We start from the raw sequence: 555,844 nt of genomic DNA, 5'->3' as shown, positions 1-555,844 counted from the left end.
TAGTAGTATTCAGAATAGCTTTTACTCTGTATATTTGCTTTTTTTTTCCCAGAAACTTAAATGCATTATAAAAGTCTGGAAATACTTGAAACCCTGAGGAGGAGCAAGCCCAGCTTACTTTCCTTTTAACCATCAGTGAAATGGAGTCTCCACAATATGCAGATACTCCCATGTTGTTTTCAGTCTCTGTTCAGTTTCCTATTTGGTAGCTGTATGCTTGTTGCATTTTTTAATGTTTTTTTTTGTTTTTTAGATTGATTGCAGCATGCATTCAGAAAAATTGCAGTTGAGGGGTAAAAAATCTGAAGAAAATAATTCCAGCTTTTGAGATGGCTATATACGTCCAGAATTAATTTTGTTGATACTTTGTTAATTGAGATTCTTACCTTTGTATATTAAAGATTCCTTTGTTTATCAGAGTACAGAGGTCCTAAGAATAGGAGACAAGTTTCTTTGGGGCAGTAAGCTGCTTCTGGTGCCCTTAGTAGGAAATACAGCTCTGCTAGGGTAGAGAGGCTCTGCAGAGGGACCTCGACAGGCTGGACAGATGGGCAGAGTCCAACGGCATGAGATTGAACACATCCAAGTGCCGGGTTCTGCACATTGGCCACAGCAACCCCATGCAGAGCTACAGGCTGGGGTCAGAGTGGCTGGAGAGCAGTCAGGCTGAGAGGGACCTGGGGGTGCTGGTCGACGGTAGACTGAACATGAGCCTGCAGTGTGCCCAGGCAGCTAAGAGGGCCAATGGCATCCTGGCCTGCATCAGGAACAGTGTGGCCAGCAGGAGCAGGGAGGTCATTCTGCCCCTGTACACTGCACTGGTTAGGCCGCACCTTGAGTACTGTGTCCAGTTCTGGGCCCCTCAGTTTAGGAAGGAGGTTGACTTGCTGGAACGAGTCCAGAGAAGGGCAACAAAGTTGGTGAGGGGTTTGGAACATAAGCCCTACGAGGAGAGGCTGAGGGAGCTGGGGTTGCTTAGCCTGGAGAAGAGGAGACTCAGGGGTGACCTTATTACTCTCTACAACTACCTGAAGGGAGGTTGTAGACAGACGGATGTTGGTCTCTTCTCCCAGGCAAGCAGTACCAGAACAAGAGGACACAGTCTCAGGCTGCGCCAGGGGAGGTTCAGGCTGGATGTTAGAAAAAAGTTCTATACAGAAAGAGTGATTGCACATTGGAATGGGCTGCCTGGGGAGGTGGTGGAGTCGCCATCACTGGAGGTTTTTAGGAGAAGACTTGATGGGGTGCTTGGTGCCGTGGGTTAGTTGCTTGGGCGGTGTTGGATTGGTTGATGGGTTGGACGCGATGATCTTGAAGGTCTCTTCCAACCTGGTTTATTCTATATATGTATTCTATTCTATTCATCTTGGAGCTAGTGCCAGCACTTGACAGGAAGTACACAGAGTCTTCATTCTTTCCTTAGTTTCTACTCCTCCTTAGTCTGAGTACAGTGTAGCTCCTAAATTTGTTAAAATAGCATTGTATAATTTGGAATGATTCAAAGTGCTTTTAATTATTGTAACACACATTTTGACACAGTATAAAGGACAGGGGGATCAGTCCATTTAGTCACCACACTAATGGTTATGGTTCTTTTTCTGTTGGTATCACTTCCTTTTCAGATTGATAGAATTCCTTTCTGATTAGTATACTTCTGGTGAGATACCAAATCAAGACTAATCTTCTACAAACTAGATTATGAATTCAACTCCTTTCTTGTTTGCTTTCTGAGTTTTGTGGGGGTTTTTGTGGGTTTTGGTGTTTTGTTTTGGTTGGTTGGGTTTTGGGGATGTTTTGCTTTATTTTCTCCTGGCTGGCCTTACGTGAAATGATCTGCTTTTGTGCATTCCTACGGAAAACAAGTTTAAGTAAGGACTAAAAATGAAATATGTGAGCTAGTGATACGTTCTTTGTTTGCTTAAAATCTTCAAGTGGCTAAAGATAAATCTTTTTCAATTAAATCAGTGTCACTTCTGAGTGCAAATGAACTATTAAAAAAAAAATTATTTTCCATTTTTGAGTGCTCAAAATATTAATAATTTTTCTTTCCTCATTCAGCTCTTTGGGGGCTTGGGGGTTTTGTTTGATTTTTGGCTAACTGGGGAGAATTAAGAGTTGCTCCAGACTTATTTTTTATTCTACATGGTGTGGGATTGTTTTCATTAAAACCTGTGCAATAAACCATGAAACGCTGGCAGTCTGCGCTATGTTTTAAAAGCTTAACTGGAAAGAATTGCTAAGGCTTGCGTATTGTAGTGGTACAGCGATAAATAAAATAGCCTGTTTGATAAGGCTCTCCTGAGTCAGAGCAGAAATCAGAGTCTGGATCTGTGTTAACACAGGGGAGGTTTAGACTTGAGGTGAGGAAAAAGTTCTTCACTGAGCGAGTCATTCATCACTGGAATGGGCTGCCCAGGGAGGTGGTGGAGTTGCCGTCCCTGGAGGTGTTCAAGGGGAGATTGGACGTGGCACTTGGTGCCATGGTCTAGTTGTGAGGTCTGTTGGAACAGGTTGGACTTGATGATCCTTGGGGTCTCTTCCAACCTTAGTTACTGTGATACTGTGATACCCATTCTGAAAACAAAGGGAGGGAGGGCTTGCAAGTGCTTTGCCCTCCCTGCAGGGCGTTTTCCCCCCTGGGAAACTGAGTCTGTTCCACTCCCCCCTCCCTGCCCTGCTAGGGTATAAAAAGCAGGACATTGCAGTCATTAGTTCTCCTTTTGGCTCCTGCCTCTCCTGGATGAGAGCTACTGCGGCTGCCTTCCTGCTCCTCTGCCACGTGGTCGGGCCTGATCCTTCTCCCTGCTGCCTCTGCGCCTCTGCAGAGAGAGACTGGTTTTGTATTCTCCCTCTTTGTCCCCCTCCCATCCATCCTTGTTCCTTGCCCTTGTGACCCTTACCTGTTATTGTTATATATATATTGTTTAAAGAAAACTCTTTACCTCTCTACTTCCAAGCCAACTCCAAATTACTGCTTGGTGGATTTGCTCCTTCCTTTTTTTTCCCCTCTCTGTTGGGAGGAAGGAGGGGGGAGCAGGGGAGAGATTCTCAGCCTTGCCCCCATCTGAGCTCTTAACTCCCAGTTAAGGCTTAAACCACCACAGTGTGCTTTCTCTAGGTGATATACACTGGATTTACCTGTGTCTGGATTTACCTGTGTCTGGGTGAGTGCTCTAATGGCCAAAATCTGAAGTTCTTGATGAATTTAGAGTCTGTCTCTAGGCAAAAAAAGAGGGAAAAAATGTAGAAATGTCTGAAATACTGATGAAAAAATAATTTTCCTCCTAGATAAACCTAGAAATATTTTTAAAAGTTATTCAGACTAAAATGAAAAAAAACCACAATATGTCTGAGACTAAAAGCAAGAATATGAATGTAAATATTTGAGTGTAATCATCATCAGAATCACAGAATGACTTTAAAAATAAATGTGATCTAGGCATAAGTTCCTGTTGGATTTAAAACAGAATTACTAGAAATAATTTTCCAGGAGGTAAAATTTCATTTTTCAGTTGCCTGAGAACAAGTTACCAGTAATTGAAAAAAGATATTGTAGAATAGAAGCAGCTGCTCATTGATGGAGTGGCTTCTTCTACAGTTAATGTCTGACTCAGCAGTACATGAAGTATAATGAGATAGCAGTGCTGGAATCACCATTAAAACCCTTCCTCCTCTCCAGTGTTTTGGTGTTATTTTAGTAGACAGACTGTGATGGGAGATGAGTCAATTAGTCACCATTTTATTTTATTGAGAATGTGATACCAGAAGTTGAATGGATAGTAATTTAATCTTCCTTCTTTCTGCCTGTCCTTATTGCACAAGACTTTGTTTCAGTAAAGTGAAAAGGATGTGCCTTATAGTTTATCTTGCAGACCTAGTGGGGAAGACCTTGTTATCATGCTTTCTTAAGAAACAGGAGTCTAAGGTGTGCCTTTCACTTCAAAGAGTATTATAGTAGTTTTGTAGAGTAAAAATCTAGCAATTTTTGTGCCCATCCACAAGAAGGGTCAGATGGAGGACCCTGGAAACTCCAGGCCTGTCAGCCTGACCTCAGTGCCAGGGAAAGTGATGGAGCAGATTATCCTGGCGGCAATAACTGCGCACCTGAAGGATGGCCAAGGGCTCAGGTCCAGCCAGTATGGATTTAGGAAGGGCAGGTCCTGCCTCTCCAACCTGATCTCCTTCTATGAAACCTGTCCCCCCAGACAGGAGTCTGGGGGTGGTAAGCTGGAGCCAGGCATGAAACCAGCAGGCCAGCTAAAGTGCATGTACACTAATGCACAAAGTATGGGCAACAAACAAGAGGAGCTGGAAGCCCTGTTGCAGCAGGAAAGTTATGATGTAGTTGCCATCACAGAGACATAGTGGGAAGACTCACACGACTGGAGCACTGCAATTGATGGCTACAGGCTCTTCAGGAGAGGCAGGCAAGGGAGAAGGGGTGGAGAGGTGGCCCTGTACTTCAGGGAGGCACTAGATGCCATTGAGCTGGAGATCAGGGATGAGTGGGTTGAGTGCTTGTGGGTGAAAATTAGAGGGAAGACCAGCAGGGCAGACGTCCTGGTTGGGGTCTGTTATAGACCACCCAACCAGGAGGAAGATGTTGATGAAGCATTCTATAGGCAGCTTCAGGCTGTCTCAAGATTGCCTGATAATGTTCTCATGAGCGACTTCAACCTGCCTGACATCTGCTGGGATCTCAGCACAGCAGAGAGGAGGCAGTCTGGGAGGTTCTTAGAGTGCTTGGAGGAAAGCTTCTTATCCCAGGTGCTGCGTGAGCCTACCAGGGGCAAGGCTATGCTTGACCTCCTCTTCACCAACAGGGAAGGGCTGGTGGGGATGTGGTGGTCGGAGGCTGTTTAGGGGCCAGCGACCACGAGATGATTGAATTTTCAGTATTCAGTCAATCTAAGAGAGAGAGCAAGAAGACCTCCACACTGGACTTCGGGAGGGCAGACTTCAGGTTACTCAAGGAACTAACTCAGAGGGTTCCTTGGGAAACAGCCCTTGAAAATAAAGGGGTCCAGGAGAGCTGGACCTGCTTGAAGGAAGAACTCTTGAAGGTGCAGGATCAGGCTGTGCCAATGTGCTGGAAGATGAGGCTGGTGTAGTCAAAAGAATTTTGGGTTTTTCGATATTGAAAAACTGTCTAATGCGCCAGGTCAGCTGGCAACAGATGAAGCACATCTGTCCCAGAGGAGGGGAAAGATCAGAGTGTATGAAAATGGCCTATCCCTCAAAGGGAAAAAGATTCTAGGAAGGCAATTGGCAGGTCTCATAGATAGGGCTTTAAACTAGATTCGAAGGGGGAAGGGGCTGAAACCAGTCCCCCCAGGCAGGAGTCTGGGGGTGATAAGCTTGAGCCAGAGGTGAAGTGCATGTACACTAATGCACGAAGCTTGGGTAACAAACAAGAGGAGCTGGAAGCCTTGCTGCAGCAGGAAAGTTATGACGTAGTTGCCATCACAGAGACGTGGTGGGACGACTCACATGACTGGAGCGCTGCAATTGATGGCTACAGGCTTTTCAGAAAAGACAGGCAGGGAAGAAGGGGTGGAGGGGTGGCCCTGTACATCAGGGAGGCACTAGATGCCATTGAGATGGAGATTAGGGATCATCAGGTTGAGTGCCTATGGGTGAGAATTAGAGGGAAGGCTAATAGGGCTGACATCCTGGCTGGAGTCTGTTATAGACCACCCAACCAGGAAGAAAAAGTTGATGAAGCATTTTTTAGGCAACTTAAGGCTGTCTCAAGATCTCCTGACCTTGTTCTCATGGGCGACTTCAACCTGCCTGACATCTGCTGGGAACTCAACACAGCAGAGAGGAGACAGTCCAGGAGGTTCTTGGAATGCATGGAGGACAGCTTCTTATCCCAGGTGCTGAGTGAGCCTACCAGGGGTAAGGCTATGCTAGACCTCCTCTTCACCAGCAGGGAAGGGCTGGTGGGGATGTGGTGGTCGGAGGCTGTTTAGGGGCCAGCGACCACGAGAGAATTGAATTTTCAGTATTTGGTCAAGTTAAGAGGGGCAGCAAGAAGACCTCCACTCTGGACTGCCGGAGGGCGGACTTCAGGTTGCTCAAGGAACTAACTCAGAAGGTTCCTTGGGAGACAGCCCTTAGAAACAAAGGGGTCCAGGAGAGTTGGGACTACTTCAAGGAGGAACTCTTGAAGGCACAGGATCAGGCTGTGCCAATGCGCCGGAAGAGGAGCCGCCGGGGCAGACGGCCAGCCTGGATGGGTGATGAGCTTCTAAAAGAACTAAGGGGGAAAAAAGAGGGTGTATCATCTTTGGAAGAAAGGTGAGGCAACCCATGAAAAGTTTAAGGATGTTGCTAGGTCTTGTAGGAAGAAAATTAGGGAGGCAAAAGCACATTTAGAGCTTAGACTGGCCTCTGCTGTGAAGGACAACAAAAAGTCCTTCTATAAATACATTAATAGCAAGAGGAAGGGCAGGGACAACCTCCACTCCTTGGTGGACACGGAGGGGAATGTTGTAACAAAGGATGAGGAGAAGGCAGAGTTACTTAATAACTTCTTTGCCTCAATTTTTTTCTAGCAGGACAGAATGTCTTCCAGACAGCTGGCCTGCAGAGCTGGCAGAAGGAGTTAGGGAGCAGCATAGTCTTCCTCTGTTCCAGAATGGGGTAGTTGGTGATCTGCTTAGCCATTTGGATCCCCACAAGTCCATGGGACCAGATGGGATCCATCCCAGGGTGCTGAGAGAGCTGGCAGATGTGCTGGCCAAGCCGCTCTCCATGATTTTTCAGCAGTCCTGGCTCACTGGAGACATCCCAGAGGACTGGAAGCTGGCCAGCGTGGTGCCCATCCACAAGCAGGGCCGGTTGGATGAGCCAGGGAATTATAGACCTGTCAGCCTGACCTCAGTGCCAGGCAAGATCATGGAACAGGTCATCTTGAGTGCAATCACACAGAACTTGGAGGATGGCCAAGGGATCAGGCCCAGCCAGCATGGATTCAGGAAGGGCAGGTCCTGCCTGACCAACCTGATCTCCTTCTATGATCAGGTGACCCGCCTGGTGGATGTGGGGCAGGCTGTGGATGTAGTCTACCTGGACCTCAGCAAAGCCTTTGACACCGTTCCCCATAGCAAACTCCTGGCCAAGCTGTCAGCCCATGGCTTGGATGGGAGCACACTGCGATGGGTTAGGAACTGGCTGGAGGGCCGAGCCCAGAGAGTGGTGGTGAATGGTGCCACAGCCAGCTGGCAGCCAGGCACCAGTGGTGTGCCCCAGGGATCAGTGCTGGGCCCCATGCTCTTTAACATCTTTATTGATGATCTGGATGAGGGCATTGAGTCCATCATCAGTAAGTTTGCTGATGACACCAAGCTGGGGGCAGGAGTTGATCTGCTGGAGGGTAGAGAGGCTCTGCAGAGGGACCTCGACAGGCTGGACAGATGGGCAGAGTCCAATGGCATGAGATTGAACACATCCAAGTGCCGGGTTCTGCACATTGGCCACAGCAACCCCATGCAGAGCTACAGGCTGGGGTCAGAGTGGCTGGAGAGCAGTCAGGCTGAGAGAGACCTGGGGGTGCTGGTTGATGGTAGACTGAACATGAGCCTGCAGTGCGCCCAGGCAGCCAGGAGGGCCAGTGGCATCCTGGCCTGCATCAGGAACAGTGTGGCCAGCAGGAGCAGGGAGGTCATTCTGCCCCTGTACACTGCACTGGTTAGGCCGCACCTTGAGTACTGTGTCCAGTTCTGGGCCCCTCAGTTTAGGAAGGAGGTTGACTTGCTGGAACGAGTCCAGAGAAGGGCAACAAGGTTGGTGAGGGGTTTGGAGCACAAGCCCTATGAGGAGAGATTGAGGGAGCTGGGGTTGCTTAGCCTGGAGAAGAGGAGACTCAGGGGTGACCTCATTGCTCTCTACAACTACCTGAGGGGGGGTTGTAGACAGGCAGAGGTTGGTCTCTTCTCCCAGGCAACCAGTACCAGAACAAGAGGACACAGTCTCAGGCTGCATCAGGGGAGGTTTAGGCTGGAGGTTAGGAGGAAGTTTTACACAGAGAGAGTGATTGCCCATTGGAATGGGCTGCCTGAGGAGGTGGTGGGGTCGCCGACGCTGGGGGTGTTCAGGGCGAGGCTTGACAGGATGCTTGGTTCCATGGTTTAGTTGATTGGGTGGTGTTGGATGATAGGTTGGACATGATGATCTCGAAGGTCTCTTCCAACCTGGTTAATTCTATTCTATTCTATTCTATTCTATTCTATTCTATTCTATTCTATTCTATTCTATTCTATTCTATTCTATTCTATTCTATTCTATTCTATGAGCCCCAGGGCAGATGGCCAGCTGGGATGGGTATTGAACTTCTAAAAGAACTAAGGGAAAAAAGAGGGTGTATCATCCTTGGAAGAAAGGTGAGGCAACCCATGGAATGTTTAAGGATGTTGCTAGGTCTTGTAGGAAAAAAATTAGGGAGGCAAAAGCCCATTTAGAGCTTAGGCTGGCCTCTGCTGTGAAGGACAACAAAAAGTCCTTCCAGACAGCTGGCCTTCAGAGTTGGCAGAAGGAGCCAGGGAGCAGCATAGTTTGCCTCTCTTCCAGGAGGAGGTAGTCAAGAGATCTCCTCAGCCGTTTGGATCCCCACAAGTCCATGGGACCAAATGGGATCCATCTTAGGCTGCTGAGAGAGGTGGCAGATGAGCTGCCCAGGCTGCTCTCCATCATATTTCATCAGTCCTGGTTCACTGGAGAGATCCCAGAAGACTGGAAGCTGGCCAACGTGGTGCCAATCCACAAGAAGGGCCGGCTGGATGAGCCAGGAAATTATAGGCCTGTGAGCCTGACCTCAGTGCCAGGCAAGATTATGGAACAGATCATCCTGAGTGCAATCACACAGCACTTACAGGATGGCCAAGGGATCAGGCCCAGCCAGCCTGGATTCAGGAAGGGCAGGTCCTGCCTGACCAACCTGATCTCCTTCTATGATCAGGTGACCCACCTGGTGGATGTGGGGCAGGCTGTGGATGTAGTCTACCTGGACCTCAGCAAGGCCTTTGACACTGTTCCCCATAGCAAACTCCTGGCCAAGCTGTCAGCCCATGGCTTGGATGGCAGCACACTGAGATGGGTTAGGAACTGGTTGGAGGGCAGAGCCCAGAGAGTGGTGGTGAATGGTGCCACATCCAGCTGGCAGCCAGGCACCAGTGGTGTGCCCCAGGGATCAGTGCTGGGCCCCATGCTCTTTAACATCTTTATTGATGATCTGGATGAGGGCATTGAGTCCATCATCAGTAAATTTGCTGACGACACCAAGCTGGGGGCAGGAGTTGATCTGCTGGAGGGTAGAGAGGCTCTGCAGAGGGACCTCGACAGGCTGGGCAGATGGGCAGAGTCCAACGGCATGAGATTGAACACATCCAAGTGCCGGGTTCTGCACATTGGCCACAGCAACCCCATGCAGAGCTACAGGCTGGGGTCAGAGTGGATGGAGAACAGCCAGGCTGAGAGGGACCTGGGGGTGCTGATTAACAACCGCCTAATCATGAGCCAGCAGTGTGCCCAGAGGGCCAATGGCCTCCTGGCCTGTATTAGGAATAGTGTTGCCAGCAGGAGCAGGGAGGTCATTGTGCCCCTGTACTCTGCATTGGTTAGGCCGCACCTTGTGTCCAGTTCTGGGCCCCTCAGTTTAAGAAGGACATTGAGACACTTGAACGTGTCCAGAGAAGGGCAACAAGGCTGGGGAGAGGCCTTGAGCACAGCCCTGTGAGGAGAGGCTGAGGGAGCTGGGATTGTTTAGCCTGGAGAGGAGAAGGATCAGGGGTGACCTCATTGCCCTCTACAACTACCTGAAGCGTGGTTGTAGCCAGGAAGGGGTTGGTCTCTTCTCCCAGGCCACCAGCACCAGAACAAGGGGACACAGTCTCAAGCTGCGCCAGGGGAGGTTTAGACTCGAGGTGAGGAGAAAGTTCTTCACTGAGCGAGTTGTTTGCCATTGGAATGTGCTGCCCAGGGTGGTGGTGGAGTCAGTGTCCCTGGAGGTGTTCAAGAGGGGATTGGATGTGGCACTTGGTGCCATGGTCTGTGGTGACAGGTTGGACTTGATGATCCTTGGGGTCTCTTCCAACCTTAGTTATACTGTGATACCTCAAAGATCACCAAGTCCAACCCATCGCCACAGACCTCATGACTAAACCATGGCACCAAGTGCCTTGTCCAATCCCCTCTTGAACTCCTCCACCACCTCCCTGGGCAGCCCATTCCAATGGCGAACGACTCAGTGAAAAACTTTCTCCTCACCTCAAGCCTCAACTTCCCCTGCTGCAGCTTGAGACTGTTTCCTCCTGTTCTGGTGCTGCTTGCCTGGGAGAAGAGACCAACTCCCCCCCAGCTTCAACCACCTTTCAGGTAGTTGTAGAGAGCAGTAAGGTCTCCCCCGAGCCTTCTCTTCTCCAGGCTAAACAATCCCAGCTCCCTCAGCCTCTCCTTGCAGGGCTTGTCATAACATTTGTCTGTGTTCTATATTCTTGCACTTTAAATGTGAGAGTAAATGTTAACATTCTCTGCTTTAAATCACCTGGGAAATCTTTACTTCTGTATTTGGAAACAGAGAAGTAATTCTTGTTTCATTCTCTTGAACGATGCAATTTTAAATCCTTCTTATTATCATCATAAGGAATTTTTTAAAAGGTCTCCAGTTTATTTTTTAAATAAAAGGTTGATATGAAATGTGGATATAATTCTGCATGGCTTTTAAGGAACAGGTAGCTTCTAAAAGCCTGTAACAGTATTTTGATGGGTAATGTAAAAAATAATGTAAAAATGCAGATAATAAATTCTAAGGTTATCTTCCATACAAGTAACAATATTTTTCAATACATGTGACATGATTTCAATTTGTTATGTCCTGTTTCTTCCTTCTTTTTTTTGGCAGACAGCCACAGAAGTCATTTCAGCAATCATCAGTGTTAATGGGATGTCCTGCAAGTAATAAAGACTGGAGGTTGAAACGTCACGATGTTAACCATTACCACGATGCAGTTCTTAAAAGGCATAGTGCACACTTTTCCCCTATGAGAGATGATCATATCATCCCAGAAGAGAAAGTTGTTTGTTGTTTTGCAATCATATTGCCATACTGATTTGTAGATGATCACAAACAAGTTTGAGAAATTTTATCTTAGTCTACAAAACTATCACTTAGAAGGTGAGGAGAGATGAAATAAATATAACACAGGTAAAACTGAGTCCTTTTGGAGAGCTGGTATGCTGTGCAAAGGCCCATGTTCCAAAATGCAATTCTTCAGCTGCAATAATAGGCCATAAAAGCGGTTACAAAGATGATCAGGCAGCTGAAGCACCTCTCCTATGAGGACAGGCTGAGAAAGCTGAGGTTATTTAGCCTGTAGGAGACTCCAGGGAAACCTTATAGTGACTTTCCAGTACTTAAAGAGAACCTATAGGAGAGGTGGGGAGGGATTCTATCAGGGAGTGTAGCAATGAGAGGAGGGATCAAAGTTTCTAGGTGATAGAGAGTAGATTTAGATAAGAGGAGGAAATTCTTTACTGGGAAGATAGTGAGGCACTGGAGGTGGTAGAAGCCCCATCCCTGAAAACATGCCTTTTACTACTATTTTTTTTTTTCATAGATAAACCTGAAAATAAAATTTGTGGGTTTAAGTGAAATAAGAGCATGTTAAACTTGTTCTCAGCTACTCTTAAATTCTCTTTTGCATAACAAAGAATATTTTAAATAGTGTTCATGCTCTTCTGCAGTACTATCGTTCTGATTTTTAACTACTGGTTATGGAGTAGTTTCCAACTGAGTTTGCTTACCCATGGTAAAGGAAACTGTCATCAATCATCAGTAGAAGTTATTTTACTTGAACATAACTGGTTTACTGAGTTTGTATAAGAAATAATTCAGTATCTCTAGTATCTTCCCTTAAGTCTCTTTTTCTTCATACTAGACAAAACAGGAGTTCCTATGCATACAGAAGAGTGTCTCCATTACCAGTATAGTCCCACCAAGGAGGACCATTGTGTGTTGCTGAGTGTGTTTCACTGCTTTTTGTGAAATCTATGCAAGCAACCCTTCAGCAGCATTTCGAACCACGTATCTATGTGATTCATCCTGCTGTTTTCACTCAAAACCAGATGTGGTTTTTTTTCCTTTCAGACACTAAAACCGCTTGAACTGTAGTAGCACATAATTAGAATTAAGAGTCTGCTGTCAAGCGTTAAAGCAGGTGGTTTTAATCTTTGACCAGAAGAAACCCTCATGGTATGGTGTACTCTATGGGAGTACTAGAGCAGAGTTGTTGTTTTGTGTCCTCCTTTTTTCTGAGAGCAACCAATCCTGTCAATATGAGTGCAGGATGTGGAGTATTGGAAAGCCACATGACTATAAGCATCAGCTGCACTTCAGCAGCTCTGTTACTTGCTTGGTTTTGCATATTTACTTAATATTCACATATTATACAATGGAATGTGTACCCATTCAGAAGATATTGAATATTTAACTTGTGAATTTGCATTAACAACTCCTTCCACATCTTAGTGATTTCAGTATGAATAGCCCTGCAACAAGGAATACAGGTTGTTTTGCCGATACAGGCTGGAGTGTCTCTAAATAAGTGTGATCTTTCAATAGGAAGCAGGAGATTTTTTTTTATGCACTCATAATGATCTTTTGCCTGATCCACTGAACCTTCGTATTAACTTCCAGCAGAGGGAGTATGTGAAACGAAGATGAATTAATCATACACAGCTTTGTGGCATTAGCATTCATGGTTATCTGAACATGTGGAAAGATATTTCAGTTACGTTTATAGCTTGGCCACTTTCCACACTGAAAAAAATAGCTTGCTAAGATAGACACAATTTTCATGGGACTTGTCTTCTACTGACTATTTCAAAACATCCTTATTTCATGATGAGCCTCAGATTTTTTTTAATAAACTTTGAAAAAATCCAGAAGTTTATTTATAATGAAAACATTATGTGTAAGACATGGCCTGAAATAATGTTTCCATCCAGTGGAATGGATTTTTTTTTGACCTGACTCCCCTATTATATTGCAATTCGATTTTTTTCTAGGCTGTCCCACATTTCACCTTCATTAAAATCCATGAAGCAATTTCACACAGTATCACAGTATCACAGTAACTAAGGTTGGAAGAGACCCCAAGGATCATCAAGTCCAACCTGTTCCAACAGACCTCACAACTAGATCATAGCACCAAGTGCCACGTCCAATCTCCCCTTGAACACCTCCAGGGACGGCAACTCCACCACCTCCCTGGGCAGCACATTCCAATGACGAATGACTCGCTCAGTGAAGAACTTTTTCCTCACCTCGAGTCTAAACCTCCCCTGACACAACTTGAGACTGTGTCCCCTTGTTCTGGTGCTGGTTGCCTGGGAGAAGAGACCAACCCCCACCTGGCTACAACCACCCTTCAGGTAGTTGTAGAGGACAATGAGGTCGCCTCTGATCCTTCTCTTCTCCAGGCTAAACAATCCCAGCTCCCTCAGCAGAAGCAAAAGTCCAACCTTAAAGTTTCCTAGCTTGCGTTTCTTGTCTATATTGTGCTTTCAGTGTTTTTCTTTCTTGAAGTGGGAGAAGAACAAACATACCTCTTTTTTAAAATCATTAATGCAGCCTACACCCAAGCCAGTTCTATAGAACAGACAAAGCAGAAAACATCTTTGTTGTCAGAGCTGCAGCGCAACCTAGCAGGTGAACAATGTACTTCTCTGTTTTGCTTTACACGAGGGTATGTCTTTCCTGCAGTCATACTTCATAGGTGTTGTCAGAATAGCAGACACATTTTTAAAACAATGCTACCTAACAGAAACAAAACTGGTAACTGCATAACTTTTTTCACCCACAGCAACTGCTTTAGAAGCAATGTTGAAACTATTTCCAAAAATGACTGTGCACCAGTTTCTCCATTATCATTTCTGCTCTCCACCAGCAAGCTCCAGAGCATTGTTCATTCTGATACTTTAAGTAGAAAACAAAATAGGAAAATGAAAAAAAGAGTCTTTAAATATGAAATAGGTCAATAAAAACAACTAGAGAACAGTAGAGAAACCATATTTACTAGTTTGTTAGCCTTTGTTTCTTTAAGATAACACAGAACACATCTGGAAAGAGAGACCATCTCTGTAGAGACCTCAGGTAAGAAGATGATGAATCCTGAAAGGAAAGGTAAGAAATTGTGAAGTCAGCAATTTTCTTGAAGATAAGAAAGGATGGAGACTCTTCTAAACAATCAAGACTTTCACTAATAAATCCACACCTCTCTGAACATGCATGAACCTCTGGGTCAACTAGCACACAGACTGATGAAGACCATTGGAGCATCAGAGGTGGAGGAAGTCAGGGGAATTCTTCTTGAAGACGCTCCCCCAAGTTTTGTCAGAGGCTGGGAGTGTGCATGTGAGAGAGACATTTGCATACATCAGCTGGAGCTGTGAAAAGTTGATGAATAAGTTTTCTCAAAAAAGTGATGAATGTGTATCGATGTGTTCTTTAAATACTGTAACTAGACCCTCCTTGACACATGCAGACTTTGCAGGGAGACCCACCTGCTTGCCCAAGTCTGAAATAAGTGCCTTTTTTACTCCCTATACCTTCAAACTGGTCTCGGCGAGTTTGAATCCCTTTTTTTGGGTAACACTACCTTACACAGTGAGGCAATGTAGTGTGGTGTTTCTTCTTTTGGTTTTGGGCAACACCTGTATTTTCTATGCAAAACTGCTGCCCTTGGATTCACTGATTTTGCACCACAGAAACTCCTCAGAGACAAAAACATGCTCATGCCAAAACCAGAACTCCAAAGTTTGAAAGTTATTGAAATAGATACGTGCCTTTGTGGGAAACTACTCTGTTGATGCTACTTTTGTTAAGTCTTCCAGCCAGCTCCTCCAGCCTTCCTTTCGCACCTCTTGACTGGAAACTAAGCTTCAAATACTCTATGTGAATATTCAAATGTACTGTCTTCACAGCTGCAAGCAGCTTCAGCTGAAGCCTTCCACTCAAGGTACCACTGGAAGGATTTTGACTGATTTTTAAATCGGGTCTGATCTGCTTTTAGCAGATGTACTCACATACCGTAATTACTCTGCCAACTCCAACAGTCTTTAACTCCCTTGAGAAAAAGGCCGAGAGATGACCCACTGCTTACCTTAAAATACTTAGGCTAGGCAAGGGGAAAGGAAAAACTAAGACAAACAGCTCCAGTGCTGCACATAACTCTTCCATAATTGCTGGTCCGCTCACTTCTCATCACCTCCCCTAACCTCGGGGACCGGTCCCGCGGCGGAGGCCGGGCCGGCCCTGTCCTTTACCCCAGGGCCGCACCCCGCCCGCCAGCTCCCGGGGCAGTCCTAGCGACGTGCCTCGCCTTTGGCCCCGCGGCTGCAGGCGGATCCTCCGGCACAGGTGGCTGCCGGGCGGGGAGGAGTAAGGTAGGTCTGCGCGCAGGTGGCTGTAGGTTAGCACTCAGATGGGCCGGTGCCGCCTGATTCACTCCTCGTCGCCTCCCGGGCGCTGCCAGCCGCAGGCACCGTTCCCTTCCCGCCTGCGGCCTGCCAGCGTCCCTGTCTGCGCCGCGGTGAGCGGCGGAGGGCTGCCCCTTCGCGCCTCGTGCGGGTCCAAGGTGAGTGGAGGCTGTGCGAAACCCCTTACAGCGCTGCACCGCTAGTCCCCGAGGGGCGGCGGGAGGCCTCGGTGGCTGCGCCACTCCCCTTGTTCCCGGCTGTCTAGCGCGGCGGCAGGTGAGGAAACTTGTCAGAAATCGGCAGCAGGTGTCCAAAGATGGACGCTGCCTCCGCAGCGGCCCTGGGCGCCTGCGGGGTCTGTCTGCAGCCCGCCCACCTACGGGGCACCTCGCTATCCCCTCGCCTTAGACCGACCGCCGAGATCCCCTCCCACCGCACGACGGCTCCCTCTTGACAGGCCGCGGGCGTCGGGGCCGGGGCGGACCCGCTGTCGCCGCTGCAGGCGGGGGAGGGGAGCGTGGCCGCTACCACGGTGCTCGCCTGCGGCACCGGGCTTTGTTTTCCTTTGTGTTCCCTGAAGCCAGCTTTTTTCAGAGTAGAGTGAAGGGAGACGCTTAATGTGAATCAAAACAGGCCGAACGCACTTAACGGGAAGACGAAGCCACCAGTTTCTATGCACACAGGAGGCTCCTTCACGATCACCATGTTGAGGTTTATCAAAGGTGTGAAGAATCAGAGAATCACAGAATTGTCAGGGCTGGAAGGGACCTCAAGGATCATCTTGTTCTAACCCCCCTGCCATGGGCAAGGAAGCCTTCACACTAGATCAGGTTGCCCAGAGCCACATCCAGCCTGGCCTTAAAAATCTCCAAGGATGAGGCTTCTACCACTTCCCAGGGCAACCTGTTCCAGTGTCTCACCTCTCTCATGGCTGAAGAACTTCTTCCTAACATCCAATCTGAATCTACCCATTTCTAGGATTTTTCCCATTCCCCCTAGTCCTATCACTACCTGACACCCTAAAAAGTCCCTCACCAGCTTTCTTGTAGACCCCTTAAGATACTGGGAGGCCACAATAAGGTCTCCTCAGAGCCTTCTCTTCTCCAGACTGAATAGTCACAACTCTTTCAGTCTATCCTTATAGGAGAGGTGCTCCAGCCCTCTAATCATCCTCGTGGCTCTTCTCTGGACATGCTCCAGCACATCCAGATCCTTCCTGTAATAGGGGCTCCAGAAATGGATGCAGTACTCCAGGAGTAGAGTACTCCAGAGCAGAGTAGAGAGGGAGAATCACTTCCTTCGACCTGCTGGCTGTGCTTCTCTTGATGCAGTTCAAGATGTGATTGGCTTTCTGGGCTGCAAGTGGCTGGTGGCTCATGTTGAGCTTCTCATCCACCCCCAGGTCCCCCAAGTCTTCAGGGCTGCTCTCAAGCTGGTTACTGCCCAGCCTATATTGGTGTCTGTGATTTCCCTGACCCAGATGCAGGACCTTGCATTTGGTCATGTTGAACCTCATGAGGTTGTCATGTGCCCACCTCTCCAGCCTGTCAAGGTCCCTCTGGATGGTATCCCTTCCCTCCAGTGTGTCTGCTGCACCACACAGCTTGGTGTCATCATGGAACTTGCTGAAGGTGCACTCAATGCCACTGCCCATGTTGCCAACAAAGATATTAAACAAGACTGGTCCCAGGACTGATCCCTGAGGGACTCCACTTGTCACTGGCTTCCACTGGGACATGGACCCAGTGACAGCCACTCTTTGGGCGTGGCTGTCAAGCCAGTTCTTTATCCACTGAATGCTCCACCCATCAAACCCATACTGCACCACCTTGGAGACCAGGATGTCATATGGGACAGTGCCAAAGACTTTGCTCAAGTCCATGTAAATGATGTTGGCTGCTCTCCCCTTGTCTGTTGATGTATGACCTTGTTATAGAAGGCCACCAGGTTTGTCAAGCAGGATTTGCCCTTGGTGAAGCCATGCTGATTGTACCAAATCACCTCTTTATTGTTATTCTGCCTGAGCAGTGCTTCCATGAGGATCTGGTCCATGATCTTACCAGGCACAGGGGTAAAACTGACTGGTGTATAGTTCCCTGGATCATCCTTTTTTCCCTTGTTGAAAATGGGGTTATGTTTCCCCTTTTCCAGTCAGTGGGGACTTCTCCAGACTGCTATGACTTTTAGAATATAATAGAGAGAGGTTTAGCAACCTCCTCTGTCAGTTCCCTCAGCACCTGTGGGTGTATTCCATCGGGTCCCATGGACTTGAACACTTTCAGGTTCTTCAGATGGCCACAAACCTGATCTTCACTCACAATGGGCAGTTCCTTCTTCCAGTCCCTGCCATTGTCTTCTGTGATCTCAGGAGTGTGGCTGGAGTTCTTGTCAGTGAAGACAGAGGTAAAGAAGTCATTGACAGCCTCAGCCTCCTCCAAGTCACTTGTCACTAGTTCACGTGATTCCTTTCTGAGGGGGTCCACACCTTCCCTAAGAAGGCTGAGGTGAACAGGAAGTCATGCTCCCATCAGCTCAACACCCCTCAGGAAGGCCAAGCTCAGCTTGCAGGCATGTTTTCTTGGTCCGAAAGGCTTTCTCATTCCTGAAATGTCTCACTGACTGGTCCAATGGCCTGAAATTGCCCTTAAAGGTTGTGACTTCTTCCCCTCATTAATATATTTTTGAATGTGAGACCTGAAGTGTGCAGTGGACTATACATTACATCCTTTGTCTGAAAGTAAATTGTTATTGCAGGTTGACATGCACAAGATCTGTGAGAAGTTTTGCTTGTTCTATTTTTCCACTATAAATCTAATGTACTGCCATTAGCTCCCATAAATTTTTCTTCAGTTAAACATTGTGTTCTCTGCTCAGTGCTGTGTATTCTCCTGCATTTGGTTACTAAAATAGTAACCATGCATCAAAACCTGTTTGATACTGATAGAGGGGTGTATATAATTTTTAAATCTGAGTAATTTCTCATTCTTCATATCACCATGCCAATAAACAGTGTGGCACCAATTATTTTCCATGCAACACGATATGGATTGTTTTTATGTAAATTTTAAGTGGAAGTGAACTCTCATCAGCATTTTCTACAGGGCAAAGATTAGATTACAGAAGGAAAAAAATGTAACATTATTACTGGCACTTGCTTTGTTGCTCTTTAATAATTGAAAGAAGGCAGTTTTATTGTGGGAGCTGGCTTATCATTAAAGGAAAGGGAGCAGGTGTGTTTAGCTTTATCCAGTGATGAAGCAGAACCTTTCTGTGGTTGCAGTGATGGATAATTAGTCTATGTACAGACGTCAGAGTTTATAGACAGTAGAAAATCTTGTTACTTTGCTTTCACAATCTTCTGAACTTCTGCTGTGTTTTTTAATTAAAAACACTTTCTTTAGCATAAAGTGTGTTTGTGGGTATGTACAGCCTAGTTATTCAGGGGGAAAAAAAAGCAGTCTGCATAGTAGTGGCTGCAGCAGTGTTGCTTCTAAGGTAGTGCATAGGAATATGAGTTCCTTCTGCCTGCCACAAAGCTCTTTTTAGAGAAAGAGGCTCTGCTCACATGTATCAGTACTGGCATCCTCTGCTCTCCCTTTGTGCAAGACATTAACAGCTCTAAGTTACTTGGCTGGCAGATTCAGTGTTTATAGTCATGATGGAAGAGTAACAAAGAGAAGGAGCTCTGTAAGAGCAGGAGCTGGCAATGAACTTTTACTGAGGAACCGAAAAGATAAATAAATTATGGAACTCTCTCAGGCAAAAATTTATTGTGATATCAAAGCTACATTTCAGATTCAGCATGACTGAAATGAAGTCATCAATATCTAATGACAGAGAGACAAGTTCTCCAAGTGTTTGTGTGAAGATTTAATAAATGGCCATTGCCTTACAGAGTATCTGCCTGTTCCATTCTTGGTTACAGATGCATGTTGCTGGCACAAGTCTCTTAAGTGGGGCACTATAACCAAATCATGTTTTGGACAGGGACCCTGCAGAGCACACATTGTGCAGAAAGTGAAGATGGTTCCTAAGTCTGTTTTCACCAGTGTCACAAATCTCTTGTTCAGTGTCCTGCACAGCTATAGTTCATTGATTCTTTTACCCTCTTAGGTCTTTCTTCTTAACAGCGAGAATAGAATAGAATAGAATAGAATAGAATAGAATAGAATAGAATAGAATAGAATAGAATAGAATAGAATAGAATAGACCAGGTTGGAAGAGACCTTCAAGATCATCGTGTCCAACCCATCAACCAATCCAACACCACCTAAACAACTAAACCAAGCACCCCATCAAGTCTCCTCCTGAACACCTCCAATGATGGTGACTCCACCACCTCCACGAGCAGCCCATTCCAATGGGCAATCACTCTCTCTGTATAGAACTTCTTCTTAATATCCAGCCTAAACCTCCCCGGGCACAGCCTGAGACTGTGTCCTCTTGTTCTGGTGCTGGCTGCCTGGGAGAAGAGACTAGCCCCTGCCTGTCTACAACCTCCCTTCAGGTAGTTGTAGAGAGCAATAAGGTCACCCCTGAAGTCTCCTCTTCTCCAGGCTAAGCAACCCCAGCTCCCTCAGCCTCTCCTCATAGGGCTGTGTTCCAAACCCCTCACCAACTTTGTTGCCCTTCTCTGGACTCGTTCCAGCAAGTCAACCTCCTTCCTAAACTGAGGGGCCCAGAACTGGACACAGTACTCAAGGTGTGGCCTAACCAGTGCAGTGTACAGGGGCAGAATGACCTCCCTGCTCCTGCTGGCCACACTGTTCCTGATGCAGGCCAGGATGCCATTGGCCCTCTAGGCTGCCTGGGCACACTGCAGGCTCATGTTCAGCCTACCATCGACCAGTACCCCCTGGTCCCTCTCTGCCTGGCTGCTCTCCAGCCACTCTGACCCCAGCCTGTATCACTGCATGGGGTTGTTGTGGCCAATGTGCAGAACCCGGCACTTGGATGTGTTCAATCTCATGCCGTTGGACTCTGCCCATCTGCCCAGCCTGTCGAGGTCTCTCTGCAGAGCCTCTCTACCCTCCAGCAGATCAACTCCTGCCCCCAGCTTGGTGTCATCTGCAAATCTACTGATGATGGACTCAATGCCCTCATCCAGATCATCAATAAGGATGTTAAAGAGCATGGGGCCCAGCACTGGTCCTTGGGGCACACCACTGGTGACTGGGCACCAGTTGGATGTGGCACCATTCACCATCACTCTCTGGGCTCTGCCCTCCAACCAGTTCCTAACCCATCGCAGTGTGCTCCTGTTCATGCCATGGGCTGACAGCTTAGCAAGCATTGGCTTTGGCTCATTAAATGTGGTATCTATCCATCACTGCACAACGCATTTATCTCAATGTTTTCAGATGCCTAGAAGTGCCTTTCTGAGACTGTAGGTGCTGATAAACTCAATGTGTCTGGTTCTATCAGTTCAAAGTACTTAAGGACATCCATTTGAACAAAGAAATCTTTGTAGGAAGGCAATAGAATGATGGATTGTAACACACTCAGTGGAAAAATGTGCTTCATTTCCCAGCTTTGCAAACTCAGAGTTAAAAATCACATGAAAGACAGGTATTCAATCATAAACCACTAAAATGTCATGTGTCTAAGGTATTAAATATACAGTCTTCTCTTACTGATTTATGTTTCTGTATTACTAAAAAGAAGTCACGAAAGGAGACTGTATCATTACTCGTCTTGTTACTGTAACACATCCATTCACAGACAAAATTGTTCCTTAAGGAAGATGACTTTATCTGTACCGAAGCATTTATGTGAAGTGTTACTCACCTTAAAGTTAGCAGAACATCCTGCAAATTATGTTTCTTCAGCTTTGGGCTACAGCTTTTGGTTTGGTAAGATTGATTCTTCTCAGTTTATATTTTTGAATCGGGCAATACTGGCACAAGTCATACCCCTGTACCTTCTCGTGGTGGTACTGCAGCCTCTTTCATGCCATCACCCCATGTGAAGTAGGGTAAGCTATTATCATTAAATGTGTGTCATCACACATAGTCATTAATAGAAAGATCTTTCTAATTCAAGCAGATTAACCTTTTGCAGGTAGATGTGGATAAAACAAAGTGCAATTTAAGAGACAAGGTTTTGGCTGCTCCAAAATACATTTAAGCTGGAAGGTTGTAAAATTTTAAATGTAACAGTGAACAGTGTAATCAATATACTGATTCTGGAGTACTTCAATTCTGGGTGTCTCTAAAGTGTGAACATTGTGTGTTGTAGAATTCTGAGTGTCAAATGCCTAGATCTGTTTGATGAGTTGTAACAGGGTGAAACTAAAAATCTTGGCAGCTCAAAATGAAGCAATTGAGCCTGTCCATACCTGGGAAAAATACAGACGGCAGTCTGAGAGTATATCATGAATATATTTGTAGATCTTTCTGCAAAAACAATCAGCAGTGATGGTTCTAATGAAGCTGAGACTTAAATAACCATTATCTTGATTTCAAGGGTAACATTTTATTGTGTTCATACCTCTTGCAAATCCCATTACTCCTTGTTACCGTACTCCATATAGCTGGAGCCAACAAAATCCCTCTTGGCACTAGTATCTTATAGTTGTAGGAATTAAACTAACATAAAACTGTCTTAGAGCCCTTCAAACAGCAGATGGAGTATCTTCTTTTGTAGAGCACGTTTGAAATGTATCTAGGGAGCAAATTTCATGGTGTGCTTTGGTGGTGGGTTAAGTTCTGGCAAATTTTGAAGTAATTCAAGAGGAAAATTAAATCAATGACACAGAGAAGTATCTGTCAAAACAGGTATAAGGGAGACAGTGGGATTTTTTAGCAGTTTGTCACCATTAACTCTTTGTGGCCTTGAAACAGTCTAAGTGAAGTGTAATCACAAGAGTATTTACTTAGGGGAAACAGTTTTTTAGCCTGTTTGTGGATGTCCAGAAAGGATGAGATGAAACAGGACACTGATTTTTTGGGTATTTGTTTCAGTACATTTTGTTCCTCAGCATTCTCAGGCCCAATGTTCTCCCTGCTCCCAGCTGCTTCAGAACAGACTTCATCAGTGATCCCCAGGAGTACAGAAAACCTCTGTGTGTATAAGCTGGTCGGTGCATTCAATGGTATCCTCTGCCAGATGGTTTTCTGATGAGGTCTGTTGCTTTAAAAAAGAATCCTTCAAGGAAAATATCATGACTGTAGTGAAGTATAACTTTTTCTTTTATGGATTCACTTATGGTTTTAGATACCATGTGCAAGTCTGAGTTGGCAAGCAAGCCAGTTGAGAGTACAGAATTATAAAAAGTGCTTCTGCTTACACTGCTGAGCTACAGTCTCCATAACCAGTTTATTTATTCTTTGGATAAAAACACCACAGTAGCTCGGCTTTAGTTAAACAGCAAAGGAGTTTGCTGTTATTTTTTTGAAGTCAGTTTATTTCAGATGGTGTTTATTGCCTCCTTGAAAAGTGGAAAACTCAGTATGATTTAAAAAAAAAATAATAAAAAAATCTGTAGCTCATGAAAGTAGCTGGGCAGGAAAGGCAGGTTGCTGTTTTATCCCTTTGTATCCAAGAGATGGGAAGATTATCCAGTTTCTCTTTCTCCGTGTCATTCTTCTTTTATCACATCAGCTTTGGCAACTCTGCTATTTAAAGAAGAAATAGAATAACAAAGGAACAGCTTCATCTTCTAACCCATTGTCTAATACAATGTTATCAGCTGTCTGTGTTTCACAATTGCAGGGCTTACTTGATTCTACACTTGATTAGATGCCTTTCCTTCCTAAAATGGAAAATATTCTAGAACTGAAGAAAGAAGCTGTAAATGCAGTATAGCACAGAACTTAAAGGACTCACATGTAGACAAAAGAGCACTATATGCTATCAAAATTTGTAACTCCTGAAATCTTACAGTTGTGACTTTCTTTCCTTAGTACTGGAATCAGTATTGCTAAGCTTTTTGCAAGGTATTAGGGGTTTGGGCAAAAGCATGGGCTGCTCTGCATCTGCTGAACATGGAAACATGCAAGAGTTTCCATATGTACTTGGAAAAGTTGGAGGTTAAGGAGGAATAGACTTATTGTCTATCCTTCTAATTACTTCCATTCTTAGAAGGATGGACTGCTAATTTCTGTAGTTACAGGCTTTCTGTGTTAGTAGTGCTTCATGCATCTCCACTGAGTTGACAGTTTCATAGCTAGGAATGCTTTGCACAACATCCATACATAACAGCTTAGGTCTCTGCTTGTAAGATTGCAAAGCAGAGATTTTGAATTTACACCACTTTGTGTGCTGCTCTGCAGCAAATAGACATATAAGTCTGGTCTCATTGGGATCATTTTTTTACTTAAGGATATGCTAACTTAAAAAATGTGGTTGTATAGGAAAACACTGGGAGAAGAAGTAATGTCTCTGCTTACTGGTATTAATCAGTGTACAGCAGTAGAGCATGAATGAAGTATACATAGGAGTAGCTGGTCAGAGTTCTCCATCTGGCATCACAGAAACTTTAGATTTGGTTTCCATCCCTGCCTTCTGCACTGTAGGCTGATCATGCTCAGGCATGCTCTCTGTTGTTTGGAAGTAGCCACTCATGATAGTTTTGTAAGCATTTACTTCAGTCTTCTGTTCTTTTCAGGCCTGCTGACAATAGTGTCTTCAGAGAATATCAGAGCAGGCAAAACTGGGAAGATCTTTGGGGCTGGGAAACACAGAGGAAAGATGACAAAAGATTGTCCCTCCAAACATTTTATTTCATGTTCCTCTTTTTGGAGGAGGAGATAGTGAAGGTTTTATCAAAGGATAAACAATGTAATTTACAGAATCACAGAATGCTAGAGACTGGAAGAGACCTCTAGAGATCATTGAGTCTAACCCCTCTATGAAGCAGGACCACTTAGGGCAGGTCACACAGGAATGTGTTGGTTTTGAAGATCTCTAGAGAAGGAGGCTCCACAACCTCTCTGGGCTGCCTCTTCCAGTGCTCCATCACCCTCACAGTAAAAAGTTCTTTCTCATGTTGAGATGGAATTTCCTGTGATTGAGTTTACCTCCATTGCTTCTTATTCTATCACTGGGTATCACTGAAAAGAGACTGGCTTCATCCTCCTGACAGCCACTGTTCAGGTATTTGTAGACAGTGATAAGGCCCCCTCTCAGTGTTCTTGTCTTCAGACTAAACAGCCTTGTAAGGCTTGTAAGCCTTGTAGGAAAGATGCTTCAGTCCCCTAATCATCCTCATAGCCCAACATTGAACTCCCTTCAGTAGTTCTGTGTCCTGCTTGAACTGGAGAGCCCAGAACTGTGCACAGTATTGCAGATGTGGTCTAACTAGGGTTGAGTAGAGGGAGAAGAGAACCTCCCTTGACCTGCTGGACGCACTCCTGGTAATGGACCCACATGTACTATTGTCCTTGGCCATCAGGGCACATTGCTGTCCCATGGATAACTTACTATCAACCAGGACTCCAAGGTCCTTCTCTGCAGAGCTACTCTTCAGCAGTTCAACCCCAAGCCTGTACTGGTGCACAGTGATATTCCTCCCCAGGTTCAGGACTCTACACTTATCCTCGTTGAACTTCATCAGGTTCATATTTGCGCAGCTGTCCAGTCTGTCCTGGTTTCAGTGGATGGCAGTACAGCCTTCCAGTGTGTCAGCCCACTCGTCCCAGTTTTGTATAATTTAATTTAATTTAAATGAAAGTAAAAATTGTGCAGGGGTAGTGTGGTGTTCAGAAAGACTATAGGTGGCAGGATCATAATAAAATAGTTTACTTGATGTCTCTTTAGCCAGAGATCAGTCCTTGGTTCCTTCAGTAGTGTATTGCGAACGAACATACAAAGGAGTGTGAATCAAAAAGAGTAGATGAGAAACTTGTCATAGTTGACCACTGTTTAAGCAAACAGTTAAAATAAAACAATCAGTCTCTTAAATATTGTGTGTTCTCAATTTTATAAGCATGGATGAACATGCAGGGTTGCCGAGATCCTCTTTCTTGGTATCTTGCTTGGTTTATTCAGGCCAGTGGTGATAGCTGAATTTTGCTACACTGGCACATAATCCAAGCATGACAAATAAAAAGCTATTCTCATCAGCACTATTCTCCTAGGATTTTGAAAAGGATCTTTTTATGAAAGACAAGGTAGTGTATTTCACTGAATTGTTATGAATTTTCCTAGGTGGCTAGTGTCTTTGGCACAGTGAAGATAGATGGACTCTAAAGACTGATTGTTTTGTTGTTGTTGTTGTGGGGGTGTTAGGGGTTTTTTGAGAGGTGTGATCAACAGTTTCTGAATATGGAACTGCCAAACATGAATACATCCATGTTAATTTTGGAAGTAGATGGTCCTTTTTACAATAAAGAGGATAACATTTTTTACTTCTGTCCCTCCTACTTACCATTAAAGTTTGTGAGAACAGTTAATGTGATGTATTACCTTGTTTTAGTGTGTACTGTCATTTTCTCCTAGTGTGCCAATTGATTTATAGCAAAAACAAGAGGTTTTGGTTTTCATTCTCCACAGCTCAGGAAAAGATCTCAGGCCCTTTTGGGAGGGCACAGGTGCCCTTCCTTTCGTGTCCCCAGTATCACTCAGCCAGCCCCACACTATCGAAGTGAGGTCATAGACTTGTTCATGGGTTTCTTGTTCCTAAACAACCTGCTTTATAGGAAAATATTTTAATCTATTGTCTCGTTTTCTACTCTGAAATATTTGCTTCAAATATGTACTTCCTCAAAAATGATCTGTTTCTAAATAATGGGAGCCATGGCAAACAATGTATGTGATTTTTTCTTTTTTATGTTATAGCCTATTTTTTTCCACAACTTTCTGTGAGGTAAAGGTTGGAAGAAAGTATGCTGCAGACTGTAAAGCCATCTTACCTAATTGCTGCTGAACCAAGCGACAAACACTGTTGTGATTCTTTACTAGTTTAAGTGAGGCGATAGCTGTATACTGGTGTTTCAAATTAATGTGCAAATTGCGGAGTTCTGGATAACATGCTGGGGGAAAAAAAAACAGAAAGTAGTTTCACTGTGAAAATTATTTGTTCTTTCTAATGAGCTCAGGTTCCCTTTTTTAATTACTTCCACAAGAAGCCTTTGACAGAATCCCTAACTAGTGTGAATTAAACTTAACTACTTCTGCCTGTCTTGTGTCTCATGCTACTGGATGATGTTGAAATTTACCTTGCTAGCTTCCACAAGGCTTCCATTTCCTTGCTCAGAGACAGACTTGAAGCAACATCTCAAGCTGAAATATGCAGGTGATATTTTTTATTTACACAGAAGGAGGAAAGAGGTTGTAGTATTACTTCAGTATTTTTTTCTTTCATAAAACAGCAAAATAGATTTGAGACATTGTACTTGGGTCCTGAAGGATAACAGAGGCATCTCTCTTAACAAAGAAACTTATACCATCTTTAGGGATGTAATTCCAGTCAACTGCAATAGCATTGAGACACCTAACCTGAAAATCCCACTGTACATCTTACCAGCTAATGATTCCTATTCTTTACAAGAAGTGATGGCTCCTGAAAACTTGACTCTGGAACTATATATCTAAACAGTGGATGCTTGGAGTGAGTAATTCTGAGAACTGGGTGTGCCATGTGTCTCAGAGCTCTGTCTGCATGGTTTTGTTTGTTATTTCCACCCTCTTTCTTTGTTAACATTCCTTTTTTCCAAGGAAGGGAATTCTGGTTCTGTAAGCCAATAGGCAACTCTCATGCCCCATGGGCATGCCCCAGACCTGAACAGTTTGGGTAGGTCTGGGATAGGGGAGATGCATCTATACTACTGAATATTCCCGACTCATATCGTCACTGATCCTCTTGGGTTGTTAGAACAGCTCTTGTTACAGTCCTTGTCATTGGCTCCAAGGCCACAGAAGAGTCATCAGAGCATTTAATTTACAACAGATGCAGCCCCGAGGCGCCTAGATAAAGGCTATGCTGTATCAACTATATCGAGCAAAGTGATTTTTTTCCTTACCCTGAGAGATGTCAGTAGGTGAGCATTTAGTTATGTTGAGGGGGAGGGTTGAAATTGCCTCTTCTATTTTGATGATCTCCTTTTAAAGGACAGTTCAATCTTCTGCACCAGTCTGTGGTGTATTTCTCTAGCACGGTATGAATGAATTGTGTTTGATCCCGCAGTTAGAGCATTTCCAGTCCGTAGGGCAGGAGAGGTCATTTATATGTTGCCATGAAAAGCTGTGAGAGCAAATGCTGAGCTTCTTACTGCCACAGCTGACACTTCTGTTAACACTTCAGAGCTAGAGATAAGGTCAGTGGGCAACAGGGTGCTGATAAGGGTAAGACTTCACAGAAACAAACAAGTATTCACACAGTTAATGCTTATTACTGTCCTGTGTTCCCCCATAAGACTATATCCCCTAACCCAAAGACGGTTGAGCATGGTGCTCTTTCAACAGCTGCTGTGAGCAGGAGACATTCTAGGTATAATCAGGCTCTGAACACTGATGACTGATCGCACAAATAAATTCTTATGACAGGATTTGTGGCTTTGAGGTTCATTGTAGAAGCCAGATTGTGCCTAATTTGCTATTAAGGCTTAATAGAATTGTCCATTGATTTCTCTGAAGCCAGGTCCCCCAAGGGATTTATTCATTCAGGGATTAAAATTGTTCCACGGTTGTCTGATTTGTTTAAAGCTCATGTGTTACTCTTCATTGGAGATAGTGACCTCAAAAATAGCTGAAACCTTCCATCATCCTTATGTGGAAGGAAAAGGTGCACAGAAAAATTATGTTCTATCTAGTGATGGCTTCTATACCTCTATTTTTCTACCTCTCTACTTCTGTTTGCTTCAGTCAAAAATGAGTTGAACTATCCACCCGATGAAATTGTTTGAAATGGAAGGAAGCCAAGAATTATTTTAACAAATGTTTTAGCTTGACGCTGAGTATGGAGGCTTAGTTTGCCAAGCTGGAAAACTAGGCAGTTTTTGTGAGGCTTATATAGGGTGTGGGTCATCTTAAATGTCAGTTCCAATCTGTGTTACATGCTTGTAGACAAGCATATATTATGAATGAATTCACATGTTCTCCTCATGAGTTTCATGCTTCTCTGAAACAACTGTGGCACATACTATAATCACCTGAATACTAAGAGACTTCAGGAAATCTGCTCTTCTCTCTGCTGGACAGAATTTCACGGGTACCTGTTTCCCCTAAAGGAGCACCATGTTGAATGATGTGGTGGTGTGAAGGTAAGCTGGTGGTGGTCTGGTAAGCTGGGCTGCAAAATACAGTGAGGAGCATTACTAGCTCCTATGAAAGACTGATGGAGGTCAGCACAGGAGAAGGGGGCCTTCTAGCGCAGTTTCTGCAAGTGTTGAGTCCTGCTGGTCAGTGAAGTGTGTAGCTGTCCTGTCTGTGACCTTGTGTCTGTGGAACAATCTCACTAGCTGCTTTTGACAGGTTTGCCGTTACTAATTTTTGACACAGCTCTGAAAGACATCAACAAAACCCACCTGGAAGTGGATCCGCTGCTGCTTCTTCCGCTTTTGCACAGGCAAAACACAGAGAGTACACAGAGAACACAGAGTAATGTGTATGAATAAAACCATGCTCAGGCAAGACAGAATGAGGAACTGCTTCAAGGTCAGAACTGGGGTTGTGACGCTGGAGCCACTTGAATTCAGGCTGTCAAACTTAGGTCGAAGCCAGACAATTTAGAAATATTTCTGACTTTCTAAAATAACAAATTTAGTTTCAACTAATGTTAATTTGATGGTAAAACCAGATCCAGTCATGTTAGTTAGAAAACCCAACCCAAACCTCAATTACATAGATGAAGTAGGATTCAGCTAAGAGGAGAGAGGCTTCTCTGAGCATCACCCATACTTAGTTGTACCACCAGTACAGTGGTGCTCTATCGTTAGGTATTTTCAGGGAAGCTTTTTCAACAGCTATTCCCACTTTTTCTCAGAGTTCCCTACCCTCCTTTCCAATCTCTCCCTCTGTTCTTCCTTCTCTCTACCCCCACAGAAACCTGTCTGCCCTACAAATACATGCATTTGTGAAAGCAGTCTCAAGGCCCATCTCCTTTGGGCCACAGCATTGTTGCTTCTTTGGATTTGCCATGCCTCTATTGATGGTGGTTCTGTTGTTTCAATATCTTCCTGGACAAAGAAGCTCTGTCACATTGTACGCTCGCTCAGAATTGTAGCCATTGCTTCAGTAATGTTTAACTCAGTCACAACAATAGGTTGGGTTATTAATTTTCCTGTTGACTTTTAGCTTGAAATTCAACAGTGGAAGATGACTCTGACATTTGCAGTGAGTCTGCAGTATATGGAAGGATAATGCTAACCGACCTGCTGTTTTGACAAAGTTATGCTCTTTCAGCTGCTTGCCGTCTCTTGTGTAACACAACACTGGTAGCACAAGCATGTGAGGGTTTGTATTTGGACTCTGGTGGAGTACTTTAAGGAAGTGCTATCTGCTCTAGAGTAAAGATGTTGTTTCTGAAACCTTTCCCATGGTGAGAGGATTGTTTTAATAAAAGCTGGTCCTGTGAACCTGATGCTAAATGACTCTGAGCAGAGAGCACTGTAAATTGTTTGTCCTTTACACAAAAGATTTTTAGTCAGTTTTGTTGAAATGTTGCAGAAATTTTCTCTTCAGCTCTTTCAGTGAGCCTGATGCAGCAAATTTCTCAGTGAAAATGAAAAAATGGGAGTTACTGACAGTTAGACTGTAACCTTTAAAGCTTATTCTACAATTTTTATTCATGTTGCTTCAACTACCTGGTTGAATAACTATCTCAGTTGCTTTGCAATCTTATTCTGAAAGACAGCCACAAGCTATAGCTCAGTCACAATAACCTGGGTTATAAAAGAGGACCATGCATGCAAATAGGTACATCAGAGCATGAACCTGCCTGTTGGACTCATGGGGAGTTTGGATAGGTGGGTGGTGGTGGTAGGAACTTGCAGCAGGGACTTCCTGGGTTTGTCTCCACAAAACAACCTTGCAGACTCTGCTGAAAAGTGTATCATTGTTTCTGCAGCCACATCTGCTCCTACAGCACTAAATTTTTCTAGCTGTATCTTCACAATATAAAGCCTCATCTCCTGTTAGCGTTTCTTATCTGACCCAGTTGTTATTTTAATAGCCTCTATTTCTGAAGCATAACACAAAATAAAATTGACCAGCATACAGTTTTCATCATAGTATTTATAAGTGATTCCACCATTTTATTTTCTCCATCCACTCTTCAAGACAGGGGTAGGCTGGAATTTGTGTTAGCACTCAGTACCATCCTAACTCTGTTTACTTTGCTACCAGGTTTAGACTAAAGCTGAGAGCTTGTGTTAGCTGAGCCCAAGATTCTGCTGGTGTGCCATTAAAATGTAATATTCCACAACAGGTCTGTACAGCATGTAGTGATCTGGAGACAAGATCTCCTTCAGTAGATTAGGGTAAAGAAGCAAAAGCAAGTGTGGGTGAGAGCTACTGCAATAGGAGCATACAAGTGGTCTACTTACATGAGAAGATTCTTAATCAAAATGAACTTCAGATTTTAGGTAGCCTTCCTGATGTTTATTAAACTCTTAGCCACTTTGCTTAGGAACAGCATATTGTCAAATACCAGGGGAAAACATTTCATTTTTAAAATGTTTTAATTAATTATGTTGGAATTCTAATGTCTGATAATGTGCTGTGTGTTAAACCAGAACACCCTGAGAGCTTTGTGCGAACTGCTTGAAGGGAGTGTTATTTACTTTGCTGAGTCAAAGCACAAGCTTGTGTGTCAGAACCAAGGTCCATTGTGCAGCCATAACCTGACTTGTGCATATGTGGTGGATTTCAGTTACACCATCATGACCTATTTACTCTTTTGCCCTTACACTTAAAGGACCTAAAAGATACACCTACCTGCCAAAGTTACAAGCAGCTGAATATGGTGAAGGAAATTAATACAAGTTTCGCTGTTGCCTCATCTCTAGAAAAATATCAGTAGCTTATAGTGAAAGCCCAAGGAGAAGTTAATCAAGAAATAAAGACATTGGGAGCTGCATAAATCAGTACTGATTTGATGTAGCTGTAAAAGTGAAAGCATAAGCTGTTTACATACAATTGTCAGTTCCAAGATCGAAAATGACTGTTTTCTCTGAGCTTATATGTCACTGATGAAATAGAGGTACATAAAGCCCATTTTCTGAAAGGCACTGTAGAATTTAGAAATGTATTCCAGATTAGGAAAATAGTATGCTCTTCTGTATGGTTATGAAATCATACAATGTTTCATAACAAGACCATACCCAATGTATTTTAGGAGAGACTATCAAAAAAAATTTCCTGTAGGTAGTATTATCATGGAAACAAAAGATGTATTTAAAAGGAGCTGTTGTGCACCTGTTTGAATGTTCAGATGGCTATTTGAATGTATTACGGCTTTATTCCTTCAGGGAGACCCTGCACCAGAAATGAGCCATAGAAATGAGCCATGTGCAGAGAGACATCAGACTTGCAAATGGAATAAACTGAAATTTGTGGCAGGGGCAGGAGACTAAGAAAAGATTATTACAGTTACTTGTGATTATTTTTCATCCTGCTACTTCAGAGGTTACCTACAGCAAGAGCACAGATGGTATCTATTCCTTTTGTTCTCCTTGACTTTCTGCCCAGCAGCTTAGCATGCAGGTACCCAGCAGCCAGTCTCCTGGACTCAGCTCAGTGTTGGCCTCAATGCTGCTTCACGCCCCAGTGATAAGTGGAAAGAAATGGAGAAAGGTGGAGGCTCTGCGAGAGTCATTTGGGGTACACAGAGGAGCAGGATCCCAAGGAGTTGCCCTTTGGATCATTAGAGTAATTCAGTAGGCACATACAGGAGGAGACTGGTACCCCTGTGCATTGTATGGAGATCCTGGTCATTTAATTCCTTAGGCAATAGGTCGTTCTTTCACTGGACATTGTCCTTGAACAGTAATAGAATTTTTGTGAGTAGTTCTAAGTTCACAGAATCAACCAGGTTGCAAAAGACCTCAGAGATCATCAAGTCCAGTGCATTACCTAATACCCAACACCTCATGACAGCTAAATAATGGCTCCAAGTGCCACATTCAGTCTTTCTTTGAACACCTCCAGGGACGGTGACTATACCACCTCCCTGGGCAGTCCATTCCACTGGCCGATTACTCTTTATGTGAAGAACTTTCTCCTCACCTCAAGCCTAAACCTCCCCTGGTGTAGCTTGAGACTGTGTCTTGTTCTGTCACTGGTTGCCTGGAAGAAGAAACTAACCCCCACCTGTCCACAGCCTCCTTTCAGGTAGTTGTAGAGAGCAATAAGGTCTCCCCTGAGCCTCCTCCTCTCCAGGCCCCAGGTCCCTCAACCTCTCCTCACAGGGCTTGTGCTTGAGACCTCTCCCTAGCCTCGTTGCCCTTCTCTGGACACATTCAAGTATCTCAATGTCATTCTTAAATTGAGGAGCCCAGAACTGGACATAGTTCTCAAGGTGTGGTCTAACCAGTGATGAGTATAGGGAAAGACTGACTTCCCTGCTCCTGCTGGCCATACCATTTCTGATACAGGCCAGACTGGCCACCTGGACACACTGCTGGCTCATATTTAGCCAGCTGTCAACCAGTACCCCCAGGTCCCTTTCTGCCTGGCTCTCTGGCAGGCCCTTTTACTGTGCTTCTCTTTATGGCAAAGCCAGCCTCCAGCAGGATATCAGTTGTCTTCTTACCCTTCTGGTAAACCTCTTCTGCTGTCTCACCCCATACAGTGATGTCATTGATGAACTGCAGGTGCTCAGGAGCTTCACCCTTCTCCAGTGCAGTCTGGATCACCTCATGGCAGATAGTACTGCTGTGCTTCCAGCCCTGGGGCAATCCATTCCAATGGTATTGAACTCCTCTCCAGGTGAAAGCAAACTGTGGCCTGCACTTTTCTGCAATGGGAATGGAGAAAAAGGCATTAGCAATGTCAATTGTGGCATACCACTTGGCTGCCTTTGATTCCAGCTCGTACTGCAGCTCCAGCATGTCCGGCACGGCAGCGCTGATCAGAGGAGTCACTTCATTCAGGCCACAGTAGTCCATGGTCAGTCTCCATCCCCCATTTGCCTTCTGCACTGGCCATATCGGGCTGTTGAAGGGGGAGTGAGCCTTGCTGATTACCTTCTGGCTCTCCAGTCATCGAATCAATTGGTGTATGGGATGCAGAGAGCCTCTGTTGGTCCTGTATTGCCTACAATATACTATGTGAGAGGTAATAAGTAACTTCAAATCCTGCACCTTACGGCTGCCCACTACGGAGGGGTCATCCAACAGCTCGGGCATGGCGGACAGCTGTTCTTTGCCTGCAGTCTCTATAGCTGATACCCCAAACACCCACTTGTGCCCCTAGGGTCCTTGAAGCATCCCTCCTGCAGAAAGTCAATGCCAAGAAGCTTCCACAGAAAGCCAATGCCAAGAATGCAAGGTGCATCTGGACCAGTCACTATGTCATGCTTTCCCCGCTCATTCCTGGTCAGGCTTATCTTAGCCTGCAGTGCAGTCAAATCTTATGAGTCCCATGTGACTCCCTGAATGCTTATGGGCTCAGCCCCTTTGTACCTCGATGGTATCAAGGTGCATTGGGCCCCTGTGTCCACCAGAGCTCATTACTTCAGGGCTTCTGAAATACCAGGCCATTTCACATAAACATTCCAGTGCACTGTGTTGTACCTGGCCCCCACCTAGCTGGAGGTAGGGCACTTCTAATGCTAGTGGTGATGCTCACACTTGTTACAGGGTCCTGTGTTACTAGGAGAAGGGTCTCTTAAGCAAGGGGGAGCCCTCTGGGGAACTGGGGCAGCCCTTCTCCTGGGCAAGTTATCCCCATTGTGGCCACCTTGCAGTTCCTACACTCTGTTCCAGAGGGCAGAGGTGGGTTGGCCATGCCAGCTGTCCATGTTCTCTCCGTGGTCACAGAGAATCCTCCATAGAGACCCCCTTGACATCCCCCAATTGGCTTGGGGTGATCTCCTAGGGGAAGGTCGCCTGTTCCTGATTGCTGAAACATGGACCCATTCTGAAGGAGAAGGGGAAGGGGAAAAAGAGGTATCGTTCCCCTTTTTCAGTTCAGACAGGGAGGCCTTAATCTCTTTAGTCATAGTTTCTATGGCTGAGATTATGGGTCTCTGATTTACACTGTCTTCATATTCCCTCAAGTCACTAGCAAACTCACAGAAAGTTTTAGGACCTCCATCCTGTCAGGAGCATCCCTCCCAGTGTGTGAGCATGTTTTTGAGAGACACCCTGCCTGAGTTTCTTTACGAAGGACTGTTTTGGGGGCACCTCATCTGGGTCAAAGGGGAGCTGGCTGTCTCCATAAATTATTTCCAGCACAGCCATCTGTCTCAAATACCGTATGCTGTCTTCCATAGCTGTCCATCTAATTGGGGCCCAGAGCAAGTTGTCTTTTGAGCAGTACTGGCTCTTTATGGCATTGAGGGTCTGGGCCCAAAGAATTTTGCTAATCTTTGTCCAGACCAGCATCACAAGTCAGGGAGCCTAAAAGCTTCACCTCCCTCTTATCTAGGTCTGCCATTTCCACACCTTCATCCCAACATCTCAGGGCCCATCTTAGTATTGTCTCACCCTCTTTCCATGCATAATCTCGATGAGTTTGCCTTAATTCCTTCCTGGGCAGAGATGTAATAGTTATTATCTCCTGATCTGAGTTATCCTCATCCACCAGTGGGCCCTTTTCACTGGGCAGCGCTCACTACAACACAACCCCTCCCTCTTTGTGTCCCTGTTTACACAGTGCTTACAGTGTTCACAGCACCCCACCCCTCAGGTATCAGAGCTTACAAAAGATTGCACCCATTGTTCCTCTGCAGAGAGTTCTTAATGAGTTAGCACCTTCCCTTCCCCACATGGCCAGGGTGAATGCTGCTATGAGGATTACTTCTAAAAACATAGAACATATCATTATATAAGGCAATTTTCCCTCAAAGACATTTTTATCTACATGGTTAGTTTCCTAGCCTGCTTCTGAAAAATTATCTATGTCAGAGAAGTTATCACTGCCAATGAAATTCATAGAATTTAAAGAGGTACGTGCCCAAGTGCATTGGTAAAGTTTTTATCCAGTTGAGCAGCATCTCTATCATTAACCAAACCACATGGTGACTTATTAATTTGTAGATATGGGTCCAAAAGATCCAGCCAAAAACCCATGCAAAAGCTTGGAACATTAGAGTCTTCAGAATTAACATCTCTACTTCCAATCCTTTCTTTCCAAACAAAGCATTACTTCTCAAATGAAATATTATTTTTCAAACCCCACGTTGGAGTGCCAAAATATTGTAGTGGTTTGAGCCTGAACTGGAGTTTAAGAGCTCAGACGGTAGCAAAAACCCCCTGAGAATTCCTCCCCCCGCCCCTGAAGAGACTGGAGGTAAATCTACCAAAAAATAATCTGGAGTTGTTTGGAAGTAGGAGAAGTAAATTTGTTAACTATATATATATAGAGAGAGAGCAGTAACAGGGAGGATTTACAAGGGTAAGGAATAAGGGTGAATAGGAGAATATAAAAAGCTAAATTTGGATGGCCTTGTATCTCCCTTGAATTTCAGCCCTTTAGAGAAGCATGGACGCGGCAAGGAGAAGATCAGGCCCAACCACGTGGCAGAACCAGGAGGGCAGCAGCAGCTATTGTCCTCTTGAATAGGTGAGGCAGGAGCAAATAGGGAAAATGGCCACACTGTCTTCGTTTTTTATAGGCTTGCTGTACAGGAAGGGGAAGTGGAATTGACCACCTTTAACCCAGGGGCCCCCCCTCCTCCTGGGAGGGGGAAATCACATCCCTCTTTGTTCATCTTGATCAGGTTTCTTTTGTCCCCTGGGGAAGCAGGGCTCTTGCAGTCTGCCCCCAGGATGGGTGTACCCCAACACACTGCTCTCCAGCCACTCCAACCCCAGCCTGTAGCGCTGCATGGGGTGGTTGTGCCCAAAGTGCAGAACCCAGCACTTGGACTTGTTAAATGCCATCCTTTTGGACCCTGCCCACGTATCCAGCCTGTCAAGGTCCCTCTGCAGAGCCCTTCTACTGCCTAACAGATTGACACCTATCCCGAACTTCGTGTCATCTGCAAACTTACTAAGGGTGGACTCTATCTCCTCATCCAGATTATCAATAAAGATATCAAACTGGATTGGACCCAACACTGATCCCTGGGGTACACCTCTAGTGACTAGCTGACAGTAGTACCATTCACCATCACTCTCCGGGCTTGGCCTTCCAGCCAGTTCTTAACCCAGTGCAGAGTGCACCTGTCCAAGCCACAGGCTGACAGCTTGGCCAGGAGTTTGCTGTGGGGGATGGTGTCAAAGGCCTTGCTGAAGTCCAGGTAGACTACATCCACAGCCCTTCCCACATCCACCAGGCAGTCACCTGATCATAGAAGGAGATCAGATTGGTCAGGCAGGACCTGCCCCTCCTAAATCCGTGTTGGCAAGGTCTGATCCCTTGGCCATCCTGCAGGTGCACTGTGATTGCTCCCAAGATGATCTGCTCCATAATCTTGCCTGGCACTGAGGTCAGGCTGACAGGCCTGTAGTTTCCAGGTTCCTCCATCCTGCCCTTCTTGTGGATGAGCATCACATTGATACTACAGATTGCCAAACCTTGCCTAGAGTGCACAATCGTAAATGTATTCAGCACATACTCATATACACAAAGAGAAATGAACTGTACTGCTGCATAACAAGTGATTGTTCCTTTTTTAGCTTGCGTGCCCCAACCAACCAGTGTGTATCTTGGGAGCTTTACTGTGTTATGTACAGTATAATGGTTTGTCTGTAATATGGCTGGGGTGTGTTTGTATCAGCTTCATGTCAGGTGGAACAATAGCTGTGGACATGCAGAGACATGGACCATGGTGCAAGCTAGACTGGCCCTCTGAGAACTGAAGATGCTGATGAACCCTGTTGTTCTTTTTCCTTGTCACTGTTATCTGCGGGTGAACATGGCTCCAACCTAAATAATCTCTCTATACTGAATGCTGTTCAGCACTAATGCAAAGGGGAAAAGACTAAAGCTCTTTTGTTCCCCAGCTCAGCACTCCTTTCCCGGGGAGATCCTCTGTTGGTTACCATGGATATGCAGACTGGTGGTACAGTCTTCCTGTCAATTATTTAGTACACCTACTAACATCTGTACCAGTGCAGCTTTCAAATATAGCCCGTGCACGGTGCTGGATCTGGTGCTGTTTTACACATTGGTTTTGGCTGGTTGTTCTGCCTTCTTGAGCAGATGTAACATTGTGGTGGGTTGAAGTTTCCCCCAGCATTAACTTTTAGCCCGACCAACTCAGTTAGAAGCAGATGAAGCTGTATTCACAAGCAAAAACTACGCTCTACAATGGAATGCAATGAATATGTACAAAATGTACTGTATTGACAATATTGTACTGATATTTACTGTTTGCTACAGTTAGCAAACAACACAAAACCCCCTCCCCAGTCAAAAGACCCAGGAAGCCGTTCCATTGCCTCCCCAAACCCCCCTGTCCTGAGAGAGAGAGAGGAGTTGAGAGAGAAAAAGCAGTGGGCTAGACTTATCCCAAGGCCAGCCGAAAGCATGTTATCTTCCCCTGAGTGAAGCAAAACAGCCAAGATCAGAAGAGAAAAGGAAATGGGAATGTGAAGAACTGTTGTGATACAGCTCCTCTTATCCTAGACATTTATCCAATGAATTTGTTTATAATAATCTTTTGGATTTCCTTTTTACACCCAGTAGTGATTTATTTACATTTTTCTACTTTCCTGCTCAAAATCTGCAGCTAAATTTTAAAGGCATAGCCTAAAACTACCACAAACATTTCATAACTTGTCATTGAATGTTTATCCTTCCATTCATGGTGACAACCAGGTATCCAATTGTCATTTCTTTGTGAACCACTAACGTGAAATACATTAAGCAGCTTGGGAATTTCAGGCTGTCTGTTTCTCAGCACCACTCCCTCCAGCTCTGGGTGGTGTATGAAGTATCAGGTTAAGTGAAGACCTGGAGCAGGTGAATCAGTGCAATACAATTCAGTAATGAAGGAATTTGCACAGCAGAAGAATTTATATCTTCAGTTGCACTTGACTCACATTGTGCTTGATTTGGCACTTACTGGGTAATTAGGGAATCTTTTGACCTCAGTGGGTATTGTATCAGAGCTGCTGAAATCAAGGACACTGGACAGCTGGGACAGGTTTATCGGTTTCATACTCTATAAGTAGGACCAGATCTGTAGTATCAGTATTATCTAAACCTTAAGAGATCTATATGCTGCAGACCTCACACTTTGCATTTACTTCACCATACGATGTAAACCTGAGAGATGGCAGACTATTTGTATGTCAGCTGAGCCACCAAATCCACCAGAGAATGAGGAAAGGACAAGTATGTGCAAATTTAAGTATTGAACTAGGAGTTTTCAAGCTTTTGTTCACTTAGACAGTTTGGATGAATAGTTGGTCCTTTGTGGCTTTCAGATATGAAACCAAGTTGTTTGTTTTTTCATGAAATGAATGGCTTTTTCTGTCTTTAAAATACCTTTAAGAGGGAGCACCAATAATGAGAGATTTAGGAGATGTGTTTGTTGAAAATGTTGCTGTGGCTGTGATTTGTCCAGAGCCATGCAAGATCTTCTCAAGTACAAATAGCACAAAGATTTTTATTGCTCTTACTCATTAATTGTATTCTCATAGTATTCAAAGGACTTAGCACAGGGAGCTACTGTGTTTAGAACTGTGCAAACACTCAAGAGACAAAATCATCTCTAAAAAGGTCTCAGTTTAAGGTAACAGAATGGGTGGGCAGCTCAATAATTCCTTGCCGTTAGGCATTCAAATGGAGTCATGGCAAGAGCTTTTGGCACTCTTTCCCTTCCTCCTCCTTCTGTGGCCATTTGTCCTCTTCCTCAGCCCCTTCCCAGGCAGCTGCTGCTTCAGTTTCACAGGCTGCTAGAGCTCTGGGCTGACCAGTGGTCACTTGCCTTCCCCTCTCCTATTGAGTGCTGTCTAGGCAGGGTACCCTGCAGGCATGGGTATAGTTATGCCCATGTTCACATTAGTTATTCCATCAGAGATCACATACATTGTCACTGAAAAGCACAAGATGGTACCCAATGCCCCTGGAAAGCAATTTGGAGAATGTAAGTCCAAGGGTTTTTTTCCACACAGCATTTTTTTCTTTTGGAAGTGCACTTGTAATTTTCTTCTATTGGCTGCTGCACAACATGATGTCTTCTCTTTGTACAAGGCCACACAACACCAATTCCTGGGGCAGCAAATCCTGCTTCCAGGCAATATCCACAACATAGACCATTCATTCCTCTCAGTACTTCTCTTTCACTCTGGCCTTGTGCGTTATTCTCTTTTCCAAATTTGCTCCTGAGGTAATGACTCTCAGAGGTACAAGAACAAAATTCCTGTTGGTGGAGCAAGGCCTTGCCCAGACCTGCCTGTCTGCCTGCATACTATTTTGGATGCCAAGTAGACAGCAAGAATGAATCAATGCTGTGAGATTGCAAAGCAAGTGTATCATTTAGCTGTTTGGACCAGCAGATGGCAAGTGGGGAGGGAAAAAATAAATCTAAGAGTCAATCCAGGGAATAGACATTAAATAAAGCCATCTGGCAAACTGTGTGAGGGGAAAAGAAAAAGATGAGAGCAAGTTCTGCTTTGAGTATCTGCTCACAACTGAGAGGAAGTTTCTGGGAACTCATGCCATGAAAGAGCAGACTTTGACCCTGTAATGTGTTCTGTGGAGCATCAAAACCTTTAGCAGTGACAAGGACTTAGGAGGGAGGCTCTAGACTGCGAAGTCAAGAGAACGTAAGAAGCAGCAGTGTTTCTGCCTATATGAGATCATGATGATACCTCATGTAGAATAGTGAATACAGGAGTGCTTGATCCCCCCCTGAGACTGAGAAGACCATATATAGGAATCTAGATTGTAGTAAAGGACTAAAAGGAAAAGTGGAGAGTAAGCAAAGAGGGTGATCTAATACATCCCAAATTCTGAAAGGCATCCCTAAATCTGTTTTTAAGCCAGTGCCATGGGGGTTTGTTACTTTGCCCTGCTATTTTTACTCCCAGAGAGGAGAGATGTATGTGGTTTTGCACTCAGCCTTTTAAGCAAAGTTTCAAAAGAGAAGCATAGATCATTGAAAAGGGAAATGGTGTCTTATGTAAGTGCTCAGCTTTTCTTTTGGCAACTTGCTCTCAGGGAATGTGATTTCAGAGCTCAGAAGTCTAGCAGATGTTATTACTATTTATGTTTTACAGGTCAGTGCTTAGGGTTTTATTCTCTGAGAAATGCACACAGCTGCTAGCCTGTCCATTGCATTGTAAGCACAAGTTGATTCTCTGTCTTATTCTTAACTTACACATGAAATCTATTTTTCTGGTAAAAGGGGGAGTACTGTGTCACTTTCTGAAAATTCGACAGTTTTGTTGGCAGACTGTGTTATCCTCCTATTCCCATAAAGAGAATGGTGGTTCATTATACACTGAATTTGGTTCCTGGTGTCCAGGCCTGTGGCATTAACATGAAAAATCCCAGTGTTGTATCATCATTTTTTAGTACATCTGTTCATAATAAGGTTTATGTCAATGACAGTGTAGTAGCTATATTTTGTGTTTGAACTGTCAGTTTCAGACACTTACGTGGAAAATAGTTGCCAGCTCTCACTGAACCTAATTTTCAAGTATCTATTTCTTTTTCATCTCAGCTGTATTGTTACTGATTAGTTATTGTATCTGAGAAAGTTGTCTTTAGTTTCCCTCATCATCTAATAGCCAGGCTAACAAAAAGGCAGTATTTCTGTCCCTCTGCTCAGATGAATAATTCATTGTCCTGCACTTTGTGTAAAGTAAATTTGAAATGTTTCTTTTGTAAAGCTTATTTACAAAAGAGTGGTGGACAGATAACTTAGTTTGCTGCCTTCAGGCATGTAATTTGCTTTTTACCGAGAGACAAAGAACATTCTGTTTCTGTTAAATTTTGGTTAAGGAAATAGTATTAGAGATAGTATCCTTTAATTGGGGAAGTTGGAGTTTGGCAGGTTTTCAGTGCTGTTCTACTGCTGTTCTCCTCAGCTCAGATGAACAATGGGCTGGAGGGATGCTGGCAGTGTTGCTTGGTTACAATTCATCAGCATGAATCAATGCCTCACACAGCTCCTTCTGCATCTGAACAACTGGGACACTTCTCGGTACTGTATTACTGATGTATGTGGAGATGTGACCAGATTACATACTATCTCAATTACTGTAAAACTATACCCTTGCAGAGAGATTTGGACAGCAGCGTTTCACTTGTAGTGTTTCAAGTCAGGCAATTTTGAACTGTTTTACATGGCCATAGAAGTACATAGCTGAGTAAAGCAAATTTTGAACGATGAATTTTGTTGCAAGGTGTGTTTGGGGAGTTAGGTACTTTAGCATCCTCTGCAGTCATCAGGAAGATTAAATCCTTCATCAGGTATCTTCCCCTGGAACAGACATGTGACTTGCTGAAAGCTGTCCGCAGGCAAAGTGAAGCATGTAAGAGGAACTGCTGCCTACCTCATACTCAGTGCATTTGCCCAGATTTTAAGCTGGCATAAAATGAAGCTAGTGGAGTTCTGCCAGTTTAGACAATAGGAAAAAGGTGCAGGTTATTTTTAATACTATGGAATGGCTTTTTTGTACCCCACCCAGATTTGTTTTACTGCTCACCTGTTCTTGCTCTTCAAAACATCATCAGAGGAAATGCTAAGAGGGAGGAAAGGTGCCCAGTTTGAGCTCTCCCTTGAATCAGCATTTCCAGCAACATTGTTCCCATCTGTGTCTTTTTGCTCATTCTTATATACAACTGATTTATTGTTTTGCCGTTCTTACTGTTTTATTGCCTGTTAGCACTCTGTTCCATGTACCACTCACACTCCCTCTTCTGCAGGGTAGAAGTTTAAAACTTTTCTTGAGTCCCAAAACTTCCCATTCTGGTTGTGCTTGAAAACAACCAAAAAAATCAGTGGCTGTATGACAATTGGCAACTTTGCCATGAGTGTCAATGACAAATCACTGACTGAGCTATTTGCTCATCTGTGGCCAGGAGATTCTGGCACCCAGCTGAAACACTGTCTTCATCATCAAGTATCTCCCATGGCTCTCTACTTACATGGCAGTCCTGGTAAATGGCCTTCAGTCTGTTTAGAGAAAAATCCAGAAGTATTTTTTTCATCTTCCTCCTCTCCTTTCACACGTGAAATTTTTGTCCCTGAAAGGCTTTCCCTTTCCTTCTTTCAGGTTCAGCAATTCTCAGTTTCTTCTCAACTCTTCCATACTTGTGTCTTTAAATTTCTATTTGCCTCTATTAAAGGCTTCATTATTAAAAGCTTGTATTTGCTACACCTCTCATTTTGTCAAGCTTCCTTAATTTTCTCTAATTTCTGTTACTTAGTGTCAGCTTGTTGCATTGCTGAACATAAAGGCCATTTAGAAAAATACATAAGAAGCACTGAAGTGACATCCTCTCCACTCTAATTTGCAGAAGAAGAATCTATAGTAAAAAAAGGGATCTAGCACTATCTGAAATACAGATGTTTCTATAAGTGTGTTTTCTGTATAATTTTCCCTTCTGGTGATGACATCTTTAAGATGGCCTTTCATAAAGAAAATAGTTTCAGAATACCTGTGCTACTTACTCTACAGTGATCCTGCACAGAGCTATGATTTCTGACTTGCACTCAGTGCTCTCTCATGTGATCAGCTTTTCTTTAGCAGCAGATGAGTATATATTTAACATCTCAAATTTGCAGTTTGTTTCCTCCAAATGTCACTTGATTACCTAAAAAGACTTTTTGTGAGTCTCTTTAATACCTGGATTTATTCAGCTTTGCTGTCCCTCAGATCATGGCTTGCGTATACTATTTAGTCTGGAAACTGAAGTGCTATTAGGATAGACCCTAACGCTGAACTCTTCATATTTCTGCAGACAGGTGAGAGGATGCAAATGAACAAAAGTACTGTAATTTTCCTATCAACATGATAGGCTGTGGTTCTTGTTCAAAAAGGTGCTTGAAGCACCATAATCTGCCTTTGGGCAGTTGTAATTGTTGCAAGGAGAGGCTGATGCCCTGGGTAAATACAGACATTTAAGGAGTAGGCAGGGATTTCAAGCATAGCTAAGAGACTGTTTCTGGATGCCAGTCCTGCACTGAACGTGGCTGTATTGGACCACTGGACCTGCATTATAACAAAAGGAGAGGTTTTTCAGGAGTACACTACACGCCCCAGGAGTAAGCATTAGTTGTACCATTGCACAACTGGGATGGTCTGGCATTTCTGCTGAGACACTTGTGTATGTTGCCCTTACCCTCATCCCTCTCGACTTCACTGGCTCCTCCAACCCATGAGAACCATGATGTGTGCAGCATCATGTTCTTGCCAAGTTTGCCAAGGGGATGGATATTCCTTGGAGTCAGTAGAAAGCAAACAGGCATTTTTTTCAGATAATCAGGTCTGTGAGAGACTTTTACATTGTGCTGCATTTGAGGAGTTATTATTTCCTTCCACTATACAGGCTAGCTAGGGTCAGGCATACCACATCCAAGGGACTCAGAAGCACCTCAGTTGTTCAGGTGTAGTGCAGCCCCTGTTCATCTTTTAGAAAATGCATGCTGGAGAGGTTGAAAGCTAAACAGAGTCATTAATCCAATGGCATGGCAGTGACCTGAAATATTTAAAAGGTTGGAAAACGTAGAGTTCTTTAGTCATCCTTAACTTTCCTGATTTGCTTCTCTGGTTTTGTATTACAAGTTTGGTTTTAGATTATGCATCTGGGGTAACTTTAATTTTCTTGATTTTGATGTGTTTAATTCTGTTATTGTATTTGTTAATGCTGAAACTGTACATGTGATAGGTGGTTTCTTCTGCTTTATTTAATGACCAAATTTAAAACACAAAGATCTTGTTTTGAGGTTAAAAACTTCCAAGTTTCATTGACGTGAAGAACAGAAAATTCTCCCTCCATTTTCACCTGTGCACGTTCTGTTTTCACAAGAGGTGCTTTGTTGTTGTGTAAGCAGCTCAGCTACTGTTGCTCTGTCTTGGGTGGTGCTATGCAGTGGCCTTTGCAAAGCCAGGAGTAACTTTTCAGTATGTCCCTGCCTTCCCAGGAAGGACCCAGCTAAGCTTCCTGAGCATCATCAGCCTCTGCTAAGAATTCAGGTCAGGATCTCCCTGCTTGTTTCCTAGCAACTGGGGGATACTGGTGCATTCTCCTCTGACCAACTCTTTTGACTGTGTTAGATACAGGGATCACTTGGTGAAGGGATCGAGGCAGTGCTAATAACTCAGGAAGGCACAATGTACTGGGTAACTGATGAGATGTAGGGTGCACTATCCAAGTCAAACTGAATTGAGGCTTTCAGAATCCTCTGTGCGAACTTGGAAGTGCCTCTGCTCTTTTTGCAACTGCTTACATGTCTGGCGAGGTGACAGATCCCTTTTGAAACACCAGTAGCGTTTTGTGTTACATTGAATTTGGCCAACAGGAGCATACTCAGGTAAGCAGCTGAAGAAAGTTTATGTCTGAGGCACTTTAAAGGTTGTTTTCCTAGGGGTGTGATGCGTTTCTTGGTTACACAGATGCACAACATTCAGTTGTGGGAGTATTGACCTACCTTTGTACTTTAGTAAAGTTTCATCGGCTGGTAAGTAAAAAAGTTAAGTGGAAAGATGAACTGTCTTCCCTAGTTCCTTGTGGTGTCTGTTTATAGAGTGTTGAAAACAACCTTTAAACCTCTCTAGTTAATTTATTGTAGAATTGGCTAATGAAAAATCCTTAAGTGATCCAGAGTTACTGGTTACCATGCTCTTGCTGCAACTGGCTCCTTGTAGCACATTTACAAAACGGAAACCAGGAAGTCCCTTTAACTGTGTGTTTTTTGCAGAGGTCAGCAGTCATTGCCTCTGGTTGGTAACACAATGGAATTTGTTCCTGCTTTTTCTTTTCCTTTGATAGATTGTGAGTAGAAACCCTTTGACAAATGTAAAAATTAAAGCAATGTGCCATTCTAAAAAAAGTAGAGGAAAAAAAGGTAGAGAAAAAAACCAAACTGTCTTCCTTGTGCTCTAACCTCTTCTCTCTACTCACAGATGGCAGAGAGGGTGGGAATTAAACCTGAGTATGCTTGTATTTAGTGCTGGTACTGGGCTGGCATGAATTTTCTGAGGGACCACTTTCACAGCAAATACAGTTTTCATATTTTGAAAAAATTGAGAATGAATGTCTCCAGATGCATACAAGCTGTTTAACCTGCCTTTTTTTCAGAAGTCCATAAACAGTACATTCCAGCTCTTCAGCAGTATGACTTGGTACGGCTCCAGTTAACTTAAAGTGGAGGCCTGCCAAGTGACATCTCTAGGACAGGTACACTACAAGCATGTTTGTAGGGTTTTTTGCACAGTAGGCTGTAGTGGCAGATTCTGAATAGGACATAAAACACTAGGTTCCTTTTAGGCTGTATATTTTAATTATCTCTGATATGAAGCTGCTTGAGTGCTGATTCTGAGGCATTCAAGACCTGATTTCTTCAGAGAGACTGAGTAAGTGCAGTTTCAATTGATATTTTCCACGCTTAGTATTCAGAAAGACAATTCCCAGAGTCTCATGTTGCATACCTGATACAGTGTCTGCTTTTCAAACTCTGCATGTCCAATTTGCTATGCCAAGCTTTTTGTCTCTATCATACATTAGGGAGAGTTCATGCCTCCATTCCTGGGGCCACAGTGTATGTGTCCACTTAAGAGAGAAAAAAAAATCTGTACCAGAGCAGGATCTTTGTGCAATTCAGGATGTTCTTTATTACCACAGGCTCTCCCAAGTATGTAACTTCACACTACAGTGTATTTAGGTGTTGTAGGACAGAGAAGAAATACCTCTCTGAGAAGGTGCTTCATGTTTCATTTAATTGTTCCAGTCTCAAGGTCAACAACTTTCAGGAGGCAATTAACAGCAGAAACTTTTGGATCTAGCTGTTTTAGTTAAGCAGCACTCTCAGAGGATGCCATGGGATCCAAGAGATTAAATTGTCCAGCACTCCCTGATATTTCCCCTGTTCACAAAGCCTTACAGTGTGCTCTTAGTAACACTCTTCTACCAGAGCTGGAGTCTCTGCTAGACACCTCATTCCCTGCCCTTTGCTCTGACAAATATTTTTTAAATGTCTGAAAAAATGTTAAAATGAAGGAGGTCCCTAAGCAAAGAAGGTGAGATTTTCCCCAGACTTGAGCTAGTACATTTGCCAACTGCATGCAGAAGACTAAATATTTTCCTGTTACATCTACAGCAGGGGCACTCTGCAGATACACAGATGGCTGGGCTCTTGCAGTCCAGCCAAGTCCAGCCAAGGGAGTGTACACGAGTGCTTCAGCGTTTGAAAAGAAACTGGAATGGGTCCTGTAATCTGGTATTAGCAGCCAGCATCAGCTATCTGGGTAGCTAGATGTAGAAAAGAGCTAAGTCTGGGGAGATTATTGGAACATAGGCTTTACACAGAATGGAGTTTCTTAATAGTAATGTGCTCAAACACATCCTTGGACTCCGCAATAGAGAGTAGGCTGGAGGTGAAAGATGAATGCTTTCCTGTCTGCCAATCTGTGCAAGTATAACTTGCTGAGGAGCTTAATCCAAGAGTCACTTTTATGTCATCTAGCTATAAAAGCCACTTGAGATTCAGTGTCCAGCTCTGGGCAGCTGGTTGCTAGAATAGGTGAGCTTGGAGTGGGATGCATGGAGAAAAGGGTTAATAAGATCGCGAGGTGAATGAAGAGCTTATGTCTGAGAAGAGATGAAGGTAATGTGGGTTGTTGGACTTTGCAGATAAAGATGGAAAGGGGAGACAGATGTCTTCTCTAAATACCTATGGCAGGAGAGAGAAACTGTCTCAATGAAAGTATTGCACTGACACAAAAAAAAACCCAACAACAACAAAAAGCAGCCCCAGATGTAGAATGACCATTTAGTCTGGGAATGTCTAACCATCAGAGTTAAAGTTCCAGAGTAGCATTTCAGTCAGAGGCGTGGGAGAAATGGAACAGTTTTCAAAACAGCACTTTTCAAAATCAGCCTGCGAAAGCATTATATGGAGTGTGTGCCAGCAGCAACAGGGGACTGAATCTTCAGGAAGTCCCCTCTGGTAGTATGTGCCTAAGTTCTATCCCACTACACCTATGTGAAGCTCAGAGATTTTTAAATGTACCAAAACATGCCATTTCTCCAGAGATTTTACCATATGAGAGAACTGAAAATGTCCAGGCAGTGTATGGTGCCCCTGCACTGGAAAGGGAATGATTTGTGGGATGCATTTGATAGTGAGAGGTCTTGAGAAAACACAGAGCTGAAGAGCTGTTTGTGGGCAAAATGATTCACTACTGACTTTGGGCCTGAAACCAAAAAGTACTGGGGACCCTTCCAAGGTGCCACAAGACTGGTCATTTTGGACATGAGTTTTGATTTGTTTCTGTAACTAGCTCTGTACACACAGATATTTTGCCTGCCTCCCTGGCAAAGCAAGCAAAGCAAAGCAGTTTGAGGTGGGGAGTTTCTCCCCAGGAATGGTAAGATGGCTCTGAAGGTCTGTGCCATGGCTGGGAGACAGGTTGCTCCTGAATTATACCACTTCAGTGGTTTTACTCTGCACCACTTGACTTGATTGGGGTCATGGCAGACTCACAGGAGGTGGGAGGAAAGCCCTCACAAGCAGCTTTTGCTTGCACAGCTTTGCTTCTTGAGCTTTGATTTGGGAGGCTGCTCTGCCACCCTCTCTGCCGATAGTGCCCCTTTTGCTCTCATATATGTGTTGCCTGCCTCTCTGCTCTCCTGACACGTGTGGAGGAGCACACGCTTAGGTTGGATTTTTTCTGCATCTGAATGTCAATGCCATTTCATTTGTGAATGCTGCAGTACATTTTGTTGCGCCTATTTAATTCAGGCAGAGCTCAAGTGTGGTACAGTCACGTGTAAAGGCGATGGCAGATGAGAGCTGTTTATGTCATGCTGGATTTCTGCAGCTCACTTGCACTATATCTGACAAATTGCAGGCAGGAAATTTTTGAATCAATGACAAATATTTCCCAACAGTAGCTAGTTAAGTGCCTGCACATGTTAAATTAACCATAATAATCTCATCATAAATTAATAACCTGCATGTCATCAGGATTTTGAGTATTGAAGTAAAACATTCCTGGTGTATTTAAAGAACAGAGCCTAAGGATAAATGGGATAAGTCTCCAAATAGTCTTTTCCATTCTGTCCCTTTCAAACATCATCGTCAGGTTCCTGTGTAGTCTTTGAGCCTTAACTTGGCACAAGGCAGAGTGGAGAAGTTATTTTCACTGAGGGTATTGCTGCAGGGAAGGAGTAAATGGGAAAAGGAAAATCTGAGTAAGTGGCAGTTATTTCCATTTGCTCATATCCTAGTTTTGGAGCACAGTGTGGTTTGGAGCAAAGATCTGCAAGTGTAGGAGGAGGGAAGAGGTACAGGAAAACATTGCCTCTCTTTCAAACAGAAAATAACAAATTTGTCCCAAATGGATAGTAGGAATGTAAAGTCTGGAAGTACACGTCATGAGGGAGTAAATGACAAAAAATGAGGCCTCTTGCAGTTGTGAAATCCTAATTGTGTTTTTCTTATAGATTGTGGAAAAGGTTTGGAGCAAAGATGGAAGGACTCAGCAATGTTGTGTGTGATGGGTTATGCCCATCCTGAAAGCTGGGGCAGGGGGAGGGCTTGTGAAGGCATTGCCCTCCCTGGAGGGGATTTTCCCCCTGGGAAACTGAGTTAGTCTGTTCCACTCACCCTCCCTGTCCAGCAAGCCTATAAAAAGGAGGTCACTGCAGCCATTAGCTCTCTTTCACTTCTGCCTCGTGGGGACAAGAGAGAGTTGCTGCTGGCTTCTTGCTTCTCTACCACATGGTCAGGCCTGGTCCTTCTCCCTGCTACATTCACGCCTCTGCAAAGGACTGGTTTTGTATTAATATTTTTTCCCCATCCATGCTTGTTCCTTACCCTTGTGAACCCTTCCAGTTACTGTTTTTTATATATATATAATATATATATTTTTATATATATATATATATAAAAGAAAATTCTTTACCTCTCTAATTCCACGCCAACTGCAAATTATTTCCTGGTGGATTTGCTCCTTCCCTTTCTTTTCCTCTTTATTGGGAAAGAGGAGGGGGGAGCAGGGGAGGGATTCTCAGCCTTGCCCCCATCTGAACTCTTAAATCCCAGTTAAGGCTCAAACCACCACAATATTTTGGTGCTCCACATGTACTACTTCAGAGTGAGCCTCATACAACAGTTAGACAAGAGGTCTTTCAGCTTTGCGTTTGACCTGTGGGGTTTAATGCACCAGGAATGTGGAATGTGTTTACAAGGTAGCAGTTATTGTTGAAGTATGTGAGCACTGTTCCCTGGGGAAATTTCAGAGGATTGAGACTGCGCTGACAGTAGCTGTACACCTTGGATGATCTGTGTGGATGTTGGGGGAGAAACTGACCTCTGAGTCTGCAGTCAGAACCCTGCAAGGGGAATGCAGAGGAATATGCTCCCCTTCCCCACTGCCTCCTGCTACCCTCCCATGGCTCCAGTTGGATCTCACTCGATCCTCACTGCTCCTTCGTGCTAGGATGACCCAGGAGGGTGAACCGGTCCTTGGGCTGGAGACATGGCTTCTTGTTATCCCTGCATCCAAGGTGACTCCAGGTTAGCACATGACTGCAGCCAGTTCAGCACAGCTGTGTGGGCAGAAACAAGGTGAAGTTGAGGGAATGGTGAGGGCTGAGGGCCCCTGACGGCACATCGTATGAGCTGCTTATGTTCTGGCAAGTCTCAGCTGGTAGGCTGGTATATCTCTGTCTGGAAGGGCTCGGCCTTCACTTAAGAATATTTAATTCACTCTCTTTGCATTCCCTAATTTCTTTCTTTCTTTTTCCCCTCATCTATGTTAAATATCCAGTATTAAAACTATTTTGTGTAGTTATCACAATGATAGTTTCGTCCTTCCAGTATAGGAATGACCAAGGAACCCAGTAAAGCCCAGCCTAGTCTCTTTATTTCATGCACTTTCCTCATTACTTGTGTTTGGTGAGACTGGACTGTATTTTTCATCACACTAATGACAAAATATTTGGAAGCCTGGGACATAGCTATATTATGTGTTCAGATGGACCTGACATTTGAAAAGATTTATCATTAACTTTTAAAGAAACTTAATAAAAGTGTTGAAATGAGAGTGTTGTGTACAGCACACATTATAGAGCTGAGAGTAAATATTCTGTGCAGTATAGATGGATTCAGAAAGTATGAAACTTGGGCCACATTTAGCTCTGATGTTAGCATTTGCCTTCATTGTCAGATTAACTCATCTCACTGAGTTTTCCTCAAGTGGCAAAGAAAGCTGAATAAGGATATCATTCTGGGTAGTGCTAAACACTTCTTAAACTGCTGTTAACCTCTGCACTGTACAAGAACATGCTTACATAAGCCAAATTGATGGGGTGGCAGGTGTAAGTGCACTGTTCCTCAGAGCTTGCTGTGGTTCCAAGTGTGGCTTATTCTCTGTTTGCCACAAAGTAAGTGCATGTGTGCACATAGGCATATGGAAAATTTATTGTATTCATGATTCCAAAAGGCAAGGAAGGATCAATGAAAGCCCCGTTGTGTTTCCTTGAATTTAAAGGCAGAGAGACCTTCCAGCAATGTGGATAACGCTACTTGTTCTGAATACCAAAAGGCCTTGTGTAATTATTTTTGTGAAATAGCTTCAGGAATGTTCCCAGTGCTGAATTCAAGAATAATTGCAGTTGCAACATGTAGAATCAAATGTAATTTTCTTCTAACTAAAGCAAGACATTTTCTTTTCTTTTCTATTGCTTTTCAAGGAGAGGCACAGTGAATTTAGTGAATTTTTAATACCTTCCTGACCCTTGACTCTGAGTGATGTTAACCCCCTGTTGTACAAGAAAGGATTAAGTTCCTGAGAACATTATTAGCCAAAGTATTCTATGTGAACACTTGATGTTATTTAAGCTCAAAATACAGACTGTGCTTCTATAAGTAAAAGTGGCTGATACAAGCTTGAAACTCTGGTAGTATGTTGAACAATTTGTGCTCCTTAGTATACAGAGTATCTCCGGTAGGGAGCCGACCAGGGGGAGGTCTTGTGTCTTTGTGTTAAACTGCTATGCTTTTATTACCCCTGTGTGCTGAGAAAGGAGAGCCAGTATGATGTTACTACTCTAGCAGGTCTTTTAATAATAATGCTTTTCATGTTGGCAGAATAGCTCTCCTGGCCCCTCTATTAAATCACACATAAAAAAATAAAGAGAGAGTACTGCAAATAAGAAAGGGTTACTGCGTAGGAGTAAGGCATTTCACATGAGTTTGCTTTATTCTTTTGCTATTGAAAACTCTTGTTGTCCCATGTGTGTCCCCCCCCAGCTTTTAATTATTTTCTATGATTATTTGGTTTTATTTGTTGTTGGGTGTTTTTGTTTAAAGAAAGCATGTGAGTGTTACTGAGCTCGATCAAGAGAGCCGAGTTTCCCTGATGCTTCTGGGGAACAGCCTATTCCTTGAGTTATCCAGGACATCAGACTGGGAAATCCCAGTGCCGCCTCCTGACCTTTTAACATTTGTATTCTGCTGAAATGCACTTTTTTAAAAGCAAAAACCTCACTCTTTCAAAAACTGCTTTGGAGAAAAGTTTGTTTTCTTTTATGGAGTGTTTCTCAGTTCTGTCAGAAGCAAAAGGGAAAGGAAGTTCTATCATTTTTTGGGGAAAAAAAACAGGTAGAGAAGCATTTCCTTCCTCCCCATCCCATGGAAATGTCTTGTGTTTGTAATAGAGAAAGGAATGTGCTGTTGGCAAGGCTGCTGTAGAAGGGCTGGTGAGGATCTGGCACAAGAACCTGCACAGTCTTTGGAGTAATGGGAACAGGGGCACTAGAGCAGAGTTTGGGCTGGTTAGGAAAGCACACACTGCCCCACAGCAGAGAAAGAAGCAGGTGAAAACAACTGAACAGCCAAAAAACCTATTGAAAAGCTTGGGAAGATGCATCTGCTGCCTGTTCTGTTTTTGTTATGGCAGCCCTTGAAGTCTGGCAGGCTGATCGTGGCAGGTCACGTGCAGTTTGCGCAGTGGCTCGGAAGGGGAGCCCATGCAGTGAGCTGTATCCTATCTCCTCTCTCCCATCTTCCTTCTAGCGTTTATTTTGTTACCTGACATCCCTTGATTCTATCAGCAATCACAGGGATGTTGGGCACCACCTTATATTTACACAACATGCAACAGGGAATTTGAGTGATAGATGCAAGTACTGCAAAGGAAAGGGCTGGTGCCGAGAGATAGCAGCCCGTCAGTAGTTATACATAGCTTGTCCCTGTGCCACAACTTGCTATTTCTCCACCTCCTCTGATGCTGGAGGTGGAAGAATAGCAAACACTGGCACATGAAACATCACTGGAAGAGAGTATGTGTTTGTGCAACTACATTATGTTAGTCATTTCAGAGAGAAAGAGCTAGCTCTGTTCATTTTGACAGTGACTGGGAAGTGGATGAAAGGATCCCTCAAAGACAGAGTTTTAAAGAGTGGGGCATTTCCTTTCTGTTCTGTCTGGGTGCTCTCACGTGGTTGCTGGCCTAGGATCCATGTAGCCAGGGAGTGGATGCTGGTAGAAAAGCTGCTCATGGGCAGTCTTGCTGTGAGGGTTAAAAAGAAAAGGGTAGCAGTAGCTGGAGAAAATGTCAGCCACAAGAAAAGAAACAAAATCTATTGTTAACTAATGAAAGAGGCTGGTGCTACCAAAAGATTTTTGGGTTTTTTGATCTTGGGGAACTTTCTATGGCACCAGGTCAGCTAGCAACAGATGGGGTACATCTGTCCCAGAGGGGGAGAAAGATCTTAGTGCATAAGAGTGTCCTATCCCCCAAAGGGAAAAGGGTTCTAGGAAGGCAGTTAGCTGGTCTCATTGACAGGGCTTTAAACTAGATTCAAAGGGGGATGGGGCTGAAACCTGTCCCCCCAGACAGGAGTCTGGGGGTGGTAAGCTGGAGCCAGGGGTGAAACCAGCAGCCCAGCTGAAGTGCATGTACACTAATGCACAAAGCGTGGCTAACAAACAAGAGGAGCTGGAAGCCTTGTTGCAGCAGGAAAGTTATGATGTAGTTGCCATCACAGAGACATAGTGGGAAGACTCACACGACTGGAGCGCTGCAATTGATGGCTACAGGCTCTTCAGGAGAGGCAGGCAAGGGAGAAGGGGTGGAGAGGTGGCCCTGTACATCAGGGAGGCACTAGATGCCATTGAGCTGGAGATCAGGGATGAGTGGGTTGAGTGCTTGTGGGTGAAAATTAGAGGGAAGACCAGCAGGGCAGACGTCCTGGTTGGAGTCTGTTATAGACCACCCAACCAGGAGGAAGATGTTGATGAAGCATTCTATAGGCAGCTTCAGGCTGTCTCAAGATCGCCTGCCCTTGTTCTCATGGGCTAAGAGGGGCAGCAAGAAAACCTCCACTCTGGACTTCTAGAGGGTGGACTTCAGGTTACTCAAGGAATTAACTCAGAAGGTTCCTTGGGAAGCAGCCCTTAAAAACAAAGGGGTCCAGGAGGGCTGGACCTACTTTAAGAAACAAAACCTGAAGGCACAGGAACAGGCTGTGCCAATGTGCCGGAAGATGAGCTGCAGGGGCAGATGACCAGCCTGGATGGGCGTTAATTAAGGGAAAAAAGGGGGTGTATCATCTTTGGAAGGAAGGAGAGGTTACCCATGAAATGTTTAAGGACGTTGCTAGGTCATGTAGGAAAAAAATTGGAGAGGTAGAAGCTCATTTAGAGCTTAGACTGGCCTCTGCTGTGAAGAACAACAAAAAATCCTTCTACAAATATATTAACAGCAAGAGGAGAAGCAAGGACAACCTCCACTCCTTGGTGGACACGGAGGGGAACATAGTAACAAAAGATGAGGAAAAAGCAGAGGTAGTTAAGACCCTCTTTGCCTCAATTTTTAATAGCAGGATAGGTTGTCTTCCAGACAGCTGGCCTCCTGAGCTGGCAGATGGAGGTAGCGAGCAGTATAGTTCCCCTGTGATCCAGGAGGAAGTAGTTAGAGACCTCCTTAGCTGCTTGGATCCCCACAAGTCCAAGGGACTGGATGGGATCCATCCCTAGGGTGCTGAGAGAGCTGGCAGATGAGCTGGCCAAGCCGCTCTCCATCAACAGTCCTGGCTCACTGGAGAGATCCCAGATGACTGGAAGCTGGCCAACATGGTGCCCATCCACAAGAAGGGCCGGTTGGATGAGCCAGGGAATTACAGAGCTGTCAGCCTGACCTCAGTGCCAGGCAAGATTATGGAACAGGTCATCCTGAGTGCAATCACACAGCACTTACAGGATGGCCAAGGGATCAGGCCCAGCCAGCCTGGATTCAGGAAGGGCAGGTCCTGCCTGACCAACCTGATCTCCTTCTATGATCAGGTGACCCGCCTGGTGGATGTGGGGCAGGCTGTGGATGTAGTCTGCCTGGACCTCAGCAAGGCCTTTGACACTGTTCCCCACAGCAAACTCCTGGCCAAGCTGTCAGCCCCTGGCTTGGATGGGAGCACACTGCAATGGGTTAGGAACTGGCTGGAGGGCAGAGCCCAGAGAGTGGTGGTGAATGGTGCCACATCCAGCTGGCAGCCAGGCACTAGTGATGTTCCCCAAGCATCAATGCTGGGCTCCATGCTCTTTAATATCTATATCGATGATCTGGATGAGGGCATTGAGTCCATCATCAGTAAGTTTGCAAATGACACCAAGCTGGGCGCAGGAGTTGGTCTGTAAGAGGGTATGAGAGCTCTGCAGAGGGACCTCGACAGGCTGGGCAGATGGGCAGAGTCCAACGGCAGGAGATTGAACACATCCAAGTGCCGGGTTCTGCACATTGGCCACAGCAACCCCATGCAGAGCTACAGGCTGGGGTCAGAGTGGCTGGAGAACAGCCAGGCAGAGAGGGACCCGGGGGTACTGGTCAATAATAGGCTGAACATGAGCCTGCATTATGCCCAGGTGGCCAAGAAGGCCAAAGGCATCCTGGCCTGCATCAGGAACAGTGTGGCCAGCAGGAGCAGGGAGGTCATTCTGCCCCTGTACTCAGCACTGCTTAGGCCACACCTCGAGTCCTGTGTCCAGTTCTGGGTCCCTCAGTTTAGGAAGGTTGAGTTTAGGAGGTTGAGTTGCCGGAATGTGTCCAGAGAGGGGCAACAAAGCTGGTGAGGGGTTTGCAGCACAAGCCCTATGAGGAGAGGCTGAGGGAGCTGGGGTTGCTTAGCTTGGAGAAGAGGAGGCTCAGGGGAGACCTTATTGCTCTCTACAACTACCTGAAGGGAGGTTGTAGACAGGCAGGGGCTGGTCTCTTCTCCCAGGCAACCAGCACCAGAACAAGAGGACACAGTCTCAAGCAGCACCAGGGGAGGTTTAGACTGGATGTTAGGAAGAAATTCTTCATAGAAAGAGTGATTTGCCATTGGAATGGGCTGCCCAGGGAGGTGGTGGTCACCATCATTGGAAGTGTTCAGGAGACTTGATGGGGTGCTTGATTGCATGGTTTAGTTGATTAGGTGGTGTTGGATGATAGGTTGGACTCAATGATCTTGAAGGTCTCTTGCAACCTGGTCTATTCTGTTCTGTTCTATTCCATTCTATTCTAACCTGAGGACAGCAGAGGCAGGTGGCAGCAACAGAGAGGACTGGAAGAAGTTGTGAAATGCTTTGTGGGCATATAGGTGATCAAATCTCTGCTTCTGTGCACTGTGCACTCTGTGTGGTAAGGGTCAAAGCATCCCCTTGCACGCATGCTCAGACCTCCAGGCTTCTTATCTAAAGAAAACAGATTCTCAGTTCTTCTCCTCAGCCTTGGTGTCTCCAATTAGCCAAACACACTGTCTCTGGTTAAGTCTGTAAAATATGCAGCTCCCCCTTTGTCCTCAAAACAGGCTCTTGCAAGCTCCTGACCCCCAATCCCAGTGCACTCTGAATTCCATACCTCTAACACAAATCACAGAATCACCAGGATATTCATAACAAAAACTGTGATGGTCTACAAGTTTAATGGCTGTGCAACAAAATGCTGACAAAATCCAGCAGCTTTGAATCAGAACCCACTGTCACAGGTGGTATTCAGTGTGCACTTATGCTTGGATCTGGAAAGCTCAGCTGCAGAGCAGGGCTGCCAAACTTTCTCCTTTCCAGTTTCCTTAATGATTTACTGAAGTCCACCACTAAATTAAATCATCCTGAAGACTCAGCAGGATCTGTATCCTAGAGGAGCAGCTTGCATCACTTCCTCTCCCTTATTAGCAAGGGCATGGTATATCAGTTCTGGCAGTCATACTCTTTTCTTCTTTTTTTTTTTTTTCCCATTGCATTTCATGTGTGGTTCTTCTCACAGTGGAATACTAGAGAAATCCAGTTTATCAGTTTATTTTGAGATTTTATAAGCCAAAAAAGTCTGACAATAAATTGCTAAATATTACCCAAGCTTGTAACAGTATTTTTTCTATATTACATTTTTCCCAGAAGAAACTTCTTCCACTTTCCTTCTTCCTTCCCATGCCCTTTCTAGATGATCTAAGATAGAAGAAATACAGTTGAGACTATATGAGTGCACAGAGTAGAGAGGGAATATGGCAACCCAACGGGTGTTTATTTCCCTTCCTATCCCTCCCAAATGCCAGTTCATTCAAAAGTATGTGTCCAAAAAGCTACAGCTGAATTGAACAACAGCTATCTGTATCTTTTATACCTGTACTGTAAGAATATTTTATTTCTAGAAGGCAAAAAATCGTAAAGAATTAAAGTAATTTAAAGCTAAAATTCTGACTGGTATTACATAGCTTTGTGAATTTGAGAAAGAAAATGCAGGGATTACCGAGATAGAAAGAAAACCCAAATATTCAGAAAGATTCCTCTAGCTAAGGTCTGAACTGAAAGCATCCTAAACACCAGGGATGAAGACTGAAGCAGCTTTTCCTTATCTACCCCCTCTCTGAGGGCTCAGATCTGAAATGAAGGCAACATCCATGAGCTCTGCATCCCCTTCTCCTGTCACGTGGACCACAGAAAATGGCCAGCTCGAAGTTTCTAGAGGCAGCATGCCCAGGGTGTCTGCCATCATACTCTGACAGGAGCAGACACCTCAGCAGAGCTTTCACACCTCTGGGGATGCTCCAGTTCTCCAGCAAGTGCATTACCAAGAGCACCATTTGGGCACAGGTCCAAGATGCCATGCCTTGGCATAGCACACCTCCAAAAGCATGTAGTGTCACCTGCCTCCCAAGCAAAGGTTTATCCCTGTAGCTACGGGAGACTGTGTGCTAAAGATATTGCACAACGGGGTGCGGTAGGAGGAAGTGTAGGACAATGGAGTAATGAGCATGTGATGAGGAGGTATTCATAAAGCAAAAGAAACACTGCTGTTTAGCACACCTCTCTGCTCAGACCTTCAGCTATTAACATCATCCCCCTTTCAAATGCTTTCAGTGCTCCCAAGCGATAACACTTGAGACTAGCCATGACTAAATCTCACACAACATGCCCAGTTATAAAATCCTTTGCAGAAGGCATCCATCGTCTTTGAGCTTACATTACTAAACAAACTTCTTCTCTTTATCCCCCTGTGGTACCATGGACAGCCCCTTCCACAACAGGAGATCTAGGAAACACAGTTAAGTGCTCCCCCTGAGCACAGCACATATGAGCCCAGCTATCAGGAGTGTCCACAAGGGCTATACAGGCCTCCGGGAATCCAGTTAGTCTGTATAAACACATCCCACAAGTTCACATAACGGGATAGGAGAATTTGGTAACAACTGCAACGCCATGTCCAAGGACATGCACCAGACCATTCTTTATGTCAAAGGTGTACAGAGTTCACTTTTTATACAGCCTTCAATTTTTAAATTGAATGAGAAAATGTGTCTGAGAGCATGCTCACATACACACAGCTGGCCTGTCAACCTTATCCAGAGTCCCAGCACTGACTGAAGGGGCACCCTGCCTTTCTATCATGTCAGCACCTATGCAGGTTCTGTATGTATTCTAGCTGCTTCCCCATCCTTTTGGAATTATTAAAATAATGCACCCAGGGAAGACATCTTTTCTGAGAGAACTGCACTGCTCACTGATACCAGATCTATATAAAACAGCACAGATAAAATTTATGCCAAACCAGGAAAAAAAACACCCTGACACTTTTTACATATAATTTTGCCTTCTGTTTTCCAAGTTGTGCATATTACCATTTCCTCACAATTTGCTCAATTGGCTTGACTTAGTAAATGAAAAGTATTACTTTGCAAAGTCTCTGACTTTGTATGTTCTCTACTTGTTTTACTAGTGCAGTGCAGTGCAGTGCAGTGCAGTGCAGATGCTGTTAGCATCTCCTTGTTTGCACCAACTGCTGTCCATCATCTTCAAAAGGTGTGGCATTTTCAAACATGGTTTGCTGTCTAAGACATGGCAGTTATCCATCTTCATCAGCCTCACACTGAACCTCATACACCTTCCCCACCTATTCTTATCTGCATTATTAGAATAGAATAGAATTAACCAGGTTGGAAAAGACCTTTGAGATCATTGAGTCCAACCTATCATCCAACACTATCTAATCAACTAAACCATGCAACCAAGCACCTCATCCAGTCTCTTCCTAAACACTTCCAGTGATGGTGACTCCACCACCTCCCTGGGCAGCCCATTCCAATGGCAAATCACTCTTTCTATGAAGAATTTCTTCCTAACATCCAGTCTAAACCTCCACCGGTGCAGGCTGAGACTGTGTCCTCTTGTTCTGGTGCTGGTTGCCTGGGAGAAGAGACCAGCCCCTGCCTGTCTACAACCTCCCTTCAGGTAGTTGTAGAGAGCAATGAGGTCACCCCTGAGCCTCCTCTTCTCCAAGCTAAGCAACCCCAGCTCCCTCAGCCTCTCCTCATAGGGCTTGTGCTGCAAACCCCTCACCAGCTTTGTTGCCCTTCTCTGGACACATTCCGGCAACTCAACATCTTTCCTAAACTGAGGGGCCCAGAACTGGACACAGGACCCAAGGTGTGGCCTAACCAGTGCTGAGTACAGGGGCAGAATGACCTCCCTGCTCCTGCTGGCCACACTCTTCCTGATGCAGGCTAGGATGCCTTTGGCCTTCTTGGCCACCTGGGCATACTGCAGGCTCATGTTCAGCCTATTATTGACCAGTACCCCCAGGTCCCTCTCTGCTTGGCTGCTCTCCAGCCACTCTGACCCCAGCCTGTAGCTCTGCATGGGGTTGCTGTGGCCAATGTGCAGAACCCGGCACTTGGATGTGTTCAGTCTCATGCCGTTGGACTCTGCCCATCTGTCCAGCCTGTCGAGGTCCCTCTGCAGAGCCTCTCTACCCTCTTACAGACCAACTCCTGAGCCCAGCTTGGTGTCATTTGCAAACTTACTGATGATGGACTCAATGCCCTCATCCAGATCATCAATATAGATATTAAAGATCATGGAGCCCAGCATTGATCCCTGGGGCACACCACTGGTGACTGGCTGCCAGCTGGCTGTGGCACCATTCACCATCACTCTCTGGGCTTGGCCCTCCAGCCAGTTCCTAACCCATTGCAGTGTGCTCCCATCCAAGCCATGGGCTGACAGCTTGGCCAGGAGTTTGCTGTGGGGGACAGTGTCAAAGGCCTTGCTGAGGTCCAGGTAGACTACATCCACAGCCTGCCCCACATCCACCAGGCAGTCACCTGATCATAGAAGGAGATCAGGTTGGTCAGGCAGGACCTGCCCTTCCTAAACCCATGCTGGCTGGGCCTGATCCCTTGGCCATCCTGTAAGTGCTGTGTGATTGCACTCAGGATGACCTGCTCCATAATCTTGCCTGGCACTGAGGTCAGGCTGACAGCTCTGTAATTCCCTAATTCCTCCTTCCGGCCCTTCTTGTGGATGGGCACCATGTTGGCCAGCTTCCAGTCATCTGGGACCTCTCCAGTGACTGTTGCAAAATGCCTGCCACCCAGGTGTATATCCCTGAAAACATATTCAGATGTCAGAGGCAGTTTGGTCCACAAACACACTTGCTGGCAATTAGTTATTAAAATTCTGGAGTCATTCCTCTTTACACCCACAAAGACTGTTGCAGTTTTCCCCAGTAGTAGCTGGGGTGTTCCTCTGTCTACATTCCTCTACTTCAATTTATTTTTATCTCCTCACAAGTACCAATTGCATTTATCAGATCTTCAACCACTGTTCAGCATTTATTCTATCTGTTCTGTTATTACAATCCTAACCAGGATCAGCTTGAGGCCAGGCAGTCCAGCTTCCCCTTTCCTCTATGGTCAGCTCCACATTCTCTTCAGCTCCCTTATTCTGCTTGTCTGGATGGAACAACTCCCTCACCAAGAGGTCAGCATTGACCCAGGATGGATGGATCATATCCCTAACAAATGATAGAAACTATAGATGCACGTCAACCTTCATCATCTCTTAACCTGATCCCCAGAGTTGCAGGGGTGTTGGGTAAATACACCTAACACTGGAGGTAGAGGAGGAACATTTCACACACACATACATGCACACCCTAACCACTGGCTGCACTGTAAGATAATTAAGTATAACTTTAGAAACTACAGGGTGAAGCTCAGCAGAGGCAACTGGAGGGGAATTAACAAGCACTATGCAGGGGCCTCAGTTGAAGGACTTACAATTGTTGCTTCTAAAGTTTGTCTTCAAAGATTTTGTACTCATTTTTTAACACCCTCTTTATGGTGGTGTTGGGTGAAGTGAGTAGTAAATTTAGTAAGAGACGATCCCCTGGCATTCTAGCCAAGTCCTCAGAGATTAGATGTGCTGAGGGTGGCTGGACTTATTTCTTACTAGGGATGCCAGTTAAGATGGGTTGTTGTAGGTCCAACACCAGATGCATGAACAGCCCAGTTTTGCTGTAGTCTGGTTACATTTAAATGGTCAGATGCACAAATAATATGGTTTATTTACACTTGCAGCATGTATACAGATTCTTTATAATTGCTGATGATAAGCATTTGGCTGCAGAAATCACTGCGTAGCTCTAAGGCAATACAATTGCAATTACCCAGCACAAAATACATGCTCAGTCATAGCTGAGGCCACAAGTCTTACCAAAAAGTATCCTCTCTGGGATGTCTGAGGAGGACAGTGCCCACTGATGTGTTCCTAGTGCTATGGTGTTGAATTCTTGTCCACATGTTGGGTTCCAAAAACGGCTGATATTTATGCTTAAGTTGTGTTGTCTTGGTTTGAGTGGACAGAAAGCTATTTTAGACACACACACAGACACAGGAGTAAAATAAAAGTGCTCCACACAATTGGAAAGCTGAAATGGAAACACTATTCACAAATATATACAACAATACAAAATACACAAGTTCATATTCAGCCTCGTTCCAGTTATCCAACCTGGGCTTTTTTCCCCAAAACCTTCCCCCCAGCCAGGCCAAAAACCAGGCCTCAATGTGCCCCCCCACCTCCCTGCTTCTCCCCACCAACCTAGGCCAGAATTGCACAGCAAAAACTAGCCAGGCTGCTCTGGGCCAAAAACATCCCCCAAAATATCAAACGAGATAACGGCCCACTGCAGGAGCAGGAGAGAGGGAGAAAGGGGGAAAAACAGACGGTGATGTCTGTTTATGTAGGGGAGATGCAGGAATAATAGGATGAAATAACAAAGATTATGCTTTTGGGTGTCCACCTCCTTGTACTTCTCTGGTACTTCTGGAGGGCTTTCCTCTGTGGTTAAGACATCCAGTCTCACCTGCTGCGATAACCAGGAGAACGGGAAGGCCAGGACTGTACCTGGCTCAAAACATTCTTTCTTGATGTCATCACAACACAGATGGCTAGGTCTTCACCCAGCCTCAGTGTTTTAGACCTGGATGCTTATCAGCAGTTATGAGCTTTCCTATTTTCAATATTTATGTTTCCAACAGGTGGTCATATGCCACATTATCCCATATATACCAATAATCTAATTAACAAGCCTTTTAATTTCCAAACATTTTCTGGAGTGTAGTCACTTCTTTAAATTCAAAGGATCCTTTGTAGGGCCATGCCTTCACTCCTCTTAAGTGCTGTCTAGTCTTCCTTACACAATGCTATTGCTCATTTTTTATGATAGACCTGCCATGCCATCTATTTTCCTGCAGGTTTCTAGAACCTCAGCCAAAGCCATCCCCTTCTCTATGCTGGATATATTCCCCATATCTGTATGCTAGATTCATGCACCTTAGTGTTGATGAGGCTGCACACACTTCTAGCATGCTCCCAAAATGGAACTTGAACAGAGTACTTAGAGTGTCATTCCAAGGTGGGACTCAAATTCACTCAGACCCAGAACACCCAGAACCAAGTAGTGGAATTTTTACACTCACCAGTTGGTGTGTCCTGTCCCCAGAGTTCCCAGGTAAACTCAGCTGATGCTGACAGTGGGACATTTGGAGACAAGGGGGTCCAACAGCAGTTGCTTAGGCTCCAGCTTGGCTCCTGCTTGAGTGGCCAAAGTGTTACGGAAATTACGCATTCCAGCTGCTGTAACAGGGTTTCACTCTAGGCTGAGCTGGTAAGCTGAAGGATAGATTCCTCTATAATAAAGTACTTTTTATTAGTAGTACTACAGATTGAGCTAAGTGCCTCTGAGGAGAGACTTTGAACAAAGCAATCCCTGGGCAATGATGCCTTTGCATTCTAAATTCCCCACCTGTCATGCAGAAGTTCAGACCAGTAATAATGGCAGTTTCCTCAAGCTTCCTTGGCAGCGCTGAGCTGCCTTCCCCAGGCCTGAGGGCACTTTTTGGAAAGATGCACTAATACTTCAAATAACCTTAGAAAACCAGCAAAAAATGGCAGACCTGAAGAATAGCTGCATGAGGTCAGATGGGGAAGACCTTGCTTCAAGAAAAATGGCTGTCAAGGAAAGATATCACTTGGGTTCAGTGTCCTGTTTTTCTTATGTGAGGAGGTGTATTATACACCCCTGCTACAGTCCCAAAATATTTGGCATCACCAGCAGAAACACTCTTTGTGACCTCAGATGTCACAAACCTGTCACACAAATCTTCTCTGACATTATTTTGGAGCTAACTTCTTTTAAAATCATTTTTATTTACTAGAAAATTAACTACTAAGGTTGAGGATGAGACAACATTTCCAGTTGGCCAGAAATATAACTGCTTGAATCTTGCCAGAGGGAATGTGTTTATATTTGCTCATGTTTCAGACTAACATTTTCATTATCACAGTATCACCAAGGTTGGAAGAGACCTCAAAGATCATAAGAGTCCAACCTGTCACCACAGACCTCACGACTAGACCATGGCACCAAGTGCCACATCCAATCCCCTCTTGAACACCTCCAGGGACGGTGACTCCACCACCTCCCTGGGCAGCACATTCCAATGACGAACGACTCTCTCTGTGAAGAACTTTCTCCTCACCTCAAGCCTAAACTTCCCCTGGTGCAGCTGGAGACTGTGTCCTCTTGTTCTGGTGCTGGTTGCTGAAGAGAAGAGACCAACCCCTTCCTGGCTACAACCACCTTTCAGGTAGTTGTAGAGATCAATGAGGTCTCCCCTGAGCCTCCTCTTCTCCAGGCTAAACAATCCCAGCTCCCTCAGCCTCTCCTCATAGGGCTGTGCTCAAGGCCTCTCCCCAGCCTTGTTGCCCTTCTCTGGACACGTTCAAGTGTCTCGATGTCCTTCTTAAACTGAGGGGCCCAGAACTGGAATTTATCCCCCAGTGGCTTTGCTATTCAGAACTAGTGAAGTATGGCATATAAAACACTTGGATAAAAACATACACACTCACCCAAGTTCAGCTGGATGCAGCACAGCTATGCTAGTGGGCCACAGCTAGAGATCTGAGTTATGACATACATAATTTATATAGAGACTATAGGATCCCACCTCTGGATATGTGTAGCTTATAGATGCTACAGGGCATGCATGTAACAGCTGAAGCTTTAAAGGTATTGATTTGCACAACTGTCATTGCTATTGCAACATGACAGCATGAATCTGAGACACCTCAAGCCTGTTTAATAATTGATAATGCCACAACCAACAAAGCATATTTATCTGTCACCTCACAGCAGCCACTTACTTTAAAAATACATCATCAGTATCTGTTCTTTTCTAGGACCAGTCTTTACTAATTCTCCCTACATAAGGCAGACACCCTTGACTAAAAGTTACTCACCCTCATGTTTGTGTTTAACTGAGATATGGTGTCTTGATGGGTAGTGGCAGGGGATGTTTTACAGCCAGCGTGCAAGTCTGGGTAGTGGGAGAGCCCTAGAGCTTCTGGGCAGCAGAGGTGCCTTGTCTGTGATTCTCATGCAGTTGTGGCCTGGCTCAAGTCCTTGCTGATGGTTCTGGTGATCTGTTGTGCTTTAGGCTGGAGTAATAAACGTCCTAGTTCCACGTTGCTAACTCTTCGAATTTACAAGCCTTATTACTTAAGTTTGCTGGTACTTCAGGGGAGCAAAATAGCCACAGTATATTTGCCCCTCATCCAGGTTGTGGCTGGGGTCAGAGTGGTTGGAGAGCGGCCAGGCAGAGAGGGACCAGGGGGTACTGGTCGATGGTAGGCTGAACACGAGCCTGCAGTGTGCTCGGGCAGCCAAGAGGGCCAAAGGCATCCTGGCCTGCATCAGGACCAGTGTGGCCAGCAGGAGCAGGGAGGTCATTCTGCCCCTGTACACTGCACTGGTTAGGCCACACCTCGAGTACTGTGTCCAGTTCTGGGCCCCTCAGTTTAGGAAGGAGGTTGAGTTGCTGGAGCGTGTGCAGAGGAGGGCAATGATGTTGGTGAGGGGTTTGGAACACAAGCCCTACGAGGAGAGACTGAGGGAGCTGGGGTTGCTTAGCCTGGAGAAGAGGAGACTTCAGGGGTGACCTTATTGCTCTCTACAACTACCTGAAGGGAGGTTGTAGACAGGCAGAGGTTGGTCTCTTCTCCCAGGCAGCCAGCACCAGAACAAGAGGACACAGTCTCAAGCAGCACCAGGGGAGGTTTAGACTGGATGTTAGGAAGAAGTTCTATACAGAGAGAGTGATTGCCCATTGGAATGGGCTGCCTGGGGAGGTGGTGGAGTCACCATCATTGGAGGTGTTCAGGAGGAGACTTGATGGGGTGCCTTGAAGGTTTCTTCCTACCTGGTCTATTCTGTTCTGTTCTGTTCTGTTCTGTTCTGTTCTGTTCTATTCTATTCTATTCTATTCTATTCTATTCTATTCTATTCTATTCTATTCACATCTGTCCCCATTAACAGCCTAAAGAATTACTCTGCAGCATTTAACTCACCATCCAGTCAATGACAGCCATGGCTTTTTTCTACCTTGACAATGAAATTATATCTCTCCAGATGAAATAAAAATAGCACAAACAAACTACTGCTCTGAAAATGTATTTTAAGTTACAAATAGTCTGTCCTCAGGCTTGGGACATATACAATTTTGGAAATATTTTTTTTAATTTAGGAACCTTCATAAGCAAAGTGCTATTTTTCTTCCAAAAAGCAAAGAGAGAAGAAAAGAAGAAAATAAATTGTTTTGGTTTTACTTGTATTTTTCTATTGTCTGTACAAACAAAGGAATAAAAAAGAAGAAAAATTAGAATTGGTAGAATACTTTAAATTGTTTATAAAGGAAAAATACATGCTATTCTTTACTAATATTATTTGTATGTATTACCCAAATAGTGTAATTATCACAAAGATATTTTGGCTGTGGTCCTGAATAAATGCAGAGAGGGAGAGTCAAAGGCCACCTCCTCTGATGCATTCTTTTAGAAGCATTTGAAATCTCATCAGACTCTTATTTGCAGTCAGCAGAGACTAGTTGGTGAACTAAACCATAATGTACTGGTTTCTTATGAAAGTAGAAACATTCTGTGGCATTTATTAGACTTTAGCCTAATAAGCTTCATTCCATGGGATATTTTCTGTATATTTATGTATAGATGTAGCACATATATTCAGACATTTGTAAATTATGTATTTATATACATAATATGTTGTATACTTTTAGTAACTTTCCTGTATATATGTATACACATATATAGTGAAGTGTTTTTATTTTGTTGATATGATTAATGCTTTTTTCTACCTCCTTTAGTGACTGTCACATGAGTTCTTCAAGGATAATGGATCCGAAGGTGGGAGAGACTGAAGGAGACGGAGAGGACAATTCAGGTAGAATTGCTCCCTTCCCCAGTGAATGAAGAGTGCTGTGACTTCTTGAGGTTGAATGCTTTAGCTCTATCACCAAAGTGAATCTGTTTAGAGAATGTATTCTTCCTGTCTGCCTCCTGTCTCCAAGAGCTGCTATATTTTTGACATTTTCAGAGCCTTGAAATAAGATTTGTGCAGCATCGTTTGACCACATTAACTTTCTTACCCAAAAAGATCCAACAGTAAGTGAAATGCTGACAAGGATGCCTCGCAGCACTGTCACGCCAGCTTGTATGGGACAGGCACCAGTTGTTGGGATGTCTTGTGAAAAATGCTGATTCCATTTGAAGTAGTTTCCTTCACAGACCCGGCAACCTATGCTAATTCAGATCTTTCCTCACTGGGCAGACTAGGATTGCTTTTCAAGATTATTGCTTGATCTCTAGTTAAAAACTTTGCGATCTCACAATTAGCCTCCACAATATTCTGAGATGTATTATAAAACTTACGTTTTAAAAGCATTAGCCTCCCAACACTGCACATTCCACCCGTGTAAGTCTTGTCTACATTTAAATAGGTTTTGGTAACATTTGTCTTTATCATTGGTGTTTATCCTGCTGAAAAAAGGCATTGCATTTCTAAGATGTAATTTATTCTCTGTATCCCAGACTATTAACACAAAAGTTTTACTTCATAGTCTGATTATCTCAAGAGGCAAGTAGAAACTCACCAGGGACGATTCTACACCATAGGTTGTTTCTTGTGTATCATAAACATTGCAATCCGCTCTCCAAGATGGTAGACATTTCATGCTATCCGTGCCATCTTAAAAGACCTTAATGCCAGAACAGACTTTTTTCCAAAGAAAAAAAATCCACTTACGCAGAAATATTAAAGGAGCAATTATTGCTCAGAAAACTTGTGCATGCTGTTGGCTGCATATTCTTTATGGTTCTTCTCTTAGGAAAGAAAAAATCAAAGTTCAAATCTTTCAAAAAGTTTTTTGGCAAAAAGAAAAGGAAAGAGACATCGTCGTCTGGGAGCAGCAGTCTGAAGCTATGCCAGTCAACAAGTGATGTCGCAGCCTCTCACAACATGCATATTAATTACGACTCTGAAGATGAGCTTGAGTAAGTCTTTGTACACTGGCTGGTAAATACATAACTCTCACAACAATTCTAGATAAAAGACATCCCCAAATTGCTGCCTGATCTTGTTCAGAATGCTGCATTCTCAAACAGCTGCCCTTTTCAGGAAAGTACAAACTAAAATGGCTGATACAAAACAAATAGCAATGGAATTAGATGGGGTACAGCAAGAAATAATAACTAAACCAGCCTTCATTTAATCATAAAAAAAGCCCTTGGTTATCATTTCAAAAGAATGTAATGCCCATATTAAAAAATGAATTAGGTACTCAGCTTATGTCTTACCAGCATTGTCTTATGCCCTTAAGATGTGACTGCTAGGGATTGTTAAGGAAATTTAGATGTCCATCTATTTACACCAGGTTTTGAAAGCAAGGAAAGGATAAGGAGATGACAGCAATGGAAATCAGCAGGAACCAGAATCTGTGAAGCCTGTATTTCCTCTGTATACATGGGACTCATCTGACCAACAGACAAATATCTGCATCTGACTGAGTCACCAGCTGCCTTTTATAATCAGCAAAGAACTCAGCATTACCAAGAGAGAGTGTATCATTCTTGTGTAGATGTCTGAAGTTCAGAGAAACTAGGCTCTAGAAGTGTCTGTTTCTCTCCACTGAATTTAAATGGGAGCCAGGGGTGACCAGCTCATACCTGTGGTTTAACTTTTGAAGTTAGACCGGATGGATCCCACGCAGTGTATCCCTCTGCTTCTGAAAATCCTATTTTTGTTCAGGCATTGCCACAAATGCTAACCACTACTGAAAGTTAATCCAGAGAAACCAAATGTAAAGTTCATATGTGTTCCTGGATCAAGAAAGGAACTGAAAAACTCCTTAGCTGCCTAAAAAGCAAGCCCTGGCATTAGTAGATATTGTGCCTCCAGGAGCTGTTGCTGTGGCCAGGAGATGCAGCACCCCCTCCAGCCATGTAACACGACATTTTAGATCATGGCCACCAGGCAGCGCCAAACAACCAAAATAATTTTTTGTTGTAGTTCTTTTGTGGCATTGGCAATGGTAATATTAGTCCAGCTTGGAGCCACAGGAGTTCTGGGCTGGCAGCATCAGATCTAACATTGGGCTGTATAGTGCTGTTATTTGCCAACACTTTTTCCCTGCACAATGGTCAGTTTTTCTTGCCCTCATGCTCGACTCAACAAGGTCATGTCTGAGTGGGTATGATCTTTGGCCATGTTCCTGTGCTGTTAGCAGTAGGGTTGTTATGTCACTGTATCTTAATATTTGTTTAGACAGACAAGGACCAGGAAATTCCTTGAAAGGAGACAAAAATTAATTTGAGCACTCATAATCTAAGGAGACATCTCGGGTATCTTCACTTTGCAACTGGGAGGTATGCATCTACTAGAAAGAGCAAGCAAAGGTAGCATGCTGTGCTGGATGTGCTCATGCAGCAGCACTGCTGCCGCTGCAATCTGTCCAATGTCGGTGTGCGGAGCCATCGCAGCCCTGACTGGCATGCACTTTGCAAATTGCTATAGATCTGTCTGACCTTGGATGCCTTGCAGAGATCACATTATCACTTAGATAAATTGTTCTTCTAATGTCTTTAATGCATTAAGCAGAAGCAGTGGCCTTTCCTTCCTTCTGTAGCAGGAATACAGATCAACTTCTTCCTGCTATTGTTTTAAATATATTTATAGCTGCCATTGCATGGAAAATGTTCTGCCATATTTGTTTATGTTCCTGACTGTCCCTATGACAGTATCTAAGATCCAAAAATACACAGTTCTCCTTTTCTTTTCTTTCTTTTTTTTTTCCTTCTAGAATACTTGCTCAATTAACTTGATAGTTACATAAACCCAGCCATGTCTGTGTTCTGTACTCTGGTTTGCCATTTCATAGTTGGCTTATTTTAAAAATGTAGAAGAAATGAGTCCTAGAAGAAATGCTGTCTGCATGCATTTCTGATTCATGCTCCATTAAGCTGTGAGCTTAGCTGAGGAAAATGAGCACAAGAGATTTCCTAGCAGGCAATTGTCTGTCTGTAGGTTGCCCGTACAATTCAAGGAGGAAACAAGGTGCTCATGTGCCACACGTGACTTTTTCAAAAGAAGTTACATACCACATGCATCAAAAGGAGGAAACATAATATGGAAGAAACTATCCACAAAGAATCTTCTGCTTCCTCTCACTAGCCCATGAAAAATGCTCATGAGTGCTCACCCAGGCTCATAAGAGAAAATCCCAAGGATCTTCCAATCTAAGCCATTCCATGATCTTGGTACAGACCGCAGGATCTTGTAAGCATTTTATGAGGATTTATGCAAATGATTCTGAGAACTATGTTGCCCAAATATTTTTGCTAGACTCGTATGTCAGAGAAACATTTAATGTACCATGCTTAAACTGTAAAAACTACTTATTCTTCCCATGGTAATAGTTAGTCATTTGCAGGACACATTCTTACATTCCAAGAAGTTAGGCCGCCTCGGGTACAGCCTCGTTTAGATGAACTCCCTTTATTTTGCACCTGGGCTTGCCTGCAGCACTGTTAGGCCACCCAGCTGCCTACTGCCAGCCAAGGGGCAGTCACTTTTCCATAATGTATAACTCAGTTGTTGGAGTTAATCTGCCTTTAACTTTGATTCAGTCTTTTAATATGACAGATAACAGGATCTGCAAATTGTTGTTTTGTTTTCTTAAAGGTGTTACCTGGATTAGCCTGAATTACTGTGTTGTATTTATGGAGAAGTCTGGAACTTGTGTGTGATGTATGCTGCACACACCTATCTCTCACTCCATGGTCAAAAGACCATTTGAGTTAAGACTGGTGAAAGAGTCTATATGTTTTCACTAATTTGATATATTATTCTAGGATGCATAAAGGCATTATGGGAAGCAGAGCTTTGTCACATGACAGCATTTTCATCCCTGAGACTGGGCAAGAGCCTGCAAGGCCAGTAAGAGTGTTTTCTCAAGAAAACATTTCCGATGGGATTAGAGCTTTACAGGTAATATACATGACATAGGTTTTTTCCAAATGCAAACACTGAAGGATCTTTCCAATCTTGATTTTTCTTGTAGTTGAACATTCAAGTAGTAAATAGGATCTGTCTGCAGCTCACATTGAGTATAGCATTTGTTAGCAGTATTATATCTTGGTTCTCCTTAAATAAGAGTTGCAAAATGTAGAGTTGTTTGGCTGCCTATGAAAATGTCTAATGTGAGATGTCCTGAGCTCTGTATCACTCAGTTGTGAAGGTAGCTCATTGGCCTGAGCTAATAAATGTACTGGGGAAACCTCCATCACTATCACATGCTAATGTATTTTATGCCATGCTGAAGCGGAAACTCCAGCCTACCATGAAACTGGGACCTCCACCTCCGTTTGGATTTCATGCAAAGCGAACAGAGGATGCTGGTACCAGTTCTGAAGATGATGGATTACCCAGGAGCCCTCCAGAAACATCTTTACTCCATGGAAACTTTAATTCAGGCACAGCAGCAAAAGTGAGTAGTCCTACTGTTGACAAAAATGAGCATTTAATGACTTATGTATATGTGGAAGGCAGAATAAATGATTTAGTTTGCTGTATGTATCACTACTTTATCTCTGAACAATTCGGAAACACCTTACTCAAAATGGGAAAGTGCTATCTCTCTGTGTAAACAGCTGCTTAGAATCTCTGTTCCTGTTAAAATTGCACTAGAAAATACATGGATAGAAAATGGGATGGAGAGGATGTGTTTGTCTGTGTGCATGGGGATACTGGTGGGGTTTTTAGGGAGTACAGAGAGCCGCCAGGCATAAAACAAGCAGAAAAATCTGTATTCCCTCTGGAATGCACTGATAAGAGAGCTCTCTTCTTTAATGTTTCTCTAGGCTGCCATTGAAAAAAAAAGTAATGCAAAATAGTTTTGTTTTTTTCTTTTTAAATGATAGTTTTGTTATATTTCATTCTTTATCTGCATGTCTTACACTTTATGTTTACAGTGTCCTTGCTAATCCTTAGGACTATAGAGAAATACATCTCATATTGTCAGTTTCTATGTGCACTTTGTGTAGATGGTTTCTGCAAGTATATCCACCTCGCTTGTCATCTTTTACTGAACCTCTTCCTCATTCCATCCCACAGTTCTCTGATTCTCACAAGCACCTTAGCTCTTTGAGTTTAGCTGGAACAGGCAGTGAAGAAGAAGAACAGGTAACTTCTGCCATATGTATTAAGGGCCAAGCAATTATGTATAATAGTATTTTATATAAAGATATAAATATTACCTTGTTGCCATCTGCTGCAAAAACAACCTTGTATGTAGGTAATTGCATGCCTGTCTGCTTGCCATGCTTTTTTGATGACTATCCTTCTAACATAAAAGTTATGATTATTTATCAATGTAATTGTGACAGTTAAGTAATCTCCCATTTATAACAACCGAGCCTTCTAGAATAACTCCTATACTTCAGCAGAATTTACAGACATGTTTTAATCTCCAAGCAAGACCAGTAAAGGCCGCTTGGGTTACATGCATAGGATAAAGGAGGAAGCTCTTTGAGGAGCTTCAAGTACAAGGTTACCTCACACTGACACAGAAGGTGTCTGCCTGATGATGGCAGCTGTGAATTTTGCTGAAGTGATGTTTCAGGACTTGAAGTACAGGCAATTAGATGGCTTTCTTCAATCAGCCGCCAGCCATTCTGGCTGATTAAAGGGTACTTTGGAAAGCCTCTGAGGAGTTCCTTTTAGTTGTCCATCACTGGAGTCATGGTGGAAACAAGACAGAGGTAAAGAGTAAAGCTTTTTCTGGAAATAGGAAGAGAGGTGGAAGGGAATCATAGAAAGGAAACAAAAGAAATTGGTCCTGAGCTAAGTGTTTGACTGAATTTCACAACTGGCTTCAGCAGTGCTCAGCAAAGCTTTCTGATCACGTCTGTTAGATTCCACATAAAGCTGTGTGAAAAATTGCTTATATGCTGTGAAGCTTTCATATTTTTAAATCAAAAACAACAGAAAACATGAAGAATATATTTCTTGAAAAAGTGGTGTAGGTTCACTGTAAATTGGTCTAGTCCAGATGCATGTTTGCTAAAGGAGGATTTGTTTCTCTGTTGTTCCATTAACATCACTCTCTGACTCACCTGCTTGACTCCTAAGGTTGGTGGTGACCAGGCGATTGCTCAGCTTTTCCCACAGGCCCCATCATTTAGCTCAGAGCTCTCTTAATCCCAGTCCCATTTCAAGAGTGCAGCCAGAAAGTACCCCCATCTGAAGGCTTTCCTCCCAAATCGTGGTCTACTACATGGCATTTCAGAGAGATTAGCCCTGCTTCTGGAAGTCAGAGGAAAGCAGCTCATGGGGCTGAGAAGTTTTGCAAAATGCAGCTCTGAGATTTTGGGCACCAGTATCACCTGGCTGTGTCTCAGAAGCTTTCTTGGATTGAAGAAGGGAGAAGTGGATCATGGCTGCCTGCTCTGGGCTTTGGGAATGGGGTTCCCTCGTGGCCCCTCACCTTCTGCCACCTGGTGCGACCAGCTGAAGGACAACTGTGGCGTGTTCATGTGAGAGTTGGAGAGCTGGCCATCCTCTCCTCCAGCAGGCTTCTCCAGAGCCACGCTTTCTGGGACAGAAAGGCAGTTTGTGCAGCCGACTCAGAACTGGCATTCACTCAGGCTGATGAAATTTAAGTAACAAACCAGATTCTGGATTTTCCAGCATAATGGCCAACATTGAGCACTGCCAACAAGAAGACATGCAAAGTTCTCAAGGAAAAGCTGAAGCCAAAAGAAAGGCAGGCAAATAATGACTTGCCTTGATCAGGAACATGTGCTGTGCCTTTATCACAGCGCTAAGATGTCAATGTATTCACTGTTAGGTACTAATGTATAATGCAGCCACGTATTGTTTGTTGTACATTAATCTTGTTTGACTACTAGGCTCCAGATATTGTAGAATGAAAATTAATGACAGCATCCATTATTCAGCATGGCCGAGCTGCCTTTTTTTCTCAAGTAGAAAGCAAGATTGGAAGCTGCGGGTCCAGCCTCCACTAAAATCAATGGGAGTTTTCCCCTGGCCATTGAGGAAGATGTAATGGGCACTCACTACACTCTAGAGCATCTTCTGGCTGCACTGCACAATGCAGAGTTCTACTAGCAGATGCTTTTTCTCTCCCTAAATAAAACAATATACTATCCTGCTCCCCCCTTCTCCTATTGAGCACTCACATCTCTGGAAGATACCACTTCCAGAGAAAGATGGGAGAAGGAGAAAAGAAGAACAAGAAAACCTGCAGAAGAAAGTGAAATAAACTGGAATTTCAAGCCTACAAAGGGACTGCTCTCACAAGTTGTCAGAGGTCATGTTAATGCCTTGACAATTGGTTTGGCAATAATGTCTTACCTGTTTGTAAAAGCTGAATCCAAGAGAAAGGAAGAACAGTTTTCAGAGTCAATTTTCCTAAATATTTCAGTCTCCTTTATTCCTCAGCCCTGGGCATAGGGTAGTTTGTGGTAAAGGACACAGGCAAGCTGTATTCCAGAAAGTACTGCACCCTTTGGAGCATTCAGAAGTTGTTTCTGGATGGGTTATTGGCCTCTAGTAGGAATTGTCCTGTTGGTTACTTCCCTAGAGCAGTCTACAAGTGAAGTTTTACATTTCAGGTAAACTCTCTAGGTGTTTTGCAGATATAAATACTTAAGGAGGAAACACAAGCCGATTCAAGTGTTGCTGGCACTGATGTTTCATTCTATTGTGTTTAGGAGATTCTTTTGTCTTTAGTAGACTTGGAAGAGACCTTATGATGCATGGAAATCTAGAGATTCTCCAGCCCAGCTTATCTGTGGGTAGGAAGCTAGACACAGATGTTGGAGGACAAACCTCCTACAGGTTCCGTAACCAAGTACTCTTCAGAGATCTGTCTTCTAAAACATGCTGGCCATATATTTGTGTGCTTTAGATCTAGTTAAATGTGACTTGTTCCTTCCTTCTGTACAGTATGGCATAATGGAGCCGTTGAAAACGGAAAATTGCTTAACACCAGTACTCCACATGCAGCATTTAAAGAGATGTCAAAAAGAGGTGACCTTAAAATGCCAATAAAGATGGTCCCATATTGGTGCAATTATTTTCATATCTTTGTTTCTTTGTTCAATTCTCTATTTGGATTTTTTTTTTCAGGTTACATCGAGTCCTTCTTCTAGATCTCGCTCTACAGACAGTCAGCTGTTCCCTAAGCATGGAAATACTAAAACTGAAGCTCCCCAGATATCTGACAGTACCATCTCACCCACAGCCGATTTTGACACTCCACCTGAGTTTTCCTCTTGCTTGGATAATTCTGCTGCTAAACACAGGCTTTTAATAAAACCCCGGAACCAGAGGTCCAGTAAAATGAGAAGATTTTCTCAGGTACTTGTGAAACTGAAGTGTCACCTTTGACGTAAACCCAGGGAGTTTTCACTGGACTGTGTATTTCAAACTCAGCTATCTAAGCTGTGTATGGGCATGCATACTTCACTGGGGTTTAGTATCCATTATTTTATGGGACTGTATATCTGGAGTAGACACAAGGAACAGATTAAATATTATGAGATTACTTGTTAACTCTTGAGACAAGCAATTTCTTCTTATATTTATCTGCAGTACGGTTTATTATCTTATTTGTGACACGTAAGTTGGGGCTGACTGTTTCATTACTTACTTTAACAATAAAACATGTTTGAAAGTATTGTGATCAGCTTTTACAGCTTTCCATCTCTGAAAGTTCCTATAATATCCTGAGTCTTTGAGAGACTATTGATAGAGGAGCTTGATGATAGAATAGAATAGAATAGAATAGAATAGACCAGGTTGGAAGAGACCTTCAAGATCATCGTGTCCAACCTATCATCCAACACTACCCAATCCAACCTGGTTTATTCTATGTATGTATTCTATGTATGTATTCTATGTATACAATGACAGATATGCATGACCACTAAAGAATCAGGTCATGGGATACAAACAAGACCAGAACAAACCACTATGTTAAAACTACAATCAAAAAAGCAAAACTACTATATCGAACTATTATCAAAACTACTATTATCATTACTGCACCAGATAGGATACAACTCCTTCAGTTATGTATGTCCAGACCCTTCCTGCACTAATTCCACAGATGGAGCAAAACTGGAAAATGTGTATAAAGAAGGCCAGCAAGTGTGATAAACTGCAATAGTTTTGACTAATCTGACCAGGGAATAGTCAGGGAAAAGATTATTAAGAGAGAATGTACAAAAGAAGTAAATAAAACTGTCAAAAGAAAAAGATAAGCAAAGGATATCCTCTATCGCTTCCCATATGAATGCAAGATGGTATCAAGCACTTGGTGCCATGGTTTAGTAGTCATGAGGTCTTGGGTGACAGGTTGGACTTGATGATCTTTGAGGTCTTTTCCAACCTTATTGATTTTATGATTCTATGATTCTAAACCATGGAACCAAGCATCCTGTCAAGCCTCGCCCTGAACACCCCCAGTGACGGCGACCCCACCACCTCCTCAGGCAGCCCATTCCAGTGGGCAATCACTCTCTCTGTGTAAAACTTCCTCCTAACCTCCAGCCTAAACCTCCCCTGACGCAGCCTGAGACTGTGCCCTCTGTTCTAACTTTCCACATACAGTCAGATTTATGTTTTCAACCAGTACGGAAAGAATAAGTTGTGACTAGTTGGACAAATTGCGTACATTAAGACTGTTCTGCCCCAAAACTTGTAAACCCTTTATGTGCACTACAGAAACTTAAAAAAAAAAAAAAAAAGTTGCATAGTATTAAAAAGTTATTTAAAAAGATGAAAGAGTGTTTTTTAAAAACACCACTGATCTTACTGTGTCATATCTGTGTCATATCTTATGAAAGGCATAGCTTTATTCTTCTTCCTTTTTCTAGACCTGAAGTTTGCAGCTCTTACTACAGTATTTGCACTTTATTCCTTCTTGTTTCTTTCAATGTTTTAAATAAATTAAAGCAAATAAATCAGCTTGCTTAACGCCAGGAATGTTATTCCCCCTGTCTTTAAATATTACTTAGCTCTTACTCTGTTTTTCCCAAAATCTGTGAGTGGTTTTTAAGCTCAATAAGCACCGCTTTGAGCACACAATGGTGAGGCCGTTCATTTAGAAAAGCACGTAAAACAACAACTCGCTGATCAAACCTTGCCTGCCATTGTAACATTGTTACTGAGAAAAAATTGCCTTGTCCAATCTGCCTATAAACTGCCAGATGACCCAGATCTCCTGGTTTTCCATGGAGAGTGCTCACAGCTTCTGATAATATAAATCTAATCTTTTGGTGCCTGACCTAACTGATGTCTTCTGCTTTTATGTTTCGGTGCACATGGACTGTGAATGCAGGTGGCATTGCAGCTCTGTCTTTGCAATTGCATTTGCAAAACAAGAATTTGGAAGAACCCTCAAAGTATCTTCAGAATGCAAGTTTTGTGTTCTTAGAATTAGGGCCCACATCCAAAATACATATTTACCCAACAAGCTGCAGTAAATCACCACATGAAAAGGCATATTCAGCAGCTTAGTAATGTTCTTTCAAATAATCCTCTGTATTTAGCCAGTCCTTACCTGAAGCTTAACCACAAGATCTCACAGATAACTAACATGCCTTTATAAACTTTTATCAAATAGTCTAACTTTTGAAAGAAAAAGACCTTTACAGAAAGGAGGCAAGGCTGTAAAGCTGTATGGCAGTAAGATTAGACAGAAGACTGCCATATGGGGGTAGATACTCAGCTGGCAGAGAATGCACTAACAGGGTGGACTTGTGAGATTTTTCCTCCTCTTTCCATGTATCCTTCCTTCTTGCAAGAATGAGTGGTTTTATTTTTAATGCTAGTATGCAGTAGCAAAATACAAAGGGACAGATTTTTCTCCTTCAAGTACTGCTTTTTGCCCAGCACAACATATCCAGTATGCTCTGGGGAATCAAGTGCCAAGGACACTCCAATGACCGTTGTTTTGAAGAACTTCTCATCAACAAAGGCATGAAAGCACTAGCTGTGCAGAAGGAAGCATCACTGATTACTTTTATATTGGTTGTCAAATATATTATTCCAGGATCTGCTTGGATAAAAAAACCATCCAGTATGTAGATTAAGAAAATAGTTCAGAGTTGGAGGCAAGTATTGCCTTGCTTTCTAAGATCTTATTTTAAATGCAGTGATGAATAAGAAAAAAAGTGAATCTGTGCATGGTGATGGAGCTTCTGAATTTCTTTCTTGCAGAGGACCCCATCAGAATCTCTGACTGATTTGAGCTGTACCCCAGAAGAAGAAGAGGATGTTGAAAAAGAGATGCACACAGACTTGCCAGATGCTGTATTCAAACCCAGCAGACAAGAACTGCCATGCAACACAGCTGCAGCACAGGATGTGGCTTCCTGCTCAAAGCTCAGAATGCCTGAGGACCTTCCCCCTGCTTTGAGATCAGCAATGACTCAGCCTGCTTCTGAGTCTGCTGTTGTACAGGAAGCCCTGCTACGAGAGAATAAACGAGAGGGCTCCCAACCAACACTGGAAACAGTGTGTGTGAAGTCTGAGTGCCCAGTGCTGTTAGAAGGCAAAGACTCTGCAACTTCTTCCTACTCCAGTCCAGAGAGTGAAGTACAAAAGCAAGAACACTCCTCAGAAACACCAATTCTGTTGTCTGGGCATGTGAGAAATGTGTCAATCAATATTTTAAATCAAGAAACCAAGGAGCTTCCTTCTGTGTGTTCAGTAAATAAAATACCACCTGAAGAAGATATTTCTGTAAGTAAGAATAGCATTTGCTTGGAAGGGTCAGAAGAAAATATACAGCAGGTTGATCACATACCTGTGGAAATGCCCTGTAATAAAGAGGCAATGAAAGAGGTTGCTCTACTCTCAGAGTCTAGCAAGCACATAGGTTCTTTACAGCCCACAGATTCATTCCATGTTTCACATCCTGCTTCCTCAACGTGGATGGAATCATCTGCTTCCTGCTCTCTAGAGAAAACAAAGACTGCACAAGAGACAGCTGCTTCTGGTAAGGAGAACAGTCAGTCAGTGGGACACAAGGAGGAACTTTTGGAGGAGAAAGCTGAAAAAGCAGCCAATGAACTCAGTGCCTCGAGAAAGTTTTCTGTCTCCTCTGCAAGGGAGAGACCAAGGACCAGAAGTGTACACTTCCCAGAAAGATCAGAGTTGGAAAGCACTTTAAATACTGGATTCTTCCTGTCCAAAGTACAGGTCTCCTTGAGAAATGAGAAGTGGAAAGAAGACTTGCAGAAGGGACCAGATCTGGAGGAGGAAAAAAGTAGCAACAAAACCCAGGCATTGCCGCCAGAGTCCAGCTCTGAGAGCACAGGCCAGCCTAGAGACATTTCAGTTGGCTGCGTTTTGCCATCTATTGATGTGGGGCTGGCACCAAGCAACTCTTCAGAGGTATCTCAGAATCAGCCAAGCTGTGAATATAGAAGTCCTTTTCAAGTGAAACTTAGATCCACCTCACTGTCCTTGAAATTTAGAGAGAACTCATCACCAGAATCAAAAGGAGTTAAAAGATACAGTGCAGAGTTTAATTTAGAAAATGAGGGGTTGAATTCCATTCTAAAAGGAGATAAGGCACAGACCAAAAAACCAGCTGATACAAATGTTGGTGATTCTTTAAATGAAAAGATCAAACCCAAAGCAAAGTCCTCTGAACAGCTCAGTAGCAAACCTCCATTGCCTAAAAAGCCAGCCCTGCAAAACACAACACTTTCAAATACTACTGCAAACAAGGAGAAGCAGGACACAGCTATTTGCTCTCCCAGAAACAAAGATAAAGACTTGGAGAAAAAGACAAATCCTTCTCAAGTGTCTGGTAAGACTGCCAAAACTTCATAAAGTTACATTAGCTTGTGATGAATGACCTTACCTGTGAGAGAGCACAAGGCAGCCCTGTTGCATTACTCAGCACTGGTGAGCACAAGGTGATAGCTCTGCCTTTAGTGGTGTTGCTCCCTGATTCTCTCTTGCTGAAAACATTACCAGAAGAACAGGAGGGGAAAAGCATAGACAGAATAAGGTACTTTTGCCTGTGAATCTTGCAGTATTGTGCAACACAAATATCAAATCACTAAGTGTTCCCAGTTAAAGCTGCTGTATGGCAATTCAAAAGCCAAGCACACATATTGCACACAGTGCCCTGCATTGGATGAGTGGCTCAGACCTCTGGACCTCCTTTTTCACTATAGCACTGAGGCAGAAATACTAGTAACTGCCTGGCATCTCAACACGCCATTTATTTGTTGTCTCCCATGAGCTTGGCTGATTAATTTATCTATCTTTAACATTACTCATTCCTTGTTTAAAAAACAAAAATTAACTACCCTGATCTTATAGGCAAGACTGTAATATCAGCCTGCTGCAGATGGTTAAATTTCACCCTCTTGTCTGTATTATATAATTAGGTTAGAGTTAAAAAAAAAAAAGGAAAAGCAATCCTCTGAAGACTGATATACTGTGTGCTACCTGCAGAGAAAGGAAAAGACTGGAAGTGGCACCACTGTCTGAGGTCTTTGCAACAACAGTAAACAAGTTAAGTGAAGTACACTTAAGCAATTCTAGGAGGAGACCTCTGCTCCTTGCTTAAGAGAACAGCTGAAAGGGGAAAAAAATCTTTAGGTCTTCTGATATGTGACAAAAACTTCTTCCCTACCCCAAATGTGTCTGGTCACAAGCTTGATGTTAAGAATAGAAGGAGGAGATGCTGACCAAGCAAATGAAAAGGTTTCTTTATGCCATTACAGAGCTCCTCTCCATGGTTCTTCTCTAGTTGATTTCAGTTTCTGAGCTTTGGAGTGGGTGAACACCAAGCCAAATGAACACTTCAGGACACAGCAGGCCACAGCAGTAGGGTGACAAAAGTCTCCTCTTGGGCCCAGAGGCAGCCTGCTGACACCCCAAAGGACAGTTGCCATCTGCTGCAGCATCACAAGTACTTTCACAGGGCTCTGGCCTGTTTTCTGCTCTCCCAGTGGCCATAAAGGAGGAGATTCACTGCCTGCATATCTGGACAAGGCTCCCACAGCCATCCACACAGAGCTTCCCTGCACATGTAGGCAAGGCAGTCTCCCTTTCTATAATCACAACACTCCCTTTAGAGGAGTTTTCTCCCCTGCCCTGCCCTTCCCTGAGGAGTAGTTGATTATTTGTAGTGACACCCAGATCTCTGACTGATTTTTTGGGGAGGGTCATACAACAAGTGAGGAGACGTATCACAGGAGGGTTGGTCTGGCAGAGGACAGAGGAAAGCAGTGGGAGTACTAGTGCTCCTGAACATGGTATTTTTTCACATCCCTCTTGCTGAGTCCCAGGATGCCTGCAGTGGAAGCAAAGCAGAAGACAGTGAGGGCTGCAGGGGGGAGAAGAAGAAGAAATGGTTTTGAGGAGCATGTTTCTCCTTGAGGTTACTCCTCTGTCTCCTTGGCTTTGGGATAAAGGAGACTTCTTCCCCCAGGCTCAGGACTGTCCTCTGCAAAATAGGGTCTGTGGGCAAAAGCTGTGTCCTGGTCACCCTGGCAGCAATGCACACAAATGAAATTTGAACCTGCATCTGCAAGTCAGGGAGCCCTGTTTTGAACACATTCCTCTCCACCTGACAGTATTACACCAAATGTGTATGTTCTGGGGTTGTTTAACATGGTGGCTCAGACTGATCTGCGATGGTAATTAGTGTTCTTCTGCCCCACTGATCTTACTGTATCACAAACAAAGCTGCTAAGGTTTTATATATATCTTTAAGTCACTTTAAGTTCTTCTATGTGGGCATGCCAGGACTCAGAGAATTTCATTCTAAATGCAAACCAGTCTGGTCCAAATTGTCATTAGGTCATAACTATGCTGCTGCAGACCTTTCTCCCTTAGATATATGTTCAAGCATCTCCTTGCACTCAGTTGCCATATCAGCCTGAGCTGGCTGCCTGAAGTCATGGGTGAACAAAGTATGCCCACCTCCTCTGCCTGCCCTCTCACCACACCAGCCTTGGTGGAAGGATTTGCACAGTGATCCCAGAAACTACGCCCCTCTGTTTGGCATAGGAGAGCCACAGAAGGCAATGAGGGCCCAAATATGATTTCAGAGCATTTTCCTCAGCCCAGTGAGTTGTCTTTGCAACTGGAAGCTGGAGAAATCTGACAAGCATGATCAGTGCAACTCTTTGTGGATCACATGGCTTGCTAGCTGTCTCTGGCCTCCTGATCTGGTGGGACACCTACTTCTTTTTTTCCTGTTGTCCAACTACCCTTAATGCTGCCACCCTGCCCTCTCCTAGTCCTCGAGTTCATCAGCCCTTTAAAGAGCTGTGCTCACTGTTAGGAGACGCTTTATGCTGTTGGGGAGTTTCTTGCTGTGTGTTAGGAAATGCCTGTGCTGAACAAGAAAGCATGGTATAAAATGATGATGTATGGGGGTGCAGTTCCCTTCTGACATACACTCATCTCAAAAAAGTCTGTTTGCTGTGTCATGGGGTGAGCAGGAGCAATTTGGTTCAGCACGCTTGCTGGAGCGTGTCCAGAGAAGGGCAACAAAGTTGGTGAGGGGTTTGGAACACAAGCCCCATGAGGAGAGGCTGAGGGAGCTGGGGTTGCTTAGCCTGGAGAAGAGGAGACTCAGGGGTGACCTTATTGCTCTCTACAACTACCTGAAGGGAGGTTGTAGACAGGCAGAGGTTGGTCTCTTCTCCCAGGCAGCCAGCACCAGAACAAGAGGACACAGTCTCAGGCTGCACCAGGGGAGGTTTAGGCTGGATGTTAGGAAGAAGTTCTATACAGAGAGAGTGATTGCCCATTGGAATGGGCTGCCTGGGGAGGTGGTGGAACCACCATCATTGGAGGTTTTCAGGAGGAGACTTGATGGGGTGCTTGGTGCCATGGGTTAGTTGATTAGGTGGTGTTGGATGATAGGTTGGACGCAATGATCTTGAAGGTCTCTTCCAACCTGGTCTATTCTATTCTATTCTATTCTATTCTATTCTATTCTATTCTATTCTATTCTATTCTATTCTATTCTATTCTATTCTATTCTATACCAAAGGCCACAGGAGGGCTGGTGGGATGCTGGCTTTACCAACCCAGGCAAAAGCAGCAAATCTGCTCTCCAGAGCTTTCTGGGGAACTAGCAGCTTCTGTCAGACTGCAGGGTGCCCTTTAATGACTGCATGGAATTATTCACCCTTAGGAGGAGTAATATTTAACTTTCTGGAGCTAAAGGCACAAGTCTTTGCAAGAATTAAAGAGTTGAGCTGCATTGTTTGGGGCCAATACTCTTTGCTATAAATACTGTAAAGGACAGAAACAATTAACATTTGCTAACAGGTTATTACAGGAGCAAAACCATAAGAAATATTTGTGTGAATTTCCCTGTGCAAAAATCAGTGACTGAGGAGGAGCTGCAGTGGGGAGACATGCTCTAACAGAGAACAGGAGCTCAAGCAGGGCTGGTGAGCCTAACAGTGAATGAAGTTGGTGTGCATCATCTGGCTCTGAAATGACAAGAAGAGTATTTCTCTCTACATGAAACAAGACATTGCTTTAATGCCTTCCTGCCTACAGCTGAAAAGAAAGAGAAAGCTGTCTTTCATTTTCTTTTTCTTTTTTTTTTTCCTCAGAAGAAGTTGCTTTTTTGGTTGTGCTTGGCTATTTTGCCATATGGCTGTTTTCCAGCAACAGACTAGACTTTGATGCAAACATAGCAGTTTCTTGTGTGAAAAAAGACTCTCCTGGCATCAGTGGTGTAGATCCAAACAGAAGTCAAATACCTTGCAGAGCAGCTTAGAGAAGAAAGAAATGTCAAAAATACTTAGGCAGAATTCTTAGAATAGCTTTGTCTGAAATTAAGGAAAGGGTGTGTACAGTGACAGAAATGCATGCACTGCTTTAACAAACAAAGGGAAGTATGTAGGCCAGGATACATTAAATGCCATAGGCATTTGTAAAGCCCGTCTTAAAATAACTGGTGATTTATTAACCAACAAACACACAACAGTGAGGAATTAAATATACATGCATATAAACAGTGTTATGAAACAATGACACTGTCGTGTACAGGACGTGTTACCTCCCTGTGTAAAGTTGTTTGGATTAGTTTTGAGTATGTTTGCTTTAAAAATATGCAGGGAACCCACAAGTTAGCTTTGCTTGCTGTTAGAGGTATGACTTTCAAAAGGCTCTAATATTCTTCTTCTGACCTTTTGCCTGCACAGCTGTGTATGAAGAGCAACCACTCTTTGCAGTCCTTGCAGGCATAAGGTGTTCATTTTCAGGCATGAGGTTTACATGTTATAAAGAGCCTCTGTAATATTTTGTGCATGCAAAGGCTTTTAGATTTAAAGGAAATGAGTACAATATCTGAGGCTATCTCTAAAAAAAAATAAATACAATAACCATTCCCTGTATCTCAGGGTAATGTTTAAATATGTCTTTGTTGTGGTTATGCACAGTCTAGTTGGAGGCCTGTATCTAGTGGAGTCCCTCAGGGGTCAGTACTGGGACCAGTACAATTCAGTATATATCTGCAACCTGGATGAGGGCACAGAGTGCATTGTCAACAAGGTTGCTGATGGTGCAAAACTGGGTGGAGCAGCTGACACAGTGGAGGGTTGTGCTGCCATTCAGTGACAGTTCTTCACTGAGCGAGTCATTCGTCACTGGAATGGGCTGCCCAGGGAGTGGGCAGGTGGTGGAGTCACCGTCCCTGGAGGTGTTCATGGGGAGATTGGACGTGGCACTTGGTGCCATGGTCTAGTCGTGAGGTCTGTGGTGCCAGGTTGGACTCGGTGATCTTTGAGGTCTCTTCCAACCTTGGTGATACTGTGAGACTGTGATACTTGGACAGGCTGGAGAGTTGGGCAGGAAGAAATTTAATGAAGTTCAATAAGGGTAAGTGTAGAGTCTTGCACCTGGGAAAGAACAACCCCAGGTATCAGTATAGGTTGGGGACTGACCTGATGGAGAGTAGTGAGGGGAAAAAGGACCTGGGGTCCTAGTGGATGGTAGGATGACAATGAGCCAGTAATGTGCCCTTGTGGCCATTCTGGGTTATATTAGTAGGGGTGTGACTAGTAGGTCAGAGAGGTTCTCCTCCCCCTCTACTCTGCCCTGGTGAGGCAGCTTTTGGAATATTGTGTCCAGTTCTGGGCTACTCAGTTCAGGAAGGACAGGGAAGTGCTTGAAAGAGTCCAGCACAGAGCCACAAAAATGTTTAAAGGAGTGGAACATCTTCCTTATGAGGAGAGGTTGAGGGAGCTGGGGCTCTTTAGCTTGGAGAAGACTAAGGGGTGACCTCATTAATGTTTAGAAATATGTGAAGGGTGAGTGCCAAGAGGATGGAGCCAGGCTCTTCTCAGTGATGCCCAATGACATGACAAGGGGCAGTGGGTGGAAGCTGAGGCATAGCAAGTTCCATGCAAACATGAGGAAATTTTTTTTCACTGTGAGGGTGTCAGAACATTGGAACAGGCTGCCCAGGGGTGTTATGGAGTCTCCCTCTTTGGTGATATTCAAAACTTGCCTGGATGTGTTCCTGTGTGATCTGGTATAGGTGATCCTGCTCTGGCGGGGGGGTTGGACTAGAGGATCTTTTGAGGTTCCCTCCAACCCCTAACATTCTGTGATTCTGTGATCCACATAAGCAGCTCATACACCCCCAGAAATAGTTCAATACATTGAGTATATGTGTCTGTCAACAGATAAAAATACATGTATGTTTCTCTTTCACTTCCTGTGGTTTTATAAACCAATGCACAAACCCAAGCCAGTCACATATCACTTTTGTACATGAAGGTTAATGTTTTATCTTATTGTTCACACAACCAGTCTGATAAACATTGAAGGATAATATCCAACTATCAATGGGAAATTCTCACATTAATTTCCACAATATGTAGGCAGAAGAAATTTTATCTGTAAGAGCAGAGCTTGAGCCTGAAGGAAAGTGTTTTAGTAAGGTACTGAAGGAAACAGATACATGCATTTAACAGGGCTGGAGCAGGGGGATTTCCCTTTATGGGGACGACTGAGGCAGCCACCCCGGTCACTGTCAGACCCAGCAGAGGAAAGCTTGGGTGATTCTGATCTGCAGGAGAGAGTTGAGAGGGTGTCTATGGATCATTTGGCTTCAGGGCTTATCCTGGGGGGTCATTTTGGAAGCTGCAGAAGTGACAATACAGAGTGGCTAGCCTTGCAACTGTATGTGTGTCTGACATAAAGAGAGGGCATCAGCAGCCTCTGAGTGTGGTTTCTGCCACAGCAGAACAGCTTGACAGCCTACGTTACATGCTAGGTTTAATACATGGTGACATTAGGCACAGAGCAGCTTGACAGCTTTACAAGTTCTGACTTGGTATCTTCCCATTGTTGGTGAGTTATACTGATGGGAAGAAGGGGTTCTGGCTTGTCTTTCAAAAGGCCTGAGGACGAGCCAGCTCCAAGGAAACCAGGGAAAGATGCAATCATGAGGTGAAAACTGTGAATGAATGAGAAACAAATCGCTGCCAGCAATACCCTGTATCAGCTTATGAAGTTATTAAGTTACAAGTTGAATAGCTTATTGTTTCAAATAACATGTTTGTTATTTGTAATAAGGACTGAAGAATATGATTCAGATTTTAGTTTTACTCAGGAACTCTCACAAGTGTATTGTGGAAGCAATCTGTTCAGCCCTGCTTTGCCAGAGAAGTAAAACATGGGATGCTTGCGGCGGCTGTGGCCTGTCAAACTCACACAGCTTCCTGCAGAGGATGCCACCGCTGACATTTGTGTACTGCATTTCTCCCTGAAAGTGGCACTTATCAGCTGGGAGCTGTTGTGCTAGCTGCTGTGCATGTGATGAGCAGCAAAAGCAGGAATTAGATTGTGCTTTTGAGTACTTTTGGTTCCACTCTGGCTATCCGGTTCCTTAAATGCCTTTGCCATATTTTGAACCGTAAAAGACTACCTCATGACCAGATGCAGTAAGACAGGGAGGACTTGTTCAGGGTGGTCAGACAGCCTCTGAACGAAGGATGATGTGAAAACAGCACTTCTCTTGTGAAGTAACTTTTGGCCTCAGGGTGCCCCTTGGGGTACCAAGAGCTTTGTAGGAGAGGTTCAGATCACCTTAAACTGCCAACTCACTTGCCTGTACTGCCTCCTGAATTACCTCATCACCTTTCATCCTTCTAATGGGAACAACAGGGCATGTGTACCTCTGGGCAAAGATAATATATAAGTATTCTACCCCTTACAGTTATTCTGGCTGACTACTACTACCACTACTACTACTAATAAAAACAGCCAGGTTGGATGAGGCAGCAAACCCTGCAGATGTTGCCTCTGATACTTTTTTGCTGCAAAGGAGGTATTTTCCCTACCTTGCCTACCTTACCTTTCTGCGACAAAGACTCTCATAAGAATGAGGGTGGAATGTAACTGCTTAAAGAAACAAGAATGCCCTTCCCAGAAGCAGATCAGCTTTTGATCCTCTCTAGGTGATAGTACTTGGCTGTCCTAAGTCAGGCTCATACAGATACATATAAAATCTTTTAAGATGATGATAAAGAGCTTTTGATTCCTACTGTCACAGTGGCATTCTGATATCTCTTATGCAATGATACTTGGCTCTAATTAGGCTGCTTCCTAATTGTCATGACTAGGAAGTCTGGTGTCTCATCAGGGAGAATTGTCTGTAGAGCAGAAGTGCTTGGTGCCTTCAGCAGAGTATCTGCTTTACAAAAAGCACTGTTACAATAGCAGCCTCCAGACATGCTACTGCAGGACGGGGAACCCTGTTGTGCTGGGCAATGCATGTCAAAATAACAGAAAGATGAAATCTAAATCCATGAGGAAGACAGAGAAGCAAGGGCACAGGAAGCGATAAGACCACTGCATGTAGTGCAGTAAATAGAGCTTGGGCATAGCAGCAATTCTCTCCGTATTGATTGTGAGCAGAGGAGGAACAACGTGCACTTCAGCTGGTGTTTACAGAAAGTTCTTGTGGTATGACAGGGAAAATGGGACAATGCACAAAGGGTGATTTTGAGTCACAGAAACTAAGAGGTACATTACTTGCAGTGTTAAGACAGAAGCCAGGTTCCTAGTAGCATGGGGAAGCTGGTGAGTGGATTGAAAAGGGCCTTCAGGGTAATGTTGGTGTTTCTAAGCACTGAGACATTAGTGAAGGAAGGTAAAATGTGGTGGGAAAGGATGCATGTCTGTAGCTACACAGTCAGAGAAAAAGACCAGTCTTCTCTGGGCTGAGAAGAGGCTTGTACACAGAGCAAAAGGGTATTTTTGGTAGGATGGATTTACAGGATGAGCCCAGCAGGGCACAGGGAGTCTTCAGTGGGGAAACACCTTTGTAATATTGAGTGTAACTGTTGGATGCGTATTCATTACAGAACACTAGGAAAACAAATTGACTCATTTGGACAGAAGGCAACTGAAGTGAAAAGCTACTTTACGTACTGGGTCATGGATCTTCACCTGTGAGGAACACTAGACACCACCATCACCTTCAGTATTGGTAGTCAATCTGTATATCAGTAGTGCTTTGGGAACTGATGAGGTGTGGCACCTGGTTTTGCTGTACGGTGTATTGGTGGTTAGACTCCAGAGGCTCTCCAGAGGTCCCTTCCAACCCCTAAAATCCTGTGATCCTGTCATTAAGAGGTCCTGCCTAAATTGCTCACAACCTAAAAAGGTGCAGATGGAGTGCCAGGGGGGTTCAAGGCCATCAATTTAACTGTGTGGGTTTACTTAGGAAGCTCCTAATGAAGTTTGCCCGAGATACTTAAAGATTAGCAGTCCTTGAGCTGCTAGTGGTTATCTTTGCAAACTGTGGGAGATATGGGAAGGCTTGAGAAAGTGGCACATCTTGAAAAAGGAGTTTAGCTGTAGAAGAGAGAGAGGAAGAAAGTATGTTGTATACCACTTAATATGAAATACTGAAAGGAATGTTTCATGTGTTTCTAAATGTCTACAAGATACCATGTGTAAGTTACAACCAACATGTCTTGTTCAAGAGCAAATAACAACTGGTGTCATAGTGCATTCTTACACATATCATGACACTCCTATAAATAGTCTTGGTGAAGCCGTTGATTGGGTTGATGTAAAGCTACTGAGTGTGCCAACTAATGAGTCACTGTCATGTTAGATGGTGGCCATATTGGGTCTAACACTATTCAGTATATTTAAGAACATGGGTGACAGAATTAAGTGTGTATTTATTACTTTTGCAAGTATTACCAAGCTGGGAAGTCTGTGCGCACACTGGAGAACAAGAACAGAAACCAGAGTCATCTTGAGAAAGTAGAAACATAGTACAAAAAGATTTTCATTACAGGGAAGTAGAAAGTTCTGTATATGTGAAAAAAATATTCCAATGCACAGATACAAATGTGGAATGGAAGAGAGGAAGTAACATGATCTGGAGCTCACAAACTAAATACAAAATAGGAATAATAAGATTGTGTAAGAAACCGATGATGCTGACTGATTTGTACAGGAGGCCATCCCAGCTGAAGGTGGGTAGTCCTTCTGCTTTACCTGATGCTGGCACCATTTCATCTCAAGTGCAGTGTGACAGTTTGGAGCACTGAGTTTTGAAGCAGATTTGGATCAATTTAGGGCAACACCTACAAAAGCAAGAGTGATCAGAGAATGTGACTGATCAGAAAAGTTAAAAGTTAGGCAAAACGTGGTCCAAGACTTCAGCTGCATAAAAGACTGCCACAAGGACACTGTAAGTGATCTGCTCATGCACATTGTATATAGAAGAAGAAGTTAAAGATCCAAATTAGAGCAAGAAAGGTTTAACTTGCCTAACAGGGGAAAAAAATAGTGGAAGAACAGCCAAGCCATAGGATAGGTTGTCTAGGGAGACAGAGAGACCTGTCCTGTCTTTGGAGGGTTGCAAGAATAGGTTAGATACATACGTTTATGTGAAACTGATCTTGACTGAAGGATAGACTAGGTGACATCTTGAGATCTCTCCCAGCCTTATTCCCTATCAGCCTGTAAAATCAGACAAAATTAAGAAAGGGCAGCCAGTGAAGGGGGAAAGATTACAGGATCAATAGCTGTTGGCATGGAAAGACCCAGTGTAGAATAGACTAGAATAGAATAGACCAGGTTGGAAGAGACCTTCAAGATCATCGCGTCCAGCCCATCAAGTAATCCAACCCACCTAATCAACTAAACCATGGCACCAAGCACCCCATCAAGTCTCCTCCTGAGCACCTCCAATGATGGTGGCTCCACCACCTCCCCAGGCAGCCCATTCCAATGGGCAAACACTCTCTCTTCTTCCTAACCTCCAGCCTAAACCTCCCCTGGTGCAGCCTGAGACTGTGTCCTCTTGTTCTGGTGCTGGCTGCCTGGGAGAAGAGACCAACATCCACCTGTTTGTCTACAATCTCCCTTCAGGTAGTTGTAGAGAGCAATAAGGTCACCCCTGAAGTCTCCTCTTCTCCAGGCTAAGCAACCCCAGCTCCCTCAGCCTCTCCTCATAGGGCTTGTGTTCCAAACCCCTCACCAACTTCGTTGCCCTTCTCTGGACTCGCTCCAGCAAGTCAACCTCCTTCCTAAACTGAGGGGCCCAGAACTGGACACAGTACTCGAGGTGCGGCCTAACCAGTGCAGTGTACAGGGGCAGAATGACCTCCCTGCTCCTGCTGGCCACACTGTTCCTGATGCAGGCCAGGATGCCATTGGCCCTCTAGGCTGCCTGGGCACACTGCAGGCTCACATTCAGCCTACCATCGACCAGCACCCCCAGGTCCCTCTCCACCTGGCTGCTCTCCAGCCACTCTGACCCCAGCCTGTAGCACTGCATGGGGTTGTTGTGGCCAATGTGCAGAACCCGGCACTTGGATGTGTAGGTAGGATGCAGAGAATTTAAGTAGCTTCCCATGCAAGAGGGAGGGAAGCGTGTTCAGAATCTGGGGGCTGTGCTTTGACTGTGCTGCATTTGTGCAGCTGGACTTAGTGCCTTGTTTCTTTCAGAGGTTTTCCAAGATCATGAGGTGAATGTGAAGGGGAATGCAAACATCAATTGGCAAAAGGTCTTGCTTTGATCTTAAAGCAAAACTTGTGCTTTCTCTTTTTGTGGTTTTTAGCTGACATAGGCTTTACAGTATTTTCTTGCTCAAATAACTTTTCTGGCTCTAGTGATGAACAACAGTGACTTGAGAAAATGCTTGACCAAAGAAGTTTGTGGGCTTTTAGAATGTATCTGAGTTTGTAGACTACATCTCCGTGTAAGAGCATTATCCCTTTCATCTCCTATGCCTTTATGAGGCACCTCAAATATCCCTTCAGAGATATTTGTCTGCTTTTCTGATGGGGCCACATTACTCTAAATTAGACCATAGCCCTCCAGAAACATGTCTGACAGCTCCATGAGGTCCTATGCTGTACACCAGCAGCTGAGCCTCAAGGGACTTGAGGGCAGTAGTCCTTCCTGATTGTGTCTGCCTCCTCCCAGATCCCTGACCAGAATGCTGACTGGGTAGCTTTTCCTAGGGGCAGGACCATGCGTGATTTGAGGGTGAGAAGCTTAAATCAGGCTTTTAGCACTGTTCTTGTTCCTCTTTTAAAACATGCAGAGGCTCCGCATTACTTAGAAAACTGAATTTTGAGTGCAGCATGTACCAATGAAGAAGTGGAGAACCTGTGAGCTGGAGCTAACAGAGGGGCTGAGGCTTTTCTCTTCACCCAGTTCAGCTCACCATATAGAGAGGAATTCCCATCACATAGTATTTGAATGCAGAGGGTCTCACTTCCTCATACCTTGGGATACTGCTCATTCCTGGTGTGGTGGTGAGAGAAAGTTCAGTTCTCCCACACACAAAGAAACCACAGCTAACTCAGTCGGAGAAGAAAAGATATGAATAAGCTATATTTACAAGCAAAGATATGAATAAGCTATATTTACAAGGGTTAGAGAGAGAGAAAAGGTAATTATTAAGGAGGAAATTCTGTTAGCTCAAAGCGTATGCAAGAATTAGTTTCTTATCTGTTAGTTCAAGGTCAACTCCGTCCAGCAGCTGTTGCTCAGAGAGAGACTGAAAACAGGCTGAAAAAGACAGACAGACTGAGACTGAGGCTCAAACTGAACTAAAACTTAAAGTTGCATTCTACCAATCTACCAATTAAATTAGTTCAGAATATCTTGTTTTCATTATTTCACCAAAAACATTCAGCCTGAGTGTTCCAGCAAGTGTCCCTTTTCTTAAAGGCACAGCCTAAAATGGTCACACCTGGCTAGCAGTTGTGAGGACAGCAGGATAGTACTTATGACACTTTACAGAATCACAGAATAATAGAGATTAGAAGGGACTCCTGAAGATCAAGTCCACCCCCCCCACCCCCAAAAAAACCCCAACAAAACACCCAAAACCAAAACAAAAAACAAACAAACAAAAAAACCAAACCAAAACAAAGGCAGATTCACCTAGAGCAGGTTAACAGGACAGCATCCAGGTGGGTTTTGAATGACTCCAGAGATGGAGACTCCACCACCTCTCTGGGCAGCCTTTTCCAGTGCTCTACCATCCTCAGATTGAAGGGCTTCCTCCTTATGTTTAGATGGAATTTCCTATGTTCAAGTTTGTGCCCATTATCTTTTGGCTTGTCACTGGGCATCACTGAAAAAAGACTGGATCCATCCTCCTGACAACCACCCTTTAAGTATTGCTCTCAAAAGTGCTTTTTTCCCCCTCATGTCTCACTGAGATCTCAGTTCTGATAGAGCATGGTGAAAGTGACTGGCCCCAGTGGAAAGCATGGTCAGAATCAGCAGAAATAAGTCAAAGTAAAACTTATGTCAAAAGACCATAAATTGACTCTGGGGGATTTTTAACCCTATTTCTGTGTGCTCAGATGCCACAGAACATTGTGTTCAGTCACCTACAGCACTGCAGGCACCAAGGTGCTCCATGAGGGAGGCTGCTCCTAAAGGGGTGAAAGGAAGGCAAGAACCAGACCAAGGTATTGGCTGCTGCTGCCTGAGCATGAGAAGAATGGGAGCCAAAAGCAGCCACAGCAGGGAGAGCCTTTGCCATGTCACGCTCTGGCTGTGTTCAGTTTTAAATCAACTGCTGCTTGTCTCTAAGAGGCCACAAAGCAGATGGGAGGAGGGAGCAGAAGAGGAGACCTTGGAAAAAAAGGTAGATTATTGAAGGTTGATTCATGTTTCTGCATTTTCCTTATGTGAGGGCAGTGACACTGTGACTCTAGCCAAACTAAAACACAGTGAGCACATGAAGATTGCTCTCTGAAGTCCAAATGAAACAGAATTCCTATTTACCCAGGCTGGTCACATGTCCTGGGAACAATTGGCATATGGAGCAAGTGTGAACTGAAGCTAATTACAACTCTTTCATATAACCATGTACATAAATTATCTGTCAACAGAGAGAAGTGTGCCTTCCGCCGTGGCTGCTGGAGACTCTGGAAAAGATCCCAATACTCCTGTGGAGCCAGCCTGGATTTCCATAGCGAGGCAAAAGCAGAGGGGCATGCAGCAGGAGCAGGAATTCAACAGAGAGAAACTTGTGGCTCTGGATGTTAAGTCAGATACAGAGAAACAGAACAAAGGGAAGGAAGAAACAGAGGTACTTAGAGTACAAATTTGTGACACTTTCCTATCACCTTCCTATAGTATTCTTTGGATCTGCCTCTGTATTACCAGTCATGCTGTATGATTACAGATACTTAATGAATCTAATCCTAAGTGACAAAGACACTGCTCTTGGAAATGTCGTACTGATGCAGAGCTCTGTGAATGTTCAGATATGGAATTTTCTGTCTCCAAGAAATCCTGGAACTATGCAAGCTGTATAAAATGTCTTGGTTGCCCAGTGCTTACTTCTCAGATCTAATGTGTGTATTTCATGCTAAAATAGCCAACATGAGGTGCTAAACTGTGCAGTCTCGGATCTCTCTCAATACAGAAGGACTCTAACTATCCTTCTAACACAGCATTTCATTGAACATCCTATACCTCCTGATTGATTTAAGACTGAATGAACAGCTTGGTCCCAGAAGCTCCTAGGTAACAATTTTTAGAGCCCTGAGAAGTGAGATAGAATAAAAATAGCTTTTGCAGTCACAGACAGTGCCAAGATATAAATTGTGGTTGTCTGGATATGGATAACTCAGACACCAATGTGGTGCCATGGAATGTGGGTTGATGTTGCCTCTTCAAAGATGCCATAAGAAAGAGGGTAATACCTGTAAGCAAGTGAGCCTCCCAGATGACAAAGATGTGCCAGCAGAAGTGCTTGGCATTAATCTAGAATATTAATGAGGCTTCCCAGGTACCAGAGCTAGCTCATGGAGGTAGCGGCATGCACGTACTGCTTGTATCACCTCCTGCACAGTAAGAACCCTGTACTGATGCAGGAGCTGTGTGTCCTGCACCAGTATAGCATTCCCAGTGCAAAGGGCCTACTTTCTTGCTTCAAACGGTACTGTTAGAAACTCAGGTAGCTACGTTATATCCCTGAGTAAGGAAAGATCTCTAGATGCTGAAAAATGGATGTGGTTAGATTAACAAGAGATAATGCCTAATAAAATGTTTAGGCAGTATGAACTGCAGTAATGCTCATCATTCTCATAGCATATGAAACACCACGAGTTTAAATGATCCCAAGTAACACTTTCTGTGTCAGAATAGGAAACTCCAGATTTTAGTTGGCAACATCCCCTAAAATTCATGCCATGCATTTTATTTCCCTATATCAGCTAACAGAGAAGAAATATGCCAAGATGATCTTTACCGCAGCGCATGAGGCTCAATGCCACTGTACTATTCCCATTTTCTCCTTCTCCCACATAGCACCAGGCACTGTCACTTCAGGGTAGTTCTTGATACTGGCAAGAAAATCCATAGGAGGAGGTGTTTGATTTCTTTTTTATGGAAAATCCATTTATTGTCAACCATCCAAAAATACAATGCTCTAACCCACAAAATTTGGGAGGTGGAAGGAAAACATAAGAGAACGAGGCTGTTTCCAAATCCTGTGCTAGTAGAAGCGTGCAAAGGACTTGGAATACATTGAAGACTGTAACAACCTACTCATAGATACCATTATGAACAAAAGGCACAGAGGGATCGCTTTCATTTGTGAAGTTGAGTATCCCAGATGCTAACATGAAAGAACCAGAGCTTTCAGAACGGGTATCAGCTTAAGTGAGAGCACAGGACCGATATGTGGTGAGCATGTGTGGCCATGACACACACCATGTCTACTCCCTTTGCTCATGTTCTTACAAACTTGTCTCATTCACTGAATGTTACTTGGATTTTATCCCTCTCCATGCCTAGGGGCCAGTGAAGCATCAGTGGAGCAAACCTTCACACTTGGCACCTAAAACCACTTCTGAAGAACAAAAGAAAGAGACGAAACCTGAAGGGAAAGAGTCGCTGCTGAGAACCAATACACTGTTGCATTATGTCCCGGGTAGGAAACAAAATGCTTAAAATGTAGGCTGTTCTCTCACAGCCTTGTCAGAAGAAATCCTGCCTGCGTGTGCTGGAAATAGAGTAGGGGTTAGATCCTAATCTTTTCAGTAGCCCCACATCAACAAGGGCAGACTGTTTTCTCAGCACCCACATCTGGGATTTTACTTGGTAGCATATTCTTTTGACCTTTTCGATTTTAGAGTTTCAACTCATGTTGAAAGAAATGTGAATTGAGAGCACTAGGCTGTTTCATGAGACAGAGTCCCAAATGCACTATCCTAGTGCAAAATGTAAAATGCATGCAAAAATATTTTCAGTAGCATTCAATTTTAATGTGGTTTCTTTAGTAAGCTGGAATGATGTGATCATAAACAGTCCATCAGTCCTCCCACAATAACTTCAAATCTCTTTGGTAATTCAAATTTGAAAGAGGGGCAGAAGTTTTGAAGGTATTCGAATTCCTGTGAGTTGAGGGTTGGGTAAAGAAAGAATTTGCAAATGAATGTTCTTGCTAATGAAAAGACTTTCTGTTCTTTGGCCTGGGTCTTAACAGGGCATTGCAAAGAACCCAGGTCATCATGTTGGTTTTGGTAAATTTAGGGCCCAAAAGATGTCAGTGATGAGGAAAACATTACATTCTTTTGAGCAGAGAATGTTTCTCTCTTCAGTAACATATTGCAAAAGAAGCTTTCATGGGCATTCAACAAGTCCAAGCGCCAGGTGCTGCACTTTGGCCACGGCAACCCCATGCAGAGCTACAGGCTGGGGTCAGAGTGGCTGAGAGCTGCCAAACAGAGAGGGACCTGGGGGTGCTGATTGACACCTGCCGAAACATGAGCCAGCAGTGTGCCCAGGTGGCCAAGAAGGCCAATGGCATCCTGGCCTGCATTAGGAATAGTGTGGCCAGCAGGAGCAGGGAGGTCATTGTGCCCCTGTACTCTGCACTGGTTAGGCCACACCTTGAGTCCTGTGTCCAGTTCTGGGCCCCTCAGTTTAAGAAGGACATCGAGACACTTGAATGTGTCCAGAGAAGGGCAACAAGGCTGGTGAGAGGCCTTGAGCACAGCCCTGTGAGGAGAGGCTGAGGGAGCTGGGGTTGTTTAGCCTGGAGAAGAGAAGGATCAGGAGTGACCTCATTGCCCTCTACAACTACCTGAAAGGTGGTTGTAGACAGGAAGGGGTTGGTCTCTTCTCCCAGACAACCAGCACCAGAACAAGGGGACACAGTCTCAAGCTGCGCCAGGGGACATTTAGGCTCGAGGTGAGGAGAAAGTTCCTCATTAGCCATTGGAATGTGCTGCCTGGGGAGGTGGTGGAGTCACCATCCCTGGAGGTGTTCAAGAGGAGATTGGATGTGGCACTTGGTGCCATGGTCTAGTCATGAGGTCTGTAGTGACAGGTTGGACTCGATGATCCTCGAGGTCTCTTCCAACCTTGGCGATACTGTGATGCTGTGATCTCTGAGGTCACTTCCAACCTTGGTGATACTGTGAGACTGTGAAATGTAAAGATTTTCTACTGTAGGTCACGGCATGGGAAGTTTTTAATGGAAGCAAGCAAAGGTAAAATGTCCATATGTTTTATTCACAGTAGCTCCATCACCAGCAGTGGTGGATAAAGAGGAAATAAGCCACCTGAAGAAAGCTAATAATGCTGCTCCAGATCAACCGTTGTGGATGGAACTGGCCAAAAAGAAATCGCAAGCTTGGAGTGATATGCCACGGATTGTAAAATAGAATGATGAAGACAGATAGCATCTTTCATAATTAAGTCAGCTACATAACAGAATTTCTACAGACCAGCTAATCACCATGGAGAATCTCTTGATACAGGAGAAGGAGTTTATTACACAGCTGTGGAGAAAGTGTGCAATAGGTGCAGTCAAAAAGTTTACCTTCAACTTTGTAGCAATCAGGATTTCAATAGTTAGCAATAGATTGCTTAAATTATGCTAAGGACATGCTGATACTTTGGAAAAGAAAACTTTTGCTTTACTTATTTCCTGTGTTTTCTGCATTAAATTGACATTTGCATCAAAACAGGATCTTTGCTAAACTTTGCTGAGCTTCTTTGTTGCAGGATATTTTTATTTGTTCTCTCTGTTTACATTTATAGACTATGCACCAACATCTTGATTCTGTTGAATCACCTGGCACTCTTTCTATCAAAGCTGTTTGGCCCATGGAGGTATTAATTAATAGCTGCTAGTGAGTAGTCCCTGGAGACATTCAAGGTCAGACTTGATGTGGCCCTGGGCAGCCTGATGGAGTTGGGAGTTGTCTCTGCTCACTGCAAGGGGGTTAGAAGATGACCTTTCCAACCCAGTGCAATCTGTGAATCTGTAAATCTATAAAATGTGTTGCTTGAGCTGCCTGTTTGTGAAGCTGTGGTCCAGTTTCTGGGCTTGGGTTACATTTCTTGAGGCACAAACACACACATCTATGCGTGACCATGAATAAAAATTTCTCAGCTCCTTCTGTGTGCAACTGCCTTTCCTTTATGTGAAATCATCATTCTCTATTAGGAGGATAGTAGAAGCAGCAATGATAATACGAATTTAGTCAAAAAATAAGGACTGAACAGCCCTGAGCTAATGTCCAAACTGAAATTCTGGGAAAACTGTGAACCTCATTGCTTCATCAGCTTCATGGATCACCTTAATTATGACCCTAATTATTCTCATTTAAAAACCAGTAGCATATAGCATCTCTGTTACTTTTCCTACCTTTATGCATGCTCACAGGCATCTGCATGAGCCTCTCTCACCAGACTGGGACTCCTGCTCATGAATTCTCCTAAGCTCTTCAACTGTTTAACAAGATTGACAAGATAAATCATTGCTGCTGATTGATCAAAATCACTCTGAATATATTTTAGGACCTCCCTGAGAGTTAAAGAAGCAAATGACAAATCCTGTTACAGAATTTCTTTGAAATTAAATGCCTCGCTGCTAAGGCAGGCATTTAAATTTGTGCATTCATACGTGAAGTGCTGCCTTGGTGCTGCACTCCCTAGGTTGATGTTTGGATTTTTGATTTTGTTGTTCTTATCACTCTAACATTGATTTTGGAAAAAATAGAGACTCTAGGAAACTTCCAGTTTCCTAACACCTGCATTTGCAGGTTTGAAATCTTGCCTTCTCTAAGAAGTGGGGAGGAAAAGCTGAGCTTCCTCTGTAATGACAACTGTTTTGTAATGAATAAAGAAACCAAGAGCATTGGAACATGTGAATATCTAAGACACTGGTAACAGTTTTCAGACAGGTTGTCTATCAAAAACAGAAGGAGGAAAACCAAGTTTTGTATTCATCAAAGCCTTTGGATAAGACTAATCAGCTTGCATGGCTGCTGAAATCAGTCTGCATGGCTGCTGCATGCATGCACAGACCTACAGCCCATCACAGTATCTGTCAGTGGTCCCAATGCAAATGGGTTTCTGCCAGCTCTCTTAAGGTCTTCTCCTTTATGCAGAAGGAGGCAGTGTGGGCATACCCATTGAATTTGGAAGTGGCAAGACAGCTCACTGTTAAAACAGATCCCCAGCAGAAATGGTAACTTCATTACAGGATATGCAACCTTGGGCTCAATAACCCAAAGGGCTCAATAACCCAAATAGGCTGCTCTCCCATGAGCAATAACCTCAAGTGATTTTTTTTTCCTTTTTGGCATTCAAATCATACTCTAGGACCTACAATAGACATAGGTAATTTTTTCATATACAGTTAAAAAAACTTGACTCCCTGTCTCCAGAACATGCTTTCTGTGATAAATAATGAATTAGCATAAAGTGTCATTTTAAGACATGCTATTACCTTTTGCAGCAATCTTGAAAGAAGCAAGTTCCTATATTAAAGGAATATATATTAAAAAAGAACAACTTTGTATTCTCTAATTACTGCCACCCCACCCAAAAAGCACAGTGTTTTCAAGAAATGTCCTTAAAGGTACAATTTGTCTCCTTATAATTATCTCCTGGTTTAAAACTGTGTTGAAACATGACTGAATACCTGGACCATGACCTGTACAGCTGTATGGGGAAGAATACAAATTTCTTGGACTATCTCCTATTTTCATAGACAGATGCTCAGGAGTAATGGAGAAAAGAGGTGGAGGTATCGTCACAAGATCTGCACATTCTCATGGATGACAAGCCCTGTCCCCTTTCCCTTGCAGATATGTTAGGGAGGTGAGGGGGTAACCAGACCTTCACAGAGTACGGCCCTACACCTCAGGCAGCATTTGGGATCTGAATTTGGGAGCATGCTGAAGCAGCAAGTGTGGGCTGGACATCAGCCTGCATTTTGTCATCGATCGCAATGTGGTCCAGGTACTGCTGTCTCTTGGTTTCTGCTGTCTTTTGGTTTCTGCTGGCTTGACTCACTTTCGAATTTCAGCATTGACTGGGTGAGCAGTGACGGTCAGCTTTGTGGATCCCTACAAGGCCATAAGCAACCTTCACCTGACCTACATGAGAATAGGGCTGCAGTCCCATAGGCTTGTCAGGTTTATATGAAATACACTCACAATTCTGCCATAATCACGCAGGAATTTAAATATATCAAAATATGCTTCAGAGACGCTGTAAAGGTTTCTTCCAACTGAAACAGTACTATGAATCTATTACATGCTTCTTTTCGTGCAATGCATAATTACATTGGAACTGATTGTCATAGGAGGTTGTAGACACCCAGGGTCTAAATGATTTCAACACGCAGTTAGAAAAATGAGTGGAAGACAAAATCCATCAAGTGCTGCTCAACACGCAAGCCAGGGCCTTGGCTTAGGAGATTGTGAAAGGCTTAGTTCGGGAGGTGGTGTGCCTGTCTTCTTCATATTCTTCTGTCAGTGCCAGTGGCCCTGGGCTTTGTGCAGGAGAAGACACTTGGTTACCTGAACCTCTGATACGATGGTTAAGGGCATTTTTATTTTCTTGCGGCTTTGGTCTGTACCCAGATTTCTTCATTCTAACTTGATGGGTCATTCATGTAGGTCTTGCTATAGCTGTCCTGTCAACAGATAGGCAGAAAATAGTTTTAGGGCCTGTGTATTCTTCTTTGGTCAAATGGCTTGTTTGTAGCAATGGAAAGATGCAAATATTTTTCTTCTCTATATGAACAGTGAGTTGTGCTTCACACTTGATACCACAAGAAGAGCCTTTCAGATCTGATCAGCTTTCCTAAGGACATCATAGTATTTTTCCAGCTGAGATGCAGTATGACTGACTCAGGCTCATGCATTTTGCTGAGGCAGCTGCAATATATATTATTGGTGTATAACATCTAGCAGGGAAATAAAATGTAAAAATTCACCCTTTGTTTGTGACTCATGCACATAAACTAACGTAAAGAACAAAACCAAAATGGATTTGAAAAACAAGTTCCATCTGCTGGAAGTGCAACACGAGACATCCTTGGCTTGCTGTTTAACAAGCAGGGTGACAATCTGCGAGCAGTTGCTTTTCCCAGTGGAGAAGGACTGCATACAATACAGATGAAATCACATACCAGGCATCTTTCAGTGCGAAACCTTAGATTTTTGTGATTTATGTGGTTTATTAGTTGGATTATTCTAATTAGCTGCCTCTTAATGTTTAGTAATTTTAAGTAAAAAAAATTTAAAACTAAATTATCTTTTATGTTCAGCAAAGCATAATAAAATCTTAAGGCCAAAATATCCCTCTGCTCTTTACTTTGATATGGTGTCTTGCACTGGGTTGCCTTTGACAATAAACAAGTTCAAGATGAAAAAGAACATAAAATCCTGTTGCCAGTGAAAATATCCAGCAGCACCTTAGCAAGCAGCTTGTGTAATTTTGCAATACCATTAATTCCTTCCTAGTCTCAGGGAGCATAATAAACTTGCCAAAACATTTGTTTTGTATACATGATCAGCACTGCTGTGGGTAACAAAAGTTTAATTACAGGGTTTTGTGTTTGCGGTTAGAAGATAACTTTTATACTGTTAAAGAGTAAAAATAGATACATAAAATAAGCCATTTGTGAACACTGGGTAGTAGTGCATGGCTCATAAAACCCCAGGGTGCAATGTAACCTTGTATGATGCAGAATAGAGTGGGTGCATGGGAGTAACTCTTACAGGAGAAGGGATTTGCGTTCCAAGGGGGTGCAGGTCTCAAGCTCACTCATGTTTCTCAAGATGCTCAAGAAGCCTCAGGAACAGATGAGTTTTTATAGTGTGGGCTCTTTTATTGTCTTGACTTCACAAAATAAATACCATGTGAAGATTTTTATGGATTAGTCCCAAATAATTCTCTGCATCATGCTACACTTTGAAGTCCATTCAGAACTCCTTCCTTTTCAGAAGCAAACGTCTCCAGTTCACCTAAAGCAGCTTAAATGGAGGTAATTCAGGAAAATATTGAACTATCTCTCTTTCTGGGATCCCAAATCACTCTCTTCACAGCAGTCAAAAATGTGGCTGTGTGCAATATATTACTGAAGCAAAATAATTGAGGACAATTTTATTTTCTTCAGCTTCACACACCTTCATGTTGAGTGTCTTCATTGTTCATTTTTCATACTTGCATATGAAATAGTGTGTATTGCAGATTCATAATTCCACTGAAGCCTATGCAAGGATGCTGAGCCAGGAACTGTGGTATCTTAATGCACTGTAGCAAGAAGATCCTGGGGTTTTTCCCAAATATGGTTTGATTTCTGAAGTTTATTACCATTATGCAGTTTATTACGATGCCTTTGAAAGTCCACTATGCCTGAGAAACACTGCAATGAAAAAGGGAAAAAGAAAGAAATCTCTGTTCAGTGTCTGCTGGAGAAGGGCACTTTGCACCATTGGGTCCTGCGATGATTAGCAGCACATGGCTTCCACACTGCCAGTTGTCTCCCATGCCAGCAGCTCCAGCTTGACAAGGCAACTGGGCCACCTCTGCTGATTTTGAGTCAGACCATGGAAAATCATGGCCCCATCAGAGATGGAGAGGAGGGAGAGCGATCTGGCAATCTGTTGCCACCACCAGCTGTGCTGCTTTCTCCAACTAGCAGTTGGTATCAGACCAGAAGGAAGAGTACTTGCCTCTGGGCTCTAACTCCAGTCATTGGACTACTTGTGCAAGTGACAGCCCAAGGTGCTGTAAAGATTTCAATATTGTATCAGAAGCTGCAAGTCTCTGAACTGGAGACTCAGGTTTGCCCCACATCATGCTCTGGTGATCATGTCTCCCAAAGAAATCCTATTCCCAGGCCATTTTTGTTCCTTCCCTGTCCCCAAATTTAATGAGACTATCAGGAAAGCCCACCAAACTATTGCCTTCATCAAAGAACCAGAGAGCTGTCTGGAAAGAGCAAGGGAAACACCCTTGAGAATTCAGTAAATAACCCCCCAGGGAAAAAAAAAAGAAGCCATCTTTCTCAGCAGAAATAACAGAGGCTCCTTAATAAGCTGTTGGCTCATCCTCTCTGCACTCAGTACAGGGGTTAATTTTGATGGGCAGGCTGCCTGCAGACAGGCAGAAGAATACGGCCTTGAGCTTGTCCAGGCAAAACAGACATCATCTTCTACATCTGGCCACTCCTTTAAACAAGAGTTAACTTCTTTTAACTACTTTGCCTCTTCCTGCAGCACTTGCCTCAAGTATTCAAAAGGGATTGCCTTTTGCTTAATGAAGTCTTTTGTTTGGTTCCTGGTCTTATTTTGAACCACAAAAAAAGAGACTCCCAAGTAAGAGAAGGCATGGTGCTAGCCATTTCCCTCACCCCAGCCCCATGGCACTGCAAAGCTTACCTGTACATTCTTTCAAACCCCTGGCTACATGGTGGTGCAATAGTGCAGTAAATCCAGCTCCATTCACAGGACCTGCTGCGAAACACAAGGGCCAACCAAGAGAAGGCCCTGATGGCATGCTACAAACCACACATGGTGTGATGCCACATAAAACCTTTCTGGAAGGCATCACACTAGACCTTGTGTGATCAGGCTTCAGCTGGCACAGAAGTACAAGGTGAGCATAAATTCACCTGTACTGACAGGCATGCTCCAGGAGCATGAATGCTTGTTCACCAGGGACAAGATGTGTGGCAGGTGCTTTTGTGCAGCACGGCCATGCAGTGGGCACACTCTGTGTACCATGGTGGTACAATCTTGGAAGGAAGAAAAGCAATGCAAAACCCCAGAAGTCAAAGCAGAGGCAACCTTTCCTGCTTAACAGGCAATTCCCACTTCCTGGTTGCCTCTTCCCCCTCCTCCTCTGTGATTGTGTTTGTTTCCCTTGTGCTCTGAAGCAGCCCACAGTTGGCTGCCTGCTGCCTAAGGCTGGCTGCATTTCTTCAGTATCAGATCCAGCTACTGAGCTCAGCCCATCATCAGAGAGAAGGGCACAAGCAGCCTGGGGCAGCAGGTTGCAAGGCACTTTTTTATGGTGGATCATGCTGTCAGCTGCTCTCCAGAGACACTGAGCTGTTGAATTGCCTTTTCACACTCCAATATCCTGAATTAATGTGAGGATATAATCTTACCTTGTGATCATGGACAAGAGCTTGAGGGAGGCAGATTTTACTGTGACCTACTTCCCTAAAGCAAGATGGGAAGAATTTTGCTTTGGCTTAGGAAAAAGGCAGCATTTGCTGTCAGTATCTGTTTATGTGGGCTCACATTTTCATGTGGGGAAAGCAGAGGGTAGTTATTTGCAGAGGTAGACTACTGCTGGTTTCCCCATTTGCTTTACCCTGTTGCACAAGCAGCCACTACCTACCAAAGTAAGCCTTACCCTCATCAGCTACTGCATGACACAACTGCCAGCGCAGTGCTGCAAAATGGTGACACTCAGTCTGAGTCTTAGAAGTTACACCAGGGATATAGGAGAAGAGCTGGTTTCCTTGGCTTCCTTTATGTAACTGATGGACAAAAAGGGAGCCTCTTGACATGCATGTCTCAGAAATAGGCTCAAGAAATTTGGAATCCTAGCAAGTAACAGATGAGTTTCAGAGAGGGTATAAACTTAAAGTTTTGCTTACTGAAATATAACTGAAGTATAAACTTGAATTTAAAAGGAAGAATAAAAATCTCCATCTTGCCTTAATAGAATGACCTTTGAAATTTATTCTTTTCTTATATGTAAACTAATAAATTCAAATAATTAAAATACTTATTTTAGAGGCAAATGCCTGTTCACAGGATACAAGGCATTCTTCCTCCTAACTTAGTGGGTCATTGCTCCAATTTCTGGTCCTGAAATCTGCCTTCCTTTCAAGCAACTTAGTATGATTTGGAGCTTTTACACTTGGACACAGAAACTGTTTTGATCAAACTGGAGTCAGGTACGTGACAGCTAGTGTCTGTCTCTTCCTCTACAGGCCTGTCAGTTTTCCTTGCTCAAACCTCTGGTTCTTTCCTGGTGCGGGGGAGATCCCCAACACACTCAGCAACTTAGCCCAGACTCTAACCATTAATTTTAGGGGATTTTTCTGTTTATATAACAGAACAACTGAGGTCAGAGCTGGTCCCTCGTCTGTATCAGCAAGAGATGGTGCAGAAACACTGCAGGAGGAATCGCTTTCTTGTGTTGTCAGGGCACATGTTTTCATTGTGTGCCTCTGGTTACTTTTCTAAAACCTATCCTGTTTTCTCTTTTTACAGCCTTCTTAGGAATTGCATAGAGAAACCCCATGAAGAACTAACCCCTGCTTCCAGGTCCCATATAAGGGGTGTAGACATGGGCCAGTCCCCCATGGAAGGCAGTCCTGCTGCCTTCCAGTGGGCTGAATGCTGGAGCAGGATCCTTGCTCAGGCTGCAGCACCACGTGCAGACCTACAGTTGACCCCAGATTTTACTGTTCACAGACAGAGACTCACTTCAGCTGACTCAATACAACTGAGCTGGTCTTTTCAAAATAATATATATTGATTAGTGAGTGAATTAAGATATTGAATTTTGGCTCCCTGATCCCTCCGAGGTACAGCCTCTGAACTGTTACACTTTTAATCATATTCTGCTCAGCTGCATGTAGGAGTTCGTGCTGGTGTTTGCCATGCTTAGGAACCTATTTGGAGTGAGGTATATTTTGATTACTGTAGCAAGATGTAGCTACTCCCTTGTCTCTGACTAATACATTTTATGAATCTTTCCTGCTGTTAATAAACATAGTGCTGTTTAATTATTGAGACATTTCATAAAAACATTTTTTGAGAGGAAGACAAATTTTATGTTCTGACTAAATAATTAAACATTATGCAAATGTTCACAACTCCCAGCATTCTGGTTATGCAAAACAATGCTTAGATGATGGCCTTGTTAGCATTGCTGGGTTGTTATTAGCAGCAGATATGGCATTACTGTGATTTGAAAATATATACAGGTTCTGATGAAACAGGACAAGAATGAAGGTAAGGCTGAGGGTCATAATATGTGAAAAAGAATGTGGAATGTTTTTCCCCAAAGAACAGCCTACCATCCCAGCTGTGCTCCCTGGAGAGCAAGGCCAGCCCTGGGCTCACTCTCCCACAGTAGCTTCACCTAAATGCAGAGAGAAAACCTGGGGCTGTGACACAGCCTGCAGCATGGGAGAGATGGGAAGGAAAGCCACTGGTTTCCACACAGGTCCACTTCACTTGTGCCCAGTGTGATACTCTCTGCTTTGTCCTTGTGTTTCCCCCCTTCAGTTCCCGCAGTCAGGGACAAACCCCAGCCCTTGATGGTTTTATAATTTAATTATCCATAAACAGGAGTTGAACACATGGGTACATGTGCCATAAGTCTATAACCTAGTTTTAATCACCTTAAAAACCGAAAGACTCTGCATGTGTCAGCCTTGTAATTTGTTACAGCTCTATTTCTCTGAGGACAGGAATAATAGTAATAGCATGCATGATGTGCAATAGTAATACAGCTATTGCAGTTATCAAACTCATCATCACTGACATGGTACAAACTGCAGAAAGAGTTTATTAATTGCTCAGTGTGCTATGGCTGACAGTGGTATTTAACTTTGATTGGTAGCTGCTTCTGGCCCCCATCCCATTCACTCTCATTACCTGTGCATTTGGTAGGTGGAATTAGCATTTGCCCACGCTGTTGCACAGCATATAGGCTCACTCTAGGACCTATCATTCTGAAGTGCACTTTTTGAGAATAAAAAATAATATCAACATATTGCTCTTAAACTACTGGTTTCCCTTTGTGCACCAGGAGAGTAATCTGCATGCAATGGAGATGAGACTGAATACCTAGTCTGCATGTGGAGATGGGAAACTAAAGCTTTTTGTGAATCTGTGAAGAAAGAAATATACCACTTCCATTAAAAATGTATGTCCTTGGTGTCCCTCCTAGGGGATGGAGCTGCCTGATAGTCCCAAAGCTCTTCTGTTATTACTGTCATTTTTGTTGCCTGTTGGAGCTGTAGCAGTGCCTATGGTTTTTGGTTTTTTGGGGGGAGGGGTTGTTGGGTTGTTGGGGTTTTTTTTGCTACTTACATGTTATTCCAGATGTATGGGTAGGGCTCCTGCCTGACTGAGGTTCATTTTTCTTTTTCCCAAACCCTTCATCTAAAAAGTCCTAAGATGCAGAAAATTGCACTCATTATTTCTAAATGCCATGAAGAATGCTTCTGTCCTATCTATATTTTCCTTACCATCTACTATCCTCCCACTGCTGCTTGGATAGCTATAGGATTGCTTTGTGGGGAGGAGATGGGATTCTAAATTGGCAGAAAGATAACGCTCAAATGAAAGAAACATCAGTAAAGCCTTTAAGGCTGGTCAGAATGACTTAATACAGCCTGGATCCCTGCTGCAATAGGGCAAAGCATGAGATCTTTTCATTACAGCAGAGCAATAGCTCTGCTGGCTTAAATGGAGGGTGGCCTTGATGATTATTTTCAGTGCTGCAGAGTTCACACACTCACAGGGATTGTCTTAACACTTGCTGTGTCTTGGAGGGATACAAGTTAAGGTTGATGATATACACTATGAGAAACCTGAGCAAGGGGGTCTAAAGGTATAATTCCCTTATTTAATAATTCTCTTGTCTTTCCTGCCCCAATATCAGCTGCTGACAGCTGATTTTGGCACATACCTTGGGTTCAAATGACAGCTTTTATCCTCCCTGGGCTGGATTTGAGGCTGCTCGTCCATGACCCTGCTGTTGACTTGCACAGTGAACATACTTCCCAGGGTAAAGTTTTGACTAGGAAGGTTGAAGGGGAGACTTTTCGGTCCCAATGATTAAGGGTGAGCCTAGGATTTGAACTTTTTACCTATATCAGATATAGGTAGACCCATCTCCATAGCACAACTCTTTGAAGGCTGTTGAGTCCCATCAGAGACAGTGCATAAAGTGAAGGAATGTGGCAGCAATTCTTTATTCCAGTTTGGTCTGCAAAGGATGTCCAGATCTTCAGTAAGCTGAGGTAGAAAAAAGAAGAGGAGAGGACACCCATTGACCAGACATCTCCTAGGTAATAAGGTAAGAGTAGGAGGGAGCTACTTGCCTCAAGAATTGAGTTTTAGCCCGTAGCATGGTGCCTGGTTTTGATTCTTTACCATTTGGTCCTAACAAAGTGGATTCAACCATGACCTGTGAAACCCTGCCTTTCAGTGGGAAGGAGGACTGATGACAAAGAGCCCAGCTGGGCTATACAAGAAGAGCAGTGAGACAAAGAAAATGAAGCAAACACTAATATGCAGCCAGCCCATTCTTTGGCAGAGGACCCCGTGCCAGAAGTCTGGGCAGCCTGTTCCAGTGCTTTGTCACCCTCACTATAAAGAAGTGTCTGTTTGTGTTGAGGTGGAACGTTCTGTGTTCTAGCTTGTACCTCTTGTTCCTTGTCACAGAATCACATAATACATCTAGTTGGATGAGACTTTGAAGATCATCCAGTCCAACCTTCAACCCAGCACTGAAGGGTCAAGACTAAACCATGTTTAGGTCCACACACCACTTGAACACCCACAGGGATGGCAACTCCACCACTGCCCTGGGCAGACCATTCCAATGCTTGATAACCCTTTCAGCAAACAAATATTTCTTAATGTCCAGCCTAAACCTTGCCTGGTGCAGCTTGTAACCATTTCCTTCAGTCCTGTCACTTGTCATAAAGGAGAAGAGGCTGCCTCCTCCTTGCTCCCCTTCACTTCCTCTTAACAACCCCCGCTCCCTCAGATACTTCTTGTAGTTCATGTGCTCCAGGCCCTTCAGGAGCATCATTTCCCTATCACTGGGCATCACTGAAGAGAGACTATCACCTTCATCTTGACAATCACCCCTCAGATACTTATAGATTTTGATAAGATCCCCTCTCAGCCTTCTCTTCTCAAGACTAAACAGCCCCAGTTCTCTGTCTTTCTTCATAGGAGAGATGCTCAAGTCCCACAGTCATCTATTTCATAACATAGTCACAGTAAATGCAGATGAGAGCTTACCTAAATGTGACAATTTTTGGCTAGTAACACAGAATCACAGAACTGTCAGGGTTGGAAGCGATCTCTGGTTCCAACCCCCCTGCCATGGGCAGGGACACTTTCCACTAGATCAGGTTGCCCAGAGCCACATCCAGCCTTAAAAAATTCCAGGGATAGGGCTTCTACCACCTCTTTGGGCTACCTGTTCCAGTGTCTCACCACCCTCATGGTGAAGAATTTTATTCTAACATGTAATCTAAATCTCCCCTCCTCTAGCTTGGATCTGTTTTCCCTAGCCCTATCACTACCCAACATCCTAAAAAGTCCCTCACCAGCTTTCTTGTAGGCTCCCTTCAGATACTGGAAGGCCACAACAAGGTCTCCTCAGAGCCTTCTCTTCTCAAAACTGAACCACCCCAACTCTCTCAACCTGTTCTCACATCCTTGTGGCCCTTCTCTAGACATATTCCAGCACATCCATATCCTTCTTGTAATAGTGGCTCCAGAACTGGACACAGTACTCCAGGTGGGGGTGTCACCAGAGCGGTGTAGACCCCACTCTTGACCTGCTGGCCACGCTTCTCTTGACACAGCCCAGGATACGATACCTGGGCTGCAGGTGCACACTGGTGGCTCATATTGAGCTTCTCATGCACTAGCACCCCCAAGTCCTTTTCTTCAGTATTCTGTATTCAGTCACTGCCCAGCCTATATAGGTGCCTGGGATTGCCCTGACCCAGATGCAGGACCCTGCATTTGGTCTTGTTGAACCACATGAGGTTGGCATGGGGCCACGTCTCCAGTCTGTCAAGGTCTCTCTGGATGGCATCCTTTCCCTCCAGCGTGTCTGCTGCACCACACAGCTTGGTGTTGTCAGGAAACCTCCTGAGAATAGAATAGAATAGAAAGAATAGAAGTGCTGAGTACAGGGGCAGAATGACCTGAGGCTGCACGCAGTGCCAATGTCCATGTCTCCAACAAAGATGTTAAACAAACCTGGTCCCAGGACTGATCTCTGAGGGACTCCACTTGTCACTGTTCTCCACTTGGATGTGGACCCACTGACAGCCACTCTTTGGGTGTGGCTGTCAAGCCAGTTCTTTATCCACTGAGTGGTCCATCCATCAAACCCATATTTTTAGTGATGGTGAATGGTGCCACATCCAGCTGGCAGCCAGTCACTAGTGATGTGCCCCAAGGATCAGTGCTGGGCCCCGTGCTCTTTAACATCTTTATTGATGATCTGGATGAGGGCATTGAGTCCATCATCAGTAGATTTGCAGATCTGCTGGAGGATAGAGAGGCTCTGCAGAGGGACCTCGACAGGCTGGACAGATGGGCAGAGTCCAACGGCATGAGATTGAACACATCCAAGTGCCAGGTTCTGCACATTGGCCACAGCAACCCCATGCAGAGCTACAGGCTGGGGGCAGGGTGGCTGAGAGCAGCCAGGCAGAGAGGGACCTGGGGGTACTGGTCGACGGTACACTGAACATGAGCCTGCAGTGTGCCCAGGCAGCCTAGAGGGCCAATGGCATCCTGGCCTGCATCAGGAACAGTGTGGCCAGCAGGAGCAGGGAGGTCATTCTGCTACTGTACACTGCACTGATTAGGCCGCACCTTGAGTACTGTGTCCAGTTCTGGGCCCCTCAGTTTAGGAAGGAGGTTGACTTGCTGGAATGAGTCTCAGAGAAGGGCAACAAAGTTGGTGAGGGGTTTGGAACACAAGCCCTACGAGGAGAGGCTGAGGGAGCTGGGGTTGCTTAGCCTGGAGAAGAGGAGACTCAGGGCTGACCTTATCACTCTCTACAACTACCTGAAGGGAGGTTGTAGACAGACGGATGTTGGTCTCTTCTCCCAGGCAGCCAGCACCAGAACAAGAGGACACAGTCTCAGGCTGCACCAGGGGAGGTTCAGGCTGGATGTTAGGAAAAAGTTCTATACAGAGAGAGTGATTGCCCATTGGAATGGGCTGCCTGGGGAGGTGGTGGAGTCGCCATCATTGGTGGTTTTCAGGAGAAGACTTGATGGGGTGCTTGGTGCCGTGGGTTAGTTGTTTAGGTGGTGTTGGATTGGTTGATGGGTTGGACACAATGATCTTGAAGGTCTCTTCCAACCTGGTTTATTCTGTCTATTCTATGTATTCTGTTATCTTCTGTGATCTCAGGAGTGTGACTGGAGCCCTTGTCAGTGAAGACTGAAGTAAAGAAATAGTTGAGAACCTCAGCCTTCTCCACATCACCAGTTCACCAGTTCACCAGTTCACCAGTTTCCCTTCTGAGGGGGCCCACACTTTCCTTAGTCTTCCTTTTGCTTTTGCTATTCCACTTGGTCTCCCTGGCTAGATTTAATTCTACTAAGTATTTGTATCTACAATAATGTTTTAATGTCATCTTACACATCCATTTAATAGGTGCTATACAAACCACACATAAATACATGAACATCTACCAGCTTTGTGTATGAAATAAATTTGCAACACGACAAAACAAAAATAAGACCTGAATTTCTATGAGCATCAAACCTGTCTGTGAAATGGGAAAAGCTTCTCTATTATTATGTAGATAGTATTTTTCCTTCCCTTCCTTTCCATTCCTACCTTGTCTCCTTCTGCCCTACCATGTTGCCAGGTGAGGGCCTTAAATCTTTCCAGTACTGCACCGTGATGTGAAGCTCAGCTCCTCAAGACACCAGGTACAAGAAGGCAGTTGAAGAGGAGTTTGCTTTTCCTTTGACCAGCCCTGTGTGGCAAGGAAGGCTTGTGACCTTAAGCAGGAGGCAGCTTGGGGCACAGACTGGTCTCAGGGGCAGTGGACAATTCTTGGCAATCTTTCCCTGATACACACTGGATGTATTTGTGCACCCTATCTATTTTTAACTGCATAAAACTGCAGCAAAGGCCCAGCAGAAATACAGCTTCACTGAGTGGGGTGCTTGGCTAGCATACAGAAAAAAGGATTCAGTCATGAAAGGCTTACAGTTGAAATAAAGCAAAACTGACATGAAATGGAGGTGGAAGCATTGACAGTCCCAAATTGTTTGCTCTGTTAAAAAATAAGGTTAGTGGCAGGCTGGGAATAAATCCTTTCTCTGAGAGAGGACTCAATTTTCAGTTAGGAGACATAGGCAATTTTCAGATGGCCATTTTTCAGATGAGCAACTCACTCTTTTGCTGCCACTGCCAAGTATCTCTGCCTTTTTCACATCTTTACAGTTGCTGGGGAAAGCTGGAACATGAATAAAGTGAAATGCAAGGACAATGCTACTGTGCTTCTGGACGAGTCGGGAAAAGTGCCTGGGTAAGACCAGTTTCAAATCTGCTGCCCAGGTGTGCCAGAACAGTCACTGCAGCATATGTGAAACTGCATCAGGCCTGATGTGTCTTTTGCCACTTTGTGGCAAGCTAATACCTCAGGAAAAATTTCCCATCATGAAATCTTCCCTCTGTAAAAATATTATTATGTATTTCTCTCTTTCATTTTTCCCCCTTTCTTTCTTTATTCTTGATTTTCTTTTCTTTTCAGTAAACAAAGTTGAAACAGTAAGGATTTAAACTTCCCATATTTTAAAAACAATTTATTTCCTCAAGTCTCTCCCATTATGGTTGTTATAACATTTGTATGTTCACATTTGCATTTAAATTTAAGCAAAGTGTTTTGAAGTGCTTGATTCTCTCCAATTTCAAACTGACACCCCTGTTGAACAGCAGTGGCTGCAGAATATAAGAAAAACTTGCCAGGAAGAAAAATTTGGAATTAAATACTGTTCAGGCCTAAAAAGGAGCTGCCACACTCTCCAGAAGTAAGCAACATTTTAGTATGTTAGCTCAGCACCCTCAACTCCTTTCCTCTGGCAGCTTCAGCATTTTTCTTCACCACGTGCTTTTTCCATGCACCAAGAAGCATTTGATTATTGGTGTGGTAGGTCAGATGAGGGTAACACTGAACATTTTTTTTCTGTCTTGAACTTTGCCTTCATTCTCAGGAAGGCAACTTCAGGGCAAGATGTCAGAGGAATTAAGAAACAATCACATTACACTCATTCTATTGTTTGTGGAAGTAAATAGTTAATTAGATACTGTCAATATCCAGTCAGTAAACCTTCCTAAAGCAAACATTCAATCAGTGAAAGAAAAAAAAACCAGGAATGATCAGGCAGTCCTCATGCAATAACTGTTATTAAACTCATCTTGTAACTGTCTCTTTTTTCCAACAGATTACCTTCCTGACAGAATTACTTTTATGTGGAAATGTCTCCACCAGTTGTTGGTTTGTTTTTGTTTTTTTCTGGCACAGAAATGCAAAACTTTGTATCCCTAAGCAACACTAATCTGTTAGAGGCAAACAATAGCAGCGCTAATGTTTTTAGTGTATTGGTATTGCTACATAAAATTCTGACATATATGCATGTATGTGCGTGAAGACGTACACGAATTGTTGCTTGAATGTTATTGTTCTGTATTTGGTAACAAAACCCAGTTTGTGTTTCATTGCACTTCATTTAACTTATTTGTAAAAAGGAAGATTGAAACACACATTCACGTAATAAATTCTCATCACTCAAGGAATAAAACCACAGAACAGCCTAGATGTCAAGACCTTACAAACACCTCCTGAGCTTTTTCTTTGTTTTTGCACTCTGCCTGAATTGCCACTGGTTCATCTTTGCAAGCTTCGAGAAAGTCAACAAAATCACTAACAGCTACTGAGCAGGTACCCAAATATATAAAACACTGAAATATGTTTCATGGTTGGGTAAAATCAATATACCCTATGTGGGGACTTGTTAGATCTAATTCTTCAGATGGAGTAACTAGTTAGACTTTTCCACAATATCTAAAGTTCTAGTAGGGAACTATTTCACTATATCTAGCATAAGAGCCTTAACTGAGAGTAAAAATGCATACTATAAACTTTATCTAAATTAGGCATAAGACAAGAAAAAAGGAGAAATGACTAAGTCAATGAAAAGGATTGAACATGGCTGACCAGTTATCACAGCTGTTAAGAGTGTGGAAAGAACATGTCTCTTGTGAGATAGGATCAGATCCAAAGCTGAGGGTGCTATTTGATTTTGATAGTTTTCAGGCCCCAAAATATGCATGAAATTCTTGGAACACATGAAACAAACCACTGAAGACAGGGAATTACTTACAGAACAGAAACATTACAACCCTAAATAATGAACCCATAGAGTAAAGCTGCTACTGACTTTCACTGGTTGCACAACTCAAGTAACAACCCTCTGGAGGAAAGCGAGTTCATTTTCACACCTCCAAAGCTGTACCTGCTTAACAGCCTCTTGGGCAGCTGACATGCCTTTGCAACTTGAACACCCTCCCCAGAGTCACATTTGTGAACAGTACAATGGACAGAGAGTTCATTTAACTAGTGTGAAGTAACAAGTTGCTCTTTAATTCTGACAGTTCTTGCTACAACTCCACGATTAGCACAGTATGGTAAAATGACTGCTTATCACTGATGAACAAGCCCTCCACACAAGGCACCGATATATGTAATTTCCTTGGCAATGACGGGCAGCTCGAGAAAACTTAACTTCCTCTCAAGAGTATAGATGCCCCATCACCCAACAAGGCCAGGGGCTTGACTCTAAAGTGGCCCCAGCCAGACAAGTTCAGGACGGACCTCCTGCAGCCGACTATGGGGCAATAACTAACCCAAGTGCCGGGGGAGCTAAGCCTTTCTTAGGACTCTTCCAGAACAATAACCCCTCGAAAACAAGCTAAAAAGATAACACAACAGATTGAAGAGCAGCGAAAACAGGGAAATACCCCAACTCGCACCGCAGCGCCGGAAAGAGATCTCGCGAGACTGAATTATTTATAGAGCGGCGGAAAAAAGCTACCGGCAGCTCAGCCAATGAAAGGCGCTCTCTGACATGACACCCATTAGCAGGGACGGTCACAGGCCCGTGGGTGGGGTTTCCGCGTCGTGGGCGGGGCGAGGCTCGGTGCGGCTCCATGGCGCTTGGGGAGGGGGGTGGGTGCCTGAACCTGGTGCGTTGCTGACGAGGGAAGGGCGGGGGGAGCGAGGGCGGGCGAGGGGAGCGAGAGCCCAGAAACGAGGCGACACAGTCGCTCGCCGTCGGTCCCGGCGCACGCGTACCGCGGCTCCCCCTGCCGGAGCGCAGCGCACAGGTGAGGACAGCAGCAGCGGCCAGCGGGTCCCACGCGCGCTACTGAGCCTTGGGCCCCTGCTGCCGCCTTCCAGCCCGACTTGGAGCCGGCAGCTCGGTTGGGGGCAGCTGTAGCCGAATCTGATTTTTAGGGGGCTAGGGTCGGACGTCTCTTCGCACCCTGTGGAGGGGGTGTGCAGCGAAGGCACTTCCTCTACTAGCGTTACGGAGTCCCTGCGGTGTTGCCGGACAGAGGGAAGGTGGGAGGCTGGGGACCGTCCCCCATCTACAAGAATGTACCCTTGTGCGCTCGCATGCACCTGCATGGTAGCGGCGTAGGGAGCGCTTACAGCTCTTTGGCAGGACTTGGTGCTACCCTCTTCCTTCGCCCTGTGCTGGGGGTGCCCGCGGCGCGTGTGGAGGGCGGCGCTGTTCCCCCTCCTCTGGCTGGGGCGCCTGACAAAGACCCTTCCTTCTTATCCTGCCTAGGTACCGGGAGCCCGAAGGGAGTTTGCAGAATTTGCTGTTTTCTGTCCCTTTTCTTCACCCCAAAACCTCGCTTCGATGCACCAGGCGCCGCGCAGCTCTCTGGACCGGCGCTCTCCCTCCTTTCCTATCTCCGTCAGCTCTCGCCCTCTGCCGCTCGGCACAACTGGCAGCGGCCGGTGCGTATCTCCACGTCTGATTTTTCCCTTTCCCGACTGAACAGCTACGGCCGGGGCTGAGAGACAGCGGAGAAGGTCCCAACTAACTCGGGAGACGTTTTCGGCGGAGACAGCGGATTCCCCTTTCCCCGGGCTTGGGGGACTCGGCTGAGAAATGGCAGGGCGCCGGCGACGCTGAGGTAACTGCCGTTAACAGTGGCGGGTGACGGCTTGCGGCGCGTGGTTGGGAGCGAGGGCGCCCGCGTCACCCCCGCGGCCGGCCGCGCGCCGCCGGGCTGGTTGAAGCGTTTACGTGCCAATAACATGGAAAAGCCGCGGTTTAGCGAATCTCCGCCTTTTCCTTCTTTTTGTCTTTTAATCGTGGACCGTTCTCCCACATCTTGAAGAACAACCTTTTAAATGCAGCATTGCTGCTGGGATAAGTGGTTTTGCACCTCCCGACAGGATGGGGTCTGGGCTCATTATCTCAGAAGTCCGGCACTCTTCAGGCTCCATCCTGCACCATGTAACCCTTCAGCAACCTGGTAAAGAGCCTCTGCAGGGGCATTAAAGTGTATCACTTTGCAGTTGGAAATGTGCTTTGCATATATTTTGGGAGTGTCTAGATGAATACGGAAACTTCTTCATTTATTTAACCAATGATTCACTGCTGCTCAGCACCAGAGAGGAGTCAGGTACCTTCAGTACCCGGGGCCTTCAGCAGGGTCATTCCTGTCAGTCTACAGTGGGAAAGGTTCGGGTCATAATGGTGTTGGAAAATTTTATACGTTTCATCTGTCTAGCTATACACTGCCTTGACGTTGGTGCAGACTGGATTGCACCTCAGTGAAATTAGTTTCATTTGTGTTGTGAATTATTGAAAAAACCTAAACTGGCCACCTGGAGGTTAAATAATTTATGTACCATCTTACACATGAGTTTCTGCTGGTTTAACTACATGCATTTTTAAAAGATTGAATCCTTCTGGTTCATGTATGGCCTCGATGTATGCAGCTTAATGTAGTGAAATACTTGAAGTACTGCTGAGCTGCCAGTGCCTGTGCTAAGAGGAGTGATTACAAACACCAGAAGAGAAGGGTAAAAGCAGAACCAGCCAACACAAAACCATGATAATTATTAATTTGACATAGTGGTGTGTATACACACTGCTAATGGAATCATGTTGCTACTAGTTTCAAAATTTATTTATTAAAAAAAAAATCAGGCTGTATTTTTTGTGGATTCAAATAACCAGTGAGAAGCTGTTATTACATCATCTTGATTTTTTTTGCAGCACATGTAAAAATGGTGCCCACATTTTCTAGCAAGGCAGGTGATTCTCTTTTCTTGCATTATCAGATATTTTTATTCTGGTTGCCCTCTCTTATTTGCATGTCGGACCAGCTGTCTGTTACCCCCACTGGGATAAGCTGTCTAGTTTAGAGCCTGGTCTCCTAAATGCACACTTGAGGTGCTCCAAAGAGATATGACTGCTGCTGAAATAACTGGAGTTAGATTATGATTTAGACATCCTTGCTTCAGAGCCACTTTAGCCATGTTGGGCTGTTGGTGTCATTGAGTTTATTGGCATCTTAGTCACTTATTCTGATAGTGTGGCAATCAGATGAACTTCCAAATTCTTGTAGACAGGCTTAAAAAAACCTGGTATTTTGAGATCTTTATCTTGCTTCACAATTAAATTTCACCCAGACTTTTATTATCTCACCTAATTGCTATTGTAAACTCTTCTGCCTTTTATTTTGTCCATCTCCAATTCAAAGTGCTGGTGCTGATGGTATTTCCTGGCATGCTGTTCCGTGTTAGCTTTCTACAGGTCTTTCAGTTGCCTTTATCTTTCATTGTGTTGCATTTGGGTTTCTCATATCATAAGGCCTTTTGCAGTTCTTTTTAGTCCTAAAATCATTTTGTTTCTTACTGAGTTTTATCATCCATTTTGCTTCCCATGTACTTGCCTTTGTTTCCTTCCTCATAGGTACTATGTAATTTTTGAGTTAACGTTTAAAGGCACAAACCTATCTGTGCATAAAGTTCTGCAAAACAAAGCGCATCATTAGCATTATATGTGAGGTAATGGTAGTCTGAAGGTGGATGTTGTGACAAAAATTTGGATACCAGAGTGTGTAGTTCTGCAACTCTGTTGTTCACTTCCATTCATTTGTTAACTCTGCCTGTTGGTTATGTCTTGTTTTGCAAGTTCTTTGGTAAAGGTAATGTCTATGTGATACAAGCTTAGGAAGAGTAGTTCAGATTTGACTGAAATCTCTTGGTACCGTAATAATTTTAGTTCTTTCCCCCCCTGTTGTTCTAAATGCACTCAGGGCAAAGAGTGATAGATTTCTTCCAAGAAAAAAATCAGAGCAAGTTATTTATTGCTGGGTAGCATATTTGTATCAGATGCAGTTTATAGTGGAGAAAAATGACAGTGCCTTAAAAGAGAGTTAATGTTTGAGCTACTGTAAAGGATCCTTTAGCACTTCAACAACAAACCTACCTCCCCTCTCATCTTTTAAAGTTGGTTAATATATTTCCCCATGTTCTTTGTCTTGTTCAGTTAGGACAGTGTCATCAGATGCTGGCTGCATTTGGTGAGGTGAATATTTCCTAATCCCAGGATATAGAACTTTTTTCAGGGATAAAAGTGAATTGTAGGTAATTCCTGTGCTTTGCCCTTGTGCCTGTGTGGCAGAGATAGAGGAGTGAAGTGGTCATATCACAGTATTTTTGGGGCTTTTGGGTTGTTGCCAGTTGGTATAGATTGAACAGTCTCTGCATGTGTGACTGTACCCCGTGCTTGAGCTACCTATAAGCTGGTAGGAAACAAAGGTTGTGAATGGATCAAACAGTCTTGCACTGAGAAGAGAAGGATGAGTGATAAAGGTTTGTAAAAAGCATTTAAAGCTTGGATCTCTTTGCTGGGACACTTCTGCTGTTGTGGTTATGTTAGGCCTCACTGATTTCAGAGGGGTTCTGTCAAAGTGAGTACTCTGGAATGGGGCCTTGGCCATCTGGCTGCCTGAAAACAGCTCTTGTGTCACTTCATCAACTTCCATAGTGACATGTGATCTTGCCTTGAGTTTATGATAAAATCATAGTGTTGTTGATGTGTGTGTTTGTCCTTTAACAACCAAGTTCATATGAAATATAGTTCCTCCAGATAAAAGCAGCCTTAACAGAAAAAGGACAGATTAATCTAACAAGTTTTATTCTCTGAGCTGAGACAGAGGCAGGGTGAGGGAGGTACCTGTGAGCCACAGTAATGAGTGTATCATAGTATTTCTTTACTGTATTTTGGTACATGGGGGACTCTTGTAAATATTTTTTGGCATAATCTGCTAAAATTCTGTTTTCTTCAAACAGGATTAGAAGAATAAAGAGAAGTTTAATTTACGAGAGCTGTAAGGAAGCTTTTACAACACTTTGAAATTAAATGGATTGATTTATTTTGCCTCTGATATGTGAGGTCTATATTTTGTGTCGCTATTTGCCATCTGCTGCTGATGGACTTCATCTGACTTCATCACAGCAAGCACAACAGATAGGTCGTCATCGCTAATAAAACATAAACAAGTGTGATGCTGAAATGAGATGAGGCTCCGAAATGGAACTGTGGCCACCGTGTTAGTTTTCATCACTACATTCCTCAGTTTGTCCTGGTATACTGCATGGCAAAATGGGAAAGGTAAGTTGAAGGCTTCAAGGCCAAATTAACCTTCAAGTGTTTGTATAGCAGAGGAAGAAATTGTACAGGCAATGTGCACTGCTGCTGTATGTTAGGAATCTGTAAATTGCTTGTGAACTAGATCAGCTAGATATTACCTTAATGAGGGATAAATACCTGATAGTAGATTCAGGAAAAATAGCTTGGAGTGATCCTGACTTTAAAAAGAAAAAATTGTAGCTAGGGTAAAACAAATGCTGCTGTTGGGAGGAAGGGGTCGGGTCAGGCTGAGTACTTGTGTTTTGTTTTCTTTTTTTACTTCCTTCATAGTTGTTGGAAAAAATTATGGTCTCTCACCATTGTGGTGGGGGTTTTTGTGTATTTTTTTTTCCCCTTGTTGTGGTTTGCGGATTTTTTTTTAATGTTTTTTTTCCTTTGTGCAACATATGGCCAATGGACCCAGCTGGAGAATGTTATTTTTGGTGTTGCTTTCTGTCTTGCCTGATGATTCAGTGATGGCAGTGGCAAACTGCCAATCAATGTTGTTGAAAGACTTTTCCTGCTGTCTTTGAATGAAATGTAAAATATTTCTTGTCAGAGTATGATATAAGTAATGTGAACAAATTGACAAGGTAATGGGAACTGCATCTATTATAATAACAAGCAATCTCATGAAATAATCAAATGACAATTGTATATAGTAGACTTTTACCTTCTTATTTGTCTTCGTGGATCTTGTTGCACTCTATGTGAACCTTGGAAAACTCAGTTTTTCTGAGGGCCAGGACTGCTTACTGAAAGTAAGATGTTTTGATTTTGTCCTTCGGTAAAGCAAATAAACTTGTTCAGCAGTGGGTTCTAGAAAAAAGGTTGGGGGCCTTGCTATGGGTTTGGGGTTTTTGTTCGTTTTTTTCATTGTAAGTGTCTGATCTCTTGAGAATTAGTAGACTATATCCTTCAAAGATCAAGTAATTTAAGCATGTACATTTTGTCCTAAGTGAGATTGATACATGGTTTGTTCTGAATGTTCTGTTGATGATACTGTCTTTAGTTGTGCCTCAAGTGCAGTAAGAGGAAGCTGAGATTTTCCAGCAGTACTGTGTTGTAGTGCAGCCAATTTGTGACCCTTATTTCAATATAAAAGGAGCAGATGAGTTCTGTGACATACTGAATTTATGGTGATTTTTTTTCCCCCATTGGTCACTTGTTGGAGAAGCAGATGCTTTGTGGAGTATTCTCTGCTGTAGCATTTGGGTGGTAGGCTAGCCTTCTGAACATAAGCAGCAGGAAAAAAGTCAGGTCCTCGAAATTGTGGTAAGAAATTTTAATTGGACAACAAAAGCGTAGATGTGCCAAAGACTGACAAGAAAAGGATATTTGAATAGCACTGTAAATAATATTTTCTTCATTTTTGGCTAATACTGTATTCTCTATTTAGATTTTACGTCATTGATTCATTACTTACTAAAGAACCTCACAAAAATTTTGCTTTCTCATGCACGTTATTTTTCGTTATTTGTTCTATGATTTACAAACTTTGGTTTTGTTTTTTTTTTTTGTCAAAGTGTAACACAGAGAAAAATCTCCATTAAAAGAAGCTAACAAAAATCTGCTTTTTGGAGAGAGCTGGTATAAATAACACTTAGTGATAATTTAAGCTTTTGTTTGTCAGACTGCTCTATTTTTTCATTTTTTTTTTTCCATCTGAATGCTTAGCATCAGTACTTTCTTAATGTTGGTGTAAAGGTTCTGCATGTATCTTATTCCAGATCTTACTGTTGAGCATTAAGGTGGCAATTTAAATAAAAATCAGTGTAACAACATTAGTAATATGTTAATCACAAATCACAGTTACAAAACAATAGTTTAGATAATTTAATCTTAAGGCATTGCTTCAGGAGAAATTTATATATAGAATGTTGCTTTTTTAATGTTGGGGGTTTTTTTAAACTTATGTTTTGCATTTTATTAATTTACACAGGTTAGACTTCAGTTCATCTATTACCATATTTTCAATCAGAGGCATTTCTTCATCAGTTGAAAAGGCTGAGAAACTGATTATATGTATTAAGAAACATATTTTCAAGATTGATATGACTTTATTTAGTAAGCCTTGTGGAATGGTATCCTAATTTGTTATTAACATTTTCATTACTAAGTCCTCTAGAAGTGAATATAGTGCTTGTTCTGATTCACTGAAATGCTATGGGATGTCATGGTCTCTGGTTGTCATATTTCATAATTCCATTTACATGACATGCTCTAGATTGCTGTAGGTATTTGTCAGACTTTGGACAGCAAAGTACATCTAGTTTGGGAAATACTGTTGCATTGTTTGAAAGAAAAAGCAAACTCTGAGGTTGCTGGCTTCTCAGTGATAACTAAAGCATTTTTTTTCTTAAATATAGCAACACAGTGCCTTGTTCCTAACAACCCTAATCCAGTCTTCAAGTGATTAATTTTAAGTGAGCAACTAAGATCTTTGTTGTTACTTAAAATGCAAAATCATTTGTAGAATTGCAATAGGACTGTGATGATGTGATGCTTTTGTAGAGCTGTCTTCCTTTAGTAAATATACCTAGTCGCAGCCTGTGCAGAGACTTCAAGGCGATACAGACTTTGGTACTAGTTTGAAGGGCAAAACTTCTTATCTGCATAGTAGTGCTTTACAGACTTTAACAACGGGCTGAAAAGTTGTCAGTAGTTGAAGAAAATACTGTCTGAAGTGCCATTGCTGAAAACAGCCTGGTTTTAGCTTAACCACTTGTCTGATAATGTAAATAGCCTTTCTTTCACGGGGCTATTTGTAACAAATGGCTAATTATGTGGCTTTGCTTTTGAAGTTAACTGTACTTGAAGGTTGACTGAAAGACCTCTGGTCATTGAAGAGAGTCTTCAAAATTAAGGCAAAATCTTTAGCGTTTTCTGGACCCTGTACATTGTCTATAAGCACTAGAGTTGTAAGGAAGCAGTACAGGCCCTGAATACAGTATCACACCTGGGAAAGACCTCTTTGGTGGGATTCATGAACAAGAGTTGCAAGACTGCTTTGTAGGAGCTAAAAATGTGCTTTGGTTAGCACAAATGAAGTATATGTTAGGAACCAAATATTAGCAAAACTTAGATGACATTGGTGCAGAGAAGGAGCACTTATAAAGGGTCTGCAGTCACTGCATTCACAGTTGGTCAGTTCAGTGCAAGATGTCCTTGAGTTCTTCCTAAGACTGACCTTTTACATAAGTGCTAACTTTGTTTAACGTGATCTATTTTGCTTGAATCTTGCTTTCTGGCACTACTGACCTACTCAGGGTCAAAGATCTCATTTGTGAGCTACAGAAATGCAGTGGGTTTTTTATTCCAAAGGCAGGTCTCTGATGAAGATCCAACCAGTATAAAACAGTATTATGGCCCTACTACACTAGTCACAAAAATTACACCAAAGGTGTTGAAGCACTATTTAAAGAGTGTAGTCTTGGTGCTTTGATCTTTAATGTGACTAGTGGTCTGAGTACATAATGTTCCAGGAAGCTCTTTGTGTGCCATCCAAAATGGATAGAGAACAGTCCTGAGGAGAATGACTTGGGAGTGCTAGTTGATGAGAACCTCAACATGAGCTGGCAGAGTATGTTTGCTGCCCAGTAAGCCAACCGTATCCTGGGCTGTATCAAATGAAGCATGACCAGCAGGCTGAGAGGGGTGATTCTGTCCCTGTAGTCTGCCGTTGTGAGACCCCACCTTGAGTACTTCATCCAGCTCTGGAGTCCCCAGCACAAGAAGGACATGCAACTGTTAGTGGAGGGCATGGGGGTGATCAAAGGGCAGGAACACCTCTCCTGTGAAGACAGACTGAGAGAGTTGGGGTTCCTTGGCCTGAAAAATAGACCTTATAGCAGCCTTCCAGTACTTGGAGGGGGCTTCTAAGATAGCTGGAGAGGGACATTTTGCAAAGGCATGTAGTGACAGAACAAAGGGTAATGACTTCAAACTGAAAGAAGTTAGATTTAGATTAGACATTAGGAAGAAATTCTTTGCCATGAAGGTGGTGAGGCACTGGAACAGGATGCCCAGAGAAGTTGTGGATGCTCTGATCTTGGAAGTGTTCAAAGCCAAGTTGGGCAGGGCCTTGTGGAACCTGCCCATGGCAAGGGGTTGGAACTAGGTGATCTGTAAGGTCTTTTGCAACCTAAACCATTCTAAAATTCTCTGATAATGCTTAAAATCCTCCTCTTCTGGGTGAACAAACTTTCTGATGCCTGTCATCAGCATAGAAATTGGGAAGGAAGGTAAATTACTGAATTAGGGTAGGTGTGGTAGGATGAAATTCCTCAGCAAATCATTCATTAACCTCATCACTTGGTTCTCATGTTCATACTCTGATCCTGCTGCATTCAGTTAAACAACAACAACAACAAAGGCAGCTTTTTGTGTAAAGTATGTGTGATTTTTTTTCCCTTGGTGAAACACAGTAATTGGCAGTGTCTTTTGTCACTTCTTTAAGGCATTTGGTTACTTGAAGTGGTGAGGATCTGTATTGTGAAAATCTGATGCAACTTCCCTTTAGGACTGTCTAAACTATGTGGTTTTCAGAGCAGTCTGCAACTAGTAGTTTATGTCATCCTATGTAAAAATAGAAAACATTTTTCTTTAACAAGAATTAGCTGAAAAGTTTTCTGTTTGTCAGTTCATCTAAGGGTGGTCTTGTAACTGTGGAATCTCTTCACTGCACAAAGATGGCTTATTTTTGGTCCATTGATTTAAATTCATGTGGGAACATCTCCAAGAGGACTTCTGAGATAGTTAACTATCTTCCTAGTTTGTTGAATATTCACTCATACCTAAGTAATGATGGTTGGAGCTGCTTGGGTTTTTTTAAATGCAGGATGCTTTCTCTCATTTGGAGAGAAAATGGCCTGGGCAGTATAATAGAACAGTTGTATTCTTTCTCCTCTGGCTGTTTCAATAAAATTAGAATTACCACACTTTCTCAGCTGCAATAATTGTAAGTGCTGAAAAAATACCTAAACTTGAGAGCAAGCATAAGAAAACCTAATTGAGACTAAACCAAAAAGCCTCAGCTAAAGGTCAGAATTTTTGGAGTAAGAACCTGGAATACTAATTCCTAGAGGGAGAATAGCCCTGCAGAGCCATGGAGGAAGCAGTTCAAGGCAGTGGTTATGCAAATATTCTCTTAAAAATAGATCAGAAATCTGAGAGACACATGTTAGTACTTGGCAAACATAACCCACCTTAGTTTATGCTTTGCTCCTAAGATAAGCTGCTATTTGAATAAAGGCTGCTTACATTCTTCTGGCTCCATGTTATGAATTTCAGAGTTATGTGCTGATTTCCCACTGATGCAAATCAAGACCAACCAACAAAATTAAATGGATTACAGACCGGTTTGAGTAAAGGCAGGGGAAAGGAAGGAACAGGATGGGATGCTGAAACAAAGTGCCTATAACATATCATGCCAGTTTGCTCAGAGAAGAGAGGCCTTTTAAATAGAAGGGAAGTGTTGATTTCCTTTGGAAATTCTGTAACAGAACTTCTAGGAGCTTCAATTGAAGGAAATAAGAGTTTCCCTTTTCTTTTTAACACCAGTGCATGAAAATTACTTTGGTCTTTATCTTCAAGCTTGGCTTCCCAAAATGAAAAATTGACGTAAAGTTTGTTGGCATATATCTTACTAATGTTAAAAATTAGTTGAATTCCATTAAAGGCCAAATGCAGGTTTAAAATATTTACTGAGAATCCTGTGCATGTAGTGAACATTCTGTCCTAGGTGAGTCAAGCAGGAAAGGTCTATATCCCAGCTGTTCAGGCAAGTAGCATTTAGGTCTGCATTTTCTTTGTACATCTTGTTAGGTGGGCAATATCTTGTGCCTGTTGCAGCAGAACTTAGAATCATAGAGTCTCTGACACCAATGATTTTGATGAGCTGCAGTGTAAAGGATTGCAACCAAAGGACCTTTTTCAACACTGCCTTGTCATCTTGCTTTTTTTTGTAACCTAGGTTAGCTTGACCATTTATAGGATTCTAAAACTTAGTTGCTACCAGAGTGTTTAATGACCCAACATCTTGAGGCACTGCTCTTAACTGTGTCCCAGTCATCAGAGTTGAGGAAGGGCAATACTTTTACTTGAGTTCTCTTAATGCTTCTATAGCCTGAGTCTGCTATGCTTGAATGACTCTTCCAAAATGCTGCTTGCTGCTCCCATGCAGAGGCCATCCTGTGAATGATACAGCCAACCCAGGAAAGAAAGCTGCAGCTGACATAGCTGCTCATACCCTAATGTAAGAGGTGTTTCTACTAACAAACCTTTGCAATAGACTGCAAGTCAATGTATATTTATCTTCTAGCTAGTAACTGTCTTCATAGGGTAGTTATAATAGATACAGGGTTGAATTTAACAGTGAAAATCAGAAGTTTTGCAGTGATCTGTCCTGGGTTTTATGGTGGTTGATATTATACTTAGTGAACCTGGGTGATGAGAGGGAGAGATTTCTTACACAATTTCAAGCATCACCATGTTGGGAGGAGCAGCAAAGGTAGGCAGCGAGATAGAAGTTTAAAGTAACTCATGCAGATTGGCAACCTAGTCAGGAAGTGGGTGAATGGAGAGTTGAAAGTAGGTGAAAGGGCCCCAGACAAAGGAAAACCAAAGAAGTTTGGCTTTAGTTAATCAAGAATGAAGGTTTACTGCAAATGGTATCATCAAGTTGTTGAAGAAGAAAATAGAAAGTGACAGAAAAGGGTGTTAAGTAAAGAAGCATTAAGTTACTACTTCAGTAACACACAGAAAGTCTCTCTGCTCTGTTTGGCACTGTGTCCACTTCTGCATGGTGCACTGAAAAGAAAATAGATTCATTAGATGGAATTCAAAGGAGCAACAGGTGATCAAAGATATAGAAAATACACACTGTAAGGGAAGGTCAGTGTCCTGGCATTTCTTAAATTAAAGGAAAGGTGTGAGAAGAGACGGTGACTTTCCAGTATTTTGAAAGTTCTTAAATAAAGAGAGACATATTCACTGTGGCCACAGACAGACTATAAGGGACTGAAATAGTAAGGGAGAGCAAGGTTAGGTACTGGAAAATGTTTTTGTAATGGCAAATATAGTAACATGCTGGAATAGACTATTTGGACTGAAGAATTTCCATGTAGGTGTGTTCAAGAACAAGTTAAACCAGTGAGGACAAAATACCAGTACAATGTTTGTATCAATAGAGATTTGGGCTAGCACAAATAGATTGAGTTACGCTGTTTTTTCAAGTCAATGTGACACTCCCAAAATAAGTCCTCAGGAACAGGGAAGACCTACAGCTGGCAGGAATGATCTGACTTTGCTGAAATTAGTTTTGAATGGAGGGTTTGGACTAGATGACTCCTAGAAATCCCTTCTAAGTTGTAGGTATTCTTGATCTTTGCCAAATTTAACTCCTCTTCTGCCAAAAGCAACATGCCAGTGCATTTCCTTTTTAAATAATGTTGATGTTTGAATGAGTTATGTGCATTGTGCTTTATTAGCATAATCTTAGACCCCTTAAAATAGTATTTGCTTGTATTATTGCAGATCCACTTAACAGTTCGTTGTTAATGTCCATAGTCATTTCTATAGCTTAGGAACCACAGAATCATGGAATGCATTTCGTTTGAAGGGACTTTTAAAGGTCATCTAGTCCAACTGCTCTGCAGCAAGCATGATGAAAGTATTGTGTTAGAAAAAAAAATCTCAAGTTGACTGATTCTTATTTTCAAGTGTGTTTTTATTTATTTATTTTCTCCTCATTGCCACAGTTTAGAGGAATATCTTACTCAGTAACTTTATTCCTGCTGTGTAATCATGACTTTATTTGCTGCTTGCATAACAAAAAATCTTTTTCCATTATTGATAAATTCTTTAGAATTAGAATTCTGTAAGTTGTTTCTTCTAAGGATGAGACACAGACAAGTCTATAATTTAGTCTTGTTTATAATGCAGTGTGTTTTGTTTTCCTGAACATGGCAGAAAGTAAATAGAATGTGGTTTCCTTGCTAACAGTGCAAGGTTTTATTCCATTTAGGCAGTCTGGCCTAAGAAGCAATTACTGTACAGTATTATAGAGCTGCGCTTCCAGCTACTTTTCTGGTTGTCTCCTTGGATTTCACACAGCTTGCTATCCCAGTGGATGCTTCCCACAGACATGCCACCCATCTATCTAAGAGTAAACAACAGAAACCCTGTTTTTGCTCATGGCAGCATATAGTTTTACTATCTTAAGCTCAAAAAGAATTTAAAAGTTTCTTTGTGCTATCAAGTATGGCTGTGGTTATTGTAGCCTGCAGATACATCGTAGTGTTATGTATCAATGCCATGAACATGTAAGTTTCCTCAGACAGTTCAGAAATGGGCTGAACTAAATCTTTTCTCCATTACAAATTACTAATGAAGTAGTTGTGCAGATGAACAGCCCCGAGACGTAGTTGTGCAGTCCCTAGAGATAAATTGTAGAGTTGGTGTTGGAGAGAGATTTTTGAATTAAACAAATGTGATGGGATTACATTTAACTTAAGAAGGTTGTTAAGTTGTAGCAATGTGGGAACATGGTGGAACTTTGATCTTGTTTGCAAGGAGGACAAGTTATAAAGAACATATTCTCAGAAACAGCTTGTTCAACACAGTTGTCAAGGCACAAAGAAACAAGGAGTATCAGCAAGCTCAGCCCACTCGCACATGCGGAAACAATAATCAGACTTCTGCAGTGGCTTGAATTTTGTGTCCAAGCTAATAAGAATTTGTAAAAGCTTCAGCACTTAGAATAGCATTGTTAGTTGTGAGGTGTTAGCATTCTTGAGACCAGTTATGTTCTGATAAATTTTCTAATGTCTATCTACTATTACAAATCTCATTTTAATATAGGAAGATAGCTTTTTGTGCTACAGTTCCTGACTTGTGTGTAGGCTTTGTTGGTTTCTGAGAGGAGGGAAAGGAATGATTTGAAGTAACAGTGTCTTGATTTACCCGTACAGCAACTTTCAGAGTTATTGACAATTCTGTAGTAGAAAAAAATAATTTCAAATTATTCAAAAGCTTTCATGTTGTCAGCTGAATGGTTGCTTTTCCTTCTGTGCCATGGTTCTACTTTCCTGTGTGCTTCGTTTCCTTGCCACATGTAGCTGAATGAATCCATCCAAGAATATACAGCATCTTAGTTCAAAATCTACACCCTGAACATTCAAAAATATGTGAGTGTATAGTGTGATGATTCTTGAAGAAGGTTTGCAATACATGCACCTGCATTTTCCTGGACAAAATTTCTTCATGGGAATCTTGCCTAGGCAGATATCCTTCTGAAGCAGCGTCTTTTAGCCTCAGATGGGTAGATGCTGCTGCACAGGCATCCTGTTACTGACCAGGTTACTGTATGGCCAGAAATCCCAATTGCGTACACAGACATTGCTTTAGTGTGCACAGCAAGTGACACCTTTGGGAAGAGTTATGTAAGTGCATGTTTGTGATAAGTAGTTGCTGAACAATTGCACTGTAGTCCCAAGTGCTTTTGGGATGTCTGAGAGGGATAAAGTTACTGCCCAGCCAGTTGGCATGTGCTGTGAGTCACATTTTAAGGGCGGTGTAGAGGTGCAAATGTAGTTTATGAGGAAATGTCAGGAAATATCACCTTGAGTACTGTGTCCAGTTCTGGGCCCCTCAGTTTAAGAAGGACATTGAGACTCTGGAACGTGTCCAGAGAAGGGCAACAAGACTGGGGAGAGGCCTTGAGCATAAGCCCTATGAGGAGAGGCTGAGGGAGCTGGGATTGTTTAGCCTGGAGAAGAGGAGGCTCAGGGGTGACCGCATTGCATCTACAACTACCTGAAAGGTGGTTGTAGCCAGGAAGGGGTTGGTCTCTTCTCCCAGGCAACCAGCACCAGAACAAAGGGACACAGTCTCAAGCTGTGCCAGGGGAAGTTTAGGCTTGAGGTGAGGAGAAAGTTCTTGATTGAGAGAGTCATTGGTCATTGGAATGGGCTGCCCAGGGAGGTGGTGGAGTCACCATCCCTCGAGGTCTTCAAGAGGAGATTGGACGTGGCACTTGGTGCCATGGTTTAGTCATGGGGGTTTGTGGTATCAAGTTGGACTTGATGATCCTCGAGGTCTCTTCCAACCTTGGCGATACTGTGATTGCACATTTTTGCTTTCCATAAACACATCTGTTGATCGGAAAGGTTCTAGACAGAAATAGGGAACAGCTTTATGAACTCCCATCTGTAGACATGACAGTAGTAACTTTTCCGTTGTAAACAGGGGACATACATTCATAGGTAGAAATGACCTTCTTAGGTAAGGGCTTATTTTCCCTTCTCCTCCTCCACACTGCTTTATTGAGAAAGCAGTTGTATACAATTAATGTTCAAATTCATGTTAAACAGGGATGCTGGAAAAGAGTCTAATGCTTTGCCCTGTATTTGTAATATGTTGCTTTAAAATTAACTGTATTTAACTTGGTTTATAAGTGGAATAAACTGTAAATACCTAAAGGGTGGGTGTTAGGAGGATGGGGAGAGACTTTTTTCAGTGATGCTCAGTAACAGGCCAAGAGGTTATAAGCACAAACTTGAACATAGGAAGTTCCATCTAAATATGAGGAGGAACTTCTTTACTTTACAAAAAGTCCTTCTATAAATATATTAATAGCAAGAGAACGGGCAAGGACAACCTCCACTCCTTGGTTGACATGGAGGGAAATGTTGTATCACAGGATGAGGAAAAGGCAGAGGTACTTAACACCTTCTTTGCCTCAATTTTTACTAGCAGGACAGAACGTCTTCCAGACAGCTGGCCTGCAGAGCTGGCAGAAGGAGCCAGGGAGCTGCATAGTTTCCCTGTATTCCATGAGGAGGTGATTTGAACTCTCCTCAGCAGCTTGGACCCCCACAAGTCCATGGGACCAGATGGGATCCATCCTAGGGTGCTCAGGGAGCTGGCAGATGAGCTGGCCAAGCCACTACCCATCATTTTCCAGCAGTCCTGGCTCACTGGAGAGGTCCCAGATGACTGGAAACTGGCCAGCATTGTGCCCATCCACAAGAAGTGTCAGAAGGATGAGCCAGGGAATTACAGGCCTGTCAGCCTGACCTCAGTGCCAGGCAAGATTATGGAACAGGTCATCCTGAGTGCAATCACACAGCACTTACAGGATGGCCAAGGGATCAGGCCTAGCCAGCATGGACTTAGGAAGAGCAGGTCCTGCCTGACCAACCTGATCTCCTTCTATGATCAGGTGAGCCACCTGGTGGATGTGGGGAGGCCTGTGGATGTAGTCTACCTGGACCTCAGCAAGGCCTTTGACACTGTCCCCCATAGCAAACTCCTGGCCAAGCTGTCAGCCCATGGCTTGGATGGGAGCACACTGTGATGGGTTAGGAACTGGCTGGAGGGCCGAGCCCAGAGAGTGGTGGTGAATGGTGCCACATCCAGCTGGCAGCCAGGCACTAGTGGTGTGCCCCAGGGATCAGTACTGGGCCCCATGCTCTTTAACATCTTTATTGATGATCTGGACGAGGGCATTGAGTCCATCATCAGTAAATTTGCTGATGACACCAAGCTGGGGCAGGAGTTGATCTGCTGGAGGGTAGAGAGGCTCTGCAGAGGGACCTCGACAGGCTGGGCAGATGGGCAGAGTCCAACGGCATGAGATTGAACACATCCAAGTGCCAGGTTCTGCACATTGGCCACAGCAACCCCATGCAGAGATACAGGCTGGGGTCAGAGTGGCTGGAGAGCAGCCAGGCTGAGAGGGACCTGGGGGTGCTGGTCGATGGTACACTGAACATGAGCCTGCAGTGTGCCCAGGCAGCCAAGAGGGCCAATGGCATCCTGGCCTGCATCAGGAACAGTGTGGCCAGCAGGAGCAGGGAGGTCATTCTGCCCCTGTACACTTCACTGGTTAGGCCACACCTCGAGTCCTGTGTCCAGTTCTGGGCCCCTCAGTTTAGGAAGGAGGTTGACTTGCTGGAACGAGTCCAGAGAAGAGCAACAAAGTTGGTGAGGGGTTGGAACACAGCCCTGTGAGGAGAGGCTGAGGGAGCTGGGGTTGCTTAGCCTGGAGAAGAGGAGACTCAGGGGTGACCTTATCACTCTCTACAACTACCTGAAGGGAGGTTGTATATAGACGGATGTTGGTCTCTTCTCCCAGGCAGCCAGCACCAGAACAAGAGGACACAGTCTCAGGCTGCACCAGGGGAGGTTTAGGTTGGATGTGAGGAAGTTCTATACAGAGAGAGTGACTGCCCATTGGAATGGGCTGCCTGGGGAGGTGGTGGAGTCGCCATCATTGGAGGTTTTCAGGAGGAGACTTGATGGGGTGCTTGGTGCCGTGGGTTAGTTGTTTAGGTGGTGTTGGATTGGTTGATGGATTGGACGCGATGATCTTGAAGGTCTCTTCCAATCTGGCGTGTTCTGTTCTGTTCTGCTCTACTTTGATGGTGGTAGAGCACTGGAACAGGCTGCCCAGAGAGGTGGTGGAGTAGCTCTCTCTGGACTCATTCAAAACCTACCTGGATACCTTCCTGTGCAACCTGCTCTAGGTGAACCCGCTGTAGCAGTGTAGGGTTGGCCTTGATCTTGAGGGGTCCATTCCAAGGCCTATCATTCTGTGATTCTGTGTAAGTGAATGGAAGTGTTCTGGGGTCCAGAGAGTAGTTGCATTAGGTTTTGTGGTATTTTAGCTGTGTGTTGATTGCAGTGATCAAGGATTTAAATTGAGTGAAGTTGAGAATTTCTCCTCGTTCAGAAAAAAAAGGGATGCTAGGACATTAACTATATGTTGCATATTCAGTACCAATGGCTTTAAGCTGTTCTCTGGTGCTGTCATAATACAAACTAATGACTCAGGTGGTGAACATAGGATGGCTGTGGTTAACTGTTTTCAAAAGAAATACCACTGCAGCTACTTTCAGCTTAAGATATGCCACAGTATCCTCTTCTTCCCTTCAGTCACTCCTTCATAACACATTTTACTCTGTTTTCTGTGTTTAGTTCAAATTTGGTGTTGTTAGTAGCACTGCATTCCTGTAAGTTTGGAGAAAACTGGCTGTGAGGACCAGGACAGAGCCTCTGCTTGGCCCCATGGAGAGAAGGGCTGGAGCTCAGCTGCAGTGTTGGCTTTTCGAGCTGTGCAGCCGCTGCTCACGTTCTTGTGGATCATCCAATGGGTGCAGAGTTTTGTCTGCTGAAGCACTGCTGTATTTTGCTAGTGGTTAGAGGCAGATGCTGTTAACATGAGAAAGGTGTATGTGTATTAGAAAGACACATACAAGGGGGACAGCATGAGGGGTTGTCTGCCAAGGCCCAAATGCTGGTTCTGCTGACTGGGGTTATAGTGACAGAGGAACAGAAGGATGTCGACAGGAATCTTGAGGAGGAGCTGGGGTCAGCGGGACAAAAGGCTCTGTAAATGAGAAGGGGTAGAAACAGCTGTAGGAAAGGAGATCTCCGAAACTTGTGTGTATGCAAATCAGGTTTGGGTGTTCTCTTCCCACCCTGCAATCCTGGCTCTCACTAGGCACACAAAATTACCAGAGTGCCAGGTGATAGAGTTGTTTTATTTAAAATTTAAGCAGACACTTCCACATAAAATTGATTTTGATTACGTTTTGATAGTTCATGGAAACGCTGGCTTAATCCCACTTCAAGGTGTCGACAAACTGCTTGTGATTGTATTTGCATGTGTATTTTTGTCATCTTTTGAATTACTGATGAATGGTCTTCTGGGTCTGGCAAGAATCTGTGCTTAAGCCACTTGCTTTTATCTGTATCTAGTTGTACTGTTTGTACATGTTTTCTGTCATCTTAAATGTGCCCTAGAAGAAAAGGGCATTCATGGCTGCTTTGCTGTGGTGTTTATTGAGACTACAGATGAAGTTTTCAAATGGAAATTGAAAGTAGGAGGCTGACTGTTAGCTAAAAGGAGTGTTGCTGTTTGTGGTATTTAAGTGAAACTGTTGGTGGCTGATGCAGTTGACTACCCTTCATTCTCCAAAACAAAACCTTTATAGCAGATTAATTTGTATGCTGCAATAATGTCATAAAAGTGTTGGGACACTAAACAGAAACTTCTTTGCCATGGATGTATTGATTTGAATCTTTCAAAAGTAGAAATGGAATCTTAGATACAAATTCTGTAATGCAGAATCACAGAATGGTTTGGGTTGGAAGGGAGCTTAAAGATCAACTAGTTCCAGCCCCATTGCAATGGTGGGGCTCATGGGACCAGGCAACTATGGTTGCCTTATGCAAGGCCTCGTCCAGTCTGGTCTTGAACCCCTCCAGAGAGGGGGCATCAATGACCTCCCTGGGTAACCTGTTCCATCCTCTCTCTACCTTCACCATAAAGAACCTCTTTCTAATAGCTAGTCTAAATCTCTTTAACCCTGAATATGTGGGTTTTATAAATGCAGTCCTGTCTGAGTATTATATAATGCTCCTCCTTACTAGAACTCAAGTTTGTCATCAGTATTTTCTAAATTACAGTTATTTAAGACTTTTGGGTGCTTCCAAAATGAAAAGGACCATTCTCAGTTTTTAACAAATAGTTGGGTTTGGTTTTGTTTTTTTCTGTCCTTTGAATTGGGAGGTCTTTCATCACTATGATGGTATGGGAAGCATTTACTGGCTTCAGTTATGGCTGTAAATTAACATTGTGTTATGTTAGTGACACAGTTTACAGGTGTAAAGAGCTGGGAAAGGGGGAAAAAAAGTTGATTCCAGATCAGTGAGCTTTTTGAATTTTCTTAAATGTATTACATCATGAATGGAAGGAGTGGGATGTGTAACCTTTGACAGAAACATTCTCTTTAGTTTTAAAATATAGCTGTAACTGTTAAAGCAGGATGTTGATGTGGAGGGATCAGATAGGTAAAATATTTTAAAGTATGGAAAGTGGGTTTAGTTGATAACTGGCTATTTGCAAGATACAAGTGACAGGATTAGAGGAAGATGTAATGATTACCGAATCGATTACAAAACTTGGCTTACTGGTTTTGCACTCTGGTTTGGATAATAAACATTTTCAACAAAAGAGGGCTTTTATGGAAACTTGTTTTCTCTCAAATCCTTGTTCCAGTTTTAAATTACCACATGAGTAATAAGCAGATTCAAAGATTCTACTTTTGTGGTTTCTGTTATGACAGAGAACACTGTTTTAGTAATTTGAATTACAAGTTTAGTAGCTTATGAAAAAGTGATATTCAGGTAATTACTTTTCATTAAAAAACACACAAACCCACCCAACCAAAACCTAAACAAAAAAAAGGTCCCCCCCTAAAAAAAAAAAAAAGGAAAACAAACTGTCCTGAGGGTCAAACCCCAAAACCCTCACCCAGACAGTGGGTTAAGCACCTGTGATTGTGCAAACAACTTCCTGAGGTATAGATAAACATGTAGCACGTGTAATTAACTTTGTGACTCAGCTGCAAACTGTATACGCCCCTGGCCATGTGCAGATATGCCACATCCTATAGGTTCAGTTATCAGGTTTCTCTGTTACCAAAGGGTGTTAATTGTTTTGGGACAGTATTTAAACCTGATGAGGAGGTAGGCAACTTGCCTTGTTCTTGCCCAGATAGCAATAAGAGCCAAATGCTGCCAGAGTAGCAACTGAAGAATTTGTCCTAACAGGCAACAACTACACCCAGGCCTTGCACCTGAACCAAGGCAGAAGGGGGAAAGATCCAAGAAAACTGAATCCCAGAAGAGCTATGGAAAGGCTACAGACAGGTGATGGAGCACACGAGAGAGAGGCTCCCTTGCCCTCTCTGAGCCAAGGGACGCTCGAATTATAGCCACAGCATCTGGGAAGATACTGGGCAGAGGAGCAAGCTGGTTAATCTGCCACAGAATACCATTTGTGGGAAGCCGCAGATCACAGAACCTGTAGTTCCAATTTGAATCACTGTATTGGAAATTCTTAGATCTGTACTTAAATCATTTAACTGTCTTTATATTTGGAATGTAATACCCACAACCAAATAATAGAACCTGTAAATATACTTAGTAAATAAGTTACGGCAGTGTTTGAAGATACTGCTGCCAGGAAATAGTAAATATAAAATATATTAAAATAAACATTTTATTACACAAACAAACAAAACCCACATCAACAAACCCCAACCAACAACAAATAATCAAAAAACCCTATAGCAAAAAAAATGCAATGGCAATACTTTTGTTCAGCAAATGCTGTAGTCCTTGAGTGTTGCTAAGAATGCAGGCTGACTATTGACCTATTCTGTATCTTTTAAAGTGTGTTCAGTGCTGTGGTTTAATGCTTGCCTGAACTGGAGCTTGAGCAGTAGATCTTCTGCATAAAAGTTTTAGTCAGAGTTGTAGCATGGCAGTTAGTTTGAAGAATTGCTCATCACATAAATATCATTGTAAAAGCTGTCACTGAAGATTGTGTTCCTGTTTTTGAGGTAATGCTGCAATTTTTGACCATTTCCATATTTATTTTGCACTGTTGTACACTTTGAGTCTTCTACAAGACAAGTAAGAAATACTGAAGTGGAGGGTTTTAGTGAAGGTTATTTGAAGGTAATTTTTTCTGACACTGTGAAGAGTTCAAATTGCATGAATTCAATGGGTTTTGTACTCAGCTGAGCTGCTCCTTTATTAATTTCTTAAACTGAACTCTTTCTGCTATATATGTCTATTGTATTAATTTTCCTTGTACAGCTTTGCTTTTTGGGAATAGAATCTATGAAGCTTTTATTTATTCCTTACTGTTTCTATTCAGGGCTAGAGATGTGTTAAATGCTGATTACTTATTGTGGAACTGATTTAACAAATGGTTTCAGTGACTTTTTTTTATCACTTTCCATTTAAAGAAGTAATGGCAGCAGAGTTGACAGTGCTTCTTAGCACTGGGAATAAAATAAAACCCAAATAGCTGGAACCTAAAAAGCCCTGAGGATTCTATTCATCCTGGGCAGTCTTGTTTACTGGATAAAGAAGTATGAGTGCTAGTTAACAGTCAGATCAGGACAAACCAATTGCAAATATGAGATTTCTTTATTTTCATCACTCTACCCTTCTGTTCTTTGTTTTAAAAGAAGACCTTCATCTTAAGTGCTGCCAGTAACTTTCTCATACACATCATGTGTTTCATTGTCCTTATTGTCTGAAGCTAATGCTTCTGTTAACTTGACCTCCTTAGTTGTGGGTGTCTAGATTTTCTGATACATTATTTTTATTTCTTGTGTCCAAAGAACATTCAGACCCTCTGTCAGTCCTCATCAGTGGAGATTTGAGAGTGGTGTCATAGTGGGTTTTATAACTGTACAGCAAACTTTCTAGATTACCTTTCTGTAAGGAACAATGTGTATATGGAAGCAAAAGTGAGCAATTGCATCTGGAGACACTGAAAACTTTTCCTGCCTGCTTTGTCCAGCTATTAAAAGACCCCTTAAGTAAATCCTTTATCAGTTGTCATTATTTGGCTGCTTTGGCTTTCTGATTCCTTGGGATTGGTTTTCCTTTAGGGAAATGTTCTATAGCTTTTTATAAAAAAACCCCACAACCTGAACCTACCTGATGTACTACTTCATACTTCCATTTTGATTGGTAGATTGTATAGAAAGGACATAAAAAAAGGCAGGGGGGAGGAGGGAAGGAAGTGGGTTCTTGTAATCCAATCTGCTTAGTACTCACACTTTTATGCTTTGAGAAAGCAGAGAGGTATTTAACCTATGAAAAGGTTTTTCACTTTTGAAAAATGTTTACAAGTGAATTGATTCCGAAGTTTATATTTCATAATAAGCTTTTACCAGTTGATACTGCAAAAGTTACTATTTAGGTTGTTGTAAAAATTGTAGTGAAAACATCAGCTTCTGCTGCAAAGGAATGTTTAAACCAAAGTATCTGAGCTGAGATTGGATCAGGCCCCTCCAAACTTCTGCTAGTGCATTAGAATGGGAGAGAACAAAGCCTACAATATTTGTAATACAGATCCTTAAATTGCAAAATGTGAACAAGTTGCAATGAAACATTATTAGAATTGCTATTATTTAAATTTTAAAATAACTTAAAAAGTTAGCAAAAACCCCACGAGAACCTTTACTGTAAAATAAGCTGTTCTTCCCAGTGAAAGCTGCTTGAATAAACACTTACAAAAACCTTCCACAAACTTTCAGTCCTAATAAATACATTTCTATGTGGCAAACCAGGGCAGTAAATGGTAGTTCTACTGGATTGTTTTAGCAGATTGAAATACTCTATTGCTGAAATGAGCTGTCATCTTGAGTAATGAGATTAAGGATTGAAAAAAAGACTTGCCTACTTGCTTTTCTAAACCTTCATACAGGACCTTTTTAAAAAATTTGTTTCATGAAGCAGAAAATGTTTTATCATGATTAGTTGGATGTATTTTTCTTGCCTAAATCATCTGTCTTACTTTACCGTCTTTAATACTACAGAATACTATAAAACAGTCTCATATTCTTTAATCCCTCCAAAATGATAAAAGAGCTTTATGAATAGATGTAGCTACAAATTCAGTAGCTATAAAGGCTCATAGGATCAAGTGTTGAAAAAGGACTGATAAATTTGACCTTGAGCAGTTTTCTTAAGAGCTTTTATTTATAGCATGTCTCTTGTTAGCATTTAGAGTATATTGTTTTATTCTGTTTTGGGATGGTTGATTACTTTTCAGCTTCAGATTTTTTATTTCAATGTAACTTGCTTACAAAATGTTTTAATTTCAGTTAAGAGCAAGGAAACTAATTAGCTCATGGGGAGTAGTCATCCATGGTAATATATTGCAACATTTTAAGAACACTATATAGGAGATTTGGGGCATTTTCAAGACAGAATCAGCATTTGATTTGTAAGTGTACTTGGGATTTAAATAAATTGATCAGCATCCTTGATGCAATTGTAACAAATTGGTACATCAAACTTGTTACTGTCTCTGATGGGTGGAGTGATGTTAACTATTGTGGGGGTTTAAAAAACGGGATTAAATGAGTTGTGGAGTAAATTATCACAAAAGTACCGGGTTTAGCACTTAATATAGTAAAAATATGTAAATAAGTGGAAGAATCAGATGTTTGCTGTGAAGCCTGAAGTTGCAGGTTCTGTTGGTTTGGGGTGAGAGTCTAGTGAGAAGGAGCCCTGGAGCAGAAAGAAGAAAATGGTTGTCACAAGGGTGGACCATAAACTTAACTGTTAGATTAGTACATTTAATATTGCTGCCAGTGAGACACTGTTCATTTGAATAACCCTGGGACAGAGGAATGATCCTGCCACATGAGGCTTTCTGTTCTCCCTTACTTGTGTTATTAATGGAATATTTGTGTGCAATGCTTTATTGCCAGTCAAAGCCTTTTGTCTGTATGTCAGACAGCAGTCAGTTCTTCCTGTTCGTATTTAATGCACAAAGAGTGAGAGGTGTCAACAATTGAGTTAGAGCTGCAAATCTAAATCAGGCCTATAGTGTGGTAAAGCTAAGCCCTCTGTACTTGATGCCTTTTAATGAGCGCCAAATCTGTGACTGGTTACCTTTTTCTGTGTGTCAGATTCATCAATATGGATATTTAGCTGATTGGTGATTTGAAGGAAGGCTCAACTGCCTGCTGTTGATATGGGAAGGTCGTAAAGCTTTTTCTGATCTTGTCTGATGCATCTACCTTTGGAGACAAGGTAGATACTGTCATAGAATCTTGAGTGAGTCATAGCTTGCCTTTTTATTTTTTAATACAGTTACTTTGGTTCAGTATGTTGCATTTCCAGTTGGCCTGTGATTTAAAGTATTTGTGAACCTGCTTGTATGAGAACAGCTTGAAAAGCTTTCATGCTGCTTTTTTTTTTGTGTTGTTAATGGTGCTTCTTTTAGCATACAGTAAAAGGCTTTCCTTGAGGGAGAACAGCAATACTGAGAGTCTCTGAAATGTTCTTGGGGTTTGTAAAGGTCTTCATGCAACTGTTTTCTTCTACTTCCACACAACACTCACCCTCCACCCCACCAAGTAAAAAGTGTAGTGAGAGGGAGCATGTTACACAGCAGCCACAGATCACCTCCCCCTACCCCCCACCCCTTTAGAGAGTGGCAGGTTTTTTACTGAAGTCACAGGCTATCACAGTATGGCTGTTGCAGCCTGCATGGAATCAGAAATTTTGCAAAAGTTGCCAAAAAGACAAATTTCCCCCTTTTTTTAAGATGTTTTGTGGCATCTCTAGAGGGTCAGAAAACTTTTTTGATTCTGCGGTGTCTGTACCTCCTTTCCCAGGTGCAACATTAACAAAGGTGGGTGTGTATGCAGAGCATCTAAATATGTGCTCCTCTGTTTTTTTGCTACTGACTAAGATATGTAAATAAACTCTCATATCAATATTTGTACAGTTTTGGTCAAGACTCTGGTGTACTTACATGCTCTAAACAACCTCAAATTGCACCTGGACTTCATTGGTGCATCTAAGTAGTTCTTCACACTTCTAAATAGTGGATTTAGCAGCATCTTAACTAGGAGTCCTGTTCAACTGTACTTTCTGTGTTTTAAGGTTAATAGAAACACGCAGGAGTTTCAAAAGTGCATTTTGGTGGAGGGTTAGGTGATCACGTTCTTTCTTTGAACCTGATCCATTGCATTTTACTTTGTGGGTGGTTTATGGTGAAACTTGAAGTAGTTAGAGCTAGCAGAATTTTGTTGGTTATGTAGATGTCTGTACTCCATCCAATTTAAAAGTACACCCAAAGCAGTCTCCTCACATAGTTTTCATAATAGAATTGACAATTTCAGTTGGATGGGACCTACATCTGTCATCTAGTCCAACTGCTGGACCAATTCAAGGCTGACCAAAAGCTAAGCATGTTGTTAAGATATTTGTATGAAGTCCTTTTGAACACTGACAGACTTGGCTCATTAAAAGAATTTCTTTTTGCTGAAGAAAAAAAAAAAAAAGAGCTGTTGATGATTTTTAATGGCACTGAAGCTGAATAGTCATGGATTTGCCTTGGTTGTGTTTCCAGGTTGCTTTTGCCATTTAGTTGTTCAGTATGTGTTTAATTTGGAATTGTGATACAGTGAGTGTTCTGCCAGTGCAGGTAATTTACCTAAAACTGAGACTGTTTGCTATTCAGCTGAGTTGAGATAATCTGCAAAATGCTTTTCTAAATTCAAGCTATAGAATATTTTCTTGTTTACTTTGTCGCCCTTTTTTATCCTGAGGAAAAGTTCTTTGCTCTTAAAAATGACGGGTTAAGTACATTAAAACATTAGACTGAGCAGTACCATACCCAAAACAAACTAGTTGTATGCTAAGATGTTCAGAAGCTCCATGTGGAGCTTGAGAAATTGGCATGTGGCTTAACACTTTGCTTATGAGCTGTCTAAAGTTGGATCAAAAGTCAAATGATGTAATTAAGACTGTCTGTGGCTAAGAGGAGAATGGATTGAGTTTCTAACTTAGGCTAATGGTGTCTTTCTGAAATGATTTTTTTTTTTTTTTAGCAGTTGTTTAGTAGGAAACCCAGAAATAATCAGGAGAATACATAGAATACATAGAACAAACCAGGTTGGAAGAAGGAAGAGCAGGCTGAGCTAAGATTCCATCTCATCAGAATCTTGCAAACCTTCACAGTCTGATTTTAATTTTTAAAATTTCCAAATGAGCTTATCTAAATTTTAGGCTCTACATGTATGAGAACATCTTACAGTGAAGGAAAAGAAAAGTTGATAAAACAAACTGTTGAGTTAATACAGTATTAAGTCTCCAAGAAGTGTGGAGCATCAAGCCAGCTAAAATATTTAGGTTTTGGCTTCTGGAGATTTCCTGAAACTACTAGAGCTTAAGAGAAAGTAATGAAGAATAAATACTTTCATTTCTCAATGATATTTTCATTCAAATTATGACATCCAGATATTTTTAATTGATCTTTTTGGATTCCTGAGCAGACTACGCAATATCACGATCTTCTTATTTCAATGGGAACTAGTATATTATTCTCAAATGAAAGTGCCACTCTTTGCTGAAACTGTTGGGGCCTAAATGTGTTTGACACTGGCTACAGCTGCTGTTAGAGATGTTTTTTTTTGCCAGAGAACAGATATGTTTGGGATTCTTCCATGAGCTGTGTAAGGCAAATAGCTTACTTTCTAAATTCCTTCCTCTGTTTTCTTAAATTATTGTCAGTTTCAGCATAAGAAGAAAAGAAATTTATAATATTGTAGAAACAGAAACGTTTTTTCGTTATGCTGACCACTGATCTGTGACCATTTCCTTTACGATTTTAAGCTCAGTATTTTTCTTTTTTACTGTAACAGCAATGAAAAAATGTGGTTTGATACCTTTTGACAAGCAATCAATTCAGTTTCTTTAGGCTTTAGAGAAAACTTTGAATAATAGAACACTAAAAGGTCAAATGCGTTTTGAAAATACTGTCTAGCTAATTAGTTTTGCATATAAAATGCTTACAAATCAGTTTGTCACAGAATACATCAGTTGGAAGGGACATAGTCCAACTGTCTGACTAATTCAGGGCTGACCCACATTTCAAGCTTGTTATGAAGGGCATTGCTCAAATGCCTCAACACTGGCAGCCTTTGGGCATCAACCATCTCTCTAGGAATCCTGTTCCAGGGTTTGACCACCCTATGTTAAAGAAATGCTTTGTAATGTCCAGTCTAAACCTCCCCTGCTGCAGCTTTGATCATTTATATGGATCTTATCACCTAATCCCAGGAGGAAGGGTTCAGCATCTCTCTCTGCTTCCTCTTCTAAGGAAGCTGCAGAGGGCAGTGAGCTTGCACTGCTGCCTCTTTTTCTCCAAACTAAACAAGCCCAAAGTCCTTAGCTGCTCCTCCTGGACATTTCCTTCCAGCCCTTCACCAGCTTTTTTGCCCTCCTCTGGATGCATTCAGTGATCTCCACATCCTTAAATTTTGGGGTCCAGAACTGCATGCAGTTTATAATTGTGCTCAGTGTTACTGTTGGAGGTACAGAACCTGTTGTTTGTTCTTGTTAAATTTCATCCTGTTGATGATTGCCCAGTGCTCCAACCTATCTAGATCCCTTTGCAAGGCCTCTTGTCCATTGAGAAAGTTGACAGCACCTCCCAGTTTGGTATCATCAGTAAATTTGCTAATGGTACATTCAACTCTGGATCATTAATAAAAATACTGAACAAACATGGCTCTGAGGCTGAGCCTTGAGGAACACTGCTGGTGACTCATTGCCATCTAAATGTAGCCCCATTCATTACAAACCTTTGGGCTCTGCCATTCAGCCAGTTATTCAGCTAGGTTTTCACCCAGCACACCCTGGACCCACTTACCTCACAGTTTGGCAACTTGTCCAGAAGGGTGGTATAAGGGCAAGTATCAAAAGCTTTAAAACAAAACAAAAACCCCAGCCCCCACAAAAACCCCAACAATGCATCCACCACCTTCCTTTCATCTTCTGTGATAAGGCCACCCACTGATAAGCTCATTCACTTTGTAGGGTATCAAACTAGTTAAAAGGACTTTCCCTTTGTGAACCAACCCTGGCTGTGCCTGATGATCAAGATGAGTCTTGTTTATATTTGCTAGCTCCTTCAGTACTCTGGGATGAATCCCATCAGGTCCCATGGGCTTTTGAACATGCAATTGATACAGCTGGTCCCTTACAATTTCAGTGTCCACAAATGGACATTGCCCCTACACTTGTGGTCCTTTGACTTAGGGGACTGGGCAGCCCAAGGTCTGTCTTCACACCTATTAGTCAGGTGACCATAGTTAACAAGTATTGGACAAATGATTTCTTCAGACCTTCTTTTGCTATTAACATACTTAAAGCCCTTCTTGTTGTCAGATCATAGTATCAGTCAGTGTTGGAAGGGACCACAAGGATCATCTAGTTCCAACCCCCCTGCCATGGGCAGGAACACCTCACACTAGAGCAAGCTGGCCAGAGCCTCATCCAGCCTGGTCTTGAACACCTCTAGGGATGGCGCCCCAACCACCTCCCTGGACAACCCATTCCAGGGCTTCACCACTCTCATGGTGAAGAGCTTCCTCCTCACATCCAGCCTGAATCTCCCCACCTCCAGCTTCATTCCACTCCCCCTAGTCCTATCATTACCTGAGATCCTGAGAAGTCCCTCCCCAGCCTTTTTGTAGGCCCCCTTCAGATACTGGAAGGCCACAATTAGGTCACCTCGGAGCCTTCTCTTCTCCAGACTGAACAGCCCCAACTCTTTCAGTCTGTCCTCATAGGAGACAGGGCACTGGCCAGTGTCACCTCTAATTGAGTTAGCCTACACATTTCAGAAAGACTGCTATGAATTTCTGGAGAGGTTTCTGCAGTCACTTGCAAATTTTTATTTTTCCTCTTGTGACAAAAGTGAAATTTAAAAATATAAATGGGATGCCTATTTATTATAGTAACATGTTCTCCTCAAAATGTCCTGCTTTTTTTATGAAAAGATTTGGCTTTCAAATGAGTTCATATTTTGGGGAGGGGTAACAAATACCAAACCTGAGTTAAGTTAGAGTTTAAATAAAAATAGGCTCTTCAATTTAATCTTGTAGGATTATTCCCATGTACTTAGGAATCAAGAACTTTGAAAAATCCAATTAGAGTATTTATAAACCAATGCCTTAAGGGACTGTCCTGAAGGGACAAGCCCCCAAAGATGCCCTAACCCAGATAATGGGTTAAGCACCTGTGAATGTGCAAACCTGGACACTTCCTGGGCTCCAGATGGTCCAGGTAAGTAAAGATGTAGCACATGTAATTAACCTTGTAACACAACCTGTGAACTGTGTGCGCCCCCGGCTGTGTTTGTGTATGCCCCATTCTATAGGTTCAGCTATCAGGTTTCTCTGTTACCAAAGGGCATTAAATAGACAGTATTTAAACCAGCCAAGAATTAGGCAGTTTGCCTTGTTCTCACTCAGACAGCAACAAGAGCCAAGTGCTGGTGGAGTTGCAGTTGAAGAGCTTATCGTAATGGACAAATCGCATCTGGGCCTTGTACTTGGGCCACGGCAACCAACACTCCGAGAGCCCTGTGCCAGAGGCAGGAAGGGGAAAAGTCCAAAGAGAACTGAATCCCGGAAGAGCTGTGGAAAAGCTGCAGCCTGGAGACAGAGCACAGTAGGACACACACAGTAGGAGAGAGGCCCCTTAGTCCTCTCCTAGGGAAAGCTCCAGACTGTGAAGTGGGCATAAGAGGAGAGAGGCCACCTAGCCCTCTCTGAGCCAAGAGTCACTTGAATTATAGTTACAGCATCTGGGAAGATACCGGGCCAATGAGCAAGTCGTGAGTCCACGGCTGATCTTCTGCAGAATCGCACTGGTGGGAAACCACAGATTGTGGCACCCTTAGTTCCGAGTTAAATCACTGTATTGGGAATTCTCAGCTTTGTGCTTGACTAGTTTAACTGTCTTCATATGTGGAATGTAATATCAGATAACAGAACCTGTAAATATACTTTGTAAATAAGTTATGGAGGTGCCTGAGGATAACCCCGCCCAAAATAGAAAATAGAAATATATATTTGTTTGGGTTTTTTTTACAGGGCCACTTTTTGAAAGCCTACGACAAGTGGTAACCACTATTGGTAGTACTGTAAGAGCCTAAGAAATATTTTCTCCTTTGCCAAGTGTCTTTCAGTATAAGATGAAACTTAAATACATGAAAATTGCTAGGTAGAGATAGAAATGTTTTAATGACTTCAAGCTTTTGCAGAGAATGATTTTTACTTTGTTTTGTATAAGGAAATAGTAAAGTATTTGTAGAGTAGTGGAGTTAATATATGATTACATTTGTAATGTTAGTATTTTCTAGTTTTACATGACTGAATAATATCGTGACCTCATTAAAAAAAAATCAGATATTTTGGATGGACTTTTCAGGTGTTGATGTATCTTTTGAGCAGCTTCCTTAACCTGGATACCTCTGGTTGAAGCAACTGTGAGCAGCTGACTACATTGAACCAATCAACTAGTATTTCTTAAATTCATGCTTTTGAGGTCTCGAGTATGAATAGAATAGAATACATAGAATAAACCAGGTTGGAAGAGACCTTCAAGATCATAGTGTCCAACCCATCAACCAATCCAACACCACCCAAACAACTAACCCATGGCACCAAGCACCCCATCAAGTCTCCTCCTGAAAACCACCAATGACGGCGACTCCACCACCTCCCCAGGCAGCCCATTCCAATGGGCAATCACTCTCTCTGTATAGAACTTCTTCCTAACATCCAACCTAAATACTGGCACTGTTCAGTGGGAGCCTCAGGACTGAATTACTTTGTAATACAACTAGAAAACATATTGCAGTCCCACAGCTGGGAGTCTATCCATGTTCTTGGCTCAGAAACTTGACAATAAATTATGAAAATAAAAAATTACTTTGCTATATGTAATTTTAATTTTCTTTTAAAGAATAAATTAACTAATTACCTTTTTTTGTAATATATTATAAATTAAAGGTACCATAACAGGCTTCCCCTCTGAAAGTATAATCTTCTCAGTAAGGAATTTGTATTGATAGTTCTCCATTTGAAACTACAGTCTTTATTTCTTCATAAGATAAAACCACCTTTTTCACTTCAGCTCTAATTATGTGTTGGTTTTTAGACAGAGATTTAATTCACTGTGAAATTACAAAGGTTCTGTAATCCCAGTTTTCATATTACCTACCTGAATTAATGAGGCAGCAAAGTCTTAATTTCTGTTTACCAGATGAGTTCAACAGTAAGATAGTTCTGATTTTGCATTGTGGAGTTTGCTAGATGGAAGTGGTAGGGAACTACTGCAACTCTCCGTTCTTTGATGTATTCTAAACTGATCTTTTCCTTCTAGGCATCTGCTGCCCCTTAGAGCACCAGAGTCAGTAGAGTACTGTGCATGATGTGTTGCTATCTTGTAAGTGTAGGGAGAAAAATGGTCTCTGCCAAGAGTAAGTTGAGAGAGGAAGACTTGAATTTTTTATCCTAGTTTAGGTGCTGTAGTCTGGATCACAGTTTTCATAGGGTTGTCACGATTTTCCCAGGAGAAATACAGAGCCACAGACAGATTTAATCTTTTTGAGGTAAGAAGAATGGAATTTCTAAAGTTTGTCTGCTGTCTTGTACCACTGTGGTACCCATTCTGAAAACAAACGAAACAGGGTGGAGGGCTTGCGAGTGCTTTTCCTTCCCTGCAGGGCATTTCCCCCCTGAGTCTGTTCCTCTCCCCTCTCCCTGCCCTGCTAGGGTATAAAAAGCAGGACATTGCAGTCATTAGTTCTCCTTTTGGCTCCTGCCTCTCCTGGATGAGAGTTACTGTGGCTGCCTTCCTGCTCCTCTGCCACGTGGTCGGGCCTGATCCTTCTCCCTGCTGCCTCTGCGCCTCTGCAGAGAGAGACTGGTTTTGTATTCTTCCTTTTTGTCCCCCTCCCATCCATCCTTGTTCCTTGCCCTTGTGAACCTTACCTGTTATTGTTTTATATATATATATATATATGCATGTATATTTTGTTTAAAGAAAACTCTTTTACCTCTCTACTTCCAAGCTGACTCCAAATTATTGTTTAGTGGATTTGCTCCTTTCCTTTTTTTTTTTTCCCCCCTCTCTGTTGGGAAGGAGGAGGGGGGAGTGGGAGAGAGATTCTCAGCCTTGTCTCCATCTGAGCTCTTAACTCCCAGTTAAAGCTTAGACCACCACAACCACAAAGAAAGACAGGAAGGGAGTCCTGGTTGCTAGAGATGCTTCTTAGGCTATCCACTGCTGTAGAAGCCCTTAAAAAACCCTTGCCTGCCCTTTGGTAGCTCACCTGTTCTTTCCTGTTTAGCCAGAAATAACAGATCTATATTAACCTGTCATCACCCATTCATTCTGGGGGGGTGATATAATTTGCATACTTGAGTCTACACCAATACAGTTCTGTATCTGTTTAGCTATTAAAATTTGTTGTAACCTTACTATAACTAGTAGACATGGCTCCAAGCAATCTTTGATTCCTCTGAGTTATCATTGGCAAGTTAGAATACCTTTCATGCCAGAAACTCCAGAAGGTTTTCCTGGACTTCTCCATACTGCTGTTTAAAGCACAAAGTCCAGTTTCAAACAGTAGTCTGGATTCAGTTGTCAGTGTGTAGTGTGCCCAGCACTGTGTTGTGGAGCAGCATCTGTGTTCTGGCTGTGTTGGCAGAAAAGCAATAACCATTTTCTTTAACAAAAAAAACCCAACACCAAAACCAAAATAAGGCTGTCAGGGGAAATGTTTTTAAGAACTATTGAACTATGTTTTTATTTTTATGTCTTCAAAATGGAGGCCATTTTAGCTGATTATGTTGTTTAAACATAATCAGAACAGTACCTCCTACCTACAAAAAAAGAAAATAAATGTAAATCGAAGGAAGTTGGAGGAAATGCAGCATTATTACTGAGGGAAAATTCCTTTTTTTACACTATGTATCACTGTAATGTAGCAAAAATTCTGCTTCCCCACAGTTTCAGTACTAAAAGGGTAAGAATGGATAACAAAGATGCCTATGGATTACAGCTATGGTTGGAATATTGATTACAAGGTATAAAATCACTTAAACATTCAGGTCCATGTCTGTAGATTAGCTGAAGGAATGATGATGAGCTGTAAATTTGAGGAAATGGCCAAGAGGAAGGAGATATGCAGAAACCAGAAATACTTCCTTTGCTGCGTGGCAAGGGCGTGGGCAGCCATTGAATTTTGATGTTTCCCTCTCCCTTTTGGTCATGTTTCAAATAATATGTATAGGCATCTACATCGGCAGGATTTTGATTGCAGGTACTGGCAATATCATTAAATTAAAACTTTGGTTTAAAATTGGTATGTCTGAAATATTGTCAAATTTCCCTCATTTATACAAAGTATTGAGTGAGAGGTTTCAGAAAGCATAACCTGTGCTTTTATATGGCATCACACCTATTCTGCTTCTTAAAAGAAAGGCTTTTTTTGACATCTCTTTTGAGAAAGCATTTAGAATTGCCTTGTGGTGCTGAGTAATGGGTCCTCAAAGATTGCCCATGTGTGCCTGTGGAGAGGCACATACTCCCCTCAGTGCCTGATTTGCATCCCTCTCTGGTGCACCTTACTCTTCCCTCTGTAAATGCTAAGGTGCCTACCTCAGGTGTTCCTCAGCAGTTCTTGACCCTTGTTGGATCTGTTTGTAGGTCTTAGTTTCCAAAAAATAATCAGGACCTTTTTTTTGTCTCTAGAAAAGCTGATTGCATATCAACGGGAATTTCATGCTTTGAAGGAACGTCTTCGTATAGCTGAGCATCGCACTCTGCAGCGCTCTTCTGAGCTGAATGCTATCTTGGAGCAGTTCAGGCGTGCAGTAGCAGAAACAAATGGGAGTAAGAATGCAGTGAATAATTTTTCAGGTACATACATGTTTTTATAACTGTGCAATACCAGTATCTCTTGCTACTAATAGAATAAAACATTAAAACCAAGAAAGCCAAATGAAACTGTTCAGCATTGGGAATAAAGAATGTGTAATACAGCTTGTGGAGGGGTTTGTGTTAGGGGTTTGTGTGGTGGGTTGTTTTTTCTGGTGGTGGTTTGTTTTTGTTGTTTGTTTGTTTTTTCCCTGATAGGTATTCTTAATGATCCATCTACTCTTAATTCATAGGACTTTAGGGACTGAACCATTATTTCACACCTCACTCCCAAAGTTTGGAACTTCTGTTTGCTTACTTTATATTGAATATATTTTGACAATAATTTAAATCACTTTTTAAGTAGAGCTTGAGGGGAAAGGTGAGCAAACAGAAGAAATGGGTGAACTTGAAACAATTAATTTATGTTTAAAAGTCAGATGGAAGATGTAAAACATGCAGGCTAAAGTACTGATTATAATTTGTATAATGTACAGGTAATGTCCTTCTAAATAACTAATGATTAAATAGTAAACTGGGAACGTCTTCTGTAAGTTTTTGACCATTTCAAAAACTACTTCTCAAGTTTACCAAAAACTATGTTTGGCAATCTAAGAGTATTCCTTTTCCCTACTCACCAGATTATGAAAGCTCAACTTAAAATCACACTGCTTCAAATCAATGTGAACTTACTGGTGAGAGGTCCGATTCATTAGGTTGCAGTCATTTCACTGTTTTAACCTAATGAGGAGTATAAACACACAGAATTTTACAAATCAAAAAACTGGTGAAGCTTTTTGAATCTGCTGTCTGCTCACATTTATGCTATGGGGTACTACTTCCTGTAGAAAATTTTGATGGGGAGAATGGTGGTGGTTGTTAATTACAGACTATCAGTGCTGATGGAAATGATGAATTGTTTTATCTGACCTGGTCCTTGTAGTTCCCTGGATCTCCAGGAATGGTACAGATAAAAGATACATTTAACATACTCTGTGAATTCTTATCCAATTCTGTGTGCATGTTTTTGCTGTTCAAGTGAACAACCATACAGGAAGTCAAGTAATTTTGATAGTGGATATATGATTAAGTTATTACCATGTTTCTAAAAATGAGTTTCTATGCTTATAGACAATATAGTTAAAGGGAGTTACCCTCTTCTGATGCAGATGAATTTACTGATTCACATTTTTGACATTCTACCATATCTGGATCCTAGTTGAGGCATCCTCTTTTTATCATGTGAAGCCATGATGAGAAGTTAGCTGAATTCTGAATTCCTGAGGTTTTGTGCTCATAACTTAATATTAGATTGACTTTTTTATTATGTTTTGTGTACTTTGTATCTTTGAAGCTGAAAGAATTCCAAATTGTTTCATGTAGATCATCATTCATTCAAAGAGCTGTCATGCTTGGGACAGAATTTTTAAGTTAGGCTTTAGCAGTTGAAATTAAAGGTAATGTTAGTGGGAAAAGTAAAATGTACTTGTCTTGGAATGTACCAAAACAAGCATCTCTTCTTACAGCATCTATTTAAAAAGCTTTTTTTCAAGATTTAAAAATTGTTAGGAATTTAGTCTCACACCAACATAATTATTTTAAAAGAACCAAACCCCACAACAAAACCCATCTATCTTTGTAGAAGCTGCACTTGGAATCTGAAAGGGATGACATTTCTGGCATTACTTTCCTCATTTCTTCACAACGCAGTTTTATCTCTGAAACCTTGGATACAGTTTTTTACTTAACTTGATATTATAAAGCCCATAAGCTTTCAAAGGTCCATATGCTGTCATATTTGTAGTTTTAAATAAGAGTTGTTTTCACACTTTCAATATAAGAAAATCAACATGCACAGCAGGGGAATTTAAAAACTGTTATTTGCAACTTTGAGAGCCACCTGGACATCCTGAGAGACAGTTACTTTAGAAAGAACAAGAATTATTTTAAGTACTTTGATGGATTCAATTAAATTCATGTTAGCAGAAATATTCAAAATCTCAGTTGTATATTTAGTTTTGTTTTTCATTTCTATCTCTCTGTACAGTGTCTTTCAATATGTGTTTGTAGTTTTGAGACGTTATTTGCAGAATCATCACTACATGGTGATGAACTCTGTAAAGTGCAGATAAAAAACAACCTAGGTAAATATGCCTCCTAATTTAATTCGTTAGAGGAAAAAACCCAAGCCCCACCAAACTTCTAAATAAATGGAACATTCTTTACTTTTGTGATTGCATGCTAAGTCTTAGAGGATCAGGTAAGTATCAACTATATCTGTAGCAAGGTTACTTGGTGGAAAATAATCTCGGCCATCATTTATTAAAAAAAAAAAAATTAACAAAGACTTCCTTTGTACACAAGATACAATGCCTCTATAACATGCATAATTGTTCTGGTTTTCAGTTACAGTCAAGCTTGGAGTTTTGTACTATTTACCACTGCATAAACCATCATATTATTTGTTTTCTTTATTACGGATTTCATATATGTTTGCAGATGAGACACTGAAATTGTTAAAAGAGCTAACAAGTAGAAAATCTCTTCAAGTGCCAAATATCTATTACCATTTGCCTCATTTGTTGAAAAATGAAGGAAGCCTTCAGCCTTCTGTGCAGATTGGCCTTGGAAGGACAGGAGGTATGCCAATATATTTATTCTATGTTTTGTATCTAGAGAAATGTCTGGTTTTAGCAATTTACTGCATTGCTTGGTAGATCAAGGATGTCTCATATAATTCGTGTGATATTGATATCTTTTAGAATTCGTACTGAACCCAAGATGAAAGGAGTTTTGTTTCAGATTTGCTCTTTTCTGCATAATCCCTGTCACATCCTATGCCATGTTATGGTACACATTAAGAAGCATTTAGTTTGGATGAATTTTTTTATAAGTAAACGGGAATGAAGCTCAAGTGTTAAAAGATACTGATGGATGTATCCCATTGGCTTTTCACATCTGTAGGGCAACTGTACATGGGTGTAATTTTGTTTTGGAGTTCATGTTTTTTGGTCTTTGGAATAATACATTTCAATGTATAACTTAGTGCTGGGAGAACCGGGATAGTTGGTGTAGTGGTTTGAGCCTTAACTGGAGTTTAAGAGCTCAGATGGTAGCAAATGCAGAATTCTTCCCTGACCATCCCTTCTCCCTCATAAGGAAAAAGGAGAGAAAGAAGTGGGGGGGAGGGGGAGGGGGTGGAAAAAGGGGGTAGGGGAAAAGAGAAGGAGGTAAATCTACCAAAAAATAATCTGGAGCTGGTTTGGAAGTAGAAGTAATTTTTTAACAAAATATGTATGTAACAGTAACAGGGAGGGTTTACAAGGGTGAGGAATAAGGATTAATAGGGGAATATATAAACCCAGGCCTGAATGGCCCTATATTTCCCTGGATGTGTGTGGATTTCGGTCCTTTAGAGAAGCATGGATGCAGTAGGGAGAGGTCAGGTCTGACCACACGGAAGAAACAGGAGACTGGCTGCAGCTTGTTGGTCCTCTTGAGCAGGCAAGGCAGAGGAAAGAGGGAAAATGGCAGCACTGTCCTCTTTTTATATAGGCTTGCTGGTCAGGAAGAGGGAATGGAATAGACCACCTTTGACCCGGAGGACCCCTCCTCCTGGGAGGGGGAAACCAAGTCCCTGTCTGTTCACCTGGATCAGGTTTCTTTTGTCTCTCAGGGGAAGCAGGGCTCTTGCAGTCCTCCACCCAGGATGGGTGTAACCTAGCACAGTTGGATATAGTTGCATCAATAAAATGTGGACAGTCATTGGCAGAGAAGAGTAATCGGTGTTGTGCTGCAGGTCTGTTGATCCTCCTTTTGGTGTGGTTGGTAGTGTTTTGGTTTTTGTTGTGTTGGTTTTTTTCCCCCCCACCCCCTTAATCCACACAAATTTTGAATGTCTTGGTAACTCTAACTCCATGGAATCCCACTTCTTGGAGCTCTGGAAAATAAATAGTACAAAACCCAACCAATCTGATCTATCTCAGAGCATGCGTGTCTGTGTCTCTGTAACCCTGAAGGCCCCACCAGTGAAACCTTGTTTCTATGTGCCATCTGATTTGAATGGTTTGTGTTATTGTCCACTAGAACTTTATTTTTCTCTTTTTCCTCCTTCCTTGCTTTTGTGGAGGGGAAAAAACCCCAAAAACAACCTGAAAACAACAACAAAAAGCCTCAAACAAAACAACACATCAGTTATTCTTCACCTGTATGTTTTTTTGCATTACTTCAATAAGTTTGCTGCTGCTTTTAACAAAAACCATGCCTATGTGACAAATGTGTGCAATCACAGGCTGATTTTTCTGACTACAAACACCATTTATTTCAATGTCCTTACTTAGGAGGGCAAAAGCTCATATTCCTTTATTGTTTTAAGTGAAGCCTGTATTATATCCCGCTGGGAATATATTGTAGAGGTTTGAAATTGCAAAATAGAAATTGGAATTATGTTTTTTAATTAAAAAGGGAGAAAATTCTGAGTTAAAATTATTTTCCTGACTTACCTTTTCCTGGTTGCTGTGCTTTTTGAGCTTTTATTTTAAAAACTCAGAACTTGTTAATGTATAATTGAGAGGTGAAGCAGGCTCTATAAGGAAGGATAAGCAACATTTTTAATTGTGTTTATTTTTATATGTGTGTGAGATGTGGTAAATCATTTCACATAGATGACTCACAATGCTGGTGCTGACTTCACGAAGTCTTCTTCATCGTTTTATTGTGTTCCTGCTACTTCTACTGCTTTCCTAGTAGGTAGTCAACTGTGTACGCAGGGATGGATACACAGAAAGACGTACGAAAGTTAAAGAACACAGGAGTCAAATAGCCAACTGAATGATGGGGTTAATAGTATTGTAGCTGGGGCTTCATGGAAGCACTGCCTCTGTTGCTGGTTTACATTATGACTGCAACTGCAGCCATAGTGAGGAGTGAAAATATGAGAGAGGAACAATTCTGCAGACTCCCAAGATCAGTGAAGAGAAAGTAGGGGGAAGTGCTTCCGTGTGTTGAAGCAGAGATTCCTTTGCAGCTGGTGGTGAAGACCATGATAGAATAGAATAGAATTAACCAGGTTGGAAAAGACCTTTGGGATCATAAAGTCCAACCTATCATCCAACACTATCTAATCAACTAAACCATGGCACCAAGCACCCCATCCAGTCTCATCTTAAACACTTCCAGTGATGGTGACTCCACCACCTCCCTGGGCAGCCCACTCCAATGGGCAATCACTCTTTCCATGAAGAACTTCTTCCTGACATCCAGCCTAAACCTCCCCTGGCACAGCTTGAGACTGTGTCCTCTTGTTCTGGTGCTGGTTGCCCTTCAGGTAGTTGTAGACAGCAATAAGGTCTCCTCTGAGCCTTCTCTTCTCCAGGCTAAGCAACCCCAGCTCCCTTAGCCTCTCCTCACAGGACTTGTGCTCCAAACCCCTCCCCTGCTTTGTTGCCCTTCTCTGGACACGTTCCAGCAAGTCAACATCTTTCCTAAAATGAGGTAGGCTGTCCTCCTGTAGCTAATGGTATCCGTGATAGAGTAAATATCCACCTACAGCCTGTGAAGGACTCCGTGCTGCAGCAGGGGACTGCATCTGAAGAAGGCTGTGACTTCTGAGAGAGCAGACTGCACTGAAGCAGTCTTTCTGAGAGTGCTCAACCTGGGAAAGTGACCCATGCTGGAGCTGTTAGTGCTGAGCTATAGTCAATGGGAAGGATTCATGTTAGAGAATTTTGTGGAGGACTGTCTCTTGTAGGAAGGACCTCATGCTGTGCAGCAGGGGAAGAGTGTGAGGAGTCCTCCCTCTGAGGAGGAAGTGACAGAGTGATGAACTGACTGCAACCCTTAAATTCCTCATCTCCCTGAGCCATTCGGGGGAGGTGGTAGAGAATTTAGGAGTGAAGCTGAACCTGGGAAGAAGGGAGAAGTGAAGGCATTTTAAGATTTTTTTTTTTTTCTTCTTCTTATGATCTTGCTCCAATTTGGTAATAAAATTATTTTCCTGAGGTTGAGTTTCTTTTGCCCATGATAGTAATTGCTGAGTGATCTCTCTGTCCTTATAGAATAGAATAGAATAAACCAGGTTGGAAGAGGTCTTCAAGATCATCATGTCCAACCTATCATCCAACACCACCTAAGCAACTAAACCATGCAACCAAGCATCCTATCAAGTCTCCTCCTAAACACCTCCAGTGATGGTGACTCCACCATCTTGACTTATATTCAGTGTATTTCTTGTCCCCTGTCCAGCTTGTGACCATTTGAGGCTGTGCCTTTAAGAGAGAGTGAGTGTTGGGAACACTCTGGCTGAATGTTTTTGTATCAAAATGAAAACACTCTGATATTCTAAATGAATTTCATTGGTAGATGGGCAGAATGCAACTTTAAGTTTTAGGGCAGTTGGAATTTTGTCTCGGTTTGGGTTTCAGCCTGTTCTGCCGTGCCAGCCTGGTCTGCTTCTCTGCCTGCCTGCTTCTCAGCAAACTAAGCGGAGCTGACCTTGAGATAAGCAAAACTAATTCTGCATGTGCTTTTGAAGCCTAATAATATCTCTTTCCCTTAATATCTCCCTTTCTTTCTCTCTCTAACCCCTTTTTGGGGAAAAAAGGGAGGTGGGGGGGGGAGAGGGGGGGTACAGGGAGGGAAACCCTCCTCTGGAGGAGGGAATTTTGTTGTGTTATTTTTCTTTGCTGTATATTTCTGTATATATTTTGTAAATACTGTATTAATTGTGTTATATATAACCTGCATTCCATGTATATGCTTGTAAATATAGCTTTGCTTCTCCGACTGAGTTCAGCTGTGGTTTCTTACTCTGTGGGGGAGGGAGAGCTAGGCCCTCTCTCAACCTACCACACAGCTGAAAAGTGGGGATGATAGAGCAGCTTTGATGGGCACCTGGAATCCATCTGCGATCAACCCACCACACCTGTGCAAGAGTCTGGCGTGTCTGGGATTACACTTTTTTCATTTGCTGTGTTTCCTCTGAGCATTGGTGGTGGTTATGATAATCATGCTCCAGATGATGGGGTGTTATATTTATGAACTGGTTTTAATTAGTTTTCTCTATTTTTATACTCTTTGCCTTTTTTAAGCAATGCTTTATTGTGAGATAAAATTTTTGTTTTCTATATTTCTGTATAAATTGTTGAAAGAACATTTCTGGTTTTGTTTGATTTCAGTTTCCATTGTAATGGGAATACCTACAGTGAAACGAAAAGTCAAGTCTTACCTTACAGAAACTCTTCACTCCCTTATTGATAAACTGTCCCCTGAAGAAAAACTGGACTGTGTTATGGTTGTCTTTATAGGAGAGGTAACCATTTAAATATATTTATACAATTTTTAACTAAACTTTAATTATAAGTACCACTCATTTCAGGAATTGGTGAGGATCTGTTTTTCCTTCAAGATGTAGATAGATGTCTGTCTTTTTGTTTTGTGAAAAGGAGATAATGTCAGTCTTGGGCTTTTAAGAGAAACAATATTGAAAAGCCCAGCTTTTTCTGTTTATCAATAGAATAGTGGACATGAATAGAGTGATGCTTATACATAGTGATGGAGATAGGCTAATTGCCTTCAATATCAAAATAATGGCTAGGAGTCTTCACATTCTCTTCATGCTATTATTTAGTCCATCATCAAGTGAGTGATGCAGTTTGAGGTGTTAGGTACACAGTTATCAGATTTATTTTCTGGGCAGTGTAGATACTGTAAGTCCAAACAGTTTGACTGTGATTTAGTGGAAATCAAATTTAGGAAAATGATAGAGTGCTTTCAGAAGTAATTCTGTTGGCCTGCTGAGAATTACATATACTTAATATGACCTCTGTATTTTCCTTTTTTTTTTTTTTTTTTGCTTTTAATATGTCTCCAAGTTCTAAAACTGAAGTTTCATTTAAGTTTGCTTAAGGAGGTCTCAGCTGTGAAGACTGTTATCAGATTCTCTGTCTTCTACAAAGCTGAGAACAGGAGTGAAATATCCCCAACTGCACAAGTTTCTTGTGACATCCTAGACAAGCCATATTCCTATAAATCAAGTTTTCCATAGCTAAAGAACTTTATTCCTTTGCAGTGGTGTGAAATTCTCTATTGTTTTGGGATTGATTTAATCTTTAAAGTGAACATGAAGGAACTGAACGTTTTAACATGGGAGCTATTGCATCTATGCCCAAGGAGAACTGTGGTGTTTGCTCCAGATTGAGATACTGGTACCCTCTATATCTTACCTCTCTATCCATCTCTTGGAGAGCAGCAGCTCTAGGTACTTATTTGTGTACCTGCCATGGGCACTGTGAGCTGTGTGTGTTTGGGAAAATTTGAAGATGCTAAGTTTAAATTATTGTCTTTTTATAACTAATCCTTAGATTTGCATTTGTATTTCTTCACTCCATCCAATTTTATCTCTTGCTTGCATTACTATTTATTTGACTCCCTTACGTTTGTTTTGTAATTGCTACACAGAATTCCTTCAGTGATTAATATGATACAGTAAAGACTTCATCCTGAAATGTTCTGTGCTTTTTCTGAGTTATGCTGTGTAGTTCAGCTTTTTTTTCTGCAAGATGAAAAGTGTAGGTTTGTTAAGCATTTTTTTTTCTGGCTATTTGAAAGAAGGCCTACTGCCCTGTTGGAGCTCTGTTTCTCCTTAAACAAAAGTAGACGATTTTCTTCTAAGAATAGCTTTGTCTGTGGTGTTTCCTAGCCTAAAATGCGTTAGATTGTTGCAGACATTATTGCATGCATTAATGAAGGCTTCTTAAAAATAAATAATTAGAACTTTGACCAACTATACTTTTATTAAAAATTACAGCAAAAGTTTCTGAGAAGTGGTATAATCTCTGCTCAGCATATGTGCAGCTTCAGTACAGCAAGAAATGGTCATAATGTGAGGCTAGGTAGTTTTGCTGATAAGCGTAACATTGCTATCTCTGCTTTGTCTAACAGAAAAAGCACAGGTTTTTTGTACCAACAACAAAAAGACACTTTACAAAGATGTTTTTACAGGAGAATGATATGAAATGAAAAAAATACCCTGTATTTTAAAAAGATTTTAGGATTTTCTTTCTGACTTTGAGAAACCAGATTGACAGTGTTTAAAAAATATTACTGGGAGCCATAGTCATGGACTGTAATCTCTTTGTAGTAGGCACCCTAAAAAAAGGGGGGGGGGGGAAATCTATTAATACTGCTAATTTTTTTTTTAGCAGTTCATTCTCAGTTCTTTTTTCTATGTTTGACATTTTTATGGGAAAATAACTTGAAAATTAAGGCTAATAGCCTTCTACAAACAGCATGAACACTGTAAACAGATGAGCTAGTAAATACGGATGCCTTATAGTTGCTAAATAAAGAAATCTGCATATTCATTTACTGTACAGATATTTCTCAGTAATGTACACAGTAAATCTCCATACTGGAAGGTCAAGGAATTCTAAACTACCTCAGCTGATGTGATATGTAATCACCGATTTATAAAATTACTAGAATTACTTGACAGTAAACTGTGTAATTGTCCCAATAACTGACACATGTCTGTGTTCTCCAATTTGTTAAAATAACTTTATTCCAGAATAATTTTCAGGTATTCACTGGGATGACTAAAAGATAGGCATGATTCATTATACCTCTAAACTTAAAAATCTTTTCATTCCCCTTCACTGTGTAGACAGTTCATGGACTCATCAGATGACTTGAAACAAGAAATTCCAATCTCATAAACCTGCTGTGTATGAGAGCTTGCTTTCAGAATAAAATATAGCCTCTAGGTTTAAGAAGCTATGAATTCCAGATTAAAATTGTTGTCTAGAATTTTTATTTAATAGGGTTTATATTTAATATGGGAAGCATGGTTTTGAAGTTACAATAGGACATGGAGCAGTGGTTTTAAACTAGAGAAGGGTAGATTTTTAGATTGGACATTAGGAAGAAGCTCTTTACTGCGAGGGTGGTGGAACCCTGGGATAAGTTGTTCAGGAACGTGATGGAGGCCCCATCCCTGGAGACATTCAAAGTCGGGCTTCATGGGGCTCTGAGCAATCTGATTTAGTTAAAGATGTCAGTTCTTACTGCAGGGAGGTTGGTCTAGATGACCTTTAAAGGTCCCTTCCAACCCAGTGAATTCTATGATGCTGTGATTCACTTCATTACTCAGTGACTTCAATTAGCACAGTCTTTCGTACAAACAGTAATCAGTCTATGTTGGAAAGACTGTAAGCCCTTGATTTGGCCAAAAATATCATAAAGACTTCAGGAACAATCAGAAGAAGACACTACAGGTAGGTAAAAGCCTTTTGTGGATTTGGTACAATACTGATCATGTCTGACTAGGCAATAATTGACCAGCCATTTGTTCTTGGAGCACTAGGCCATGTGTTACACTGCCTTTTGTATATTGCTTATTCAAATCTTATTCTGTTGTTTTTTCTCGATGATCTTTGGAGGTCTCTTCCAACCCCTAACATCCTGTGATGCTGTGATGTTTATACAATTCAGTTAGGCTAGAAAAGTTTACGCATCTGGATTATCTTTTAGTGCCACTGTCTCATTTCTGTGTAGAGAATGGCTGCTAGTTCTAAGTGCTCCTTTTGTGGAGGATCTTTTTTTCTTTGTTTATTTCTTTGGAAAAGGTTTTGTATTGGTTGGGTCAGTGTGACACAAGCACACAGCAAGTTACCATCCTATGCACTGGTATGAATAAAGCCTCAGCAAATTAAGCACTAAGTACACATGCTGGGTCGAAACTTGCTGAACCTGATTTGGATGTAGTAACATTGGAGCACAATATGGAAAACTTCTAGCAAAATAAACAAGCCTATGTTTTCATTTCTTCATCTGTTCTGGAATTATAAGTCTGTTTGATCAGCAGATCTCTAGACACCAAAGGAGTATTTCATCTGTCTTGCTCTCAACCTGTAGATATTAGTATCATCCCAGCTACAGAGGTGTTCTGTCTTTCTGCAAACTGTTGAAGGCTTGAGAGCCACCTCTTTGGGAGCTGCCCTGCAAAGTGTATTTATGGTCCTCAGAATATATGACTGCACATCTTGAGTTGGAGAAAGAACAGCAGATCTTACCGTATACATAAATGTGAATACACCGTTTATGTGGTTTTTAAAACTCAAAGCTAGAAAAGGCTGTTTTGCCAAATGGTACACTATCTTCACCCGGCAATTTTCAAGGCCTACACAGGTAGTAGTCTTTGTTAGGGACATCTCACTCAAAATTGCTCAGGGTAAGCACAGCTTTTGGATATGCTGACAGCTTTTCTATCTGGAAGAGCCTGTCATTGAGAATTTGCTGCTGTTGCAGACCTTGTTTCTTTGGCATTTAAACTTTGGTACCCAGAGAGTATGGGATGCTGATACTGGGCACCACCGTGGGATTTTACACAACTCTTTTCATGGCAGTGACTAGCAAAGCTTTTATAGGGAATTAAACCAGTGATAAAAATATTTTAGCTCTAAGAAATGATCCTTGATGTGATTTGAAAACTTCTGTGTACCTGAAACATTTACTAGCTCACCACAAAGAAAAAAATCACAATTGTGCTCTTTTCTGAAGTTCTTGAATGACTGAAATGCTTTTCTGTCTAGAAGGTAACATCTGAGATGTACCTGTACCATGGTAACTATATGGTGCTTCTGGTAAGGGAGCATCACAGGCAGAGTTGTCTGATCCCTTCAGTAACATCTAGTGTATCTGTGTGATGGAAAGTAACAATAATAATAATCTTACTTTAGAAGCATTGTAGCAGATTACTTCATACCTGTATGATGAAATTGACAGTTTGAATTTTGGACAACACTAACAAATTTTGCCACTGTGGTTTGTCTTGGCCTAAATATAATGAAGACAAATTCCTCCTGTCCTCCAGGTGAACACACTTCATAGGAGGGTGCTTTTGACTGTACATGGCAACTAAGTCTTTTCTGGAAAACAGACCATCTAGACCTTTTCAGAGATTTACAGGCTTACCCAAGGGCAAGAAGTAGTTTCCCCAGGCTGCCAAGCCATGTATGCTGCTTTCTTTCAGACTTCACAAACCAGGCTTCCCCTGTAATATGCACGAAACTATAGAAGGCTGTACGATACTTACGTCACTTGCATCTGAATGTCTTGTTTTGAATTGGCCCTTGATTTAATTTTTTTTTCTTTCTTTTAATGTAGCTGGCCTTAAAAGCTGAGCTTGTTCTGTGATCTGATATTGTGGTTCATGGCACAATCCTTATAGATGTATGCCCTCATGATCAACAATATGCAGACTGCAAGGGTTAGGGAAAAACATGAGTGGAGAGACACAAGAATAGCTTGTATTCCTGCTATTTTTGTCAAAGGCTTTGCACTGTGAAGCCCTGTCCTGAACTGAATTAGGTTTATCAGAGAAACTACTAGAGTGAGGTTATTTCTTGCTTGTGTGGTAGAGTGAGGACTTTAAGGGAGAGATGAAGTCATTAGCTCATGTAGGACACAGATGCTAGTTTTTGCTTATGTAACATTAGACTGCTATGTTATAATGGTATTCTGCATTCTTGTTTTTCACTTTGCATCTTATTTTCCTGTTCCCTGGATTTTACTTGAACCAGCTACTTCATATCTGAAAGGGGACACAGTATTCCTGACTTTTTTGTTTTCCTTTCAGATGCATTTGTTGAACTCAAACAGATATTATTGCCTTTTTTCCACAGGCTTTATTTATATCTGTACACTGTTGCAACCACTGGAAACCACTGCTGCACTTTTATTCCTTAGGGCTTTTTCTTCCCTGCATCAATATCCAAAAATAGGCCTAAATGCCACTTCAGTGGCTGCTTTGTTGTATGTGAACTTTAATGCCTTGTATATGGATAATTATTTTCATATGTGCTTTCACCATTTCAAGACACCTCCTTTTTTTCTGGAGGCTGTTCAGTTTTGCATTGTTTGTTGTTACTTTAATAACATTGTGACATTATCCCCCACCCCCACCCCAAGTCTACAGGGATGATGAAAGATAAAATCAAATGACCATGCTTTGCAGATTAGCATGGGTTTGGGTGTGTGTGGTTTTTTTTCCCACAGGGTTGTGGTTGGTTGGTTGTGTGTTTTTTAAATGTTCTTGAATAAGTTATGGTGTGCCACTAGTTAATATATTTCATTTAAGAATTAAGATCTGGACAATATGTCAGCCTAAATAAACCACTTGATTTAGAATGTACTGTACAGCTAATGTCTGAGTTTGCCCCCACTTCCTTTACAGCTTCTCTTCTTGAATTTGTGGTGTTTTGATATTCTGCATTTTAATTTCCTTTCTTAGTGCCTTTCTTAGTGAAAGAAATAGAATAAATATTTGGAATTGTAGTGCAATCTTTCCTTCAATTTGCATTTCTCACCTTAAACAAACTTTCTCTGACAAATGAAACAGAAATTTAACCCGAACAGAGGTTTGGTCTGTTAAGGCAAGATCTGAGATTCAGAGAATTACTGAGAGTGGAAGGGTCCTCTAGAAGTACATTTAGTCTTACCTGCCTGCTCAAAGGAGAGTTTCCTGCTGAAAACTTGTACATATCAGTGTGATCTTGAAAATTCTGGCTTTAAAAAAACCCTCTTAAGATTGCAAATTTAACCTCCAGAGATAGAAGCACTGTATCATGGCATTCCATCATGTTTTACGTGATTTTGGCTTTTTTGTTTGTTTTGTGGTGGTGTAGGTTTGGTTTTGTTTTCACCTTATGTGAAAATGAAGTTTTATGCTAGTCAGGTGTCAGTGTTGATGCATACAGTTTAGTTTTTCATGGTGGCCATTCTGTCTCACTTTATATTGCTAAAGTCCAGCATTTAGCACTTCTGATCATGTCTAGTGAACAAGTCATAGGATTTGGAGTAGGAGCAGTGCTTAGTGGCAAACTCGGGAAAACGCAATTTGCACCGTATCTAGTAGCACTGGGTAAGTGCTTGAAGGAGTGAGACATGAATAGAAGTAGGGACGGGACTCCCATGCTTTACGGTGAAATGTCGATGTCTGAACGTCAGGGCTATTTTGTTTCTTCTAGCAGAACAGCTAAAGTACTCATGCTGAGTGTTTGTATGTGTGCTCTGCCTCTGTTTTGCTAAATGGTACATTATCTTCACCAGACTGCCTGGCATCAGCTCTGTTTGGACTTGGGTTTTTTTGGTTTAGATTACGTGGTAGGACCAATTTGCAGTTTGAGATAGTGGTACAAATGCAGTCTAGCTGCTGCTAAATGAAATTAAGAAGCAAAGACAGTATTTGTCACTTGGTTCGTAGTGCAATTGTGGACCTTGTTGCTACTGGATAGTGTGAAATATGAGTAAATAGGTGCTGAAACAAATGAGGCAAATTCACAAAGACTGGATTCAGGAGGAGCTGTTGAGTCTAATGAGATGGATACCAATCAGGCCTCGGAATTGTATGCTGTTGATTATCATGAACTGTGAGGAATGTGAAGGGAAGGAAGCTTTATTTTGTGCATAACCTGTTTATTGCACACTGCCCTGGTTTGGCCACCTCAATGTAAGAAAGACATCTGTTAGAGTGTGTCCATAGGAGGGCAGTCAAGATGGTGAAGATACTGAGGGCAAGACTTACAAGGAGTGGATGAGGTCACTTGGTTCATTCAGCTTGGAGAAGGGAAGGCAGAGTGGTGACCTCATTGTAGTCTACAATTTCCTCAACAGGGGCAGTGGAGTAGGAAGTGCTCTCTGGTGACAGGACACAAGGAAATTGAATGAAGCTGTGTCAGGGGAAGCTCAGATTGGACATTAGGAAAAGGTTCTTAAGAAAGAGGATAATTGGCACTGGAAACAGGCTTCCTAGAGAAACGATCACAGCACCAAGCCTGTTAGAGTTCGAGGAAAATCTGGACGACAGTCTTGGTCACATGGGTTAGGTTGTCCTGCAAGGAGCAAAGACTTGGAATTGATGATCCTTGTGGATCTCTTCCAATTTGAGATTCATGGCTGCATGTTTGGTGGGTTGTTTATTTGTTTGTTTGTTTGTTTTTGTCCCAGTTGCCGCCCCCCCCCCCCCCCCCCCCCCCATTTTCTACTGGCTAAGACAGTAAATAGCCTTTTGTTCTAAATACTGTGGTTTTCCTTACATTTTGAGAAACTACATCTTACATCATTCTGGAAGGTAAGAACTTGAAGTAGGTAGGGTTTCACAGTACAAAAAGGTTGATTCTTAAAACTAGAAATCTTGGATTTGTCTGATGGTTGGTTAGCTGTTAATAAGACTTTCTAACCTCTTGCTTTGTCTGCTAGCTAATGTGTGCTGCATGTTTGCTATGCACACACTCGCTCATAAAAATTGATAAAAAAGATTGGAAAGTTCATTGCTGCTCTGGTTCTTTGTGCCCTGAATAACAATGTTTCTTTAGAAAAACCTAAACTAGAGAAGGTACTTCATAGAGAATTGAAGGGACTGTCTTCCAAGAACTGAGGAAATGAAAAAACTTACAACACTGACACTCAGAAAATTTAGCTAGTTCTACAATGAAATCTTGAATTTTCTTTCAGAGAGAATCATCAAAGCATTCTGTCTCTCCCATCAAAACTGCTGATACAAGAGCTGTTGCTGTGTTTGCAGGCTTTAGGAAGCTCCAAAGATCTTATAAGCCAAAATCTTTTTTCACGACTTAAGTTTTGATGGTCTCAAGGGGATATTGACAAGGTACCTTGAAGACAAATCTACTGAGGGTTATTAAATACACAGGATCACATCTGTCTCAGGAAGCAATTTGAATTTAAGGTAGTTGGAGTACAGGTTGTAGCAGAAGGGAGTATTGTGTATACTAGTCTTGTTCTTATTTTTTTGCTATGTATCTGTTCATTGCTGCCACTGCTGGAAGGAAGGTGTTGACCTGGATCAATATTTGCTCAGATCTGGTATGAATGAAAAAAGAAGGATGTCTTCCTCCAAATGTTCTTACTTTCTCTTGGAGATTACTAATTTCATGTGACCAGGAAGAAAAAAAGACAAAGATTTGAACTGCTGATATTGAAATAACATCCCTACTTATGCCCTTCATTAGTTCCCAGTCATTGGGTTGCTTAGCCTGGAGAAGAGGAGACTCAGGGGTGACCTTATTGCTCTCTACAACTACCTTAAGGGAGGTTGTAGACAGGCAGAGGTTGGTCTCTTCTCCCAGGCAACCTGGTCCAGAACAAGAGGACATAGTCTCAGGCTGCGCCAGGGGAGGTTTAGGCTGGAGGTTAGGAGGAAGTTCTACACAGAGGGAGTGATTGCCTATTGGAATGTGCTGCCCGTGGAGGTGGTGGAGTCACTATCACTGGAGGTGTTCAGGAGGAGACTTAATGGGGTGCTTGGTTGCATGGTTTAGTTGATTAGGTGGTGTTGGATGACAGGTTGGACTCGATGATCTTGAAGGTCTCTTCCAACCTGGTTTATTCTATTCCATTCCCTTCCATTCCCAACAGGACAAACTTGTTTACAAGGCTTCATGTCATTTGTTGATAAGATGCATCTTTGTGGCTGGCACTGTTAACTCATTGTTAACTCTATCATGTCCTTCTCTGGAGGTATTCAAAAGCCATCTGCATGTGTTCCTGTGTGATCTGATATAGGTGGTCCTGCTCTGGCAGTGGGGCTGGACTAGATTATCTTTTGAGGTCCCTTCCAGTCCCTAACGTTCTGTGATACCTGTGCTCTTCTTGCTACTCTCTCTAGAGTGCAGAGACACCAGGCTGGAGGGCTGTGGCAGTGCCTATTGAGCAACTGACCAGGGGGCTGCAGATAACACCTTCCACTTGCAGCAGAATGTGGCCCTAAGCATCCCATCTAGATCGAAGTGGGAAGTGCTGCTCCACAAGCCCTATGAGGAACGGATGAGGGAGCTGGGGTTGTTTAGCCTGGAGAAGAGGAGGCTCAGGGGTGACCTTATCTTGATGTCTACAACTACCTGCAAGGAGGTTGTAGCCAGGTGGGGATTGGTCTCTTCTCCCAGGCAACCAGCACCAGAACAAGAGGACACAGTCTCAAGCTATGCCTGGGAGGTTTAGGCTGGACGTTAGAAGAAATTCTTCACAGAAAGAGAGATTTGCCATTGGAATGTGCTGCCCAGGGAGGTGGTGGAGTCACCATCACTGGAGGTGTTTAAAAAGAGACTTGATGAGGCACTTAGTGCCATGGTTTAGTTGATTAGCTGGTGTTGGGTGATAGGTCAGACTCGATGATCCCAAAGGTCTTTTCCAACCTGGTTAATTCTGTATTCTGTATATTTTTGCATTGAATTGCTTTAAAGGGATTAGTTCTGAAGATGTTAATTTTTGCTTCTTTCCCTGCTAGGGATCATTTAATCTTCAATTTTAAGATTTTTCCTAAGGAAAAATTCTGTTACTGCCTTTTGATTTGGTAGACAAAACCATTTATAGCTATAGTCTTTACAGGCTGCTTTGCTTTGGATCACCAGTGACATTTACTTTCAATAGGTGCAGGCAGCACTGATACTATGAAACAATTTAAGTTCATCATAGCTGCTCCAAATTCAACCTAATATCTACCAGATGGTCTTCCTGGGAAACCTGAAGACCAGTCACACTTATTTTGTGAGGTTGACTGAAATAGCTTTCAAGGACTACCTTGCTGGCACATGTCCATGGTTCAAGGGTAATGTCAAAGATCCTGCTTAGTGTAGACCAGGCAGCAAGAGGAGTTGGTTGCCTCCAGAAGTTCCAATATAGAAAGATGACAGTCAGGTTGCTATCCTGGTATGAAGAATTCCATGTTGAAATCCTGACTGTAAATCTCAGATGCTGCTTCTAGATGTAAATACAACTGCTTATCTAGAAGTAATGGCAGGATATCAAGTTTTCAGTGCATTTGATCATGTAAAAAATTGCATCAGCTCTTTTTAATTCAATGTTCTTCTGCATTCTTGTGGCCGTTTGACGCTGTGCCTTTAAGGAAGGGGCACACTGGCTAAATGTTTGTAAAATATTTTGGTATTCTAAACGAATTTCATTGGTAGGATTGTGGGAGGAGAGATTGGACCCAGGGGAGTTGGGAACTTTCTCTCAGTCTTCCTTCCTTCGCTGTCCCTTTCGGCTGGATCTGCTTCTGGGCTTCTTGCCAAGAGATAAGAACTAACTCCCTCCCTGTAACAGGCCTGTCTGCTTCTTCCCTTGTCCTGCTAACCATCCTCGTCTCTTCTTCTACCTCTTTGGGGGAGAAGGGAGGTAGGGGGTGAAGAGGGCACAGGGGGAAGCCCCCTCTGTGGGGGGTCTGGTTTCTGGTTGAGTTTATTTGCTGTATATTCCTGTATATATTGTAAAATACCTGTACTTGGACCATCTGTCGCCATACCACAAGGGCTTAATTCGCTTTGCCTGCATAATAGCAGCACAAATGTCACAGTCATGGATGACTTGTGTGATAGCATCCATGGAAATGTCTATGGATCTGTCACGAGCCCACTGGTATGTTGCATCTCTGCCTTGATGTCCTGATGAATCGTGAGCCCACCGAGCTAAGAATATCTCACCTCGGTGTTTCCAGTCGAGATCAAGTTCAGAGTCCTTGTCTACTTGAGAAACTCTTGCAGCTAGATCTGCCTGATGGTTGTGCTGCTGTTCCTCAGTAGCTTTGCTCTTAGGAATGTGAGCATCAATGTGTCTCACTTTCACTGGAATTCTCTCGATTCGATCAGCAATGTCTTGCCACAGGTCGGCTGCCCAGATGGGCTTTCCTTTCCTCTGCCAGCCATTCTTCTTCCAGTTCTTTAGCCAACCCCATAGAGCATTGGCTACCAACCATGAGTCGGTGTAGAGATAAAGCTTTGGCCATCTCTCACGTTCAGCTACGTCGAGAGCTAGCTGGACAGCTTTTACCTCTGCAAACTGACTGGATTCTCCTTCTCCATCCTTTGCCTCTGCAACTCGGCATGTTGGACTCCACACAGCAGACTTCCACCTTCGCTTGTTCCCGACGAGACGACAGGAACCGTCTGTGAACAAAGCATATTTCTTCTCATCATCTGAAAGGTCATTGTAAGGAGGAGCTTCCTCAGCACGAGTTACTCTCTCCTCTGGAGGTTTAGTACAGTTGGTACCTTCAGGCCAACTTGAGATCACCTCCACCAGACCAGTCAGGCATCTCCTTCTGCACTATTCTGATGCAGTGGCTATTGATTCAGAGGGAGGGTTACCTACTAGAACAGCAGCAGTATTTCCCATATCTTGTGTTTAGTGCATCTGGACCAGCGATCCGATCGTGACTTCGTGTGACAGCAGCACAGGTTACAACATGAGTTTGAAAGACTACAGGCTGCATCTTGTTAATGTGAATCTATTGTGATTGCAGCTCTGCCTGGGAAACTGCCAACCTTTTGTGCAAAAGACAAAAACAAATAAGAGAAAGTAGGGAAAAACCTCTCTGATTTCAGATTTTTAATATTAAATTTTTTGGTTGTTTTCTGATGGTATGTACCCTGTAAGTAATTTTTAAAAGCAGTAGCAAGGCTTTATGGTGTATCTGCAAAACAGGACGAAATTGCATTCACTCTAAGGAGACCTGGACTAAGGCAGAGGCTTATAAGTAAATACATGCTTTGAGTTGGGATGAAATTTGGCATTTGTTTTAATTTCCAGAATATTAGACAGAAGCCAGCTGTGTTTCTTATGAACAGCAGATAAAACTATACCTTAAACTCCATTCCAGTAATAAACTGTGCATGAACAATCCATATGTATATTTACAGATTTAGTGATCTATTGAGGTCTATATGGACTTTTGAGTCTCATAGTATGGAACTTAGAGCAGTTTTAAATTGTGAACACTTATGTGCTTGTTAAAATTTTGGTCCAAAATTAGGCATAGCACTTATGAAGAAATTACAAACAAAATATTTGACAAATGCTTCTACTCGTATGTTCTTGTAGTATTTCGAACCTGCTTCTGGAGGAAACCCACTGTTGTCCACTATGTTGGCATTATGATGAGTTTTATAAAAATAAACCTTTAAAAATAGGAATGTCAAATTTTAATATCAAAGGGTAAGCACCTTTATTAAACAAGATTAGTTTTTCTATATGAATGTTTGGGAGGGATTTATTCTGTGTGTATAATCCTTTAATGATAAATTCCGTTGCAAATTCATCAGAGAAAGTATGAACTGTTTCTTTGTCTCCAGCATTTCAAAGGCACCAAAATCTGGGTTGATTTATAGACTGTGGATTTTGTTCTGCAATGTGATCAATAGTATGTCATATTATCAGATTAATAAGTATAACAAAGATGATAGTTTTCAGTTACATTGTGTTCATGAACTCTGTTTTTCTCAAAATACATGTGTACAACCAAATGAACAGGTTGAATAATCAGCCAGTTCTGGCAAATGAGATGTTTTAGACTTTTCCAGAATGTTGTGATTGTGTTTTAACCACCAAATAATTCTTAGAATCTGTGCATCTTTAAGAACTGGGTGTTTGATAGGATTGATGGCCCCTCAAATTTAGTCTCTAATGCAAAGAAGCACCCCTATTCAGGAAAATGTTGTGCTCACTACTGTCTGTGGTTGGAGCACCGTCACTTTTAATGCAGAGTTTAGAAGATGTGTTTTTGAAATAAGAGTGTGTGTTCAATGTCCTGTTTTCCAGACTTTCCTTGGTAGTATTTAGTATATATAATAATTATTGTGTAACAATAATATGAAATTCTTCCTACAAAAACATTCTGTGATCTTCTTGTTATTAAGAGCATGAAAGGTTGCAAGAAAACACCAATGGTTGGGTTAGAATTGTCTGTTAAGTTTAGATATGAGACAGATATTATTCTCTGTTTACAAAAAAAAGTTTGTTTTGTCTCCCATTAGACATAAGAGAGTTACATATGTTGTGTTTTCCTTTATTACTCAAATATCTTACATGTGGAAATTGATTTTCAAGTGCAGCTAGCTCAAATGTTTATTATTCTGGCTTCTTTTAAAATGTGACTCTAAAACTGTTAAGTATTCTACTTGGTTTTTGTGTGTTTGTTTTCTTTTTTTTTTCCAGACTGATCTTGATTATGTTAACAGTGTTGTTGCAAGCCTGGAAAAAGAGTAAGTTGTAGTTTTAATGGGGGATCAGATTGTGATAAATAACAAAAACTGTTCTGGAAATACAAGATCATGCATTTTTGTCTGTGGGGATTTAGGCTTTTAAACAAATCAGTATTAGATGACAAATTAAGGGGCAACGATTTGATCAGTTCAACTGTAAAACAATAAATGGGATTAAATTAATTTGGTGCAACATAAACAGATGGGCTTGTTTTAACATGAATGCTAATTTGTGGTATCTGTGTTAGGGCCTTGTATTCCATATGTTCAAAGAAGTAAAAAAAAAAAAATTAAAAATCACTAGGTTCTGGAAAAAAAGGCAAAAGAGGCATTTAGAATCTAGTTAGAATTCTGCTCATTGGGTGAGAAACTATTGCTCTGAAGAAGATGCTAAGGAAAACAATACTTTTTATATACTACTTTTGCATACCTTGTTTGAATAAGCCATTGTAATGACTACTAATAGTGAATAATAACTGCTGACAGAAAACAAGCAGAATCTTTCCTGTGACTTTAGGATGTTTCTATTAACAGGTTTTCTACAGAGATCAGTTCTGGCTTGGTGGAAGTAATAGCCCCTCCTGCAACTTACTATCCTGATTTGACAAACTTGAAAGAGACATTTGGAGACTCAAAGGAGAGAGTGAGGTTAGTTTATCCCCACGGATCTTTTCCCTTCTCTTCCCACACCCACACTTTCGTTGTTTATGAAACAGCAAGTGGGATGTGAATTCTTGAAATGCTTTCTTACTGTAATTCTTGAAAGTGTGGGGATGCTAAAAGTGTTTCTTGAATCCATCTCATTCCTCTTTCGCACTGTTCTGTGCATGATCAGAGCCTAACGCTATGCTCGGTTGAATTAATTTAGTGTTAAATTTGGGGCTGAGACTTGATACACCTTTTTTCATGTATGTAGACTTTCTAGTGTACTGTTTTTCTTCCTGAAATAGAGTATAGACCCCAGTAATTCCTACAGAATTGCTTTTTAAAATACACATGTGTTTAGTGAAATAACAGGTAGTATTTAAAAATCAGATTCAAGTGTGACACATTTTATGTCCCTATTAAAGCACAAGGCGAATGCTTTGTTCCTTTCGTCAGACAGAGGATTTCCTGAGGGAACAATGCCAAAAGCAGCTGTCCTAACATTTCACTAAGATGCGTCATCATTTGTAGTGAGATTTACTTTGCGTTACCAAAATGTATTGAAAGAAGTTGTTGGTGGGTTTTTTTGTAATCCTTAAAATCTTAATTTAATTTCAGATGGAGAACAAAACAAAACTTGGATTATTGTTTTCTTATGATGTATGCTCAGAAAAAGGGGGTTTATTACATTCAGGTAAATTTATCTTCTTTGTTTTGAGACAAAATTTCAAATTAGTATCAAGAATTATGCTTTTGAACACATCAAAAGAACAAAACAAATTCTTTTCATAGTTGAAAGAGCATTAAGTATGTAGGTTGTTATATATGATGGAGTAATTTGTGGAAGGCACCGTCTCTGAAGTAGAAAGTAATTTGTCCTATGCAACTGACTTTTATCTTAAGATACTTAAAAAAAAAAGTGAAGGAATGCAAATGCATAATTACTGGTTTTTAAACTTGTTGCTCAAATGGGTTACTGTTGAGTTGCCTAGGCAGGAACTGACAGCATGGTTTTGAGTGAAAATCAAGCTAAAATCCATTTTTCTTTTCTTTTGAAGGCAAGTGAAGCATCACTTTAATGTGACTGTGGAGTACAAACACATTTTCAATGTATTGCTAGACATGCTTGCTTTTTTAAAATAAATTTTCAAGAACAGAGTTAAGCAGTTCTTTAATTTAGCTCAGAATTGTTCCTGTTGTTCCTTGCTGCTTTGATGCCTTGCAGGTATTGCAGATTTAGTGTGTAATGGTGCTTATGATCTTTATTTAAATGTTGGGATTGATTCCTTTGGATATAAAGCCCTTCTTGTCTTACCTAGTTTTTATGAAGCTGTGCTGACTGCTTTCCAAGAACTGTTTGGAGACAGCTCTCCTGAAAGCTGCACAGTCAGTGACATGAGGCATTCTTTTTGAAACTAGGCAGTTGTACAAATAGTGTCAGCACAAGGTGGGGAGTGTGAATGCACTGGGAGAAAGGATAGAAGAAGCAGGATCGTTAAAGCAATGGACTGCGCGCAGTAGGAATGAAAGGAACTGTAGCACCCTGTCTCGGCTGTTCTGCTGTCTGGTATAGAGGACTGTGCACCTGTTCTGCTGGAGAGCTAAAGCTAAATGAAATAAACTCCACCTCGGTAGAGAATGTTTTTCTTAGCTTCTTTCTTCAAGAATAAATTCTTTTAGTACTGTTAGATGTGTGAATAAATAGTCATGTTTGTGTAGAAATAATGCAGATAAATAGTACAGGCATTCTACTTGTTATAATGTCACTTAGTCCAACAGTTTAATGAATGATTTTTCTCTGAAGAGAGGGGCTAGAAAAGCAATACTCTGAAGTAATAAATTAAGATACATTTGTGGATTCTTACTATAGAAAGATTATGGTTTAGTTCTCCACAAGCAGACAGACTGATGCCTACAGCAGTTATTCCGGGGTGTAGCATCTGGGTTTTATAGCAGCACTTGCATTAGAAATATGTGGCTATATGTTAGAAATATAAATCACTATTTCCTAGCTGTCCTTTATTGCTTTGCTGGTGCTTTTTTTTATTTGTGTTATCACTGCTACCTTTCTCTAGCTTGAAGATGACATTGTTGTCAAGCAGAATTATTTCAGCACAATAAAGAATTTTGCACTTCAGCTCGCTTCAGAAGATTGGATGATTCTAGAATTTTCTCAGCTGGGTTTCATTGGTAAGAAAATGTTCACTTTACTAGTTTAAAACATACTCATCCTCAGACTATCTGAATTAATAGTGATCTGACTTCAAAGCTACCTCCTTTGTACTGAAAATAGACCAAGAAATTCAAATAATTGGCTTTTTTAGAAACTCTGATTTAATTGTAGATTTTGGTTATTTTTCAATTGTTTCATTTACTTCTGTATGGCTGAAGCAAACTCAGACTGTTGGAAAAGAGGGCATTTTTATAACAAAAAGTTAATGAATTTATAAAAATACTGTATGACTGAACTGCAAGGAATAACTTATTTTTTAATTTAGCTGCCATTAAAACATGACTGAAGTAAAAGAAAAAAGCATGAAAACTAAGTTTACCTAAACCAACTTCATTGGTGTCTGTGCCGGAATTTCCAAGAATCAGCAGACATCAGTTTTTCTTGGTTGCAGAGCCTGTCCTATATACACCTTTCTACTCCCATCAAGCAAAAGTTGCAGCAGTCTTCACCTTCTTAAGTGTAGGTGGAGTTTATCTGTCACTTGCATTTAACAATGAGAGAAAACTAATGCAGCATCTTGGGCTGTTGTGGATTGACTCTCAGGGTGTTGTCGAAACTGCTTTATGATTCTTTGTTCTTCCTCTAATGTGTTGTTTTGAAAGGTACTGACTTAACAGCAATGAAAGAGAAGTATTGAAGAGGTTTTAGTAACCAAAAGGTTATTTCAGTACTGCAGTGATGTGTTATGATCTGTTTGAAAGCACTACACTGAAGATATGTGAGGAAAAATCAAAAGCTAAGTCTAGCTGTGGAGGTTTTCATTGCAAAGGCTGTAAGTTGAGCTCAGAGTACAGGAAGAAGTTCCTACATAATAACACAAAGTGCAGTCCTAAATTCTGTCATTCTATTGGAAATTCTTGTTCTCTCATTTCTATGTTGGATCTACTTTTCAGAGAATGTTTTCATTTTTAACTCAGTGACCCATAATGTTAGCACTTGAAAATGTTGGCACTGGGAGTGGCAAGTACTATCCTGTTTCCAGGTTAGCATCAGGTGTGCTACAGAGAAAATAGTTCCCTGATTTTCAGGATCTAGGAGATTCACAGAGTAGAAAAGAAAACAGCAGTTATCTCCTAAATCATGCTATGTTAGGTTACAATATACTACTTTATACATTTGACTGTCAGTCTAACTTACAGAAATAATGGAGAGGAGGAAAGGAAATGGGCAGAAGAAAGTCTCCTTGTCTGTGACCATGTTATGGATCTGTTTGGTTGCTACCCACAGAGATGTACTGTTGCTGAAATAGTTACAGGACTTCCAGAGGTGGAAGGGAGAAATAGACTTTCCTCTTCTTTTGAGGAGCCTGTTGCAACTCTGATTTGTGGCTGCAATGACTGGTTTAATACCAGCATCTGATTAGGTTTTGTTTCTGCTTTTGAACAGTTAAATCATTGGTTTATTTGGGGTTAGTGTAAATTCTGTGTGAAATTCCTGGGCAATAGAAGTAATTTACATTCATTCTACATTTGCTTAGTTTAATAGTGGAGCGTAATCACAAACTGTAGAGTTTATAACAGGCACTGTCTATCCCATTTAGATGTATTTCAGATCACTTACTATTTGTGTATTTCACACCTCTTTTTGTTATCATTGCTACTATAGAGGGCATAGTGTCTTAAGTTGGATAGATAGTTCTTAATACTGGTATTTGGGTTAATCAACTGCACAACTGTTAAAAGAAATATAGACAGCACAGGAAAATAACTTTATACTTTTTTTCAGTATAGGCTCTGAAAAAGGTTGTCATTACATTTACTTGTTAGCTCCTGCATGCATCCCTGTTCTTTGTTCCACGTATCATACATGCTTGCCTTCTTTTAATTAGATTATATCAGCAGACTTTCAGATGCATTTAGCTATGGCTACACATTCTAATGTTGCTTTTCTAACTAGGAAGTGAAATTAGATTTTTTTTTTCCCCTTCTCAATTTAGCTACTTACTCTGCTTTTAAGTTTTGTGAGAAAAATTAGTATTCATGAAACTGACTAAAACTGGCTTTGAGACATTGGTGCTCTATAACCATGTAGTACATAGACATTTTATGCAAGTAATTCATATATGTCTTATCTCTGCTATCCCTTTATGGATCTTGATGCAAACTGATACTGTGGTAATTTGGTAATACAAATAGCTACAGAGAAGAGCAAAAGTAGTGCTTTTTAATTGGGAATGAGTTTTGTCCAATGGAGAAGTAGAGGACTGAATTGCCTATATGCTACAGATTTGGAAATGCAGTATGAGAGAGAGGTGATTGATTTGCTGTAAGGTGTTGGAAACCTTGATCAACTTGCAAGTTGGCTAGGTGAAAATATTTTTGTAACAGTGTATCTCTGAACTCAAAATGTAATTTATGCAAGTACTATGTGAGGAAGTGACAAGTGCACTTATTTAGACTGACAGCGGGATTATAGAATTCTGTCACCTCTACCACAGAGCAGACGTTGCTTCCTTTGTTGTTTGTTTTTTGTTATGGGGCTTTTTAATACCAAAAGCACAGACATAAGCACTGTCGAGTGTCTAATTAATAATGTGTGAGACACATGCTGTTTCCATAAAGCTCTGTGGAAGGAGGTGCATTTTGCTCTTCTAATTCTAGTTTAGCACTGTGGTCCTGGCAAAACACAGGAAAGTCCTGGTGGATTTTTAGGAGACATATTGATTTGTCTTCCAACTGCCTGCGAGCTGAAGTGTTTTCCAGAGGATCTGCAGTAGTCTGCATTGTGCCTGTAATACCAGCTGTCACAAACTGTTAAAGAGCGGTCTGAAATCAGACTTCTGGTCGTCTTATACAGTTGCGCTGAATCTTCCTCTACCCTACTTTTTAAGGCTTGTTGTTCTGATTATACTAAGTTGTTCTGATTAGAGTTTTGCTCAAGCTGTCCACAGAGTGGAAATCTGTGAAAGAGTAGATTAAGTCAAATATTTAGATAACTTTAAAGGTGTTCTGGGTTTAGTACCAGTAATTTGCATATCATTAACAGGGAAAGTGTTGAAAAACTTCATCTGTGGTTAGAATATATGCTTGCAGGTACAAAATTAGTGTTGGTGTAGGCTGAATGCATTTAATGATGCTCTTGTGGAAGAATGAAAATGATTTAGGTATTTGCAGCTCAAAGAACTGTAGCAAAACAATTTTTTTTCATTTTGTGTGTGTCTTGTACTTGCCAACAAAATACTGAGAGGGACGGAATAGTTTGCTAAGGATAGCATTTAAACAGACTGAAAATAAGATGGAAATCTTGGCTGAGAACAATAAATAGCCGGAAGCGTTCATCAAGGATTTTTTTTTTGTCTCGTCCCATCTTTTCACTTTTATTAACGTAGATAATATGGGGAAAGTCTTCCACATTTGGGAAATCTCTAGGCATTTATGGAGTAAGATTTTACTTTTGAGTCTTAATTATTTTGAATTTTGAAGTTTCCTTCCAAGGGCAGGTTGTAGGCATCCAGAATCTGAAACCTCTGAAATTTTGTCAGGGATGTCTTTGACCTATGTCTGTTCTCATGCACTGTACCAAGTGCATGAACATGGTGCAAGATGAGCCATTGGTTCAATTCTTTCCCATTGTCTTTGGTGTGAGGTGTTGCATCCTGACTACAGATTTTGCATAGGTCTTGTATAGTTTTGACTGTGTATTGGAGACAGCCAGTAGGCAGTCTGGTAATGTTGGACGGGATGGCATCTCACCAGCTTTGTGGCTCACAGCACTTTCTTCACCTGCAGGTGAATGGGAGGCTGCAGGATTGCAGGACTTTGGTGTAATGGGTTGGGGCAGGTCCCCTCCCCACCACAGGCAGAAATAACGACTCAGGCAAACGGATTGCAAAAGTGATGAAAGTTTAAATAGAAAGCAGTGAATGTTACAGAAAACCCAAAGCGCAGTGACAAAGAAAGATCCCATCCCCACCTGAGGGTGCATGCAAAACCCCCAGGGCTCCTTCTTCCCCCTCCCTCTGCTGGGCTAGTCTCAGCTGGCCAGGCCTGAGACTGCCCATCCCCCTGTGGCCTTGGGCCCAATCAGGCCCATGGCCGGGAGATCTCTCCCCCAGTTACCAAGTCTCGGAGAGGGAAGGAAAGAGGAAGTGCCAGACTCCGCACTGGATCTTATAGTGGTGCAAAGAATTATGGTAGGAAATACACAATTTCCTGTGTCCATCCCTCTGGGCTGGACTTCTGGACACAGGAAGTGAATGCACCAGGGGGGCACCCAGCTCAAACTACAACATTTGGCAAATGCTGCTTCTTGTTCTTGAGCTGTGGCTATGCTCTAGGGAAGCCAGGCTGCTGCTGTTAACCTTGCTCAGGAAAAGTTAGGCAAGTGCTTCCCATCACAAGGACTAGCTGTGGGCCGTCAGGAGTCCAGAACTTTGGAGACCTGTTTTACCAGAGGCAGAGGCCTGGTTTTGAACTAATGTAGAATGTGTGTTCTGTGTAGAAAAAGGCAACATTGATCCATGGCAGTACTGTTGTGCTGTGCTGTTAGAGCCCTGAAACAGAATGGCAGATGAGGGATACTGTGCAAGACTGAAGGGTAAGGAGCTGGGGCAAAGCTGTGCCAGACTGGGTGTGGAAAGTGGTGACAGTGTTTCAGCAAGTAGTGTCTGGATATGTGTCCTTGGCTACTGAAGGGAGTAGAGACCTTAGCTCAGGAGCAGGGTGTTGCCTATTCATCTTTGCTCCAAGGATCATTACAAATTAAAGTGAGAAGGCTTTGTCTGCATTTTTCAGCCTGCCCTTGGTGCTAGGCAGTGTAATGTAGAGCTGGATCTGAATATGCTACTGCATGTACAGCCATATTAACATATCCTGACTAGCAGCAGTTGAGTGTATCAGAGGTTTTGTTTGATTGGGTAGTTGGCTGGGTTTCTTTCTTTGTTTTTGTTGTTTTGTTTGTGCTTCTTGTGACATCACTATGGTAAATAGATTATCCCAAGTCAGGGGTGGTTGACTGCATGTTTTACAGTAGTATGTCAGTCTAGGCTCAGAGGAAAGTGCCTCTGGGCTTGGATGTGTTTCCCATATGGTAGTGAATAATTTGCTGATTCCTATTTTAGGTAAAATTAAGATAAATTAGGGAGAAGAGCACTCTTCAGTCTTGACCTCTGCTTATTTTATTGTAGGTAAGATTCCTGTAACGTTCAGACTTTAGGTGACATGGTCTGTAACTGTGTCTTTTCACCATAAATGAGAACTGAAGACTATAAACCTTGTGCTCATCAGATTAGATAGTCAAAGGAAAAAAAAGTGCACAGTGCGATTCTATTTCTCTGTCCTTGGGTAGAAGAAAAGGATTCCAGATAATATGACAATGATGTAGTATGTAAATAGTAAGAATATACTAATAAAAAACTCATAACACCTTTTTTATGTCTTTAAAGAAGAAAGGTTCACAATTGGCCCTAGTTTAGTAGTTGTCCCTTGTTTAGTGAGAGCTTCAGATGTCAGTTACAGAATATTTTCAAGCTGAGATGCTTCTTTGAGGACCTCACTGCAATGAACACCAGTGATGTCAATGTTCTTGCTATATAAACAGTCAAATTTAAGGTTGTAGGGTTTTTTTTTGTAAGGGACCACTCTGATTTAGTAACATCAGGTCAAATAATGTCACCTTTACATCTCCACCTCATTGTATGAGCAGTCTGCTTATGTATATAGTATCATTCCAACAGGTGAAATAACAGAGACTTTTGCCAGGTGTTTTGTACATATTTATTGCACTGCATCACAATGTTGCCTTGCTCAGACCCTTCCCAGATCAGAATTCCAAGTAAATACAATTTCATTGGCTGTGTTCTTATGCAATTTCATAAAAGTCAGAAGAGAGTGAGGTATCATCAGACCTGTTTCTGGATAAGACAATGCCCGTTAGGTGATCTTGTATGTATGTATCCCCTTTATTTTCTTAAAAAGAGTCTTGCAATTTGAGATCCTGGCATTCTCAAAACAGATCTCCATACACAAGAGTCTGAGCACACATAGAACAGGGCCTCTGCTTTCCCTTAAAAATGTTGTTGTTGCTTATACATGTCAGCTAACAACCTGTCATTCTGCATCTACTCTGAGCTATCGTATAATATGCCAGGCTCGGCCACCTGTTGTAGAGAAGTTTCCCATCCCTCTTACAATAGGGATTTGAACTCCCAGTTCCGTGTTTGTTTATTCTGCCATGTCATAATCTGCTATGGATTGCAGCCTTCAGTGAGCCTCAAAAGAAGTAACTGAATGTCTGTCTCTGACTCCTAATCAGTGAAGACTAGGTAGCTTTTTACTTTTTGTGTAGTACTAGTTCAGGGTGGTGCTTCAGATATGTCCTGTCTTCTGTTTATAGAAATGTGGACACCCTCCTTAATGGCTAAATAAGGCAGACTGCTTGTACCATTTCTTCATTTCTGCTCAGCCACCTGCTCAGATGGAATACTAGACTCCTGATGGTTTTTTAGGCTTCATACAAAACATTATTTCCTTTTTATTTGTCATCTAGACTAGTCTATACAGGTCCTTAGTAGCCTTTCCAAAGAATTTTGTTCTCTTGTAGAAGAGAACCAAATTCCATTTTCCAATGAGTGTGGGAAGTGTTTTTGCCACTGCAGGGAGGAACCAGTTCTTAATGTCTGTTCCAGCTGTTCTTCCAAAACGTAGGAGAATGTATTAGGACCTCTACCACTTGTGGAACTTCTTGTTTAAAAAGACTATTAAGTTCTCATAGATTACTACTGAGAAAAAAACCCCTAACATTTCAGATGCTTAATGCTGTGTGTTAGTGTGTTGTACAACATTCCAAAGTTTGGACAAAGAGGACACCTGCCCTGGAGAAGAATCACAGAATCACCAAGGTTTGAAGAGACCTCAAAGATCATCGAGCCCAACCTCTCACCACAGACCCCATGACTAAACCATGGCACCAAGTGCCACATCCAATCCCCTCTTGAACACCTCCAGGGATGGGGACTCCACCACCTCCTTGGGCAGCACATTCCAAGGGCTAACAACTCTCTCTGGGAAGAACTTTCTCCTCACCTTGTGCATAAACTTCCCCTGGTGCAGCTTGAGGCTGTGTCCTCTTGTTCTGGTACTGCTTGCCTGGGAGAAGAGACCAACCCCCTCCTGGTTACAACCACCCTTCAGGTAGTTGCAGAGAGCAATGAGGTCTCCCCTGAGCCTTCTCTTCTCCAGGCTAATCAACCCCAGCTCCCTGAGCCTCTCCTCACAGGGCTGTGCTCAACACTCCAATTCTTTTGGCTAGTAAAACAACCTACACCTTACTTCTTTCCTTTCTGTCATTAGGAAATCAATGTCTGGACTTAGTGCAGTAGGTGAATTAACATATTTAGCTCATTTTTTAAAGCAGCCTCAGAAATGCTGTCTTGTTCAAGCAAGAGGAAAACTGCTAAAACACAGCCTCGGCAGAGAGCACAGCAAAACTAGAATCATAGAACGGTCTGGGTTGGAAGGGACCTCCAAAGGTCACTGAGTCCAGACCCCTCTGCAGTCAGCAGGGACATCCCCAACTAGATCAGGTTGCCCAGAGCCCTGTCAAGCCTCGCCATGAATATCTCCAGGGAAGGGGACCAAACCACTGCCCTGGGCAACCTGTTCCAGTGTTCCTCCACTCTCATGGTACAGCATCCGTTCCTAACATCTATTGGACTCTGATCCATTAATGCATCTGTGTTCCAAGAGCCTATGCCTAAGTCAGTACTGCTCGCATCTCAGCACCATCTGCAGAAATGAATCGCTTCAGCCAGTGTCCTCCTAAGAGACTCACTGTCATGCAATGTCTTTGCATGTCTCCTTGTCTCCTCTATTGTGGTCTAGCAAAGTAGAAGACAACTTCACCAGCAAACCTAATCGTGTTTTCTGAATCTGCCCTCAAATCTGGAACTGCCTTTGGGAGTTTTATCTGGCACTCACTCCCTGGTATAAGCACTTGTTAGTCTGTCTTCAGCCTTGGACTGCCATACTCTCATTTGTGTTGCTCCTGGTCTCAGTGTCTCCATATAAAGCTCCTTACTTAAGTGCTGCATCCAGTTTAACAAAATAGCCCAGTGTATTGGGCACCTTTCTCTTCAGACATCTCTACTGTACTGTGAACTGTATTCCACAACCACATAAAAGGTTGCTATTGTTGATAATAAATAGACATTATTCATCAACAGCTGGTTTCCTTTTTTTACCAGGCCTTCTTTAAGCCTCACAGTTTGCAGGGTTCCCAAGATTAGCACAGGGCCACCCAGAAGTTCCTCTGTACTTGACCAAGCAGTATGTGGCCTTGAAAGCCTCAAAGTCGTGGCGGTACTTGGCGAAGAAGTTGTGCGTTTTTGTTCGTGGAAGGGACTTAGGCTTTCTGCTGAGCAGCTGACTGCTCTGAGTGTGGCTAGTTGGAAATGCCCTCAGTCTGAGTTTGCTGATGGTCTGTATATGCATTTCAAATAAAAATCAGATGGCTGCTATGCAGTCTCTCCCTCCTTAAGATACGTTGTCTCTGGTTACGTTCTTGCAACTTCCTTCTTTCCCTTTGATTTTCTACACAGGAGGTTCTGGAGTTCGTGGTAGATGTTTCATCTCTGCTTTTTGTACCTGCATAGATGAAATTGCCTGACTGGTCAGATAGCACTTGGAATAGTCTCTGATGTCTCAGATGGTTGAAGCTTACAGGGAGAATAACAGACATGAAACCAAGACTGCTGTCTGTTTTTGCAGACTGATAATTTCTGTTCCTAGGAGATTGCATTGTAGCATCTATTGAATGTTTTGGCAGCACCAAAAGAATGTTTACAACAAACTCTGTTTTGAATGGCGGTTTTGCATAGATGTTTAATAACGTGGAGATTTTGTGGTGTTCATTGCTAACATTTTTTGGTTTTGGCACAAATGAATAATCTGTGTCTCATTGGGTTTAAAGGACAATGTTATTTTTAATATAAAATAATTCCAGTTATTCTTAACATCATCACAGGTAAAATGTTCCAGTCTCCAGATATCACTCTTATTGTAGAGTTCATATTTATGTTCTATAAGGAGAAACCTATTGACTGGCTTCTGGACCACATCCTCTGGGTGAAAGTGTGTAACCCTGAGAAAGATGCCGTGAGTCCGTTTTATTATAAAATTTCTACAATGTTTTTATAATGTGAAGCAGTTGGTTCTGGTGAGCTGGAGGCTAGCATACTGTGCATTATGGTTACTGTATATCTTGAAAGAGTCTTCCTACTAAGATTTTAATCTCAAAAGGAACTGCTGAAGGACAGCTCTCAGAGGCATCATAATTTTTATTGTTTCAGATGCTGAATGTGGTAGGATGAAAAGCAAATGTCTAGTTAGCTTCTGCATGTAACAGTCCTAAAATACACTCAGTCATGTGATCCCCAGTGAGGCTCAGCAGAAACCAGTGCTTGGATAGCAGTTGTAGAGAAGGTTCTGAATGGGGAATAAACTTTGGATTTAGTTCTTCGTTTCTCAAGTTACATCCTCACAGAAAGATTGGATAAATGGGTTCTGTGAAAAAAGCTAGAAGGGTATATTACATTTGCACAACAGTCTTGGTAGATTTCTGGAATAACAACAGGAACAACTGGATAAACAACTGTTCTGGGTTGTTCCTGAGTCTTTTTGGTTCATGTAACATCACAGACTTGCAGTAAAAACTCAGCAGCTTTGTGTTGGTTTTACTAATGTGATTGTTATGTTTTAATTCCCCTTCCCAACCCCTCCCTCATTTCAGAAACATTGCGATCGACAGAAATCTAACCTACGGATACGCTTCAGGCCTTCTCTTTTCCAGCATGTTGGCCTCCACTCCTCTCTAGCAGGGAAGATCCAGAAACTCACAGTTAGTAGCTAAAATTTTCCTTCCATTCCAGAGCAGGCTGATTAAATGAAAAACTTTGTAGCCTTTGAGAAGATACCCATTTTCCTCTTGCCTGGTGTTTTCAAGCATGTTTTATATTACTCCAATTGGAATTAAATCTGATTTAAACTGGTTACTCTCAAGTATAAGAAGCACTAATTTCATCTTATTTTTGTGGAGTTTTACTAGGGGACGTTTTTTCTAATTTTTGTACTTTAATAGCATGTTCATCTTATTAATACAAGATCTGATACAATTAAAAATGAGTAATGCGTTAATTTTCCATTTTATGTAGATGTTTAAGTGTAACCACTTGGGAAAAGAACATAATAAACCAGTTTAACTGACCAGCATGATGTTTGTCTTTCTTTCAATTAGGATAAAGACTTCCTGAAACCACTGCTACATAAAATCCACGTGAATCCACCTGCAGAGGTTTCAACATCTTTAAAAGTCTACCAGGGGCATACACTAGAAAAGACCTACGTAGGGGAAGATTTTTTCTGGGCTGTCACACCAGTTGCTGGGGATTATATTCTGTTTAAGTTTGACAAGCCAGTCAATGTAGAAAGGTTAGTAATTATTTATCCTTGTCTTATATCTATAACTGCCTGTTCACCAAGAATGCTGTAAATTTTTTCTTGCTCTTTTAAATTTTTTTTTTTTTTAATTCAATCTAGAACCTTTTTGATAACTGCAATTCAAAACCAGTACTTCTCTGGCAGTTCATAACAGAATTTAAAAGAAGCCAATTTGATTGCATTTGGTTGGTCTGCTTCTAATTACAGAGCAATTATACAGCATGGTGTGTGGTACAGTATGTTGTGCCCTGCAGCCTTGGTCCCTAGATTATCCAGATAAGAAATCTTGCTGGAGTATATCACAATGTCCCCAAACCTGAAAGCTGGGAACTCTGTAGGGTAATGTTTGAAAAAGTCACTCTACTAAAATTAAAACTATTTAAAAAACCTTAAATTGTAACAAGAAGATGGGGGACAACAAATATCCATGATTTGTTAGAGGACTGAAAGTGACTTCTTTTTAGCTAGTAGTCAAATTTAATAAGGAAAATGGAGTTTGTACTTCAGAGTATAGTCATCCTTTAGTTTCATTGAGACTCATTTGCTGCTTTTTACTCTTGCCAACAGAGAGGTTGTGGATTCTCCTTCTATGGACACATTCAAAACCTGTCTGGATGTGTTCCTATGAGACCTACTCTAAGTGACTCTGTTCTGGTAGGAGGTTGGACTGGAAGATCTTCTGAGGTCCCTTCCAACCGCTAACATGTGATTCACACACACAATCACACAGATGGCATAGCGTAACATTGAGGATCAGTAGTTTCCTTGCTACCTTCTTGTTCCAAACTAGTCTGACCTATAAAACTCAAGTTTGTCATTTGAGATGTTAGATTACTCTTACAGTTTATTGCTGCTTGTTTAAAGACTTTCCTCTTTAGCTTTCCAAGATGCATGTGTTGAGGAATATGACTGCTATACCTCCTTGGATTAAAGGCCGATTTAGTTTTTTAACCCTGTGCCAATAGTTTAAAAATGGGTGTATGAATCTATTGATTTATATTTGACCAAATGTTCCTTTGCAAAATTATGAAGCAGATGTTGTCCAATTCGTGTGGTTTTAATAAATAATTATATGCATCTACATTATGAATGGGGTAATTGTAAGGAGCAAATGTTGATCTTGGGTGGATTAGGATGAGTCCAATGCAGAGTTTTAATTTTGGAGGTTGTTGCTAGCAAGTTCAGCACTGTTATTTTAAAAATGACATGCACATGTCTGAAGAAAATATTACTTTTTTAAAAGTTTTTGAGTGTAACTTTGCACAGTTGAGGAGGGAATTGGTGGGATGAGTAAGTACTAATTAGCTGTGCAAAAGGTGGGAAGATAGTGTTTGTTACTGTGCCCTGGAAAATTGTAGCTAGACCTAAAGTAGTTAAGTTTACTTGCTGTGTTGAGAAGAGTCCCAGCAGTAGAGTATGATAGGGGTTTTTTACCTTTTTTTTGGTTTTTTTTTAATTTCTATTTATTGAAGAAATGCTTTTCAGTCTTAGAAGAAAGGGAATGCCTTGTTTCTTGCTTCCTCAAAGGAAGTCCACAGTTAGAATGATGTTGTCTTTTCAAACTTAAGTTTTAACATTGTTAGAGCTATCATTGTAAGCCATTTCAAAGTTTATTATGATTTTAGCTTCTGTTGCAGATAGAGGCATATTTTATCCTCTACTGCATACTCTAAATGCAGTATTTCTTCTTTCTGAAGTTAGTAGCTAATTGGGGCTACAAATGTTGTAATTACAAATTGTTGGGGACTTGTTTTTGACTGCTTCAGCAACAGCAGATTTTGGTAGGTGAAGGTTAAGTGGAGTAATGAAGTTTTCTGATGTTTTAAGAATGTATGCTGAGGCAGTGAAAAGTAAAACTGACTTGTAGGTTGTAACTGAAAAGGGAAAATGGTCTGATTATGAGGATGACTGACTTGGTGGAGAGAGAGATCTGATTGTGGGAATTAAGAGTAGAAAATGTGCTTTTGAAAGCCATCTTGTGTTTGTAAAGGGTTGGTACAGATTTAAGTGATAGAAAAGCTCTTCAAATTTACAGAAATCTTTGTCTGCCAAATCAGTTTGAGGTGTAGCTGCTTAATAAACAATTTTTTAAATGGAAATGCCAACCACAGCTCTAACGGAATGAATGGCAGATTAGTTTAGGAAGGAGGCTGACTTGCTGGAGCGTGTCCAGAGAAGGGCAACAAGGTTGGTGAGGGGCTTGGAGCACAAGCCCTATGAGGAGAGACTGAGGGAGCTGGGGTTGCTTAGCCTGGAGAAGAAGAGACTCAGGGGTGACCTTATTGCTCTCTACAACTACCTGAAGCGGGGTTGTAGTGAGGCGGAGGTTGGTCTCTTCTCCCAGGCAACCAGTACCAGAACAAGAGGACACAGTCTCAGGCTGCGTCAGGGGAGGTTTAGGCTGGAGGTTAGGAGGAAGTTTTACACAGAGAGAGTGATTGCCCACTGGAATGGGCTGCCTGAGGAGGTGGTGGGGTCGCTGTCGCTGGGGGTGTTCAGGGTGAGGCTTGACAGGATGCTTGGTTGCATGGTTTAGTTGGTTGGGTGGTGTTGGCTGATAGGTTGGACATGATGATCTTGAAGGTCTCTTCCAACCTGGTTTATTCTATTCTATTTGTTACACTGTGACAGAGCATAAACTTGTTCCTATAGCTTATTTTTCCATGCCAGACTTTTTGCTGAAATGAGTTTAGATGTTCTGCTGAGTAGAGCACTTCAGTAAGTAACTTTCAGTAAGTCTTTATATATTACGTTTTTGAGACCTAAGAATATTGTCAGGAATAACACTGGCTAGGATGTCTTAAAATGAGCACTGAACTTGCTTCACTGAGCAGAAGATAACAGTTGTGGCTGTTTTGTGTAAGGCCTGGTCGTCAGATCCCTGCTGAATAGTGAACTGTGCTTGCTGTAGATGGTGCAGGGATGTATAACTTGAAATGGTATAATCCTCATTTTAGTAACAGCTTTTATATTGAACCTTTTTAGTGTTTTCCCCCCCCCCCCCCTTTTTTTTTCCCAAGAGAAGCTCTACAGCCACAAAACTTACAGTCCCTTATTAGTAAGATAGGACCTCATTATTTTTGCAAAAAGATACGTACCTCTGTTTTTTCAGATGTTCCCTAAGTGCTCAAAATAGGTGACATTGGAAAGATAAAAAAATACTGATTTTTTTTTTAGGTTGTTTTATAATGATTGAAACCCACTTTCCTATTTTGGTATGTACCGTGTTGATCCAAGCACACAACAATTAAAACTGCCAGTTACATTTAAGGGTTACTTTATGAAGCAAGCCTTATTACTGCTTAATGCTAATAGTGAATGTAAGTTAGTTTTCCTCACTGTAAGTCACCTGTTGAGGATAACTTACTTTCTTTACTAGTTACTGTTTTTCTTCAGAGATGTTAGTAAGGAATATTGTATCTGACCAACTCTTTGAGAGGAGTTTTTGACTTTAGACTTTGCTTTGTTTGAGGGCTTTTTAAATGTAGGAAGCTCAGAAATGTAGATGGATGAATAGTAGGTCTTGAACAGAGGTAATAAATTTTGAATGTGACCATGGTTTTAAAAACAAAACCAAAATGCATCCCAGAAAGACATTCCATTGCAGCACTTAAGTGATGTTGATGTCCATCATAATCACAACCATCTCTTTCTTGACTGCCTTGTCAGAGTTCTCCCTATAGATGTGACTGACACAAGTCAGAGTCTGTTTTCAAAGAACACGTGCACTCATTAAATTGAGGAAGCCCTTGGAAGTGCATAACCAATGATTGTATTAATTAGACTGGTTACACTTGTCAGCTTTTCTGCAGTTGGAGTTAGAATGGATGTTTATGAAAAGGGCTTCAGACTTGTTTTGGTATAAGTTGCTTTAAAATGCTGATTGTTACTAAAACAAAACAAAAAACTAACCAAACAAATAGAAAAAACCAAAACAGCAGCAACAAAACCCACCAAAACCAATCAACCACCACCCCCAAAAAAACCACCCAAACCAAAAAACCACACCAAAATCCAAACTCCAATCTAAATCTGCTTTATATTTTTTAAATATGAAGCTCATCCTTTCATGTGTGCAACTATTGTGGTAGTGTTACTTGAAGGATTTTCAAAAGGATTAGCAGAGTTTATTTGGGTATTTTGGTTTAGTTTCCCCCCCCTTTTTCGGGAGGAGGTGGGGGATGCAACTGTCTTTAACCCTAGCACTGTTTCTAACTCTCTAGTTGTCCTGTAGTTGTGTTCTTCTTTTAGCAAGTTATTGGTAGTCATCCTAATGTGACATTGATTATTAATAAATATCTTTTATAAGATAAAACTTGCTGGCTGGACTTTCAGCTTTAAACTGAAATCTTAATTGTTTGACAAACCAGCTTGTAATGAAAATTAATTTAGTGCCAGACCCTTTTCTTGTACATTTGATGTGTTTATACTCCTGAGAGCACTGTGCAAATTCATAAAGCTGCTCTCATAGTCCTAGTTAGGAAACATTAAGCAAGAGTTGACCTGGGACTGAGATTTTTCTTACCCAGCTAAATGCCTTCCACACATACTGCCCAGTTGAAGAAAGTTAAGAAATGGTATGGGTAACCTTGTAAAAAGATTTAGATTGACTTTTATTTAAAGTCATGTGAGAAAAATAATTTTAGTTCTGTGTTGGATTGAAAAAAAAGTCTTGGACCGCTCCCTTGAATACCCCCACCATTTTTTTAGTCAGGCTACTACTTTGTGCTCCTTTGACAGATGTGAGAAACTTCTTTAAGTGTGCCAGTTTGGCACTTCTGTAAACATGGAGAATTTATCCCTTGCAGCTCTCAAACATGCAGCCCAGGTTATGTATGGGCAGTTCAACTGGCTGGTTTAGACAGAGGAAATGAAATCTTACCAGGCATGAAAAAATTCCATGAGATTGTGTGGTGGTTTGAGCCTTAACTGGGATTTAAGAGCTCAGATGTGGGGGTAAGACTGAGAATCCCACCCCTGCTTCTCCCCCTCCTCCTCTAAGGAAAAAAAAAACCAAGGAAAGAAAGGGGGATAAGGAAAAAGAAAAGGAGGAAGTAAATCTACTGAGAAATAATAACAGGAAGAGTTCACAAGAGTAAGGAACAAGGATGGATAGGGAGAATATATATATACAAAACCATCAGTCCTCTGCCACATGGTCGGGCCTGGCCTTTCTCCCTGCTGCATCTGCAAAGAACTAGGAAGCCAGCAGCTTTCATCCCAGTGAGGCAGAAGTAAAAGAGAGCAAATGGCTGCAGTGTCTTCCTTTTTATATGCTTGCTGGACAGGGAGGGGGAATGGAGCAGACTGTTTTGCAGGGGGAAGCTCCCTCCAAGAAGTGCAGGGCTCTCACAACCCCTACCTCCCTGTTTCAGGATGGGTGTAACCCATCACATACTGCTTGCTTCTTGTGGGTACTTGATGATATATATACATAAACTTGAGGAATTAAGCTTGATTTTGCCTTTTTTTTAAGTATATGGACTTTATGCAAAAGAATGGGTAGGAAGCATGAAGGATAGGAGATGGGAGAAGAATCTGAGCTTGAGAGAGGCAGAAGAAATTTTTCATTTTCTGTTTGTATTTTGTGTGAGGAAGTAATGCATGGCTCATACTGATTTCCAGTAACAGTAAAATAACATTTTCTAGTGAGGATTCTGGGAAAATGAGAGAGAGGAGGTAGCTTGTTTTTCTTTTACTGTATTTGCATCCAGTGATCAAAAATACTGGGTAGAATCAGTGAATAATGACTCTTGCAGTGGATGATGGCATCTGTAGGGAGGCAAAAAATTTGCTGACTGAATGTTGCTTTTATAGAAATTCACGTTGTGCAGACTGGAAAACTGTTATGCTACATGTTGCTATGGATAATTTGCTCAAATGTGGAAGGAAACGCTTCCTCTCTGCCTTCCTACCTCCTTTCCTTTTCTGAAAATGGGATATACTAAAATATATCAGATTACTAGAAAAGACACAAAAGGAGGATATATAGTGAAAATTATTTGATTCCTGATGTTTATAGAGCACAAAGGCCAGCATTCATAAGTAGAAGCTTAGAATACTTCTGTTTAGCATCAGATGAGATAAGTCTTTTGTTTCCTTCAAAACAAGCCCCGAATATATTGACAGTGGAAGTGACTTGTGCTTTTAAAAGAATCTTTGTGTATTTACTTTTATAAAGGTGTCAGAATTTCTTGGCCACATTACGTATTCTGTTCCAATTTTTGGATACTTATCAAAAAATAGAAAAAGCATAGAAACATATTGTTGATAAATAACAAAGTCATTGGCACTTAAAATATAAAAGACAGTAAACCAGATTTTTAAATGCCTAAAAGAAAATAGAATAGGTAATAGAGAAACAGTTTTCTGGGCCTAAATATGCTTTGGTATTAGGGAAAGAAACGAAGTGTACCCTTCATAAGCAAGACAGGACATGGATAAAAAGGTGTGTGTAGTTGGGATTTAAAAATAAATAAATAAATAAGTGTGGTGGGTGAGACCTAGCTCCATAGGAAGATATCACACCCTCACCTCAAACTGACTGAATATTCAGGTTCATTGAAGGTGTCAGCTGAAGTTTTCTTTGCAATTTTGACTTTGCTCCATTTTATTGTTTTTTAAACCTTCATTGCTCTTTACATTTTATTATGTTTGGTTTTTTTTGGTCACATGAGATGTTAATGACTACCACCCTTCATTCCTCTAATACTACACTACATTGAGGTGATGACCAGAATGTACACAAATTGGTTCATACATGTAATAACTACTGGCATGGAGGAGGTTATCTCATAGTTTTGAATATCTGCAGTAGCTAGTTATTATCTTTGACCTGTGCATCATCAAAAAGATACTGCCAGAGGGAAAAAGGTCCTCTCAGGTTCATTTACATTAGGTTACATCAGGTTAATTTACTGGTTGTAAGTCAGAGCTACTCTGATGACTTCCATTAAGAAAGTCCAAATGCGTCCATGTCTGTATTTGGTTATAAACCTGTCAAGTAGTATTTCATAAGGTGTGTGGTGGTGGGTTTTTGGGTTGCTTTGGTTGGTTGGTTTGCTTGGTTTGGTTGTTTTGGGTTTTGGTTTGGTTTTTTTTACTATAAGATGAATTTGTGTTTGTTCGATGTTACTGTACTTAGGAACTGGCTTTCAGAATTTCAGTTTGAAATGCGTTACGCTGAAGCAGCAGGTAGTCAAGAATATAGTTGTAATTTCTTCTGAAGAATAATGTCAGTTAACTAAAGGGGCTGGGGGGTAGGGAAAGGAATATTGTCAGAGTTTACATGGACTCAGGGCAGATGTCAGAATAACTTAGCCAAAAGCACAACTGCTTTCATGTGTATTCAGGAAAAACCTTTCATAGTCTGAAAACTGACTTATCAGTATTTCAGAGGAGGCAAGTTTTATACATTAACTGCACTTCTTTAGGACCTGTAGAGTATCTGTTCATTTGTAAATGAAACTTTGCTTTAAAATAGTTTTTTAAATTTGCCAATTTCTAAGCAAGAGATTGATAGTTAGATGTTTATGCATATTCATACTTCTATTTTTAATCTGTGTAACTTATGTCTAAGTTGGTGCTAGCTGTCAAGTGTTCAAGGCTGGAATATAAGATGCGACATGGGTATGTTATTATGTGTGTATGCATATGAGTAGGCATATAGTTGTAGAAAACATTAAAGAAAAAAGGTGGGTTTGATTACATGGAATTCTGGAAATCAAGTTTTATTAATCAGTTCTGTAAATTGTTTTGGCATTGTGCCAGCTTTTGAGAGCAATGCAGCAGTGGTGTGATTACTATTGGGAGGAGGTAACTGCACGTCAGTTTCCAAAGTTGATAGCACAGTAAGGGAAATGGCAAATAAACACACCCCCCAAAAAACCCCCAAACAATACCCAAAAAACTTCAACCAACCAAACCCAAAATATCCCAAAGAAACCCCACCAAAATGCAACCCCCCAAATCCCCAAACTCAGCAAAACAACAAAAACCCACAAAAATGGCCCAAAAAACCCAAACCAAAATACCCAAACCAAACAAACCAACCCCAAAACACAAAACCCCCACAGGCCCCAAACACAAGAAGACCCCCCAAAGACTAAAACCAGAAATAATTTTTTAAAAAAAAAAAAGCCTTCCAGGATCACTTCAGTGCACATCCCCAGACCGCTGTTACTCATTGAGAGCTCAGCATCACAGATCAGGAGGCAGTTCCTTGTGCCTTTTAGGTGTGTCTTCTCAGAAAAAAGCTTTATGAACTAAGAAAAACAGACATCTGTCGTTTGGTTGAAGCCTTTGCAGGCAGCACCATCTTAGATGCAAGTGCTTCATCACTTGCATTTTAAAATATGCCCTTAGAATTTTCAGTGTATTCAAGAAAAAAATTACCAGTAATGATTAGGTGATTTGACAGGATAGCAAGTTAGGTCTGGTGGGTCAGAAGACGGCAGAATGTACTTCAGTCTTCTGGTCAACTTTGCCAAGAGTTTGTTTTGTCTATTAAAACACACGATAAAGGCGTCTTCCTAGAAAGGACAGTTAAGTCTTTTGGGGGTTTTGAATGCTGCTAACATTTAGAAAAAGTCAGAAGATTTTTCTTGGAGAAACTGCAGATGTTTTAGGTAGCCTTCTGTACTTCAGAACTGATTAACCTTTAAGCAACAGCGGGGAAATTGTTTTTCTTGAGTCATACACTGTGCTGAAGCTTACTGATTCCAGGTTTGTTTTGCAGTTCAGTCTGTGCAGTTCCACTGAAACTGCTGCAATAGAAATCAATGTAGTCTGTGTATTTGAAAATGGACTTGAACAATTTTGGCATCACAGACATTGCTAAGTCAGGGTCAGAGAGTCCCGTTTTCTTGTACTTGCTTCAAAGCTATGAAGTATGGATTAATAGCATGGACTTACCTGGCTTCAGACACACTAGATAAAGACAAACTTTAGTTTGCATCTCCATTTGTGTCTTAATAAATTGCTAATCAAGCTAATGTAATTTTAATCGTGATAATTTCTGAATTAATTTTGTCCCTGGTTAGTGATGTATTTAATGTTGAAGATGGTGCTTGCTGTTAATTTCTCTAAGTTCCAATTGAAGAAAGGTTTGAAATGTGTGGGTAGACTTTTACGTATTCATTTAAATATATTAAAAATCAAACTGGCTTGTTAAAAGTGGCATCTGAGTAGGTGTAATATCCAGGTAGTTTTTGACAGTAATCTGAATAAACTCGGTGGTCCACTAGAAAAAATGGTGTAAGTAATGAACTATTTATCAAGCATTGATACCACCTAGTGGTAAAAACTATTGCTGCTTTTTTATGTAATATGTATTCAAAAGACTATGAAGCTTGTGTTATAAAGGAAAAAACATTGTCTTTTGTAATGTTATCAACAAATGTGTAGTACTGCAAAAGCTGTTTGAGGAGTGGGAAGCTAGAGTTTGAAACCTGGCACTTCACTGATTGATATGTATAGGGATGGCATTGATGCTGTTTTAAACAGCATTACTTTTTTGCATAAAAAAGAGAAATCTCATTAGATGCACAACTGAATAATGGTAATGGGGACTTACATAGGTATAAAAGAAAAGAAGGTCCTTTTCTGTTTCTGTATACACAGAAGAAACATGCATATGCTTAAAAAAAACCACAAGTTTCTGGAATAGTGCTTTGAATTCAGGGTGTGGATATGGTATGGGAATTCCAAGCACAGTCATTAATTAGACTTGGCAGTGAACTGCAGCGGCAAGCTGGTCTTGGGGAAACCTGGCCTGGTAAAATGTTGACTTCAATAGTTTCCCAGAACTTGCTCAGAAAGGATTTTTTGCAGAGTTCATTGTTTGGGTGGGCAAAAGGAAGGGAGTGACAGGGAGAGGCTGAGGGAAGGCAGGGCTCCTGCTTTTGGTGGTGATAACAGTGCAGTAGTGACTACAGTCTTGGTCATTTGGTATAATGTGTCTGAAAATGGCCTTTTGAAGAAAAACGTTGCCCAACTACGTTTTAAAGAATGACAACCTTTAACCCTGTCAGTTATGGTACTGTGTGAAACCCTCCTTCATTCCTTGTCGCCTGGGTCCACTATGAAAGTTATCATTGTTTATTATTGTGACATCTGTCACTATTAACATGCAAGACAGTAACTGAGCTAATTCTGACTTATTTTTCCCTTTTTATTTATAGGTACTTGTTTCACAGTGGCAATCCAGAGCATCCAGGAGACATACTCCTAAACACAACCGTGGAAGTTTTGCCTTTTCAGGTACAAATTTATTCATTTGTGTCTTCTCCATTATAGGATAAAAGCAAAACTTCCTCCTTTTATGGAGTTTTGGGGTTTTTTTTTAACAGTGAGGGAGACATGAATACTTCTTTTCCTAACTGCAAAATCTGCATTCCCTCTTTCTTTTTTTTTTTTTTCAATTGGATCTAGTCACAGAAAACTGTTGTAACTATTCAGCTGTTCATTCAGAGTGCAGTCTGCTATGAATGCTGTTGGTAATTTAGAGGTGAAACGCTCATTTTTCTTCCAATTTACAACTGCTATTTAAACAAAACAAGCAAACAAAAACACAACAAAAAATATCCAAACAAACCAACCAACAAAAAAACCCCAACCAACCCCAACCAACCCCAACCAACCCCAACCAACCCCAACCAACCCCAACCAACCCCAACCAACCCCAACCAACCCCAACCAACCCCAACCAACCCCAACCAACCCCAACCAACCCCAACCAACCCCAACCAACCCCAACCAACCCCAACCAACCCCAACCAACCCCAACCAACCCCAACCAACCCCAACCAACCCCAACCAACCCCAACCAACCCCAACCAACCCCAACCAACCCCAACCAACCCCAACCAACCCCAACCAACCCCAACCAACCCCAACCAACCCCAACCAACCCCAACCAACCCCAACCAACCCCAACCAACCCCAACCAACCCCAACCAACCCCAACCAACCCATCTTTCCTGTGCATTTTTGGAAAATGGGAGAGTCGAGTCTGTCTACTTTCTTGACTTAGCGAAGAAGTCTTGGTTTGGGAATTGACACACACTCACACTACTCGATGCAGAAAATGTGTTTTCCATAAATCAGTCTGATTCCTGTCTCAAAAAGGCACTGCACTATCTAAAGTACATTTTTGCTTGACGCCCGATAGTATGGGTTCTTTCTTCAACATTTATATCAACAAACACATCCAAGTGCCGGGTTCTGCACATTGGCCACAGCAACCCCATGCAGAGCTACAGGCTGGGGTCAGAGTGGCTGGAGAGCAGTCAGGCTGAGAGGGACCTGGGGGTGCTGGTCGACGGTAGACTGAACATGAGCCTGCAGTGTGCCCAGGCAGCTAAGAGGGCCAATGGCATCCTGGCCTGCATCAGGAACAGTGTGGCCAGCAGGAGCAGGGAGGTCATTCTGCCCCTGTACACTGCACTGGTTAGGCCGCACCTCGAGTACTGTGTCCAGTTCTGGGCCCCTCAGTTTAGGAAGGAGGTTGACTTGCTGGAGCGTGTCCAGAGAAGAGCAACAAAGTTGGTGAGGGGTTTGGAACATAAGCCCTACGAGGAGAGGCTGAGGGAGCTGGGGTTGCTTAGCCTGGAGAAGAGGAGACTGAGGGGTGACCTTATTACTCTCTACAACTACCTGAAGGGAGGTTGTAGACAGACGGATGTTGGTCTCTTCTCCCAGGCAAGCAGTACCAGAACAAGAGGACACAGTCTCAGGCTGCGCCAGGGGAGATACAGGCTGGATGTTAGAAAAAAGTTCTATACAGAAAGAGTGATTGCCCATTGGAATGGGCTGCCTGGGGAGGTGGTGGAGTCACCATCACTGGAGGTTTTTAGGAGAAGACTTGATGGGGTGCTTGGTGCCGTGGGTTAGTTGTTTGGGCGGAGTTGGATTGGTTGATGGGTTGGACGTGATGATCTTGAAGGTCTCTTCCAACCTGGTTTATTCTATGTATTCTATGTATTCTAAAGTCTGAGAGTATTAAGGTGTTACTTCAGACAAGTTTGTTTAGTACTGAAATTGCCAAGTGTTTCTGTCTTCTCCCATACACCTGGTGCAGGTATCTTGTAATCTGTGCTGAAATTGCTATATGCTGGATTTCTTTTTATTATTAAAAAAAACCCAAACTAACTACTATGGAAGCATTCAGTCCTCCATTCTTGCAGTCTGCCTTCCTGGGAGTGAGGAAAAATAGGAAATTCTGACCACTCCCATCTCTACAAAGAATTTTGTCAGTTTGTTTCTAATTACACAACATGATGTGTTTGATACTGTAAGATTTATGGGTTTTGCTTCTCAAGATCTTTCAAAATACCAGCAGCCCTCACTCCCTCTAGGGCCCAAGATACCACAAGAACACAGAAGATAATCATAGAATCATAGGGTTGTTAGGGTTGGAAGGGACCTCAAGGATCATCAAGTTCCAACCCCCCCTGCCATGGGCAGGACTCCTCACGCTAGATTAGGTTGCCCAGAGCCACATCCAGCCTGGCCTAAAAAACCTCCGGGGATGAAGCTTCTACCGCCTCCCTGGGCAGCCTGTTCCAGTGTCTCACCACCCTCATGATGAAAGAAATAATGAAAGAAATGAAAATGAAAGGAAATTAAAAGAAAGAAAATGTGCACCAAGTATCTCTCTTTTTGGTTACACTTGGCTGTGAAATGTCCCTCACAATGGATCATCCCTTAAGGAAATAATGCTACTGAGCTGCTGTTGCTGTTGACACAATTTGTAGAACAAGGGAGACAGGAAATTCTACATCTAGGACATTCCTAAGCCATTGGTGTCAGCAGGATGTGTTACCAATATGAAGACAGTGGCTGCAGAATCATAGGTGCTATCCTGAGGGAAAGGTATCTCCAAGGTGAACTTGAGTAGAGTTGGAAGCCCATTCAGGTACTTTGATCCTTCCCAAGCAGAATTCAAAAAAGCTGGAAAACCCCCTTAGAAACCTCAGTGTCTCTTGGCCCTTTTTCAGCAGCCTCCCTACCTTTAAAGGTAAAAAATTAAAAAGCTGATGGATTTAATCTCTTTCTGTCAAGCATTTTCAGTCGATTCTTATTTCTTTTAGTATTGGATCATGTGAATCTCATTGTAATTTTCCATCTGCTTTTGAAGCTCTCATCTGCAATCTCATTTTTCTGTACTTATTAAAGAAATGTATTGCTATCCATCCCTTTTTAGTGAGGCAGTGATAATTGTAATGCTTCCCTTGCTGGTCTGATGGCTTTTCATCTCACCCAAGTTCTTACATCAAAAAGTAAGCTATAAGTTTCACTTGTTTTGAGAGCAATTTCTGGCTCAATCACAGGAAAAGAAGGCAAGACCCTGCCTTTGCTTTTCTTCTACTGCGTATGCCGGTACCTCCTCTGCCTGTTGTTCAAGTGTCAGTTAACATGCAGGTTACAGGGAGCCCTTAGAGTACTTTTTTTGTTTTTCTACTCTGATGCCAGATATTATTCAGAACACAAACACTGCTGCTGCCTTTTCTTGCCTTTTTTTTTGGTGTGTGTTGGCTTGTGTATGGCTGTAAATAACTATTCTAGGCTGGGTCATAATTACTTAGAAAAGATGGATGCTGAATGTAAAACAAGAGTGCACACAAATTTGTCTTTCCCTGGCAGAGTAATTTGTCAAAATAAATGATCTCACTTATGCTCTGTTCTAGAATGAAGAACTGGTATTAAGCAAAGAAACCAAAGACAAACGCTTAGAGGATGGTTACTTCAGGATAGGTATGTCACAGTGGAAAGAAATGTGTATTGTTCCTATGGAAACAGTTAAGACAATTTCATTAGAAGGAAAACAAACATAAAACTGTTTGGATCATTCATTTTGGGTTATGTGACCTTGTAGGCATTACTAAATACTGTTTCCAGTATTTCTTTTCCAAGACTGATGTACTGAACAGAGGTCCTGTACGAGTCTTAGTTGTTGTGCAGCTAATCCAACTTCTCTCAGTGCTGATCACAGACTATTGTGGAAGCATTTCCAGGTTGCACAAGAGATGTTCTTCTGGTACTGCCTATGTGCCTCTGTGTGAGCTCTGTGCTTAGCCTGATTTGAACCCACCCTACAGACAACTGGCTGTCAAGACCTGGAATGAGACAGGCATGTCCATAGCCAAATGGCTGTTGAGAAAGGTGTTAAGATACCTGTTGTCAAGGAAGAGAAACTGTACTCATAGATTGTATTTAGTTGCTGAACATAGGCTGAGCTTCTCTGTTACAATGAAAGTAATTTTTTTGTCCTAAGAATTGCAGTTGCTGTGTGTGTTTTAAGTCTAAAGTCTTAGTTTCTAAATTGTACTCTTATTTATCCTAATATAATTGAAGATCCTTTAAACAGGAGTACATTAAGCATGAAGGATATCACTTGCCCTTAGTCCTTCTTCAAAACACCTAAGACAGGGGCTTCATGACTTCTGTTACAGTAACGAAAATCTGTGCCAAAATCTTCCTAGAGCTCGAGGTGTTCTTGTTCGTTACCTCATCTTTTTTGTTGCTGCAAAGCTGAAACTGATACAAAACTTGATGGCTGTCTTTTGTTTCAGGAATACCCACCAACCTTACAGCCAGCAGCAACAGCTTTCACCTGTGAATTGTGATGCTCCAGATAGAATTTTTGGACACAGATTTTGTACTTTAGTTTGTTGAATGAGAGTTAATTGAGGATATACTTCTGCTTCTGTCGCAGGAAAATTTGAAAATGGAGTAGCTGAAGGAACAGTCGACCCCAACCTAAACCCTATCTCATCATTCCGGCTTTCAGTGATACAAAACTCAGCAGTTTGGGCAATTCTGAATGAGGTGAGAGGTGATAAAACCTTTTCAAAATAAAGTTGGGAAATGTGAGATTCCTTCATTTTGTCAGCATGCTGAAGCTCAACATTTTGGCTAAAACAGTTACGTCTTATTACTACGAAATGCAATACCCTAAAATATGACTTTTCTTTTTTTCTTCCCGATTCTCTATTTCAGATTCATATTAAAAAGATTACAAACTGATCGTGGGAATGTGCTTTATAGGAAAAGTTTTCAAGGATTCTTTTTCCTATGAAACCTAACATTATCAAGTCGCAGATTCAGAGTACTGAGCATGCACCTTACTCCAAATTTCTTTCATTTTCACTTGAACTCTACCTCTTGTGAAATCTACTGTAGATGAGAAGATTGTATTTACCCCTTCTTGCCTGATCCATCCATCAACAGATGCTCCACACTGATAACATTCTTCTGAGGCCCACGTTGTCCTCCACTTCAATGTGACTTTACTGTCTTACGGTTACAGAACTTTGCTACGCTGAACCTGTACTATTTTGATAGCATAGTAATAGAGAAGTTGTACATATTGTTACATTCCTTGAAGAAGAAGAAAAATATAATTATTGTTAAATATGTTTTATGAAGGGGGTACTTTCAGAGTTCCATTTATTTTCTATAATAGGAACCCTCTTTTATAGACTGTCAGGGATATATATTAAAAATGTTAGGGATATTTAATTTATTAAAATAATTAGAAAAGTACATATTTTTATGCAGCAAAATTTTAAATTGATATAGTTTTTTTTATGAATCCTCTAGTTTAAGTTATCTTTCTACCTTTTTCTTTGGAGATGCAAACATAAGTCCATATTCCAGTGTACTGCCACGTTTAAAAAACAAAAAGAAAATTAGATTGTTTCTAAATTACTTAGTTTTGTACACAGAATCTGAATGATGTTCAGAGGCATTAAGAGTTCTGAAAAGCATTATTCTTTGGGGCTATTATGTACAGTTTCTAGCCACATAAAAAGCATGCTGAAATGTCTTGTTTCATATTACATACTAAATCTGCAGTGATTTTAGATTGAATCCATTGCATTTTAGAAGAGGTTTTTCAATTCCAAGCAGTTCTTTCTAAAAAAATCTTTGTAGGCATTTCCTAGCCTTGACAAATTCATTTTCTGTACTGGAAAAAATTCATTCTCCAGTTTTGCTTTGGAGTGACAGAGGCTACCTTTTATCAAAACAAGAGTAATTAGATAGATTCGATCTACTTTGTTTAAAAGGTCTGTTACCACAGTGGTTATTTTATATACATTACAGGGAATGATTATGGCTTATTTTCCTTTTGTTCTATTGTTCAACAAAAACGTTTGACTCCTTTATTGATCAGTGTAATAACTTGCACTAACTTTTAAGACCTAAATTTGGTCTCCCATTAGTACCCTGCATTTTAGTTTCAAGGGAAACAACAGTAATCACAAATGAGTCTGAAACGTGGTCTAGAACAGTAACAGAAAGTCGTTTGGATTCAATCTAGAGTGGCATTGTTGCAGTACTAATGCTACTGCCGATCTAAAGAGTTCTGCTTAAGTGCTTTTGTGTAAGGACACAGGGATGGGCATATTTTACCCAGTCAGAAATGGTCAGGACAGAGAGGCAGAAATCCATGTCTTTAATAGGAATGAAGTGCCTGATGGACACTGGAGGGAGGCATCTACCCTAGCAGGGGATTCTCAGTTGTGCAGTAAACCAACTGCCTAGAACTAGTATCTCAGTAACTGGGTCAGTTTTCCCTGCAGGAAAAAAAACAACCTTCTGTTGTCCCCAGCACCTGTGTGGTCAGGGTGCAGGGATCTTTGATTTGTATCTCTAGCATTAAAGTTTGACTAATAGATTTGGCCTATTTTTCATTACATATAAGGAGCAGAAGCATAAACCTGACAGGAAGGCATCACCATTGGAATATAAAGTCAACCCATCTTTCCATCTGCTTTGTTGAAAAATTGTGTCAGAGCTTTGACAGTACAGCAATATTCAGGTTTAAGAGCTCAACTACTACAGACCATAGTCTTTTTGTTTTAGCTATGATGTCTGGGGACACAGGGAAAACAAGATCTGTTTACTTTTTTCCCGATCACATCAGATGGGGTAAATGAAGTTACTTGGAAGGCTCATCTTGCCATTAGAGAGTGTGGGCATAAGCTAGGCACTGGTCTCATAAATGGATTTTATTTTTGGATTAGGAACATGGATGAATAGGTTCAGACTCCTGCATGAATCTAGCCTATTGTGGTGTCACATCTCAGTTCATTATAATGCCACAGCACCAAATTATTGCCATGCAACGGCTTTTTATCATGTTAGCCAACAAAGGTCTAAGAAAGTATTTAGGTTTTCTTCTCAGCTGTGCCTGTGAACAAATGATGCAAGTAATTTAAACTGCAGCTATTTATTACAATTTATATGGCAGAAGTATGTTAGATACTGAAGTTTCTTAATACAAGGTAGTTTTGCTGACAGTGACTTTCATCTTTTTTCCATGAGTTCAAAATTTTACTGCTACCACTTAAAGCTATGTGCTTGTTCTCAAAGCATCACCATTTCTGATGTTTCATGGTCATTAAATTGAATCATTGCCAATAGAGTAAAATGCATAGAACCTTTATCACATTGACTGCAGGACTCTGGTTAACAGTATACTCAGTTTTCAGAAATGCCAAAATTAAATCTGTCAAAGACACCAAATTAACTAGTGCTTGGTAAAATGTGTGGGTTGGGTGTTGTTTGTTTGTTTTTCCTAGTATTGCTGCGTTTTTATTACATTCTGCTAGCAGGAGTTGGAAATACTCTGGGCTACTTTAGCATTTCAAATGCTCCTGAGCTTATACGCTCTGCAAATAAATGTGCCACGTTAATACAAATTACGTTTTGTAGATTGGGGTAAATGCAGGTCTGGTGCAATCAGATAGGTCTGCAAATCGGCTTGGAAATTTTGCTGAGAAACAGAAGCAGCAGATAAAATACTTCCTCATTACTTCTGCAGACAGCTCTCTTGGGCTATCTTTTGAATTCCAGTCCCCAAGTCAGGCTAAAGTGGTGCAAGACTCCTTCCTGGACTCAGAGTGAAATAAGAATGCTTCAGCAGTTTGGGCATTATTTATGAGTGGTTATACTCCAGAGGGGCTGGTGTCTCTTAGGTCTCATTCATTGATTACAGTATTACCAGAAGAATTCCTCAGCATCTTCAACCTGCTACATGATTTTGGGGAGGTTTTTCCTACATTTAACTTCAAGTGGGTTTTGTTGTGGCCTTAAACGTCTCCTCTAGGCCTCTGAATCTTAGGATAATCAAATAAAGGAAAGTGTTTCAAAATAAACTGCATTATCCTGTGATCCCATTAGCTGCTTCTGATTTTGTTAATGTTTCAGAAAGCGAACTCTTGTGACACCAAAAGCATTACCAGAAACCTTCATTTTCTGGAAAAATTATTCTTTACTTATAATGGATGCCAAACAGACTGGCTGATACGAGCGCTAGCTTTTCTGAGCTGATCAGGATTGCTCTGGACCAAGGAAATACAAGACTGTCAGTATAACCTTGCTGTGCTCACTCGGTGGACAGTCCTGAAAACATTGTAAATAATGTGAACAGAATGTGATCCCAAACTAGCACTTTAATTTAATTATAGAGTGTTTCTAAAGCACTGTATAAGGTTTTGTGCTTTTGCAGGCATCCCAAGCCATCCCATGTATTTGCATTGATACATTCCTACAGATACATTTGTTTTTTCTGAAGTAAATGATGGCTTAGAAGAATTCAAACATGATTCATGGACCAATAAGGGACCGGACTCTGTTGTATCACTGCTTGTCTGTATGTTTCAAAAGCAGTTTTTAAATACCTGGAGTCAGTTTAGAGTAAAGCCCTTTATACTTTGCCCAGTGATACATGATTCCTTGAATAGGCAGGAGTGTGTGCAACACTGAACACCTTTTTCTTAATCCTTCTCCAGCTATATAATTTCAGTAATCTCAGTTCTTTGTTGGAAATATTTGAAGTATTGGAGTAATTTGTAGTGTTCTTCCACCTTGAAAAGTATTACTTTAGTCTTGGCTGAGGGGAAGAATTAGATCTCTTTACGTGTTGCCCTCCTGAATTAAATTAACCCTAGGTTCTGTATTAATTTCTACTAGGAAGGATGTATTCTGGAAAAGCTTGAGCAAGGAACTGGAGAGGGGAAAAATACCCTTACATTTGTGAAAATGATTTAAAGTTGCCAGCGTAATGCTGAAAGGCTATTAAAAATGCTGGTGTTTTTCAGGCTCCATTGATTGCCAACGCAAAAAGCAAAACCACACCCCACACAGACCTGATGAAGTAGCATCAGCTTTCTGACCTTAGTGGTCTCTGAAGGGTTTTGCCAATTTCTGCTATAAAGACTTAGCTGCTAGAACTTGAAGTAGCTTAATTTTGAGAATGAAGCCTTCTTTCAAGGGGACAAACTTTGATATCTCTAAAGGGAAGGTACACAAGCCCCGAGTCCTTCATTGAGTTCAATGGTATCCTACCACAGGGCACTAAATGAAGCATTTTCGTTATTGAACTGAAGTGTGTGACCACTGGTGCTAGGCTTCATTTCAGGGCAAAGGTAAGGTATACAGTTAGGCTGCAGCTGCCTGCAGGACAGGAGCTCATACTGTTAGCTGGAACAGGAGTGGGTCTTGACTTGACTTGAATCAATCCCTTGCCTTCTGTGGATCCAGTGGTTTTGTGCGTTCCTTATTAAAAGGGGAAGGTTGCTCAGTATCTACTGAGAGGGGAAGAGGATTCTCTTCAAGCCTTAACAGTGGCTGAAATACACAGTACTGTAAGATGCACTGCCAGCATATTTGGTATTTTAAGATAAATGTAGTTTTTCCTTAGAGATCAAATTCTAGTATTGATATATTAAGTCTTACTCTAACCAGTTTGCTCTTGCATTGTTTTGACAACTGAATTTAGGCCTCATTTTTCATACTGAACACTGCTTTGGAAAGCTGTCATTTTCATTTTCCAGAAGGTATTGTTTGTAACAGTCAATTTATATTCCTGTCTTGTGGACTTTACAGCTGCAGGTATTGTCACAAACCCACCCTTGTAGCCACACTAAACTTGTACTTTCCTTCCATGTTCACACACCTGCCACTCAAAATGGTAGAGGTGATAATACCCTCTGGACTTCTAAAGAATGGGCTTTAAAATTTGCTGCTGTATTTGGAAACCTGATATGGGTCATGTTAATTGTGCCTTTCATCACTGTTACTTCTGTGTGCCAGAGTCAGCCATGTGTATTTGAAGTAGTCATTAAAATAAATCTGTTCCCCAGTTGGTTCATAAAAGGAAGGGACAGTTCTCTTATCTAGAGAGTTGTTGCTTGACCATCGCAACACTATTAAGGATCTGTACTTTCACACAGTCCCAAGGCAAGCTGTTCCAATATTACCCTTCAGTAAAACTGCTTTTTGGTGTCACTGAAACCCTCATAATGTAGAGCTTATGCCAGTATGTGCAAAATACCTGCAGAAAGAGTTACGCTAAATAGACTTGTTGCAGTTAAATTTAAGCTACACAGATGTACAAGTAACTTGTTTTTAGGAATGTACTGCAAAAGTATTTGAACAAAACTGCTAACATGTTTACTGTTGTAAATATTTTAATAAAAAAGAAGACTTCAAACTTTTTTTACAGTTATCTACAATAAAGAGAAATTTACAACCATTTACAAAATGTTCTTAACTTTTTCTTTACTGTTACGACAGCTAAGATAAAATCAAAATAAATCATTAGATACATGCAGTCCTGTGTTTATCTCACTCTGTATTTATAAAAGGAGCAAAGCATCTTGGTGAAGTTCCATCCACATGCTAATGAGATCAAATAGAGCATGATGAGAAGTGCAAACGGATACAAAAGAATAGCAGTGTTCTTCAGAAAGGGCAATGCTGAAACAGAAATGACAAGGAAGCAATTATAAGGCCCTACTTTTTCACTGAAAGGTAAAATGGCCTTGGGAGGAAGACAGCAAGAAAAAGCACTACTGCTCTTGCTTGCTGCCTTAGTAGGGCAGGTTTGTTGTCTCTACCCTACTCGTCCTACTGTCTTCACAGCTCAGATACTTGAGTTAACTGGTATTAGGTAATGCCCTGGGAAACAATTTTACCTAAAAACACAGCCCTAAGCTCTTCCTGTAATTTGTGTCTAATGCAAACATTTTGAAGTGGATTTAGAGGAACAAGAAAAACAAAGAAGGGAAGCTGGTACAGTGCAGAACGTGAATTCTTGGGCTTACAATGTTCACCCAGCTGGGAACCAGGATGGGTGAATTTCTAACAAGTATTTTACCATGAAGAATGAATTACTTCAACACCCAGCTCAACCTCTGCTTTACAAAGATTTTAAAGCAAAATTTGCTTTACAAATTAGACTACAATATTGCTTTTGCTTTTAGTCAAATACAAGTGTTACTGTTACTCACCACTGTATCCTAGGAATGTCACATAGATGTAATAGCCAATTGCAATTAGCCATAATGTGTTCCCAACAAAATACCCGATGACAGAATCGGATATGATGACATCTGAAAGAGACAATGCTCTCAGCTGATTTGGTAGAGCATAATTTTGAAGTGGAGAACACAAAATATTCTACTTACAGTTGATGAAAAACAGCTGGATAAAGTGCAGAATGACCAGAAGTGGATAGAAAGCATTCAGATGAACATCAAAGGTGTATCCCCACTCCACATCATAGTCCCTGTTCTGCTGCTTCACCAAGTACTTATTAGAAATGAACCTACAGGAAAAGACAGAGAATGTTGTTAATGTGAATCTACGAAGCTGACTGACAAAACGTTGGTTTGAGAGAGTAAGCCACATGCAATCCTGACTGTACCCTGACAAGTTTCTGCTACTTCAGAGAAAATATTCCAAGAATGATGCAGACCAGACTATGGGTAAAGTTTTTTTCCCTTGCACACAACAGCTAAAATACACTGCTGGCAGTACAGAAACAATTTTAAAACACATCAGTGCTATGATTTAACAATGCAGTTAAAGGTCTCAGCAAGTATGCCGCTTTTGTTTGTACCAGCACTCTTCTGAAGTCATCTCCCAATATGTATATGATCAGAGTATCTTGCACAGAGGTGGTTTATTTCATCTCTGCAGAAATGGTGCACTGTGAGGACAGGAAGAGGGCAGGTTAGCACTCTTAAAATGAGCCTGCGCTTCTTGAATTCAAGTGCCAACAGAACACGCACTGCCTGGTGTTACAGATTACGGAATAAACCTCAAGACTGTTTTCTACAGATGAAGTTCTGCTGACACCAGGAAATTTATCCCCTTTAGAAGAGGAATAAGAAGTCAATATATGCCCAGAAAGAATTAGGATGCCAAAGTCTTTATGGTAACTTCCTCTGACATACTCTTTGTGCCAAGCGCAGGGTCAGAAAGAGGCAGAGCCTGTCTTCAAGGTGAGGCGAGGCAAAAAGGGGTTTAGACGTGTTTGGAATGGGGCAAGTTTTTGATACAAAGAGGTGAGCCTGTGCTGGTCACTAGGTATTAAGGCCTGCAGGAAGCTGACTAAAAGACAGAGAAAAACCAGCAGGTACTGAAGTCTTCCAAGTTTAGGAGACTGCGTCCCAAGTTGCAAAATGCTGGAGGATGGGGTGGGAAGCATTACTATACGCTCATCCTCAAGCAATTTACAGTTTGCTGTCTTGAACAGGAGAATAGATCAGACAGAACTTTATCAGCTATAGTACCTCTATGTGCCTCACCTGAGCTTTACAATTATGAGGAGTTCCCAAGGTCACTATTTGAAAGGAATCTATCCCTTTTCTGATCAGCATGAGTTTAAACTCTTGGCTCCATTAGTAAGAAATTTGAAGTGTTCTTGCTGCCTTAGTTTTTTGGTAGAGCAAAAATTCCTTCTTTGATGCCCTCCACTTGCCACACCATAGAAACCAGTGGCTTCCCATTGGTTCACAGCTCCCTTGCTGGTGCAGGACACATTGGCTTATAAACTGACTTGCTACTACCCCTCTCCTACTCGTAAGTCTCTGGACATTACAGGGTTAAGACTAGCAGCATCTATTACGAAAGCATAAAGTCAATATGCAAGAAATAGAACAAATGCTTATAGTGGAAATGGCTAAAACCTCCAGCAAGAAGCATAGTCCAATTATATATTGCTCTGTGTACACAAAATCATCCATAAGCTTATGTTACTTAAGCTGCTGAACCAAAATAAGGAACAATAAATTTTTTTTATATAACCAAATTTTCTGTTTGGCTACTATGATTTCTATTTTTGCTGAAGACACACCAGATGAAGACAGAAAACAAGATAAAATGTTCATTTTAATACAAACTTCCTGGATATTCCTCTTCTGCAGGAAATCATTTTAAAAAGTGTTATTTCCCAAAGCAGTATTTTGCATTACCTTAACAGCACAAAACCTCCAGTCAATTTCACTGTAACTTTGCCCCAAACAGAGAATCAAGTGTCCTGCCAACACCAGAAGACAGCCCATATTCCAACAGGAAAACCGCGCTCAGTTTCAGACATCACTACTTACCACATCAGAGTTGCAATCAGGAGGCCAACACCTACACAGTCTATGAACACAACCCAAAGCAGCAGCTTTATTGTTTCAAAGAACCCCATGTCCAGCACAAATCCAAATCCCACAGTAGACACTGAAATGAGATTACTCAAGTTAGCTAGGGAAAAGACATCATGAGGTCTTAAATTGAGTATATTGTTATGAAATCTCCAGTTTCCTTATTATTTTTCTCCCTGACATTTTCAAACAGCTCATTTTTTCCACCAAATACTAGGCATAATGCAATTTACTCACAGCATAAACCCTTTCACAGACTAGAGAACATTTATCTGTACTTAGGCTTAAGCCTAGGTTAACTAAGCCTAACTCCTTAAGTTAGGAGGGAGTGACAGAATTGGTTGTTGATTGAACTGGAAATTGTATCACTCCCAACTATCTTTTAAAAATTCACACAAAGCTACAATAGAATATTCTTTGGTTTATAACAGCTTCTTGTGAACTCAAACCATGCATGTGGTAACTCTGAAGTAAAAGCATGTAACAGCTTTCATATTATTAATAGTGATGTGCTATATAACAGAAGATGACTAGGATTTTACTTATTGCTTTTGCAATTCAGTCTAAAAATGAAGATGTTTACAGCTTAATTCTGCAAGATACAACATGTCACTAGGGCTTTTACTGTAAAAGCAGTATTTTATGTGCAATGTTCAGATAAACCAAATGTTCAGTATTTTTTAACTAAAGCATGCCTGTGTGGCATGGGGTTTTATTACTGTCTGTAAGGTTACAGGGAACTAGAGAGTTCAAAATGCAACAGAAAACAAGTTGAAATAGAGATTAATTCAGGATAACACAGTAACAGTTATGTGCTCTCTGTTTCAAATTCCTACCTTTAGTTCCAAAAGGTTAGGCCATTTTCTTGCATTCTAATGAAAAAATAATCTATATTAATTGACCTTTCTCTGTGTGTGCACATACACAATTAGAAGGGCCAGAAATGTTCATCCTTAACTTTCCCTTCCTCTCTTTCTTGCTATCTATTCCATTACACTCACCACAGAGCCAGATACTGAGAAGCACTAAGAAAGCAGGATCATCTCTTGCCCATTGGTCTTTTGTCTGTTTTCTGTAGTGAAAATTCCTATAAACCCTCTGTGGTGAAGTAAACAGGTAAAGCATCTGCCAAAGAGCAAACTCAAAGTCCATCTGTCGGAAGTGGAAGAGCCTCCGCAGGTACTTGTAGCGTTTTGCACCAGCTGTATGCCTTGCAGCATCTCTGGGGCTCAGCACACCATTGCCCTGGCTCCGAGAATTAACTGAAGTGGTTGGCAGCATTTTGCTAAAGGAAGAATTTGAAAGGTTATTTGCTTTTGTATATAATGAAGACTGAAAATAAATGCATGCAATGCAGGCCACAACTTCACTACTGAAGCTACAAAAAACTATCAACAGAATCACAGAATGCTTTGGATTGGAATGAACCTTTGATGGCCATCTAGTGCCACTCCCTCTGCAGTGACCAGGGACATCTTTGATTAGATCAGGTCACCCAGAGCCCCATCCAAGCTGACCTTGAATGCTTCCAGAGATGGGGTATCCACCACCCTCTACTCAACCTTTAAAAGCATTTCACCACCTTCATTAAAAAAAAAAAGAGTATAAAAATTATTCCTTTATCTAGTCTAATTCTATCCTTTTGCAGTTTAAGTCCATTACCCGTTGTTCTGCCACAATGGTCCCTGCTAAAAAGACTGTCCTCAACTTTCTTATAGGCCTCCCTTTAAGTACTGGAAGGCCACAGTCAGGTCTCCCCAGAGATTTCTTCAGGCTGAACAACCCCAACTCTGGCAACGTTTCCTCATGCATCCTTCTAATCATCTTCAAGGCCCTCCTCTGGACACACTTGAGCAGGACCATGGCCCCAAAGCTTGACACTACTCCAGGTATGGTCTCATCAGAGTGGATTAGCAGGGCAGAATATCACACCCCTCGACCTGCTAGCCACACGTCAAATACAAACCATGGCATTCACAGGCAAGTACGTCACCTTGTTGAACGCCGGGAAGACAGCAAGTGGGAAACTAGGCGCACTGGGAAACTACTGCTTCCAGCATTGTCAGGAAGCCCAACTTCCGCGCCTCCTCAGCCCGTGGGGCTGCTTTGCGGGGCCGGGGACGCCAGCTCTCTCCCAGCACCACACCTTAAACCGATTCGAGGCGTTCAGCGCTGACGGCCTTCGCAGGAGGCGAAAAGTCGGAATCCGAAGCCAGGGCCAAGGCACCGGCCTCTCTGCTGGCTGTTCAGCCCACACCAAAACAGTGCTGCCCGAAGCGACCCCGCGACCGCCCCCACCCCGCAGGCAGGAGCCACCCTCTCCGCGGGACCCGCACCTCAGCGCTGAGCTCCCTGCCCCGCCTTGTCAGCAGCTAGGCTGGAGCCAGCGCGCTGCGCTCCGCACCGCTCGGGGAGGGGGAGGGGGAGGGGCCTCACCTGCTGCCCCGGCCGCAGCACGACCCCCGCCTCACGCGCCTCCGCTCCCGCACAGCCTTCCGGCAACGTCCGCAGCGCAGGCGCGCGAGTTTCCTTCCCCCCGTCGCCCCGCCCCTTCCGTCGCCCCGCCCCTTCCGTCGCCCCGCCCCTTCCGTCGCCCCGCCGGCAGGGCAGTCAGGGCTCGGGGTGTCAAGATGGCGGCGGCTGTCGTTAGTGGTGTTTGAGTAGCCCGTACGAGGCGGGGACCTGGCCTTGCCGCAATGCCCAAGTACTACGAGGATAAGGAGGAGGACGGGCGGGCCTGTGGGGGAGTCAGGGAGGACCTGCGGCAGTGCCTGCTGGAGAGTCCCTGCGTCCTGCAGGTGAGCAGTGCTGCCTCTGCAGAAAGCCTCGTAGGCCCTACCCCTCCCCCATCCCCGCTTTCCCATGTTAGACTCTGTGGGAAGAGTACCACCCCGAGGCCCGCTCTCGGGGCCCGGCGCACGGGAAGCCGCTGTCTGAGGTGGCCCCACCGCACCCGCGGCCCTTGGCGGCTTAGGGACGTCTTCTGGCTGGGCAAGCCTGCTGCTGTTAGGACTGGGGGGTGCAGTGCACCTCTGGTTGTGGAGCGGCGTGACCGAGCCCCACGAAGGAGGAGATGTTATTTCATCCCGTTCAAGCCTGTTAATTCGTGTCGTACGCACGTTATGAAATTACAGCATAAGAAGAAAGATGAAGTCACTTAGCAAGATACCGAGTAAACATCCGAGATATTTTCTCTTTGATAAGGTGCAGGAATTCATCAAGTCTTTAATCTTTGATTTTTAATCTAACAGGAAAACAAAAGTCCTAAACAATGTTTGATGGAAGGACACTGTAGGAGTTTGCAAATGACATTTTTTGCATGCAAAAGATCAATGGTAAGTCTTTGTGGTGCTTTTTCTGCTTGTGGCCTGGCTGTTTCATGTACTTTTCCCGTGTTTTCTGAAGAAAATCAGTTGAAGTCAGTAAAATTGGTGCCACTGAGCAGAACAGGCCTTTGAATTCTATTTAAAATATGAATGTCATACACTGTTCTCATGAAGAAAAAAGCTGCAGAGTACAAAAGATGGAAAAGTGTGTAATTAAATTGAATTAGATTCTAAATGTGACAGATAAATGAGGTACTAAAAAAGGAGTTTTTAACCTGTCAGGGCATTGGAAGAGATGTATTCAGAGAACATTTAAATTAAAAGGTTGTCTCCTTGAAAGAGACTTTCACTGTTTAAGCAGGCTTTTGCATTTAAGTTGTGCTGCTGGTTTTGCTTGGGTTTTTTTGAGGATTCGAGTGGATGTTAAGTAACAGGTTGTTGGGTTATTTAACATATAGTGAGCCATCAAGTGTGATTGTGAGAAGACTGTTTTAAAAATGTGATTGAAATTTCCTCTCATTTTGGTGGGAGTTCTGTGTCCAGAAATGCCCTGCATGTGTTTCAATGACACATTAAAAAAGAGTGAAGAAGTGGTAATGGTGGTATCAAAAATTTGTAAGCATGAGCACTCAGAGGCTTATTTTTATTTTTAGCCATTGTAATATGTAATGAAGAATATACAGCTGAAACTGTACCTAAAATTTTTCTTCCATTCTGTGTTTTTACTTACAATAGAATCACAGAATGATTTGGAGTGGAAGAGACCTTAAAGGTCATCAAGTTCCAATCTGCCTGGGTATCACTGAAAAGAAATTGGTTCCATCCTCCTGACAGCTACCCTTCAGATGCTTGTAGACATTCATAAGGTCCCCTCTCAGCCTTCTTTTCTCCACACTAACGGGCCCCAGGTCTCAGTCTTTCCTTGTAAGAGTGATGCTCCAGTCCCCTAATCATCCTTGCAGTCCTATGTTGAACTCTCTTCCGTAGTTCCCTGTCCCTCTTGAACTGGGGGGCCTGCAACTGTATGCAGTATTCCAAATGTGGTCTGACTAGGGCTGAGTAGAGAAGGAGGACAACTTTCCTTGACCTGCTGGACACAGTCTCATTAATGCACCCAAGTATACTATTGTCCTTGGCCACCAGGGCACATTGCTGTCCCATGAATAACTTACCAGGACTCCAGCCCTGTCAAAGTCTCTCTGGAGTAGTAGCAATTTTTGTACCTCTGCTATATGAGTTGTATTAATCCATTGAACAACAAAGGGTTATTTCTGTGGATAGGAAAAAAAGCTGCATATTTAATGCTTGAAATGCCTATTTGATGCTGGATATTTGTATGTCCAGATGATGTGCTTGTATATCTGTGTCTGGAATGTTAAAGGGGCTTGATGAAACTTAAGTTTCTGGTGAAGTTTCTTCATTCATGCAGGAAGAGACCTGGCTCTTATATTATTCTATTTAACCATTCCAAATTCTTAGGCTCATGAGTGACATTTTTCTTGTCTTGTTAACTGTACAGTTCAATAATTTGCTACTTGGTGTAATAGTGAGGCTTAAAGAGTACCTAAAAAGCAAGTTGAACAATAAATGCAGATATAACTTACAGTATGTTGAAATCATTAGGAGTTCTGCCTAGGTGCTCCTCACTTTTTAAGAAAACACAGTATTTATCAGAGGAGTAAACTTTAGAACACTTAAAGTAGGAGCAGGGTTTAAAGTTGAAGCTGCTTGGTTAATTGGGCAAGCTGTGTCACTCTGTAGTTCACATCTTTACAAATTTTTGTGCAGTTCTGAATTCTGAAAGAGGGTTAGTTAAAAGAGATAAAAAGATACCACCTCAATCTAATGGCTGAATATGATGAATTGCAGTTTGTAACAGCCATCTAAATTCAGAAGAATTCTGAATTTTCACAGGATCAAAGTACATTTTTCATCTGTACTGGAAAAGAACTTGCAATGTAGCTTCTCTAAGCGCTGCTTTTATTTTATCTTCATAGTATTTTTTTGCCTTCCATTCAGTGCTTTTTTGTAACTTCCAAGAATAAACCAGCAGATTTTAAAAGCTGAATATTATTTCAGGTTTTACTGTTTTTTGTTTACCAAAACTTACTGGATTTAAACTACCTGCATCCTCACAGACATTTGCAGTGACTCCCACATCAACCCAATCTGAATTTTCCTCCTTCACCTTATTAGTTAACTGTGGAAAAATAGATCTAAGCAGATTTACACTACCTTGTTTTCATGTGTTTTTTTGCCATCCCACTATTGCTGTTCTGTCATTTTTGTTGCTGTTTATTTCAGAATGCAGAAAATTCTTATCACATAATTTAACTTTTGTGTGAAATGTAAGATAATGCAGTGTTTTGTTTGAAGAATTCTATAGCTTGTTTGCTACATTGATAATTTTCTTGTCAGTGTCTTCTGCTTTATTCTGTGCTTTCTTCTAAAGTTATGAAGTGCTGAGATAGCACAAACACTATAAAGTATTTATTTTGCAAAATGTATGATTTTAATATATTTACTTTAATTTTCAGTTGGATGCCAGGGCAAGATTCAGAGGAAGGAAGGGATACTGAAATCCTTGTGAAGAGACCCAGACATGGGAAATTGGGGTCCATCGTTTCGTTTTAAGGAAAGCAGGGAAGATTGTATCTGCTGCATCCCGCCATGCAGTATTTTTGTGGAAATTACCTGCTCCTGACTATTCCAATAGATTGATCTGGACCCATATTTAGATGTTAAAAAGAAAGCAAGCTTAAACCTGCAAGGTCTGGTCAAAATGGGTACTTGTCATGCATTGGTAATAAAATTGTAGACTCCAGAAGAAGATGCAGAAGTGATTATTCTGTTTCAAAGTGAAGTTGTCTTTTGTGATTTTACTAATTCTGATGATATTTTACCACTATAAGTTGTAGGAGATCTGGAGCTGGGAGTTCCCTTGACTGGTATCCAAGAGGATACCTCAGGATAGAGCTGTCTGTGGAAATGACAAGTTCACCGAGGTTGTGAAATGTATGTACAAGCTGCTTCCTCCCCAGAAGGTTTGTTCCCCAATAAACCTGCACCAGTAAGATGGAGTGGTGATGTTTTCATGGTCCCACATCTACAAGGATGGTATTGCTTTCCTCTTATAACAGATTCTTTTTAATGTGATGATGGCTGTACATATTCATTCTTGCTGGACAACTAGATTAAATTCTATGTCTCATCTTTCTGTAATTGGTGTAAGTCCAACAGAACTGCAACATTATTCTAGTCAATGACTTCAAAGTTATTATGCCAGGATATAGTTAACTGCATTTCTTTGGATGAGTGAGGAAGGCGTTCCTCAAGCCTGTGGCTGCTGTTACTGTGTTCTAGAAGTATTTGCAACAGTCTTTAAGCTTCCCTTGAGGTAACCTGAATGATCTTCTCCTTTATTGTCCAAGCAAATATGAATCCAAACATACATACAAACAAGAGATGAAGCTCTGGACTTTACTGTATTTATAGGAAGTCACATTCCACAAACTTACTTTGAGAGCAGTTTTCTTGTTTTCACTTTGTCACTTTCTGAATTCTTCAGTTCACTTTTATGGGTGTAAAATGTTCAAATTGCCATTCACATTAATTTAAAGTCTAACTAGTTTCTGCTACACACTTCTTAAAACTTGCTCTTAACATTATTTTGCTTTCCTTTGATCAAGGATGACTGTAGATCTGTCTGTGGCTTGACAGTGTACTTGGAGACAATTAGTCTCTCTTCCCCCACACTGATAAAGAAGTGGGGTTTGTAGGGTTAAAAAGCATTAAATAGTGCTTAAACTGTGAATGCAGTGAGTATTTTGTGGTTCTGTTTAAGAACTTGTGTCTGGTGTCCCCAAGGGATCAGTTCTGGGCCCCATCCTCTTTAATATCTTCATTGATGATCTGGGTGAGGGGATTGAGTCAGTCAGTAGCAAATTTGCAGATGGCACCAAGTTGGGAGCAGATGTTGATCTGTTGGAGGGAAGAAGGGCTCTGCAAAGAGACCTCGACTGACTGGACAGATGGGCAGAGTCCAACATGATGACATTCAACAATCCAAGTACCAGGTGCTGCACCTTGGCCACAACAACCCCAGGCAGAGCTACAGGCTGGGGTCGGAGTGGCTGGAGAGCTGTCAAATGAAAGGGACCTGGGGGTGCTGGTTGAGAGCTGCCTAAACATGAGCCAGCAGTGTGCCCAGGTGGCCAAGAAGGCCAGTGGCACCCTGGCCTGCATCAAGAATAGTGTGGCCAGCAGGAGCAGGGAAGTCATTCTGCCCCTGTACTCTGCACTGGTTAGGCCACACCTTGAGTCCTGTGTCCAGTTCTGGGCCCCTCAGTTTAAGAAGGACATCGAGACACTTGAACATGTCCAGAGAAAGGCAGTGAGGCTGGGGAGAGGCCTTGAGCACAAGCTCTATGAGGAGAGGCTGAGGGAGCTGGGATTGTTTAGCCTGGACAAGAGAAGGCTCAGGGGAGACCTTACTACTGTCTACAACTACCTGAAGGGTGGTCGTAGCCAGGAAGGGGTTGGTCTCTTCTCTCAAGCAACCAGCACCAGAATGAGAGGATGCAGTCTCAAGCTGCGCCAGGGGAAGTTTAGGCTCGAGGTGAGGAGAAAGTTCTTCACTGAGAGAGTCATTTGCCATTGGAATGGGCTGCCCAGGGAGGTGGTGGAGTCACCATCCCTGGAGGTGTTCAAGAGGGGATTGGCCATGGCACTTGGTGCCATGGTTTAGTCATGGGGTCTGTGGTGACAGGTTGGACTTGATGATCTTTGAGGTCTCTTCCAACCTTGGTGATTCTGTGATTTCCTTCCTTCAGTGTCTACCTCCTTCCTTGCCTCCTTCCTTACACTACATGGTAGTGTAACTCTTATATGTGTAAAGTCAGCTTCAGACAAGCTGTTTAGAAATAAGATTAGGAAATAACGAGAGAGGAGAGTCATAGTAACTTATTTTCTTGGCTAAAGCTTACAGCTATGTGACTGATGTACATTTAGTCTGGACAGATGCATGTGACACTTTGTAAAACTGATAATTTCACTGTATGGGTGCATGTTGATGATTTGATTCTGTCTTAAGCAACTGCTCTGTGATCAGCCAAAGTATGTTTGTTTTCCTTGTATGTAGGATTTTATTTTTGCAATCAGCACTGATTGCAAGTTTTCTTGTTTTCATGTTCTGTTGACCATGTGAAAGCTAGTTCATTTGCTGAAGTGCTCTAAACATTAACAAAAAGGACTAAAAATAAAGCCGCTTGGCAGGTAGTTGTTGAAGAGTGAGAATGGTACATGGTTTTGGTAGTCAGGGACTCTTACGAGGTGTCAGGCTTGATTGTTCAGATGATGTTCCCTTTCTCATCCATTATCACTGAGCCTCTCCTAATGGTGCTGCAGCAACTCCTTTTGGAAAGGAGCAGACAGATAACCAGTTAAAGTTATTTTTAGTAGTTGCCTTGATACGGCAGAGATCAAGGGTTAGAATTCAATGTAGTGTTTGCGATTAGACCTTTGAGGATTTAGTAATTCTAATTTAACAGAATGCTTGTGTTACCTGAGCTAATAGAATCTTGGTGTCAAAACTTCCAAATTATTTTAGTGAACCATTGTAGGACAGTATAAAGATACATAAAATACATATTGAAATACTGAGTTGCCTGAGAGGTTATCATTGTTCAATTCCAATACTATCTGACATAATAATGCTGTCTAAAAATGACACATTACATAATTGCCTTGGGACTTTGAGCACTGTCCTACTTGAGAGCTATTCATGTGTCTTGTGTGAAAAATAATCTCTTTTGTTAATGGAAAGCCCTGCAAATGTGCATATGTGATTCCAGCTTTTTTCCTGATATATAAAATGTTTTTATTTGGATATATTTTTAAGCTCATGTCTTGTGCTACACCACTGGCTTTTATTAAAAAGTACTTACTTCTAGTCTGTGGTAGATTTTGTGAGATTGAAGTGCTGGAGTGGGTCCAGAGGAGGGTCACAAAGATGATCACAGGGCTGGAGGACATTTCCTGTGGGGACAGGCTGTGAGAGTTGGGGCAGTTGAGCCTGGAGAAAAGAAGACCTTATAGCTGCATTCCAGTACCTGAAGGGGGCCTGAGGAAAGGTGGGAGGGGACTTTTTAATTGCAGTGATAGGATGAGAGGGAATGGATTGAAGCTTAAGGAGGGCAGATTTAGACTGGATGTTAGGAAGAATTAATTTACAGTAAGGGTGGTGAGACTTGTAAGAGGTTGCCCAGGGAGGTTGTGGATGCCCCCTCCCTGGAGATGTTCAAGACCAGGTTGGATGAGGCCATGAGCAGTCTGGTCTAGTGAAAGGTGTTCCTGCCCATGGCAGGGCGATTGGACCCAGATGATCTTCAAGGTCCCTTCCAACCTAAACCATTCTATGAATCTATGAACATGTAATCTATTTGAATCTGTGAAATTGAACTGCTGAGGACAAAAGTGTGAAATGGCAATAAAAAGCATATGGTGGTTTTAGAATCACAAGTATATGTAATGCCAATAATTTATGTTGAATAAGTACAGGGTACAGTGTGCAAAACCCTTTAACTTCACAAATTTCTCCCATTTGTCTTAAATGGTGGCAGAGTCAAAGGGTGCTGAATGCTGAGATTCTCATTAATCTGTGGCTCTGTCAATGTTGGGACCTGTCTGTTACCACATCTATTATCACTTACTAACGTGTTCTCACCCTGTGGCCTAATTCTGCAAACATGTTTGTGTTTAATAGCTGTAAACACTTATTCCAGAACTATTCACATGGTGGTTATGAAAAAATATGCCACAGCCATTTACTGTGGTTTGACAATTCTTTAGCTCATTAACTGTGTTTTTTGAAGTTTGTATGAAGTGATAAGCATATTCCTTAAGTAGAATCTGTTTAATGAAGGCCTCTGTGTACCTAAATTGAAAAGTAAAAAAAGGGTTTGGCATTTAAGTGGTATGCATCTTTGAAAAAAAACAAACAGCATTTTGGAAGCTTTTCTGCTTCCAGAATGTGTGCATTTGTATTACAGAGAGCTTCAGTACTCACTGGTTGGCATAAGAGATTGGTTGTATATTCTCTCATCACTTTTAAGTTCTCAGGAAATAGCAGGTTGGATGGTAGTTGTTTTTTGTGTTTTTTTCCCCAAGTAAACTTCTAAAATATCTAGACTGACACTTTCTGCTCACAGGAGGAGCACTAAGTGAAATAATACAAAAATGCAGCTGTAGGTGGTAAGCAGTATCTGTTGTTTTAAGCCTTTGGTTGGAAAACAGAACTGCAGCAGCTTTGTTGACATGATGAATTTCACAGGTACCCATGCTACCTTAGCACTTGATCTGAGGTAATTTAGAACATTTGTATTTATTCTAAATATGTATTTCACAGTCTAAAGCTGAAGAGCACGGCAGAGTTTAATTTCCATTATAAACTGTAGTTAACAGAAGAGTAACCAGAAACCTTAAGGTCTTTTCTCCTTTTGCTTTTTTTCAAATGTGCATGCTGAATTATTTGTCTCTGGCTTGGTTTTGCTGCAGGTATCTTCAGAAAATTATGAACCACTTGTTTCTCTAACAACTCTCTGAAGGAAGAAAATTCTATAAACAGAGCAGCTTCTGGAAGTGGACTCTGCTTTCTTGTCAGGATTTACATTAGGCTGATTAATCATACCCTTAAACATTAAAAGGAGAAGAAGCAACAAACTTAAGTATTTTAGTATCTGCTTCATGATGTCAACAGCAGGTGATACATTTCAAGTAATAATGTATTTTTGTAGATAAACATTGAAATTATTTTTCCCCTCAAGCTGGTATTTTTCTGTCTTGGTGAACGCTCTTATGTACCATATTCTTCCTTTCTGTATAGGTACTAATGGACTGAAGGGTAATGGAAGGGACTGATTGTTTAAGATTTTTACCAACAGAGGGAATTATACAAGTGAATCTCTGTGACTTGACACAAAGTATCCAAACCTGGTTTGTAGTATTGCTACAATTACTGTAAAAGAAGCTAGAGAAAAAATAGCAACTACAGAAATTGGCTTGCAATTCATAAATTCAAATTATAAACTGTGCTAGTATAGGATTGTATTTTGTTTTCTCATTATCGTGAAGGATAAAGAATACAGAATTTTTCTGTCAAATTTTAAGGCTTTTTTTGTTGGGGGAAGTTTTGAAGTCTTTCTGGTGCACAGGTGACAGGTCTAATATTTGTTAGTGCTCATCTCAGGCTTTTGATTCTGTGTCAGCCATCTCTCTCTAATGTCTGTAGCAGGATGGGTTTCTGGAAATCTGAGTGGGAAGAAGTGTTGGTGGTCATTGAATCACTGGCATGCTGAGGAAGATGAGGATAAATGGTGTGCTGACGGGATTGATTATCAGATGTGTAAAAGTTTTCATTGCTCAGTGTAAAGGCAGAAAGTATATTAAGTGCTTTGTCAGGTGAGTCTGGACATGCAGTAAAATGTCCCTTCCTGCTTTATATTAGCAGGTAAGAGAGTTTAACACCCTTCATCTAGTCTGACCTCCTGTGAAGGTTCTGGTTTTACACCAGAGAAATGCATTGGCTCTCAAAAAGGGCATAAACTGTAACCTACGTCTTCTTTCAATTGTATATTTCAGTACCTAGTAATCCCTCTTTTAAAAGTGCATGTCTGACTTGTGGTTAGAATGTGACTTCAGCTTCTGCTTACAGGAGAAGGAGGGGATAGCTCCACAAAAGGGGTCAGTAGTGTCTTATTTTTCCCTGATGGGAATGTATTTACAACTGGGGGTGGGGGTGGGGGTGTGGAGGGTGAGGGAAGTGTACTCAATATTTTTTGATTAAATGCCTGGATTCACTTCCTAAAGTCGTGTTGTGCCTGTCTTCCTATAGTCCCTTCACAAATTTATAATCATCTTTTAAGAAAGAGAGTGGGAGTGATGAGATCGGCAGGAAGGGCACCAGGGCAATTAAGGAGTTCAGGGCCCTTGGACACTTGATCGATGGGGCAGGAGCTCAAGTGGTGTTCTGCTCAGTTCCCTCAGTGGCAGGGGAGTACACTGAGAGGAACAGAACCCACACCATCAACAGTTGGCTCAGGGGATGCTGCCAGCGGAGGAACTTTGGTTTCTTCGATCATGGGACAACTTTTACTGCACCCGACCTGCTGGGTCCTGATGGGGTGCAGTTATCTAGGAGGGGTAAGAGAGTCCTAGCACTGGAGTTGGCAGGGCTCATTAGGAGGGCTTTAAACTAGGTCTGAAGGGGGTGGGTGAAGACATCGGTCCCTCTGCAGAGGTAAGAGTAGGGCACAAGGTAGGGTCAGTTGAGAGGTCGGGAGCCCAGCTGCAGTGCAGGTACACCAATGCACGCAGCCTGGGCAATAAGCAAGAGGAGCTGGTCCACCACCCCCGGTCCACCAGGGTGACTATGATGTAGTCACCATCTCAGAAACATGGTGGGACAACAGGCACGATTGGAGTGCTACACTGGGGGGCTACAGGCTCTTTAGGGAGGGATAGGTGAAGGAAAAGAGGAGGAGGGGTGGCTTTGTATATCAGGGAGTCACTTTCTGCCACAGAACTTGAGGTGGAAGATGAGGGAATTGAGAGCCTGTGGGTTAAAATCAGAGGGCAGCCCAACAAATCTGACATCCTGGTTGGAGTCTGTTACAGACCACCCAACCAGGATGAGGAGGCTGATAAATTGTTCTACAAACAACTGGAGGCTGTCTCAAGATCATCAGATCTTGTCCTCGTGGGGGACTTCAACCTGCCAGATATCTGCTGGGAACTTAATTCAGCAGAGAGGAGGCAGTCCAGAAGATTCCTGACGCAGCTGTTAAGTGAGCCTACCAGGGGACAGGCTCTGCTTGACTTGCTGCTCTCCAATAGGGAAGGGCTAGTGGGAGATGTGACCGTGGGAGGCTGCCTAGGGTGCAGTGACCACGAGATAGTGAAGTTTTCAATCTGCAGGGAGATAAGGAGGAGCACCAACAGAACCTTCACCTTGGACTGCGGGAGGGCAAACTTCAGCCTCTTTAAGAAACTTATTTGTAAAGTTCCCTGGGTACCAACCCTCATGAACCGAGGGGTCCAGGAGAGTTGGAGCTGCTTCAAAGAGGAGCTCTTGAAGGCACAGGAACTGGCGGTCCCCATGTGCCGAAAGATGAGCCCAGGGGAAGGCTCTGGGCCTGGATGGACAAGCAGCTCCTGGAGGATCTAAGGGAAAAAAAGAGGCTGTGTCACCTTTGGAAGGAGGGGAAGGCTTCTCAAGGTATGTTTAAGGAAGTGGTTAGACTATGTAGGAATAAAATTAGAGAAGCAAAGGCCCAGTTGGAACTGAAACTGGCCACCTCTGTGAAAGATAATAAAAAGCATCTTTACAAATATATCAACGCTAAAAAGAAGGGCAAGAAGAACCTCCACTCCTTACTGGACCTGGAGGGGAACATGGTGACCGAAGATGAGGAAAAGGCTGAGGTCCTGAACGCCTTCTTTGCCTCGATGTTTAACAGCAAGGTAGGAGTCCAGGATGAGTGGCCTCCTGAGCTGGGTAATAGGGTCGGGGAGCAGTGTAATGCCCCAGAAATCCATGAGGAATTAGTTCGGGACCTGCTGAGCCACTTGGATACTCAGAAGTCCATGGGACCGGATGGGATCCATCCTAGGGTGCTGAGAGAGCTGGCAGATGAGCTGGCCAAGCCGCTCTCCATCATTTTCCTCCAGTCCTGGCTCACTGGAGAGGTCCCAGATGACTGGAAACTGGCCAAGGTGGTCCCCATCCATAAGAAGGGATGGATGGAGGAACCTGGAAACTCCAGGCCAGTCAGCCTGACCTCAGTGCCAGGGAAAGTGATGGAACAGATTATCCTGGAGGCAATAACTGCGCACCTGAAGGATGGCCAAGGGCTCAGGTCCAGCCAACATGGATTTAGGAAGGGCAGGTCCTGCCTCTCCAACCTGATCTCCTTCTATGATCAGGTGACCCACCTGGTGGATGAGGGGAGGCCTGTGGATGTGGTCTACCTGGACTTCAGCAAGGCCTTTGACACTGTCCCCCACAGTAAACTGCTGGCCAAACTGTCAGCTCGTGGCTTGGACCGCAACACTCTGTGCTGGGTTAGGAACTGGCTGGAGGCTGAGCCCAAAGAGTGGTGGTGAATGGTGCCACATCCAGCTGGGGCCAGTCACCAGTGGTGTGCCCCAGGGATCAGTGCTGGGCCCCATCCTCTTTAACATCTTCACTGATGATCTGGATGAGGGGGTTGAGTCAGTCATCAGCAAGTTTGCAGATGACACCAAGTTGGGAACAGCTGTTGGTCAGTTAGAGGGTAGAAAGGCTCTGCAGAGGGACCTTGACCGACTGGACAGATGGGCAGAGTCCAACAGGATGGCATTTAACAAGTCCAAGTGCCGGGTGCTGCACTTTGGCCACGGCAACCCCATGCAGAGCTACAGGCTGGGGTCAGAGTGGCTGGAGAGCTGCCAAACAGAGAGGCACCTGGGGGTGCTGATTGACACCTGCCTAAACATGAGCCAGCAGTGTGCCCAGGTGGCCAAGAGGGCCAATGGCATCCTGGCCTGCATTAGGAATAGTGTGGCCAGCAGGAGCAGGGAGGTCATTGTGCCCCTGGACTCTGCATTGGTTAGGCCACACCTTGAGTCCTGTGTCCAGTTCTGGGCCCCTCAGTTTAAGAAGGACATTGAGAGACTTGAACGTGTCCAGAGAAGGGCAACAAGGCTGGGGAGAGGCCTTGAGCACAGCCCTGTGAGGAGAGGCTGAGGGAGCTGGGATTGTTTAGCCTGGAGAAGAATCAAGGGTGACCTCATTGCCCTCTACAACTATCTGAAAGGTGGTTGTAGACAGGAGGGGGTTGGTCTCTTCTCCCAGGCAACCAGCACCAGAACAAGAGGACACAGTCTCAAGCTGCGCCAGGGGAGGTTTAGACTCAAGGTGAGGAGAAAGTTCTTCACCGAGCGAGTCATTCGTCATTGGAATGTGCTGCCCAGGGAGGTGGTGGAGTCACCGTCCCTGGAGGTGTTCAAGGGGAGATTGGATGTGGCACTTGGTGCCATGGTCTAGTTGTGAGGTCTGTTGGGACAGGTTGGACTTGATGATCCTTGGGGTCTCTTCCAACCTTAGCGATACTGTGATAAACTCTTGTTTAGTGATCTACACATGGGTTAAATCCCCTCTTTCTCTGTATGTTGTTGATTGTGCTTCCAAAATTCATGTCTCATTTTGTCACAGTGTTAAGTTGGGATCTCATTTTCAATTCCTTATCTGTTATGACCCTGATGGCCATTCCAGTGTTAGTAAGGTTTTCAGTCTGCTGTTTTCCCAGTGTTCAAGGTACGGCTTTTCCTTGATGTATAAGCCAAGATGTGGCTATTAAAAAATTGTTGAACAATATGGTTTGTCAGCTATTCCAGAACTATTATGTGATGGCCCAGTTCTGTTCTTCACCATAGTGCCAGCTTTTGTGTTGTCCACAAATACATGCTTCCCCATCTTTGAGGAAAATGTTGAATAGTCTTAAACCTGGTAATGATCCCACAGCAGCTCTCCAAGTACTTCAACTCAAACACAAGTCCCCTCTGAAAATTAGGTTTTGAAAGTTTTTACTTATATTTATGAGATGAAGAAAACATAGAATACAAAAATTATTATGTAAATTAAAAACCTGCCTACCCTATCCACTCCTACCCTGCTGGCTTTTTTTTCTCTCTCTCTCTCTCTCTTTTTTTTTGGTTTGTTTGTTTTGTTTTCTTTATTCCCCAGGGTAACTGCTCTGTATGAACATAGTGGTTCTGCACATCCTCCTTCAACACTGGTGCAACATAAGTGCCCTTCTGGTCCAGTCAGTTTGAGTGCTGTTTTGATTAACTAACTGAACGTCAGTAGTAAACACCCTTCTTTCAGGATCCTTGGTGGGGAGTTGTCCAAGCCCACTGTTTTTCAAAGTTTGTATTGTGATTGATGATGAAAATTGTTATCAGCTACAAATACACTGCAATGTTTTGTGCTTTTTCATGCTGTCAGGCTCTGTATTAAAATTGAAAGGTGATGGTGACAGAGCCTGCTTGCCTTCTAGCCTGTTCTGGCCAAGTATATTTAATATGTTTGGGAGAGCATATCTTTAAGCTTGCAGAATAGAATAGAATAAACCAGGTTGGAAGAGACCTTCAAGATCATCGCGTCCAACCTATTATCCAACCCACCTAATCAACTATACCATGCAACCAAGCACCCCATCAAGTCTCCTGAACACCTCCAAAGATGGTGACTCCACCACCTCCCCGGGCAGCCCATTCCAATGGGCAATCACTCTCTCTATGTAGAATTTCTTCCTAACCTCCAGCCTAAACCTCCCCTGGTGCAGCTTGAGACTGTGTCCTCTTGTTCTGGTGCTGGTTGCCTGGGAGAAGAGACCAACATCCACCTGTCCACAACCTTCTTTCAGGTAGTTGTAGAGAGCAATAAGGTCTCCCCTGAGCCTTCACCTCTCCAGGCTAAGCATCCCCAGCTCCCTCAGCCTCTCCCCATAGGGCTGTGTTCCAAACCCCTCACCAACTTTGTTGCCCTTCTCTGGACTCATTCCAGCAACTCAACCTCCTTCCTAAACCGAGGGGCCCAGAACTGGACACAGTACTCAAGGTGCAGCCTAACCAGTGCAGTGTACAGGGGCACAATGACCTCCCTGCTCCTGCTGGCCACACTGTTCCTGATGAAGGCCAGGATGCCATTGGCCCTCTTGGCTGCCTGGGCACACTGCAGGCTCATGTTCAGCCTACCATTGACCAGTATCCCCAGGTCCCTCTCTACCTGGCTGCTCTCCAGCCACTCTGACCCCAGCCTGTAGCACTGCATGGGGTTGCTGTGGCCAATGTGCAGAACCCAGCACTTGGATGTGTTCAATCTCCTGCCATTGGACTCTGCCCATCTGCCCAGCCTGTCGAGGTCCCTCTGCAGAGCCTTTCTACCCTCCAGCAGATCAACTCCTGCCCCCAGCTTGGTGTCGTCTTCAGATTTACTGATGATGGACTCAATGCCCTCATCCAGAGTATGTAGAGGAACTCCTATTTTCTGGTTTCTTTTTGTTTAAAATCATAGCATGGTTCATTAGTTTTCTGCTAAACTATGACCAAAGATAAATGGTAAAAATCACATTTGACTAAGCATTGAAAATCAGCTCGCCTCTTATTTTTGCAAAATGTTTCGATCAGCCCTGTCACAGCTAAAACAGAATTTCACTGCTGACAGGTAGAGGGAAAAATTCAAGCTCTATCTCCTGGCTTCTCCATCCAAATTAAGATCGTATCAAGGACTGGAGCTGGCAGCTTCCAGCACTGGGGAACTGCAACATACAAATTTAAAATTCTTACAGTAGAGTGCTGTTGGGACTGACTCAGCAGGTACTTGGCAGTAGTCCTCTCCAGGTCATGCACAGTTGGTTAGAGCCTTCCAGACATCGGTGTGATTCTCACTAATTCCTCCTGGGAGTTCCCACAGGGCAGTGTGTGAGTAACTGGTCTTTTCAAACTGGCAAACAAACTGGCATTTGTGAACCATGTAAAATAACAGAGCCGGAGCTGGACTGTGGCCTCTTCTTACATTTTTTTTCAAATCAAGGCTAATGCTATCCCTCATTGACAGCCGTGTGGTATATAAACTGATTAAGAAATGGAGCCCAAACTCCAGGTATATGTGGCAGTTTCAGCAAGTGTAGCTGGCTGAGCCAGCTATCACCAGCTTCAGATGTGGACAGTGAACGAGGATGCTAGTCCTGCCGTGGCCGCGCCTCCGGTCCCCGTTGGTAACCGCACTCGCCTTCTCCGCCTGCCAGCCTCGCGGCGCACCGAAGGGAGGCTCGGTGGCTGGCGCCCGCAGGGGGCTGAGCCCAGCTGCGGGGCGGGGCAGCCAGTGCCGTCACAAGCGAGCGGGCGGACGTCGCCGGAGTCGCTAGGGCTGCGGGACCGGCGGCTGCTGCGGAGGGGTGTCTGGCGAGCTGGGGCTGCGAAGGTAAGCGAGGAGCGCCTGCCGAGGAGCCGCTTCGCCGTGTTCAGAGGAGGAGGTCAGAAGGAGAAGGTGCGCCTTCGAGGTGGGGCCGGGCCCGGCGGGTCTCGTACAGCTGAGGCGGGACTCGCTGCGACGGCTGCGAGGGTGGGGGCGCTCCGCCGCAGGAGCGGCGGCGGCGCGTGCGGGGGCGGGCGTTGGAGCGGGCGTGGGGCGGGGGCTGCGCCGCCGCGTTTCGCCGCCGCCGCGCTTCGCCGCCTGCTGCCGCTGGGAGCGGCCCGCCCTGCGGCCCGGGGGCGCACCGCCGAGCCCCATCCCGGGGAGGCCCTGGCACCCGGAGCGTGCTCCCTGCAGCGTAGAGCTTTCGGCCGTCGTTGTTGTCATCTGCGGCGCGCTGCTGTGCGTGCGGCGTTCCTGGGTAGGTGGCTACGCGTTCAGCTTTTATTAAGGTTCGCCCTGAGCGTCCGGGAGCCGTGCGGGGCTGCCCCGTGTAAACGAGGGTGTGCAAACAGCTGTCTGTGGAAGAGATGCAAGAGTGAGGCATCAGGAAAACAAAAAAAACCCCAGCAAACAACAACAACAACAAAAACCCAAACCACCAAGGATGATGTTGCTTTTGATTTCTTACTTAAGGAGGTGCTTGACAGCTCTTGCATATTCCTGTTTCCAGATGTTTTTTATGAGATCTGTGGCTTTTGGTATTAATCCACATGCCTGTTTTCTCGCTTTGTGACACGGCATGGATTTGTAGCACAGCCAGCTGGCAGGCCTCTTGTCCCTGAGAAATTTGTGATGTGCCTCATGTGGTGATGTTGATCGGATGACCCCAAGGCAAGGTGGTGTGGTTGGGACCCAAAGTAGCCCTACACTCTCCACAGCTGGTCACTTTGACACTCAGAGACTCATGGAAACACCAGTGCATGCAGGAGGCCAGGTCTTGAGGTGGGATTGTCGCTTCAGTGTTGCTAGCAAGAGTTTGAAAAAGTATCAGAGGGTCCATTTATGATTGCTGTCTGATGACATGCGGTGCACCCATGCTCTTTGGTCATCACCTCTTTCTCAGTGGCCATGCCATCATTTGGGAAATAGGAACTGCAGAGCTTAGAGAGGAGAGTGCCCTGTGCAGCATGATACAGGAAATTTAAGAACATTTTACTTCCCTTAACTTATTCTAGAACAGCTTGTACAATTCCTTTCCCATGTAGGGAACCCTTAAAAGGAAATAGATTGCATATTTAGTTTGGTGCATATTTCAGATTTTTGTCCATTTGTTAAGCTAGAATACAGTTGTGCAATATATTAGAAATGCCTTTCCACTAGCGATGCACCATCCTAAGTTTCACATAGGTTTGATGGAGAGTATAAGAGTGAAGTTGTAGCTTTGTCCCAGTGGCATGTATTTCACCCTGTACATTGAGCAAAGTCAGAGATCAGCATGGACTCTGTGTGCTGCACAGATGACATAGAGGGGCTTTTCCATGGACAGTCAAGCACTCTGTGTCGACAGTAGCTGTCCACCTGGCCACTGTCCTTCTTTCTGCAGAAGTCTGTATTCTTGAGCTTGTCTACCCTGGCAGTAGAGAGCTAGCTGTGAAGGTCTTGTTGACTTTGTAAGCAATGGAAACAAAGACTTCTGGTTTTTTTATGCCCTCAAACTCCAAAGCAGGGGAGATGGGGTAGCAGAACCCTGTGATCCTTGAAACAAGATTTGTTTCCCCTTGGGAAATCACTGTTTGCTAATGCTTGTTTCAAAAGCTCTTGATTTAAAGACTTCCTAAGGTTTTTCCCACTTCTGAAGATTTTAATTCAATGGACTACCTTGTTTCTAGAAACTCAGGGAATCCAATATTTTGACTTTTTTTTTCACAAGTCTCTTTCAGACTCAATGCCAATATTGGGTAGGAGTAAATGGGAAGGAACAAAGGGTAAAAAAGAGGGCCCTGGAAATTGCTGACCTGTCAGCCTCACCTCTGTGCCTGGAAAGATCATGGAACAGATACTCCTGGAAGGTATGCTGAAGTACATGGAGGAGAGGGAGGTGATTTGAGGCAGCCAGCATGGCTTCACCAGGGCAAGTTCTGCATAACCAACCTGGTGTCTTGCTCCAATGGTGTAATTACATCAGTGGACAAGGAAAGACCAACAGGTGTCATCTATGTGGACTTCTGTAAAGCCTTTGACACAGTCCTCCACAACATCCTTCTCTCTAAACTGGAAAGATACGGATTTGGTGTGTGGACTGTCCAGTGCATGAGGAATCGGTTGGATGATCCAAAGGACTCAGCGTCCAGATGGAGATAGATGACAAGTAGTACCCCTCAGGGGTTGGTATTGGGACCAGTGCTGTTCAATATCTTCATGAATGATATAGACAGCAAGATTGAGTCCAGCCTCAGCAAGTTTGCAGTTGATACCAAACTGACTGTAAGTCAAAAGTGCAAGGTCCTGTGCTTAGGTTAGGGCAACTGTTGATATCAATTCAGTCTGGGAGCTGATGAAATTGAGGGCGTCCCTGCAGACTTGGGGCTAATGGTGAATGAGAAGCTGGACATGAGCCAGCAATGCACCCAGAAGGCACATTGCATCCTGGGCTGCATCAAAAGAAACGTGGTCAGCAGATCGAGGGGGGTGATTCTGCCACTGTGCTCTGCTCTGGTGAGACCTCACCTGGAGTACTGTGTCCAGCTATGGGACCCCCAACACAGGAAGGTTGTGGACCTGCTGGAGTGGGTCCAGAGGAGGGCCGCAGGTATGATCAAGGGGCTGGACCACCTCTCCTACAGGCTGAAAGGTTTGGGGCTGTTTAGCCTGGAGAAGAGAAGTCTCTGGGCAGACCGCATAACTGCATTTCAGTATCTGAAGGGGACCTGCAGGAATGGCTGTTTAGAAGGGCTTGTAGCAACAGAATGAGGGACAATGGTTTTAAACCAGCATAGATTTAGGTTGGACATAAGGAAGAAGCTCTGCACAATAAGAGTGGTAAAATACTAGAACAGGTTGCCCAGGGATGTGATTGAGGTCCCATTCAAGATCAATCAGACTTGATGTGGCCCTGGGCAGCCTGATCTAGCTGGAGGTGTCCCTGCTCGCTGCAGGTGGTTTGGGTAAGATAATCTTTGAGGGTCCCTTCCAACCTGATGCAATCTGTGAATGTGTATTTTTGGCAGGAACTTGGAATTTTGAATTCTTAAATTTAGAAGTTCTGGCAGTTCCCAAACTTTGAGGTAGATGTGACCTCTTTTATTCGCTGCTCTCTGCTGGCAGTACCAAGTTGTTAGCAAATCATGACTTCAGTGCACTTTTCAATTATCTGTATCTAGGCTGACTGTGTTTTTCTTGATACATGACAACTTTGCCTGTGACTTAATTTATTTTTAATGAGCTAATTTTAACTTAATCTGTAGTAGGTGGTAGCTTGTAGGGACCTATGGAGAAACGAAGAACTGCACAAATATGGCAAAGGAGCCACGTGATCTTCAGAAGGTGTTTTGCTCCTTTACTGAAGGCAGCGATCACACCTCTGTAAAACTTTCTTACTTCTGTCTTGCTTGCTGTCAGCTGAGACAGAATCATAGAATCATAGAATGGCTTCAGTTGGAAGGGACCTCAGAGATCATCTGCTCCAACCTCCCAGCCATGGGCAGGGACACCTCTCAATTAGACTTGGCTGCTCAAGGTCTTATCCAGCCTGGCCTTGAGCACCCCTAGCGGGGGAGCATCCACAGTCTCCTTGGGCAGCTTGTGCCTATGTTAGGGTAGCTGAATGCTTGGTCTTAGGATCTCAGATATATTGAAGGTTGGATGTCCTCAGCTATCTCTTAGGCTTGTTGAAGTCTAAGAAGCAGTTCTCCTTATGGGGAGTGAAATGGCTGCTCTGTTTCTTGTATGTTCTGAGCTCCTTAATCTTGATATTACTGTGCTGAAATCAGGAAAAGAAGGCAGCCAAGGATCCCCTTCTGATTCTTGTTTCCTTGTAAAGATTCAATTCAGGTTTCTGGCATGTGCTTTATTACAGCAAATTTTAATTACTACTACTACTACTAATTAAAACCAGTTTGGAAGAGACCTTCAAGATCCTCGCGTCCAATCCATCAACCAATCCAACACCACCCAAACAACTAAGCCATGGCACCAAGCACCCCATCAAGTCTCCTCCTGAACACCTCCAATGACGGCGACTCCACCACCTCCCCAGGCAGCCCATTCCAATGGGCAATCACTCTTTCTGTATAGAACTTCTTCCTAATCGCCAGCCTAAACCTCCCCTGGCGCAGCCTGAGACTGTGTCCTCTTGTTCTGGTACTGGCTGCCTGGGAGAAGAGACCAACATCCGTCTGTCTACCTGTCTTCAGGTAGTTGTAGACAGAAATGAGGTCACCCCTGAGTCTCCTCTTCTCCAGGCTAAGCAACCCCAGCTCCCTCAGCCTCTCCTCATAGGCCTTGTGTTCCAAACCCCTCACCAACTTTGTTGCCCTTCTCTGGACTTGTTCCAGCAAGTCAACCTCCTTCCTAAACTGAGGGGCCCAGAACTGGACACAGGACTCGAGGTGTGGCCCAATCACTGCAGTGTTTCTGGCGTGTGCTTTATTACAGCAAATTTTAATTACTTAATTACTAGTATATAACATGTAGCTTTAGAATATTAGAATAGCTCCTGGACCCTCTTTGTAGATAACTTTTTTGGAAAAACTTCTTCATTTCTTGCCTGGGTGTGGAGAACAATTGCCTCCCTTGGAGATGAAGTTTGAAACCTCTACCTTTTTGTCCTTGAAGAGAGAAGGGAGATGAAATAATGCAGACAGCTGTATCTTGTATGCTTTTTGCTTCAGTTTGTCACTTCCCTTTCTGTTTCTTTTCTGACAAACTGAATTTCCTCTCTATTGTTGCATTATCTACCTAAATCTCAAACAGACATCCTTTGCAGAAATGTTGGAAAATGTTGTTGACCTTGGAAGAAGAAAGCTTTGGGATGTATCTACCTCGTCCACATTTGTCAACAGATAGGCATAGCCTCAAATGTGTTTAAATCACAGCTATTGCTGCTTGAGCTAGTATTATAAGTTCTTTACTACTGTTGAAGTTGATTCTTCTGGCTTTCAGGTAGGAGGATTTTCCCTTTCCTGCTTCACAGCCACTCTGCATTGTCACTGCTCTCCTCCCTTGCTTCCCATGTCTGTTCTCTTTAGTCGTATGCTTACTGTAAGGTAGGTTTTGCCACGGATTGGCAGAGTGTGAGGCAAAACCAAAGAGCAGCCAAGGCAGAGGTGGTTGAGAATATAGTGTAGACCAAGAGAAGTAAGGAACATGAGCCAGCAGTGTGCCCAGGTGGCCGAGAAGGTCAGTGGCATCCTGGCCTGTATCAGAAATAGTGTGGCCAGCAGGACTAGGGAAGCCATTCTGCCCCTGTATTCAGCACTGGTTAGGCCACACCTTGAGTACTGTGCCCAGTTCTGGGCCCTGCAATTCATGAAAGATGTTGAGTTGCTCATATGTGTCCAGAGAAGAGCAAAAAAGCTGGTTAGGGGTCTGGAACACAAGCTCTATGAGGAGAAGCTGAGGGAGCTGGGGTTGTTTAGCCTGGAGAAGAGGAGGCTCAGGGGAGACCTTATTGCTCTCTACAACTACTTGAAAGGAGGTTGAAGCCAAGTGGGAGTTGGTCTCTTCCCCCAGGCTGAACAAGAGGACAGTCTCAAGCTGTGCAGGGGGAAGTTTAGGCTTGATCTTAGAAAGAAGTTTCTCACAGGAAGAGTGATTACCCATTGGAAAGGGCTGCCCAGGGAGGTGGTGGGGTTGACATCCCTGGAGGTGTTTAAGAAAAGACTAGATGAGGCACTTAGTGCCATGGTCTAGTTGATTAGTTAGGGTTGGGTGATCGGTTGGATTTGGTGGTCTTGGAGGTCTCTTCCAACCTGATTGATTCTGTGATAATGGGCATTTGTAAGTTAAAGATATGACTGAGAGACAGGTGTGTGTCTCAGCTCCACAGGGGAGCGATAGGTTCGTAGCCCTTTTTTGTGGTTTGTGTGGCATGCAGTAAGGGAGGTGTTCACAAGATAATGGAAGGCAAACTGCTTAGACTCCCCTGGAGGTTACCTGTTGTAGAAATGGAGTTAATGACATTGCATCAGCCAGCATGGGTGTGTGCTTCTGCCTGGTGAGCCAGCCCTTTTTATGTCTTGCACAGAGGAAAGGGAGGTGCCAATACCATGGGAATACATTTACACATCTTGAAAACAACGTTTGAAAGCTTCAGTAAAGTGTATTCACTCGTGAAGAAGGCTGTCCTTGGCCATTGATACTTCCATTGACTCTGAATTTCTTGAATTACAGTGTTTTTACCACATATGCAATAAAAATAGGGAAATTGAAGTTCCAAGATACATCATAACTTGGCTAAAACAATCTTGATGAAATATGAGACAATAATATAGTTATACCCCTAATCTCCAAGCAAGGTGAGATTTTGATCTGAGGTGAAGGATACTTTCTCTGTGCAGCTTGTAATACACAATGAAGCATTTCTCTAAAATTGAGGTTTGTGAATGCCTCTGTATTCACTGAAAGTACTAAATGTAACTAAAAGTTACATAAAGCAGTGAGATATCTCTGAGACCTTGTATGAAATCAGCAATACATTTTGAATAAGACATTGACATTCTTGAACTGTTACATGTAGACCTGGCCCACTCATGAATATTTCATATTACAGTTTTCATGAAGGCCTGCATGTTGTTTGTGACCTGCTGCTCTGCCATGCTGTATTTATAGAGTGTCATATCTCACACAACAGAGAAGCCTGTGGTGTGAGAGATGATGCTCTATAAATACAGCTGTTCTTCTAGTTTGTTGCAGACAGAACAAATTTTGTGGAGGAGATATCTTAAGTGAGGTGAAAGAGAGTAGTATGGGGGGAAAAAAGGAGTGTGGATATAGTGGGGAAAAGTGAAGGGAAAAGACCAAGGAGAATGAGGGAGTAGATGACCAACATAGGTTGATGCATCCAGTGTATTTCTGATCTGTGTTTACTAGCATTTTCCAGGGGAACAATTTATAAAGTTGTAGTTTGTGCATAAAAACTGAAGGAATTTTGAACCAGTGAGCTTCAGCTGGGGTATGCTTAGAGAGAATGAAAAAGCAGGTGCTGGGCTCTAGAGCTGGGCTTCTCTGTCAGATGCAGTCTAAATCTGACCCTATGGGAAACAGTGGGGCTCTGCCACTCTGAATGAGAATCTGCATATAAAGGCCTGGTACAGGGATTTTGCTGCTAGCTCCTAGTGCTAGATGGGTGCTTTCACAAGCATGGCTATTTTTCTCTTGCTTAATAAAATAATGCATTTTACCACTCATCTAAACTTTTAAAAGAATAATTGCTCTTTCTGCCATATGACTAATTGTAGGAGGAGTATGCTGACAGATGTAGCAAATCTCTGGAAACAGCACACCTCAGTTACTTAGGGCAGTTTACAGCTAAGGTACTTTTACTGCAGTGTAGCAAACTACAGAATGGCACAAATAACACCAGAGCCTATGAATGCCTCTGCACATGTTCAGTTCCTTCCTTTTTACAAAGCTAATAGTCTTAACTCTGTGCTTGAATAGCTTCCCTACCTGGTGGTATCCCGCTGTACAACTGAGTTTTCTGTAACTTCTTTCCAGCTACAGGAGCATGTACAAGCAAGATGAGCCGTGATTACTTTGATGCCTGGAATTTCTTCTTGTGACAAATAAAATAGCTTTGTATAAGGTGTCTTAAAAATGCCTGCCTGCTCAGAGTCTTCTTTGTTCTTTTTCCAGTTCTTTGTCTGCATTTCATGTGTGGTGACCAGTGATAGTTTTTCGTAGTTGGCTAAGCCTCTAATTTGTCATAATGCTTTTTGGAAAAACAACCTGTGAGGTTTTTTCCAGTGTTGCTCAGAGTAAACGAGTTATCAATGCATTCTCTTAGGAGATTATATTATTTTGTAATCTTACCCACCTGGATTTCTTTCTTCATCCTGCTGCATTTTGTATTGCTACAAACAGTTCTTTTGGTCCTGTAGCTATATTTTTTTTGTGTTCCCCAGGCTGAAAACTGCTGCCTCCCACAGCAGGGCAGGTGGAACAAAATGTGTGCCTGTGCTTCAGCAGCTTCAATGCAACATCCAGTGGCTTAATTTAAACTGTTGGCTTGACATTTCTAGAGGGTGTTCACTGGATGAGGTCCATTGGCTTTGCTTGGGAGACAGAAAACTTGAACAATCAGCATGGTAATATCTTCAGTCAGCAGAGCTACTTGGTGAACTCTGTGTGCCATTTTTCTGTGATATTTTTACCTCAAAGTAGTAAGTGTTACTGCATTGTTAATTCTGATAGCAGTTCTGTGAATATCAGAATTTATTGAACATTATGTCATTTCTGTTTTAGAAAAAGATGCTTGTGTATTGTCTTGTGGAAGATGCTTATGTATAAAATGTAAAACCTGAGATAAGTCTTAATGTCCTGGATCGTTTATTGAATGGTTTGTGAGTATGGACAATATCTGCGTGAGAGAATTATACTGTATCTTACCCCTTCCATTTTTTGTGGGTCACGTTTGAAAGTTCAATATTATACAGTATCACACAAGGAGATATACCGACAATTAATATGAGACCAGTAGATAGTAGCAGTAGAAAAGTCATGTATGTCTAGCTGTGTTTAAAAGTCAGTGTCAAAGCTGGAAGCTAGGAGGTAGTGTCATGCGACACTTAACACCCTGTGGATTTGTGAACTTGCTCTGCTTTCCAGCCACACACTTCTAGAAACATGGATGAACGTGGTCTTTGAGGTATTCCATCGATCGCAACTTTCACTCCCCAAATGTGGGTGGACCGTCTGCCGTAGTTTATGGGACTGGGGGAAGCATTCTGCAGTGTTGGTTCCATGCTGACTGGAAAGCAGTACTGCCTCATACATACAAGACCACTGCGGGCATGCAAGCAACATTTTAAACCGCAAATGACCTACCCTGCTTACAATTCAAATGTCTTAAAAGAGAATCTATGTAACCATAGTTCGGCATCATGAATTCCAGTTACACTAAATCTTTAGTTAGATCATCTCCATTTTATGTTGTCTTTAATGCAAAAGGGGGGCCTGATCTGGGGATGAATTGCAGTTAAGGACATTGGTGAGTGTAACAAATTTATTTGTTGCAGAATTTGGAAGTCGTACAGTGATCAAAGCAGGGGGCTGGGGGAAGAGGAGAATAATGCTGTTTTCCAGTTGAGAGCTTCATCCTTCCAGAGGCCTGGGACACAACCCTACCACTCCCCACATTTTCTGTGTGCTGCAATGCAAGCCTTTACATTTTCTTTTCTTTTGCCATTTATCAATTCGATATTTTTCAGGTTTGGGGTGCCTGATTTAAGATATAGTTTCAGTTTTACAGAACTGCTAAGTACTCCCAGCTGCTTCTGCATAATGTTACATAAAAGACCTTATACTTCCATAGCTGAATCGGGGATGTCTTAAGTTGGACGCCCTAACCTAGTTGGCACTTGATTCTGTCTGCTAAAGAAGGCTGACTCTCCTTTGAAGTCAACGTGCAGTATCTCTTCCATTCCCACAACTGGTTTCCAGCCACCCTGTGCCAGCTTAGTTTGCTGCCCTTTCCTCCTTATGATCCTTGTCAAGTCTCTGGTCTGCCCATGCCTGTCTGCTCCCCAGATTTTTACTGCAGTGATTCCTCCCAGACAGTTAATTCCTGACCTTATTTCTACATGCCGGTCTCAGTGTTGGTATTCTGACACTTGCATTTTTTAAAGCCAGCTTTGCTAGTATTGCTGTTCAGATCTAGTAATTCTCCTACTCCTTTGGCTTCACCATTTCCCCCCCCTGCTTTTGAATTTGATGTTTCTTTCTTATTCCTGAAGGCCTGTCCTAGAGATAGAGGTTCCATTGGCCCAGTTCAGCAGAACCTCTTGGTTCAGCCAAACTGATGTTGAATGATTAGTACAAGAAATTGTCTTCTAAACCCCTTGGGCTGGAGCAGTGAGTCTACCTGTAGGGCAGTGCATGTGCTGTTAAGTCACCCGTGGAAACCACGAGTTTTTTAGCATCTTTGGAGATTCTAGTTCTGTATGAATCTCTGCCAATCTGTGTTTGTTGTGCCTTTTTAAAAAATTAGGACAGGAAGTAAAGACTGACAGTTTTTAATTTATGCAAAACATTTTTCCTTTAGCCCTTATTCTTGGCAGTAGCTGAACTGTTTTAGGTGAAACTAATTATTATTCTTTAAGAATGAGCCTGAGTAATGAAAAAACACTCAGCATGAAATTTTTTTTGACACACACTTTGGGAAAAACTGTAATCACCTTGAAAACAGCAGTCCTAAAGATGTTGTTGAGTAGCCATAGTTACAGGCTGTAATGCTACTGGTCCCACTTTTTTGTTGCTTCTCTCTTACTGAGGGATTAAAAAGTGTTTTACAAACTGTACATAGATTTCATATGGATGTGTACATCTGAGCTATTGTTCAGTGATACCACAGCCTAGTATTTGGCATGCAGTGGCATCAGAGAGATTTTTAAAACAATGTGACAGTAGTGAAGGCATACAAATGACTTGTCCATTAGAAAATGGGGGAAACCTTTTGCAGTAAGGAACTAATTACAGTGTAAACAGAGACTTTTCTACTCCTCTGCTTTCGGACGACGGAGGTTCTTGGAATCAATACGGCTGACCAATACGATCGGTACTGATCCTTTATTGTTCCAGCATTGCAGGCCTATGGTGCAGGCCTATGGTGAGAGCATGGCACAGTAAAGCATGGAAGGAGAGGAGATAGGACAGGCAGGAAAAGAAGAAGAAAAAGTGCGTAGCAAGGGAAACCACAACTTATATAACCTTGGTGTGTCTTGTTGGCATGGACTCATTGGTCCCCTGTGAGCGACCACACATCACACTATTATAGATTATTGGTCCAACTACAGATGACACACGAGGTTTGTTGATGCAGGTGCATGTCCTGTTGTCCTAAGATAACTTGCTATGTTTCTAGCTACCAGCGTCTTGTTTTAGTCACAGTGCTGCAGGCACAGCACTGTTTTGGCATACTGGAAGCTGGCTCTGCACTTACGCTGAGCATGGCCTACCACCATGTCAGGCTCTAGGCCTGCACTGCCAGGTTGCTCACACTGCTCGTTGATGGCATTCCCACACTCTGCCTTTTGGTGAGAATGGAGTAAATCCATCTTTGTTCAAGTGCATATTTGCTTCAATGTGTAACAAGGCTCTTTCTCTTCCCAGGCAATATACTTTCCCCAAAACTGTAAGGAAGCATTTGTTGAGCACCAATTCAAAATTGGTACCAAGGAAGGACATGGAAAGATCATCTTGAGTGTCATTATGCACCATATACAGGACAACTAGGTGATCAGGCCAAGTCAGCATGAGTTTATTAAGGGCAGACCTTGCCTGATGAACTTGATCTCCTGCTATGACAAGATGACCTGCCTAGTGGATGAAGGAAAGTCTGTGGTTGTTGTTTACCTAGACTTCCATAAGGCCTTTGACAGGGTTTCTCATGGCATTCTCATAAAAATCTGGCTGCTCATGACTTAGCTGGGCACACGCTCTGCTGGGTAAACTGCTGGCTGGGCCCAGAGAATAGTGTTCAGCGTAGCTAAATCCATCTGGAGGCCCGTCACAAGTGGTGTTCCGCAAGGCTCAGTACTGGGACCAGTCCTGTTCAGTTTCTTTATCGGTGACTTGGATGAGGGGATTGAGTGCACCCTCAGTAAGTTTGCAGGTGACACAAAATTAGGTAAGAGTGTTGATCTGCTTGAGGGTAGGGAGACTCTACAGAGGGATCTGGAGAGGTTGGACCAATGGGCTGGGGTCAAAAATAGGAGCTTCAACAAGGGGGCGAGTGTCAGGTCCTGCACCAGGGCCACAACAACTCCGTGCAACTCTACAGGCTTGGAGAAGAATGGGTAGAGAGCTGTGTGGTGGAAAAGGACCTAGGGTTACAGATTGACAGGAGGATGAATATGAGCCAGCAGTGTGCCCAAGTGGCCAAGAGGGCTAACATCATCCTGGCCTGTGTTAGAAATAGTGTGGCCAGCAGGACCAGGGAAGTGAGTGTCCCTCTGTACTCAGTGTTGGTGAGACTGTATCTTGAGTACTGCATTCCGTTTTGGGCACTGCAGCACAGGAAAGACATCGAGGTGCTGGAGTGTGTACAGAGAAGGGTTACTGAGATGGTGAAGGGCCTGGAGAACAAGTTCTATGAGGAGCAGCTGAGGAAACTGGAGCCTACAAAAAACAAGAGGCTGAGGGGAGACCTTACTGCTCTTTACAACTGCCTGAAAGGAGGTTGTAGAGAGGTAGGCACCGGTCTCTTCTCACAAGTAATTAATTATAGAATAGGGGGGGAGTGGCCTCAATCTGTGCCAGAGGAAGTTTAGACTCTAGACATTAAGAAAAAAATTTTTCATGGACACAGAAAGGGTTGTCAAGCACTGGAACAGGCTGCCCAAGGAGGTGGTTGAGTTGCCATTCCTGTACACATCTAAAAGCTGTGTGGATCTGGTGCTTGGGGACATCGTGCAGTGACAGACTTGGTGGAGTGGGCAAAATGGCTGGACTTGATGATCTCAAAGGTCCTTTCCAGCCTGGATGATTCTCTGATTCTGTGGGTGCTGCCATCTAAGTTGTCTGCTTTGCCTAGGGTTTCTTTTTTTCATCAAGTAATAGACAAACTTCATCTTGCCAGCTTCATAAATCTTGATAAAACTACATATGCTCTGATTTAATCTTTTCTAGAATATGTTTCTTTTAGCAAGAAGGGATTAGCCAAGAATAGTTTGGGGTTTTTTCTTGTTAGTTTGACCCAGTCTGTATTTTAGTACAATTACCCATTCCAAGCAGTATCAATGAGAACTGTGTTTCTCCTGTGAATACTAACGGCTATGGTATCAGTGCCTGAGACACAGACTTTGACCATGAACTGTAGGTTTACTGTAAAGTTTGAGGTAGAGATGGATTTGGACATGCCTTGTTAATTCTATATCAGATTCGTATGTAGCTTTCTATCTTTGTGATTTCTGTGTCATGGTGTCTGAAATGTTCTGTACTTAATATATTAATGCTGGGTTACAGTTCTGTGTTCCCAAGAGGCTTTCCATCTGGAAGCAAGCAATCTGTTATGACCAGAGGGCTATATACTCTGTAAAAATAAAGCACATCAAAATACAGTCAATCCAGAAATCTATGTGAAAGCTTCTGTAGTGCATGAATCTGCAAGGAGAGTTTTGGATGTCTGTGCTCTACTCAATTTTGAGAATGGTGCAGATTAAATGTCTAATATATTGAATGAACATGCCTACATAAAATATTTAGCAGAACTGTTGTATACCTTAAGTAGCCATTACAGCTGAGTGATGAGTGCCCAGGTGCTGCCAGAAACTGGGAACTTCAGCTCCCTGCAGGTTTGGATGTGAATTGTGTAATTGTATTAAAATCTCTTAAATAAAGCAAGTATAGTGCTAAAAATGGACTGATGAAATATAAATAAAGCCATTATAAGTCACAGGCTTATTGTTGTCATGTCATTTGGGTACTGTGCTGCTTTTTAATGGGTGCATAATGCCTATTATTTCTCAGTAGGATAATCTTTCTCTGAAAGAATTGATGCTAGTGGAGGCTTCTGCTCTGCTAAGTAGGAGCAGTTCAGCAATTAGACTAGCTGCTCCTAGCAGAAAGCAGGCACTTAGGGAGAGAGTTAGTAGGGAAGAAATTGTGAGCATCAATGTTTTCTTAGTGAGATTTCCATTTTCAGGAAGAGCAGTGAAAACTTCTAGTGTTCTGTCATGTAAATGCCATATCTTACATGGATGTTTCAGGGCCTGAAGACCGTGAGTACAAAAATCTTTATTTTTGTGGTTCTCTTATTTTGTCTTCTTGTCCTGTTTCCCTTCTGTTGCTCTGAAGGCACAAAAGCACATATTCCCACTGGTTTCCCTTACCTGAGTGTTAACTTGGGGTACAGTAGTTCAGAAAAATAACATGTTGGCTCTTACTCATGGAACAGGAGAGTGCTTTTTAGTACTGTCTTGCTGTAGCAGTCTGGGTTGCTTAGAATATCTGTCTAGCTTTGAAGTGTTAAAATGTCTAGAGTCTTTGCTGCTGAGGTTATCTGCTGCTGTGTGAAGAAGGAGAGTAAACAACATAGTCACTTCCACTGATGTGTATATGAGCAGGAGAGTTCACGTCAGGAGTTGTCATTGGAACCTGTCTTCCCTTCCACACTGCATCTTGATAGGTAGGGACTGGGGAGAGATGCAGTGGTACAGTAGTTCTTCTGCAAGGGTATTCCTGAGACCTTTCAGTTGGAGGGCAGGTACTCCTCCAAGCCGACTCCCGAGGGCCGACCCTACGGCCCGACCCCGACCAGGACCGACCCCCTGTTGTCTGGACCGAGTCTGAAGGGCACCTGCTTCTGAGCTAAGCTCAGGTTCCATTATTTCCCTCTCCACTGCTGCGGAGAGAGGAGACAGTAGCCCAACATCTCCGTGTAACTTGTCTAGGAACCAGTCCAGCAACAGTCGTCTGCCGGACCCTCACTTTGCTACAAACTAACAGCTACAGAGTATCTTCCACGTGCTTTCCAAACACTAGCACTCAGATCAAAGTATCCGTGTCCAGCAGAGCAATCGCTGATGTATAGATAGATTATAATACTGCTGCATGTGGCCAGAAGCTGCCCGCATTCCGCCGAGTCGCCGTCTAGTGGCCAAGCGGCGGAACTGCACCCTTCATTATATAAATACAGAAATAATCTGTAACTAGTTCAGTTAAGTTCTAATTATAACACCAAGCCATTTGTGGACTCTATTTCACGAACGTGCACTACAACATGTATATAGTTGGTGATTCATCGGTTATTAATAATTTGATAATTAATAAAAACAATCTTTTTCATAATTCATATTTCATATTAATAAATTTAATAACATCTTCGCCACAATGGTTCATTGCTTTTGGAATTTACAGTGTAAAGTTATGCAAAGGAGGTCAGATTGATGCCTACATCAGTACCTATATCATATTCTACCTGGAATTTTTAGACAGTGAAGCATTTTTAGAAAGTGACATTCAAACAAGTCCACATTGTGATACTGCTGCAGCAAAGCAGTTCAGGAGCTACACAGTCTCTGAACTAGAGGTTTTTAGCCAGGTGTCTCATGAGAAGCACTTAATTTCAGGCTGCTCCTGTAGTCCATCATGTGACCCTCCCTATGCTGATGAATGTCCTCCCAGAATCATTCTGTGGTAAATTCCACCTGGGACCTCCTACTGAGATTTATAAATTACAGCTTGGGAAGAGTTGATACCATTTAAACAGTGCTGTCTGAGGTTTGAAGGAGGCAAGAAGTAGTGAAAATTCATCTATATGTTTTTTTTTTTTATTATTATTTAGCAGCTCAGTTGGAGAGCCCATGAAGACATATGCTTCCGGGGAGACTAATGTGTGGCTCTGGAAGGAGGAGAGCTTCAGTTCATGTGCAAGGTGTCAACAGCTTGAGAATAAAAAAGGAACTGTATTAGTTCCATAAAGAGGAAACGGGTAAATTTTTTTTCAGTTGCCTCTTATTGTAGCAGTTATGATTGCATATGAGAATTAGATTAGAACTGAGACTATTTGGGACAATGAAGCTATAAAGGTGACAAGAATTATATCTGAACAGAATACATAGAATAGAATACATAGAATAAACCAGGTTGGAAGAGACCTTCAAGATCATCGCGTCCAACCCATCAACCAATCCAACACCACCCAAACAACTAACCCACGGCACCAAGTACCCCGTCAAGTCTTCTCCTAAAAACCTCCAGTGATGGCGACTCCACCACCTCCCCAGGCAGCCCATTCCAGTGGGCAATCACTCTCTCTGTATAGAACTTTTTTCTAACATCCAGCCTGAATCTCCCCTGGCGCAGCCTGAGACTGTGTCCTCTTGTTCTGGTACTGGCTGCCTGGGAGAAGAGACCAACATCCGTCTGTCTACAACCTCCCTTCAGGTAGTTGTAGAGAGTAATAAGGTCACCCCTGAGTCTCCTCTTCTCCAGGCTAAGCAACCCCAGCTCCCTCAGCCTCTCCTTGTAGGGCTTATGTTCCAAACCCCTCACCAACTTTGTTGCTCTTCTCTGGACTCGCTCCAGCAAGTCAACCTCCTTCCTAAACTGAGGGGCCCAGAACTGGACACAGTACTCGAGGTGCGGCCTAACCAGTGCAGTGTATAGGGGCAGAATGACCTCCCTGCTCCTGCTGGCCACACTGTTCCTGATGCAGGCCAGGATGCCATTGGCCCTCTTAGCTGCCTGGGCACACTGCAGGCTCATGTTCAGTCTACCGTCAACCAGCACCCCCAGGTCCCTCTCAGCCTGACTGCTCTCAGCCACTCTGACCCCAGCCTGTAGCTCTGCATGGGGTTGCTGTGGCCAGAAAGCATATTTGCAGAGCAACGGGCTGTCTGAGAGGAACGGGCTGTCTGAAAGTTTGAAGGAATTAGGAAAAGTCATTAATTCATGGAGAAGATAGGGAAGTATCATTTTTCTGTCATTATTTGTAGGATGTAGTAGGTGGAAAGGAGATAATGAAAGATTCTCTGCAATTATTGTTGAAGACCATGAGAGCATAAATTTGAGAACGGCAAGCAAGACGTGAAAAAATGCAGAGGCAGGGGAGGGGAAGTGGAACTATGAACTCCTCAGGGAACTTTGGTACTACTGTATTAACAAAAATAGCAGTCAAAAAGTGTAAGCACCCAAAAGTCTAAAAATTGGAAGATTCACATTTCTCAGAAAGAAAATGAAAGGAGAAGTAGCCCTCTGCACAACAGATTTTCAAAATACTAAATTAATGCTAGAAATAGGTGCCTTCAAAGCACTGTGTGACTTAAAAGGTCCAGTGCAGAGGCTGTGTAGAATTTTTAATTTATCAGAATTTGCTGTACTCTAAGGATACGTCTCCTAAAGCATAACAGGAAATAAAAACCTTCTGAAACTAAACCAAGAGATTCCCACATTGACTATGATAGATACCTAAATTGGAAAAAAAAAGTTAATTGCAACTTTTCATGGTTATCCTAAAATACTCTGTTGCAGATGGTTTGATTTTAGTGAGGATGAATACTAATACAAAAATGTCTTTAATGATTACCCTGTGGGTAGAAACAAATATGCAAATGTTGTTAATTTCCAGAGAGGAAGAAAGATGACTTAAAACCGTGATTGCTCAACTAACTGTCTTCAACAGGCCATTGACACCAAGGCTTGTTGTCCTGTCTTTGGTATTCTGCAGTCATAATCTCATATTTCCTCTTCCCATCAGATCCAAGATACATACCTATTTCTTTTCTTAGTCCAAATGAATAGGTTTTTACTTCCAACTGGATGCTTAATTAGTATATTTTTTTTAATGTGAGACTATTGTGGCTATTGTGTGTTGAAGCTCAAATTTTGATTTGTTATTAAAATGTTGGCCTGTAATCCTTGCTGTCAGGTAGTGGAGTGCCATGGCATATTGAATATAAACGGGATTCTGTTTCCATTGAACCAGAATTAAAAGTGTAATGTCTTATGAGTGAGAAACAACTCTACCCTGCAGGCTAGGCAGCATAAGAGTTGGTTCTGGTCAGAGGACCAGCATCTGCCTCTGAGGAGCTGCTTCCCCACCCTTCCTACAGTGTAAGGCCTTCCCCAGCTGTTAAATAGAAGTCAGTCCCTTTCTCTGCCCAATCACCTGCCACACTATTTACTTTTCAACAGCTGCTGCATACCCTTTCAAGGTGAATGGGTGTGTTTTGAGGAAGAGTTGTTGGGTTTAAATGCATTGTGCAGAAGGGAAAAGATTTGTTTGCCTGCTCTTTAATGGAGATACTCTGAAACTCTAGCATTTGTTTAAGATTATTGATTGAAACAGAAATGAGGCGATATAATCATGCAGGGTATATTTGTGCTTTCCTGTTTTGCATGTGGGCTGGAAGTAATCTGGGTATAGACCTGGTTTTCTCCTGAATGACAGCTTAGGTGCTGTAAGGTAATGGAGAGGTAGCTAAAGATTGAAAAGGAAGATAAAGCTATGCATTTCTTTTTTTATAGCTGGGTAGTTTTGTTGAGTTTTGTATGGTTTTGGGCATTCATTTGAGTATTCTTAAATAACATCTAGTGGAGATTTGTGTGAGAAAAAGAGGCTGCATCTGTGTATCTATATAGTATGTGCCCATATCTACCAAAATACTAGAATGGTTCATAATCCTTCTATTCTTGTGGCAGCCCAGCTAAAGCCATTTTCCATGTTACCTTTCACACACTCATCCTGCTGTTGTCCCTCTGATTTTACATTAAGAAACTCTGCCATATGTTGTTCAAACCTAATATTCTGGTTCAGTGCTCATAGCCAGATGCTCCAAAAAGTCCTTTCCAAGACCTCCACTTCTGTCACATTCACATTTGAAAGTGAAACTGAAAGTGGTACTGATACATGTGTATGACATTGCATTTATTGGATAATTCTTTCCTCTGCAGCATTGGGTATTTGGTGTGAGCAGAAATGGAAATGAGGGCATGGTTTAGACCCAGAAGCCAAGTGTCCCTGGCAGCAATGGCCAGCGTTGAATTCCTTGAAATGAGACATGATGAGCAGAATTTGTAGGAGGTGTATTAAGGGAGCTGTCTCCTCTCTGGAGAACAGGAAGGACATGAAGCTGGCATGGAAGGTATGAGATGTCCCCATGAAGCTAAGTTTTACTGGAGAATGGGGTGGGGAGAGGACAATGATGAGAGGGGCATGCAACCCATTGGAAGGCTTTGAAAATGTGATGTCATTTGCACTGTCAGGCTGGCTGGCCTGCTTTTCTCTGAAAAGGATTTGCTAAGAACTGTGTGAAAAACTTCCAAGGAAAGCATCACCCCACACAGGAGCAGTACTCCCTTCCTCTCAGAGCTGGAGCTTCTCTCTTCCATCTGCTTGACTCTGAAATCTGTTGCTGGCAGCAGGTCAGCCTCCAGGCTTTAACTAAATTTCCATATTCAGAGGACTAGACGCTGGCTTTCAGATGGAAATGGAGACAAGATCTCTAGTAAAGAGTCACAGAAAATCTGCACCTTGCTTTGCTGATACCACAGCTTTTAATATGATACTCTTAATTAACTTTTTACCCTGCTTCCATTTCTTGATGCCAGAAGAATGCTTGAAGGAATATGGCTTTCCTCTTGTCCTTGAAGTACTGATTTCAGGCAAAGTCAAAAGGAAAGAGGAAGTGTGTGTGTGGAGAACTGTAGTTTGATAAGCCATTTAAGTAGTTACTGGTTTAAGGTGTGATATATCAAAATCAGTTGTCTGTATTTTTAATATGTCTTAGGTTTTAATTTTTAAACAGACTTAAATAAATGTTTTTAAAAGTATGCAACATTCAAGACAGCATTACAAAGAGTGTCTGTTTTTAATCCTGGAGTTCTAGCCTCTCTAGAACATGGCGTTTGCTTAGGCATACTCCTTTGAATCTTGTTTTCTCACCAAACTTTTTCACCCCCAGGTCCAATGAGTGGCTGAATGTATGTTCTTTGAATGCATCAGCATGAAATTTTGCAGATGGCCACCAGTCTTAATACATGTGAAGCTGTGATCACAGTTTTCTAAACAGTGCCAGAGATGCTGAATTGTTTTGCAGTAGTGCCAAATCTCTTTAATTAGTCTTGACTGAAAAAATGATGGCATAAATCCCAGATTAGTAATGGTGCTTCAGTGAGTCAATAGTAGTCTAGACCTGATTGTAAAAGATGCCTTTTAGAGGCACAAATGGGCCAGTGCAGGGCAAAAGGGTACTGCTATGGTATAGCTTAGCTAGAGCCATTTTTATGTTCTGGGGCAAGCACGAGAAGAAACTTCTCATGTAATTTCCTCTACATAGCACTTTGTAGCTGTGATCTAGGATTCCATGCTCTCTGCTGAAAACAATTTGTAGCTCAGTACGGGTGCGGTTTTTCTGTTGTTGCTTCATCTATTTTGAGTTGTGGAAACAGAGCCGAGTGGAGAAATGTGACTTAGCCCAACATCCGGGAAAGGTGGTAATTGCACAACTGCAGAGTCCCACTAACAGCAGCTGAACAAGGCAACCTGTGTGGCAGGGAGGGACAATGTGGGTCTGGATTGTGTGTGCCCATATGATTTAGTTGTAGAGGTCAGTACTTGGGACTTATTTGTGGAGTTTATTATATAAAACCACATATTTTAGTGAGATATGTTTGAGTTCATGATGTTTTCTTGATGAAGAAAAAGCAAACCATTTCAGACCAAGCATTTGGCAACAGGATCTGTGAGCTAGTCAAATTCCTTGTATTTAGCATTTGAGTTACTCTGCATCAAATAGAAGGGAAAATCTAGTGTCTAATTAATAGATACGAATGTCTATCGTGTACAGTGATGGTAAACACATATCTTGTACTCTGGCTTTGAGGCAGTTCTGTATTTCTGTATGGTTTTATTTTGGTGTACTGAAAACTCTGTATTTTGTTTCAGATGCTAAATTTGTTCAGATCATTCTCTACCCCATGCCTCCCCCAACAATTCTAAATGTAATTAAATGTATTGCACTGTCTGATTTCTTTTCTTTCCTTCTTTCAATCTCCCTTCCTTTTTAAGTAAAGAAAACAAATCCCACTAAACTAATCTAATATTTTTGGATTTCTACATCTATCTATGGCTGCTTGCATCATGGGGTAAAAATGTGACACAGAGCATAGAAAAGTGGCATAAAAGGCTCTATGTGGCTGTTGGCTGTTGAAAGTTCTGGTCCTCTTAGATCATCCCATGAAAAACTGTAAGTGCAACCATCATAGTAGTTATTTTGTTACTAAAGAAGCATGCATGTTCAGGGTTAAACTGTTCTTTTAGATGACATACTGGAACAGTGAAGAAAGGGACTTCTTATTGGGATGTCCTTGATAGCTGAGACATCCTAGACAAGTATGCTAAAAGTGCTTCTAAATAAGGTAGTCAGCTTTTGGCCTGAAAACAGTGTCCTAGACTAAACTAGCCTCATTATAACATGAAAACCCCCACCTCCTAGCTGGAAGTGTGCTGCCCGAAATAAACCCCTCATGCTGTAGGCATGCATAGTATGCCTTTAATAGGAAGTGAGCAAGAGACTAATCAATGGATAATTAATAGGCGTTGACAGGTGTAGCTAATACACTTCACTGTCTAAATATTTGCCAGAAATTTTGGATGGTGTGCTGGGTTTGTGGCAATACCCCTAGCACCCAAACTTGTGCAACTTTATAATAAAATAATTCCTGATTGTTAATGCTAAACCCAGCATTAAGGAGTTTATTCCTGATTTTGGTGACATTTTTAAGGTGGTTTTGTTGTTTATTTCAGCACAAGTCACTACCTCTGTTAGAATCTGCAGGCTTTCCTCTTCTTTACTGCCTCTGGTTTCATCCAAAGTGATTGCTTGTTGCTGGGATGAGCAGCTGCAATTCAACATGAGACTTTTTGGCCTCATCAAGAAAGTGCTGAGCTGAGTGGTTAGCATTTCCCTTAATTCTGGTTCTCAACAGATGCAGCAGAAGCATGTGAACTTGTCTTGGGTATGGACTATAGGTTTCTTAGATTGTTATGCTGGGTGCTTTTTAAAACAGCTGTGTCTTGGGACAGTTGAGTGACACTGGAGTCCTGAATTTGATAGATATGCTTTGAATATAAGTTTGGGTTTACAGAAGAATATGAGATGTATGGTGGTTGCTGATTGTTACAGCGTGATTGACAATGATCTTGCTTTGGAAAAAGTATGTGTTCTTTTTCATGCAATGTGAATACAGGCTTTAAGACATGATTTTCTTAACACATAAGAAATTAGAATGAGTGCTTTCTTACCACACAAGGAAAACATAAAAAAGGAGACAACTTGTGGTGGTAAATTATTATGATAATTTATTTACTGGACAGAATTGTTGCTACCCTTGAAACTGGCTTTTACTTTCAGTGAAACAAAAACCAATTGGTAGCAGTCTCTTCTACACTGTGTTACTCAGGAGCTTTCCAACAACAGTGAAAAGGCCAGTCAAAAATACGGGAATTTTTTTTCTGATCTCTTGGCAGCTTTCCTCTTTGAACTTCACCTACTAAGGACAGATTTACTTAAGAGAAAATTTATGAGAAACTACATTTACTATTTTTTGTCAAGCAGGCACAGCAGACTAGAAACTTTAGTCGGTAACAGAAGATAGGATGAAGAGATAAAACATTTAGCAATATTTTTCTTTCTTTTTTTTCCCCTTTATCTTTTTAAAAAGATCTACAACTTCTGTTTCCTTGTAAGAGCATAAATAGGTCAGTGTTTGAATGGCAATTACGGTGATAAGCACATAGAGAATGATTCATCCTCATCTATACTTACGATACTTGCCAGGTCTCCAGCTCAGATAGTCTCTGTTTTCAGCTCTTCTTGGTGTTGTTAAAGCCTGCTAAAGCCAGACATTAAATTGGTCAGAACAGAACTTTTGCAACCTGGATCCTCTGACATCAGTGGATGCTGGATCAAACCTTTGGTTCTGTGAAACTCCTAGAGACTGGAAATAAGAAAAGCATCTGGGTATTTTATATCAGAAGATATAAGTAGTGCAGGAAGAAAGAAGTGCTGTTATTGAAAACAGCCTCATAATTTTATCTTGGTAGCAATTGTTCCATTTGTTACAAGTTCATTAACTGACTTCCTGCTGTGGTTTATGCTGCATGTGGTTACAGGCAATTAAACCTGAAAGTCTCATGATCAACACTCACTGCAGTTTTAGGTGGAGGTGGATGGCATCTGTTGCAGAGGAAAAGGCTGTCTTTTGCATTGTCACAGTTATGTAGCCTTACATCTCTGCCTTTAAAAACATGCAATCCAAAAAAAAAAATAGTAATGCAGTGAACAACTGACCCTTGGAGTGTGCATATAGACTTTACAGCTATTAATGTTGAAAGGTTGTAGTACATGTTTATACCCATTTTTATGTTGTGGGGTTTTTTTAAGTACACAGTTTTGTTGCAGGATTTGCATTTTACTGTGTAGTAACTGCTCCTGTAAAAGGTAGAACTTCTAAGTGAAACAGACTGAGGAGGGAAATAATTTGCAATTAATCATAAACAGAGGACATGTCATTCATATTATAAAAAAGAAGAAAAATTTGTTTCTCTGTGCATAAATGTGTGTGCATTTCTTCAGTGTGCATAAATCATCAGTAAATTTGCAGATGACACCAAGCTGGGGGCAGGAGTTGATCTGCTGGAGGGTGGAGAGGCTCTGCAGAGGGACCTCGACAGGCTGGGCAGATGGGCAGAGTCCAAGGGCATGAGACTGAACACATCCAAGTGCCGAGTTCTGCACATTGGCCACAGCAACCCCATGCAGAGCTACAGGCTGGGGTCAGAGTGGCTGGAGAGCAGTCAGGCAGAGAGGGACCTGGGGGCGCTGGTCCATAGTAGGCTGAACATGAGCCTGCAGTGTGCCCAGGCAGCCAGGAGGGCCAATGGCATCCTGGCCTGCATCAGGAACAGTGTGGCCAGCAGGAGCAGGGAGGTCATTCTGCCCCTGTACACTGCACTGGTTAGGCCGCACCTTGAGTCCTGTGTCCAGTTCTGGGCCCCTCAGTTTGGGAAGGAGGTTGACTTGCTGGAGCTTGTCCAGAAAAGGGCAACGAAGTTGGTGAGGGGCTTGGAACAGAAACGCTATGAGGAGAGACTGAGGGAGTTGGGGTTGCTTAGTCTGGAGAGGAGGAGACTCAGGGGTGACCTTATTGCTCTCTACAACTACCTGAAGGGGGGTTGTAGTGAGGCGGAATTTGGTCTCTTCTCCCAGGCAACCAGTACCAGAACAAGAGGACACAGTCTCAGGCTGCGTCAGGGGAGGTTTAGGCTGGAGGTTAGGAGGAAGTTTTACACAGAGAGAGTGATTGCCCACTGGAATGGGCTGCCTGGGGAGGTGGTGGGGTTGCCGTTGCTGGGGGTGTTCAGGGTGAGGCTTGACAGGATGCTTGGTTCCATGGTTTAGTTGATTGGGTGGTGTTGGATGATAGGTTGGACTCGATGATCTCGAAGGTCTCTTCCAACCTGGTTTATTCTATTCTCTTCTAAATGAACAAAAAAAATATCTTCTGGTAGACTACTGGAAGTAATTCTTAACTAAGCTATTCTTCCTTCTAGAATGTAAATCCCAAGATATTTGAAATAAGACAAGCAAACATGAAGAAAGGTAACAAGCAGTGTACAGAAAACTGAAATACTCCTGGAACCCATAACTTTTAGTTTAGATGAAAAAAAAAGTATTTTATTTTAAACAAAATGGCATCATGTTCTGGTTTATCTGAAAGGTTTTGGCTCTTGCAGGTGAGAATTGGGATAGCTGCTAGCTGCCTGTTGCTTCTTTGAGGAATGGAAAAGCCTGGCTTTAGCTTTGGTGTCTGTACTTGCAGACATTTGGAACTGAGAAATGATTAATTGGAAGACAAAATACAAAGCTGGCAGTTAAATGTAGTTTAAGCAAAGTTAAGAGGATTTTAGGTAACTCTTGGAAACGAGCTGAAAAAGGATATGCTTGTTTGCATCCAGCAAACAAGCAACCAGCACCAGAACAAGGGGACAGAGTCTCAAGCTGCACCAGGGGAAGTTCTAGGCTCGAGGTGAGGAGAAAGTTCTTCAGTGAGAGAGTCATTCGTCATTGGAATGTGCTGCCCAGGGAGGTGGTGGAGTCCTCATCCCTGGAGGTGTTCAAGAGGGGACTGGCCGTGGCACTTGGTGCCATGGTCTAGTCATGAGGTCTGTGGTGACAGGTTGGACTCGATCTTTGAGGTGTCTTCCAGCCTTAGTGATACTGTGATACTTCCCTCCTTAATCCACGTCCTCAGATGTTTCTCCATGATACAGTTACTTGTGCTGTTTGACTTGCCCTGGCACTCCCCTAAGATGACTTGTTATGCAGTTTTGCCATCACGTATCCATTTCCTATTCTCTAAACCAGTTTGCTTCATTAGCAAGCCAACACCATACCATTAACTTCTCTTCTTTCAAGACTGCACACTAGGAACTGCTCTCATGTTGATATATTATCCTGTCATGGTAACATCAATCCTTGCCTTGCCTAGCGTCCTGATTCTCCAGCTCTGACATTTCCTCTGTCATCTTCTAAAAAGATCTCATACCTCACAGCCAAATTATTCCCATCTAAGTTCTATTTTGAACTCTACTCTACTTTTACTGGATAGTTTCCCTATTTAGTTTTAGCACTTAAGCTGCTGTAGCTTTTCTGTTTACCTTTTGCAGATTTTTTTACGTTAGTAGGCCTGATTGGGGCATATTAGCACCAACAGACTTCATACCTACCACAGTTTTAGAGGGAGATGAGAGCCTTCAGAAAGGTGATTCCTGACACCTAAGTTAGCAGCTTAGCTCCTGCTTAGGTTAGGTGCTCTGAATTGCACTCTGCCTCTCTTATTTCTGAGAAAGTAGAGAATTAAAGTGCATTTCCTGACTCTCTTGGACTTTTTGTTAATATAGTCTCTTCAGCCTCCACCTTTGTATACAAAAGGGATGCACAGATTATAGTAATTTTTCCAACCTATTAAAGCGATCAGAGGCATCACAAAATTTTAAATCACTACTTTTTAATTTATGTTCTTAAATATTCTTCTATTCCTGGTTAACAGGTTGCATCTTTGGGAGGAATCAATAGATTTGTTTCCTTAATGCAATTTTTGATGTTTATCTATCTATATTGATATATATCTTCCTTAATATGAGATTTTTGAATTAAAAACTTAACTCTACAGGCTACATATTTCCTCTTTTTACTATCTAAACTATAGGTTTTTAGCCCACAGTGATATGGAACATTAGAATAATGAAGCTAAAAAAGCCTCTCCTAAACCAACCAAAAGAGCACAAATAAGGTACCAAAAATAAGTTGCTTTCCTGTGTGGAAAGCTTTTTATGCAGGTTAAAAAATTATCATTTCCTTCTGACACTCTTATATAAGCTATAATTGCTACCAATTTCATGCATAGTTTGTTACTACTTGTAAAAAGGCTCAGGCAGGTCTCACTGAGACTTTTGGAGCCTGAAATCAAATATTTTTGGGGGACGAGGAACTAGGGGAAAAAAGAGTGGGTAGAGGAAATGTGCACCATTTCTGTACCAAAAAAAGGCATATATGGATTACCTGCTATCTAAATCATAGAAGTAAACTTTAAGCTCTTTTATATGAAGCTGACAAAGTTTCAGGTTCTTTTGAAATAGTAGTTGGCCAGTATTTGTGTGGTTTCTGCCTATTATATGAGTTCCTAAAAAAGGCAGGCTATTTAGAAACATTGTGTAGAAGGTGGCACTTGCACCTTATCCTTTTTAAGACCCACTGTAAATTAAAGACACCCATGCTTCTGAAGCTAGTTTAATGTGAGGATAGCTTTTACTTGTCTTCCTTTAAAATTAATGTGTCTGTTTCCTCTTCCATATTAACTACAGCTGTTACACTGAATTACAGCCTATGTATTTTAAGAGTCCTTCCATAGTTGTGGGTGTGGATCATGTAGTTCCCATACTCCACTGTGCTTAGCTCAAGGCAGCTGCAGCTTGTTGCAGTATAGTGTTGTTGTCAGGGTCAGCATTTGTTGTAGTATAGGTGTTCGATCACCCTAAGCACAGCTTCCAGGACAAGCTGAAAGCAGGCAAAGATGTTTATTATGTTATACAGCAAAGTTATATACTCTGTCAGAAGGCACGTGTGTCACATCTTAATTGGTTATTTTCTACTGGTGTGTGTGTAATTAAGGCATACAATAGGTTAAAATAACAAAACAATATTTGAACACATCCAACCAAATTCTGCCTAATTTCTTCCTTCAGTTACAAGATGTTTACATTCTTTTCTAAGTCAAAGAGTAAACATAGCCTTCCAAAGCTATCCAAAACCAGCCCTTCTCCTGCAGCAGCTCCAGCTTTGTGCTGGTATTTGCCCTTACTTATGCTTTCCTCACTGAACCAGTACTGTGCAGTAGTTAACTGAGCTGGAGATAGTTCAGTGGTTCTCAAGCAAAATGGGTGGTTCTGAAACTATAAATGACTATTCTTCATCTTTGAGAGAATTACTTACTTGGATTGTGTTGAAGAACTGACAACAAATGAAGGCACTGTCGTCTTTTGCTTTTCTTAGTTTGGTGTCTCTGTTCAATCTTCATATGTAATCTGCAATGATGAATATTGTGTATTCTATTTCAGAAGACTGTTCAGGGGGGTTATTAGAATTATTTTTCCCAAAAGAAATAGCAGAGAATGAATGCTGTTTTGGACTATAGCAATCAATAAATATTTTTATACTACACATCTTTATGGCTCTTGCTGATAAACACTTTTATTGGTGATCTTTTATTTGCAGCCAGCTCCTTTCAGTATGTCTTTATCTCTAAAACAATTTCATGAGTGTTTGAAATCCTTAGCTTGCAAAAGTGAGTGTATTTTGGAGCACATTTTTCTAGGAATGTGACTGTTACTTATTAAATAGTTCTTTAAACAGTTCTACATTGATCAGAATCAACTTTGCATGAACTGAATGGAAGATAAATGGGTATCTTCCTTCCAAAATTGAACATTATCCTGAAATTACTTAGTAATACATTTAAATAAAGCTTTTCCAATACTTAGTGAACTAGTCGGAGCTTAAGATTCTGTTCCCAGTGCTCTTTGGGTAACATCAGGCAAGTAATGAATAAAATCATTACAGTATAAGTGAGGTGGGCCCTAGAAACTTGTGTCTCTATGCCTTAGACTTCTATCTGCTTTATTCTTCAATTTGAAATAAAACCACAAAACTGAACAACCCACTTTGACCTTCACATCAAGGAAACCTTGAGTCAGTGGCCCAGAAAGGCTGGGAAGGACAGTAGCAGCTCCCAGAAGTCCAGGGCAGCAGGACCTTTGGTCTGCAATCACTGTAAGCCTCATCAGGCAAGTGCGGGAGTAGCTATTGATTGCAAGCAGCTGAAGTGCATCGCAGACAGAATTAGAAGAAGGTAAAAGTAGGGAGGGAAGGGTAATAGAAAATATATGTTTTGCTACCTTTATAATATAAAAGGGTGGTGCCCGGATTTTTACCAGTCTCTGCTGGTGGAACCAGACTTTAAACAAGAGCTTCTTTGTGAAGGTAGGCACACTGCTTTTCTGCACAGCTGTAACTGTGTGATGATTTAGATGGATATGTTCCACAACTGAATGAATGTATGCCACACATTTGACAGGAAATAGGCTTTGTAGTATTGTAGGATGTAGATATAAAAAAAATACCTTAAAGTAGCACAGTTACTTCTCCATTTAATCATGATTCCTTATTATTAATCATGCTTCCTCAATACAGACACACAAACATTGTTAGAGAAGGTTGATGAAACTCTAATAATACATTAAACCTGGTAATCAAATGATGCAATGTCTTCAAGTATTATCTGCCCAGTCTAGTTTCCTTTAAATTCAAGGATTCAAGGTCTTTTCCCAAAACAGTATATGATGCAAACATCTTTAATCTTGGTCTCTCTTTAGTTCCCAAGACATCTCATGCAATGATACCTTTCACTATAATTGGAAGTGAAAATAATCTAGAAATCTATATAGCAATATATCATTGGATGCTTCTGGTTGATATATAAACAAATGAAAATGGTTTTTAAAAAGACCAAAGCAACTACTCACACCTCTGATACACCACCTGAGCTTAGGTATGTTGAAAAAGATGTCATAACTGGTAGAACTACCAGCTAAAGGTGCAAAGGGGTTTCTTTAGGGCAGTCTTTATTTTAATGTACTTGGGGGGAAAAATGAAAGCTCTTTATTTAATAAGGAGATTCTGAACCTATTATTTTTTTTTTTATTTCCTGCCTTGTTCTAGATGTCATGGTCTAGAATAAGACATGTAGCTTTTGACATGAAGATTTTTCAAAGCCATATTACAAGCATCAAGGAGCTACTTTTTATGAACTTTTGCCATAGCCTAATTTTAGTAAAAATCCCAAATGATCTGAAGTCAATTAAGTTCTGAATGTCAAAATTCAGATTAATCATGAAAGAAGCACTTCCATTTAAAAAAAAGTTAAATAATTAAAATAAATTTTAATGAACACTATTAATAAGCTTTTGCACCTTGGGCTTCCACTGGTCTGATTTCCGATGCACAATTCAGTGTCTACAGTATCTTAATCTTTTAATGGTCTCATTGATATTGTGGCAGGTTGAGAGACCAATTCTCCCACCACGGGCAATAGAAAGACTCAGACAAATGGATTGCAAAAATGGTGGAAAGTTTAAATGGAAAAAAACAATGAAAGTTTTACAGAAAACCACAAGGACCATCACGAAAGAGAGAGAGATCCTAAAACATGCCCAGGAACGTCCCACTGCAGAAAGAAGGAAAACTGAGAGAAAGAAGAAAACTGGTTTAACCATGCCTTTTCTTTTTATTAGACCTTTTAGTTGTCAGCATACACTTGGGGACTGGGCACCCTCTTAGCTTTTTGTGAACAACCCACATTGACCTTCGCATCAAGGAAACCTTGAGTCAGTGGCCCAGAAAGGCTGGGATTTTGTAAATTTTTTTTTTTTTTTCAAAGAAAAAGAGTGCCAAGAATAGAAATAAAAGACTGCATAGGAAAAACCTTAAATGTTCAACACTTTACTAATGAGGAACAGAAGGTGATTTCCCTGCTAAAACTGTGGGGTAGTTAACTTCCAAAGGACTCAGATGAGTTGGAAATACAAGACAAAGCATTATAAATTTGTTGTGCAAACACAGAAGTAATGTGTTACAACTGTTTTTTCTTCATGTGGATGAAGAGGAATAAATTTTATAAGATATCTTGTGAAACAGTCATCAAAATTGTCCAGCTATATTCAGTTTTAATGATTTCATTTACCCAATTCAGCAGATGATACTGAGAAAACAGTAAGTCTCTGCATCGACTTTCTCCAGCATTGGCAATTGTTCTTTCTGACGTAGCTGAATAACCTACTAGCCATAGGTCACAAAGACCAGCATGATACCTTCAAGTCATGCATTGTGAAGACAACAAGAAAAACCTTGCTATGAAAATATATAGAGTGTATTGAATGAGCAAAATTAATATACGTAGACAATTCCCACCAGAGTGGAGAAGCATTTTCTTAGTGCAAAGAACCATGGTGGTGACATATGCTTGCCTCAAAATGAGTTTGTGCCTGGCTTTGGGTATCTCTTTTGTTAGGATTCACAGATCAATGTTCAATTGAAATTGTTGTGTGTGTGCAGAAAATGAAGCATGCTGGTTTGAAACAGAGAGGTAGTTGTACATTGTAGAGAAAAATAGTGTTTGGAAGCAGAAAGTTATGTCTATGTTGACAGAACAAATTTTATTATTCTCAGAATCCTGGAGAGACCTGGTGTTTCCTGACATGCTTTCTCTGTTATCCAAAGTGATCTCTACAGCACGTATATAAGATTTGAGACTATGGATCCTTCTGCATTTGCACTGCATAGTTTCTTAGGAAAAAGCAGAGCTCTGAATATATGGAAAATGAGATTGGGCACAGGATAATTGTAAATGGTGCATCACTTGATTATCAGGTTTAATGTGTTATTAGTGTCTTGCTGACCTTTTCTGTCAATGCAAAACAGGGGCAGATGTTGTCATTAAAGAGAAAAGAGAACAGAAGTGGATAGATAGGAGCAGGCCAGTCGCCAAAAGATCAGCTGACACTGTGCTGACATCAAGTGTAATCTGGGGAGTCCTTGTTATCCAAGCAAGCCTTCGCATGAAGCGAATCTATCAATGTTTGCATACACAGGAGTCACAGCATTGTCTGTAAACTAGTCTCTCATCTGGTCAGTATGTCTTTGATGCTATGAGATATTATTTCTTGTTTTGTTTTGTCTGATTTATGTGATCACAGTCTCTCAAAGTCTCTTGTTTAATCTGCTGAGAATAGACCATAAAGAGAAAACAGGCATTTAGGTCGTGTTGCACATTTTCACTAGATGTGAAGGACTTGAGTCTGAGATCTGTGTGCACAATGTTGCAGACAACTTGTAACTTTAGTATCTTTTCAATGCAGGATGTGTTGCTTTGGATTAACAGAAAACTGAAAAATATCCTTTATTTGGGTCATAGATACAGCAGTAACTTAGATGAGATCTCAGTTGAAGAGAAGTACTTTGTGTGGTGTGCTGACAATGGTTTCCCACAGCCTCCTGCAGATTGCTTTGCTAACTGGTATACACTCCAGATGCTGCTGAGACATTGGTGGATGATGTAGTGTAATGGGTTGGAACTTCACCACCACATTAACAAAAACTTGCCTTACTCAGTCAGGGAAGCAAATGGAAGCTGTATTTACAAACAAAACTACACTCTACAATGGAATGCAATGAATATGTACAAATGTACAGTTTTTACAATATTACACAGGTATTTACAATCAGGAAAAAAGCACAGAAACCTCCCTGAATGGGGCAAACTGCCAGCTATTTGTTAGCCCCCTTGTTCATGTTATCACAGTATCACAGTATCACAGTAACTAAGGTTGGAAGAGACCCCAAGGATCATCAAGTCCAACCTGTTCCAACAGACCTCACAACTAGATCATAGCACCAAGCGCCACGTCCAATCTCCCCTTGAACACCTCCAGGGACGGCGACTCCACCACCTCCCTGGGCAGCCCATTCCAATGACGAATGACTCGCTCAGTGAAGAACTTTTTCCTCACCTCGAGTCTAAACCTCCCCTGACACAACTTGAGACTGTGTCCCCTTGTTCTGGTGCTGGTTGCCTGGGAGAAGAGACCAACCCCCACCTGGCTACAACCACCCTTCAGGTAGTTGTAGAGGGCAATGAGGTCGCCTCTGATCCTTCTCTTCTCCAGGCTAAACAATCCCAGCTCCCTCAGCCTCTCCTCACAGGGCTGTGCTCAAGGCCTCTCACCAGCCTTGTTGCCCTTCTCTGGACACGTTCAAGTGTCTCGATGTCCTTCCTAAACTGAGGGGCCCAGAACTGGACACAGTACTCAAGGTGTGGCCTAACCAATGCAGAGTACAGGGGCACAATGACCTCCCTGCTCCTGCTGGCCACACTATTCCTAATACAGGCCAGGATGCCATTGGCCTTCTTGGCCACCTGGGCACACTGCTGGCTCATGTTTAGGCGGGTGTCAATCAGCACCCCCAGGTCCCTCTCCGTTTGGCAGCTCTCCAGCCACTCTGACCCCAGCCTGTAGCTCTGCATGGGGTTGCCGTGGCCAAAGTGCAGCACCCGGCACTTAGACTTATTAAATGCCATCCCATTGGACTCTGCCCATCTGTCCAGTCGGTCAAGGTCCCTCTGCAGAGCCTTTCTACCCTCTAACTGACTAACATCTGTTCCCAACTTGGTGTCATCTGCAAACTTGCTGATGACTGACTCAACCCCCTCATCCAGATCATCAATGAAGATGTTAAAGAGGATGGGGCCCAGCACTGATCCCTGGGGGACGCCACTGGTGACTGGCCGCCAGCCGGATGTGGCACCATTCACCACCACTCTCTGGGCTCAGCCTCCAGCCAGTTCCTAACCCAGCACAGAGTGTTGTGGTCCAAACCACGAGCTGACAGCTTAGCCAGCAGTTTACTGTGGGGGACGGTGTCAAAGGCCTTGCTGAAGTCCAGATAGACTACATCCACAGGCCTCCCCACATCCACCAGACGGGTCACCTGATCATAGAAGGAGATCAGGTTGGAGAGGCAGGACCTGCCCTTCCTAAATCCATGTTGGCTGGACCTGAGCCCTTGGCCATCCTTCAGGTGCGCAGTTATTGCTGCCAGGATAATCTGCTCCATCACTTTCCCTGGCACTGAGGTCAGGCTGACTGGTCTGTAGTTTCCAGGTTCCTCCATCCGTCCCTTCTTGTGGATGGGGGTGTCTATCACCGTGTTGCAAGGATTGTTTTTCTCATCTTGATTCCTTCTCACATCTTGATTGCTGCCAAGCCAGTGTTCTTGGCTACTTTGAAACACATGGAGAGTAAACATCACCATCAACAGTGCAAAGTCCAGCAGCTTTAATGACAACCAGAAACAATACTGAAAGGTGCCATACATGTAGCTGATTTGGATGGGTGGGTATACCTTTCATTTGGTTAGGCTTTGCAAAGAAGAAATTCTTTAAGAAAACAAAACCCACAGAACCATGAAAGTCATGCTTCAATATTAGCTTTTCCATGAGAATCTCAACACAAATCTGTTTATCTGGGCAATAGCCAGCTGGACATTTGCTGAGTATGAGGAAAGATTTCTGCTGTAAATGCTTTCACCTAAACCAAGTGTCTTTTCCCAGACAGACTGGGATGTTTATATGCATGGCTGTTAAGCTCTATACATTTTAATGGCATTGTTCCTTAGGCCAGCAGCTTCTTTTGACTACTCTCTTGATTCATTCTACCATAGTTTGTTCCCATGTGGTTGACCTGCTGGCTCAGTAATAGAGGGCTTCATCTGCCTTCTTTGAAGGCTGGACTTCCTCAGTGCTGCAACTGCTTAGTATAATGTGCTCATGTCAGAAATAAAGTGTAATCAGTACAGCAGTGCCTACCAATGCTAACATTAAGTGCCTAACCTTGGCCTCATGGTGCCTGTTCTCAGTTTTATGTGATGAAATCTGTTTGGCCTGGAAAATAAGTGATAAAATAGCTTCTTTGACTGTCGTGATCAATGTGTAGTGAGATGGATAGCTGGACTCACTGCATTTGAGACTGAATTTACCCTCCCCAGAGTACTTAAAGAAATCAGAGACACTATGCGATAAACTTGTCATGAACCAGTGGATATTGCCCCAAGTCAATACTTTTGTTTTAGATTTTTTTTTTCCTGAGGTATATAAGTTCTTAATGTTGATGAGCTGTGTGAGGCCACAGATATCATAGTAGCACATCACCTGCCATACCACATACCACAGTATTGACCTGGCTTGCGGTGCAAGCTTTTACATTCAAGATAAATGTATTTACAGTGAAGAAAGAAACAGAATTGCTATCCTGGGGAAAAAGGAAAAAAAGAAAACAAACACCTCCACCACAAAAAAAAAACACCCAAAAAACCAAAACCCAACAAACCCAAACAAAAAACCCCAACCAAACCCCAAAAAACCACCCCCCCCCCGCCCAAATAAATGAATAAATAAAAAAACAACCAAGAAAAAACCCCAACCACAAACCAAATGAGATTATGTAGACAATGAAATCAAGCTTGCTGCTGAAAGAAAAAGCTGGGAAAGTCAGCAGACAGAAGCAGGCAGACAGGGGCAGTGAGTGTGTGCCTGTGCGACAGAGAACAGGAATAAACGAGCAAGAGGAAGCCCTGAAACTTAAACTCCTCCTGCAGCTCTGCATCTGCTCTGAGTCACTGGTATGACTCACACTGACAGCGTTCACGTTTGCTAGCGTTCGGATGGAGCAGGTCTGGCAACAGAAGAAGCAGGTTAGATTGTTGATTACCTGCTGCAGCAGCAAACAGTTGCGTCAAGATGGATTTTTATGAGCACAGATGAAACAGAGGAGGCTCCACCAAGCACAATTATTATTGTTTTCTTAAGGTAAGATTGTTCTTTATTAGAGGAAGATATGAAAGGGAATTTAGAGCTAGTGAAGGCTGAGTCTCTTTCTGCTGCTGCTTATTCTCAGAGGATAATGGTCTTTGGAGCCTTGTTACTGTAAAGTGACTGTTTGCAGTGCCATGTGGAGGAATCATATGGCTAATGGGCAGTGCATGTCCTCGGAAACAAAATAACTGTATTCTCATTCATTGATGTTATGTAAGCCATGGCAGCCATGTTAAGGACAGGAGACCTCTTTCGAAGAAACAGTGCTGCTAGATGGTAGGGCAAGGAAAGCGGCTGTCTGTTCAGCTCTGTAATTCTTTCTTAAACTAAATTTACTGACACTTGAATTTCTGTGTTAATAGGATTAAAAAACAGTGGCATTAGAAAGGACAAAATAATTGTTTAGCTTTAGTATCACAGTGTTTTGACTTCAGCATTCAGGCTGGGACTGTGTGCAGTGCATGGTTTTAAAGAGGTTCTTCAAATACTTTTAATGGTACTTCCAGATATCAGGATGACTTTCTTTTAGTGCTGCTGAAAGTCCATATATATGTATGTATTTATTTTATATATGTGTGTGTGTTCATATGTATGAAAGTGTTTATTTTATATGTCTCTGTGTGTGTCTTGTTCTGACAGTTGTTATATGCAGAATGTAGGTCACATGCTGGTTAGTGTTGGCATATTCAGAGTGTGTAAAACAGTGGGTTTTTTGCAATGTCTTTACTGCTATTTTATTCACTATGATGCTATAATTTTAATGTAGCCTAGACTGGAATCACAAATTTTCCTCATATGGAAACTACTGAATCTTGAGGTTTTGCTGCACTCCCCACATGCATTTTTCTAAATTAGGAACTCTGTTTTTGAACTTCAGTAATGAATTTATCTTAATCTCTTTTGCAGTGTCCTTTTAAAGTGCAGTGAGGTTGCAGCTGCTCTTAGTAACAAGGGAGCCTGGTCACTTCTAAATATTACTTTCAGAATGAGAGAATGAAGATATTTACTAGGTTACTTTCAGCTGGTTGAAACTATCACTTATTTCCTTTGTAGAATTTACCTAAAAATGACCACTTTGTTCTCTCAAAGAAATATGGTTCTGTAGTAAGGTCGTTTAAAAAGGACAGCATATTTTGGGGTCTTACTCTATTTGCTAAATTATAGCATTTGCCACTGCAGTGTTTTCATTCCTGTGAATTAACTATATTTGTGTTACTTCCTCTTTTTTACGAAGATTAATTTGTTAATGTGAACCAAGGTTTGTTAGTGCATTTGTTGTATCTTTAAATTTCTTGTGGCGTCCACCTGACAAAATGATATTGTGAGACAAGTTTTTAGAACAAAGTCATTCATTGGCACCCATCTGCCAGAGCAAAGTTTGGGTCACTAATTTCAGTGGTTTATGTTTCTGATCTTTCTCATGTTACAGCATTGTAAATGCACGCTACTTTAAAGAATGTTAACATTGGCATTAAGACTGTTCACTAAAAAGTTCTGGCACATGGCAGTCTTTCCTTCCTTTTTCAAATCTAAACAAGTCCAAATAAAATAGTCTCTGCAGACTTAATTTTTCCACTGATTTGTATCTGAATTATTATTTTCTGAAATTATGTCAGAGTGGGTTTTGCCTTCATGTTTACCTCTAAGTATGTATGTATTTAGAGTATGAATTCTGTGTTGTCAAACCAGAACGAATAATCTATTATAATAAAACTCAACTATCTTGAATTGAGTTTACTTAATTTCTTTATTAACACATTGTGCATGTAGTTAAATAATAAACAGTTAACATTTTGAAAAGAAATTTCAAGGACAGGCTTAACATCTAAACAACAGTATGCCAGCCTTCATCCTACCAGTCCATAAACTTTGTGCAAGTGATGATTACCACAGAGAACTCTCCCCCATTCATCTTGTTCTGCTGCCTGCTATGCCTCTCCATCTGCCACTGGAGTGCCATTAAGTGAAAAAGAGTATAAGCTGAAAAAAGAACAAAGGCCTGGCCTCACAAGATAGTTTGCTTTATGCAAGTTGGCAAGCTTCTGGGAAAAACTAAAACAATTTTAGTAGTTGTTGTGACATTATCTTGGTAATGACATACCTAAATGCATGTCGTGCATGACATGCCTAAATGCAACTAAAATGTAAATATCCAAGACCGGAGAGATTCATGCAGGAAAAAATCATAATTTTGTGTTAAATACAAAAGAGGCAGCTGCATTTGATCCTTCTGTGCAGGGCTTTTGCAGGAAATATGATAGGTCTTGTTAAAGTCTGCCCTTTGGACACTCTGAAAGTTAGTTTTCATTGCTTTAAGTTGCCTTTGCATCAGGCTGTAAGGGCAATAAATGGCAGGAACTGTTGGGACCATTTCATGTATACTTTTGGCAAGACCTGAAGTGTGAGAGTTGATTATCTCCTTGCCCTTCGTTTTTATGTAGTAGAGGCTAGTTATCTCCGGTGAACTCAAGCAGGAGATCCCAGCTCACTGTTCTCCCTTCCTGTTCCTAACCTACAGGACATCACTGGTGCTTGCATGGCTAATTTTCTTATCTCTGCATAATCCCAGAGCCATGTTTTTCATCTCTGCCCTTGCTGAAGCTTTTGTGGACTTCCCACTGAAATTTAAGCCCCATGTTTAGATTCTCACTTCAGCTGCTCTACTGTGATCTGTTTAATGATTTTTCTTCCCTTGGCAGGTTTTCCACCAAAGCAAGCCTTAAGTGGTGGAAAGCAGCAAAGTTCATGTAATTCAGCTCTTTACTTTTGCTTCTGTGTCATTTGTGTTTTGAATGAGAGGTGGGGTGTTTACCCATCCTTTTTATTTGTTTCTTCCTTCATAATACCTGCTACTTTTTTCTGTGGCTTTCTTTGTTGCCTCGCCCTAACTGTGTTATTTTGAGCCCTTCATCTGCCTTCCTGGCACTTGGAAAACAATGTTACTGGATTAGCTCTGATCTCTTACATGTTCTGCTTCCTCAGTCTATGAGTACACCTTTTGAGACAGGCAGCAGCGTTGTTCTTGTGCATGCTGCTCAACTTCTCCTTGCCATGGCAGGGGTGAAATGCCTCTGAAGGAAATGCAACTGTTGCTGTAGGTAGTAAGTGGAAAAATAAATTACATGGAGAAAATACAGGATTTCTCCAAAATTCTTAAAGCTCTGAGACTTTGAGTGGGAGGAAGCTTGTATTATATGCAAAAGCTATGTTATCAGTGATGTATAGCTAGCCTTGATAAATGGCTGATGAAGAACCTAGGGGAAATCCAGTGTTGTTATTGAAACAAATTTACATGAATCATCTTTAATATGGGTGACATTTTGATTGTACAGGAGTTTTACCTGATGATTAACCCAAACTGAGCACTGCTTTATCACATGCTGAGTTTTAAATGTAGTAGAAAATGGTCCATGCACTGAATAATCATTTATTCATTTATTTATTTTCCACCCAAAAGTATGGTTGCCATATTTTCTGTAGTGAATTGCTATTTGACATTAGACTTTCTGAAACAGGACTCCACAGTATATGAAAAAGCAGCAGTATGTTGGTGTTTGTATAGTAAATCATTGTGTCATACAACAGCACAGCATTTCTGTTTCCAAATTAAATTTGAAAAGAAAGGAGGAAAAATGTTTGTGTTTTTGTATGAGGTTTTGGTGGTTTGTTTTCTTTTTAAATATTAGAAGTAAGTCCCTGGAAACTGGAGTTACACTTGAATAAAATTCTTGCTTATGCATATGCAAGCAGTATGCATAGCACTGTTTTGTGAGAAATGAACTCACTGCTGAAATGTATAACCAGTTCATTATAAAATAAAGGCAACACAGCGCTGGGCGCATGGCGAGTTTGCTAGAGGCGCACCTTAACAGCACGAGTTGAACTTATATAGATGGCAAACATACATATTAATATATTAAAATGTACATATTCATCTATTCCCCAGCACGCTCCCACCCCTCTCCATCAGGACTGAGACAAAACCTGCACTTTTAACCTGGCCAGTCTTTAGACCTGTTGGTGCCTCACCTTTCTCTCCCAGTGCCCCACACAATACAGACCATCACCAACCAATCAGCCCAACGACCCAACCCCACGGTCCCTGCGAAAGCCACATATTAAAGGCAACACAATTTCTCACAATCCCTCCCCTTCTTTCTACTACATTTGGCTTGAGCCATAATAACCTAACTTGGCAACAATTCTACAACAAGCAAAAGGATTCCTGGTAAAAGGAATGGAATAACAACTGATGTTCCTTGCTGAAAATATTTCCTCTTTTACTTAATAGGCACCATACACAGGGAGTGGGGATGGCATATCTGGGTGACAACTTTCTCCCTCCGAGTGGTTAATCCTGGGAATTAGGAGTCCTGTTTGACTTGCAACTCCACTCACATGGCCTATGGGGTTGCTGCTCACAGCCATGGTTCTAGATCTTCTTTGTGGCAATTACAGAGGTCTACCCAGTCTTGCCTCCTTCAATCCCCACCAATGCTCTGCTCTGACCATGTCTCCTTCCCTTGTCCAGGGAGGTTTGTACCAATTTCAAACCCCGACCTGTTTCTAGCTTGTGATGTTTTCAGGCAAGGACCGTTACCACTCCTATTCTGATACTGGAACTCATCTCATGACAATCTTTATGTCCTCCATTTGGGGTACCACAGTCCATTCAGTGGGTGGATCCACCAGTCCTTGCCTGTTGGCTGTCTGCATTGCAGTCTCTGTGGTCCCACTAGCTGAACAGTTTTTGATACTGTAACACCATGAATCCTCTCTCCTAATCACTTCAAATTATAACCACATAGATCAATGTTCCAACAAGCCAACTTACATTTGATAATTTTGAACCCACAGGAAACCTAATTACATAACTACAATAGCATTTACCATCACTTTTAGTAGGCCTAATTACTAATTCTTTTACACTTTACCCATCCCCAATGACATCAAGTCCCAGGATGTTTTACACAGAGGGAAATGGGGGCTTTCCTCGATGTTTTCTTACAATGCAGATTCAGTGTCACACAATGTCAGATGTTTCAAAAGGTGGCTTTGTCTCGCTGGCTCCAGAGCCTTCAGACCGAGGTGTTCAGAGGCACATTCCTGAAGTGGTCCTTTTGCTCACGAAGCATGTGTCCACCCTTGTTCTGCAGTACGGACAGCTGGAGCTGTTGTGTACAAAACCAAGAAAAGATCCTTCCCAGGGGGAAATTAGTGACTCTCCAAGTTTTTTAAAAAAGTTGCTTTTTGGGCCTCCTCTACTACTAAGGGCTGCTGATAAGCAAATTGGCCCTCACCTACTTACAGAATCTAGTAACTTGGAACAATGCCCTACAGGATTTTTGCTTCCTGTCCAGTCCTGGGTCAACACCCCATATAGATGTACAAAAAGATCAAATGATTTGTCCATGTCAGGCAAATTTAAAACAGGGCATCAATCAACATTCTTTTTATTTATCCAATCACTCATCATCTGCTGGACTCCATTTAATATTACTAATCAACAGTACCCCAGAAATCTGAGCAGCTGCTTGATTTCTGACCTTCCCTTACAGCAGCTACCAACATTCTAACTTTTGCCTTCTGTTTCTCTTCATCCCTCCTTCCTCTAAACTTGTCTCGCCACTCCTCAATCTTTTCCAATTTCTTTCTAATATCTGCCCATGATTTGTCACAAACTGCATCCTAAGAAGTACCATCCACTCCATAGGAGGCTTCCTCTGATGCTCACTAGAGGCTTTATCAAAATTTCTGGGCATAGGTTCTTTAATTCCCTGTATTACCTCCCATGTTCTGTCTCCCTTGAAGCTGTCGATAGTCCCACTGAGGATCTTGATTAGGCCACTTCTGATTTCCTGGTGGCCCTCCCTCTGATTTTACCTCTCCCATATTCTCATGCCAGCCTGGTCTGCCTTTTCCTTGTCTTTGCCCTTATTCTCAGTTGTTAATGTAAATATGGGAACAGGGGTAGGGCGTGAAGCCCTAATCCAAACAGAAGCATATTCAGCTTCTTCCCTACTAAACCACTTTTTAGAATTCACATGATGGTTCAAAGCTTGGCAAATCCAATCATCAAAAGATAAACCATTTCTCAACTCGTCATCATCCCAATACTGTAATATGATCCCTAACGCGCTCTCCGAGATGGGAATGGGAGGGAGTTCTGATGACTTGCTTTTCTATTGTCCTAGTCTCCTGATCACTAATCACCGACCGGGGATCAAAACCAAGCGGCGGCAATTGGAAGTGCCGGCTCCAAGCCATTAGCCCGCTCCCTGCGAACGACCGACCCCCCTCACTGTGCCGATCCCTTGCAAAGTCAAACCGCAAAAAACCCCTCACCCGCCGCAGCCCAGGCCCCTGCCCTCCTGCGGGAGCCTGAAACCACGGAAAAAAACCTTCCCGAACCAGGTCCCTCACACCGAGGTCCCCCCGTAGGAACCGGGATGTCAAACCCGTGAGCGTAACTGCGCCACGGGCCCCCACAGTTCAAGCCCCCCTAGGAACCGACCGCAGGATACCAAAAACCCTCGATCCGTGTCCCTCACCACCAGGACACCGGACACCGGGACGCAGTGCTGGTCGCCCGATCCCTACGGACGAGCAGTCTCCACAGCCCCTAGACCATAGAAACGACGCTGCCCCTTCACAGCCCGAAAAATCTCCAGGCCTGTGAAGACCACCTGACTACCACCCAGAATCCTGGAATCCACACCCACAGTGAAATTCCGGGACCCCGTAGCCAGGGCCCCTACCCAGGCAAAGCTCACCGCATGGCCTGGATCCTTGCCATCACCTGACTGACACAAATTATTACTCACTAACCTCACACCCACCAATTCTTCAGAAAAAAAACCCAACTCACTATCCGCAATCCACAACATCCCAACAATCCTTGCCTTGGGGCTTGAAGAGACACAATCCCCTTCCTTCCAACCCCAACTGCCCCTTCTCCCGAGATCAACAGGTTATCTACACCTAACCCCCCTCTACTTTCTTCTGACCGTCATCTGCCCCTCTTCCAGAACTTCCCTTATGTCCAACTGAACTATCTCTCCCTAGTAAATTACCTCTTGCACTTGGTACTACACTAAGATATACCCTAGCCCAATTATAACCACAGTCTCCAATTTAACATCCTTAGCTACCGGGACTTTAAACCTTTCCCGTTTTGCCCCTAAAACTCGCTCTCCACACCCCCTCTAGGAACCTTGGTAACACGAGTAACCCTCCTTCTCCGACCTGAGCCTGGCCACCTCCTGGGCCTGATCCTTTACCAGTCCCTGGTGGGCACGGCTCAGCCACTGTAGCTCTCCCCGCAACAGCTCCTGCTCCGCCCGCCGCACTACCGCAGGTGCTGGTGCAAACACTTGCGCTCCAGGCCCGCCCGGAGCCGATAGCAACTGTCGGGTGCAGCCGCGGTTGCGGCCGCACTCCCGCTCCTTCTCCAGTCGTGCCAGGCTGTGGCTCAGCTCTGCCTTGTCCCGGGCCAGCCCTGCTGGCCAGGGCATCCCGCAGCTGACCCCACGCTCAGCTCCTGGACCTACTGAACATAAAAAACCTTATATATGCTTCTAAAAAACCCCCTTGTATATGCTTCTAAAAAAACAAACCCTTACAATCTCCCTTCTACTTGGGCACTCTTGTTTCAAATGCCCAACCTTCCCACAATCTACTTTTCTCTCTAGGCCCTTCCTCCATTATCCTTTATCCTTATCCTGCGTATTGTGCCTCCAATACGCTACCCCAGAGGACTGTCCGGGGGTATATCCCTGGGTACCCTTGTTGCTCCCATTTTTCCCGGGGCTGCTCTACACCTGACACTCTGCCCTTGCCCCATTTCCCGAGGTCCACGCTTCCCATCACCAACCGCTTCGTCCCTTCACTGGCCAATTCCCTCGCGGGATATTGGAAACGCAGTTAGAAGGACTCCGCACTCGCTTCGTGGATCCGGACTGTCCAGCCCATGTCTCACACACACACACACTCTCACTGACCTCAATACCCGCCCAACCGGACAGTACTTGCAGTCCTTTTCTTGCCCGGGACTTTGTGCACAAGAATTACAGGCAGTCGCGACAAACCGGGAGCTCCTTCCCTTGCCTTTATCTTATAATGTTGGCTGGATTGTCTACCCGTGCTCCGAGAGGCTTCCAGGGTCCTCCTTCTGGGCCGCCGAAATCGGCGGGGGCGCCCCCCCTTCTGAAGGGTCCCGAAAGCCACAGCAGACAGGGGAATCACGTACGGGTCCCCACATTGTGAGAAACGAACTCACTGCTGCAATTTATAACCAGTTCATTATAAAATAAAGGCAACACAGCGCTGGGCGCATGGCGAGTTTGCTAGAGGCGCACCTTAACAGCACGAGTTGAACTTATATAGATGGCAAACATACATATTAATGTATTAAAATGTACATATTCATCTATTCCCCAGCACGCTCCCACCCCTCTCCATCAGGACTGAGACAAAACCTGCACTTTTAACCTGGCCAGTCTTTAGACCTGTTGGCGCCTCAACATTCTCTCCCAGTGCCCCACACAATACAGACCATCACCAACCAATCAGCCCAACGACCAAACCCCACGGTCCTTGCAAAAGCCACATATTAAAGGCAACACAATTTCTCACTGTTTGCAATACTGAACCATCTTGTTTGTTGGAAAACTTGTCTATTTGTGTTGTTTTTAAAAATGACAGTTTTTACATCAGTGGTTTGGGGGGGTCCTTCTGTTTGTATATGTGTGTGTATCTAGAAAGCATCTGCTTTGTTCCTTTTCCTGTTTTCTGAGTAAGTCTTCTTGTTTGGATTAGATTATTTTTTTCCCCCTGGTTTTAAAGAGAAGGGGAAAAGAACTGTTAAATCTTTGTTCATGCTGTGCCATGAAGAGGTCTTCTCTTAATTCTGGAACAGTTCAGGCAGAGAGGCGGGTGAACACATCCCCTTTTCTCTGGAACGCCCAAAGTTTTAGAGGGGTACACACCTCATTGCATCGTGTGAAGTTTTGTATCACACAGAAAAAGTCACAGCCTGAATTTTGGTCTCAAGAAATACCTTTGTGTATTCTTGAGCATGTACTAGTTTAAATAGAGAGTGAAGGATGCATCCTATACTGTGAATATAGCAGTGTTCATACTTTCACTTGTCTTCAGGGCGCAAGTTTCCACTTGACTGGTCTTTCATGTCTGTAGTCCCCCTGCCCCACTCTGGAGTTGGAGTCATTGAAAGTATGAGTATAGTTCCTGTTCACTCAGGTTAAATGAGATTTTGGCCTGGATTACGATGTGATGTTACTTCTGTGCTGAATTCTCCTTGCATTTGATAGGGACACAGGAATCTGGGATTAGCTCATACTTTTTTTTTTTCAGTTTGATCTTTTAAAGCAGCAGAGCACTTCTGAGTCTGCTGTACAAGTATATGATAGTGCCTTTGTAGGCTTGATGTCTCACGTGACTGTGAATTTTTCAGGTGAAATAGTTTAAAATCAGAGGTTTCATGATCCTTAATGCAGATTTACTTTTTACATAAATACTTGGTAGTGCCAGATGGCAGAGCTGCTACAGGGAGAGGTGAATAACTGAGCATGTCCATTTCTGCAGGTTATTTGGTCCACAAATCTGATTTTATTTTATTTTTTTAAATAAAATAAAAACACAGCACTGTGATATTCTAGACTGCACTAAAAGGCCAGGCAAGTAACTTCACCAAGTTTCCTATATGTGATAGGCAAGGGTATTTTAAACCCCAAACTCCTGCCCAGAGAGGTTGTGGAGTCTCCTCTGGACACATTCAAAACCCGTCTGGATGCATTCCTGTGCAGACTACCCTAGATGATCCTGCTTTGTCAGGGGCTGATGATCTCTGAAGGTCCCTTCCAATCTCTAATGTACTGTAATACTGTGACTACTTTTATCTTATTTCAGAAATAGACACTAATGGTCTGACTTTAAAGCAAATGATTTATTTTTCTCCCTGGCATTGATGTTTTTTTGGTTGAGCAATTGGGAGAGCCTCTTCTGGGGACTTATGGACCAATGTAGTAAAATGTTGATTATTTTAATGCACATAGAAGACTTGGAAAAAAAACCACCAAAACCCAACAACCAAACCATACTGTCAGTGTCTTCTCTTGTTTCACAAAAGCTTGCAAGAAGAGCTCGTTAGAGCTGTTATGTTTGTATGGAGGGTTTGTATGAAAAACAGTGCAATCATCCAGTATATTTGCTATCACTAAGTGTTAGTATTGTGGCTTTGAATACATGACATAAAAATGCATGCAGCTGAGCTGGCTAGAATGAGGTTTTTCTGTTATAAATGCTTTCAAATGTTGATGCCTGGGAGAAGTTCATTAAATTTTTCTTTGCTCCTGAGATCAGTGGATGACTTTTGAATCTATTCTGGTAAACAGGAGGTAGTGAATAATAGGAAAAATGCAACCTTTTTACCTACATAAGAAAGAATTCTAATTATTGTCCCATAGCTTTGTAGGCTCATTGGTGAGAACATGATATTGAAGCCACTAATACTTCTCCAGGGCAGTGTTTTCACACTGAAAAGTTGCATAGAACAGTGATTGTTCTTTTTGCAGTATGTATGTAGTGAGGCGGACTTGCAAACTAGACCAGAAGTGGACTTGGGAAACAAAGACTAATGGGGAATTAGAGGAGATTCTTCTTGGCTGCCCTCCTATGAATGCAGCAGTTCAGCTGGGGAATAGAAGGAAACTGGGGCAAGTTTGATCTCAAATTTTTGAATTTCAGAGAAATCACATAGGACCTTATATGAGAAAGTAAGCTGTGAGAGCTTATGTTTGCAGACTCACCATTTCTAGAATTTATAATGCACTATGAGGAAGCATTCATACTGTCATATAACTTGCTTTTCCCTGGCACTAGGTATTGCTTCTTACAGGGCAGAAGAAAATTAAATGAAATTTTTGTCCTAAGTTGGTCTTGAAGCAATGTGGTGTCTGTGGTGGTTTGGCTCTGGCCTGGAGGCCAGATACCCACCAAAGCCGCTCTATCACTCCCCCTCTTAAGTGAACAGGGGAAGAAGGGAAAGAAAATATAACAGAAGCCAGGAATAGGATAGGGGCAATTTTAACAACACTAATAAGCAAACAGCAATAGACTGTGCAGAAGCAAAAAAAAAAAAGCAGAGAGAAAGAGAGATGTTAGTCTCTACTTCCCATCAGCAGGACAATGGTTGGTCTCGGGAAGCAGGGCTCTCTACGCTTGGTGATTCCTTGAGAGGATAAACACCATGGACCAATCCCTGCACTTCCTTCTTTCAGTTCATTCTTATACCTGAGCTGATGTCATATGGTATGGAATACCTCTTTGGCCAGTCTGAGTCAGCTGGCTCAGCTGTGTCCCCTCACAAGATTTTGCCCACCCCTCAATGTACTCTTGGGGCAGGGAAATGTTGAAAGGACACAGCCTGGATACTGGATCCAGCTGTAGCCAAAACACTGCTGTGTTATCAGCTACTGCTGCAAAAAAAACCCACAGCACTAGAAAGATGCTGTGAGGAGAATTAACTCCAGCCCAGTTCAACCCTATACAGTGTCTTATAGAGGATCCTGTGAGGTTTTACAGGGCTTTCCCATCTTTCCTCAATGATCACCAACAGTTTGTACAGTTTATAGCAGTTCCACTAAAATGCATGGTGAATGGAAGTAGCCACTAAAGGTGCAGGCAATATTATAAAGTATGAAATGGGAGTTGACTTGAAAGGAATTGAGTTTGATAGTGTTTCATTCATGCTCTGAGAATCCAGACCTGTGTTCTCTGGACCATTGCAAGAGGTGCTCAAGGGGCTTATTTTGTTGAAGTGCACAAAATCAGGGCTGCATGGATTAGAGTGAAATACAGTCACAATTCTCTCCCATGCCACAGCCTTAATTTGTTACATTTATTGCTATATGTTGCCTTTAATTTAATGGAAAAGAAGTCACTGGTAAGATGCTGCTCAGTCTGGAAACACTTTGACACACATAACAATTGTCTAAGAACTGTGAATGTCTTTAAATCCAATTTTATATAAAATTTAGCAGAAAGACAAATGGAAAGCAGAAAAAATATCAGTGACTATCTGCTTAGGTGATGTGATATTTGTGATAAGTAGGAGACAGAAATTCTAGTAACTTGACTCAGTTCTTGTGAACATTTGATACACCTTCCTTTGTGGATAAGACATCCAGAATAAATGGAAAGGGTCATTCCTTCCTAGCACAGAGTTTACTTGTGACTAACATTTGCAAACCTGTAAAAGGCTTCTAAGAGAAAGCAAGGAGGTGGCAAATAGGCATTTGGGAGGGCTGTGGTAGTTTACAGAGAGGGTAATATTTATCAGTGGTTTGGGTTTGGTTTTTTTTTGGGGGTGGGGAGGAGGGTTTGTGGGTGTATGGGTTTTTTTGTTTGGTGGGGTTTTTTTTGTAAGTTTGACATCTATCCCAGCTTCCCTGCAGCTTTCCCACCTTCTGTGCTGCTATACAATTTGTATTTCCCCCCCATCCCCCCACCTCCCCCCATTCCTTTCAGATTCATATTTCTGGGACCCAAGAAAAGAATGTCTTCATAGTAAATAAGTACATTCTGCCCCTGTACGCTGCACTGGTTAGGCCACACCTTGAGTCCTGTGTCCAGTTCTGGGACCCTCAGTTTAGGAAAGATGTTGAGTTGCCGGAATGGGTCCAGAGAACGGCAACAAAGCTGGTGAGGGGTTTGGAGCACAAGGCCTGTGAGGAGAGGCTGAGGGAGCTGGGGTTGCTTAGCCTGGAGAAGAGGAGGCTCAGAGGAGACCTTATTGCTGTCTACACCTACCTCAAGGGAGGCTGTAGCCGGGTGGGGATTGGTCTCTTCACCTGGGTAGCCAGAACCAGAACAAGAGGACACATTCTCAAGCTGCACCAGGAGAGGTTTAGGCTGGATGTTAGGAAGAAGTTCTTCATGGAAAGAGTGATTGGCCATTGGAATGGGCTGCCAGGGAGTTGGTGGAGTCACCATCACTGAAGGTGTTTAGGAAGAGACTGGATAGAATAGAATAGAATAGAATAGAATAGAATAGAATAGAATAGAATAGAATAGAATAGAATAGAATAGAATAAACCAGGTTGGAAGAGACCTTCGAGATCATCGTGTCCAACCTATCATCCAACACCACCCAATCAACTAAACCATGCAACCAAGCATCCTGTCAAGCCTCGCCCTGAACACCCCCAGCGACAGTGACCCCACCACCTCCTCAGGCAGCCCATTCCAGTGGGCAATCACTCTCTCTGTGTAAAACTTCCTCCTAACCTCCAGCCTAAACCTCCCCTGACGCAGCCTGAGACTGTGTCCTCTTGTTCTGGTACTGGTTGCCTGGGAGAAGAGACCAACCTCCGCCTCACTACAACCCCCCTTCAGGTAGTTGTAGAGAGCAATAAGGTCACCCCTGAGTCTCCTCCTCTCCAGACTAAGCAACCCCAGCTCCCTCAATCTCTCCTCGTAGGGCTTGTGCTCCAAGCCCCTCACCAACTTTGTTGCCCTTTTCTGGACTCGTTCCAGCAAGTCAACCTCCTTCCTAAACTGAGGGGCCCAGAACTGGACACAGGACTCAAGGTGCGGCCTAACCAGTGCAGTGTACAGGGGCAGAATGACCTCCCTGCTCCTGCTGGCCACACTGTTCCTGATGCAGGCCAGGATGTCATTGGCCCTCCTGGCTGCCTGGGCACACCGCAGGCTCATGTTCAGCCTACCATGGACCAGCACCACCAGGTCCCTTTCCACCTGACTGCTCTCCAGCCACTCTGACCCCAGCCTGTAGCTCTGCATGGGGTTGTTGTGGCCAATGTGCAGAACCCGGCACTTGGATGTGTTTAATCTCATGCCGCTGGATTCTGCCCGATGGGGCGCTTGTTGCCATGGTTTAGTTGATTAGATAGTGTTGGATGATAGGTTGGACTCTATGATCTCAAAGGTCTTTTCCAATCTGGCCTATCCTATCCTATCCTATCCTATCCTATCCTATCCTATCCTATCCTATCCTATCCTATCCTATTTCCCCATACTGTACTGCAGATTTCATGACTGGAGTGCCTAATTTAGAACAGAATAAACCAGGTTGGAAGAGACCTTCAAGGTCATCGTGTCCAACCTACCATCCAACACCACCTAATCAACTAACCCATGGCACCAAGCACCCCATCAAGTCTCCTCCTAAACACCTCCAGTGACAGTGACTCCACCACCTCCCCGGGCAGCACATTCCAATGGGCAATCACTCTCTCTGTGTAGAACTTCCTCCTAACCTCCAGCCTAAACTTCCCCTGGCACAGCTTGAGACTGTGTCCTCTTGTTCTGGTGCTGGTTGCCTGGGAGAAGAGACCAACCTCTGCCTGTCTACAACCTCCCTTAAGGTAGTTGTAGACAGCAAGGTGGTCACCCCTGAATGTTGCAGTCCGCATCAGCTCTCAAGTGGCATTTGGGGATCTAAAAATAGGTTTGCATGACAAAGTCAGTGCAATGGATTACCCTAGAAGGAAGACCTGTCTTATTGTTGGTGACATCTGAGGGATTTGTGTAAAACTGAACACCTTTAGAACATTAACATTTGCTTACACTGTGTGAAAATAATTTCTACCCATTACTACTTTGATGTTTAGTTTTAAAATGGAATAGTTTTAGCCTGAAAGAATGGAATCATGTGATAAAAAGAAGAAACAGATGGGGGCGTTTGGTAGCTAAGAGAGAGGTGTCTTACTGTGACACTAACATATGAAAGAAAGGAGTGACAGTTTTGGGTAGTGGACACCGTCCATTTACTGTCAGCAATATTAAGGAACCATGCAGATTGATTCAGTGGTGTCCTGGCTGTTCTTCATACACCTCTTCTGCATAAGCACATAGTAAATGGTTCGACTGATCACACTTAAAATAGCAAACTAGGACTTCTCTTTAATATTTAAAATAGAATGTGAAATCCAGGATCCACTCATGCAAAACAGTTGGACCTCGAGACTGTATTTTGCAATTTTGGTTTGCTTCCCATTTTGCAAGACAGCACTTTAGCTAGAATGACTTATGGAGGTGCATGTGACAACAATGAGGAGCAGTCCTGATGTCGGGACATGCTATGGGTTCTGGCTCCATGTTTGCTCAGCCTGGGGAGGTTGGCATGTGTTATGATTTTCTTTCCATAAAAATGAAGAGCAGAGCAAGGTGAATTGTGACTGTTTCTGCCCAACAAGAAATTTGTACTCATTCAGGAACATGGTCTAGCATTAGGAATGCTAAAGCCCTGCTGCAGCCAGTGCTACAGATACAGTCACAGATGTGTGTTTTACTTTTTCCCCCAACCCAGAGCTGAAAATAGTGAAACTTTTAATTATGTGAAAGTATAGGTTGCTATAATGGGTTGAGAGACCAATTTTTCCCGCCACAGGCAAAAGAAAGACTCAGACAAAACGGATTGCAGAAATGGTGGAAAGTTTCAATGAAAAAGAAATATGAAAGTTTTACAGGAAACCACGAGCACTGTGACAAAAGAGAGAGAGATCTCAGAACGTACCCAAGAATGTCCCACCCCCACCTGGGGGTACACCCAACCCCCCCCCAGGGCTCTTTCTTCACCCCCCAACCCAGCCTTGGGCCTGGCCAGGCCCAAGGGAGGCAGCTCAGCCCATTACCTAGGCAGCGGCAGGGAAGAAAAGGGAAAGGGAGGACCCCACGCTGATGTTTTATAGGGGAGCAGGGCATTATGGGAATGAAATACCTGGCTTCCTGTGACCACCCACTGGGCTGCCCCCCACCTTGGGACATCCCAGGTGTGGCCTGTGTGTTGGCATCAGGGGGGCAGCACCCAGCCTAAACCACCACGGTTGCATACATAATCCAACTGAATCTGAAATAATTCTGGGGTAGTCAGATCAAGACAAGGCATTTCCTCTTCTTCTGTAAGGCATATTTTGTTATAATAGTGATAGTATCTTGTGTAAGTTACCAGCGCAGAAGGAGTTGCCATATTGAACACAATGCAATTTGCTCAGAATGAAGAGTTTCTGTTCTTTAAACTCTTGAAGACTGGTATTTCAAAATGAGGAATATGAGGAAAGGCTTCAGGAAATCATACATAGTTTGTGGAGGAGCTTAGAGAACACTTCATTTTATTTGCCACAAGGCAAAGGATAAGATCAGGCAGAGCACAGCAGGACAGGGTATTGTACCTTCAGCCTGCTTGAGGTTTGTAGCAGTGGTCATAGCTTTCTTGACCTAGAAGAAGAATATGCTGCCTTGGTTTGTAGGCTGATTTTTGGAAACTTGAGCCTTTAAAATATGTTTACAGGATATGTCTTCTGAGGTACACTGGTCTGACAGTTTGTTTTGAATGAGATTTAGTTTGCAGCTCTACTGTCACATGGTTCATCCTCAGCTGCTTGTGTGCTGCACAGGTTCCTGCTCCTCAAGTCTGCCAGCATAAAAAGCAGATGCAGTCCTTCCCCAGCTCATTTCTGTCAGTGCTTTGGTTAATTTTTTTGCAAACTGTTCCGTTTTGCGCCTTCTTTTTTTTTTTTTCTTTCTTTTTTTCCCTTCCAATCCAGTGAGTGAGAAGGAGAAGGACAGAGGAGAAAGTGAGGGATTTTCCATAGGTTTCCCTGTCATTAAGTTTGTGTCATACTTTGAGGTTTCTCCACAGGCAATAGTGTTACACGCTTCACTTTCTGCAGTACCTGGGAATAATGTGGCAGATTTAACAGAGGCATGAGGTGCTCCACAGTTTGTGTGGTAAGCCTGGTGGCAAGTACAAGTGACTGAGAAGAGTAAACATCTCACTATATGTCATTTCCTTGCAGTGACGTATTTGAATGGCTTTTAAGCTGGCACCAGGTGCTGAGACTTGAACTGCCATCAGCAGTCAAGGGAAAAACAATTTCTGTATGGTTTTGATTAAGAAAAAACGTGCTGCAGTCTTTGAAGACTTGTGTTTTTTTCTATTATAATTTCTTAATGCAGAAGGCCACAGACAGAACTCTCAAGGAGCTGATGCTTGGTGCGCTCTGCAGTAGCACAGTACCACTCTATGACATGGTCTTACTGCTATGATAGGACAATGTAATTTGAAAAGTGTACAACATAGGGTGAAAAAGAGGGGCTTGAGGTGATGCTCAGTTAGAATCTTTAATATACAAATGATATTTGACTCTGTTTTGTCTACCTGAACACATGCTGCTGGTGTTCAGTTTAGTTGTTATGGCTAAACCCAGCACTTTAGTGGCTCTTAATCAGGTACCAAAGCACAACAGAATTGGAGTGCAGTTAAAAAATGTGTCTGTCAAAGAGGAGAACTTACAGGCAGACTCTACAAATGCAGTTAAGAACCAGAGTTGCTTTTAGAATGGGGACACAGAGCAGGAGGGCACCTGCAGGAGGTCAGAATTGGAGAGTGGCAGGCCAAGAGGGGCCTAGGGGTACTGGTGGATGGTAGGCTGAATGTGAGCCCCCAGTGTGCCCAGGCAGCCAAGAGGGCCACTGGCATCCTGGCCTGCCATAGGAACAGTGTGGCCAGCAGGAGCAGGGAGGTCATTGTGCCCCTGTACACTGCACTGGTTAGGCCACACCTCGAGTCCTGTGTCCAGTTCTGGGCCCCTCAGTTTAGGAAGGATGTTGAGTTGCTGGAGCGAGTCCAGAGAAGGGCAACAAAGTTGGTGAGGGGCTTGGAACACAAGCCCTACGAGGAGAGGCTGAGGGAGCTGGGGTTGCTTAGCCTGGAGAGGAGGAGGCTCAGGGGTGACCTTATTGCTCTCTACAACTACTTGAAGGGAGGTCGTGGACAGGTGGAGGTTGGTCTCTTCTCCCAGGCAACCAGCACCAGAACAAGAGGACACAGTCTCAAGCTGTGCCAGGGGAGGTTTAGGCTGGAGGTTAGGAAGAAATTCTACATAGAGAGAGTGATTGCCCATTGGAATGTGCTGCCCGGGGAGGTGGTGGAGTCACCATCATTGGAGGTGTTCAGGAGACTTGATGGGGTGCTTGGTGCCATGGTTTAGTTGATTAGGTGGTGTTGGGTGATGGGTTGGACGCGATGATCTTGAAGGTCTCTTCCAACCTGGTTTATTCTGTTCTATTCTATTCTATTCTATTCTATTCTATTCTATTCTAATTTATTAGGAGATGGTAGGACTTGCTTTCTTTACAGAAGTTGCAATATTTTTCTAAAATCCGAGGTGGTTTTATAACACATCACTCCAGGCACTGGCCTGCATTAGGAATAGTGTGGCCAGCAGGAGCAGGGAGGTCATTGTGCCCCTGTACTCTGCATTGGTTAGGCTGCACCTTGAGTACTGTGTCCAGTTCTGGGCCCCTCAGTTTAAGAAGGACATTGAGACTCTTGAACATGTCCAGAGAAGGGCAACAAGGCTGGGGAGAGGCCTTGAGCACAGCCCTGTGAGGAGAGGCTGAGGGAGCTGGGATTGTTTAGCCTGGAGAAGAGAAGGATCAGAGGTGACCTCATTGCCCTCTACAACTACCTGGAAGGTGGTTGTAGCCAGGAAGGGGTTGGTCTCTTCTCCCAGGCAACCAGCACCAGAACAAGGGCACACAGTCTCAAGCTGCGCCAGGGGAAGTTTAGGCTTGAGGTGAGGTGAAAGTTCTTCATTGAGAGAGTCATTCGTCATTGGGATGTGCTGCCCAGGGAGGTGGTGGAGTCACTGTCCCTGGAGGGGTTCAAGACGGGATTGGCCGTGGCACTTGGTGCCATGGTCTAGTTATGAGGTCTGTGGTGACAGGTTGGACTCGATGATCCTCGAGGTCTCTTCCAACCTTGGCGATACTGTGATGCTGTGATAGAATGTGTGATTTCCAGCACTGCTTTGCAAAATGAGTGTGACTGATGGTAGTGAGTAAGGAACACAGATACCTTGCCAGCAGAGAATCTTAATGTAGTTAGTAGTTCGCATTGCCTCTTTTACAGCTATGTGAGGTCAGCCACAGAGATGAAAGAAATTTGCCTGTGGCCACAGAACTAGTATTTTTTTTCATAGTATTGTAATTAAGATTTTTAGATTCCTTTACCATCTCTGCCATTTTAATTTCTTCCTTTTAAGTGAAATGAATAATAACACACCAGCTTTAAGTATTTATATTAAATGTCCTGAAGGTGAATGGTGTTACAGTATATGTACTACAGGGTCCATTGTATCAACCCTTGATCTTGTGACTGTGACTGGCTTTGTGAGTAGCTTTCATGTTATCTACGACCTTCATAGTACATGCTCTGCTTCTAGAATGGAAAAAAAAATAGGTATAGTAAATAAATACAGTTGAAGTTATAATGGATACCAAATTGAAACTTTGTGTGCTGCACCCAATTTCTTTTAAAAAAATTAAATAGTAAATAACTTTGTTAAAAGCTATTGCATATCACACTTAATCCTGAAAAGAGTTCCACATGTCAGGCGTCTCTGTCCTTGTTTTGGAACTCTTACAAATACCAGTCTAAGTAAAATACTTTGTATCTTCTCATTTGAACTGACAGTCATAGAACTGTTTTGCCTTCACCTTGGGCAATGAAAAGAGAAGAAAACTTCATCTGCCTTATAAGCCACTTCTGTGAAAAGAGTTATAATTATGCAAGAAATTTTATCTTTGCTGATGACAGCATGGTTGCGTGGGATGGGAGGGAGTTTTCTGCATTCTTGACTCTATTAACAGTGACATAATGTTCTTTTTATATGGAAACCATACTTTTCCGTGGCTGAACGTGCTTTTTTGATACTACTCCAGTTAGGTTAGTTATTTTGTTATCATCATGTTTATCTTAATGCCTTTTTCACCTCCCTTGTCATGCGCTTCTGGAGAGCAAATTTTAGCTCATCTCAGCCTCTATATTGCCCAATACAACTGTTTTTAAGACTGCTCTGTGGAGGCTGGCTATTCATTGTCCTCCAAAGACTTTACATGCATTACAGACCCAGGTGGGCAGCATTTAACTTGTAGCCAGTGTTCCTGACTCAAGTCTCTGCTGCTTTTTGTAGTAACTGGCTGTTACAAACTTACCTGGCCTTTTTGTGACTGCTGCATTGGCTGACACTGAGGTCTTCCTTCTTGTTTATCAACTGATAAAACCCAGTTTATAGTGGAAGTTCTTCTTGGTGGTCCATAGTGTGTCATTTTGTCTTAGTGCTTTTTAACTTCATCTTATTTCTTTTACTTCAGTGTTTTTTCTATGGTAGCTTTGATTTCCTTAATGTTTACAAACAGCACTGTAAACTGGTAAATTGCATCTAAATTACTGCATCATAAATTTGAACATTATTTATGTCTAAATATTTACTGATTTTAATGTTTTAAGTTGTAAAACTACTTAAACTGATCAGAATATTTTTCTGTTAATTAGAATTTTACCTCTCTTAATCCTACTGTATATGTTTATATATTTGCCCCGTCCATATATTTTACTAGTGGAGTATCTTCTCCCCATAGTAAACTTTCCTTGCCACAGTTTTGTAGCAGTATGGTCAAAGATGTCTAACATACACTGTTGTGGCAAAATGCCAAGTATTTCAGTTTAAAAATCTTACTTGTTCTTGGCTTGGAAAGCATACTAGTTGAAAAGCTTTTTGATCCAGAGACATATTTACTAACTCCCAGGGACACGGGAAATGTGTTTATTCTGTAGTACTGAGTGTAAATAGACAAAGGTGTGAAACTGAAAGACCAATTTGTGTAGTGCATCAGTTGTGCAGTGTAAGCACTTGCTTATAAATTATTGTTTTCCTTCTGTAATGCTTTTTGAAGCATGAAATAGCTGTACCATTGGTTCCAGTGGCACCTCTAACAACAGGTAGTCCAGCAGTGGAAGAGTTTGCCAAGACAGGTGGAATAGTTTCCATCCTTGAAGGTTTCTAAGACCCAGTTGGATAAAGCGGTGAGCAACCTTGTCTGAGCTGAGAGGAGATCCTGCTTGGAGCAGAAAGCTAGATTTTTTTTTTTTTTCCCCATTTGAATTGTTCCATAAAGTCAGATCCCATTAGTTCCTGCTGAGGAACAGGTTCTCTCTTGGAAAAGAGACTATTTAGAACATAAAACATGCTAGGAAATATTTGACTGTAGTTCTTGAAGAGAAGAAGCCCCTTTAAGATGCCTGTTGCTTACGTGTGGTGAGTAAGGTTGGTAAGGACAAGCATGTTCCTTGTCATAACCAAAGAGCTGCAGGTATTGGCAGCAGGAGTAATGCTCTTGAATCTCCCTGCCAGTGGCATCTGAATTCAGTCTGGACCTACAGGAAGTAAAAATTGATTAGTGGGTCTGAGTTCAATTGTTAGAATTTCTTTTTCATGGGGCATCCTCTTGGAGAAGTAGTTGCAGTGCCATACAATGATCCCAACACTACAGCTGGAATGGGTAGGCAGGACAAGGTAGCAGAATTGAAAAGCTGTGCTGGGAAAGCTCAGTTGTTGCTGGTAATATGAAGTAGCTACTTTGTAGCCTTCTTATACTGTAACTGCATTGAGTCTTACAGGCTTACTACTGTTTTAGTTAAATACACTGTCTTTTCACTAGTACCATAGAAGGGAGATATATATCCCAGGTCCTAAATATGCGGTGTTACAGTAACAGTACCTGATTCTGAAATGTCTTTTTGTCTTTATTCTTCTGTTTCTTCAAAACTGACCCACAGTCGAAATTGCTCCAGGGGCTTGTGTGTATTTTTTTCCTTTCACCATCTGGAACCATTCAGGGAACCTGAGAATGAGGTATGCACTTACAGATCTTTCTCCATCCCAAGAAGGGGGAGATGAATTTACTATCAGTGTATTACCATTGCCAGCCCCTGTAGCTGGCTTTGCAGTGACTTAAAAGGAATTGCAGCAATAGTAGTCATATAATCTGTCTTTCTTCTGTTAATAATTTTCTGCATTAGAAAAGATAAGCCTGGGGCAACACTGCATCTCCACCCAGTTCAGTGCTGCTTCATGCTGAAAAAAAAAAAAGCTTCCCCAGGACAGCTGTGTCTTCTCCTCTGTGGGTTCTGTTTCCACACTTTCAAAGAATGCTATAACAATAGAGGAAAAGATGAGTATTTGGGGCTCCCATAGAGTGGGACAGGACACCATATCCAAATTAAGTGTTTCTCAAATATGGCCCTCACTGTACAATCTACTCCATATGGACAGATTCCACCTCTTATTTGGAGCTTTGTGTTAGATTCGGTCTGGAGAGAAAATAGGGAGGAAGGAAGGAAAAGGGAGATGGAAGGAGAGAGACAGAAAAAAGGAAAGCCATGCCATCCACTTACATTTGCCTGTTTGCTTGGTATTTTGGTGCATGTTTTCTCTTCAGTCAGTTCTCTGTGTGACACCTCCAGAAAATGTGCCCCACTAAAGCACATGCTTCTATAGGTGACGAACAGGCAAACTGCATGAATGACTAACTAAGGAGAGGTGATTGTTATTAGTACAGCAGGCTGCTTTTTGATTGTTTTTTTATCTACAAGGCTAGGTAGAATACAATAGCTTGAAACACTATAATAAGACAAAAATCTACAACAGTAGTATATGCCAAGCTGGATGTGGCTCTCCAGCCTGGATGTGGCTCTCCAGCCTGGATGTGGCTCTGAGCAGCCTGATCTAGTTTGAGGGGTCCCTGCCCATGGCAGGAGGGCTGGAACTAGATGATCCTTGAGGTCCCTTCCAACCCTAGCAATTCTATGGTTCTATGCCTCAGACTGGGGCATTGTTAGCATGCTAGTCTCTGTAGAATAAATACCAGGAAAGGCTCTTAGTTAATTTTAGCTTTAGCACATGATTTTCCATAACTTTTCGAAGGGCGGGGCTTTAATTTTCAGATACGAAAGGTCAAATTTTCAAATACATCTCTTGAATTTGCACTTGGACTTCTCAAAAAAGAACCCCTTTGTAGACACTGTGCACCTGCAGCCCTTGGTGAAGACAGGAGCAGTTGTCAGTGATCTGAGACCTCCCAAGATAGTCAGATCAGTCTTAAATTCTACTTCAGGAGAAATCTTAACTTTTCTGCTCATTTCAGTAGAACTGAAGCTTATAGTTATGCTTCTGCTCCTTGGTTGCCCCTAAGCTGAGTTGCTTTGCTGAACTATAGTTTATCGAGGTGCCCCATAAATGTTAATGGCAGAGATGAAATAGAAGTTTTTAGGTGTGATATTTAGAATGAATTTTAACTGCCTACCTTTTTGAACATTGTGTGAACCACTACAAACCTACTCTTAAAGCACTAGGATGCACAACTCATCCAAATGAAGTGTTTCTCAAATATGGCCCTCACTGTACAAGCTACTCCGTATTTTTGCATATGTATGGCAAGGTGATATCGCTACAAAAGTGCTAAAGCAACAAGGAAAGGGGAAGAAAAAGGGGTCTGCATTATAACAAACAGTGTTCTGGAACAGGATAGTGTATTTATCCTTTTTAAGATCCTTTAAATTTTGTCAAGAAAATCATGACTCAGCACAAAATCTTCTGATGTAGCATGGTTGAAAGTACTGGAAAGTCTGTGTGAACATATTCAGCAGTTTGTGACTATGAGAAGTTGTACTGTATGGTGGAAATCTAAGGTACTAGGCGGATCTAAAAAGAGGCTTGTGTAACAGACATCCCAGAAGCTTCTCAGATTTGCACTGGAATTTCCCATATCAAGTTAAACCAGGGCTCTAGCTGTGCTTTGCTATATATTTTGTGATTATGGAGTCTCGGGAGTATTTTACTCACCATTTCGCATTGCTTTTTGTAATCTTGGAGGAAGCATTCTCATTTTGCATCTCTGAAATTTCAAAAGCAATCAGACTTCTTTGGGCTGCCAAGAGTGACTTTAAGTTACTGTACTGGAAATTCCTGAACTGGGAATTTCTTAAAGGTACTTTTAAAAAATCTGTAATTAAAGTAAGATCCATTACTAAGATTTTCTTTTTTAGAGGATTCTTATTACTTGATACTATTGAATGTTTTATATATATCCCTAAGGAATTGAAAAGTGTGAACTTGACAACTTCAGACTTGTTAATGTGACCTTAGAATATGTTTTGAAGGAATGAATAATTAAAGACATGGGAGTTCAATGGAAGGAGGATGAAATGCGATCTATTTTGCTAAGATAGGTCATGTCAGACTGACCTAGTAACTTTTTAAAATAAGAAAGCAGGTTTTCCAAAAAAGAAAAAGATGTGCTAGATCTGGTCTCTCTGGATTTTACTGAACCATTTAAAATAGTGCCACATCAAAATTGCTGTTCAAGATGGAGGAAGATTGGGTTAGTGTAAAAACTGCAAACTCATACAAAGAACTTGCACAAAAAGAAACAATAGGAGGTAGATGTACGAGATTAAGTATTCTGTGGGAATTGATTTGTTAGTTTCCCCGAGGCCTTTTTTTGTTTGAGTTGATTTTGTTGTAAGTTGTATTGAAAGCAGGCTGTTGAAACTTGCTGATAAGAGGAAGACCTTAATTTCTAGCACACAGTTTTAGGTGGAATGACTATACAATTAGTCGTGTGAGTAGTTAATACTAAAGGGATGGAATTGAATACAGCAAAGCGTGTACACTGACAAGAATTCAATTATTGAGTTTAACCTTGGTGTCAAAATTATCAATCTAAGATCTTACATAATCAGTGGAAAGGAGCAGATTTTTAATTAGGTATGCGACTCCTGCCTTTATCTCTTGACTGTTAGCAGAGCCTAGGCACCTGACATTAGCATCTGTGCTGAATGCCTGAAATTGGATGGTACTACAGCTTTAGCTTAGGAAGTAATGCAACAACTTTTCTATGCACAGGGAGTTCAGCAATAAAGTATTTTGAAGTAGAAAGGCTTATGTGAGGGTAAGTGGGTTAAAGTTTGTCTCTAGTCTGTCAATTTGACACCATCATGAAAGTGGTGGATGGGATCCAGAAAAATGTTATGTTGAGTAGAAGGGCAACTGAGCTGAATACATCTGGGCTGGGACCTGCTCATGAATGCACCACTTTTTGCAATATGCAAGAAACTTCAGCTCTTCAAAACAGATACAGATAAAAACTGCAGGTATGATCAAAGGAATGATGTTTCAAGAGGAAAACAGCTGTGGTGGATATGTCAGGAAGACTAGCAAAATGGGAAATGTAATTGCTGCACATATGCTGCTGGGGTTCATGGGGAATATGAATGATATCAGGTAGGTGAAAGCTAACAAGCAGGATGTTTCTAGACCATCATAGGACTAATGAAAGTCTACATGTGACAGTGTGTATTGTAGGAAGATTATGGTACAGGAACAGTAATGTTCAGACATGATTTAGAAGTGCAGACTGAATATAGGGCACTTTTTTATAGTGATTGGAGTTTGCACATTTACCTAGCATAAGGATAAAATATTTAACCAATGTGAAAATGTTTAGTGATTGTTTCATAGTATATGACAGTAGTCCATAGGTGAATGCTTGATGTATGTTTAAAGAAGAGCTTAATGATTTATGAAGGGCAGTGGTTGCTTGAATTCCTTGGACTTGGGCAGTTTAGCAGTCACTCCTATGCAGTGTGATACTTGCTGTTTACTGTATTGCTGTGCTGTTTCTTTGCACTGTACAGAGAAAAATGTGTGATAAATCCAGGTATCAAGTAAATTTGTAGAGCTGCACAAAGGTGTCTTAAGTTTAGCCTGCGACAAAGATATGTTTAGAAGCAGAGTGTTCTGCAGCAAACTCGTGACCAGTGAGAGAAAAGCTTGCTCTGAAGTGAAAATTGTCATTGGAAGATCCCTGATGTGCCTGTGGTGACAAATGATGGGTACAGTACTTGCAGACAGTGACAGCCTTTGCCCCAGATATCTCCTTAGTTTGACAAATGCTTACGTTAGTTCTGTATGCTGAAGACCTCCCATTTGCCTCGATGCTGGTTTGTCCCAACACCACATTCAAAAAGGAGCTGAATTCTTTGAGCAAAGGTGAGTAATAAGCTTTCCTGTCTGTTGCAAATCCTGAGTTGCTCTGAGTAGCTTTATCAGCTATTAAGACTTTGATCAGAGCATTCTTTAGCAGTATTATCTGTAAAATAACAGGAAGAAAATGCCGCATCAAGAAACCTTTCTAATGTACTTCTGGCAACACTATGTTTAGTTTTATAGTTATTTGTTTATTAGTTTTATAGTTATTTGCTTAGCCTCTGTTTCTGAGGTTTTTAAGGGCCTAAAAAAATATCAGAAGAAGAATAGTATGGCTTCTTTTTTTTTTTTTTTTTTTTCCTTCAGCTTCCTAAGTAATCATTACATAGTGGTACTAAGTTGTTATTGTTCTGTGGCAAAAAACAACTGTGTAATGATCTCACAGTCCTTACTTGGAAAATTGCCACACTAGTGAAAAAACAGTATTTATGGACTGAATTGTCAATAGTTTGGAAGAGGAGTGTTCTGCTGGCAACATGGTGCTTTGAGTGACAGTCTGAGAGGATGGATATCAAGGAGGGAGGAATGAAGGATGAAGATAAATGTGAAAATGCGTGAGCGCTTTTGCAGGTTTATTGTTTGTTAGAGTCATGGTCAGCTCCTTTAGATTTAGTATCAGTGTTCTGGGTTTCATTTATCACCAAGTCATGATGATCTGGCTAGTTATCTGGGGTTTTAATTGGAAAATCTGTCTAAGCCTCTTCCTGAGAGACAACACTTGGAGCATGTCAGGCCTGTATGGGCTACCACTTCTAAGGATGCACGGGAAAATGGGAAGAACAACACTTCAAAAATTTTCTGGAGGAGAAGAGATGAACAGATCTGAGAGACTTCTAAGTTTCAGGAAAAGGCATCTCACATTTCTTTTGAGGAGGAAAAAGAAACAGAGGCATTTCTAGCAAACTTTTCCTTCCCATCACAGTTTCTGTCAGGGGAATGGATGAAATAAGTGCAAATAAAGAGATAAACAAGACAAACATCTCATGTTTGAAATAAATCCCTGATCACAAGAACTGTTGTCAATCACTATTAAACCTCAGATGATGGAATGCAAGTTTAATCCTTTTTTTGTAGTTTAAGACAGCTGTTTAAAAGTCAGGAGGAATTACCTTTTGACGGTTCCTATCTCTCTCTACTCCATTGCCTATTTTAACTTCAGTACAGAAGAATGAAATTAATCCCATCCAAACACCATACAGCTTGCTGAACCTTTTCATAGCATGATGTTTAGTCAGGTTAAACACTGTCCTCATGCCTTGCACACATAGATTTTTAAACAGTAATAAAAAGTGAAGTATTTTTGTACAATTAAATAGGATCTCTGAACTGTATCTGCTGAACAGTATACAGTACAAGAGAAAAGGCTGTCCAACTTATTTGGATCTTTCTGCCAGGAGGAGACTCAGGGGTGACCTTATTGCTCTCTACAACTACCTGGAGGGGGGTTGTAGTCAGGCAGGGGTTGGTCTCTTCTCCCAGGCAACCAGTACCAGAACAAGAGGACACAGTCTCAGGCTGCGCCAGGGGAGGTTTAGGCTGGAGGTTAGGAGGAAGTTTTACACAGAGAGAGTGATTGCCCATTGGAATGGGCTGCCCGTGGAGGTGGTGGAGTTGCCGTCGCTGGGGGTGTTCTGGATGAGGCTTGACAGGATGCTTGGTTGCATGGTTTAGTTGATTGGGTGGTGCTGGATGATAGGTTGGACATGATGATCCTGAAGGTCTCTTCCAACCTGGTCTATCCTATCCTATCCTATCCTATCCTATCCTATCCTATCCTATCCTATCCTATCCTATCCTATCCTATCCTACCCTACTCTAACAGTGTGTTTTCTGTTTGGATAAATCATATGATATAAAATCTAAAATGTGGCAAAGTATTTTGAGGGGTTGTAGGCAAGCATGACAGAATATTAATTTCTTCTTCAAATGTGCTTATGCTGATTTTGCATTGAAACAACAATATGTCAATTCAGAAATATTTGTGTTTAAGATTGTTGTATAATTCACACATTGGAAACAAAAAGGCAGATCCTACTAGACTTAAATCCCAGAAATGCCTATAACACAAAGATGAGGTAGTCTCAAAAGGTGTATTGTGTCTCAGGTCCTTGTAAGAGTTGAGTCCTTTAAAGCATGTTATAAACAGGCTGCCTGAAATGGTACGCTGTTGTTAACTTTGCCAATGTTGACATGAGCAAAGAAAAATAATTTAAAAGTGCTGTACAGCTGTTGACACCAAGCTGCTTTTCAGTGGGACATTTGAACATTGATCTCATGCTTCTGAAAGGAGAAATTTTCACTGTGGTTCTACATATTCATGCTGGTGACTCCCTTTAGGCAAATCTGCTGTGATTTGTGATAACATGATTTTTGGTGCTGTCCCAAGCAAACAGTAAAAGTGGAGGTGTGGAGAAAAATGGTTGAGTGGTGGGAACTCCAGCTATATAAGCCTACAGGTTTGGTGGAGTCTTCTGGAATCCAATAGTTGGGTTTCTACCACTTTAATTGGGAGTTTTTTTCCATAAACTTGGAGACCTCCTCCTTGAGATGCTGATTTGTTTTTGTTGGTTCGTTGGTTGTTGTTTTGTTTTGATTTTTCTTATTCAGCTGGCATTCTCATAGTCATTATTGCTATGTCAGTTAGAGAGCCGGGCTCCATTTAAATAAACATGCTTGTTAATAGAGACAGGTACCTTAGATTTCATTGAAGACTGCTAGTGCTAGATGAGCAAAGCCTGACCTCAGAAGCTAAACCTGTTTGAGCCAAGGCACCAACTGTGATTTTTATGGGTGGTGGGAGGCAAAGCAGCCACTGTGAACTACCGTTTGTTATTTTTCCTTTTTTGAAGGTTGTCATTGTGCTTTAAGATGTAGAATAAGGATCTTTAGTCTAGAGAGAGAGGAATCTTTTTCTCTAGCTAAATCACCATGGAAATGAAAGGAAAACATTCCTGAAATGTTTGCAACACCTTTATTTCTACTGAAGTAACTGGGATTCCCTGCATTCTGATTCTTGTAATGCATGAGCCCAGGTTAATGCAGGAACTCAAGGATTTGTTATGAAAAAAATTAATAGCGTTTAGGAATGGAAAAAAAAATCCTCACAGAAATAGAATAGAATTAGACTAGACTAGACTAGACTAGAATAGAACAGAATAGAATAGAATAAGCCAGGTTGGAAGAGACCTTCAAGATCATTGTGTCCAACCTATCATCCAACACTATCTAATCAATTAAATCAGGGCAACAAGCACCCCAGTGATGGTGACTCCACCACCTCCCTGGGCAGCACATTCCAATGGCCAATACTCTCTCTATGAAGAATTTCTTCCTAAAATCCAGTCTAATCCTCCCCTGGTGCAGCTTGAGACTGTGTCCTCTTGTTCTGGTGCTGGCTGCCTGGGAGAAGAGACCAACCCCCACCTAGCTACAACCTCCCTTCAGGTAGTTGTAGACAGCAATAAAGTCTCCCCTGAGCCTCCTCTTGTCTAGGCTAAGCATCCCCAGTGCCCTTAGCCTCTCTTCATGGGGCTTGTGCTCCAAACCCCTCACCAACTTTGTTGCCTTTAAGTAACGGCATTAGGAAAGGAGACTGGTAAAAACCAAGTTGAAAACATGTCTAAATAGTGATTAGAATGTCACAGTAATAATCTGTTGGTAGTAGGAACAGAGAAAAGATGATAAAAAGACTCCATGATGGCTTATCATATTCTGCAGCAAAAAACAGTTTTTAATGTAATCCTCCTTTCATACATTGTTACTGGCAGGGGAGTTTCTTGCTTTCTAATTGTCTCTGTATATACATACATATATATAAAAGAATAGTTTAGTTCTTTGTAATTTTCTGAGGTTTTCTTTTGTTGGCATTTTTTGCAGAAGAGCTATGAGTTTTTCCACATGCCAATCTATGGAGAATTATCTTGGCATAGTAATTGCAGTTATCTATTCTATTCTATTCTATTCTATTCTATTCTATTCTATTCTATTCTATTCTATTCTATTCTCATGTTTTCATTGTTAGTGAAACTAACAACCTGAACTATCAGATGAGGTGTTTGCTAGTTTAAGGGTGAGTTCTTTGACAGTATACTTAAATGGCTGTTGAAGAGAAATTCGGGGCAGGGGGGGAAGTAGTAAACATTTCAGCCACATCTAGACTTAGTAATAGCTTGAAAGGTAACATTTAATTTCTGAATTACAAACTTCAGTATTTTGTGGTTTAGTTCCCTGATATTTCTCTATGAAACAGCTTTGAAATATGTAACAGGAAGAAAAGCCTTTTCTATTTTTTGATTCGTAAGTATGACAGATAAGCTCTGTTTTGTGTGGTAGAATACATAGAATACATAGAATAAACCAGGTTGGAAGAGACCTCCAAGATCATCGCGTCCAACCCATCAACCAATCCAACACCATCCAAACATCTAACCCACGGCACCAAGCACCCCATCAAGTCTTCTCCTGAAAACCTCCAATGATGGCGACTCCACCACCTACCCCTTGGTGCATTTTATAGTGAAATAATGGGTTATATGTGTTAACCCATTTGCTGTGATGGTTTAAGTAACAGTTTGTAAAGTCAAATAACCCTGCCACACAGTCTTCAATTTCTTTGAGAAGGAAAGTTTGGAGCACAGTGTTTTAGATAGTATTTGTTGCAGAAGAAGGAAAAATGGAATGAAAAAAGTTTTGAGGACTGATTTTTCAAGAAGGCACAGCTGGAAGCACAAGTAACTCAAGGGGCAATGGTTATGAATTCCCAGACAAATCAGAGGCCCAGAGCATTGGATAGGAGTGATCTTAAATGACTGTATTTTACTGGATATGTTTATTAATACTTATTCAACTATATGGAGAAATACATTTGTTGTTTCTCAAGATTGTCTATAATTAAGAGTTTGGGCATCTTGCTTTACAGCAAAGGGAAGAGGCAAGAACAGCCAAAAAAATGCTTACGATTTTTCTTCAAGCAGCTTGGCATTTTCCAGTGTAGCTTGAGTCATCTGAAGCTTCTTTTCTGAGTCTTGTTTACCAATGGTCCTTTCCCCGCTTCTTTAGGAGTACCAATAAGTATTTGGCATCCATTACAAAACCATCTTTCATTAGATTAGACAAAATCAGTATGCAAAATAGAAGCCTCACAGAATAGGAAACATCCCTTCTATGTCCAGCTGCATCCATCACTACAGAGATGGCATTGGCATATTTTAACTTAATGTTTTGACTTTGAAATCCTATAGCATAAAAAGTAGTAAGGTAACTTCTGTCCTGAGGTCAGTTTCCTTATTACTGATCAAAAAGGAAAATCTGAACATGAAAGCTCTAAAGACTGGCAGCAAAACAGACACTGCAATTACCACATGGTCACTGCTTTCCCAGAACTGAGGAGAAATTGGTAGTAAATTTTCTCTATTAACTCCTGCAAAATGGAAGAGTCCTTTTATAATATGACAGGTCACATTAGGAAAATCCATTTAGATAGTGTTTGCAAATGCTATTGTCATTCAGGAGACATGGGGGTGTCACTGGGGAAGAAAACAGAATATAACACTAGTTTGTTGGATGCCATAATTGTCCACTTGCAGGAAATGTAATTTTATCTACAGTTGTATAAGGCAAATATAGCTGCAGTTTCATGATGTTTGCTTTCATGACTATAACTGCAAACAAAACTGTCCATTTGTGTAGTGGTAATATTTAGAAACATGAATGGTAATGGATACATTAACTTTTGCATCTTCAATGTGGCTGTACAGTCAAACGTCTATACCTTCTCATCCTCTCTGGATCTCTGACAGCACTCATCCATTTGTAAGACTGGATTTTGCAGGACCAATCATTTAAATTAGCTAAACTGCTTGTGGAGTTTGGGTCATATAAAAACTTGTATTACTGGAGAAGTATACAAAATAGTACTTTTGTGGCTTTTGCAGTCTGTTGTGAACCAAGGCTGCATTCCTGAGATTTGCTAGCATTTGGATAATTTCATAGCCAAGTGTTGCAGTTTGAGCTGGGTGCCCCCCTGGTGTGTTCACTTCCTGCGTCCAGAAGTCCAGCCCAGAGGGATGGACACAGGAAATTGTATTTCCTACCATAATTCTTTGCACCACTATAAGATCCAGTGCGGGGTCTGGCACTTTCTCTTTTCTTCCTCCTCCGCCAGCCGGTAACTGGGGGAGATGTCTGCTGGCTTTGGGCCTGGCTAGGCCCAAGGCCACGGGGGGATGGGCAGTCTGAGGCCTGGCCAGCTGAGACTAGCCCAGCAGAGGGAGGGGGAAGAAGGAGCCCTGAGGGTCTCGGGTGTACCCTCAGGTGGGGATGGGATGCCTCTGGGTTTGCTTTGGGATCTTTCTTTGTCACTGCGCTTTGGGTTCTCTGTAACATTCACTGCTTTCCATTTAAACTTTCATCACTTTTGCAATCCGTTTGTCTGAGTGTCTTATTCCTGTGCCTGTGGTGGGGAGAGAGGGGACTGCCTCAACCCAGCACACCAAGATAAGGGTGTGATTCAGTAGCTCATTGTTTGTGGAGTTCTTGGAATCTGGGTCTGTATTACCACAGAGCTCTTCCTCAGATACTTAGCCACAGAGCTGTTTGGAATGGAAGAATTAATAAAGTACATGTTGAATGCACACTAATACCACTGTTCCTGCATCATCCTTTAGGGGCCTGAGTTTTCATAGAGATTTGACACTGCTGTTGCTTCAGTATTAAAATATCTGCAGGGCTTGGGTTGAGTGCTGGTCTCCTGAATTTTATCCAGGAATTTCATCCCTGGCTATCCTCGTAGGTAATGCCAGAGTCTTTAACTCACTTTTACTCGCGTTAGGAAGTGGTGTATTTGGGTTTTCTTTATAAGCGTATACCCCATAAAGAACTATTTGCCATATAGAGTTTCACTTACAGTTTGTTTCTATTTTCTTTATTGAAAAATATTTCTTAATTTTCCTTTTTTCTTAATTGGATAAAGAAGTTATTCTTAGACTTTCTCGTCTTAGAGCCGGAAAATGCCCAGAAAGGCTTTAGCTCACCCTTTCTGAATACAAATTTACTTCTAAATTGACATCAAACATGGAAAAATTTAGAAAGTTAGGTGAATAATTTGTGTAGTCTGTGTAGATGGAAACAATGTAAAATTGAAAAGATACACTTTTGGCAACCATAGCTGTTTCATTCTTACAGTGGTTAACTTGGTGATTTTAAATTGTCCGTGAACTATGCAAATTTGTGGGAAGTGACTGAGGAAAGCAAGCCTATGATCAGCTTTAAAATAGCTTGTACCAAAGGTTTCTTCCACTGGAAAATTTTCAATTATTTTTCAAATCATAAAAGATTAAAAGTTATTGATAGAAACTTACTGACATCCTACTTCATTTTGTCATAGTTCTGCCAGTTAACAAGTTTAGCTTTAAGGCATTTACTGTTTTAAAATCTGACAAAGATGCATTACATCAGTGTCTGTGATTCACAGTGATATCACTGTGGGCAGATGATCATTTTGTGTTTTCAGTGGAAGCAAATAGATTGTGCTTGGAGCATAGATGTTATCCCAGTGATCACAAACTGTCCTGGAAATGTTACATCTAGCTCTCATAATTGCATCTTTAGTCTAGTAAAACCTAAAATGAAGCTATAGAGTTGAGGTCTGCATGACTTAAAAAAGCTGGAAACACTAAGATTAATGCTCCTCATTGTTCAAAAGTTTCTCTCTTAAAACACTGCTGGTACAAGTAAGCAGTGAATTCCACATCTATGTTACTACACTCAAAATCTTTTTTATATGCAAATAATCTAAATATATCTAAAAGGCAAGAAGTTGTTGTTATTATAATTGAAGTATTTATGGTCTAATCCAGGAATCATTACTTGTTCAGATCTAATAATTAGATGAAAATAAAGACTGCTTCTCTACAGGGAGAAGTGTCAATAAATAACAATACAGTTAAAATCACTATCTCACACAAATCATCTACTTTTTTATCTTGCTGTAATACTCACTCTTCCCTTACTCCACTGGGTCCTAAGGTGGTTTCATTCTGGTTGTGGAAGTATTTCAGCATCTAAAGGACTGGTGAAGATGCTGACAGGAGGAATATGATGTTCTTGTTGATAAGTCTAAGGTCTACTTGGGGTAATTTTTTATGTTTGCTAACAAGCTTTTAAACTTGGCTCGTTCTGGGTCTGCAGTTCCATATTACATCCAAATTTACTATGTGTGGCACCTTACATACATATGCGATGTCCAGCCTCATGTCTGCAGTTCTTTAAGTGACCATGGGTGAGCTGTCTATAGTAACAAATTTTTTCAAGTGTCAAGTCTATACCTCATCTCTTTTTATCCCATGCTTGTGCTCCTCTCCACCCTGTCTCCACTTCTCAAGACCTCTGCTGTAATACTGGGCCTGTATTTTTTTTACACTATATGGTGTTAGAGTTGTAAAATGATCATGCAGCCATGCAAAAATAAATACAAGTAAAACAAATTAGCCACAGACATCTGGGCAGTTGGGAAAAAAAAACATGGTGTTGCAGTTACTGGGCAGTTTTGGTGCCACTCTTTTGCCAGAAGGTACTGCCTCTCTAGAAGAGACAGTGGATGTAGGAACATGTGCCCACACTGAGATGTGGTTCAGTATCTCAGTTGCTTAAAGTGGCTTTGATGAGATGGTGAACTATAAACTTGAGTGGCTGAGATGTAGATACATATTCTCATCTTGGCCAGAAAAGCACAACAGGTATCTGTGGGCAGAAACATTATCTCTGATGCCTTGCTTTGGAATTTTGAGTACTGAAGTAGGCAGCATGCTTATGAATTTCTGATAAGATGTGGTGGGAGGCACTAGGAATTAGCAGAAGTTGGCATCACTGTTGTTTACCTTCAGCTTTCAAAACCAGAATCAAATACATCAGTTGTGAGAGTGAGTTGTGAACTTAAAGTCATTTGGGATGCATTGTTCACATTTGCAGGCTTTTCTGTATCCATGCAAAATTTGCTTTAAAAAATGTAAGGTTCAGATATACTTGACCTGTAGTAACATCCCAGTTTTATAAGTCAACTGTCAAAAATCTGACACTTAAGTTCTTCTTTTTGAGCACTGGGTGATGCAAGGAACTCAGCACTACTATATGTGCATTGACCTTGCACAGCATTTTTACCTTTTTGTGATTGTTGCTACCATCCCTGCTACAGGGGTTTTGGTTTGGGTTTTTTGGTTTGTGGTGTTGTTGTTTTAAATAAACTTTTGAAGTCCACTAAGCTATTTCATAGGATGGCTCACCTTCAAAGGGGCCATCTAGTTCAAACCAGCTGACATGGGCAGGGACATCTCCCACTACACAAGGTTGCTCAAAGCCTTATCCAGCCTCTTAAACACTTCCAGGAATGAAGCTTTCACAACTTAACCTTGGCAACCCCTTACAATGTCTCACCACCCTCATAGTTAAGAACTTCTTCCAAATGTCTAATCTAAACCTGGTTTAAAACCTAGTTTAAAACTAATCTACTCTAGTTTAAAATCATTGCCCCTTGTCCTATCACCATGGGCCCTCATAGATGGTCCATCTTCAGCTATCTTGTAGGCCTCGTTCAGGTACTGGAAGACTGCTATAAGGTCTCCCTGGAGCCTTCTCCAGACTGAACAGACTTAGCTCCCTTAGCCTGTCCTTGTAGGAGAGGTGCTTCAGTTCTAATGATTGAGAAGTAGTAGTTGCTGAAAACAAATCAGTGGATTGTGGTTAGAATGTTCAAAAGTTTTTCTAAAAGCCCTGGACTCCAGGAAACCATGGACATGATCTTAACTTTTCTCTGAATTTCGGACTGAAACGTTTATTACCTTGAGTCTCTTAGTAGATGAAAGAGAAAGATGGGGTTATAGCAGAATAAAGTGTTGCACAGTTCATACTGCAGCTACACAAGTACTTTTTAAAGTTTTGTGGTTTTGTTGGGAGATGAAATGTTGAGTCTCTTTTCTGAAAGAGAGGTGTCTGCAGCAGTCTCTTGCCTATAGCAGTAAAAGTCAGACAAATTAGATCCTGTCACTTCATTTCCCACTTTCCTTTCTCATTTGCCTTGGTCAGAATACAGCTGCTGTAACTGCATTGTGAAGTGCAGGGAGTACCTGTTGTGCATATGGGTGCATGTGCATGTGAGGTATGGGGCACAGGGTGGAACTAGCATCCACCAACCCAGAGTGTGCTTGCTGCATTGGGCAATGCAAATACAGGATAACGCAGTCCCTTTAAGTTATCCCTGAGTCTCCTTTTGCTTCTTCCCAGTGCTTCTGCTCCTGAATAATTTCTGAATGTATAAATACTATTGAGTATATAAAGGCTGCATCTTGCTCAAGGCCCATTCAGAAATAGGTTTATTTCTTCTTTTACTGTCTTGAGGTTTAGCTAATGGCTGACAGGTGATGAGCAATATCTTTTGGTGTTTAATCTTCAGTCCTAGCACTTCTTGAGAAGCAACTCAGCAATCCTTTCTTCCTCAAACCTATCAGCCCTACTCCCTTTTGGCTGTCACTTCAGCTCACATCTGCCTTTACATGGTTAGTGGAGAACTCTGTGTGAAATTCCAGTTTCTCCTCACAACTTGGGCAAGAAAGCAACCCAAGCTTTTGGAGTCTTTAGCCCAGATCATAGGAATCTGGACAGGATTTTTGGATTACTTGGAAGTCTTTGCCAGGGCCAGCCAAGTGGGGTCTGCATGCTGTCTGTATCACAGTCTCACAGTATAACTAAGGTTGGAAGAGACCTTGAGGATCATCGAGTCCAACCTGTCTCCACAGACCTCACAACTAGACCATGGCACCAAGTGCCACGTCCAATCCCCTCTTGAACACCTCCAGGGACGGTGACTCCACCACCTCCCTGGGCAGCCCATTCCAATGATGAATGACTCGCTCAGTGAAGAACTTTCTCCTCACCTCAAGTCTAAACCTCCCCTGGTGCAGCTTGAGACTGTGTCCTCTTGTTCTGGTGCTGGTTGCCTGGGAGAAGAGACCAACCCCTTCCTGGCTACAACCACCTTTCAGGCAGTTGTAGAGAGCAATGAGGTCACCCCTGAGCCTCCTCTTCTTCAGACTAAGCAACCCCAGCTCCCTCAGCCTCTCCTCATAGGGCTTGTGCTCAAGGCCTCTCCCCAGCCTTGTTGCCCTTCTCTGGACATGTTCAAGTGTCTCAATGTCCTTCTTAAACTGAGGGGCCCAGAACTGGACACAGTACTCAAGGTGCAGCCTAACCAATACAGAGTCCAGGGGCACAATGACCTCCCTGCTCCTGCTGGCCACACTATTCCTAATGCAGGCCAGGATGCCATTGGCCCTCTTGGCCACCTGGGCACACTGCTGGTTCATGTTTAGGCAGCTGTCGATCAGTACCCCCAGGTCCCTCTCTGTCTGGGAGCTTTCCAGCCACTCTGACCCCAGCCTGTAGCTCTGCATGGGGTTGCTGTGGCCAAAATAGATTGTCAAGGAAAATATTTTCAGAAACTGGCAAGACACTGAAGCAGTACATATCCCCTGTTCTATTTTACAGGGTGATTTTACTGTTTACCCAGAGGGTAGGATTGGCATGAAGAAGGATTTCACTGTGGCAGCTGTCCCAGCTGAGGTTATTGAAGTGGGAGCAGTGGTGGGAAGCATAGATTGTTGTTGGCCTGTGTGAAGTTGGATGCTTGTGTTTCCAAACTGCCAGCATCCCACCTCTTGTCTACATGACTCCAGAAAGGAATCCAGGAGAGAGCCTTGCAGTCACTATCCTGGTCCACAGCAACCATCTCTCCCATTGACTGAGAAAGATCAGGGTAAACAAATAATTTTATTTTCCAGGAAGAAGAAATGAAAGCAGCATAAAAGAATCAGATATCTGGAAGCAAGAAAGAATTACTCCATTTGAAAAGATATCCAGTATCATGGCCTTTAGACATAGTCAAGGCATGCACTTTGTAAGAAAAAAAAATAAAATATATGGATCAGAAATACATGCAGAAAACACAGTTCAGGATTACAAAACAAATGTTGATGGATAAATATGCGTTGGCAGATTGGTATTAGTAGCATAAGACTGCAGTTCTACTATGCTGCCTAAATCCTGATGGTAACCTTTGTGAAATAGTACTCCCACACTAACAATTGTTTTAAATGTTCTAAATATTAGACACTGTTTAATTTCCTGAATCAATTTATTACATCTTAATGAAAACATGTATGTTAGAGAAAGAATTCACATGTTTCTGATTTGTCCTCTGATGCTGCTATGTATTTTTAATTTGCATAAACATTTTAAACGGTAAGTGTAGGAGTAGCAGCAAGTCAGAGCAATGCCATGTAAAAATGTGCTTGGGATATTTTTAATGTGTGCCCATGACATAACAGAGCATTTGTTCCATGAGGGAAAACAAACTGTCAGGAAAATAAACTGATATTTAGACCATATTCCTGGAGCATGGTCCCATTGCACAGATGAAGCTCAGTGATTTCAGAGCAGAATGTGAGATCCCATCAGTCACATAGAGGACAGTGCTAACAATAGCCTGTGACTCCTGGGTTGCTTTGACCAGAATACACTATCTTTAATTAGAGCTATGTTAGTCCATGCAGTGGATAGGTATTATATGCAGATAAATCCTAGACTTTTTGTTGTAATCCAGGCTTGGTGAAAACTATAGAATAGACTAGACTAGACTAGACTAGACTAGACTAGACTAGAATAGACCAGGTTGGAAGAGACCTTCAAGATCATCGTGTCCAACCCACTTAATCAAATAAACCGTGGCACCATGCACCCCATCAAGTCTCCTGAACACCTCCAATGATGGTGACTCCACCACCTCCTTGGCAGCTCATTCCAATGGGCAATCACTCTCTCTGTGTAGAACTTCTTCCTAACCTCCAGCCTAAACCTCCCCTGGTGCAGCTCGAGACTGTGTCCTCTTGTTCTGGTGCTGGTTGCCTGGGAGAAGAGACGAACCTCCATCTCCTACTCTTCTCATTACAGATCTAGTTTCAGTGATTTTATTCCTTTCTTTCTTCTTTGGTCCCCCCTTGTTGCCTGTATGTTGGAGTATATTTTTCTGCCATCTGCTTGTAATCAAAAGCAATTTAAAAAATCTTTAGCAAGTGTTAAGGTATGTCTGGTTCATCTCCATTTCAGACCATAAAGTGTTGAGGTTGTTCCCCTACCCAACCCTTTCCTGCAGCATGAGGAGCTCAGAGAGGGGCTTTAAGCTCTATTATTTTTTTTCCAGTTACAGCAAAGACTGCTTTAGTAGAGGCAGGCTTTAGGATGACATCCAAAGGACCATCAAATTCAGAAATGTATTTCCAGTCCAAGCTCCTCAATAGACAATATGCTCTCTATTCTCATGGCACTTTCCCGTGTCTGTATAGGTAGTGTGAGAACCCTGGGTCATGAGGTAAGAAGTCATCCCTTCCACAGAAAACTTCATCACAATGTACCCAGTATGTATCTTGGAAAGAGTGTAAAGATTTCTTTAGGGTGAAGACCATTGGTAAGCTGTTTCAGCTTCTGTTGGTAAACAGTTGAAGAGGGTGAGAGGATTGGACAGGGAGATGATTCAAGACAGCATGGCTTTACTAGGGGCAAATCCTGCCTGACCTACCTTGTGGCTTTCTGTGATAAAGTGACTATGTCAGTGGACAAGGGATGACCTATTGTCGTAGTTTGGGCTGGGTGCCCTCTGCTACAGGGGTGTTTCCTGTGTCCAGAAGTCCATCCCAGTGGGTGGACTCAGGAAATTAGGTATTTCTACCATAATCCCTTGCACCACTATAAATTTTGCGGTGGGGTCTGGCACTTCCTCTTTCCTTCCCTCTCCGAGACTTGGTAACTGGGGGAGAGATCTCCCGGCCATGGGCCTGATTGGGCCCAAGGCCACAGGGGGATGGGCAGTCTCAGGCCTGGCCAGCTGAGACTAGCCCAGCAGAGGGAGGGGGAAGAAGGAGCCCTGGGGGTTTTGCATGCACCCTCAGGTGGGGATGGGATCTTTCTTTGTCACTGCGCTTTGGGTTTTCTGTAACATTCACTGCTTTCTATTTAAACTTTCATCACTTTTGCAATCCGTTTCTCTGAGTCGTTATTTCTGCCTGTGGTGGGGAGGGGACCTGCCCCAACCCATTACACCTATGGATGTGATCTATCTGGACTTCTGCAAGGCCCTTGACATGGTCCCCCACAACATCCTGCTCACCAAGTTGGAGAGATACAGATTTGATGGGTGGACTGTTCAGTGGACAAGGAATTGGCTGGTTGGTCACATGCAGAGGGTGTTGCTCAGTGGCTCAGAGTCCATATGGAGAGCAGTGACAAGTGGTGTTCCTCAGGGGTCTGTACTGGGACCTGTACTGTTTAATATTTTTATCAATGACATACATAGTGAGATTGAATGCACCAAATTTGCAGATGACACCAAGCTGAGTGGTGCTGTTAATATGCTAGAGGGATGGGATGCCACTCATAGGGACCTGGACAAGCTGGAGAGGTGTTGAATCTCACAAGGCTCAATAAGAGCAAGTGCAGGGTTCTGCAACTGGGCTGGAACAATCCTCACTATCAATACAGAGTAGGGGATGAGGTGATAGAAAGCAGCCCTGTGGAAAAGGACTTGGGGGTGCTGATGGACAAATTGGACATGAGCAAGCAGTGTGCACTTGTAGCCTGGAGGGCAAATCACATCCTGGGGAAGAGCTGGTGGGTGATATAGTGGTTGGAGGGTGTTTAGGGGCCAGTGACCATGAGATAATTGAATTTTCAGTATTTGGTCAAGCTAAGAGGGGCAGCAAGAAGACCTCCACTCTGGACTTCTGGAGGGCAGACTTCAGGTTACTCAAGGAACTAACTCAGAGGGTTCCTTGGGATAAAGCCCTTAAAAATAAAGGGGTCCAGGAGAGCTGGACCTGCTTCAAGGAAGAACTCTTGAAGGCAGAGGAACAGGCTGTGCCAATGTGCCGGAAGATTAGCTGCTGGGGCAGACGGCCAGCCTGGATGGGTAATGAACTCCTAATAGAACTAAGGGGAAAAAAGAGAGTGTATCATCTTTAGAAGAAAGGTGAGGCAACCCATGGAATGTTTAAGGATGTTGCTAGATCATGTAGGAAGAAAATTAGGGAGGCAAAAGCACATTTGGAGCTTAAACTGGCCTCTGCTGTGAAGGACAACAAGAAGTCCTTCTATAAATACATGAATAGCAAGAGGAAGAGCAGGGACAACCTCCACTCCTTGGTGGACATGGAGGGAAACGTTGTATCACAGGATGAGGAAAAGGCAGAGGTACTTAACACCTTCTTTGCCTCAATTTTACTAGCAGGACAGAACGTCTTCCAGACAGCTGGCCTGCAGAGCTGGCAGAAAGAGCCAGGGAGCTGCATGGTTTCCCTGTGTTCCATGAGCAGGAGGTTGGAGCTCTCCTCAGCAGCTTGGATCCCCACAAGTCCATGGGACCAGATGGGATCCATCCTAGGGTGCTGAGAGAGCTGGCAGATGAGCTGGCCAAGCCACTCTCCATCGTTTTTCATCAGTCCTGGCTCACTGGAGAGGCCCCAGAAGACTGGAAGCTGGCCAAAGTGGTGCCCATCCACAAGAAGGGCTGGTTGGATGAGCCAGGGAATTATAGGCCTGTCAGCCTGACCTCAGTGCCAGGCAAGATTATGGAATAGGTCATCCTGAGTGCAATCACACAGCACTTACAGGATGGCCAAGGGATCAGGCCCAGCCAGCATGGGTTTAGGAAGAGCAGGTCCTGCCTGACCAGCCTGATCTCCTTCTATGATCAGGTGACCCGCCTGGTGGATGTGGGGCAGGCTGTGGATGTAGTCTACCTGGACCTCAGCAAGGCCTTTGACACCGTTCCCCATAGCAAACTCCTGGCCAAGCTGTGAGCCCCTGGCTTGGATGGGAGCACACTGTATTGGGTTAGGAACTGGCTGGAGGGCCGAGCCCAGAGAGTGGTGGTCAATGGTGCCACAGCCAGCTGGCAGCCAGGCACCAGTGGTGTGCCCCAGGGATCAGTGCTGGGCCCCATGCTCTTTAATATCTTTATTGATGATCTGGATGAGGACATTGAGTCCATCATCAGTAAATTTGCTGATGACACCAAGCTGGGGGCAGGAGTTGATCTGCTGGAGGGTAGAGAGGCTCTGCAGAGGGACCTCGACAGGCTGGGCAGATGGGCAGAGTCCAACGGCATGAGATTGAACACATCCAAGTGCCGGGTTCTGCACATTGGCCACAGCAACCCCATGCAGAGCTACAGGCTGGGGTCAGAGTGGATGGAGAGCAGCCAGGCAGAGAGGGACCTGGGGATATTGGTTGATGGTAGGCTGAACATGAGCCTGCAGTGTGCCCAGGCAGCCAAGAGGGCCAATGGCATCCTGGCCTGCATCAGGAACAGTGTGGCCAGCAGGAGCAGGGAGGTCATTCTGCCCCTGTATACTGCAGTGTACACCTCAAGTCCTGTGTCCAGTTCTGGGCCCCTCAGTTTAGGAAGGAGGTTGACTTGCTGGAGCTTGTCCAGAGAAGGGCAACAAAGTTGGTGAGGGGTTTGGAACACAAGCCCTACGAGGAGAGACTGAGGGAGCTGGGGTTGCTTAGCCTGGGGAGGAGGAGACTCAGGGGTGACCTTATTGCTCTCTACAACTACCTGAAGGGAAGTTGTAGACAGGCAGATGTTGGTCTCTTCTCCCAGGCAGCCAGTACCAGAACAAGAGGACACAGTCTCAGGCTGCACCAGGGGAGGTTTAGGCTGGAGATTAGGAAGAAGTTCTCTACAGAGAGAGTGATTGCCCATTGGAATGGGCTGCCCGGGGAGGTGGTGGAGTCACCGTCACTGGAGGTGTTCAGGAGGAGACTTGATGGGGTGCTTGGTGCCATGGGTTAGTTGTTTAGGTGGGGTTGGATTGGTTGAGGGGTTGGATGCGATGATCTTGAAGGTCTCTTCCAACCTGGTTTTTTTTATTGTTATTATTATTATCATCATCATCATCATCATCATCATCATCAAAAGATAAGTGGCCAGCAGATCAAGAAAGGTGATTCTGCCACATTACTCTGCTTGGGTGAGACCTCCCCTGGAGTACTGGATCTGGGTCTGGAGCCCTCTATACATGGAGTGGGTCCAGAGGAAGGCCACAAAAATGATCAGGGGTTGGGGCATCTCTGTTATGAATACAGGCTGAGGGAGCTGGGGTTGTTCAGCCTGGAGAAGAGAAGGCTTCAGGGACACCTAGTAATAACCTTCCAGTACCTGAAGGGGGCCTACAAGAATACATAGAATACATAGAATACATAGAATAAACCAGGTTGGAAGAGACCTTCAAGATCATCACGTCCAACCCATCAACCAATCCAACACCGCCCAAGCAACTAACCCACAGCACCAAGCACCCTGTCAAGTCTTCTCCTAAAAACCTCCAGTGATGGCGACTCCACCACCTCCCCAGGCAGCCCATTCCAATGTGCGACTGTTTACAAAGGTCAGTAGTGATAAGATGAGGGGCAATGGCTTCAAACTAGAGAAGAATAGATATAGATTGGATGTTAGGAACAAATTCTTTACCATGAGGGTAGTGGAACACTGGAACCGGTTGCCCCGGCAGGTGTTTGGGACCCCATCCCTGGAGATATTCAAGGCGAAGCTTGACAGGGCTCTGGGCAGCTTGATGTAGTTGAGGCCCATCCTTACTGCAAGGGGGTTTGAACTAGATGACTTTTGGAAGTCCCTTCCAGGCCATACCTTTCTATGGTTCTGTGACTGGATTTCAAACTGCTCTGTAGCAAGACCCATCGTTTTCCATAGCATTATGCTGTGCTCAACTTGATAAAAGCTGCACTGCAAAGTGAAACACAGCTGTGCTTTTTCCTTTTTAGTTAGCAGATGTGCTACAAATGATCACTTCCACATATAGATGTGCATGCCTTTATGCTCACAGGAGTACTGAAGAAATAGAAGTGTTGTGATGACAAGGAAAATTAAAATGGTATTTCATTAAGAACGATGATGATTGTATTTCAGTTGTGAATATAGGTGAATGGTCATAATTTGCACTAAGAACAAAATGGCCTAAATTGAGTATTTCTATTAAAAGTACTCATATATATTAAAGATATAAAATTAGGTTTTTAGATTAATTGCATTTTCTGAAGTTCATAGCAAGGAGGGATCAAGAGGAAAGTTTGTGACTTACAGATTTGTTTGTAAGTAAGTGGAGAGAGGGTTGAGAGGAAAGCAAAGAGAGAGAAAGCTTCTTTCTGCTACTGAAATGGCCTTTTATTGAAGTATCACTGCAAGGTGGCATTTGGGCATTTCTGTGTGCACAAATGCATTCATTGGTTCTTGTGGTAGTTCATTTAATTTTCTTGTAGAAGACATTTCCCTGTTCTTGCTGAGGTTACCCACTTGCTCAGAATCCTCAGGAGGTCTTCAGAGAATGACAGGAAGGCTCATTAGGACAAACTTTTTGGTCCTTGGTAATCAAGATTGTGGTCATTGAGAGAGTGGGACATTGAACCAGCTTGTGTAGTCTGAAAGGGGGATATACAACCAGTTCATTACGTATCCCACAACTACTTTTTAATCCGTCTTGGAGATGATGGCACACTTTTAGTAGGATTGTATCCCCATCTTTTAAAGCATTAAATCTGTCACACTCTCCCTTTTTCTATTACTGATGAATCTACATGAAGAGAATAATTGGAGTAGCCTCTTTCTCCTGATGGTTGATGTGAGAACTGGAAAAAAATCCAGTTTCTTACAGTTGTGTAATGAGTGTAAAAAAACAACCAACCAACCAAACCAAACCAAACCCCCAAAAACAACCCCAAACACACAAAAAAGACAGGTGTTAGGTTGAAAGAAGCCTCATCTCACCTGGAACTTGTTTATTTCAAGGCATAGTTTAGTAGGAGATTTTTTTTTTTCCAAGAAGTGAACAGATCAAAGCACTTCACCAAAACAACTGTGGAGATAAGGAGAGTATTAGTTTGTAGATGTACAAACTAATCATCAGGGGATTATTCTGGGGCCAAGACGATCATTGTTTTTACTTAAGATCTTGAGGCTGTTGGAGTGAGACCAAATGTTCAGAAGTTCCAAGTACACAGGATGCAAGGCCATGCAGCTAAGCAGAGTGGCACTTGCATCACAAGGCCAACTGAAGGTAGTGTGCTGCTGCCTTCTGATCATGTGCTTTTATGCTAATACAGCACCAAACAAACATTCACATAATGAAATGGAGGCTTGTTCAGAAGCCATTTCTGCACAGTGGAAATGACCACTTAGTGCTATTGTGGGTTGACATCAGCTTTTCATGCAACTATTGAAGCCACAGTTGAAAACTGGGCTTGTAGCAAAATTTCCTGAAGTGCAAAGCTGCACATACTGCCAAAGTCTACTGTGCAGTATTAGTAAAGGCAAAGCCAAAGGCTATGCATGGATGCATCATGCCATCTTCAGGAAAGGATTTGCCTGGCCATGAATTACATCAGCCTTTAGGACTGCGGCTTGCAGGAGTGGTACCAGTCTTTGGGGGCCATCTGAGGAATCTTATCTGCTGTGTTAGTGCTACCTTTAATTTGGTAGAAATTCCACCTCTGATGATTTTTATCCAAAACAAGATTGTGAAGTTGTAATTATTGAAATGATTGTAGTTCAAGAGAGTGATAAGACCACCAGTTGTCTGGGCCTGTCAGGCTGTGCAGGGAACAAAAGGAAATAATTCATGCTTGAGTTAGCACAACTGTGGGAGTGATCCAGTTTGCCTAGATGCAGCATCACACCTAAGCTATTCATCTAAATCCTTTCTGTAATTAGAGAGAGAGAGGTATCTTCATGGGGTGATTCATCCTTCTTACCTTGGAAAATGGTGATTCATTCTCTGGAAGTGCCTGTGTCTCATCATTGACTATATAGAGAACCTGAGCAGCGAGTTGAGATGAGATACCTGCAGTTTAGGCAAGATAAAACCCTTTCTGTAAGTGATAAGAGCTGATACCTATGTTCTTAAGCAGTCTTGGGTAATTGGTAGGGCTGAGGATTAAACAACAACAACAAAAAAATCTAAGACTAGACTTCCCTTTCTCTTTTATTGACGTGGCATACGTGGGATATGTGGCATACCCTTCTAATGTGAATGTACTTGAATGACATGCTACTGCGAGTAAATAACAAACCATTAGTCGACCCTAATGGATTTTAAAATAATTCACTTTTCCTGTAACAGCCTTATTGCTGGCTGTTTGTAGAAGCCTGCCATGTGTAGTAATTTCACCCAGTAGAGAAACAGGCCTTCATCCTGATCTTTTGAACTTCTGTGTTTTAACACAAGATCTTTTCTCCTCACAGTGGTGGCCATAAGTCCTCCAACGAGCAAACTTTTGGAAGTTTAACTATAGAATAGCAAGTGTAGTTACAAATGCTGTCACATGACATACATACATTCCTTCTTAATAGCACCAAGCCTTTCAGCAAACATGTTAACATGTGTTTCTTACAGCTACTAAACCAACTCACTGAATGCTGACCTGAAGTCAATCCTTTTCAGCATAAGTTTATGTCTCTGTGTTCCTGCTCTGCTATTACTATGACTATTTTCTGGGTGAGGCTCAGCAGAGGATCATACTCTTTTTCTATTTTCAGTAAACTTTAATGTGAGAGCTAGTAATCAAAAGTTAAATTTATGGTTAACCTGAGCATGGTGCCTGTTCATTGGTTATGATTTATGATGAATAAAAATATTGATTAATAATGCTTATTATTTTGGGTTGGTTTTTTTTTAGATGTGGACTTAACTGGTGTTAAAATATGCAGAATCCCTCCAGCCATGAGGAAAAGAGCCCTCTGTAAGTATAATCACTGTAAGTAAATTAAAAATGTATCATTAGATGAGAAATTGATTTTGCAGTCTAAATGAAGAGTTGAGAATTTAAAGAACCATGGAAGATTATCACATTCAATATTTATATAAAAAGTTTCAAAGCAAAACCTGACTTTATTTTAACTTCTCAAGGATTGATCCTTTTTAAGGATATCAACAACTACAGAGATTTGGGGTGAAAAACAATTGGAATTTTTAACCTAATTGCTGTCTGACCTGTCACAATGTGAAGATGTTAGTTATCCTCTAATAAGTGGTTTGAGGGAAGGGGGCAGGTCTTTCTGTCCAAATCTTTGCAAGCACATTTGTAGGTATTCTATTAATTAGGCAGTTAGGTTTAATGGATTTACAAGCGATTAAATGTTGCATTGCATAAAGAACAAACCAAGGACAACCTGCTGCTGAAAGAAGGGAAAAAATTAGGCAAATGGAAAGATTTGGCAAAGAATTTTTATGAAAGTTTGACTGTATCTTACTGCATTCAGTGCTGTCTGAGAAAGGCTCATGGTTCACTAGCCACTTAAACATTAAAAAAATATATATTTTTTTGTTTTACTGTGCTCAAACTTTGGGAAAAACAAGTTGTCCAGGAAGATCCATTCTTATCCATAACCTAATGGATGCAGTCCTGAGCAACTTGCTCTAAGTGACCCTGCTTTTGAACAGGGGATTTGGATTATATGAATTTGTGGCAGTTTGGCCCTGGCTGGGGGCCAGATACCTACCAAACCTGTTCTATCACTGCTTCTTAGATGGACAGGGGAGTGGGAGTCAAGATAGAAGCAATTTAATAAAATACAAAGCCAAAGCAAAGGCTGTGTGTGGAAGCAAAACCAAACAAAGATGTTATTCTTTACTTCCCACCAAGCCAGGTGATGTTAGGTCATTCCTGGGAAGCAGGGCTTCAATATGCATAGCTGTTGCACCAGTGGACTGACACCATCAAAAAATGGTGTTTTATCAACATCCAGCTACAGCACTGCAAAACACAGCATTAGAAAGACACTCTAGGGAGAATCTCCAGCTCAGCCAAACCCAGTACAAAACTCCAGAGATCCCTTCCAACTTCAACTATTCTGTGATTCTGTATGAACTGGAAAATTGCCTGGTTTAATTCTTGTCTCTCTTAAATTATAAGTAGAGTGGTTTGTGTGTGTGGGTTGTTGTTGATTTTGTTTGTTTGCTTGTTGTTTGGTTTGGGTTTTTGTTTGTGGGCTTGGGGTTTTTTGCTGATGTTTGGTTTTTTGGTGTTGTTTATTATTATTATTATTATTATTATTATTATTATTATTATTATTATTATTATTATTATTATTATTATTATTATTATTATTATGTTTTTTTGTTTGGTTGGTTTTTTAAATACTGCCACTGAGTTTCAAAGCTGAGGGGGATGGGATGTCCAAAGCTCTCAATTTCTGCTTCTTTCACCCAGTAATTCCCCAATTTCCTGTTTGGAATTGGCTTATGACATTACATTGTGTAAATTCAAGTTGAATGGATGAGGCAAAGCATTTGTTCCGAGTGGCAGCAGACTGGCCCATATGGTGGACATGGCCCAAATTAATTCCTCCCTACAGTGAGCTCCCCATTTAAAATCTCCTACCCAAGCTTGTGTAGATGGCCAGGGTTGTGTTCAATTCACTTGTCTTAGACACTTAACTTGCATCTCAATTTTAGATGTCCAGTGGACCATTGCTAGTTAAGATGCTAGAGCTCCCTGTGGAGAGAGGGAGATTCTTTTGAAATCCTGCAGAGGGAGATGATGTCTAGTTAAATCCAGAGACTTAAATTAGACAGCCTTCAGAAAGTTTCAGAATGCCTATTTAAAACAAGTAAAAGCTAGATGCTTTACTTAATTAGAATGCATCTTGCCTGTTGTTAGGTCCATCAACCTTAAAGAAAAAAAATATGCTCCCAATTATGTAGCATGGTTTAAGTGTTTTGTAAAATGAATGAGAAGTTCCTGTGAAAGTATTACTCATTGTGTTAACTGCCTTTCAGGTTTCCCAGACTTTACTTCTGATCTCACTTCCTAAAAGAATGGAGTTTGTCAGAATACAGAAGTTCCATAACTACAGTCCTAATGTGCCTGATGGAAGGAGTGTTCAAGTTTATTAGCCAAACCAAAAGCACTACATTTACCAATGTAACCAAATTTTCTATAGACTGTGTTTCTTTGCTACTGTAACATTTCACTTTATAGGCATTGTGAGGGGAAGAACTGTCTTAGGTATCTGTAGACCAATATTATGTAAGGTGAAGGAAAAGCAAAAGACACAGCTATGTGCCACATCAGCAGGCATCCCCTTTTGCTTTTTCTTTCCATTACCACCCCAGAATTTCAGCATCACTCTGACTCAGTAGGTCTTATTTATAGTTTTCACTATCCCTTTTTCACGGCAGTAGAGCCTGGAATGACACAGGTGCTGACACTAGCAACATTTCCTGCCCTTTTGTTCTGTGTTCTGCCAACCCATTGTCCCTTTGTCCTTATCCCTTGTCCTACCTCTGCAGCCAGAGTCCCCATCTGACAAATTTACTTGTGCTCCCCAGGGGTTATGAAAGCCAGGAAACTTCATTAAGGATGGTTTAATAACTTAGACAGAGGAAAAGAGAGCTGGTTCGTTAACGAATCTTGACTCCCATTCCCTGATGGAAGAGTTTTTTTGGCATGTGGTACAGTCTTCAAAAATTTCCACTAAAATGCTACAGATGTAAGATTCATTCAAATTGAGCTACTGTGCCTTGGATCTGTGTTTTATTTGAAGGACCCAAGGCAATTTTATGGCAGTAGGTTTGCTGCAGTTCAAAAGAACAGGAGTTGATAGAGGCCTAAAATTTAGGTGTATGTTTTCTCTTTCTTTATTGCTTAGTCTGGTAACGTTAGAGGAATAACAATTGGAGACAGCCCGCTGCACTCTGCTGCTCTGCAAGGCAAACATCATTAAAGTCAAGCAGCAGGAAAAGAAGGGTTCTTCATGACAAAATGACAGCAAGAGAACACAGTCCCCGCCATGGTGCAAAATCCCGCACCGTGCAACGGGCCTCCACCATTGATGTCACCTCTGACATGCTAGGCCTTTCTCTAACAGGTATGTACCTTCGTGTCAGATACTGCTTTATTGCTTCATTGTTTAGGTTTTTTTCTTTCAATTGATAGAAGATTTAAATGTTCCTGGGTGTCTGGAGGGAACAAGATTGAGGAATTACACTAAAACATGTAAAATCAAACGTATAATTTTTTAAATAAACAAAACACAAAAAATGGAGAGGGAAACTAAAAAATGACTAAAACTAGATTTCATGCAGTTATGTATCAGTAAAGAAATAATAGGGGGAGAAAACAAAAAGAATGTCAAGGTCTCAGAATAGTCTTGGCAACCCCCTTGTTTGACATTGTATAAAATTTTCAAGAGAGTTCAGGAAGCAGAGAATTTGCTGCCTCACCTTTTATGGTGACTAAATTAGGACTGCAACCTCCAGAGGCTTTCTCTGATTAGTGAGGAAGATGGGTAGTTTTAAACTTCTTTCTATTCACTGATCACCAAGGAGAAGTATCTGATATAATAATTTTGAGTTAATAGTGCCTGAGACACTAAGTGGCTTTAATCTTGGTGTTTTCTACTGAGATTGGTCATGTAATGTTCCCAGATTCCATATAATATTGCATAGTTTTCCATATTTTTAACATGTTTTATGAAATGAAATCACCTCAGGTTTTGCAAATCATTTCTATGACTAGCTAATAATATTTTAAATACCATGGCTTATTGAGTTAAAAAGGTTGAGTTCTTCTATAAAACTTGATTTATTTTCTGTATGACTGCAACTTCAGAAAAGGATTCACATGATAGTAATGTTTAGCTAATCTTGTGTTAATTTTTCTGCTTTACAGGAAACATTCAGGATCCAGATGAGCCAATTTTAGAGTTCAGTTTAGGTAGGCTTACTGATTTTTATGCTGATTTTCATGACGCTGGCTACTGAATATTTGCACAGTTTTTGATTTGTTGAAGTGCCTTTCATAGAATCATAGAATCATAGAATCATTCAGGTTGGAAGAGACCTCCAAGATCATCCAGTCCAACCTATCACCCAGCCCTATCCAATCAACTAGACCATGGCACTAAGTGCCTCATCCAGTCTTTTCTTGATGATCTCCAGGGATGGCAACTCCACCACCTCCCTGGGCAGCCCATTCCAATGGCAAATCACTCTCTCTGTGAAGAAATTCTTTCTAATATCCAGCCTGAACCTCCCTGGCATAACTTGAGACTGTGTCCCCTCGTTCTGTTGCTGGTTGCCTGGGAGAGCAGACCAACCCTGACCTGGCTACATCCTCCCTTCGGGTAGTTGTAGACAGCAATGAGGTCGCCCCTGAGCCTCCTCTTCTCCAGGCTAAACAACCCCAGCTACCTCAGTCTCTCCTGATAGGGCTTGTGCTCCAGGCCCCTCACCAGTTTTGTTGCCCTTCTCTGGACACGTTCCAGTACCTCAACATCTCTCTTGAATTGAGAGGCCCAGAACTGGACATAAGGTAAACCTTGCTTTGATTTTTATGGAGATGCAGTACAGTTGTTTTTACTCCTGCACGGTATCTTTTGATAAGCATCCAGAAGTTTGATTTTGTGATGTTTTAAAAAGTCTGTAATTAAAATATATATTTTTTTTTAATGTGAATTTTATTATTAAGTGCTTATTTTATTATTAAGTGCTTATTTTATTATTAAGTGCTTATTTTCCGTATGTGAACATACAGTGAAACTGTCTTCAGTCTCAGTGTATCAGCAGGTCAGGTCTTCAATCAAAATGATGATACCCTGGAAATGTTGTTTTAGGAGAAAGTGTTTTCTAAGACTTATCAACTATTAAATATACCTTCTTTCCTGTGATCTTTCCTGTCAAGTGATAATTCGAGATGCAGAAGTGACCTAATTTCTGAAATGGTTACATTTCGACAAGAACCTTGTGCTTTAACTGCATTTTCTTCATGGAATTTCAAGTGCAGCATTGTTTCCATGGCTTAATGTTACATTGATGTTTGGAAGGTTATGCTCTTAATTGTATGTCTGAAGTGAAAAATCAGAATGTTTTCTTAGATATATCAGTACTGTTATGAATAATAATCTGAACAAGAACATCTTAGAGCTGAATAAGATACTTCAAATATTTTCAGACAAAATATCTAGAATTGCAAAGCTGTTTAGTGTACATTTAAACATTAAACATACTTGACTATGTAGATTTCAGAATTAACTTCTCCCTGTCTAGATGAAGCAGAATCAGATTGCGCTGTAGCTATCTGAATCTATTGGCCACAACAACCCCATGCAGCACTACAGGCTGGGGTCAGAGTGGCTGGAGAGTGGCCAGGAACCTGGGGGTACTGGTTGGTAGTAGGCTGAATGTGAGCCAACATTGTGCCCAGGTGGCCAAGAAGGCCAATGGCATCCTGGCCTGCATCAGGAACAGTGTGGCCAGCAGGAGCAGGGAGGTCATTCTGCCCCTGTAGTCAGCAATGGTTAGGCCACACCTTGAGTCCTGTGTCCAGTTCTGGGCCCCTCAGTTTAGGAAAGATGTTGACATGCTGGAACGAGTCCAGAGAAGGGCAACAAAGCTGGTGAGGGGTTTGGAGCACAAGGCCTATGAGGAGAGGCTGAGGGAGCTGGGGTTGCTTAGCCTGGAGAAGAGGAGGCTCAAAGGAGACCTTATTGCTCACTACAACTACCTGAAGGGAGGTTGTAGCCAGGTAGTGGTTGGTCTCTTCTCCCAGGTGGCCAGCACCAGAAGAAAAGGACACAGTCTCAAGTTATGCCAGGGAGGTTTAGGCTGGATGTTAGGAGGAAATTCTACACAGAGAGAGTGATTGCCCATTGGAATGTGCTGCCTGGGGAGGTGGTGGAGTCACCGTCATTGGAGGTGTTTAAGAGGAAACTTGGTAGGGCACTTGGTGCCATGGTTTAGTTGATTAGATGGTGTTGGGTGATGGGTTGGACTTGGTGATCTCAAGGTCTTTTCCAACCTGGTTAATTCTATTCTATTAAATCTATCTATCTAGAATTTGGCTCTAATGTTTAATGTAATTGTGTAGAGTCATTCATTGCAATTTTTTGATAGTTGTTTCCTACTCACCATGCTCCATTCCCAGCAGTTAAACTCACAATGACATTTAAAGGAGAAAAACTGCTGTCCTCTTATAGTTGCAAGCTCATTCTTCTCATGGTAGTGCTACCTGATGAGTGTTAGAGCACTTGGTTTTGGTTGTCCATGACAAAATGACATTTGGTAATGGGCTTAATGGAGCATGACTTAAGATCAAATGCAACCACACTTAAGAGATTCCCAGAGGAAAACTTACACACGTGCACTGTTCTAAAGAGCTGTACCAGGGGGCTGGATGGGCAGATATTAGAAGAGAACAGTTGAAGTTACATCTCTGCAGCTTGGAGCCAGACTGATCTGGTTGCATGTTTACTGTTTGGACACTCTAAGATAGAGTGATGTCTGCCTTTGTAATGTGATGGTAGAATGAACATTGGCTTAATTGTTCTGGGTATATAATATGCTTTTATAAAAATATAGAGTCTTACAGCAATATGAAAAAGATCCTGAATTGAAATTGATTTATCTATTGCATACCTACAGCTTGCAGCGAGCTGCTAACTCCATCGCTAGACAGAAAACCAAATAGTTTTGTAGCAGTGAGTGTAACTACACCTCCTCAGGCATTCTGGACAAAGCATGCACAGACAGAAATTATTGAGGTAAGTGGTGAAGTACTGCTGGACTAAATTTGAAATTGAAGCTGTCACAGGAAATACTTCTTCCTAACAAACATCACCTTGCATTAATTTTTACCTTTTTTGTTTACAGGGAACAAGTAATCCTATCTTTCTAAGCAGCATTGCCTTTTTCCAAGACTCTCTTATCAATCAAATGACACAAATCAAACTCTCTGTGTATGATGTCAAAGACAGATCTCAGGGAACAGTAAGTTTTTTTTATTCCATTGTGTAGCCAGTCAGTGTGGAGCAAGGGAATTAGAGGCAAGAAGATAGAACTAGTGACTTTTGTGGAAGAAAGAAAAGGCATTAATCCTGGAGCAGTGAAATGGGTAGTAGGAGGAGGGACAAATGCTGTGAGATGGACTTGGCAGAGTGGAGAGCATTGCCATTTTTCTCATATAAAGCTTATCTGCCACAAGTCTGGGAGCCACTGATTCAAATTAAGAGGTTTTGTCACTTGTTCTTTTAAGTTGTGGACTGCTTTACTGAACTACATAATGAATGGCATCCAGTGTTCCTAACTGAGGCCTCTAACTTGTGCCAAGAATGTTTGGCTTATAATTAAAGAGTCCTTTTGAACAGAGCTACTATATTCCAGACATTGCCCTACATTGACACCATAGTGATTTTGTGCAGGGCTAAGATTTTTCCCTTTGCTGAATAAAGTTTAAGTGCCAGCCCTCCCATGAAACTACTTAGATATGTGGGCTGTTTATTCTGAGACTGTTGCGCAGAATACTGTTTCTGACCACATGTGTCTGCTTTTCTATGGCTTCTTCAGGGGCAGCAGAACTGTCTCTCTGTGTACAGTATTCCGTAAGGAGGTTCTGGGGGAAAAAGAAGAACCTCTCAATGATGTTCCTTCTTCCTTCAGGAGGAGCCAAATTTGGGTCTGGAACGGACTGTGAAGTGTTGACCTCAGTCTGGGCCCCATACAATTACTGCTTTCAGTGTTTCTGTATTGCTGGTCCTAAGCTTGTACATATTGAGGTGCTTTCGCTCAAGTTCTAGAGAGAGGGTCGGGGTGGGGTGGGGAAAAAAGCTTATTGTCCTCTAGCAGATTTGATAAATTACCAAATGTATTAATTTTAAAGGGTTTTAATCAGTTATGTATGGCACATGTAATATTTTTTTTCCCCAGATTCTGTTAGATTATAATTGTCTTTTGGCCTTCAGTGCTGTGGGCAAATCCTTTGTTCATTGTAGAGGTAAATAATTACAGTTCTGGTACTCATCTTCTTTCAGATGTATTTGTTGGGTTCTGGGACGTTCACTGTTAAAGAGCTTCTTCAGGACAGACATCACAGGCTGCACTTAACACTAAGGTTTGTAATATTCTCTTCAATTCCTAAATTCTTAAATTCTTGAAGGCATGATTATTTAACTGTGATGATGTGTAGAGCCTGTGATGGGGAGAATGAAACCCATTGAAACATTGAAATCCATTGAAACTCTTAGCTGTTTGGAGTACCTTGACTTAGTTAAATCTAGTCTCTGTTTACTACTTCAATACCTACTTGTTGCTAAACTGTGTATTTATTTTTAAATAGTGTATTTATCAATATAATGCACTAGAAATAAAGTAGAAGTCACATTACTATAGCATTGATTGGTGTATTTTTCCAGTTTAATTCATGTTGTAAACTGTCGTGGAAGGAATGTGACTCAGGAGGGAGTACAAGAGGGTGAGAGTCTAACACCAGTCCTTAACGTAGTAGTTCTAATTATGGGAATCAAACCACAGTGAAAGTCAGTATGCAGAAAGTAAAGTGAGATTAAGGAAAGAGAGCTCTGATGTGGAAATGTGCATTGTAGTAGTATGTGTTGAAAATGCGACAGGCATTCCTGTTAGAGAATACAGGGGGAAGTCAGCTGAAGGGAGACAGTGTAATTGGAGAGACGGAGGAAGATGGTGTTGGTAGCATTGGCATAATCAGTACTAGAATCAGAGACAGTGATAGAGTTGGAAAATTTTCTTAGCCCAGATACAACTAGCAAAACACAGGCAAAGCCTTTCATGCTAAAAGATGAGTGAGGTTTTTGGCTTTTCTACAATGTGTTGTAAAGGAAAAATTAACATAATTTAACAGAGAGGAGCAGATGAGAGAAATGAGTCAGAAAAGTTGCTAAAAGTATGACACTGAGAGTGAGTAAAATTGTCAAATTTATCATAGGTGTGAAGATGAGGGTGTTTTGAGTAAGATGAAAAAGAGGAATGTGATGGCAGGAGTTTCATGGTTGTGTGTTAAACATGATAATTCACTTAGATTTATTCTTTTCATGACTGTTTATTCTTTCTTGACTAAATTGAAAATGGATTTTATTAAACTCTCTTGTTTTGATATCAAGTATATTCTGATTATCAAAGTCTGTTAATACATGCATGTCCTGCCTTTGTCATATCAGCCCTTGGATGTATAAACTGGATGCTGAGTGACATCAATAAACATACTGCATGATTTGGATGCTTAAATCTTTTTTTGTCTTAGCTGTCCCAGCACATTTTTACATGTACACAGCAATCTTAAAATACAATTTATATTTAAATAATAATATGAAGTCTCTGCCAAAATTACTGTTTGTCATGGGTGAGACATAATCAGTTACAGCTGTGGTAGATCTGGGTGCTGGTGTATATTTAGAAAACAGCAAGATCAGAACTTGCTCCCCTCTCAACTGTGTTTATATGGTGTCAGCTACTGGTTTGGGAAGGCGGGACAGAAAGTTGTGTCAGTTTGTGCTGTGCAGCACTTCAGCTGTTACTGACCTGTCTCAACTGATAGTGGCCAGGTCCCTTGGGATCTCTCTCATTTGTTTCCATGGAATTCCCTGATCTCCAGGATCTTCCTCTAGGTTGGGGAATCTTTCCTCCATTGAGAATCTTCACCACCTTTTTCACCTTCTCTTTTAGAATCAGCTTTTCTTTCTGAAATGTCATGCCCCCAGTTTTCCCAAGCTAAACAGACTATCTGCAGAAGCACAAGATCTGAACAATCTCCTAAATGGTGACCTCAACAGACTTCTCTGTTAAGTGGGAGATTTGGGATGTGCTACTTCTGTTTAGTTCACATGTTATCAACATTTACCAGATGCAAGTGTAGCAGTTTCAGCTGCCAAGTAGCAGGCTTCTGACTGAAAGTTAAAAAGTTCAGTTTCATACATTTCCTCAAGCAGGTGCACACACACACACATCCAGCTGCCTGCTTCCTACCAATGTTTGTAATTTAAGCTACTTTTGCCTGCAACAGGCCAACTGTAGAATATGAGCTCTTTCTGGTTTTACTGAGGTATTGAAATGCATGAGTTGAGGTTAGCTTCAGTCAGGAGATCTGTACAAGATTTCTGCAGGATAAGGGAAGCAGCTCCCTGTTGGAATACCTCCTTGAAAAGATACATAAATTGAAGTTGGAAAGCTTCCTATTTAAAATGTTCATTAAATTTAAAGATTAATAGCCTTTTATAAGTGTTCCCTTGTTGATAAACAGGTCCACCTCCAAAAAAATCTCAACGCAGAGTGTTTGTTGCAGGTCGGCTGAAAGTGATCGTGTAGGTAACATTACAGTTATTGGATGGCAAATGGAGGAAAAATCTGATGAAAGGCCTCCAGTGACAAGGTCACCTGATACAATTAATGGAAGAGTGAGTATGAGCATTGCATCAGATTCAGAAAAGTGCAGATTTGTTGTTAGCATTGAAATAAGCCAGCTTGATGTCTGCAGTCAATTTTTCATCTTTACATTTCAAAACACAGTAAAGAATGGCCTAATTGTGATGAGGAAGGTTTGTATTTTGCAGAGCTCTTGGTGCTTATGTTTAGGATAAAAGGTCTTGAGGAATATTGTACTTCACAGGTTTACCTTTATGTTTACCTTTATGTGCTCATGATTTCATCAGAATAGACTCGCAGTAATTGTGTGCTTGGTTCACTGAAAGTCAGTTTCACGGAGATGTGTTACTCCAGTTCATATTGTGAATAGTGTGGCATTAAGCAAAGCTGTAATGGGGATCCCCAAATATTTGATGGGAACAAGTATTTATAGTGCTTTATCAGCCTAGACATAGGTTTAATTCTGTTAACCTTGTGTTCTGAGTATCCCAGTGATAATTGCACTTTTATCTGTGTCTTGCCCTCACAATGTGGATTACTGTCACTTTGTGTCCAGCCAGACTTGTACCTGCTACATATTGGTGCAGTACTTTTAAGAAGTTTGGATCTGTGCTAACATAAATTAGTTTGAGGGCTGGATGGAAAGTTTTACAGCATTTTGGACTGTACAGTAGAAGTAAATATGGATGCTTAGATTGGAGTTTTTTAATGGGTTTATTATTTTAGCCTTCAGTATTTTTTGTCCACAGTAAACACATTTGAAATATTTAATTTGGTGTTGAATATTCCTTTCAAGACTGTGTAATAGGGTCATTACTGAGGTTTTATTCTGGGTTTTGGTTTTTTTAGACTGTGTTGCCAGTTGACGAAAGTTTAACAGAATCCTTAGGAATGAGATCCAAATATGCTTCATTACGGAAAGACGCACTACTGAAATCTGGTAAGCTGTTGCATGCTCTAACAAGTAAGCTTAAGGCTTCAGTAAAAGCTGATCTCTTGATTTCTGCCTGTGTATTTAAGCGAATGTTTCATTTGAATAGGAACTGGCTGCTGACTGAGCAGTCCTTTGAGGAAATAATAAATTATTTTATGATCGGCACTATGTGTACAGTGAAAACAGCAGAAGCAAACTTTTGTCATGAAGTTGACTGTAGTATAAAATTTTCCAAGCTGTTTGCTAGTATATTCATAAGCAATCATTGAGAGTGGAGGGGAGGGACAGAAGAAAGCAGTTGCTTTAAGAAGTAAAAAAATTCTCAAAGAAAGTTTAGTTTTTCAGCAAATGATTTCACAAGCTACACAGTGCAATTAAAAAAACAAGGAAAAGGTGGTGGTGGTGGGGAAGTGTTTCTAAAGTTGAATGTGTGTTTTGTTTCCTTAGCAGAGAGTTACAGCATTTGGAGGCTTTTCCTGCAAGTACTGTAAGAATAGTCATTGAAGATGACCATACTTGGAAAAGCTAGATTGATGCCTGGTTAAACCAGATCTTTACAGTAGTGTTTTACAGCATCTTAGTGAATTGAAGCCATTTACTTTAAAAAAGGAGAGTCTTTGTACACTTCTAACTCAAGCCCTGTGCTTAAATAACATTTTTAATTCTTTAGTGTTTGGTGGTGCCATTTGCCGAATGTATCGTTTCCCAACCACTGATGGAAACCACCTGAGAATCTTGGAGCAGATGGCTGAGAGCATCCTGTCACTGCACATTCCTAGGCAATTTGTGAAGCTGCTTCTAGAAGAAGATGCAGCAAGGTGAGTTTGGGTCATTTTACATGTGCAGGAATACAACAGTGATAGATGGAGCTGTTACTGAGTTACCAAGGAAATGTATCTGTGTTAATGCAGAAGAGGCACTGAAGAAAGAACAGTAAAAGCAGCAAGTTGCTGACTGTGCCATTACAGTGAATAAGATGTCATGCCAGAGTGTAGAGTTTGGCCTTGAGTGTATGGTAGCGTGAACAGAGGTGCTGATGGGAGAGAATTGTTAGCATAAGGAACACTTAGGATCATACTGCAGTTAGCTGCACTTAGTGGCTAGCTATTCCTCTCACAAAAGTGTTAAGGGCACAGAATATTCCATACCCATGTGACTGTATTAGGACCAGCGTTATACATATATGTGTGTGTGTGTGTATAGATATACAAACTTTTTATATTTCAGTACACTTTGTTTTTTAAACTTTGTTTGTAAAAGTTTGTTTTTATTATCAAGAGGAAGATGAATTAAAAATAAAACATCTCTCAATGTTTCTTAGGTAGAGGGAAGTCTGGATAGATGAGTCAATACAAATGAAAGGGTAATAACTCCAGCTGCTGAGAATTTTGAGAAGGGAACAGAGACAACATAGAAACCAGCTGATTGGAATAAGTAGAATAGCAGAGAAGAAAAATCTGAATCATTTTGAAGGTGAACTTTGAAAAAGTCAGTTGACTTCTTTACTGCGAAAGCAAAGCTAAGATAGAAGACAAGAGCACTAAATCCACTCAGTGAGTTAAGAGTTGGCCTTGAGAGTCAGAATAGCAGTTCTGAATGAAAAACAAACTAGAATAAAACCAAATAAAATTACAGGAGTTGGGAGAGAGAAGGAAACCTATTAAACATTTCATAGATTTATTCTGCATTTGCTTCTGTTTGAAGCAATTAACTCTCTTCCAAACAACATATTTATGATTTTTACTTCCCTACGTTTGCACTCCATGGTTTGCAAACAGAATGGCAGTTGGCAAGCTTATTCAAAAGGGTGCCACTTGTGGTGGATGTAGTTTAAGGACTTGAAGATAATAAGAGGAGCATTTAGGGTGTGTGGGGAATAAAGATACAGCTTTCTGTAAGATTGTGGGCACTGAAGTTTCTTTAAGGAATTAGCAATGAAATGTGATTGTTCAGAGGCTCTTGCTAAAATCATGTAGACATTGATGAATACATATTGTATGCAGTTATGTGGTAATGACAGCCTAAGTGATTGCTAATTCAACTTTGTATGTTCTGAATTGTGTGACTCAAAGGTAAATACAAGTTTTATGTAATTGGCAAGAAAGACTCCTTCTCCCTGCTCAATGACATGCACAGTCACACTTTGTATTTATAGGATACCTCAGATTTGGCCAAGTGCTCTTTTTCTCCATTCTTCATGCTGCAGCCCAGCTAAATTCCAGACAGTTATATAAGCACAGCTGCCTCTGTATTAACATCCTGGTGACTTTTGAGAATGTCTTTGGATAATCACAACTGCTGTCTATTACATAAAGCTCTGAGCCAGAGGTTCAGTCTCTTCTTCAGTGACATAGTGAGATAGAGTGCATCCTCAGTGAGTTTGCTATGATACCAAGCTGACTGGTCTGGTTGATATGGCTGAGGGATGGGATCAAGTGCAGTCCTGTGGAAAAGGACTTGGAGATAATGGTGGATGAGAAGCTTGACATGAGCCATATTTGTGCACTTGTAGCCCAGATATGCTGGGCTGCATCAAAAGAAGCATGGTCAGCAGGTTTAGAGAGGTGATTCTGCCACTCTGCTCTGGTGAGACCTTACCTGGAGTACTGTGTCTGGCGCTGGAGTCCTCAGTGCAGGCAGGCTATGTACCTGTTGGAGCAGGTCCAGAGGAGGCTGACAAAAATGAATAGAGGATTGGAGCACCTCTCCTATAAAGACAGGCTGAGAGAGTTGGAGTAGTTCCGCCTGGAGAAGAGAAGGCTCCAGAGGGACCTTATAGCAGTCTTCTGGTATCTGAAAAGGATAGCTGGAGAGGGACTATTTATAAGGGCTATAGTTATAGGAAAAGGGGCAATGGTTTTAAACTAGAGCAGGATAGTTTTAGGTTACACATTAGGAAGAAATTTTTCATTATGAGGGTAGTGAGACACTGGAATAGGTTGCCCAGGTAAGTTATGGACTCCTCATCCCTGAAAGCGTTTAAGAACCAGATGGATTCTCTTTGAAAGGAAGCATCTAACTGGAGAGATATTTTGACTACCTAATTGTGGTATGCACATCCCCTGCTGTCTTAGCCCTGTGAGACAAAAAAGTAAAACAGTGTTAAGGTGTCAGTTTGCTTCAGGAAGACCTGGGCTCATATGCATGACTAGATTTGAGCAGTGAGTTTGACATGGTAGTCATAGTAGCATCTTTTACTGAAGCAGTTTATAAGATGAAATTGGAAGTGTCTTCATCCAAGTCACTGATAAATATGATTTACACTTGCCAACTGGCAAATTGATTTTTTTCTTGGAAATTTTCTTCATTTTGATAACATCCTAAATACTATGGATTAGGGACACTGGGAGAACTGCAAGAAAAGGACTGCTGGATCCTTCTGACAGATGAGTGTTCTACATTTTCTGGCACAATGTGCTGTTGAATTTTGTGTGGTGTTGTTTACCTTTTCCTTTCTTCCTCTACTCTGAATACTATGTTAATCTAGACAGGAATAAAAGTATGACATGAAATACCCTGAATAGTGGGCGGACCATATGTAGCACAGTATTGCCACGTGTGACTGAATACCTAGCAGTCATAATGCAATGGGAAAGTCAGGGGGTTTCCCATTCATATCTAGGAGTATCCAGTCATCCTTTATTCTACCTACAGTGAAACCTGGGTGCCAAATAATAATTCTGAATCTCAGATGAGAGATTTGTTGGCTCAATTTTTGTCTCTCCAAACCTTTATTAATTACTTATTCTTCTTAGGCCCTCCCTGCCTGATTTTGAAAACTGTTGTGTAGCTACCTGGTTAGTGCAGACACTCTTTGTACCTAATGTCATCTTGGTGCTAATATCCCACCTAACTCTGTCACAGTTCTGATTTAATTTGAGAGCCAACAAGGTTCCATGAGGTAGCCTCAGAAGTTCTTCATTGTTCCAAGTCACCTGAGATGATGACAGTGCACATGATTTACAAATCATCGTGTAGTTTGACAGCTTCTGCGGAAAGGCAAGAAGCTTTGGTTTTGACCAACACTTGAGGCTCCCGAGGAGAACGCTGTGTATTCTGCCTGTGAGAAACCTACAGATCTCAACAGGTATACTTTGGGATGTATGTTTGGAAGCATTCTAGGTCTGGTGAGTAGGTTAGACCAGAGTGAATTGAGAATGTGTCAGCTGAGAGTGGTGCTACTTTGATAAAAGTTAATACACAGTCTTGGACAATGAGGCTAAACACTTTCTTTCCAAAACCCCACTCCTCACCCACCCCCCACCTTTTTTTTTTGTTTTTCCATAGGGTTTGTGAGCTAGAAGAATTGGGAGAATTGTCTCCTTGTTGGGAAAGCCTTCGTCGACAAATAGTTTCTCAGTACCAAACAATTATTTTAACTTACCAGGAAAATCTAAGTGATCTGCACCAGTATAAAGGTAATTGTTTTTTCATGATAGCTTGATGCTTCTCAATGGTGATTGTTAGTGCTCCTCTGAAATTAGGAACCCAGAATGTTTTAGTTCAAAAATAACTATTATTAGATTACTTTATGCTTACTTTTTTCTGCATTTCTCAGGTCCTTCATTTAAAGCCAGTAGCTTGAAAGCTGATAAAAAATTGGAATTTGTTCCTACAAATTTACATATACAGAGAATGAGAGTCCAGGATGATGGAGGATCAGGTATTTGTTCCTCTCTCACATTTTTTCATCTTATTCTGTTCCTTTTCTCTCCATTCTTCTTTTTTTTTTTTTTTTTTAAAATTTCCATCCTCAACCATATAGACAGGGCTCTACAAACGACTGCTCTGTAGTGCTAGTGCTATTTGGCATGTTTGAAGCACCTTCTCAAGTGGTGTAAGCATAATTATTGTTATTCTGCAGGTGAAGATATGAGATTCTGGAATTTACTATGCTCTAGGTGATGTAAGTCAGCCTTTGTACTAGGGGATATATTGGACTAAGCTGATGTGTCCTTTCCAGTTATTTTGAATTGTAGTAGAATAGCAGAGGTTCTGACTGCAGTTTATTGCTAAGCTTACACTCATTTTCTCTGGAACAATCATGTATGGTTGTACAAAAGTGCACCAGTTTGTTCACATCAGGTTTATTTCTTCACAAATACTCTAGATTTTCCCTTTTCTTAACAGTAATCTCCACTAAGAATGGGCACACGCTTGTCTCACATATCCATGTGAGGGATGCTGGTAATGGCAGTTTTATTGTAAAGACCAATGTTTAAGGCTTCTTTTTCATTGTCAGTTTTCTAAATTAAGAAACAGAGGACCAGCATTCAAGTACAGTTTTCACCTCAAAAGTATTTGATGAGTTTCTAGGGCCTCAAACGGTTCAGTTTTCTACGTCCTTAAAGACACTGGCATGAAGTTTTGCAAAAATTACTTTCAGAGTAGTTTTTAAATTTCCACAATTGTTTGTCCATATTTAAAATTACAGGCTTTCATTTGTAAGTCCTTTTTGTCCATCCCAGATCAGAACTACGACATAGTCACCATAGGAGCACCAGCAGCTCATTGTCAAGGCTTTAAATCAGGTGGCTTGCGGAAAAAGCTGCATAAATTTGAAGAGGCAAAGAAACAGTAAGTAGAAATGTTGTCACATCGGCTGTTATCATGCCTTTTCTTCCTAGTACATGCTCAGTGATTTGGAAAACCACTTCATTCTATGTTTTTGTTGCACTCGAGTCAATAGTTCTACTATACAACGTGGAGACTATTCCATGTTTTATTCCAAAGGAGGAGAGGGTAAAAAATTTTCCCTTTATATTGCCATATTTGTTTGTTTATGTAGTTTAGCTGTTTCAGATGTTGGGTTTGTGTTCTGCCTAATTGTGGATTAGAAAATGTGTCTGTAGAATGTAGTTTGCTGCACTGCATTGTGCTTTCGACGCTATTTTCAGGAGACTTTCACCCCTGTCATAAATTCGAGGTTCTGTTGCTGAACTCTCTTTAGTACAGAATAGCTATACCTGATAAGTAAACTCCTCCCTGACAATGTGGGTTTATTTCTGGTACTATCGCTCGAGGCTTTTCTGTGTGCCTCAAGATTTATGAACAGATTAGGCTTCTGAATCTGGCCTCACTCTACAGGCAGGATACTTGACCTTCACAGTCCTGGCTTCCAGAACTTAGTGACCTCTCTGGAATTGTAATCACATGCACCAGAGGAAGGAACAATGAGAACAACAGTACAAGGAGTCATTTTAGCCAGGGAAAGGAGGACCTCGATGATGCCTCTACAAAGCAAGGATTTGGAGGTGATGGGAGGAGGGAATGATGTAGGAACCAGGCTCTGCCAAATGCAGAATTACTTTTGGCAGTGAAATGTATAGCAGCATCCTGTGAACATCAGTCAGATATATACTGATAAAAACAGTGGTGCAAAAATATGTCTAGTGTAATTATTCTTGACGTAGAGTGCACAAGCATTGTGTAGTAGGCTCACCCTTGCTCGTGTTTTGATACCACTACTGCTTTCTAAAATAACCTGTCAGCTTAGGTAGTGAAGTGGGCCTCAATCCTGCAACATCTAAATTTCCCCTCCCCAGCTCCCTTGTGTTTTTTTCCTCTTACCCTCACCCAATAATCAAGCTGATCAAAGGGCTTGGTTTTTTCTTTACTCAAAGCTTTATAGAACTGTTCTTTCTGGGTACATGTAAACTTCAGATTCAGCATGTGAAGAGTAACTTTCCTTTTAAGTACTTTTATGTTACCATAAAAGCAAGTATAGTAGAACTGAGATCCATCTCCTCAGTTTCACTCTTACATAGATATCATTCAGTTTTCTCTCCTCTCATTGGCAAAACTGTGCTTGGTGCATCCACAACATTTCCCCAGAACAACAAATGGCCATCTGGCAACCTGTGGTTTTTTTGTTTGCAAGTTTAATTGTTATGTACCTGCTCTGTTGAAAACATGACTCAAATTATTTCCCCAAATGCCCTTTGTTTTGTTTTCTGCTTTTGATATTTGCTAACAATATGCTAATTTTATTTTGGTTTTGTTTTGGATTTTTAGCAGTTATGAGGAGTGTTGGTGAGTTTTCTGTTTCTGAGGGTTCTGTAGAGAGGGTTTCTGTTCTTTGGGTTTTATTTTTCTTCGTTTTCTTTGGCAAAGATGTGGTGTGTTTTAAAGTGTGCAGGGCTTTTTAATGTGCATCCCTAATTGTGCTCCAAATAATTGTAGCTGCTTTGTAGAACGTGATATGTGAATGAATTTTATTTCATCTGCAATGTTTGTTTGTAATGAACAGCTAGCTTCCTGGCACTCTCTCTGATCATAAGAAGTTAGAAAGCTGCAGATCAGAGTGCCAGCATTTTATATCTTTTCCGCTGCTATTTCCAGTGAAAAGTGCCTGGAGACAGAGAATTTTTGCCAGAGGTGGAAGATAATTAAGATAACTCCATGTATTTTAAAACCTTTATGGAGATAGATTTGGCATAGTTTATATTTCTGTAACCCATCTTTATTTGAATACCTCAACTTTTGTTCATTTTTCCTCATGTTGTGATGTTTGGTGCTATGAAAAGGAAACATTACTTGGTGGTTCAATGGCACCAAAGTTCTCTAAATTACTCATATTAAAGGTTGAACCCCTAATTCACGGAGAGTTTAAGGGCTGTGTTACAGTTTGCTGATGTAGTACAATGAGAGCTGTTCATTTGAAAAACCAATTGCAGATTGGAAAGTAAATATATGTGAACCTTACACCATAAATTTCCCTTCTGATCATGCCAGCAAATGTTTGTGATTAAAAATGTAATAATTACAAATTAAATCTCACCATGCTGCATGGCCTTTCCTGCCAAGTATGTCTTTATGCATGTTAACCACACTGTCATGGAAATAAATTGCTCACAGGAATTGTCACTTTGATCAATAGAGAGCACAAATCATTTACAGAAAAAGTGCTAAAAGCTGAGATCAATTTGCTGTATGGCACAGCCATACTGAGGACTGGTTGTTATCCATGCTACTTAGGTGGATGACCAGAGGGACACAAATAAGGAAACTCATTCAAGAATCAGTTCAGCCTTATATCCTTTGAAAATAAATGCCCCATCTCTTCTTGTAATGGATCCCAGACACACTGGGATTAAGCTTCCCCCTTGCCTTAATATCACTTAAGGGACTAGAACTGGTATTTGTAGTAATGATTTCAAAGTGTGCTCCAAGCAACCTTCCTGTCTTACCTCATAGACACACTGCAAAAATTGCCAGCAACTCTTCACTGTAGTTTCTCGGTGTAGCTGTGTCTATTGAACAGTGCTGGTTACTATGCTGAAGCTATTCATTACTGGAAAAAAATAATAGACTTAAGATAATGTATGGTTGGTGTCACCTTGTGCTTGATGCCGTGTCATCAATGGGCATCACACTTGTCACAGCTGGAACTGATGTAAAGGCCTTATCTTTGTATAGTTTTCCTACTGTGAGGAAAAAAGCAGCATATTGCCTGGCAAAGGGAGTAGGTGGATTGATTCCAAATAGTTATCTAAAAGTTATCATCAGAGGTAAAAGGCAACTTTTTTGACTTACTCTTCTCGAGTAGAATTAAATCACCCTTTAGAATTGCTGTTTTTTTCTCCAGCAGTTAGAGAGGGCATCCAAGCATCTGTCTCAGACTGTAAGCAACTTCTGTAGACATCTGACCTTAGAAGACATGAACTTTTTCCCTCCACTGCATAGTAAGCAGTCATAGTGGAGCTACAGTATTGCAATATAAAGATATATTCTATTAGTACAGTTTATTTCCCTTACTGTTTGGAAAAGGCCAAAAGTTGGTATTGCTTTATATTGTTACATCTGAGCTCATAATAGAGTTGTATCATGTCCCTAATTCATTATAGGAAGCATGTGCTAACAGAAGCTACATGAAGGACAGGGTCCTTGGATTAGTCTGGAGATATATTTTGCGTTTTATATACCATGAGATTGTTTTTGCAGGTGTAATTTGAATAAGGCATGCAGTTGAGGAAAGGATGTACCTTTGGAAAAATTTTTGTTGATACCACAGTGTTTGCATTATGAATCTGGGTGGCATTTCTCTGTTAGGAATGCAGATTTTCTTTTCATGGCACGAGTAGCTATGCTATAAAATAGGTTTGTAAACCAGGTCCCAATGAAGTGTCTGTGTTGTAAGCAGGGGGAGACTGGGGCAAGCTGTCTCTGCTCATAGTGGTTCAGTATCATCTTATGGCAAAATCAGTCACCCACATTCTCCTACGCAAAACCATCCCTCTGGTATCAAGCTCTGACCACAGCCCCTTGGCATATGGGATTATTAAATCTGCATCTGAATGCTTTCAGTAAAGGCAGAGTAGGTTCTAGGGTCAAGTTCCTGCTGTGCAATTGCCCACTGGCCTTTCATTGTTGATTGCTAGCTTAGGTAAATTTTTGTTGTCTGCTATTAATTCCCCAGCATGCCACTGTAATGTGTGTACCTCTAGATCAATTATCCCCCTAAAATCAGTTTTTCTTTTTCAGCACTTCAACAAGTTCCCAGTCTATAATATACATCCCCCAGGACATTGTTAGAGCAAAGGAAATTATTGCACAAATCAACACCCTGAAAACGCAAGTCAGTTACTATGCAGAAAGGCTCTCAAGAGCTGCCAAGGATAGATCAGCTAATGGTCTCGAAAGAACACTAGCCATCTTGGCAGACAAGGTAGGAGAATAATACATTTCCACACTGAAGCACAGTATATATTTTTTTCTTTCTGTCTCTATCTTTGGTAGGTTTTCTTGAAAGATCTATTTTACTGTGTTCAGTAGTGTATTGTAACATGTATAATTCTGAAGAAAAAGGGGTATAAAAATGTCTTCATACTCTAAACTTTCATCAAATGGAGAATGAACTGCAAATAAAGGTGAATTGCACATTTATTGGTGAAATTTTCAACATTTGCAAGGCTAGTACAGGCTTTTGAAAAGTACTGTTTGTTTAGTATCCTGTCTTGCTTTTTTAAGCCATTCTATAAAATTATTTTCAGAGAGCACCTTAGACACTCCTAAACAATGTTTAGTTTCTTATACAGAACACTAGTTATCTTTTTCCCTTCCCTGCCCTGCCCTGCCCTGCCCTGCCCTTTTTTCTCTCCTCTCTGAACCTCTCCTCTCCTCTTTCTTTTTCCTGTTTCTTTCTTTTTCTGTTTTTTTCCTGCAAAAGAATATCGTATACACTGTGTGTGGAATAATGACAGTTATTAAAATATGGGGCATTTCTTGCTGTTTAGACCCGACAACTAGTCACAGTCTGTGACTGCAAGCTGTTGGCAAATTCAATACACGGACTGAATGCTGCAAGGCCAGACTATATAGCTTCAAAAGCATCTCCAACCTCTGGGGAAGGGGAGCAAGTGATGCTGAGGAATGATCAAGATACACTTGTGGCCAGATGGACAGGAAGAAATAGCCGGTCTTCGCTGCAGGTGGATTGGCATGAAGAGGAATGGGTATGTTTGCTTGGTGGAGCCATGAGTATTTTCTTCTTATTAGTTTTTGTTTTCTGCATTCTTTTGTTTGTAAGCTTTGTAACTGCTTACTAGATACACATAGGATGTCTATTTTGGGGATATTGGTCAAGTAGCAATGACACTCCCTCCATGATATGCTCTGTTACTCCTTGGCATAGAGATACAAACAAACCTTAATAAAGACTTCTGGATCTCCAAAACAGCAAAGATAATTGGAAGTGGGTTCCAATGGAAGGTAAATAAATTTTTTAAGTAAAAAGGTGACACACAACAAAGGGCTCTTATACTTCTCCAAGATAAATCATGTTTTGTGTGTGTTAGTGATATGATTCAGCCTTCCTGGCTTTTATTCTCATCTAAATAGTTAGAATTTGCAATCCATCTCTGATTATGAAAAGCATTTTAAAACTGTTTGCACAAAGAAGTTAATTCATGGAAGTGAACTAAATTTCAAAAATAGTCAAGATTAATTAACCCCATTGTTAATATAGTGAAATATCAATTTAGAAGTTAGATCAAATTTATTCGGGAAATTGATCCTTACTAGTTTTAATTGTTTTGTGAGTTAAACTCACAGTGATGATGTATGAATAAAGCCAATTTAGTTACTTAGTAATACACTAGAGTGATTTAATCTCTATTCACTGAGTTATGTAGGAAAAAAGATGTGTAATTGCATGAACATCCAGTATGTCGAACATGATTTTCAAGAATAAACAATAGTACCAACTGGAAATTGCTATAATGGCACTTAAAATTGCTTAGCAAATTTACTTAGAAAATAGTTTTCCATTTGTCTTGGGCTTATAGGGAGCATTTTACCACCCAAGTCATGTCATTACATATTGTTGACATGTTGGTATACATAATTTATATATCCAGAGTTTGTGTGTGCACAAATGTAAATGTAGCCCAGAACAACTTTGCAGAGAAATTGTGACTAGAATCACAAGAGGAAATATATGGACAAAGGTTTTATTGCCCAGTGTCTCTGTCCTTTTTAAATTGAGAAAGAAATATTTTCTTTTAAGGAGAAAGTTTGGCTGAATGTTGACAAAAGTCTGGAGTGTATTATACAGAGAGTGGACAAACTTCTCCAAAAGGAGCGCCTTCAAGCTGACAGCTGTGAAGATGTTTTCCAGTGTGACACCAGCAGTACTAGTAAGAAAGGTAATCAGGACACTCGTGCCTACTGGATAAATCCAGAAGATATAAATGAGACCTCATCATCCTCATCACCACCTTCATCCACACCATCCTGTGCATACCATTCTCTCAGAAAGACAAGTGCGTATAGCCAGATGCTGCTTCTCCCTGCTGCTCTCCTGCTGTGCGCTGGTATCATTCCTAAGCCTCTGTTACATCCTTCTGTGCATTTATAGTTCAGTGGTGGTGAAAGGGCTGATGGTGTACAGGGAACTGCTAAGCCTGTTATTTTGAAATCCCCATCCCAATGAAGTAATTGCCAAATCCATTGATGGCAATGCAATTTGGTCTCCACACTGGGTGTTTTAAGCTGGTAAAACAGGTGTTTGGATTAGCATATGTCAAATACCACCTCTGGTAGCTTTCCTGTTGGCTTCAGCTTCTTTGCAGCAATCAAAGTGTATTACAGTGAACTTATATAAAAGATAAATTAAACATGAGAGAGGTGCATGCCCTGCTGCAACACTAATGGTCCCAGCTGGGCTGCCAAAGCATAAGAGAGGAGCCAAGCAATCCCATAGACTGAGTTGAGCTTGTGCGAACCTACTGGAGCTTAACGCAAATTTATCCCAAATTGTCAAAAGCTGTGGTGCTGAGACTCTCAATTAGACTTCTTGTAGCTGGGATGTAGGAATTGCTAGTGCAAGCTCTCAGTGGAACAAGCCTATCAAAATTTGAGTTGGAGTGGTTGCTAGATTGAATTCAGCATAATGAGCATGTGAATGAAAGATACGCTTAACAGTTTAGGATGATGGGTTTGCAGCTGTGCATTACATTTCCAAATTACTTCATTTACATATGCATTTGTTTTACTTATTCTCACATTCTTTACATGTGGTCACTATAATATGGCCACTTAATAGAGTGTGTGTGCCAAGTTAAACTCTAGAAATACTGATGTGTGTTTTCATGTCCTTTTTCCTGTTCTGCCTTATTTGATGGCCCTTTGTTCCTTACTGTGTATGTCTGTGACTTCATGTCCATCCCATTGTTACTGTTGCAGCAGAAGGCAGAAAAGAAAGCAAGAAGGAAGCTAAAATAAATGCTAATCTATTTTTGTGTATCTTTGTACATGTTGTATGCTGTTTGCTGAGTATCTTAAACTGGCCATGTTTTTCTAGACCAGACTGACATTTTTGTATATATTATAAAGAAATAGGCAACTTGGTTCCTGTTTCAGATTATGTTCTCTGTTATTTTTCAACTAAATTTATTCTACAAGTTTAATATTTTTTTCATGTTATTTTATTTCTAGCTAGTTTATATGAAATTTTGTATGTATTTACATTAAAGTTTTATCAGTACACTTCAATGCACCTTCATATCAATGATTGAAAGTAGTGTATTTTTAATGTTAAAAAGAATAGGAAAAATTTGTGGTGGGCAATACCAGAAGATTTTCCAAAGAGAATTCAATGCTGAAAAGCATCTTAGAAAAATAATCTTTTTTCATTTTCAGTCTGTCATTTAAACCTGCTATGGGTCTTGACACTTACGGCATATAAGTGCTGCATTAGCTGCGTTTACCTACCAAAGGCTTTTTTTGTGCCAAGAGTTTCCGTAACCTTTCCATGCTGTTCCTCCAAAATAGGAAAAAACCCTTTCCATGTAATCCACAGAACAAGTGTCACAAGCTTTAAAGCTAAGGGACTTGCTGCCGTTTTCCAGTTCTACCTATGTGTATGGATTAGATCTGAAGTCTGACTATCAGCCAATTTTTGGAGAATTTAACTTAAAAAATCCTGGAGAGAGAATCCTGTTTCTTAGGTATCTGGTGCAAAGTGTTCCTAGGTCTAATGAGCATTTGAATTGCACTTAGGAAGCCAGATGTAGTTCCTAATTTATGTTTTTTTTTGACAGAGGAACAGGTTCAGTACTATGCAAAATCCCTGGCTTTGCCAGGATCAGTAAAAATTTTCCCACTGAGTTACTTTCCTTGACTCCACACCAAACCCATCTGGTACATAGTTTTCAACTAAAAGAGGGTGGATTCAGACTAGATTTTTTTTTCACAGTGTGGTTGATGAAACACTGGCACAGGTTGTCCAGAGAAGTTGTAGATGCTCCATCCCTGGAAACATTGAAGGTCAGGCTTGACAAGGCTCTGAGCAACCTGATCTAGTTAAAGATGTCTCCCTCACTCAGGGGGGTTGGACTTAGATGACATTTAAAGGTTGCTTCCAAACCAAATAATTCTATGCTTTCTTTAAGAATTCTCTTTCAACATTGCTTTCCAAATCTGATACAGGAATAATTGATGGACAAAGATCCTATGTTCAGAATGACAGTTTTAAAAAGGTTTTTTCTGGTCATGTATTTAAATAACTAGCACTTTTTCTGTTAGTAATTCTGAATGTTGAGTAAACAACATGGAGCAGAGTGACTAGAAATATTTTTTTAATGAATTTAAAAATTATAAAATCAAGGTAGTTCCAGAAGTGGTAAGAGAGAGACAGTAGAATGCTACTGAAGGACTTCAGGTGAACTGTCAAGAAATGAATGTTTTTGAAAGAAAATACTTCCTGAAATGTTTTTGAAAGAAAATAGTTCCTGAAATAGTAGAAGGGAGATGTAAAATAGTATTTAATTTTTTTGTTGTTGTTGTTATAGGATTAGACATTCATTACTAAAATTGTTTGGGGGCATAATGTCTTTAATGGATATGGTGATTTTTAATTTACAGAAATAGTTTTATCTTGGATTGTCAAGCTCAGCTGACTGTCCTAATGCATACAAATTAATTTGATATTTTCTATTGTTATTTTATAATTCATAATTCATTGGCTAGTGAATCCAGATATAAACCACAGATGTTTAAATCCTATTAGCATAATAAACTAACTTTCTTTAATGTGAAACTTACTATAACAGGATGCATATAATTTTTTTTTTACTGTTTGCATTGTACTGTAGTGTATGTCATCTGACAGCTTGTTTGTCCCACTGAAGTGAGTGTGGACCACTCATGGGCCTTACTAGTGAAATTTCAGCCCTCAGTATACAATCCGGTGCTTATGTTAACTATCTCAGAAGTTGTATACGAGAAATTTGTCTAAAATAGCAAAGTACTGTTGAGTCTGCCTTTAATGTACTTTTCTGTTAAGTGCACTGAACTTAAGGACTAGTTTTCTGCTGTTGTTAGGCAGTCTTACTGCTGGCTTTTCCTACAATTGCACTAAACCAGTGGTTCTCAAATAGTGCCCTGTGGTTTCCTGGGGACTGACAGTGCACTTGCGGGTAATCCACAGTGAGTCCCAAACTAGCAGGTACTGGCTTTCCTCCAAGTCCCTCTCCAAGTGTTCAGAAACAGTGGAGTGGAGGAGGCAGCCCATGTCTTTGGTGCCCACAGGCAAAGGAGTACCTCTGCTCAGCTCCTCTTCCCTCAATTTGAGAACCCTAGCATTGAGCATTTGAGTTGCTTGTGTTTGGACTATGTTGCTGCTTCTTAATCATGCATGTTGCCCCTCCATTTCTGTGCAGATTGCAGCCCTCCTCCGGAAGAATCTGGCCCAGGTATGTGCATTCATGGCTTCTGCTTCTGAAAATTGCAGAGATTTGTTCATTATTAGCAACTGAACAACTGCTTTGCTGTTAAGATTGACCATTGTGAAATGGCAGTGCTCTGCAATATCACGTGAGTTACCTAAGAATATTGAGAAGTTACTGTTTCCTAATAGTGCAAGGGGATATCTGGTAACTTCTCATTTTCAGGTATGGGAGAGCACTTGTTCATCATCTCTGGTTTCTCTAGTTGTGTTTTAGCAAACTATTGTAGGTGACAATAATTTGAGGTCTGTTCCAAATCTCATTGTAACCTATGAAAGTCTGACATACCAGACATGCCCTTTCATATGTGCTCTTGAGCTGGCCTATCTGAATGAGAACTCAAGCAGAGCATGGAGCAGTCAACAAGGCTGATGGGAAAATCTCTGTGGTGGGTATACAGCAAGCAGTGTTGGACACGAATCTTAATGTGTCAGAATACAGAATTTAGGAGGCTTTCATCTCACTGTTAGCTTTCTTTCTTCTGTACTGCTGCACATTTGTGTTGCATTTACAAGGTTGTCTGAATATTATGCCTCTGTGATGCTACTCTCTCCCAGACAGATGGCTGTGATTTCTCCCATTTGAAAGTAGTTTAATGTGAGTTCAGTGAAAGTTCAGTCATTGAGCAGTATGGACTCCTGTGTTTAGTGCAACCAATGAGAAATAAAGCCCCAGTGCAGGTACAATTTTCGTCTTCATGAAGTATATTAATGTTGTTCTTTGCTATCCACCCCATTTCCTTCTATCACTTTGAAAACCGTTTTAATCAATTAAAGATACCACACATTTTTAATTCTTGAAACATCCCTTTAGTTTTTACAAAATAGAAATGTGGTGCATAAATGAATGCTATGTAGTTATTTTTAAGATGAGAGTAATTAAAAGCAGTGATGTCACTCTAGGTAGGTACCCTGTATACCCAAACCTGCATTTTAAACTTCAGTGACTGAAGCTGCAGTGTAGTGAAGCACTTGCTTGCTTCTCTCTGAAGCCAAATGTGACACCGTGTGCTTAAGAAGAATTGTATTTTACTGGATCACGGCTTAGTAACTACCACTTATTAAATTAATCTGGGTTTTAGAGATCATGAGCGAAATCAAAGGCAGCTGTGGGTGCCCAGTACTTTGGTTTATAGATAGTAGGTGTGGTTTAATATGAAAAGACTAAAAAAATCTTTTCAAGGCTCTGAAGGACATTATTGTAACAATGCTTTTGTTGCTCTGGAGAAGAGAGACTATTAGAACTCCTGGGGCTTCTCAGTTGTAATGGGTTGGGTCAGACCCCCTCCCCACCACGGGCAAAAATAATGACTCAGACAAATGGATTGCAAAAGCGATGGAAAGTTTAAATGGAAAGCGGTGAATGTTTACAGAGAGCCAGAAGCACAGTGACAAAAGAAATCCCAAAGCAGAGCCAGAAACATCCCATCCCCACCTTAGGATACACCCATGACCCCCAGGGCTCCTTCTTCCCCCCCAGCTGCTAGGCTAGTCTCAGCTGGCCAGATCTGAGACTGCCCATCCCCCCAGCCTTGGGCCTAGCCAGGCCCATGGCTGGGAGACATCTCCCCCAAGTTACTGGGTGGTGGAGAAGGAAGAAAGAGGAAGTGCCAGACCCCACGGGGGATCTTACAGTGGCACAGAGAATTATGGTATGAAATACCTAGGTTCCTGTGTCCACCCACTGGACTGGACTTTTGGACACAGGAAGTACCCCCTCATATGAACACAGCACAGGGCACCCAGCCCAAACTGCTACAAAAGATTTCTGAGGCCAAGGCTGACCTTTATTTGGCAGCCAGAATTCAGCTGCAGCTGAGTGGAAAATGCAGGATTTGACTCTTGCTGTACAATATAGAATAGAATAGAATAGAATAGAATAGAATAGAATAGAATAGAATAGAATAGAATAGAATAGAATAGACCAGGTTGGAAGAGACCTTCAAGATCATCGTGTCCAACCTATCATCCAACACCACCTAATCAACTAAACCATGCAACCAAGCACCCTGTCAAGTCGCCTGAACACCTCCAGTGACGGTGACTCCACCACCTCCCTGGGCAGCACATTCCAATGGGCAATCACTCTCTCTGTGTAAAATTTCCTCCTAAACTCCAGTGTAAAACTCCCCTGGCACAGCCTAAGACTGTGTCCTCTTGTTCTGGTGCTGGTTGCCTAGGAGAAGAGACCAACCTCTGCCTGTCCACAACCTCCCTTCAGGTAGTTGTAGAGAGCAATGAGGTCACCCCTGAGTCTCCTCTTCTCCAGGCTAAGCAACCCCAGCTCCCTCAGCCTCTCCTCATAGGCCTTGTGTTCCAAGCCCCTCACCAACTTTGTTGCCCTTCTCTGGACACATTCCAGCAAGTCAACCTCCTTCCTAAACTGAGGGGGCCCAGAACTGGCCACAGTACTTGAGGTGTGGCCTAACCAGTCGTAATGGGTTGAAAGAAAAGGCTAAGCTTTCCCTCCCCCACTGAGAAAGAAACCACGGCTAGACTCAGTCGGAGAAAGCAGGCTATATTTACAAGCATATATAGGAAGCAGATTCTATGTAACACAACAAATACAGGTATTTTACAATATATATAGAAATATACAGCAAATAAACACGATCAGAAACCAGACCCCCAACAGAGGGGGCTTCCCCCCTGTGCCCCCTTCACCCCACTACCTCCCTTCTCCCCCAAAGAGGTAGAAAAAGAGAGAAAGGGCGGTTAGCAAGGCAGACAAAGGAAGGCCTGGTACAGGAGTTAGTTCTTATCTCTTGGCCAGAAGCCCAGAAGCAGTCCAGCTGAAAGGGAGAGTGGAGAAAGGAAAACTGCCCAAAGTCCCAGCTGCTCTGGGTCTAAGACCATCACCTCCCACAATAATTCGCCAATGAAATTCATTTAGAATACAAAATATTTTATAAACATTTAGCCAGTGTGCCCCTTCCTTAAAGGCACAGCCTCAAACGGTCACACCAGTGCAGTGTACAGGGGCAGAATGACCTCCCTGCTCCTGCTGGCCACACTGTTCCTGATGCAGGCCAGGATGCCATGTTCAGCCTACCATCAACCAGCACCCCCAGGTCCCTCTCAGCCTGACTGCTCTCCAGCCACTCTGACCCCAGCCTGTAGCTCTGCATGGGGTTGCTGTGGCCAATGTGCAGAACCCGGCACTTGGATGTGTTCAATCTCATGCCGTTGGACTCTGCCCATCTGTCCAGCCTGTCGAGGTCCCTCTACAGAGCCTCTCTACCCTCCAGCAGATCAACTCCTGCCCCCAGCTTGGTGTCATCAGCAAATTTACTGATGATGGACTCAATGCCCTCATCCAGATCATCAATAAAGATGTTAAAGAGCATGGGGCCCAGCACTGATCCCTGGGGCACACCACTGGTGCCTGGCTGCCAGCTGGCTGTGGCACCATTCACCACCACTCTCTGGGCTCGGCCCTCCAGCCAGTTCCTAACCCATCGCAGTGTGCTCCCATCCAAGCCATGGGCTGACAGCTTGGCCAGGAGTTTGCTGTGGGGGACGGTGTCAAAGGCCTTGCTGAGGTCCAGGTAGACTACATCCACAGCCTGCCCTACATCCACCAGGCAGTCACCTGATCATAGAAGGAGATCAGGTTGGTCAGGCAGGACCTGCCCTTCCTAAATCCATGCTGGCTGGGTCTGATCCCTTGGCCATCCTCTAAGTGCTGTGTGATTGCACTCAAGATGACCTTAAAGTGTGTAAAGCAGGTATCTTGCTGGTTTATACAATACTAGTTTTTAGACAGAATAACTTCTAGCAGCATCTAGAAACCTCTGATTAAAAAGCAGGATTTGTGTTCCAAACATGCTACCAGCTAGTCTGGACTAGGTCTCTCACGTTGATTTAAATGGTACTGGTGAAATGTTCCAACCTGGTTTGAGTTTGGGAGGGCAGTTCTTTCTTACTGTTTACTGTTAATAGCAACTACCATTGACTGAAAAAACACAGGTGAGACACCTCTGTGAAGTAGGGAGCAAAAAACATTAAATATTTGTAGTCTGGTGAAGTTTTGTTTTTTTCATGGACAAAATTTTAAACCAAGAGAATACACAACACAAAGGATTTTTGCTCATTCCCTTAGCTAAGCCATTGCTTTGCATGTGAGGGTTGGGAGAAAAAAAATAAAATTAACAATTGCTTTATTTTCAGGCAGGCTGGTATACCACCAGTGTACTTTGTGATTACCACAGATAAGCATATTGCAAATAGAATAGAATAGAATAGAATTAACCAGGTTGGAAGAGACCTTCGAGATCATCATGTCCAACCTATCATCCAACACCACCCAATCAACTAAACCATGGAACCAAGCATCCTGGCAAGCCTTGCCCTGAACACCCCCAGCGACGGCGACCCCACCACCTCCTCAGGCAGCCCATTCCAATGGGCAATCACTCTCTCTGTGTAAAACTTCCTCCTAACCTCCAGCCTAAACCTCCCCTGACGCAGCCTGAGACTGTGTCCTCTTGTTCTGGTACTGGTTGCCTGGGAGAAGAGACCAACTTCCGCCTCACTACAACCCCCCCTCAGGTAGTTGTAGAGAGCAATAAGGTCACCCCTGAGTCTCCTCCTCTCCAGGCTAAGCAACCCCAGCTCCCTCAATCTCTCCTCATAGGGCTGTGTTCCAACCCCTCACCAACTTTGTTGCCCTTCTCTGGACATGTTCCAGCAAGTCAACCTCCTTCCTAAACTGAGGGGCCCAGAACTGGACACAGGACTCGAGGTGCGGCCTAACCAGTGCAGTGTACAGGGGCAGAATGACCTCCCTGCTCCTGCTGGCCACACTGTTCCTGATGCAGGCCAGGATGCCATTGGCCCTCCTGGCTGCCTGGGCACACCGCAGGCTCATGTTCAGTCTACCGTCAACCAGCACCCCCAGGTCCCTCTCTGCCTGGCTGTTCTCCAGCCACTCTGACCCCAGCCTGTAGCTCTGCATGGGGTTGCTGTGGCCAATGTGCAGAACCCGGCACTTGGATGTGTTCAATCTCCTGCCCTTGGACTCTGCCCATCTGCCCAGCCTGTCGAGGTCCCTCTGCAGAGCCTCTCCTACCCTCCAGCAGATCAACTCCTGCCCCCAGCTTGGTGTCATCAGCAAATTTACTGATGATGGACTCAATGCCCTTATCCAGATCATCAATAAAGATGTTAAAGAGCATGGGGCCCAGCACTGATCCCTGGGGCACACCACTGGTGCCTGGCTGCCAGCTGGATGTTGCACCATTCACCACCACTCTCTGGGCTCAGCCTCCAGCCAGTTCCTAACCCATCACAGTGTGCTCCCATCCAAGCCAGGGGCTGACAGCTTGGCCAGGAGTTTGCTATGGGGGATAGTGTCAAAGGCCTTGCTGAGGTCCAGGTAGACTACATCCACAGCCTGCCCCACATCCACCAGGCGGGTCACCTGATCATAGAAGGAGATCAGGTTGGTCAGGCAGGACCTGCCCTTCCTAAACCCATGCTGGCTGGACCTGATCCCTTGGCCATCCTCTAAGTGTTGTTTGATTGCACTCAAGATGACCTGTTCCATAATCTTGCCTGGCACTGAGGTCAGGCTGACAGGTCTATAATTCCCTGGCTCATCCAACCGGCCCTTCTTGTGGATGGGCACCACATTGGCCAGCTTCCAGTAAGATTATTTTCAGTATGATTAATTCAGTATCACTAAGGTTGGAAGGGACCTCAAAGATCATCGAGTCCAACCTGTCACCACAGACCCCATGACTAGAGTAGGGAGGCCGCTAGTGCCCACTGCAGGCTTGAACTCATGACCTTCCCATTAAGGGTCTTATGTGCCACCAACTAGTCTGAGGTGTCTCCAGTGCTGCCAGACACACCACAATTTCAAACTTCCACTGAGTTAATAGTTGCATATATCTATGTATATCCAGGTAATGAGAGTATGACAATGTGCTGGAAGATCGTTTCATGTCTTTGTCATTCGCATGTAGTTACAGAAAAGCTCCCAAGTGCAGTAAGGGAAACACTGTGTCATCTGTGTTTTGCTTTTCAAGTGGGTACAGGGTCTCATTGTGGCATCTGATTTATTTTGAGAGAAAAAATAGAATATAAAAGACAAGCTGTAGTTCATTGCCTCTTCTTTTGACATTTCCTGACTTTTTTTTTTTTTCAATGGCACGTAAACAGGGCCAAACAACTTTCCCTTTATGCAGTTTATTAGGTTATCTGTCTACCACGTAGAACAAAAGTGAAAAGGATAGTTCTGTTAATCTTGTCAGTTAGGTTTCTGTTAGCAGGTTTCCAAAATTCCCTTCCTCGGTTGATTATCAAAGGAACTTTTGCTATCGCTAGCTCTTAGTCCTGCCTTTGGGACAAAAAGCAAAGCAACTTCCTCACTCATGCAGGTTCCGATCTGCCTGTTGCCCTGTCTCTGCAGCCAACCAAGCTGGGGGTTATGTGTGTTCTGTGCATGAGCACCAGTGCTTTTTAAAAATAAAACACATAGTTCTTCCCTTTTAAAAGAGAAGTGTTCTTCTATTTCAACCTTACATTAAGGAGCCCAAAACCAAAGTACTGTTCTATTCACTTGGTATAATGCAGAGAGAATGGAGTTTGGTTTAGAATTTCAATAATTTTTTGTACAGTCATGTTCTTGTTTTTTTTTTTTTAATTGGTGGTTGATTTAAGACAAAATATTAAAGAGGGAAAGAAAAGAAACTGAGTTTGTGCTCCATTTTAAGGCAGACCAATCTCTTGGGAAGAAGGAAGGCACGGTATCTGGGGTCCTGTAATAGAACTTTGGTAAACCAGTTTAATTGCTGTTTCCTGTGTAGGACCTTGAACAGATTCCCTATGGGACATGACTCATGTATTTCAGTGGAAGTCAAGCTCCAAACTGCTTCCAAGGATCTGGCTAACTCCCATCTAAACCACTACACTTAGTATTTCTTGCTACCTAGCTCTAAGCCTTCAAAGCCACTCAACAGACAGTGAACACTTAAAAGAGCACCTACATGAATTTTTCACCTCTCAGCCTTATTATTCCTGTGCTGCAAAATGAGAGATCAGTATCATCTCACTGAGATGCAATAAGATGGTGAGACAGTTGAATGATGTATGAGTCCACAAAAGATTCAAACCCATGATATTTGAGAGAAGTCTCATTGACAGAAATGGCTAAGCAGAAGTTCACTATTTCTGTTATATGATGGACTTCATGCTGTCTGTATGCACTGTGAAAGGGTGTGTTTGAACAAGCACATGCAGTTATACACACGTGTATGTAGGCATTCTTGTTTCTGTTACTCGTTCCACATCAGCCTTTGTATAGCCTGTTCCATAGGCACAGATCTGGGAGCTAGTACCTGGTCAGTAAAGTCATATCAGCCTTAGAGAGTAAAGTTCTTTAATAAGCATGGAGTAACCAGCCAGCTAAAATAAAACAAGTCCTAAATGTGAATTATTGACAACCTTGGCTTGCAACATGAAATTTCTTCTTAATGCATGCCTCTTGGTTTCAGATAAAGTACTTACAGTAGTGATAATTTTTTTCTTTTGATAGGCGAATGGAGTGAAGCTCTTTATCCCTTGCTGACGACGCTCACAGACTGCGTAGCCATGATGAGTGACAAGGCAAAGAAAGCCATGGTCTTTTTATTAATGCAGGACAGTGCTCCAACAATAGGGCTCTGCCTCAGCCTTCAGTATCGCAGGGATGTTGTCTTCTGCCAAACTGTGAGCAAGCAAATATGCATATTTGATTGTAATTTGACATGTGTTTGGGTTTATATGAAATATTAAAGATTACTGTTTTCAGAATTTCTTTCAGATCTGTTCTGCTCTCAGGTTTAACACTATGATCTCCTCCCACAGGCTCTGCTATCCTGGCTTTACTAGTCACTTACATGCATTTGACAATGTATAACTTAAGAGTCTCCCCTCAGATATGCAGTCACTATTAAAAAAACTAAATCCCAGAACCAGTGAGAATATACTGCTGTCTGCAGAAACAACCTTTGCCTTCCGATGCCATCAAACTAAAATGAGAGGCAAAATGTGAAAGAGGAGTGAAAGCCCATGAGCAGAAAGCATATTCCCTTGATTTCCTTTTGTTCTTTTCTGCATTGAGAAAACCAAGAGGACCTGCAGCTTTTAAGGAGAGAACTCTGGCTACAGGGAGACTGCTGTTTTTCCCTAGAAATTCTGTTTCTGGGCCTGCTGGGGTCTCTTTTTGTCAGCTGGTGTCTGTACTAAAAATACTTCCACATTTCTTCTGCCCACTACACTTCTGTGGTGTGTCTACTTCCCTGAGAAATCAGTGCCTCGTTCATTTATTTCCAACAGCTTATCTCTTGGATATTGTTTGGTAAGGCTGCTGTCCCAAAATGAAAATTAAGGGAATTTTTCTGTTCAAACCCCACTTCATATTGCAGATAACTTCTAAACACAATGTTTCAAATATGTTTACTCATCATAAAAATTACTTTATTCTCTTTTGCATGATTCTGTAACAGTCACTCACCTCCAACATGTCCAGAGAAGGGCAACAAGGCTGGTGAGAGGCCTTGAGCACAAGCCCTGTGAGGAGAGGCTGAGGGAGCTGGGATTGTTTAGCCTGGAGAAGAGGAGGCTCAGAGGTGACCTCATTGCTCTCTACAACTACCTGAAAGGTGGTTGTAGCCAGGAAGGGGTTGGTCTCTTCTCCCAGGCAACCAGCACCAAGGGGACACAGTCTCAAGCTGTGCCAGGGGAAGTTTAGGCTCGAGGTGAGGAGAAAGTTCTTCACAGAGAGAGTCATTGGTCATTGGAATGGGCTGCCTGGGGAGGTGGTGGAGTCACCATCCCTTGAGGTCTTCAAGAGGAGACTGGACGTGGCACTTGGTGCCATGGTCTAGTCATGGGGTTTGTGGTGTCAAGTTGGACTCGATGATCCTCGAGGTCTCTTCCAACCTTAGTGATACTGTGATACATAGCGTATGGTAATCACCTGGGAAATTCCTCTGTTGAATAAGTGAATTTACACTAATACTAATCTTAGATTTCAGTACTGATCTTAGTACTAGGTCTTCAGAACCTTGTTCTGAATATCCTGTAGCAGCAGAATTTGGATGTCTTCATAATGCAAACAAGTACTGAATTGTTATGCTTTCTTAAAATGCCATTTAAAAATCTTAATATATTACTCATACTACCAAAATTTATGGCCTGGAATTAGCTCTCTTTCTTTTCCACCTATAACTAAAACAATTCTCCAAGGAGACTCTTTTGTAATTCTCAAGTTGCAGACCCTAGTAAAAGTGATTGTGTCTCAAAAATAGATGCAAGATCAACAGCAATCCCATTTTGGGAGAGCTTGTGAGATGAAGACAGCATACCCTAAATCATCAGATCATGTTTGAATGCTTTTTGGTTTATGCATGTTTTGGTTTTTTGTTGGTTGGTTGTCACTCTTCCTTGAAGCTGAAGAGAGACATTTAAGGGAAAAGACCATCAGTCTAACAAATTTTATGTCACCTCTTGTATGTGATATTGTTTGTGTTTGGGGCTGAAGAGGCTTTTTTTCCCTTGAATCACTTCATTATTATCTGTTTTCTCTCTCACAGCTGACAGCTCTCATTTGTGGTTTCATTATCAAGCTGAGGAACTGCCTGCATGATGATGGATTTCTAAGGCAACTCTACACCATTGGCTTGCTTGCACAGTTTGAGAGCCTGCTGAGCACTTACGGTAAAGGCACAGGGCAAGTGGGTAGTATCGGCTTCTGAGTCAGCAAATTCTGCATGAAACTGGCTACAACAGAGTATGGCTGTTTGTGACAATCTACAGCTTGGCTACAAAACAATTTTGAAAACTGAAATGCAAACCCAGATTATATCTGGAGTACTTAATTAGGTAACAATTGAATTTCTTTGCATTTAATGGAATTAATTCTAAAAGATAAATTGTACTTGCCTTGTAATACCAATGATTAAAAAAAAAAAAAGAAGTACCATATTGATAATTTCTTCATGAAAGGAATGGATTAAAATTTTGGTAAAATGGGAGAAACAGTGCCTAAAATATGCTTCTTGAATATTCTTGACCTTCTGCAGTCCTACATGAGAGAGATTACAAAAAGGGAAAGTACTTCCCCAGAAAATGTTTCACTCGGGTGTTTTAACAGCCATCTGGGTGCCAGTTAGGGAATGCATTACTGAACAAATGCAGAATACATTGTAAATTTTGCAGTATGCTTTCCCACAAGAAAAAATGTCGTGACTGTGACAGTGCTGAAACTTACTAGCATTATCTAAATTGGAAAATCAGCATATAATCTACTAGAAAAATGGTAGACTGGACCGTGCGAGTGTTTTCTGAACTTTCTAGACCTAGAAAGTCAATCATGACATTGCAGTCCATAGGTTAAGGTTGAAGACCTGGGGTCCAGAGCCCTTTTGTCATGAGACCTATGACTTACAATCATCATCAAATTGGTAAAGGGAAGTTCTATGTAGTAAGTAATTACTATGATTCACTTTTATTTCCTTGATGTAGGTGAGGAGCTGGCAATGCTGGAGGACATGAGCTTGGGAATCATGGACTTGAGGAATGTAACCTTTAAAGTAACTCAGGCCACATCAAATACATCTACTGACATGCTGCCAGTCATCACTGGAAATCGGTAAAAAAAAAGGCAGGACAAGGAACAGGAAGTGGGGTGGGACTGCAGATGGGAGAAGCAGTCAACTACACCTGAAATTACGTGCCTTTGCACTGTGCTGGTTTTCTCCTCAGAACTTCAAAGAAATGTTTTGAAGTGGACTTATTCATTTTTACTGATGTTTCATTCTACAGGGAGCTGAGCTGAAAAGAGATATATGGCAAGGCTCAAACCATGGCAGTACTTTTATGAATAAATATCATCTTCCATAATCAGAAACCAGAAGCATTCAGTCTCGTCTTAAGCACTTAAGCGGTTTTAATATTTCAGACTGACTTATGAGGCTGATCTCAGTTTCACTGCTGTTGGTCAGTACTTTATGTGTCTGAAAATCACTGATCAGTTGATCAGTGCTTTACTGTGTGCCACTGAATAATGACCTGCTGTTGGCACAACAGGTCGTGGAACACGTATCAGACAGTTGGGCTGCTGCTGAGGTGAGGCTTATTTAGGGTCAATTTCCAAACTATCCGGGGCAAACTGTCTTTAGTTTAACAGACGCTTGTGAAACTCCACTTTCTGCTTGTTTTGGCCTCTTTGCAGAAAAAAGTTATTTTCAAGTTTAAGTTTAAAAAGCAATTTTTGTTTTAAAAGCCTGAAGTAACAAATGTTTGCATCATCATGTAAAGTGGAATGGGAGTGATCCTTTACAACTTTATTATGATGGGAAGTGTTCACAACAGTGACACTTGAGTTTGAATGCCTGCTTCACTCTGCTTATCAACTGGTCTTGCACTACTTTTTGGCATGGGGCTGCTGGGCCACTGCAATAGAATTCTTGCCTAGAGGGAGACAGTTCATAGATGAGGATGAAGCTGTGGAAGGACAGAGACCTCACAAAAGTCAGTGTTTTAGTGTTTCTGTATTTCAGAGTCTTCTAGTTTTGAATCTGTTTTCTGGAGGAGATAAGGCTTATTCAATTACAACTCCACTGTAACGTTGCCCAGTTTTGTCCATATCTGAAAAAGCTGGAATTTTCAAAGATACAAATATTTAGAGGAATTTTGTTAAGGTTCACATGCAATGAAAAGTGCCGTGACTGAGAGAGGTCTGCAGTATAGTCATGTATGTCACAGAAATTCCTGACACCTGTTGAAGTGGCTGACAACTGATGGAAAATTCCTTTCAAATAAAATCTTTAGTTGAAACTTGCCATCATAAATAGGACACTAATCAGCAGGAAACCAGTCTTCATTAGTTTCAGATCTGATAGCGTTGCTTATTATTTTGCTGTCTAGATTTTATCAATGAAGAGAAGAAAGAAATCATTCATTTATTTTGGTGCAAACTATTGGGAGCTTTACATTTAGAGGTGAAAAAAAGGTTTTTTTGCTTTCCGATATAGCATAAAGATGTAGATGTAGCAACCAGACAGCTGATAGGTTAACACAAAGCACAGATGCCACAGCAACTTGAGTCATGGCAGTTCCAACGTAGGGTAATATGTTATCTGTGTTGATGTTATGGGTTAAGATAAGATACGTTACCTCACGTTTGCCATGAGATAAAGAATATACAGTGTTCCTTGCTTGTAGCTCAACTGATCCAAGGTAACCTCTTGTGCTGCAGGAGCAGCTTAAAGGCCTGACTCCGAAGTTCCTGTATTAGTGCTTTTGTTAGCTTCCACTTCAGTATGCTTGGGTTGCTATGATTGTTGCCTCTATCCTTCTGCTCAGAAATGTCAGTACTAGTTACAGTATTGAAGAGTGTATCCTTTAATGCATGTGCATCATTGCTAGACTTTATCACTGTAAAATCAAATATACTCAACTTTTGATGAGATGGGATGTGACAAAGTTTGGGGGTTTCTACCCAAATTGTACAAGAGCTACGGTATTAGTGACCACAGATAAATCAGCTTTTGTCAGGAAATTGGCAGACCTGATTGAAATGTCCCTGAGGATGTAAAGTCAACATTATGGATTGCTGCAAGTTTGTGTTTTGAACTAGAATAGCTTTTCTTATTAGGAACAAGCTGTGGCAGTTCCTTAAAGTCATCAGCCTAGTTGTATTATGTTCTAGATGTTATCCCTCTTTACATAAATAACACGTTCTCAGAATGTAGCTTTTGTATCTTTATGTCTAATAGCTGTTTATTCTTTGCAGTGATGGATTTAATGTGAGGATCCCTTTGCCAAGCGCCTTGTTTGATTTGTTGCCACGAGAGATTCAAAGTGGCATGTTACTGAGGGTTCAGCCTGTTCTTTTCAATGTGGGAATCAATGAGCAGCAAACCCTCGCAGAGAAGTACGTATTCAGTCATGTATGCTCAACCTTAATGGCAGTTCAGCAATCTCCTGTTCTGATGGAAGCATGTCTCTATGGAATTGCACTGTTGCATTACTAAGTGATTCAATTTCTCCAGTACATGAACAAAGGAATACTAAATGAAGCTGTTTAATGCAAAACAAACCTTAAAATGACACATAGCTGTGGAGCTCCTTACCTCATGGGTTTAAGTCTAGTGCAGGTTTATATAGTTCAGAAATTAATTTATAGAATGGGAAATCTGTCATGGGCCACAGAGGTCCTGCTTGTGACTTGAGATCTCTGTATAGTCCAGTACAGGCTGAAAGATCATTCTGACTATTGCTGTGGATTTGCCCTCTTGGTTTTGCATTCTCCCCTAGAGTCCCCTGTCAAAACCCAGAATTATGGGCTAGATGGGCCTCTGTTTTAACATATAATCACAGTACTTATGTAATGCAGCACTATTCTTGAAAGTTGAGAAATATAATGATGTAATTATATCTGCTAGAGAAACTGTTCAGTTTTGGAAGACTCACCAGAGCTTCCCTCTGTTATGACCATATCCTGTAAAGAATGGGGAACTGCAGTGAAGTCAGGCACATGTGTTGTGTGATAGCAGCCTTGGTAGTTGAATGAAGTGTGCAGCGTGCTGGGGGACAGCTAAAAAGGTCTAACAAAAGCATTCCAACAGTTGCTGTTGCCTATAAAGGGAGGCCAAGGTGAGCAGCATAGTTACAGATGTCAGCACTGTGTGCGTATGTAGATATGGTTAGATGAGATGACTCGTGGCATTTTGGACAATATTTATTATATTCATGGTTATTTACTCCTAGGTCAATGTTTCTCATTTACATATCTCTATCTACTGATATTATAGCTATTATTTTATGAACTAAACTAATAAATCTGTTATTACAAGTTTGAACTTATGCAAAATTATTTATTAGATACATACTTTATATTGAAAGAGAGACACAAAAGCCAAAGAATTTTAAATACTGTCTTCTACAAGATTTTTGTTTCAGCTTCCTTCCCACTTTTCCTTTCATACCCATATATTTTGTGTTTTTTGTAATGAGTTGCTCTGTTACGCTTTACTCTGGGATGAATCTTTAAACGGTTTTCTGGTAGTCATATTGCCAAATGCAGTTGTTTTGAGGAAGAAGTGAAATGTTTTACCTTGAGCTTAACTGGAACCTTCTTCACCTTCTAAAGGTTTGGAGACACCTCACTGCAAGAAATAATTAACATGGAAAGCTTAGTTCGGTTGAATTCATATTTTGAGCAGTTCAAGGAAGTTTTGCCTGATGATTGTAAGTATTTGGTACTTAATGGTAAATTTGGTCAAACAGCACAATTCAGTCTGTTTTTTTCATTTGCTTGCATCATGATAATTATTTAAATGTTGATGTTGCTCCAAGATTAGTAACCTCCAAGTGATGTAACTTTATTTTAAGAAAGTAGCGCTGTCAGATTCTGAGCCCCTGAAGTTTAAAGTAACCTGAATGCATATTGCCAGTTGAGTTTAATTAAACATGAATTTGTTTTTTTTGTGGTACTAAGTAATCAAGAATTGCATTGATTACTGTAAGCTTTGACAGTTTCAAGAAAACAAGATTTTGTTTGCAGCAGGCATCTAGGAGCACTTACCTTTGTAAAACTGTTGAATACAGGTAAATAAGTACAGTTTGTTTTATTTGCTCTATAGGTCTACCTCGATCTCGTAGTCAGACGTGCCTGCCTGAACTGTTAAGATTTCTGGGACAGAATGTACATGCAAGGAAAAATAAGAATGTTGATATCCTTTGGCAAGCTGCTGAGGTATTTATTAAGCTAAGCATCTCTGCATAGTTCAGCTGATTTTCTGTAAGCATATGTATTTTCCCTTTTTTGTTACTGATATGTCCAAATGCCTCTATTTGCTTGCGTGTACCTTTGAAATGCTACTAGATTAAACCTCCTCTAGAATGAGACATGGAGAGATAAAATGTATTTTGCACATCAGTATTTTCCCTATAATTATATGAATTATAATTCATGCAACAAAATTCTGGTCTCTCAAAGATGACAACTTTTGCCATCAAAGCCAAAAGATACACAATATTTGTGTCTCTCTAAGGAGAAACATAGGTGTGTTCTTTGAAAGAAGGTTATGTGTGAAGAAGGAATTATGAATTGTGTACCCCATTTCCAGGTATGCCGCAGACTAAATGGTGTTCGATTTACAAGCTGTAAAAGTGCCAAGGATAGGACTGCCATGTCAGTCACCCTAGAGCAGTGTTTGATCCTGCAGCATGAACATGGAATGGCTCCACAGGTCTTCACCCAAGCTCTGGAGTGTATGAGGAGGTAAGAGTTTGAGTGCGTCACTTAGTCCTGAATGAGGAACCATGCAAACTGCAGAGGAACAGTGGTCTCTGTTTCTATCAAAAGGGGGAAAAAAGGTAAAATGAAGTCAGAAAACTGCACAACTGGCTGCTGGAATTCATCCCTCCCTTGCATGTATTAGTGAGTTGCATATGCTAAAGCTGGTTGTAACCCAATTTGCATCAGATGCACTTGAGTTTTTAGTAGTGAATCAGGAGTTTTCAGAGAAGCAGCATGGAGAAATGGGTTTGCAATTACTGCTGAACTTACAGAACAGGAAACTGGTGTTTCTTTGAAAGTTGTTTAATGTTGAGGTTACCCGAGCTGTTGTAGCACTGGTTTTCTTAGTTCTAGATCAGGCAGATTTCTCAGGGATGAGCCATCTTTTTTTCTTGGAAACACAGACATCTGCAGTTTGCACTGGTTGGCTGTGTGTATTCTTTAGCAGTGAAACACAGCTCACTTGGCAAAATGTCAGTATGAGTGTTTCACAATACAGCAACCAAATTTCATCACAATGTGTCAGTGTGCTGTTGTCGTATCAATATAATGATGTTCTGTATTCTGAAGCAGCAGAGACGTTTGCAGAATTAAATACTGTACTTAAACAAACAAATCTGTTTACTGTTGTTCAATGCCTTGTTTCAAGCACTGCTGGAAAACTCGGTAATTCACATACCAAAAGAAAGGATAAGAAATCTAGCTTTAGTCTTTATCAGTGTAGTTCAACAATGCTGTTCAGTCCTGTTTTTCAACATTCACTCTTACCGAATGTACTGTACCGTGTGTCGTCTCACCAAATTCTTTAGAGTGTTCAATTCTCTTATCCTTTCTGTATGTTTTTTGCTGTTTGACCCTTTCTTACTTATCAGTTACCTAGAAAGAAAAGATCTCGCAGAACATTTGCAGACTCCTACACTAATAATTTGTCTCTTTTATCTACATCTAATTGGATGTCCCTGGACTTCTGTATTTTCTCTTTTTTGCCACACTTTTTGCTATGTTATTGAAGAGTTAGTACAGTAGATGAAAACTACATTTGGAGACTAGTTAAATCTTGATGTTAGAAATACTGCGGTAAAATGGAGTTAGGAGGCTCTGAAATGTCTTTATTTAGATTGTGCAACTTGTCATCTTAGATATTTAGCAAGAGTAAAAACTGAGTAAGTATAATACTAGCAATCTTGTTGCTTTAAATTACTTCCTGCTTAATGTGATTTTTTTAATGCAGCTGTGAACACTGTAGAGACAGAAGTTAATAGCGTTATTGTTCTGGACCTTCAAACTATGAATTTAACATAACACAGGATCAGATAAAATATTGACCCAAGAAACACAGTGTTTTATATGTACCTACACAGGGATGTCGAAAGAGGGCAAATTTAATCAAAAACTTTGGGTCATGTCTTCTAGCAACATCAGGGACTTGCTCTGACAGGAAAAAGACATGATTTTCTCTCCTGTTAAATTTTTGACTAAGAGAGGTTGTGCAGTCCTGGCTAGTCCTGGAGGAATACTAAAATTAGACCCTTCTTCAAGCTCATCACTCTTTCTTCTTTGCTTCTCATTGCTCTTTGTGGTAGATGATTGTGGTTTTTTAATTATTTGCCAACTCTGCTCAGGAACAATGGCACAGAATTAACAAGGCTTAATGAGAGAGATAGGATTATGGAACAAATATGTAGGAGTCCTACTCTACCCAAACATATTTCAGCCTGGACAGGATGAGCTGACCTAGAGGACAAACATAGGAAGTGAAAGGGTGGCGAATTACTTCCAGAGCATTTAGAAAACTTTTTCTTTTAAATTGATGCAATGATACTGGAAAAGGAAGGTTTGTTTCAGTCTCATTAAGACTTCTGAAGATTTGGAGTCAGTTGGAAGGATGGAGAAGTACTATTAAGTTGTGGGACTCAGAGAAAGTATTTAATCTACTCCCTACTGGTAACTTTCCAGAGATGAAAAGCATTCTTGCTTGCACTGTTCTTGAAAAAATAAAGCACCTTCTTCTGTGTAATGTTGGTCTTCAGATGAGTTAGTTTCACAGATTGCATCAGATTGAAAGGGACCCTCAAAGGACATCTTTTCCAAACGCTTCTCACTGCAGGGACACCTCCAATTTACTCATCCTGAGCGACAGACTTTCCTTCTTAGTCTTGTGATAAAGATATACCCATGATAATTATGTTTGATGAGCATGAAAATCAGGGAGAGAACATTGTGTGCTTGTTGTAGATTACTGTAGAAATTCACAAATAGAAGTTTGTGACTTTCACCTTAGCAATAGGTATCCTATTAGAATAAACTCATGTTTCTGTAAATGAGTTGCAGCTTTTCCAGCCTGAAATTAAATATTGGTAACTCACAATTTACAAATAGTAAAATCATGATGACATGTCTGGAAGTCCAAACTACAGGGGAAATGACTACCTGGCCAGCAATGGCAGCTCGAGAGCTAAAGTCCAACTGAATCACATAGTCTCTTCCATCTGCAGCATTGTCAACACTACCCACTAGACCTGTGAGTTCCTGATCTCCCTTCAGGAAATAGTCACCTGCTTCACTATGGAGTCCTCCACAGTCAGCAGTGTGGCTATCTGCTGCACTGTCTTCCTGGCTGCAGGGGAAACACTGCTCCAACATCTGGACACCTCCTCGTCTGCTTTGCTGACTTTGGTGCTCACAAGGTTGTTTGCATCTTCTCCTGTCAGCCTTTGCTGTGCTGGCTTAACACAGCCTGCTCCCACCCTCCTCTTTCCCCACTCGCTGATGGGGATAAAGGGCCCAGGAGGCAGAATTGTTAGTTGAGATAAGGACAATTTACTACTTTGTTGCAGGGATATCAGATTACATAAATGAAAACAGGAAAGAAGGAGAAAAATACCTGTCAGACAGAATCCCAGCTGCCCCACATGAGCCCCACAAAATTGAAACCAGAAAACAAAAGGGCTGAGCCCCAGCTCAAAAACCAGGGAAGAAACACAAAAAATCTGGAACAAGAAACTTTACAAACTATAGAATATATTAGAAGTCCCACAGACTCTGGCCCACTCCTTTCCTGTCATGCAGTGAGCATGACACTCAATATATGATCCAGCTTGCTCTGTTGCTCTGTGCCACTGGGTAGGGGACAGCCCTGTCCCCCTATCTGTCATCCCCCCTAGTGGGGCCAGTCAGCTTAAACCAATACACATGAAGTGTTTTGCTTTCTCCTGTGCATTCTTTTCCCAAGGCACCATGACCTTGGCTGAGAAGCTCATCTGTGCCTGCAATGGGTCTGTCCAAGGAATCAGCTGTGTCTGGCATGGGGCAGCCTCAGCCTCTCCTCACAGAAGTTTCTCACGCAGCCTGGATTGGCAGGGAATTTTCTTTGTCCTTTACCCTGGCCCTCTCCTAGAGGCAGTCTGCTGATGAATATTTTGATTGAAGACACTGCAAAATTTGGTACATTTGGTATTTCCAAAAGGTGACATTTCATTCCTCAGGTGGAAACATTGACAAGGAAAGCACTTTCCAGCTTTTGCCTCCATTCCCACTGGATATGTCTGTGCATATGTCTTTATGTAAAATCAAGTAGCATGATACTAATTTTTAATCGTAGAGATGTGACATGGTGTTCATAATGGCATCAACGTAATTTTGAGCCTTTCTTCCTTCTTTGCATCTCCCATTGTTTTACTTCATTATCTATATCCTAAAAAACTTTTCTTCCTCCAGGCTATTCTGTTGAGCCTTCATCCACCGCTTTCCAGTCAACATTAGCTTTCCACTTACTGATTCTTCTGATCAGACACACCTCTCTGACACTACAAAGATTATTGGGATTTGTAGGTATCAGCATAGGTGTATAGACACCAGATGTGAAAACATATTTTGATCACCAATTTGGATATGTTTATTCATATAAGAAATACAATTGATTTAGTTCCCTGCCCACTTAATTCCATTTGACTTGAAGTGTTGCCTGCATCTGAAGGCTATTTTTCTCTTTCACAACATCCAGGATATCTTTGATGTCTTCCAATACACTGTCTGTTAGTTACCTAACCTTGATACACAAGCAGCAAGATAGGATATTACCTTTCATGGCTGAAGTGAGTACGCTTGTTCTAAGGGGATCAGGGTCACAGGTTGCATTCAGTTGTTGCTTTGTGGAGTTTGTAGAGTTGAGAGGGTATAAGAGCAATCCAGAATGAAACGCCATGCTACAAAGGCTCACATTACCTGCAGAGGTGGTCTCCCCAGTAGGCCTTTGGTGCTCAAAGCAATGTAGGAAGCAGGGGCATAATGAGATGAGCCATGAAGCATATCTTGCCTTCACATGCATATACTGAGGTGCTTCAGAAACATGCATTTAAAAAGCATATACACACACACACTTCAATTTGTGCTGAAGGAGAAAAATAAGTGGGTGGTTTGCGGTTCTTTTTCTTTACATATTGAGCAGATAGCAAGATGTTAAATTACTCCACTGCAGCCTACATGGAAAGATGTTTGAAAGGGTCAAATACTACAATGGTTATTCATGTTCAGCTTGCTATTCAGAGCTCCACTTCCTTACAGCATGCGAAAGCATGGCAGAGCAGCATGGGATATTATTGCTTGGTAATCTGAAAGAATGAACATGGAAAACCATTTTTGTTCAACCTACATGTGTTTATTTTCAGTAGACTGCAGTACTTCTTTCTTATTTTTCTCTTTTATTCTCTTTCCCTCTCCTTATTTCTAACTGTGCTGGTACATATTTTTGAGATTTTTTCCACTCTTTCTTTACTTCATCCTCTTTGTTGTGCTTTTCCCCCCGTGTTTTTTCATTTTCTTGACCATCTTGTGTTGTCATCTCTTATTATACATTCATTTGCATGTCTGTCTTCCTTTTCGTTTGATTTTCCCTCCTCCCAACCTTCTTCCTTTTCACAGCATTGGAACACGGGAAATAGTCACCCAGAAGAACTTGAGTGGCTTGGTGCCCATCCGAGATTTCAGACTAGATCCCAGCCTCCTCTACTCTATTCCCTTATTGGCTCTCAGCCCCAATTTACTGATTGTGTGGCTGTTTCTGAGCATAGCATACCTGGTGGCCAGATTACGTTGCAAGTGAAGATAAGAGTAAAAAAATGCAGAAGCAAAAAAAGTGCTTGAATGTATATTGCCACTTGGTACCTGCTGGACAAAGGAATGTGTCATAGCATTGTCTGCCAGGAATTATTATTATGCCTTACAATTTTACGTTTCTATTGTACTAAACTGTAAATATATATCAAATTAATTGATCAGAAAGTATTGTATCGGAACTTTAAATTATTGTTCTGCTTTCAGTGCTTGTAACATAGTCTGACATTGGCCTGTTACCTCGTTACTTTAGCCGGCCTGAAGATCTCTTACCAAGTACAGTTTTGTGTTACTTGTTTCATGTATTCCAGAGAAAGGAACTCTGCCTGGAAAGAATTTGTATCTTTTTGTATATTTAAGCTGTATGCTAAACTTGCCTTTCATTTTTACAAGGTATGAAGATACAAATATAAACATGGGTGGGGTTTATAAGAAATCATTTGACATTTATTTAAAGAAATAAACAAATTTCTACCTTCATTTCAAAGCATTATATCCAAATCACATTGCTGAGCAATTTGTAGAACCATACTCCTCCTGTTCCTTTCTCATGGTTAAGTATTTTCTAATAGACTAGTGTACCCACAGAATACACAACTTGTGGTGCACTGCATGCAGAATTATTTGACTCTATTTGTAGATCTACATTTTGTAATATATTGAAGATAGAGAATGACTTGTGGTTAGGAAGAGGATGTAATTTGCATTACCCTGCTAATGATCCGTATCTGTTTCAGGTGCTCTGTTACAGAACTTATTCTGAAACAGGGTCATTATCATCCTAGAAGTTAAAGATACTGGCCTTTCAGTAAGAAAGACAAAGTTCAGGCAAGAAGAGGGAAGGTATCGGCTAGCTCAGTAGGTGCATTTGAGGTTTTCCATTGGGTTTTGCTTTAATCACACTAGAATAATACTACTACTGTTATTTCCATTTTTAGGTGTTGGACAGCTTTAATAAATTGTAGTGTTGATAGTGACTTAGACATAAATGAACAATGGCAAGTTAGCATTTAAGTCATGCAGAATAACTGCAGATGAAATTTGGCCATCATTTATCTGTAATAACAAACTGGGAGATGCCTATTTAAACTCTTGATACAGTGGTCTGACAGAGCATGTCAATAGCAATAGCTGATCAAAAAACTTAACCTCATTTAATGTAGTTTGCTAAATTCATGAAGGGACTTACTTTACTTGGTGCCTGAGATGACAGAAAATTGGGCTTCTGAGGAGAGCTCTTGAAGTACTGTGATTTCTATTTTCTACTATTATTAACTTGCTCAACAAACATAGGTAGCAATAGCTTTTATTATCAACTTGAAAGTTGGAGTTTGAAAGCTTGTGAGACAGGTAAGCTTAAAAGAAAAACACAGAATAAAAATTAAAATAAAATCCTAAATTTGGTGAATATTCTCACTGCGGGGGGCGGGGGGGAAGTATACAGTTACGTTTGTGTCTTCATGAAATTAGACTGTGCAGTACACTATCTCCTAGTATTTTTCCTCACTGTTCTTCCAATACTTTTGTTTTTTTAAAAACCAAAAACCCAAACAACCAAAACCTATCAAGACATATATATAAAATATTTATTTTCATATATATATATTTATCTATGTATCCTATTTATTTTTAGTTGCAATGACTTTAGGTAAATCCTTACTGCTGCTGAAATTTAAAATCATGGTATGATGGTATTGGACATGTCCATGTCCTGTGCTGATACCTGATTCTCTGTACATAACTCTTCTTTCTGAATAATGCTGGTTTGTTTGCTATGAGTACCAAAATCTAAATTTTTACAAAGTGAACAAATGTTAGGTTGGTCTGTGGCCTTTTTCTTACCATGTGATGAGTGTCTGTGTTCAGTTTAACAAGATGTGAAGGTAGCTTTAGTAGGCATATCTCCACTGGGCTGCCTGAGATTATTAATCTGTTTAAATAAAGTATGAAGGCTTTGCTCACGATTAGCATTAGGGTTACAGTAAAGTTGCATACTGCTTATGTGCCTCCAAGAGAAGAAACAAGGAACATGAAATGCTCTGCGAAATACATCTTTATCATCATCTCTGTGATTCAATTCTACCATAGTAGGACATGTGCAACAACCAGATGTGGTGAAATTACTTAATAGAAGAATGATTCGCTTTGGAGTGAAAATGCTTATCAGGCATCTCATATCTACTAGTTAAACTTACTGCTTTTACTAGTACTCTGAACTATTTGTGGGAATTTTTGAAGAATCTATTTGACTGCAACAGCCTTTGGAGAGGTTCTGTAAAACACAAAACGAGATAAAAAAATAGTGTTATGACACATGATCCATTCTATAAAAGGCAGGCACAGGATGCTCTCCAGAGACAAATTTTAAACTTCCTTAAAGCAAAACCCTACAGTGTTTTATGCAGTCAGACTAGGTGGTGTGTACAGAACACAGTTACAGTCAGTTTAATTGCTCAAAATTAGAAGAACAGTGAGATTAGTAAGAGCAGAGAGCTTTCCAACTGAACCAGAATCCAGATCCTGCTTTTGAATCAGATCACCACTATTTATGTGGTACATGCTGCAGTCATCCCCAAGGCAGGAATAACGTGACATTTCCACCATAAGATTGTGTACTGTACTCTTTGCCATGAAGGTCTGGTATTCATTGTTTAGATTTCAGCTCTCTATCAGGGAAAGACATTCTCCTGCAAGCCTAAATTGATTTATATTTAAAGGATAGTGCTTCCTCTTTGTACATCTGTTTTTGAATATAATCAGAGGAACTCTGCAGTAGTTTTACAAGTGTAAAGAAGCCTTTTAACTGGAGTAAGGTTTTTTATTGTAGCACAGAACCTTTGTAATGTGAGGCAGTTGCACCAAAACATTGGGTAAAAAATAAATTCTGCACAGCTTTGTTTCCTTGGGCATGTGACTGTGAGCACAGCCAATTTTTTCTGCACCCACACAAAGCTGCTATTTCACGATCAAGATTATTTTTTAGACTATGTTGGTTTTCAAGTCAGTTTATGCATGCAGAGATAACTGGAAAGTCATTTTTGTATCAGTTCTAATCTTAAAGTAAATACTGCTAATACTGACATACAGGGAACAATAAAATTACATTAAAGCTCTTACTGAGAGAACAAGAGTTTTTCTTTTTCAGTGTAACATGCTAATAAATTAGCAGAACTTCTTGTGAGCTATCTCTTGGGAATCCCTTGTGCAATGAGGAGGCATGTGAACTCCACAACAGTGTACCCTGAAATACATGAAACCATTGTGAAAGAACTTTTTCAGTCGATGCGCTGCTGCTTTTTAGAAATGCAAAACTAGCAATCAGACATAGCATGTGTCCATTGTGTGTGCTGCTTACTAGCATTGTATGATAAGTCATCATCTTTAATATTTGCAGTGGCAAATAAAACACTCATTAAATATAACCAACTTTTTGTTAATGCTATAAAATAACCAGTACATTTCATCTTAGTTTAAGTCTTTTTTATTTTTCCTTTTTTTTTTTCCCCTTTTTACTGCTGTCATTTTTTGTGCTTGTTTTTTTTCCCCAGTGAGGGTTGTCGGCGAGAAAATACAATGAAGAATGTTGGATGTCGCAAGTATGCATTTAATTCCCTGCAACTGAAGGCTTTCCCAAAGTATTACAGGCCTCCAGAAGGAACTTACGGAAAAGTTGAAACATAAGCATACTCTGTCCTTTAATTGCTGTTCCATTAAAACATGTGGATACACTCTAGATTAATACATGATTTTGTCATCCAGAAGAGATGAATAACTTTTTTTGTACGTTTTGCTAGGTTATACAGAGCATGTTATTTACAGAATTGGAATTTACAGTAACAATTATTCTGACACCTTAGCTTGAGAATAGTGTGATGACTCTCTGCCCGTTTAAATAGCCTTCAGTGTATGTAAGATGAACAGATATTGTGCTACTTAATAATTACCTATATGCAAATAGCTGGGTACCTCCTGGATGGGCAAGGACTCCATGGCATTTAGGCAGCTGTTTCACGTGACATCTTTTTATACTGAGTTGACTGAGATTGAGCTTGTAAATAAAAAGGGATTGGATCCTAGACAGTTTTAACAACTGTAGAATGCAGTTACAATCAAGAAACACAGGTTTAATTTTAAACAAGACACAACAAAACCCACCAAACAAATTAGCACAATAAAAGACAGGAGTATAAATCATTTTACTGTATATAGGATGCCATCTTAGTGATACTGAATACTGAATCTTCATGTATGAAATTAACAACGCATAAAAGGCCAGGCATATGAGGTCTCATTTCTAGTTCTGTTCGGAAAAACTCCTGTTATCTTTGGCAGATAAGGACTTGGGCACACATCTTAAATGGTTTTATAGTGTTTCAGAAATGTAATACCTAAACATTAATGCCAGAAATGGTTGCCTGTGCCCCTCTCCAGTCTTAAGGCAAGTGCAAGAAGCAAGCTGCTAATGTTGCACATAGCATGCTCAGTCTGTTCATGGTATCTTATAGTAACACATTTTTACCCATGGCTTTTTATAGCACCTCTGAGTTGTAAGCATTAGGGTCTCAGGGGGGTCCACATTGGTTTTGATTGCTGTTTTTCTTTTTTACATACCAATTTTTAGGTCCTTACAAAGATGCTCAAAGTGCCCAATTAATCCTCATTTCCCTCCAAACTGGTTTCCATTTACCTTTGCATTTACCCAGGCAGATGTTCAGAATCCTGTGAGGGCAAATATGATGTTTTTCAGAGTATTTCTGAGGGAGGTAGTGACTCCCCATGTTAGAAAGGACCTGCTCATGTGCTACTGCTAATGCCTATGAACCACAGGCAATCAGATAGCATTTGAAAACAAAAAAAATCTTGAACAGATTTCATCCGCGAAGAATGCCTTTGAAGCTAAATTTTGACTTCAAGTCATCTCTAGTTTGTTCAGCACACTGTGCCCATTTCCTCTCGTTTCTAAGGATATAAACTTTAGAATAGAAAATTCTATTAATTTATTCTTGTGAGACTAGCAACAGCCAGGTAAGTATATGGCTGTTTTCTAATTTCTTGCTCCCTCTCACTGATGTTTGTCTGTGCTGTCACTGCTCTATCAATCAGTCATGTTCATTCTGCTCCCATGTAGGTTTGGGGGTTCCAGGTTTAGCAGTTTTTGCATTTTGCTTTTTGCAGTTTATCACTGAGCAGCACGTCACAAAGCCCGGTCAGAAGAGTTCTGCTGAACTAGGTTGTTACCATTTTGTTATCAGTTGCTCTAGGATAACAAAACATGGAATTCTGTGCAAAATCAGTGTATGGTAGTACCTGTCCAGGTCATCTGCAGTACAACAGGCCCTTAGAACCTTTACAAACCCTGTCCTCCAATTAATAAATTAACATTTATTGTATCTTATTCATAAACAAATGTTCGGTGTTAAAAACTTCTACAATGGAATCTCTGTAGGCATATTATTCCATTAGTTCTGCTCAACCTCCAGCCCCTGGCCCATTATTAAATTCTACAATTATGTTTCTATGAACTATATTCTTTGTATCCTTTAGTTTTTATGAGTTGATAATTTTATTTTGCATATTTCAAACATACTTAATTATGTTTTGAGTCATATATTGTTACACTAAAAACCTTCCAACATTCACCTTCTGATTAATAAAGTCTACTGTAACAATTATCAGAGCCGCTCGCTTAGACCATGGCCAACAATCATTAGATCAACTCTAGAGCTTAGTGATCCTTTATTTGTTTTGTATACCAATGTAATCAGAAAAAGTTGATTAATTTTGTATGTGCATGGTTTTTGCTAACCATTTTAAAATGGTGGGATATCAGTCTCAAGTACTGCATTATTTTAAGTAGTCTGATTTCGGTATGCTTACGTGTAAAAACCATTGTTGTCCAGCTTTTATATATATGTGTCTATATATATATGCCATTGTCAGTACATGCACATCAACAGGCTCGTTTAAAGGGCGTTACGAACAGTAAGATCTCAAGGAGTTCATCAAAAACTGTGAAACTTGAAATCCACATAGGATGCTTCACAAGGGTGGAGTAAGCTTTTTTGTTGCATAGGAGAGGTGAATTTTAAGATTACTGTAAAATGAAGTTCTGTCTAATTTTCTTTTTTTGAGTACATTTTTAAAAAATTGTAAAACATACAAAGATTTAACAAACCAAACTGTTGCCAAGTATGTTCTGTGTATGTTCTGTGAAAGTACCTGCAGCACAGTTGCCTTTTGTTTCATTTCTACATGTAAAATTATTGTATAATACAACACTGTTTTGTCCCAACACAACTGTATTTGCCAAGCTGTGTGCATTGAAATATTTTTATTTATTTCTTTTGGGGCAGTGTTAAGAGATCATAAACATATGGCTACTGTTTTATATATTCTAGTTCATGCAATTCATGTATGCTGTAAATGTGCTAGTCTTTAGGATGAAAACCAATAAAGAACTGACAAGAGTAACAAATCGTGGCTTGCTTTTAGTGCAGTTTTGGGAACTTAAAATAAACACTTCCCAGTTCCTTGACTTGATGTTCTTGATCTGGTGGAGAATGTATTAAGCTGTATTATGCTTGGAGATATTTTACAGATACACAAGTCAATTTTCTGTAGTTAGGTCAGTCTGTCCCATATGCTATACATTCAGCAGAAACAGTTAAATACAGAAGCAGTATGAGGGGTTTTGGTTTGTTGTTTGTGGTGGGTTTTTTTGAGTACCAAAAAAACTTCTGCAGTTTTCATTCAAAACACGGACAGATAGGAATTCCTAACCAGCAGATGAAAAATACATCTATATACATGTGTGTATGCATATGTGTATTTATTTTTTTTTAATAAGTGTCCAAAACCAATCTATCCATTTTCTTTCCAATTTAAAAAGGTCGTGTGTTTAAAAGATAGTTGAAAGTTTAGGATCTTCAAAAGACATTCCAAGCTGTTACAGAAATTGTCACTTGATGAAGCTGGCATGTGTATCTTCATAAAGACTTCTCCACTCCAAACCCAAAGTGACTGTGAACCCAGGTTGCCTATGGACCTGTGGCTATGTGAAGGGTGTGTCCATGGGTTGTAAATGATGCTGTGGGGAGCTGGTGAAAGCAATAAATAACTGTATGTCTCAGTTTGGAACCAGAACTTGTTCTGTTTCTTTGCCAGGACTTTTGCTGTGTGATAGCCTTCAGGGAGGACTTAAGCTCTGATACAGCCTTCTATGTATGCACACTAGCCACGGCTCAGAAAAGCCTCCCTGATGTCACAGATGTAATGTCTGAAAGTTTGAAACATGTACTCTGACAAAAAAAAAAATATTCATTTGATGCAGCACAAAAAATGTGGTAAATCCTAGAGGAATACAACAAAACATAGCCAGATGCTTGTTTAAACTGGCAAAAGAATCCTCATCAGAAGAAACTGTAGGTAATTTTAGTGACCAAGAGTAAGGTTTTTCAGCGATTTTCAGTCAATGAGTTCCTAAACATTTCTGATACTCACCTCATATTTTTTTTTGGTCTATGTATTATTGATGACTGTGCATGGGTTTGTTAAAAATTGCTCTCCCTAATGTATGGTGACTGTAAGGCTATGAATGAGGAAGCTTATCTCAACTGTAACCTCTTTTTCTCACATAATTTTAAGTGTCAGGCAGACTTTCTGCTCCAAATGAATGAAGTATTTCGGCCATTGCACCTGCCTTCCTCTGGCTGCATGATGATGACATATGGAGCCATGCATGGCTGTGTAATGTGGTCAGTTGGTGGCACAAACCCAACAGTTTATAAAAATCCAGTATCCCAGTTTTTACTTAAGTTATGCTGATACTAAGTGGTATGTTATTTGCCAGCCTAGTCCTATGATTTCTCATGTTTTCTGATTTCACACAGACTTCAGCATGAGGCAGTTTTGTTTGGGGTTTCGTTCGGGGTTTTTTGTGGTGGCTGTTGTATTTGTGCATATATCCTAAGTATTCTGGATGTAAATTTCTGCAGAAATGTACAAATTTTACAGAGTAAGGAACTTACCAAGCATCCATGTAATTTATTGTAAAGTTCTGGTCATTGCAGTAAAAATACTCAAGCTAATATGCTGTTTGTTACTTAAGTGTACCATTTTGGACATGACCCCAAATCACTGTGCTTGTTGACTCTTCCTGAGGAACCAAGGTGGAGAAGCCTTGCCAGTGCCACACCACAGCTGTGACCTGAGACCAGATTGCTATGCCTGGAGTCAGTCACTGTCCATCAGGCTCACTGAATGTTTAATTATTTGTAGCATTGAAAAGTTAAGAGAGATTGAAATGGCCAATGGGAAAAGCACTACCTGGAACATAAACAGATTACACTGTGGCTGAAATCAGTGATCTGAAGTGGGAATGGTTTTGTTTGCTTAGTGCTCCTGTCCAGGGTCATTGGAAATCTTTTCTGCTGTGAATACTACAGGGATTCCCAGCCAAAACCTTTGGGAGGGAGTTTGGAAGTATGTTCCAGTTACATGTTGGGGGGCAAAAGGTGAGAAGTTTTACAAAATTCTCAATCTAATTTAAAGTTTTAATTATAAGGAATATAGAACTGGTATATAAAACAGTTACTTATCTACAGGATGCCCATATCAGATTCAATTCTGGTAATTGTGATGTGTGCTTAGTTGCTTCAATCTGCCACTTCATACAAGCTCATCTTTTTCAGTATGCACATGAAAGCATTACCTAAAATCTTACTGCTGCCCAGGCCCTACGCAAGTTGTGCTTGCATACTGCTACAATGCAGAGAAAAATTGCCCAACTCACATGATTTAAATCATGTCAGGATGGATGCAGTTTATCTGTTTATTCATGATGTAATTGGCCAGCAATGAGTGCATCACAGAAGTAATGAGGACAGGAGTAATTAACAAAATTATTAAATAGGAGCAAAGACCTTTAAAACTGCACCTCAGCAGTTTCTATAGCAGGGAAGCCTGGCAGATATTTTATACCGCCCAAAAGCCAGGAATAACCATAATGCTGTTAGCCACAGAACTCTCATGGACCCATGAGTGCGTGTGCACATGCAGGCAGGCGTATGTGGGAGTTTTAGGAGCCCTGTGGCACTCAAAATGTGAAGAGACTGCTCTCATGTGACCCCATCCTGGAGTACAGCTTTGGGCCCCCAGCATCAGGAATAGACAGACCTGTTAGAGTGGGTCCTGATGAGAGCCACAAAGTTATCAGGGAGCTGGAGCACGTCACCTATGAGGACAGGCTGAGAGAGTTGAGGTTGTTCAACCTGGAGAAGGTTTGTGGAGGGGATCATGAAAACCACTTACAGTGGGTTTACAGGAAAGATGGAGAGCAACTCTTTATCAGGATTTGTAGTGATAGGATGAGGGATAATGGTTTCAAACTGAAAAATGGTACATTTAGATTAGATATTAGGAAGAAGTTCTTCGCTATGAAGGTGATGAGATACTTGCACAGGTTGCACAGTGCAGCTGTGGACAGCCCCTGCCTGGAGGTGTGCCATGCTAGCTTGGATGGGACTTTGACTTACCTGGTCTAGTGGAAGTTATTCCTGCTGTCAACAAGGGGTTTGGAACTAGATGACCCTTAAAGTCTTCTCCAACCCAATCCATTCTGAGGTTCTATGAAGAGCTCTTCCCTTGCCAGGGACCTTCTAACTGCCCCTCCTCAGCCTGCTCCACCCATTGCCACCCATTTTCATCAATGACACGGGGCCAACCCGAACACAGCTGCTGCTGCTGCCCCATGCACCCCAACTGCCATCCTCCTGCTGCACGGCAGCCTGTTAGCACCGGGCGGGAGGGGTGTGCCACAGTCTCCAGCCCAACCGCCATCACCTCGTGCCAGGGAATTATGAGGGTGGCCCAGACCTTACCGGAAGGGGAGGCAGTTACCTCAGTGGGGTTTGGTGCTGGGAGGGGCCCATCGGGTTGACCAAAAGTACCCAGCCAAGCGGAAGGCGGCAGCTTGCATGTCACCCACCCGGGCGCGGTGGTTGTCAGTAGAGCCGGTGAAGGGATCTGTGGTGGTTGTTGCTGGTCTGGGGGCGCACAAGGCTTGGGAGGCCACTGTGAAAGGTAGAGCCTGAGTGATCCCTTCAGATGGGAGTTGTAGAGCTCCTCTCTCATAGATGTATTACTACAAACTATTGTTCCTCATTATCTTTCCTCAGCTGGTGAAGGGTCTAGTGCACAAGTCTTCTGAGGAGCAGCTGAGGGATCTGGGGTTGTTTACGAGAAAAAGAGGCTGAAGGAAACTACGGATCTCTATGACCACCTGAAAGGTTGTGGCAACATGTATTTTGTCTCAAGTAGCAAGTGATAGGTCAGGAGGAAATGGCCTCAAATTGCACTAGGGCAGGCTTAAACTGGATATTAGGGGCTTTTAAAAAAATAATTTTTTATTTAACTGCAAGGGTTCTTAAGCACTGGAACAAGCTGCCCAGGGAAGTGATGGAGTCGCCATCCCTGGAGGTATTTAGAACACATGTCGATATGGCGCTCAGTGGTTGATTTGTCAGTGCTAGGTTAACGGTTAGACTTGATAATATTTGAGGTCTTTTCCAGGCTAAACTATTCTGTGAGTCTGTAAGCAATGACTGCTTGTTAGTGTGGACTATACCCTCTCCCTAGTCTACGGCATCTGTTTTAGAAGCAACCCCATGCAGAGCTACAAGCTGGGGTCAGAGTGGCTGGAGAGCAGTCAGGCTGAGAGGGACCTGGGGGTGCTGGTTGACGGTAGACTGAACATGAGCCAGCAGTGTGCCCAGGCAGCCAGGAGGGCCAATGGCATCCTGGCCTGCATCAGGAACAGTGTGGCCAGCAGGAGCAGGGAGGTCATTCTGCCCCTGTACACTGCACTGGTTAGGCCACACCTTGAGTCCTGTGTCCAGTTCTGGGCCCCTCAGTTTAGGAAGGATGTTGACTTGCTGGAGCTTGTCCAGAGAAGAGCAACAAAGTTGTTGAGGGGTTTGGAACACAAGCCCTATGAGGAGAGACTGAGGGAGCTGGGGTTGCTTAGCCTGGAGAAGAGGAGACTCAGGGCTGACCTTATCACTCTCTACAACTACCTGAAGGGAGGTTGTAGACAAACGGATGTTGGTCTCTTCTCCCAGGCCGCCAGTACCAGAACAAGAGGACACAGTCTCAGGCTGCACCAGGGGAGGTTCAGGCTGGATGTTAGGAAAAAGTTCTATACAGAGAGAGTGATTGCCCATTGGAATGGGCTGCCTGGGGAGGTGGTGGAGTCGCCATCACTGGAGGTTTTCAGGAGGAGACTTGATGGGGTGCTTGGTGCCGTGGGTTAGTTGTTTGGGTGGTGTTGGATTGGTTGATGGGTTGGACGCGGTGATCTTGAAGGTCTCTTCCAACCTGGTTTATTCTATGTATTCTAGTAGTATGTATTTGTTACATCCTGTACTTAAATGAAACTTACTAAACTATTGTAGTCAGGTAACTGCTAATATTTTAGATTTCTATTGACTTGGCATATTGGTGACATTGGCAATGGAAACATTTGGAAGTAGTGGCAAGTTGACCTTTAGAGTTCATAACATATTGTAGCAATGAATCATGTTTATATGAAGGAAAGGTAGCTCAGTGCTTTTAACACTTGACTACCAATTGCTTAAATTGAGCCATCTCTTGAAATGCTGCTGTTCACAAATAGTGCAGATTTGAGAAGACCTGAAGGCAAGATTGAAATAATGTACTCTTTTTTAAAAGGTATTTCAACATGTTTATTAAATTACCACTGATTCATGTTGATACTAGGCAAATGATTGCTCTGGCATCTAACATTTAAATCCTGGAAACTACCTGCTGCTACGAAAGTGCTTTGTTTGAAAAATGTCTGTAAAAATGTCCTTCACATTACAGGTTTGTAACAAATATGAGGTAACCTAATCTAGATGCATGAGAGACATCCATCTGTCATGTCTCAGATAGCTCTAATAGTAATTCTGATTTTTTTCCCCCCTATAAATTTTTTTTTTATCTCAGAGCTTTCTGATTCAGGGTTATTCCTGCCCCGTTTTGTTCCTCTAACATTAAGATTTTATTACACGGTCTTCACATTGTGTTTTGACCACATTTCCCATAAGCTTGACAGGAGTTTGTATTTGTCATCTAGCAGGAAGTTACACTGTCAATCAACTTTAGTTTAAATTTTATGAGAGAGTAGCTATTGCTTGAAATGTAGAAATATTCAGAACTTCATGATCTATAGGGAAATGGATGAAGATGAGTATCTTTGACTTTTGTCAGGTTTAGAATATTTTCATGAAAACCATAGAGCTTTCAAATAAAAAAAAAAGTGAACTTTCTGTGTGAAAAACAAGCTTTTCTAATACTTACATAGGAGTAGTCCGTGGATGTAAGTAACTCTGCAACACCACTGTGAGACATGGCTTATGGCAGGAGCCAGAATAAAGTTTTTTGAGACTATCAGCCAGTAGGATACTCAGTCTTTTCTTTCTTTCTCTCATCATTTGAGTCCTTAGAGATTGGGGATTATGAGGTTTATCCAGAATATGCATGCAGTACCTGAATTAACCTGTGAGTTTTTTATTGTGGAGGTAGTTAACTAGTTGGTGGTAGTTAACTGTACCTATTCTTATTTTTCTTTGCATTTTACTGATACATTCCTCTCTACTACCAGGATCATTATTCTTGTTTTCATATTGTAAATCAAGATTGCTAAGAATACAGAACTTTTGAATACTGTTACTAAAAAAAAGTGGGTAGCTTTTCTAACAAAGGAAAACTTTTGAACTCATGGTAGTTTGAAAAGACTGAGATGAGTCAACTGGTGTTCTGGTCCTACCACTTACTCTATCAACTTGATGAAAGATTTGATAACAGCCCAAAGTCTGTACTTGCAGAGACTGGGAATGGCCATGTGAGAGCATGCAGGTGCAGTTCAGGGTCATCCACAGCATTAATATTCAGGTGCCACTTCAGTATCTTGCAGGTGTGTTAATGCTGTTGGATAGTTGCTGACGAGCTAAGCCAGCAGCCCGGGCTAAAACTGAGCAGCAAAGTGGTGCTTAGAAGGGTGGAAACTCTGAAGGTGTTTAGATCTGAGTTTTGTGTTTTAATCAATATGTATTCATAAATCTTGATACGTAGGTGACCTAAGTTCTGCATAGGGGAGGCAGGGGCTCCTTTTGGATCTCAGAAAGGAAGACACAACAGCATATAGTGTAATAACATTGACATTTTAATGGGGTAGCATAAAAAGGTGAATATAGCTAGTGAGTAAATCTCCTACACCGTCAAGGACTGGGAGACCTCCTTTTAGTGCAGCATTGAACAGACCCCAGATGGATTTGCATGGCAGATTGTGGAGATCCCATCCTTGGGAAGGTTTATTCCCTTCCTGCGCTGTGGTGCCTTTTATTTGGAACAAACCCATCTATGTCCTCCTGACAAGCAAGTGTCCTGTCCTCTCTTTTGTGATGTTCACCAGATTACAACAAGGGGCATTCCAGCACGTTCCCTTACAGTGCTGGGGTTTTATAGCAGTTACTCGTGCCAATGTACCACCTTGTGAAGCCTGAAGTAGGAGGCCCAGCAGGGCAGGCAGTGCTTGTCCAAGATCACTAACTCTTCTAACATAGCCATGCACAAGGCTTCCAGTGCAGTGTAGTCTTAAGAGAGCAGGGCTGTGACAGGATTTTGATACAGAACTAGTTACTGGGATAGAATAGAATAGAATAGAATAGAATAGAATAGAATAGAATAGAATAGACCAGGTTGGAAGAGACCTTCAAGATCATCGCGTCCAACCCATCAACCAATCCAACACCACCTAAACACCTAACCCATGGCACCAAGCACTCTATCAAGTCTCCTCCTGAACACCTCCAGTGATGGTGACTCCACCACCTCCCCAGGCAGCCCATTCCAATGGGCAATCACTCTCTCTGTATAGAACTTCTTCCTAACATCCAGCCTAAACCTCCCCTGGTGCAGCCTGAGACTGTGTCCTCTTGTTCTGGTACTGGCTGCCTGGGAGAAGAGACCAGCGTCCGCTTGTCTACAACCTCCCTTCAGGTAGTTGTAGAGAGCATGAACAGTAACAACTGAAATAGTCAAAGGGGAGCAAATGTGGAGCCTTGGAAAAAAAAGCTCAGGAAAGACCTTTCACAAGGATAAAGTGGATTGAAATCTTGAGGTGGTGGAGTAGAAACCAAGGCATTTGAGATTTTTGAACAAAAATAGAAAATAATTGCATAAAGTTCCTCAAGCAGGGATGTAGAGACAAGTTGTAAAAAAGGTTCTGTGTGAATTGGAGGAGCTGAGTGGTTTGAACAAGAACAGAACATCACAGATTAAAAGGACTCAGTATTGAGAACATAATTCTGTTAGGTGAGCAGATATAGGAGAAAAGATCCTGAAAGCATGAAAGGGAAAGAAGGAAAAGTGGTTCATTTGTAAATTTGATGAAAGAAATATTAAAATAAATATAGGAAATAAGTCGTTTGGTTGCATTGTCTGGCATGTTGTGGTACTATGCTTGAAGAGAAGTAAAAGCCTGATGTGATTAACAAGGTGCTCTGATTTACTGACCTTAGCCAGAGAACTGCAAGAATTTCCAGTTCCTCTTGATTTAGGGGTTTTGACAAATTCCTCCTGGAGAATAATAGACTGGCACTGAGGACAGTAGTGTTTTCCCAATGTACAACTTGTTAAAGCAATATGCTACTGCTGCAGCTGAGAAGTTTTTTCCAAGACTTCAGGAAAAATCTTAGAGGAAATTTGCAGACTGGGTGGTATGTCTGCCATGAGCTGAATGCTGTTGGTAGCCACGGAGGGGTGCTGTTTATCTAAATAAGCAGGACTCCACTGTGCAGAAAGAGGCGATTGCCTTCCTCACATTTACTAAGTTAGGGAAAAGGGTTTTCCAGTTTGATGATTTTATCCAAATTCTTGAAAGCCTACTGGGATTTTTCTCTCATGAGCTAATATTGTTGTATAGGCCAAATCTTTTTCACAAGGAAGCTCCATTTGAAAACAAAGCACAGTTTAATATTGTCCATTTTCTAAAGCTCTCTGGTGCTGAAACTGCTGCCTTCAGCAGTATTTAGTTTTTTATTGCTCTAATAACTGCATCATATTGATTTTTGCATGCAGTTGATTGATGCAAGGGCACTAAGTCAGCACACATTGTGCTTCATTTTCACTTCCATGTACTGGGAACCACGGGTTCATCTCATGGCCAGTGCCCATGTCCCATATTTGCACATCTGAAATTAAGCTCTGCATAACTGTGAGCCATTCTGTGTGCTGCTTGTAGCATGGCTGTCTGCACTTTGTTTGATCTGTGATGTTACCCTTTTGCAGTATTTCTTTAGACTGCCAAATTCAGCTGCTTCAAGGATAGGAACCCTCTTCTATCCCTCCTTTTCTTCCTCCCTTATATGTACACAAAATCTGAATCTGTCCCTAACTTTCCAAGTCATAGATGTAGGTTTGGGTTGGAAGGGACCTTAAAGGTCATCTAGTTCTAACCCTGCTGCTATGGGCAGGGACACTTTCCACTAGATGGGGTTGTTCAAGGCCCTGTCCAACCTGACCATGAACACCTCCAGGGAAGGGGCAACCCGTTCCAGTGTCTCAGTGTAGCTGAACCGGTTTATTCCTTGTGTCTTTCTTCCCCCTGCTCTTAGTATTTCAGAGTATTAAGATATACCCATTATGCCACGGCCTTTGCTTAGTTTAACTGACGCATATTTTCTTAAGCTCTGTTGATTATTACACCACACCCCTCCCTTGAATTGGAAGCTGTCTTCAGCCACAGAACAGAATTTGACAGGCAGGCAAATGTGAGCAAGGTTTGGCAGCCAGACCTGCTTCAGAAGCTCACAGGAAGAAACTTCTGTGTTGGTGGTTTGGAACAAGAGAGAAGTGAATAGTCCTTCAAATTACTGTTGTCCAAAAAAATTCCTAGTTTATACAGCACAACAGGAATTTCTCTGTGAGCCATAGGCTGAGTCATCCCTATTTAATGTAGAACATTGCCTAGCTTTTAGGGAATTTTTTCATTCTTCATTGCCAAGTTTCCAGTGTTAGCAGGATCTTGCTGGTAATTGACTGATAAGGCTAGGTGATACTGGGAGTATGGGTGATGTAAAGCTGAAGGGGCTAAAAGTTCTTTCCCTATTTAGAAAGCCAACAGCAACCAGTGAACGAGCACACCACAGAACATTTTAGTTCAGTTTTCATTGTTTCTTAAGGCTCTCAAATTGTATTAGTTACCCAGAGTTTAACCTAGTGCTTAATAATATTTTCTCTGTCTCCTGCAGATGCTTGTGGCTTTGTGTTTTGGTTGTTTGGTTTCTTCTTTACTATACACAAAAGAAGTCATGCTCCACTTGCTTCTGTATCAGACAGCATCTAGTAGTGATGTATGATCACCCCTGTATTCAGAGGGCTGCTGGAGAGCATGCTGATCCACTCATCCTGAAGATTGCTTTAGTATCTATGACTAAAGCACTGGTTGAGCATAAAGTCCATCCTTGAAACAGACTGAAAACATTCAGTTTTGAAGCAGAGCCTGTTGAAAATAAAGTCACTGAATTATCTTCCAGTTGCTGAAGGAGCTGACTGAGGTTACTTCTAAGCCTCTCCATCATTTTTGAACGGTGATGGAGAATGGTGCCTGAGGAGGCACCTGGAGGAAAGCCAGCATCACTGCACTCTTCAAAAAGGGCAAGAAGTAGGACCCAGGAAAGCACAGGCCTCGCCTCCATCCCTGGAAAGGTGATGGAAAAGCTCATTCTGGAAATCATCTCTAAGAACATGCAAGAAAAGAACATTATCAACTATAATCAGCATGGAGTCACAAAGTGGAAGTCATGCTTGACCATTGTGACAGTTTTCTATCATGGCATGACCAGCTGGGTAGGTGGGGGGAAAGCAGTGGATGTTTGCCTTGACATTAGCAAGGCTTTTGAACCTGTCTCCTCTAACATCCTAGTAGGCAAGCTGAAGCAGTATGGGTTAGATGAGTGTACAGTGAGGTGGATTGAGAACTGGCTGAAACCCAGCACTCATATGGTTGTGATCAATGATGCAGGGTCTAGTGGGAGGCCTATAGCTAGTGGTGTTCCCCAGCGGTTGGTACTGGGTCCATTCTTGTTCAGTAACTTCATTAATGGCGTTATTAAGGGAAGGAGTGTACTCTCATCAAGTTTGCTGATAACACAAAACTGGGAGGAGTGGCTGACACCAGAAGGCTGTGCTGCCATTCAGTGAGACCTGGGAAGGCTGGAAAGTTGGACAGAGGCAAATGTCATGAAATATACAAGGGCAACTGCAGAGTCTTGCACATGAGGAGAAATAACCCCATGCGTCAATATAGGTTAGGGGTTGACATTCTGTAAAGAACCTGGAAGTACTGGTGGACAACAATTTCACTGCAAGCCAGTAATGTGTTGTGGCCAAGAAGGCCAACAGTATTCTGGGGTGCAGTAAAAAGAGCGGCCAGCAGGCTGTGGGAGGTTCTCTTTCCCCTATACTATGCTCTGGTAGGGCCACATCTGGAGTACTGTATCCAGCTCTGACTCCCCATCTCAAGAGGGACAGGGAACTACTGGAGAGAGTCCAACAGAGGGTACTTGAGCATCTCTTTTACAAGGAGAGGCTGAGAGACCTGAGTTGTCTTAGCCTGGAAAAGAGAAGACTGAGAGAGGATCTTAATGAATGCAGATAAATATCTAAAGAGGAGGGGTTATGTGGATGGCACTGGACTCTTTTTCAGTGGTGGCCAGTAATACAACAAAGGGCAACAGGTACAAACTAGAACACAAAAAGCTTAAAGAGAATAGCTTAAGAAGATTCTTTGAGGGTGACAGAGCAGTGGACCAGGCTGCCCAGACAGGTTGTGAAATCTCCTCTAGAGACTTTCAAAGCCTGCTTGGATGTGTTCCTGTGCAAGCTGATCTAGGCATACCTGTGTTGGCAGGGGGGATTGGACTGGAGGATCTCCAGAGATCCCTTTCATCCCCTACCATTCTGTGCAGCAACCATATAGCAGAAGCTGGCTGTCTTCTAATGAACTGACTCATGAGCTGAAGTCATAATTGCTTCATGAGGCTGAAACACTGAAGCTCAGAAAACTTGGTCATAATTACAAGTTGGGAAAACAGGCAAGGCACAGCCAAAGCTATATTTAGTGCAAAACATTACCCTGGGTGAAATGGTTTCAGTGAAAGATAGCTTCTTACCTCATGAAAGTGTTTTACCTCTTAATTTCACCACTCATTGGACCAGACAGTTCATGATCAGCCAGAGTATGGTAGACAATTTCAGTATGACTTGTTGATGATACTCCAGTATTGAGCACCCACTGTTTACTCACACTGTATCCTGTGTTGTCCTGGAGTTTTCCTGTTTGTGACTTTTCTCACAGAGCAGCGGCCAAGCTACAGTACCTACTGCTGCATAGTGTTGGGGTGTTGCTTCATTCCAAGTGTCAGTATGTGAGAAATAAACACTAACTGCCCTGTAGCTGCAATTTTATGTCCTGTTTTGTTACAGTCTTACACTTTAACTGTGTAAGTGCCAGTTCTAATGCCTTATAAGAACTTTCTGAAATAGAACTCATGCTGATTAAACTGATTTCACATCTTAGGGCCATACCTACCTACTTCAGGCTTTCTGGTTCCAGTAACAGGCCAGAAAGTTTTGAGGCTTTTACAGTCTATTTGTTAGAGTTGGCAGACTAGAATTGGCCTTTAGGACAACAAAAATAATTACCAAAATTAACAATAATTATTTATTTTCCTTGATGGGAACTTTGTATTCCCAGTAGCTTCCAGGTCTGGAAGAGAAGAGCTGACTCATGGTAGTTTGGCCCTAATGCTGTTCTGAAAAAAATGTTTTATCAGAAGGGCTGAGAGCCTCCCAATTTCCAGGATAGCTTGACTTCCAAGTGCTTTAAGCTGTTTTTCTCTCTGGTCTTTTTACCCAAGATGGAACTTCCCTACTGGTCTGAGCTTCAGTCTTGTTCATTCTGTTTTTGAAGAGTTCATTCTTACTTTCAAGCTTTTGACCTTACTTCTCCTCATGTTCTTCTAAGTTGTCCTCCCAACAGGCTACACCACTTTCAAAAAACCCTAGATTTTTGTCCAAGACTTTATGTATGCTTTGCCAAAACTTAATTTTCATTTGTTTTTCTCTTACCATAAGAGGTCTGTCTTGTTATTCTGTGATGGCTGTGGGTACTTCTGGCTATCTCACCCCCAAATTTGCAGCAATTCTAAAAGTGATTTCAATGCCTATGACTATATCATAAAAGCTGGCAAGCAAATTTCTCAGGGAGAAGGCAGCAAAACCTGTGGTGCACTTGTACTTAATGTGCAGAGTTTTTTCAGAAATACCCAGGTTATATTTCCCCTAAATTCTGTCAATTAAAATTAGGACTTCTTTTTAAGGCAGGTTTTTTGTTTTGCTTTCTTTAACTAGGCAGAATAGTGCGACAGTGCTTTCAAAAATCATTGAGTAGAAGGAAGGAAGACAGGACACTCAGAAGTAGGAAGTCTTTAGACCTAGGACATTTCCATTTACAAATTTGGGGAAGACAACATGTTTTTCTTCTCTTAGGAAACTCAAAACTGTGTGTCAAAGATCTTGATGGTTCACACTGTTTCACCCCTCATGAGGAAACTCTCTGAAAGCAAGAATTGAAGATATTCCGAAAACAGCAGAGGTTATTTGCATTAACACAAGGCAATGGCTCACATTTTTTTTTGGGGGGGGGGGGGGGGGAAAAGAAGTCTACGTGACTTGAGTGTTGCCATGTCTTGTTCAAAGGGAAATGCTTTTAATGCAGATTTTTCATCGTCACAACTGCTTAGACCACTGAGGACTATTGGTACCTCAGAATCAGTTTCTGCTTCTACCTTCTGCTTAGTCTGCTTCTATCTGCTTAGTCAATTCTAATATAAACACCTGCTTGTGGGGGGGAAGGGTGGGAAGAGGCATCACATTACCTTAGGCAGCTCCCTTCACCTTGAAGTTACTGCTAGTTGTCTTTTCAAGTTCCATTTACAGAGAAGGCAGGCCTTGGCATGTCTGTAGCATAACTGCTTATTCTTTATTTTACTTGTGGTAAGAGACTGGGTTGCCCACTTACTCAGAAGGAAATTGTGTACTAATCAAAGTTGAACATTTCATGACCTTGCATGATTCTAGAAATACCCAAATTTGAAGAACAAATGAGTTCCAGCAGTTTCCTATTTCAGAGATTTGCATCTACAAGCTTCTGCTGGTAGCAAGAAGACAGCAGTCTGACAGTTGCTGAGATTGTTTACATAATGCAGGCTAGAAAAGCAGTCACATCTCAATTAGTTATTTAACCCTCATGTTCTGTTGCATACAGTATTCTTTGTAGCATAAAGGTTTTAACTAAAATTAGTTCTTTTTTAAAGAGCAGATTCTGAAAAAAAATCTGATGCTGTGAATTTTAAGCAGTGCCACTGAGTCCAAGTAAAAACTAAGTATTGCTAGTGTCTGTTAATACTTTCTTGTAATGGAAATGTTCATTTTTATCTGGCTTTATGTAGTCATTGGGGCTCGCCTTACTGTTAATAAAGGGAAAGATGATTTATCTCTCCCTTTAAGGTACCTATCTAAACCCAGTACAGTACGTTTCTTGTTCAGACCCGTATGAGAACAGTATTGCAGAAGGTATGGGTATAGCCTAAAGAGCAGCAGCTGCTACTATGCCTGATATTCAGAAACTTAAATGGTGTGTTTTCCCAGCACTTTGATATACAGCAAATTTTCAAATGGGTGGCACTGTGTAATCCTGAAAACAGTTCGTAGTTCTCCACTGCTAAACAAACCCACAGTGCTGAGGAGCCAGTTTCCATCAGCGGTGAAGATTCTGTTAACGTAAGCCCTAAGCGCAGTAGGTTTTGGCCTACCACTGCCAACTAGATTCATGCACACACAAGTTTAGAAAGTACCAAGTGAACAGAAAGCCAGCAGGCAGGTCTTGAAAAAAGCAGTATTTATTTTAAAGTACAACCCAAAGTTGTATCCATAAGAAATGCACAAAGTACCTTGTTTCTTCCACAAGTCTTGGCTGTGTGCATTTCAGTCTAACTTAAAAATGCATTCAGGTTTACAAATGTACAAACAGCACAGAAAGTGTATTACAGTCCCAACAGAATGCTCTTACATTCAGCCAGTTTGCTCTTAAGGTTTTGTGTTGGTTTTGACGGTTCTTGTTTTACTGTTGTTTTTTTCTTTCTTCCCCCACCCTCCCTTTTTTACATTCTTAGAACCTGTGTTAACAAAGACAGCCTTATGTTTAAAAAAATACTCTGCATTTTAGCACAAAGTGTGTTTGATTTAAAATTAGAACTTGGAGGATAATACTGGAAAAAAATTTAAAACCCAAACCAATACTTTTTGTAGAAGTATAGCATGCCAGGACCATTTTATAGTTCAAATTATTTCCTAAATAAAGATGGCAGATGGTAAAATGTGAAACCAGTGAAATTCTTCAGATTTCAGCTGTAGTTGGGATTTATGACCACACCCAGACTTTTCCAAGTTTATCTGCAATCTCACACTACCATATTGTAGGACAGACTTTAAAAAGGAGCAAGTGATGAAAGTATGATCAGTGGGGAGGAGGGAGCAAATAACCAGCCACAGCCTGGAAATGATGTTTCAAAAATTTGCATTCAGAATTGTATCATGACCTAGATAGAAGTTCTTTCCTTTTGCTTAGCTTCAGTTTTCATGGGGATAGTGTGAATTAAACCAAGGATCTGAACTTCTTCTTCCAATTGTTGGGCTCCAAATTCTCCAAGGATTGTAGGTCTGTCCCACGTCTTCAGCAGGGTTGGCAACTGTGGCACCAGTAGGCAGAGGAGCAGCAGCAGAGGAGCTTTCACTACCCATGAGATCAATGCCTGACAACGCATTTGTTGGAGTGGTGAAGGGAAGGCCACTGTTGAGATTGCTTGACCAAATAGAATTGCTGAATGGAGTGGTGGACCACAGGCCACTCGGGTTGCCAAGGATCGACTGCAGTAAAGACAAAGCAAGGTAAGTATCAGTTTGGTAACCTGTATTTTCACCTTGTTCACAGCTCCCATGAAAGGAAAGTATTTACGCAGCAGCAAGCCTGCTGTCAAACCTTCGTCTTTGCTGCATCATGGAGTTTTGAACTCTCTTTACTATAGCTTGCCCAGAGGAGCCACACTGCTAATGATCACCAAATGTGTCTGCTGACTGAATGGGCTGCAGAGTGCAATCTACATTATAGGCATTTAAGCTGTTTTCATTTGAGCTAATTCATGCTCATATGACTATTAATTTCAGCACTACTAGTACTCAGATGTTAACACAAAGGCCAGAAAGCTCAAGCTTAATTAAATTAGTTAGAATGAGGTAGATGAACGTGGTTCAGGTCTTGAAAAAAACAAAATTCAAATTGTAATGGAAGATTTCAGATTTTTGTCTGTTTGCAAGCTTATCTCCTTGTATTAGAATAGAACAGGATAGAATTAACCAGGTTGGAAAAGACCTTTGAGCTCATCAAGTCCAACCTATCACCCAACACCATCTTATTCAGACAAACCTGCTACAAATTATATATTTCAGATGAACCTACCTGTGTTCAGCCCCACTGTACCTCCCCATCCCAGTATATAGTTTTTCACTCATCCAAAATTTCTTCAGATGAGGGGCAAGGGGGAGAGAATTGGCCATTTGTCATGGAATTCCAGTAAGTCTGTTTTGGCTTAAGACATCTGAAAGTCTCTGACAAATGGTCATGGTGCAGATGCAGGTGTGCTGCAACATATCACAATTGCATTTGGGATGCACAGGACAAGTACAGCAAGCCTAGAGAACACATGCAGAAGCAAACAAGGCACAGGTTTTGTCAACTGTTTTTTTGATTAAAGTACAAAGCAACAAGCAGGAGACTAACTCATCATGTGGTAAAAAGTGATACAGGAAGCAGCTGGAGATGGAGATGAAAAAGGTTAGCATAGTTTTCATGCTAATATTAGCACAGAACCTGCTACATGTAGGCTTAACGCACTACATACCTCAGCGCCAACAGATTTAATGTACATATGCTGTAAATTCAATTTGCAAATATACAGTAAACTTGATACATCCAAAAGTTGGGTCTGTGCTGTAAGGTACAAACATGTTTGGATTTACTGGGTGGAGATAGGGCATCCCTTCCCAAAATCTCTGCTTTCAGATAATGCACACTAAAGGTTAACCAGTAGCAGTGTACTCTGCATCTGAAGATTAAAATAAAAACCCCTTTAATAAGGTAAACTCTGAAAACGTCATTTTGGGTTTTCAGCTTCTTCTTTGGAATAAAGAACATATGCTCAGTCTAATCATATCTGAAATTGGTTAGACATTAATATTATTAGAGGGTTCTGAAAGAAATTGATACTGAGGGTCAGACAGACATTTTGAGCTTACTCAGTGTTAACCAGGCCAACGTCATTAGGACTCCCAGTGTCACTGAGAAGCTGAGCCAAACTAGGGTCTCAATTTTATTACTGTTAACATAACTAAATGGTTATATATAAGCTATACAAGTATTAGACTACTAAGCTTACAGCAAGAAACACTCATTCTGCTGCTCAGACCACCCTAATGCACTAAAAGTTCACTCTACTTCCTCCTGTGGGCAAGAGCCAGCAGCCCAAAAGCATTTTGGGGAGCCTGATAGAAAGGCTCTTAAAAGTAGAAGCAACCTGGAAAAGGAGCAGCAAAGAAGAGTATTTTTGATTAAACTGCTCCTTCCATACAAGGCTGGTGGAGGGGGGTACAAAGTGGTCAGCAGACAGAACTACACACAAGGAAATGGAGGAAAGAGTGAGGGACTGTGGTTAGAAAGAAACTTGGGAATAAGTACCAGTAATGCAGCACAGCCTGAGACGAGACAGAATCCAGAAGTCAAATGCTTTCTAGTGCAAAAGTGGAGTTCTGCATAAAATGGGAAAGAAACAGGAATAGGGAAACTCCCCAGAAACCTTCCTAGAAAAGAGTGTGACACAGGAGCCACTGTGTAAATGCGTAAGTGCTCTTTGCAAGGACAGCTTTGGCTTTTCTGCCAGAGCAGAGAACAGGATAGGGCCCTGGCCAGGTACCTGCTCCTTTATCTATCAACTTAGAGCAAGTGATAGGGAACAGCCAAGTTTTTGTCTTCTGTCTCACCATAAGCATGTGAAAAGAGAAAAAAAATTACCATCATTAACAAGGCTTCAAACATTTCAGTCTGTTTGCTGCTTCTTGTCTACTTACTAAGTGATACTGTCCTTAAATAAGCTCCTAAAATGCCTCCCTCTCCTGTCAGGGAGAAACTAACAGTTTTTCTATACCATTTGTCTGGCTTTGGTCTGAAGCAATGAAACAAGTATTTTTCAGAAGCAGACATAAAATAGGTTAAGAGTTAGTGAGATTGTTCTAGCTGTCCTCGACTACTCCTCCTACCAAATGCTGAGAAATATGCCCTCCATGTGACCAAAAAGCAAATATCTCTCCTTAAATAGTGAGGTTGCAGCTACAGCTATAACTGCATGACAAAGGCAGGATCAGTGTGTGTCTGTAAGCAGCTGTGTGACCTTCTTCACCTTCCCCCATCTGATCTGAACTGCTACTAGGTGAAGTAAACACTACCTCTTACTCACTACAAAAACATTTTCAGAAGACAAGATGAAGGACCATCTCAGCTGGCACTGAAGATAGCTGTTGTGATGTAAGTTTTATTCTGACAGAGAGGTGCAAGAGGTGATAGAGCAGTGATACAAGCTGTGCAAAAGTTGGGGTTTCTTCTTCCTTAGCTGTACTCATATTCTCTATCAAAATTAACAGTAATTTTAAATGGCTTCATGTTATGCTCAGTGCTTTAGTGTTTTTACTAAGCTGAAAAGAATACATTTGAGGTCTTCTAGATAAGTTATTGGGGTTTTTTTTGACCTTTTGTTAATTTACAAGTAGGTGCAACACTGGATTCAGGAAGCAGAATCAAAGTCTGAAAGTGATCAGATTGGCTGTTTTGCAGCTGTCACGCTAGAAGTGACAGAGGCATTGTCCAGCTATGGTATAGGAGCAAAATGGCTCTTTCCACAATCCTGAGGCACACTTTTGTAAGCACTGCAAGACACTTTCTGAGAAATACTTTCACATGAAGCAATTTACAAGGATTTATTACCTGCAAGTGAGCGGACTAATGATTCTTTGTCCAAAGCCATATCAACTCAACTACACAGAAAGCTGAATATATATACTCCTAAATTCCCTTTTCCTTTATTCTTCAGTGGCTTTTCTTTCCCCCAAAATGTAAAAATCTTCTAAACAAAAATTGATGGCAGATACAGAACAGGTTGGCAACAGTATTAAAACACTGCATTTGGACTGAATACTTACTGCAGTTGTATGAGTTGGGGAGCTCGAGCTTGTAGGCCAGGAGGGTACAGAATCTGTAGCTGAAGGATCCCAGATGGATGATGGAACATTATTGAATTCACTCCAGTTTCTCTGAACATCCTGCCCATAAGCAGATCGAGCCAAACCAAGTCTGCTAAAAACCTCTAAAAATAAAATGAAATAAAAGTGAGTATATGACTCTCTCTTTTTTCAAGAACTGCAGCAGACATACTCTTCAGTCATTTCCCATACTTTGCTGCTAAGTCCTGCTGCAGTGCAAGAATTGCAATTAGAAAAGGTCGCAGTAATGCAGATCTCATCTCATGTGCCCTATATCTGACGGTGGCTACAAAGCTAGAATAACAATTAGAGTGGAGTAAGTGACAGGGCTGAAGGAGCCTCTCGTAATCGCAGCTCTCATTTGTCCGGCAGTGCTCCCTTCCCAGGTAATTCCTGGTATGGGAGGCGGCACAGGCTGTGCCCCAGCCCAGACCCCATCTCTGCTATGAGAAGTGGAACCCCAACCAGTAGTTGGGGTTCACTTGGTCCCTGCACACAGAACCGATCCTTCTGATACCCCTCAGAGTCACTGGTGCCAAGTGCTGCCAATGAAGCTAAAAGAATCCCATAGCAGCAGCTACTATTGACTGCAGATACCTAAGTGCTTTTCAGCAGACATACAATCCACTTTGCAAATGCTACAAGTTTGCATTGCTGGTGAATTTTTACAGACACTTTAAAAAATACCATGCATTTCAAACACAGTAAGTGCATCCATGTGCTACAGTGCAGCCTGCCTGCACAAGGCCCACCTCAAGTAGTCACTTACGGAAAGTTTATCTAAATATTTAAATACAGGAAGAAATTTCTGGGTTTAGTATGCATCAGGTCATCATGCAGCTATACCAACACTAGAGGAAAGGTACATGAGGGATAGGCCATAGTCTCAATTATAGAGCAATGCAGGTGTAAAGTGCTCAGGAAACCACAGGCCCAGTGGCACACCTTAGAGACCTACAGTAAAGTTTCAGAGCAAGGGGTGAGAGGAGGAAGACTAAGGAAAAAACAAATACCAAGGAACTTTGCTGAAAATGAGAGTTTTTTAAAAATAGTATTTCCAGCCCAGTAAGCACTCTTAAGAATGTCCACTAACTCTCAGTGGGCTGAGATATGGAACAAATCATCAGATTTTTAAGACACTTTCCTGTGTGCTCACCATTTTTGGAGGGCAGGGATGGGAACACTTAAACTAGTGGAATGGAGACACACCGTCTCTTTACATGTGTTTGAATACGGAAAAAAAATTTGAAAACAACAACTCACCTCCGGTTAAGTTAAAAGAATGTCCAAATGCAGAGAAGGAGTTGAGAGGCGTGAAGTCAGGGCTGCTGGGATTGCTGATAGGACTCCACAAACCAGAACTGAACATTATGGAGTAACGGGAAAGCAATACACATGTTATTAACATGGCGCTACTGACTCTTAACTGTGCAATGTACAAATGTAATATATTTTTGTAATGGTGATAAGAGTTAGGGAATCAGCCTGTTTGTGTTTTAACCAAAGATTTCAGCAAAATACCACTCTCCTGTGTATATAACCACCTTGGAGCAACACATTGCTATAGACAACATACTTTTTAATCTGCAGACTGAGCTTCAACACAAACCTGAGAGTAGCTCTTTTGATCACTTTTTCAGAAAATGTATAGGGTCCAAGCCATAGTGCAGGTTTTTGAACAAGTAGGTAACATGTAGAGCCACTCAGAAGGGATACAAATGCTTACACATTAGTTTGTGGGCAAGCTTCTTGAAACTACAGATGAGTTATCTAGAACCAGTGAAAAACACAAAACAAAGGGAAGTCCCACCCACCATCTTTGCTCAGAAAAGCAATTCCTTTGCATATTGAAATTTGGATTCAAGTCTCTTTCCTATTCCAGAAAGGTTACCAGACACTCATTGCTTTTTACAGCTGAGACAGACATGCGTTGCCAAACCAGGAAGACACTGTGCCTTGGGGAACATGACTGAGCACATCTCTGTTCTTTTCCTACTCATAACACAAAGCCCTGTGACAGTTCTAGTCTCAGTGTTAGAACTGGGAGTGAAAGATCTTGCTGTACAGTGAGATATTCTGCCTGTAAACTATTTCAAGTGACCTTGGCAGACACTCCTCACTACTGGAAGAGCCAAGCTGATTTCTCATTGTTTGGACACCCAGGGAACACAAGACAAAACCAAATGAACAAATAAAACCCATCAACAGAATGAATTCTGTTACTACCTTCAGAATGCCATTGAACAGCTTAGAGTCTTCTTTTCTAGTGGACTAGGTATTTGCCTATTTACCTGTCAGAGCCATCACTGTCAACAACTGTGTGGGAAATGCTGATATTGCCAGAAGCATTTGCCTTGCTTGGAGAAACCTTTGGTAAGCTACTGCCACCTGAAAGAATGAATATTTCATATGTATTTTCATATATATATAAATTAAATGAACAAAGTAAAAAAAACCCAGAATATTCAGGAAATATTCACAGTATTACAGTACATTAGAGGATGGAAGGGACCTCCAGAGATCATCAAATCCAACTACTCTGCCAAAGCAGGATCACCTAGGGTAGTCCACACAGGAATGCATCCATTTGAAATACTTAAAATTACAAATTGGTTCTAGTACCTGGGCTCTTGTCATAGCCTGCAGCTACAGCAGCAAAAGTGGGGTTACCATTCCTGCCTGGAAGAGAAGCTGCCTTTGCCAGTTTATGTTTGGTACCATTAGGCTGCTTGCTTTTCAGTTCACTAAAAGAAGAGAGAAGGAAAAAAAAAAAAAAGGAAAAAAAGGGGTTTGGACTTCAGCAGTTTGATTAAAGAAAAAAAAAAGGCAACTTAAGCTAACATTCATCAAAATGTTAACAACAGCTCAACAATGGATAATCATGCAGTTACATGCAATCTACTAAGTTGTAAGAAACCCCAGGAAAATTATAAATAGCATGGTAAGATTTGCACAGTACTGTCTTCAAAAAAGCAGTTTTCATGGGAAGATGAAATGGATCTGAGAAAAGGGAGATGCACTGTGTGAAGCACAGAGCTTCCACAACATTCTGTGCTTAGGAAATCAGTAGGAGGTGTAGATTTGGACTCACTTGCTGCAGCTGCTGTTCACAATGCTGCTGTAAGTGCCTCCTCGTGGCCCAAAAGCAAATGATGTGGGAGGTGGGGGAGGAGATGGAGAAGTGGGCGTGGGTGAGGGCTGTCGCTGTTTCAGGAAAGCATCTGCATTCAGTGTTTGAAGAGAGAGTTTATAAAGGTTGTCTGTAGCTATAAAAGAGAAACAAAACAACTTCCTTGTATTTACATTGCAGCAAAAGCTTCCCAAACTCCTGCTATCCTTTCTGTTCAAATTGAGGCACTGGGATAAAGGCTGTTCCCAGTGATCAAAGAAGTAGCTCCTTCTCTATATTCACCTATCATTATCCAGGCTTACTACCTATTTTCAGAGAGATCTCACTACAATAATGAATGATCAACTGATTTGTACAGATGAAACAACCTTTCTAAGTGAGTGCTGTGGAGACAGATGACTTCACGTTCACAGGCAATCAAGTGGAAGGTGATTCAGTTCCTGCACAATCAAGAAGCATGTGGTAGTGTCCCATGCTAACCACTGTATTAAGCCATTTTCTGTGTTCCAAGCAAAACCGCATCTGCTTTAGAAAATTTTGGGTTTGAGCAGCAATTCTCATTTCCTCAATTCCCCCAGCAGCTTCTCAATCCTGTTCATCATTGAAGAATTGTGGAACAGCCTGTGTTCTGCCCACACATTATTCAAACCACCCAAAATATACCAGATGCTACCAATGAGGCCTCCTACAGAAAATGTGAGCAGAGCTATCCAGTGAAAAAAAAGATAGGGAGATCTACAAGTAGACCAAGCCAATATCATTGCAGAAGACTAATTCTGTCATCCTCTTCTGATTACTTACAGCTGCCAGCTTTGTGAAGAGGCACAGAGTCCCACTCTGGTGGTGGAGAATCCTTTTCTCCTTCTGAGCTGCTAGTGTTTCCTAGCTCCTGTCCAGAGCCACTGGGAAATTTTGCTAATACTGATGGCCTGCTCTCCACTAACTTACTGTTTGGACCTATTAAAACAGAAAAAGAAAAGGTCCGTGGATAGTAAACCGAAGAGCTTTCTTCACACACCAGACTTTGAATTAAGCACTCAAAAGGGGTTACAATCAACCAAATAAAACTCCCATGGTATTTATAAGATAGCCTCACACTACCTCTCATTTTGGGGAGGTTTCTTGGTTTAGGTGTGTTTGTCAAAAGGTGCTGTGTCGGTATCTTGGCTGGAAAGGCTTTGCGCTGCTTGTTTTCCAGTGGAGGAGTATAAGACAATTCCAAGGAACTAAATCAAAACAGATATCCATTTTATTTTTTATCTCTCTGAAGTGCTGAAGATATTTATATATATAAAAATATAATTTCTTTTATACATATAAAACCCCCCCATTTTTACATTTATGTATGTATATGCACACATGCCATACACATGCCATACAGTCTTACAAAAGACTGGTCTCCTGTGCCTTTCTTATGTCAAATGTGCTCATCTTCAAAGCTATTCATAAGCAGAGTTTGTGTTCCTCCTATAAGCAGCTCCACCCTTCCTAGCCCTGGCTCACTTTCTCCCACACAGTGCTCCACATTTTTATTAGGGCTCACTCATCTTCCATGAGATGCTTTCATTCTGGAGCTCCAGGTTTATGAAATCTGCTTGATTATACAGAGGCAACAAAAGATGGCAACTGCCATTTTTTTGCTCTCCTCATACAGTATCACAGTATCACCAAGGTTGGAAGAGACCTGAAAGATCATTTGAGTCCAACCTGTCACCACAAACCCCATGACTAGACCATGGCACCAAGTGCCATGTCCAATCCCCTCTTGAACACCTCCAGGGACGGTGACTCCACCACCTCCCTGGGCAGCCCATTCCAATGACGAACGACTCGCTCGGTGAAGAACTTTCTCCTCACCTCGAGTCTAAACTTCCCCTGGTGCAGCTTGAGACTGTGTCCTCTTGTTCTGGTGCTGGTTGCTAGAGAGAAGAGACGGACCCCTTCCTGGCTACAACCACCTTTCAGGTAGTTGTAGAGAGCAATGAGGTCTCCCCTGAGCCTCCTCTTCTCCAGGCTAAACAATCCCAGCTCCCTCAGACACTCTGGTTAGATCACATGCTCCTGATATGCTATTGCCCTAAATGTACAAGATCATCTTTTAGTTGGTGACATAAAGCTACTCATACCCACCACCAAACTAATGTGTCTCTGTACTGTACTTTTCTCCAGCTGTTAGATTCTGTCTCTCATACTTTCTAGGGAGGAATTACTTTTAACCATTTCTTGCAGAATTCCAAAACAGCTGTCACTGTAGCTTCAGAATACTATTATGCATAACAAACTTGTGATTTATATTATAAACAGAAATATACCATTACATGAATATTTATTTAAGAACAAAGACAAATTTTGTAAATATTTTGAAGAAGATGAATTTATACTAACGCGAGTTGGTCTCATATTAATTACGGCAACAGGGAAAACACAAGCCAGTGTAACCACGCCAATTTGGTAGTTTGCTTCTATGGCACTTGGATATGGATCTGATTTCAGAATTTCAGAAAGAACCAGATATAGGAAGGCTGTAAGGTTCTTAAGGGAAAGGGATGGGCAGCAGCAACAGCCTCCTTTAATAACATATCCAAGAGTGAGAGAACTCTATGATAGAAAACCAGAAATTGCACGGCTGTAATTTCAACAAGGGCAAGTAAACGCACTTGATTTTGCCCTGGCTTATTGTGCTGTCAGTAGAAACATTAACCCTGTTTCCTGTATGTGATACCTCTTACAAAAAGCTTAACATTACCTGATTCTCTTCTCTGGATTTAGTGCTCATTTTACTCACACACTGTATTCCCATTAAATAATTTATTATTTACAGGCTTCAGATATTCCCTGATATTGGGGAAGAGGAAGATGCTTAAAGGTATCTGCTGGCATTAGTCAGACTGGCAACCACAACAGCTGAATTCATAGACATATCAATCCATTTTCTCTTCAACCAAGACGCCTTCCCTACTAAAAAGCTTCTGTTAGGCTTACCTGTTTTTCACATCTACAGGGATTTCCTTCTTGATACTTGTTAGGAGTTTTTTAGTTTTCTGTTTTACTTGGACTATTTCATTTTCAGGTTTTTCTGGTACAGTTTTTCCCTTTTGTTTTTCAGATTCCTAAAAAAAGATGTTATTAGAACATGTTACTGTTCATGAAAAGTCCCTCTTGCATCACAACACACATAGTACAAATAGGGCTATTTAGTGAGTATACCTGTACAATGGTGGTATTTATCTTTTCCTATTTGGAGAAGTAAAAATGGAAATATTTATCAAATTAATGTTCTTCAAGCAGATGAGAGGTTTGCAAGTACAGAGCTACTCAGACCACAGCCTCTGATCCTGCTTAAAAAGTTGCTAGCTCTACACTGAGACCTGTGCACGCAGTGTGCAGGGTGCACCTGTTGCACGCAGTCCGAGCCCTCTAAAACAGACTCTTCAACAAAGCAAAGAATAGGAGCACCTTCTCCCTAAGACTTTCTGAATACAAGTATACTGCCAAATAGCAATCCTGAAAAATCACAGGTGGTTTTCAAATGAAAACTTACTGAACTTTAACTTTAGAAACATATGACACATATTTCATTTTTTCTCCAGCCAGAATACAAAGATCAAATTTTAGATGCAAAAATTTAGGCTTGGCTTTCTTCTCTTTGTGATTACTTTTGCTATGTGTCGTTCCCTAGCAAATGCTTTAGGTCAGCATATTTAAGACAAACTGACAACTAGACTAGTTTTAGTTTATTACTTAGAAGCCTGCAAGACAAATGAGTAAATAAAGGCAGTGGTATTGCCAAACGTAATCAAATAAACTACTTGCTGACAAGTTACTGCCCGTGAACTGACCCTTTGTAACTGATGAAATGCATGGGTTTAGCATACACTTTAACTATCCATGACAATTAGTGCCCATGCTTTGTCATTCTGTTCTGCAAACAGAATAGGTTAGGAGCCTATTAGCCACAACGCTGCTGACAACTGACAGCTTATTCAAGTTGCAGTCACTCAGGTACTTTCAGTCCTGAGCCTATATGATTCACGCATACATAGGAGGAAACTCTGTAGAGAATAAGTGAAGGCAGGGATTGGGAAAGATAGTTTTTAATTAGTGTTCTTACTTTGTTAGGTATTATAGTACATGAAAGTTGGGGGAACAGACTGTACTGATAACCCACCAGCTACACAGAAGCCTTCTTTTATGAGCAGTCCCATACCTCTTTGAGGAGTGGTTCTGTATCTGGGTTGGAGGTTTCAGTTGTGGTTGAAGAACTGTCATCGTCTGCCAAGGAATCCTTCAGTTCATCCTCCTGTTGCTTTCCTTTCCCTCTTCTATCCTTTTCTTCCCGCTTCTTCTGTGGTTTAGCCTTGCGCTGAAGTGCTTTCCCTTTCCCTAGGGAAATAAGGATGCTTCATATTCACAGTGGCAGCACTAAGAGATAGGCCAGTTGACTTTGGTTTAGAGGCTAACCCACATGATTAAGCCTCTGAAGTCTGTCATCTGTTATCATACACTGTTTACAGCCATAGCATCAAACCTTAAGAACCCTCATCTCCACTATCACTTTTAAGCTCCTGAACCCTATCTTGACTGCCTCTCTGTAGACAGTGGGCACTCAACTACCTAGCTGCTTTTCCTGGCATTTTCCTAAACACCTCAAAATTCAATTCAAAAGTTTCCACCACATAAGACTAGATTTAAACAAACTTCAGAAGCTGGTACAAACTTCCTCACGAACAAACAAAGAACAGAAATGTTCAGCATACTTTTCAATTAAAAAACCCCAACCAACCAACCAAGAAACAAACAACCAACCCCCCTGAAAAACAAAAAAATCCCATTACCAAACAAAAAAAGGAACCAAAACCCAACCAACTTGCATTAGTACTAATAGCCTTTGTCTAGGAAATGTGTAAAATCCTAGCCCCTCCCAACTTGAAATCTCACACCCAAGTGTTCCTTCTCCCACTGACATATTAATTAATCCTTCATTTTCTACAGGCTTCTTCAAGTGCAGCACAGTACAAGTCCAAATTTGAGAGGTTTAAAAGCCTTCAAAATCAAGCCAGAGGTCCTGGCTTGCAAAATAGTCAGGAGCAAGAATCATTATCCAAAAAAGCAGTAGGGCTGTCATCTGGAGTCATAATCATCTGACCATTGTCTAATTAGTTACCCTCTTACACAATGGCAGCGTTCACAGTATTGTTATGTCTTTCATTGGGTGCAACATACAACTTTACACTACAATCTTTCTTAGATACTGCCTTTCAGACTAAGCATTCTGATAATGCCTGCACACAGCTTCCAGGATGGACATAACAATTCATTCAAGTAATTAGTTCACCTAGATCAGGTTGCACAAGAATGTGCACAGGGGGGCTTTGAGCATCCAGAGAAGGAAACTCTACAACCACATAAATGTTATTTATTGATCTAAGGTGAAGAGGTCAAGAAAACTACTGGATTATAAAATGTAACATTCTTGACATATTTTGCAATAAATAATATTTTAGAATATTCAGTACACCACCATGTCAAAGCAAAAATGGTGCAAAGCCTTTGTAACAGGAGGGAAAATGTGAATTTGTAATCAGGAGAAAGTTACGAAACAGGAAAGTGGTGCCAAAAAATGAAACCCATGGAGGTGATGGAGAACTATTTTGCCATTGTTTAAACAGCTTTTGAAATTAATAGATCAATCAATAGAATGACCCAACTCAAGAAAATGCAGTTAAATATAGAGGGAAAAAAGGTCTATCAGAGGCAGCTATTTGCTAGGACAAGCTCCCAATACATAGAGACTGCTAGAGGAACAAAAATGTTAACATCATTTGGATGAGGAATGTCCTTTTGAAACCAAACACAGTGATCCCCATTTAATGTGTAGCAGCTGCATTGTGCAGTAGTCAAGCACAACTTGTTAGGTTCAGCTACTAATGGGAGATGCATTTCCTAAGTGCTGCCAGCCCTTTCAGACATTCAGTACATGGATATATCAGACCATCAAAAATCAATTAAGACACACCCTATAAGGATGCTGCATCCTCACCACCAGCCATTTTATTTTCCAGAGCTCCAATACTGCTGTTTGCTACCATAAATGCTATGAAACATACCTACAGTCATGCCAGTTGCTGCAGGACCACTTAGCCTTTATGAAACAAACACCTGACAAATTGACCATAGTTCTCCCAGTTCCCCCAACCTCATCCACTTGTCTACACTAAAAATGAAACAATCCAGAAATAAACTATCATATTTCAGCAAGATCCCAAAATCTCTTACAACTTCAGCATCTCTGCTTTGAAAGTTCAGATGCATCATCATATCCAGTCTGAATTAATTAAGGACTTTCTCTTCATTACTAATTAACAGAGTGAAGCTTTCCTCTGTAGTGGTGTAATCATACAGGCTCTGCAGGGTTTGTACACCTTCCTACTATTAATTTTCTTAACTTTATCTCTAATATGCAACACAGTATCAGCACCATTTCTGAATAAGCACCGTAAAAGAAAAAAGTGAAAAAATAATTTAGAAATTAACAAATTACAATTAAATCGATAACCAGGTAACTCTGGGTGGCAGGCTGTGACAGTTTAGGCTGTGCCTTTAAGCTAGAGCTACAGTTGGTGTAAAAAGGAAAACAAGAGAGTGATAATTCTAAACTAATTTCATTGGTAGATGAGTGGGATGTAGTTTTACCATCTTACATTCTGCTCTCACTCTGTGTCTCTTTCTTGTGGCATGTCTGCTTCACAAGGGAGTTATCTATGACCTTGAGATAAGCAATACTAACTTCTTAACAATGCTTTGAGCTAACTGAAATTCCCCTAACATTTTTCTCCTTTTATCTTTTCTTCTAATTAACAGAGGAAAAAGGGACGGGAGAGGTTGGGGGGAGGCGAGGTGGAATCCTCCTGCCCAAGGAGGATTTTCCTCTGCTGTTTGCTTTTTGTAAATACTTGTATAATATAGTAAATACTGTATATTTTGTATATGTTCATTGCATTCCATTATTGCTTGTCAAATACAGCTCCATTTGCTTCCCCAACTGGGCTCAGCCAAGTTTTTGTTTATGTATGTGGGTTAAACCATCACATGGGCACAACTGAAGGGGCTAATATAAAAAGTGTGATTAAGAGTTCTACTCTAACAAAGTGTTCATAATAAGAACAATAACTGAAATAATTTTAAAAGTCCACATGTATCTAATGTACAGAATTCAATACTTTAAGCATTAGAAAACTGAAAAGATTCATAACTGGTTGTAATGGGTTGGGGCAGATCCCCTCCCCACCACAGGCAGAAATAACGACTCAGGCAAACGGATTGCAAAGGTGATGAAAGTTTAAATAGAAAGCAGTGAATGTTACAGAACACCCAAAGCACAGTGACAAAGAAAGATCCCATCCCCACCTGAGGGTGCATCCAAAACCCCCAGGGCTCCTTCTTCCCCCTCCCTCTGCTGGGCTAGTCTCAGCTGGCCAGGCCTGAGACTGCCCATCCCCCTGTGGCCTTGGGCCCAATCAGGCCCATGGCCGGGAGATCTCTCCCCCAGTTACCAAGTCTCGGAGAGGGAAGGAAAGAGGAAGTGCCAGACCCCGCACTGGATCTTATAGTGGTGCAAAGAATTATGGTAGGAAATACACAATTTCCTGTGTCCATCCCTCTGGGCTGGACTTCTGGACACAGGAAGTGAATGCACCAGGGGGGCACCCAGCTCAAACTACAACATGCCACCGCTCAAACTACAACACTGGTTCAAGCTCAACTCTAACCTGTCAAGTTGAATGCAGCTTATGAACACAGGTTCCATATATTAATTTGCTGACTATTGATACCAAGGATTTTCTACAACTGCAAGCCTGGACAGTTTTCACAATTCATTAGGAAAATTTTCCTTTCCTCAGCCCCTAGCCTCAAGCACAAATGATGGAGGTGGGAGGGCCTGATGCTAGCCCAAACAAAGGCAAAGGGTCAGCCACCAAAAGCATCTTCTTTGGAGGGTCAGATGTCTAAATATTCACACTTGCTTTAGTTAAATTGTTCCAAAAAATTTGCAGAAAGACTCACAACCTGGCATTGCACAGAGAAACTGACTGCCACAGAATGAGTAAAGGAAGTTTTCAAGCCACAGGCCCACACAGCAGGGTAGGAATCAACTGAGAAGCTGTCACTTTCCATGTAATAGAAACATGACCTTTGCAGTTAATTAAATCTTGTTCTGTGGCTTACATAATCAATCATTCTGGTAAAAGAAGCAGAATTTTATTACCTTTGTTTTTTGCTAGTGGAGATGGGGGATGCTCTGTAAACACATCTGGGGAAGGGGATTCTGGGTGGTCAAAGTCTTTTTCCATAGTTTCTATGAGCCCAGTGAGATCTGAATCCTCTGAGCTGTGCCTTCTGCTGCTGGCACATTCGCCATGAGGTGTGCTGAGAAGTGGTAGCTGTGGCAAAGCACTTTCTGTCTGTTGCTCTGGCTGCTGGGGCTCAGACGCTGAAGGTTGCTGTAGGGGCTGCTCTGCCAAAGCTGGTGCCTGCTGCTGCATCAGTTGCTGATTCTGCCTCGTCCCCTTGGCTCTTTTGCCTGTGGCATGAGTCTGAGCTGTGGCACCTGAATCTGAGGTAAAGGGGCCCACTCTGTTCATTGACTGTATGGAAGCTGTTTGTGCTGAAGTCCTATTAGGTGTGCTTGAACTGGTTTTGGATTTGATGTTTTCCACATCAGGTGCATTTCTATTGCTGTGAAGGTGTGCTGTTGTATTGCATTGCTTGTGATTCCCTGCACTGGATCGTGAAGATGAACTGCCTGCTCCATAGATCCCCCTTGATGAACCGTGAGCAGAATCTGATCCGAGTGCATTCAAGCTGGAAGAAAAACAAGTGTTTAAACATACTCTCCAATGTTTCCACTCTTCCACATGAGAAAAGACTCACTGCATTCAAAAGAATCCTTGAACTATACTGTTATTGGCATATAACCAACAAAAATGCCTACAACTTGCTTGACAAGTCAGTAGTCTTTACCATTTCCTGTTTATGTCCTTGCTGAACATATGAACAAAACCCCTGTAAAATAACAGTCAGTACATGTGTTGGAGGGAACACTGACAGGAGGTATTTTTGTTTGTAACTTAGGACACTGAAGGTACTTTCATTTTTTGAGAACATTAACAGGAAGTTTGACAGCTTGGGTTTTGTTGTTGGTTGGGGTTCACCCCAAAGGAAGATCTTATTCACCTGTTCTAAAGGGCAGTATTACTCTCTTACTGGCTTATAATTAAAGAGTTAAAAAAAAAAAAAAAGGGGGGGGGGGGGGGGGGAATACCCCACTAACCTCCCAAACAGATACTTACTTTCCATCAGATGAAATTCCAACTATTCTCCTGAGATCAAGTGGCCTTCCCATATCAAAGGGAGGGTTTGAGGCCTCAAAGGACAAGCGTCTCCTAAATGGCTCCCAAATTCCTTGAGCTTCTAGATAGGCTGTTCCAATTACCAAGAGAAAAAGTACACTGCAGAGAAGACAGGCAGTCATCTAAGTATTTCTTAATTCTGAGGATTTTAAGGTTAATGAATCTAACACATGACAAAATTTGTATCTTTAATGAAAAGCTGAAAATTGCATTCAAGCAACAAATTTGTTTGACAGAAACATAAAATACTGAAGTCTAGTATGATACGCACATCATTAACCCTGAGAAGGGAAGTCTGACACACAGTTGGCAAGAATATTAATCCAAAAGAAGACAGATAATTAAAATACTAAAATGGCATCCAAATGGTCAGCAGTTCTCAAGAGCTCCATTTTAAAAGCAGAGATCCTCTGCAGAAAAGGAGTTTTACAGCTGGCTGCATCTGCTGCAACACCATGTTTAGGAGTTCTCCACTTACATAATGCACTGCAGTGAACTATATTTTTGAATGAAGCAATAAAACCACTGCAGAGACCTTCATCACACTGCTATCAATTTCATCTTCTAACAGGTGGGAGTTTCAGGGGGAGGAGACAATGGCGATGACTAAAGCTTGCCTTGTCTATTATCCTAGAAAGTTTGAGAAAAGTTAATTAGTAACTCCAGTTTCTGTTCTCCCTCTTGTTCTGACTGCCAGATTTTCTAAGCCAAATACATGAAAATCGGCATCAATTTACTCAAAGAATGAGATACCTCTTGCATAATTTTAGCTAAAAGCAATTAGTCTAGTCTAGAAATAATCTTTAAACTATCAGCAAAAATACAGGTAACTCTGGAGACCAAGTCAGCCTTGGTAATCAGTGCTTTTTTACCCTGCTCCAGGGATTTACAATTATTCCAAATGCATAACCAGATGGCAGAAGGTAGGAAAGTTAATTTTCATCCAAGGTGTTAACAAGTAACAGAAAAGTTACACAAAGAGGGGAATTTTTCAGAAAGCTTACACAAACTGCTATTCAAAAGAGGACTGCTTGCACTGGGTGTCACTCCACCAAAAATGGAATTCTCTTTGGAATGCAATAAATAAAGTAGAATTCCTTTCACTTGTTACTTGCAATCCATGATGCTATTTGGGAGGAGTTCACAGGAGTTACTAACAAGAGCATCACCACATCTTTCCCCCACAGTGCTACAAAAGGTTTGGATGGAGTACACAGGATTTTGGTGGCCTGGGTGGCATTCTTCCCCATCAACTTCAGCACTGCCCTCACTGTATCAATGCTGGGCTCTGCAGAATTTGTACAGGGAAGGCTGCAGCAAAACAGCACCTTGAGGGTTTCTCATTTGACACTCCCTGGGTAAGAACTCTATTCCCTCTACATAAGCCAACTTTTGTGTTTTGATAAATGAATACCAGCTTTAAAATGAAAAAGGGAAGAAATCTTCTTTTGTGGTCTTCTTAACTGCACTTTCTGGTTTTGCTGTTGTGGGAACACTGGTGGTTTAGGTTTTTTGCCTTTAAAGAATAAAAATATAACCATCCTGAAGTGTTCATGTCAATCAAATCACAAAATTAGTTAGTGTGAAGAACACCACATAGGAGGCAGTAACACAGTCTAGACACCCAAGAACGATCTTGGTACAGCCCCAGCTTTCCCCTCACAGTTTGATCCTAAAGCACGCATATGCCCGATTGGCAAGTTCTTCATAAAAAGAGCTAGCTCCTTTGTTGTGTTTACACATATCTTATCCAGTTGGACTTCGAAACTTACAGCCACAAGTATGGTAACAATCCAAACCAACACTGACTTGGGGAAAGCCAAAATAAACATCAGTTTATCAAATTGTAAACATGAATGAGACAAAATCCTAGAGCTGTTAATTCCTAGAAATTAAGGACAGCTTCAAAACAATGTGGAGGCATTGTTTCAGTGGCAACTAGCAAACCCCCCCCCACGTGATGGCATCCCAAGCATTAGAGGCTGTATCTTAACACAGGGAAGGAAAAAAAAAAAGGCAGGAATATTACATATCCTCTATAATGCTTGGATCTGCATCACATGGAAAGACCACTTTTTCAGCACAAGCATCTAGAGCAGCAAGCCACCTCACACCAAGATATAAGCTTAAAAGGAAAACAGCTTTTGTTCTTACTGGTAAGTACCAACCTAGACTAAGTTTCTGTGCTATGGTTTTCTTTGAAAAAAGGCAGTGGGGGAAAGCATCTCACATCCAAGAGAGGAACAGGGACACAATGTTTATAACCTCAGCTTTCAAATAAATAAAGATAGGTAAAGGTTAGATTAGGGAAATGCAGTAACTCCTCTTTCAACCACTCATAGCAACACACATCTGTTTACTGAGAAAAAAAGTGCACTGATATGCTCCTATGTAACCTCAGAGTGTGCAGCACTGCAAACAATGCCCTTCAGGTTCTCAGAAATCCCATTATTAGTATCACCAGTTGTCTGTCACATACAAGTGGCAACAAAGTTAAATTCATCCAAGGCATCTGCTCAGCTCATTACAGTCACTGCCTTGTATCTCTACAGCACAATACTTCAGAAAGATGCTTAAATTTCTACAGGAATTCACTGTTAGCAGAGCTTCAGTACCTAATTTGATACAAGTTTGGCTTAATTATTTATCAATAACACTAGCACGGCTAACATAGAGTTAACCCTAATGCACCTTACTTTAACAGGCCCAAGCAACAAGTTTATTATTTTGTCTTCAGTTTAAGCAGATAATCAGCACTCCTCAACCTTAAACTGTTCACTCTCAATACATAGTAGAGTCTTTACATTTGTTCTCCTTTTTCACCTAACTCTATTTTACTTTACACCAATTATGGCATGTACTGAGTACATCTGTTCTGCTCTGTAAGCCGTGTTCAAGCAGTGGTAGTTAGTGCATATATGCCAATATGAGCAAACATGTGCATGTTACCTCATTATTCCTGAGATGATTATGTACAGTGCCAGTTCCCAGTTGGGTCTGGGCAGTGCTTCTGCACATGCTGCTAACATGTGATATGGAAGGGATGCGTTCAAGATAAATATGAATTCAGAACCTCCTGCAGTGATGAATTTTAATTCACGTATGACTCTGGAAGCAGTGAAATCAGGTGTAAACCTGAAAACAAAGTAAAGGACGTTAGGACTTTTCATATGAACAGCATGGAAGGCTGAGATAATTTGTATTATTCAGACATTACCAAAAAACTTCCCAAAGTCCACCAATTGACTGGCAGGCCAAACAACTATTTATAACAAACAGTCCTAGCAGCATGTCTAATAATCCACACAATGAGCCTAAAAATACTTAGGAGTACCTTTCAAATATCTCAATATGTGTTTGACCAAGTTCATAAACACCTATGCTTAACACATCTGATCACCCTTGATATACCATATGAAGATAACTCAAATTATGTTTCCATCAACTCTGTTAGGATAAAAGCCATGAATGCAGCCAAAAATTTATCAACTGCTGTATGAACTGCAATGCACCCAACAACCATATGAGCTGTATGGATTTAAACACTTCATTTTTAAGTCACAGCTGCATGCCTCTCCTAAAACATCACCACTATATTCCTGGCTCATCACAAAGATTGTTGTAGAAATACTAGTGAAGTTTCACTGCCTGCAGTATCCTGTACAACCTCGTACAGAACAGTAGCATCTTCTAAATTTTTTTAGATACCTTATTTCAGATGGTTAACTTTAGGGTTAAAAGATCAGGGTTTGGTGCAGAGACCTTTTACAACAAAAATTGACAAAATTAGCCAAACATCATTATTCAGGCAATAGGACTAAAGACTAAAATGCTGTGCATTATGGTAATAATCCTTACTCTAAAGGCTCTTTTATATATATATTACACAATGTACTAAAACCACATAAATCTAGACTTCATGTGTAGGAAGGAAATGTATGAAAAAAAACCACACAGTAACACTATTACAACTCAGTAAGTTATACTTACTAGATAGTAATAATACTACAGTCAGTCATGAAAACTTAAAGTTATCTAAAAGCAGCACTTTCAAGAAGAGATTAAAAAAAATATGTTTTGAAGTTCTATTAAAAAAAACACACACTCAAAGCTTAAGTAATAATCCTCAGACATTAACCAAATTGTTTTTTTCCCCCTCCAAAACAGAATTAGATATACAGAACTGCTAATGTAAGACTCCATTTAGATGTAAAAAACACACTTACAATATGACAATGTCTTTAGAGGCATTGGCACTTAGTGCAAACTCATGACAGTTAACTACTTTAAATCCATATCCTTCACATGTATAGCCACTGATTTCCATAGTTTTCACATTAATCTGCAGCTGCCCTGTATTTTCCACTTTAAATGTTCTTCTCAGTGTGAAATTTGGTTCTTTGTATTTCATTTCTAGAAGCAAACAGCAGAAAGTGGTTAGTGTTATTCTAAATAAACATCTCTCACTATATTCATCTTCCCCCAGTAGAAGAGTCCTGTCAGTATTACAGCAGGACAACAGACTAGCAAAGCCCATGAAAATCTTTCTGCAGAAACAGATCTCTGAAGCCAGACTCTCACTACTGTCAAAGTAAGGTACTTGCACAATTTCAGAGCCATCTGGGTCAACAGGGAAAAACCACAAACCGCTGAACCTCTGATAGCACTGGTGCTTCACTAGAAATCATCTAAGCTGTAAAGTTCTTTTATGCACTGCTTAGCATTGTGGTATTCTGTGGAAAGCATGAGGAGAGTTAAAGCTTAATTTTGTGTGTTCTAAAAATAAAAATATTTGGCTGAGACACACATATCTTAATAAAAAAAATAATCCTAAACCACAACATGGAAGAGGCAATGACTAAACTTTACTTGAAGTTTTCTTAGTCATCCCTCAAAACAAGCAGAATTATCTCAGGTAATAATTAACATGGCACTTTACAAATACACCTGGAAATCTACAAGGTAACAAAGTAGATTTTAATATCCAATACAACCGAACCTCTTTTACCAGTTCTTTCGGTAATACAGGTACTCTTTGCTCTCCTCTTGGGATCAAGCCTGGGGCCACAGGGCAGAAAACCTCTGATCCCAGCATAGAATTTGGCTGGAATTTAACTTTCATCACGAACATACCCTACCTTTTTCTCTGCTGGCTGCGTATATGCACATTCTGAATGTGTGAGTGGAAAAAAATACAAAAAGTTTAATCTATGGTCAAGTTTGAACTAAATTTAGGAATTGGAGCTGATCCTAGTAAACTTCACGTCCACTCTTGAGTTTTAGTGGATGGAGGGATTTTTGTTGCACCCCTCCAAATGTTCAGATTAAAATAGAAGAGGGGAACTATTTCATTCTTTGGTGGATGTCATTCTTTAAACGAAGAAGCCACTGTAATGTGTTTAAAGGATTTAAGCTTCTGGGACAATAAGAATGGGGGAAAGAAATATTTCCATGTATTTCAAGTTGCACCTGTAAAATTGTTTTTTATGTTCAGCACACTAGTTCATAAAGTACTCACTTTCTGAACAGTCTCTTAATAATGCTTCTGTGATTTTAAAGCGTAAAGAGCTTCCTGGACCAGGAGGTTTGCCTGCAACCTTCAAGCTCTCAGTTGTTCCTTGTCCTTGTACCATTATGGCATCTATTACAGTCAAATTATTTCTGTGTACAAGGGAAAAGGAGAAACATTAATAAAAAGATTATGTAGTCCATTGCTCCTGCAAGATTCTCTAAAGACTATGAAACTATATCCCAAATCTGGATTACAGAAACAAGCAGTTCCTCAGTTAATTTCCCACAATATGGAAATACATAGTGGAGGTCTCAAACAGTGTTTGCAAGACAAAAAAGTTTGTATTTCATCATCATGTTACAGTACCACCTCTGACAGCAGTGAAATAGTTACTCAATTCAAGCTTTTCACTGCAAAGATTGAACTTGCATTGCAGTTCGATCTTGCAAATGGCATCTATAATGGGTTCCTACTTCAGGAATTCAAGTCTCTAACAGTGGATTACATTAGAATATATGTATTGAATACAATTTAAGTACTGTAAAACATATCACAATTACATTCAAATTAAATCTTTCTCCAGACACATGATTCTACAATTATTCTTATAAAAACAAGAGTTTCTCACTGGCAGCTAATGACCTTGTATATAAATAAAAAACATCAGAAAAGCTCACATTCATTTAATAATTATCTATCATACCTGACAACAATTAACGATGAAACAGTTTTGTTAAGAACAGGAGTGAACTTCACTTTGACAGACTTTCTCTCACCAGGTTTTAATATTAGGCTTAAAAATGAATAGCGAGCCAGACCCTTCGCAAGTCCTGCAGTGCCTTGTAGTGGCTGGACCTTAGGAGTGGGGAAACAAAAATCACCTTTTTAAAAATAGGAAATGTTTGCATGTATTTGATAGAAATTGTAATATTTTAGCTAGAAAATGATCTTGTATAAAGACGTACGTTACCAATGATATATACTGTTCTTTTTAACCAGAAAGTCTGATACCACAAGAATTGCCTTATTTATTAGTTAATAGTCTTATTAATAAGCAGAACACAGCAAGGCAGAACTGAGCTAACCTATACATTACAGATTCATAAAACACTAGAAGAAGAAAGAGTTCAGAAGTTTTTAAAATGCATATATTTAACACCAAATTAGCATTAAGCCATTATGCAACATCTTGTACCCTCAAAGTGTTCCATTGTTAAAACATTTTTAGAACACTGTTTTTCCAAGGGAAAGGAAAAAAGGGTAAAAAGAAAACATAATGGGGCAGGGGGGGGAAGTATTTTTCAAAGTCTGCATTTAGATGCTATACAAGCATCAAATCACTAATCTGGAACAACTACAAACAGAGTGGAAAAGGCCTATGTATTCGACGAGAAAAGACTGTGTTCAGGACATGGCATGCTCTATTTGAAAAGCACACACTTAAGATGCCCACAAAACTCAAATAGTTTAAAATAAAGAATGAAGTCATGGAAAACCCAGTACTTTGATAATTTTAGAACTTCCAGCCACTACACTGAAGAAAATAATCCAGTATCATTAACAGAATGAGTAGATGGTGTTTTCCTGTAACTTCCACAATGTTATTGTATCATAAGCATACAGAAAAAGTTACATTAACTGTTGCATTTGAAGAAATACTACTTTTCCTAATTCCCTGAAAATATTCAACAGAAGCATCACATTTTTCACACACAAACTTGAAGACATGTACAACCGAACTCATTAAAACATTAAAATATCTAAATGTAAAAGTCTAAAGAACATATTGAAATACTTACACAATTTCTGAAGACCTGGAATTCTAGAGTTCTCACATTGAAACTCTTGGGCTTACTCAAATTAAACCTGAAACAAGTATACAGTTTTTACTTTCCTCAGATCAGGGAAGATAAGGGCAGACTTGCACTTAAGGACTTCAGCAAAACCCAAAAATTTAGGGTAGGACTCAATAAGCAGCTGAAAAGATCATTCATTTTTTTCTTATCCCCTTATACTTCAACTTAAGGAAGAAATGTTTGCATCATTTTAGCTTAGCAAAAAATACAGATGTGCATTCCAGGGCAACCAGCCTAGGTTCTGCTCTGGCTTAATGATTCAAATTCTACAAGTAGCCAAAACCATCAACCGACACAGCTGCCATATTCTGCATGAGCATTTTTTATACAACACATTTTGCTGCAGAATGAGAATGGCCTCATTACTCTAAACCAACACTTACCGTTCTAACATTTTATCTACGAAGGAGGATGGGCTAGAATACAGAGCTACAGGAAGGAATTGAACATACACAGGAACATCAGATGGGTTTTGTAGGAAAATTTCTTCTTCCTATTCAGAAACACAATTTTTGTAAAGTTTACATTATGGTTAATGTAATTAGAAATGGCTGTTAAAAAAACCAGCCCTTACCAAATGATCCCATCAACAAAATAACTTACTGATGAACTGTTTGTATTGGTAAGGGGGAAGCTTAGATGGCGTGGTGAACTAAGTATGGAAGGCCAGGACATTTCTGCTGTAATTTTCAACTGGACATCCTTCTGGAGATCTGTGTCTACTTCAAATACAGCATTCAGTCTGGAGAAATAGTTATAAAATTTACTTTACAGGAGTAAAATGGGAAAAGCCTGGAAAAGCAGTGTTTAAACACACCCATAAAACATAAGTTTGAGAAACAGAATGGTATGTTATATCTATATGCTATTTAAAACACATTGAGATCTGTCCATGTGTACTACTATAGAACAGTGCAACAGAAACCTCCAAAACACGATGTATGAGATCAACTCAAAGATTCTAAAGATGTTCTCTAAGTATTGTTGTCATTATCCATCCATTCCAAGTTCTGATATGGTCTATTAACAGATAAAGGTTAGCAGACTTATGCAATGTATCACAAATTTTTGAGTATTTGCATTTCTCTTAAATCACTGCTCTCTGGACATCAAGACACAAATTTTATCTTCCATTGGGATGCGTGTAACCCTTGCTATGAGGGAAGAAAATTTTGAGAAGTGAGATTCAAATCATTAAGAAAAATAAACCAAAATATATTTGATGTTTTGCAAAGGTATAAATATTAGAAAGGAAAAAACCATTCATCTTCCTACAATCTGTTTCCAATTCAACATCTAGACATCCACTTTCCTGAAAACATTGTGTCTGTGCACCCATAGCATATAGTCAATCTGTCTGTGCACTCTCGCTGCAAAGGACACACAATGTGTGTGCCTATCCTCCTGCCAAACAAAACTAAAGCAAATCCCAACGAGTCACACTTGGGGCAAGCTACTATTTCCATTACTGAATTAAGCTCTTCACTATTAACCAATCTCTGCAACAGACCTGATTCCTGCTCTCCTACAAGCTCTCCACCATGCAGCTGCAACAAGGCTAGTTAGACTTCAAACTTGCAGAAATATTTTGGAGGTACTCCTAATGCCCAAGTCAGAACCCCTCTGTATTCAGAAGGAGCAGTTTCTCCTTTGCTGAATGCCACATTGGATAGCTGGTTAATTTTAACTCTGTTTAAAAGTGCTACAGTGTCTAGATTATATATTGAAAAATGTTAAAGCACTGTATATTCTAGTTAGAGCTGCTACTTATTCAGATACGGATTTTAACAGAATTGTGCTTTACCATCCTTTTAGGATAGGTGACAGTCACTAGAAGTTACCAGTGTGGATAAACAGAGGATTCTGTTTAGATTAAATATGCTGAGGAGCTATTATCAGCATTATTTTTTATAAGTGGTAAGATATGCTTTTATTACTCTGTTTAACTACATGCAATTGTTTTGTTTCCCCACAAATAAGTGCACCTTTTTTGAAACAGTAACTTTGATGCTATGACCACAAAAGGCATGTGAACTTGCTGTTAATTACAGAACTGCTTAGGCTGGAAACGACCTTATTGGTCATCTGGTTCCATCTCCCCTGCTATAGGCATGGACGCCTGCTACTAGCTCAAAGCCCCATCCAATCTGGCCTTGAATACTTCCAGGGAGGAGGCATCCACAACTTTCCTGGGCAACCTGTTCCAGTGCCGCAACACCTTCACATTCCTTACATCCAATACAAATCTGCCCTCTTCCAGTTTGAAGCCATTATCCTTCATCCTATCACTACTCTCCCTAATAATAAGTTCCTCCCCATCTTTCCTGTAAGCCCTCTTCAAGTACTGAAAGGCTACAATCAGGTCTCTCCAAGCCTTCTCCAGTTGAACTGTCCTAACTCTGCCACCTGTCCTCACAGGTGCTGTGAGGTTTTTCCATTACAAAGTTAACTGTTACTTACATTTAGAAAGAAAAGGCAATTCTACATAACAATGATCTCCACATTGTAAACTAGGATCAAGGTAAGAGAGAAGGTGATCCAGCCTTCTTCATCTTCATGGCCCTCCTCTGGACACACTCCAACAAGTCCCTGAGTTTCTTAAACTGGTGGCCCCAGAGTAGGATGCAATACTACAGGTAGGGTCTCATATGACCAGAGTAGAGGGGAAGAACCACCTCCCTTGATCTGCTGATCATGCTTCTTCTGATGCAGCCCAGGATGCAACTGGCTTTATGGACTGTGAGTACATACTGCCAGCTCATATTCGCACTTTCATCCACTAAAACTCTCAGGTCCTTCTCTGCTAATTTATGTTCCTTGGAAATCAAATCACTCTATGTATGAGAAGGCAGATGTCTAAAAAGCAGGCAGCAAGTAAGTTTCACTTTTTTCAGATATAAAAGAGCAAAAATGAATCAACTTCTATTAAGCAAAGGTCAAGGAAAAATACTAGACAATTTGACAATTCACCAAAATTAAATAATCTCTAAATAGCAGCAACAGAAAACCTTATGAAATCTTAGAGAAACATAGAGGTTACATGTTTAAAACAGATTAAGCAGGGATACTGCACATACAATCTGTTTTCAGAAATTTCTACAAAGACTGCCTGGCTGTTGCCATCTTTTCAAGAACTGCAGCGAATAGTAACTTTCAGCATTGTGTATGACTTGAGGTAATGACTGGATTTTAACTATTAAAATGTTCTCTTTAAAGGTTTTGTGGAGAAGGCCAAGTAAATTGTTTTTGGCTCCCTTTCAAAGAGCACTGCATTATTAAGAAATCTCATATTTATAAGAGCACACATAACAGAATTATAGAGTGATTTATGGCCTGAGAAAGTAACAGCAATAGAATACTTACCTATGGCTTGAGTTCTCTTTTATTTCTATCCATTCTTTGAATAAGTTCTCATGCAAATCCCAGTCAGAATCCCATGCATCTTCTTGCATTGCTATGCTGTGCTGAGCTTTAGATTCCGCTTTAAGAAATAATGTGGGTTTTTAGCTCTTCATGTAAAATCATTGCTTAAAGAGAACATTTTTTTGGTAAGATTTTTCTTTACAAAGTCAAATGTTACTTACATTTAGAAAGAAAAGGCAATCCTACATAACAATGATCTCCACATTGTAAACCAGGATCAAAATAAATATTTGCAATCTGAAAAACACGTAAGATCCATTATGAAACAGCACGGTGACAGCAGCATCTAATGACCAAAGCAAATTAAAAAACAAAACAAAAAAGATTTCTGATAACCACAGAAACTTGTAAACATGTAAAAATAAGGATTAAACAAACCTTTGATTTTTTTCCTGGCTCTAAATCTTCTTTATTACTTCTTAGCCTCTTATAATAAAACCTTACATCTTCTGACAGGGAACGTATGTGTTGTATTTTCACTTTCTGAGAAAAGGAGTTCATAATGTTCAGGCTCTGGTGAACTACCTTCCCCTAAAGAAAAGAAAGGATGTAAAATATCTGCAAGGTATGCATTTTCCCTAGCTTATGTGTTTATTTATGCAGGCTGGCAAAGACCACAGCAGAGCTGAAATGTTAAATTGAGATTTTTAACTATGCTATCTTAAAAAAAAATATGCTACTTTAAGCACTTCAAGGTAAACTTCTGTGAAGTTGTATTCTTTTCTCCATTTCTAAACACATTTCACCCTTCATTCAAAATTAAGCACAGCTTAAAATTCTTGAAGAGCTAGAACAACAGTTCTGCTTAAACAAATCATGTCAAAATGACATAGAAAGTGCAAGAGAAAAATTCCATCTTCTGAGCATCCTATTACGAAAGGATGCAAGCTTCTTAAAAGAGATCCAGTACAGAGCTGCCAGAAATTAAAAATAACCTGGAAAGGAACAGCAGAGTGAAGCTGCAGATTACAAAGGACAATTAAAAACATAGGTACAGTCCATCCTTCCAACTCTTCATGAAATCCAGACAGCAGCCACTAAAATCACAATGTTTAAAAAGAAAACAGTGTAAGTTTTTCCCCTGCACCTTTATACTTTGCCTCCTCTTCTGAGCCAAACATTACTTTAACCTTTACGCACTGAGCATGTAGTTTGTTTGTCACAATCAGAACTATTATCATGCTCCATCTCTCAATATTTCTGTGTCCACATTTTTCACCTTACCTCAAAGCCTAACCCTGACAAATACAGAGTAAATAATAAATAAATTTTTAAAAAAATTACAAAGAACAATTCAGGATGGGTAACAAAATTTCAGCTTTATATAAAATAAATTGATATGAACAAATTTAAATACCCAAGACTATCTTCCAAAGAACATGACAATGGCTTTTCATATTTTCCTTAAATTAATGCTTTCAGCTTTTTAAAAACATCTCTAAGGTAAAGACTGAAGAGCTGGGCAATGCACTTTTGCAGACTTATGATTTGACTGTGGCTTCAGGTAACAGACACATGCATGAACAGTCTCGACAGTAGTAACTGCAAAGGGAAAGAAACTACAAGAATAAATCTCTCAACAGTATAGCCTTGTTAAATTGAGTAGGATGTATGTCTGAGCTTCATCTATGGAATCCTATTTGTCATAAACTACCATCAGTTGGGCAAGATAAAGATTAGGTAAAGATTATATAAACCCTGTAGAACGAATTTACAGTATTTTACTAAGACCTTTACAAAGCATTTAGACATGAAATAACCTAAGGAAAGACAGTAATAAGAAAACCAGAAAAATACTATTTAACACACAGGTCCTCAAAGATCAGCTTTGATCTCGGAAGAGCTGACAAGTGGCACTGTGAGCTAAAAATGCCATTATGAAGCAAACAACTTCGACAAAGTTCCATCAGTTAGACACAGATACAAACATACTGAAATTATAAACAGAGACAGACAGCACTGGGAACTAGGCAGCTGTAGAACTACTTCCAAAGTATGAACTAAAAAGCAAGTGTTACTAAAATTGTAGCACCTAGTTATTCCTGGACGTTACAGCTGCCAAATTTCTCTACTAAACACTGAAACAAGAAGAACTGATGCTATTTTAGGCTTATTTTCACAAGTAATGGAGGCATTACAGAACAGGGTATGACGAATTCAGTGATCATAAGTTTAATTTGAAATGAAAAGACAATGCTCTCAAATATCAAGACAGGTAAGTGACCAGCAGCAATAGTAAGTAAAGGTGAGTGTTCTGAAAATCTTGCGATTTGAACACGCAAAATAGTCTAGAATCTTGTCAAAGGTGACAACTATATGTAAATGTATACTCCCAAACATAATGCAGGAGAGTTCAGAGGTCCCCTGAATGAGTAATTATGTGAAAATATTTACAGAAAAGAGCATGAAGCCAATAAAAATCACAGTCCAGGGATGAGAAAGAATGATAACAGCAAGGAAGCTATGCCTTAGAGGCTGTGAAACAAGTGCTACAAGTGCAAACCATATCCAACAAAAAAATAAACAAAATCAAGCTGACCATGGTAAACCAAGGAGGTCTTTTGCGATTCAAGTTAGAACAAAATAAAGGGAGGCTTTTTCAAAACAATTATTTCTTTATGGCCCAAAATGGAACAAAATATTTGTACGTGGTGTTCAAAATGGACAACAATCCTGACGAATTAGGATATATATAGAGAATATAGAAATTGCATTATATTTGGTAAAATAAAAGGGAAATGGGTCTTTATTTCAGTTTATCAAAGGCTTATGAGAGCAGTTCATAGATGAAATTGCAGGTATGGTAATCAGTGAAATAAAGTATCAATAAAATGGTGAGGCCATATAACCAAATGGGAAATACAAATCCTAAGGATAAATCTGGAGGATTAAAGGGAAAAAAAGAGGCTGTGTCACCTTTGGAAGGAGGGGAAGGCTTCTCCAGGTATGTTCAAGGAAGTGGTCAGATTATGTAGGAATAAAATTAGAGAGGCCAAGGCCCAGTTGGAACTGAAACTGGCCACCTCTGTGAAAGACAATAAAAAGCATCTTTACAAATATATCAACGCTAAAAAGAAGGGCAAGAAGAACCTCCACTCCTTACTGGACCTGGAGGGGAACACGGTGACCGAAGATGAGGAAAAGGCTGAGGTCCTGAACGCCTTCTTTGCCTCGATGTTTAACAGCAAGGTAGGAGTCCAGGATGAGTGGCCTCCTGAGCTGGGTAATAGGGTCAGGGAGCAGTGTGATGCCCTGGAAATCCATGAGGAATTACTTTGGGACCTGCTGAGCCACTTGGACACTCATAAGTCCATGGGACCGGATGGGCTCCATCCTAGGGTGCTGAGAGAGCTGGCAGATGAGCTGCCAAGCTGCTCTCCATCATTTTCCTCCAGTCCTGGCTCACTGGAGAGGTCCCAGGTGACTGAAACTGGCCAATGTGGTCCCCATCCACAAGAAGGGATGGATGGAGGAACCTGGAAACTCCAGGCCAGTCAGCCTGACCTCAGTGCCAGGGAAAGTGATGGAACAGATTATCCTGGCAGCAATAACTGCGCACCTGAAGGATGGCCAAGGGCTCAGGTCCAGCCAACATGGATTTAGGAAGGGCAGGTCCTGCCTCTCCAACCTGATCTCCTTCTATGATCAGGTGACCCGTCTGGTGGATGTGGGGAGGCCTGTGGATGTGGTCTACCTGGACTTCAGCAAGGCCTTTGACACCGTCCCCCACAGTAAACTGCTGGCTAAGCTGTCAGCTCATGGTTTGGACAGCAGCGCTCTGTGCTGGGCTAGGAACTGGCTGGAGGCCCGAGCCCAGAGAGTGGTGGTGAATGGTGCCACATCCAGCTGGGGCCAGTCACCAGTAGTGTGCCCCAGGGATCAGTGCTGGGACCCATCCTCTTTAACATCTTCACTGATCATCTGGATGAGGGGATTGAGTCAGCCATCAGCAAGTTTGCAGATGACACCAAGTTAGGAACAGATGTTGGTCAGTTAGAGGGTGGAAAGGCTCTGCAGAGGGACCTCGACCGACTGGACAGATGGGCAGAGTCCAATGGGATGGCATTTAACAAGTCCAAGTGCCGGGTGCTGCACTTTGGTCACGGCAACCCCATGCAGAGCTACAGGCTGGGGTCAGAGTGGCTGGAGAGTTGCCAAACAGAGAGGGACCTGGGGGTGCTGATTGACACCTGCCTAAACATGAGCCAGCAGTGTGCCCAGGTGGCCAAGAGGGCCAATGGCATCCTGGCCTGTATTAGGAATAGTGTGGCCAGCAGGAGCAGGGAGGTCATTGTGCCCCTGTAGTCTGCATTGGTTAGGCCACACCTTGAGTACTGTGTCCAGTTCTGGGCCACTCAGTTTAAGAAGGACATTGAGACACCTGAACGTGTCCAGAGAAGGGCAACAAGGCTGGGGAGAGGCCTTGAGCACAGCCCTGTGAGGAGAGGCTGAGGGAGCTGGGATTGTTTAGCCTGGAGAAGAGAAGGATCAGAGGTGACCTCATTGCCCTCTACAACTACCTGAAAGGTGGTTGTAGACAGGAGGGGGTTGGTCTCTTCTCCCAGGCAACCAGCACCAGAACAAGGGCACACAGTCTCAAGCTGTGCCAGGGGAGGTTTAGACTCGAGGTGAGGAGAAAGTTCTTCACCGAGCGAGTCGTTCGTCATTGGAATGGGCTGCCCAGGGAGGTGGTGGAGTCACCGTCCCTGGAGGTGTTCAAGAGGGGATTGGATGTGGCACTTGGTGCCATGGTCTAGTTGTGAGGTCTGTGGAGACAGGTTGGACTTGATGATCCTTGGGGTCTCTTCCAACCTTAGTTATACTGTGAGACTGTGATACTGTGATAAGTGCTGTTTGCAACTGTTGGCATGAGCATATGACCTCAAGAGTAGAAAATTACTTCAAAACAACTTGTCAAGTAGGAGATCAGAAAGCAGATGAATGGGTAATAGGGCAAATACGTTTACCTGAATTTTTAGTATTTACTAATGTCATACTGACTGACTCATCTTCTGCTGTTGAGACTATTGCATTACTTCCTCAAAAAAGTATCACTTATCTAACTAGATATGAGGTAAAATATTTGATAAAATGCCAGTGCAGAAATTACTATTTAAAAGTAGACAAATTTTAAGATAAGCAGGAGATACTAAGGAGCTATCAGAGGAGGAGCTGAGTGCAGGCAGTGCTTTGACAGATTCAGAGTATGCAACAGAAAAATCCATTTCCACCAACATACATCCCTTCAGAAACTGCCAGCTGCCTCCTTTTGATACTTCCCCCCACTCCAAGTTTTCAATCTCTCTCCCTATGATTTTCCATCATATTACATTCCCCACTCATCAGAAAGTCATGAAATACCAATTGCAAAGTCAATATGCCTTGACTGACCATGATTCTATCGTTATGCTGAATGCCAACTGATAAGGAAGTATTATCTGATTAATAGCTTGCTGTTTCAGTCTGTAGCCTCAAGCAAAGAAGCTGCTTCAGTCTGTAGCCTAAAGCAAAGAAGCTGCTTCCAGTACTCACTGAAAAACCACTACTGCAGGAGCAGGAATGAAAATAGCTATGACATATTTCTACAGAAAACTGTAGACCCACACTGCTTTCTTGCTTTCCTGCTCCCATACTCCACTATGTACCCTTGAGAAGATCTGCTCTCAGTGTGAGAATAATACAATAAGACTTCCACAGAGATCAAAGACTTCTAATAGTAAAACACTGACTTATTAGCTGACTTGCTGCCGAGTATTACATCTGAATCATAGAATAGAATAGAATACACCAGGTTGGAAGAGACCTTCAAGATCATCGCGTCCAACCTATCATCCAACACCACCTAAACTAAACCATGCAACCAAGCACCCCATCAAGTCTCCTCCTGAACACCTCCAATGATGGTGACCACCACCTCCCTGGGCAGCACATTCCAATGGCAAATCACTCTCTCTGTGTAGAACTTCCTCCTAACCTCCAGCCTAAACCTCCCCTAGAGCTGCTTGAGACTGTGTCCTCTTGTTCTGGCACTGGTTGCCTGGGAGAAGAGACCAACCTCCACCTGGCTACAACCTCCCTTCAGGTAGTTGTAGAGAGCAATAAGGTCTCCCTTGAGGCTCCTCTTCTCCAGGCTAAACAACCCCAGCTCCCTCAGCCTCTCCTCATAGGGCTTGTGTTCCAAACCCCTCATCAGCTTTGTTGCCCTTCTCTGGACATGTTCCAGCAACTCAGCATCTTTCCTAAACTGAGGGGCCCAGAACTGGACACAGTACTCAAGGTGTGGCCTAACCAGTGCAGTGTACAGGGGCAGAATGACCTCCCTGCTCCTGCTGACCACACCGTTCGTGATGCAGGCCAGGATGCCATTGGCCCTCTTGGCCACCTGGGCACACTGCTGGCTCATGTTCAGCCTACTATTGACCAGTACCCCCAGGTCCCTCTCTGCCTGGCTGCTCTCCAGCCACTCTGACCCCAGCCTGTAGCTCTGCATGGGGTTGCTGTGGCCAATGTGCAGAACCTGGCACTTGGATGTGTTCAATCTCCTGCCCTTGGACTCTGCCCATCTGTCCAGCCTGTCGAGGTCCCTCTGCAGAGCCTCTCTACCCTCCAGCAGATCAACTCCTGCCCCCAGCTTGGTGTCATCAGCAAATTTACTGATGATGGACTCAATGCCCTCATCCAGATCATCAATAAAGCTGTTAAAGAGCATGGGGCCCAGCACTGATCCCTGGGGCACACCACTAGTGACTGGCCACCAGCTGGCTGTGGCACCATTCACCATCACTCTCTGGGCTCGGCCCTCCAGCCAGTTCCTAACCCAATGCAGTGTTGTCGTAGTTTGGGCTGGGTGCCCTCTGCTACAGGGGTGTTTCCTGTGTCCAGAAGTCCATCCCAGTGGGTGGACTCAGGAAATTAGGTATTTCTACCATAATCCCTTGCACCACTATAAATTTTGCGGTGGGGTCTGGCACTTCCTCTTTCCTTCCCTTTCCGAGACTTGGTAACTGGGGGAGAGATCTCCTGGCCATGGGCCTGATTGGGCCTAAGGCCACAGGGGGATGGGCAGTCTCAGGCCTGGCCAGCTGAGACCAGCCCAGCAGAGGGAGGGGGAAGAAGGAGCCCTGGGGGTTTTGGATGCACCCTCAGGTGGGGTTTGGGGTCTTTCTGGGTTTACTTTGGTTTCTTTCTTGTCACCATGTTTCCTTTTGTGCACACTCACTGTTCTCTATTTAAACTCTCCACTACTTTTGCAATCAGTTTGTCTGAGTCGTTATTTCTGCGCGTGGTGGGGAGGGGATCTGCCCCAACCCATTACAAGTGTGCTCCCATCCAAGCCATGGGTTGACAGCTTGGCCAGGAGTTTGCTATGGGGGACATTGTCAAAGGCCTTGCTGAAGTCCAGGTAGACTACATCCACAGCCGTCACAGCAGTTCAATTGCACAATTTCTCCAGCAATTTCACATGGAACAATTCAAGGTAGTGGTTTCCCTTGAAAAGGACAGATTAAAAAAACACAGCAAGAAAACATTTAATGCTATGACCAAACTCTCTTACCGGAAAAGAAGGTGGAAGAAAGACATGTTTTGGTGTACAGGTCAGTGAGCCTACAGCAATCACTGCCTTCACTGGTATAGTTAAAATCTGGAGGAGGAAAAAAAAACAAAAACAAAAAAAAAACAAGAAAGTTTAGAAAAACCCCAACAACTTACATTCTTATACTTCAGCCTTTCAATGTCTCTTCCACTTTCAAATTTCATAGGCTAGCAAACCCCAGAAAATTCTACAATTAATATAGTCGAGGTTTATATGTGTATTTACAACCTAGAGATATGACTTAAGATTTCTTGTTTAGAGCAGTCACTCTATATTGTCAGGATGTACACCTTTGCACAGTCATATAGATCACCATTCCACATGGAACAGGCATAGTTAAAATATAAGCTCTCCAATAGGGCATTATGTAAGTCTCACTTGAATGGGGTTTACACTTTTGGAAAACAGAAGGGTAACATCTTTAAAGTAAATAGTGAAGAAGATACATTGAAATTCTAAAAAAACTTTGGAAATCATGGTGAGATCTCAAGACAGACATAGGCTTAGAAAAAAGAATGTGAAAGGAATAAGGGATGACAATGAAACCCTTTCTGTGCAGTTGTGAAAGCTATTAAATGAGCAAGAAAATATAATGCTTTGAATTCTGTAACTAAAGGGTGATATACATGTATGGAAATACTAAAAAAAAAAATCCCTTAAAATCTCATATAATTGGCAGAAGTTAGGCATTTCCTATTTTCTGTAGCTTCATCAGAACCACACAGTAAGATATACAATTTCCTGACCTCATAAGCACAGTGTCACCCTTTTTCCCTACTTTTTCCCCCTATTCCCTTATGCAAAATTTAAATATAGGTTCCATACTCTATTAGATCCTCTCTCACCTGCAAATAATCTATCAACAGGAAAGGCACACAAAGTTGAGAATTAACTGGCTGCTTCTCTCTCCCTTACTAATCTTACTGTAGGAATTTGTTCTTCAATTGTAAAGCTGCAATTTCTTTGAAAGAATTTTCACACCAGCTTTTGACAAAAAAAATCTCCAAAACCATAGCTCAATTTTAGTAACTGATGACATACCAACAGCACATTGTCAAGATATGGTATGCCAAAAGATTCTTGCATTAGCACTTAGAGGATGTGTCAAGAACTACCTGTATCTCAAAGCATTAGGTCAGACTTAAACGGATATTTCTACAAGCCAGATGAAAATCATAATGAAAGTCATTCTTTATTCCTTCAGAGAAGACAGTCAGTAAGTAGCATTACTGCCATTTGATAAGGGGTTAACTTGCAGGGGTAACTTGCCCTCCACAGGTTCTTTCCAACTTCTCCCTCCTATTGCAATCTGTCTGCTACTACAGCTTTTAAAACTTCATGCTTAAAAACTGAACATATCATTTGGGCAACATACATGAATACACAATAAATATACCTCATAATCTGTCGTGACTTGTACAGCTCCATCATGAATTCCTTCGAGTTCTTTTGCTATTAGTTTTACTCTAAACACAGCATAGTAACCTGATGCTAGTATCACCTGTAAATGGCAGAAAGAGTAATTCATTGTATTCCATCAAATGGAATGAAATTTCACTTAAAAACATACCAAGTATCCTCTCACTTCGTTAAACTCAATCAAAATCCATCTGAATCAACTGTCAGTGGTAAAAAAAAATTGTAAACATCTATGTTACTACCACAGAAATCATCTGTTCCTTGAGGTGATAAATTCCACTCTTCCCAGATAAATGATGAGCATCAAATGGTATGGAGGTTACTGCTTCTGAAATTTCCCTTTTTCAAAATCTAACTAATCTGAACATAATTTTGTTTCTTAAAATAAAGTTTTTTAATCCTACATGCTTTAGCATACTCAGACAAAAATTAAGAATTCTTATATTCCCTCCCCCTGCTAAAATGAAACTGCAAGAAATTGCACAGATTTGTCTCTTTTTCCCCTCTCCTAAACCTAGCTTTAAGCAATGGGTTCAAAGGACTACTTACTGAAGACTGATCGGATGCACTAGCATTTTGAAATTCATTCTGGTTTGCAATTATCGCTGTTCTGTTTCCCTTTTCAGTTGTTAGAAGTTCTATGGCCAAACCATCCCCTATAATATGCCAACTTCTTATAGCCAGCTTAAAAAGAACAAAAAATGTTGTTTTCAGTAACAACTCTGCTGAGATTTTTTTTTTTACAAGGCAAGCTAAAAATAAATCCATTCTTACCTCTATTGGATTGCTGTTGATAACTGCAAATAAAATGCTGGTAGCTTCTGTTGCACTCAATATGCCAAAATCTATAAATTGTTCCTCAGTTTTTGGAGGCAGTATAAAATACTGGAAAGATTGATATAGATATTTTAGCACAAATGAAATATGAAACGTGCTTAAACTCTAAGTTCATTAATGCATTTACTAATATGTCTAATGCAGCAGTATTTTGACAATCTCAAAATTCTATGCATGTTAGATAAAACTACAGGGAATAAGAAAAATACGTATATTTGGTTACTGCTGAAAACTTAGTAAAGACCTCGCAAAACAATTTTGAAAATAAAAATAGAGAATTAAAAAATTAAGCCTGCCTATAACTAGACTAAAGTAAATTAAAAAAGGAAAATACTTACATCTAAAAATCCTGTGTATGCTCGAACAGGTAGGTGAAATTTAGAAGCGTTGGTGATAAGTAAAATATTATTATCTATATGAACAGACGATGTGGAAGGCATAAAATGAAGTGTAAAAATATATCTGGATTCATTAGGTGGAATTAAGACTGGTTTACTGAAGTTCTGGACCTAGATCAGTAAACAATGAAAATTGATGTTACAATTTAACGAAGCCCAGCATATTTAAATATTTACTATTAGGTGAAAACACTCATTGAAATGGGGCTTACTTTAAACATTGGTTTTGCTTCTTCTGGTAACACAACATCATGTATAAGGACTGCAAAACTGAATGTGTTTGTTAGATAGATCTGTCTTTCCACAAAGTCGGTGGCACTGTCACGGATGTGAAAGAGTGTGGCAGCATGATCAAATCCTAAGTACCTATTAAAAGAAAACAGTATGAGAAAAATAAAGACTTTCCTCAAATGAAGTATTTTTCTTATGCAAAAGACTAGAATGCATTCCACCCAACATCGAAAAAACTGGGGACATTGGCAATTGAGTAATTCAAATGAGACAAAAAAATAATTATGTGAATCTGCGTATTAACAAGACTAGAAGTGTTGGAATATTCAGGTAATTTGCAAATCATGCATATTCTTTAATAACCAAATCAGGAGTTTGCAGTACTAACAGGTAAGGTTTAGCTTGTTTGCCTTTAAAGTACTTTTCTCAGTTCTGTTGATAAGTAACACCTCATTTCAACAACAATTTTAAAGTCAGCTTAGCCATACTTGGTAAATAAATAAAAAATTAAGAAAGCACTGACAGTTCTTCCAAAGTTTGCTTAAAACCAAAAATATTTTCTTTACCTTTATTTCATATAGTGACAGATCAGCAAATCCATAACTAGAAAAATTCCCAATACTGCATTTTAAAAGTGTCTCACCTGCAGCCTTTCTCAGCTGCCCTCAGAACCTGAGGTCACTTTTCTCGCAAGTCCTGACATCAGATATGCGTTACCGAGACTACTTCATCTACTAGTGTAAAACCAGGAAAATTCAAACAAGTAATTGTAGTTTGAAATGAGCTCTAGATACAAAAAATTAGGGTATCACTTTTTTATATCTTCTCTCCCCCTAAAAAGGCTACATTCTCTGCTAATCAGCTAATTTACAGCATTTAATTTTTTAATTATGCTCAACTACGGTAAGCTTACCCATCCAATACTTCTGCTTGATATGGTATTTCAAGTTTGGAGTAGCTCTTCTCTTTTGCTTTAACAGTTATTTTCCCAGAAGACTGCGATGCTTTTTTTGCTTTTGATGCTGTACACACAAAAATATAAAAAGCTTGTTAAAGCAGACAAAAAAAAAAAGATCCATTACATTACAAAAAAAAATAAATGCACAGAGTTAGCCCAGAAATGAAGTATCACAGAAGAGAGAAAAGGATCTCAAGGACATTTCGATGTGCAACTGGCACGTAGTAAGTCTAGGAAGTAAGAGAGCCAAGTTCTGTATTCCTCCTCCTTAATACCAGTTAGTTTGCCTGCCTGAGTTAGTTTATATACACTAGGGAAGCCTGGTTGTTCCTGTCAAATAAATAATTTGAACATCTCCAGAGGATAATTAGATCCCAGGAGAGCAGAAATAACAGAATCACAGAATGAGGTGGAAGGGAACTTTAAAGATCATCTAGTTCTAACCCCCAATCTGCTCCAGTGCTTCACCACCCTCATGGGGTAGAGTTTCTTCTTAATGTCTAATCTAAATTAAGCTTCTTCCAGTTTGAAATTACCTCTTGCGGTGTTGTATGTGCTTTTGTAAGAAATCCCTTTACAGCTCTCCTGTAGCCCTCTTTGAGTACTGAAAGACCACTCTAAGGCTTCCCTGGAGTCTTCCCTTCTCCAGGCTAACAAAATAATCAAACTATGTTATGGCCATCTATTGCAACACAATGGCCAGATGAGATGTTGATGAAGCTTGAGATGTTCCAACTTAAAGAGTATGGTATACATCTAAACTTGAGACAGCTGGGCTCCTCAGAGCTGCCAGTTGAACAGGACTTTGGGCCAGGAACACAGCAATGTTTTAATAATGAAGAAATAAAAGGCATGCTAAAGTTTACAGAAACAGAATTGGAATCCATGTAAGAACTGAAATTACACATGAACCAAGGATGACACTCATGGGTCTGCTCCAGAACAAGCATTGTTCGCCTGGTGGCAATATGGCCAGAAAAGTTACGGGATTCAAATACTAGTTAAGAGAAACCACCAGTCCCTAAAGCCCATGCATGTATTCAGACAGCTGAAATAGCAAATATTTAGGGCTCGCTGCTTCACTGAAAAGAAACTGATTAAGTCAATCTCAAAAACATTAGGCAGCTTTACTGGGGATTTCTCCCCAACTACCGTTCTTTCCAAGATCTCCTGTTTCAGTCAGTAGGTCCTCATATAACAATTTACTCTAGCTTCAAAAACCAAATATATTACCACTTCAAGCTGACATGGTTCAGCTATTTCAGAGTTTATTTATAGGCTAAAACATACCTCACTGAAGCTACAAACCATAAGCTCTCAAATATCTGAAGTGCTAATCCATAAATAAAATTAGATCTACCTGAAATGAAAATCAATGCATCTATAAAGTTAACCAGGCAGAAAGACTTACTGTTGTAAGATACTAGTTGTTGCTGTAACACCTGAGTAGATCAACAGCATCCTCACAATTGATTAAAATCTCTATAAAAATAGAGGTGACTTTCTAAAAAGCTGTCAGCATAGTATTTACAATCACACTATGCAGGAGGAAAATGACTGGATACTACTTTTATCAAGATATAAATGAAAGTCAGTATCAACATACAGAACATGCCATTGCAGGCAAGGCACCAGTGCAAAGGTTTTCCACCTCGGCCTTCCTTTTTCTTTAATATGAATTCAAGACAGCAAAATAAAATAAGCCAACTTTGACCATAAGGTTCTCAAGAGCATTACATAGCCCTATCTCCATAAGCATTCCACCATAAAATGTAATTTATTTATTTATTTATTTGTTTTAGAAATAAGATTCTGGACTGTTTTTTTAATTTTGGAAGGATCAAAGGGTAATCCAAAGGATACACTCTCCTGTAATACACATTACATATACATTACTGTGAGGACCACATCCAGGTTCATTAGGATTTCCCAATAGCAAATGTCTACTTAGACTAATAATATATTTCAAATAATCACTGTCTTAAGAATATTGCTTATGTTTGATAGAACAATGAAGAGCTCCTCCTCTTCTCAACAGTCTTTACCAGTCTACATTACTTGCTGAGACACTGGATTCAAAAGTAACTGAAATTAGAATAAATGTAAGCCTTTTCCAGGTAGGAAAATTCCATTTACTTCTCACAATTACAGAAAACATTTCAAGAGAGTGAAAATTAATGAAGTTTCAGCGAGTTTTCAGAAGCATTTCACAAGTTCTAAGAGGAGAGGAGTAGTACTTACCATCAAAGCTAATGCTTGCAACTTTGGTATATTTACTTTCAGAGGCTTTTAACGTAACTGGCTTGAAATGTACTGTTATAGCTTCATTCTGTGGTGTAGGTCTAACACTCTGCAAACAATCAAAATATGAAGGACCTGTAAGTTGATCATTGTTAACACACTGGGTAGCCTTCAAAGTGATACAACTCCAACTAGCTTTGTATGAGCTCTTACAGGTCTGTCTTTCCTTTAACAAAGCAGCATTATAAACAGTTTCAGAAATTTTTCAGGTCCTGCAAATTAGTCAATATGCAGGAAAGCAGGCAACAGAGAGTTCTCATTGGGAATGCTGGATAAGATGACAGCATGGCCAGAAATATGATAATATAAGATATAGCAAGTTTTATTTAAGATTTGTGGTTTTAGTCTTAATACTGCAAGGTTAAAATAGCTGGTGCACTCATTTAAAAAGCTGATGTGTAATTGCTGGTGATGATACAGTAATCTACCTTGTCTCTGACCCTATGCTATGCCTGCAGACCTGACAACAAGGGGAGAAAAAAACCAAAACCAAACAACAAATAAACCATATAGAGAACAGTTTTGTAAATCTGGGATGACACTCATTCTATACCAATGTTGTACAGGATCATGTTTTGTATCTGAGGATTACTGTTTTAAAACTAAATGGGAAAGGTAAATTGGGCACTACTGGAACAGCACTTATGTCTCTTATTAACTAAGGCTGATTTGTAGAGATATTCATTGCCATACAGCAGGATTCTGGATTCCATGCCAACATCTGAAACCCCTGTGAAGACTGCTAGCAAACTCTTATCTAGACTCTAAAGAGAGACACCGGGTGTGGAGCATGTAAATGCTCTTATTCTTGTGTTGCTTAAAATAAGGATGGCTCCTATGTTTTCTCCTCCACAGCTGTCTTCTGCTGTAGGAACAGCTACTGCAAATTACAGGATGCTGTATGAAGGAAACAAATGAGTGCTGTTTTACTTTATGTTGGCCTGCAGAGGTTTGCAGCTGCTTCACAAGCAGCTGAACCTTTCTCAGAAAGGAGCAAGGCAGTCAGCAAGTGGTACAAACCAATTATAGTTCTTCCAAGCTAAACTGTCCTCGATTATAAATTAAAGCCATCAAGTCACACATACCTAAGTTCTGCAGACCATGTGATCTTTAGAGGAAACAAGTAGCACTGCTCCTCCAGCTAATGAAAATCTCTCTCATCTAGGTATTTTGTACTTTGGATTTATAGTACTGACTTTTGTCATCTGTCTGCATGTGATGCAGATATTTACTATTTCTCTTCATGAGTCAATTCATAATTATCACAATTTTCTTCTACAGAAATCCATACAAAACTCAGATCCTGAAGTGTCTTTAAAAAATCCAACCTCTTAAAGCAGATTAAATCAAAGCTGTATTGAAGTTCACAACTTTTGAGTGGCAGAAAGAATAACTACTTCTAGTAGCTCTTTTCATGCAAAAGGCTGGGTTTTAATCACTGAAGTTTGAAATTATCTTGATTTCACTCAGTAAATGAAATCAGAAATATTCAAAAGGCGAGCCTGTCATCAGAAAAGTGGCAGGGTTCAGAGGTGCATCTCTTAAATTACAAGAGTAACAAACCTAGATGTCTACAGCTAATAAATTAAGGAAGGATTTTACATTGTTGTTTTTTTAAATTTTGTATCTAAATAATTTCTCATATGTTGCTTGATTGCCTGGTAGAAAAGGCAGAGGGACCTCGACCGACTGGACAGATGGGCAGACTCTAATGGCATGGCATTTAACAAGTCCAAGTGCTGGGTGCTGCACTTTGGCTACAGCAACCCCATGCAGAGCTACAGGCTGGGGTCAAGTGGCTGGAGAGCTGCCAAACGGAGAGGGACCTGGGGGTGCTGATTGACACCTGCCGAAACATGAGCCAGCAGCGTGCCCAGGTGGCCAAGAGGGCCAATGGCATCCTGGCCTGCATTAGGAATAGTGTGGCCAGCAGGAGCAGGGAGGTCATTGTGCCCCTGTACTCTGCATTGGTTAGGCCGCACCTTGAGTCCTGTGTCCAGTTCTGGGCCCCTCAGTTTAAGAAGGACATTGAGACACCTGAACGTGTCCAGAGAAGGGCAACAAGGCTGGGGAGAGGCCTTGAGCACAGCCCTGTGAGGAGAGGCTGAGGGAGCTGGGATTGTTTAGCCTGGAGAAGAGAAGGATCAGGGGTGACCTCATTGCCCTCTACAACTACCTGAAAGGTGGTTGTAGACAGGAGGGGGTTGGTCTCTTCTCCCAGGCAACCAGCACCAGAACAAGGGCACACAGTCTCAAGCTGTGCCAGGGGAGGTTTAGACTCGAAGTGAGGAGAAAGTTCTTCACCGAGCGAGTCGTTCGTCATTGGAATGGGCTGCCCAGGGAGGTGGTGGAGTCACCGTCCCTGGAGGTGTTCAAGAGGAGATTGGACGTGGCACTTGGTGCCATGGTCTAGTTGTGAGGTCTGTGGAGACAGGTTGGACTTGATGATCCTTGGGGTCTCTTCCAACCTTAGTTATACTGTGAGACTGTGATACTGTGATACGCTGCTGCAAGAGAAAAAAAGCCTTGTGGATGCAAGGCAGCAGACTAAGGCTGGTTCTATCAGTGTCAGAACCACCTCTATACTGGTTTACTTGCTTTTATGGACACCACTATTTTGTCAGTAATAACGTGTCCTTCACTTTAAACAGGGATGCACCTAAGTAACTGAAGTTCACTTTCACCATAAAGCATCTTTCAGAGCAGTCATGGAATAAACTACTACTAGATTTTAATCCTCCATGGTAATTTTTACCTTGATAAATTTGAGATGTGTGGACTCAAATATGCAGACTGAAAACACTGATACAGAATAAATTTGTTTTCTCACAGCTTGATGAGAGAAAAGAAAAAAAGAAAGTTTGTGAACTGTGACAGAATTAAGTAAATACTTTCTTATACAAACTTTTCCATTTTGTAAAACTCAGCTTCAACATACAGCTGTTCTGAAGTTGCTGTTTCTTAATGCACCAAGCATGTTCAGGAGCTCAAATTTTGAAGTGTACCTTTGTTTTTATGGGCTTAAATTGCCTTTAGGAAAATCAAAATGTTTGTTTTAGAGAAAGGATTGAACTAGACACTACGGCTTAATTGTTGCAGCATGACAAGTGTTCATCCAGTCACAAAATAAATATGGTTCTTCCTAATAATGGGGAAAGCCCTCCAAAATACAATTAAGGAAGAGTCTTAGAACTCTGAAAAGAAAGTCAAGTGACTCACTTTCCACAAGCAATTTGTGGGACCACAGCATGACTAAGTACTTAAAGGCAGAACAACTACAACTCTGGCAACAGTACTCACAGTTTTTCATACACAGATGACCTGAAGATATTTAGTTCCTTCAGCACACAGCTTAAACATATGCTAAATATAGCCTTGGCCTTTTCTTTTGACATTCAGCTGAAATTTGTCACAGAGCTGTGTCTCACTGCTTTTAAATCCTAGTTTAAAGGGTCAAAGATCCATTTATCAAACTTTCATGATGAAGCTATTCATCAGTTTCCTTCCAAAAATTCTTTACTCTTGCTTACCACTTTGAAATTCCATGACTGGCACAACAGCAGAAAGTCACACTGCGCTAAAAAGCTTACAAACTTTACAACAAAGCTGTGACTTAATGGGAAGAACAATTGACTTGTGCCACATGTGACAGTGAATGCATCATATCTGCACCTTTGTGGTAGCATGAAGATTGCAAAAGTGAGTTCTAAAAGTTTTAAGATGACCAATTTACTTCTTTGATACACTCTAAAAGAATAACTCATCTGGAAAAATTAAGTCATAACATCTATAAATTATTATCAAATGACAGACTTCCATTAGACCACAATCTATGTTCTGTAGTCTACAGAGGGTTGTTGTTTTTTCTGTTGTAGTTTTGGTTTTGTTGTTGGTTTGTTTGGTTTTGTTTGGTGAGGGTCTGTGTGATTGGAGGTTTTTTTTTGTTTTGGTTGGCAGGTTGGTGGTTTTTTGGGGGGTTGTACGTGTTTGTTTTGGTTGGTTTTGGTGTGTGCTTTGGGTTGGGGTTTTTTGTGTTTTGTTTAATGGAGCAATATGAACTAGCTACTATGTTATCAGATATTATACTAGTAGTTTGAATATATGATTATTTGCATTGTACTCAAAAACGTGTATCACACACTTTTTAAAAAAAAAACACAACAAACCCACAAAACAAACCTGTCCCCGTGCCAAAATCCTGGCAAATCTAAGAAGATGGACATAATATAATACAGCAGATTCAACTGGAAAAAAATTTACTAAATTTACCAATCCTCTATTTGAAAAAATCATACAGTTATATTTTTATAATAAAAACCCTTCACAGAAGCTGGTTCGTAGCTTACAAGACTTTTAGAGACCTTGTAAGATTGCCTGACCTTATTAATGCAACAAAGAATTAAATTGTTGCAGTATACTGCAAGTTTCTCTCAACTTGAAGAACACTACTGAACAACTTAGGAATCATTGCAATGGACAACTACCACAGAGAAATGTTATCCTTGTTACTAAACTTGCATTCTGTTTCTTTCTTAAATTAATCTAGCCTCAGTTTCCAGCATCTTACATTTTTGTTAGATTATTTACCACTAAAATACAATTCCCTACAGTTACAGCTATAAGCTTTAAATAAACAGAAACACTCTCCAAGAGCTCAGTAGGAAGCCTCTTCAGTCACTCTTCTGTCTCCTCCGGTTTCAACACTTCAACACATTTGGAAGTGCACTGGGACAAGGCATAGCTAGTTATACAAGTAAATCTGGAAACCAAGGAAGATGCGAAGGGGAGAAGAAGGAAGAAAAACAGTGGCCATGATACAAATTACACAGTAAATAGATATGAACGAACAGAGGTAGACTAGCAGACTTGAGTCAAAATTTTGAAGAGAAAAAAACCCCAAAAAAACAGAAACTCCAAACCCTAGAATTCTGAAGCTGGCTGCATTTTATGTGCAGCTGCAGCAATTTTGCTGGAAAGGGCTCTAGAGTGTTTGCAGGCTTAAAGCAGACAACCTCAAGAAAACAAGGGTCACTTTACAGTCTTCTCTTCAAAGATACTCTTTGCTCATCTTAAAAGATTATGTTGGGCAACCACTTCATACACTCTCATGGAGTGGGAGATGAGGACAAAGAATTCCACAGACTCTGCATTAATCTCTTGTTCATTGAACAGGAGTTACTGCTCTTAAGTATAAAAGCTCCCAGAGGCTCAGATGTTGCAGGCACAGCCTGTAAATGCTGAAATAGTCATTTGAAGAAGGCTATGAAGCCTATACCATACATACCGATTATCTGTCTTACTAGGTAATGTGTGGCTGAAAACGTAACTTATTTTTTCATTCTGAACACTACAGGGAGAACCTGTAAATGATTAAGTTTTATGAGACAATGTAAATCCAAGTAGAAAGTTTAAAATTGAAAGAAAATACAACTTACTGTAATTGGCACATCTTTTATTCCTGAATTTAATAAATGCAGATTTAAAATTTTTGGCAGATCTGTTAAAAAAACAAAACAAAACAGAAATCACACAGAGCTATTAGGCTATTTTAACATAAGAAGCATATATACAAAGTCATCTGCACTAACTGGCTTCTCATCTAAATTCAGTGTTGTTCAGTTTTTAAAAGTCAGACTAACATAACGTTACAGGCAGTCAAAATAGCTAATCCACAAAAATCGACACACTTAAAAACTCTTTTTGTGCATTGATAGTTATTACATGTTTCAGCTAATCACTCATCTTTCTATCTCATTTAGAAATGAGCAGGTTAAAAACACTACAATAAATGATTTTGCCAAGTGCACCAATACTCATTAGAACCTTATCTTACTTTCAAATCATTACATGTTAAGTTGCCAAGTACTTCAGGTGACACCTTTTTAGTTGAAAGAAGATATGAAGTATGTGTTCAGTAACGAGTCCTTTTTACAATTTCAAAAGAGCTTCAGTTTTACTACTTTCTGCTGCATGCTTCTTTTTTATTATTTCACTAAACAATATGAAATTTAAGAAGTTAGGCACAAGTGTGTAAGTGGCACTTAGAAAGATCTCAAGATAAGTAACAAATCTGAAAAAGTTTTCACTATTGCCTCTGTCTGCAAATTATTAAAACTTATGCAGATATAATTCAGTCTTTCAAAATAAGTTCACAAACTAAGTAAACTGACAATGGTTTTCAGACTAAGCCATACACAACTGTGTAAGACTACCACTATTACTAGACTTATAGCTGGATATGCAAACTACTGTTGGGTGGTACACATCTCTGTTAACATATTAGTACCCTGCTTTTGAAACACTGGCTTTTAAGAACCACCATTACACAAGCAAGCCCCAATACTACAAAATATAACTGGGCTTTCCCCTCCCACCTTACTCCTTGTAAATACTTTGAGACTTGAAATACACTTTACCTTGTGTTCTTAGAGTACCAAAATCTAGCATTTCTGTTGATGAATAGATTCCTGGTGCTTTAGGAAAAAGCAAAGGAAAAGTTACCATTTTCTTCATTTTCTTATCATATTAAAAATTAATTAAGCTGAATTAAACAAAACAAGCAAAACCCCACCCAACCCAAAAAGCCCAAGACGCCACACCAGACAATTTTCTACAAACCTGTTGTAACTTCTACTTCAACAGGGAGAATGATAAATTCTGTGCTGTCTGAGGCATTTGTTTTTATTCTAATGAAGGCTGTATGATTATCTGCTTCTCTTGACGAAAAGCTGGCTCTCATCACTCCTTTTGTTTCATAGGGAGGTATTTCCTAATAAATAATCAAAGCATATTTGAGTGCAGTAGTTACCAAAAAAGCTGCTACACCAAAAAAAAAACCCAACAAAAAAACATCACATAGAAGCACTGAGTGTAAGAATAAGAGATAGGCTGCATGTTATTAAATTTAGAAAGAATAGCTGTAATCACGTGACACTGAATAAAATTAGATATATGAAAAAAGACTTTAATATCCCATTTGATTAAGTTTTATGTATTAAAATTGCAGTAGAAAGACAGTAGACTAAGTGGACAGAATCTACCAATAAACAAAATCTATTCATGAAAATATTATTGAGTGCAATAACATTAAATATTGGTTTTGCATATTCTAATTGATTTTCACCTAAGCATACACAAGGTGTACAGTTTCAGGGGTAAACAAACTGAAACAGTGCAGAATTGCAAGCACAGAGAAGCTTGTGGAGCTGCATGTTTATTAGTCACCAAGCTATTTACATCAGAAAGCCAAAATGTGTTTTAGTTTCTTTATCAAATATATTCCTTCCTTCCAGAGAAGTCTATTCCCCTGCATCCAGGGTTTGAAAGACAACTCTATGTGCTGGACATAGCTGCGACAAAATCCTAGCTTTGGTACCATGTTTGAAACACTAACATTGCATATCCCTTCCCATTACATTACAGAAGGGTTGGGACACTGGAGTTTTTCCCTTTTCTTTTTGTTTTGTTTTTAAGAAGAAATCTTGATCTGAAATTTGGAGCTTCTTCCACTATAAACACAAATATGGCACAAAGGAGGAATTTTTCATGAGCAGTCCTTGTATTGATTGATGTTTTTTCAGTTTACAGCTTCTTTCTTTTGTGTTTTTGATGAAGGAAGCTGGACAGAATGTAATCCATATAGGTGTTGATTGTCTTATACATCTCCCCTGTATGTTCTGCAGTACAAATCAGTCCATTCTGGAGGTCAAGCCACATTTTCCATGGCATAATGGCTGTAGATGTATTCTTTTGTAATCAGAGAATGTCAAAATATCTACTTTCAGCTACTACTACAGGGCAATTCCCTGAACCATGAAGCTTTCCTTTTTTTTTTTTTGCATTTATTCACAGACCTAACGTAACACAGACATTCATTAAAGTTTCAAAGGATGTGATTTGACTGTTCCATATGTGTAACCAAGGATACAAGTTTGTCAGATCCCTGAAGTAACTTTGGACAGGGATTACAAAAATACTTCCATACATGCAGACTGCTTCATCCAATCATTTGTCATCAAAACTATTTTAGATTATGATGTACATAAGGTGGGGAGATTCAGGCTGGATGTGAGGAGGAAATTCTTCACCATGAGAATGGTGAAGCCCTGGACTGGGTTGTCCAGGGAGGTGGTTGGGGCGCCATCCCTGGAGGTGTTTAAGACCAGGCTGGATGAGGCTCTGGCCAGCCTGATCTAGTGTGGGGTGTCCCTGCCCATGGCAGGGGGATTGGAACTAGATGATCCTTGTGGTCCCTTCCAACCCTGACTGATTCTATGATACTATGTCAAGGTATCATCACCATATTTCAAACAATTTTCTCCAATCTGCAGCTTTTTCTAACTGCAGTGCAGCTCCTGACATAGCCAACACAATGATATACCTAAATGTTTACTTCTGCTAATTTAATTTCTTCTAGTTGCCTTGTTTTGAAATAACAATGGTTGATAGAAACAAAAAGAAAACAAAACAAAACCAAAAATACTCAATATAATTAGTGCCGATTACTGTTAACATAATGTACACTAATGTACACTAATGCTATGCTTGACCTCCTCTGGTGGGCTGGTGGGTGATGTGGTGGTCGGAGGGTGTTTAGGGGCCAGTGACCATGAGATAATTGAATTTTCGGTATTTGGTCAAGCTAAGAGGGGCAGCAAGAAGACCTCCACTCTGGACTTCCAGAGGGCAGACTTCAGGTTACTCAAGGAACTACTTCAGAGGGTTCCTTGGGATAAAGCCCTTAAAAATAAAGGGGTCCAGGAGGGCTGGAGCTACTTGAAGGAAGAACTGTTGAAGGTGCAGGAACAGGCTGTGCCAATGTGCTGGAAGATGAGCCCCGGGGCAGGTGGCCAGCCTGGATGGGTAACGAACTAAGGGGGAAAAAGAGGGTATATCATCTTTGGAAGAAAGGTGAGGCAACCCATGGAATGTTTAAGGATGTTGCTAGATCATGTAGGAAGAAAATTAGGGAGGCAAAAGCACATTTGGAGCTTAAACTGGCCTCTGCTGTGAAGGACAACAAGAAGTCCTTCTATAAATACATGAATAGCAAGAGGAAGAGCAGGGACAACCTCCACTCCTTGGTGGACAAGGAGGGAAATGTTGTATCAAAGGATGAGGAAAAGGCAGAGGTACTTAACACCTTCTTTGCCTCAATTTTTACTACCAGGACAGAACGTCTTCCAGACAGCTGGCCTGCAGAGCTGCCAGAAAGAGCCAGGGAGCTGCATGGTTTCCCTGTGTTCCATGAGCAGTAGATTGGAACTCTCCTCAGCAGCTTGGATCCCCACAAGTCCATGGGACCAGATGGGATCCATCCTAGGGTGCTCAGGGAGCTGGCAGATGAGCTGGCCAAGCCGCTCCCCATCATTTTTCAGCAGTCCTGGCTCACTGGAGAGGTTCCAGATGACTGGAAACTGGCCAACGTGGTGCCCATCCACAAGAAGGGCTGGTTGGATGAGCCAGGGAATTACAGGCCTGTCAGCCTGACCTCAGTGCCAGGCAAGATTATGGAATAGGTCATCTTGAGTGCAATCACACAGCACTTACAGGATGGCCAAGGGATCAGGCCCAGCCAGCATGGATTTAGGAAGGCCAGGTCCTGCCTGACCAACCTGATCTCCTTCTATGATCAGGTGACCCGCAAGGTGGATGTGGGGCAGGCTGTGGATGTAGTCCACCTGGACTTCAGCAAGGCTTTTGACACCGTTCCCCATAGCAAACTCCTGGCCAAGCTGTCAGCCCCTGGCTTGGATGGGAGCACACTGCGATGGGTTAGGAACTGGCTGGAGGGCCGAGCCCAGAGAGTGGTGGTGAATGGTGCCACAGCCAGCTGGCAGCCAGGCACCAGTGGTGTGCCCCAAGGATCAGTGCTGGGCCCCATGCTCTTTAAAATCTTTATTGATGATCTGGATGAGGGCATTGAGTCCATCATCAGTAAATTTGCTGATGACACCAAGCTGGGGGCAGGAGTTGATCTGCTGGAGGGTAGGAGAGGCTCTGCAGAGGGACCTCGACAGGCTGGACAGATGGGCAGAGTCCAACGGCATGAGATTGAACACATCCAAGTGCCGGGTTCTGCACATTGGCCACAGCAACCCCATGCGGAGCTACAGGCTGGGGTCAGAGTGGCTGGAGAGTGGCCAGGCGGAGAGGGACCTGGGGGTACTGGGTGATGGTAGGCTGAACATGAGCCTGCAGTGTGCCCAGGCAGCTAAGAGGGCCAATGGCATTCTGGCCTGCATCAGGAACAGTGTGGCAGCAGGAGCAGGGAGGTCATTCTGCCCCTGTACACTGCACTGGTTAGGCCGCACCTCGAGTCCTGTGTCCAGTTCTGGGCCCCTCAGTTTAGGAAGGAGGTTGACTTGCTGGAACATGTCCAGAGAAGAGCAACGAAGTTGGTGAGGGGCTTGGAACAGAAACCCTATGAGGAGAGACTGAGGGAGCTGGGGTTGCTTAGCCTGGAGAAGAGGAGACTCAGGGGTGACCTTATTACTCTCTACAACTACCTGAAGGGAGGTTGTAGAAAGGCGGATATTGGTCTCTTCTCCCAGGCAGCCAGTACCAGAACAAGAGGACACAGTCTCAGGCTGCGCCAGGGCAGGTTCAGGCTAGATGTTAGGAAGAAGTTCTATACAGAGAGAGTGATTGCCCACTGGAATGGGCTGCCTGGGGAGGTGGTGGAGTCGCCATCATTGAAGGTGTTCAGGAGGAGAATTGATGGGGTGCTTGGTGCCATGGGTTAGTTGTTTAGGTGGTGTTGGATTGGTTGATGGGTTGGACGCAATGATCTTGAAGGTCTCTTCCAACCTGGTTTATTCTATATTTATTCTATAACCTGTCTTTCCATGCAACATGCTGGTAGCTTTCACGTGCATGTCAACATGGCTTTAACTTGCAACCTGGCCTGGAGATGCTGAAAAGCCACATGCTCGAGAAACAGAACTAGAAATAAACCACGCATTTGAAAGTCTTCTGTTCTTCTGTTTGTGACTAACGCATTTGCTACACATCTGCCAATGGCTACAAAATTCAACATTCCCCTTGTGTTTGTTTGAAAAGCAAGAGGCTATCTTTAGAAGATAACCATTTGACTAAAATGTCAAAATATTAGGATCTTAGTTTTTTTAAATTCATTTTTATCTTTATTTCTAACCCTCAGCATGTTTACTTTTTCTACTTCAATTTTTTAAAATGCTTGTGATCTGCAGCCATAATTCTTTGCAACTTTTGTATCTAAAACTATGATATTGCCATTCTCATGGACTTTCTCCAGGAAAGTCAGGAACTCAAGTTTTGTGACCATCCTTCTTAGCTGACCTGGATATATCCTGGATTCACTCGTAACAACAGATGTGACTGTAATGATACACCTGAGTAGAAGACACATATTTTGGAGCCCTTGGAGCTAAGATGACTTTAAAGCTGCTCCCAGACAAAAAACAAACAAACAAACAAAAAACCCCACAAACAAACAGAAAACCCGCACACCAAAATCCAACCACACACCAAAAAACCCCACCACTAAATCAAACAAAAAGCCAACAACAACAAAAAACAGTCATCAAGAAAAGAAGCATTTCCACCTGAAGAGGAAATGTGTTTTGGACATTACTAGCAGAGTGACAGAAAGCACACAGCCAATACCTTACTTTCAGGATGTTTCTAAAATTTATTTCACTTAAAGATACCAGTAAGTATTACTTCAAAATTATATTAAGTGAAGAACACAACAAAACAGATTTAATGGGCCAGACCATGAGTGAATCCAACCCACTACCCCATCTCCAGCAACAAACATGAAGAGTAAAGAGTAAGTGCTGGGTATGCATGTAGAAGTACTTTCCAGAACAGTTTCCAGCCACTCTCAACTCATGATCTAGGGATTTATTGCAGTTATATACACTGCTATTTTATTTAGTAGTCCTTAACAGATTCTACTTCCCTAAGTGCTTTCAGCTGCCTTTTCGACCCATGTACACATTCACAGTTTGCAGGAAGGAATTTCTCAGTTTAAAAAACAAAAGACATTGACAGAAATACCCTTTTTTTTTTCCTCTGAGATAAATCCAGCTCACCTTCATCTTAGTTAGGTAAACCTGAATGCTGAAGTAATTAGTTCTGCTGTGAATCATCTTACTCCTCTCATTTCAAAAAGGCGCAGTTCAATACAGATGACTTCTTTTAACTAAACCCTTCCTTCAATTGCTGTTACCATACAACAGACTCCATTATAATTTCAATTTTTATTGAGAGTTTTTTTCATGGTTACATGAAAAATTAACCAACATTAAACAATGTTGGTTAAAAAAAAATCCAAACCTTACATTGTATCAAAATAAATCTCCCCAAACAAAGTAAGTAAGTGCTGCAAGGGATGAGTACTCACCCACAGCTTCCTGGTACCTCCTTGCTGACCTGTTGGAAGCTCTAAATGGAGATCACCTCCACTGGAATACATTTCTACCACCTGAGGTGGATAACAGGAAAAAGTTAGCACTCACCTTTAAAGGAATCCTGGTTTGGTTAACAGGTATTATAATGTGCAATGGTATGGGTTAGCAACTATTTGGCCACTGGAGTAACATATATTCACTTTCAATTATGGTGATATGGCCATTTACTAATGCTACGTTTTATGGACTTTCTGTAGTATTTCACAGTTTATGCATCACTTACTTAATAGAATCAGGCCATGTTTGTCATCATTCATTTGCATATATTGTAAACTATAGCCAGCAATCTTGACTTAACACAAGAATGCTTCTGAACATTGCATACTAGCCTACACACCCTAAAGGCACCTTAGGTTGTGCAAAACAAGTCAAAGAAAGGTAAGAGGCATGCATGGATTAAAAGCATTAATTATCAGTGAAGTTTAATTATTTATTTTGTAGGAATTATGAGCATTTTAAAAACAGAAATTTCACTACAGAACTTCAATTTAGCAAATTAAGTGATCTCTGATCATAATCTCCAATTTCTAGAACGAATTTGCATTTAAACAGAAGAACATTCATATAATATGAAAGACTTGACCTCAAATAGCTTTAAAGTTCAAACAAAAATTTAAGCAGTACCGAAATAAACAAAATTTTAGTTTAATATCATAAGCAAGTATTTAACAGTTTTCTGTTAGGCTCACCTGCAAAGGTTCACTGTGAGGGTTATGTATATTTATTATGGGAGAAAAACTGCTATTTACAGGAACTCGTGCCCCAATAAAGGGGCGCAATCGATAGGGGTTTGGTACCCCAATGCCAAAAACCTGGTTGAGAAAAAGAAAAACAAGTTTAAGCAGCTGTATGTGATTGCTGCTGAGCCTAGCATACACATACCAATTTTAGTAGTCTACCAAGTAGTCTTTTCAATTAATTTTATGGTATATTTCTAACCAAACATTTCAAATGCAGTATCATGCTGAAGCACTGAAATAAAGAAGCTGGTTAAGTTTGCAGCTAAAGGGTATTTCTCATAACTGCTACTTATTTACACTGACATACTCAGAGCCCAGCAACTCAAAATGACATCTTTTTTCCTGATACTCTGCAATACGAGGTATCAGCTAATAGTTACAATGATGTGAAATATTCTTTAATCATACCATTATGGAACAGACTATGCATATGGGAAGCATTTTTGTTGCTGTTTTCAAAACATTGCCATGGTAAGAGTCATAATCATTCAACAAGAGGATTTCTCTCACTTGTCAAGACTCATCTGTCCAGTTTATCTTTCTGAATCATAGAATCTCCCAGTGAGTAGTTTTTCACCAGCTTAATGAATAACACTGCCCTGTCACTGGATCAGATGAGTACAGAGCTAAAGAATGAACTTGATCATTGTAATGAGCTACTAAAATAAAACACACAAAAAAGCTGTTGGGAGGATTTTAAACCCTACATAATTTCAATCAATCTGACTTACAGTACTACCCTACAGATATTTACAATGCTATGTCTCTGTGTTACAACAAGCAGCATGGGTGGAAATAAAGCCCACTATTGTGTGAATATCCTTGGATGGTTAAGCATACCAGAAAAGATACTGTTCTGGTTGATTCACACTTCACATATTTTCCTGAAAGAGTGCAATTCTCTTACCTGGTAAGTAAATACCCCATGATTAGAAGTGTTAATAAATAAAGTGTTCTCTACATTTCCCACTACTCTTGCGAGGAAAACTACATCAAAAGATGTATTCCCTCCTGGAAGTATTTTCTGGAAGAAATAAAAGCAAGAAAGTAGAGAAATAAGCAAAACTTTATTGAATACATTCCAGTCTGCAGATGAACAATAGGTCTTTGTGCTACAGAAGAGACCAATGTGTTTGTTATGGAAAAATGAAGTTGGAAAGTCTACTGCAAATCTGGGGAGTGGAAGGTTGGGGGGGGGAAGTAGAAGCTTCAGACAAATAACATTCAACAAAATAATTAATATACCAACTATTATATAGTGCAGGATCCTATTTAATTGAATTTTTATGATTAATTCTAATCTTAGGAGAGTTTAGCTTATCACAGAAATATTTTGGACTTCTAGCTTATAGAACATTGGAGAAATGGATTCTTGTAGCAATTGCTCAAGTGAGAAAGCTTACTTATATATAGGTTTTCTCATTTTTTTTGTGTTCACGTGATGCCTGCCAAGCCACAGGCCCTGAAGACAAAACCAAAACAAAACCAGAGGACTCTATCTGACAGCAACATGGTTAAGATTTAATCCTGCTGATGTCATGCTTTTAATTTGCAAGTTCTTGTAGCATGCTTGCAGTAGTTACCAGTTCATTGCAGTGACTGCTTCACACCAATACCATTTAATATTTTCAGAAAAATTAAAGGAACAGCATATTGCTGTATATGTTCTAAAGCAATGTACACCTACTCACTTAAGAAACAAAGCAGATCTACTGTAAAACCCTCAGTTACAATTTACAATCCCAGTGCTGTCAGAACTCCTATACAGTATTTCATTCCTTCTCTTCTAATAGGGTTTAGTTCTCCTGTGCTGTTCAAATTTGCCTATTAACTGACAGAAGATCAAGAAGCGCAGCATCTTAATACATTTAGGTATGTAATTATTGCAGTATGTGGCTCATTTGAAGAAGGAAACAAAAAACAACCTCCCGCTTGGGGTGTGGACAGGGAAGGGAAACCTCATTTTGAGAAAGTAGAATAACTTACCCTATTTTGAAAAAAAGATGCATGAAAATGTGATGTTGTAGCAGATATTGATACTAATGTAATTGTTTCTTCTGAGCTAGGGTTATGTAGGTAAACTTTTTCCATTTTTGGCATTCCAACTGGCCTGTTGAAACAGAGATATTTTTAAAGTGTTAGAATTCTAGAAAATAGAGCAATGACTTTCATCCCAGAAAAGCAGACAGGAACATAACAATGATGAACACTGCCAACAGAGATTAGCAGGGTGTGGTGGTGTTTTTTGATTGTGGTTTTTTTTTTTTAAATTGTTGTTGGTTTTTTCCCTCCAAGTGACATGTGTAAATTCTACCTTGAAGAATTACTTTTTTAACATCTTTTCATTATCTCTTTGATTACTTTTCCTGAAGGCTTATCTAACATTGTATCATACTCTAAAATGACAACAGTCCAAAATGACATTCTATTTTTCAGGTTTTTACTTCACAGTCAAAAGAGGCAGTTTTCTGTTTGCTGTGCTAGAATATATAAATTATTATCTTAAGAAAGGTTTCACATATGAACTTAAAATATATGGAATACATTCTAGATGAAAGTCTAAGCACAATTTTTCCCTGATAAGTTGCAGCCTCACCCAGAACTTTTCTGGTATTGTATTTTACAATATACTCTACAGAATTAAATACACAGACATTTGCAAATTGTATTTGATCTCGTATCTTAAGGGGAAAAAGAACAGTAATGCTTGAAATAAATTCTAGAATTTAAGATTTCTGCAACTCAGAAGTCAAACAGTTAAATGGCAGCATGCTTTTGCAGTAGAATGGAATAGAATAGAATAGAATTATCCAGGTTGGAAGAGACCTTCGAGATCATCATGTCCAACCTATCATCCAACACCACCCAATCAACTAAACCATGGAACCAAGCATCCTGTCAAGCCTCGCCCTGAACACCCCCAGCGACGGCAACCCCACCACCTCCTCAGGCAGCCCATTCCAGTGGGCAATCACTCTCTCTGTGTAAAACTTCCTCCTAACCTCCAGCCTAAACCTCCCCTGACGTAGCCTGAGACTGTGTCCTCTTGTTCTGGTACTGGTTGCCTGGGAGAAGAGACCAACCTCCGCCTCACTACAACCCCGCTTCAGGTAGTTGTAGAGAGCAATAAGGTCACCCCTGAGTCTCCTCTTTTCCAGACTAAGCAACCCCAGCTCCCTCAATCTCTCCTCATAGGGCTTGTGCTCCAAGCCCCTCACCAACCTTGTTGCCCTTTTCTGGACACGCTCCAGCAAGTCAACCTCCTTCCTAAACTGAGGGGCCCAGAACTGGACACAGTACTCAAGGTGTGGCCTAACCAGTGCAGTGTACAGGGGCACAATGACCTCCCTGCTCCTGCTGGACACACTGTTCCTGATGCAGGCCAGGATGCCATTGGCCCAGTAACAAGATATGCTAACAGTTTATTCTACACAAGCTTTAGGCCTGTTTCTTTCTCCTTACAACAGCTGATGTGACAATAAATGCTTCATTTTTTTCAGACTTCAGTATTTTCAAAGCTTTTTTAAATGCCTTTTAAACACATGTTTTATCAGCACCAAAGCACAAATAAAACATGTAGATTACAATTTGCTCCAAATGAAATTTTGGAACAAAATAATTAACTCTTATGTTTCAGGCTACAGATATTCCATGTGACACTCCCTCCTATGTCACCTCCTCCAAACATTGCAAGTACCTCAAAACTTGATGAAAATGACTGACTGTAGTACCTGAAGAGATTATAACCAGTAATAGGTCTGCCATCACCAGTTAGCTTTAACAAGCCAAGTTATTAAGCACTATTGTAGTTGTATGGTTTTTCAGTTTGGGGGGGAGAGTGTCTCTCAATAGACTGGGCAACTTAAGTTTGCTTTAAATTAAAAGCTGTGTTGATTACTGTCACTCCATTCAAACTACAGCACAATTGTACAAAATTATTGTGGTAACAGACAAAACCTACTTATGAAACTTGCTAAACAGATGATAAAGACCATGATATTAATAAAAAGACATAATTACTCATCTTCAAACTGCACCATCACTAACAGTAGAATGTACCTGCACTCTACTACAGTAAATCTCTTTGCATTGCTTGCTGAGTTCTCCTAATTTCACATCTCCATTAGCAAACACTTGGTCTTGCTTCTTCTTTCAGTGTCAAAAAATTATCTTATTTTGACTTCTCTAACTTAATTAGTAAAGATGACAATTTCTCTCCTCATCCCATACAAACCCATACATCCAAGTTAAGCCATAAGAGTATATACATATGTTGCCAGTATACATGGGGCTGTGATGTTTTGCTACAACTGCTACATTGCTGATTAATGGAATCAAATAGTAAACCCATACACCATTTGCTAGGAAAAAGTTTATCAGACCAGAGGAGTTTGAGTGAGAGCTAGCCCTCCAGTATTCCCCATCCCTACCCCACTTCCATGAAATAAAAAATAACCACCCACCCACAAAAGCACAACTGAGAAAAGTATCTGCTGATAAGAGTTACCAAGCATTTCCTGAATTCTGAATTGCTTCAAGTGCTTCTTCACTAACATCAGTACAGAGGAACTTCAGTATTTTATCTGTTTGGTAACTGTGAAAAGTATAAGCAAGCTTTTGTAACAGCCAGCAATTTTGCAGCATATTTGTTGGAGGCACAATACGCAGGATAAGGGTAAGACAAAAAGGATAATGGAAGAAGGGCCTAAAGAGAAAATTAGATTGTGGGAAGGTTGGGCATTTGAAATGAGATTGCCCAAGGAGAAGAGAGATCTTAAGGTTTTTGAGAAGCTTCTATAAGGAAGGAAACAGAGTGAAACCACTTTATAAAAGTGGGACCTCAAGAAGAAATGTTAAAATGTTCAGTAGATCCAGGAGCTGAATGTAGGGTCAGCGGCGGGACACCCTGTCCACCAGCTGGCAGCAGGGCTGGCCTGGGACAAGGCAGAGCTGAGCCACAGCCTAGCACGGGTGGAGGAGGAATGGGAGTGCACACCCAGCAGTTGCTACAGGAGTTGGATCGATTCTGGGCGGGCCTGGAGCGGGGCCGCGTCTGCAACGCTGCAGAGGGCAGGCAGGGGCTGTGCATAGAGCCGCTGGAGCTGCAAGGCCAGTGTCAGTGTTTGCACCAGCACCTGTGGTAGGTGGTGCAGGATTAGGGTGTGGCGGGCAAGGCGCTGGCACAGACGCAGGCGGAGCAGGAGCTGTTGCGGGGAGAGCTACAGTGGCTGAGCCGTGCCCACCAGGGACTGGTGGGCAAAGGATCAGGCCCAGGAGATGGCCAGGCTCAGGTCGGAGAAGGAGGGTTACTTGTGTTACCAAGGTTCCTAGAGGGGGTGTGGAGAGTGAGTTTTAGGGGCAAAGGGGGAAAGGTTTAAAGTCCCAGTAGCTAAGGATGTTAAATTGGAGACTGAAGCTAGAATTGGGCTAGGGTATATCTTAGTAGTACCAAGTGCAAGAGGTAATTTACTAGGGAGAGATAGTTCAATTGGACATAAGGGTAGTTCTGGAAGAGGGGCAGGTGACGGTCAGAATATTACAGTTAAACATTAATGATAAGGCAGAGATTAAGCCAGAAGTCTGGGCTAGTGAAGAAAATAGAGGGGGGTTAGGTGTAGATAACCTATTGATCTCGGGAGAAGGGGCATTTGGGGTTGGAAGGAGGGGGGATTTTGTCTCTTCAAGCCCCAAGGCAAGGATTGTTGGGATATTGTGCATTGTGGATTGAGGGGTATAGTCAGTTGGGTTTTTTTCTGAAGAATTGGTGGGTGTGATGTATGGAGTAATAATTTGTGTCAGTCAGGTGATGCATAGGATCCAGGCCATTCGGTGAGTTTTGCCTGGCTAGGGGTCCTGGCTATGGGGTCCTGGAATTTCACAGTGGGTGAGTATTCCAGGAATCTGGGTGGTAGTCAGGTGGTCTTCACAGCCCTGGAGAATTCAGGCTGTGAGGGGCAGCATTGTTTCTATGGTCTAGGGGCTATGGAGACTGGTCATCCGTAGGGATCGGGCAACCAGCACTGCATTCTGGTGTCCGGTGTCCTGGTGGTGAGGGGCCCGGTTAGGGAGGTTTTAGTATCCTGCGGTTGGTTCCTGGGTGGGGCTTGAACTGTGGGGGCCCGTGGCATGGTTATGCTCATGGGTTTGACGTCCTGGTTTCTAGGGGGGACCTCAGTTTGAGGGACCTGGTTTGGGAGTTTTTTTTCCTGTGGTTTCAGGCTTCCGCAGGAGAGCAGGAGGGGACCTGGGCTGTGGCGGGTAAGGGTTTTTTCCTGCGGTTTGACTTTGCAAGGGAGGGGGGTTGGTTGTTCGCAGGGAGCGGGACCAGTGCTGCGAAAGAACGTAGCATTTGTATTGTGGTAGCCAGGAGACCCTGGTGGTTTGGTGTCTAGTGGCTCAGAGCCAGTGCTTCCAACTGCTGCTGCTCGGTTTTGGTCCCGGGCTAGTCATTAGTGATCAGGAGAATGGGACAAAAGGAAAGCATCAGAACTCCCTCCCATTCCCCCAGAGAGCACATTTGGGATCATGTTACAGTATTGGGATGATGACGAGTTGAGAAAAGGAAAATCAAAGAAGAAATGGTTTACTACTGTATGCAAGTATGGCCAAAAAAAAACCCAAAACATTAAGACCTTATGTGTTTTGGCCCATACTTGGATCTTTTGATGACTGGATTTGCCAAGCTTTGAACCATCATGTGATTAAAAAGTGTTTTAGTAGGGAAGAAGCTGAATATGCTGCTGTTTGGATTAGGGCTTCACACCCTAGCCCTTTTCCCATATTTACATTAACAACTGAGAATAAGGGCAAAGACAAGGAAAGGGCAGATAGGCTGGCATGAGAATATGGGAGAGGCAAAATCAGGGTGGGGCCACCAGGAATTCAGAAGTGGCCTAATCAAGATCCTCAGTGGGACCATCAACAGCTTCAAGGGAGATAATACAAGGAATTAAAGAAGCTGTGCCCAGAAATTTTGATAAAGCCTCTAGTGAGCATCAGAGGAAGCCTCCTACGGAGTGGATGGTAAGATTAAAGAGAAGTTTACAGATGTATTCTGGAATAGATCCCAATTCTGCATCTGGGGTGATACTTCTCAAGATGCAGTTTGTGGCAGATATTAGAAAGAAATTGGAAAAGATCGAGGATTGGCAAGACAGAGGTTTAGAGGAATTACTATGTGAGGCTCAGAAGCTGTTTGTAAGGAGGGATGAAGAGAAACAGAAGGCAAAAGCTAGAAGTTGGTAACTGCTATAAGGGAAAGTCAGAAATCAGGCAGCTGCTTGGATTTCTGGGGTACTGTTGATTATGGATAGAGAGGTAAGAAAAGATAAAATTCTTATATGAGAAATTAGCCCTCAATAGTAATATTAAATGGAGTCCAGAAGATGATGAGTGATTGGGTAAATAAAAAGAATGTTGATTGATGCCCTGTTTTAAATTTGCCTGACATGTACAAATCATGTGATCTTTTTGTAAGTACAATCTAACCAAACAGCATATAGGGTGTTGACATTGGACTGGAAGTAAAAATCCTGTTGGGCATTGTTCTAAGTTATTAGATTCTGTAAGTAGGTGAGGGACAATTTGCTTATCAGTGGCCCTTATTAGTAGAGGAGGCCCAGAAAGCAACTTTTTATTTTGTTCTGGTCTCAGATCCCACCTTTGGGATTCCCAATACATATAAAATTAAAGCTGGGGGTAACGTGTTAATAAAAACTTGGAATGGAGAGTCACTAATTTCCCCCTGGGAAGGATCTTTTCTTGTTTTTATTAACAACAGATACAGCTGTCTGTACTGCAGAACAAGGGTGGACACATGTTTCGTGAGTAAAAGGACCACTTCAGGAATGGGCCTCTAAACCTGACTGACTTGCACCTGTTACACCTCGGTCTGAAGGCTCTGGAGCTAGCGAGACAAACCTACCTTTTGAAACATCTCGCATTGTGTGACATCGAATCTGCATGGCAAGAAAGCCCCCATTTCACCCCGTGTATAAAACATCCTGGGACTTGATGTCATTGGGGATGGGTAAAGTGTAAATGTTGTAAGAAATGGTATTTGTTCTAATTGAGGAGTACTTTATCCTGACTGAAATGGAAGGAGTCCAATCAAAATCTAATACCATGTCCCCAGGTGTGGATAAATTCTCCTCCAACATTAGTAATGGTAAACAGGTTGAATTAGTAATTAGGCCTACTAAAACTTAGAAAAGTGATGGTAAATTTTTCTTCTGCACTATGATTTTCTGCTATATATTTTTGCTAGATTATAATGAATGTAAGCATAGGTGTGACAAAAGCTTGATGCTATTGTAGTTATGTAATTAGGTTTCCTGTGGGTTCAAAAACTCTAACTTCTTGATTATCAAATGTAAATTGGCTTGTTGGAACAATTGTAACATTGATCTATATGGTTATAATTTGAAGTGATTAGGACAGAAGACTCCAATTATGATCTAATTAGGAACTCCCTTTTGTAGTTTTCTTTCCAGGTTGTTTTTTTATTCATCTATGTTCTTTGTGTTAAAGCACCAAAAACTGTGTTCAGCTAGTGGGACCACACAGACTGCAATACAGACGGCCAACATGCAACCAGAGTTAAAGGACTGGTGGATCCACCCACTGAATGGACTGTGGTACCCCAAATGGAGGACATAAAGATGGTCATGAGATGAGTTCCAGTATCAGAATAGGAGTGGTAATGGTCCTTGCCTGAAAACATCACAAACTAGAAACAGGTTGGGGTTTGAAATTGGTACAACCACCCTGGACAAGGGAAGGAGACATGGTCAGAGCAGAGCATTGGTGGGGATTGAAGGAGGCAAGACCGGGTAGACCTCTGTAACTGCCACAAAGATCTAGAACCATGGCTGTGAGCAGCAACCCCATAGGCCATGTGAGTGGAGTTGCAAGTCAAACAGGACTCCTAATTCCCAGGATTAACCACTCGGAGGGAGAAAGTTGTCACCCAGACATTGGTATATATACCATACCCACTCTGTGTGTATGGTGCCATGGAAAAAGAGGAAATATTTTCAGGCAAGGAACATCAGTTGTTATTCCATTCCTTTTACCAGGAAGTTGAAATTGGAATCCTTTTGCTTGTTATAGAACTGTTGCCAAGTTAGGTTATTATGGCTCAAGCCAAATGTAGTAGAAAGAAGGGGAAGGATTGTGAGAAATTGTTTCCCAATACACAAGAATGAACCCCACACAATACAGACCACAACCAACCAATCAGCCCAACAATCGAACCCCATGGTCCCCAGTAATTCCCCTTGCAAAAGCTAAATATTAAAAATGATTTCTCACAATCCTTCCCCTTCTTTCTACTACCTTTGTGCGTGTTATCCCACCATGTTTCTGTGATGGTGTCTATATCATAGTCACCCTGGTGGACCAGGACTTCCAGCTCATCTTGCTTATTGCCCATACTTTGTGCATTGGTGTACATGCACTTCAGCTGGGCTCCTGACTTCTCAATTAACCCTAGTTTGTGTCCCACTCTCTCCTCTTCAGAGGGACTGATTTCCTCAGCCACCCCCTTCAGACCTAGTTTAAAGCCCTCTTAATGAGCCCTGCCAACTCTAGTGCTAGGACTCTCTTGCCCTTTCTAGATAACTGCACCCCATCAGGGTCCAGCAGGTCGGGCACAGTAAAAGTTTCCCCATGGTCAAAGAACCCAAAATTCTGCTGCTGGCACCATCCCTTGAGCCAATTGTTGATGGCATGGGCTCTCCTGTTCCTCTCAGCATACATCCCTGCCACTGAGGGAACTGAGCAGAGCACCACTTTGTGCTCCTGCCCCATCAATCAATTGTCCCAGGGCCTTGAATTCTTTTTTAATCGCCTGGGTGCCCTTCTTATCAATCTCATCACTTCCAGCTTGTATTACCAGCAAAGGGTAATAGTCAGTGGGCTGGATTAGCTTTGGGAGTCTCCTTGTGATGTCCATTACCCAGGCCCCAGGCAGGGAGCAGACCTCCCTATGAGATGGGTCAGGATGACATATGGGTCCCTCAGTCCCCCTCAGGAGAGAGTTCCCAACAACTCTAACCCTCCTCTTTTTCATTGTGGAGCTGGTCATTATAGTTGGTGGGGACTGCTTGGCCTTAGGCACCTCCCCAGATGGCCGCTCCTCAGCCCTCTTGTCCCCACTGCCCTCGGCCTGCAGGGCCTCATACTTATTATGCAAGGGCAAATCACTTTCACAAATCACCTTAAATCACTATCTTGTGTGAGGAGTTAATAGCAGACACCCAGAAGACAAAAATTTTGTAATACAGAAAGCATTAAAAAATCAGGTGCACAGAAACCCCTCTTAGCCTCTAAATAATATACAGATTGGGAACTTCCTCAATGCAGATACTTTTCCAGTTGGAAGATCAAGAGAGTGAGCTCCAACAAGATGATCTTGGGTGTTGACTTGTAATGTCTCCAGCTACTTCAAATGAAATGAAAGGAGCAAGTCTTACAAGGTTACCTCTGGAGACTGAAAAGGAATGCCTTTTGTACCCCATTCTGAATAGAGCAGAATAAACCAGGTTGGAAGAGACCTTTGAGATCGAGTCCAACCTATCATTCAACACTATTCTAATCAACTAAACCATGGCACCAAGCACCCCATCAAGAAAATGGAAGTTCCTTGTGTGAAAGCCTGCATGGTGTACAAGACCAGAGAATGAATCACTAGAGCATTCTTCCTGTTTCATATGAAGCTGTATGCAGTACTTGTCTAGCGACACAGGCCAGTTGCTTCTTTGACATAAGCTTGAGAATGCAAATGTGTCTCTAATTCAGGAAAGCAAACAGAAGAGGTGTGGTTTTGTACATGTACTAAACCAGAGACCAATTGTTTCTCAAACTCCAAATTTCACTGATTTTTAACAAATGCAGGAAGTTCTTTTATATTACACTTGACAAATTATTAATGTGTATGTAACATACAAATTATTGGGTATGTTACATACATACATACATACATACATATGTAACATAAAAGGAGCAAGCACTCCACTTTGTGTTAGGTCTCTGATTTTGAAGTCATACAACAAATCACACCTGTTCCAAACAGTAAGCACAACTTCATATAACCAACGATCGAGAGCTGCCTTACCCAATCACTAACTGTGATTTGAATCAAAGAGTATACTACGCTATTAATTGCTTTGACAGCATTTTGCAGTCTAGCATGACATGCAAACAAAAAAGAGTAGATCTGGACTAAATGTCAATTGAAATGTCAACAGCTTTTTACATTAAACTCTGAGGGAAAATAAAATTTCATTTTGCAACATTTTTATTTTAAATTCCAACAATCTCAAACCTCCACACATTAGAAGTCTGTCAAAAGTGTAAGCATTTGGCTGCACACTATAGATACCTTATGGGTCCTTTCACTGTTTGTAAACATACTTATTTAAATGTAAGAGATCTAGAAAAACTATAGTTAGTAAAATTCTTCACTCTTTACTGTTAAGAGATCAGAGCTGTTGAAGAAAACAGACCAAGTTCCTGAACATATGTTTATGTTACTTGAAGTAATGTAAGGTCTGAAGACCTGCAAGAAGGCCTAAAATATTTGAACGTTACCAAGTAATTGTTTTTACTACCAGATCAAGCTTTCAGAGAATATCCTGCCAAATACTAGAGCTCACAAACAAGAATCACTACAGAAATCCCCTGAAGAAAATTTTTTAGAAGGAAACACAATGCGAGATTGTTTATCAACAGAAAAACAAAAGACAGATTTTCAGAATGCCCTACCAACAAGAAAACTTCAGCTTGAGAGTGAAGAAATAACCTTCCACAGAAGCATATGCTGATCAAGGAGTACTTTAGGTAAAACTATCATTTATAGATTACAAAGCAGGGCTAAGATGTCAACTTTACCTTTAAAATAATTTTATATTTTAGAATTCTGATGATAAGCATTTCTATATATTGTCAGCATGCTAAAATACTCAACATCCAAATGTTCCATTACCCAAAGTAAACTTCTACCAAAAATTTGTGAAGAACTTACAAATTTTACTTTTGATATGCTCAGAGATGAATGAATACAGATTATGGTAACATATTGAGACATAAAAAGATTTGAGTTCTCCCACAAAGCAGATGCAATATCTGAATACAAACTGGTCTGCAACAGTACTCTTCCCCTACATGGGCTACCTTCAAGAGCTCAAGTATGGAGACTTGTCTCAAACACAGAAAGCCATATAGGTAATGAGCATTCTGCCAAAATTACCTCTGAACAACCAACTCCCAAAGCTACAGAATATGATGCACCGGTTACTGTTTGTATAATAATAATAGTAAACCGGGTTGGAAGAGACCTTCAAGATCATCGTGTCCAACCCATCAACCAATCCAACCCACCTAAACAACTAACCCATGGCACCAAGCACCCCATCAAGTCTCCTCCAGTGATGGTGACTCCACCACCTCCCCAGGCAGCCCATTGCAATGGGTAGTCACTCTCTCTGTAATATAACTTCTTCATGTCCAACCTATCATCCAACACCACCCAATCAACTAAACCATGGAACCAAGCATCCTGGCAAGCCTTGCCCTGAACACCCCCAGCGACGGCGACCCCACCACCTCCTCAGGCAGCCCATTCCAGTGGGCAATCAGTCTCTCTGTGTAAAACTTCCTCCTAACCTCCAGCCTAAACCTCCCCTGGTGCAGCCTGAGACTGTGTCCTCTTGTTCTGGTACTGGTTGCCTGGGAGAAGAGACCAACTTCCGCCTCACTACAACCCCCCCTCAGGTAGTTGTAGAGAGCAATAAGGTCACCCCTGAGTCTCCTCCTCTCCAGGCTAAGCAACCCCAGCTCCCTCAGCCTCTCCTCACAGGGCTTGTGTTCCAACCCCTCACCAACTTTGTTGCCCTTCTCTGGACATGTTCCAGCAAGTCAACCTCCTTCCTAAACTGAGGGGCCCAGAACTGGACACAGGACTCGAGGTGCGGCCTAACCAGTGCAGTGTACAGGGGCAGAATGACCTCCCTGCTCCTGCTGGCCACACTGTTCCTGATGCAGGCCAGGATGCCATTGGCCCTCCTGGCTGCCTGGGCACACCGCAGGCTCATGTTCAGTCTACCGTCAACCAGCACCCCCAGGTCCCTCTCAGCCTGACTGCTCTCAGCCACTCTGACCCCAGCCTGTAGCTCTGCATGGGGTTGCTGTGGCCAATGTGCAGAACCCGGCACTTGGATGTGTTCAATCTCATGCCCTTGGACTCTGCCCATCTGCCCAGCCTGTCCAGGTCCCTCTGCAGAGCCTCTCCTACCCTCCAGCAGATCAACTCCTGCCCCCAGCTTGGTGTCGTCAGCAAATTTACTGATGATGGACTCAATGCCCTCATCCAGATCATCAATAAAGATTTTAAAGAGCATGGGGCCCAGCACTGATCCCTGGGGCACACCACTGGTGCCTGGCTGCCAGCTGGCTGTGGCACCATTCACCACCACTCTCTGGGCTCGGCCCTCCAACCAGTTCCTAACCCATTGCATTGTGCTCCCATCCAAGCCATGGGCTGACAGCTTGGCCAGGAGTTTGCTATGGGGGACAGTGTCAAAGGCCTTGCTGATATTAATATTTATAATATTAATATATTGGTGATATAAATATTCCATTCCCATTTAACCACAGAGGAAAGTAACAGAGTAAAAGAGAGATTACAAACAAAAGGCAGCTAAAGTTGGTTTTGGCTGGAGGTTTTTTAGCCTGTTGTTTTCTTTAAAGCCCCAACTATCAGATACCCATCATGCTGCAGAATTTGCTCCAGAGGAAGATTGGTGTTGCTTCAGAAACACAGGCAGGAGGCTTTCACACAAAATAACCAAACGCATTTTCCTCTTAGTCCAAGCAGTCCCCTGGAGCAGTGATATGGGAGAGCCTGCCTCAGTTCCACCCCATTCCCAGAGGCTTAATGTATATAGAGAACATTTTATCTTTTCAAGTGAGTTAGAAGTTTGCATATCCATCATATATTTCCTTTGCTAAATGTGAGATTACCTGGACTGCCTTCAAAGTGGCAGAATACAGTAATGTTTATTCTATATTAAAACAGCATTAAAAATACCCTAACTGTTATAAAAGAGACATGTAAGGCTAGTGTAATCTCATCTCCAGACAGAATACAGGAAATGCTTTTCAACATAATACTGATTTTGATTTTCTGAAACCCCCGGATGAAAAACTTCTAACAAATATTATTCCTGCTCAAGCTGGCATGGTTTTGAAACATCTGATTAAACATACACACTCTTAGCAAACCAAAAACATCACAGAAAGTATGGATTAGCTTACAACTGAAATGAGACATTACAATTTCTTTAGCCTGGGAATGATCTGTGTTGATAGCTCAGCATAAACATGAAATTCAAAGAAGCTTGCTCTAGACTAAATGCTACATGCTACCTATTAACAACACACTGTTTAGATACAATACTTACTCAGAAAATAGATACACATTTTATGCCTTTCCTAAAATCCATTATTACCAAAGAAAGAAAAGCCAAATTTTTGAATGTGAAAACTCCTTTTCATTTAAAAGGCAAAAAAGCAAAAATTTTAAATCTGCAAGGTGCTTGGCACCTGCTGTTTGTTCCCACCATAAAGTTGAATTATTCAGCATTTCATAGCGTTGTCTCACTTTAAATGTTCAAGTACAGACTTTAAACTGAACTTCACAGCTTGTCACATAAACACTTTCTAGAACTGTTTTTGACATCTTACTGAAGTTCTAATAAATGAGAAGATGATTTCTGCCTGAGATTGACCTAAACTACAACAAATAAATCATGTATTGTGGCCGTTTGACGCTGTGCCTTTAAGGAAGGGGCACACTGGCTAAATGTTTGTAAAATATTTTGGTTTTCTAAACGAATTTCATTGGTAGGATTGTGGGAGGAGAGATTGGACCCAGGGGAGTTGGGAACTTTCTCTCTCTCTTCCTTCGCTGTCCCTTTTGGCTGGATCTGCTTCTGGGATTCTGGCCAACTAAGATAAGATACTAACTCCCTGTGCAAGGCCTTTATTCCTTTCCTGCCCTGTTAACCGTCCTCGTCTCTTCTTCTACCTCTTTGGGGGAGAAGGGAGGTAGGGGGGTGAAGGGGGCACAGGGGGAAGCCCCCTCTGTGGGGGGTCTGGTTTCTGGTTGAGTTCATTTGCTGTATATTCCTGTATATACTGTAAAATACCTGTATTTGTTGTGTTACATAGAATCTGTTTACTTGTAAAATATAATCTCATTTCTCCGACTGGGTTTAGCCGTGGTCTCTTTCTCAGTGGGGGAGGGAAAGCAGAGCCTTTCCTTTCAAACCACCACACACTTTTTTTTGGCGCCCAACGTGGGGCTCGAGGTAATTAAGTAATTAAGTTGCTTTATTGATTGTCTCAGCCGGAGAAACGAAATGAAGGTGCTCTGGGTTTTAGAACGTTTATTCTTCTCGGTCTGTGGCATGTTGGTCTACCGGTACTGCATCGGGTTGATGTTAGACCAGATAGGTAAATATTTAATGCGTAAAATCTATTTGTGGTTTATGCATAGGATCCAGCTGCTGTATAAACACTGTTTGGGTTTTTTTCGGCTCACTAATTACGGCAATAGAACGTCTTCCACTTTGCCGATCGAGATAAGGGAGTTTAACACTTCAGGAGGTCAAAGAGTAACTTTAAGTGCTGGCTGGGATCTTAAGGTGATTTATTTGACGGGTGTAATCCTGCTGTTGCTGATAATTAATGTCTATCTGCTGTGGGCTCTGCATAGAGAGAAAAAGGTTTCTCGACCATGTTTTGTGATTAAACAAAAATCTAGAAAGCGTAGGCGTTCCTCTAAATCTGCCCCAGAGTCCTCGAGTGACGAGGAAGGGGCTGCATCAGTTAGAAAAATAGCAAAACCTATTGGCAAAGCAGCCTTAAATGCTCCACTCCATGATTTTGGCAAGCAGCCAGGGGCGGCTCCCATTCCCAAGATGGCGACCGGTAGTGAGGCAAGGTCATTTCCGTCCGCCATGACAGGACCGGAAGGGGCCCCCACGGCGGCTGATTTGGATCAGGACCTGTCAGCTTCTATCAGGATGGCTGTAAATTCAAACACAGCTCCAGTTAAACAAGTAGCAGTCTTAAAGACCAGAGGTGGAAAGGCCAAAGCTGATCCAGGAGCTAGTGGAGCTAATGGAGGAGAAGAGCAGGAGACTGATCCCGGTGAGGGAACCTCTACTAGACAGACTGATCCTGGTGAGGGAACCTCTGCTAGGAAAGTGCCTGCTGAAGATGAGGAGAAGATTTGTCTTAGAGATATAGCTGAGTTATTGAGATCATCACAGGATGGAGATGCAGCTAAGACAGCAGCTGGCAGTGGCGCTTTTCAGCTTAAAGAGGTCCTTAGGAGAGTGACAGCAGGATTATGGGGACAAAAGGTTCAGGAAGATGTGATAGATGGAGAGCAAGATGACATCACCGAATGCTCGTCACCAAGGGAGGAGATTCGCAATGTCCGCAAAGATTACCTCAGAGCAGATAAGGAACCCATCCTATCTTGGCTTGCTAGGTGTTACGATACAGGTGCTCCAGCTCTAATAGTTGGAGACAAGTCAGCAGCTCAGCTAGGAACTCTCTCAAAGGATAATGGAATAGATAGACATCTAGCCAGGATTCTCGGAAAGGTTAATCTGTGGATACGCCTTTTAATGGCGGTTTCCCTGAGATACCCTTCCCGAGATGACCTTCCATGGAATCCTAAGCCCTGGACTACCATAGATGAGGGAATTAAGCGTCTGAGAGAGTTTGCCATTAGAGAGATACTCTATGGTGACCATGATACTCTGAATCCTGATGATATTCCTGTGGCAGCTGGTCTTGCTAAAAAGCTTATCAAACTTGCTCCTTCCAATTATGCAAACATTTTGGCAAGCAGAATTGTGGCAAGAAATTATGGTGGAGATCCTCCTACGGTTGGCCAATTCACTGATCAACTAAGACAATTGGATGATAGCATGACACGTGTTTCTTTGGTTTCAGCCATTAAAGCTCTGTCTAGTGAGATAAAGGATTGCATGAGAGAGCTGAAGGATGAAATCAAAGATTCCATATGCCAATTGGCACAAAGAGATGATTCCAATTCTTCCTCCAGGTGGGTGCAGGTTTCAGCTGTGAGGAATTGACATCCTCCAAGGAGGTCATTCCAAAACAGGCCAAACCAAAACAGACCACCAAGACAATCACGTAGGACCATTTGGATAACTCTACGTGATCAGTTTGGTGAGAACATGAACAGGTGGGATGGTCAACCAACTTCTAATCTTTTCAGGAGACTGAGGGAACTGCAGAGTGGCAGAACCCAGGGTAGCAATACCAGAAGGGTAGCTGTTACTTCCACAGTTCCCCAGGACAACAATGACAGCTCCAACAGTGACTCCGGTTCTAACACTGCACAGTGTGCTCGTTGCACCTGTGGAAATGTTCCCCACAATTAGGGGTGCCCTGCCTCCCGCCAGGGGGAGGAGAGGGATAATGGAGATAACAGAATCTATTGGGATGTGTACATCCAGTGGCCTGGCACTTCACACTTTTGGAAGTACAGGGCCTTGGTTGACACAGGAGCTCAGTGCACCATATTGCCATCAAATTATCAGGGATCAGAGTCTATAACTATTCTGGGAGTCACTGGTGGATCTCAAGAGTTAAGTAAGGTAGAGGTTAATATAAGTCTAACTGGTAAGCAGTGGAAGAAGCATACAGTTGTGACCGGACCTGATGCACCTTGTATTTTGGGAATTGATTTTCTGAGAGAAGGGCGTTTCAAGGACCCTAAGGGTTACAAATGGGCTTTTGGAGTAGCTTCTGTAGAGATTGATGGACAAAAGCTGAAGCTGTCTGCTAGACCTGAACTCTCTGATGAATCTGCAGTTGTGGGACAACACAAGATTCAGGACATTAAATTGCCGGTTGCTTCTCAGACTGTGCATCACAGACAATACAGAACCAACCGTGACTCTTTGTTGCCCATTCAGAATCTGATTCGTCAGCTGGAGAGTCAGAAAGTCATCAGCAAAACTCATTCACCTTTCAACAGTCCAGTGTGGCCTGTGCGAAAGCCGAATGGAGACTGGCGTCTGACAGTGGACTACCGAGCCCTGAATGAAGTAACACCGCCTATGAGTGCAGCAGTACCAGACATGATGGAACTCCAGTATGAGCTGGAATCCAAAGAGGCCAAATGGTATGCTACCATAGACATTGCTAATGCCTTCTTCTCTATTCCCATAGCAGAGGAATGCAGGCCTCAGTTTGCTTTCACCTGGAGAGGAATCCAGTACACTTTCAACAGACTGCCAATGGGCTGGATCCACAGCTCCAGCATCTGTCATGCAGTAATCCACGATGCTCTGGAGGAAGGTGGTGCTCCAGAACACATCCAGTTCATCGATGATATCATCGTCTGGGGTAAAACTGCTGAGGAAGTCTTCGAGAAAGGCAACAAAATCATGGACATTCTTCTGAATGCAGGTTTTGCCATCAAGAGAGACAAAGTGAAAGGCCCTACCACAGAGATCCAGTTTCTGGGAGTGCAGTGGCAGGATGGACGCCGACACATTCCAGTGGATGTGGTAAATAGAGTCTCTGCCATGGCAAATCCCACGAACAAGCAAGAAACTCTACGTTTCTTGGGGATAGTGGGATTTTGGAGACTACACATTCCTGGATACAGCCAGATTGTGAAACCTCTGTATGATGTGACTCGAAAGAGAAACAGTTTCCACTGGGGACCTGAACAACAAGCAGCCTTTGACCAGATAAAGCAAGAAGTGGTACAAGCAGTGGGTCTGGGACCTCTCCGAGATGGTCCAGACATTAAGAACATTTTGTACACGGCTGCAGGTGACAATGGTCCAACCTGGTGCTTGTGGCAAAAAGCTCCAGGTGAGACACGTGGACGACCTCTTGGCTTCTGGAGTCGAGGTTACAGAGGTTCAGAGGCTAATTACACTCCAACAGAGAAAGAGATTCTAGCTGCCTATGAAGGAGTGAAAGCAGCTTCTGAAGTGATTGGAACTGAATCACAACTTCTCTTAGCTCCCAGATTGCCAGTTTTGAATTGGATGTTCAAAGGCAAGGGTTCCACACCACATCATGCTACAGATTCCACCTGGTCTAAGTGGATGGCTCTGATAACACAGAGAGCTCGAATGGGAAATCTTGAAAGACCTGGTCTGGTGGAGGTGATCTCAAGTTGGCCTGAAGGTACCAACTGTACTAAACCTCCAGAGGAGAGAGTAACTCGTGCTGAGGAAGCTCCTCCTTACAATGACCTTTCAGATGATGAAAAGAAATATGCTTTGTTCACAGACGGTTCCTGTCGTCTCGTCGGGAACAAGCGAAGGTGGAAGTCTGCAGTGTGGAGTCCAACACGCCGAGTTGCAGAGGCGAAGGATGGAGAAGGAGAATCCAGTCAGTTTGCAGAGGTAAAAGCTGTCCAGCTAGCTCTCGACGTAGCTGAACGTGAGAGATGGCCAAAGCTTTATCTCTACACCGACTCATGGATGGTAGTCAATGCTCTATGGGGTTGGCTAAAGAACTGGAAGAAGAATGGCTGGCAGAGGAAAGGAAAACCCATTTGGGCAGCCGACCTGTGGCAAGACATTGCTGATCGAATCGAGAGAATTCCAGTGAAAGTGAGACACATTGATGCTCACATTCCTAAGAGCAAAGCTACTGAGGAACAGCGGCACAACCACCAGGCAGATTTAGCTGCAAGAGTTTCTCAAGTAGACAAGGACTCTGAACTTGATCTCGACTGGAAACACCGAGGTGAGATATTCTTAGCTCGGTGGGCTCACGATTCATCAGGACATCAAGGCAGAGATGCAACATACCAATGGGCTCGTGACAGATCCATAGACATTTCCATGGATGCCATCACACAAGTCATCCATGACTGTGACATTTGTGCTGCTATTAAGCAGGCAAAGCGAATTAAGCCCTTGTGGTATGGTGACAGATGGTCCAAATACAGGTATGGTGAAGCTTGGCAGATTGACTACATCACTCTACCACGTTCTCGTTCTGGTAAGCAATACGTGCTTACTATGGTAGAGACGAACACTGGATGGCTGGAAACTTATGCAGTTCCACATGCAACTGCACGCAACACCATTCTCGGTCTGGAGAGACAGATCCTGTGGAGACACGGAACTCCAGAGAGGATTGAGTCAGACAACGGAACTCATTTCAAGAACAACCTTGTAAGGAGCTGGGCAAAAGAGCACGGTATTGAGTGGATTTTCCATATTCCTTACTATGCACCAGCTGCAGGGAAGATAGAACGCTACAACGGTTTGTTGAAGACCACTCTCAAAGCCATGGGAGGTGGATCTTTGAAAAACTGGGAGAAACATTTAGCACAAGCAACCTGGCTGGTGAACAGTAGAGGTTCAGTGAACCGAGCTGGACCGGCACATTCAGATCTGCTACGGAGAGTAGAAGGTGATAGAGTTCCTGTTGTTAGAGAAAAGAATCGGTTAGGTAAAACTGTTTGGGTATTTTCTCCCTCAGGAGAGGCTAAACCTGTCCGAGGGGTGGTTTCAGCAGAAGGTCCGGGTCACACTTATTGGGTAATGCAGGAGAATGGTCAAATTCAGTGTATTCCACAAAGAAATTTAACTTTAGCTGAAAGAGTTTAATTTCAGACTGTCGTACAGCTACAACGCGCCCAAAGGAAGAATCCCTGAGGAATCTACAGTGCACGAACCCTGGGAACCCTGAGAGCCCTGAGTCAACTGAGAGTCCCTGTGTTCCTGTTTGCTTTTTCTTCACTTCGTCTGCAGAGAGACAAGCTGGTTTCCATTCTCTTATTTCCTGAGTTTTTTGGACTTCTGAATCATCTACATCTGAGTATAGCCGGAACGGACTATGAACTTTACTCACGAACTGCAAATATTGTTTACCATTGGATGGACAGTGCGAACGACCAATGAAATTGTTTAGAAGGGGTGGACTGTGGCCGTTTGACGCTGTGCCTTTAAGGAAGGGGCACACTGGCTAAATGTTTGTAAAATATTTTGGTTTTCTAAACGAATTTCATTGGTAGGATTGTGGGAGGAGAGATTGGACCCAGGGGAGTTGGGAACTTTCTCTCTCTCTTCCTTCCTTTGCTGTCCCTTTCGGCTGGATCTGCTTCTGGGATTCTGGCCAACTAAGATAAGATACTAACTCCCTGTGCAAGGCCTTTATTCCTTTCCTGCCCTGTTAACCGTCCTCGTCTCTTCTTCTACCTCTTTGGGGGAGAAGGGAGGTAGGGGGGTGAAGGGGGCACAGGGGGAAGCCCCCTCTGTGGGGGGTCTGGTTTCTGGTTGAGTTCATTTGCTGTATATTCCTGTATATACTGTAAAATACCTGTATTTGTTGTGTTACATTGAATCTGTTTCCTTGTAAAATATAATCTCATTTCTCCGACTGGGTTTAGCCGTGGTCTCTTTCTCAGTGGGGGAGGGAAAGCAGAGCCTTTCCTTTCAAACCACCACATGTACCATTATGAGAAAAATAAACAGAATGCATAATGAACCAAGATTTACCACACAGATTTCCTATTTTAACTGATAGAAGGAAGTGATCCCCCAGTGCAGTTCTGCTTTTACTGTACAGACCTAAGTAAGAATTTTGTACACTAACACTGTACTAGATGTACATTGATTCTTCAATGCTTTCATTCTGACAAGAAAAAGCATACATATTTTGGCTTTTTTTTTATAATGAAGAATAGCTTAAAGTGTTTATGATATTACCTGGGAACTAATTTTAGCAAGAAAAAAAAAACCACCCACCTTTGGAATGTAAGAGTACATTTAAAATTGTTTCCACTCTGCAGAGCAGCTGTACAAGCACCTAAAAAGTAAGTACAAGTACCTACACTATGGCAGCTGACAGGTTGCTACATGATGTTTAAGACTGAGTACACCAGCTCGCTGCTACAGGTACGTCAACTACACTTACAGACAATCTGTCAACCCAGTTTATGTATGCAACCTTCTCCATCAGTTTTAAACACTCTTTCTGATCAGTTTAGTTAAGACAAATAAAAGACTTTTCAACTTACTGTTCATGGAAATCCAGCATTGGTGGCTCAAACCGTAGAGGTCGGCAATTTCCCCGATACAGGGATACACTGCAAGAAAAATCAAAATGCTATAGAAGAGACTGTTATATGATACATTTTTACTCTTACGTTATCTCAGATTGCCCCTTCTTAGCAACACGTTCATTAATACTAATAAAGGAGCAACAAATTAAAAAGAAGAAACAGCCTGACAAACTTGTCTGGTCAGAATATTGTAACTTTACCAGCCACTCACATGACGATGTGGTGTCTCCAAGAAATATTTATGCAACAGTACATGTATTTGCAATTGACATGATTGAAGAATTAGTTTTCCTCTATGTAGTGACAGCTAAGTGAAAGAGTAAGCTAAGTAAATTTACATAAGCTTTCACAGCAATAGCCAAACATCTTCCTTAATCTGTAACGGTAACTTATCATGTATCATTAAGTTTCTCTAGCTACACCTATACCTGTACATAAACCAATCTTGGACCCATATGATAACAAGGCCACATGGGAGAAACCAGCCCATGTCTACACTGTCAAAAACTCAATCTCCAGAAGACAGTGACTTTGCTCTAGAAGCATTATTTAGCTTTGCCAACACTAACCTCCCACTGCAAACTCCTTAGGAGAATGCTAGTAGTTGAAGGCTGAAACTTAAATACAACTCAAACAAGCCAGCAGTGAAGACAATTAAGTATCTGAAAGCATTCTCTACTGCTGCTTACTTTATGACTCAGAATGATGTGACTGTGACCACACTGAAGTTCCACTAATTCAGTAACATTTTATTTTGGGCTGAATGAAAATCACATTCATACAATAAAACATAAACCAGTGAGACAATAACATAAAAGAAATAAACAAGAAAGGCTAAAGAATGGCTCAAGATCAGTGGCTCCAGAATGGCCCAAGAGCAATGGCTTTCTTTTCTTCAAATGCTGCTGTTATTGAAAATAAGATAGCACTCATGATTTAGATCCCTGTTTTCTGACTTTGTTATCAATCCTAGTTGCCCAAAGACAGAGCTGCAGCCATGTGTCTAGGGTACGTGAAGCTGCCCCACAAAGCCAGCCAGGACAGTGGAACCACCCAGTTCTGCCTTAATAGAGGGGAAGCCAGGAGATGGAAGATGCCCTTGGACAGGCACATGTGGCTCACATTATGAAAGCTGAAGGCCTTGAACTCAAATTCCATCCAGCATACTTCTGGAAAAACTAATTATTGATCAAAGAAAGATGTCTTTCCATAATCTAAAACCACTTCAACAAAGAAACAATTTACACAAATAAAAATGTAAGACCGGGGTATGAAACCTTAGCCGTAATCTCTAATATCACAGATCTGGCCAGCAAGAACAGTTTAACAAATCAGCACTTGCTTTAATAAAAATACAATGTCTCAATGAATTTTTCTAGCATTCCACAATTGAATTCTCACACTTCCAATATATAGACTGATCATACTGATCTATTCACATCTCTCTAACTCTGCATGTCAAAGCATCTTTAATACTACTTAAAGCTTAGTCATTAAAAAGAGCTTTATCCACATAATAAAAGTAAAATGCCACTGGGGCAAGAGTAGTCATACTACGGCTTTAGTGTGTACTCATATGTGTATGTGTGTGCAGGCACATGTGTGTGTGTGTGTGTATGTATAAAGGACAGCACAACAGAAGTGAAGGTGTAAGATACTGTATTCACATCTGCAGAAAATTATAATTCTTGCTGCTATTAAGTGCTGCCATGACTCATTACAGTTGTTGAATAAGAGACAGCTTATACTTATACTGGGTATACTTTTTTGTCAAGATAACACTAAACAGTAACTACTTTTTAAAAAATAGTTCTGTCAATTTCTTCGTATTTCAAAACTCAAACCACTTTTTTTTTTTGAACTGGTAATTTTTGACAAAAAGACAAATCAATTCCTTTTAAGGAAAATCAGAAATATGTACGGGATTTACTAACCTGATAATGAAGATCTTTATTTCAAATGCATTAAAAATACAGTCAAGAGTAACTTGACCTGACTTGAAAAATCAGGACATACGCAATTCTCCACATACGTGAACAGTTTAAGCAACATTTTCTCAGACTGCACAGCTGCATTATCCTGTTAGCCATGTAGACAAAACAGCATTTTTAAATGGGTAATATTTAGTAAAGGCAGCTACACCGCAATGAATACCAACTATTACAGCAGAAGTAACAACTACAGTAAGTTTTACATGGGAATATGTAATGTTAGAATTCCCAAACTTTGCCTACCAAAAGGCCCAACATGAGTCAACTTGCGGTAGACTTACAGAATGATCATGTCTGCTCTCCTGGGCAGTTGTTCACTCCAGGCTGGAAACGCCCATGGGTAGGGCAACTTTACAGAGTAACTATATTTAAGTTAATTACTATTGTATGCATGTAGAGCTATGGTTCCTGATCTTGTATCAGGATCTAAACATTTTTCTTTCTATATCCCTCCCAATGTTCTTGCTTTCCAAGTTACAAAGAACAACATGAAAAGGAAAAGATGCATCTGAATGAGAGAGGACTACTAACATCTGCAACAAGCTCCAGCAGACCAAGAATCAGCTGGGAATTATCTTAACCTATGAAGTTTCAGGGATGACTAGTTCCTGGCAATGACATTTTTTTTCCTTCTGCAAGAATTTTGATTTTAGAATGAGACTTCAGAGTGAACTACGCATAGTCCCCGACACAATCATCACCCTCACCATACCACCCTCTATGTCATCCAAATAAGAGGACATTATTCTCAACTACTATACTCGTACTAACTTGAAGTAACCTACTACCACATGCTTTTCATTGAAGTGCAACTTTCTATCTCAGTAAGTTTAGTTACAGATGAAGTTACAAAGACAGTCAAAATATCAGTGCCTGTGAATATCCACCTGTGCTGAGACAGTTTTTTTCCTAAGGACATTCTGCAGCACTTCTGTAATGTTTCACTGTTTATCACAGAGTACTAGGCACTCAGAATTTTAAGTAATCTGTGCACATCTCTGCATGTGGAGATGATGAAAATGCTTATCAAACACAGTATTTAAAGATTTCTGCGACATTGGATAGTAACTGTTCCTCTGTATCCCCACTTTACCTTTCTAGCTGTTCTGGGATTTCTGGAGGAGGTGGAATCTTACTTGTACCATCTGTAAAAGCTACTGAGGAAAATTCAAATCTAAGAACTACTCTACGTGTATTTTTCCCACATTAATTTACCAGTTGTTTAAAGGGGTTTATTTCCTCGGTGAGAAAGTGAACTCCCACAAAACACTTGACCACTTTGGTATCTGTCAACAGCCACCACTGTAAGCATAGATGAACAAAGACTGACAATTTTTTTTCCATAAACTACACCCAGCTACTGGTTGGCTCATTTGTGCCAATATTAACCCTGTGTCAGGAATACATACTCATGATATCACATATTCAGCTTCAGAGTTAACACTTTCTGAAGGGGTTGTCTGGGGAAAGGGTGGGGAAAGAACTGGGAGAAGCTTGGATAGGTTGCACTGTAATCTGACCACAGGCAAGAGCAAAACAAAATTAGATTATGTCTCATTTGTCTCCTTCCTATCAGTTTTAAAATGCAGATCAAGGAACTGAATGAACCTTTCAGGTAGGAAAGAAATATCTGCAAACCACAGCATGAAGGAGAGATTATAATCCCTAATAAACATAATGAAAGACAAGTCATCTAGGGAAGTTAGGCACATGGACAAGAAACAGTTTTTAACACCACTGGAAAAAAACACCAAAAACAACACACCCCCAAACCAAAAAACACCTACACCATCCAAACAAAGCCAAAAACCCCCTAAAAAATACATGAAAGAAAGAACAGTTTTCATACTTGCAATCTGACTGAAAAACTGCAGTGCATAGCTACAGCTGCTGAAGTTCCTGTCCGCAGCTGTGTCCTCAACCATTTTGCAATCTCCTAACTGCTCATGGAACACTAACTGCACAACAGCTCCATTTCACAACCCATGTACAAACCCAACACTAGCAGGTTAAAGTAAGTCACAGCAGTTGAGCCACAGGCACATACATATACTTGCCTTGCCTTGGAAGCAAGGACAAGTTAACAGCTGGGCTAATAGCATCTTAAACCACTCATGTTGTGAGTTATGAATTACCAAAAATCCAGCCGATTTAGTATTACAAATCATTACAAAGAACACAACAAATACTTATAGCTTAAGCTACCGGGCTCACAGATATAGCAATCTTTGAAGTTAATATCAGTTATACCACTCTGCAACCTATTTGCTTTGATTGTTATTCCAGAAGCATTAAGAATTATCTTAATTATCTTTCGACACACAAAAGAAAATTAAATTAGAGAGACTCTCTTACTCTGTGGAAAGTCTCAGTGCTCTACAAGATAATGAGTACAGGGCTTCATACAAGCAGTTTAAGATAGCAAAATGGAGAAAACAAATTTAAATGCATCATTTAAATTCGATCTCTAATGTTTTTGTTTTATATTGACCCAAATGTTATGATATGTATAGTTACAGCACAAATCAGGAAAATTAAATTAATCTGACTCTAAATGCAATTTTAATAGACAAGGAGAAAACAAGATAGTTTAGTAAAAGCAGCAGGTGGAAAGTTTAGTTTGAGGGGCTACACATATGAGAAATAAATGGGTGGAAGGCCTGAAACCTTCACTGCTGGGGAAAGGGAATGAAGGCAGGTCAGGAAAGGTAGAGCGCCACAATGTTTCAAGTTTTATGTGGAATGACTAAAAAATTTTAACTGAAAAGCAAACAAGAAGTTTGTATAACAAGTTTGATAAAACTCACATTAGTGTAATACAAAAATTGCCTCAAGCTTTAGATCAAAACAAGATGTAACTGCCTTATGTCAAAACATAATCTGATATAAACTCTTCTCTTTTACATCATCACAATAAAGATAATGTGAATTTATGTGTTAATTTCACCTGGAGCGAAACACCTGACACATCCTTATAGGATGTACCTTCATATTCACTTTCCCCCTCCCTGGAACCCTGAATACTTGGAAACCTAGTATTAGGCAAGCTAAAATCTACAGTATGTTCATACTGTTCAGGAGATTTACATTGCAAGATTTAGGTCTGTATCTCAACAGAAGGCAGCAGAGACTGGTGGCAAGTGACATAAATAGGATCCAGGCTTTTAACTGTAAATTTTTTCCCAGAGATTTTTCAAAACTTCTTGCAAAGACAATGCAATGGATGAACAGCAGGCAGGGAATTTATCAAAAGTTTTTCTTCAAAAGGACACCAAGAACTTTTGAAGCACTCTTTGCTCCATAAAACTTCAGTGAAATGATACAATCTTCAAGCAGAGTCTCAGTTTACTCCATTTTTATTTATAAGGAACTTCTCTGTATTTATTACAAAGTGAATTAAAGATTCTTCCATTTCTTATTTCATATGTGATGTGATATTAAAACCTGTAAAATTTGTACTTGACCTTGTTTACAATAAAACTTTACTACTCTTACAAAAAATATCACTAATCTGACAATATAATGGCTGTGCTAAACTGTTAGAAAATCATGCTTACCTTTTCTGCTGATATGAACTGAGGCCTATAGTTGTCTCAGTCTGTAAAAGAAAAAAAGGAAACCAACACCATGACACAACACACACGAAACGCACAGCATTATACTTTCTCTGGGAAAAAAAAAATACCAAAACAGCAACTGCAACAAGTTAGTAGATCAGATACTGAAAGACAACATGATCTGGAACAAATTGTCGTTTTCCAACTACTTAAAGAAATGAAGCCTCTATCACAAGATTGTCTGGCCTTGGACAAGAACTTTAGCCCAACAGTAAGAGCTCCTACAAACTGTAAGACAAACAGTAATGTAACCACTTAAAATTTGAGAGAAGGAAAGAAATCCAAGAAATTATATCATTGTAGGGAGCAAAAGAAAAATGTAAGAAAGAAATTATAAAGTTAAGCACATAAAACAACTAACAGTCAAGCAATTCTCTCACCAGCATAATTTAATGAACTAGAAAACAAAGAACACTATAATTGCCATTTGAGGAGGAAATGTCATCTCATTCCCTGCTAATGATTTACTATAGCCTCTATTATTCATACCTTTACTACCGCTCTGCTGGACATTACTGTTATTTGCCTGAAAAGTAGAAGGTTAGGGTTGGCTAGGAAATTCCAAGTAGTTTATTCTGTTCTAGAAATCTGAGTATGGAATGTCCTCCTGATGCAGCCAGCATTAAAACATATACAACTTTGAAAAATTCTGTGTTCCCACAGGATTGGGGGATCAAACTGAGGATTTCAGTCCCTCTCACAGGAGTTAAAAGGCCCAGACAAGCATTTATCTTACAGGAGCAGGAAGAAAGCTTACCTGTGTGACAACATCTGTGGTGCACCCTGACTGATCTGACACTGCTCAGCTCTAGTCTAATTTGTTCAGGAGCAGAACATAAATTTTTCATATCTTATTTCAGAACTAAAAATCAGGCCCCTTGGCTAGGCAATTAATTGATCTCTATTTCACTTACAAATTACACTTTCATTTTTCTATGATAAAAGTTTGTTCATTTTTTTCTAATTATATTTACTCAATAATTCCTCTAGTAAAAGAATATATTTTATTTTGCCTTTTCAAGACATTTCTTTGAAATTTTATAATTACTACTGTTAAATAATTTAGCCCACAATCATGAATGATTGGTTCATGCCAAGGATCAGTTCTATACAGTAAATGCAAGAAGTGTTTCAGATTTAAAATTATTTAATTTATTGAGCCTCCAGTATGTATCAAAATAAAGAAAGATGGAAGCATATTACTGAGCACTGTAAAACAAAGCTAATCTGTTTGTAGCTGAAGGGACTTATTTGCAATTTTGAATGCCTAGCCAGAGCATCAATTTTTTATTTCAGAGTTTAAAGCAAAAAGGCTAATTTTTGCTTTAAACTCTGAAATAAAAGGAAGGTGCAGAAGGAAGGGGTTCACATGAAATAACACTTTGCAGTACAGCATAATCAGTGCAGTTTTCCCTTCCCTGAACAGAATACTAAAAGATAAGGTGTTGTTTGATATTGCTAATTTTATTATAATTTAAAAATTAGTAAGTTTTTGTTTAAACTCAGCAAGCTTTCAGTCAATTTTATGTATGACCTTTGTACCATAATTAGGAAAATAGGGCATTTCATATTTTTCATTAGAATACACTGGCTTGCATATGTTTCCATTAAATTTTCCTAGCTAAGGTATACTACTCACATGCTGATAAGCTCTTAGTTCAGCTACTTAATTTCTCATGTCATCCTTCACTTTGTAATTTCTTCTATGATATAAACAGATACAACCTGCTGTGAACTGTTTCAGAATATTAAGGAGAATATTAAAGAGAATTCAATTAAGATTAAGGAAGAAGCTTAAAATCCTTTTTAGTTTACTAGCAAATGTTTAAAATACAAACTGATTTGTATCTTAAACTTCCTATGAAGTATTGCCTAATACAAATAACTGATTAGCTCTCAAGTCTAAGGATTTAATCAGAAGGGGGGGAAAAAAAGGCAGCAACCAAATGAAAAAACCAAACCAAACTAACAAACCCCCCTCCAAAAAATAAAACTAAAAACCCAAACCAAAACAGGTCTCTGTCTTGCATACCTTATTTTTCATTTATACTGGAAAGGTAAGAGCAAAGGCTCCAGTTTTAAACTGCCACCCATTAATTTCTCAACTTAAAAGATAGGTAGGAAACTAAATCAAAGTGAATCATCTGGATATACTTTTCTCTCCATCCAAAAGGACTTGCGCTGTCAAAAGCTGGTTTCACACTTCATGCAAGCACTTGTTCAAAGCATTAAGGCAGTCATTTCCCCTAATTCACATAGTTTTATAACCTCTGAAGAAAAATACATATCCAACATTTTAAAAATGGTTTTAATAAGCTTCAGCTACTTATAATTACGTATTATTCGTATCTACTTTTCTAGCACAAATCTGACAACCATGAATCATTGTCTTTCCGATTTTTGTTTTTATTTTTATCTATGCAACAGCTTGCAGAGGTAGCCATTCTCTCTAAAAGCACATTAGACTACACCTGGCTCTGAGTAGGCTGTGCAAGAGATGCTGCACAGCCTACTCAGTAGAAACAGATTAGTGCTTGTTTGTAAGAACTAAGCAGACCAAGGTCTTTAGCTGCAATTGAGTAGCATGCTAATCTTCACCGATACAGGCTCAAACAAGTTGTTCAATAAATCTCAGCATTTATGAGCTTTCTGCACATCTCTGATGCATGTGGCAAGTGATATGCTCCAAGTGTTGAAGACAAGGAACTTCTAGAACTGAAGATCAGTACTGCACATGTATCCAAAAATTACCCAAATCCATTCTGAGCATTTTCTCTGCTAGCAGCTATTTGTCCCTACCAAACAACTGCATATATCCTGTTTTTTGTTTTTTGTTTTTTTTTTTTAACACAAGTTCCATTCTTCCCTGCTGTACATTCACACCACTGACTTCCCCTGACCATTGGCAACCAAAAGTCCACTTATCACCCAACACCATCTAATCAACTAAACCATGGCAGTAAGTGCCTCATCCAGTCTTTTTTTAAACACTTCCAGGGATGGTAACTCCACCACCTCCCTGGGCAGCACATTTCAATGGCCAATCACTCTTTCTGTGAAGAATTTCTTCCTAACATCCAGCGTTAACTACCCCTGGTGCAGCTTCAGACTGTGTCCTCTTGTTCTGTCACAGGTTGTTTGGGAGAAGAGACCAACCCCCACCTGGCTACAACCTCCTTTCAGGTAGCTGTAGACAGCAATAGGGTCTCCCCTGAGCCTCCTCTTTTCCAGGCTAAACAACTCCAGCTCCCTCGGTCTCTCCTCATAGGGCTTGTGCTCCAAACTCCTCACCAGCTTCATTGTCCTTCTCTGGACACCTTCCAGCAAGTCAACATCTGTCCTAAACTGAGGGGTCCAGAACTGAACACAGAACTCAAGATGTGACCTAACCAGTGCAGTGTACAGGGGCAGAATGACCTCCCTGCTTCTGCTGGCCACACAGTTCCTGATACAAGCCAGGATGCCATTGGCCTTCTTGGTTGCCTGGGCACACTGCAGGCTCATGTTCAGCCTACCATTGACCAGTACCCTCAGGCCCCTTTCTGCCTGGCCACTCTCCAGCCACTCTGTCCCCAGTCTGTAGCACTGTATGGGGTTGTTGTGGCCAATGTGCAGAACCCGGCACTTGGATGTGTTGAATCTCATGCCGCTGGATTCTGCCCATCTGTCCAACCTGTCAAGGTCCCTCTGCAGAGCCCTTCTACCCTCTAACAGATTGACACTTGCTCCCAAGTTGGTGTAATTTGCACACTTACTAATGGTAGACTCAATCCCCTTGTCCAGATCATCAAAAAAGATATTAAACAGGATTGGCTGCTAAACAAAAATGACAAATACATTTTGAAACTTTTTGTGTTTTGAGAAGGTTTTTTGCTTTTTGTTTTGTTTGGGGGGTTTGGTAGATAAATTGCTGTGTGAGTTTTGATTTGTTTTTTTAATACACTTTCTGTTGTTGTTGTGGGGTGGTTTTTTGGTTGTAGTTTTTGAAGGTTTTTTTTTTAAATTAGGGTCAATCAAGAGCAAAAGGAATAGCATACCAAATTCAGCAGATCAAACATAGCATCATGGAACTAAGCCAAAAATAATTCTCATGTGGCAGTTTCTATAATTACCACTCTTTTTTATTACATGTCAATCTTTAGAGTTGTGCAGTAAACAAAAACATACAAATGTGTCCAGTTAAGTGTTCTAAATTCTTTTAATTTGATCTAGTAAAGTTGTGGACTTGCTGTGCTACAGTCTGGCGTGCTATTTTTCCTGTGTGACTGCACAGACCTGTCAATCATAAGTGCCAGGAACTAAACCCATGTACTAGATCAATCTACTATTTAAAGTACACATTTTGCTAAATACTGTCAGTTTATCAGGTAAAGAGAAATAAATGTATGCTCTTTACTAGATACAGTTTCTTCTTTTCTCCTGTAAAGATATGTCTGTAATAGAGCAGCATTAGCAAAATAAGATGCGTGAAGGAAAATTTTATTAAATTTTATCTGTATGGGGAGAAGTATTACACATACTACCTTGCAATGTGCAGATCAAGAAGGCAGCTTCAAGTGCACTATTAATATTTCAAGAGATATAATAAGTTAAGTTATACCGAAAAAAACTCGATTTGATTAATTTGCTGATCCAACTGCCTGCCTCACAAAAAAGATTAAGGCCAGCACAAAAGAAACAGTAGAAATACACAACTGAGTAGGCAAAATAATCAGGAGAGGAAAAACAAAAAAAATCCACCCCTTTCAACAGCACTGTGGGGTTATACTGATTCCACCCAAAAGGCTGTATTCAAGCCTTGGAGACAGAAAATATTTTTAACTTTTTCATTATTTTTTTTTAATTTTTATTTTTTTATTTTATTTGAAGATAGCATATGCACTGGCTGCTGCTACTAACACTTGCATGCCTTATTTCTTATATAAACATGTAAGGATTAAACTACAAAGGGATTTCAGAATAAAGATCTTGATACAATGCACACAGCGAGTCAGCCAGTACCAGTTTCAAAACTTACAATTTTTCCCTAGAGGTTCATATCCTCAAGAAAGCTTTCACAGAGAAACTCTACCTGAAAGCACACCTCACAAATTCAGTAGAGTTGTGGAACGATACCAGACAACAATCGTGCGCACATGGCGAATGAAACCCTACACTTTGCAGTCTGAAAGCTGTCTTGAAGGCCTACTCATGGTTGTTAACTTTATCCAGAAAACAAAACCAAAAAATCCCTCTCAAAACCCCCTAAAAAAACAAAGGTTAATGTCTCACTAGTGTGTTATAATAGCTATTCTTTATTTCTTGGTAAAAGGTCATATAACTTAGCACTACATTCACTCATCTAAACATAGGCATTTGCTGCCACTTGAGATTAATGTCCTAGGGCAACCTGCCTGGTCTCAGATTGACATCCAGAAGGGCACACAGTTCCTCCTATGCTCTGTGCTAGTATCTGCCAGATCCACACAGATATCCAGAACACACCAGGGCATCTCAAGTACCACTGGTTATCCATGTTCAAGGGACTGAATTAAAAACCACAGACAGCAGCATAGAGAGGATGAAGCACTAAGACCCTCTTAATTAAGACCTGGGGTTTCTGGACACACAATGTTACTAAAATTCTCAAAGCCCAGAGCTTTCTGTATTCCTACACAAGAGTACACACACTAATCTAAAAGACTCTTTCAGGGTGAAAAAGTCTTTCAGAACAATCTACGTACTGTTGCTTTATAGTAAGGCTGGTTCCTTACAGTAGAAAAGTTAATGTGCTGCTTGCAACTAAATGTCTCTCAAAGACAGCTACAAAACTGTTACATAGATGGCAGTTAAAATCTTCATTGTTGCATTTATGAGCTTTATGCAAATAAGTAGGATAATAAAAAAAACATTATTAATTATTAATAGTATGCCTAAGGTAATGAAAAAAGAGCTGTAATCTGAAAGGTAGATGAAAATGGACTGAACTGAGTCATTCTTGCCATGCTCTTTCATGACCCAAATTCACACAAGGAAACAAAAATATCAGTTGACTTTAGCTGATGCAACACATGCTGTTGACCCCAGATTTGCCAGAGTCACTCCTGGGCATTAATTAATTATTTTTAAATTAAAGCCTAGGGATGACAATTCTTCCTGTACAAGAAGAAGAAACTGCAATTTATTTTTTTTTTGAGCAGTGGGACTTCAGCTGCTCACAAGCAATGGCAATGAACTGAGATTGCTTTTATTCTTTTATAAAATGACAAACATTGGAAGGAAACTCCAGAAGCCATCCAGTCAACTTGTGCTAAGGGAAGATGTAGGTACTTCAGCTTACTTACAGGTTTGGGCCACTGAATTCCAGATATCTCCACAGAAGGAAATTCTATAACTTTGAGTAACCTGGTCAAGTGTTTGATCAACCTCAAGTTTAAAATCTATTTTTCATACACAGGTTTTTCATGGTTTTGTACTGTTGTATTTAGTTGGGAATTTAAATGGAAGTACTATTGACAATTCTTTCCAATCCTGTGTGGAGCAACAAAGTTGGTGAGGGGTTTGGAACATAAGGCCTATGAGGAGAGGCTGAGGGAGCTGGGATTGCTTAGCTTGGAGAAAAGGAGACTCAGGGGTGACCTTATCACTCTCTACAACTACCTGAAGGGAGGTTGTAGACAGACAGTTGATGGTCTCTTCTCCCAGGCAGCCAGTACCAGAACAAGAGGACACAGTCTCAGGCTGCACCAGGGAAGGTTTAGGTTGGATGTTAGGAAGAAGTTCTATACAGAGAGAGTGATTGCCCATTGGAATGGGCTGCCTGGGGATGTGGTGGAGTCACCATCATTGGAGGTTTTCAGGAGGAGACTTGATGGGGTGCTTGGTGTCATGGGTTAGTTGTTTAGGCGGGTTGGATTGGTTGATAGGTTGGACACGATGAAAGTCTCTTCCAACCTGGTTTATTCTATTCTATTCTTTTACTCCTTTGGGAGGGGTAAAGAGTATCTGTCTTGCTCCCTACACCCAAGACACATGTTAAGGTTCTTCTCATTTGACATTCATTACTGCCTTTTGTGACTAGTAATGAACAATCATAGTAAATATATTAAGTATATATAACAACATAGGTTTTTGTCTTTCCTCTATTTTAGCTACTCTGCAAACCAGTAAGTACCAGTAAATAATTTTCAGGAGTTCACCTGTAAAAAGAGTATTTCATACACTTAAGATTATTGTGACCATGATAAATGTAGTGATTCTCATTAAGAGAATTTAATATAAGAGTCTTACCCTTTTCTTTTTCCATTGCAGGATATGCTACTTTAAAAATACTAGTACATAAGCAGAAGCACTTCCCAAACTACATAAAAAGCACCTTCCAAACACAACGTCTGAATATAGGATTGCTCACTGTAAAATGGTGGCTCCAAATACACTGTGCAGGAAAACATCAGATACCAAGGAAATAGCTCTCACTATAAAGACAATTACTCAGTCAAGAAACAGTCCTTTATGAACTAAATCTTTGAGGTCTCTTCCAACCTTGGTGATACTGTGATAAAAGCAAATGAAAACTTTGTTCTCAAAACCAAATTTTACTTTCCTCTTCACTTTTCAAAATAAAGTCATCAAAAGTGAGATTGTATGTTGGCTCGACATGAAAGGATAAATTATTTAAAGTAACAGTTGTCATTTATTTCAGCACTCCTAATATTTGCAGATGACATCACTGTCAGGGGTTGAAGCATCTGTCAGGTCTGGGCAAGAGTTCACTCAGGACACATGGAGGAGATGGTCTGACAATGATAACATGAAGTGCAGCTGAAAGAGAGCTCAAATCTAAAACTGGGAATAACTGACTAAGCAATAATATACAAAAGAAAGGAGAGCATAGTGAAATACATACTATATGAGAAAACAAAATGGCACCAAAAATTTACAACTAAATTTGGAATTATTAAAACAACTGTTATTACACAGGGAATTGATTATTCTGGCCTTTATCAAAGTCTCAGAGTACTAGCGTCCTGATTAAAGGCTACACTTTAAGTACTGTAGAGACAGTATTGTTTGAGAAAATTTGCAAGAAGCAGCTATAGGTCTCTTTTAATACAAAATTATCAAGGGGGGGAATAATTTTTAAAAATAATCTAATTTACTATATATTGGAGGGGAAAAAAGAAGCCGCAAAAAACAGCTTGGGCAATAAATAGTTACATACTTAATTAAACTTGTGAAAGTTATTCCTCCAGAGGTTTCAAGAAAAGTCAAGCATCTGCCAAGGGTAGTCCATCTACACACAACACTACCTGAAGAAAGCACTACATCATCTCCTGAGGCCCATTCCAACCAAACATTTCTACGACCTGAAAGCCAATTATATAGACATCTGAAAAGTGCTTGCTGTTGAAGAAAATACCCAAACCCTACACTGCATTGAGTAATGGATGATTTACACTAATACAATTCTTACCCTGTGTTCAGGATCTAAGTAAATTATTTGAAGACTTCCATAAGTTGTTTATTAAGAGGACTATTCATGTGAAGAATAGACACAATTGAGAAATCCATAGTCAAAAGTAGAATACATTTATTCAGATATAATAATATATATATATATTAACTTAAATATGTATGCTAAAGAATAAAAATCTCACTTTTACTCTGTTAAGACAAAGGGCAAAGCTATGTGATGTAGCTTTCCCTAATCAACCTACTGAAAGTTCACACTCAAAAAGTATAGTCTCTACTTTGATATTGTTATCCACTAGCATGAACTAGACATTTCCATTGCCAGTTTGTTTTTACTAAGTGCAAGGGTTTTTTACTTAAGTATTTAAAGATCCATGGTCCTTCAATAAATATTTTAAATCAGCCTGGTCAAACCCAACTTTCCAAAACATTTCATTTCTTTTCAGCAACAAAAATCTTAAATGTGATTGAAAGATATAAAGGAGCATTTCACTGATGGTACATAGTCCAAATAAATACAAAACCCAGCATCAATAGAATAATTGGAGGGAGGAGGCAGGAATCCCTAATGATTAAATTACATAAGGCTCCGCATTTAAATAGCCTTACTTGGAAAGCAACTGCTTCAACTAAGAAAAATAGACCAAATTGCAGATGGGATTTGCAGATGGATTTAACACTTAAGTTCTTGAAGTAATTAATCATTCAAGTGTTGGTGTTAAATTAAACAAAAAACCATAACCTGAAGATGATGTAACATTACTCAACACTGTACATTTGCAAACATTTATAGAAAGCCTGGAAAAGAAACACTCAATGACATTAGAGTCAGTTTAAAATTTCTGTAACTGCTGTTCACAAGATGTAAACGTGTTTCTACAACAATGTGTTTACTTCGGGTTTATTTACTTTACTGCAGTAAGTAGTCACAAGAGGTCACCACATTAAAATCTGTAGGAAATAAATTGTAAGCTAGTGAAAACATGCTGTATCACTCTGATTAAAAGGAATTGGCTTTGATTATTTTGGCATTTTTGGGTTAAGAGCCACAACCATAATATAAAACACATAAACCACTTCTTAGAAATTTTGTGTTTCTTGCTTTGATTTATATCATATATTCAGCAGTATACTGCAAGTGGTAGCCAAAAGTGGTTTAAAGCTTGCAGCGCAGCATCCAGAACTGCTCGACTTTATCTGATCGTAATATTTAAACTAATTTTCCTGTCTCTGTTACACCTTGCAATAAACTTGGAATGTTTAAAGATCTGGTTTAGTTTTCCACCTTTACGAGAATTATTGAGGTGGTTCTCAGCAGCACCTAAGAACTATGTGATAAAATAAATAATAATAAATTTAAAAAATAATTTCAGATTCATAAGATCAATTTTAATTAGTTGGAACGCTATATATGTATGTGTGTAAAGGAACCCTGGCAATTTTTTTTTTTAAAAGCTTAAGATTAAGGTAAGGAAATTTGACTACATTATTTTTGTCTTTAAAATGTGGCCAACACCTGACTGTCATTTTTATTAAACAGTTCCTGTCAAAATATATGTTAAGAGTATGTAAAAGAAAAGAAACTAAGCCTAGTGATTTTTTTCTGTTGTATTTATACTGCTATGTGGTGTCTCCACGCTAGTTGAAGAAATATTGAGTCAAAAATGGCAACTGAGACTGTAACCACAATATAGAAAACTTCCACTATTCTACTCTGTATGTCCAAAAAAGCCATATATATTATGTGTTTAGCACATGGCATCTAAATAACTGTTTAATTAACAACTTGGGGCTTTTGGGGGGATTGTGTGTGTGCTTTGTTTTTCAGGAGTTTGGTTTGGTCATTGAGTTCGTCGTTTTGTTTTTGTGGTGTATACTGGTGAAGCCTGGATGTGTTCCTGAATGATTTACTCTAAGTGAATCTGCTTTAGCAGAGGGATTTGACCAGAGGATCTTCAGAGGTCCCTTCCAACCCCCACCATTCTGTGATTCTGTGATATGAACACTCAGAGAACGGGGGGGACTGGGTAGGGTGAGAGACAACATCTGAGGCTGTCTCAGCATTTTCTGGAGGGCACACCTAAAGTGAGTCAGCTGCTCTGTGTGGCTTGCCTCTAAATCTAGTGAAGAAATACATTATGAGGTTAAAGCTGGTTCAAATGCAGCGTAGCACAAATCCTCACTGGCTACACATCAAGGATAGGTATACTGTAAGCCATCTGACTTACACTGTGTAAAACAAAGACACTGAATCTTAAAGAACAGAGGTCATCAGTAGGGGCAACCATCATGATATCCAGACTTGAGCCCTCTGTCTGGGGCACTAGAAGGGTAGAATAACTGGCACTCTTATCCATTTCCTTCTTCCATTTCACTGGTCTTTCTCAGTATTTTTGATATACTATCTTTCTGACCTTTCTGATGAACAACCTCTTTCACAGAGAAGCTTTAAGGGTGGAGAGGAACCACTTACAGACAGCGCCCTCTCCCCTTTCACCTGCTACTTGTACAGCCGTGCCTGCCATCTGAAGGTCTGATGAAGATAACTGTTCACCATGCTTTATGCATCACTACTCCAACCTCCCCTCCCCCACACACAGCTTGTGCAAAGATGGAGTCTCTGTTCTATTTTGAAATTTGGTGTCCTCCTGTGAATGCCACTGGGGGCAGAGACTCAGGAAAACAAGTTCTAAATGTTTGGATGTTCAGATCCTGTTAATCACAAATGGAGTTTCTTACTGATGGATGTTCTGAATAGCACTTTCATTTCATTTTCATTTCTGTGTGGAGAAGAGAACTCCAGGAGTTAAGTGTTAATTCTGTTATTAACAGCGGGCCACAAAGATGATCCAAGGGTTGGAACACCTCTGCTGTGAGGATAGGCTGAGGGAGCTGGGGTTGTTCAGCCTAGAGAAGACAAGACTCAGGTGGGACTTTCCAATATCTGAAGGGATCCTACAGGAAGGCTGGAGAGGGAATTTTCATAAGGGTGTCTAGCAACAGGACAAGGGGGAATGTTTTGAATCTGAGGGAAAGTAAGTATGACTGAATCTTAGGAAAAAGTTCTTCAGTATGAGGGTCTGACACTGGAGTAGGTTGCCTGAAGTGGTTGTCGATGTCTCCTCCCTGGGGGTGCTCTCGGCCAGGTTGGATGAGGCCTTGAGCAGTCAAGAAAGCTGGTGAGGAACTTTTTAGGCTGTCAGGTAGTGATAGAACTGGGGAGAATGGAAAAAAAAATAGAAATGGGTAGGTTCAGATTGGATGTTAGGTAGAAATTCTTCACCATGAGGGTGGTGAGACACTGGAACAGGTTGCCCAGGGAGGTGGTTGGAAGCCTTATCTCTGGAGGTTTTTAAGGCCAGGCTGGATGTGGCTGTGAGCAACCTGACCTAGTGTGAGGTGTCCCTGGCCCATGGCAGGGGAGTTGAAAGTAGATGATCCTTGAGGTCCCTTCCAACCCTAACAATTCTATGATTCTAAGTCCAGTTGAGAGGCATCCCTGCCCATGGCAGGGAGTTGGAATAGATGATCTCTGAGGTCCCTTCCAACTTGAGCCATTCTAGGGTTCTATGGTTTTTTGATTGGTTTGGTGGGGTTTTTTTGGTTGGTTGGTTTTATTGTGGGGCTGGGTTTGTTTATTGTTAACCACAACCTTTTTGGTCACCAGTTTAGGTAATTTTGAACATTATCCTTGTACACTATAATCTTAAAATCTATTGTAAATTATTCTCGATTTATATTAAGGACCAAGCAGTGGAAGAAGGAATAACAAATCCAAACAACTGAACAAAACCCCCAAACAACTTCAGTAGAAGGTGGGGGAAAAATGCCTTCATTCATCTAAAAAAAAAAACAAAAACACATGAGCACAGAACTATGCAGTGTTTTGCATTTGTTGACTCCTCCAAATACAACAGGCGGTAAGAACTGCAAATCAAGTACTGCACTGGTAGATGATAAAGCTGAACACAGTCACATGCCATGTGCTTTAATAATTTAAACAATTAATTGCTTCCATCTTTCTCCTCTCCTCCTTCTCAGCTACCAGGACTAACATCATCAAGGAATTTAATGTGGAAAGTAACTTTTGCTAAATACAATCCACAAAATACATGCCAAAGAAATTCTAGTCTACAGAACTATGTAGCTGTAAAGCGTTACTCCATGTTGCCATGCATTCTATACCTACTACTACCACCACCTCGAAATATCAGCATGTATTCTTGACAGTTACCTTTTGTCTGTTTTGAACTACACCAAAATAACCCTGACAAGAATGGTAATGTTATACCTGAAAAATTCATGTTTACAACAGCAATTACCTCACTGCTGCCGTCTGACCTCTTATAAACCCAGTGGTGACTCTGTTCCAAGTGAAATCATTATATTTGGGAATCTTGAAACTCTTGCCAGTTCCTCTAGTTGTACTATCCAATTACATCCTAACTCTACATAAGTTAAGTCTTAAACACAAAGATTTCCTTGTTTTTCTGAGAAAAAAACCCAAACCAACAAACACCGGTCAAACAGGACAGATAGAACATTGTAGCGGTTTAGGCTGGGTGCCAGCCCCTGATGCCATTGCACAGGTTGCACCTGGGATGTCCCAAAGGGGGGCCCAGCCCAGTGGGTGGTCACAGGAAGTGAGGTATTTTCATTCCCATAATGCCCTGCTCCCCTATAAAACATCAGCACGGGGTCTTCTCTCTCTCTTTCCTCCCTCGCTGCTGCCTAGATAAAATGGCATGGCCAGGGCCAAGGCTGGGTTGGGGGGGAAGAAAGAGCCCTGGGTGTGGGGGGTTGGGTGTAGCCCCCAGGTGGGGGATGGGACGTTCTTGGGTATGTTCTGGAATCTCTCTCTTTTTGTCACGGTGCTTGTGGTTTTCTGTAAAACTTTCATTGTTTTTCCATTTAAACTTTCCACCATTTTTGCAATCTGTTTTGTCTGAGTCTTTCTTTTGCCTGTGGTGGGAAAAATGGGTCTCCTAACCCACGACAAAAGTGTGGTAAGTTCCACCAGTTTTCCAACACAAAAGGGAACCAGAACCTCATGACACACCAAAGAATATTATTGAAAATAACTAGAAGATTGTGAAGTTTTTCAGACCTAAGTTTGGTAGCTGCTTATTTTCAAAAATCCATTCACCCATGAGTTTCAAAAAGCAGCTATCAAATAGAAGATGAAACATTACTAGTTGAGATGACTTACTCAGACTACATACCTGCAATAGGTCTCCTTCATCAAAGCGTAGCATTTCTATTATGCCATCAGACTGGATGAAAGCTGCAAATAAAAACAAAAACAACTAAGCAACTTCACAGAAAAATGTGTTATTCAATTAAAAAGAGCAACTTAAACGTCTAAAATCTGCTGTGCCTTCTTTTCTAAACAAAGGTATGACAAACCAAAACAACAATGCAGAGTAATCAAATATGAAACAAATCTGTGATAATGATTTTCTTCTGAGGTCTCCAATTCCAATATGTTCATATTAACAAGCATGACACTTCAAAATTACTTCAAATTGTTGAACTTCAAAGTGAACAATTTCCTCAAGTTTCCCTAAAAAGCCAACTGGTAGTTCTGCCAGTACCTAAACAACCAAGTTTAATACACAAAGAATAATGACACAAATTTAATTTGATTCATTAATAAATCTACAATCTGAACTGTACATCTGGAAAGCATTGTTCACACTGCTCCCTAATCCTCAGCATGGCAACAATTCTATCCATCTTGATAGAAGAATGAAAAGTTTGAAGAGGCCTAAATTTTACTTCCACAAGACTGTTCACACACATACACACACAAGCAGGTCTTTAGGATAAAATACAGCAACAAGCTCAAACCAGAAAATTGTATTTTAAAAAAGTTAAGCCCTAAAGTAACTCCCACCCTACCATACAACCTTTTACCATTTGGCTACATGAAGTTGATTAAGTGATACAAGCTTCTCTTTCCACAAAGAGAATCAGCTTCATCAGGAATGAAAGTTAAGGAATTTTCAGCACAGAAGCTTAGCTTACTGTGTGCTTCTGGAATATGGAATCTGAATCCCAGTCTAAAAAGGATATTTAAAGCTCCATCTCCCACTTTGAAGATCAGTGTTCTAACAGGAACAATTCTAAGATCACCAACATTGACACTCATTTCTACGAGGTTTTAAAAGAAAAAGTGACATTACTTCCAGAAAGCAAAAATTAAACACACCTACCACACAGAGTAACACTATTTTGACATACACTTCACGCAAGCATTTCCTTGCTGGCTGCTTTAGTGATACCTCACTCAGAACCCAAAATTCAGTCTGCTACTTGACATATCACTGTTTGCACATCCCATTCTCCATTCTTCTAAAAAGTGCAAACTCCACAACTTTGCAAAAGTTAGCATCAAAGCTTGCTGCTGTCATCTCCAAAAGTCTCTGCTGACATGCAAAATTGCCCAAAGAAAGAAACAAAAACCCCAAATAACAAAATTCTATATACTTACTTTCCAAGCTACCATGCCTCCACATTCTAATGTTTAGTGACACATACTGAGAAAACAGCACAGCTCATGTGGAAGTCTGGAAGTCACCACAGAGGGGAAGAGGGGGCTCAGATTACAAACAATATGCATGTCCTGCAATATTAACAGTGGCATGAATGGTACTAGTCAGTCACAGCATCAGTATCTTAGAATTATTTTTGGGGTGTGGGAGTTGGTTTTTAGTGCCTTCATGATTCCCAAACCAAACAAAACTCATCCTTTATCAAAGAACTGAGGGTTTGAGCAATCACTTATACTGAAGAACTACAGACACATAAGGCAAGCAATTAAAAACATCAAGTCAAACCAAACCAGCATTTAAACTGCTGTTGCAAGATAAAGTCCTACAGTTTATGAAGATTCAGGGTTTAAAACTTTAATTAATGGAGTAGGTCTATCAGTGTAAATTTTAATCCAAGAAACTAAGAACAAGAGATTCTCGTCAATTTAACTGGCAATACACATGTAAGATGTTCAAGTCACTGTTTAATTTTGTCTTTAAAACCACTCAATAAATCTGTAAATGAATTGCAGTGGAGGAAGTAAGAAAACAAAGCTTTAACATGTTAGGTTAAAAAGCAGAGAACGTCAGTTAATCACAACTTCATAGAAATATGATGCCTATCCTTCATGCAAAAAACCCAAACCAACCAACCAACCAACCAAAAAACCCATACCAAATTACAGACTAGGTCATATAGAAGGAAAATTCTCAAATTTTGACTTAGGAACAAATCCAGAGTGAAACTGTTTTCTCATGTATTTGATTTATTGAAAGTTTAACCAACACTATGTAATGAAAGACTGTATCAGTAACAGCACAACTTCTTAACATTCCAAATGGAGCCTCCAAAAGGAGGTTGGGTTTTCTGGCATTATTTTGTTTTCTAGCCTTCTGCTCTGGAAACATAAGAACTCACAAAACTTGGCTGTGATATTACACAAAATTCATTAGAAAACAGTTTACATTAAAAAAAAAAAAAAAGAGAGTTGTTTCTTCAAATTCATGTTCTTGCATAAAATTAGAACTTCTTCATATTTTCCTGAGGTTTTTATTCCCCATGTAAAATAGGATACAATGTTGCTACACAGAGCAGAAAGTGGCAAAAATTCTTCCATTGGATAGAACACACAGGAGCTCACAGAAATTAATCAGCCTTCTACCCAAGCAGCTTGAATACAGGCAGCCCTTCTGTAAACCCCAAACATCCACTCTGCAGTTATTTCATCATTGCTGCACCTTATGAACAAAGTAACAGATGTTACAAAACATTTTGAGCAGATGACACTGTTAAATAGAACTGCCACTCATCATGATATCATTTAAGAAATGGTTTTAGAGAGCGGATGACAGTGCCAGGTAAGTCAGATGCACTGCAAATCTTGGCTGGTGGCCATTTTGTAGTCACATATCACCTCGGACTGATGAACTTTGTGGTTAAGGCTTATACTATGTATTAGATTAACTTTGTTTCTACATTATTATTTTATCAAAGTAAGGAAATTACAAGGAAATACCTACACCTTTGCGATAGGAAAGCTTGGGTTTGCAACTGACTTCTCAGATTCTCAATTCAGGTTGAAGCAGCAAGACACATTTGAATGAGGCAAAGCCAATTACATTTTTTAAAATCTTCACTGACAAGTCACAAAGAATCACCCAAATCATTCAGTCGTCTCTGCCACATGACTGGCAACTGCTACAAGAGGGGCACAACATACATTTGGGGTAAAAGCATTACAGCTGTTATGGTGTGATCTGCCACTGCACAAATCAGCAGCCAAGAAGCCAAATTACACATTAGGAAAACAATTTCTTCCTGAACTTACAGGTGATTGAAGACCTAAAAGCTGATTATAATAGTTTAGTCAAGCTTTACATTTTATTAGCATACTAAGGCCCCAAAGAAGAAAAAAGGATGAAGATTCGTATCTACAGATTTTAAGACTGGAAGAATCACCATCTCCTTTCCTCCCCACTTCTGCTGAACAGAGTATTTTCTTCCAAGAGGTACACACAGCTGCCTCTTGGCAAAAAAACCTTTATGCCCACATGCACCCCCAAGAAGAAAATTTACCAGATTCAGAACACATAACAATTTCAGTCATTCACTATTAGGATATTGATTTCAGGGTCATTTTTTTCTAGCTTCTAGCTTGCATATCCTTATTTCCTCTTTTTGAATAGCAGGTTGCTATTAACAGAAGTGATTTAAGCAACAGCAAACACTACAAATACTCCAAGTTTCATTTTCTGTTAGTTTTCAGTTGACAGCCTTTAAAGTACAACTTCTTTGCCTAAGACAGTGTTTCTATGACAATATCATAAATTATATCAGAAAGGCCTTCCTACTTGCTACAAAACACCTTTTTTTTTTTTTTTTAATATACAGAGAGCATTTTTAATCTTTTCCAAACTGTAAAAAAAAGGCAAAAAAACCCTAAGCAAATAAACAAAAGCAAAACATCAAACAACAATGAAACAACCCAAACAAATAACCCACCACCGCAGCTATAATGTCTGCCCATCACAGAACCCACAGATTTCTGGAACAGTGAAAACACTGTCTAGTCATTATTACCAGTATATTTCTAAATACTTCTCTAAAGTAGACCAAAACTTAGTATCAAAATCATTTTAGCCAACATCAGTCTTTATATGTGCCTGAATCACACAGAATAAAATGTGCATGTGATATGAGACCACAGAATAGGCCAAGACTCTTGGTGCACAATGATAAAAAAAAAAAATTCTCCATGGTTCACAGGTTGAGGCCTACTTCTGACTGACATCTAATTTTTAAGGTAGCTTTGCAAATTTTTTCTTTCCTTTAGCCACTGTCAATTTCTTCATTTCAATAAGAACTTACATTCTGGCATATATGCTTATAAAAACATTATTCAACAATATTACTTAGTTCTGGAACAGCTACTCCAGAACATGGTGCCTTCATTTATTTTTATGTTAATCATCATTATATATGCACTCTTACATGCCTGTAAGAAGTATTTTCTCCCCTAAATCTTGTCTAAACCAATTTTCTTCTAAGCTATAGTTACACAACCTGGTATCTTCTAGTTTATGAATACTAGAGACAGTGTTCCAACTCAATAAAATAGGGTCAGATTAATTGTTTAAATCCCCCCTAATTTACACCATGTTTTTTTAAAGTTCAGTTTCCAGCCCTTTGTCTTAATGACTAAGTTGATGTCAAGGTAATTATAGCCACCTGAAGCAATTACAATGAGCTAAATGTCATTCACTTCTGTCAGGGTAATTGTAATTACAGCATTTTTATCTCTACCAGCTAAACAGCACAACAAGAACTGAGTAAGTTGGTTTTAAAACTTTGATTATGAATTAACTGCTTATTCACAATCACACAATTTCAATCATCTTGAACAGTGGAAAAGAGAGCACCACATGAAATAGAGGCAAGTGGATGTAGAACAATAAACCAACAATATTATGAGAAGAAAATTATGCTGTAAAAAAAATCAGTGCCACAAAGATAAGGAAAAACAAGTATTATGCTGTAATGCGAGCAACCCTTTTTATCAGCTTCTAGAATACAAAAGTTTAGTGAGCCTCAAGAAGCATGTCCCAGTTCAGTGTTTACCACAATAAAAGCTATTAAAAGCAAGTTCTGTTCTCCAAGATGGATGTCAGTGTAGCTATCTGCCTGAATTTCTGACTACATCCCAACAGGTGACTGGTTCATTGGAAATGTGGATTATTCTCTTGCACAGCCAGGAAGCCTGAGGCAAGAGGCTCTAAGACAGAACTATAGTCAGCTTCCTTTCCAGCTAAATCCTCCTCCACCTACATACATAGACAATTAATTTGTTTCTTTTTCAGTAGTCAGTCATATTTTTTAAAAGGAAATAGGTAATTTTTCCAACTGACCTCAGGAAAAGTGATCATATCCAAGACAGTAAATATGCACAGACTAGTGAAGATCATATGCAAAAATAACTCACTTTGAAGTCCTCTCACTAATATATTCATTCGTGCAAAGTCAACTTGATAGATTTTTCTTCTTTGTTTACATATTAGCTGAAACAGAACATTCCTAGATAATGGACCTTATTCATCACGTGGACTGAAAGAGCAATACATTAAACTAAGTGACAAAAAGACAGACTTTTCATTAAAAACCTTGTTTTGTACTATTTTCACAAGAAATGTTTACTTTACACAACACATACTCAAATTAATTCATATGCATCGACCTATGACCAAATTAACAAGCTAAACAGAGACAGAAGATCACTTGCACTGTGATATCTGAGCACGTAACTCGCTATTCCACAATATAGAGAAAAAGGTCAAATTTGTATTTTACTGCAAACAGCACAAATTTGTGTATACATTCTTACCTAATGAAGTCTGCATACAATCTTTTGCTTAGCCATGTGTCACCACTGACTTCAGACAAAAAACAAGCCTCTTCACATAGCAAGGACCTTTGCTACTAGTAGAGCTGTCAGATCACGTTCATCCACTCAATCTTCCCCTTAGTTAAGACTGATGCACATTTTTAGGAATCCAGTAATCAATTCAGTTTTTAATGCCAGCCACAAAACAGAAAGTGACAGCACAATTCTGATTCAGAACACAGACTTCAGACAAACAATAAAGCCAGCACCTAATCTGAGAAAGGAAGAATGCAGGTCTCTGTCCTGAAGTTCACGCATTTGGCACACAGTGTTTGTGCTTTGGAAGATGGTGCAACTGCTTAACGGTTTCTTTTACAGAGTATGCACTGTGTTGTGAAACAGATATATCCTTGCAATGAAAGTATGGAATCATGTGCAGAGCACTGAAAGTAACAGGTACTACACCTGGGGAAATTACTAAATAAAAAGCAGACTGCTTTACTGTAAATAACTTTCTATGGAGAGGATAAAAATCACCAATTATGCAAATATGTTTATTTTCAGGCATAGCCAAAACCTGCCACAATATTCTGTACTCAGCCTGTATTTCCACCTTACAGAAATGTCCATTTTCATCCACTTCAGCCAAAGCTGTAATCTGACCTTTTTTACAATAAGTTTTAGAAAGTTATCTGCCACTGACCAAAATGGTCTATTTCAGATGGCAGCAATCAAAATTTCACTGTAAAATCAAACAAACAAAAAAAACAAAGAACCCACCAATAATCAAGTTGCAAGACTATTTATAATACCTATTTAAAACATTTGCTTTAAGATGATGCTTTACAGTTAAACATATCAATAATTTCATTTGTTCCTCTACAGATATTTACTTGCTGGGCTCAAGAAATGTCTCAGGAAATAATACCCAATACTGTTTTCTCATTAAGATTGCATAGGGGAGTATGAATGAGAATACTTATTTTTAAACACACACACACACAAAATAAATTAAAAAAAAGACAAAGAAAGGAAAACTCTCTCATCTGGAAAAAGACTCTAGTGCACATTATTTTTAAGCCAAAAAGAACAATACTTTTAGAACAATATTTCATGGAAACTTCTCATAAATCATTTACAGAGAGGAAAAAACTTTAAAGGAAGTAAAAGACATCTGCAAACAGCATCCTTTTTTCCTAGCTTTGGGCCATACAAATTGTGTTGTGTAGGGTGTAAACCTAGGTCATCATTGCAGTTTCTGAGAGAGTGGCCAGAGTAGGTGATTTGCTTCTGAGAGTAACTACTTGCTGAGATATTTTGGGTAGGTGAATTGGAATTTCTGCAGTTAAACATACTTAAACATTTTGTTTCCATATTCCTACTTGCAGCTTTGAGTTGTTTGGATTTTTTGGGTGGGTGGGTTTTGGTTGGTTTTGTTTGTTTGGTTTTTAAATTCCCCCTCCCCCAAACCTGGAATTATTACATTTTGTTTCACTCTTCTTGCCCTATGTTTTATCTTCTTTGAAAACATGCTGCAGTTGTTCTCCACCCATTTCTTTTCTGGCTTTATCAGACATTGTGGCCAGCTTCTTCCTGCTCCTCTGTGCTCCCACGTGGTGAGTCAGCAGACTGCAGTTGCTAAATAATCAATAAGATCAATAAGGAGTATTACTGTCACATCATTAGCAGTAAGGCTTTAACATTAGGCTTTCCCTACCTTTTTCTGACCTTCAATTGTTGTATTTGTAGACTGTGTATGGTAGTTGATTAGGCATTATCTTGCTGCTCTTTTACTTGTCCTGCAGGCTTAATAGGCGCTTCCAGTGGACACTTGCATAACAGTTGCCACGTGAGCATAGAGTGGGTGGAGATACTGTGCTCCTCCTTCCCAATGATGCATCTCCCCAGTTGTAATTTATTCTTAATTAAGTTGCAAGTGTAATGCAGAAATTGTCCAGGTTCTCCATTTATTCTATAAATTCATGCAATTCTCCAATGATAAGTGACTAAAATGGAGGGATGGGGGTGAATCGGGGCAGGGAGGAGAACAGAACTCCCTCAGTAGACCACTGTCACTGAGTCCTAACATTGGTTAAGATGAGTGATACAAAGCATCTTCTGTAGCTGGTAACAAGGTGAGAGTAAGGACTGAAACCTGAGTAGCGTCCATAGAGCAAGAGCTGTAGATCTCAGTTGCAATCACATTGCTAGCAAGACCTTTAAATGTTGGGAGGTTGACTGGCACTGTGATCTTCCTCTTCTGTGGAGGTTTTTGACAACTCTGAAAATTCCATCTTCCTTCCTCTTTTCCACAGTATAAAGAACAATCCTTGCTTTCAGGTTTATTATGGTCATTATTCAGCCTGGATGTGCCTTTGCAGTAGGTCTTCGTGCAATCTGTTGGTGGTGGTTTTTTGGTGGTTTTGTTTGGTTCTTGTTGAGTGAGTGAGTTTGGTGGATTTGTTCAGTGGCTAATTTCATTAAAGTGCAAGTTTGGAAGGCTCACACTGAAGACAACAGGTATTGGCAGTTAATACATTGCTCTGAGACTGCAGAATCTGTGAACTGACTGTCTTTTCTTGTAAGCTACATATTAAATAGTTTTATATACATTATATTCTCCTATATAAAGGACTTTCATCAAGGTCCTGTCAACTCACTCCTCTCTCCTGTTCAGATGTCTCTGAAATGCAGCCCTGCACTTGAGCATATTGGCGGCTCCCCAGATCTGGTATATTCCAATTCCAGATCAGTGACCAAGATACTAAGCAGGACAGGTCCCAGAACAGAGTCAGAAGGAACTCCCTGTAACCAGCCTCCAAGGTACTGCTCAAACCACTGCTGGGAATAAACCAAAACCAAACATCCTGCAGTTTATCTAGTTGCCTGGATAGTTCTTATCAACAAATTCCACCTGCAAATATTTGCATAGCATTTTGATGTAAACTACTGATTCAGTAAGACTTTTCCTGTATTGCTAAATGAATTAATATTCATTCACAAGCTTTGGATAATCAGTTTTTAGTATCACTTAACATACTATATCCACAGCCCAAAATTCCCTAGTGGAAGCAGATGTCATGAAAAATAGCCAATTTCTTTACTTCAGTATCACTGTTTTCTATTGTCTTCAATCTGAGACAGACATTTTCAGTCTGCAGCTATCTGTTATGAAAATAAAGTCACATCAGACTTCACTGAAGCCATGCAATTTCACACTGGGGAAACTACCTTGAGATGTTTCCAACAGAGTACGCCTCTAAAGAAAGTTTTCATTTTTCAAAAGCTAAAATTTCTTCTGTAAAAACCTCTTTGAGAACTTTCCAGTTATGCTTATCTTCACGGCCACCTTCCTCTACAAGGACCCTATTCTATTTCCTATCTACGGATCCAAAAAGGAATGTTGAAGAACAATGTGTATATCAGAGGTTTAGTGGAAACAAATTACTGAAATCAGTACCACACTTGACTACAACTTTGTCTCCTATTCTATCATCACTCCCCCAGTGACTTACTCTGTTGAATAACACTATTAGCTGTATTTCTTGACTTAACTTCTAAAAAGAAAACTGTAACCAAGGATGGTTTGTGACTAATTAACCTTAAGATTGAGTTTAGCTAACATTAAAAAGTATGTGCACATTGTTACACCAAATCTCTACAGTCCGACATAGACTTAGACATTCAACTGAAAAAAGATAAGCCTTAAGACATCAATATTAAAACAGACTTCTTTATGAAGAACAGCTAATGGATATATTGATCAAATAACTTTAAAAAACCAAACATGCTGTATTCAAGTCACCTAAACAGTTCTATTAAATAGCATTTTGTAACTTCACCCAGTGCATAGAGGGAATGGTTAGGTACAGTTTCCACTAAATTTCATTCAGGTATCCTTAAAATCAGTAATTCCAGTAAAACTCCAGTTTTTCTCAGATGGTTCTCTATTGCTGTGCATGTCAGGCAGTAGGAGGGCAGATATTAAAAATGCCTCTATGATAGTCTTAGTGAGAAGATAGATAGGTGTGGCAATAAAATCTCCAACTAGAGTAAAACTCCTTGTTCTTTAATTCCTTTTCAGAGAGTAGAATTACACTGCAATCTTTCAGCAATTTGCTCTTTCCCCATTACACTCAAGGTTTCTGAAAAGAACATGAATGCACACAATTTTGGTTTAGAATAGAATAGAATAGAATTAACCAGGTTGGAAGAGACCTTCGAGATCATCATGTCCAACCTATCATCCGACACCACCTAATCAACTAAACCATACAACCAAGCATCCTGTCAAGCCTTTAGTACCTTTAGCGTTTAGTACCTTTAATATTTCAGAGCATGAGCTATCCAAGCCTGTTTATCAGAAAAGGTTTTGAAACCATTACATGCAGATGATGCATCACGTCTTTGCTACAGTCAGTACGTTACTAACTATTCTATGCAGACAATTCGGAAAACAGAAATACAAAACCATCCTGCATCACATGTTGAAGTTTTACCAGCTGTGTCTAACAAACCCCTATCTGACACAAGATTATTTTTTGCCTGTATTTGTGACTAGAAAGATAAATACCTTTCCATTAACTCTTATGGTCATCAGTTCCTTTGGTTTCTTAAATACATCATCTACATTTTCAGTTTACAAGCTTTACAAAATGGGCAAAAGGGAATTGATGGCAAGAATTACTGCCTTTGAATCCATAGTGGTTGTAATAATTCCTTCATATAAACAAAGTGGATGAATGTGCAAACTAAAGTTAAACTATGTTCCTATTTCCAAATTAACAACTTGCACTACTAATGCCAAAAAACATGAGTAAAAATAAAGGATTTTCCAGCAATGTACTGATATACTCCCAACGCAAGAAGAATTCTGCATCCTCTACCTTAGTATTAGTAATGAAAAATGTTGAAATGCTAACACAAATTTTTAGCAAAACCAGAATATATTTTTCAAATAACTGTAGTTTAAATCCAAAGTTTGACAACTACCACAGGTAAATGTATTGAAGCAATTGCTTCCTGAATAAGAACCCAGTGTGCTTGCCTATTGGAACTACAGAGTAACATAAGTTGGTGACCCCAGAATTCTTCAGCCCAGCTACCTGGTCAGAACAGGTCAAGTTAGAGCAGGCCACTCAAGGTATTATCCAGTCCAGTTTTTGTACCTCTACTTATCACCATCTAGAGTGCAGATTTATTTCAAATGCTGTCTTTGGGGGGGGGGGGGGGGGGGGGGTGGAGAGAAAAAGAAAAAAGAAAAAAGACACCTTGCAGCTGCTGTTAAGTTCATGCTGTAGACTGACAGTCAGATGCACAACACTGGATAGCAGCTACTAGCAAGAGGAATAAAAATTACCTTTATTGATTTTTAATCTCGATAAATCCACAAACACAAAACCAAAACAAACTGGTTCTAGCCTGTGACTCAGTCACAGAACTTTTACTGCTAGCTATGTGCACAGCATCCACCATTCACCATCAAACTCCCAGGCAGTTTACCAAGTTTACAGTTTGATAGATTCTTATAAACTTAGTAAAACACACCATGGAATTATACATTATTTCAAAACCCACTCAATTTTGCTCTTCCTGAAGAGATAAAGTGACACACAACAAATGTCAAAGCTGAAATTTTAACATGCACAAAAGTATATAAATGGCTCAAAGTAACCCACATTGCATTACTGGCAATCAATCACAAAAATTACAACCTAAAGCTTTAAATAATGTCTACAGACTTCTGCAAGCTTCAGAAAGGCTTCTTCATGTTAGGCACTACAGAAGTACCTTCAGTCTACAATCCAAGGCCCTAAACTACAGCACACTATCCTTCAAATACCTCCACAGGTGAGGGTACCTCAGTCTGCCTCATCCATGCAATACAAGTGGACACTGACAAGGAAGAAAGAATGCAGAGGAGGGAACAGCAAACATTTCAAGATTACACAGAATGTCATGGAGAACATGGGGTCACAACTTCCTGCCCATTGCATTACAACTTCTCCATGTTCAATCCAAGCACATGGTTAATATTTATCATTCAAGAAAGCAAAGTCATAGTGCTCTCCCATACTAAGTTTCAAAACCACAGTGAGATAGCATGATCAGTTTTTACTCACTGTATTTTCACAGTATCACCAAGATTGGCAGAGACCTCAAAGATCATTAAGTCCAACCTGCCACCACAGACCTCATAACTAGACCATGGCACCAAGTGCCACGTCCAATCCTTACACTGTTCATGATTTTGATGTGCTGCTTCATCTGCAAAATGTTTTCAGTTGCATCAAAGTCATTCTTTCTGAATAACTCTTTGGTTTAAGTCAGGGTAAAAGCATTAGCATTAAAATGGTAGTGTGCTATATATTAGTTCTGACAGCAGGATACAAACAACAAGTGGTACATGCGAAGAGGCTTTTTTATAATGTTGTTTTAAACAATGTTTTCTCTCACATCACCTTCCAGCATTAGTTTACTCATACAAAGTATCCTGGATTTCCATTTTAGATACTGGTAAAAAGCAAAAAAGGAAACCCTAACTGCCTGAAATTAGGTGGAATGACAGAACCAGAACTCTAGCACCCCAGTGCACTGTTCTAATGACAATACCTCCCTTCATGTATTCCATGATTATTTTACCTATCATTTACACACAGTAACTATCTTAGTTTCTGAGATGTTAGCAAAGAAAATGTCAAGTTCTGGGAAAAAAACCAACAAAACAACAGCATTCTGCATTTTCACTGACCTACCTGATATGAGGACATAGCTGTTTAAATTATCTTTTTTCCTTTTCCACCACTAAGATGTAACTTTAAAAGTTACAGTTAGAGACTGAATCTAGCCTAAATATCAACCTTGCTTTAATTGTGAGGTAACAGAACTATCACAATAACCTCAGTATGTTTTCAATCAACTGGACAAATAAAAAGCAATTAAAAAAAGCAAATTCACTGGTGTATAAAATGAAGGGGGTTTCAACTATAAATGAGTATAAATACAAGAAAAAAACATGCTGATGTTAAAGCTTTGTCTTCAAAACATTTTACGGACCTGGGGTTTATGGCATTAATATGGCTTTCTTCAAGCTGAAACTCAAAAGCCTGTTTTGTACGGCCCCTCTCTCAAGCAATTAAAAAAACCCCAAACCAAACCAAAACAACCAAACAAAAACCAAAAAAACACCCCACAAACAAAACCAACCAAACATCAAAGAAAACAAAACTTAAACTAAAAAACTGCACACATCCTCTAATATAAACCAAAAGTTGTCCATAACCTGTGCAGCAATACAGAACATGATAATTATAGTAGGAAAGAACAAGACTACAAAAAGATTGAAAATCAAATGTATCTGCAAAAGAAACTATTTTTGACCCTCATAAATAGCAGGAGACTGTTTGAGACTGAATAGTTTTTTTCCCCCTGCATGTCATTCTTTCGCTATGGGTTCACAGATTTCTTAAGTGAAAACAAAGAAACAACAAATTTTACAGCCTTCTCAGTCTTACTCATTCATTAGAAATATATGGGCACTGAGGACTCTGCTAGACATAAAAAAAAGTCACACATCAGTGTTTGATCTGAAACTGATGTTTAAGGTGCACATGCATCAGATGCCAGATACTTTCCTCAAGTTCTATTTCTCTAGCACAGAATGTACAGTAATATCACTGTTCCCCATGGCATTGATGTACTGCTGGCATACACAAAGGATTTCAGTTTTGCTTTTTGTTCTTATATAAATGGCAAAGGTGTTTATGTTAAATTTTTAACTTCAAACTTTTTAACTAAGACTAGGGACTAGAAGCAGTCATGTCAATCTGGAATACTCCAGCACCAATTTTGTTTCTACCCATGACAGCTCCATAAAGAGCTGCTTGCGCGAAGCCAGCCTTCCCCTTCTGTACATCAGCTCCATCTTTCCCCCAGTTTCTCCTCATGTACATTCAAGGTAAGAAAACCATGTCCTTCAACCTTCATTTTCCACTTTGTGATATTCTGATCTATTTTTCTCTCACTCCTATCATTTATCTATGCAAGAGCTTCTGTTTTACTTTTCTGTAGTAACTCCTCTGGAATATATACCTACACTGTGCCTCACTAGTCATCAACTCAGCAGCACAGAAATAGTACATTAGCAAGAATGCACAAGCTCAGTTCTAATCCTTGTCCACTGCTTCGTTCCTGCAGCTGTAATGAAAGATGTATGTCCACATTTGGGAGACGGAAAGGAATTATTTATTTTTTTGACTGTGCCTTACTATGTATGTTTACCTTGACAACTTGGTAGAAGCTAAGGAGCTGAGGGACAGAGCCTAAAACACCCACCCCTCCTTTCCCTCTGAGATCTCTTTCATTTTGGGCTAAAGGTCTGCTACCCAAGCAGGTCTTTCCTCTCCTACCTTCACTTATTACCTCTTAGAATCTGGCACTTTGACTGTAATTTAAGAGAATGGGACTGGACCTTACACGTCACTTTTGACTTTGCCTTAAAACTTCACTGATGACATGGAAGCTTTTAGAAAAGGACGGTCCTGTCTAACCAATCTGATCACATTCTATGACTGGTAGACGAGGGGAGGGCTGTGGATGTGGTCCACCTAGACTTCAGCAAAGCCTTTGACACAGTCTCCCACCACATCCTCCTGGAAAAGCTGGCAGCCCATGGCTTGGGAAGGTGCACCCTTCGCTGGGTTAAAAACTGGCTGGATGACTGGGCACAGAGTGGTGTCCAGTGACCAGTGGTGTCCCCCAGGGATCAGTACTGGGCCCAGTTCTATTCAACATCTTTATTGATGACTTTGATAAGGGGAATCAAGTCCGCCATTAGCAAATCGGTGGATGACACCAAGTTGGAGGGGAGTGTTGACCTGATGGAAAGTAGAAGGACACTTCAGAGAGACCTGGACAGGCTGGGTCGATGGGCTGAGGCCAACAGTAGGAGGTTTAACAAGGCCAAGGGCAGGGTCCTACCCTTTGGTCACAATAATCCCATGCAGCACTACAGAGTGGGGGATGAGTAGCTGGAGAGTGTCCTGCCAGAGAGGTACCTCGGAGTTCTGGTTGGCAACCAGCTGAACACAAACCAGCAGTGTGCCCCAGTGGCAAGGAAGGCCAATGGCATCTTGGCTTGTATCGAGAATAGTGTGGCCAGCAGGCCTATGGATATCATTCTGCCCCTGTACTTGGCATTGGTGAGGCCTCACCCCTCAAGTACTGTGTGCAGTTCTGGGCCCCTCACTTCAAGAAAGATATTGAGGTGCTAGAGGGAGTCCATAGGAGAGTGGCAAAACTGGTAAAGGGACTGGGGGGAAAGTCTTAGGAAGAGAGGCTGAAGGAGCTGGGATTGTTCAGCCTGGAAGAGACTCAGGGGGGACCTTATCACACCCTGCAACTACCTAAAGGCAAGTTGTAGCAAAGTGTGGGCTTTTCTCCCAGGCAACTTGTGACACAGACAAGAAGGCATGGCCTGAAGCTGCACCAGTGGAGGTTTAGGTTAAATGTTAGGAAGCACTTCCTCATGGAAAGGGTAATTAGACACTAAAATGGACTGCCCAGGGAGGTGGTGGAGTTGCCATCCATAAAGGTGTTTAAGGGAAGATTGCGGCACTTATTGCCATGGTCTAGTCAATGTCGTGGTGTTAGGTTATAGGCTGGACTTGGTATCTCAGAGGTCTATTCCAGCATCAATAATTCTTTTATCCAGGCCATAAACCAGCATTACACTCAGTGAAAGGAAGACTACAAGAGCAGTTTTCAGCATGTGATTGACAAATACAGGTAATCAAGGAGTTCATAAAACATTGTATGATTTTTTTAAAAAGTGAAAATGCAAAAAACCCCACAACACACACACAACAAAAAAACCAACAAGCAACTAAACAAAAAGTTACAAGAAAAACTTAAAACAACAGACCAAAATTTATTTGTGAGCTTAAATGTACCATACAGAGTACAGTCAAGCAGCAGAAAACTTGGGAATAAAATCAGCATCAGAAAATGCTGTAAAAAAATTCATGTTCTTTATAAGACTCAAACTCACTCTCTGAAAATGACAGAAATGTTGCTAGGGTAAGTTTTAAGCAATAGACAGTATTAATAGAAGGAACTGGTATCAGTACAAAATTTTATCTTCTCAGGCATCATTTGGTCTAATACTTTTCAATCATTTTCCAATATACCCTCCTCCAACACAACAACTTTCTTGAAAAGTAAATTCCCGTGTTAGCTGAAGTAAATCTCTTTCACCCACTTCTGTAATACATTACATTTATCTGCTGCTTTGTAACAAAGCCGCACTGTGACCATGCTTGAAAGCCGTTCTCAGCAATGCTACAGAATATGCTTAGGTGTTTCGCTTGGGGCTTTTTTTCTCTTGTTATACCACAATGAAAAGACAATGCACCAAAATCAGTCACCAGAAGTTTATAAGTCCCCGCCTGACTTTCACTAAGTTTGGAAAAACACCACCGGCCTCGCGTAGGTGTCAGTCACCTGTCAAAAGTTCGGGAAGGCGAAGGTGGGGGCTCGCTGTCACCTCTGAGTGTGTATTTCTGTCCGTTCTCAGGCAGGTCTGCCCGCCTGTTTGGCTTGGCTCGGTCTCCTGCTGGAAGCCTGCCGCAGGGAAACCAGCTCAACGAGAGAAAGCCTTTTCTAATTCTTCCCCACCCCCCACCCCACCCCCCCCGCCAATGTCAGGGAGAAGAAACTCCATCAAGTTTGCCCCAACGTCAGCGACTGCCCCCCGCCGCCGACACACACACATCCGCAGACCTGCCGGCGCACCCCGGCAGACGCGGCGGGGTGGGGAAGACACAGGGCCAGCGGCTCCTGGCACAGCGAACAGCGGGACCCGACGACCGCACCGACGGGTAGGAGAGACGAGACTAAGAGCCTCATCATCCCCAGCCGCCCCCCAGATCACCCCACACACACACGCGCCGCCACAAGAGCCACCGGGGAGCGCGCGGGCCGCGGCCGCCAACAGCCCCGCAACAGCCAGAGGAGGAAGCGGAGGAGGAGTTGGGGAGAAAGGGGGTGGAAGGAAGGACAAGAAAGGAAGGGAAATCTGGGTCTCACCTTCCTTCTCGGCCCGCGCCGTATGGAGGAGCAACGCCAGGGCGAAGCGCAGCGCCGCACCTCGCCAGGCAGCAGCCCAGCTGCCGGCGCGAGGAAAATTGGAGCTGGAGCAGCCAGGCGGCACCGCCGCCTCCCGCCGCGCCGTCATCGCGCTGCCGCAGCCGGTGCGGGTCCGTCGTGTCTCCGGCCGGGCCGCGGCGCGCGCGCGGAGGAGCTCGGGGAGGGGCGGGACCGAGGGGGAGGGGAGGCACTGGGGGGCGGTCACCCCTCCTCGCGCAGCGTCTCCTGACACGTGTGTCACGGACAGCCGTGGGAGGAGCGCAGGGGCGGAAAAAACATTCCGCGGGTGCGCGCGCGCGCGCACAGAGAGAGGCGCGTACCTGCTGCCGTCCCGCCCTCTGCCCGAGGGGGCGTGGTTACCAGGCGAGGGCGGAAGCAGGTGCCATATTAAGTGAGGGCAAGTAGCTTTTTATCTCCTGTCCGGGGCGGAGAGTATAGGGAATGAAGTGGTTTGGTTTCCTTTAAATGTGACTTTATGTTTTCTTTAGGTGCTGATTGCTCGCGATGGGGCCTTTCCGCTTCTTTAGTTACTTCCCCGTCTCTGAAAGGGGGGGGTGGGGGTGGGGTGTGACGCTGTTGCTGTTTCCTTACGGAGGGCAGGGGGGCTTCTGCTGCCCACAGTCAAGATGGTGGTGGAAAGAGTGTTGCTCGCCGGCCTTCGTTTCTGCGCGGACAGCGGCGTCTCGGTAGGGGCGTTTCCCTCCATTGTTGTGTCTATTTCACGTGCTTTAGCTCCCCGCTCCGGAGTCGCGCTGCTGGAGGCTTAGGTTCCTGTGCAGTAGGGTCGTGGGTAGCCTTGCCAGTGAGTGCACCAGTCATCCCAGTGCAAGGCTGAACCTGTCCACGCAACACTCTCACCATCAATAAAATCAGAGGGCATCGAGATCTTGGATGCCAGAGGCATAGTCTGTGGTTCTGTGCTAGAACAAGGGTGAAAACCCACACGTTTGCCTCAGTGGTAGAACATATACCTGTTGCCATCCATTTCAGCGAGATGGGTGGCCAAATGGCCTATATGAAACGGATAAAGCAAATCTTCTGTGGGGGAGAAGGTGCATTGTTACAAGCAAGGCAGCACTGGCAAATAGTTATGCTTTACCAGTGCTGAAAGGAGCTGTGCTGCAGCCCTAACTTGCTCTGGGTATCAGCTGTCTGAGTTCAGGGCTGATACAGCCAAAGTAATCTTAGATAAAGCAGCAGAGGGAAAAGTCTGTAGTACAAATAGTCTCTGTTCACTGATGAACTGGCTTGACGTTTTAGAGTAGAAAGCTGTGTACACTCATCTTTCTTAATCATTCATGATCAACATGTTACATTAGGTTTGAAGTGCTTGAACACATGGGTGAATCTCAACTACCATGACAAGTTTTCCATACTGTAATAAATCCCAAGTTTCTAAGGGACTGACTAATGCACATGTGGTTCTCTATTGTCAGAACACCCCAAAGACACCTTGAAGTTTTGGATACTGTTTTTTTTCTTGAACTATGGCTGCAGCATCAAGTAGGTTTATTTTCATGGGGGAAATGGAAAGTTCAAAACATTGGGCCAAGACCTTCCCTAGCAACAGTGATTATTTCCTAAAGATGTGAGGAAACAAGTTAAAGGTTTCTGTGAAATTACTGTTTTTTCCAACCTGCATGATTTTTTGGCCACTGCTTTGAAAAAGCACATACATGATTCAGTGACTTAGGAGTATGAATCTGTTCCCAGTTTTCAGAACCACCCAAACCACAGTGAATACAAAAGCTGGTCACCACTGTGAGCAGAAGCCTGCAAAATGATTTTTGTGGAGGGCAGATACATACATCAAAGAGCACAATCAAATCAAAATAACTCAGAAAGTAGTGTTCACAGTTATTGCTGCTTCTTTATTACAGTAAACCCTGTATGATCTTGATTTTGCTTTCTTAACTAAGCTTTTGCTGTACCCACATTACTTTGGGGGAAAGGAGTCAGCTATTTTTTATTTCTTGTATTTCAGCTGCAGTGTTGCACAACCAAACAGCCCGACTTTCTTGCTCTGATTCATTCTGTAAAGCATCATAGTCACTAAAATGAACGAGAACTCTAATGAAACTAAGACGTAAGGATGGCAAAATCACAGTATCACAGTATCACAGTAACTAAGGTTGGAAGAGACCCCAAGGATCATCAAGTCCAACCTGTTCCAACAGACCTCACAACTAGACCATGGCACCAAGTGCCACGTCCAATCTCCCCTTGAACACCTCCAGGGACGGCGACTCCACCACCTCCCTGGGCAGCCCATTCCAATGACGAATGACTCGCTCAGTGAAGAACTTTTTCCTCACCTCGAGTCTAAACCTCCCCTGGCACAGCTTGAGACTGTGTCCCCTTGTTCTGGTGCTGGTTGCCTGGGAGAAGAGACCAACCCCCTCCTGTCTACAACTACCTTTCAGGTAGTTGTAGAGGGCAATGAGGTCACCTCTGATCCTTCTCTTCTCCAGGCTAAACAATCCCAGCTCCCTCAGCCTCTCCTCACAGGGCTGTGCTCAAGGCCTCTCCCCAGCCTTGTTGCCCTTCTCTGGACACGTTCAAGTGTCTCGATGTCCTTCCTAAACTGAGGGGCCCAGAACTGGACACAGTACTCAAGGTGTGGCCTAACCAATGCAGAGTCCAGGGGCACAATGACCTCCCTGCTCCTGCTGGCCACACTATTCCTAATACAGGCCAGGATGCCATTGGCCCTCTTGGCCACCTGGGCACACTGCTGGCTCATGTTTAGGCAGGTGTCAATCAGCACCCCCAGGTCCCTCTCTGTTTGGCAACTCTCCAGCCACTCTGACCCCAGCCTGTAGCTCTGCATGGGGTTGCCGTGGCCAAAGTGCAGCACCCGGCACTTGGACTTATTAAATGCCATCCTGTTGGACTCTGCCCATCTGTCCAGTCGGTCGAGGTCCCTCTGCAGAGCCTTTCTACCCTCTAACTGACTAACATCTGTTCCCAACTTGGTGTCATCTGCAAACTTGCTGATGACTGACTCAACCCCCTCATCCATATCATCAATGAAGATGTTAAAGAGGATGGGGCCCAACACTGATCCCTGGGGCACACCACTGGTGACTGGCTGCCAGCTGGCTGTGGCACCATTCACCACCACTCTCTGGGCTCAGCCTCCAGCCAGTTCCTAACCCAGCAAATGTAGAAAATGTACCTCAGAGTCAAAATGAAAAGACCACGTATGCTACTACTTAAACAAACAAACAACCCCCACCCCCCCCAACCATACAAGTCCTACCATTATGGTATGTAGGAATCTTAAACCTTACAGCATTAAAATTTGGGCAGTTTTTAATTGTTCAATATTCAGAACATATTTTTTAAAGATATTACTGGATGTGTAGAAAACAAATAGTTTGTACTACATATCCTCCCTTTCATCTTTGTCCAGAACTCCCACTGTTTTCTGTGCTGGGAAGAACAATACAATATGGTTCAGTGTCTGTAAATGATAAAGGCAAAAAGCACTCTGTTAATTTATTTCTGCATTAATCTGGGTTACATTATTTTGTAGATGTTTGGGGGTTTTCAAGTTGCTTGGTTTATGCATGCAGTGCATACAAATATTAACATTTGAATATTGTGGTATTGCTTGAACCTATTGAAGAGTTGGGGGGTTTTGTGCCTTTTTTTTTTTTTAATTCTATATTAGAATAAAACCCTTTTTATATTAAACTATGACAAGACATAGGCTATAGATCTTATGGAAATGTATTTGAGCTCATAAACAGAAATTGCATGAGTACTTAGACACTAAAGTTCAACAGCTGACTTGTCCTATGAAGAAATGTCCTGTTCTACTGGAGAACACACCAGAAGGTCTTTGAAATGGGGAACTGTACTCTGAATTCTGCAGCCATTGTCAGCTTTTTTAGCATGGTTGCATGGCTAACAGCACAAGAGGTGTGGTTGGTCTACCATCAGTGAAAAGGTGTAAAATATACCAAGCAAAGAAAAAATGGGGAGAGAGTAGGCTGCTGAATCATCCAAACAACTTTCCGGCTAATACAGACTTGCTTCTGGTAGCTTGATTATTAGTATTTTTCAAATTCATTTAAAAATAACTACAAGAATCCCACCACTTCCTCTGAAAAATTTGCACAAGCTCCACTCCTTACTGCCAACAAGATTCTTTGACGTTTGGCTTTCCCCTCCCTCTTTTCATTTACTCCTACTTGTTCCCATATGTATAAGCCCAAAGTGTTTCCTCCCCATCCTTAAGGTTTGCATTACTTAAGTATTCGCTGGCTAGAGACATGCTTCTGTCTACCTCTGCTATAACAAAACTAGATCTATTAAGCTCTTTTAACCTTTGTCTATAAAAATCATTCTTCCAGATAATTCTTGCTGATGGTCCTTAAATTGTCTCATTTGTCTCCACATTATGATGGATTGCACAGAAATGATGCCCATACCAACACCAAGTCTGCTAGGGAAAAGTTGTCCTTTCAGGAATGTTTCAGTAAGCTCGAGCTGCCAAAATGAGTTTCCATCACTTCAGTCTTTTACATCACTTAACTACATTTTTGAACACCCTAAAACCTGGTTTACCACCCTGTGGATCTGTGGTGTGTCTTTTACTTGCTGATGCTCCACAGTTCTTTTACTTAGCTGGACCTGTGTGCTGAAGGCAACTCTGCAGCAAGGAGGATTCCTCCCCTTCTTCATTGTCCATAGCAACTTGAAGTAACTGGAAGGTTTTATTTCCAACATTTTATTTGTGGCATTGTGAAACTTGTGTATGAAGAAAGCAGAGTAGATATGACATACTGGGGTTTTAATATCCAGGGTTGCCTACAAGATTTATTTTCAGTGAACGCTTGTTACTTTTTTACTTAATTACTTTCTTTTCAGGATAAATAGTGGCAAATTTCTAGACTACCTTTTGCTTTAAACATAGGGCACTGGCGCTAAATATAGACTTCAAACAAAACAGTATTTCAGGTGCAGGATGATAGCCTGTATTTATGAGAGTTTTAATTAGCCTGTAGTAACTCTATGGCCTTGGTTCCCTAAGATAAAGATAAAATTACTTTGTGTGGCTTTAGCTACTTAAATTGTATCATAGTGTTAGTAGGAATTTCAGTATATGCTGTGTCAGTTACCGTAGCAGTATGAAGTGTTCTAAAGACAGCCATACAAAATTACAAGCTGTATTCTGATGAAACCTGTTTTTAGTGCATGTTTGGGAAAGAGTAGCTTGGATTATATAACTGAACTGCTATGGAAAATTGAACTTTATCTTTTTAGTTACTATTTCTAAGATGGAAGAAGTGTATAAAAAAGCCCATGCTGCTATATGGGAAAAGAAAAAAAAATTGGGGGTGCTGATTGACACCCGCCTAAACATGAGCCAGCAGTGTGCCCAGGTGGCCAAGAAAGCCAGCGGCATCCTGGCCTGCATCAAGAATAGTGTGGCCAGCAGGAGCAGGGAAGTCATTGTGCCCCTGTACTCTGCACTGGTTAGGCCACACCTTGAGTACTATGTCCAGTTCTGGGCCTCTCAGTTTAAGAAGGACATCAAGACACTTGAACATGGCCAGAGAAGGGCAATGAGGCTGGGGAGAGGCCTTGAGCACAAGCCCTATGAGGAGAGGCTGAGGGAGCTGGGATTGTTTAGCCTGGAGAAGAGGAGGCTCAGGGGAGACCTTATTGATGCCTATAACTACCTGAAGGGTGGTTGTAGCCAGGAGGGAGCTGTTCTCTTCTTCCAGGCAACCAGCACCAGAACAAGGGGACACAGTCTCAAGCTGCACCAGGGGAAATTTAGGCTCAAGGTGAGGATAAAGTTCTTCACTGAGAGAGTCGTTAGCCATTGGAATGTGCTGCCCAGGGAGGTGGTGGAGTCACCGTCCCTGGAGGTGCTCAAGAGGGGATCGGATGCGGCACTTGGTGCCATGGTTTAGTCATGGGGTCTGTGGTGACAGGTTGGACTTGATGATCTTTGAGGTCTCTTCCAACCTTGGTGATTATGTGATTCTGTGAAATTTGCCTTACTTGTTTTACTTACGTTTGCTTAATCACCTAATTATACATCTGAATTAAAATCCAAGATAGGTGTATATATTTTTTTCAATTCATTGAGAAAAAAAAGTCCTTAATTTCTTTAGCAATTTTACATTTTATGGACTAAATTTAATGATCCAGAAAGTATTCTTTCAGAGAAAGGGATGATCACTTATGATCATTTATGATACACACTTGCCCAATGAGAGCCTGCTTTCAGCTTTGCCATGGTAAAAAACATGGGGCTCTGTGTGATTTTGGTTTACTGGTTTCCTCTAATAAAAGGAATGATGCAGTATTTTGCTGGCAGTAGTGGCAGTTGTAGTGCCAATATTGTGAATAAATTCAGCCTCATTCATCTGACCACCACTTCACATTTCCCTGCTGCTATGTCAGTGTCATCAGTGTCATGCAATTGCTGTATCATAGCCACTTACTCCCTCTGTGATACTGGCACCAGAGAGGGCTGCTCTGATCTGGGATGACCCAAGTAGTTGTGTCTGGCATATTGGCTTGACATATAAAAGATGAAGGCATCCAGAGGAGGCTGGATAGAAATGGCATGTTATGCAATGGTGGTGTAGCAATGACACAAGCTTTCTGTGCAAAGTAGCAGACCAAGTATTACTTGACACTGTCAGTGTCCTCATGCCCTGTCCCTTGCAGTGCTATGCTCTGGGAGATACGGTACAGAGGGGTCAGTCCTGCTAAAAAGTTCACACAACTGAAGACCTCAACACCAGTTTAGCTCTGAGCATATGAATACAGTCAATGATAGGAGCTACTTCTGTTCAACTACGTGTTTGTTAGATGCCTTGCTACCCATGCTCCAGACTTTCTGGATTCATTTCCCAAGAGTGCAGCACTACAGCCCCCTTTTGCTGCTAGCACAGTAATACTGTCCTCTCAGTGTTTGGCAACCTGGCAAAATTTCTGGTGTACCTGATAGGTATTTGGTGTGTCAGGTGTGTGATATTTATTCTCCCAGTACTCAGCACTGATCCAGTAGTGCTGGAGCTTTGTTGCAAACACAGGACTCCTCTCAATGGTAGTTTGGTAGAACACCAAGACTACTGACATGGTATCACAGTGTGGTACCTACAGAATTATCTAGATAGCCGCTAATTCTCTTGCAAAGTCTGGATATTGACTTTTCTACTGGAAGAGGAGGCATCTAGTGCAAAACTACCCTTGACTGCAGAAAGAATCCAATGCATCAGAGAGAAAAGAGGAAGAAATTAACAACCTGGATGAGGGGATTGAGTGTACCCTCAGCAACTTCGCTGATCATACAAAACTGGCAGGGAAGGCCAACACCCTGCTAGGCTGTGCTGCCATCCAGTGAGATCTGGACAGGCTGGAGAGCTGGGTGAAGGCAAACCTTACAAAGTTCAATAAAGACAAGTGCAGGGTCCTGCATCTGGGAACAAATAACAGCAGGCACCAGTACAGGTTAGGGGATGCCCTGCTGGAGAGCAACTCTACAGAGAAAGACCTTGGAGTCCTGGTGGACAGCAAGTTCTCCATGGGACAGCAATGTGCCCTTGTGGCCAAGAGGGCCAATGGTATCCTGGGGTGCATCAAGAAAAGTGTGTCCAGCAGGTCTAGGGAGGTTCTTCTCCACCTCTACTCTGCCCTTGTGAGACCACACCTGGAATACTGTGTCCAGTTTTGCAATCCTTAGTTCAAGAGAGACAGGGATCCACCAGAGTGAGTCCAACGGAGAGCCACAAGGATGATCGAGCATCTCCCCTGTGAAGAGAGACTGAGATCCCTGGGGCTGTTTAGTCTTGAGAAGACTGAGAGGTGATCTCAACAATGTATGTAAATATCTGAGAGGTGAGTGTCAAGTGGAGGGGGCCAATCTCTTTTTGGTGGTGTGCAGTAATAAGACAAGGAACAATGGATGCAAACTTGAACATAGAAGATTTCACCTCAACATGAGGAGAAACTTGTTACAGTGAGAGTGATGGAACACTGGAACAGGCTGCCCAAGGGGGTTGTGGAGTCTCCTTCTCTGGAGACTTTCAAACCTTGCCTGGATGCATTCCTGTGTGGACTACCCTAGGTGATCCTGCTTTTGTCAGGGGGATTGGACTTGATCTATGGCGGTCTCTTCTAACTTCTAACACTATGTGATTCTGTGATTCTATGAAATAGAAAATGAATGGAACTAAACAGAGTGCTCACTAACCAAGTACCTGGTTCAGCCCAAAGATACCTGACTATATTCTTAAATTCCTAATGCTTTTCTGACTGTTGAAACTTCATTGCAACTCTTCTTTGAACTCTTCTACCAAACTGGTGATATGTCGGAAAGCATGCACGGACTCCCTTGTTGGTGAGGCAGGAATCATTTATTGGTACAGAACAAGCAGCTTATATAGGAAAAATCAAGCAGGGTAAGCAATTCCCTGACATTCTTGCACTACTGCTGCTAATTGAGTTTTCTCCTTTGATATGCAGCTGTCCATTGATATCTTCATCCCATATCAGGTTGATCTTCTCCAGCATGGAGGCAAGTGTCCTCCTGTCTCGCACTTCAGGTTGTTTACCACAGTCAGCTCTTCTTTATCATCAAGCCATCCTTCCAGTATCAGTGTCCTGTTGTTCTTTCTTGTCCTGAAACCTTCCATAGATACTTTCTGCTTTCCTACAGTGATATACTCAGCTATATGTATATTTTCTGATGAGCACATCCAACAACAGTGCCAAGGGTACTGTGTCCATGACTGGGTGAAAAGAGATTAGTTAATACTCCAGCTGGTGAGTGTGAGTGGTTTTCATGGGAGTTTGAAAATTATCAGCATGCTTGGTCATTTATCCAGTTGTCTCCATGCAGATTTAGAACCCTAGCCACAGACACCTCCATCTTAAATTCTTGGCCAGAGTTTATTCAGTCACAGATTACCTGCTAATGCATGTGGAACCCAGATATCCTTAAGGCACAGAAGGGCATTTTTCTGAGGGGCTGTTAATCTCAGATCACAAGGTGAACAGTGTATTAGAGGAATGAAGCATGGAAAATACATGAGGGCCTGTGGATTCAGGTTGCTGCCTGTGCCACTGATCCTCAAAGAAGGAGACCAAAGTCAAAGACATGGGCACACAGAAATCTACTTGTAAGATGAGGAAGGATGAAATTCTGATGGTAGAATTTGAATAAATGCCTTAAATTTTGAAAGCAGCAACATCCATTTCTTCCTGCTTTATGTGTTTGTGGTGAGTCTTCTCCAACATTATAAAGTCTCTCTTTGGGAGCAGCTTAAATTATCTGATGATTAGCTTCTCTTTGCCCTTCAGACACCTCTAGATATTTTTCTCCATCTTAACTGAGTCATATGCTACATGATATGAAGACTGAGTAGGTGGATGTCTGGATTTTCCTGTCCTTTCAGGTAGCCTGTATTATCATTAGTACTGGCATTCTGGGTACAGGCTTTTGGGTGTGCCCTTCTTTTTTTTGGTCTTCTGCTATGTCTTTCATTTCTGTGCTGGACAGTATAAATGATGGCTCTTCACTGTTGTCTGACTTCCCCTCCGCTTCTGTGGGTAAGCATCTCTTCTGGTTCTGCATGTTAAAACACTGAAATTTAAAACAACAAAAAAAAAGACTGAAAGCTAGGGTAGACTTGCATGGTGCAGCTTTGTAGCTTTGGAAAGAGCTTCCCTGGTATTTTATTGCTGTGGACTGATTGACATGACCATAACATGTCTCCATGTGCTTATGAATTAATCTCTCACACTAGCAAATAAAGGCTCCCAGCAAGCGATACAGAGATATTTACAGGTGAGGGTTAGCCCCAAGGGCTATAGATTATACTAGCATGATTGTTCAAGGCTCTGTTCTCTCAATGTTCATGTTTATTTTGTATGTCTCCTCCTCTATTAAAATGTGCTGTGCTCTCTTTTGGTGCTGTAGGCTCTGGGTCTCGGTCTGCAGAGCCGAGATACAGAGCTCATGAGTGTTTTTTTTTCCCCTTTCATCCTTCAGTGGAGATACCAGATCCGTCAGGGCAGAAAAAAGAGAAGTGGCACCAGCTGAGTGGGACAGGAGTAACACATCTATTGCAAGAGCCTTCAGTAGCAGCACAGGGCTGAGCAATCCCACAAATAGGATATAGCTGGTGCTGTATAAAGTAGATGCAGTTCCCAGAACCAGTTCATCCTAAATGGGTTAGCATGTCTTACTGTCCTACAAAATCAAATCCCAGTCTGCATAAGATGCTGAGTGTGAGATGTCTCAGTCTTTTATTATACACATATATTTATTATTTTATTATACACATATTATACAGAGTACAAAAAGATTCAAAAGCTGAAGTGCTGCCTTGGATGAGGAGCTGCATTTTTGTTGGAGGGCCAGGTAAACCTGAGCTGAGGTTCCTGAGTAAGTAGTTATTTTTCTTGAAGACAGTATCACAGTATCACCAAGGTTGGAAGAGACCTCAAAGATCATCAAGTCCAACCTATCACCCAAGACCTCATGACTAGACCATGGCACCGAGTGCCATGTCCGATCCCCTCTTGAGCACCTCCAGGAACTGTGACTCCACCACCTCCCTGGGCAGCACATCCCAATGACGAACGACTCAGTGAAGAACTTTCTCCTCACCTCGAGCCTAAACTTCCCCTGGTGCAGCTTCAGACTGTGTCCTCTTGTTCTGGTGCTGGGTGCCTGGCAGAAGAGACCAACCCCCTCCTGGCTACAACCACCTTTCAGGTAATTGTAGAGAGCAATGAGGTCTCCTCTGAGGCTTCTCTTCTCCAGGCTAAACAATCCCAGCTCCCTCAGCCTCTCCTTGTAGGGCTTGTGCTCAAGGACTCTCACAGCCTTGTTGCCCTCCTCTGGACATGTTCAAGTGTCTTGATGTCCTTCTTAAACTGAGGGGCCCAGAACTGGACACAGTACTCAAGGTGTGGCCTAACCAGTGCAGAGTACAGGGGCACAATGACCTCCCTGCTCCTGCTGGCTATGCTATTTTTGATGCAGGCCAGGATGCCTTTGGCCTTCTTGGCCACCTGGGTACACTGCTGTCTCATGTTCAGCCTACTATCGACCAGCACCCCCAGGTCCCTTTCTGTTTGGCTGCTCTCCAGCCACTCTGACCCCAGCCTGTAGCTCTGCCTGGGGTTGTTGTGGCCAAAGTGCAGCACCTGGCACTTGGATTTGTTGAATGTCATCATGTTGGACTCTGCCCATCTGTCCAGTTGGTCGAGGTCCCTCTGCAGAGCCCTTCTGCCCTCTAACAGATCAACACCTGCTCCCAACTTGGTGTCATCTGCAAATTTCCTGATGACTGACTCAATCCCCTCATCCAGCTCATCAATAAAGATATTGAACAGGATGGGGTCCAGAACTGATCCCTGGGGCACACCACTGGTGACTGGCCGCCAGTTGGATGTGGCACCATTCACCACCACTCTCTGGGCTTGGCCCTCCAGACAGTTCCTAACCCAGCACAGAGTGTTGCTGTCCAAGCCACAAGCTGACAGCTTAGCCAGCAGTTTGCTGTGGGGGACGGTGTCAAAGGCCTTGCTGAAGTCCAGGTAGACCATATCCACAGCCCTTCCCACTTCCACCAGGCAGTCACCTGATCATAGAAGGAGATCAGGTTGGAGAGGCAGGATCTGCCCTTCCTAAAGACATTTGTTTTTTCTATGAACCATCCACTCTTTTGTCCAGGTGCTGCTCTCCCATCAGCAATGCCAGAGCTGTCAGCCTTGCCTGTCAGAACTGAGGCATCTGGGCATGCAAGACAGAGGTGGAATTTCACCTAATAGAAAGAACAGGGGAAAGCATTGAGAAGACAGAGCTTTTGGGAACCGATGCCCTCTCTGGAATATTAAAAGACTTTATACATACCTCAGGGGTTATATCTACCATCTGTATCTATATCTCTGGATGTAGAGAATTGCTTGCTTAGTCTTAAACTTAGAGCTACCAGGATGCAGACCAGATATGTTATGAGAACTGAAACTACATTGGTGTGACACTGTGCTTGCATTTACTGTAACCACTCTCTGTGCAGGACTCATCAGCACAGCTGTGAGCTTTTGGTTAATTCAGCTTCCTGATACCTAGACCAGTCTGGCTTATGTCCAGTTAGTTCAAACCACAAGTGACTGCATGCACCACCCTGCACGGACACGTCAGGTTAGTTGCAGTAGTCAGTTCTCACAATGGCTTCCGCTGCAGTTGTACACAGATACATACTGCATTGAGAGTCGTTACACAGTGGAAGCAAACTGTGCTTGTGACAAGACTCTTGGTATATAATGATACATTTCATCGTGTATAATCCTTTCGGATTTTTTCAAGTGAAATGTAAAACTGGTGATATATTGAAACTAAAGGTGGACAAAAGGAAAAACAAATGAACAACAAAAACCCCAAACCCACCCCAGGGCCTCTCTAAACTGTCTCATTTAAAATTACTTTGAAACAAAATCAAACTTTTCAAAGACTTCTAGGTTTCTTGTGGCTCCAAAGCAACATAGTTGTGCAGAAATGAGTTAGGTGGTGAATGGGAAGGAGATGGTCATAGAGGGCAGAGCTGAATAAAGTATGTTCGCAAGTTCTTGAAAGAGCCATGTAGAAGGAATCTGGCAGCAAAATCTGTAAAATGACTATGACTCAACTTGATACAGATAAGGTTTTCATAGGGAGATAGGGAGACATCCTGGTTGGAGTCTGTAGACATCCTGGTTGGAGTCTGTTATAGACCACCCAACGAGGATGAAGACGTTGATGAGTCATTCTACAGGCAGCTTAAGGCTGTCTCAAGATCGCCTGATCTTGTTCTCATGAGCGACTTCAACCTGCCTGATATCTGCTGGGATCTCAACACAGCAGAGAGGAGACAGTCTGGGAGGTTCTTAGAGTGCATGGAGGACAGCTTCTTATCCCAGGTGCTGCGTGAGCCTACCAGGGGCAAGGCTATGCTTGACCTCCTCTTCACCAACAGGGAAGGGCTGGTGGGGATGTGGTGGTCGGAGGCTGTTTAGGGGCCAGCGACCACGAGATGATTGAATTTTCAGTATTCAGTCAAGCTAAGAGGGGCAGCAAGAAGACCTCCACTCTGGACTTCTGGAGGGCGGACTTCAGGTTACTGAAGGAACTAACTCAGAAGGTTCCTTGGGAAACAGCCCTTAAAAACAAAGGGGTCCAGGAGAGCTGGACCTGCTTGAAGGAAGAACTCTTGAAGGCGCAGGATCAGGCTGTGCCAATGTGCTGGAAGATGAGCCCCGGGGCAGGCGGCCAGCCGGGATGGGTATTGAACTTCTAAAAGAACTAAGGGAAAAAAGAGGGTGTATCATCCTTGGAAGAAAGGTGAGGCAACCCATGGGATGTTTAAGGATGTTGCTAGGTCTTGTAGGAAGAAAATTAGGGAGGCAAAAGCACATTTGGAGCTTAGACTGGCCTCTGCTGTGAAGGGCAACAAAAAGTCCTTCTATAAATATATTAATAGCAAGAGGAGAGGCAAGGACAACCTCCACTCCTTGGTGGACACGGAGGGGAACATTGTATCAAAGGATGAGGAAAAGGCAGAGGTACTTAACACCTTCTTTGCCTCAATTTTTACTAGCAGGACAGAACATCTACCAGACAGCTGGCCTGCAGAGCTGGCAGAAGGAGCCAGGGAGCAGCATAGTTTGCCTCTCTTCCAGGATGGGGTAGTTAGAGATCTACTCAGATGTACTTAGCCACTTGAATCCCCACAAGTCCATGGGACCAGATGGGATCCATCCTAGGGTGCTCAGGGAGCTGGCAGATGAGCTGGCCAAGCCGCTCTCCATCATTTTTCATCAGTCCTGGTTCACTGGAGAGGTCCCAAATGACTGGAAGCTGGCCAACGTGGTGCTCATCCACAAGAAGGGCCGGTTGGATGAGCCAGGGAATTATAGGCCTGTCAGCCTGACCTCAGTGCCAGGCAAGATTATGGAACAGGTCATCCTGAGTGCAATCACACAGCATTTACAGGATGGCCAAGGGATCAGGCCCAGCCAGCATGGGTTTAGGAAGAGCAGGTCCTGCCTGACCAACCTGATCTCCTTCTATGATCAGGTGACTGCCTGGTGGATGTAGGGCAGGCTGTGGATGTAGTCTACCTGGACTTCAGCAAGGCCTTTGACACCGTTCCCCATAGCAAACTCCTGGCCAAGCTGTCAGCCCATGGCTGGGATGGGAGCACACTGCGATGGGTTAGGAACTGTCTGGAGGGCCGAGCCCAGAGAGTGGTGGTGAATGGTGCCACAGCCAGCTGGCAGCCAGGCACCAGTGGTGTGCCCCAGGGATCAGTGCTGGGCCCCATGCTCTTTAACATCTTTATTGATGATCTGGACGAGGACATTGAGTCCATCATCAGTAAATTTGCTGATGACACCAAGCTGGGGGCAGGAGTTGATCTGCTGGAGGGTAGGAGAGGCTCTGCAGGGGGACCTCGACAGGCTGGACAGATGGGCAGAGTCCAACGGCATGAGATTGAACACATCCAAGTGCCGGGTTCTGCACATTGGCCACAGCAACCCCATGCAGAGTTACAGGCTGGGGTCAGAGTGGCTGGAGAGCGGCCAGGTGGAGAGGGACCTGGGGGTACTGGGCGATGGTAGGCTGAACATGAGCTTGCAGTGTGCCCAGGCAGCCAGGAGGGCAAATGGCATCCGGGCCTGCAGCAGGAACAGTGTGGCCAGCAGGAGCAGGGAGGTCATTCTGCCCCTGTACACTGCACTGGTTAGGCTTCACCTCGAGTACTGTGTCCAGTTCTGGGCCCCTCAGTTTAGGAAGGAGGTTGATTTGCTGGAACGAGTCCAGAGAAGAGCAACAAAGTTGGTGAGGGGTTTGGAATAGAAACCCTATGAGGAGAGACTGAGGGAGCTGGGGTTGCTTAGCCTGGAGAAGAGGAGACTCAGGGGTGACCTTAAGGGAGGTTGTAGACAGGCAGAGGTTGGTCTCTTCTCCCAGGCAACCAGCACCAGAACAAGAGGACACAGTCTCAGGCTGCACCAGGGGAGGTTTACACTGGAGGTTAGGAGGAAGTTTTACACAGAGCGACTGACTGCCCATTGGAATGGGCTGCCCGGGGAGGTGGTGGAGTCACCGTCACTGGAGGTGTTCAGGCAACTTGATAGGGTGCTTGGTGCCATGGTTTAGTTGATTAGGTGGTGTTGGATGATAGGTTGGACACGATGATCTTCAAGGTCTCTTCCAACCTGGTCTATTCTATTCTATTCTATTCTATTCTATTCTATTCTATTCTATTCTATTCTATTCTATTCTATTCTATTCTATTCTATAAAAGACAAAATCTCTGATCCTGGTTGCTGTGATGATAGAAAATTGAGTAATAAACAATGGGTCTGTTAATGACTTAATCACAGCTTATACTGAATTTTCTTTTGCCAGCGTCCTCTCCTTTGAATTGTACTTTGACACAGCATGACTGCGTGTCTCAAGTGAACTCAGTAGCTCTTCCAGGAGGAGGACTAACTCCTTGTAGCCCACCAAAGCTGAACGTGTCAGAATTTAAGGGACTAGATGAGCAGCAGCAAAAGGGACTTCCTGCCTGGGGATTGTGGATCCAGCCATTAGTCTGCTTTCATGGAAACACTGGTAAGAGAAACATTCCCAGAGAACCATTTGGGCAAACAATTATGACAGATGAACCTGGAGATTCCAGCTTCTTGCTTAAGAAATATCTGCTGGTGTTGGAAGCATCCAGAAAGCCACATCACATTTGAAACAAAAAAGTAAATCTGCAATAATAATATCCCAAAATAAATTAGCTGCCACAGTATATACTTGCTACAATAACCGGCATTTTAACAACAAAGCTGCATGAAAATGTTGGATTGTAGCACTCATGCCAGATATAGAGCAAAGATCATTCAATATTATAATCAAATTCTGAGCCAAACTAGGGCTGTCCATGTCCAGAACTTGCAGGTATTAAGCTCTCAGTCCTGCTCAAAACATGATTATATACTGTAATGGGTTGGGGCAGATCCCCTCCCCACCACAGGCAGAAATAACGACTCAGACAAACGGATTGCAAAAGTGATGGAAAGTTTAAATAGGAAAACAATAAAAAACACCAATGAAAGTTTTACAGAGAACCACAAGCACCATGACAAAGAGAGAGATCCCAGAATATACCCACGAGCGTCCCATCCCCACCTGGGGGTACACCCAACCCCCCCCGCCAGGGCTCCTTCTCCCCCCACTGCCAACCCAGCCTTGGGCCTGGGCAGGCCCAAGGGAGGCAGCTCAGCCATTGTACCTAGGCAGCAGCGGGGGACGAAAGAGGAAGTGAAGACCCCGCATGGCCTTTTTATAGGAGAGCAGGGCATTATGGGAATGGAATACCTGGTCCCTGTGACCACCCCCTGGGCTGGGCACACCCCTTGGGACCTCCCAGGTGTGGCCTGTGCAGTGGCATCTGGGCCAGCACCCAGCCTAAACCACCACATATACTGTTCCTTCTGGTTTACCTGCACATACATCCTAAAATATGGGGAAGGTGAAATTCTTTAAAATATTGGTAAATGTGGTTCATAAATCTTGTGATCTGTTTAAACTGAGAAAATCAACCGAGATACAAAATGGTACACTGACTGAAAGGCAGGAAGAGGGAACAAGGGTTTAAATAGAAAACCTATACATTTATAAGAAAAGAGGTGAGAAAACACATTGTTAAAAATGCTGTCCCTAATAAAACAAAAAAACAACACACACACACAAAACCAAACTCAACAAACAAAAATCACAAAACAACCCAAAACATGTGCTGCAGTAACAGTCTGTGAAATTTTCAAACCTGTTACTACATGTGGTTATTAATATAGAAGTTGGTACCCTAGTGGCTACCTATAGAGAAAGCTGTGCAAGTTTCTGGAACACAAGTGAAAACTGAGTTATTTAACGTTTCCTTGCATTTCATGTTTTGTATCTTTGAAACCTGTGTAATTTTTAGGTCTTCAAAACACAGGGATACCAGTTTCATCTTTGCAAACCTACATATTTAAAGGAGGATGTTTAAACAGTGTTGGCAATTTTGTATTTCTAAATGTTAGTGTTCTGGGTTTCATCTAAATAAAGCAAGCAGGATTTGCAGTTGAAAACTTGAGTTTGTAAGCTCAAAAATATGGTTGGGGAAAAAATATGGAAAACCCAAAAATGCCAATTAAAAATACCTGTGTTAAAACTGGACCATAACATTTGCTGTAATGTTACTGTTACCAGTGCAGTTGCTGTAGAAATCAAGAGTGCAGGGACCAAATACAGAAGCACAGAAATTTACTTACAGCTATTCCACCAGGGCAGAGTCCTGTGAATCACTTTAGGAAGCACAGATCAAATCCTCTTATGTAAGCATCATATGGGGCTGGCATTAATCCTTAATGCACCCTAAGAGGACTGCTGATGTGGCATTCCCCAAATGCACATTTGCTTTGCCTCAGTTCTCAGGCGCAGGGCAAGTGTAAGCCTTCGTACCATCAGTTTAGGCTGAGCAAAAATAGGTGGACAAAAATAAACTCTGAACATGCCTATGGGCTCCTAGTGCCAACTCATACACCTCTTGTGGTCACTACCCTCCCCAGGGATAGGCTATCCTTCCCCCAGTGTATAAATGTCCTACACCTGTGTCTAAGCACATGGAGGCCTGAGTGGCCCAGCCTGGTCCCAGGTCCCACTGTGTCCCGTTGGGTTTCCCAGCAGTTTTGTGCTTCAGTGCAGAGCTGTTGAGGACCTGTTACCTGTTTCACACCAATGTTTAACTTGCTGAATCAGGATTCTGTGAGCTGATTCAGACCTGGTTTATGGTGACTAATACAGGGCACTCCCTTCCTTCTAGGCAGTGGTAGGTCTTCAGTGCTCCCAAGCCCTATTCAGCCAGGTAGCTAGAGGACTGGAGAACAGATGTGCTGAAGAAATGTTCCTGAATCAGGCCTTATTTCAGGTGCTTTTTATTTATACAACAGTGCCTGTAGTTACATAGTCATAAAGTATAATTCCTGCACACACAGATTCTATAGTTTACACGATTGATCTTCTTGAAGAGAGTTGGGGTGGGGTACTGTAAAACTCCTGTTGCTCTTCTCACTCAGCTGGGATCAGACACAGAATAGAACAAGTATCTTAGGAATACTTTTAAGCATTGATGTCTTTATCATAGATACAGCATCACTGATGTGCTCTCAGCAACTTTTCTCTATTTTGTTCAGCAAGAACTTGAAAGCATTGCTGTGATCTCCATGGTTGCAGGAAGCCTACCAGTCCTCACAAGTTCCACAGTGAAACCGCCTGCCCAGGTTTGGGACATAACTGGCATTCTTCATTCTAGATTATTGTTGAGACAAGTGTTTCTTCTGCCAACCAGGCCTACACATTGTGTACAATTTGTGTCTTGAAGGCTTCAGTGCAGAAGTCAATGACATCCCCAGTGAGTTAAATCTTCTTAACTAATCTTACAAAAACAGCTTCAGTGATATTTTGGCCTGGGCTGGATCTTCCTTCTGTAGGTGTTCTTGACAGTCTTCAGTTTTCATATCTTAAGTTAGGTAATTTCTCATCCTCTGAAATAACCTCAGCATATACATTAATATGAAAGGTACTCTGCAGAACTTGTGATGATTTGTGCTCTGTCTTAATTTGTCACTGTCATTGTAATTGGATGACCCAGAGTCTCAATTGGAACCAACACAACGTTCTGCAGGAATGTAACGTGTGACACTGTTTTGAATTTAATTTCTTGCAGTTATTGCAAAGCTTTGGCTCAGTTTTTGGGGGAAGTCATTGAGAGTTGTTTTCTTATTTAATAACTGCAGGCCATTTCCTGCTGTTCAGTGTAATCTGAAAGAGTTATTCACTGTGACAATTAAAAAAGTACAGGCACATCATGATACTGCACCTGATACTACACCAGTTGCATTGCTCAGATCCTTGCTAATTTAAGGAATGTGGGTTGTATTAGAGTATTAGCTTCTATTCTTTGTCTTCCATGAATGTTTCCCTAATTTCTACACAAAGTGACATCTTTCACACTTTTTTTGCCAACACATGCTGTGAAACATTTGGCTATTGTCCTTAGGGTCTGGTAACATCAATCATATTTTTTGTTCTTACACAGAGCTCAACTTTTGATGGCATGTACGGCAGTGTCCTGACAAGGAGAAAACCTGACGGCACAGCTGTAGTTTCAAATACTCCAACAGCCTCACTTAGGCATGTTATTGCACGATGACCTAGTTTAGAGCTATGATGGGGAATAATTAATCTTTGGCACTCCATACTTATTCTAGAAGCACCTGAAGCCTGGTGAACTCCCTGGAGCCACATCTCTTCCTACTAGCTCTCTGTAGAGATATTCACTTCTGCTCCAGAGCACACTTACTTGCTTCAGTAGCTCAGAACTCCCCCAGGCTCCCTAGATGAAGGTAGCTCTCAGTATAATAGCAATAGAAATACTGATCATACTGCACAATCCACTGAGTGTTCACACACACCAAATCTGATGGGAGATGAATTTCTTTTGGTGTCTGCATCAGCTAGTCATTAGTAGCTTTTAGTGGTAGTAGGTTTTCTTCCCCTTCAGCTATCAAGCATGTTTTGTGAGTTTAATTTTCACCAAATCACAACCCTTTTCACCTGTTGATTTATGCATAGAGCACCAGGTGCCTGGACACCTGGACAGCTTTTCATGTGTGTTATTCCTGATGTTGTTTGCAGACACCTCTGCAGCTTCTGCTTTCCTGGATAAAGCTTGCCTCCTTTTGGGTAACTCCACCTCCTTTGGTCTTTATCTCTACATCATCTGCAAAAAACCATCTGGCCTGGAGCCCCCTTAATAAACAGCTTCTTTCATCTGACCCATGGGATACCAATAGAATAGAATAGAATAGAATAGAATAGAATAGACCAGGTTGGAAGAGACCTTCGAGATCATCGCGTCCAACCCATCATCCAACACCATCTGATCAACTAAACCATGGCACCAAGGACCACATCAAGTCTCATCCTAAACACCTCCAGTGATGGTGACTCCACCACCTCCCCGGGCAGCACATTCCAATGGGCAATCACTCTCTCTATGAAGAATTTCTTCCTAACATCCAATCTAAACCTCCCCTGGTGCAGCTTGAGAATGTGTCCTCTTGTTCTGGTGCTGGTTGCCTGGGAGAAGAGACCAGCCCCCACCTGTCTACAACCTCCCTTCAGGCAGTTATAGAGAGCAATAAGGTCTCCCCTGAGCCTCCTCTTCTCCAGGCTAAGCAACCCCAGCTCCCTCAGCCTCTCCTCATAGGGCTTGTGTTCCAAACCTCTCACCAGCTTTGTTGCCCTTCTCTGGACACGTTCCAGCAACTCATTGCACTTGGGCTTCCTCCAACTCTTTAGTCACTTCATTAGAATGACTTCTTGAAATGCTGAATCTGGTCTAAATGACTCACCTTAAGACTGAGAATTAACAGCTGATACCTTTAAGAAAACACCCTAAATTTCTGTCTCAGTGTTTATAGCTCAGTTGGAAGCCTGTCTATGCAGTGACATTGTCTTCCCCAGCTAACAAACTCTGAGTTCCCTTTGTGCAAACTCTTTTCAAAGTAAATGTTAATACAATAATTTCTGATGGCCTCCCTATGGACACACAATCTCCTTGTATTACTCATTCCAAATTCAATACACAAAATTCTGTCTCAACTAAACCATATTCTGACCAGAAGTAAAAGGAAACCACCAGCAAAAGCTTCTTCAAGGCAAATAACTACCTCCGTGGAGGTTGCCCAGTTGCTGTTTATTTGGCATTTCTAAGGATCCATGTTTCTGCTTTTTTACTTCCCTGCACTTCAAAAAAAGTTTTATAAGACTTTGCTTCGCAAGATGCACAGCCTACATATTAAAATTTGTGGCAAAAGACTTTGGCCTTGCCATCCAGAAACACTCAAAATGCTGTCCTGCTTTCTCTTTACCCTCAGAGAGTATTAGCTCAGTGACTAGAAAGCCATCCTACTCAAGGTCAACAAATTTCTTCTTAGGAGAAATGATTTTCTGGTTTTGAGCCCACTGCATGGGTGCAAAGTACACAAAGGCTACCAGGGAAAGGCAGAACCATGTTCAGCATGGAGAAGAACATTGCCTTCCTTTATTGCTGCTGGCTCAGAGGCAGCAATTACAGTATAAAGCTGCATAGCATATTATTGATAAAATACAGCACCATCTTTTGGAAGATCTGCTGTCTGGCCTAGCCATTTTAAGCTATTTATTTGCTCAGCTATCTAGGAGAGAGAATGGTCTGGGGGCTCCAAGCTGGAGGCAATTGATCTGCCAGAAGGGTAATGGTTGATTTAAAGCCATGCATAGTTTTTGTCCAGAGGATGGCTTAAATCAAAGCAACAATAAGAGACTCAAGACACTTCTGAGCCTGAATATGATCCTTGAACTGGGAACTAGTCTTGCAGAGTCCTACTTTTAGGTGACCAGACTTCCTGCTAATATATTTTTCTCTGTAAATGATCAGTAACCAAGGCAGTTTGCCAAACTGTCTTGTCCTCATTATCAGAGTGAAAGAATATTGACTCTGCTACCTTAGTTTATCGCTGCTGTGCAGTCAAAGATTAGCAGGGTGATCTAAGGCACTGATCCAGGTGCATTACCAATACTTCTGCAATAAAATATTTGTTTAAATACATGTTCTTATGAAGATTAACATTAGAATCATATGTAATGAGTTTTTTATTCCCTTTTTTTACTTCTTCATAGATTAGAAAGTCCTACTATAATTTCTTACTGTGGCAATACAATCTCATTTAACTTTATAAGATCTGTAATGTAGAATGACTTCCATGAAGTGCAAGAGCTGGCATGTAAAGATAAACAGAATTATTTTATTGTTTCTATGATTCACTTATGTGAAGTCAGACTTCCTGAGACTCAATCCATTGAGAATGGTGAAGCATTGTATTTATTTTAAACTAGAGAAGAAAATTTTAACTATAGGCTAGCCTCCCCCTCTTTCATCCATCTCTCTACCTCTGTGTTTGATGCATATTCAAACACTTGCTTTCACGAGTGTGGGTTTTTATATATTCCACTGGGTCCACATCATTCCATCTGTCTATGTGTTTGTATGTTTTGTGATGATATCCATGCATATACATATCTATATATTTTCATTTAGGATGTAATAAGTTAGTGTGAATCTTGCCATGATTAGATCTGTAGTTAAGTCACTCTTTTGATTGTAACATATTCTACATAATCTCTTTGTTGATTTTAATTGGTTAATGATTAAGTGCTGTTGAAATTCTCCTGTCATTAATAAATTTTGAATTGCTACTAAGTCATAACTGTGTGAAGTATTTCCCCCCTGTGACAGAAAGGCTGGTTTCCTTAATTTTTTCCCCATTGTTCTGAGCTGAAGAGTTATCGATTCCCTGTTACCAAAGATACCTGAGATCTGCCCAGACATCTGCTGTTCCTCTGGGACTGGGATGCTGTACCTCCTGTCTCTGCAGCATGACTCCAGTGATTTCCTTTCATAGAGGAGGGAGGTCAACTCTTGGCAACCTCCAGCTCTGATCCTGTCTGATCCAGCTCTGATACCTGGTAATATGAATCACAGAATCATAGAATCAATCAGGCTGGAAGAGACCTACCTCAAAGATCATCAAGTCCAACCTGTCAACCAAGACCTCAGGACTACTAAACCATGGCGCCAAGTGCCATGTCCAATCCCCTCTTGAACACCTCCAGGGATGGTGACTCCACCACCTCCCTGGGCAGCACATTCCAACAGCTAACATCTCTCTCTGTGAAGAACTTTCTCCTCACCTTGAGCCTAAACTTCTCCTGGTGCAGCTTGAGACTGTGTCCTCTTGTTCTGGTGCTGGGTGCCTGGGAGAAGAGACCAACCCCCTCCTGGCTACAACTTCAGGTAGTTGTAGAGAACAATAAGGTCTCCCCTGAGCCTCCTCTTCTCCAGGCTAAACAATCCCAGCTCCCTCAGCCTCTCCTTGTAGGGCTTGTGCTCGAGGCCTCTCACCAGCCTTGTTGCCCTGTGGAAGTCTCAATGTCCTTCTTAAAGTGAGAGGCCCAGAACTGGAGACAATACTCAATGTGTGGCCTAACCAGTGCAGTGTACAGGGGCACAAGGACTTCCCTGCTCCTGCTGGCCACACTATTCTTGATGCAGGCCAGGATGCCGCTGGCTTTCTTGGCCACCTGGGCACACTGCAGGCTCATGTTCAGCCTAGAATAGAATAGAATAGAATAGAATAGAATAAACCAGGTTGGAAGAGACCTTCGAGATCATCGTGTCCAACCCATCATCCAACACCACCCAATCAACTAAACCATGCAACCAAGCATCCTGTCAAGCCTCGCCCTGAACACCCCCAACGACAGCGACCCCACCACCTCCCCAGGCAGCCCATTCCAAAGGGCAATCACTCTCTCTGTGTAGAACTTCCTCCTAACATCCAGCCTAAACCTCCCCCGGCGCAGCCTGAGACTGTGTCCTTCTTCCTACTATCGACCAGTACCCCCAGGTCCCTTTCTGCTTGTCTGCTCTCCAACCACTCTGACCCCAGCCTGTAGCTCTGCATGGGGTTGTTATGCCCAAAGTGCAGAACCTGACACTTGAACTTATTGAATATCATCATGTTGGACTCTGCCCATCTGTCCAGCCTGTCAAGGTCCCTCTGCAGAGCCCTTCTGCCCTCTAACAGATCAACACCTGCTCCCAACTTGGTGTCATCTGCAAATTTCCTGATGACTGACTCAATCCCCTCATCCAGATCATCAATAAAGATATTCAACAGGATAGGGTCCAGAACTGACCCCTGGGGCACACCACTAGTGACCATCCACCAGCTGGCTGTGGCACCATTCACCACCACTCTCTGGGCTCGGCCCTCCAGACAGTTCCTAACCCAGCAGAGTGTTGCTGTCCAAGCCAGGGGCTGACAGCTTGGCCAGGAGTTTTCTGTGGGGGACGGTGTCAAAGGCCTTGCTGAAGTCCAGGTAGACTACATCCACAGCCTGCCCCACATCCACCAGGAGGGTCACCTGATCATAGAAGGAGATCAGGTTGGTCAGGCAGGACCTGCCCTTCCTAAACCCATGCTGGCTGGGCCTGAGCCCTTGGCCATCCTTCAGTGATTGCCGACAAGATGATTTGCTTCATAATTTTCCCTGGCACTGAGGTCAGGCTGACAGGCCTGTAGTTTCCAGGTTCTTCCATCTGGTCCTTCTTGTGGATGGGCATCACACTGGCCAGTTTCCAGTCATCTGGGACCTCTCCGGTGAGCCAGTGAAAAATGGTGGAGAGCGGCTTGGCCAGCTCATCTGCCAGCTCTCTCAGCACCCTAGGATGGATCCCATCTGGTCCCATGGACTTGTGGGGGTCCAAGTGGCTCAACAAGTCCCGAACTAATTCCTCATAGATTTCAGGGGAACTACACTACTCCCTGGACCCCATCAACTAGTTCAGGAGGCCAGTTATCCTGAAGTCCTCCTGCCTCGCTGTTGAAAATTGAGGCAAAGAAGGTATTTAGAACCTCAGCCTTTTTCTCATTTTTAGTTACATTGTTACCCTCAAGGTCCAATAAAGAGTGGAGGTTCTTCTTGCCCCTCTTTTTAGTGTTAATATATTTGTAAAAATGCTTTTTATTATCTTTCACAGAAGTGGCCAGCTTAAGTTCTTATTGGGCTTTTGCCTCTCTAATTCTTCTCTGACATGATCTAACAACATCCTTAAACCTATCATGAGTTGCCTCCCCCCGCTTTCCAAAGGTGATACACCCTTTTTTTTCCCCTTAATTCCTTCAGGAGCTGCTTGCTCATCCAGGCCGTTCACCTTCCCTGGCAGCTCATCTTTCAGCACGTGGGAACTGCCAGTTCCTGTGCCTTCAGGAGCTCCTGTTTGAAGTAGGTCCAACTATCCTGCAGCCCTTTGTTCTTAAGGGCTGCTACCCAGGGTACTTTCCGAATAAGTTGCTTAAACAAGCTGAAGTTTGCCCTCTGGAAGTCCAAAGTGAGCGTTCTGGTACTGCTCCTTCCTATCACCCTGCATATTAAAAACTTCACTCTCTCATGATCACTGCACCCAGACAGCCTCCCACCATCACATCTCCCACCAGCCCTTCTCTATTTGAGAACAGCAGGTCAAGCAGAGCTTGATCCCTGCTAGTTTCACTTAACAGCTGCAGCAGGAAGCTGTCCTCCATACACTCTGGGAACCTTCTGGACTGCCTCCTCTCTGCTGAATTAAGTTCCCAGCAGATGTCTGGCAGGTTAAAGTCACCCACAAGGACAAGATCTGATGATCTTGAGACAGCCTCCAGTTGCTTGTAGAATAATTCATCTGCCTCCTCATCCTGGCTGGGTGGTCTATAACAGACTCCAATCAGGATGTCAGTTTTGTTAAGCCTTCCTCTGATCTTAACCCACAGGCACTCAATCCTTTCATCCACAACCTCAAGTTCTGTGGCATCTAGCGATTCCCTAATGTACAGGGCCACCCCTCCTCCTCTTCTCCCTCACCTGTCTCTCCTAAAGAGATTGTAACCCCCCAGTGCAGTACTCCAATTATGTGAACCATCCCACCATGTTTCTGTAATAGCAATTGTATCATAGTCTTCCTGGTGGACCAAGACTTCCAGTTCTTGTTTGTTACCCATACTGTGTGTGTTGGTGTACATGCACTTCAGCTGGGCTGCTGATTTCTCAATTGACCCTAATTTATGTCTCAGTCTCTCCTCTCTGGAGAGACTGGTTTCCTCACCCACCCCCTTCAGACCTAGTTTAAAGCCCTCCCAATGAGCCCTGCCAACTCCAAAGCTACTACCCTCTTGCCCTTTCTAGATATATTCACCCCATCAAGGTCCAGCAGGTTGGGTGCAGTAAAAGTTGCCCCTTGATCAAAGAACCCAAAATTCAATTGCTGGCACCATCCCTTGAGCCAATTGTTGATGGTGTGGGTTCTCCTGTTCCTCTCAGCATACACCCCTGCCACTGAGGGAACTGAGCAGAACACCACTTGAGCTCCCACCCTGTCAATCAATTGTCCAAGGGCCTTGAATTCCTTTTTAATTGTCCTGGTGCCCTTCTTATTGATCTCATCACTTTCAGCTTGGACTACCAGCAAAGGGTAATAGTCAGTGGGCTGGATAAGCTTTGGGAGTCTCCTTGTGACGTCCCTTATCTGGGTTCCAGGTAGGCAGCAGACTTCCCTCTGGGATGGGTCAGGACACCATATGGGTCCCTCTGTTCCCCTTAGGAGAGAGACTCCAACAACTCTAACCCTTCTCTTTTTCTTTATGGTGCTGGTCCTTATAGTTGGTGGGGACTGCTTTGCCTTAGGCATCTCCCTAGATGGTTCCTCTTCAGGCCTCTCATCCACATTGCCCTCGGCCTGCAGGGCCTCATACTTATTGTGCAAGGGCAACAGGGGAGGGGGAGAGGGCCAGGATGGATTCCCCTTGCTTCCCCTAACAGGGACCTGTATCAATCCCTCCCTGTTTCCAGGGATGCCTCCCTCAACAGGGCAGGTCTGCAAAGCCTGCTCCCACATATCTAACTCCATTTCACATTCACGTATAGTCCTGATCCCAGATACTTCATCCTTAAGCTCAGCCACCAGGTTGAGGAGAAAATTCACCTGGTCACACCTGACACAGGTGTTGTCTCCTTCCCCCTCCATTCCAAGTGCCAGGCTCCAGCACTCTCTGCAGCTAGGAGCCTGGACATGTGTGTGCTTATGCACCAACTCTGTCTGGGTACCTACTGACTTTCTAATAGCCTTTGGCCAAGTTGTTACCATGGTTTAGGGGTTTTATTGTTAGTTGCTGAAAATATATATTCCACCTAACTGTTGTAATTTGCATGAGTTACCACAGAGGCTTCTGTACTCTTGTCAGCTGCCCCGGCACGTGCAGTCGGGCAAGAAGGCTCTCCAGCCAAAATGGCATTGCATGCTCAGCCCCACTGGGTGTGAAAACTCCCGTGGCTGATGTCACGATGCGAGAAGACTGCCTTCTGCTTAATTATCATACTGTAAACATTTTCTTAACAGTAAAAGTCTCCAACAAAAGAACCCAGGAGATTATATGAGGAAAAGACCCAACATTAAAAGCACTTATTTTCTAAGGTGATCAAGAGATCACTCATAGATTGTTCCTTTTTCTCATTCTTGCAGCTACTAGATGCTTCTGCAAGTATTATATAAAATCATTAAGTAACTACATGCTTCACATTGCTGAACATGCATGACCATGCATGTTTCATTTCTTCAATCTGTTCCATTCTTATGAAACCAGGACTGCAGAACAAAAGCATCTGTATTTTGAAAATGATAAAAGAAATTACTCAAATACAACTATTTGAAGTGGAAGAAAGGATACTCGCTACAAGAGGATCAACTTGTTCTTGGTGTTCACAAAGTAGTGCTTTCTGCTTGTCTTCCTCTAATAATTTTCCATATCTCCATTGTCCCACTGCTCTTTGTGTTTGCTGAACAGCTATTGGTTGCAGGCTTTTCCTGATTAAGCAGATACAGCTGAAGTTTTCATGCTGCCTGAATTCATTAACTGGAAAAAAAATTAAGACAAATATGGAAAGCCACCAGATCCCTTCCTGGCATCTGTAAATAATTTTAAAAGACTACAGAAAATGTTATAGACATCAAAAGTTTTCAGTAATCTTAGAAGGACAGAGAAAATCCTAATGGAATACTGTGTCCAGTTCTGGGCTTCCCTGTTCAAGGAAGACAAGGAACAGAAATGGTACAGAAAGGGCCTACAAAGATGATTAGGGGACTATAGTATCTCTCTTATGAGGAAAGATTGAGAGAAGACTGAGGAGGGATATAATTAGATGCTTAGAACCACTTATAGGATGGGTGTTAGGAAGATGGGACCAGTTTTCATTCAGTGGTAGCAAGTGACAGGACAAGGCACAAACTTGAATATAAGAAGTTCCATCTAAACTTGAGGAGAAACTTCATTAATGTAAGGGTGATGGAACACTGGAACAGGCTGCCCAGAGTTGCGGTGGAGTCTCCATCTCTGGAGACATTCAAAACACACATGGATCTGTTTTGACCTTCTCTAAGCAAACCTACCTTGGCAGGGGGGTAAGCTCAATGATCTCCATAGGTCCCTCCCAACCCCCACCATTCTGTGATTCTGCAGTGTAAATGCAGTATATGTTATCTGTTGTGGGAGGCCAATATGCCAATCAAACTGAAAATATGCTCTTCTGTAGAAAACTGCCTGCCGCTTTAATCAGCTTTAGCTGAATCTTTGCAGAGTACTATATTTATCAAGGTATAGGGCAACCTTGAATGCAAGGAAAAAAATAAAATTCATCATGTGCTGAAAATTCCCTGAATTATCATTGCAACCCAGAATGACCCTGCCTCTGACAAACCACCCCTAATGCCTGATGGAGACAGAAGTAATGTGGAGCAGGAAGTATGTGAGTTTTAAGGGCTGGGCTTATTCTTAGACAAGGCAGTTGCTGGTTCCACATGAATTCAAGAAAAAGCCAACATTTGTGCCTCTTTAAATCTTGAAGGGTATTTCCAGGACAATTTCTTGAGAAGTGTACAGAAGTGACAGTGAAGACTTCTTTGGTAAAGAACATGTGGCTTTGTGCCTATGATACATAGATAATTATGTGAGTGCTACCTGTAGGCAATTATGTAATTTATGGGACTCTGAAACATAAGCTATACATGGCTGGACATAATAATATCACCAGTAATTAAAGGTGTACCTTACATCTAGATTCTACGAACAACAACTGTGTGAAACCACAGTAGATTCGGTATTGGTTTTGGTAACCAGATTGTTAAAGAAGGAACCATGCCATCAGCTGTCATTTCAGGATCCTATTATAAGCATAAGACCCTTAGAGATCCTTTTGAAACATTTGATAGAGTCACAAAAGTAATTACATTTTTGTTCAGCAGTATCCTATATACAGCCACCCAGAAGCCAGATCCCATGTTTCTGAGCACTGCTTTGCTCCCTGTGAACCCCGTGATTACAATGGTGAGTCTGAATTTGTGTCTAGAGGCTGGCTAATAGTCCTAAACATAGGACATCCGTTTCAAACTCTATAGAGATGGAACATTTCAGCACTACAATCTCTTATGAAAATTACTTAATTTACTTTGTTTGATTTATGATCTAGGCTACAATTTATTTGAAAATAAGATTAATGCTAGTAAAAGTGTAAATGCCCCAGTTTTCAAGGAGAAGTCCTCTCTTTCCCTCCTTCCCCACCTCGGGTTCCAAAATTTGGAAGAAAAGCCCCCAAATCACTGAAGGTTTATAGATTTATTTATCTAGAAACAATTTTACTGTATGTAAGTAACAACAGATTCAAACAGAAAGAGTACTCAGTTTTTAAAACATTTGCACTTCTTGTGACAGATTCAAACTTCCCAGAAACTGCTGAAGACATCCTTCAGATGTATGTTCCTGATTAGGCTCATGTGACTGCCCAGCTTATACAGTTACAAGGAGTTTGTTGGGGGCAATTCCAAATATTTTTATTCACTCAGTCAAGCAGGACAGAAGTTATCCTCTAAAACCAGCAAGGCAAATATAAAATTGTTTCATTTGGACCTGTGTCCCAATGCTACATGGAGTTAAAGCACTCAGAGCTACATGAAAACATAGCCTTGAACCACAGAAGAAAAGTCATGGCTCAAGGATGAATTACATACACATAAGGACTACATGTGTGACTTGACAGCTTACACATGCTGGGTAGGAATACATTTCAGGAAGGCCAAGGCTGTAGATCATCACCTGGCATCTCTTCAGATCTGTAAGCTGTTCTTTCCAGGACTGGCTTTCGGAAAGGAATGCCAGGAGATTTCACACCATGACTAAAATTGCTGAATTTCCAGCAGGATGTTTAACTATGGGATGTTTAACCCATGTTCCAGGCTCTGTGCTTGGTTTATTTACTAATGCAGCCCCTAGTTATTATGTCATGGAAGAAATGGGTAAACACTTGGCCTTAGGAGTGTATGTGTGAATGGAGAAAGCAGCACTCATCTTTCCAGCATTGTAGTCTCCCTTCAAAACAGTATGAAGAGCCCTCATCTGCAGTCAGGGAGCTATTACAAGGGAAAAACATGAAAAGGAATTGGAGTTCATTGTCAGCTTTGATTGCAGCAGAAAAACTATGGAATAGAGCATCCCAGCCTGCAATATATCTTCTGTTACATTCTTTGTGTTGGGAGGAAGGATCTGGACAGGGTCCACTGCAAAGGCATCCACCACAGGGAAGTTTTATGGCTATGTGGTTCTACTAGAGATGTGGCTGTCCAGTGTGAAGGAGATTGACCTGGGACAACTCTACAGGATATACCTTTTGCTGTACAGCAACAAACCACCAGCCAAGGCATCAACCCTTCAGCTGTAATCACATCAAAATTGTATTTTTAGTGAAATAGTGGGCAACCAATTATTACTCTGAAAGACACTTTAATGATGATAGTTTCTTCATGTCACAGAAATACAAAGTTTCTTACTAGTTTTTCTTTTGTAGTACCAAAAATACACCTCAAAATAACAAAGTTTGAAATGGGAAACCATGCAAGCATTGCTGACTTGTGCTGTGGCATGGTTCAGTCACTGCACATGTTCACAGGATCTTTATAGGTGACAAGCTTTCCGAGTCATGGAATTTTATGAGATTCTTCCTATGTACTTCCCATCCTGTCAAAGAGTGATGTTGGCAGCCATCATGTCAGTATTTGAAACCACAGGGTTCCTGAAGCCTGAAAATAGAAAACAAATAAACCCACCTTTAGTGTGTATATACATACACATGCATACATCCATAGGTCTATGTATATGTGGGATGTGTGGGTGGGTCCAGGTGTATATACATGTCTGGATGGAGGGAAGGAGGGAGGGAGAGACACCCATAAACAGCTCATGATCTTTGTGAAGGTAAGGATTTCTGGTTTTGAAAGGCAGTTGCTGGCAATGCCAACATTGTAATAAATAACATTAATGACATTTTGGAGGTACATAACCAGTCTGAAGACAACACAGTATGATGCCAGACTAGGCCCTTTAGTAGACAGCACACTTTTAACTGTGTCTTGTAATCCACTTGAGCAACCTTGTAATCTGGATGGAGGTGGTATTCAGTGGAGAGCAGAGGCCACCCATAAAGGAGCACAAGAACTCCATCTCTTTCAGCAAGAGATTCCAGCACCGTGATACTGAACTTAAGTATTCCCACTCATGCCAGTAAGGCTTGCATCATACTTTGTGAAGTCAGAAGCTAAGGATCCAAAAATTGCATGCTTCCTCATGAGTAAGCTTTAGCATGATCTGGAATGACTCAGCAGGTCAAAGGTTTGTAAGGCCAAGCCATTTATGAAAACATGCTTTTAAACATTGGCTAAGTTTTTCAAGACAGGAATTGTGTACAAAAAGCATGAAGAATTAAATCCAGTAGGTACTAAATATTGAATTTTCCCCTTTTTTTAAAAAATTCTGTATGCAGTAGACATTCTTACTTGTTTCTCTTTTTTTTTTTTTTAAAATTCTATAAGTCAAAGTAAATTTTATAGCAAAAAACCACACAATACATTAATGCCAGCAAACATTCCTGCCATCCAGTATATTCAGAGCTATTTAATCATCTTGTTGGACTTGGTTTTTACCAAGGTCTTTCTGTAGCTATGACAAATTATATCTTCCAGATCTGATTATTCATTAAATGACTACTGTGAATTTCAGGGTCCCTCATAGTTAAAATAAGTGCATTTTTAATGGTGTTAAGAATTAAACTATGTTTCTTAATGTTATTAATTTATTACTTAAATTTGCAGAATTTTAATTCTAAGAATGATGCAATACAGAACACATCAATTAACTGTACTGAGCTAATTAATTTCTATAATACTTTTTATACAAGGCACATCTATTTTTAGGCACAAAAGAAATGACTGGACTGTTTATTACTGAGATGATCTTAAAGGCTTTGATTTAATTTCAGTGGTGGGTACATTTTAATCCACTTTTGGAATAAATAATGAATCACTGAAACCTCACTGCATTTATTAAAAAAAAAATTAAACATTATTTTAGAGTATTTTTTCCCACTGTTTCTTGAGTGGCATTATAAGGTCTTGGGAAACTTGTTGCAGGACTTTAAAGACATGAACATCTCACCTCTATACTACAGTAAACAACAGAAATCTTGATCTCCTGCAGCGAGAGAGCCAGGATTAGCTTTGAGGGTCTTAGTAGCTGCTCTCAGAAAACCCCAAGCCTGGCCCAGTGCACACTGATGGGTATGAGGAGGTTCCCACAGACTCCTATAGATTCAGGATTAGATGGATTAGTGTACCAAATTACAGCTGGTACATTATTTTCATATGCCTGTTTCTCTAGAGAAAGTATTTGTTTGTTTGTTTGTTTTGTCATGAAGATAAAATATCACATACTGTTTTAGTTAATGAACTATTGTCATTGTATGACTGGCTTTATTTTCTCCATTTAAGGCTATAAGGGAACCTCAAGCACAACCTTGTTTAAAATTTGCAGGAGAAATTGTTTGCAGCATGCAGCCAATAGCCAGTTCATTATACTCACAGGAAACCCCTTCCATGGTTAATTGAAGCAAAAATTTAAAAATAAGATTCTGTACGCAGAGCTTGGTTTTATCGCTGCTGTCTTCAGCAGCAATCCTGTCATTAAGGACAGTTGCATAGCTTGTGCAGCACAGGCCTTTACAGACTGAGAATATGCAGAGACAAATGCAATGCTTGTGAAAACACCATTAGAGTAATAAGCTAGAAGGAGGACACAGCATGAAAAATGAATTTACAGAACAACACAAGCCAGAGTATTCCTGAAGATCTTTCAGGTTGTCTTAACTGGGAGGAAAAAGAACCCCTGGACAATTTGCCAAAGATTGCTTTTCCTTCATAAGTAACTTCAAAATCTAAATGAAAGACTTTTCTGAGAGATATTTTCTGCATCAGCTACAGCTACTGAGCTGTCAAATGCATTAAAGCAAGTCCTACAGCTTGTATTAGCATGATCTCACCAACTCCAAACTGAACTAAAAATCAACAAATGTTTGTCTATTACTAGGCAAGCACCTGTCAGGGGGATTAAGATTTAATGTTAGTAGGTTACATTTCTGCCATTTTATCTGTGATATTTGCAATACCTTATTCTTCCCTTTTCCTCCGTAACATGTTCCTTCAGGGCATCCTTTTCTACATGGAAGAAGCCCCCTGAGATCATCTTATCTCCCTGTAATGTGTTTTCTGCTGTGGTGTAAGTCAGAAAAGAGCTGCTGTTTAACAACTTGAGGGAGACACTTGTAAAACAGGAGCTATATTAAAAGCCAAAGAAACTATGATACTCTGTGTGTATGTGTGTGTTATTTTTCACAGTCTCCCCCCTTACGAAATGGTATGGGTCTTGTTCTCTTAGAGTTTCATCTATGAAGGGCAACTCAGGTGCAACATGGAGCATTAAGAACCTGTGGGATGCTCTTGTAAACATTAATCAAATATTGTAAAAGTAATAATATGTATGACCAGCTCCAGTTAACTAAGCCTAGCATTCATGGCATCCAGGGTGAATTTTGCCATTCATTTTTTGAGGAAAGAAATGAGGTCTTCAGTTAGGAATGGTTTCAACAGTGATCAATTAGGACAAGACTGAAAATCACCTATTTCTGTATGCACTCTTTGTCCCTGTCCTGGTGACTCCACGTGTGGCTAGGTAAGCCATTTGACTTTGGGCAATGCTGCCTTGATATTAGCTTCATGTTTGTAAAGACCTTTGGCAAGATTAGGACCTGAGTGTTATCTGAGGGGCCCATGCTCCTACCTCCAACACCACCTCAAAACCCAGGGCTACAGAAAGCAGTAGAGGTGCTCAGCGCAAGCTGGCAGCAGAGCTGCTCTTCACTACAGCTGCTCTTCTGCCTGTATTAATGTATGAAGCTGCCTTTGTGAGGCTATACTGTGATTTGACAGATATACAACTGTATATGTTTTGTGTTCAGTTGTTTCCGTGATTATACTTACATTGCATGGAATTATCTTTTTGTGCAGCAGCACAGATCAGTGGGAACAAGAAAAACATGTTAAAAGTAGAAGAGCAGGATTTCTTTATGCTTAGTATTATTTCTCAGACATTGTACTTGCTTGCCTTTGCCTCTTTAGTTAATGGGAAATATCCTTTCTCCCTCTTCCGAGGGATCTATTAATTTTCCTGCACTTGTGGGAAAGGCTACTGGGCAATGACATAATCTGATGCAAATGAAAGGGATTTCCTAGCAAAGGATGATAATTTGCACAGTGCTGGCAGGTACATGAAAGCAATGAATGGTGACCTGGGGGAAATGAGAGGGGAAGACCTCTGCCATAACACTGCTAAAATGTCATGAATTGCTCTTAACTATGCTGTGATGTGGGAAACTCAAGAGCACGGAAACAGAAAAAAAATTTCTTCCGATTTTTTTTTTGCCTGCTGAGCAGCCCAGCTCTTCAAAGTGCTGGAAGAACCTTCACATGAGCATCTGTTTCAGAACCTGGAGCTCAGTCATTGTGGGATAATTCATATGATAACATGGACTAATCGCAAGGGCCCTGTCATTTAAACACTCCAATCTACTTTTTTCTCCAATAACTTCTGCTCTTCTCCACATCCCACAATGCATTCCAGGGCTACTATGTTAATTGGAACTATATTCTTGTGCATGAAGTAGACTTTAATTAGCACCTAAAGGGCACATCCAGGTGTCCTGACTCACGTGCCACAGACGTGTATCTCAGAGGCACTCCATCACAACCTGTGGGACTGCTCATGAAGGTGCTTCCTGGTCCAGACAAAGGCTGGCTGGGAAATTCTGAGCCACAGGATAGGACAACAGGCTACACTGATTCTCTAGCATGCAATGCCATGGCCCAGGGCCCTATAAAACAGTAGTTAAGCTAACACTTCCAATTATCTTGCTTACCTAATGAGTAATATGAATGGCTCCAGATTTTAAGTCTGTGAGCAATGTAGGAACACTGTAAAAACTGGGATTGCAGGTAGTCTTGTAACAAATTAGTAACTTCAACTATTAAGTGAGTCATCTGTAAATGGGCCTTGAGTTATGAAGATACACACCAACTGTGGGGGGTATTACGGAAAATTAAACTTAATGTGTCATAATATTACATCAATTACAATAAAAGTACTGCAGCCTGAAATGATGGGAAAAGTGGGAGGGGCATAACTGTATTGATTAGCATAATTACATCCATGTAATTCCAAAGCAGGGTGCAAATCGGTTTCAGCTCAGTATCAGCACCTTCTGCCAGCCATGCAGTGAGCCATCCTAAGCAGACATTCCAGCTCCTGCTCCACAGGATGAAGCTATCAGCCAGGATGGAAGGAAACAAAAGGCACTGATTAAAACAAGAAGCCTTGTAACAGCAGGTTCCACAATCAGTGCATAATTAGCTTGATCTCAGGAAAGCGGTTCACGTGCCACGCGGGAGGCCCGGGTTCGATTCCTGGCCAATGCACCATATTGGTTGATGGGTTGGACGCGATGATCTTGAAGGTCTCTTCCAACCTGGTTTATTCTATGTGTTCTATTCTATGTGTCCCATAGCATCCTTGCAGCTAAACTGAGGAAGTGTCTGGAAGATTGGGTAGTGAGGTGGATCGTGAATTCAGAGAGCTGTGGCCAATAGGACAGAGTCTAGCTGGAGGCCTATATCTAGTGGAGTCCCTCAGGGGTCAGTACTGGGACCTGTGATGTTCAATAATATTCATTGATGACCTGGATGAGGGCATCGAGTGCACTGTCAGCAAGTTTGCTGATGACACCAAACTGGGTGCAGTGTCTGACACCTCCTCAGGCTGTGCTGCCATGCAGTGAGACTTGGACTGGCTGGAGAGTTGAGTGGGGAGAAATTGAATGAAATTCAGCAAGGACGAATGTGGGGTCTTTCATGTGAAACAATTGCATGACGGACAACAGGATGACCATGAGCCAGCAGTGTGCTCTTGTGGCCAAGAGGGCCAATGGCATGGGTTGTATTAGAAGGGGTGTGGTTAGTAGGTAGGGAGAGGTTCTCCTCCCCCTCTACTCTGCCCCTCCGTTCAAGAAGGGTGGGGAACTGCTTGAACAAGTCCAGTGCAGAGCCACAAAGACGATTAAGGGCGTGGAACAGGCCTTAATGAGGAAAGTGCCATGGTCTAGTTGATTATATAGGGTTGGGTGATCGGTTGGACTTGATGATCTTGGAGGTCTCTTCCAACCTGGTTGATTCTGTGAAAAGCTGAGGGAGCTGGGTCTCTTTAGCTTGGAGGGGACTGAGAGGTGACCTCATTGATGTTTATAAATATGTGAAAAGCAAGTGCTGGGGGGACAGAACCAGGCTCTTTTCAGTGAAGTCCAATGATAGGAGAAGGGGCAATGGTTGCAAGCTGGAACATAGGATGTTCCACAACCTTTTCCACTGTAAGGGTGACAGAATACTGGAACAGGCTGCTGAGAGAGATTGTGGAGTCTCCTTCTCTGGACACAGTCAAAACCTGCCTGGATGCGTTTCTGTGTGACCTACTCTGGGTGATCCTGCACTGTCAGGGGTGTTCGACTAAATGATCTTTCAAGGTCCCCTCCAGCCCCTAACCTTCTGTTATAATAAAGCACTTTGTGCATGATGAGTTTTTAATTTGTGGGGGTTTTTTTGTTGTTGTTGGATTTTTCCCCCCTCCCTTAATGCTATTAATCACCTATCAAAGTTCTTACAAAATGCATTTCCCTGATGATACAAAACATCCCTTCCAGCATCAGTTCTTTAACACTTTCCTAGTTCTAAACCCACATGCACTCAAAATCCTCACCTGGAGGACCATGCGTGCATATGGCACTAAATACAGCTCCTTTTGTGGTAACTACAGGACCATGTATGTCAGGGTCCTTTCCATGGATATCATATATCAATCCCAGAAGAGGAGTTAGGACCAAGTTATAAATTACCTGCACTACTTCTAAGAGTTGTGTCCTGCCCATAGTGACAACTTGGGACTGAAATGTCAGCAAGTACTTCATGGAAGCTGTTATCTGTGAATTATGTCTTAAGTCTGTATTTATGAAAATATGCTGTAAAGAGTTATTCAGACTTGATAATTATTATCTTAATTATGCTTAGACTGGAAAAATAGTTACAATGCACTGAGGTTACTGATCTCTTCTGAATGAGCTCAGTGGTAGTAAAACATTTTGAAATGCTTTAAAATGAGGAGAGAGATGAAGTTATTTAAGCAGAAAGTCATGCCTGTAAGTATTCTAAGAAACAAGTCCATCATAAATGCAGCACAGAAATATATGAAAACTAAAAGACAAACCCCAGGTCTTAATTGCCTAATGTACTCATTTTCTTGTATTATCAAAATATTGTGCAGGATTGTATCAATTAAAAAACTTTTTATTGTTACAATATAGTAAAATATTTTAAAGTACAGCATTAATAGGTTAAATATCTCCTGTAGAACCTCACATAACTCATATAATGTGAAAACACTGTGTATCTGCCCATGAAGAGAAAGATGATCCCTAAATATTCTTCTACATTTTATAAATGATACACTAGATTTTTTTTTCTATATGAAATAACTGTTCAGTGTACATCCTGCTGGGTAAAAAATTGTCATCTACGACATACTTCTTTTGGCCAAACAACCTGTATGAATGTTTTCATTAGTATGAATGAATAGAGATTAATTCACTTATTGTTCAAAACCCAGATCTTGATATAAACACAGTAACTGGGTAGAAATATTGCTTCTAGGATCAATATTTGCCTCTTGGTAACTCTTTTTGGCCTGATGCTACATTTGCAAATGGAAACAAACTTCCCCCATTCCTCCCCTGCCCCTTTTAGTGGCTAGCCTTGCAATCTCAGTTTAAAATTTAGGAATCAGTTTTGAGACTTTTCCTTTTGGCACATAATCTCTAGCAGCTCAGGTTCAGCAGAGCTGTAAGGCCTTCACCCACACTTTTGGTCCCATCTCCCCCACTGCCTCATGGAGGTTTGATGCAGAGGTAAATGGTAGGAGTGTGGTGAACTCTGCTGCTGGAACACAGGCTGCTGCATCTGAAAGCAGGCTCCTCCCTCACGGAGACACATGAAGGTGCACGCACAGGTTTGAGCCCACTGGCAGGGTCACACCTGACCATCATTCACATAATTTCTAAAGTTGGAGAAACCATTAACATTTCCTACTTGGCAGAGGTGTAGACTGGCATGCTTAGCCTGGGCAGCCAGAGCATATGGGTATATGGAGAGATGTTGAGGAGGGTAGGTGACTAGCTTTGATTAATCACCCATTTCACAGATGACTAAAGTCACATGAGGCAAGTGCATTTCTGTGGACTAAGTAACCAGCAAGATGCCACCTGCAACTCTCATCTTCAGTTATCCCTTTGGATAATCCCATGATACTATACATGAAAAAAATGTCATATTATTTAACTTATTCTTCAAACTGATGCACTGCCCTTTGCTGCATGTTTAATGTTTGAACAACAGATGAGTTAGATAAAGTTTACCTAAAATGGAAAAACCTTATTTCATAGCTGTCCACAATAAAATATCCAACCTAGTCTATACTGGAAAAACTTACTGATGTAGGCCTTTCATTTGTACATTAAAGTGTTGAATCTATTTTTACATAATACTATATATACCTTGTGGAATGTTGGCAGGGTATTTTGGGGCAGCTCCTGTTTCTTTGGATTTCACTCCCCTGTCTTCTGTTCTGCTTGTTTTCATCTGTAGCTGCCTTCTGCTCACCCTCTCATGCTGCTTCCACCTGGAGCAGCCATTGCTTTGGGGATGTGGATTTATAATTCCTTATTTGGTGCTTCTCTTACCTCATCCTTGATATAGTTTTGGCAGTAATACAATAATACTACAATCTCTCTTGTTTAGGCTTGGTCAGAAATCTTAACATACCCACTTTGATTTGCTGCTGCAGTGAAGCTCCTCTGTCATCTGCTATACAAGATGAGTGACTTCTTTAAAAAAATAGTTAACAATGAGTTGTCATTTTTCTGGCATTGCCAGCATTCCCTGTTCTCATAAATTTAGTCACTGTAAAAAGGATTCCTAGTGAATGCCTATAGACAGAAATACATGTAACACCCTGGCAAGTACTTAAGAAAATAAAATGCAATTACAAAATTCTTTCTGTGTGCATTGATGGTTTGATTTCAGCATGAATAGCAGGCACAACTAGGAACCAACAAGAAAAGGTGCTATGCTGGACCTTGTTCTCACCAATAGGGAAGGGCTGGTAACCACTGTGAGGCTCAGAAACAGCCTTGGCTGCAGTGACCATGAAGCAGCTGAATTTAATATCCTCAGGGCAATCAGGAGGGAGTATTCTAAGCTTACAACCCTAGACTTTAGGCGTGCAGACTCTGATCGCTGCAGGGATCCGCTAGCCAAAGTGTTGTGGGACGAAGCCCCAGAGGGAAGAGGGACCCAGGACAGCTGGTCAGTATTCAAGGACCACCTCCTGTGTGTCCAGGAGCTATGTATACCAACAAAGAGAAAAGCAGGAAAGAATGCTAGGAGGCCTGCCTGGACGAGCAAGGAGCTGCTGGACACACTATTACTTAAAAAGAAACTCTATGGGAAGTGGAGGAAAGGACAGCTAGAACAGGGGGTATATAAGGAAGCTGCCCGAGCAGCAAGAGACCTGGTTAGGAAAGGCAAAGCAGAGTTTGAATTGAATCTAGCCAGGGAGGCTAAAGGGAACACTAAGAACTTCTACAGGTATATTAATGGGAAGAAGAAGACTAGGGAAGGTGTGGGCCCCCTCAGAAAGGAAACTGGTGACATGGTCACAAGTGATGTGGAAAAGGCTGAGGTACTCAATAACTTCTTTACCTCAGTCTTCACTGCAAGGGCCTCTAAGCCATACTCCTGGTGTCATGGAAGACAATGCCAGGGACCAGGAGGAAGAACTGCCCATCGTAAGTGAAGATCAGGTTTGTGATCACCTGAAGAACCTGGAAGTGTTCAAGTCCATGGGACCCCACGGGATACACCCAGGGGTACTGAGAGAATCGGCAGATGAGGTTGCTAAACCCCTCTCTATTCTATTCCAAAATACATGGCAGTCTGGGGCAGTCCCCACAGACTGGAAAAGGGGAAACATTGCTCCCATTTTCAAAAAGGGTAAGAAGGAGCAACCAGGGAACTACAGGCCAGGCAGTCTCACCTCTGTGCCCAGAAAGATCATGGAGCAGATCCTCCTGGAGGCACTACTGACTCAGAAGAATAGTGAAGAGGTGATTTGGAACAGTCAGCATGGCTTCGCCAAGGGCAAATCCTGCCTGACCAACCTGGTGGCCTTCTCTGCACAGGTGACAACATTAATAGACGAGGGGCGAGCAACTGATGTCGTTTGCCTGGGCCTGAGCAAAGCCTTCAACACTGTCCCGCACCACATCCTGGTCTCCAAACTGGTGACACATGGGTTTGATGGGGGACCACTAGATGGATAAAGAACTGGCTTGATGGCCGCACCCAAAGAGTGGCTGTCAATGGGCCCATGTCCCAGTGGAGGCCAGTGACAGGCTGAGTCTCTCAGGGACTGGTCCTGGGACCAGTCTTGTTCAACATCTTTGTGGGTGCCATGGACAGTGGCATTGAGTGCACCCTCAGTAAGTTTGCTGATGACACCAAGCTGTGTGGTGCAGCAGACACGCTGGAGGGAAGGGATGGCATCCAGAGGGACCTTGACAGGCTGGAGAGGTGGGCACAAGCCAACCTCATGAGGTTCAACAAGACCAAGTGCAGGGTCCTGCATCTGGGTCGAGGCAATCCCAGGCACAAATACAGGCTGGGCAGTGGCTGGCTGGAAAGCAGCCCTGAGGAGAGAGACTTGGGGGTGCTGGTGGACGAGAAGCTCACCAGGAGCTCTCAGTGTGCACTTGCAGCCCAGAAAGCCAATTGGATCCTGGGCTGCAGCAAGAGAAGTGTGGCCAGTAGGTCAAGGGAGGTGATTCTCCCCCTCTGCTCAGCTCTGGTGAGACACCACCTGGAGTACTGCATCCAGTTCTGGAGCCCCTATTCCAAGAGGGATCTGGAGGTGCTGGAATGTGTCCAGAGAAGGGCCACAAGGATGAGCAGAGGGCTGGAGCACCTCTCCTGTGAGGACAGACTGAAAGACTTGGGGCTGTTCAGTCTGGAGAAGAGAAGGCTCCAAGGTGACCTTATTGTGGCCTTCCAGTATCTGAAGGGGGCCTACAAGAAGGCTGGGGAGGGACTGCTCAGGATCTCAGGTAGTGATAGGACTAGGGGGAGTGGAATGAAGCTGGAGGTGGGGAGATTGAGGCTGGATGTGAGGAGGAAGTTCTTCCCCATGAGAGTGGTGAAGCCCTGGAATGGGTTGTCCAGGGAGGTGGTTGAGGCCCCATCCCTGGAGGTATTTAAGAGCAGGCTGGATGAGGCTCTGGCCAGCCTGATCTAGTGTGGGGTGTCCCTGGCCATGGCAGGGGGGTTGGAACTAGATGATCCTTGTGGTCCCTTCCAACCCTGACTGATACTATGAAACTAGATTACTGTGGATACTGTGCAGTTCTAGACATTTATAAATCAAACAACCTGAATATCATAGAGGCTGTTTTCATTATAAATGAATGTCCTTTGAGTTGGATTCAGCGTCTAGATGCTATCAAAAATGGCCTCCAACCTGGCTGAAATCCCAGGGACCCTGGTGTAGCTTGATGACTTTGGCACACCTTTACCCTTTCACACCAGATGCTGACAGAAGGATTTTTGATGTTTTGGATGATGCTCACTTCATTTGCCCAATTGTCATTTACTACCAAACTAACACTGAATCTGTTCCAGAAACCACTCCACAACTTAACCACTGTTGCTCCCTGGTTCTTATGATAATCCAAAACTTCCCTTAATGAAGGAAACTCTTCATTCTCTGTCTTGCCTGGGAAGAATGAACTTTTATATTGAGCTTGTCCTAGCACATTCAGCTTGCTAAGCCATTTGCTGTCTTTTAAACATTTCTGCAGAATATTTGATATATTTTTAAAGCACTCAAACACTCAAAGCATCTCTAATAAAACATTCTGTCGATATGTGTAGATGAGCTGTAAATGAGTACAAAATGAGTGTTTGAACCCAAAGCAAATATTAATAAGTGCTTTACTTGCCCTTATTTCAAATACTCCACTGCAAGTTTCCTCCCTACAGAGCAAATTCATCTGCTCATTCATTACTTCTCTCATTCCTTCTTTCTCTCCATTTCTGCCTCTTTATTATATTTCAATTTTTTGTATTTTTCCTTTGACATTTTTGCATTCTTGCTCCTAGAAGTAGATGAATGGGCAGGAGCTTCTTGGTCATTTTGGTCCCTTGTATATCAACTTTAAGTTGTTTGTGTCCCACCAATACTGCTCTACATCTGTTCCAGGTCCTGACTGTTTTCACTTTTAATAACTCTTCTGTTTTCTAAAACAGAATTTTTAGTGGCTAATAGCTTAGTCTCCTTCATTTGCCTGTTGTATCAGCATTGGAAAAAAACTAACCCCTACTTTCACACTTTTTCTCTATATGCTTCCCAGCTTCTGTACATATTCTCCCTTTCCTCATTTCTCACCAAACTACTTCTAGACCACTCTGACAGTTTTAGGCTATGCCTTTAAGAAAGATAGCTGCCAGTGCCTGTGATGTTCAAAGCACCTTCCAAATCTTACAGAGTGGATGTGCCCTGTCCTGGGGGTTCATAGCCCAAATTATATTAGTGGGCAGGTGTTAATGGAAACAACCTGGGACTTTCTACTCATGTTAACTAGAATCACAGTATCACAGTATAACCAAGGTTGGAAGAGACCCCAAGGATCATCAAGTCCAACCTGTCCCAACAGACCTCACAACTAGACCATGGCACCAAGTGCCACGTTCAATCTCCCCTTGAACACCTCCAGGGACGGTGACTCCACCACCTCCCTGGGCAGCACATTCCAATGGCGAACGACTCGCTCAGTGAAGAACTTTTTCCTCACCTCGAGTCTAAACCTCCCCTGGCACAGCTTGAGACTGTGTCCCCTGGCAGATCTTTAACTATGCTTTCAAAGTGCAAGAGGTCTCAATCCACATGTGTAAGAAATTGGGCAAGGAAAGCAAGAAACCATCATGGCTGAGTCAAGACCTGCAGGTCAAACTAAAGGGCAAGTTGGGACTACACAGGAAGTGGAAGAAGGGACAGGCATCCTGGGAAGAATATAGGGACATGCCCAGTTGTATAGGAGTCAGGAAGGCCAAGGCCCAGCTGGAATTGAACTTGGCGAGGATGTCACTAGTGGTGTCCCTCAGGGATTGGTGCTGGACCCAATCCTATTCAATATCTTTATTAATGATCTAGATGAGTGGATTGAGTCCACCATTACTAAGTCTGCAGACGACACCAAGTTGGGAGCAGGTGTTGAACTGTTAGAGGGTAGAAGAGCTCTCCAGAGGGACTTTGACAGGCTGGACAGATGGGCAGAGTACAACAGGATGGCATTTAAGAAGTCCAGGCACCGGGTGGTGCTCTTTGGGCACAACAACCCCATGCAGTGCTACAGGCTGGGGTCAGAGTGGCTGGAGAGCAGACAAGCAGAAAGGGACCTGGGGGTACTGGTCGATAGTAGGCTGAACATGAGCCTGCAGCGTGCCCAGGTGGCCAAGAAGGCCAATGACATCCTGGCCTGCATCAGGAATAGTGTGGCCAGCAGGAGCAGGGAAGTCCTTGTGCCCCTGTACTCAGCACTGGTTAGGCCACACCTCGAGTACTGTGTCCAGTTCTGGGCCCCTCAATTTAAGAAGGATATTGAGACATTTGAACACATCCAGAGAAGGGCAACAAGGCTGGTGAGAGGTCTCGAGCACAAGCCCTATGAGGAGAAGCTGAGGGAGGTGGGATGGTTTAGCCTGGAGGCAGCTCAGGGGAGACCTTACTGCTGTCTACAACTACCTGAAAGGAGGTTGTAGCCAGGAGGAGGTTGGTCTCATCTCCCAGGCAACCAGTGGCAGGACAAGAGGACACAGTCTCAAGCTGCGCCAAAAAAAGGATTGGATATGGCACTTGAAGCCATGGTTTAGTTAGTCATGAGGTGTTGGGTGATAGGTTGTACTTGATGATCTCTGAGGTCTTTTCCAACCTTGTTGATTCTATGATTCTATGAAAAGCAAGAAAGGTTTCCACAGGTACATAACCAGAAATGAAGGGTTAAAGAAAGCATAGCTCCCATGATGAGCAACAGTGGGGAACTAGGAACAACAGACAAGGAGAAGGCTGAGATTCTCAACAACTTTTTTGCCTCAGTCTCTCATGTTGATGGACCACAAGGTGAAGACCAGGGAGACAAAGTCCCTCCCACTGTAAGTGAAGACAAGGTGTGTGATTAGCTGAGGAACCTGAAGATATACAAGTCCATGGGACCTGATGAAATGCATTTCAGAGTCCTCAGGGAGTTAGCTGATGTAGTTGCCAAGCTGCTCTCCATGACATTTGAGAAGTCCTGGCAGTCAGGTGAGGTCCCTGATGACTGGAAGAAAGGAAACATCACACCTCTGTGCCTGGGAAGATCATGGAACAGATCCTCCTAGATGCCATGATGAGCCACATGGAGGACAGAGAGATGATTCAGGACAGCCAGCATGGCTTTAGTAGGGGCAGGTCCTGCCTGACCAACCTAGTGGCTTTCTATGATAACTTGACTATATCAGTGGACAAGGGATGACCTATGCATGTGATGTATCTGGATTTCTGCAAGGCCATTGACATGGTCCCCCACAACATCCTGCTTGCCAAGTTGGAGAGATATGGATTTGATGGGTGTACCATTCAGCGGGATTGGCTGGATGGTTGCATCCATCAAAGTCCATATGGAGAGCAGTGAAAAGTGGTGTCCCTCAGGGGTCTGTACTGGGACCTATACTGTTTAATATTTTTACCAGTGATATAGACAGTGATATTGAATGCACCATCAGCAAGTTTGTAGATGACACCAAGCTGAGTGGTGCTGTTGATATGCCAGAGGGACAGGATGTGATCCAGAGGGACCTAAACATCATCCAGAACAATGTGGACAAGCTGGAGAGGTGGGCCCAGGTGAACCTCATAAATTCAACAAGAGCAAGTGCAAGGTTATGAACCTGGGCCAGAATAAACGTCACTATCAATACAGAATAGGGGATGAAGTGTTAGAAAGCAGCTCTGTGGAAGAGGACTTGAGTGTGCTGGTGGATGAATAGAATAGAATAGAAATAGAAATAGAATAGAATAGAATAGAATAGAATAGAATAGAATAGAATAGACCAGGTTGGAAGAGACCTCTGAGATCACTGAGTCCAACCTATCATCCAACACTATCTAATCAAGCACCCCATCCAGTCTCTTCCTAAATACCTCCAGTGATGGTGACTCCACCACCTCCCCAGGCAGCACATTCCAATGGCCAATCACTCTTTCTATGAAGAACCTCTTCCTAACATCCAGTCTAAACCTCTCCTGGTGCAGCTTGAGACTGTGTCCTCTTGTTCTGGTGCTGGTTGCCTGGGAGAAGAGACCAGCCTCCACCTGGCTACAACCTCCCTTCAGGTAGTTGTAGAGAGCAATAAGGTCTGCCCTGAGCCTCCTCTTCTCCAGGCTAAGCAACCCCAACTCCCTCAGCCTCTCCTCACAGGGCTGTGCTCCAAACCCCTCACACACCTTCCAGCAACTCAACATTTTTCCTAAACTGAGAGTCCAGAACTGGACACAATACTCAAGGTGTGGCCTAACCAGTACTGTGGCCTGCACCTGCTGGCCACACTGTTCCTGATACAGGTCAGGATGCCATTGGCCTTCTTGGCCACCTGGGCACACTGCTGGCTCATGTTCAGCCTACTATCGACCATCATCCCCAGGTCCCTCTCTGCCTGGCTGCTCTCCAGCCACTCTGACCCCAGCCTGTAGCTCTGCATGGGGTTGCTGTGGCCAATGTGCAGAACCCGGCACTTGGATGTGTTCAATCTCATGCCGTTGGACTCTGCCCACCTGTCCAGTTGGTCGAGGTCCTTCTGCAGAGCTCTCCTACCCTCCCAACAGATCAACACCTGCCCCCAGCTTGGTGTCATCTGCAAACTTACTGATGACTGACTCAATCCTCTAGTCTAGATCATTGATAAAGATATTAAAGAGCATAGGGCCCAGAACTGATCCCTGGGGGACACCACTGGTGACTGGCTGCCAGCTGGATGTGGCACCATTCACCACCACTCTCTGGGCTCAGCCCTCCAGACAGTTCCTAACCCAGCACAGAATGCTTCTGTCCAAGACACAAGTTGACAGCTTGGCCAGTTTGCTGTGGGGGACAGTGTCAAAGGCCTTGCTGAAGTCCTTTTAGAATCATAGAATCATAGAATCCAAGTAGACTACAGCCACAGCCTGCCCCACATCCACCAGGCAGTCACCTGATCATAGAAGGAGATCAGGTTGGTCAGGCAGGACCTGCCCTTCCTGAATCCAGGCTGGCTGGGCCTGATCCCTTGGCCATCCTGTAAGTGCTGTGTGATTGCACTCAAGATGACCTGTTCCATAACCTTGCCTGGCACTGAGGTCAGGCTGACAAGCCTGTAATTCCCTGGCTCATCCAACTGGCCCTTCTTGTGGATGGGCATCACGTTGGCCAGCTTCCAGTCATCTGGGACCTCAGGAGTGTTGAAAAATGTTGGAGAGTGGCTTGGCCAGCTCATCTGCCAGCTCTCTCTCAGCACCCTAGGATGGATCCCATCTGGTCCCATGGACTTGTGGGGATCCAAGCAGCTAAGGAGGTCTCTAACTACTTCCCCCTGAAGATGGACATGAGCAGACAGTGTGCACTTGCAGCCCAGAAAGCAAATCCTGGGATGCATCAAAAAATGTGTGGCCAGCAGATCCAGAGAGGTGATTCTGCCACTTTGTTCTGGTGAGACCTCACCAGGAGCACTGGGTCTGGGTCTGGAGCCTTCAATATATGGAGCAGGTCCAGAGGAGGGCTGCAAAAATGATCAGGGGTTGGAGCATCTCTGCTGTGAAGACAGGCTGAGGGAGCTGGGGTTGTTCAGTCTGGAAAAGAGAAGGCTCTGGGGAGACCTAATAGTCGCCTTCTAGTACCTGAAGGGGGCTTACAAGAAGGATGGAGAGGGACTGTTTACAATGACCTGTAGTGATAGGATAAGGGGCAATGGCATCAAGCTACAGAAGAGTAGATTTAGACTGGATGTTAGGAACAAGTTCTTTACCATGAAGGTAGTGGAACACTGGAACAGGTTGCCCAGGAATCTCCATTAATACCTGGTGGCACATGGAAGATTCACGGAACAACAGGGGGTTATCTGGATGGGGAGATTGAGCATACCCTCAATATATTTGCAGCTGACACCAAGCTGGGTGGCTGCGTTGACCTGCTATACAGTACAGTAGGGAAGCTTTACAATGGGATCTGGAGAGGTTAGACCAATGAACCAAGGCTAATTATATGAAGTCCAATAAGGCCAAGTGCCAGGTCCTCCACCCGGGACACAACCACCCCATGGTAAGCTACAGACTTGGGGATATGTGTCTGGAAAGCTGTGACTCTGAGAGGGATCTGGGGGTATTGGGTGATGAGCCAGCAGTGTTCCCAGATGGCCAAGAAAGCCAGTGGCATCCTGGCTTGTATCAGAAACATGGTGGCCAACAGGAACAGGGAGGTGATCATCCCCCTGTACTCAACACTGGTGAGCCCACACCTCAAGTACTGTGTTCAGTTCTAGGCCCCTCACTACAAGAGGGACACTGAGGTGCTGGAGCATGTCCAGAGAAGGGTAACAAGGCTTGCGAAGGGCCTAGAGCACATTATCCTTGAGGAGCATCTGAGGGAACTGGGGTTGTTCAGTCTGGAGAAGGGGAATGTGGTGGTTTGAGCCTTAACTGGGATTTAAGAGCTCAGATGGGGGGACAAGGCTGAGAATCTCTCCCTCGCTCTCCCCTCCTCTTTCCCGGTTGAGAGAAAAAAGAAAGGGAAGGAGCAAACCTACTGAGAAATAATTTGGAGTCAGTTTGGAAGCAGAGAGGTAAAAATTTTCTTTAAAACACACACACACACACACACACACACATATATATGTATAACAATAACAGGAGAGGTTCACAAGGGTAAGGAACAAGGATGGATGGGGAAAAATATGTATACAAAACCAGTCCTTTGAAGAGGTGTGGATGTAGCAGAGTGGAGGAGGACCAGGCCTGACCACCTGGCAGAGAAGCAGGAAGTCAGCAGCAGTCTTCTTGTCCAGGCAAAGCAAAAGTAAATGAGAGCCAAATGGCTGCAGTGTCTTCCTTTTTATAGGCTTGCTGGACTGGGAGGGGGAATGGAGCAGACTAACTCAGCTCCCCACGGGGAAAATGGCCTCCAGGAAGAGCAAGGCTGTCACAAGCTCTCCCCCTGCCTCTGCTTTCAGGATGGGCGTAATCCATCATAGGAAAGCTGAGGGGAGACCTAAAGGTCTGAAACTAGATTTTTAAACATAGACACTAGACATCATTTCCACCATGCTGATCCAGCCCTTCCTTGTTTTCCTGATGTGTGTATCCATGTCTTAAATGTTGATTCCACTTCTACAGACTGAATTCTTGCTTTTCCCTGCCACTGCACCAGGCACACACCCCATAGCTTTCCTCCTGTCTCTAGGTTTTCCCCCTACAGTTTTAGTTTACCCCCATTTGCCCTTTCCCATGCCTTCCTTCACCCTCCACTCTCACACTACACAATGCTTTTTTTTTTTTTTTAATTTTATGACACCTCCCTATGTCCTCACCCAAAAGTGTGATTATTTCTTTTTCAGTTCACAGCAGACATACTAATGTGTCCATGGGCTGTGAGTCAGCTGCAGGCTGTAGGCTGCAGGCTGCACAGTTCTGACACGCAAAACTTAAGGAATATATTTTTTAAAAAATTAAAATGAAGGAACAATTTAAGGAATGTCTAGAAATGTAAAATACTTATCTTTGCATAAATGTACAGTGCAATGCTATATGAATGCAATTGAGACTGCTCTAAACCCAGCTCTTCTGCCCAGTCCTGCCTCGTTTGCCTACCTTCCAGGCAGGAACATGCAAAATCCCACACTCTTATGACTACATCACTGCTAATACCAGGATCAGCTCTTCTACAGCTACCTCAGTTTTGCAAACACAGTATGAAAAAATTTCTTATGGAGGCTCTGGAAGTGTGAAAACAGCATACACACGAAAGGAGTATTTAATATATTTAATTTATCTGAATTTCATTTTATGCATTTTATACTCTGAGAAACGAACTCACTGCTGAAATGTATAACCAGTTTATTATAAAATAAAGGCAACACAGCGCTGGGCGCATGGCGAGTTTGCTAGAGACACACCCCAACCACACGAGTTGAACTTTATACAGATGGCAAACATACATATTAATATATTAAAATGTACATATTCATCTATTCCCCAGCACGCTCCCACCCCTCTCCATCAGGACTGAGACAAAACCTGCACTTTTAACCTGGCCAGTCTTTAGACCTGTTGGTGCCTCACCTTTCTCTCCCAGTGCCCCACACAATACAGACCATCACCAACCAATCAGCCCAACGACCCAACCCCACGGTCCCTGCGAAAGCCACATATTAAAGGCAACACAATTTCTCACAATCCCTCCCCTTCTTTCTACTACATTTGGCTTGAGCCATAATGACCTAACTTGGCAACAATTCTACAACAAGCAAAAGGATTCCTGGTAAAAGGAACGGAATAACAACTGATGTTCCTTGCTGAAAATATTTCCTCTTTTACTTAATAGGCACCATACACAGGGAGTGGGGATGGCATATCTGGGTGACAACTTTCTCCCTCCGAGTGGTTAATCCTGGGAATTAGGAGTCCTGTTTGACTTGCAACTCCACTCACATGGCCTATGGGGTTGCTGCTCACAGCCATGGTTCTAGATCTTCTTTGTAGCAGTTACAGAGGTCTACCCGGTCTTGCCTCCTTCAATCCCCACCAATGCTCTACTCTGACCATGTCTCCTTCCCTTGTCCAGGGAGGTTTGTACCAATTTCAAACCCCGACCTGTTTCTAGTTTGTGATGGTTTCAGGCAAGGACCATTACCACTCCTATTCTGATACTGGAACTCATCTCATGACAATCTTTATGTCCTCCATTTGGGGTACCACAGTCCATTCAGTGGGTGGATCCACCAGTCCTTGCATGTTGGCTGTCTGCATTGCAGTCTCTGTGGTCCCACTGGCCAAACACAGTTTTTGATACTTTAACACCAAGAACATAGATGAATCCTCTCTCCTAATCACTTCAAATTATAACCACATAGATCAATGTTCCAACAAGCCAACTTACATTTGATAATTTTGAACCCACAGGAAACCTAATTACATAACTACAATAGATAGTGCAGCAGAAAAATTTAAGTTTTCAACCTGTTATGAAGAATTTACTGAGTCCCAATTAAATTTATAAAGAATTTAATAGGCGAGCAATAAAGCAAATGCAGCGCTGGGCGACAGAGGAGTCTCCGCTCCACCAACTGCCGCACCTCACCCTGAGTTCATCAGTCTTTTATGTGGTGGTTCTTCCGTATCTGTGTTTTCCACGGTTCGGGATATGCATGCTCTAACTGTTGCTAGGGGGTCGTTTTCTGTCTTCAGGGGGTCGGTGAGGCTGAAGCAAGCAGTCTTCCTCTATGTCCTTTCCTTCAACTTTAGTTATACATTACCATATATAGGCAAGTCTTTTGTTTAAAGCTAAAGTCAAGGGTTACATAGTATCAGCATCCTTGTTGCACAAGCTTCTTAGTTCGGCTAGCAAACACACAATGTCGTTGTTTGACACTTAGCAGCACAGCAGGTTCCTGTATACAATGGGGCTATAACGGGTTTTGGTGATACAGCAAATTCCTACATATCATGAGGCTATAACAGGTTTTGGTGATACAACAAATTCCTACATACAATGAGGCTATAACAAACATTTCCTCTAACCCTTTTTAACGATTTCCCCCCTTTTTGTTGTTACCCTTAAATGTTTGTTCTTTTCTTTAACTATAAGTCCTTTTCCTGATACAGTTCATGATCCTTCAGTTCAATTCCGTGTCCTCCATTTCGTGGCATAGTTAGAATTAATAGTTTTGTGGTTTCAAACCTTTTTTCAACAAGTTGTATAAGCCGTTGGATTATACATGGCCCCAGCATCAATCCTAGAAATATTAAAATGAGTGGTCCTGCCATTGTAGACAATAGTGTGGTTAACCAGGGTGACATATTAAACCATTTCTCATACCAAGTTCCCCCATACTCTCTTTCCTTTTTGCGTTGTTCCAATCTCTTCCTGAGTTCAGCCATTGAATTTTTAACCATTCCTGTATGGTCAATGAAGGAACAACACTCTTCTTGTAATGCTACACATAACCCTCCTTCTTTCAGTAGCACTAAGTCTAAACCTCTTCTATTTTGCAAAGCTACTTCAGACAGAGATTTAACAGAAGTGGCTAAGTTGTCAATTGACTGTTCAATTCTGCTTAGATCTTCATCTACTGCTTTTTGTAGGGTTTGCATTTCTTGATTTTTAATTAATGAAGCTATTCCTGTTCCAGCACCCACCCCTCCAACAGCCAATAATGCTGCTATTGTTATTGCCGTTACTGGTTCTCGTTTTGACCGAGTCCAGTCATGTTCATAGTGGTGTATCACCTCTTCCATTGGATGATATATTAACCGAGGAATTATTGTCACCTGTATGCAAAATTCTGACACATTAAAAACCTTTAGAGACAGACATGGTGTTATACCGATATTTGAACATAACCACTTGGCACCTTGTGCCGGTATTACCCATTGAATGTTTTCATTCTGCTTTTTTTGTATCCTTTCTTTGGATACTGTGTTTGTACAGAATCTACTGTACTGCCTTGGGACAGTACCAATGCATTTCCCAGAGCCAGAAACATATTGCATAGTGAATCCTTGGGTATTATTTTGGTCCCATGGACACTCAGGTGGATTAGTTCCATTCGTCCATTGTACTTTCCCTAATTGCCCAATAGCTTCATAATAAGGTGGTCTCATATTATAACATAGCCAACATTCGGTAGTCAAATTTGGATGTGTTTTGTTTAAAGCAACATAGGCCGCATACATAATTCCTAATAGTGGATCATTCAGTTCAAGTGGATCATTTTCTTGTATTTCAGGGGGATCCTGGGTCCGTATATCCATACGGGCTGTGCCCGTGGCGTCTATAGCTAGATCGGACAGAATTGGGCTAGGAGTGGTAGTTAATGGTGCTTCTTGTTTCATGTTTGAGGATGTTAATACTTTATTAGGGCCAATTGCCATGGGAGGGTCATATGGCATATGTTTGCGCCGTATTTGAAAGATGCTGCCTCTATCGGTACCTGGTTCCCAATACCTTATTCCCCAGGTACGTCCAATTTCCCAAGAAGGGTCTCCAGGGTCTTTTACTGTAATTTCTATCCTCCAACATTGGTTGTTTCCCATAGAACTGGGATGCTGACCCCCAACAGAATCATATTTAGGAACCTTACATCCAGGAGGCCCCCATGTTACAGTTATAAAAGGATCGCCCCCTGCTTTCCAACTTGATGCTATTGTTTCACATCCCCAATAAGCACAATAATAATGCCCTGGTGCATGGCAATACCCCTTCCCTGGGTTTGAAGCAGGACATATGTAATAGGGTTTGGTTATTATGCGATGACAATCTTGTCCAACGCACAATGATGATAATTTTGCGGTAAAATTCCAATCACTCCCTACTCCTGCATATTTATCTACCACCCTTGATTCTTCCATATTAATCAATTCCCAGATTACAGGTCGGTGTGGATTATAGTTTTCAAACGTCCAGATCACTGATGCTTGGTCGATAAAATAAAAAATCATGAGCCACCACTTCAGCTGGTGTTTATGAACATTCCTCACAAGGTTTCCTCTGCCTCGCTCGTCAACTTGGTTGCAGCAAGCTACGAGGTGCGTTTTTCTTCTCGGCAGCAGGTCACCCATTACAGGAAGTGTTCAAGGGGCTCCTAGATTGAGGTCTGTGTTGGCAAAAGAGGCCTTTAGTTCTTTAGTCATTACAAATTCCCTTTCCACACCTTAAATCTTCTACATCCAATACACAATTAATGACCCAATAATTGCTACAATAAATCCTAAGACACACTGTACAGCAAAAGGTAACTGTTCAAACCAAACCCAATTCATGTAGGAGACCCAGTCTTATTCAAAATAGGTCCGTCTTCCCGTTATCTGTGGAACAAAAAGACATCAAATTTTAAGGCTAGCTGAAAACTTCTTACATACTACATCCCAATCTTCATCCAAAACTTGCAGTGTGTGAGGCAAAGGTACCTGGGGACCACAAACTGATTGTAAGATTATTGTCTCATGATCCGTGATTGCAAGTTTTACAGCTTGATTCAATCTCCAATACAACAACCTGAGCTCAAGATCTTCTCGATTTTCTATTAATTCTTTTGCTTTTTGATAATCCGGTTCTCCAGTTTCTTTAGACAATGCATCATGATAATTTAATATATCTAACTCATATGAACATGCTCTACATTTGTGGCCTAAAACAAAATGATGTTGATATACCCAACAAACATCCCAACAACCCCCACAAAGAATTTTCACCCATGCCAAATGGAGGTGTGATCCACAACATAAACAGGCAGGGTCCCTGCTTGGATAGTTCACAAAGTTCCTGCGGATCCACGGGACAATAAATTCAAGATCCTCTTCATGATTCACAGTAAGTTTTACTCCAAACACCCGTTCGATGCGGTTCAACAATGGAGTAATCTTACGCTGTAACCGCTGAATTCGCCTCAGCAAACATCTACTTTCATTGTCCTGGGAGATTCCTAAAGAGTTCTCTTTGTTTGTCGAGCTAATCTGAGCTTCAGATCTCCCTCGGAGCTGACGACTTTCCATTCTTTGTAGTCTACAGGTCCTTTAATTCTGCTTGCGTGCGTCCAACCCTTTTCCGCAGTTCTGACAGATGTATTAGTAGTCAGGAGGACCAAATAAGGGCCCTCCCAACGAGGCTGCAGGGTGGATTCCTTCCAAGTCCGTATCAAGACCCAGTCACCAGGCTTTATCTGATGTAAGATAATATTTAAAGGAGGTCTCTGAGTTATCTGCCCTTTTTCCCACAATTCCTGCCTAAACCTCATTAATTCACTGATATAATTAGCAAGGTGTGTGTCTACCACCTTGGGATGATCTGCTGGAACTCCAGCATCATAGGGCATACCATATAACATTTCAAAAGGAGAAATTCCTATGTCTGCCCTAGGTTGGGCCCTAATATTCAAAAGGGCTAATGGTAAACATTTTATCCATGACATTTTCGTTTCCAAAGTCAATTTCGCTAATTGCTTCTTTAATTCCCCATTCATGCGTTCAACCCGTCCTGAGCTTTGTGGGTGCCATGGGGTATGATTCTTCCACTTAATCCCAAGTGCCTCTGTCAAATTTTTAATTACTTTAGAGGTAAAGTGGGGCCCTTGGTCTGAATCTATGACTTCCGTTACCCCATATCGTGGGATAATCTGTTCCAACAAAATTTTTGCTACCGCTTGGGCAGTCGCCCTTGAGGTAGGAAAGGCTTCCACATAATGTGTGAGGTGGTCCACCATAACCAATACATATTTATATCTCCCTATTTTTGGAAGCTCTGTAAAGTCAATTTGTATGTTTGAAAAAGGCCTAACGGCCATAGGCCGCCCACCTAAAGGTAACTTCCTTGCCGCTGCCTTATTAACTTTAAGACATGTTAAACATCCTTGTATAATTTGTTTTGCCAAGTCGTGTAGTCCAATTGTCATAAATTTCGTACTAAAATGATCTATCAATCCTTGGGTTCCCCAATGAGTCTGACTATGCAATGTCGTCAGTATTTGAAGAGCAACTGACTTTGGTAACACCTTTCTGCCATCCAATAAATACCACCCGTCACTCTGTTTCTGGACCCCCAATTCGGTCAGCTTTTTTTCTTCTCGAGGAGTGAATACTAAGGAAGTATCTGGCTCCTTGCTAGAGGGATCCCCTTGTTTATCTATCAGAGTGTATTCATGAATAACCCCCATTGCTGCTCGTTTTGCCTCTGAATCTGCCACATTATTTCCTCGTGTTCGGAAGTCTAGTCCTTTTTGATGGCCCCTAAGATGTACCACTGCTAATTTATAAGGTCCTCGTAAGGCCCTTAAAACTTGAATAATTAGCTCTTGGTGTATCAAATCCTTTCCCTGCGAGTTTATAAGACCTCTTTCTTCCCATATTTTCCCAAAGGTGTGAGTCACCCCATAGCTATACCGGGAGTCTGTGTATATAGTTCCTATCTTCCCTTTTAATCGTTTTAAAGCTTGTAACAGTGCATAAAGCTCACAGGCTTGTGCCGACCAAGTAGGGCTTAAGGGTCCCGATTCTAATGTTTTTAATGTTTTTCCATCAATCACTGCATATCCCGACCTTCTTTTTCCATCTACGACTCTGGATGAACCATCCACAAAAAGTTTTTCTCCCTCATCCAACTCTTCTTCTTCTAAATCAGGTCGTATCTTAGTTTGTGCCTCAATTGTTGTAATGCAATTGTGTGTCAATTTTTCTCCTTCTGGTTGGCCATATAAAAATTCAGCTAAATTTTGCAAATTGGTAGTTTCTAATGACAAGTCAGGGGATTCTAACAAAGTACTTTCATATTTCAATAACCTAGAATCCGAAATCCATTTTTCAGCCTTTTGTTGTAATACACTTCGGATATTATGTGGGGATAATACCCTGATGTTGCTACTAAAAGTAACTTTTCGTGCTTCTTTGACCAATTGAGCACAACCTACTACTGCCTGCAGACAAGTGGGCCAACCTCGACTCACGGGGTCTAATATTTTTGAAAAATATCCCACTGGTTTCTTTTTCCCTGCCCATTCCTGAGTCAGGACTCCATACGCAGTACCCTCTTCAATATTGACAAAAAGGAAAAATTGCCTTTTTAAATCTGGGAGGCTAAGAACTGGGGCATTAATCAAGTCCTCCTGTAAAACACACCACTTCCTTTCGTCCTCCCCAGTCCATGTTATAACTCCATCCAAGGTAAGTTTTTGATATAAAAATTTTACCTTATTACTATAGTTCTCTATCCATTGTCTACAATATCCTACCAATCCCAAAATCTGGCGTATCTGTCTCTTACTCTTAGGCCTTGGTAATGCAAGTATTCCTTTGACACGTTCGGGATCTATCTTCTTTTCCCCTTTACTAATATAATGGCCCAAATATCTAACTTCTTCTTCTACAAACTGTAGTTTCTTTTTTGACACCTTAAGACCCTTTAATCCCAGAAAATTCAAAAACCGAATACTTTCTGCCCTAACTCCTTCTTCATTTTCCCCAGCAATCAATAAATCATCCACATATTGTAAAAGAGTAATCCCAGGGGTTGGCTGATATTCCTGAAGTATTTGTTCTAATGCTTGTCCAAATAAATTGGGGGATTCTGTAAATCCCTGGGGTAAAACTGTCCACCTTAATTGCTGTCTCCTTCCAGTGTCCGGATCTTCCCATTCAAAGGCAAAATAATCTCTACAAGATTCATCCAATGGACAGGCCCAAAATGCATCTTTCAAGTCAATCACACTATACCACAGATTTTCAGGACCTAACTTACTTAACAAAGTATAGGGGTTGGTTACCACAGGAAAACGAGGCACAGTCCTTTTGTTTATTGCCCTTAAATCATGCACCAACCTGTAAGTCCCATCCGCCTTTTTTACTGGCAGTATTGGGGTGTTAAAGGGTGACATGCAGGGTTCCAAGAGTCCTTGTTTAATTAATCTCTCAATTTCTGGTTTTAAGCCTTTTCTACCCTCGAGCGAAATGGGGTATTGTTTTATAATAATTGGTCTTTCTGGGTCTTGAATTTTGACAGTAAATGGGGGTATTTGCAAACGTCCAACACTCTCAGGGGTATACCAAACCTCAGGGTTTATCTTTTCCTCATCCTCAGTTCGTAGAGGACAGAGCTTAATCTGAATGGTTTTATCCTTTACTTCTAAAGAAATTCCTAACTCTACAATCAAATCTCGACCTAACAAATTAAATTCTGCCTCTGGCACTATTAAAAAATCTCCTAAACTTATTTTAGAGCTCGTTTCAACTTCCACATTCTTCACAATCCCTACTCTAAAGGGTTCACCCTTTGCCCCAATCACCATAGTGGTATCTGAGGATAATTTACATCCTACGGGCAATCGCTGAATAGTAGATCTTTCAGCACCCGAATCCACTAAAAATTGAAACTCCTCCTGCAAGGGACCTATCCTTAAAGTTATCAAGGGCTCATGATGTTTCTGGGTCCCTAATAAATAGAGCCCCTGACCCCCCTAATCCTCCTTGAACATTTTTTCATCCTGGATCCTGCTTCTACAATTTCGTTTCAAATGTCCCTTCTTTCCACAGTAAAAACAAGTTCTTTCTTCCCTTTTATCTTCCACAGCCATCCGCCGACTGTCTACTGGTTGAGGTGGGGGCCTATTCTCTCTTTTACCTATCCCTTGACTCTCTCTGACTGCTGCCACCATCATCCGAACTTGTTTCTTGTGATTTTCTTCATCCCTCCTCACATACACCTTCTGAGCTTCCCTTAGCAATTCATCCAACCCTCTATCCTGCCAATTATCAATCTTCTCCAATTTTTTCTAATGTCCTCCCAAGACTTCGCAACAAATTGTGTTTTCAATAACGCCTGACCCAGCGGCGTTTCTGTATCCAATCCAGAATACATCTGTAAATTTTTGCGTATTCTCTCAAGCCAATCATTTGGAGATTCATCCCTCCTTTGTCTTTCATTAAAAGCTTTATTAATGTTCTGTCCTCGTGGGACTGCCTCCCGAATCCCCTGAATTATTATATTCCGTAAGTCCTGCATATGGACTCGATGGTTGTTGTTCTGATGGTCCCATTGAGGCCTTTGTAATGGCCATTTTATGTCTGCCTGTGGACCTTGTGCATGTTGAGCATCCCAAGCCCGCATGCCAGCTGTCCTTATCATATTCTTCTATTCTGTTGTAAAAAGTATACCTAGGATAGATTGCAGCTCATCCCAAGTGTATGTACTAGGACCCAAAAACTGATCCACTCGTTCAGCTACCCCAAGCGGATCTTCCAAGAGTTTCCCCATATCTTTTTTAAACTCCCTAACATCACTAGAGCTAAGGGGTACCGATATGAACCCCATTTGTGGATTGGGTCCTCCCATGGGGACTTCCCTCAATGGGAACAAATTTCGCTGACGCGTTCTCTGTCTGGTCTGAGGACCTGTGTTAAGTTCCTCATCGCCGGTATCATTTGGAGGAGCTGTAGGAGGTGTGGGTATGGTATAGGGTGGGGGTCCCATGGGTATATTATCCTCCTCCCTGAATTTTGGTTTCTTCTTCTGTGTATCTATAGAAGAAAGGGAGAAGAGGGACACCCCTGGTCCCCCTGGTCGGGTAACCCATACCGCTGCATATTCATTTTCTTCCTGGCTAAAAGGAGTCTTTTCATTTACCCAAATGTTTAATTGTTGTTGGACCCAGTCTTCACTAGATCCGTATTTGGGCCACCAGACGGCTGACCCAATCTTCTGGTCTCCCCATGTGTTAATACAATAATTAATCATCTTATCTTTGGACTTATTTCCTGTACCTGGATAGTGTTTCCACATAGTTAGCATAAAATATAAAGGTGAGTCCTTAGGTATATAAGGACGCTTAATGGGAACAGGCACCTTACTTTTTCCCTGTCCCATCTTCCAGAGGGTTCACACACACAATTATATACACTTACTTCCCCTTGTTCGTGGTTCACGCTTGGGATAGCAGTGAGAACCGCACTACTGGAGGGTCCGCACTCGCTTGGGTTGGTCCGAGCTATCGGCCCCCTCTCATGCACACACCACACAATCCACTCTGGGGAACCCGACCCCGACCGTACGGAACCCTGCCCGAAAAAAGCAGATACTTACGCGTCCCGCGTCTTCGTCCGGACTTTTGTGCACAAAATTTATGGGGTCAACCGGTTGTTCTTTTACTTTATTGCTCAAATTTCGGATCGTCAGTAAGGATGAGGCAGGAGTACGAACAACGGAGCCGCTGATATCAGCGGGGCGCCTCTCCGGTGCTCTCGTCCCACTCCCTATTCCTTATCCGAGTCACGGCACCAAGATTGTTATGAAGAATTTACTGAGTCCCATTTAAATTTATAAAGAATTTAATAGGCGAGCAATAAAGCAAATGCAGCGCTGGGCGACAGAGGAGTCTCCGCTCCACCAACTGCCGCACCTCACCCTGAGTTCATCAGTCTTTTATGTGGTGGTTCTTCCGTATCTGTGTTTTCCACGGTTCGGGATATGCATGCTCTAACTGTTGCTAGGGGGTCGTTTTCTGTCTTCAGGGGGTCGGTGAGGCTGAAGCAAGCAGTCTTCCTCTATGTCCTTTCCTTCAACTTTAGTTATACATTACCATATATAGGCAAGTCTTTTGTTTAAAGCTAAAGTCAAGGGTTACATAGTATCAGCATCCTTGTTGCACAAGCTTCTTAGTTCGGCTAGCAAACACACAATGTCGTTGTTTGACACTTAGCAGCACAGCAGGTTCCTGTATACAATGGGGCTATAACGGGTTTTGGTGATACAGCAAATTCCTACATATCATGAGGCTATAACAGGTTTTGGTGATACAACAAATTCCTACATACAATGAGGCTATAACAAACATTTCCTCTAACCCTTTTTAACAAACCTGTTTACCATTACTAATGTTAGAGGAGAATTTATCCACACCTGGGGACATGGTCCAGTTCAGTCAGGATAAAATACTCCTCGATGATAACAAATACCATTTCTTTTACACTTTACCCATCCCCAATGACATCAAGTCCCAGGATGTTTTACACAGAATGAAATGGGGGCTTTCCTCGATGTTTTCTTACAATGCAGATTCAATGTCACACCAAAAGGTGGGTGAGCCTTCAGACCGAGATGTTCAGAGGCACATTCCTGAAGTGGTCCTTTTGCTCACGAAGCATGTGTCCACCCTTGTTCTGCAGTACGGACAGCTGGAGCTGTTGTGTACAAAACCAAGAAAAGATCCTTCCCAGGGGGGAATTAGTGACTCTCCAAGTTTTTTAAAAAAGTTGCTTTCTGGGCCTCCTCTACTAATAAGGGCTGCTGATCAGTACTGGGCCCCATGCTCTTTAGCATCTTTATTGATGATCTGGACGAGGACATTGAGTCCATCATCAGTAAATTTGCTGACGACACCAAGCTGGGGGCAGGAGTTGATCTGCTGGAGGGTAGAGAGGCTCTGCAGAGGGACCTCGACAGGCTGGACAGATGGGCAGAGTCCAACGGCATGAGATTGAACACATCCAAGTGCCGGGTTCTGCACATTGGCCACAACAACCCCATGCAGAGCTACAAGATGGGGTCAGAGTGGCTGGAGAGCAGTCAGGCTGAGAGGGACCTGGGGGTTCTGGTTGACGGTAGACTGAACATGAGCCTGCAGTGTGCCCAGGCAGCCAGGAGGGCCAATGGCATCCTGGCCTGCATCAGGAACAGTGTGGCCAGCAGGAGCAGGGACGTCATTGTGCCCCTGTACACTGCACTGGTTAGGCCACACCTCGAGTCCTGTGTCCAGTTCTGGGCCCCTCAGTTTAGGAAGGAGGTTGACTTGCTGGAACGAGTCCAGAGAAGGGCAACAAAGTTGGTGAGGGGTTTGGAACATAAGCCCTATGAGGAGAGACTGAGGGAGCTGGGGTTGCTTAGCCTGGAGAAGAGGAGACTCAGGGGTGACCTTATCACTCTCTACAACTACCTGAAGGGAGGTTGTAGACAGACGGATGTTAGTCTCTTCTCCCAGGCGGCCAGCACCAGAACAAGAGGACACAGTCTCAGGCTGCACCAGGGGAGGTTCAGGCTGGATGTTAGGAGAAAGTTCTATACAGAAAGAGTGATTGCCCATTGGAATGGGCTGCCTGGGGAGGTGGTGGAGTCGCCATCACTGGAGGTTTTCAGGAGGAGACTTGATGGGGTGCTTGGTGCCGTGGGTTAGTTGTTTGGGTGGTGTTGGATTGGTTGATGGGTTGGACGTGATGATCTTGAAGGTCTCTTCCAACCTGGTTTATTCTATGTATTCTATGTATTCTATGTATTGGTCCTCACCTACTTACAGAATCTAGTAACTTGGAACAATGCCCTACAGGATTTTTACTTCCAGTCCAGTCCTGGGTCAACACCCCATATAGATGTACAAAAAGATCAAATGATTTGTCCATGTCAGGCAAATTTAAAACAGGGCATCAATCAACATTCTTTTTATTTATCCAATCACTCATCATCTTCTGGACTCCATTTAATATTACTAATCAACAGTACCCCAGAAATCTGAGCAGCTGCTTGATTTCTGATCTTCCCTTACAGCAGCTACCAACATTCTAACTTTTGCCTTCTGTTTCTCTTCATCCCTCCTTCCTCTAAACTTGTCTTGCCAATCCTCGATCTTTTCCAATTTCTTTCTAATATCTGCCCATGATTTGTCACAAACTGCATCCTAAGAAGTACCATCCACTCCATAGGAGGCTTCCTCTGATGCTCACTAGAGGCTTTATCAAAATTTCTGGGCATAGGTTCTTTAATTCCCTGTATTACCTCCCATGTTCTGTCTCCCTGGCCACCTCCTGGGCCTGATCCTTTACCAGTCCCTGGTGGGCACGGCTCAGCCACTGTAGCTCTCCCTGCAACAGCTCCTGCTCCGCCCGCCGCACTACCGCAGGTGCTGGTGCAAACACTTGCGCTCCAGGCCCGCCCGGAGCCGATAGCAACTGTCGGGTGCAGCCGCGGTTGCGGCCGCACTCCCGCTCCTCCTCCAGCCGTGCCAGGCTGTGGCTCAGCTCTGCCTTGTCCCGGGCCAGCCCTGCTGGCCAGGGCGTCCCGCAGCTGATCCCACGCTCAGCTCCTGGACCTACTGAACATAAAAAACCTTATATATGCTTCTAAAAAACCCCCTTGTATATGCTTCTAAAAAAACAAACCCTTACGATCTCCCTTCTACTTGGGCACTCTCGTTTCAAATGCCCAACCTTCCCACAATCTACTTTTCTCTCTAGGCCCTTCCTCCATTATCCTTTATCCTTATCCTGCGTATTGTGCCTCCAATACGCTACCCCAGAGGACTGTCCGGGGGTATATCCCTGGGTACCCTTGTTGCTCCCATTTTTCCCGGGGCTGCTCTACACCTGACACTCTGCCCTTGCCCCATTTCCCGAGGTCCACGCTTTCCATCACCAACCGCTTCGTCCCTTCACTGGCCAATTCCCTCGCGGGATATTGGAAACGCAGTTAGAAGGACTCCGCACTCGCTTCGTGGATCCGGACTGTCCAGCCCATGTCTCACACACACACACACTCTCACTGACCTCAATACCCGCCCAACCGGACAGTACTTGCAGTCCTTTTCTTGCCCGGGACTTTGTGCACAAGAATTACAGGCAGTCGCGACAAACCGGGAGCTCCTTCCCTTGCCTTTATCTTATAATGTTGGCTGGATTGTCTACCCGTGCTCCGAGAGGCTTCCAGGGTCCTCCTTCTGGGCCGCCGAAATCGGCGGGGGCGCCCCCCCTTCTGAAGGGTCCCGAAAGCCACAGCAGACAGGGGAATCACGTACGGGTCCCCACATTGTGAGAAACGAACTCACTGCTGCAATTTATAACCAGTTCATTATAAAATAAAGGCAACACAGCGCTGGGCGCATGGCGAGTTTGCTAGAGGCGCACCTTAACAGCACGAGTTGAACTTATATAGATGGCAAACATACATATTAATGTATTAAAATGTACATATTCATCTATTCCCCAGCACGCTCCCACCCCTCTCCATCAGGACTGAGACAAAACCTGCACTTTTAACCTGGCCAGTCTTTAGACCTGTTGGCGCCTCAACATTCTCTCCCAGTGCCCCACACAATACAGACCATCACCAACCAATCAGCCCAACGACCAAACCCCACGGTCCTTGCAAAAGCCACATATTAAAGGCAACACAATTTCTCACAACTCTGTGCTGTTACATTGGTTTTTAGATGCACGTGTTTATTCCACAGGCAATCAGTGTGTACAATACATCTAGTAAGCACAGCACTAACTTAGCTTCAATCCAGCTTCCCTTTGTTTTTTGTTGTTTACTGGTTGGTTTTTTTTTCCCTTACCTCTTGCAACCTATTCCTGTCTCTCTTTAAGAAGGAGTCAACAGGAAGCATGACACCATGCAGCAGGATGTATGACAGCATTAAACTTCCTGGTGAAGCTCTAGTCTTTTACTGTCACAGCCATAAGCATCAGTGCTAAAAGCATCCTTACTTACTGTTCCCATGTATCACCATAAGGGACTGTTTCTTAGCACAGTAGCAGTTACATTAGATGAACCATATACAATGCTTTGCATGGATAAAGAAATGTTGCTAATTTACATTAAATGTGGCTTTAATTGTGAAAAAGAAACAATCACAATATGCTACAAAGTTGGATTTGTTTTTTTAAAATGGAACACAGAGTGAATTATGTATTTTTATTCTTAAATGGTTGAAAAACTAAGCCAACAGTTTAATGTTGTAAGCAGCAATGCATAGGAAATGCTGACAATGCTGATTTTTAGCCCTAAGAAAAACTGATCAAATGTATTTATTGACAGTTGAAATATTCTGGAGTTAGTATGAAGTCATGCTTGCTAATGCAGTCTCAGGCTTGTGTTGCATTACATTCTCTAATGAATGATGTAATAATATGCTTTCCTCCCATCAATATCACTTTGTCATTCAGCCTAAAGATCAGATGGCAGAATGGGTCAATTTTTATCATCCTTGTACAAGGAGTGAATTCTCAGTTCCCAGATACTTAGATCCCTGCCTTCCTTTATTGAGCAGGCAGCATCTGGAGAATACATTCCCCATTTTACATGAATTGTGGCATGGGCAGTGGCCAAGGCAGGGCGTCCACGTGAACAAGAAACACTGTTTATTTGATGTGCAGAGAGCATTTTCTTTTCCTAAGAACTGATGAAATCAGTTGATCATGAAACCTGTGGAAGCTAGAAGTAGCTTTGCATTTGCCAGCCTTTGCCCCTGGGCCATCACCTTGCAATTCAAAGTATTGTAAGGAATGCATTCTTGCAACACTTTTTGTTTTGTATAGCCAAGCCTAGAGTGAAGGTTTCTGGCAGAGCCTATGCGTCAAAAGTTAGAGCACATATAATCACTACAAAAAAACCTCAACAACTTGTAATTACTACATTTAGGCATGAGAATAGATCAAGTCACTCTGTATAGTGCAGAAAACTACCCAAGTGAGGCATTCCGAGTGTTTGATAAATACATTCTGCTCCTGGAAGCAGCAAAACAAATCAAGAGATTGGCTAGTTTGACTGTGGAACATCTACTTATGAATCCATGTCGCTTGCACTTTCAAGAGAAATTTTAAACCCACACACACCTCCAAAGTATGGGTCCCTGAAAAAACTTGTGCTATGGCAGCTGCAGTGTCCAAAAGGACCCAGGGAATGTTCAGTACTTACTATTTTGAATTACACCATGGGAATAATCGAATTGTTCCACACCTGAGAAACAAATGCCTTTTCTATACCTGAGGGGAAGAGTTGTGCAATTTTGAATGATTTGCTATGTCTGGGCTGGTTTTTAAACCCTTGGTTCCACTTTTGTGAGAAGCTAGAGCTCCAGAATGCTGCGTGTCCATCCCAACCACATGCCTTACAAGGAACATTTCTTTCCTATCACTGTTTACCAAACCATCACAAAGCTGAAGCCAATGCTTTGGTGTGCCGCAGAACGGCCTGGTGCTTACAGGTGTGTATTTCCACCTGAGCATCAATATGTAGATAAGACTGGTCTGTTGATCCTGTAAAGCAGTTGATCTTTTATTACTTAATGATTGCAAAATAAACCAAAGCAAAACAGAGAAAGTGCAGAGCTCAGCACTATCTGTTTCTTAGTTGGAAACTATGCTTACATTTACAACCCAAATACTGCAAATTGTTGAGGGGGGTCTATAAAAGGATATTTTAATGTTCAATAAGTGGGGTGATTAATTAAAATATTAATACATTATTAATCATAAAAATCCCACCAAAAAAACCCAACCCTAATTAAAACCTATTTACAGGTTCAAGGTATTCGGTTGTGGAACAGATACCTCACCAGCAGGAACAAGCAACAATTTAAATAATATGTACAAAAAACCAGAAACAACAAACAGCACTTTAAACTGTAAAGAAAAGGAACCTCGGCAATGAAGCCGGCGATTGCCCACAACAGGAGGGGGGGGAACTCCAGAATTCCCTAAGGCAACAGACCTTCAATAGATGCTTATAAAAATCAGATATTGTAATTACTCGCTGATTCTGATACCTCCTGGCACACGTTAAGATCTAGACAAACCAAAATGGCATCGACCACATGGAAGCTACAGGAGCACCGTTTCACTTTCTGTTGGTGTCTGCAGCTTATTGCTGAGGCAGGATTTATTCCCCAAAGATTTGTAGCTGAAAGCTTTGTAGAGAGGAGGTTTTTCGGCTGTAATCCTTTGCAGCAGCGCTCGCTCCTTGCTCCAGTCAAACGAAACTGTCCTGGGGACTCAGCTCCTCGGGGGTTTTGCCTCTCAGCCCGGCAAGACGCGTGTCTGTCCTCTGGGCTTTACAACGCTGAGGCAGCGAGGGGTCTCTGTTGTCCTGTCTGAGCAAAACCGAAACACAGTTCAGCATCCAAGCGAACTTCGTGCTTCCTTCCAGAGGGTGGACAACTGCAAGACAACCCTCTGGCTCTTTGGGCTGGTACTTACAGATTTTCCAGAGGCAATAATGGCCAGTAGCAACACAGATCTAGGGGTAAAACCCTGGTATTGCAACCTATAGAAAACCACCTTTTCAAACGTGGCCAAAGGCACGCACACCTGGCTCATTGTCTGACTCAGAGCCATCTTGAGGCTTTTTTGTCCATTCAGGACACAAATAGAAGCCTGGGCTCCTTTGCTGTGTGACACAAAATGGAGATTTTTAACATCAAGATGAAGTTTATGATGCACATCTTTTTGCATATTTTAACACACTAGGGGGAAAAAAAAAAGGTAGTTTGGCTGCCTGGAAGCATGTCAGTTCCCCAGCAGCATGTATTGTTCGTCTGCCTTGAACAAAGGACACGTGGCTGCCCTTAGTATAAATATTGTCAACGGCTTAGTCAAAATTAAGAATTAACAACACCAGAAGATTCAAATTCACTATATATAGATTTCTGTGACGCTCCAAGTTGGCTGGTATATTTTTGGCTCCCAAATAAACGAATGCACGACATTTCAATGACGTCTGTTGACAGTGAATTTATTCCGCGTTTACCCCGCTGCAGTAGCAGCACATGGCAGCGCTCTTGCACTGCGACCCTGCGTACAGCCCTCGCCCATCCCCGCGTCCCGCCCGTGGGCAGCTCTGCCCTCACGCTTTTCCTCTTCCCTCGCTTTTCGGCTGCGGCGCGGGCCCGGCGGGTAAGGCAACCGGGCGGTCTCCAGGTCAACAGTGGGACGGCGGCTGCGGCGGCGGCGGCTAAGCCGCCGTGTGCCGGTGGGCGGGCAGGGAGGGCGGTAGGGGCGCTGCGGCCGGAGGCAAGTGAGCGCGGGCGGGCGGCCGGAGAGCGGTGCCGGCAGCGAGCGCCGCGGGGCAGGGGTAGGTTCGCAGCCGGATCGCTAAGTTGCAAGAAGAGCCGTGGAGTCCCCAGCGCAGCGGGTTCTGTCCACTCTCGGCGCTGGCGGGCAGGTTTGCGGGTGTGACACTGACTCCTAATCCTTTACCGCAGGGGCCACAGCTTCCCTGCTTCGCTCGTTTCCATGCAGTGTATCCGGAGACAAGGTCGCTTACCTCAGGTGCTGGCTGTGAGGTGGTACCGTTGCTACCACTTGCCAGCGCTGGCAAATGTTGTGGCCATACTTCACCCCAGGTGGCCCCAGGGGCCAGTCGGCCTTGCCGTGCGCTCCCTCTCTTCCTCAACCCCTTCCTCAACCCCCGCTGTGATTTGCTGTGACACTCTCGGCTCAGTTTCTGCACCAGGCAGCTGCCCACTTCATCCCTCCACGGTCGTTTTTAGTCAAGGGTTTGGCGGTTGTGTTGCTGTGAGGCAGCTTCTTGGGATATAATGGACGTGGACTTTCACATGTGAGGACAGCCTGGTCGTATGGCCTCGGCAAACACTGCCCTGGTTAAAATCTCAAAAGAGCCTGGTGGGTGAAGGTGTTAGCTGATTGTGCTGGTCAGAGTGGAAAGGTAGATGTTCCCAGATCAACTGTCGTTCACCTTTAAAAACCTATTTTGATTCCAAATTTGGCATGAAGGTTATCCCAGCTCTCACTGGTTAGAACTCTCCAAGACTTGAAGTAAACTTGCCGTTTCCGTTGGAAGTCACTTCATCTCCTTGCTTCTTTTCATTTCGCATCCAGGTGCTGTTCAAGCAACTGGGGTGATGCTGGAAGGTAACACAAGGGAAAATCTGTTGCTACACCCCTGGGCACCTGGAGAAGGAGATAGCACTTCGGATTTGTTCTCTGATGCAGGCTGCTGCTTTGAATATATCTGAGCTGTCTTACTGTGAGAGTGCTGTGGCTCTCTTTCTGCAGCCCTTGAGAGAGAAACGTCACAAGTCTCTTCACGGTGGGCGTTGTCTGTCATGGCTCCTCCATAGCAAAGGGTTCTTTTGACTTCACTGACACCAAGTCCAGGCTAATCAGAGGTTGTGTTGTTGAGAGGTGTCTTCTACACAATACCTGGGGTGTTAGGGTGCAGAACAGAGTCCTGGGTTTTGTTTTTTTTTTTGTTTGTTTGTTTTTTAAAGTCCTCCCTGCCTTTCACACTACTCATATCTTTCTGCATGAGCAGCACAAAAACTGGAATGATTTATGTTTCCATGTAGGTATTTAAACCCTTATAAGAGGAATAAACAGTGTGTTCAGTTCTGCAGTGAAGAAAGAGTGAGGTGGCTAAGGTTTTGGGTTGTTACTTTACTGTGCTTTTGCTTTTCCTGTAGGAAAAACTGCTTAATGAAAATAGCTAGCCCCTGGACTGGAAGTAATTCATAAATACCCCTCACTTGTTCGTCTTATTAAAAGAAGAATCAAGTAAATGGCAAAACATGATTCAGGATATATGATACCCTGGTATTTTGTTTTCTGTTCGTATGTTGTGTCTTTTTCACAGTTGGGCCTTATATACATAAACATACACATACAATTCTTCTTTGTGAATCACCTAGTAGTCTTATAGGCAAAATTATGAATCTCTTCACAAAACTGCATCTCATATACTCCCAGGCTTAGTCATAAATTGGATTATAGCAAAGGTAAGGTATAAAGGAAAGCAATAATAGGATATAATACAGCTGTCTGACAGCAGGCCAAACCACCACATTAATTTTCTACCATATCA

General features: G+C 41.9%; 6 protein-coding genes across 18 annotated transcripts; 4 read left to right on the top strand and 2 right to left on the bottom strand.

Moving 5' to 3' along the window:
• The first annotated feature begins 44,807 nt into the window (after window positions 1-44,807).
• On the top strand, window positions 44,808-97,472 carry CRACDL (CRACD like). The gene is made up of 11 exons (XM_054163127.1): window positions 44,808-45,022; window positions 66,691-66,767; window positions 67,711-67,876; window positions 70,733-70,868; window positions 71,203-71,367; window positions 71,994-72,062; window positions 75,033-75,263; window positions 78,129-79,728; window positions 93,303-93,502; window positions 95,218-95,353; window positions 96,946-97,472. The coding sequence occupies exons 2-11, from the start codon at window positions 66,701-66,703 to the stop codon at window positions 97,089-97,091; spliced, it is 2,916 nt and encodes a 971-aa protein (XP_054019102.1). The 5' UTR covers window positions 44,808-45,022; window positions 66,691-66,700; the 3' UTR covers window positions 97,092-97,472.
• Window positions 97,473-118,092: 20,620 nt separating this feature from the next.
• Window positions 118,093-197,970, top strand: MGAT4A (alpha-1,3-mannosyl-glycoprotein 4-beta-N-acetylglucosaminyltransferase A). The gene is made up of 16 exons (XM_009903042.2): window positions 118,093-118,110; window positions 118,883-119,204; window positions 148,392-148,559; window positions 151,056-151,196; window positions 155,732-155,865; window positions 169,560-169,606; window positions 170,141-170,254; window positions 170,870-170,945; window positions 172,327-172,441; window positions 181,446-181,576; window positions 182,211-182,318; window positions 182,715-182,908; window positions 193,099-193,177; window positions 196,606-196,672; window positions 197,634-197,746; window positions 197,918-197,970. Exons 2-16 carry the CDS (start codon window positions 119,111-119,113, stop codon window positions 197,942-197,944), a joined length of 1,608 nt encoding a protein of 535 aa, XP_009901344.1. The 5' UTR covers window positions 118,093-118,110; window positions 118,883-119,110; the 3' UTR covers window positions 197,945-197,970.
• A 5,136-nt stretch (window positions 197,971-203,106) lies between these two features.
• Window positions 203,107-208,811, bottom strand: UNC50 (unc-50 inner nuclear membrane RNA binding protein). Of its 2 annotated transcripts, none has more exons than XM_009903043.2 (6): window positions 208,804-208,811; window positions 207,369-207,652; window positions 206,323-206,443; window positions 204,397-204,536; window positions 204,220-204,321; window positions 203,107-203,686 (listed from the first exon to the last, which is right to left on the bottom strand). In XM_009903043.2, the coding sequence occupies exons 2-6, from the start codon at window positions 207,646-207,648 to the stop codon at window positions 203,550-203,552; spliced, it is 780 nt and encodes a 259-aa protein (XP_009901345.1). In that variant the 5' UTR covers window positions 207,649-207,652; window positions 208,804-208,811; the 3' UTR covers window positions 203,107-203,549. The 2 variants fall into 2 exon arrangements, with proteins under 2 accessions (XP_009901345.1, XP_054019052.1); XM_054163077.1 differs by lacking the exon at window positions 208,804-208,811 and adding an exon at window positions 208,704-208,723.
• A 209-nt stretch (window positions 208,812-209,020) lies between these two features.
• LOC104302528 (cytochrome c oxidase assembly factor 5) lies at window positions 209,021-217,626 on the top strand. 4 transcript variants are annotated; one of them, XR_008462343.1, is made up of 4 exons: window positions 209,026-209,165; window positions 209,619-209,702; window positions 212,231-212,708; window positions 217,248-217,625. XR_008462343.1 is itself a non-coding variant. In XM_054163078.1 (3 exons), exons 1-3 carry the CDS (start codon window positions 209,064-209,066, stop codon window positions 217,293-217,295), a joined length of 234 nt encoding a protein of 77 aa, XP_054019053.1. In that variant the 5' UTR covers window positions 209,021-209,063; the 3' UTR covers window positions 217,296-217,626. The 4 variants fall into 4 exon arrangements, 2 of the variants coding, with proteins under 2 accessions (XP_054019053.1, XP_009901346.1); XR_008462342.1 differs by having other exon boundaries at window positions 212,231-212,737; XM_054163078.1 differs by lacking the exon at window positions 212,231-212,708 and having other exon boundaries at window positions 209,021-209,165; window positions 217,248-217,626.
• Window positions 217,627-224,606: 6,980 nt separating this feature from the next.
• INPP4A (inositol polyphosphate-4-phosphatase type I A) lies at window positions 224,607-357,123 on the top strand. Of its 9 annotated transcripts, none has more exons than XM_054163068.1 (26): window positions 224,607-224,715; window positions 306,081-306,143; window positions 309,055-309,273; window positions 310,077-310,121; window positions 312,827-312,945; window positions 313,055-313,171; window positions 314,212-314,291; window positions 316,452-316,605; window positions 317,423-317,513; window positions 318,178-318,325; window positions 321,795-321,925; window positions 322,066-322,170; window positions 322,976-323,084; window positions 324,522-324,539; window positions 326,991-327,174; window positions 327,743-327,961; window positions 329,014-329,269; window positions 332,669-332,701; window positions 340,274-340,446; window positions 342,315-342,438; window positions 343,246-343,372; window positions 345,518-345,658; window positions 346,877-346,974; window positions 347,370-347,482; window positions 347,856-348,010; window positions 352,949-354,554. In XM_054163068.1, the coding sequence occupies exons 3-26, from the start codon at window positions 309,168-309,170 to the stop codon at window positions 353,127-353,129; spliced, it is 3,027 nt and encodes a 1,008-aa protein (XP_054019043.1). In that variant the 5' UTR covers window positions 224,607-224,715; window positions 306,081-306,143; window positions 309,055-309,167; the 3' UTR covers window positions 353,130-354,554. The 9 variants fall into 9 exon arrangements, with proteins under 9 accessions (XP_054019043.1, XP_054019046.1, XP_054019045.1 ...); XM_054163070.1 differs by lacking the exon at window positions 224,607-224,715 and adding an exon at window positions 259,098-259,350 and having other exon boundaries at window positions 329,014-329,152; XM_054163069.1 differs by lacking the exons at window positions 224,607-224,715; window positions 352,949-354,554 and adding exons at window positions 259,100-259,350; window positions 356,689-357,123.
• Window positions 357,124-374,149: 17,026 nt separating this feature from the next.
• TMEM131 (transmembrane protein 131) lies at window positions 374,150-487,246 on the bottom strand. Its single transcript, XM_054163168.1, has 41 exons — window positions 487,099-487,246; window positions 470,324-470,385; window positions 456,591-456,631; window positions 450,998-451,066; window positions 430,879-431,002; window positions 429,800-429,916; window positions 428,842-428,964; window positions 428,086-428,166; window positions 422,316-422,466; window positions 422,114-422,170; window positions 421,133-421,194; window positions 415,638-415,746; window positions 413,352-413,460; window positions 412,420-412,573; window positions 412,148-412,318; window positions 411,747-411,857; window positions 411,522-411,656; window positions 410,950-411,054; window positions 409,515-409,601; window positions 402,338-402,490; window positions 402,121-402,196; window positions 401,900-402,017; window positions 399,140-399,278; window positions 398,920-399,029; window positions 398,480-398,546; window positions 397,384-397,535; window positions 396,687-396,829; window positions 395,395-395,581; window positions 394,118-394,303; window positions 391,109-391,267; window positions 390,025-390,620; window positions 385,966-386,141; window positions 384,741-384,868; window positions 382,860-382,984; window positions 382,560-382,715; window positions 381,720-381,894; window positions 381,251-381,372; window positions 380,920-381,016; window positions 379,892-379,989; window positions 378,569-378,732; window positions 374,150-375,190 (listed from the first exon to the last, which is right to left on the bottom strand). The coding sequence occupies exons 1-41, from the start codon at window positions 487,244-487,246 to the stop codon at window positions 374,894-374,896; spliced, it is 5,640 nt and encodes a 1,879-aa protein (XP_054019143.1). The 3' UTR covers window positions 374,150-374,893.
• Between the last annotated feature and the right edge of the window lie 68,598 nt (window positions 487,247-555,844).

The sequence above is a fragment of the Dryobates pubescens genome, chromosome 7 (assembly GCF_014839835.1).
Source record: "Dryobates pubescens isolate bDryPub1 chromosome 7, bDryPub1.pri, whole genome shotgun sequence".
Lineage (NCBI taxonomy): Eukaryota > Metazoa > Chordata > Aves > Piciformes > Picidae > Dryobates > Dryobates pubescens.
The sequence above is the reverse complement of the archived record's forward strand: the minus strand, read 5'-3'. Positions and strand labels throughout refer to the sequence as shown.

Bases quoted from the DNA above. Each gene is read 5' to 3' on its own strand.
- CRACDL (XM_054163127.1), top strand. From the start codon at position 66,701: ATGAGTTCTTCAAGGATAATGGATCCGAAGGTGGGAGAGACTGAAGGA. The intron at 70,869-71,202 runs GTAATATACATG...GCCATGCTGAAG, and splicing joins ATGGGATTAGAGCTTTACAG to CGGAAACTCCAGCCTACCAT. The intron at 72,063-75,032 runs GTAACTTCTGCC...TTTTTTTTTCAG, and splicing joins GCAGTGAAGAAGAAGAACAG to GTTACATCGAGTCCTTCTTC.
- MGAT4A (XM_009903042.2), top strand. From the start codon at position 119,111: ATGAGGCTCCGAAATGGAACTGTGGCCACCGTGTTAGTTTTCATCACT. The intron at 151,197-155,731 runs GTATGCCAATAT...GTTTGATTTCAG, and splicing joins TGGCCTTGGAAGGACAGGAG to TTTCCATTGTAATGGGAATA. The intron at 170,946-172,326 runs GTAAATTTATCT...ACCTTTCTCTAG, and splicing joins AGGGGGTTTATTACATTCAG to CTTGAAGATGACATTGTTGT.
- UNC50 (XM_009903043.2), bottom strand. From the start codon at position 207,648: ATGCTGCCAACCACTTCAGTTAATTCTCGGAGCCAGGGCAATGGTGTG. The intron at 204,537-206,322 runs GTAAGTAGTGAT...CTTTTCCTGTAG, and splicing joins CTGATTGCAACTCTGATGTG to GTTCATTTCTAATAAGTACT. The intron at 204,322-204,396 runs GTAAGTAGAATA...TGTCTCTTTCAG, and splicing joins CCAGCTGTTTTTCATCAACT to ATGTCATCATATCCGATTCT.
- LOC104302528 (XM_054163078.1), top strand. From the start codon at position 209,064: ATGCCCAAGTACTACGAGGATAAGGAGGAGGACGGGCGGGCCTGTGGG. The intron at 209,166-209,618 runs GTGAGCAGTGCT...TTAATCTAACAG, and splicing joins AGAGTCCCTGCGTCCTGCAG to GAAAACAAAAGTCCTAAACA. The intron at 209,703-217,247 runs GTAAGTCTTTGT...GTTTTGCTGCAG, and splicing joins TTGCATGCAAAAGATCAATG to GTATCTTCAGAAAATTATGA.
- INPP4A (XM_054163068.1), top strand. From the start codon at position 309,168: ATGACAGCAAGAGAACACAGTCCCCGCCATGGTGCAAAATCCCGCACC. The intron at 332,702-340,273 runs GTATGTGCATTC...TTCTTTTGATAG, and splicing joins TCCGGAAGAATCTGGCCCAG to GCGAATGGAGTGAAGCTCTT. The intron at 348,011-352,948 runs GTAAGAGTTTGA...TCCTTTTCACAG, and splicing joins GCTCTGGAGTGTATGAGGAG to CATTGGAACACGGGAAATAG.
- TMEM131 (XM_054163168.1), bottom strand. From the start codon at position 487,246: ATGACGGCGCGGCGGGAGGCGGCGGTGCCGCCTGGCTGCTCCAGCTCC. The intron at 399,279-401,899 runs GTAAGTATTCTA...CTATTTCTCCAG, and splicing joins AAAGAGAACTCAAGCCATAG to ACTGAATGCTGTATTTGAAG. The intron at 398,547-398,919 runs GTAAGTGTTGGT...TACTTGTTTCAG, and splicing joins GTAGATAAAATGTTAGAACG to GTTTAATTTGAGTAAGCCCA.